We start from the raw sequence: 509,422 nt of genomic DNA on the forward strand, positions 1-509,422 counted from the left end.
TTTAAGTGGAGAATGAGATACTACTACTACTACTACCACCATCACCACCACCACCACCACTACTACTACCATCACCACCACCACTACTACTACTACGATTACGTTTGTGTAGCAAATTTTATTATTGGTTTGTCATTATTATTGGTAGACTTTTTTATTTCGTATAGTTATGAATTGTCTATTTTTTTTAAATGTCCTTGATTTTTATTCACTTTAGCTTTAACGATTTTAATAACTTTAAGTAATATAATAATATTATAATATAATAACAACATGATAATAATATTCTAATATCATATAATATAATTTAATAATTAATAACGTGTAGGAAGGGAAGGATGCAGTCGTTGAGGAACTCTACAATGTCTAGGGTTTCTACAGGTTTAAGCTATTGTGGTGTGGTTTGGGAAAAATGTCAATCTCCCTGTTTGAATGTAAGGTCCACAACTTGTGTTGGTGGAGATAGACGGACTGGGAATGTTGTGGAAGGGTTTGAAGCCAATGATGGACGTGTGAAGTGGGTGGTGTTTATTGCGACCATAGATAAAATGTTGGTTTTTTGGATGGGAGGAAGGGACAAAGCAATTCAACAATGCATCTGGATCATGGGAGATGAGTGGATGGAAAGTGTGAAAGTCTATGGGAATAGGGGCTTTACGACATAGTTGCACCTATTTTTTGGGGTGAGCAAATGACTGTTAGGCCAATAATAAATTTGGATGAGGAGACTACCAAGGAAGTTTTCAAGAATGAATATTTTTTTGTGGATATGGGATAGATAGGGAGGTTTCAAGGATTTTGGCTGAGCCTTGGAGAGATTCACAAGTGGGTCACTGAGATCTAGGGCCATATTTTGGAGGGGGGTGTATAATTTATTTGAGAGCTTGAGACTTTTTTGTGGTGATTTTTGACAACCTAAAGGACATGAATAAAAGCTTCTACAAATCTTTCTGGAGTTGGGAGGAGAAGCATAATTTTCTACTCAAACCATGTTATCCATCTTTTAATCCAACTAGATTAGATTTTTCTTTGAATAAGCCTTCTAAACTTTTCATTGCAGTTTTAGTTCGAATTTTATTTTAAAGTTGTAGGTGATATGTTGGAGAAATTTTTAGGGGTGGATGAGAGTTCTCTAGAGTATTTTCATACCACTTACACACGCGCCTTAGTGGAAATAGATTTGACTAAGGCTCCACATGCAAATTTAGCTCTATAATTTGAGAAATAGATTTTGGTGCAAACATTAGATTATGAAGGTATCCCTTCTAGGTGTATAAGATGCTACCAAACTAGGCATTTGGCAACCAAATGTGATAGACAACATACAAATAAAAAGACTAATTGGTAAAGGGATGTGTCACCTCACCATTATTTGGTTGAGAAGGAAGTGGTGGACATCTAGAAAGAGAACACATGAAAGAACAATGCAATAAGTGACAAGAACTTAAGAAATATCTGGAGGCTTTGATAAAGGAGATTATGAAAGTTAAGAAGGATAAGAAAAGTGCAGATCTTTCATCATCAAAACCCGGGGAGACGGGAGAGAGAAATAGAAAGGGGATATTTCACTCAGGGATTAGTACTGAGATTAAAACAGTCAATAGGCATGTATAGATACTTACAAGGGAGGGAGGAGGAGCAAAGGAAATCCAAGAGAACCCATGATGGAGACATAAGGGCTTTCTTTGTAGGAGGAAGGATGGCAAGAAGTAAGAGGAAACAAGGATAAGAGCACAACGAAGGAGGGCATTATCAATCTGGAATTAGCTTTCAAGTGACTGAGGGGTCCTTAATTTATGGATAGTAGTTTGGGGAGGTGGCTCCCTAGTTGTAGTCCTAGCTGGTTTAGACCAGTTTTAAAACCCAAATTTAATAAATTCAAAACTTTTACTGATTGAAAAAATAAAATAATAATAATAACATATAATAGTATTATTATTATTATATTAATACGTATTTAATATATTTTTTATCTAATGTATAATTAAACTAAGAATAAAAATAATGTTAAAATATAATATAACAATATATTAATTGATTTTTCTATATCTACCTAGGTAAGTAACCTTTTGAAATGGCTCTTGATGGTTTGTTGATGGTGTATATACCCCTGTTGTGGATGGATCTCCCCCCTCTGTGGATGCCCTTCTGAAAAGAGTTGTGACTATTTCTACTCCTCATTCTGGCATTGCGGCTTCTGTTGGTGAACATGTTGCTAGTCTAGGGGGTCAGTCTTCTGGTATTGTTGGTGCCATCATCCTTTTTGTGGGTGATCCTATTCCTCCCAAACCTCCTTCCTCTGCAATTAGGAAAAATTTGCTCGCGTGGCTAGATCTACTGCTCATCCTCACAAGGGAATTCATCCTCTTCCTTGTGCCAAGACCTTTCATGTTGTGGTCTATGGCCAATAGGTTGTGGAAAATGTTAATTTTTACCAATGTTGTGCTCTTGTTTGCATATTTGTTGGGTTTTGGACTTCTCTTCTGGACCTTCATTTCTGGGTGAGTGATTCTTGGAAGCCTTTTGTTGCTCATGGAATTGATCTTTTTCCTTGTGCTAAAGGATTTTTCATTTCTGACTTTACTTCTGCTCTTGATCGTGATTTGATTATGGGTAAGTTGTGGGCTTGGGGTGATCACTCTCTCTCTAGATTAAGCCCATGAGGGCTTCCTTCAACCCCCTTACTAAACCACTTACTATTCATCTAGTTTGGGTTTGTCTTCCTAATCTTCCCCTTCATTTCTGGGAGCCTTCTTATTTCAAGGCCATCAGTAACTCCTTTGGCAGCTTTTTGAAGGTTGATGATACCATGAATTCCATGGGTCATTCTCCCTTTACCATCCTATTAATTCATATTGACATATCTCTTCCCCTTCCTAGGGATGTGGTTCTAATGGTTGGGGATAAGCCATCAACTCAATAATTATATTATGAGGGCCTCCTCTTTCATTTCCAAATATGCTTCTCAATAGGTCACTTAACTTTAGATTTTTCTCTCTCTCGCCACAAGGTGCTACTACTTGGTGGAAGGATGCTACTGAAGATTACTTGATGTTTAATTATTTTGGGGATGATTTTGTCGACTCCTCTTTAGAGGAAGTTGTCTCATCCCGGGATGAGGTGCCCCTTATTGCTGATGAAGCCTCTACTAACCCTCTTGTTATTGTTGTCATGGCCTCTTCCACTCCCATGGCTCCTACTTTTTTTGCTCCTGCTCCACAACTCCGCTCTACTCTTGGAAATTTTTCTCTTGTTTTTGTTCTTAAGCAATAGTCTATTGTTGTTTTATAATAGTGGCCTGACAATAACTCAACGAGGTCCTCCCTGCCTAATTTTTCTTTGAATGTTCCTAATGATAGTGTTGCCTAGATGGTTGTTTGTCACTGGTGGAAGGAGAACTCTATCCCCTTTCCCAAACCTCTCTTTGTCAAGTTTTGGGTGTTTCTCTCCACTCTGGAGTTGAGTTTTGAGTTGTTACAAATTTGATAGGTTTGTTTGGCTCGTCTGACCTTGTTTGTTTGGGGTTTGTACTAGTTCTTAGTTTGTCTCTCTTTTGCTGCCTATGGGATGTTGTATGCTATTTAATAGCCATTTGGCTATGTTAATAGCCATTTAATACCCCTCTCTCCTCTTCTCTCTCCTCTCCTCCACTGTCCTCTAAACCTATCACCCTAATACTGATCTGGACCTCATCCGAATCACACACTCTACCACTATCTTAGTTGATCATTTGGCTGGCTAATAGTGTCCAATCCTACTCAACCTGGCTAGTGCCTATGCCCTCCTCTTTGTGAGCAGTGCTAATCTTGATCTCCCGACTAGCCTTGGTCTAGCCTTTGCCTACTAGTCTCTGTAAGTTATTGTGACCCCTGCATTTGCGGGTCCCCTTCATGGATCCCACGTAACTGGAGCCATCTGAGTCCACCTATCAATGATACCTGCTATGTCCTGTACTGAGGGCCCAAACTTTACCACCTACTCTTGGGTGGTACGTCGAAATCTATGTGGTGTTGCAGGAACATTTTGTACATGCTCAAACTGTCGTTGCACTCGATCCAAACGATATATCTCAATCAACCACTCCCACCTCCCAATGATGTATCCTCCAATCATCATGTACAACACGTACCACTGATCCTCTGGCCATGGAGGGATCCCCATATATGGTCTCTATGTGATAGTGTCCATTGTCAATCTATCAAGCATCTCCCTCCAGTGGTCGATGTCATAAGTAACCTCGTATCTCAGTGCTCCCTACCAACTGAATGCCACTGGCTCGATTTCAACTCTATCCAGTCTAGGCATTGGTCACATAGCAACAATATGCTCCCATGCCCATATCTATAAGAGTGACGAATCTAAATCCTCTGCTTGGATGATATGGGCTATCCCACATTAATGGTTCCAACTTTTGCCAATGAAGAAAATTTGTGGAGGTGGAAAATTATTTTGGGAGGGGGTTTGAATGAACTAGGGGGGTTCAAGCAAGCTCCCCTAGGGTTTGATCGAACCCCAGATGGGTTTCGGGGTTCGATCAAACCCGTTAAAAATAAATATTTTAACGAGTTCGATCGAACCCTCTGTTCTATCAAACCTAATATAAAATTGATTTTTCTCAAAATTCTATAAAATCCAAAAATGATAGTTAAACTGTCATTTTCAAACTTGTATTTTTCTATGTCTAGAGGGGGTTAGAGAGAACCCAACATCATCACCACGTCACCGTGCCCTGTCTGTAGCAGCTAGTGTGTCTCACCTTTCAGCTTTCGACCTACATTATTTCAGGTGAACAAAATAACCTTTTTTTTGTTTAATAATGTCTTTTTTTGTTAAATTTATTTAAAAATTAATAAATAATTTGTTTGTTAATTTATTTTTTTAATTAAATAATTGTATATTTATTGTTTTTCAGCATTTTAGAAATACGTTTGAAAATTTAATGTTTTGATTTAATTTCAACTTGTTTTTAAAATTACATAACTGTATATGTATTTTTGTTTCAACTTTTTAAAAAAATGTTATGAAAAAATTAGAAAAACATTAAGAAAAACATTAGAACTTAGAGAAACATTAAGAAAAACATTAGAACTCAAAAAAACATTAAGAAAAATATTAGAACTTAGAAAATCAATAGCAAAAAAAAAATTAGAAAAATGTTACAAATCTAAATATAATAAATTAAAATGTTAGAAAAATAAATAAATTTAAATTTAAAAAAATATTATAAAACTTAGATAACAAATTTAAACAAATTATATAAAAGAAATCATCTACAATGTGATCCCTTTTCACATCCTATTACACACACAACATGACTTCTTAGGACCCCTAAAGACCACATATGCCCCTGATGACACTATATGTCCCCTTAGGACCATAGAGGATCACATAGTGGACCCTAAGGGGTCATATGTGGTCCTAAGTGGTCACGCATGTCTTCTAACACATGTGTGACCTCTTAGGACCGCATGTGACCCCTTATAAAAGCCTAGTGTGTATGACATACCCCTTAGTCTATTACATAGTGTCCTAAGGGGTCATATGTGGTCCTAAGGGGTCACACATGTGTTAACAAATGTGTGACCCCTTAGGACCTCATATGACCCTTTATAACATCCTAGTGTGTACGACATACCCCTTAGGATCACATAGTGTCCTAAGGGGTCATATGTGGTCTTAAGGTGTCATGCATGTGTTCTAACATGTATGTGTGACCCCTTATAACCGCATATGACCCCTTATAAAATCCTAGTGTGAACGACACACCCCTTAGTCCATCACATAGTGTCCTAAGGGGTCATTTGTGGTCCTAAGGGGTCACGCACGTGTTCTAACACATACATGACCCCTTAGGACCACATATGACCCCTTATAACATCCTATTGTATACAACATGTACCCATTAAGATCACATAGTGTCCTAGAAGGGGTCATATGTGGTCATAAGGGGTCATGCATGATCATGTGTGTTCTAACACTATACATGTGTAACCCCTTATAACATCCTAGTGTCTACATCATATGATCCCTTAAGATCACATGTACAGTGTCCTAAGGGGTTGAATATGTGATCCTAAGGGGTCATGCATGTGTTCTAACACATGTGTGACCCCTTAGGACCACATATGACCCCTTATAACAAACTAATGTACATACGACATTCCCCTTAGGATCACATAGTTTCCTAAGGGGTCATATGTGGTCCTAAGAGGTCACGTGTGTGTTATAACACATGCATGACCCCTTAGGACCACATATGACCCTTGATGACACTATACATCCCCTTAGGACCATAGTGGACCCTAAGGGGTCACGCATGTGTTCTAACACATGTGTGACCCCTTAGGACAGCATGTGACCCCTTATAAAGCTTAGTGTGTACGGCATACCCCTTAGTCCATTACATAGTGTCCTAAGGGGTTACATGTGGTCCTAAGGGGTCAAGCATGTGCTAACAAATGTGTGACCCCTTAGGACCACATATGACCCTTTATAACATCCTAGTGTGTGCGACATACCCCTTAGTATAACATAGTGTCGTAAGGGATCATATGTGGTCCTAAGGGGTCACACATGTGTTCTAACATGTATGTGTGACCCCTTAGGACCACATATGATCCCTTACGACACTATGTTATACTAAGGGGTATGTCGCACACACTAGGATGTTATAAAGGGTCATATGTGGTCCTAAGGGGTCACATGTATGTGTGACCCCTTAGAACCACATATGACCTCTTATAAAAGCCTAGTGTGTATGACATACCCCTTAGTCCATTACATAGTGTCCTAAGGGGTCATATGTGGTCCTAAGGGGTCAAGCATGTGTTAACAAATGTGTGACCCCTTAGGACCACATATGACCCTTTATAACATCCTAGTGTGTACAACATACCCCTTAGGATCAAGATTGAGTCATGATCTAATTGATCTATATAGTTTAAAGTGCACAATAGTTTGTCTCAGTAGGGAGCCATCCCTATTTTTTTATGATTGGAAAAAATCTAGGGGAGGTTCAATCTAAGTTGGAGCCTGCTTTAATATATGCCTAAAATCCCTGGAGCTTGAACCACCCTCTATATTTGAATTGAAGCATAATAGTGTGTCCCACTAGTGGTCCAACATTTATTTTATTTTATTTTTAAATCTTCACATGATTAAAAAGTGCACATGATGTTGTATCAATGCCCATGTTTTAGTGAACAAAAAAATTAAATATGATATACAAAAGAAAAAATACACTTTACAATAAAATATATTACATCTTTAAATTTTATTTTTATTATTGACTTATAAAATTATATATCACATGTTCTTGAATATTTTGCGTATTTGATTTAAATGAAAAATTTATATATGTTTTAATTTATAAAGTTGTATGTATATATCTTTAATGATCTCTCTCTCTCTCTGAAATTAATGTTAGATCTCTCTCTAGATGTCATGATTTAAACGATCTCCCTCTCTCTCTCAAATTAATGTTTTAATAATTTAAAATGTATGTATGTGATCTAGATATATAGATAAATTTACATATGTTTTAATTTAGTACATGATGTATGTATATATATCTTTAATGATCTCTCTCTCTCTCTCTTTGAAATTAATGTTATCTCTCTCTCTCTCTCTGTCATGAAAATGATCTCCCTCTCTCATTAATGTTTTATTAATTTAAAATGTATGTATGTATATATATATATATATATATATATATATATATATATATATATATATATATATATATATATATATATATTATGAGATAACTTCACATGTGTACATTTTAATTTTTAATGAGCTTAAGATTAACGATCTCTCTCTCTCTCTCTCTCTCTCTCTCTCTCTCTCTCTAGAATTTAACTAATTTTAATTTTTAATGTTTTAAATTGAATGCACTTCATGTGTGTGTGTGCTTACGTATTTATTTTAACTTTATGACCTACCTAGATAGATGGCATCCCAAGATCCACCTGTGCAGGCTCCTGATCAGGATCCACTTGCACAGGCTCCTGACCAGAAGCCACACATTGATGATGTATATCCTCCACACCAGGATCCCCCCTTGCCCGATATTGCTACCATTTTCCAGTACAGTGATCGTGAGATTCATAGGTTGAGGGTCATATTAGATGACCCTCATACTGATGGCGTGTACAAGAGTACATGCACATCCATTTTTGATAGTTTGCAGACATTGAGGGACCATTTAGTTTCTCACACCTCATTCTCACCTGAGGTTATAGAGGATATTTATAGACAGTTGAAGAGTAAGGTGAGGGGTCTTGATTCTTTTGTTGATGTGGTGAGGGTGGTCTCCAAGGAGACCATCAAGGAGAGATGTTTTCCATAGTATCAAGAAAAGAGTAAGGTGAGAGGATATCAGGTCACAAGATGTATCGACCCACAGGTTGCATCATTGATTTACCCACACTTCTTAGCTGCCCATGGTCGTTATCCTAATATCGACAAGATACCATTATACTTTGCACAACACATATTCATTGAGATTCATTGTCAGATGAAACCAAACTACCTTGATATTCCAACATATTATGGATAGGGGAGGAGTAGAATTAATGATAGAGATGCATATCATAGGTGTGATAGAGATCCACCTAGATACAGGGACCTTGTTGGCAAGAGATTTCTGGTAGTAGTCCCAACCCTCGCCCCCATAGCGGATCACGTTGTGATTGCTTCTTAGAGAGAATCAATTGATAGGATTGGATAGATTACATTAGCGACAACCACCATATCATATGAAAGACTGGGCAAATATATGATGAGCCAACCATGTTCGATATCATCTACAGATCATGCATCTTCTAGTCATGGGGTGGCTTCAGATTGAGATGATCAGTATATTACAGCTGGCATCCCCTCCCCCGATGAGCTAGCGGCTATAGTAGGAGGTGGTAGACATGTACAAATGTCGCAGTATTTAGCCAAGGACCTGCTACATTTATACCATTTTATTTACCCCAAGGCAGTCACAAGATTCTCATCACTCTATGCATGCTCCAGGCACTGACCCACCTACAAATCACTATATTGCTGCAGAGGAGGAGATGTGAGCTGATCAGGTCCATATCACAGATGAGGGCTTGGATTCATTTGAGGAGCAGTAGTGAGGTTTGACTCATACTGGGTTTATGGATATGCTACTACAGTCAGACACTTCATCCATGATGCTTAGTCATCTAGTTAGCCCCGTACACTCCTTAGTCATACGTACAACTAGAGAGAGATATGCAGGCACAAGTGTTGTGGTTGATATGATCACAGGATATGGTCAGACTATAGAGCCTTCTCCTAATACATAGGTATGTACATACATGCGTTTAAATTTTTACAAGATGTATATGGTGTACATGTATGATAAATCTATATATAGATCATTTAAATTGATCCTAGACTAATCCTTAAATACATACATATATATGTATATATGTATAATAGTTAGCTCATGTCACTCCTAGCTTGAGCTTTGAGCATGTGCCTAGGAGAGATTCTTTCGATGTTGTTAGTGGACAAGTTAGTTATGGTTTTTTGTATATATGTGTACACATGTATGTATGTGCGTTACAATTTATATTTTAATTTTCATTAAACTATAGTCGGATTTGATGTATGTGTCTAGAGATCTATATTTAATATTTAAATAAATTCTACTTTTGCAGGGGTCTATTGAACATCCAGACTCTCACCAGGACTCTCCCTCAGATGGTCGCTCCGTTCGTGGCCAACATGATGCATGTTGATTTGCTGGACTTTATAGCTCATTTGTTTATCTTTTTATATATACATGTGTACATTTTAGACTTTCATATTATATATTCATGCATGTATGAAGTTTAGACTAGATTATACTTTATACAGTTTGTGTTTGATCAGATTATATATTTAATGCATGTATGTTAGATTATGTACTTTATACAATTTGTGTTTGATCCTGGATTATATATATCATGTGCATCTATGGTTAGAAATTATACTTTATATACTTGTATAGTTTGTACATTTGATCCTGGATTATATATCACATCATTTGTATTCAGATTATATATGATCATGCATGTACATGTTAGATTACTTACACACTTTATATATAATATGATTGAATGCAATTTACATGTACATGTAGATAGATTAAAAAAAGATTGATATACATTTATAATTTAAATTTTAAATTTTACTACATGTAACATGTATACAGTAGATATGCATTAATTTAATAAAATTTGTGAACAATATATATCCACTCCACTATACAAGCCATGAATAATATAAAAACACACTTGCTCGTATCAAATTAACAAACTCAAGTTAATGAACATAAATTCAATAATTTAAATTCTAGGTGTACTTGAAGAGGGGAAAACAGATTTGAAGGTCAAATGATCAAAACACAACGAAATAAACATGCAGAATGCTAAAATATCATTAGAAGACCATTTCACCTTGCTATTTTACCTTCTCCTTTGGATTGAGCTTGATGAAGTGAAGGCGCCCCTTGATAATGCTCCACTTGATGTGCTCCTTTGATTGCTGGATGTGGATGGCTCTCCAATGTTGTGCACAAATAGAATGGATTTGAAAAATGATAAGGATGAGATGATCAAGTTGCCAAGATGATTTCCTGGGCTCAAAAGGGCAGCATAAGCTTACTGGATTTCAAGGTGTTTCGAATGAAGAGATGGAGCCCTATTTTATAGGAAGAGGAGAGGAAAACGGATGGCTAGGATGAATTTGAGATGAAGAGCTAAGATTTACTTGTGAGCTCACACAAGGTCCAAGAGAGGGTGTGGAGACCAATAATTATGCCTTAAAGGCATTTCATATCTCCACACTCCACAAGATGCATTGGAGGAATTAAAAATTCTCCAAAAAAGGATATTATGGGAATTGGGAAAAAAAGAATTAAAAATTCCTTGGGAGAGGGAATGCCTAGAGGAATGTGAGATTTTGAAAATCTTACATTCACCTAGGAAAAGAGTATTTAAAAGCAAGGAGTTGACTTTGTGGCTAATCATGTTGATTAGCCATTAGCGATTCATTAAGAGGGGGATTAGAGGAAATGTTAGGTGGGATTAGGATAATTTGACTAGGAGAGAGAATGAGTGGAGGGATTAAAAAATTAGAAGAATAATGTTAAGTGAGTTTAGGGAGTTTTTAGAAGAATTTATTAGGTTAATGATGAATTAAGAAGATGATTTGTAGGAATCATGTAGGTTAACTAATTAATTGAAGCTAAGAGGAAGATTTGTGAGGATTTGGTTTTTTAGGAGAATAAAGAAAGGGATTGATTTATTAAATAAATCAATCACATGCTATAGTGACAATATTAATTATATTTAATTAATATTGAGGAGAATTTGAATTAATATAATTAATTAATTAATTATGTGACGCATTAAAAAAAATTTTAATAATTATTTTTAAGTGTCTATAGTTCTATTTATAGTTTACACAATGTACTTCTAGGTACATACTTTAAATAGTTCACAACACATCAATTATTACACACATGTCATAATTTAATATCAAATTTACACATACATTCTAATTTAAATATGCATTTTTAATTAAATTTACATGTGCATTTTTAATTAAAAAATACATACATTCCTAAGTTACTTTACATACATGCTTTAAAATTATTTTAACAACTTACAAATTACATATGCATACATGCATTTAGAATTAGATAGACTATACATCATAATCAACTGCATACATCAGACCTTAACACATTTTCAAGTCATCCACATGTCCCAATTTACTTTACATATGTGTGTGTAAGTACTATTTAACATACATACAAATTAACTTCATACATCCTAATTTAATATAATTGAAAATTTCATATATAACTAAACAATAAATGGTCCACACACACAGATATATATATATATATACATCAAATATTAAATTCAAACAGTTTAATGTACATAAATAATAATTTATCCAAGTTTCAAAACAAGTTAAGTTCTAATTTATCAAGTATTAATTCAATTTCATGGGTTGAACCACATGTACTTTGGTTTACTAAATAGTTCATACCACATCAAGTGGTTTAGAACGCTCTTCAATAACACTTAATATTTTCTCATGATCTTCACTATCTAGTCTTCACTTTTGAGACCTCCCGCGACGTGGAACTGTTTGAAGAATTAGGCCAACAACAATGACCAAGTGGCTATACTGATATACCTTGTTATCAATTTGGTATTCAGTGAAATGAATCCCATGTTGAACAATTTTAACTTGTTTGAAATATGTCCCTTGCATTACAACTGAGCCTGCATGTACATATATATAAGAAATGAGAAATTAAAAATTTGCACGTAAGCAATCTATGTACATATAAAAACGAAAACATGTGCAGATGTGTGCATGTTTAAAATAAATTTAATTTAAAATAATTTAAACATAGATTGAATCAGTTCAAACGCGTGGGAAATGACATTCCATCGCTCATTTTAGATTTTGTTAACTTCTTTCTCTTCTATGCAACACAATAAATAATAACTAACACCTTCTATATTTCCATCTTCGGTTATGACTGCAAAAATATCTCCTACATTTGAATCCTCGTATGTGTCAGAAACATCTAGTGGCACCAATTTCAATTCACTAAGATATCCAAGCTCTAAATTCTTGCAATCAACATAGTCTTCCACAATGCAATCAGAACAAAAACATGAATAATCCCTAGTGTATAATTTCCATGGGCGATTATCTGTACTGATAACACAATGCAAAGATCTTTTTCTCTCCACGCTCTTGCATCTATGCATTGATCTTCTATCCACATCTTCAAAATCTACATGTGTACACGCCATACATGTAGATCAAGTTGTTAAATTAAAACATTTGAACTAGGAACATTTTTTTTATTTTTTTTTTAAATTTAAAATAAAACACTAAAAGAGAACACGTACCAGTTATCTCCCAAAACACTCTATATGGAATGGGTTTGTATGTTCTCGATGATGATTCACTAGGATAATTAGGTTGCTCAAATTTTTTCTTACACCATTTAACAACATCATGTGCATCGTCTATACGATCTCTTGTGTAATTTATTTGATGCTTTCTTAGAGCACGTTTGATACAAGCTCCTACACTATCATGTTCACCCTTTCCATGACCACTCTCAGAAAAACTCCAAATATGTGGTATTTTGTCATTTCGATGATATCTACATAGTGCATAAAATGGCCTCGAAGATTTGAATTGTGTCGCACATCCATCAGACCAAACAAAATATTTAGCTATTGTTATGCCTCTCTCTTTCGAATATTCAAAAAACTTCTTAAAGCAATGTTGTACAAAAAGTGTGTCATGCTCCTTATCATCACTGATATATAGAAGTGGTACTCTTTCTTAACGACATGATTTTCAAATGTACTATCAACACCATCCAAATCTATATGTGCATGTAGATAACACACATGCACAAAAATAGTGATGTCCTTTGAAAAGTAATACTCTGATTGAATTTCTTTTTGATGTGCAAAAGAGTAATTTTTTGCGAAGTCCACTACAAATAGAATAGTTCCAAGTGGGAAAGTGTCTCTTAATCTTTTAAATTATTCTGCTTGCCACTTGGCAAAACAACCATGGCATATGCATGGTTTTATCAACTTACAAAAATTTTCCATAAATGTTCCAATAGGTATCTCCTCTTCTACATAATCTAACCTTGTAGATTCCTTTCCAATTTTATTTCAAATTCTTTGTACTTGTAACTCTTGCAATTTACCATCTTCATCATGTCAGTATCTTCATCTCTCAAAGGCAATTTAGCCAAGTCCCCGCATGTTCCACAAATTCCTTTTATGCAATTTATTTGACCGGTTGCATTATCATCTGATTTATCACATAAGATGGATGCTATGAATTGACTTGTTTGTTTAGGAGGAGCTTTTTCATAACCATCACTATCTTCTCTAATCTTTCAAAATGTCTGGTAGCACAGATCAAATTCGATGTGATAACGACAACAAGTTTCAAAGACTTTGTTTACCTTCACATAATATGGCCTTAACCATTCAAACACGGATTTTCCAATATTTGTATGAGGGTTTGTTTTAGTAAACAACATATACAATTCATGTTTTGTTGTGTCTATCCAATGTTTTACATAAAGATCATAATGATCAGGGCTAATCCTTTGCTTGATAACATCTCTACTGTTTGATTAAGGACGAGTATTATCATTCCAAAAACTTGTCATGAAGTTCCTAACAACATCTTCAATTCTATCAAAACGAGGAGCTCTATACATAATTGCCCAATTCCCTTCTGAGGTAGTATCATCCAAACTCTTTCTCCTTTTAACATATTTTGATATTGTCCTTCTACTAAAACCAAAATCATATGACGGTGAAGAGATTTGTCTTTTTTGAGGCAATATTTCATTTACTAAAGATGTTAACATCACACTTCTTTAAATACTCTTATCTACTATTCAAGATTTTTTACCAATGTTCACCAAACCTTTCTTAACATTATCAACAATAGATTTTTGTAGCTGAGAAGTTTTCCTCTTTTGACTTGTTGTATCTATACCCAATAATTTTAGTGGATCTATTAAGTCTTTACGAGTAAGTACAATTGATAACAATTAGGCTTTCTCTAGTGTATTATCAAGATTGTATAAATGAGACATTATTTCTTTTGCATTTTTATTCATTGACCTCCTTTTAGTATGTCTAGGTTCTTCACTGAGACGTTTCAACTCATCCACATCCATTTCAATTAAATGATCTAAATTTTTATAAGAAATATTTCTCTTCACCTGTTTAGCTAGATCAACAATATGCTCATCCATACTGGTGGTAGGAGATAAGGAGCCTGACCCCTCTCCTTCAACCTCCATTGGTTCAACTTGGGAAAGATCTTCCCTATGTTCATCAACTATATTGTGTTCTTCAACTATTGTGTTCTTCAACAGGTTCATTTTCCTCAACTCCCGCTTCAGAACTCCCTTCTTCTCGAACCCGTTCTACACATAATTTAAGATGACAAGGAATGTTTTTAATGCAACGTAATTCCAAGTTTAATTTGAAACCAAGTTTTCAAGACATTTAGTAAGACCTTTAAAAATTATGTCATAAAAGGTCGACTATTAAATGTCATATTTAAGACCTATTATTGCTTAATAGACCTCCTAATATCACATGTAATAGGTCCTAATATGATCTGCATAATATAGGTCTTAAGGGGACTCTTGAGTATAATGTGAAATATTTTTGCATATGTCAATTCATATGAATAGAACCTATTATGACATAATAGGTTCTAAATTTATGTCACATTTAAGACCTATAATCACATAATAAGTCCTAATATCACATAATAGGCCTTACTATTACTTAATATGACCATGTATGCAAAAACATTTCACATTAATATACTTGACTCCCCTTAAGACAAATATATTATGTGATATTAAAGGACCTATCACATGAAATTAAGTACATGTCTTAAATATGATATAAGTTAGAACCTAAATTATGACATAATAGGTCTTATTAATTTTATGACTTAATACATGACCACGTATGCAAAAACATTTCACATTATACTTGACTCCCCTTAAGACCTATATTTTGCAAATATTAGGACCTATTATGTATGTGATATGAGGACCTAAATTATGCAATAATAGGTCATTAATTTATCACATGTACATATTAGGCCCTAATATATTATAAATATAGACCTCTTAAGGCCCGGACTCAAGTATATAATGTGAAATGTTTTTGCATACGTGATCATGTTATTAAGTCACAATAAGACCTATTATGTCATAATAGGTTCTATTATGTCATAATAGGTTCTATTATGTCATAATAGGTTCTATTATGTCATATTTAAGATAGGTATTATCGCAAATAATAGGTCTTAATATCACATAATAGGTCCTAGTATCACATAATATAGGTTTAAAGGGAATTGAAGTATAATGTGAAATATTTTTTCATACACTTGAAAACAAAGAAGACACAATGTTTGTTTGTTTGAAAGTGTTTGATTGTTTTGATCATGCAAGCACAAATCCTAGAGCTGGACGAGACAGTAGTTGTTAGATCTCACTTGGGGGGTTACCCCGAGCTATGCAATTCAGAGCAGATACTTAGGTTCTTGACCCCACTGGCTCCCCTCCACGACACTCACTTCTCTGGGGCAGCTAAGAACCAGTACCCATGAAAACTCTGCATGGCAAACTTTGTATCTCTACTAAGAATCGTAAGAATGTGAGTTGCTTCAGAGGTCTGACCTCCTACGCCAATAACTAGAAGGTCTTTGGCTTCTAACATAAAAGGTGTCTAGTATGGGCATCCATTCGAGTGGCTATAATCAGCAGCGTGTTATGCTCCATTAAATGGAAAGCCTCCCAGCCTATAAAGGTTGCACTCTATAGGGTTATGGGGAGTCATAACATCGTTATAGCAACGTGTAACACCCGTTGCTTGCAACTTTCATCACAAACACATTTATTTATAGTGGCTTGGAAGAGCTTGGCTTTAGCTTGTTACCACTTTGGTTCTTTCCCTCTCACCGAGCCTTAAGGGCTACTCAGGAGGCAGGGCCTTTCTAAGGATAAAACAAAAAGAGCCTATTACTGAAGACACAAAAGACAAGTTTGTTAATTTTAGAGCACCAATTGAAATGTTTGCTAAACTATAAAGACACATGGTTTCAAAATATAATTTAAATTACATATTTATGGACTATCTAAATTAAATTATAAATTATAAATAATAAATGGGAAAGAGAGGGGTCCTAAAGATCTAAATTTTAAATTAAAACCACGATCTATTATAGATGGACTTAAGGGGGGGGGAGAAAATGTCAATTACACAATAACCAAGTTAATGGAATTTGAGATTTGCAAATACACATATTATTTCAAATTACAGCATAATTAATTTTAATTAAAACAAGATTATTTTTAATCCTACTATTTCCAATTAATTTAATAAAAATAACATCATTTAGAATTAATTAAGATAGAATTATTATATAAATTAATTAATTAAATTAATATTATTTAAATTAATTTTCATTAAAAATATTAGATAAAAAAATAAACACAATTTTTGGTACGTAATACATATTAAATTAAATAGAAATAAAAATAAAAATAAATACTTGCATCACGATATCTTTGTTCCGTTTTAGGAGAATAATTCCTTGAAGTCTTATTTTGTCTTCTCTTCTTGTTCCCCATGCTTTTAAAATAACCTTCAAATATCTTCAAATTATTGCCCTCAAAATAATTTTCAAATGTCTTCTTTCATTCAAAAATGTGAATTGTTTTAATCATTTGTGTGTTAAAAAATGAAAAAAATAATATATTTTTATACGACTCTACAAAAATGTTAAAAAAAAAAAAAATGAGTAGGCCAAGGTTCAAACGAACGCCGACAGTTAGAAAAGGTCAGGTTTGTTTGAACCCAATCGTTACATAAATGTGCGCATCATAATTTTGCTTGTGGGTTCAAGCGAAGGGGGGTCTGCTCGAACCCTAGCGGACCCCCCTTCGCTCGAACCAATGTTCATTCGAACCCTTTTGTTAGAGGTCTCTCCCAAAAAATTTCAGAGTTCTGAGGAATTTTCACCTTCGGACCTTTACTTCAAGGCACAAATGAAATAATCTTGATAACCCAAAAATATAAGATGGTAGTACTTGCAGCAAGCTTTCCAACGAGTATAATTTTATTACATTGTAAATTTATTATGTTCTTTTTTTTTAATTTTATGAAATATTGGTTTTTATTACATTGTAAATTTATTATGTTCTTGCTTTTTTAATTTTATGAAATATTGGTTTTTCGCCGAATATGAACTTCTCTGTTCAATGCATTGGGAAAAATAGGAAACTAATTCAAAAAAAAATCTGAAAAATATCTATGCCCCAGGTATTGATGTCTTCTTTCTAACAAAAAAAAAAATTGAATTTCGATATATATAGAAAAATTGATGTGTTCAAACTTAAACCTATGTCTGAATTATGACTAGTCGGACTTCAAAACTTAATAAAATGAAAAATATTCAACATATCACTATCAAACCAATTGCAAGCCCGAGATATTGATGTTACAAACCAAAATTAGAAAGAATTGAGTTTTTATCATTTATAGAAATTAAATTATGTGTTTCGGGAGGCACATCACTCTTAAAAAATGCAGTTTGTTGTAAAAAACTACTTTTCGAGGGAGATGAAAAAATTTGAAAAAAAAATTATATAATCTACATACAAAATGCTACAAATCACTAATTTACATCATCTTCAAATTTTTAATAGTTTAAAAGTTATAGTTCTCAAAAGTTGAAGATTATTTTAAAAATGTTCATCTCAGTGTCAAAAGTGGCAAAAAAGTGGGAACCATTATTGTGAGTTCACCCATATACAATCTCATGGAGCTCCCTATATAGCTCTATCAGCACCAAGGTCCCCCAAGCCATAGGTCTCCCACTATCCACTACCTCTACAACCACTAAGATCATCCCTAGTACAATAGACCTCTCGCCATGATCTAGAATGATGTAGCTACTGACAAGTGCATTGATGGAGATTTATATCAATCCATCTGGAGGTTCCTGTGTTGCCGCGTTCTCAAAGGACAACATCCCCCAATGCAAGGGAATCTCTCCCCCAACCAACTAGGAGTCTAACAGTCTTCACCTGCATGATCCTCCTTGCAATGCATCGCACTCCTCGTATCTATAGTCTCAGGATTTAGTATACATCCTCCAGATTCACAATCATCTCACCTGTAGGCAAGTGGAAGGTAGAGGTCTTGCTCCTCCATTGCTCTATCAACACTATCAACATCACCATATGCGACCAAATGTGTGGCATATGTTTCACATAGCCTAGCCCTATTGCATTGACATGTGCCTGCTCTGCATCACTCAACTCCTCTCTGAGCCTTAGTACCCTGAGATGTCTCTCGTGACTCGTCAGAATTTCCATGCACCATTGCACATCAAGCAAACAATAGCTTATCAGTCCTTTTGCTTTCTTTTCCCTGGGCCCCCGTTCGCCTTTTTGGCAACTTGTCGTCCCTTCTTCAGTGAATAGGTATTTTTCGCCAGCCCATCTAGTGGTCCCCTTTGCGGGACCGCATCTACCTGTGAAAAAAGTTTTATTTTCCCTACTCCCATCTTTTTCTTTTTCTTCTTTTCCCTCTTTCTTTCTAATGGGCCCTTCGTGCACGGTGTTGCATCCCTGCGTTAGCGAGCATGCACCCCCGCATTAGCGGGGTGGCCCCCATGTTTTGACCCCCCCTCTCCTTTACTGAAAAATAGAAAATTTTCAAAATCCTTGAAAATTTGACAAAGAGCTCATTTTTTGGGACATACCTCTCGATCTGGTCTCCCGCACTGCTTCATGCCCTGCACCATGTCCATTCGATGTCTCGGTCTCACCCATTCTTCCATCTCACCTTCACCAGTTTTTCTTCTCTAGAGCTCTTTTTTTTTAAAATGAGCATGAACAATTGAATTGCAAAAACCACTTTTTGGCCTTATATAGTGCACTTTTGGCTCTTTTCTTCACCCTACGCCCCCACACAACTATTTTGAGAATATCTCCTTCCCCAAACCTCCTTTTGAGGTGTCATTTTCACCTGTTGGTGTGGTTTTTCATCCCCTTTCTTTCCATCGGCTAGAGCAATGTCTTTTTCGAGACACTGCCTAGGCCCCTTTTCCCCGTGCACCCTCTTGAGGGGGCACCCCTTCCCTCGTCCTCCATTCTCAGTCGGGCCTGGGGCATTTTTTTTCGCTTCCTCTCTCTTAGGTATTTTATTTTTCTTTGCACCAACACTATTCTAGCACCACCACGAAGGGGCAAAATGTCGACACCTAAATTTGACTAATTAATTTAATCAAATTTAAACCCTTTTCTTCAATTTAATTAATTCCCCAATCACATCCTCCTAATTAATTAATGTAATTAATTGATTATCCAATCCTCCTAATTAATTAATCTATTAATTATCTTGATTAATTAATCTATTAATTATCCTATCCTCCTAATTAATTAATCTAATTAATTGATTATCCCATCCTCCTAATTAATTAATCTAATTAATTAATTATCCTTGTTCTTCCCCCTTTTTTAATTAATTAAATGTCCCCTTTCCAAGCCCATGGATTAATTAATTAATTTGGTTCAAATTCTTATTTGAGCACATGGCTCCTAACTTTTCTCCCTAACCTTTTTCCAATCCTATCCTAACCAACCCTATCCTTCCAACCCACTTCCCTAGCCTAGTCATCCCTCCAACTAATCTTATCCTATCCCTTCTAATCTCACACAAATATGTGCACATCCTAACCAATTCATTATTTTGGCGAGAATATCTATTTTGGGTGGCCTTTTTGAAAATAGGCATGTGTCATTGGGGACACATCTCACTCTTCCTATTTTTGGGTAGCTTTGCCCAAAATAGACATGTGCCTTCAGGGACACATCACTCTTCCTATTTTTGGGTGGATTTGCCAAAATAGACATGTGTCCTCATGGACACATGTCATTCCTTTTCTTTCTAGTTGAGCCACTTGTCCTTTTTGGAGGATAAGTGTCTCCTCTTCACCTCCCCTTCCCTTCTTCATCTCTCCTATTTAATCCCCCTCATTTTGGACCAAATCATCCACTTTTCACTCACTTGCATCGTTACTCTCTTGAAATCACTACTCATCATCATTATCACTTTCATAATCGCTCATACCAACAATTATGGAGCATAATCAAACATGCATTGACGTCATGAGTACACATCAAATCTTGGAAATAATCGAATCAAAGTGAAGATATTGGTTTGCATTTCTTGTCAGTTGTGTTCTTCATTTTGATTTTAACATATTTTTTCTTGAAGTGTTGAGTTTAATGGCGTGTTTGATTGATTTCTTTGTTATTTTAATTGTTTAGTTTAGCACGCACATTTTCCCCTCACAATGACATTACACCAATTTGTCCATGCATCAATTCCAATTCTATGTATGTTGTCTAGCAAGCTACATTCATGGAACATGATTTTCGTTGAGAGCCAAAATTATCACCTCCTAACATGATATATTAGAGTTTAAGATTGTTTGTACATTGTGATTTTAGGAACTTGCAATTGGTAGAATTCTACATAGACCAATGATTACGTTAGGGTATTATTAGTGAAAGCAACAATTTTAATTTTGTTTTAAAAGGATAGGTAGATATAAATAAAAAACTGCTTAGCTTGCATGCATTCATTGTCAACTGGTTTGATAGGTTCTTTGCAACATAGTTTTGATATTGTGTTTTTTTGTAGTGTGAGAACTTGGGATTTGTGTACCATAATAACTCATGTCATTATGAATGATATCTGCCTTTGACTACCTACTAATACAATTATTATTGGTAGAATTTTTGGGTCTTTTTGGTTCCACGATAGCCCACTGTAATTATCGATTCTCGCTACAATGTACATTGGAAAATTTGGTGGTTTACAACCTAGGCTGCAAAGAATGTTAATAACTCCACCGAGAGCTCCATTTATTTAAGTCCTACTTGTGTCCATATGTTAGTTGTGGGCATGATGCATTGCACTCTACAAAGTAGTACTTTTTGTTTGAGTTGTTCATCATTAGTTGCATTATCTAATCCACTCATGGTGGTTATCACAGTACTTATTGCAACTGGATAGTTCAACAATTATAACATTCTTCTATTGTGCAGTATAACTAAACCATTAGTAGCATTTAACAGGTGCATAGAGTTGTCAAACTATTCCTTCTCACTTGATATAAATTATTTTTCTATGCACGTCATCAAAATTTGCCAATCTTCTTTTGTTGGTTCTTCATTTCGTATTTTTTACAACATTTGATGAAATTATGCTTGTGTTGGAGTTTCACCTTGTTGTCAAAAACATTGTTTCTAAGGTAACAATTGTTGTAAATTGGTCTCACAATGTTTTGGCAAGTGAATGTGATGTGTCAATAGGTTTGCCCAACAAAGGTTGTTGTTGTGTGAGGTCATCGATCAATATGATATTACTATATTATTATATAATTAAAATACCTTATATTATTATTATAATCTAACCTAGTTTTTAATATTTTTTATACATAAAACAAATTATGTGAGTTCATTTAAAAAATAAGTATAAATATAAATAAACAAGAAGCTAACATTCAATAGTGGCAAGGTAACAAGATTTAATTAAAAAAAATTGATAAATAAAAGGTTTACTTTTAAAACTAGATTTATTGGGGGATGGGAGAAATAAAGAGATTTTACATTTATGATGTTCATTTTAATATTATTAAATTAAAAAAAAATGTTAAAATTATTTTTTTTAAATTGAATTAAAATAATTTAGAATTATTTTCAATTAAAAATGAATAGAAAAATTATAGAGTTATTTTATTACATTATTTAGAGAACCATTTTTTATGAATTGAATTACAATACTCAATCTAGTGTAAATATTAAATAATATATCTCAAAATTGAATAATATGTATCATCTATTGATTGTAGGTAGGGTTAGAGTTAAGGTTAGCTTAAGGTTAGATAAGGGTTGATTAAAATAAAAGTTTCAATTCTAAAATAAAGTTTAGGTTTTAGTTAAGGTTAGTTTTAAGACTCAATTGAAATTAAAGTAAGTGTTTGGATAAGTACATGATTACCATTTTAACATAAAGCTTGAGGTTAAGGTTAGAGAAGGATCAAATATTTAAGAGCAGGTAATGCATGGTAGAGGTAAGTTCAGGTGTAGAAGAAAAAGCATTTTGTTCAGATCTTACATTTTGTTCCCGCAAATTGCTTATTGTTGCCGACTCCAACCTACAACCGTGCATTTTAGACATTTTATGTTCACTTTGGTTTGGCTCAATGACACATAATCTTTTGTCTTTGCTATTTCTTTTTCATTCCTAGCTGTAATTTCATTGTTTGGCAATCGAAAAACCCTAAATCCTCCTAAACTTTACCCTGTATTAGAGCAATCTAGAGTAGCAATAATTTTTAATAGGTATGCTACAAAAAGACATATTTCTTACCGCTGAAATAATTGTTAATCATTTTCATGTATTGATTCAGACAAGCATTTTATGTTTCAAGCCATCACTATTAAAATTGAACAAGGACTTTTAATGTTTTTTGCCCTTTTTGATGAGGTGACTTGTGTTTTATCTGGTTTAATTGTAATTAAGTCACCATTGATAAAACCAAGATCACTTAGTTCCACAATAAATAGGAGCAAGATGTCAAGGCATAATACAAATTCTATGTTTCATACAGATGGTGGAATTGACAACGAAAAAATGGGTTCCACCAGGTCAAGGTATATCCCTTTTCATTCTAGTTTAAATATTTACATATGTTTTCTTTGTTCAAGGATCTAAACTTTGGAGTATTGGGGATTTTTTTATCTACATTGCAAGCATGGAATTTCAGCATTGTCTTCAAACTTATCCATTATGATTTCAGAGAGACCCACAATGTTAGACAATATTATTTAGTCATGGAATTGATTTCAGAAGACACACAGTAGTAATTGTAGTCACATAAATCTATCCACTTAATTAAATGATTATTTAGTATTTATTTGATTATTTAACCATCAATCAATAATTAATTAAATTAATATTTAATTAATTCATCTTAACCCTCTTCTCATATTAATTAAATAAATTATTCAATTTATTTGATTTCATTCACTTAACCAAATTCAGATCATTAATTAAATAAATAAATCATATTTGTTTAATTAAATCTTCTCTCACATTTAAATAAATTAATATTTATTTAAATCCCCCAAAATCTCATCTCTCACATTTAAATAAATTAACATTTATTTAAATCACCTTTATCCTCCACCCACTTGCATTTTCCTACAAATGCAAGTTGCACAATTATTTTAAATAAATTATTTATTTAAAATCCTATTTATCCTCACCCACTTGAAACCTTTAATGGTTTCCCTTAAAGTCTTCAAACTTAATGGCTTCCTTCTAGAGTCTTCTCAAGCCTTTAATGGTTTCCCTTAAAGTCTTCAAACTTAATGGCTTCCTTCTAGAGTCTTCTCAAGCCTTTAATGGTTTCCCTTAAATTCTTCAAACTCAATGGCTTCCCTTAAAGTCTTCTTAAGACTTTAATGGTTTCCCTTAAAGTCTTCAAACTTAATGGCTTCCTTCTAGAGCCTTCTTAAGCCTTTAAAGGTTTCCCTTAAAGTCTTCAAGCATTTAATGCTTTATCTTTCTTTTTCTCATTTAAATAAATTAATGTTTATTTAAATATCTATCCAAATGCAAATTACACTATTTTATTGAAATAAATTATTTTATTTTAATTGAAAATCCCAAAAATCCTCCCACTTGCATTCTCCTACAAAATCCACTTGCATGCCTAAATCCCTTCTAGATTCTTCTAACTCCTTCTAATTAGCCTAATTCACCCCCTAAATATTGTCACATTCCTAAGCAACTTGGAGTCACTTTTCAAAGCCCTCAAAGTCTTTAAAAGACATTTAAGGTTTTAAGTCTTCAAATGGTTAACCTCTAAAGTCTTCCAAACCATTAAAGGCTCTTACATAACCATTTATGGTTAACTCACCTTTTACCTTTGGTTAGAGACTTTCCTCTAACTTAACCATCCTTTTGACTCATGGGTCTCTTCAAAGCATTTATTTCTTTGACTAAGGTAACCATTTAACCCTTGCACATTCATTTATCCCTTGGATAAAAGGAATATCCATTAACCTAACCCTAACCCAACCCCCTAGGGTAACCATCATGTCCCCTCAAGCATTTAATGCTCCTTATCTCTCCTCTCAAGCCTCCTCATGGTGACACTTGTCAACATGGGATTGGGTTGAAAGTCTCACATGGATTGAATATCTTTCAATCCTAACCCTTGTTAAGATTGCTCAATCTTAACCCTTCATTTCCCCATTTATTCTATAAATAGAACCCTTCTCCTCAAGCAAAGGAGGAAGCATTAGAGTATTGTTGTTATACCAGTATTAGCATAGAGCTTTTTCATAGCATCACTATCTACACTTGCATAGCTTTTGCTTATCATATTCAACCATCTTGAATCTCCATATGACATCCATGGCTAGTGCTAAAAGCTGAGAGCTACACTCATGTGGAACTTGGAGAGGAGAGGAACAAGGGAGGAGCAACTATGAGCATCTTGATTAGCATTTGGACGAGTATAGTTTATCTATTCTATATTTGTATGCTTTCTATTTCATGCTTAATATCTCTCTTGATATGCCTGTTTAGGATAATCTTTTGTTGCTGACACTAACGTTTGTTTCTTGTGCTCTTGTGTGTGTTGCCATCAAACAGATTTTCTAATCCTTTTTGCAGAGCATCAGTAATATACTTTGTAGATTCATTTTCTATATGTATTTTTTACAATATAGTTTAGTCATGGAATTGATTTCAGAAGACACACAGTAGTAATATATTTTGTAGAGTCATTTTCTATATATGTATTTTTACTGAGGAGCCTGTACATTGAGACTATATGCAATGTGTCATTACTATCTATCTTTCTTGCCTCTAAAAGACTGTCTAAAATATATTAGCCAAAGTCTGGTTGTTGCTAACACACTCTCTCCATCACAAGAAGCTCTGCAATCCAATGATAAACTTACAATCACAAACAACACCTTAACATAAATGTTAGTCAGAAAATTATGAAACAAAATATGTAGTAACTGAGTAAACTACCCAGTTGCTTTAGTCTTTAAACATGACATTTTCGAATTGATACATCATCTATCTTTTTTGTTTTAGAAAGTTATGTTTAGTCTAAAGTGTTAACCATCAAGGAAGCATGTTTAAAGACTAAAGATAGATGATGTATCAATTCAAAAATGTCAAGTTTAAAGACTAAAGCAATTGGGTAGTTTACTAAAGCAAGTTTACTAATTTATATATGGGTAGTCTTTAAACTTGAATTAGAACTTAACTCGAAAATGTCATGTATATGTTGTTAAGTGCATTAAAAAAAATTGTATATTGAAGGAAAAAATTTTGAGTCATAACTTTCTATATTGATTGCAAACTTCAAAAAATCAGTATTTTGGATTTTCCATATGAAAACCAATATTAATAATATTTATTTCAATATTATTTTGATTAGGGGAAAACAAGTTTTGAAGGGCCCCGAAACCCTTTACATCAGAGATTCAAAAGATAGTCATCAAAGTCTACCAAAAAAAACTAAAGACAACAACCACAAAAAGGACAGTTGGCCGAAAACAAAAAGCCAGCACCAGAAAAGACTCAACACAAAGAAACTAAACACCAGACCTAGGTGAAGTTCTTTAGCAATTCGGCAGCTTCCAGCTCCAATTGCTCCATTGTCACAGCAGTCCCGTTGAGATCTTCAATGTCCCTAATTTGGTTTTGCTTCTTCCTGGTACTTGCTCTTGTTCTTTTTCAGGACCAACTTCCTTATCTTCAGGGTTCCGTCCTCCTCAGTAGTGTTCACGGGGGCCTTATCCCCCTGGACCTGTTCGATTTTGCTAATTAGGACCTTGACACTATCAGAAGCGGCCTTTAAAATCTTGAAACTCTACTCCCCAATATTTTTAAGGGTGTTCTCAATCCCTTCCATCTTTTTTTCAGTTGCCCTACCCTATCTTCCAAGGTTTTAAAGCTATTGCATTGGCCATTTATAATTTCCTCGGCATTGTTGATAGCTTTAGTCAACTCACTTAAGGAGTCAGGTAGAGAGCTAAATTTGCCAGTGCCAATAGCTTCCATAGCTTCATGTTTTAATATTGTTATGAAATATATAAAAAAAAATTATTAATATAAAAATAATGTATTATAATTAATTAACATTAATAATTAAATTTTTATTACAATAAAACAAAGATTTTCACGCCTGAAAAACAATTTCTGAAGCTTTCTTTCCTAGTACTTAGCATCGTGTTCTCTGAATTTTTTATTACATATTTTTGTTTAAATGGCATTGGCTGCCAAAAACTTGTCTCACACTGTAATCTTGGTTGCTTCTTTGGTTTGTAACCATGACCTTATTAATCGCCCAATGACATTTACATTTTTTGTTCCTAATTTGGGGAACTCTTGTGCCCTAGATTTAATACTTCAGAAAAATCGCAAAAACCCACACCCACTTCCACATTCCAACAGAAAGGTTTTTACGATCTCGCTTTCCCTGCCAAAACTGAAACAATTATAATTCCACTTTGATTTCATGTTGGCCTTAAAATTTTCGATCCTCCAGGCAAGAGAAACAATTTTAAAAATACTTTTGACTTTTGATACCAGCCCGTGGGAGTGTGAGGCAACCAACAGAAACAAATTTCCCAGCAACAACCAAAACAATTAAGTATTTTCAGACAATAGCAAAACCAACTGGTACGATGTGAGACAAATTCCCAGTAGCGGGGTACCCCCATAGGGAATAGCCTATCGGCTAATTAGAGGAGTCATAATAGTTTTAATTACCAACCTATAACACTCCATGAATGTACAATGTAAAAATTATGGCAAAAAACATAACGGATAAATATTTTAGCATGAGATATCATCCAATTCTGATGGGCATTCCCACAATATATATCCTATCGATTAATTATCATATAAGTTCATTTAATGGATTAGTTCCACTCCTGCATTGATTATATTGTCAATTTCTATAAATACCCGGACTGGCTAAAGCTGTTCTGGCTCCAAAACAGACCTTTCGTACAACATGTTAGTGATAGGTTAGTCAATCGCAACCGTTTATTGCAAAATTGATGGTGTAAAATGCGCGACTAACATGCATGTTATTCAATCCGTACTACCATTTTGGAGCCAGAATAGACGCATCCACCAATTTCTTTGCCAATTTTTTCTACTTTCCTAGTGTTAAATGATTAATCATTTTGTTAAACATTTACCATCAATTGACCATTCTGATTGCAACTATTTGGAACAACTTCATGATGCATTTATTCATTAAATTATTGAAGCATTACATCAAACAATTATTTACATGTTTTGGATAGTCATGTATTACAACTACAATTTACCATGAACTATTTTCAAGACTAGCAATACAAAAATACATTACTAGTAATTTTTTGACCTTTTCAAGAGGGTTGATAATAAAAAGAATCACTAGAACACTTCTTCTATCCAACTCAATTTTTATAATGTCTTCATCTTAATTTGGCCTAGAATCACAATTTGTAATGTCCTTTTCTAGATTATCTTGTAATTTGCCCAAAATTAACAAGATCCAAATGAAATAATGAACATAATGTAGTTAGAGATATAATCCTCACCTAAATATAGGATGAGATAAGTTTGTCTTGTAACTTGTAACCAAGTTAGATGATAACATAAATATAATGCATAACTACATTGTTTAATAAACTTAATCTAATTGAAGATGGTTGCATCTCTTCCCACTCAGGGACCTTCTCAAAATTTGAAAGGGATGTGTCTCTTGGCGTTGTTGGGCATTCCTCCATTGTTCCTCTTGCAGGGGATTTGGGGGGCCTGGGTGGTAAGGGCTCTCTATCCTCCCACCCTTCTACAAACAATGACACTCCTCGTGCCTCTGGTAAGGGTGTTTCTTGTCATCCTTGGGTTGTTGGTCCTCCACAGGGGGGTTAAGGGATTCTGGCTTGTTGCAGAATGAGGTTTTTGTTGGGTAGGCTGCTTGGAGGTCCAAGTTTGGCAAACAGTAGTTTGGAGGGTTCATCCTTATTGCTAATGCCATCTCTGTTAATTTGAAAGATGATATGATAGAGGAAATCGCTTATAATGCTTCTATTCTCTCCCTGCATGGTGTGATCTGTCAGTTTCAAGGTTTTTGGCCTTCCCTCCCTTAGCTGCACTCATGGATCTCGGAACAATGGGAGCTCCTTATTACAGGTAAAGTTCACATCTTCTCCATGGCTAATGGGTTTTTTGTTGCTAAGTTTGATAATGCTTAGGATAGAACCAAAATCTCGTGTGATCATTTTTTTAGCTAGGAGGACAAATTACTGCTAATGATTAAGCCTTGGCACTCTGATTTCAACCCTTCTATTGAAATTTTTAAAAATATTTCGACTTGGGCTAGGTTACCTAACCTCCCCCTTCATCTATGGAATGACTCTATTTTAGAGGAAGTGGGTAAATCCCTTGGAGATTTTTTGATGCTAGATGATGAATCCTATGATGCTTTCCACTCCACCTTTGCCCGTATATTGGTTGATATGGATGTTTCAAAAGGGTTGCCGGCTGAGATTTTACTTAATTCCTCTAAGGGTTCATGGACCCAACCTTTGGACTATGAAGGGATTCCCTTTTGATGCAGAAGGTGTTTCAAAATTGGTCATGTGGCTGCTCAATGTGGCTTTGAAAAAAAGGCTATGATGCCCACTTGGTGGAAAGGCGCTTCTCATCAGCATTATGCAATTGAGAAGAAATTTGATCAACCCAGGAGCTTTTTAGAGGTGGTTGCTAGGGAACCACAAGATCTTGGGGCTTCCTCTCTGGATGTCACTATGCTTGATTCTCCTGGTGAAACCCCTAATGTGAGATTGAATGGGCCTGAGGAGGCTAATTCTTGCGATTGCACTCCGGCTCTTAATTCTAGTGGCCTTTCTAACATGGGCATCTCGACAAGAAAGATACAAAGGATTATTTCAAGAGTGTGGTTGTTAGCTTTCATTCACAGAATAATGGTGGGTTGGACTAGCAAGACATGATAGTGCAAGTGGAAGTGGGTTGGATTTTTGTTAAGGGCAAGAAAGAAAAGTGCTCTAAGCCTCCTTTCAACATGATTCTCCTCTCCCAAAAGAGTTGTTCTAAAAGTAAATCTTGATGGTTCTTGTTCGAGGGCTAGTTGCAAGTTGGTTGCAAGATATCCTTTTTGTAGCTATGTGGTTGACTGCATGTTGTTCTTTTTGTAGCCTTTTGTCATGGTTTGTCTATGCCTTCATTTTCATTTTGTTTAGAAAACTTTCTTGTAGTGGGTTCCAGATCCTTTCAAAATCTGGTTGTTAATGTTAGAGTATTCTAGTATTTACTTGATTAATTAAACAATATTTTTTTAATTATTTAAGTTCCCTTTATCTCTTTTACACTTAAACTAACTTTAGGTGCATAATAATTAATTCTTATTAATTATTATGTGCAAACCTAGGGTTTTCCTTTTTAGGGTTTCTTGACCTATTAAAGGTTGAGTTCCTTTCTTTGTATTGTAAGGATTATCACATTACACATTTTTGTGAATATTGAGCTCTCATATTTTGAGCATATTTTCTGTGTATTTGTTTTATCTGTTATTTGCTTCCTTGCTTCTCCTTGTAATAGGTTATTCATCTTGCAAAGATCTTTTGGGCTCCTATGGTGTTCTATTTCTCAACTCTCACATGGTATCAGAGCTTCACATCTGCAGTTACCTGTTCTTGTTTTTGAGAATTTTTGCATTGGAAGCAGATCTGAGGTTTCAAAAAGTTTTTTTATGCACCTAGGGATAGGCCTTTTTTTAGCACTTTGGGCCTAAACGAACCTCACCATCGTGCTCAAAAGGCCCGAAAACACCTATGGTCATATAAAACTTGCCTAGTTTTGGCTCCTGAGCCTCTGGGAGTTATTTTTTCTCCAGTACCAGGGCGTACGACCCTAGCACGTAGTTCGAGAAAAGAGTTTCAAAAAAATAATTTTTTGCCTTTTTATGGCATGCAGGCCGAAATTTGATTTTTTTTAAAAACAGTCAAAAATTAAAATTAAAATTAAAAAGGCAAAGGTTTTTTTTTTTAAATCAAAAAAACTTCGTTTTGGGGGGGTTCCCCATGGTACGCAAGGTACCGTGGGGGCCCCTGCCACACTGCAAGCCCCCACTATCACTGTCAGAGCGGGCCTCATCGGTGCCCTCTAGCCCCACATTCCTAGTCCCCGCCACCGCAGCACCCCCCGGCCCCAGCCCCGCCACTCGCAGCTCGCCTTTGGCCCCTTGCCCGCCCCCGCCAACCCCCGGCCCCTGCCAGCCCTTGCCGCCTGACCCTTTCCAGTGCCACCTCCACCTACCTTCCCGACCCCACGGCCTCCTCCCTGTGGCCTCGCCGACCCGCTCTCGCGCCCGGCCGTAGCTCTGTCTACAGACTCCCTGCGTCGCCCTTGCCCACTGGCCGCCACGGCTCCTCCGTCGACAACCGCAACTCCTCTGCCAGCAACCGCAACACCTTGGTCCGCCCACCACAACGCTACCCGCCCACCACCAGAACGCTACCCATGGGCCACCTCCGCTAGGCTCTTCCCACTGGACCTCCACCCTCTTGTCTTTTTAAGTGGGGTTCATTTTTTGGCCATATCTTGAGCATATAGAGTCATTTTTTTAAAAACGAATAGGTGTCAGAAAGTTGGCTCCGAGCTGAACCTCGTGATGTTGAAATTTTTTCCAATTTTGTTGTTTTACTATGTTTTTTTCAGTCAAAGTGGGGTCTCTTTTTTGTACTCCGAGAACCGTAGAATGAGCATCTAAACTTTGTTTTTCGAAAAAAAAATATTTTTGGAAAGCGTGTGCTATGTAATTTCCAGCCATATGGGTTTTATTTCCAACTTTTTCTCTAGGAATATTTTATTCAGATTTTTTCTTTTCAGCATTCTGGTAGATATCTTGGTTGTTTGAGGTCTTGGGATTTCTTCTTTGAGTAGGATGTCTCGGTTTTGTTTCTTCTTTCTATTTCCAGTATTCTTATTATTGTAGCATTATATTTATGCAAACACGCTGAGATAAAATGTTGTTATGCATTGATTACTTGGGATCTTGCACATATTGTGCCTTATTGTACATGCACTACTTATAAAGTGCCATGGGGGGCTTGATGTTTGCCTTTTGTTTGCCATATTCCTTTGTCAAGTGAGTGTTCCTTCCACAACATTTGCCTCATGTTGTGTGTCATGTGAGTGTTCCTTCCATGACACTGTGTACTTTCTTTGTGCCTTTGATGTTCTTGGTTCTTCGTCTTGCAGTTCTTGTTGGCCATTCTTTTCAGTGTACCTGACTCTCTCCCTCTTTAGCATTATTGGGAGGTTTGTCTGTGTTGGTTCTAATGCTTCTGTATTTCGATTGATCAGCTCTTCAGGCTTTGGTTTCTCATACCATCTGTATCTTCGAGTTCAGTTGTTTGCCTTTATTTACCTTCTAATTCGAGTAGTGTCATTTGAGGGCACTCATACAGATTGCAGTCTTCTCTGCCTAGTCATGTTCTATTTCAATGGAGGTTCTTCAGATCAACAGCTTCTCTTCGACAGTGTTTGCATCTATTTCATGCTTCAGTGGTGTTCTTTTCCATCTCTTTTTGGAGTAGATTTTTTTTCCAATGTGATTTTCTCTATTTCTCCAGTTCATAGAGATTTGGTTATATTTGGGTACCTGATTAGGCCTTGTTGTCAGGACCCATCTTTCTCACTTTTAGTACTTGTTCTAGGTTTTAGCTTCTCCCTAAGTCTAGCTTAAGGGGGGGTGTTAGAGTATTCGAGTATTTACTTGATTAATTAAACAATATTTGTATAATTATTTAAGTTCCCTTTATCTCTTTTACACTTAAGCTAACTTTAGGTGCATAATAATTGATTCTTTTATTAATTATTATGTGCAAACATAGGGTTTTCCTTTTTAGGGTTTCTTGACCTATTAAAGGTTGAGTTCCTTTCTTTGTATTGTAAGGATTATCACGTTACACATTTTTGTGAATATTGAGCTCTCATCTTTTGAGCATAGTTTCTGTGTATTTGTTTTATATGTTATTTGCTTCCTTGCTTCTCCTTGTAACAGGTTATTAAGCTTGCAGAGATCTTTTGGGCTCCCGTGGTGTTGTATTTCTCAATTCTCATAGTTAAGGGTTTCGGGTCCCTTCAAAACCTGTTTTTCCTTTAATCAAAAACATAAATATAATGCATATAAAATATTCATTTCTAGGGTTAATCAAGAAACACATTTATAACACATAGATCTAATTATTCTCAAGGGCTTAACCATGATGAGGATAGAGATAGGATGATCATGATGAGGTACCCTAAATATCTCTGGCCCTAGGCTCGAGAACAAAAACTTTGTCCCCCTTGGCCTCAAGTGGTCCTTAACCATCCTCATGATGGCGTGTACCTAACGAAGCCTAAACTTTGTTCCCCTTCATCACTATATTCTTCTCTCCTCATATGATTGAGGATCTCATTCTAGTCTACTTCAATAACTAGCCCATATAAGGCTTGGAGAGAAGACCTACAATAGGGTGCCCTTAACTCAACCCTAGGCCCAAGAGTGGAATCTTTGTTCCCCTTTGCCTCATGTAGACCTTAACTATCCCATGAGGTCGCATACCTAGTGAGGCCTCACCGTTCCCCCTCATTTCTCTTCCTTTCCTTGCCATAGTATGGTTTATTGTTGTAGGTTTTATTAAACTATCAGATGCATATATATGGATACATATTCAATCACATATAATTATTGTAAGCATATAGACATATATATATATAGACACACACACACACACACACACACACACACACACACACACACACACACACACACACACACACACACACACACACACACACACACACACACACACACACACACACACACACACACATATATACACATTAAAGTTATCATTGTTTATTAGTTATAATTCATTTACATTTCTTGTTACCCTTTATCTCTTTTGTTATTTTTTTATGCTTGTTAGAATATAATCAATCTTGAAGAAGCACTTACTTTTCGGTCTTCATATGAATATGCCTGTGAATTGACATTTTATATTATAGATCTTGCATATATTATCTTATTTTGGAGGATTGAGAAGCTTTACTTTATATTAAACACCTATTAGTACCAGCAAAGGCTCCTTGTTAAACATCCTTGTCAGCCAATTGATTTGTTTCAACATGGTCAAGACTTGAGTACAAACGAGTCTTGGAGTAACTTTGATGCTTTTCAAGAAGGGTGATCCATATTTGAATCATCTAGCATTGGTTGTGCTAACACCACCAACAATACATAGCATGCAAGTTGCTTGAACTGTGATTTGAGAAAAAAAAGTTTTAAAAACCATAGTGGTATTGGAAAGTGCATAACTAAAGCTAATCTAACTATTAATAAATATACCTTTTGGGTCACTATCAATTGATGTTTCCTTCACTTCCTTGTAAGATCCTTGGATGAAGAGTATTCTCAATCATTTGTAGAGTGCAACTATGGCAATGAAGGTGCATACATTGATACTAAGGGAGTGCAATAATTGATTTCCATGGAAAAGTAGTGTAGAAGGAAGTTCTTGTTGTAGTTTATATGGTTCATATTAGGCATGCAATAATTGTTGTCAAGTGGTATTATTGTCTTTGTCTGGGGCTTTGATTATTTCTTATCTCTATGCCTAATCCTTTGGGATCTCCAAATTAGATATTTTGCTTAGTTGGGATGAGAAACACCATGGAACCAATAAGCGATTTCTCATAAATAAGGTGGTTTCTTTCATTAATTTGAATACTTGGGCGACAATGTCATTTTCCATCTCTTCTCCTATTAGTTTTTGTACCATATGAGTATACTAGATATGGCATATGGAGTGAGGCATCATTTTTCTTCCATTTATGTAAAGTTCTTTTTGATTTCATAAGTGCACTAACAACAGAAAGTAATAATAATAAGTTGCAACTTCAATATATAATTGATGTCACTTTTCTTACATCTCATGATTTTTCTCTCCACTCTGACGGTTATATTAAAAATTAAATAGATTATTATTGTAAATTATTTTTGTATATTTAGTAAGTAGTCTTACATTAATAAAAAAATTATTTATTTATTTTTATTATTTTTATAATAATATTTTTCATTCAATTATGAGTAGGTTAAATATATATCAATGGAGTGATTATGTGAATCAATTGGATCTCAATCAATTTAGAAATCTCAATAAAAAAATCATGTAAATTAAAGTCATGACACATTAATCAAAACAATCAAAGAAATTTTCATTATTTTGATTAATTAAAATAATCATGTTCAATTTGTCAACTTAAATAACTCTAAATTAAAATTATGATATAAACTTTTGATTAATCAAAACAACTAAAAGAATTTCCATCCAGTAACATGGATTTCAATAACTCCAAAATTAAAATAATCATGTCCACTTGTGAACTTAAATAACTCCAAACTAGAGTCATGGTATATATCTTCAATTAATTAAAACAATCAAAGGAATTTTTATCAATTTAATTTTTTTAATAATTTCAAAGTAAAATTCCACTTGTGAATTTAAATAACTCCAAACTAAAATAATTTTGGTCTCCATGCTCTAATTAATTTCTGTTTTGCTTCATTTGCAACTCCTCTCCCCGTGATCCCCATACAGGCACTGGTTCCTCAGAATGCCCGACCTTCTCCTCCGGAGGAAACCTCGAGTAATTGGTTTTTGGACTAACTGTTCCTACCTTTGCAAATATCTCATATTTTTTTGCAGGATGTTTTTTGAGATGGATTTTGGATAGTTCTCATTTTCTCAATTCTATAGAGTTGGAGATTTCTGGTATGTTCCAGTTTCAGTCCTCCTTGGTTTCACTTCTTGGTATCTCGGCTTGCTCCTCTTCTTTTTATATCTAACTGTTGTTATCAGTTGATGGGCTCTTGGTTCTTCTTGTTGTAAACCTTTTTGCAATTCAACCCCGCTTTTGTAACCAACTGAGTTTTTTAATTAGTTGAGATATGCGCCCTATGGGGTCTATGTACACAGGGCATCTATATGGGTTTGGATGAGTTTTGGGTCATCAGGATCCTCATATTTTGTAAGGGTAGTATAGTTTCCTTCTCAAGGCGACAACCGGAGGTTTTCTTTCGGGTTCTTTCCTGCCGGTATGCCTTTTTTGGACACGTTGTAAAAATCCTATTAAAAATAATATAAAAAAGTTTAGTGGCTATGCCACTTTTATTGAAAAAAAAAACTCCAAACTAAAATAATTATGTCTAGTTGTAGACATAAATAACTCCAAATTAAAATCATGACATAAACTTTTGATTAATTAAAATAATCAAAAAATCACCTCATTAACTTACCTACTATTTAAATTTTAAATTAATGAAAATAAGAAAATATTTCATCAAATTCTACGTATTTACCATCTAGACTTTAAACTAGCAAAATAAAATATTAAAAAGGAATACAAATATTTTGGTAGTTTCTTATTTTTAAAACATTAATATTATATAAAATGTGTTTTTAACAATAATTAATTTAAAATATAAAATTTATACAATTAGTTTTAAACAAATAAAATTATTCTACAATTGTTTCCTTAACAAATAAATAAAAATATTATTAGATATTTTTCTTTTATTTTTTATATATTTCTTTTTAAATTTTATTTAAAAATGTCTCATATATATGTACATAAAAAATTTATTTGTGATTGTTAATTCCAATTCAAGTTAATACCCCTTTTTGTCTCGTGGATTTAAAAATATTTTTATATGTAGAGCATCATTTATTTGAGGTTTGTCTTTATTGTCTTTGCCATGTTTCCCTCGTCATTTCTTTTATGTGTATTTTATTTTGATGAGGAACCACCACTTTTTGGTAATCAATTTTTCATCCTAGTACTAAAATTTAATATTAGATATATAATACCATCTCAATAAATTTGAATCAATTTTCACAAACATATAACTAGCCTATATATATAGAAATATATATAAATAAAGCCGAGAGATATCAAGGCTTTCATTTATAAATTTTTTGAGTTCAATTTTAAGTATAAATTTGAAATGAAAGGTTCTATATCTCTTAGCTTTATATATATATATATATATATATAGGCTAGTAGCATCCGCAAGTGCAATTGTATAGTATTTAGGTTAATGTATGATTTGGTTTAGGGTTAGCGTCTAACTTGGTTTAATGTTCAATTGAAGGTTAGTGTTGTGGTTAACTTTTGTTTACGATTATGGTTTAATTTTTTGTTTAGTGTTAGGCTTGTTATTTGTTATTGGAATAATAAAAAATTAAAACCTTGATATCTCTCCACTTACTTGTTATTTGTTAGTTTAGCATTAGGGTTAGGGTTAGGGTTAGGGTTAGGGTTATGGTTAAATTTGATTTATGATTTAGGTTTATTTGGTTTAGTGTTAGGGTTCAGTTCGGTCAAGTGGAAGGGTCGGTGCTAGGGTTCAACTTGGTTTAGGGTTAGGATTACAGTTCATTAAGGTTTAGTGTTAGGATTATTGTTAAATTATGTTCATAATTTGAGCTCAATATGCTTTAATATTGGGGTTGGTTTATGGTAAAATTTGATTAATGGTTATAGTTTAATTTGGTTTAGTGATCAAATAGTTTTCAAGTTAGGGTTCAATTTGGTTTAGTGGAAAGGTTAGGTTGGGGTTCAATTTGGTTTAGAGTTAGGGTTGAATTGGGAATAGGGTTCAAATATGGCTTATTACAAATAGGATGAAGGTTATGTTTCAAATAGTCTTAGAGGTAAGGTTAGGATTAAGGTTTAATTAGAGTTATAGTAAGGGTTTAATTAGAATTAGTGTTAACTTAGGATTATGGATAGTTTAATTATTATTCAATTAGGGTTTAATTATGGTCAAAGTAATATTAGATATATATATAATTACATGTAGGGTTGGGATTAAAACATCAACCCCTAATTTTATAAGGGTTGGGGTTTATAGTTAGGGTTCAATTTTGATTTAGTATGAGGTGCATAATTTTATTTTGTTTAGTGTTAGGGTTAGGGCCCAATTTTATTTCGGGTTAGGATTCAATTAGGTATAGTGTTTAGGTTAGTGTATGATTTTGTTTAGGGTTAGTGTCTGACTTGGTTTAATGTTCAATTGAAGGTTAGTGTCATGGTTCACTTTTGTTAAGGATTATGGTTTAATTTTGTTTAGTGTTAGGTTATGGTTTAATTTAATTTTTACTTATTATTAGGGTTAGGTTTCAATTTGTTTTAGTTTTAGTTTTAAGATTAATAATTTTTAGAGATTATAAATTTATCTTAGTTGGGGTTACAATTAGGGGTACGGTTTTATTTAGGTTAGTGTTATTTAGGGTTCAATTATGATCAAGGTAATTTTCAATTTTGTTTACTTAAGGTCACAATTAGGGTTAGTGTTCAATTTGGTTTAGGGTTATGATTGAATTAATGTGGTCATTATGGCTCACTTTGGTTTAGTATTAGAGTTAAGAGTCAAATTGGTTCAAGGTCAAGGTTATGGATCAATATAGTTTAGGGTTTAGGGTTAAGGGTTTAATTTGACCTATGCTAGGATTATGATTTAATTTAGTTTAGTATTCTAGTTTTAGAAGTTTGAATTTACAAGTCTTAGGGTTTGATTTGGTTTATGCTTAGAGTTGAATTTGGTTTATTCTTATGATTAGGAGTCAATTTGTTTAGGATTGAGATTAAAAAGAATTAATCCTAATTAAATTAGAGCCCCTATTATTTATGATGATAGTTCTTTTATATTTCATCTTGAATTTTAATTAACATTCATAATGATTATTTACCTTATCATGCATTTTATAATTATAACATATATTTTCATTTTTTCCTTCTTTTACCAAGTGAAGTATTATACAATAACCAAAAATTGCATTATGATATTAGCATGATTAACATATATTTGTATCTATTTATAATTCAATTTAATATAATTTTTCTTGAGGGGTTCTTGCATGATGATTATAGGTTATGAAAATACTATATTATCTATCTTTAAGCTATTATCTATTATTTATGATTTTTTTATGATAACAGTAATCTTACATTTTATCAATGAATATTTTTTGAATAATGTGGTTTAAAATGGTTCTTCATATATCTTCCTCCCATCTTATATTCACCTTATGTTATATCATCTTAAAGGTTTAAGTTTAGTTTGATTTAAGGATAGAGTTCAATTTGGTTTTGTAGAATTTAGTTTACAGTTAAGTTAGATTTAAGTTTATTCAATTGTCTTTCAAGTGTTAGGGTGAGGGTTCAATTAGGTTTAATCTCATATATACAATTTGATTAGGTTCGCAATTATGATTCAATATTCAATATTTTTAAGGGTTTGATTTGGTATAGGACTAGGATATTACTTTTAGAGTAAGGAGTTAATTTGGCTTGGTGTTCAATAGTGTTAGGGATAGTCTGAAATTATGTTTAAGTTAGGTAAAATCTTGGTTTAGAATTTGGGTTGACATAGGATTTGGTTCAAGGATATAATTGAATTTGGTTGTGTTAGGGTTAAAAAAGTAATTTCAATCAATTTTCACAAACGTATAATTACTTGTCACAAAGTTGATAATTGAAATTATATTGATGTGATGATAAAAGTATTTTTAGTTGTATTAATTGTGTATAACCATATTTAGTTTAAGTTTTTTTTTTTCCTAGAAAATGATAAATTAAGTAGAATTATTATATAAGAACTAAAAATAGTGTTAGGACAATGTACATACAATTCAAACTCTAAATTCAATTCAAAGTTTTTGGTTTGAATCTACACCTTACAACATGTTTGAAAATTTGTGCAACTTTAGTTAATCTCCAATAAACATGACTTGGACTAGTTCTTATGTAGTGTAAACCATACACACAATTTAAACACCATGTAATGAAGGTAATGGCCATTTAAATTTATGATGAATGATGGATAAAAGCTATGGAAGAATAAATTGATGAAATTTAAAACAATCAGACATGACAAATTGTTCCCAAACCTATTGACAAGATTGTTATTGGAACCAAGTGGGTATTCCAAAAAAAATTGAATGAAGAAGGGAAAGTAATAAGGAACAAGGTCAAATTGATGAGTAAGGGATATTCTCAAATTGAATGCATTTATTTTGAGGAGATTTTTCCTCTAATGGCTTGAATGGAAGCAATCAAAATATTCTTAGCTTTTGTTGCTCACAAAAACTTCAAGGTATATCAAATGGATGTCAAGTTAGCCTTTCTGAATGGAGATCTCGAAGAGGAAGACTACATAGAACAACTTGATAGATTTTAGTTGGCAAAAGATTTGGACATGGTATGCAAATTGAAAACAACACTATATTGTCTCAAGCAAGCCCTAGGGCTTGATATGCTAGGTTGGAATCAATCTTGTACTATAGCAAGGATTCAAGAAAGGTACAATTGGTAGAAATATTATTTCAAAATTGAGAATGAAATATTATTGATAGTAATTATGTGTGTGTGTGTGATCTTTAGAGGAGAAGATAAGACATGTAAAATATTTACAAACAAAATGTAGAAGGAATTTGAGATGTCAATGATTGGCGAGTTATCCTTCTTTGTTGGCCTTCAAGTTGCTCAATTGGATAATAAAATATTTATTTATCAAGAAAATTATGTTAAGAGGTTGCTAAAGAAATTCAGTATGAAGAATGCTAATCTAGTTAGTACCCCCATGGCTACTAGTTGTCACTTGAGCAAGGATGGTTGATATTTCAAAGTTGATTGGACTTGTACAAATCTACAATTGGTGGCCTATTGTACTTGATTTCTTCTAGACCAGATATTATGCATGTACTATGTATGACATTTCTAGATATCTAACTAATCCTAAGCAATCTCATGATGTGGTGGGAAAAGGCACATTTAGATATTTGAAAGGGACTTGAATGGTATATGGTAAGAAGGATAGTGATTTCTCTCTCATGGCTTACACAATGATTTATTGTGTTGATTGTGTTGATGCTAAAAGTACCAATGGTAGTGCATTTTTTTTCAGAGGCAAATTAGAATCTTGACATAGCAAGAAGCAAGTCTCAATCTCCTTATCCACTCCAAAAGAATATTACATTGAACTACAATACCTTGGTGCACTCAGGTGATGTAGATGAAGTAGACTTTGAAAGATGTCAAGGTGATTTATGATGAGCCTATTCCTATTATGAGTGATAATACTAGTGCAATAAACATTTCAAAGAATGATATGATGCATTCAAGAACCAAACACATTTCTATCAGACATCACTTTTAAGGGAAAATGTTATAGAGAAGGAAGTCAGATTGGAGTATGTTCCTAGACTAGGGATCAAATTGCAGACATATTCACTAAGGGAATCCCAAAGAATAACTTTAAGTAACTCTGACAAAAGGTAGGGGTCATTGCCCCTCCTTCTTCAAGCTAAGATGCATATAATGGTGCATCCATCCAGGGGGAGAATTTCAAGATAAATCCTTAGTCCTAGATTAATGTGAAGTGTTGCTCTTAAGGGAGTAGGTGGTCAGTTTGTTGTTGTGGTAAGGAAATAATTATTTGGACACAAAATTAAAGAGGGGGAGATATTAGTTAAGGGTAAATTTATATGTTGTTGGTTAGGTGTTGGAATCATGATGAGGTGTATATGTGCGCCCTTTGTCCTAGATGTTAAAGGGGGAGAGATATCAACTAAGGAGGAAAGATATTATGTAAAAGATATTGTTGATAGGGGGAATGCAAATATTTTAAATGTTATATATGGTGTTTCTATCAATAAAAAAGGGGGAGATTGTTGCCAATTGATGTGTGTTGTCATTGATGTCAATAGGTGATGTTTGACAATATATGTTATCCTTAATTATTATTGTGTGGCCATTTATATTGTTGTGTTATGTTTTATTGAGGAAGATAATATACTATACTGTTGGTTGATGGTTGTAGTTACCTTGGGTTCTGGATATCCACCTTTCTTAAAGTTTGATGTTTATAGTCAATATGATGTGTTTATGGTGATGATGATAGTATAATGATAATAAGTTATAGATTTGTAGCATGATGATGATGGTAGGATGTGTTTTCCTTGGCCTTCACACTCTTGTTTAGGCTAGTGTTATTTTTGGAATGAAGAGATGTGATAAGATAGAAATATTTTTTAAAGTCTGATTAGAAGAATGCTCTACATTTCTTGACAATCAAGGATTTGTTCAAGTTGTGGTTTGACTGACAAAGTTTTTTTTCCAACTTGTGCTATGATCTTTGTACTAATTTTGGAGAGTGTATTAAGTTTTATTTGGTCCTACCTTTTATGTGTGGAGATTTGCACTAAGTTAATTCATCTAGATGATATGCTTTTGGGCCAGTTAATTATGTGCTACATTGTTTATTTATATATTACCTTGTTGTTATCCTTGGATGATGTGCACTAGTGTGTGTATTATTTCAAGGAGACACTTAGAGAAGTCTAATATGATATTTTAAATATTCTCTACCTCATTGATTGGATCACATTCATCATAATTGTGTTTGGTAGCTGACTTAATAGGACCTATGCTTGCCCTTTGTTTTGGTTGACCTAATTGATGTTTGCAATGAGGAAGATGATATGTATAGAAGGTCAATATGGATTTGTGATACATGGTTATTGTGATGTGACAGCAAATCAAAATATGTGCAAGTTTTCTTTCATGGTCATATCATTTCAAAATCTTTCTAATGTGAAGCTAGTGAATGTGTGGTGATAATCATTGTTGGAGTTGGTTATTTGTGACAATGCTTCAAGTGCAACACCATATTTAGAGAAGACTTTATATTGTTGATTTAAATGTTGTGATAGTGTATCTTTCCCTTGAGTAGTGAGCTTCAAACTACAAGTTGCCATGTATCTTGTCTTGGGATAGTGCATCTCAGTCTGCAAGTCCCTATGTATCTTGCCTTGGAGCATTGAGCTTCAACCTATAAGTCCTAATGTATATTGTCTTGGGATAGTACATCTCAACTTGCAAGTATTTTTAGGTGGCAATGTGCTTTTGGCAGTGATCCTAAAAGAGAGTTGTCATCATTTCATATATTGTGAGTTGACTCTCACCATGTTTTTTTCCTATTTGGGTTTTCCATGTAAATTCAATGTTCTCATGTGTCTGATGTTTTATCTTTCATTGTTGTTGATAAGGTTAAGATTAATCTAATTGTATTTTGGGAAAATAAAGTTTAAGTGTTTAAGGTTCAGATTGATTCATCCCTTCCCCTTACAATTTGAAGGTGTGTTGGTCATCTAAAGAGAGACTAACAAACAAAAAGACACACCATGAATCATAGTATAGGAGATCACATTACATGCAAGAAAAAACATAAAATAGAGAATGCAATGCATAATTGAGCTAGTCTAGCAAATCATCCAACTCCCAATCTTTCTCAACACCATTTAGGGATGGTGGAAAAAATTCCAAAGGAGCTAAAACTAGTACAATAGATGGAGATATGTCTAGTTCCAATCATGGACCATGCTCTAATGATGTGTTGGAACTCAAAATTGCATGTTCCCAAACCCTAAAGCTATTCCAAGCCTTATGCTTATGTTCAACATTCAATTCTGGCCCACTGATGGAATGAATCAATATGGTTGTAATTCCTTGAACTTTAGGCTTTGCAAGACCTAGGCAGGTGCCCCTTCTAATTAAGAAGATCTATGATCACAAAATTGCCTTTAGGTTAATCTAAAATTGGCATAATGATTTGATATGACCTGATACCTTTTCTCCTACTTTTACTTCTATGAAACTGAAAATAAAATCTTCTAAACTGAAATTATGAGATTGTAAATAAATGATTTGGACCAGTGCCTTCTTCGCCTATTGAGCTCAGAGTCTTATGAATTTATTTTCTTATATTCTCCTTTTTAGACAGTTTGAAAAATACAATCCACTGTTAATCCTTCCACACTTAATGATTAAATTTTACCATGAAAATTACTATATATGTAGTTTTAATCTTTCCTAGAAAGAGGCTTACACACTAATCGATCCAAGAATATAATTTATCTTTTTCATTCCACACAACAATGTAGTAGTCTGAAAATAATGAAACAACCACAATATGCAAAAAAAAATTAAACAACCTTTCATTTCTCAGCATTAAAATAACAATCTTGAATTTAAAAGTATCCACAATTATCTTTTTCACAAGATAGGAAATAAAAGTAGGCTAGTTTGTATTACTAGAAGAGATATAAAAGTATATTTCATCATGCCCCTTGCATAAAATAAATGATCTCCCTTTTATAAGGAAAGATCAGACACATACAAAACATCATGTCCTTGTGAAAATAAACATAAATTAGTTACATACTGTAACTAACTAAATAAGTCTCTTTAACGATTCAACATAAACAAATTAACAACCCTTAGGTGATCTATATACTCCTTCTATTTATAAGTAGTAATGTTTGAGACACCTCTAATCCCACATATCGGTCCACATTTTTATTGGTTTCTGCATTCCATGACTGTCATATTTTATGACTTTGAGAATCTCAACCCATAAATCTATTTCTTGCCGAACATACAAAAGCATATGCATCAACACTGAATAATGTCTAAAATGAATCTCCTTAGGGTTACTCTTTATTCTCTCCAACTCAAGGTTTATTTGGTCTACCATCAATGACACATAATCAAAGGGTCAAGCATCATGTGTTTGCACATCCGTATCCAATACCATAGGTGCTACAACCATAAGAATACCAGCCTCAATTCCCATAATATAACAAATGGAATAATAGGTATACCTGAAATATTGTTCAATTAAATCTAAATCATATGGAGGCTCTTCATCTTTGTCAAATATCCCAAGGTTGTTTCCTTCCTTAGGCCCGTGAGCTGGCAATCTCCATCTCTTGTATACGTCTTTAAGCCTGGAGTACTCAATTTTTAGGAGTGTGAAATCAATTGGGTGATCTAGGGTTAAGTCTAGATCAAACACTTTGGACATGTAATCCCTAGTTATAGGTACTAGTGGTTTCCCAACAACGTTACAAATGACCTTTTTGGGGGGATCATAATTTTTGGCCAATAGAATTATCAAGTCAACACTCACAAAGACATTGGGAACTACTAATTTCCCTATATTGTAGACCCATGGGTTGCATATGGGATCTTCCCTGTTTATTTTTCTATAATGGTACAATACTAATTCATATCCTCTCATTGGTGTCCATATGTCACCCAAATCTTCATATCTATCTCCTATCACATTTTATTTCAACTAGGAAGACCTTTTAGACTTAGGGTCAAAATCTAGGAATTGGACCATTAAGTCCTGACTAAAATGTCTCCCTTCCCTTTTTTGTTTCAAGTTGGCTTAGTCTCTTGAGGGATTTCCACTTCAGTAGCCTTTTCTTTTTGTTTTCTAGCCCTAGGTTTTTTGGAGGGACCTTCCATTGTAACACGGATAGAGCGATTGAATCAACAAGATACTTTTGAGAATTAAGCAGTCACTTGGAATTGAGGCACTGATTCTGAATCTCTCCTTGATTCTTTCTCACCCTTTCTCTTGCCTTCACTTTCAGTGACCCTCAAGATTTATTTCACTAATCAAATGAATGTGAGACTACCCTTTTAATTCCAAGCCAGAGAGTTTGTGTTGTTTTAGATACAGTTGTAAAATGGTCATTAATTCTTGAATTCAAAAATTTGTGTGATATGATCTCAAATTGGTATAACATAAATGTTGGGAGATCTTATGGATTATTATATCACCACTTGAGCTTTTCATTGTAAGTAACATTTTTGGTGAAATCACTTTAGCTTTCATCATCGTTCACAAGTATAATGAAAACCATTTTTGGTAGTGTAGCACTTACCAACTTCTCTAACATCCCTTTCTTTGGTGTAAGTCTAACTTTCAATGTAGCTATATTATTTCTTATTGATCTTTATAGCTATGTTGAAACAAGTAATTTGACAAGATCAATGATAGGCTTTTGTCGATAAGTTACTCTGGCTTCCTTTTTCAATTGCAAGACCCACTAAGATTTCAACATAACATCATATTTTTGTAAGATACTTTTAAGCTTGACCAACTTCTATTACTATACTAAAAACTAGTAATTTTGGTATGATGAGGAATAAGCGTCTCCGATATCCTATCTTCCATGCTAGACTCTCACGGTCGTGCCACAATCAAACTTCGGTGTAACCTATGCATCTTACTCCGATATGCCTCTTTTCGATATAGCACATTCTTTCAACATAACATTTTCATGCTTGATATAATAGCTATGTTACACCGACGCTTATATTTTTGGTGGGACGTGAAGGAAGTTACATCGATAAAGAAGCTTTTCGTTATTACTTACCTCTTCGGAGGAGGTTATATGCAATTTGTCGGTGTTTCTTGATACTCTGAAATGGTGTCTATATCGTTTAAATGCACACTATGTCTTGCCGAAAAATAACTTCATGACATTTCAGTGTTCCCCTTTGAATCTATATGCTAAGCTCTACCTTTATGGGAGGCACATTTATCCCACATATAGAGATTTTTCAATATCAAGATCCACTTCAATAATATCATCTTTTCTATTCATGTCTTTCATTAATGAACTTGTACCAATAATATCTTTACCTGGTGACTAAATAAACCATTCTTCTCAAACCAATATCCATGGATTAGCAGAGTTGAGTGTCAGCAAGGTAAAGAGTCTTTCCCAGATTAATGAAATATGAAAATCTTGGTGATGATATGTACACAAGATCTAGGAAAATGGATATTTGAGGATTTCGAGGAGAGATAAATTTTGCCAAAAACTAAGGTTCCAACATGATGGATCACAATGTGTGTCACTAGGAACTAGAGTTACTAATATTTTGGAAAAGATCAAAGACAAATCATAACTAATTTTATTAATAGTTTCATCATCATCATCATCATCAATATCATCTAAATTAATGAAAATAAGAGATTTTATAAGAGGAGGAGGGTGAGAAGAAGCATCACTTGGAATCAATAACTTCTACTTTTCACGATGTTGGGCAGGGTAAGGCTCCTCTCTGGGTTTGGGTGTTGGCAAGGAAGACTGAGAAGGTGAGATCAAATTAGCATTTGACTACTTAGGAGAAGAATCACATTTTGAAAAAATATCATGAGCCACAGCACAACGTCTTCATCAATTCTATCACACTATGATTTCATTGGTTATTACTCAAAGCTTGGGTAGAACGAGGTGGGGTATCACTCAACATTTATTTATTTTCTTCTTTTCCTTCTTTTTCTCTAGGAATAGAAGGATGAATGGAAGGAACCACTAAAGTTTGAGAGATAGGATGTGTTAGGTATTTCCCTCTTTGTCCTTTATAGGATTGTGGAGGCTATAGTGCAACATATAAAGGAGGAATGTGAGGTGTAGGGAGGATTTTTGGTCCAGGATGTGGTTCACTCATTACCTGTGGGGTAGAGAGAGAGATAATTATATATCGATAGATGATGGAGGATACTTATATGTATAAATCAAATTGGATCCCAAAGTATTACCCAAAGATAAGTCAACTATCCTATTGATTTTAAAATTTGGATAGGAAAGGAATAGGATATCTTGACAAGGTTTAAGTAGTTGAGTTTTGTGAGACCAAAAGTAATCAAGGATAAAGTTTTCATGGTTAGCTATGGGATGGAAAAGACTATGATTTATAGTTATGACTTGCCCTTTGTAGAGAAGTTTGAAACATTACAAATCATAGAATGGACTACCTTCATGGATGTGTGCCAAGGATGACCCAACTTCACATGAAATTGGTTTGAGGTAGCCCAGTAATGGTAAAAGTAACATCTAAGAACTTATATCCAACTTCAATAGGAAGGGTGATATAACTTATAGTAGGAAAAGTGAACCCATAATGCACCTTGATCAAGACATTGGATTTATCACACGTGTCTTGATATAATTTAAGTGTGTAAAGATATTCTTCTCAAAACATTCACCATACATATTGGATCAATAATAACTCTACGTAAGAGTTTTTCTTTGATTTTCAAATGTATAATGGACCATTAGGTGCATTTATGATATCACATGAGGTAAAGGTGATATTGGGTTCACTTTTAATCTTAAGCTTCTCCTGGTCTATTTAATTCACAATGTTGTTTTTGTCAAGTAAGCCATTGGCAATTATATGACTATCATTTTTAAGCTCAACAAATATCATGGAATGGTAAGGCAAAGGATTGGTAAATATTTGCAACTTTATATTAGGTGGCGTTGTAGATTTATTTCCTTTATCATTCACACTATCGACCACAATAACATTATAGTTGATGAGGTCTTGAATTTCATTTTTCAAATGGATGCATCTCTTCATGTTATGTCTAGGTTGATGATGATATTGACAAAAGGATTTTGAGTTAAAAGGAGATAAAGGTTTTGAGGTATCTATGGGATGAATAGGGGGAAGATTCATCAATTTTTTGTTAATAAATTGAAGCATAATGGTATGCAAGGACTTGGAAAGTAGTGTGAAATCATGATATTTAAATGGTTTGAAAGAAAAGTGACCTACAATAGGGGGTATTGTGGTTGCAACTTAAGTATCAATATGAAATATTTGACTGTAGAGGTAATCTGTGTGAACAAAGATAGGTGTAGGCATAAGGAGGTTGTTCATAAGTACACATTCTATCATTTTGGAGGAAATGAGGAGAATAAAAGTGTGTGAAATATTGTAATCTTGTTTCAAAGATAATGCATTCTTCACCTCTCTTCTTGGTGGAATTTTTTTCTCACAAGCATTTCTTCACATAAATCCTTTGTTTTTTAATGCTCTTATGCTGCTAATTTGTGCCTCTTTGTTGCTATCTTATGATGATTTTATTAAGGTTTTATTGTTGTTATAAGTTCACATAATGTAATATTAATAAGCATGATATGTTCGTTGAATTTCAACATTATAAAGAAGATGAATCTAATTATGCACATGGTAATTCCATATTAAGCAAACCTAATTTCATATTTCCATATAAGTTTCAATTTTTCATGTTGTAGTAGCCCAATCCTTTTATCTCATCATTTAATTAATTATTTGGATAGAGATTTAATTTTCCAACCTTTGGTATTATAATTTGCATATTTCTCATCACTTGTAACATTTCTGGCTAGTTAGAGAGCTAGGTTTCTAGCACTAAATGTCTTAGCATGATGCTCACTTGGCTATGTATTTGTTCCTTGATTGTTTGGAATATATGGCTAGAAAGGATTAGGAGAATTTGTTCAAGGTAAAGAGAATTTTGTGTAAAGGATTTGGGATTTGGTTGAAAATTCCTTTTCAAAGTTGGGGAAAATTCGGAAAGAGGATAAATGGTATATTTGTGATAATGAGGTTTGTTGGGTAGCTGCTAGGTGTCAATTTAATTGTCTTGGTATAGTTAAGTAGGCACTCACCCAAGATTTTGGTTGGGTCACATTTAATCTGATGGTGTTTCTAGGGGTAATCTAGAGGTTGCTAGTGGGTGTGTCAATTTTAAGGATCATGAGGGTAAACCTATGAGGCTTTTCTCTTACGAATGTGGTGTTGATACTAACAATACATGCCTAAAGATGAAGGCATGTTGTGGAACTTGATGATATCCTAAGAGAATGGCTAGAAGAAATTGTAGGTAGAAATGTATTCTAAGGTAGTTATGTGCGGCTTGATTATAGGAAAAGAAAAGGGCTAGAAGAAATAATGGGTAGAAAGGGATTCTAAGCTAGTTATAGGGTCTAAAGGAAGACCCATTCTGTTTGGATGATTAGATGGTTTGAAGATATTTTTTTTACTCACATCAATAGAAAAGGTAACTAGATGGCAAATTGGGTTGCCAATTATGGTGTGGCACTAAGAGATAGGAAGAGATTTTCTTTTGGATGTTGGTGAGATAATTTGTCTTCTCAAGCTTTGATATGCATGCAATCGAATATTAAGGGGCCTCCTAACCTATAGTGAGTTATTTTGGCATCATTGATTGGCTAGCTCTATGGATGGTCTATAGGCATGTGATGGTAGCATTATGTGGGTGGCAACTTGAGCATTTGTTTATATACTTTGATATGTTTTTCCTCTGTTTCTGAAAGCATCTCTTGAGTTCTTTTTTTCTAGATACTTTGTCTAGCTCAACAATTTTATGGTAGGGAAAGGCGTAAGGAAAATTTGATTATCTTTTGTAGTCGTTAGTTGGTTTTCCCATCTATTCATTAGACTTGGACATGGATATATGCAGATTGTTCCTTTTTATTTCACAAATACTAAACTAGGTCATTTATTACAAAAAAAAAATGTTTTTGATTGGATAGCTGATTGATGACGTATAATTTAATATTTAAATTAATTTTTCAATAGATAATGTGAGACATGATCCATTTTAAATCAATTGAACAATAAATATTATTTAATTAATTTAATTATGACCAATTAATAAACAAAATTATAATTTTTATAGATTAAGGATCATGATTAACAGCATGAAATTTTACTAAAATTAATATGTAAATGATTTAGTACCTACAAATTATTTGTAAATTTAAATTTAATATTTCTTTTTAGTAATATATTATTTAATTTTGAAAAATATATTATTATAATAAATTTTTACTTAGATTTTTTTAAATATAAGTATGCTAGTTAATTATTATTGTCTTATTCTTGAATAAATCATATGTTAATATGGTTTAATCTAAAATAAATATTTATCTTTTGTAATGTTAAAATACAAATTTTATAATTGAATATATTTTGAAAATGAAAATGTAGTATCATTAATGCAATTGGCTCTAAAGAAAGATTTTACTCTTATTCAATTCTTCACGTCAATCAAAAATAATAATCTTAAAATGGTCAAATAGATAAATTGAAAAGTGTCATTATTGCTTCTGTATTTGTTTGAATTATGAAATAAAATGTGCCATCATTAGAAATTTAGTATTGTTGATTTTTTATATACAATGTGAATCGTTCCAGTGGACTCTGTGACACCCATGTGACCAAACCTTTTTCCCGAGGCAAAAACGCTACACTGCAGTCCCCCATGTGGACTGCCTGTAATACCTTTAATTCAATTGTCAATCGTAAAATATATATTAATATCCATGGATTATTAATTTGATTATATAATTGATTTTTCCATCGATAAACGGAGGTGAGTTTTATTTTTCCTCAATTCAATCGCCATTGATTTGGGGACGTCTGCTTCTCTATCGCCTTTGGTTGCATCTCATTGACTTTTCTCTCCACACTCATGTTTCACATTCATCTTAAAATTAAATAGAACCTATTCACATTTAAGCTTCAAGATCTATACACCTAAAATTCTTATTTATTTTTGTCCCATTATGACACTTGTCTTAATTCTATACATTCCTAAGTCTCACCTCACCCTTATAAGTTTTTTTCTCTCAAACAGTTTGTGAATATTTGATGTCTTTGAGGGGTTTGAGCACCTTCAAACCCATCACCAAGGTTTCCTAACCTCTCTTTGTCTCTATCGGCTCCGGATAGGCCTAATTCAATTAGCCCTCCATTGCTGGTTTTAAGGGATTAGATTAAAAACTTTCCATACAAAGCCACAAACAAATTGCAGATTTGAGTACCCTTTTCAGATTTGTATACAATAGTGAAAAATTGCATCTGGGTTTCTTGTTCACATGTGGGAACCAAAACTGTCCTATTTTCAAGGGTTTAAGCCTACCCAGGTGACTCGCAAATTTGTTCTTGAAAAGGTTCACCCGTCAAAACATTTGTCAAAGATAATTATCGATTCTTCAAGGGAACTCAAAGGGATTTCCAACCATATGTCATCTGGTCTTCTACCAATCCTCATGTGTTCAGAATTTGCACATCTTATGTTGTCCTAACTCACTAACTCTTAGCAGTGAGCCTAGGGCTTCATTGCACAATCACCAAAAAGGCCTGCAAAATAACAAAACCTACTCTAAACTTATGTATAGATCCTAACCTAGCATTCCACTTGATTTCAATAGGTGCCATCAATGGATGCTCAGGTTAGAGCCATTTTGCCCTTAAACCCTACTTTTGCAAGGGTTTTGCACCTAGTCACAGAGTATGAATGAGATCTCTACAACTAGAAACAACCAAAATACCTAGCATACATTATTGGAAGGAAAATTCAACAAAATCTCATGCCCTGCAATTTCAATCTACTAACAAGTCCGTACTGGACCATACAATGCAACAAAAACCAAGAAAAACTGTTAAAACGGTGAAGAAAACAAGATTTGCTTACAACTCAAAAACTTGCTCTTGCATCCCAAATCCTCCAACCCGTACAATGTAGTTTATTTTTTATTATATGCTCATGATTTAGTTGGTTGAACCAACTTTGCAACGCCAATCATCAAAAATGCAACTTTTGCAAAATGATCTAGAGTACTACTTTTGTGATGAACATTATCCTTACAACTTCCTAGGTTGATAGCATCCTAAACACAACTGACACAACCAAAAGACTGGACAACTCAACCATACGTCTATTGAGTCCCAAATGGTTCGTCCATTATTACATCATGAGAGACAACACAAAAACTTAGAAGAAACCAAAATTGCATGCTTGGAGTGTTAGGTGCCCTACACCATACTCCCCTAGGACAAAGAACTCAAGTCCCTTGAGTTAAGAGGTCTACAATTTCAACTCCATGTTGAAGAATATCTGATTTTGACATCAACGTAGCATCTGAATCCGGTAACCCTTCCCACTTGACAAGATAAGGCTTGTAGATTCCTTTCCTTGTCTTCTTTACTACCTTGGTGTCCAAGATACTTTCCAAATTGACCGGTTGGCTTGGTGGAAAATCTCTCACCCAATATTCCTTAGCCTGTGATGAAATATCCAACTGATGTGCTTGGGATTCTCCCTTGTATGGATAGAGATCACACACATAAAGATAGGAGAAATACCCAAGGTGGGGGAGAGTTCAACTTTATATGCATTTTGTCAATATTTGTGCACCACCTTGAGAGGTCCAATATTCTTCATCATTAGCTTGGTAGGCTGCCCTTTTCGAAGTCTCTCCTTCCTTAGGTATGCTAATACTAAGTCTCCAACTTTAAATTGTACATTCCATCTTGTTTTATCAGCATTCACCTTATACTGCTTGGAATTTTGTTGTAAGGTCTGCCTTACCTTATCATGCACTTCTTTGATACCTTTTGCAAAATTCTCACATTGTGCACTCTTAGGTGCCATAGAACTAAAATCTCTGAGCTCTAGTATGCCCCTAGGATGAAATCCATACACTATCTCAAAGGGACTTTTACCTATGCTTTGGTTCACTGAGTCATTGTATGCATATTCCACCTGACCGAGTACCAAATCCCAAGTCTGCCCATGTTATTTTGTAAGACATCTTAGCAAATTACCCAATGATCTGTTGACTACCTCTGTCTGACCATCTGATTGAGGATGATGGGTAGATGAAAAGGATAACTTGGTACCCAACTTTCTTCAAAGTGTCCTCCAAAAGTGGCTTATGAACTTCACATCCCTGTCACTGACTATGTTGATTAGAAGGCCATGAGTTGTAACTATCTCCTTGAAAAAGAGGCCTGCAATGTAGGTGGCATCATTGGTGCTCTTGCAAGCTATAAAATGTTCCATTTTGCTGAATCTATCTACAACCACATACACACTATCAAATCCCCTTGGATTTCTTGGCAAGCCTAACACAAAATCCATACTCAAACATTCCCAAGGTCTCTGAGGTATGACCAAGGGTTGGTATAGACCTGCATTACTTGATGATCCTTTTTCTCTTTGGAAAATTGTACATTGCTCTACAAAGCTTCTCAATTCTGATTGCAACTTGGGCCAATAGTAAAACCTACCAACCTGCTCCAAAGTCTTATCTAAGCCAAAATTACCTCCTAGACCTCCTTGATGCATTTCTTGGATAATGTTTTGTCTCATAGAACATTGTGGTATGCAAAGAAGATGTTTGTTGAAGAGCGAACCCTCCTATATCATATATTCTTAATAAGAGACATGTGAGGTGTTAGAAAAATCAGAACAAATAGTATATATCTCTACAAAATCTTTATCATCCTTGTAGAGGTCTTTTAAATCATTCAATCCTACACTTTGCAATTGTATCTCCTACATAGTCATGACTCTCCTACTTAATGCATCAACTACCTTATTTGTTGCACCCTTTTTGTGCTTAATAGTGTAGGTATAGGATTGTGGGTATTCAACCCACTTTAGGTGTCTCTTGTTCAACTTCTCTTGCCCATTGAAGAAACTAAGGGCATTGTTGTCAGTGAAAACTACAAACTCTTTGGGCAGCAAGTAATGGCACCACTTCTTCAATGCCTGTACCATGGCATGCAACTCCAAGTCATATGTGGAGTATCTTTGCTTAGCTTCATTTAGCTTCTCTAAAGAGAAGGCTATAGGATGACCTTCTTGGCTTAAAACTACCCCTATTTCCCTTTGACTAGCATCACATTCTACTGTAAACAACTGATTGAAATCAAACAATCTAAGGTTTGGCAACTCTGCTATCTTAGCTTTCAACATTTCAAACCCCTTATGGGCTTCCTCTATCCACTTAAAGTGACATTTAATCCCTCCTTTAATGGTGTTGAGTATAGGAGCAGAAACATGGCTAAAGTTTCTCACAAACTTCCTATAAAAAGATGCCATTCCATGAAAACTTCTAACATCACTTATGCCCCTAGGTGTAGGCCAATTAAGTATTTCTTCTACCTTACTTGGAGCCCTCTTTAAACAACCTTCTTAAATAACAAAACCAAGGTAAACTAACTCTGTTTTCAAAAACTCACATATTTCAAGGTTGACTTTGAGTTGAGCCTCCTTCAACTTCTTCAAGACCATCTCCACATGCTTAAGGTGTTCCTCCTTGGACCTACTGAAGATCAAAATTTCATCAAGATACACAATAAAAAAATCTACCAATAAACTCAACTAAGACTTTATTCATGAGCCTTTGGAAGGTACTAGGTGCATTGGTGAGGCCAAATGGCATCACCAACCACTCATATAGGCCTGCATTGGTTCTAAAGGTTGTCATCCATTCATCACCAGGTCTTAATCTTATCTGATTATAACTAGAGTTCAAGTCCACCTTTGTGAAGTAGCTTGGTCCACCTAGATTGTCCAATAAGTCCTCAATACTTGGCATGGGAAACCGATACCTTAAAGTGATCTTATTGATTTCTCTTGAGTCAGTGCACATCCTCCATTTTCATCCCTTTTTAGGCACTAGCACCATAGGTAAAACACATGGACTCAAAATATTATTGATAAACCCTTTGTCTAAGAGTTCTTGCACTTGTTTGGCGATCTCTTCATTTTGACTAGGTGTCATTTTATAAGTAGCTTTGTGAGGCAGATTTGCCCCTGGTATCAAGTCTATTTGATTATTTACATCTCTCATTGGAGGAAAAGAATTAGGCATATCATCTCCTATAAGTTCTGCATATTGCCTTAGTAGCCCTTGAACTTCTTGAGGCACTTCACTCATTGTATATGTCTTAGCTTCATCTTTAGGCTTCAACACTATAACATGGCCCTGATGACCTTCTTGCTTTAACACCTTAAGGAACTCTTTACCTCTCATCAACATCACACTTTATCATACTTTATTTTTCTCCTTTGGATCAAGTAACGGATCCATTTGATATTTCTTGCCATTTTTGGTGATTAGATAACTATTCTTTTCTCCATCATGACAAGCTCTCACATCATATTGCCATGGACAACCCAAAAGAAATTGGCAGGCATCCACAGGCAATATGTCACATAGTAGTTTGTCCTTATATCCACCAATTTCAAAGTCCACCCATGCTTGTTCATCAACTAAGACATGTTGACCCCAATTGAGCCATGATACCTTATAAGGAGTGAGGTGAGGTAATCTTTTCAGTTTGAGTTTATCCACCATTTCAACTGAGACAATGTTCTCAGTGGTACCTGAATCCACAATCACCTTACAAATTTTCCCATGTGACTTACAAGGGGTCCTAAATAAGCTTTTCCTCTATGGTGGCTCTTGAGCTTGGGGTATCTTGAGCATTGTTCTTCTCATCATCAGATTTTGTCCATCTATCACTGGCCTTGCCTTACTGATTAGAGAAGTCACACTCTGAGTATCCTCCTCCTGCACTAACTGAGTTCTTCTTTCTCCCATGTATGAGCTTGATGAACTTGAGGCTTTTCCCGGGCACCTAGTCATGGTATATCCAACTTGATTGCAATGATAGCACCTACCGGTGAAGACTATATTTCCTCTTCCTGAGTTTCCAGACCTACTCCTAAAATTGCTTCTTCCTCTAAAGGATCCTCTGAATGTTCCTCTTTGTGAGTCCCCACTTCCTTCTTGGTTTTTTTGCTCTCCATTTCTTGGAGTACTCTACCATCTGCCAAAGGTTCCTCTACCTCTAAAATTCTTACCACCTCTATGTTTCTGATTTTTCTCTGTTCTCCTCTTGATCTTTTCCTTTGCCCTTTATACTTACTAAAAACACTTATGGATAGTGTCTAGCGTGAGGATGCTTATTTCATCTTGTATGTTTTGCCTAATTCCATTTATGTACCTTGCCCATTTCTCCACTGCATTCTCATGCTTCCTAGCCCTCAAACTAATTTTGTGGAATTCCTCAGCATATGCATTGACATCTAGCTCCCTTTGTTTCAAATTTTGCAGTCTCTTATGGATTTGAACTTCATAATCCCCTAGTAGGAATTGAGCCTTAAGCCTTATCTCCATACACTCCCATGAAGTTAACTTCTTCTTACCTTCTTGTACCCTTTCTTCTTGCATCATATTCCACCAAACCAATGTTGATCCTCTCAAATCTTGACTTGACCACATTTACTCTTTTCTCCTCTACTACCTCCTTATAATCAAAATGATTATTTTGGGCTCGCATCCAATCTAGAAACTCTTCTCCTTTGAGATTTCCTCCATAGGTGGTTAATCCATCCAAGTTGTCTTTGGAGATGGATTTGACTACATCCAAGAATAGTTTTTACTCTTGGGGCATTGCTGCTACTGTCTGCTCCTCCTCATCTTCCACTTCTTCATCTATCTCATCTCCTTATTTTGTCTTAATCTTCCCCTTCTCCTTGTTAACATCTTCGGTTCCTTTACTTCCTTTGTGATCCTTCAATCCTTCTAACATCTATGCCACCATCTGTTGAATGGCTTCTGGAGTTATTTCCTTTGGAGGCATTGAACTTTCTTATGATTCTTCATAGTCTGACATACACCAATGTTTCAAAGGGTGGCTTTGATACCACTCTGATGCAGAGAGTCTTGGAGCTAATCCTTTTCACCTTCTTGATTTACTTGTCTTACTCAACCCTGCAACTACTCAAGCCCATCCAATGGCACTTAGTAGGGGGTTTTCTATTTAGACCTCCAAGGTCTGAACCACTTTGGCTTGCCTCCAAGGTATAGCCACTGAGCTTTGATAACTAACTACCTATTGAGGATTCCACCTCAATCTCCAACTCCACTCCTAATGCTCCAATCACGTCTGCAAAGGATCAAAATACATTAATTGGTTCTTTGTGTTCAAAGTGCAACTACATAATATATTTGATGTCTTTGAGGGGTTTCAGAACCTTCAAACCCATCACCAAGGTTTCCTAACCTCTCTTTGTGTCTACCGACTCCAAATAGGCATAATTCAATTAGCCCTCCATTGGCGGTTTTTAGGGATTAGTTTAAAAACTTTCCACACAAGGCCACAAACAAATTGAAAATTCAAGTACCCTTTTCAGATTTGCATACAATATTGAAGAATTGCATCTGGGTTTTCTATTCACATGTGGGAACCAAAACTATCCTATTTTCAAGGGTTTAAGCCTACCCGGGTGACTCACAAATTTGTGCTTGAAAAGGTTCACCAATCAAAATATTTTTCAAAGATAATCATAGATTATTCAAGGGAAATCAAAGGTATTTCCAACCATATATCATCTGGTCTTCTACCAATCCTAACATGCTCAGAATTTGAACATCTTTTGTTGCCCTAACTCAATAACTCCTAGCAGTGAGGCTAGGGCTTCATTGCACAATCACCACAAAGGCCTGCAAAACAAAAAAACCTACTCTAAACTTATGTACATACCATAACCTAGCATTCCACTTGATTTCAATAGGTGTCATCAATGGATGCTCAGGTTAGAGCCATTTTTCTCTTAAACCCTACTTTTGCAAGGGTTTTGCACCTAGTCACAGAGTATGAATGAGATCTCTGCAACTAGACACAACTAGACTTCCTAACCTACCTTATTGGAAGGAAATTTGAACAAACTCTCATTCCCTATGATTTCAATCTACTAACAAGTCCGTACTGGATCGTATAATGCAACAAAAAAGAGGAAAAACTGTTAAAATGGTGAAGAAAACAAGATTTGCTTACAACTCAAAAACTTTCTCTTGCATTCCAAATCCTCCAACCCGTACAATATAGTTTATTTTGGCTTATATGCTCATTATTTAGTTGGTTGAACCAACTTTGCAATGTCAATCATCAAAAATGCAACTTTTGCAAAATGTTGCTTAACAACTTTTACATTTTTGTCACTTGAGATGCAATTTTGCATTCAAGTGAATTTCAAGGCTCCTGAAGGCCCTCAAGCATCATAGAAGACCTAAAAACAATACAATAGACCCCTATTACATGATGACAATGATCTAGAGTACTACTCATATGATCAACATAATCCTGAACACAACTAACACAACCAAAAGCTTGGACAACTCAACCATGGCTCTACTGAGTCCCAAATGGTTGGTCAATTATTACATCATGAGAGACAACACAAAAACTTAGAATAAACCAAAATTTCATGCTTGGATTGTTAGGTGCCCTGCACCATACTCCCCTGAGACAAATAACTCAAGTCCCTTGAGTTAAGAGGTCTACAATTTCAACTCCATGCTGAAGAATATCTAATTTTGACATCCACATAGCATCTAAATCTGGTAACCCTTCCCACTTGACAAGATAATGCTTGTAGATTCCTTTCCTTGTCTTCTTTACTACCTTGGTGTCCAAGATACTTTCCAACTTGACCGGTTGGCTTGGTGGCAAATCTCTCATGCAATCTTCCTTAACTTGTGATGAAATATCCAACTGATGTGCTTGGTATTCTCCCTTGTATGGATAGAGATCACACACATTAAAGATAGGAGAAATACCCAAGGTGGGGGGGAGTTCAACTTCATATGCATTTTTTCCAAATTTGTGTACCACCTTGAGAGGTCCAATCTTCTTCATCATTAGCTTGGTATGTTGCCCTTTTGGAAGTCTCTCCTTCCTTAGGTATGCTAATACTAAGTCTCCAACTTTAAATTGTACATTCCTTCTTGTTTTATCACCATTCACCTTATACTGCTCGTACTTTTGTTGTAAGGTCTGCCTTACCTTATCATGCACTTCTTTGATACCTTCTACAAAATTCTCACCTTGTGCACTCTTAGGTGCCATAGAACTGAGATCTCTGAGCTCTAGTATGCCCCTAGGCTAAAATCCATACACTATCACAAAGGAAGTTTTACCTATGCTTCGGTTCACTGAGTCATTGTATGCATTTTCTGCCTAACCAAGTACAAAATCCCAAGTCTACCCATGTTGTTTTGTAAGACATCTTAGCAAATTACCTAATGATATTTTGACTACCTCTATCTGACCATCTGATTGAGGATGATAGGCAGATGAAAAGGATAACTTGGTGCCCAACTTTCTCCAAAGTGTCCTCCCAAAGTGGCTTATGAACTTCACATCCCTATCACTGACTATGTTGATTGGAAGTCCATGAATTCTAACTATCTCCTTGAAGAAGAGGCCTGCAATGTAGGTGGCATCATTGGTACTCTTGAAAGGTATAAAATGTGCCATTTTTCTGAACCTATCTACCACCACATACACACTATCAAATAACCTTGGAGTTCTTGGCAAGCCTAACACAAAATCCATAATCAAACATTCCCAAGGTCTCTAAGGTATAACCAAGGGTTGGTATAGACCTGCATTACTTGATGATCCTTTTGTTTGTTCGCAGATTGTACATTGCTCTACAAACCGTCTCACTTCTGATTGCAACCTGGGCCAGTAGTAAAACCTACCAATCTCCTCCAAAGTCTTATCTATGCCAAAATGACCTCCTTGATTCTTTTCTTGGATAATGTTTTGTCTCATAGAACATTGAGGTATGCAAAGAAGATGTCCTTTGAACAAAAAATCCTCCTGTATCATATATTCTGAATAAGAGACATGTGAAGTGTTAGAAAAATCATAACATATAGTATATATCTCTGCAAAATCTTTATCATCCTTGTAGAGGTCTTTTAACTCATTCAATCCTACACTTTGCAATTGTATCTCCTACATAGTCATGACTCTCCTACTTAATGCATCAACTACCTTATTTGTTGTGCCCTTTTTGTGCTTAATAGTGAAGGTATAGGATTGTAGGTATTCAACCCACTTTAGGTGTCTCTTGTTCAAATCCTCTTGCCCATTGAGGAAACTAAGGGCATGGTTGTCAGTGAAAACTGAAAAACTCTTTGGGCAGCAAGTAATGATGCCACTTCTTCAATGCTTGTACCATGGCATACAAATCCAATTCATATGTGGAGTATCTTTTCTTAGCTTCATTCAACTTCTCTGAAAAGAAGTGATGCAGAGAGTCTTGGAGATTGATCCAATTCACCTTCTAGATTGAGTTGTGTTACTGAAACCTTCAACTACTCAAGCCCATCCAATGGTACTTAGTAGGGGTATTGGCTATTGAGACCTCCAAGTTCTGAACCAATTTCTCTTTCCTCCAAGGTGTAGCCATTGGTCTTAGACAATCAACTCCTCCTATTGAGGTTGTCACCTCAATCTCCACACACCACTCCTAGGCTTCAACAACTCCTGCAAGGATCTTAACACACCAACTCTTTCTATGAATTCCAAATGCATTCACATAGTGATTTTGAATTATTTTAGGGTTTTTAGAACCTCTGGTCCCATCACCAAGATTTTCCAAGCTCACCTTGACTCTACCACTTAGAAACGGGCCTAATTCAATTAGCCCTCCTAGACCAGTTTTCAAGACTTAGTTTATAAATTCCCCAAACAAGGACACAAATAAATTATATATCTAAGTACCCTTTTTAAATTTATAGGCAATAATGGAAAATTTCATCTAGGTTATCTATACACCTAGGGTTTCCCATACTACACTAATTTCAAGGGTTTAGACCTCCCCAGGTAACTTGGAAAGACGTTTCTAAAACCCTTCACCAGTCAAAACACCTGCTAAAATAAATTTAGGATTATTGAATTGCACTCACAGGGCTTTCCAATCATATGAAGTTTTGTCTTCCACCAATCTACATGTGCTCAAAATGTGCACATCTTCTTCTGTCCTAACTCACCAACTCCCAGCGGTGAGCCTAGGGCTTCATTGTATCTCCTTCACAGGGTCATACAAAGAAACAAAAACTATCTAAAACTATGTACAGACCCTAACCTATCATTCCACTTGATTTCAACAAATTCCATCAATGAATGCTTAAGTTAGAGCCATTTTTGCTCTTAAACCCTACTGTAAAGCGAAAAAATAATCGAACCCTAGTTGCTCTCCCCTCTTCCAACTCCAAGGAGAGAGAAGGGAGGTTACTAGGGTTGACGGTTTTCACTTAGGGGAGACTTTACATTCAAAAGAGGGGTTGAAACCCACAAGATCCAATCCCACACAATGCAAGATTGGATTCTAAATGAGTTTCAAGGGTTAAAACACCAAGGCTACCCTCTTTTGTAAAGAATGTGGATAGAATGATTAAGCTAGGAATGCATGAAAAGTGAGAAAGATTCACTTATAAACTGAGATAGGAATATAGGATGAAGCTGCAGACCTGGAATTAGCAGTAAAATGTCGATACGGCGCTGTCCTGCAAATTTGAGCGAAAGTTGACAGGACGATGGCACCCGACGTGCACACGGTCCTCCGAAAAATCTGCGAAACGAAGGGGGATCTGTTCGTCTCTGCACAAGGATTCCAGATCTTCAATTACAGCCGCGTACCTGCAACCTACACACAGAAAAGTGAAGATGATTGGGGGGTTAGGGATTAGGGGTTTGCCCTTAGGTCAAACCCCGGTTTTGGAATTAACCAAGAAATGAGAAATGTTGTAAGTGTAAATGATTGTAATGTAAAACAAGTACTAGTACCTTGTTGTAAGAATGTTTGTATTGTTACATGCGAAGGTGTAGATGTTGTTGTATGTTGTATGTTGTATGTTGTATGTAGTATGTGATCTCCTCTTCAATGATTGAATCCTTGTCTTGAATGCAACACTTAGCCTTGAATGGAGACTTAGAATGATCAATTGCTTGAAGGAATGCTTGAATGCTTGAATGCTTGAATGTTTGAATATCACTTCTACCTTTTTTCCATCTATCCAAATGAGAGAGGAAAATGTCATTTATATACTTGCCAATTAGGGTTAAAAGACTGATTTTCTCGACCTTAGGCCGACCAGGAAATGTTATTTTCCAATTTGCAAACAAAAAGACCTGAAGCTCCATAGGAGACCGGGCCCAAAATAGGGCCAGGGACCAGGGCGCTGGGCGCCATGGTCCTGGGGGACCAGGGCGCTGGGCACTCTGGTCCCACCTCCCGGGACAGCAGGGTGCAAGGAGGGATCAGGCAGGGTGCTGGAAAAATGCAGTTTTTGGTGTCGTGAGCAAGTTTCGGGGTCTCCATTCAGGTTCCGTGTTGCGTCACCATCGTGAAGACCGAAATGTAGTCGAAATTGCAAGTGTCACAATTTTAGGACGCTACATTTAGCCCCCACTTTAGCGGGAGTATAGGTGTACGCTCATACTTCCGATAAAGTACAAGGAAACAACATTGAAAGACTTTCACCACGTCAAGGAGGCAAGACACACCAAGCCCCCAGTGGACTAAGGATCTTACGACTTCGATTGACAAAGTAAAAGGGAAGATCACAAGGGAGAACCATGACTGTCAGTAGTAAGGTTCCCTCACTATGAGTCATGTAAGAGAAATACCAAAAATTTTCAAGGCAAAGCTAAGTTCGCCAAGAAATTTTCAAGTATCCTGAAGGGATAGACAGGGTGTATGCCCCCCTACGTTAAAGCGATCGCACACGCCTCAACGGGGGTGATTTCTTTAATGTAGTGATACACATAAGAAATGAGAAGGGAAAGGAGCACGTTATCACAAAGATTTAGCCCCCAAGTGTGAGATAAACCCAAGGATAATAGATACAAAACACAAAGCACGAGGTGACTTCGCTTTCCTCGAGGTCAGTATGTTGTATGATAAGTCATGTATATCATATGTATGTATGCATAATTGTTCTTCATTCCCCAATCAAGGAAGGTCACCTAGAAGAAGGGAACACATGTGTCTTTTGAGTCAACATGAGAGAGATCAAAAGAGATCTCAATGCTTTGCATCATCCTCAAGTAAACAACACTAAGGACAACAAATAGAAGAATGAGAATAACACATAGAAGGAGTAACAAAAGAGAGGAGGAGAGAGTCTGCTATGCTAATGAAACTAGTCTAGCACGTCATCTACCCCCCGATCTTGCTGATCAATGTTTCGGAAAGGCAGGGAACACGCTAGAGGAAGAACATCCAACACAGCAGATGGAGCTATCACAAGATCCAAACAAGGGCTATGTTCATGTTCCAAGCCACTTTGTTCTTGTCTAGGGGCTAGGATAAGTGCTTTAGAAAATTCGTTAGATAAATGGTTATCAATATCAACAAGTTCATATTCACTATCAGAAGCAAGAGGAGTAACATTTTCATCTATATTATCATCAAGATTTATAAAAATAGGGTCTTTAACTCGCACAGGATCAAGACCATCATGCATCTTATGTTTAGGAGATTTTGGAGAAAATGGAATAATGCTTGTTGAAGGTGTTTTTGGGGATTGTAAAGTTTGAGAAGCAGCTGCTTGAGCTCTAAGACGACGCTTTCATCGGCGTTCACATGCAGAACGATTTCGTCTAGTCTTAGTAGGAAGTGGAGAAGATTGAGGAGGAGGAATGTTCTCATCCTTATCACTTGGGTGTTTAGGTTGTGGTCTCTTAGGCTGGATAATAGGAGAAGAGGAAGGTCTCTTCTCTCTATAGAAGGAAGGCGGAGGAACTGCTCCATATAAAGGAGGAATTTTTGGTTTAGGAAGGAGACCAAGTCCATCATGACGAGGAGGTATAGGTCTCCTTTTAGAAAGTTTATTAGGCATAGACATAGTCACATCCATGGGAACGGGTTGGGAATCTTCTTGAGAAAAGACATTAGTTTTATCTTTCAAAGGAAGAACTTCCTTCTCAAGAACGATAGGAATATCAAGTTTGGGTGTTCTAGGTTCACTTAGAGATAGGATCATATCTGTTTTCCACTTTTGATAAGATTTGAAAAGATGTTCACTTCGCGGAGGAAGAGATTGGAATTTTTTAGGCCAAAAATAATCAATAGGAACGCTAGAAGTTCTTTCAGCTGGGTTAAAGAGACTATGATTGATAGTAACAACTTCACCATTATGGGGAAATTTTAAACATTTATGAATAGGAGAAGCAATAGCTTTCATGGAAGATAGCCAAGGATAGCCAAGCTTCACACAAAATTGTTCGGATGAAGGAATAATAGCAAAGTTCACATCAAGGGATTTGTTATGGACCTCAATAGGCAATGTAATAGAACCAATTGCAGGAGAAGAAAATGCATCAAATAATTTCACAATCACATCTGTTTTGTCATAGATCACTTGATTCAATTGCAAAGTAAAAAGAAATTCTTCAGTAATAACATTAACCATGCACGAAGGATAAATAAGCACTCCACGGCAAGGTGTATTCTTGACTTTTGCAACTATGTATAAAGGACCATCAGGTGCCCTGATAGTTTCACTAGAATCAAATGTGATGGAAGGTTCTTTAGGGTTTTCTTGCTGCTCTACAAAGTTAATCACATTCGGAGTCATAGACACAAGACCATCAGATGAAAAAGAGGAATCATTAGTCTCAATCGCATTAGAGGTATGAGAAGGTAGTGGATCAGTAAAAATATGAAGATTCTGGTTAGGAGGAGCTACAGATGTATTGCCTTTATCATTCACTCCAGAAACAGAGATAGTATTATTATCAATCAAATCTTGAATTTTACCCTTTAAAGAAAAACATTTTTCAGTATCATGCCCAGGTTGACGATGAAATTGACAAAAAGATTTGTTATCAAAATAAGGTGAATTAATCTTTGCAGGATCAATTTTCCTTATAGGAGGAAGAGTAAGCACATTTTGTTCCAATAGCTTATTCATAATACTATGCAATGATTCATTCAAAGGAGTATACTTTCTTTCTTTCTTGAAAAACTTAGAAATAGGAGGCACACCTGATGCTGCATTCACATTGTTGTTGATGATGTTTTCATTGAATTTGATGGAATCTCTGTTCGGTTTAAACTTCCCAAATGGTTGTTGGCTGCTATCACCCTTATCACTCGGAGCCATAGGATGTGATTGTTCCATTTGACTCACAGTCAATTGATAATTGTGAAGAGTTGCACACAACTGTTGGAAAGAAGTAACTCAGAAAATAGAAGTTTGTCTTGAATATCTTTTTGTAAATTAGAAATAAAGATTCTTTGAATGTCATTGTCAGGCACTGGAAAAGAAATTTGAGCATACAAATGCTTATATCTACCAATGAAATCAGTCACTTTTTCTTTAACACCTTGTTTACAATGCATTAAATCAATCAAAGTAACTTTAGGACTTATATTGTTTTGAAATTGTTGAATGAAAGCATTTGCAAGTTGTTCGAAAGAAGTAATAGAATAAGAAGGCAACAAGCAATACCATTGTAGGGCTTTATCTCTTAATGTCCTAGTAAACAGTTTCGCAAGCAACCTTTGGTCATAAGCAAAATCAGTACATATTGTTTGAAAAGTCTTAACATGTGTTAGAGGATCACCTTTACCATTATAAAGCTCCAAATGCAGGATTTCAACATGTTTAGGAGGGAGAGCTCGAACAATGTCAAGAGAAAGTGGGCTCGCAACATCAAATGTGGGCACACTAAACTTAGATTGATTCATAGAGGCAATTTGTTGCTGTAAAGAAGAGACAGTTTGTGCAAGATTGTTAATGGTCGCTTCAGTTGAAGAATTCATATTAGACGTGTTAGATTGTGATGGAGGTGTTATGTTATTGAAAGAAGGTAAAGAGTAAGGTGGCGGGACACTATGATAGTTAGTCATAGGAGAGGATTGGAAAGGAGGAACACTACAAGGAGGAATGGAATGGTTGAATGAATTGCCCCCTTGTGTCATGTTCATTTGTGGAGATGTAATAGGAACACTCATTGAAGGAATGAATGAAGAAGTCGGATTGAATGAAGGAAGAGGGTTAATTGAAGAGGAAGGATTGCCCCCATGACTGGTAATCATAGGCGGAATGTCTTGTATAGAAGTAGTCATTAGGTTTGATGTAAAAGTAGGTATGCTAGCAATAGAAGTTATCAAAGGAATAGAATGATTGACTTGAGTGGGAGGTTGTGTATAACCTAAATTTTCAGCACAACTCTTCATAGGCATCACATTCAAATCCACAATGTGTGCAATACCACACAAAATATCAATTCCATTCTTATCACTTTGAAGCATATGTTTTAGACCCTCAATTAAAGGAAGAGCTTGACTATCGGGGTATTCTTGAGACATCCATTGTCGAAAATCGTCAAATTGGTTATCCAATTTTGCAAGTTGTTCTACAGAAACCTCATGGAGAGCTTCTTCATCATTAGGAGGATTAGAGGAATTACCCATGTCCTCGTTAAAAAGGCTATTCAAATTAGGTTCCATCTCCTCAGTAATTAAACCTTGGAAAGACTTAATTCTACGGCTTCGTCTAACGGGGATAGTATAAGTAGGGCTTATTGTTGTAAAACTCATGCACTAGAGAGGGAGAGAATATTTTGAATTTAGAGGTAGCAAATTTCAGTAAAATCAGCCAATCTTCTAGATTTAAGCTATTAAATGCAATCATGACAATCTCCCGAAATTTCGGAAAAAATGTCAAGGACCATGGCGCTCGGAGTGCACACAGTCCTCGCAACTTTTTTCGAAATTTGCAGGGATGAAAGTTATGATGATTTTAAAGCTAACCTGAAAAAATTGAGTGATTTTACGATCTGTAGATAGGCCAAATTAAAGTTGCAATCTCAAAATTGAACCCTACCAAGATTGTCGAAAAATGCAAAATTTGAATTTTGAAAAAGAGAGGGAAACTGAAATTTTGAATTTTATGATTTTAGAGGGAATACTAAAAGCAATGCAAGTTTTGAAATTTAAAAGTTGACTCAATTTCACACAAAATTCAATTTTGAAAGCGAAAATCAAAGTTGTTGTAATCAAGCACTTAGTTTCAAAAGTCACAAATTGCAAGAACTTTGAGTAAAGCACTGAAATTTTGAATGAATGCCAACACACTTTTCAGATTTAGGACAGTAAGAACACAATTTTGACACAAAATTTTCAATTTCACCAATTTTTGAATGATTAGGAGCCTTAATCCAAGCAATCACTAGACCAACTTTGACTATAATTTTGAAAGTGTTAGAATTGATAAAATCAGCCAAAATTCTGGATTTTAGTAGAAAAATACAGTAAGATCTAGCTCCCGAAATTTCGAAAAAAATGTCGGGGACAATGGCGCTCGGGGTGCACACGGTCCTCACAACTTTTTTCCAAATTTTCAGGGATGAAAGATATTATGATTTTATTGCGGAATCCAAAGTTACAACTGATTTGGAAATGTTTTGATCAGTGAAATTGTCGGACAAAGGTTGAATCAAGAGGGTTTCAAAAATTAGGGTTTTGACACTTAACCACTTAATTTTCAAAATTAAAGCACAGATATGAATTGATAATTTGTGATAGAAGAGTAGATCTGAAACAAGCATTAACAATTAAGCATTTCGCAAGCTCAATTACTAAAAAGAAAATTTAGGGTTTTTATGCAATTAACTTCTAAAATTTGCAAAAGATCAAACATGGAAATGTAATCAAGGAATCCAATTTTCAGATCTAACCATGAATAATCAGAAAGGATGTTCACGTTGGGTTCACCAAAATGTAAAGCAGAAAAATAATCGAACCCTAGTTGCTCTCCCCTCTTCCAACTCTAAGGAGAGAGAAGGGAGGTTACTAGGGTTGATGGTTTTCACTTAGGGGAGACTTTACATTCAAAAGAGGGGTTGAAACCCACAAGATCCAATCCCACACAATGCAAGATTGGATTCTAAATGAGTTTCAAGGGTTAAAACAGCAAGGCTACCCTCTTTTGTAAAGAATGTGGATAGAATGATTAAGCTAGGAATGCATGAAAAGTGAGAAAGATTCACTTATAAACTGAGATAGGAATATAGGATGAAGCTGCGGACCTGGAATTAGCAGTAAAATGTCGATACGGCGCTGTCCTGCAAATTTGAGCAAAAGTTGACGGGACGATGGCGCCCGGCGTGCACACGGTCCTCCGAAAAATCCGCGAAACGAAGGGGGATCTGTTCGTCTCTGCACAAGGATTCCAGATCTTCAATTATAGCCGCGTACCTACAACCTACACACAGAAAAGCAAAGATGATTGGGGGGTTAGGGATTAGGGGTTTGCCCTTAGGTCAAACCCCGGTTTTGGAATTAACCAAGAAATGAGAAATGTTGTAAGTGTAAATGATTGTAATGTAAAACAAGTACTAGTACCTTGTTGTAAGAATGTTTGTATTCTTACATGCAAAGGTGTAGATGTTGTTGTATGTTGTATGTTGTATGTAGTATGTGATCTCCTCTTCAATGGTTGAATCCTTGTCTTGAATGCAACACTTAGCCTTGAATGGAGACTTAGAATGATCAATTGCTTGAAGGAATGTTTGAATGCTTGAATGCTTGAATGTTTGAATATCACTTCTACCTTTTTTCCATCTATCCAAATGAGAGAGGAAAATGTCATTTATATACTTGCCAATTAGGGTTAAAAGACTTATTTTCCCGACCTTAGGTCGACCAGGAAATGTTATTTTCCAATTTGCAAACAAAAAGACCCGAAGCCCCATAGGAGACCGGACCCAAAATAGGGCCAGGGACCAAGGCACTGGGCACCATGGTCCTGGGGGACCAGGGCGCTGGGCGCCCTAGTCCTGAAGGACCAGGGCGCTGGACACTCTGGTCCCACCTCCCAGGACAGCAGGGTGCAAGGAGGGATCAGGCAGGGTGCTGGAAAAATGCAGTTTTTGGTGTAGTGAGCAAGTTTCGGGGTCTCCATTCAGGTTCTATGTTACGTCGCCATCGTGAAGACCGAAATGCAGTCGAAATTGCAAGTGTTGCAATTTTAGGACGCTACACCTACTTGCAAGGGTTTTACACCTAGTTGCAAAGAATGGAAGATATCTTTGCAACTAAGGACAATAAATCCTAAAAATCAAGATTACTAGAAAGTAAATTAAATCAAGACTCATTCCCTGCAAGAAGATTTTACAATCAAATCTGTACTGGACCGTACAAAGCAATGAAAAACTCAATAAACTGTCAAACGGTGAAGAAAACAAGATTGTTTCAAAAACCAAAAACTTGCTCTTGCTTTCCCACATCTCCAACCCATATAATGAATTTTTTTTTGGCTTATATGCTATTGGTTTAGTTGTTTCAACCAAATTTGCAACGCCATCATCCAAAAATGCAACTTTTGCAAAAATTGAAAAATGTTGCTCAACAACCTTTTGCATCTTTTGACTACTAAGATGCAACTTTTCATTCTAATGCATTCCAAGGCCCCTGAAGGTCCGCAAACACCCTAGAATACCAAAACACAATACAATAGACCCCTATTACATGATGACAATCATGTGGAGTACTATTCTTGTGATCTACTTTAGCATTTCAACTTCTCAGGCTAACAACATCCTGAACACAAATGACACAATCCAAAGCTTGGACAACACAACCATGGATCTACTGATTCCCAAATTTTTGGTCCATTAGTACATCATAAAGACAACACACAAAACTTGAAAGAAAACAAAATTGCATGATTGGAGTGCTAGGTCCCCTACGCCATACTCCCCTGGGACAAAGAACTCAAGTCCCTTGAGTTAAGAGGTCTGCAATCTCCACTCCATGTTGAAGTATATTTGATTCTTACATCCACATAGCATCTAAATTGGGTAGCCCTTCCCACTTGACAAGATAGTGCTTGTAGACTCCTTTCCTTGTCTTCTTTACTATGTTGGTGTCCAAGATACTCTCCAACTTGATCAATTGGCTTGGTGGCAAATCACCCACCCAGTCTTCATTAACCTATGACCTGGCAGGATCCAACCCTGGCATATCGGCATAGGACCATGCAAAATTGATTTTTACCTCTGTAAGGAAATCAATGAAATCTTGTTTCTCTTTTTCTATGAGGGACTTGGCAATGAGCACATTTTGTGGGATGGCTTCAGTGCCCATGTTGATGCTATCTATTTCCTCTATCAGCAAATTTGATCTATCCTGTGGAAGGTAACCAATGGTAGGGAGGTCAAGTCCCTCATCGTCAAGTGCCTTTTCCAAGTTTTTCACTTTCGGATACGCCCTTTGTTTTTACTTTTTGCTCATCCAAAGGTGCCTCAGAGAGGTTTTCACCTAAGGAATCATGTTTTTTGCTTTGATTATCTTTTTTGCGACTAAGAGCATTGACCTGACTACCAAAGTTTCCCTTTTCATGAACTTGAATACCCTCTACTCTGTTACAATCTTCTAGATTTAGCATTGTCAGGAGGGTAATGAGAGCATTATCATCAACATAGATGTCTAACATGGGTCTGTCTCATTGGTCCCAGTCTATGAGTTTAGAATGGATAAGATGTAGCTTGTGTGAAGTGGAAGGGGTTATGGGGGTAATGGAATAAACGTGAGTGTCAAAGAAGATATCATTTTCATATTCATAGGGCATTTTGTGGAACTCCTCTTCATCAGCACTTTCAACATCCAAAGAAGGACTTGAAGGGGCACCAACGATAGTAATCTTGGGCACCAGGGTATACCCCAAGCCTCTATTGTATTTGTAGGAGATAGGATTATGGGTGCTTTTCTTCCTTTCTCCTCTGGTCCCAGGCCGTGTCCTTTGTAACCCATTTTTTCGACTATGACTAATGCTTTTGGGTACATTTTTTTGGATATTTTTACTGGATCTTTGTCTTCTTCCTGGTATAACCATGAAGAGACATCTGCATCAAGGCTTTCCTCATCAAGTGGACCCCATTGTTGGAAGGTGGTATTTTGGCATTCCATGACTGGTTTTGGGTCTTTTTTGAGTTCTTTAGGTTTGCCGAATGACTTAGGAGACAAGGGGAGGTTGCCTATTAAGAAGACATCCTCTAATTTGTACTCTCCACAACCATTATCCAAGATCTTGATTTGAGTATCTGGTTGGGATGAAGTGGAGGCAACATTTGTTGTGTCAGATGGAGGCATTGATGAGGGTCTATTTAGTGGACAATGATATGGATGCTTCCCCTCTAGGAGTTTGCAATATTGAAACAGTTGGGGATCACCTTTGATAGTGATCTCTCTTCCATTAAAGGGGAATTCGATGCATTGGTGATAGGTGGAGGGTACGACTTGCAAGGAATGAATCCATGGCCGACCGAGGAGAATGTTGTAGGGGAGATCAAGATCTATTACTTGGCAAGGGGTTTCAATTGTAATAGGGCCCACTTGAAGAGGTAAGGTGATCATGCCCTTCGAAACTCTCTCTACATCATCATATGCTTTTATGGTGATTCTTCCCGATGTGTCTACCAGGTCCTTAAAAAGTCCCAATTATTTTATTAATTTGTATGTACACAGATTAAGCCTAGATCCACCATCTATCAAAATACATTTGACCTTGTGTTTTTGGATAAGGGCTTCAATATGCAAAGGCTTATTGTGGTCTCCATCTGCGGGTGTATCATTGGAGGTGAATACAAGGTGTTGTTGGGCGGCAAGGTTTCCAATGAGAGCTTGGAATTGAGTAGCATTGATGTTATCAGGAATGCAGGACTCAAGGAGGGATTGTTCCAAAATTTCCTTATGTACAGGGGAAGTCTTGAGAAGTTCCAAAATGGAAATCTAGGCGGGGGTCTTTCCAAGTTGGTCCAGGAGGTCATATCGATGGGTGGAAGACATGGGTGGGGGGTTGGGTGGAAGACATGGGTGGGGGGTTTGGTGGGGGAGGAACTCCTTGGCCGGTGACTTTTCCTCAATGTGTGGTTACATTACAATCATTTTGGGAGGTGGAAGGCATGGCACCTTGGATGATTATCCTAGCAGGGTTTGGTCTGCTTTGGGGAGGAGGAGGATTAACTCCTTGGACAGTTATGACGTTAACATGGTTGTCTACGGGCTCGATGCGACCTACTAAAGAGTCAAAGCCGATTATGTGATTGGTATAGTCATATTTCACAGCGTTAGATGATGAGCCTTTTCCTTTATCATGCTTCGGGAAGGGTTATTGGTACATTTTAAGTTTGTCATTGTTGTTACTAGGTTTTGTGTTTGCTACCTCAATCTCACCCCTATCAATGAGATCTTGCATGTAAATTTTAAGCTTCATACACTTTTGTGTATCATGTCCCTTGATACAATGGTATTCACAATACTCATTTTCATTATGCCATCTCTACTTAGGTTGATTGGGGTCAAACGAGTGAGTGATTGGAAACACCACCGCACCTGCTTGGACAAGTTTTTGAAACACCATTTCAATAGGCTCACCAAGAGGAGTGAAGTCTCTTGGAGCTCTATTATTCGATCAGGGTGGTCGTCCCTAGACTGAAACATTGTTGTGAGGTTTTTGTGAGTGATTTTGGTTGTTTTGATTGTTAAATTGATGATTGTTGGTGGTGGGTTTTGGGGGAGCAGCCACTGTTTGGACCCATTTTGCATCAGTTACACCATCGTTGACCATATTTTTGTTTTTAGACCAAAATTTTGGCTTGTCGTTATGATAAGAGGAAGAACTTTTTGTTGATTTCTGGTAATGTTTCAAGGTTCCTTCCCCCAACAAGACACGCTCGAGAGTGGGGCCCTTATCGGTCAATTTTTGGAAGGATTTGATACATTGGGACGTCAACAGTCTTGAAAGTTTGGGGACCAAGTTCTTTTGAAATAACTCAATTTGATGTTGTTCTAGCATGTCCCACTGGAATTTCTTGATAAGATGTCGCCATCTTTGTAGGAAGTTGGCGAAAGTCTCTCCGGGCCTTTGTTTTGTGTTACATAGGTCCATCATAGAAACATCATTAGCCATGTTGTAAGCATCGTGGGCTACAAATTTCTCTGCCAAGTCCAAAAAGGAGACTATGGAGCCTCGTGGTAGAGATGAGAACCATACCAAGGCATCTCCTGTGAGACTCTTGGGAAAGAGTCTGCGAAGATATAGGTCACTATAGGAAACTTCTTGGCATAAGATGTGAAATTCCCAGACATGGTCGTGGAGGTCTCCTTTTCCCTCATACTTGGTGAATTTAGGGATCTCAAATCCTGGAGGGTAAGGTGCAACTGATATAGACGGGTCATAAGGACAAGGACATAATTCGTCAAATGAGTATGGTTTCCTCTTATTAGTCCCTTCTTTCATGTCCTTGATGATATTTTTCATGTCTTGAATTTCCTTGATGAGGTCTTGTTGTCGACTTTGATAATGATGAATTGTATTTTCCCCAAGGATTGGATGAGTCAAGGAAGGTGTACCACCACCAATGTATTGATATGAGGAGGAGGTAGGAATATGAGATGTGATGATTGATGTCATCAGGATTTGAGTGATAGTTGGTTGTGGACCATAAATGTTGTGACGGGATTGAATGCGGCCCGGATATAGTTTGCAATATTGTTGACAAGAAGCGAAGTTTGTGGAACAGAAATATGTGGTTGAATGGAAGGAGGTGGTATAGCAGCATGTTGGAGAATAGATGAGATTGGATTTGATAGTGGTATGGATGGTAAGGAGGAAGAAGATGGAATGGAGACCAAGGTGGGAGGTGCCATGGGTGGTATTGATTGAGTTTAGATGATTTATGGGGCTGAAATTGATTGAATTTGAGCATCAGGTGCAGAATTTTGTAAGGGGGCGAGGTCTCCTTGTGGTTGTTGGCTGAGAGTGGATTTATCAAATTCAAGCGGAAGTTGAGCTCCATTTTCAAGGAGAGTTTTTAGAAGTGTCATAGGATTATGTTGGATGAATTTTTCAATAATCTCTTGGTTGTAGGAATCCACTAATAAAGTTTGCACTTCTGGAGAGAGTTCATCTTGGCTAACCATATTAGGATTTTGGCTTTGATCTTGATTGCTAGGTTGCCCACTTTGTGTAGGGTTGTGTGTGGGATCTTCATATAAGACACTAATGTCTGGCATGCCATATTGGTGTTCAACCATCTTTTTCTTTTGAGATCAAGTTGTGACCATACACGAATAACCTTAGAAGAGCTTGGAGTAAGAAAATCTTTGATGAAAGGACTTGGCAAGATTTTTGTGGAATTTGGATTTTGTCTTTGATGACAAAGGATTTTTTTTATTGGTGGGGTTCTTGGATTAGAGCCAGGATTTGATTAGGATTAACATCTTAGTCCTTGGATGAGGATTTTAGGTGGTAGATGAAACCGCAAGCAAGGTAATAACCAAGTTGGGTAGGATTTAGACCTTGGAATGATGATTAAAAAGCCTCTCTTCCACCAAGGGTTGACTAATGACCCTAAGCAAAGTAAAGGTGTGAGTTAAGAGTCTTGCTCAACTCAAAAAGGATTAGGCAAAAGGTACTTGGAGAGGATTCTTCTTCAAGCATGAGAGCCAATTGATTAATGATGAGGTCTAAATGAAACTTCACAAGGCATGTAACCTTAACGTGAGGTTAAATTGGATTAAAGGATGATTGGATCTAGATTTTGATAATTGATTTGATAGTGGTGGGAGATTGATTTGATGTGCTAAGTCCTTAGGAAATTTGAGAATGATTGATTGAGGAGGTGTGATAGCGATGACTTAGAAGAAACTTGATGGAACATGACTCAAAGAGGATCGATTTGAATGGAAAGTTGTATGAAGGGACACGACCACCCTGATTTTGACGATAGTTGGTGTTTTGAAGGATGAATCTAAACCTTGATGGAGAGCATGGACTCTTAGTTTTTTCACTCGGGCTTATGAGACATGAGACGGATGGAGTTTGGGCACAATTTTGGACTTTGTGGGGTAAGGACTTGGATAATTGTTTATGTCTTGACAAGTGTTTTTGCAAAGTTTTTGGGATTAGTGATGTGTTTTTAGTCTACTCTTGGAAAGTATGTACCAAACAAAGAAAACACAACGATCAAATGCATATTATCTCAAAGACACTCATGCTCATACACAAGATTCTTAAGGCTGGGAAGGACAGTAGTCATTGGATCCCAATTGGTTTCCCAGCTATGCTTACCTAGAGCGGACACTTAGATTAAAACATGAAACATGTATAAAACCACATAAAACATAAAGATAATGCTTATACCTTGCTATCTTTACCTCTCCCTCGGATTGAGCTTGATGAAGTGAAGGCGCCTCTTGATGATGCTCCACTTGATGTGCTCCTTTGATTGATTTGGATGTGGAATGCTCTCCTTTGTGATCAACAAGATAAATTGATGGATTTAATTTGGATTAGAAGATTAAGGATGCATGGATTTGATAGAGGATTGTGAAGAGGATGAGAGAATAAATAGGCAGCATGAAAATGCATGAGAAGTGGATATGTATGATTTGTGAGGAAAATAGGCTCCAATTTATAGATTGGAGAAGGCCAATGGAGGGCCAAGATTGATTTGATTATGAAGGGTTGAGATTGATTTTAGATAGAAGGCATGGATCAAGGGTGCCTTGGGAAAATAAACATGAATATAAAATTCCTTTAGAAAAAGGGGGGAGGAATTTGAATTTCAAACTTGAGGAATTAAAAATTCCAAAATAAGGATGCATTGAGGGATTCAAAGAAATTTGAATTTCTTTGAGAGACTCAATGTTGATGTGACATGAGTGGGAATTAAAAATAGGAGAATAATGATAAGCATGATTATGATAGATTCAAGAAGGATTAATTGGGTTGAGTGGGATTAGGAAAAATGATTTGTAGGAATCACATGACTAGGTTAATTAATTAAAATTAATTAATTGAGTGGGTTTAGAGGAATAGGGGAATAATTAATTTATTTGATAAATTAATTATTGGACAATAGTGACAAGATTAATTAAATTAGATTTAATTGATTCTGAGAGGAATAAGGATAACACAATTAAAGTCAATTAATTATGTTGATAGGCTTAAATTAATTAAATATTAATTTTAGGTGTCTACATGGGGTCCTAAGGGGTTGTAGGAGACCATATGACCCCTTAAGACACCATATGACCCCTAACAGCACCATATGGTGTCCTAAGGGGTCATAAGGTGTCCTAGGGGTCATAGGACACCATAAGACACATAAAGACACCATATGGTGTCTTAAGGGCTCGTAGGACACCATGTAACCCTTAGATCACAATATAACCCCTAACAACATCTTGTTGGATATCATTGGCATATGATGAACCGGCATGTTGATATGATGATAATGTATGTTGGCATTGATGTCAATAAGTTCAAGAGGACCGGTACGAAGAAGTATGAGGAGATGCAGTGAACCAGTGTCAGGGTTTCACTAAGTGTGACTACTGGTTGGTAGCCTCAGCTCTAGGGTTATCGGTTTGGTGATCCAGCTTGTGCGATGCAACCGATGATACTCTATGATGAGTTAGCTAAGAGATGTGAATGAGATCGAGGTGCCACATCATCTTTGTGCACGTGAAGGATTTCCTTGAGGATCTTGCATGAGAAGATTGACCACGTTTGAAGTCTACCTCGGGAATGATCATTCTTCTTAGTAGTATGAGAAGAGAGTGTGATGGGTTACTAATTCCCATGTCCGGTCATGAGTGACTGATGCAGATTGTCTTGTGATCTATTTGAAATTGTAATACTCTATGCAATGTGTTTGGACGGTCAGGATTGGACCGCCTGTGTTGTAAACCTAAGATGCTTAGTGTTTAGGGTTTATGCTACTGACCTAACTATTGTTTATAAGGTCAATGATGTTTGTTATTGTAAAGTTGTTGGAAAATATTATGTGTGTGTATCCAAGTGATGAGATACTTGCCAGACCAATGAGTGGAGAACTGTAGAGTGTGATTGTAGAGTAGAGAGGAATTGAAAAGGATCTGCCTTGGCATGTAGTCCTGTTATCATATCAGAGGTTTACCTATTGTCTTCTAATCATTTCAACAGTTGGAAAATCCCTTTACCGGGTAGCTTTAACAGGCTTATTGTAAAACCTGTAACCAGCTGACTCAAGATCATTGAGTTCTTCAAATCCTTTAGCGAGGTAACCTTTAGTAGGGTATATAGCCATCCCTTAACTGGGTGATCTCTAACAGGATCGCTTCCTAACAGAACCTTATTGTAAAGTCTTTATCTGGACTTGGCTCCTAACAGGATGAGCTTCAAAAGAGTTTAAAACAAGCTTGTGGGTATTCATCCCCACCGTGGTTTTTCCCATTTGGGTTTTCACGTGAAAAATTTGTGTGTTATGTGTTATGCATTTTTCATTTGATGTTTATGAATTATTTGGTTGAAAGATTATGCATGCAAAGTTAATAGGTTATGGTATTACTAGTACACCACATGCATATGTTTATGGGTGAAGTTGATATCAAGTATTGATTGTATTTGAAGTGTTCAGACTTATCAGTTTATGGTGTTTGATGTCTTACTGTGTTTAACCAGTATTGTCATGGTTAAGTTCAGTAATGGTGACAACCAGTTGGTATTGCTTTAACTAGATAAGTTGTAAAGAATTTTTTGTTGTTGTCTGTACTGATTCACCCCCCCTCAGTACTAGTTGGGGTATCTGTTGTTCATCATTATTCATCAATTGGTATCAAAGCTCCTCCAGGTCCTTGGTGATATAAGCTTAACTACTTGAGGTAAAAGATCTTGTTGTAATGATGAAGAGGGAAGGTCCTAAGTTTAATAGAGATAACTTTAAGAAATGGAAGGACAGAATGAAGATTTACATCAAGAGTATGGGTGCTCAACACTGGAGCTATGTTGAGAATACCTATGTGGCTCCCACTGGCACTCTGACTGATGATCAGAAGAGAGAGATCTAGGAAAATGGGCAAGTCATGGAAGCTCTTATCAATAGCCTATTGGATATTGAGTTTATTGATGTACAAGAGGAAATGCCTAAGGATGTATGGGATGCATTGGAAAACATCTATGGTGGTGATGAGCATGTAAAGCAAGCTAAGGAAGAAAGCCTTAGAGGTAAATTTGAAGATATGAGGATGGTTGAAGGTGAGACCATTCAGTAGTATGGCATTAGGATAAAAACTGTGGTTGGTGATATCAAAAGCGTTGATGGAACTATTGATGATACCACTATTGTTAGTAAAGTCCTTAGATCATTGTTACCAATTTATGCTATCAGAGTTGTTGCTATCCAGGAACTAAGGTCTATTGATAAAACCAAGGTATCCTTAGATTCTATTATTGCAAAGTTAACTGCATATGAGTTGAATAGCTATGATGGCAGTGTTCAGAAGACCGAGTCAGCCTTTAAAGTATCTACTGTACCATCTAGAAAAGGAAAAGAAACTAGTACCAGTTATGAATCCAGACAATGAAGAGATATGGATGGTGAAGAGATTTTGATGGAATTCGAAGCTCTTCTTGCTAAAAGACTTCCGAAGGGAACTAGAAAATATAGAGGTAAACTTCCTTTGAAATGTTTTTCCTACAACATGATAGGACATATAGCTGTTAATTGTCCTAACAATGACAATAAGGATAAACCGGAGAGGTTTAGAAAGTATAAAGGAGGAAATAGAAGAAATTGTCTAGTTGTTGTGGATGAAGGTGTCACTGATGAAGAATTAGAAGATGAAGAAAATGAAGACATAGTGTTTGTAGCAGCAAAGGAAGAAGTGTCCGACAAGAAAGCTCTTGTCTCTCGCATTGACAACTCTAATGAGTGGATTATAGATAGTGGGTGTTCTCAACACATGACTGGTGACTGGAGAAAGTTTCTATTTCTGGAAGAATATGATGGAGGTGTTGTCAGATTTGGCAATGATGCACCATGCTTGGTGAAAGGTAAAGGATCCATCTCACTGAATGGAAAGAGCAATGCAAATGATGTCTACTAGGTAGAAGGTCTTAAGCATAACTTGTTAAGTGTTGCTCAGCTGAATAACAAAGGACTAGTTCTGGAATTCAAGGTGAAGTCTGCAGTATAATTGGGAAGAGTGGTGAACTTATTTCCACCGATAAGTAGATGAGAGGTAATCTATTTCAGTTGAATGCCAAGATAAGTCGGTGTCTAATGGCTAAGTTTGATGATAGTTGGATATGGCATAGGAGACTCTGTCATATGAACTTTGACAATATTGTTAAAGCTGGTAAGATCAAGGCGGTAAGAGGATTACCTTTGCTGAGCAAACCTGAGAATTCTTTGTGCAGAGAATGTCAACTTGGGAAGATGTCGTCCTCAACTTTTAAAGGTAAGTCTTTCTCAGCAAAAAATTTACTTGATCTTGTGCATACTGATTTGTGTGGTCCTATGAAAACTAGAAGTATTTAGGGAGATAGGTATTTTATTATTCTTACTAATGACTTCTCAAGAATGATGTGGGTCACATTCTTGAAAGATAAGTCTAAAGCATTTGGAAAGTTCAAAGCTTTCAGAGCATTAGTAGAGAAAGAAAGTGGTAAAAAGATAAAATGTCTGAGAACTAATCAAGGAGGAGAATTCACTTCTAATGAATTCAATAAGTACTGTGAAGATAACTGTATCAAGAGGCAGTTGTCTGCCCCAAGGACACCACAACAGAATGGCATAGTAGAAAGAAATAACAGGTTTGTAGTTGAAGCGGCTAGAACAATGTTGATCCAAGGAAAGGTTGCTCACACCTTTTGGAGAGAAGCGGTGAGCACTGCAGTCTATACTATGAATTGGGTACTTATCAAGAAAGACAAAGATAAAACTCCTTATGAGTATTGGACCGGGAAAACTCCCACTGTGAGTTACTTTAAAGTGTTTGGTAGTAAGTGCTATATCAAGAGAGGTGAGCATTTGAGAAAATTTGATGCAAAATGTGATGAAGGAATATTTATGGGATATTCCACTAAGAGCAAAGCTCTCAAGTGCTATTACAATAGAACACAAAAGATTGTTGAAAGTATCAATGTCAGGGTTGATGAATGCCCTGAGGAACTAGAGGAAACATGCAGTGAAGAAGTGGAAGATGAACCATGTATAGCCTTCTAGGAACTGGTTAAGAAAGAAACTTGTAAAGATCTTAGTGTTCTTGTACCAGTAGAAGCTGTAGTAAGAGAAGAAGAAGAGGTAAGTGAAGAAGAAGAAGAAAATATAGCAAATCGGGCTAGATTTATTCCTAGATATGTGAAGCTACATCATGATTCAAAGCAAATCATAGGAGATAAAGATGCATGGATACTCACAAGAAGAAAAGTGAAGGAGAACTCTTGCATGATTTCTGAATTTGAACCCAAGACTTCCAGAGAAGGTCTTATAGATGAAGACTAGATTAAAGCAATGGAAGAGGAGCTAGACCAGATAGAGAAGAATGCAACATGGTCTTTGGTGCCCAGACCTGAACATAAAAATGTCATTGGTACCAAAAGGGTCTTCAGGAATAAGCTGAATGAAGAAGGCTCAGTTGTAATAAACAAGGCTAGGCTTGTACGTAAGGGATACGCTCATGAGGAGGGAGAAGACTATGGAGAAACCTTTTCTCCTGTGGCTAGACTAGAAGGTGTTCATATGCTACTTGCATTTGCATCATTTAAGGGATTTAAGGTTTATTAGATGGATGTGAAGTCTACTTTTCTGAATGGAATCATAGAAGAGGAAGTATATATAGAGAAACCAAAAGGGTTTGCCTTATCTAAAGATAGTGATATGTTGTGCAGATTACACAAAGCCCTGTATGGACTAAAATAGGCACCTAGGGCATGGTATGAAAGATTACACTCTCATCTTGTGAAGATTGGATTTTAGAGAACAAGTGAAGATAGCAACATCTACTTGAAATCAGAAGGTGATCAAATTTTGATCTGTGAAGTGTTTGTGGATGACATAATATTTGGAGGAGATGATAAAATGAGTCATGCATTTGCAGATGAAATGAAGAAAGAGTTTGAGATGTCTTTGATTGGAGAGATAAAGTTCTTCATTGGTTTACAAATTTAGCAAATGAAAGAGGGTATCTTTATTACCCAGTCCAAGTATGTCAAAGAGGTATTGAAGACTTTTGGCATGGAGGAAAGCAAACCGGTTGGTACACTGATGGTGACTAGCTATAAACTGACTAAGGGAGATGATTCAGCACTAGTGAATGAGAAGGAGTGCCGGTCAATGATCAGTAAGTTGCACTATGTGGTGCACAACAGACTAGATATTGCTCATATAGTAGGCATACTAGCTCATTTTCAGAAATGTCCAAGAGAATCCCACTTGGTAGCTATCAAAAGGATTCTTAGATATCTGAAAGGAATAGTTGATTATGGATTGTGGTATTCATATAATGGTGACTATAATCTCAAAGTATATACTGATGCCGATTGGGAAGGTAATGTGGACAATCGAAAGAGCACAACTAGTGGAGCATTCTTTCTCAATGCAAGATTAGTATCATGGACAAGTAAGAAGCAAAGTCGTACTTCTCAATCTACAGCTGAAGCAGAATATGTGGCAGCATTTATGAATTGCACTCAAGCAATTTGGATGAAGCATGTATTGGAAGGTTTCAAGGTACCTATATTTGAACCAGTGAATATATTTTGTGATAACACAAGTGCAATAAATATTTCCAAGACTCTGGTATTTCATGCTAGATCTAAGCACATTGAGCTTAACTATCACTTCTTGAGAGAGAAAGTTCAAAATAAGGAGGTTGTACTACAACATGTTTCCAGTAAGGAGCAGCTAGCAAATATATTCACTAAGCCCTTACCAAAGACTACATTTACCTATTTGAGAGGTGAACTAGGAGTTCTGCCCCTCCATGAAGTCAACTAAAGTTGTGTGTTCCACATCAGTCAAGTACTATAGTGACAAATCTTTTAGGATTGATGTGTTGAAGGATGCTACTCCATAGGGGAGCAACATAGTAGATAATGGAAGCTTGTGCATCCACTTTGGCATTATTGTAAAAGGGGGAGAAGATATATGATGTATGGGGAGAATATATCTGATGTATGGGGACAAGATATCTAATGATGAAGATACACTGGTCTATGATGATTACAGTTGCAATGCTACACTGAGTATTGCCATCAATGCCAAAGGGGGAGATTGTTGGATATCATTGGCATATGATGAACCAGCATGTTGATATGATGATAATGTATATTGTCATTGATGTCAATAAGTTTAAGAGGACTGATATGAAGAAGTATGAAGAGATGCAGTGAACCGGTGTCAGGGTTTCACTAAGTGTGACTACCGGTTGGTAACCTCAGCTCTAGGGTTATCAGTTTGGTGATCCAGCTTGTGCGATGCAACCGATGATACTCTATGATGAGTTAGCTAAGAGATGTGAATGCGATCGAGGTGCCACGTCAACTTTGTGCACGTGAAGGATTTCCTTCAGGATCTTGCATGAGAAGATCGATCGCATTTCAAGTCTACCTCGAGAATGATCATTCTTCTTAGTAGTATGAGAAGAGAGTGTGATGGTTTACTGATTCCCATGTATGGTGATGAATGAATGATGTAGATTTTCTTGTGATCTGTTTGAAATTGTAATACTCTATGCAATGTGTTTGGATGGTCAGGATTGGACCGCCTGTGTTGTAAACCTAAGATGCTTAGGGTTTAGGGTTTATGTTATAGACCTAACTGTCGTCTATAAGGTTGATGATGTTTGTTATTGTAAAGTTGTTGGAAAATGTTCTATGTGTGTATCCGAGTGATGAGATACTTGCCAGACCAATGAGTGGAGAACTGCAGCTCATGTGATTGCAGAGTAGAGGAACTGAAAAGGATCTGCCTTGGCATGTAGTGTTGTTATCATATCAGAGTTTTACCTATTGTCTTCTAATCATTTCAACAGTTGGAAAATCCCTTTACCGAGTAGCTTTAACAGTCTTATTGTAAAACCTGTAACCAGCTGACTCAAGATCATTGAGTTCTTCAAATCCTCTAGCGAGGTAACCTTTAACATGGTTTCAACCTTTAACAAGGTATATAGCCATCCCTTAACTGGGTGATCTCTAACAGGATCGGTTCCTAATAGAACCTTATTGTAAAGTATTTAACCGGACTTGGCTCCTAACAGGGCAAGCTTCAAAAGAGTTCAAAACAAGCTTGTGGGTATTCATTCCCGCCATGGTTTTTCCCATTTGGGTTTCCACATGAAAAATCTGTGTGTTATGTGTTATGCATTTTTCATGTGATGTTTATGAATTATTTGGTTGAAAGATTATGCACGTAGAGTTAATAGGTTATGGTATTACTAGTACACCACATGCATATGTTTATGGGTGAAGTTGATATCAAGTATTGCTTGTATTTGAATTGTTCAGACTTCTTAGTTTATGGTGTCTAATGTCTTACTGTGTTTAACTAGTATTGTCATGGTTAAGTTCAGTAATGGTGACAACCAGTTGGTATTGCTTTAACTAGATAAGTTGTAAAGAAAGTTTTTTTTGTCTGCACTGATTCACCCCCCCCCCCTCTTAGTACCAATTGGGGTATCTCTTGTTCATCATTATTCATCACATATAAGGGGTCATAGGACATTATATGATCCCTTAACACACCATAGGACCTATAATGCCACCAAATAGTGTCCTAAGGGGTCATAGAACACCATGTGACCCTTTAGGACACCATATAGTGTTGTTATGGGTCGTATGGTGTCCTGAGGGGTCATGCGACATCTTATAACCCCTTAGGACACCATATGGTGTCGTTATGGGTTGTATGGAGTCTTAAGGGGTCATATGATGTCCTAAGGGGTCATAGGACACCATATGACCTCTTAGGAAACAATATGACCTCTAATGACACCTAAGGGATCATATGGTGTCCTAAGGGGTCATAGAACACCATATGACCCTTTAGGACACCATACGACCCATAACGACACCATATGGAGTCCTAAGGTGTCATATGGTGTCCTAAGGGATCAAAGAACACCATATGACTCCTTAGGACACCATATGACCCATAACAACACCTAAGGGGTCATAAGATGCCATATGACCCCTTATTACACCATACAACCCATAACGATTATTCAACCAATACATCCACATGATCCAAAGAAACCAATACGTTCATCTTCTTCAAACATTCTACTTTATATCCTATCTTCTTTAAAAAAAACAAAAAACCGACCCCCTTGTCAATATTCTTATCAACTCATCTATATGCAAATAAAAAGAAGATATATTGGGGAGAGAGAAAGAGAGAGAGAGGGTATGGAGGAAGGGAGAAGGGGAGAGAGGAAGAGGGAGTGAGAGAGAGAGAGAGGGGGAGAGGGGGAGAGAGGGAGAGGGAGGGGGAGAGAGAGAGAGAGAGAGAGAGAGAGAGAGGGAGAGAAAGAGAGGCACCTTGTACGTGCTTGAGAGGGGGAGAGAGGGAGACAATACACATACATACACACATATGTGTGTATATATACTTAATATATTATATATTATTATATACATATATATATATATAAATATTATATATTATATATTTTTATATTATATATAAATTATATATTATATGTATATACACATTTTATATATACAATATCATACTATACACACTCCCAAAATTTAAACATAAAAAGTGCGTACGCGCTATTTATAGTAAAAATAGCACGTATGCGCTTTTTATAGTTAAGATAGAGCGTACGCGCTTCTTACACCATAAGTACCCCATACGTGCTTTTTATATCATAGGTACCCTGTACACACTTTTGACTGTGTAGGCTTGGAAATAAGTCTGGATGACAAAGCTACGGTTTGGAATTTTGATTTCCCTCCATTTCCCTCCTTTTTGATGTGTTTTATTTTATCAACTTGGTTTCTCAACTTTGTCATCATCAGGTTTAAACTTCATCAAGTGGGTATTTTTAAAATTGCCACCATATTTTCACCCATCCTCTGAGCTTTCTAACCATATAATTTTTTTTTAAATTTGAACAATAATAACATTATTATTGAATTTCTTTTACCAGTGTCTCCATAGTTCTCACAGACATACATGCACCATTTTTTTAATAACTTTTGATATACCTATCCAAATTTTAAAAACTTTATATATTATTGTAGTACACTTGATTATTTACAATATAAAAAAAAAATTGTATTTTCAATTTTTTTAGTGCAACTTATGCTTCATGCACGGACAGATACCTAATTTTCAGGATGTGCTCAATTGGAAAAATCATAAAAAAAAATAATCAACAAAAAATACACATCTTATAGTGCTCACTCTTAACTATCTTTCTGCCAAAGGATTTGTCAAAATACTAAATCTAACTATGACTTTTTTGATGCGCACGTTAGACACTATGTTATGTTTTTCGTGTGTGAATGATTTGACCCCCTTAATCTTATCCAAATTTGAAAAATTTTAGTAGTTTGGAAACTAGATTCAGAGTACTACAATATTTGTTCTTTGATTATCTTCATATCTTGAGTGGATGACTTTCAAATGTCGCCTCCGAGTTCAGGTTCACCATATTTCAGAAAAAAAAAGAAGTGTTCACTTATACCCCCCTTTTTGACCACCATCTTTGTGCACTTACCCATTAATATTTTAGTATATATTGAGTTGGGTGGACTAAACTCTTGGTTCCCATAAAATTTATAAAAAATATTCTAATATTTATTTAGACTTATTCATCCACATTATCTAATTCATGTATAGCTTTTTTGTTTCCTTTTTTTTGTAAAAACAAATTAAGTTTATCATACTGTATACACATAAAAATGGCTATGAGCAATTAAATAAATATTTAATATTTATTTAATAATTATTCTTCTATTAAATAGTTAATTTGAAAAGATTAATTTATTTAATTCATTTCGCGTCCTTCTATTAATTAATTTAATTGAAACATTTTATTAATTAATTAGTTATATTCTTTTCTTCTAATCAATTATTTAAATATCTAATGTTTAATTATTCCTCTATCTACTATCCTATAGTCATATTAATTAAATAATTTATTAATTCTTTAATCCCTTTTCCAACTCACCTCTCATTCTCCACATCATTTCTTCTTTGCCAACTCATCCATCGTGTGGCTAAATTAATTCAAGAAAATAAAATAAAATAAAATCATTTATTAGCCACTTATCTCCAACTTCCAAAATAAATGAAATATTGTGTATGTACACATATTTCCTAACCTTCGTCTATATTCTCTCCAACATCCCTATATCTTAGGAAGACTTGAGTCCACTTGTCCTCTCATTCCTACATCTTCTCCAACTATCCTATATCATTTCAAGTCTTTAACTTAGTCAAGGTGAGATGAGTGACACTTGTCTTCTCCTTCCCCCTTTTCCTCCATCCTGTAGGTGTAGGAGGAACATCTTCCACCTTTCTCTCTCACATCTCAACCTCTTTCTCATGGCCATCCAATTTCCAAGATTCAATCAGGAGTGTTGATCTCTGGCACCTAATCTCATGCACTCAAAAGTCTATAAAATGAGGCCTCCTAAGCCATTTTTGAAACTAATAGCTAATCTTATAGTCATTCTAGGAGTCTTTATCTTGCATTCTTGAGTTTGATTTTTTGAAGCAATTATCAATCTTAGAATTTTTATCATAGCTTAATATCATGTTAGCTTAAATAATTTGCATATGCATATCATAGTATCAGTTAACTAGTAGTCCATTCTTCATATGCCATCTTGGAAGCTACCGGTGCTTGTCTGAGAGAAAAATCATTTGCAACCAAGAATTGTGGAGTTAGGACACGATGAGGTGTAAATCATGAAAGGTATAATATTGTTTACTTTGTTTATTTCATGTTACTTCATTGGTTGAAGCTAAATTTTCCCATAGCTTTATTTTATGTTGTATGATGGACTAACAAGTTTTAGGATGCTTCTTTGGAGTTCAACTTTAGCCTCAACATTTCTAGCGCCCACCGTGGGGCTCAGGGATCGCACTTATCTTTCTAATATCATATCTTATTCTTGAAGAACTAGTTTAACACTTTTGTAAATTAGTTTCACGCATCTATGAAATTCAACAACGCTTTTGTTAGATAGGTTAGTGCTTTTGTTGCTTAGATTAACGCCTATGTTAAATAAAACAACGCTTTTGGACATGAATTTACACAATCAAGCAATAGGCTAGCTCTTTCATCGCACAGGTTAGTGCTTTTTCCTTTTATGTTAGTGCTTTTGCTTGTTAGGATAACGCTTTTGCTATTTTAGCGCTTCTGTCTTGCCAGTGGTGAAATTTGAATTTTTACAATCTCAAAGCTAACAATCTTTGCAGGTTCGAATGTCCAAGACTTAAAATTTTGCAAACTACTGACATTTGTGTGTGTGTAGGGTTATTTTGAAAAAAATTTCATGCATTTCCTCACAACTAGTTAATTAGGAGTATTATGGAAAGTAAAACATCATATCTTGCTCATCTAGCTTAACTATGAGGATAATCAACATCATGCAACTTGCATTTGAGTGTCTTCTTTAAAGTAGTTGCACATAGATGTTAGAAGGCTTAAAATAAACCTTTGTCTTCCGTTCTTATTGAAGTAGTAGGTGAGTATGCTCTCTCCCTCATACAGTGATCAAAAAACTAGACCTACTTTCTTTGTGTAACCTTTAGAGGACCTGCCTTCCCGAGCTACCTTGAGGGGGCCCATGAAAGGGGAACCACCTAAGTGGAAATGGGCTAATACTGAGTCCTTTCAATCCACTCTAAATAAATCTATGTTTTTGATGAAATTCATAGACAATATGTGCTAATTAGTTCATACCGATGTTGTGTTTCCCCATAAACCCTATGGAGCGTAACCTCTATAGGCTATGAACCTTTTGTATTTACAGAGTGTAAAGTGTCGCATGTATGGCCACATGATCGGAAGCCTTTACTAAAAACCACTTGTACTAGTTTTCCAAAATCCTTCTAATTGTTGGTACAGGAGGTCGAACCTCTAAAGCGGCTCACACACATACGGTTCCTAGTAGAGATATGAATTTTTCCATGGGGAGTTTTCATGAAAATTGGTGCTTGGCTTCCCCAGAGAAGTTAGTGCCGAGGGCGGAGTCTGTGGGGTCAAGCATCTAAATATCTACTTTAAATAGCATAGCCTCAGGGGAAACCCCATGTGAGATTCAACAGTTATCGTCTCGGTCTGCCATAGGATTTGTGCTTGCTTGTGTACTTTGCTTTTCAAACATTGTGTCTGCAAAACATTCTCAAAATGGTCAAAAAAAAAACTAAAAAATCATCATTATGAAATGACTTAAAAATCCAACAACTTACTGGAAAAATTGAAAAATCTTCCTATCACAGTCAAAACAACACTTTTGCTGTATAAGACACGGCTTTTGTTGCACATAAAAACGCTTTTAATCAACAATGCAGCACTTTTATTCCCTAGCATCACACTTTTGACCTTTAAAACAGCGCTTTTGGACCTGAAACTGCACTTTTGCAACCAAGTTTAGCGCATTTGTAATGCAAAACAGCGCTTTTAGCACACAAAATAGTGCATTCGTGATATAGGTTAGCGCTTTTGACAAATAGGTTAGTGCAAATGCTATATCGCATGTGAAACAAAGGCTACTTCCGCTCATCACAACAAAATTTCAATATCATTTTCAGATACCCTTTTTCGAGTAGATTTGTCCTCAATTATCATAGGTCTTTAAATTGGTCAGATAATCAGGTTGTCAATCAAATAGGCTATTTCCAAAGGTTTCATAAGCATAAAATTCTTGGAATAGATGTCACTGGAGATTCAATTTTCTTATGAGGGGATGGGTTATTGCTAGATTAGTGATTCAAACATCTTAAGTGCAAAATTCAACATCATTATCAGTTTCTCATTAGGATATATCAAATCCTTTATCACGGATCATATCAACTTTTGTTCATTATCTTGGATATATCGTTCCTATTTTGAACCTGGGTTATATCAAAATCAAAATTGCACTCACATTGGAATTAAACAAACTTGTAAACCATCATATGCTTATATGACTTTTAAATATTGCCTTAAGAAAAGAAAACCCAGTTATAAGGCTACTCTGAAGAGGATAATATTTTTGTATATCAATCACAAAATGTTAAAACATAGGACATTCCTACACCGTTTTCATCGCTATTTATGTGGTTACGAAAAAAAATTTGATGGAGAACTTTTGCAAAGACATGCTTTTCAACAAAGAGATGCTTTATCACAACGCACTAATAACAATGGTAAAATAAACAAACCTTATCTTCCTAAACCAATAATCACTTATTGAGTTGCATTTAGAAGGTCAAAACTTGAGAAGTTTTCCAAATCAATCACATGCCAGTTTGGACTAGAGCTCAACACGTGCAGTTCTGAAGACAACAAAAAACAAATGGAAGATGAAAATCTAATGTTTCATCAATTTGGGTACACCGATGTGGATGAAGAAGTAGTCAATAATACCATTAGGGACCTTGAACAAGATGATAAATTTGACAAACTAATGGAAAAGTTATTGGAGAAACAAAAGGAGAAGTACATCATAATGTTGGCCAATTCAGGAGCTAAATTGAAACAAGATGCAGGAACAAGTAACAATCAAAACACTGATGGTCTCAATAATGAGGATGTAAACCGGGAAAATCATGAGGAAACAAGACAATATAGAACAAGAAGAGATCATGATGATGAAAGAAACCAAGGTAAAGCAAGAAGAGAGCATGGTGAAAGAAGAACTTATGAGGATGCAAGGAGCCGTGTTGATAATCCTTTATTAAATCTTTCTCAACAAATACAAACCTTGCAACAACAAATACATGATATGTAGAATGGAACGAGTTATAACAAATTTCTCTACCCTTAACTAAAACTTTGGTTTTCAAATTCCTTACTGCAGTTTTAGCTGCTGGAGGATTGCCCCTGATTTGAACTGCAGAACTATCAATCCAAAGATCATCTTCTCCATCATCTTGAATATCATAAATGAGAAATACTAGAACTTATGTATTAGATTCAACATCTTGCCATATTTTTTCTCAATTCAAGTTTTCTCCTACTACTTGAATAGCTATATTATTCATGGATTCTAGACCCCAAAACATTACTCTCACTGGAAGAGTAAAAGGATTTGAATCCTCTGCAGGAATTGTCCTTATATTTTCGCTCTGTTCAGAATTGAGATTTGAGAATTGGGAAAGATATCTGCCCACAAACAAACAAGTTATAAAGATAGAAACACCATTAGTGAAATACTCTATAAATGAAATCCTTATGTGCAGTTCTTTTCTGTAAGCCTTAGAAGCTCTATTTCTAAGAATATTTGCAGGCACTTTTTGTTGAAGCTGCTCCAATAGGTTGGGAACTCCTATTCCAATTCATAATCTCGTGACTTCTTTGAGTTCATCTATATATACTCTAAAATAATCACTAAATTTAATTGATAGAGGTTCCATGCATCTACATTCACCAAAGGAAGTCACATTTGCTTTCACACTTGGGGAACTTCAATTGCTCTATTTTATTCATAGGCAATCACTGAATTAGGTTAGGATGAAAGAGAAACCATGCAAATTTTCAATACCCACTTGTCTTAAAATCAAAAGGACTTCATATATATTTATATCCGATTTGCATGGTTCAAATATTTGTAGGAACACTACAACCTTTGGGAAAAGTCATGTACTTTTATATATAATAGTCTTCTATAGTGGCTATCATATTTATTGTGCATCTCTATATACATCAAATGCAAGAGACTGTAATCTCAACACTCAACTTCTAGAGTAGCTCAGTTATCTGCAGTTGCAATTGCATTTGTACTAGTATCATTATAAATATGTTTAATATGGCTTAGCATAAATGTGTTCCATGTTCTGTTTTTTCATGGTCTTTGTTTCTATTCTTTGATTGCGTCTTTAACAAATACATTTGTTTTGTGATTTGTCTTCAATAAATTATAAATTGACAGTGCCAATTTGATGTGAATGATCTTAGCTTGTGTCCATGTCTGCTACAACCAATCACCGAATTAGGTTAGGATGAAAGAGAAACCATACAATTTTTCAATACCCACTTGTCTTAAAATCAAAAAGACTTCATATATATTTATATCTGATTTACATGGTTCAAATATTCGTAAGAACACTACAACCTTTGGGATAAGTCATGTAATTTTATATCTAATAGTCTTCTATAGTGGCTATTACATTTATTGTGCATCTCTGTGTACATCAAATGCAAGAGACTGCAATCTCAACACTCAACTTCTAGAGTAGATCAGTTATCTATAGTTGCAATTGCATTTCTAATGGCATCATTATAAATATGTTTAATATGGCTTAGCATAAGTGTGTTCCACGTTCTATTTTTTTATGGTCTCTATTTCTGTTCTTTGATTGTGTCTTCAACAAATACATTTGTTTTGTGACTTGTCTTCAATAAATTATAAATTGACAATGCCAATTTGTTGTGAATGTGCTTAACTTGTGTCCATGTCTGCTACAACAAATCTTGCAACCATATATGTAGATAAATAAATCTTCCAAAAACATGACCAACCATAGTTCTGATAAATAAATGCACCATCCCTCATTTTTAGGGTTGCAGGCTATAGTCTATGTAGTTTATCATTATATTTTTGACCAAATAGATGTAATGATTGAAGCTTATCTATTGGTTTCAACGATGAACATTCTCAGAGCTCCCCTAGTCTGGTTGGTACCCTACGCTCCTCCTCCTTCCCCTCCTAAGTATAAAGCCCAAGATGAAAATTCGAATTTGGTTCTTGTTTTCTCACCAAACTAGCCTTAATGCATCCTCTATAACTAGCTTCATGAAAAGGTGGAGGAAACTTATAAGGATTGTTAGAGTTATCATGTATTAACTAATAATTACTTATTTCATTATTCGTCTATTATCCTCTATGCTTAAGCTAAACTTAGGCATTTAATAATATGGTAGGTATCTAATTATTAAATACACTTTATCTCTTTAGGGTTTATTTAGGGTTGCACATAGTTAGGGTTGCACACCTTTAAGGTTGCTAATATTATTTTATAAGGATTGTCTTGTACTTTTTCATAACAGATTCCCTCTCTGAATGATAATCTTTTTCTTTGTAGCCATTATTGTGTTTTTGTCTCCAAACTTCTCTTGTGGCAGGTATTTTACTTGCAAGTGCTCTTGGGATCTCTGAAGTTGTATTTTCTCAATTTCTTCATGGTATCAGAGCCTACATCTGCTGCTGCATGTTTCGGATTTTTTAGAAGATTTTTTGGAGGAGGGTTTCAAGATTTTTCAGAGTTTTTTTATTTGCATCTGGGGAGCTTTTTGTTTCTGGTATTTTTGGGCTCAAATGGACCTCATCGTTGAGCTCAGAACACCCAAAAACAAAAAATAAAAATACTTTTTTTTTGGGCAGTTTAACGGCTTACCGAGGCCAAAATTCACAAAATTTTGTGAAAAAAAAAACCCTTTCAAAAAAAGGGGTTTTGTTTTAAAAAAACTAAAAAAAACAAAAAAACACATATAGGGGGAGGGGGGTGGAGGGGGTTGGGCCTTTGCAAGGCCGTACGACCTGCAACAGGACATGGACCCACCTCCCGCCTCCTCGTCTGTACCCCGACCCCCGACCGCCAGCAGCTTACCACTCCACTGCTGCCCACGGCCCCGCCTCTCGTTGTCCACTGTGCAGGTGCCCGCCCGCTGCTCAGGCTACCGCCTACAGCTCCGTTGTCGTCCATGGCCCCGCCTCCAACAGTTTCCTGCACGCTGGCCCAGTCTGTCGCCTTCTGCCATCGGTTTGCCTCTTTCGAGCCCTCGTCTACCAACCTCCGGCCCCACCACCGCCGCACAAGCTCGCTCCACCGCCGTTGACGTTTTTTGGCCCACCCCTCAATTTTTTTTCAGTTGACGACTACCTTTTTCGACGAATGTTTTCCGGTTGGGATTTTTCCAACGACACATTATTTTTTCCAACAGGCACGAGTTTTTAGGCACCAAATTTTTTTCAGGCAAGGGGGTTTTTCTAGGCACCAGACTTTTTTTCCAGCACATTTTTCAGGCGACCTATTTTTTCAAGGGGAAGGGAATATTTCGCTGACATCAGCACTATAAACAGTCTTCAAGCCCCTTCTGGGCCCATCTGGAGCTCTATCCAGGTCTGGAGGTTTGAATTTTTTATTTTTCTTTTTTGATGGTGTTTTTTGCTGTCAAAGACAAAAGTTCTTTTTTGCACTCCGGGAGACATAACTTGAGCATCCGAAGTCCATTTTTTGAAAACTTTATATCATTGGAAAGATTTTCAGTGTTCTTTCCAGATTCTTCTCCACGTACATTTTATTGATTTGTTTTCTTTTCAGCACTCTGGTGAATATCTTGGATGTTTCAGGTCTTGGGATCTCTTTCTTTGAGTAGGATGTCTTGTCTTTGGCTGTTCTTTCTATATTTTCAGCCTTATATCTCTTCTGATCACTGCAGAATTTTTTTTGTAAGCATTTTCTATATGCAAATGCACCGAGATAAAGTGCCACTATGCATTGTATACTTGGGATCTTGCACATCTTGTGCCTTATTGTACACATGCACTACATTATAAAGTGCCATGGGGGGGTTGATGTATGTCTTTGTTTGCCATCTACCTTTGTCACGTGAGTGTTCCTTCCACTATATTAACCTCATGATGTGTGTCAAGTGACTGTTCCTTCCATGACAGTATGTACTTTCTCTGCACCTTCAATGTTCCTGGTTCTTCGTCATGCAATTCTTGTTGGCCATTCTTTTCAGTGTACCCATCCCTCTCCCTTGTCAGCATTATGGGGGGGGTTCTGCTGTTGTTCTAATGCTTCCTTGGTTCATTGGATCAACTCTTTAGGATTTGGTGTTTTATGCCATCTGTATCTTCGAGTTCAATTATTTGCCTTTGTTTGCCATCTAATTTGAGTAGTGTTATTTGAGGGAACTCATGCAGATTACAGTCTTCTCTACCTAACCATCTTCTATTTTAGTGGAGGTTCTTCAAATCGACAGTTATTCTTCGACAATGTTTGCAGGTTCTTCATGCTTCAGTGATTCTTTTGCTCTTCTTTTGTTCCTATCTTTTGCAACATTCTTGTTTGGAGGCTTCTTCAGTCCTTCTCTTGCTTTTTCCATCTCTTTTTGGAAGAGTTTTTTCTCACGTGGTTTTCTCTATTTCTCTGGTTCATAGAGATTTGGTTGTGATTGGGTACCTCATTAGGCTTTGTTGTCGAGACCCAAATTTGCCTTCATCTGTAGTTGCATTTTTTGCTTCATGCATTTAGTTTTTTTTAGCTACTCCCTAAGTTCATCTTAAGGGGGGGTGTTAGAGTTATCATGTATTAGCTAATAATTATTTATTTAATTATTAGTCTATTATCCTCTACGCTTAAGCTAAACTTAGACATTTAATAATATGGTAGGTATTTAATAATTATTCTAATTATTAAATACACTTTATCCCTTTAGGGTTTCTTTAGGGTTGCACATATTTAGGATTGCACACCTTTAGGGTTGCTAATATCCTTTTATAAGGATTGTATTGTACTTTTTCATAGCAGATTCCCTCGTTGAATGATAATCTTTTTCTTCAGAGCCATTATTATGTTTTTGTCTCCAATCTTCTCCTATGATGGGTAATTTGCTTGCAGGTTCTTTTGGGATCTTTAAAGTTGTATTTTCTCAACTTCTTCAAGGATTATAACCTCCTTAACATTTCCATGTGGCAAATGGCTCAATTGCACATTGCTAAACAAAAAAAATCACTTTCTGGAATTCCTGGTGTTCAAAAAATCTCAAAAATGACCAGATGAATCTGTGGATGAGGATATTTGGAATGATATGAAGAATTTTTCACCTACATTTGATAACTAAGAGAGACTGGATAAAGTTGTCCAGGACATAAAGTTGGATGGGCTCTATTGAACAAAAGAAAACACATAGAAGAAGAGCTCACCAAATTAAAGGAGAATCAATTAATTATTGCAAGGAATCTATCAAGAACACTACCACCATGATTCATGTCTTCCAATATTAACTGGATAAAAGAGAAGAAAAACATGAGCTAGAGGAAGTCAATCTTTAGTCTCACCATTCTGGTTTCGGAAGGAAAAGCCACATAAAGGACAATCCACACTCCTCTCCCCCTTTGCTTCCAATGGCTAGTATGAGCCCTTGTCCTAGGAGATGACGTTTGAAGAAAAGATGGAGTTTCTCAACATGGAGTGTCAGGCCATAAAGGGCCTCAGACTATTAAACGAACCCTAGTCTCTCTGCTAGTCTCCCGTTGGTTCCCCCTATTTTTTTTGCTGTTATTGGTTGTTAGTTTCCTTTATTTTTGTCTTTTTTCCCCTATTCTCACAGCTTGTAATTTCTTTCTTGAACTGTGAAAAATTATTTTTGTTTTCTTTCAAAAACAAGATAACAATCTCAACAGAGAAATTTGTTGCCTCTAAAATAAATATATACAGAAATAGACTTCATTCATTATAGGATAATTTATTGATTTTTTATTTGAAAAATACTATAAATTAAGGTTTTACTGACTACAACAAGATTGATCTCCTATTAATTTAACGCCTAATCACTGATTTACTATTTAATCTAAACATCAAATCCCTATTGACAGACTCTCTATCTAATCTACGCTATCAGTGAAGCAAGCAATTATTCCAACAAACCACTTTATTTCAGCAGAGAACTAATAGATAGTTAAATTACGGAAAGAAAATAATTTATTTGAAAAAACCACAATCAACAATATGTTATGAATGCCTGCCTCAATTCGTAATGTATACGAATATTTGTTGAGGTGTAGGCTTATTTGGGCAGTGGCCATGGAAGATATCCAGGCTCGCAGTTAAACATAAATCTTTTGAAGGCTTGAATGCCATCCATTGAAATATTGAAGAGGCGCAATGTAAGTCTTAGCTTATTCCACTCTTCTCGCTCCTCCTCATCAGTCATTGTGTACTGTTGCAGTGAGCTTTCTCCTTCCATGTCTTCTTCCTCTATGAAAAATTTCTTGATGATTATTGGTTGATTCTCCTTAACTGCTGTGCCCTGTTGCAGAGAGCTTTCTCCTTTCTTGTCTTCTTCCTCTTCAAAAACTTTATTCTTGATCATCTTGATCATATCCCTCATCTCCTCCTGAACCTTTCTCAGAGCTTCCCTCGTCTTCTCCTGCTCTTCCAAAACCTTTCTTAGAACTTCCTCGCTAGAAATTGTTGTAATGTTTTTCTCTGGCAAGTTGTCACTTTTCTTCTCGAATTCTTCAGTGTTGCTGAGGCTGTCAATGGCATCATCCTTCTTTTTTGTGGCTCTCTTCTTGTCTGCTGGCCACCTCTCATCCATATAATGCTCAACAATCTCTCTCAGAGAAGGCCCCTCTTCAGCTTTCCAATTTCTTAAAACCTCAAGCTTTTGTCCATTTCTGCGTCAGTAATACAAAGAATTTTTATTTCTGGTTCGTAAAATTTTAAGCCTAAGTAAATTAACTGACTGAGCACAGTAATGAAATTATCTTACTTGTATAATAGTTGTTATGAGTTGCCTCCATTCCCAGCATACGAAAATCCATGCAATAAGTTGAACCCGCCATCCATGTACTGGGTCAACATCGGGGCTTAGAGACAAAATATAAAATACTAGCCGATGGTATGCCATCAAACATTTCCACTCTCGTGGAAGCTTTTTACTGCGTGCAGATTGATTATAAAGAATGCGAAAAGCATTCCTTTCTCCTTGGCTATACTGAGCTGCTAGCACTTTACTCATTATTTTGAAGTATAAATCATCCATAAGACTTCGCTCACTCTTGGTATCTTCTTGCTGTTTTTTATCAGCTGCAACAAACGTTAAGCTGTTATCATAAAATGCAAAGATGTTTTATAGTCGCCGTAGGCATGATTATGTAGATTAAAATTCAAATACAGTTCACATATATTTTATTACTTGGAAAATTATAAGTAATCTAGATTGGAAAAATTATAGAAAATAAAATTAATACAATATAGCCAACTTATTAAACTTGAAATCTGCACCTTGTTCATCTCCTTTGGTTGTCTCATCTATCTCCTTGTGTGATCGTACATTGCACAAACACGGTAATGCACAAACATAGCTGAATATTTGCGTGATCAGAGATGCCCTCTCTGTCAACAAGCATTTTGAATGAAAACGTATTCTGAATTATGTGATGGCACATTGCACAAATCATCACCTAAAATGCTCTGTGTATTTGAATTATATTTTCACCTGCTTTCTCAATGTCGCCAATCTCAATCTTTCTTTCCTTAACTGCAGAGCCTTCTGCAAGAAAACATTTTGAACGAAAACGGATTGTGAATTGTGTGATTGTACATTGCACAAATCAGCAGCTAAAATGCTAGGTGTATTTGAATTATATATTCACCTGCTTTCTCAATTGTTTCTTGCTCTTTCGTTTGATCTGATCCGTGTTGGGCCGTATCTGTTCATGGAAGCAACATTCTCAAGTTAAGGACCATTTAAAATCACCGCTATAGTAATTCTTAGACCATTAGACCATTAGTCTCCTATTTTATGTTCAGCTTAAAAGGATCGTTTCTCTAAAATATTCACCTGAAATGCTGGGGGTTTTTTGATGTGTAGCTTCAGATTCTACCAAATCTTCTTGTATTTCTCCTTTTCCTACAACAATATTAAAGTGGAAGAAAAATAATTCATTTATTAAAGTGGTGCTGTACCCTGCTGAAAATATAAAATGTAACCAATCTCAGAGATATTCACCTAGTTGAGGTTTCGCTGGAATTGAAGTTCCAATTTGGAACTTGGGATTGGCTTTTCTACTGTATTTTTCCGTTTCTGCTGCTGGATCGGACCCTTGTCTACTATCCCACATACCTAGCTGTCTGTCCAAAAAGTTAGTAGACTCTTTGGCACTAGGGTCCGCTAGGTGTAGCGGCAGCTGAACTATCTTCCTTAAATATCTGTCAGCCAACTCCTCGTTGAACTTATTATCGATGCTTTTCATGCTCCCGTACATTCTTATAATTGCCCTTTGGATTATGTTCTTTTCCATGCTCATAATCACGTTGATCTTGCAAGCAGCCAAAACCAGATGCACTGCTGATAATACCTGCCAGTTAAAAGTACTAGAGAAAATTAGAAAACCAGAGATCAATATTCGATAACAGTAACATCTGCAACTAGACGGGGTTTTTAAGATTATACCTGCAGAATAAAATTCTCCTCACAACGATCGAGATCGTCGACGAAGACTATTATCTTAAGATTGTCACCGAAAGCAGGGTGCATCTTTGGAATCTTTGTGCCTGGAAGATAGTTCTCATCCCAACTGAATGTAATGTAGCGCCATATAAAAGCAAACACCTTCCACATCCAGGAGGGTCTATAGGAGAGTTGTTTTATCAAAAATTTAATATCAGAAATAACTTTGTTATGATAGCCAAGGTTTTGGCTATGGTCTGGCAGAGTTATATAGTTCTCAATTTGAGAACTTATTGGTTTGACAAAAGACATGACTGACTTTCCCAAACCCCAGGCAGCTACAATCATGGATGCTGGTACACCTCCATATTTAAGTATCTTTATATCTTCGTTATGGGCTGTACCAAGTACCAACCATAGAATGATACTGAGAAAGATGGCCACCAGTAGTGCGAGAAAGAATGGGAAGATGACTTTCAAACAGATGCTGTTCTTGTGGTTTGTCCAATTATACATCCAGCTAGTCCTGAGCTTGTGCGCCACCGTCATGGTTGCTTCCAGTTCTTTTGTGATTTCGACAGCGAGACCCGCCCATGCTTGGGTTTCATTCCTATAATGCCACGCATTGTATTGTACAGTCAAAATGGAAGGCGTAGTCCCTTGCGACGACTTTTCCTCTTCTGTAAAGTCAAACCTAGCAGACCCAGGAAAAATACGAATCGTTAAGTTCAAAATTGCATAGAAATGAAAAAAGTTCCGATCATTTCTTAAGGAATTTATAAATTTAAATGTCTAATATAGAAAATATATTAGAATATCCACGTAAATGAGGCCAAACTTTCTGCTACTTAGTTTTGTTGTCGCACTCTTAAGTACCATATCAAGCTTTTTAAAAACTGCAACATTATATAAAATCATCAGAATGCAGATAGCCCAGTTGCGTGGATGGGTTGGAATATGGGAGGGGCAAAAAAATTCAACAACATATACAATTATTGTAAGTCTTGCTTACCATATCACGCCTGTCCATGACGGCCAGGGACTTGAAAATTTGATGATATTTAAGTTGATAATATTTTAAGAAGTCATTGAACTTGGGCAAATAGATATCGGAGCTTCCTCAAAAAGTAGTGCATACGGAGGAAGGCGCCAGGTCGGAGATATTTGTCCTGCAGCAATATTAATTTAGGATATCAATGAAGAAAGTTTAGTTATTTTTCATTGTACCTTACATTTATCTATCATTAATTTCAAATTGATGTAAAATAACAAAAAATTTAAAAGATATATTTTCCTAACCTTTGAGATGTCTTTTCTAGAGATTAGAGATAGATCCACATATATAGGATGCAGTCAAAGAGGATACAAAATATTCTAATATTTTGTATAAACTTGACTTTCATAAAAATCATTATTCTTACTTTCATAAAAATCAATAAAGAATAATGATGAATTAAAGTTAAAACATAATAATTAGATAACATAAATTATTCATTTGGAGAATCTTTTTTAGTTGCTTGCTTCTTGTTTTTTAATATTGTTTTTGAAATCTGTTTTTTGAGAAAATTCTCAACAATTCAAAAATAATATGATCAAAGACTATTCATAATATTTCTTATTAAGATTTATATAACATTTTTTGACATGCTAAAGCCTTTTTTGTTGTAAAGATTCTCATAAAGATGACTACAGTATACTAGGGAACCAAACCTGACAATATTTATGACATCTTATACTGGTTGTCTGCTGAAAACATGGAGTTCAAAGGCTACAAAATATTATATGTGAATCGTAGCCTCTAAGGATATTTGTTTAAAGATTCTCATAAAATATTTTATTTGGGAACAATTTTTGACATGCTAAAGCCTTTTTTGTTGTAAAGAAATACATGTTATAACTCTAGTGGAACCCAAAGGCTGCCTCACAAAAACATAAGTTTTTTAAAGAATATTTTACCAACATATTACAATGCCTTCAAATTAATAGGCAGTCAAAGGAAAAATTAAAATAATAAGACTATATTGATGGGAAGGAACAAACTCATTCCAATGCTTTGACTATCATTCAACTACAACAGGTCTAACTTCAACACATTCAATTTAGGTGTAGGTTATCATCTGGTGAAGTATGCAGCGGTTCTAAGGGTTAATAAATTTAAATTATTATCAGCTTTAAAGCATTTTGCTGATGAAATTTCAATTTATAAATCATTGCTACAGTAGCTTGTTGGTTAATTTATGTCACAATGTTTGAATGCTAAATGTTTGATATGATGCCTTCAGTATTGGTGAATGTTGAAGTGATTTTCTTACAATGCAAATATGCTCCAAACATTGTAGACAAATCTTTTATTAGATTGAAGTGATTTTCAGATTGCAATGAACATTTTCAATCAAAACATTCATCAAATAGAATTGCATATCAATTATTAGATGAAATGCCAAGCACCCAAACATGTGAAATTGCAACATCTAGGTGTTTTAAAAAAATTGGATAGTATAGGGTGGATATTACATGCACAAAAGATTAATGATTATTTTGCAAGACATAAACTAGATTGTCCATCTCAATGTGTTTCTTCATCAAATACTCCTTTTTGCTCACATCATCCAACTAATGATCATGATACCAATAATGGTCCATATTTTCAAAATGGAATTAAGGCACTCATTAATAATGGTATAGTTAAAATAATAGAAAACAATCCATCTCCTTCTACTATTGCACTACTTCTCAAGAGACAAGACCTACTCCTATTGACGACCAATAAAAATTAGCTATTAGAATCTTTTGGAGGTTGAAGTATGATAAGAATATTGTCTTTCCTTTTATTAAATTTATTTATAGTTATAAGCATAGGGAAGGATATGAACATTGTCTTTTTAATCATAATTATTCTCATTCTCCTGGAAATTGTAAAACCTTTAAAGTATTTGTTCAAGACCAATATGATAGAGCTCACATAACTCTTACAATTTATCTTTCACTTTTTCTTGGTGGAGAGGTAGCACCTTAGCACTCCATTCGCCCTCAATATTGCTCCTCACCCTATGCCACTAGTATTTAACTTCATTGGGGGCTCTTTGTCATGAGTGGTGATGCTATTTCTATAACAAACATCTCACAGCAGCAACATGGTCCTTCCTTGTTTTGTTTATTGAGGGTCAAGGGCAATGCATATGTAATTCTCTCTTTCTCTTTGAAGATTACCACTTCATCATTTTGCATAATCTTGATGTCTTTTCTAGCATTGGATTTTCCTTCATACAAGTACATGTGCATTCCTTTTTTAGGACATTTCTTTGCTTGTAATAGTGCATTTTATTATCTATAATTCTCTCTATAGAGGTTGTGTAACCCTTCTCATTATCCCTATGCTTGGGGAAAATTGATCTTTTTCTTTATATTCTTTCAAAGGATCCACTTTTCCTTTTCTAAGTGGTGTTTTCTTACAATGTGATGTCATTCATTGTGTGAATTCATTATTTTCTTGAGGATTCTCTCTTATGAAAGAGGTGTGTATCCTTGACTACAACCTGCATGTCAAAAATGTGGTATCAACCTTCAAGAGGAGAAAACAATTCAAACACACACATGAAACATTGCATTAGAGGTTAGAAATCCAAACAAAGCAAGTTAAAAAGAATCTAAACTCTTTAATATCGTTCCATGCTCCTCTATCTCCAAGGATCTTCAAGATTCAAGGTGGCTCTCAGCTTGGAAGAGCACTTGATTCTTTAAGATGACAACCTAAAAAATGAGATTAAAATGATTCTAAGATCTAAATGGAATACAACCAAGATCCTAGTGATGATTTAGATATGAAACTAGATGATGATAGGATGCAAGATATTGATATGAAGCTTGAACTAGTATGAAAATGATACTAAGATGAAACTAACAAGATATATCTAAGATTGGAATGCTATCAAAATGATCTAACATGCTATTCTATCAAAGAGAGATAATATGCTTAATATTATGAGACTATAAGTTTGATGCACAAAGACTTGATTTTTTTAAAGAAGGAATGGGCTCTATTTATAGGGAAAACAGGGCAATGGATGGTCAAGATTGGATAATCTTAACAAGGGCCAAGATTGAAAGTTGGGAATCCATGTTTGCATTTGGCATCAATGAAATGGTGACAAATGTCAACATAAGATTGGTTGAGAAAAGGGGTTGGAGACATTAAATGCCTGAGAAGACCTCATGGTTATCTAGAGGGTAAGGGTCAAGCTTAAGTTAAGATTACCCATTGGATTAAGAGTTAATCCAAGGATAAACTCTTGTGCAAATGATTAAGAGATAATCATGGTCAAAGCATTAAAGGCTTGATGAGACCCTTGGGTTGGATGAAGGTTAAGTTAGGCAAAAAGTCTCTAACCTTGTAAGAGGGTTGAATTAACCATTAATGGTTTGGGAGACTTTGGGGATATTAAGTGGTTGAGGACTTGAAGCCTTTAATGGTTATCAAAGACTTTAAGGTTTTGAGAAGTGACCTCCCCTTGCTTAGGGATGTGACAAAGTTTAGAAGATGGGTTAGGCTAATTAGAAGCGATTAGAAGAGTCTAGAAGAAATTAGGAATAGGTTTAGGAAGCAAGTGGGAGATGTAGGAAAATGCAAGTGGGTGAGGGAAAATAGAATTAATTAAAATAAATTGCTTTATTTTAATTTGGTTGCAACTTGCATTTGTAGGATTTTGCAAGTGGGGGGATTTATAAATAAATTTAGATTTATTTAAATGCAAATGAGATTTTAATTAAATGTAGATTTAATTAAAATGGGAAAGGGGATAAATTGATATCTTTAATTAAATGTAAATTTAATTAAAATGGCTAGAGGGAGGGTATTTAGTTAAATGGCTTAGATAGAAAAAGGGTATATTAATTAAATCTTAATTTAATTAATAGGAAGAATTAAGAATAATTAAATGAATAAAATTCACTTAATTCATTGTGCAACTTTTAGGTGTCTACACAACCTGTTAGGGTTTCAAGCAAATCCGAAGCAAATATGAACTAACAATTATATGCAGATTTAAATACAAAAGATAAGGGAATAACATAGGACACAGATAACACAAAGATTTAACATGGTTCACCCAGAATGGGTTACGTCCACCATACACAGCCGTCCAATCTTTCTTATTATCCAGAAAAAATAGTACATCAACATCACGATGCCTTAAGCATCCCAGCCACTTATAACATGCATTTTTAGGGCACCAAACAAAGTCAGCCTTTTTAGGGTTTTACTAGCAAGGATACGTGCTGAGTGTACAATACTTTGTTGATCAGTTGTCACATATCAACAATCTCCCACTTGGAGACTGATCAGGCTCCACACCAAACAATCTCCCACTTGGAGACTGATACTAGACGACACCATTGTACTTGCAGCATCCGTTGGATAAAACACTTGGACTTGACTGGTATAAATTCCACAATTATCAATCAAGAAGACCAACAGAAACTGATGAAAAAATTAGCTTCTCTTATGGAACTGCCTTCGTGAACATATCAATAGGATTATCACTTATGTGAATCTTCTCAAGTTGTAACTGACCCTCCTCCAAAATAGTCTAGATGAAGTGGTACCTGAGTTGAATGTTCTATGTCCTTGAATGAAAAACAAAGTTCTTCGCAAGATGAATGGAACTCTGGCTATCAATATACAATGGGCGATCCCCCTGTGTCTGACCCAATTCCTCCAGAAAACATTGTAGCCAAATCATCTCCTTGTTGGCTTCTATAGTAGCAACATACTCAGCTTCAGTGGTTGAAAGTGCAACAACCTTTTGCAGCCTAGAAATCCAACTGACTGCAGTTCCCCCTATAGTAAAAACATACCCTGTAGTACTCCTCTGTGAATCAATATCACCTACCAAATCAGAGTCAACAAATCCACTCAGAGCAGCATTAGATCCTTTAAAATATAATGCCTTTGTAGTAGTTCCTTTCAAATACTGAAGAATCCATTTCACTGCATTCCAATGTTCCATACCCAGATTACTCATAAACCTGCTCACAACTTCCACTACATGTGCAATACCTGGTCTTGTGCATACCATTGCATACATCAAACTGCCAACAACTGATGAATACGGGATGTTAGACATTTTATTTACCTCTTCCTGTGCCTTTGGGCACATCTCCTTAGTCAATTTGAAATGACTAGCCAAAGGTGTACTAATTGTTTTTCCATCCTGCATGTTAAATCTTTTCAACACCTTCTTTATATACTCACTTTGGGACAAATTCAAGGTTCTATTTTTCCTGTCCCGTGTAATCCTCATACCGAGAATTTGCTTAGCTACACCTGAATCCTTCATAGCAAATGACCTAGCTAATTTTTGTTTAAGATCATTTATATGTTTCATGTTAGACCCAACAACAAGCATGTCATCAACATAAAGCAGTAAGATAATATAACTACCAATATCCAATCTCTTAAAATATACACAATGATCAGAATGACATCTATGATAACCGTGTTCATCCATGAAACTATCAAATTTTAAATACCATTATCGGGGTTCTTTCTTTAGGCCATACAAACTTTTCTTCAACCTACACACCAAGTTATCCTTTCCTTTGACCTCATATCCCTATGGTTGCAACATGTAAATTTCCTCCTCTAAATCTCCATGGAGAAAAGATGTTTTGACATCTAATTGTTCAAGAAGTAAATCATCTACAGCCACAAGACTAAGTACAGTTCTAATTGAAGTCATTTTTACAACAGGAGAAAATATTTCATCATAATCTATACCCTTTTTCTGTGCAAAACCTTTTACCACAAGTCTAGCCTTATATCTTTTATGACCTCCTTTCTCCTCCTTCAGCCTATAAACCCATTTGTTAGGCAAAGCTCTTTTTTTTGCAGGTAAAGGGACTAAGTCCCAAGTCCTATTTTTCATCAAGGAGTCCATCTCCTCTTTCATGCCTAGCTCCCACTATTGTTTGACATCCACCTGCATTGCTTCTTCATATTCTTCTGGTTCACCAGAATCAGTTAATAAAATAGAATACAAAGAAGGAAAAAATCTTTCAGGGGGTCTACTTAACCTTGTAGAACATCTAACACTTGCAGGAGTTTGTGGAATAAACTGTTGTTGCTGAGCATCAGGTACCTATGGCATTTCATTTTCAGGAATCTCATCCAACACCACATATTCTTGTTTGTCCTGTTCATGCTTCTTTTCCTGCATCTGTTCTTTATACATTACCTTCTCATTGAATATAACATCTCTAATTCTAATTATTTTCTTATTTTCAAGATCCCATAACCGATAGCCATATTCATCTATCCCATATCCAATGAAGGTACATTTATGAGATTTAGCATCAAGCTTGGTTCTATTTTCTTTATCAACATGGACAAAAGATTCGCAACCAAAGGCTTTCAAAAAGGAATAATTTACCTTTTTTCCAGTCCATGCCTCCTCTAGAATACCATCATCCAAAAGGGTTGAAGGTCCTCTATTTATCAAATAGATAGCAGTATGTACAACATCTACCCAAAAATGTAAGGGCAATCTAGCATGCAATCTCATGCTCCTCGCGCGTTCCACAATAGTCCTATTCATTCTCTCTGACACACCATTTTCCTATGGAGTTCCTAGAACTGTCTTCTGCTTCCGAATCCCATTTAAGGAGCAGTAATCTTCAAATGCTTTGCTACAATACTCACCTCCATTATATGATCTGAGACACTTCAACTTTTTTCCTGTCTCATTCTCAACCAAAGCTTTCCATTTCTTAAAAGTTTCAAAAACATCCAATTTTTGTTTTAGAAAATATACCCATGTTTTTCTGGTTGAGTCATCAAAAACATAACATAATAACAAGAGCCACCAAGAGATGATACCTGAGTCGGTCCCCATACATCTAAATGCACAAGCTCTAACTTCTCACTCTTCTTCTCTTTCCCAACCTTGAGAAATTTGACTTTTTTCTGTTTACCATAAACACAGTTTTCACAGAACTCTAAATAAATCTTCTTTAGTCCTAGCAATAGATTTTTGGAGTGAAGGATTTTCATCCCTTTCTCACTCATGTGCCCAAGCCTATGGTGCCACATTATCGAATATGTTCTTGCAACATCTATTGTTGTTGTCCCTGCAGTAACTTTATCTGTAGCAACTAAGGTAGAGTAAGTGTTACCAGTACACAGATATAATGTTCCTACCTTCGCACCTTTAGCTACTACTAATGACCCTTTAGGGACCTTCTAGATACTGTCTGAGAAGGTAACTATGCAACCTTCACTACCTAGTTACCCTACAGAAATTAAATTTCTTCTTAAATTAGGAATATGTCTTACCTCCTGCAGAAACCAGTCATTTCCATTCTGCAACTTGATCTTTATCTTTCCTTTTCCAATAATTTGACAAGGCTCATCATCACCCAAATATACCTATCCAAAATCACCTTGAACATAATCTAGAAAATATTTTCTATGGGGTGTAGCATGAAATGAAGCCTCAAAATCTATTACCTAGGAATCATTAACATTATCCAAACATAAGATTAAAGCATCTTGTAAAGTATTACTTGCAATATTAGCTTCCTTACTGTCATTTTCATTTTTGTCTCCTTCTTTGTTTTTCCAAGACCAACAGTCTTTCTTTAGATGAACAGGCTTTCTGCAGTACCAACAATATTTCTTTCCTCTAGATTGAGAGTGTCCTTTCTTTGACTTCCCTCATGACTTCTCATTCCCAGGGCCTTTTCCTCTTTCATTTGATCTTCCTCTATTTTCCACATTCAAAACACTACTTGATGATGTTGAAGACTCACTTGTGCTTTTCCTTCACATTTTCGTGCTTAGGATAACACCAACAATATCATCAAATATCAAATTATTTTTACCAGAGATAGAGTTACTTACAGCCATAACCAAGCTATTCCAGCTTTTTGGCAAAGAACATAAAATCAAGAGAGCCCTAACCTCTTCTGCAAAGGTAATTTTTACCGAAGATAATTGACTAGTAATTGTATTAAATTCATTTAAGTGCTCCGCTATAGATCCTCCCTCACTCATTTTCAAATTAAACAAACGCTTCATAAGAAATACCTTATTTGAAGCCGAGGGTTTCTCATACAACTTAGCCAATGTCGCCATCAAATCTACAATTATTTTTGCTTTTGTTATATTGAATGCTACAGACGGTGAAAGGCACAATCGAATGGATCACAGTGCCTTTCCATCTAAAATGTCCCACTCTTCATCTGACATTGTGGTCGCTTTCTTTGCCTTTTCTTCCAACGACTGCCACAAATCCTTTTGATACAAGTAATCCTCCATTTGCATTTTCCATAACCAATAATTCTGGTCATTAAACTTTTCGACCTTGAATTTGGAATCCTCCATTGCTCCCACTCAAATTTGAGAGTCCTGCCAATTTACAGAAAACCTCGCTCTGATACCAATTGTTAGGGTTTCAAGAAGATCTGAAGCAAATATGAACTAACAATTGTATACAGATTTAAATACAAAAGATAAAAGAATAAAATAGAACACGGATAGCACAAAGATTTAACGTGGTTCACCCAGAATGGGTTACGTCCACCATACATAGCCATCCAATATTTCTTATTATCCAGCAAAAATAGTACATCAACATCACGATGCCTTAAGCATCCCAGCCACTTATAACATGCATTTTTAGGGCACCAAACAAAGTCAGCCTTTTTAGGGTTTTATTACAATGTCGGTTTTCATCAACCAAAAACATCCAAAAAAAAATTTCCTCATAGGCTACCGCCCCTGAACCCCCGCCGTGGGCTACCTCCCGCATTCCTGGGGCCCAACCCGCCCTGGACCCCCGCAAGGATGTGTGCTGAGTGTACAGTACTTTGCTAATCAGTCGCCACATATCAACACAACGTCTTTTGCACTTGGCAATGTATATCTATTATAAACAAACCCTTTACTTTGGGTCAAAAGAGTGTAATCCTTCATCAAGAATCCCTTTCACTTACCAATAGGGAGAAGGTATGCATTCTTTCTTTCTTTCCTCTCTTTTGGTTGATGATGATATTTTTGTGCAAGAAATCCTCTTGAAGGTAGATTTCTTTTGAGCAAAGATCTCTTCCCCTTCAAGGATTCCATTTATACTTGTTGTGAGATATCTCTTTTTCAACTATCTTGTCCTTTCTTGTAAGACTATGACCTCTTTAGCTTGGATTTATGAACATTGTTGCCTAAAAGGGCATCTCTTTGGTATTAAAGGTGTGTATCCTTGTTTCTAGCTTCCTTAAGACATCAACATAGGACTATATTGATATCTTAAGTGGGGCATACATATCACCCTCTTTGTCCTATATTATACTACATATTTTTTGCATGTCTTAAATGGGGAGTTCATTCTAGAAACAAGACAAAACAAAGTCTTATATAAGATGCTTCATGCCCAATACCAGATGCAACATTCATATATGTCTCATACGGGGTTACAAATTCTCAAAACTAGACAAAAAAAAGTCTTACATGAGATGTTCTTGAAACCAGGCATATATTTGTCTTACATTGGGTGTTCAAAATCCAAACTAATATATGAGATGATTCATACCTGAAACTAGACACATTTGCACTTTCATTTCATGTCATATATAGGTTATTGCATACTTGAAACTAGACAAAAAAATCTTATATGAGGTGCTCAAATCCTAAAACCAAATAGTTGCATACATAGCAAGACGAGTGGAACTAGACTATTCCAACTCTCCTCCCCAACATGGATCACCTAGAAAAGCATAATTATCCCATGGTATCTATCTCCTCTGTTTCTCTTCCTCTCATGTTTCACCTAGCAAAACATAGTTAGGTCACATCATCGATGTTTCCTCCTTTCTTCTCTCCATGAGCTCATAGCTTTGGGTGAACCCACAATAGTCAGTTACACTTTTTTGCCAACTTTGACACTGTAATATTCATTTTCAGAAAAAACTTCAAATTCAGACACCTATTACTTCTAGACCGTAAAGAATTTGTAGATGATGTGAACACGCGTATGATGATGAGTCTTCGCCTAAGTCATGAACAAGGAATGTCCCATCAAACTGAGCTTTTATGCCTTTGCGTAAGCTTCAAGAAGTCTTGAGAAACAATCCCAAGTCCGCAGGTCACTCTCCAAAACCATAAAATCACTTGCCTAAATCCACAAGTCCACTTTGCCCTAGGGGTGATTCCTTCTCTCGCCTGGCAACCTAATCCTCCATCCTAGTCCTACTCTTGGCAAGAGGCGTCAATTGGTCATAGAAGAATTGACTTGTTTGATTTTGCCGGATCTTTTCATTTAGACTTACCTCTTTTGCCCGATGACTGCAACTATCTACGACTGCCTGGGTTTGCCATATCCAGGTATGTTACAATAGGCGCATACTGGGGCATATTTTCATAGCATGGCATGTTTTGGATCTCTCTTGTATAAACCAATGATCTGGTATTAGTGTTTGTCAACACCTACCTTTTCGTGTATAAGAGTTATCGGTGTGTTTGAGGGTTTCCTTGCACGTACCCACAACTTTGTATTAGTGTTTCTTAACACTTGCATAGCTGTGTGTAAGGAATTCTCGTTTATCTAAGAGTTAGTCCATGCCTTGGGTTTCTCATGGCATCCTGATTTCTATAATCAGTGGTGCAAGTCACCCAGGGAAATATCAAACTAAGTTGGCTCTCCACATTTGTTGTGCACAAAATCTCACTCATTCCATAAAATCCTAAACTCAATAATCCCATGGAGTTCTCAATTTCCCCCCATTCCATATTCCTCTATCTAAGATCATTATGTTATTATTGACATATTCTCTCTTTATTATTTATTCACATCATATAGATTGCATTACTTATTTCATTTAGATACTCATTTTTCATAAAATATTTATCATATAAGGTTACACGTAGGTTGCATCACATAAATAAAAAATATGTATTCATCCATATAACATTACATTTAGATTGCATCATAAATCATTTCACATCTACAAATCCATCACACATGTGCATTTATACATAAAGCATAAAAATCAGTCATCCCTCCATCCAAAACCATGTCAGCAACAAATCATAAACATACATGTATAAGCATCCACTCTGCATCACAAATAAGTCAGCATAACACATCCATAATTGCATCCATATATGACATCATAAGAAAAAAGAAAACAAAAAGAATCCATCACAATACACACTACACATCATCTATCACCAATCAAATCATGTATATATATATATATAAAGAGGAAAAATGTGTCTGTCATGATACAATGATCACCTCAAAGGGTCAAAATATAATACACAAGCAATACAAGGAGCTATTTCTCCCCTCCTGTCTCTCCACCCCCCTCTACTGTGCCTCCCCCACCTAATCCTCTTGCCCCCCTGTTGGTGGCCAAAAACCCACTAATCGCCCTGTTTGCTAACTCTGAGTCGACCGCTGACTATGGGTCCTATGAGATCGCACACTCTCAGTGTACAAGGCTTCTCGCTGTCCTGTAGGCACTACTCCATGATATAGCCCCCTATAATACTGTGCCTCTCAAGCTAACCTCTCCACCCTCTCTCACTGCTGTAGACTATCAGAAAATATCTACGCCAATCCTGCAGGAACCAATGCCTGTCGGGCTGCATCCCTCTCCCCCCACGACCGCTCTACCTCTGCCCCCATGCTCTCCCTCTGAGCTCTCTCTACCTGTACCTCATCCTCCATGAAATGAAGCCTCACCTGATAACTATCCTGCTCCTACTATAAATGGTCAAAATCAGCCTGTTTCTATCCTCCCCTCTCCCCCGCCTGTGTCTCAGGTATATCCATGGGAACAGCCTCCCCGACCTCACCAACTGCAGCCTCCTCTCTCTCTCACCAACTATGGCCTCCGCAGCCTCTCTCACTGAGACATCCTCTCCATCTCCCTCCTCCTCCTCTGGATCCCTCCACCCCACAACTCAGACTCTCCTCTATTGTCCGCCCACACCACGCCTTGTGCGAACCACAACTATCTCTCCTGGGCCATCATCCTCCCCACCCACCGCCTGATCAACCCCTAGCTCCAACTCCTCATCATCCAACACTCTAGGAATGGTAAGTTGCACTGGCAAGTGCCCCTCCCACCAGCTCCTGTAACCACCTATCATGCCTGGATCCTCCCCTGCCCCCATCCGCTCATCCCAGACTATGTGAAATGTTGTCTAGAAGCTCGTCTGGCCACCCAAGGGACTCGTTGTAGGGCCCCAATACCTCACCTCCCGTGTAATCTGGGGATACACTGGAATATCCCCGACTATATCATGTATATGTCCCAGTTGTTGAGCTACCCTGAATGGAGCATAGTACTCCATGATGTAGACTAATCTCCCAAAAATCCACATCTCCACTCCTACCCAGTGAAGCTGCCAGCCATCCCTTCACCGCTCACACCCCAAAAATGGCCTCCATGTGAACTGCACTAGCTCATCCAGAATCCTCCTCCAGAATGACATGGACATTGTCTGTGTGTAGTGCAGTAGTCCCTTGTACCTGTCCATAAACAGTTGTCGTGGTCGTCTATCCTGAACCCCCAGTGGCCGAGTCATTGTAATATGCTCCCACACCCATATGTGTAAGAGTGTGACCCCAGCAGATAAAATGGCATACTCCTTATAAACCACTAGATACATGTCATGATACAACTAGGCTAGCATCGTTGACCCCCACGCATACTGCTGACCATCATGCAATATGAAATACAAGCATCTGCTCCACCCAAGAGGGAATCCATGTCCACCCAAATCTGGAATGATCCGTCCACTCAGGAATCCACAAATCACCAAGACCAATCGAGGAATCTATCGAACACCCATCGCCCGACCTAAGTGCATCCTACTCCTGTCTAACATAGGTGGCATCTCATACTCGCACACCTCTCGCAGATAAAAATCAACTGCATCCAACTGATACTCGGGGATCACACCACGAACGGGGATCTTCAAGATCCTCCAAACATCTAACAAAGTGACTGTAGCCTCTCCAGTCGACAAACGAAAGGTGTTATACCGACTATCCCACCTCTCCACCAACGTTGTCATCATGGCAGTATGTGCTCGTATCCTCGGCCACCTGCCTACGTAATGCAACCCTAGCGCAGCTAACACCTCCAGCTCATCATGGGCTAACTCATGATATAAAGTCATCGTGGCAGGTCAATGCTCTCTTGAAGCCAGTGGTCCCCTCTCCACTTTTATCCATTAGACCAAATCATTACTTTCACATCTCAAAACCCCCTCCTGACTTCCGGAACCAACCTTACCCTTCCCCCCATTCCAAAATTCTAAGCCAAAATTGCATTCCCACCCATCCCAGGCGCATGCGCTGATTTACCAGGCACTCGCGCCAAAACCGTGACGTTCGTGCTATTTTACAAGCGCTCATGCCAACAAAGAAATCCTGCCCTCTATTGACCCCCCCTTCTGGGCCCGTCAACGCAAGCGCCCACATAATCCCTTTGGCACGGGCGTGCTGATTCCCCCATTCCTCTCCCAAAACTCCTATTCTACCCGACCCCTGGCGACCACCCATGCTAATCGCTAGCGCTCGCACTGGCCTAGGGGCACGCACGCTGAAATAGCGATCAACGCGAGCACCTCGCCAAATATTAACCCTTATTTCAATCCCTAAAATTTACCTAAAATCAAAAATTTCAAAAGAGGGATAGACCTACTCACCGGTGGTCCATAGCTCGTCGGTCGGTCGATTCGTCGGATCCTCTCAGCACGATGATCACAAACTAGAATGCAGTCCATCTCTCCTTCTCTTCTTCTTCACTCTGAGTAGCTCTAAGGCTTGTGTGTAACAATAACCCCTCATTGGGCCTGTTGTGGCTTATATGGGCCCCTGTGGGGGCCCATTTTCCTTCGCGGTCTCGCATTTCCTATTCTTCTTTCTAAATTCTTTATGACTGCTTCATATTTCTTCCTCATTTATCCCTTCCATCCTAATTCTTCTTCCTCTATTTTTGAGAATTTTTCATCTTTTTTCTGAAAAATTCTCGAGGGGGCATACACCTCCCATGCTTTACGCTGGGGCATCCTTTTCTTCCTCTATCTTCTACACATTGCCAAATTTGTCGCTGTGTAAAAGAGGGGCAAAATGTAGACACTTAAAAATAATTATTTTAGTTATTTTTAATTCCTAACATAATTAATTAATTATGTTAATTCAAATTCTCCTCAATATTAATTAATTATAATTAATATTGTCACTATAGTATGTGACTGATTTATTTAATAAATCAGTCCCTTTCTTTATTCTTCTAAAAATTGAATCCTCACAAATCTTCCTCTTAGCTAATTAATTTCAATTAATTAGTTCACCCACATGATTCCTCCAAATCATCTTCCTAATTCATCATTAACCTAAGAAAGCCTCCTAGAAACCCCCTAAACTCACTTAACCTTATTCCTCTAATTTTTTATTCCCTCCACTCATTCTCTCTCCTAGTCAAATCCTCCTACAAATCCTATCCCACCTAATCCTTCCTCTAATCTCGGCCTAATGAGTTGCTAGTGACTAATCATCATGATTAGCCACAAAAGTCAACTCCTTGTCCCTTCCATCCAACCACTACCTTTCAATGCTCTTTTCCTAGGTGAAATCTCACATTCCTCTAGGCATCTCCTCTCCCAAGGAATTTTTAATTCCTTCTTATTCCTCCAATCCCCATGATCATCCCTTTTTGAGTATTTTAAATTCCTCCTCCCCATTCTTCAAGGAATGTCACATCCCTTGCTCCTCTCAAGGCACATTGGGAAGTCTTCCCAATGCACCTTGAGGAATGTGGAGACAAGAAATGCCTTTAAGGCATATTTCTTGGTCTCCACACCCTCTCTTGGGCCTTGTGTGAGCTCACAAGCAATCCTAGCCCTTCATCTTGGATCCATCCTAGCCATCCATTTTTCTTCTCCTTTTCCTATAAATTGAGGACTTCATCCCTTCATTCTTCATCTCCAAGTTTAGTAATCTTATGTTGCCCTTTTGAGCCTAAGAAAATCATCTTAGCACCCTTATCATGTCAAAATCATCTCCCATCCATACTTGATCATCTCATCCCCATCATCCCTCAAGATCCATCTCATTTGTGCACAACATTGGAGACCCATCCACATAAAGCAAGCAAGAGGAGCACATAAAGTGGAGCATCATACAAGGGCACCTTCACTTCATCAAGCTCCATCCGAAAGAGAAGGTAAAATAGCAAGGTATAAGCATTGTCTTCATGTTTTTTATGTGATTTGGTTTATGCTTCATCTTCTTATGTTTTTAGTGTTTGATTTGCATATAAACAATCCTATCACACCTTACTTCATTTTCCCCTCTTCATTTTGGCACACCCGGTGGGACCCACGTCCCTATTTTTAACATTTTTTTGAGTTTGAAGTGTTTTTAGATCACAGATTGTCGATTTAGCGCATCTGTCTGCACAACAGCGCGTCCGCCTCACTCGTTCAGCATGAGCGATTCAAAATTTGAATTTTCTGGCGCCTTTTCTGTAGTTTTTGGTCAATCAGCGCGTCCAACTTCGAATCAGTGCATACATTTGGTAAAAAAAATTCAATTTTTTCATTAAAACTGTCAAATAGTGCATGCACAGGCGAAACAGCGCCTGCGCTCGCACCAAAATGCGTGCACATAGTAAAAAAATTATAAAAAGTTGTAAAACAATGCGTGCGCATGCACTTCAGTGCAAACACCTCTGAATCTGCGCGAGCGACTGCAAAACAGCGCGAGCGCCACTGGTTTAGCGCATGAAAAAAATGGTTTTCGTAAAACGGGCATAACGTTTTGTTCAGGTGTCGGATTTTGAAAATTCAAAATGTGTTGGAAAGGGGATTCAGAGATCTAAAATGGGTTGTCTTTATATTTTTCATATATAATTTTTAAAAATATTTTAACACGTGCAAAGTCAACCCTTTTTTATGAACTTTAGATTTCCATATTTTTAGCATATAAATCAGTTTTTATCAAAAAAAAAATTTGAAACTATTTAGAAAATCATAAGGAAACTAATTTTTGAAATTTTTTTGGGGATAATCATCTTGTGTTTGCAGCTTCTTTTCTTTCGAATGCCCAAGATCTATCATCACAAAAACTACTAATCCATCATTCTTGCAGGTTGCCTTAGGAGATACAAGCAAACATTGTGTCCTTTTAATCATTTTCTTAGGAAACTAGATCTAATTAGGGGGAAAAATAATATTGTGTTTTCCTTGTCTTGAAGAGTTAAAGGGTGGGAGAGTATGCTCTTGCCTATCTAGGCAATCAGAAATCTAGACCCCTTTGGTCTTTTCTAAGTTTATTGCTTGTGTTACCCTTAGCAGGCCTGCCCTCCCAACTTTCTCTTTGAGAAGGTAAGAGGGGAATGACCCAAGTGAGTACACCCGGACCTGGGGTTCCCAACTCACTATAATAAATAGGCCATTGACTATGAAAGGGTTAATGGTTGGGGCTATATGAGAGTTCACTCTCACATTGGGTGCTTAGTAGGATCCTAGAGATCTCAATCACGCTTGCGTGACTACTAAGTTCTTGATGCTTCGTTGGGCTATAGGCCTCAATTGTGCTTGTGCAACTATGAAGGGTAGCTCCTAACGGGAAGCCATACTAAACACCTTGTGCATAGTGGCCAAAAACCTTCTAGTCATTAGTGTAGGAGGTCGGACCTCCGAAGCCGCCCATATTTTTACGGCCCTTAGTAGAGACACAAAGTTCGCCATGAGGATTTTTCATGGGAATTGATGCTTGACTGCCCCGGAGAAGTGAGTGTCGTTGAGGGGAGCCAGTGGGGTCAAGCATTAAAGTGTCTGCTCTGGGTAAGCGTAGCTAGGAAACCAATTGGGATCCATTGACTATTGTCTTTTCTTACCATAGGATATGTTGTGAAGGAACATGAGTGTCTTTTGAGTCTAACTTCTTTTACCATTATGTTTTCTTTACTTGACATCTCTTGCCAAGTCCATCCCCCACAACCAATCAATCATCCCTCTTTCCAAATTCCATATTGCCATCATCAAATCTTTAATCCATTTCTATCCATCCAAGAAATTCTCCAATCCCCAATCCACTTTCATCCATTCAAACAATCATCCTTCCTCAACTAATATTCATTCTTCCTCTAATCCAATCAAATCTCCAAAAATCCAATCCAATCCAAATCCAATCCAATCCAATCTAATTAAATCCAATCCATTCAATCAATCAACCAATCCAATCCAATCAAGTCCTAATCCAAGGACCAATCCAATCAAATCAATTCCAATCCAATCAAACCAATTCCAATCCAAATCCAATCCAATCCAAATCTAATCAAATATAATCCATCATCAATCCAATCCAAGTCCCAATCCTCATCTTCATTTAACATCATCTTCATAATCTCTCCCCTCCAAAACATATTCATCCAATTCTAATATAATCCTTCACTCTCAACATGACTACCCAAAATTTCAAAGCTTGGTATGAGAAGATGCTCATAGAAATTCATGAACCTGCCTACCAAGTTAATCCCATGATCACCCACTCGCCTATCATATCTTCATCCATCTCATCTCAACACATTACACCCAATCCCAATCTATACCATATCTCTTATCCTTCCTCTACCTTCAACAAGGGAAATCCATCTCATTCCCCATCCATATCTCTATCTTATTCCCCATCCATATCTCCATATTATCCCTCATCCACATACTCCTCTAATCCAATAAGTATACCTCCATCTCCCCTCCCATCCATATCTCAATCCCCATCCTTTCACAATGCACTCATTACCTCTACTCCCCATCCAAATCCTTTACTCCATAGTCCTCCAATCATTAATCCTAATTCCCCAATCCATTATCCCAATCCTCCATCCAATCCCAGTTCTCCATCTAATCCTAATCCTCCAAAATCCATATTATCCACATCCTCCAAATCCATCATCCATAATCTTATCATCCAAGACATGATAGCAAAGGAGACAAAATCCTCACCTCAAAGCAAAGCGGGCAAGTCTCCTCAAGTCCTCCATCCACCCCAATCACCTCCACCTCAAAATAAATCCCAATCCCCCACATTTCATGATACCCTATTTCCCCATCTACTCACATCAAAGCTTCCATACCTTCCTCAATCACACAATCCCCACAAATCCAAACATGTCAAAAGCTTGTTCCAAAGCATGCTAGCATAGAAACCTCTCCATCTCATGATGCATCTCCCTCCACTCCACCCAATGATCCCATCCCCTCCACTTCCTCTCATGATCATATGATTCCTCTATCATCGCATGATCCTCTTCCATCTCATGATCCAATCACCCCTCCCACTCCATCTCATGACACCCTCCCTAGTCAAGATCAAAGTATCCCTTCATCTCCATGTCATGATCCCAATCCATCTAAAGATCCTAATAGTCCTTCCACATCTCATCCCCCTCAAAAAGGACTCGCATCTTGTTTCCGAAATAATGAGCGTCCTCAAGATAATGCTCAAGATGTTGGTACATCCTTTATTCCTCCCAAATCCAAATTTCCCTCATACAAATCAAAATCCCATTATCCCTCATCTTTCGTATCCATTTTGGGACCCTATGTTCCAAAGCTAAATCCTTCATTCCTTCCATCCATTTTGGGTCCCTATGTTCTGATGCTCAATCCTCCATCCTTTCCATCCATATTGGGTCCTTACATCCCTCCATCCACCACTCCATCACCTCAAATGATCCCTAAGCAAGATCAACAAAGGCACGCATCCTTGGATGCATCCCAACACTCTCTTTCCACCATCCCATCCATAAAATCCATCAATCCTTCATCCTCATGCACTCATCCCATTGCTATTAGAAGCAATTTAGATGCCCAATTTAAAAAGCATAAAGCTCAAAATCCACAAAAATCAAAGGATCAACATGTCCTCTCAAAACGACATGCTCAAAAGAAAAATGTGATCCAAAAGAAAGAAAAATCAAAAAGGCCGCAAAGGCCCCAAAAGAAAAAATCAAAAACTATGTGGATTCCCAAAGAAGCAATGCATCCTAAAGTAAAATCAAAATTGGCATCCAAACTTGTTAATCCAAAAGCTCCATACATTCATAAGTCCTCCAATACATTCATAAGTCCTCCAATCCTCCATCTAACACTCCTCCATCTTCAAAATCCATTTTGGGTCCTTATGTCCCAAAATCCACCATCCCAACTCCTTCGTCCATTTTGGGTCCTCATTTACCAAAATCCACACTTTATCCCCCATCTAATTCAAAACACTCTCCTCCACTACTCCACCACCCTTCAAGGTGTGTGCCAATGTTGATCTTCCACAAATTTTTCAAAACCCCATCCATTATCCACCATTCATTTTTCACAATCCCATTACATTAGTCCAATCCTTTCCAAATCCTTATCTTACATCCTCTATCCATTTCATCTCCCCAATTATTGTTACTAACATCTATGAGCATCCCTCTATAGAACTAGATGCTTGAGTCCTCCCTTCCTCCTTCACGCATCCACTATCTTCCATATCCACCCGTCCTCATCCTTATCCATCCAAACTATTCCAAAAACTTCAAAAAATCAAAAAATCAAGAAAAATTCAAAAAACAAAAAAAATTAAATCGGAAAAAAGTAAAGAAAAATCATTTCATCCAAAGGTGAAAACCACTTCTTGTGGCGCCTTGGGTAATTACCATGATGTAAACTTGGCAAACAAGTGTCATGTGTAATCCCCTCATCCCCTTGCACTCTATACTTGGGGGCAAGCTTCATCCATGCAATCCTCCCATCCATCTACACCTATCTTTGATCTTGACTATCCTATCCATATCCTCCATCTCATATCCCTCATCCTATCAATATAAATCATCCATCCCTATCTTTCATCTTGATCATATAAGAGGCAAAACAATGTATATGCATGCATGCTTTGGAGCATACAAGCCTTAAATCCTCTACCATCCATATCCATTACACATTATCCTCCCACCTCATACATCTTTACCCACCATCCTTGCATCCTTAATTCCACTACCTCTAGTGTGGGGCATTGCACTCCTTTGCAGCATAGTCCTTGGGTCTCCATCACCCTACCCTCTAGTTCTCCATATCCTATACATATCCATCTCCTATCCAAACAAATCCCTCATCCATCTATCCTCTTACCAATCCTTGGTTCTCCCTTGTCATTGGTTCCATTCAATCAAATCCTATCCACCAATCCACCCCATCCAATCCAATTTCTAATCCAATCCTATCTTATCCAATCATATTCTCCATCTCTTCCAATTCAATCATTAATCCCATCCCTAATCCAATCATATTTAATTATCCATCCCCCTCTTTCATCCTATCTAATCATTTAATCCTATCCAATCCATCAAATTGAGTTTTCCCCATCTACCTGAGCTTGCACTGACTTGTGCCTAATCCAAGCACCCATCCATATTTTGCTATTCAAATCCAAGCAACAATCCTCTCATCTGCAGATCTTGCACATCCAACTTTTCTTTTGCCATCCATCAATCAATCCATCACCCTGCCCATCGGGATACATCCTTCCCTAGTCCGACAGATTATCCAAATCGATGTCCTACTCTATGCAAGAGATGTAAGTTGGTCATGTGCATATTGTTTGCATGCTTGAGCTTTTCGCTTTGTTTTCATCTTGTGTCCCAAGACTATACTTGTTCAGGACTGCCTTGATCATCCTATATCTTGGTATGTCCTAGCTCATGTATAATGAGGCATAGTTTTCATGGCATGATGTGTTTGAAGTTCTTCCCCGTACGAGCCGACAACCTTGCATTAGTGTTTATCAACACTTGCATGATTATGTGCAAAGCATTCCTGTTTGACTGAGCGTCAGTCCACGCCTTGGATCTTCATATCATCCTAGTTCTTATAATCAGTGGTGTAGACTATCCATGGCAATATCAAATCTAGGTTTGCTCTCTATACTTTCTCAACAAGAAATCCAATCCATTTATCATTTCTATGTCTCATTTCATTCACAACAATCCAACTCATCCTACTTCCCTCTTTCATTACCTTCATCCTTTCATCACTTATTCTTCCAATTCCTTTTCGAGAGCACACCCGTGTTCTTTGAACCCGCATGTCCTCTCGAGGGGGCATACCACTGCTCCCTCGGCATCCTTCCTCCTCATCATTCTTCCTCATCTTATAACCGGGGCATCATGCTACTAGTCCTTATCCTTTTCTTCCACTATGTTTTATTCTTCTTTGATATAACATCATTTCACGACGCTATATCAAGGAGGGGCAAAATGTAGACACCTAAAATTAATATTTAATTAATTTAAGCCTATCAACATAATTAATTGACTTTAATTGTGTTATCCTTATTCCTCTTAGAATCAATTAAATCTAATTTAATTAATCATGTCACTATTGTCCAATAATTAATTTATCAAATAAATTAATTATTCCCCTATTCCTCTAAACCCACTCAGTTAATTAATTTTAATTAATTAATCTAGTCATGTGATTCCTACAAATCACTTTTCCTAATCCCACTCAACCTAATTAATCCTTCTTAAATCTCTCATAATCATGCTTATCATTATTCTCCTATTTTTAATTCCCATTCATGTCACATCAACATTGAGTCTCTCAAAGAAATTCAAATTTCTTTGAATCCCTCAATGCATCCTTATTTTGGAATTTTTAATTCCTCAAGTTTGAAATTCAAATTTCTCCCCCCTTTTTCTAAAGGAATTTTATATTCCTGTTTATTTTCCCAAGGCACCCTTGATCCATGCCTTCTATCTAAAATCAATCTCAACCCTTCATAATCAAATCAAGCTTGGCCCTCTATTGGCCTTCTCCAATCTATACTTTGGAGCCTATTTTCCTCACAAATCATAAATATCCACTTCTCATGCATTGTCATGTGCCTATTTCTTCTCTCATCCTCTTCACAATCCTCTATGAAATCCATGCATCCTTAATCTTCTAATCCAAATTAAATCCATCAATGTATCTTGTTGAGCACAAAGGAGAGCATTCCACATCCAAATCAATCAAAGGAGCACATCAAGTGGAGCATCATCAAGGGGCGCCTTCACTTCATCAAGCTCAATCTGAGGGAGAGGTAAAGATAGCAAGGTATAAGCATTATCTTCATGTTTTTATGTGGTTTTATGCATGTTTCATGTTTTAATCTCTTTTAGTGTTTTGTTTCTACACTAACCACTTGAATCCACCTTGCTGGTTTTTCCCCTCTTCACCCCATTTGACCCCTTAGGACTCCATTTGGTGTCGTTAGGGGTTGTATGGTGTCCTAAGAGGTCATATAGTGTTCTATGACCCCTTAGGACACCATTTGGTGACATTATGGGTCGTATGATGTGCTAAGGAGTCATATGGTGTCCTATGACCCCTTAGGACTCCATATGACCTCTTATGTGTCGTTATGGGTCATATGGTGTCCTAAAGAGTCATATGGTGTCCTATGAACCCTTAGGACACATGCATGGATCCCTAGGATACCATATGACCCCTAAGAATACCATATGACATGAAAAATCACAAAAAGTTGTCCACCAAGTTCAAGTTCTCCTATGACCCCTTAGGACCATTTCATCCCTTGAGACTCCATATGGTGTCCTAAGAGGTCATATAGTGTTCTATAACCCCTTAGGACACCATTTGGTGTCACTATGGGTCGTATGATGTGCTAAGGGGTCATATGGTATCCTATGACCCCTTAGGACTCTATATGACCTCTTATGCGTCGTTATGGGTCATATGGTGTCCTATGACCCCTTAGGACACATGCATGGATCCCTAGGATACCATATGACCCCTAAGAATACTGTATGACCCTAGAGAGGGAGAGAGGGGGAGGAGAGGGAGGGAATGGGAGAGAGATACACCTAAGAGAGGAGGAGAGTGAGATATAGAGATAGAGACTGAGAGGGAGAGACAAGAGATAAATGAGAGAGAGACAGATAGATAGACAGACAGAGAGATAGAGAGAGAGAGAGAGAGAGACAGATAGACAGACAGAGACAGAGAGAGACAGAGACAGAGACAGAGAGACAGAGAGAGGGGGGGAGATAGAGATAGGGAGTGGGGGAGATATAGAGAGATCTAAGAGGTGGATAGAGGGATTGGGAGAGAAAGAGAGACCTAAGAGGTGGAGGGAGGGAAGGTGAAAGAGAGAGAAAGAGAGGGTGAGAGATAGAGAGAGTCTGGGTGAGAGGGAGGAAGGGATGGAAGGAGAGTACAAGAGACTAGAGAGAGAGAGGTTCAAAGAGAGGGAGGGAGTGAGAAAGAGAGGTAATGAGAAAGGGAGAGAGGGAGAGGGAGGAGAGAGGGAGAGAAAGAGAGAGAGATACACCTAAGAGAAGGAGAGTGAGATATAGAGAAAGAGGATGAGAGGGAGAGACTTCAGAGAGAGAGAGAGAGAGAGACTTAAGTGAAAAATATAAATGGAGGGGGGAGGTAGGGAGAGAGTGGGAAAGCGATACACTTGACAAAGGAGGAGAGAGAGAGAGTGTGTGTGTGTGTGTGTGTGTGTGTGTGTGTGTGTGTGTGTGTGTGTGTGTGTGTGAGAGAGAGAGAGAGAGAGGTTGATAGCTAGAGACTTGATAGAGAGAAGGAGAGAGACTTGAGAGAAAGAGAAATGGAGCAAGAGGGGGAGAGAGAAAGAGAGTTAGAGGGAAAGAAATACTTGACAAAGGAATATAAAGGGAGGGGGGGGGGGGAGAGGGATAGAATGAGAGAGAGACACTAAAGAGAGGGGGAGAGAGTGAGAGATAGAGATATTTGAGAGAGGGAGAGAAAGCGAGGGATAGATGAAAGAGAGAAAGAGGGTGACGAAGATGAGAAAGAGAGGGAGAGATACCCGAGAGAGGGAAGAAAGTAGAGAGGGAGATGTGTAAGAGACAAAAAGGTAGGGGTTAAGGAAGAGAGAGGGGGAATGTAGGGAAGAGACTAGAGAGATAATGCTAATATAAGCATGTTGATTACTGAAATTTGACTAAGTCTAAAATTTATAAGAATATTAAAAAAACTAGAATTTGCATTATAACTGTTAGAGATCTGGAACCACTCTCACTTATACTTAAATGTTATATTTTATTTATATATCCTACCAAAAAACCTAATGGAATGCTAAATGAATTGCATTTTATTGACAGACAAACGCGTACATGGTTTAAAAACTAAAACCACATACGGGGTTTTTAGTTTCTAAACCGCGTATGTGGTTTTAGTTTTTAAACCACGTATAGGGTTCTTAGTTTCTAAACCGCATATGCAGTTTTTTTGGTGTGTCCACTTTTCTGACCACCATCTTTGTGCACTTACCCTAATATAAAAGATTAGTTATAGCACTTTATTTTTTATTAAAATTGTTACAAATATCAAGACAAATATCTTTATTCTACTAGAAAACATTGAGTGTTTATAATCATAAATTAATATTTTAATGCATTTAAAGATCAATGAAATTATTGTGAAAGGAAGGAATTTCTAATTAATGTATAGAAATGCACTATACTTTATAAATATTTTAAGTAAATAATTAAATATTAAATATTTAAACAAATTGTGTTGTTTCGGAAATGGACAAGACTCATTGGTTTGGACTCCTAAAATAGGGCAATATAATGCCAACGATGGCTATTATCTCTTAGCCAATCAAACAAAGGATAATAGCTTAGGAATCCCTCAAAAACTCTTTTGGAGTGGCAAACTAATTCCAAAAGTTGGGTTATTTGCTTAATTAGCAATAAAAAAGAAAATTTTAAAAGTGAAAAGATTTAAGAAGATGGGTTTTGAGGATACTTCTAGGTGTGTTATGTGTAAGGCACATGAGAAAACTGACGATCATCTACTTCTTAATTGCCCTTTCTTAGCCAAATGTTGGAGATGGTTGTGCACCAAACTGGGATGGATTTCGGCACTTCCCAATGATATAGTTACCCTCTTTCAAGGTTGGTCAATCAGACCAAAAGATGGCCTTCTCAGTTCTCTCTAGGAAGTCAGGCCCTCTAGTCTCATCTAGGAAATATGGAAGGAACAAAATAGAAGAATTTTTGACAATAAAAAAAGAAAACTAGAATCAATCCTCATATCCATAGAGATGTCTATTGTGGAAAACATAAATTGCAAACTAGCACTGAATTTAATTCCTAAAAAAGAATTTACAGATTGGGATGCCAGTTCATCATAGATGGAATGGGATCAAGGTTCCCCCTTACATAGGAAGCAAAGATGAGAAAATAAATTTAGTGTTTTGGTCTCCTCCCAAGAGAGGCTGGGTAAAGCTAAACTTTGATGAAGCATCGAAAGGCAACCCGAGTCCATCTGGTGTGGGTTGTATTGTCAGGGACCATGAAGGAATCATAAAGGGTAAAATATCTCTTCCCATCCCTCCTGACACCAACAACATAGTTGAATTCAATGCACTCCTAACTGGCCTTGCTGAATGCTCAAAGAAAGGAATTAAGCTCCTTGAAATTGAAGGGGATTTTGCTATTGCCATAAACACCTTAAGAACAACTAAATTTCCCAATTGGAGACTGCAAACCCTATTGGAGAAAATTTTATTTTTCTTGGGCAAGTTAGAGAACTTTTCATGCAAACATGTTTATGGGGAATCCAATTCAGAAGCGGATCTCTTATCAAAATCAGCAGTAGAGGGTCACGAATTGGTTTCATGGGAGGAAGATCTCGGTATTTCTCAATGATATAGGCCATCGACTTGCCAAAGTGTTCTCACAGGGCCAAATTCTTTATGACAATGGTTTATAAATTTGTTCTCTCAGGACCATCGATCTTATGATTATGGTGGGAGTAAATTTTTAGAATTGACAGTGATTCAGTCTGAGTGATTTGCCAGATTGTCTTTTTACAAAACTATCATTTGTCCTACCAATTATTATTCTTCATGAAATTCAAATTCTCAACGGTTACCTTGGGATATTTTTTTCTAAAAGATCTATTGTCAATATCGAATTGCCTACAAGGGTGGCTCCCAAGGTTAAGATGCATTTATTGATTCTTTGGAAGAGGTACTCCTTGCCAAATAATATAGTTGATTCGCAAGGATTGTGCCGCCTTCTTCCTACAAGATCATTAGGCAAGGTTCTTTTTCCTTTTCTAAAAAGGAGTCAGATAAATTAGTTTGGTAGATCTACGCACTCTTTTGACAAGGCGGGGCAACTTCTAACTTTGGTAGCTCTCACTCTAGTTTTTCTCTCAACCAAGTTTGCTAGTGTGCATTTATAATCTTGGTTTAGGTGGTTGAAATCTTGAGCTCAAGATTTCATGAGATCTGAGAGTGTTTTTTGAAACCCAAACTCATCAACGACTCCTTTATTCAAGGCTACTTCACATCCCACTTGCTTTGAAAGGTGAATTGAGGGGGAGAGTGAGTTAATTCTCTTCTTGCAACAAATGGACCACTAAGAGGGGGGTGAATCAGTGCTAGTCAAAAACTTGAACTATCTAGATGATTAAAATAGTAACAATCAAGATTATGAACCTATGAGAAGAGATATTCAAGCACATTAACACACACACACACACAAATAATGCAAGCCCATAACACAAGATGTACGAGGAATACCCACGGTGGAGAAAAACCTCGGTGAGAATGTTGCTGGAGTCTACTATTCCAATCCAGTCTCACAATGATAAACTGATTGCAATGTTTAGGGCACCAACCCTTGTAGTTTATGGGCACCAACCCAAAGGATTACCAATCCATAGCTTTATAGACACTAACCCAAAGGAGAACCTACCCCTGCTTTGAGCACCCACTCAGAGATTTACAATGAATTAATAAATCAATCGATACAATGAAAAGCCTTGTTACAAATAATTTTTGTAACACCTTACTATTTTGTTGTTAGCTCACTGTGTTATCTGCACTTGAGATTGTGTGACTCTTCTCTATTCTCAATCTCTATCCTCTGCACTCTGTCTTCTGTTATCGGCCCCTTCTGCCAACCTTTCGTTCTTTGTTCTTCTCTACACACTTCTCTATGGTTGCAGCTCAGTCGATACTCTTTCTCTACCTCTCACAGTGTATATAACCCATTGTGTTATTTGCCTCGACTCTGCACTCTAGTTGCTAGTCTCTGCCCTTCGCGACTACACTCTACTCTCTACTCTTTATTTCAACTCCCACTTATCTCCTCTTCACTTTCTAATCATTTTGCATACAGTCTCATCTGCAGTGTTATACTAGCATCGTGTTATGCACACCTACGTAAAACAACCTTCTACACCCTCTTCTATTATCTATGTTTCATAACCTATGTCTTTGCAGAGCTTCTTCTTCTACACTCACTCTTTCTCTCCTCTACAACTTCTTCTATTCACCCACTAGCTACAGTTAGTGGTAATCTACGTATAACTGAGATTTTTCCCTCCAAAAAAAAAAGAAAACAAAATCTTCTCGAGTTGTTGCATGATCTGCTTTGTCTCATCTTTCCAGTCTTGTAGCCATCCACATTTAATGGTGCCTTTTCTTCATCTTTTAGTAACCTCTACAATCTTTTGACTACCTTCTATCTTGGGCATACACAGACCTTCTGGCCAACAAGAATTTCAAAATAATTTTCTTGAGCTTCCAAGAAATATGCCACACAATCCGATATGCCTGCCATCTTAGCAACCTCAACTATCATTGTCAGATCTCCTCAATCATCTCTTCATTTGATCATCACTGTATGCATGGTATTTTCCCTCCAAAACATAATTTAAAAATAATTCTTCTCGATCTCCTAAGAAATCATATCTTCCTGGTGATTGGATACTCTGTACTCATCTCTCATATAGATAGCAACCCATATTAAATACATTGTTTATGTCATCAGATGGTTCTATGTGTACTAATTACTAAGGGGCAAAAGCACAAAACTATGTCACGTTTTAGGCCAACTTATCAACGCAAGTGAATTTAAGTAATTTGCACAAAAAATTAATTTTAGTCAAACATCTAGTCTACAAAGATGCATTATAGTTATCTTATACATGGACCACAACTTTTACAGATGGAATTGTCTACTAAATATATATTTTATACCACTTTGGGTCTAATTAGCAATATTTGATTTTAAAAAAAAAAAAAACTGAATGTTTCAACAACTCCTACTCTTATAAATAATTTTTTTAAAATAAAAATAAAAATACCCTTTTATAGATCTATAAGTGAATTTTCCAAAATATATATCTTTTAATGTTTTAATTAGTTTTTTCATTTTCTATTTTATTTTTATTGAAATTAGGTCATCAACACTAAAATGTACGGTTGATATCTTGTAAAGGAAAAATACTAAAATTTATTTAAATTTTTTGAAAAAAATAAATTCACTAGACAAAAGAGTCTATGTCTAGATGATATTTTTTTTTTTCCAATTTGGATAAATAATTAAGAAAAAAGGTGACGCCAAATGGAAAGAATTATATTTCAGTACACACAACTTTTCAAATTAATTAAAAATATATATACATAAAAAATAGATTAAAAAAAAATTGCACTAAAGTTTCAAGTTATCAATATACACAAAAAAATTGAAGAGAAAAAGGTAAAATTTACTATATAAAGTGTGACGCCTGTGTAACTTCAATTTCAGTATTTTATTAGCAACTAAATTATAGTGTTTACTTTATAAGAAAATATATTCAAATAATTTTTTTAATTCCTTGAAAAATTACAAACATAATGTAGACACATAAAAAATTTCATTAATTTGTCCTCATTTAATTTCAAATTTCTTTGAACATCGGGCGAATCCTTATTATTACACTATTATTTCTCCATAATTCATTTTTCATAATTTCCATCTTTCATTATATTATTATTAATATCTTAGATCATTTATCTAAATTTTTTAAATAAAACATTATATCATATTCATTTATACGCATTCACACATTCACTTTATATACATTTCTTTATTTATTTAATAAAACCCTTTAATATCCCCTCCTACCACTTACCATTTCCCATTTACCACTCATCTTCCCTATACCACTCATCTTGCATCATCCCATATTCATCCCACAACATGAACTCGCCTAGAGAAAATCTATTTAAACAAGGCTCCCTCTCTTATTTGGGTATCTCATCTTTATGTGCCAAACTCATGTCAATTTGCATTCTTCATCGTCTTTGCATTTTGTTTTCTTTAGCTTCCTTTGCATTAATCATTTTGAATCTCCAAAAACCATAGCTTCTTATGTGTGCTTTTGAGAATAATATTATCTACATAAGATCTTGGTTTAAGGAGTGCAAAGGAGTAGATTGTATGACATGCATGTGTGTTTCTAGTTTAGATTTCAATTTGCATGTGTTTGTTTTGACAGTAAAAACTCCATTGTTGGATGTTGGAAGTTTTGAGTCTTTGATTCAAACCATTTCCCTCATCTACACATAAAATACACAAAAACCATAGATTTTATTAGTTTACATCATTTCAAAATACAAAACATATATTTCACTTTCTATTGATTCAATTTAAAAAGTTGAATCAGCATTGGCCATTTCCTTTATAAAAGTATGACACGGCTTTGTACTTTTACCCTAAGTTTAGTAATCTTCATCTGCATGAAGAGATGTGGTATCCTTCCTTGAGCTAGACAAACAACTTGCAATGTGGTCACCATTAATGCATTCTCCATTCTCTTTCAACCTACCCTGAAAATATTGATAACCACCTCACTTAAATTCATCATCATCAACATCTATGTATCAGATTTTCTCTTCGACCACCAAGAAGCCACATGTCTTCATATTCGGTGTCCAAAACACTCAGTCAACGTCGATCAACAACCACATGGGCCTCTGTGTCTATCAAAATGCACCCATGGTGTCAAAATCTCCTCCATCGATGTCTAAATCACTTGGTCAAACTTGGTCAACTACCACCTAGACCCCTGAGCTTATTGGGTCACCAACGTGTTAACTAAATCACCTCTAACAGTCACAAATACCTTAAATCCTTTCGCGTTCTCTGCATCGCATGTATACTTGCGAGATGGCGGGAGCCACTCTCTTTTTTCCCTTCATTTCCCTGCATTGTCATTCGCATGCCCATTTTACCCGTGCGGGGTAAACTTCAATGAAGTTCTTCCTTTGTGCTCTTGATGCGAGATAGTGGGGATCAAGTGTACACTCTTCGCTTTTGTTACTCTTTTGTTTCCTTGCGAGGTCTTCTTACTTCGATTTTACTCCTCGCAAGATGGCGGGATGCCACATCTTCTTCCTTCTAACTTACCCTGCAAGATCATTACACATTCATCTTGAATGGTGTGGGATAGCAAGATACCTCATCACGTCTTCCTTCTAGATGCCCCGCACGCACCTTTTCCATCACCCTCTATTATTGTGGGATGGTGGGATGCAAGCCCGAACATCCTGATTATTACCCCGCACAACCTTTTCCTTTATGTCATCACTACTTTGGGATAGTACGAAAATACTACTCCCCTTACTCTTGCTTCCCCCAAACCACTCTTTGTATAGACTTTTAACCCTTACAGGGTGGAGGGATGTTTCTTCCCTCTTGGTTCTCAACATCGCGAGATAGCGGGAAACATCTATCCCTTCTCCTTGTTAGCCTGCATGGTCATATCACTCTAACATTCTACGGTGTGGGGTAGCAAGGTTGACCTTTAACCTCATAACTAAGTTTCCCCGAATGTTATTTTCTCTTCACCCAAACATACCACGGGATGGTGGGGAACTCTGTTTGCCTTGCTTTAATGTTATCCCACAGTGTCATTTTTCTTCCATCTTTTATGTTGCGGGGTGGCAGGGCGATTAACCTCCCATGTTCTTGACATCATCTGTCACAGTTCATTGTTACCCCACATGGTCACTAATCTTCAATCATTCATGTTGCGGGATAGCAGAGGCCACATAACCATCATGTTATTGACTTTCCTATCACAATTTTGCAACTTCATAGGTAGCGATAACCTGCATGTTATGCACACTTCAAACTGCGTGTTATTGACATCTCTGGTCACATAACCATCGTGTTATTGACATTTCAGTCACCTTCTGCGGTCTTGTAGATGGAGATAACCTACGTGTTATGCACTCTACTTGTAACAGTTGTGTAACTGACACGACGTGTTATACATAACTATGACTGATGCTCCTCGTAACTTCATGCGACTAACATGGTGTGTTATACACAACTGCAGGTTTACTTTTTCTGAGTCAGATCAGATTGCACAATGCCTTTACCAACTCAATAACAAATGACTTCTTCCTCCAATTTCCAGTCCTAATAGCACATCCCATGTTTGCCTTCTATATCTCCATGTGTGACTAACACAATGTGTTATGCACATCTGCAAATTCACTTTTTCTCTGTGGCACTTATCCTATCTGCATCTTGTGGTCTTTGACAAGATTCTTTTGTCGACTCCATGCTTGTTCAACTTACACAATTTTCTTGACCTCATCTCATCTGCAACCTAAAGCATGACCTTATTGATATCAATGGCAATACAATGGTCTCTTCTGCAATTTCATCAAATCAGCCCTGCACATACACATGTTGACATCAATGACAACTTCAATGCCAACAATCTCCCCCTTTGGAATTGATGTCAACACCAATCATCACTCTCCCCCATTGATAGCAATGGCAAAGGGGCATGGCAGCCTATAAAACTTCATTTGATTTTCAAATTGACTACCAACCATGGATATCAATATGCTTCCCCTCAAGTCATTAATTCATTCTGCAGCAAACTTGTATTGTGTAACAAAAATACTTCTCCCCCTTTGATTCATTTGTTGTGCCTGAGTATAATCCATATGATTGTGTACACCTCTATGTTGCATGCATGTTAGATGAACCATTATTATAATATAAAAGAAGTATAAATGTTGCTTATAAAATTTTCTTATCTCCCCCTTAGAAGTGCAAATGGCATGCTGGATGATCCTAAGAGAGTGACATGTATGTCTTTTAGCTTCTCCTAAATCACAGAGCACCAAATTCTTACCAGTGCATGCATATAACACTTAAACTTCCTCATCAGTACTACCAATGAACCAAATACTCGCTCATATATCCACTCTGCCTCCACTTCATCATCTTCAACTATAAAAACTACCATCTCATCTTCTTCCCTTGTGCCTACGCATCTACAACACCTACTATCAATGTGCTATGGTGTCCTAAGGGGTCATATGGGGTCCTAAAGGGTCACACATGTGTTAAAACACATGTGTGGCCCCTTAGGACCCCATATGACCCCATATGACCCCTTAGGACACTATATGAATGGGTGATTTGGTGTCTTAAGAGGTATGTTGTACCTACTAGGACTTTAAAAGAGGTCATATGGGGTCCTAAGGGGTCACACATGTGTGTCCCCTTAGTACCCCATATGACCCCTTAGGACACTATATGACCCTATGGGGACATATGGTGTCCTATGGGGTATGTTGTACCTACTAGGACTTTAAAAAGGGTCATATGGGGTCCTAAGGGGTCACACATGTTGTAGAACACATTTGTGGCCCCTTAGGGTCCCATTTGATCCTTTAGGACACCATATGACCCTACAGTGTCCTAAGGAGCTATATGGGGTCCTAAGGGGTCACACATGTGTGGCCCCTTGGGACCCCATATGACCCCTTACGATACTATATGACCCTATGGGATCATATGGTGTCCTAAGGGGTATGTTGTACCTACTAGAACTTTAAAAGGGTCATATGGGCTCCTAAGGGTCACACATGTGTGATCCCATATGACCCCATATGACATTATATGACCCTATGGGGTCATTTGGTATCCTAAGAGGTATGTTGTACCTACTAGTACTTTAAAAGGTGTCATAACACGTGTGACCCCTTAGGACCCCATACGACCCCTTATATATGGTGTCCTAAAAGTTATGTTGCACCTACTAGGACATTAAAAGGGGTCATATGGGGTCCTAAGGGGTCACACGTGTTAAAACACATATGTGGCCCCTAAGGACCCCATATGACCCCTTAGGATGCTATATGATCCTATGGGATCATATGTTGTCCTAAGGGGTCATATGGTGTCGTTAGGAGTCATATGGGGTCCTAAGGGGACACGTGTTTTAACACATGTCTAGCCCCTTATGACCCTTAGGACCCCATATGAACCCTAATGACACCATATGACCCCTTATGATACTAGATAATCCTATGGGGTCATATGGGGTCAGTAGGGGTCTTAAGGAGTCATTAAAGGTCATAAGGGGTTGTTACAGACATAAGGGGCCTTAGGGTGTCGTATAGGGTCTTATGTTATACATGTTAGGATGTTGAAAGGGGTTAAAAGATGTTTTAGGATGTATTAAGGGGTCGTTCATGTCTTAATAACTCCTAGGATGTAATAAGGAGTTGTATGATGTCTTAAAAGGTCCTAGGATATACTAAGTTCTCCTAAGTGTCTTAAGAGGTCCTAGTATGTGCTAAGGGGTCCAAGGATAACATTTTAACATCTAATTGTATATGTGTACAATATTTATAAATAATCAACCATTAAATAATTTTAGAACTAATATATTATTAAAAATTTAAAAAAAATTAAAATTAATATAATATTAAGCATTAAAAAACTAAAAAAATAATAAACTATACAAAATTATGAAAAAAAAACTAAAACATTAATATATTAACACTAATTTATTTGCCCCATTCTTCTCTTCGACCGCTAAACTCTAAGCCGGTTAGTCCAAAATGAAGCGAAAATCCTTTTTTGTAGGTTTTATGGCAAAGGGGTTCTGGCCGAAATGCCTTTGCCACGCCGGCGCCACGTGACTACCACACTGGTTCGACCAGAACCCTTTTGGCCGGATCACACAGATTAGCTCTAAGTGCAACACAGAACCATACTTTTACCCCTCACATTTTCAACTTTTAGAGCAATATTTATCATCTTCCTTGGTTTGACTTCCCTTGATCTACAAACTTTGCAGTGTGGCCAAATTTGTGCAGTTGTAGCACACCGTGTTCATCCCAAATAGAGGAATAAAGGAGCTTATGCTGAATTGATTTGTTCTCCTTCTCCAAACCATACTAGTGTGACCAGCTGATGGAACCAATTAATTTCTTGACATTTTAGGAGCATTTTTAACTTTGTTCCATGGAGAAACTTGTCTTGCAGAATGACCATTATAGTTATTCATTACATTTTTGTTGTAGGAGGAGGTATAGGAGCCACCATTAGACTGATATGACTTTCTTCTACATTCCTAACTCTTATGACCAAGTTTATTACAATTATAACATACAATATTCCTATCACCTAGGACAAAAAAAACATTCTTGCTCTCGCATCTTGGAGCAGATCTATGCATAAATCTATCATTTGAAACTTTATACTCATATGCATCTTGATTCCTCCTAGATCTATTTCTACATTCACTTACTCTATGTCCATAACCTTTGCAAGCAGAACAATAACCAGAGAGAGGAGAATTGTAACTTACAAATTTATTTTTCCAAATGTGTGGAGATCTTGCTAACTAGCTTGCTCCATTCTTTCTTCCTTTGTTGATGATCCTGGGATGTTCATTTGTTGTTGTCATATGTCCTGAACCTTTTGCTCTCCAAACTTTTTTGTGAGCAGCATGTTTTGATCTCCTTCTTGCATTATTAATTATCATGAAACCATCTTCATTTAGCTTGTCTTTACCCTTCTTATTAGCATTATTCTTTCTTGCAGTAGTAGCTTGTTCTTTCAAACTTTCAGGATTAGTGGTCAAATCAATTTTCTTTCTTGGAGCATTCTTGAATGTGAAGGTTTGTATATAACCATTATCACTTGGAGAGGAAAAGTGTATTTCCTCCTTAAATGTGTCCTTGTTGGTAGAACATTGACCAAAATCATATCCAACACAGGTTTGGTATCCATGGAGTGCTTTTGTTTACTCAACATTTAATCCAGTGTTTTGGTGCCACCATCATACTTCTTCCTCAGTTTGAGTTTATCTGTTGCAACTCTCAAGCTCTTTTCTTAGAGTCGCCACTTCTTGTTCTAGCTTATGACACTCCTTTTGTTTTGTCTCCACTTATGATTCTAATTCTTCACACCTACCCTTCTTGGCATCAAAATCTGATTTTATTACTTCATTTATCCTTTTAGCATCATCCACTTGTGCTTTCAAATTGGCAATAGTTTGTTATGACTCTTGGAGACACTAATTTAGCCAGTCTTTGTTCCTCAACAACAACATTCTTACACATCTTGTATTCTTTCCTTACTTTCATGAGTTCTTCAAGTGCACAAATAAGTTCATCTTCAAGATCTACTTCAACTTCCTCTACACCTTCATCATCACTTTAAAATACATTTTGCATTCTAGATTGAGTATCACTTTCGCACTTTGATGTTTTCTTCTCATTTTGGGTCTCCTATGCCATGAGCAGTTGGGCTACCTTTTCATCTTCACTGTAGCTACAGTCTGATCTTCTCTTATCATTTGTACATTTGTTTGCACCTTTATTCTTCTTCATTCCACAGTCTGATCCAACAATGGTAGGCTCTTCTCAATAGATCTTATTTAGTTTGTCCCATATGCTCTTTGCAGATTTACACTTCTTGACTTTAGAAGACACTCTATCAGACAACCCACTAAGAATGACTTTCCTGGCTTCAACATTACATTCATATTCTCTTTTAGCTTCAAGTTTAGTAGGAGAATTGATAGATCCATAGTATTCATTCTTGATTGACATTCGGACATCATACATTAAGGAGGATGAATAAACTTCCATTCTAGAACTCCAAATGAAATAGTTTGAACCATCAAACCTAGATGCAGGGATTGACTCAAATTTAACCGTTGTGTTCACACACTAGAATCTACCCAAGCTAGAGAAAGCTTATCTAATAGGGAACCTAGGGCTCTGATACCAATTTAAGGAACACAAATGGACCACTGAGAGGGGCGTGAATAAGTGGTAATAAAAAAATTGAACTATCTAGATGATTAAAATGTTAACAATCAATATTATGAACCTATGAGTAGAGATATTCAAGCACATTAACACAAACACATAGAATGCAATCCCATAACAAAATATGTATGAGGAAAACCCATGATGGGGAAAAACCTCAATGAGAATGTTATTGGAGTCTACTACTCCAATCCAGGCTCACAATGATAAGATGATTACAATATTTAGGGCACCAACCCAAGGAGCACCAACCCTTGTAGTTTATGGGCACCAACCCAAAGGAGTACCAATCCCTAGCTTTATGGGCACCAACCTAAAGGTGAACCTAACCCTTCTCTAAGCACCCACTCAAAGATTTACAATGAATTAATAAATGAATTGATATAATGAAAAGCCTTGTTACAAATGAGTTTTGTAACACCTTACTGTTTTGCTGCTAGCTCACTGTGTTATCTGCACTTGAGATTGTGTGACTTTTTTGCTCTCAATCTCTATCCTCTGCACTCTGTCTTCTTCTATTAAACCCTTCTACCAACGGTCTATTCTCTGCTCTTCTCTACACACTTCTCTCTAGTTCTAGCTCAGTCAATATTGTTTCTATGCCTCTCATAGTGTATATAACCCACTATGTTATCTACCTCAGCTCTGCACTCTCTGGTTGCTAGTCTATGCTCTTCACTGCTACACTCTACTCTTTTCTCTTGCTTTCAGCTCCCACTTATCTCCTCTTCACTTTCGGATTATTTTGCATGTAGTCTCATCTGCAGTGTTATACTAGCATTGTGTTATGCGCACCTGCGTAAACACCCTTCTACACCCACTTCTATTATCTTTGTGTAGCGTCCTAAAATTGCGACACTTGCAATTTCGACTGCATTTCGGTCTTCACGATGGCGACGCAACACGCAACCTGAATGGAGACCCCAAAACTTGCTCACGACACTGAAAACTGCATTTTTCAAAGCACCATTGGCCTGAACCTCCTTGCACCCCGCTGTCCCGGAGGTGGGACCAGAGCGCCTAGCGCCCTGGTCCCTCAGGACCAGAGCACCCAGCGCCCTGGTCCTGAGGGACCAGGGCGCCCAGCGCCCTGGTCCTGAGGGACCAGGGCGCCCAGCGCCCTGGTCCCTGGGTCCTATTTTGGGCCCGGTTTCCTAAGCGATATCGGGTCTTTTTTATTGCAATTTGGAAATATACTTCCCTGGTCGGCCTAAGGTCGGGAAAATCAGTCTATCAGCCCTAATTGACAATATATAAACTACATTTTTCTCTCTCATTTGGGAGGAGGAGGATATGTGTACAAAGCGTGGAAACTATACTCAAACATTCAAGCATTCAAGCAATTGATCATTTCAAGTCTCCATTCAAGGCTAAGTGTTGCATTCAAGACAAGGATTCAACCATTGAAGAGGAGATCACTTATTACATGCTACATACTACAACATACAACATCTAAACCTTTGCACATAAGGATACAAACATCCTTAGAACAAGGTATTAGTACTTGTTTTACATTACAGTCATTTACATTTACAGCTCTTGCTCATTTCTTGGTTAATTCCAAAACCGGGGTTTGACCTAAAGGCAAACCCCTAATCCCTAACCCCCCATCGTCTTCGCTTTTCTGTGTGTAGGTTGCAGGTACGCGGCTGAGATTGAAGATCTGGAATCCTTGTGCAGAGACGAACAGATCCCCCTTCGTTTCGCGGATTTTTCGGAGGACCATGGCGCCGGGCGCCATCGTCCCGACAACTTTTTCTCAAATTTGCAGGACAGCGCCGTATCGACATTTTACTGCTAATTCTAGGTCCGCAGCTTCATCCTATAACCCGAACTCAGTTTATAAGCGAATCTTTATGACTTTCTATGCATCCTTAGCTTAATTTCCTTAACAACATTCTTTACAAAAGAGGGTAGCCTTGCTTTCCTAACCCTTGAAATTCATTTAGCATCCAATCTTACATTGTGTGGGATTGGATCTTATGAGTTTCAACCCCTCTTTTGAATGTAAAGTCTTCCCCCTAAGTGAAAACCCATCGAATCCTAGCGAACCTCCCTTCTCTCTCCTCGGAGTTGGAAGAGGGGAGAACAACTAGGGTTCGACCGCGATTTTCCGCTTTACATTTTGGTGAACCCGACGTGAACATCCTTTCTGATTTTTCATGCTTAGATCTGAAAATTGATTCCTTGATTACATTTCCATGTTTGATCTTTTGCAAAATTTTAGAGGTGATTGCATAAAAACCCTAAATTTTCTTTTTGAACATTGAACTTGCGAAATGTTTAATTATTAATGCTTGCTTCAGATCTGCTTTTCTATTATAAATTATCAATTCATATCTGTACTTTAATTAAGTGGTTAAATGTCAAAACCCTAATTTTTGAAACCCTCTTGATTCAACCTTTGTCCGACAATTTGACCGATCAAAACATCTCCAAATCAACTGTAACTTTGGATTCTGTAATAAAATCACAATATCTTTCATCCCTGAAAATTTGGAAAAAAGTTGCGAGGACCGTGTTGCACTCCGAGCGCCATCGTCCCCGACATTTTTTCCAAAATTTCGGGAGCGAGATCTTGCTGTATTTTCCTGCTAAAATCCAGAATTTTGGCTGATTTTGTCAATTATAACACTTTCAAAATTACAGTCAAAGTTGGTCTTGTGATTGCTTGGTCTAAGGCTCCTAATCATTCAAAAATTATCGAAACTGAAATTTTGTGTCAAAATTGTGTTCTTATTGTCTTAAATCTGAAAAGTATGTTTTTATTCATTCGAAATATCAGTGCTTTATTCAAACTCTTGCATTTTGTGACTTTTGAAATTAAGTGCTTAATTACAACAACTTTGATTTCCGCTTTCAAAATTGAATTTTGCGTGAAATTGAGTCAATTTTTAAAATTCAAAACTTGCACTGCTTTTGACATTCCCTCTAAAATCATAAAATTCAAAATTTCAGTTTCCCTCTCTTTTTCAAAATTCAAATTTTGCATTTTTCGACAATCTTGATAGGGTTCAATTTTGAGATTGCAACTTTAATTTGGCCTATCTACAGATCGTAAAATCACTCAATTTTTTCAGATTAGCTCTAAAATCATCATACCTTTCATCCCTGCAAATTTCGAAAAAAGTTGCAAGGACCGTGTTGCACTCCGAGCGCCACGGTCCCGAACATTTTTTCCGAAATTTCGGGAGACTGTTGTGATTGCATTTAACAGCTTAAATCTGGAAGATTGGTTGTTTTTACTGAAAATTGCTACCTCTAAATTCAAAATCTTTTCTCTCTCTCTAGTGCATGAGTTTTACAACAATAAGCCGTACTTATACTATTCCCGTTAGACGAAGCCATAGAATTAAGTCTTTCCGAGGTTTAACTACCGAGGAGATGGAACCTAATTTGAGTAGCCTTTTTAACGAGGACATGGGTAATTCCTCTAATCCTCCTAATGATGAAGAAGCTCTCCATGAAGTTTCCGTTGAACAACTTTCCAAATTGGATAACCAATTTGACGATTTTCACCAATGGATGTCTCATGAGTATCCCGATAGTCAAGCTCTTCCTTTAATTGAGGGTCTAAAACGCATGCTTCAAAGTGATAAGAATGGAATTGATGTTTTGCATGGTATTGCACACATTGTGGATTCGAATGTGATGCCTATGAAGAGTTGTGCTGAATCTTTAGGTTATACACAACCTCCTACACAAGTCAATCATTCTATTCCTTTGACCACTCCTATTGCTAGTATACCTACCTTTACATCAAACATCATGGCTACTTCTATGCAAGACATTCCTCCTGTGATTACCAATCATGGGGGCAATCCTCCTTCTTCAATTAACCCTATTCCTTCATTCAATCCGACTTCTTCGTACATTCCTTCAATGAGTGTTCCTATTACATCTCCACAAATGAACATGACGCAAGGGGGCAATTCATTTAATCATTCCATTCCTCCTTGTAGTGTTCCTCCTATCCAATCATCTCCTATGGTTGACTATCATAGGGTCCCACCACCTTACTCTTTACCCTCTTTCAATAACATCACACCTCCATCTCAATCTAACACACCTAATATGAACTCTTCGACTGAAGCTACCATTAATAATCTTGCACAAACTGTCTCTTCTTTACAGCAACAAATTGCCTCTATGAATCAATCTAAGTTTAGTGTGCCTACATTTGATGTTGCGAGCCCACTTTCTCTTGATATTGTTCGAGCTATCCCTCCTAAACATGTTGAAATCCCGCATTTGGAGCTTTATAATGGTAAAGGAGATCCTCTAACACATGTTAAGACTTTTCAAACAATATGTACTGATTTTGCTTATGACCAAAGGTTGCTTGCAAAACTATTCACCAGAACATTAAGAGACAAAGCCCTACAATGGTATTGCTCGTTGCCTTCTTATTCTATTACTTCTTTCGAACAACTTGCAAATGCTTTCATTCAACAATTTCAAAACAATATAAGTCCTAATGTTACTTTGATTGATTTAATGCATTGTAAACAAGGTATTAAAGAAAAAGTGACTGATTTCATTGGTAGATATAAGCATTTGTATGCTCAAATTTCTTTTCCAGTGCCTGATAATGATATTCAAAGAATTTTTATTTCTAATTTGCAAAAAGATATTCGAGACAAGCTTCTGTTTTCTGAGTTTACTTCTTTCCAACAGTTGTGTGCCACTCTTCACAATTATCAACTGACTGTGAGTCAAATGGAACAATCACATCCTATGGCTCCGAGTGATAAGGGTGATAGCAGTCAACAACCATTTGGGAAGTTTAAACCGAACAGAGATTCCATCAAATTCAATGAAAACATCATCAACAACAATGTGAATGCAGCATCAGGTGTGCCTCCTATTTCTAAATTTTTCAGGAAAGAAAGAAAGTATACTCCTTTGAATGAATCATTGCATGATATTATGAATAAGTTATTGGGACAAAATGTGCTTACTCTTCCTCCTGTACGACAAATTGATCCTGCAAAGATTACTTCACCTTATTTTGATCACAAAGCTTTTTGTCATTTTCATCGTCAGCCTGGTCATGATACTGAAAAATGTTTTTCTTTAAAGGGTAAAATTCAGGATTTGATTGATAATAATACTATTTCTGTTTCTGGAGTGAATGATAAAGGCAACACATCTGTAGCTCCTCCTAACCAAAATCTTCAGATTTTTACTGATCCATTACCTTCTCATACCTCTCATACCTCTAATGCGATTGAGGCTAATGATTCCTCTCTCTCATCTGATGGTCTTGTGTCTATGACTCCGAATGTGATTAACTTTGTAGAGCAGCAAGAAATCCCTAAAGAACCTTCCATCACATTTGATTCTAGTGAAACCATTAGAGCACCTGATGGTCCTTTATACATAGTTGCAAAAGTCAAAAATACACCTTGCCGTGGAGTGCTTATTGATCCTTCGTGCATGGTTAATGTTATTACTGAAGAATTTCTTTTTACTTTGCAATTGAATCAAGTGATCTATGACAAAACAGATGTGATTGTGAAATTATTTGATGCATTTTCTTCTCCTGCAATTGGTTCTATTACATTGCCTATTGAGGTCCATAATAAATCTCTTGATGTGAATTTTGCTATTATTCCATCTTCCGAACAATTTTGTGTGAAGCTTGGCTATCCTTGGCTATCTTCCATGAAAGCTATTGCTTCTCCTATTCATAAGTGTTTAAAATTTCCCCATAATGGTGAAGTTGTTACTGTCAATCATAGTCTCTTTAAACCAGCTCAAAGAACCTCTAGTGTTCCTATTGATTACTTTTGGCCTAAACAATTTCAATCTCTTCCTCCGCGAAGTGATCATCTTTTTAAATCTTATCAAAAGTGGAAAACAGATATGATCCTATCTTTAAGTGAACCTAGAACACCTAAACTTGACATTCCTATCATTCTTGAGAAGGAAATTCTTCCTTTGAAAGACAAAACTAATGTCTTTCCCCAAGAAGATTCCCAACCCGTCCCCATGGATGTGACTATGTCTATGCCTAATAAATCTTCTAAGAGTAGATCTATACCTCCTCGTCATGATGGACTTGGTCTTCTCCCTAAACCAAAAATTCCTCCTTTATATGGAGCAGTTCCTCCCCCTGCCTTTTATAGAGAGAAGAGACCTTCTTCTTCTCCTATTATCCAGCCTAAGAGACCACAACCTAAACACCCAAGTGCTAAGGATGAGAACATTCCTCCTCCTCTATCTTCTACACTTCCTACTAAGACTAGACGTAATCGTTCTGCACGGGAACGCCGACGAAAACGTCGTCTTAGGGCTCAAGCAGCTGCTTCTCAAACTTTACAATCTCCAAAAACACCTTCAACAAGCATTATTCCATTTTCTCCTCAGCCGGATATTGAGCCTAAATCTCCTAAACATAAGATGTATGATGGTCTTGATCCTATGCGAGTTAAAGATCCTATTTTTATAAATCTTGATGATGATATAGATGAAAATGTTACTCATGATGAAAATGTTACTCCTCTTGCTTCTGATAGCGAATATGAACTTGTTGATGTTGATAACCATTTATCTAATGAATTTTCTAAAGCACTTATCCTAGCTCCTAGACAAGAACAATGTGGCTTGGAACATGAACATAGCCCTTGTTTGGATCTTGTGATAGCTCCATCTGCTGTGTTGGATGTTCCTCCTCTAGCGTGTTCCCTGCCTTCCCGAAACATTGATCAGCAAGATCGGGGGGTAGATGACGTGCTAGACTAGTTACATTAGCATGGCAGATTCTCTCCCCCTCCCTTTTATTACTTCTTCTATATGTTATTCTCATTCTTCTATTTGTCGTCCTTAGTGTTGTCTACTTGAGGACGATGCAAAGCATTGAGATCTCTTTGGTCTCTCTCATGTTGACTCAAAAGACACATGTGTTCCCTTCTTCTAGGTGACCTTCCTTGATTGGGGAATGAAGAACAATTATGCATACATACATATGATATATACATGACTTATCATACAGCATACTGACCCCGAGGAAAGCGAAGTCACCTCGTGCTTTGTGTTTTGTGTCTATTATCCTTGGGCTTATCTCATACTTGGGGGCTAAATCCTTGCGATAACGTGCTCCTTTCCTTTCTCATTTCCTATGTGTATCACTACGTTAAAACAATCACCCCCGTTGAGGCGTGTGCGATCGCTTTAACGTAGGGGGGCATACACCCTGTCTATCCTTTCAAAGATACTTGAAAATTTCTTGGCGAACTTAGCTTTGTCTTGAAAATTTTTGGTATTTCTTTTACATGACTCATAGTGAGGGAACCTTACTACTGACAGTCATGGTTCTCCCTCGTGATCTTCCCTTTTACTTTGTCAATCGAAGTCGTAAGATCCTTAGTCCACTGGGGGCTTGGTGTGTCTTGCCTCCTTGACGTGGTGAAAGTCTTTCAATGTTGTTTCCTTGTACTTTACCGGAAGTATGAGCATACATACTCCCGCTAAAGTGGGGGCTAAATGTAGCGTCCTAAAATTGCGACACTTGCAATTTCGACTGCATTTCGGTCTTCACGATGGCGACGCAACACGCAACCTGAATGGAGACCCCAAAACTTGCTCACGACACTGAAAACTGCATTTTTCAAAGCACCATTGGCCTGAACCTCCTTGCACCCCGCTGTCCCGGAGGTGGGACCAGAGCGCCCAGCGCCCTGGTCCCTGGGTCCTATTTTGGGCCCGGTTTCCTAAGCGATATCGGGTCTTTTTGATTGCAATTTGGAAATATACTTCCCTGGTCGGCCTAAGGTCGGGAAAATCAGTCTATCAGCCCTAATTGACAAGTATATAAACTACATTTTTCTCTCTCATTTGGGAGGAGGAGGATATGTGTACAAAGCGTGGAAACTATACTCAAACATTCAAGCATTCAAGCAATTGATCATTTCAAGTCTCCATTCAAGGCTAAGTGTTGCATTCAAGACAAGGATTCAACCATTGAAGAGGAGATCACTTATTACATGCTACATACTACAACATACAACATCTAAACCTTTGCACATAAGGATACAAACATCCTTAGAACAAGGTATTAGTACTTGTTTTACATTACAGTCATTTACATTTATAGCTCTTGCTCATTTCTTGGTTAATTCCAAAACCGGGGTTTGACCTAAAGGCAAACCCCTAATCCCTAACCCCCCATCGTCTTCGCTTTTCTGTGTGTAGGTTGCAGGTACGCGATTGAGATTGAAGATCTGGAATCCTTGTGCAGAGACGAACAGATCCCCCTTCGTTTCGCGGATTTTTCGGAGGACCGTGGCGCCGGGCGCCATCGTCCTGACAACTTTTTCTCAAATTTGCAGGACAGCGCCGTATCGACATTTTACTGCTAATTCCAGGTCCGCAGCTTCATCCTATAACCCGAACTCAGTTTATAAGCGAATCTTTATGACTTTCTATGCATCCTTAGCTTAATTTCCTTAACAACATTCTTTACAAAAGAGGGTAGCCTTGCTTTCCTAACCCTTGAAATTCATTTAGCATCCAATCTTACATTGTGTGGGATTGGATCTTATGAGTTTCAACCCCTCTTTTGAATGTAAAGTCTTCCCCCTAAGTGAAAACCCATCGAATCCTAGCGAACCTCCCTTCTCTCTCCTCGGAGTTGGAAGAGGGGAGAACAACTAGGGTTCGACCGCGATTTTCCGCTTTACACTTTGTTTTGTAACCTATGTCCTTGCAAAGATTATTCTTCTACACTCACTCTTTCTCTCCTCTACAACTTCTTCTATTCACCCACTAGCTACACTTAGTGGCAATCCACGTACAAATGAGATTTTTCCCTCCAAAAGAAAAAATCAAATAAAATCTTTTCGAGTTGTTGCATGATCTGCCTTGTCTCATCATTCCATTTTGGTAGTCGTCCACATTTAATGTTGTCTTTTCTTCTTCTTTGAATAACCTCTACAATCTTTTGACTACCTTCGATCTTGGGCACACATAGCTCTTCTGGCCAACAAGAATTTCAAAATAATCTTCTTGAGCTTCCAAGAAATTTGTCGCACAATCTGATATGCTTGCCATCTTAGCAATCTCATTTGCCATTGTCAGATCTCCTCAATCATCTCTTCACTTGATCATCATTGTATGCATGATATTTTCCCTCCAAAACAAAATTTAAAAATAATTCTTCTTGAGCTCTTGAGAAATCATCTTTCTATTGATTGCATAATCTGTACTCATCTCTTAGATAGATAGCCACCCATATTAAATACATCCTTTATGTCATCAGATGGGTCCCTGTGTATCGATTACTAAGTTTAGTAATTATCATCTGCACAAAAAGATCTGATATCCTTCCTTGAGACACACAAATAACTTGCAATGTGGTCCATTAATTCATTCTCCATTCTCTTTCAACCTACCCCGAAAAGATTGATAACCACCTCACTTAAATTCATCATCACCGACATCTATGTATCAGATTTTCTCTTCAACCACCAAGAAGCCACATGTCTTCATATTCGGCATCCAAGTCCCTCAATCAACATCAATCAACAACCATGTGGGCCTCTGTGTCTATCAACATGCATATGTGGCATCAAAATATTTTTCGTCGATGTCTAAATCACTTTGTCAAACTTGGTCAACTGCCTAAATCCTTAAATCCTTTCACATTCTTTGCATCACATGTATGCTTATGGAATGACAGGAGCCACTCTCTTTTTTCCCTTCATTGCCCTGCATCATCATTCACATGCCCATTTTACCTGTGTGGGGCAAGCTTCAACAAAGTTCCTCCTTTGTGCTTTTGATGTGGGATAGCTTGGATCACTACCCTCTTCACTTCTGTTACTCTTTTGTTTCCCCGCGAGGTCTTCTTACTTTGGGTTTACTCCTCGCAAGATGGCAAGATGCCACATCTTCTTCCTTCTAACTTACCCAACAAGATCATTGCACATTCATCTTGAATGGTGCGGGATAACAAGATACCTTATCACGTCTTCCTTCTAGATACCTTACACGCACCTTTTCCTTAACCCTCTGTTATCACAAGATGGCGAAATGCAAGCTGATAGGGAGATACTAAAAAATTGGCTCAAATTGTGGGTTTGTAATCAAATTAGTTTACTAGTTCCTTCAAGGGTAATTGTTGAAGGTTTTGTCACTTGTTTAGGTACTGTCTCTTTGGGTTTTTTCCTGCTCTATGCTTCATACCAACCCTGAGATCTTCCTACTATGTTAATCAATCAGTAGTGCTCTAAAATCTCACAAAGGTGAGACTTCGCTACTTTAACTCCAATCACCAAAATCACTCACCAAGAGTTGCAGGAGTTCTAGGACATTAACTAACATCTTATTAGGCTTATTTTAACTTGGTTTGGTGGTCTTACCAATTGTCTTCTTACCTGATTTAAAAAGAAGCTCAAAATCGGGCTACAAGAAAAGAGCCCCAATTAGCCCTCCGAAACTACAAAAATGCCTATAACTCCACAAACTACCAAAACACCCCATAAAACCTTTGCATATCTGGATACCCTTTATGGAGATATTTCAAATTTTTTCTATGAGGAGGTCTGACAAAACCGTACAATCACTGTCCTATAAATGTGCCTAAAAACAAGGGTTTTAAGTCTTCTAACACCTTAACACCATTCCAAACACTTCTTCAAACCACCAAATCTCTTGAGAAGGTCTGTAAAACCATTATGAAGCCTTCCAACTTCCTACCTTGCAAGCATAAAGTCAAACACTTGATGTGCAACCAAGTTTCAAGAGGAAAAATGCTTAATAACCATTGTCTTACTAGACTTTGACTACTTAAAATGCATTTCCCAATTAATTATTCATGGAAAACCCCTTCCATATAGCTTAAAAGCTCTGTCCAAAATTAAATCCACCTTGGGAAACCAAAATAAGGTTCACTTGGTGAGGATATGTAAAGAAACTTTGTTTTTCACCATGAAGGTTCACTAGTTGGGCTATAGGAGCTCGCTTAGTTAGCAACAAAAACCATTTTCTTTGTCATTGCCAAAAAAAAAAAACTTATATGTACAAGAAGGATATGTACATTAACTTGACTTTCAGAGGCCATGGAGAAAGAGACAAAGAAAATCAAGTTGCTTCCATTATTGAAGCCAAACCCTTACTCAACCAAGAACAGGGTTAAAACAAAATAATTTTGCTACAATGTTAAAAATCCACACCAAAACACAAAACCAGTTGAAAGAACTTCAACACAACATGACACAAATTCCCAAATGAAAATAGTATGACCAAATGCACAGGAAGTATGGACTGCTATACCATATGGAGCAAAAATGCAAGAAAAAGGACAAAATTCTTAGTTTTTGTATTGAGTTTTTCTTTTCTTCGAATGCCAACCTGATACAAAGTTGTGTGAGGATTTAAATATTAAATCAACACCTAAATCATGCCCAGTTATGAACCAATAACCACCTCTTGCATTGTTTTTACAAATTTTCCAAATATTGTCAAAATGTTGCTTGACAACATTAACAATTTTTGGTACAATGAGCATTTTTGACTTGTGAGACAAATAGACTTAACTCCACCATGTGAAATGGTTTCCTAGAACCACACAAACATATTTCAATTCCTAGCAAGGCTTTATAAGGATTTTTGACCATATTTCCACATTTTGCCCATTCTAGGCTTACAAAGCATAAAAGGTCAAAAATAGACCAAAAACTCAACAAACAACAAAACTAAGACACAAAGGACACTTAAACACAATAAAAACACCCTTTGGACATACAAAAAGTCCATTATTCAATTGTGACCAACATAGGCCATTTCAAACCAAAATTTGATGAAGTGCTCCATTAGCTTCACTAAGTGCTCCTGCACCATACTCCCCCAAAGACAAAGAAGTCAAGTGACTCAGTTTGGTACCAATGAGGGATCAATTCCAGACTGAAGAAAGTTTGATTTAGGTACCCAAGAAGCCTCAGAGTCTAGTTTGTTCCTCCACTTGATCAAATGCTCCATATAGATTTGGTGCCGAGTCTTTTTAAGAATCCTAGAATCCAAAACCTTTTCAGCTTGAGGCATAGGTGTGGAAGGAAGAGGCAGGTCCGAAAGTGATTGGTGCACATCTGAAACTCTCTCATCCTCCTTGGGAAGTTTCCCTTTGTATGCAACCAAATCTGCAATATTAAAGATAGGAGACAATGCAACATCACTAGGCAAATCAATCTTATAAGCATTAGAGCCATACTTAGTGAAAACCTTACAAGGACCTATCCTCCTCATTTGGCATTTGCTGGAAATTCCTTTTTGAAGTCTGGACTTATTCAAGTGCACCATCGCAAAGTCACCAACTGGAAATTGTACATTGGTCCTTGTTGCATCAACTCTAGCTTTGACCTTTTGTGAGGCATCTTGGAGAGCTTTCTTTACTTGATCATGAACCTCCTCCATAGATTGAACTACATCATCAGCTTGACCACTTCTTTGCTGCACATTACCAAATTTTCTCAACTCCATAACACCCCTTGGGTGAATACCATACACTATCTCAAAAGGACTCTTACCAGTAGACTTGTTGACACCGTCATTGTAGGCAAACTCTGCTTGGTGAAGAATCGGATCCCAACTCTATCCATATTCTTTTGTCAAACACCTTAAGAGGTTACCAAGTGTTCTATTGACCACCTCTGTTTGGCCATCAGTTTGGGGATGATAGGCTGAACCAAAAGACACGTTAGTACCCAATCTTTTCCAAAGAGTTTTCCAAAAATGTCCAAGAAATTTGACATCTCTATCTGAAACAATACTAATAGGCAAACCATGGATTCAAATAACCTCTTTGAAAAACAGATGTGCAATGTGACTAGCATCATGAGTAGTTTTACAGGGAACAAAATGTGCCATTTTATTGAATCTATCAACAACAACAAAAATGCTATCAAAACCAAGCTTTGTTTTGGGTAAACCAACCACAAAATCCATACTCACACATTCCCATGGCCTTGTAGGAATGGGTAATGGCTAATAAAGACCAACATTAGTAGATGTGCCTTTTGCCTTTTGACAAACCATATGTTGCTCAACATACCTCCTGATATCCCTTTGCATTCTTGGCCAATAGTAGAAATGTTGCACAAGTTCCAATGTCTTGTATAGCCCAAAATGACCACTCAAACACCCATTGTGCTTCTCTTGGATCAGATTTTCCCTCATATAGCCTTTGGGAACACACAATTGTCCACCTTTAAACAACAAACCATTTTGTAAGGTAAAGTCAACATATTCACTATGAAAATGGTTTTGAAATTCTTGACAAACCTTGTAAATGGTTGCAAAATCTTCATCAGTTGGATACAAATCCTTGAAGCAATCAACTCCAATACTCTGAATCTGCACTTCTTGCACTATTAGTAGCCTTCTACTCAAATCATATGCTACTTTATTACATTGTCCCTTTTTATGCTTAATGAAAAATGTATATAATTGCAAATACTCAACCCATTTGACATGTCTATGACTCAACTTATCCTATGAATTCAAAAAACTAAGAGCTTGATTATCTATGTAAACAACAAACTCTTTGAGCAGCAAATAGTGCCTCCATTTTCGAAGAGCTTGGACAAGAGCATACAATTCAACATCATAGGATGAATACTTCTTTTTTGCATCATTGAGATTTTCACTAAAGAAAGCTACTGGTCTATTATCTTGCCTCGAAACAGCACCAACTGCTATGTTACTTGCATCACATTCAATAGTAAACAACTTATCAAAACTAGGAAGAATGAGTACTGGTTGTGTAGCTACCTTTTGTTTCAAGAGTTCAAACATCTTATTAGCTTCTTTGGTCCACTGAAACTTTGTCTTGACTCCACCTTTAATAGTATCTAGCATAGGTGCACAAATCTCACTAAATCCCCTTATAAACTTCCTGTAGAACTATGCCAAACCATGAAAGCTTCACACTTCACTTGTTGTTTTTGGTGTTGGTCAATTGGTGATGGCTTCCACCTTTGATGTGTCCATTTTCAAGTCTCCACCTGAAACTACAAAACCAAGATAGACTAGGTCCTACTTCATAAACTCACATTTCTCCAAGTTTATTTTTAGTTGCTCATCATACAATTGTTGCAATACAAATTTAAGATGCTTTAGATGTTCATCTTTCATTCTACTGAAAATCAAGATATCATCTAAGTATAAAACAACAAATTTACCAATAAAATCTTTAAACACTTCATTCATGAATCTCATGAATGTACTAGGAGCATTAGTGAGACTGAATGGCATAACAATCCACTCATAAAGTCCTTCATTAGTTTTGAAGGCTACTTTCCACTCATCACCTTCCTTTATCTTGATCTAGTGGTAACCACTCTTGAGATCAATCTTTGTGAAAAACTTTGCACCTCCCAAGCAATCCATCAAATCTTCAATCCTTGGGATAGGGAATCTATATATGATAGTGATTCAATTAATGGCTCTTGAATCTATGCATAACCTCCATGTTCCTCCTTTCTTTGGTGCTAACATTGTAGTTACGACACAAGGACTTATGCTCTTCTTTATCAATCCTTGATCTAACAACTCTTGTACTTGTCTAGCCACTTCTTTATTTTGTTTTGGGGTCATCTTGTAGGCTGCTTTGTTGGGTAATGAAGCTCCAAGAATGAAGTCAATTTGATGTCTTATGGCTCTAGTAGGTGGTAGGGTTGCTAGTGCTCCATCACTTATGGTTTCTTTAAAGTTGTCTAGTATTTGTTGCACTTCATGAGGTATTTGAACCTTCTTTTCTTTCTTTTCTTCCTTTGGTTTCACTATGAGAGCAAACCCCACTCCTTCACCCTCTTCAATAGTGTTTATGAACCCTTTTTCATTCACCAACAAGGCATTTGGGTTTCTGGACTTGTTTCCCTCTCCTTCATCATGTAAGGATTGAATTTTGTATGTAACTCCATCTTTTTGAAAATAATAAGAGTTCTTCTCACCATTATGAATGGCTTTTCTATCAAATTGCCATGGCCTACGCAGAAGTAGGTGGCAAGCATCCATTGGGAGTATGTCACATAAGATTTTATCCTTATAACCCCCTATTATGAACTCAACCCAAGCTTATTCATTCACCACCACATGCTGCTCCTTGTTGAGCCAAGTGACCTTATATGGACTACTATGTGGAATTCTCTCCAATTTAAGTTTATTTGATGCTTCCTCTAACACAATATTGTTTGTAGACCCCGAATCTATCACCACTCTACAAACCTTACCCATGATCTTACACTTGATTCTAAATAAAGATCTTATTTGAGTTGGTTCCTCTTTGTTTGGCTCCTTAATCAAGACTCTTCTCATCATTAAACTTTCCCCATCTTCTGAAGCTAAGCTCACTTCTTGTGTCTTACCACTTGCTATATCTTCTTGTGCATATGTCACTCTTCTTTCACCTCCTTGAGATGAAGAAGATTTCTCAGGGCATCTATAGGCGAGATGACCCAACTTTTGGCAATTGTAAAACTTCATGGTGGAGAAGTAGGACCCTCTTCCTGGTCCACTAGATCTACCTCTACCTAGGTTGCTAGATCCCCTTCCTCTATAGCTACTTTTGCTATTAGAATCCCCACTTTTCTCTATAAGTTTGGACTCTCCTTGGGACCTTTGATAAGCTCCTCTCCCATCAAAATTGCCTCTATGGCCTCTACCATTTCTTCCCCTACCTCTGCCTCTATTGCTTTGTTCTTGCTTCTTCCTACTTTTCTCTTCCACTTTGAGTGCTAGTTGGTAGCACTTATGCAATGTATTGGGGCACAACAAACTCAACTCTTCTTGTATATTCCATCTCAAGCCAATCAAGTATCTTGCTACCTTGTTGTTCTCATCTTCTACTACTTTGGATCTCAAACACAACTTCTGAAATTCCTTAGTATAGATACTCACATCCAAGTCTCTTTGACTCAAGTTTTGTCTCCTCTTGTGCAATTGGATTTCATAATCTTCAGAGATGTATGCCTCTTTCACCTTGGCTAACATGCCCTTCCATGTAGCTATGGGGTTCTTGCCCTCTTTTTGCCTCTCTTCTTGGATAAATTTCCACCAAGTCAATGCTACCCCTCTCAATCTAAACTTGTCCACCTTCACTTTTTGTGCCTCACTGATTCCATCACATTCAAAGTGATTCTCCAATCCCTCTAATCATTCCAGGACTACCTCTGCCTCAATTTTTCCACAAAAAAGTGGCACTCCTTCTAAGGATTTTCCTCCTAAGGCCTTAATTGCTTTAAGGAAAGGTTATTTGGGAAGAATAGGATCTGGTTCAAGAGTCCTATCCTCTTCTACAACTTCTTTTCCCTTCCCTTCATTAACCTTGATTGTCACTTTCTCAGTTTTGTCTTCAACTACGTCTAGTTTGCTCTCCAGCTGTTGTAATCTTTCTCTCAGGAGCCTATTTTCTTCTTCTTGGTCTTCTAACTTCTTTGCTAGATGTGCATTGGTCACCATCCTTAAACTATTCTCTCCTATTGATTCAGTGTCTGTCATATGTTGGCTTCTTCCCAAATCTTGGAGGCTCTGATACCACTATGATAGGGATATACTAAAAAATTGGCTCAAATTATGGGTTTGTAATCAAATTAGTTTACTAGTTCCTTCAAGGGTAATTGTTGAAGGTTTTGTCACTTGTTTAGGTACTGTCTCTTTGGGGTTTTTCCTTCTCTATGCTTCATACCAACCCTGAGATCTTCCTACCATGTTAATTAATCAATAGTGCTCTCAAATCTCACAAAGGTGAGACTTTGCTACTTTAAATCCAATCACCAAAATTACTCACCAAGAGTTGCAGGAGGCCTAGGACATTAACTAACATCTTATTAGGTTTATTTCAACTTCATTTGGTGGTCTTACCAATTGTCTTCTTACCCGATTTAAAAAGAAGCTCAAAACAGGGCTACAATAAAAGAGCCCCAATTAGCCCTCCGAAACTGCAAAAATGCCTATAACTCCACAAACTGCCAAAACACCCCATAAAACCATTGCATATCTAGATACCCTTTATGGACATCTTTCAAATTTTTTCTATGAGGAGGTATGGCAAGACCGTACAATCACTGTACTATAAATGTGCCTAAAAACAAGGGTCTTCAAGGGTTTCAAGTCTTCTAACACCATAACACCATTCCAAACACTTCTTCAAACCACCAAATCTCTTGAGAAGGTCTATAAAACATTATGAATCCTTCCAACTTCCTTCCCTACAAGCATAAAGTCAAACACTTGATGTGCAACCAAGTTTCAAGAAGAAAAATGCTCAATAACCATTGTCTTACTATACTTTGACTGCTCAAAATGCATTTCCCAATTAATTATTCATGGAAACGCCCTTTTATCTGGCTTAAAAGCTCTATCCAAACTTCAATCCACCTTGGGAAACTAAAATAAGGTTCACTTGGTGAGGGTTTGTAAAGAAACTTTGTTTTTCACCATGAAGGTTCACTAGGCGAGCTATAGGAGCTCGCCTAGTTAGCAACAAAAACCACTTTCTTTGTCATTGCCAACAAACAAAAACTTGTTTGTACAAGAAGGATATGTACAACAACTTGAATTTTAGAGGCCATGGAGAAAGAGCCAAAGAAAATCAAGTTGCTTCCATTATTGAAGCCAAACCCTTACTCAACCAAGAATAGGGTTAAAACAAAAGAATTTTGCTACAATGTTAAAACTCCACACCAACGCACAAACCTAGGTGAAAGAGCTTTAAAAAAACATGGAACAACTTCCCAAATGAAAATACTACGACCAAATGCATAGGAAGTACGAACTGCTATACCATATGGAGCAAAAATGCAAGAAAAAGGACAAAATGCTTAGTTTTTGTATTGAGTTCTTCTTTTCTTTGAATGCCAACCTAATACAAAGTTGTGTGAGGCTTTAAATAATCAATCACCACCTAAATCATTCCCAGGTATGAACCAATCACCACCTTTTGAATTGTTTTTACAAATTTTCCAAATATTGTCAAAATGTTGCTTGACAACATTGACAATTTTTGGTACAATGAGCATTTTTTTGACTTGTGAGCCGAATAGACTTAACTCCACAATGTGAAATGGTTTCCTAGAACCACAAAAACATATTTCAATGCCTAACAAGGATTTATAAGGAGTTTTGACCATATTTCCACATTTTGCCCATTCTAGGCTTACGAAGCATAAAAGGTAAAAAATAGACCAAAAACTCAACAAACAACAAAAATAAGACACAAAGGACACTTAAACACACTAAACACACCCTTTGGAAATAAAAAAAGTCCATTATTCAATTGTGACCAACATAGGCCATTTCAAACCAAAATTTGATGAAGTGCTCCATTAGCGTCACTAGGTGCTCTTGCACCACAAGCCACCATTTTCCTTTTTGTCATCATTGTTGTGGTCGATAGTGGGGAACTACTACTCCCCTTACTCCTGCTTCCCCTACACCACTCTTTGTACAAACCTTTAACCCTTATGAGATGACAGGGTTTTTCTTCTCTCTTTGTTTTCAACATCGTGGGATAGTGGGTGACATCTCTCCCTTCTCCTTGTTATCCTACACGGTCATATCACTTTGGCATTCTACAGTGTGGGGTAGTGGGGTCGACCTCTGACCTCATAACTAAGTTACCTGACATGTTCTTTTCTCTTCACTCAAACACACCACAGGATGACAGAGAGCTCTATTTGCCTTGCTTTTATGTTACCCTGCAGTGTCATTTTTCTTCCATCTTTTATGTTGTGGGGTGGAAAGGCGACTAACCTCTCATGTTAATGACATCATCCAACACAATTCAGTGTTACCCCACATGGTCACTTATCTTCAACCATTCATGTTGCAGGATAGTGGGGGTTGCATAACTGCCGTGTTATTGACTTCCCTATCATAGTTTTGCAACTTCATAGGTAGCGATAACCTGCATGTTATGCACACTTCAACCTGTGTGTTATTGACATCTCTGGTTATGACATCTCAGTCACCTTCTGCAGTCTTGTAGATTTAGATAACTTGCATGTTATGCACTCTGCATGTAACATTTGTGTAGCTAACATGACATGTTATATACATAACTACGATTGATACTCCTTGTAACTTCATGCAACTAACATGGCATGTTATACACAATTGCAACTTTACTTTTTTCTGAGTCAAATCAGATTGCACAATGCCTTTACAACAAAATGACTGATGACTTCTTCCTCCAATTTCCACTCCCAATAGTACATCCCATACTTGGCTTCTATATCTCCATGTGTGACTAACACGATGTGTTATGCACACCTACAACTTCGCTTTTTCTTCGTGGTACTTATCCTATTTGCATCTTGTGGTCTTTGACAAGATTCCTTTGCTGACTCCATGCTTGTTCAACTTGCATAATTCTGCTGACCTCATCTCATCTACAACCCGCAACAGGACCTTGTTGATATCAATGGCAATACAGTCGTCTCTTCTGCAATTTCATCAAATCAACCCCGCACATACACATGTTGACATCAATGACAACTTCAATGCCAACAATTTCTCATTAAGATGGAAAACACAAATCGAGGGCAATGGGGTGTATTGAGGAGGAGAGCGAGTTAATGCTCTTCTTGCAACGGATTGGAAAGTCACATCAAGAGAATTTTTCATTAAGATGGAAAATGCAAATTGAGGGTGACAGTTGCCCTCATTAATGAAGGCATAATTTCATTTATCTCCAATTTTCTTTAAGCCCACCATCCTCATTTATTCCTTAACTTTTTCATTTTCTAAGCTGGTTTGGTTTTTTCTCTTAGCCAAAAGCAAGTCTTTGTTCCAAATTTGGCAATTGCGGGCTCCTCCAGGATCATCATCAGACTATTTCCGGACTCAATTTTATGCTTCGGAGTGGACACTCTGATTTCCTTGTCTAGTCCCATTCACCAGTGCTACTTCAAAGAAATCACACACTTGAGAATTAAGCACATTCTTCGCACTGTAACCCCATGGATATATTGGCAACAAAAATGGTCTTGGAGCAGGGAAATTTGGATAGGAGGGAGTATTACAGAGACAACACACAGTTATCATCAAGATTTGTGGCTTCAGTCCTTGATGCAGGTTTCTCTAAAGCTCTAACAAGTGCGCTTGCGTTTGAATTATTCAAGCTTGCTCTGTTAGGAGGGCTTGATAGGGTCTTGAATTATGCCCTGCTCGGCTCTAGAATTCCAAGGTTGGGTGATATTGAAGTGCCTCATGAGTCAGGGGATACTATAAATTTATACCCCTTCCTACTCGATCTCAAGGGGCTAGCCTTGATGAGACATAGACAAATTGCAACAATGGTGGTCGACTACTTAAAATGGAGAGTTTTAATAGATCGTGCTCAAGACCCAGAAAAACATATAGAATTCAAATATTTTGCCATTCTTAATGGCTTTCTCCTGGCACCATTAAACAATGATCCTCCCAATCAAGCGGAGAAAACCAGACAAATTTGTAGAATGTCATTGAGAGTGGTTGCAGAAGTGGGCTGGGCCATGGTAGGTCGAGTCGATGGCCACGACCACCATAGAGGTCGTGGACGTGCTTCAAGGGTTTAAATCTAGTGGTGGTTTAAAAAGATATGTATTTCTGGTCTTTTTTGTCCTCAATTTTGTATAATTTGAGAAATGGATTTTGGTGTAGACATTAGATTATGAAGGTATCCCTTTTAGGTGTAGAAAATGCTACCAAACTGGGCATTTGGCAACCAAATGTGAGAAACAAAATGCAAATTGAAAGGCTACTTGGTAGAGGGAGGTGTCACCTCGCCATTATTTGATTGAGAAGGAAGTGGTGGAGATCTAGAAACAAAACACAAGAAAGAAAAATACAATAAGTGACAAGAATAAGCAATATTTGGAGGCTTTGAGAAAGGAGATTATCAAAGTTAAGAAAGATAAGCAAAGTGTAGATCTTTCATCATCAAAACCTAGGGAGGGGGAAGAAACAAATAGCAAGGGGATGTTTCACTTAGGGATTAGTACTAAGATTGACATTGTCAGTAGGCGTGTAGATACTTACAAGGGAGGGGGGAGGAGCAAGGGAAATCCAAGGGAATCCACGATGGAGACACAAGGGGTTTCTTTGCAGGAGGAAGGATGGCAAGAAGTAAGAGGAAAGAGGGATAAGAGCACAATGAAGGAGGACATTATCAATTTGGAATTAGCTTCCAAGCGACTGAGGGATCCTCAATCTATGGTGGATAGTAGTTTTGGGAGGTGGCTCCCTAGTTGTAGCCCTAGCTAGTTCAGGCCAGTTTTAAAACCCAAATTTAATAAATTCAAAATTTTTACTGATTGAAAAAAATAAGACAATAATTAACAACATATAATAGTAATATTATTATTATAATATGAATATGTATTTAATATATATTTTTTACTTAATTTATAATTAAACTAAGAATAAAAATAATGTTAAAATATGATATAACAATATATTAATTAATTTCGTGTATCTACTTAGGCAAGTAACTTTTTGAAATGGCTCTCAATGGTTTCCCCGCTCGCTCATTTCTGGTGGTTGTTATTCCTTCTGCAACCATGCCATCTCTCGAGCCCCCTCTCTCTTGCGTGGACGCCTCCTTCAACGTTGTTGATGGTGATGTTTTGGCTTGCCCTTGTGCCTATGTGCCCGCCTACAATGTATCTACCCCTACTGCAAACGAATCTCCCCCCTCTGTGGATACCCTTCTGGAAGGAGTTGCAACTATTTTGCTCCTCATTCTAGTATTGCAGCTTCTGTTGGTGAACCTGTTGCTGGTCTGGAGGTCATTCTTCTAGTGCTACATTGGTGCTACAATCCCTGTCATGAGTGATCATGTTCCTCCCAAACCTCCTTCCTTTATTGTTGGGCAAAGCATTGCTTGCGTGGCCAAATCTGTTGCTTAGGGAATTCGTCCTTTTCCTCGTGTCAATACCTCCCCTATTGTGGTCTATGGCCAGGAGGTTGTGGAAAATGTTGATTTTTACCAATGTTGTGCTCTGGTTTATAGATTTGTTGGGTTTTAGCCTTCTCTTCTAGACCTTTATCATTGGGTGAATGATTCCTGGAAGCCTTTTGTTGCTCATGACATTGAGCTTTTTCCTTGTGCTGAAGGCTTTTCTATCGCTTCCTTTACTTCTACTCTTGATCATGATCTAGTTCAGAGTAAGTTGTGGGCTTGGGGAGATCACTCTCTCTCTATCAAGCCCTGGACAACTTCCTTCAACCCCCTTATTGTTCGTCCGGTTTGGGTTCATCTTCCCAATCTTCCCCTTAATTTATGGGAGCCTTCTTGTTTTGAGGCCATCGATAACTCCTTTGGCAACTTCTTGAAGGTTGATGACGCTAACGACTTCCATGGGTCATAGGCCATAGACTTAATTGTTGGATTATGAGGGCCTCCTCTCTCGCTGCCAAAGATGCTTCTCAACAGATGACTTAGCTTTGGACTGTTCTCTCTCCTGCTAGAGACGTGCTGCTACTTGTGGAAGGATGCTACTGAAAATTATCTTATTTATCTATTTTTTACAAATTTTACAAAAATAGAAATTATTTTTAATTTAAAAAATAATAAAGATCTTACATTTTTTCTGACGTGTTTCTCTGCTGCGCCGCCCCTGTTATGCTCGCGACGACCTTGCAAGGGTTTCTTGGTCACGCAAATGACTTAGTGTTGTGTTTTTTTTTTGACGATTTTCCTTTAAAAAAAACGTGATTTTTTTCCTCAATTACTGTCTGTTCGAGTGTCGAGTTCGTGGCGACCTAGGGTTTGGGGTCCGCGTTTCTGTCTGCAGACGGCGACCAGGGTTTGTGCTGGGTCGTACGGGTCTTATTCTGATCGTGGAGAGTTTTGTAAAAATTCTTTTTAATAAAAATTGTGATGGGTTTTTAGTAAAAATTCTCAAAAATCGTAGGCGTTTTAAACAAATTGGTACTTGGTAATGTGCGATAGAGTTTTTTTTTTCTCTGTTTTCTGATTTTTATGATGGGTTTTCTGATTTCATGAAATATTTTCTTGATTTTTCCCTCGAAAATCAGGAGCTGGTCGCGATGGCCGTGAGTAACGGTTTTAAACAGACTAGAGTTTGCACCATTTTTTCCAAAATAGTGGGTTTTCGGTTTTTGCTCGAAAAGGTCTGTTCGAAATTATTCATCCTTGGACCATTTTAGAATGCATATGCATTATATATTCTGTTTGTTAATTTTCTTCTTTTATTTTGTGCTCCTTTATTGTAAATATATTCCTTTTATCGACGTTATCATTATCCTTGATCAACCACTCTCTCTGTTGCATGCTCAGATTATTAGACGACATGCCATTCATGAAGAATCTTTTGACTTGAGGTCGGCATGCAATAACACTATTCGACCATCGTCATTTATCCTGATGAAGCAACAACTTTTTCCCACCACATTTCAGAAATCTTTGACTGCCGCTAATATTTCTAGTAGAGGGCACTTCAGTACGATGTCTCGAACAACATCACCTACATCAAAGTTACAGAGTGTCAAGGTTGATGTTAATTTTAAAAGTGAAGCCAATGCTGCACAGGAAGTGTATCCTCGCATCAAAACTAAAAGGCTTGACAAAACTGCAAGGCACATAATGCAGGTATTTCAAAAATATTACATCACTATATGTGGCTGTTCACATAGAGGGGCACAATAATGGTCTTTTGCACATTAGTCTTTCCTGATTGTAATTTTAATCATCATGAATAAAATTCATCCTTTGGTGTGAGGTGTGTTGAAAATTTTATATTATAGATCTTGGAGAAAGAGGCAGTGCAATCAGTAAAAGCAGAGAGGCTGGTTCCAGATATTAAGCCAGGGTACATTGTAGAGCTCAAAGTGGTACTTGCTTATGAATCGGATTTTCTTTCATTTTCTCCCTTGGTTGATTATTCATGTTCTTTTATGCTTGATTAGTGTTTTTTAAATCTCATGAGCAGGAAGTACCCGAGAATAAGCGTAGGGTTTCGACCCTAAAAGGAATAGTTATTGCAAGGCGAAATGCTGGTTTGAGTACAACTTTTAGGATTCGAAGACTAGTGGCTGGCGTCGGAGTGGAGTCTGTTTTTCCTCTGTAAGTATTATTTTCAATCTATTGTTGGCCTTGTTTGAATTGTGTTTCTACTCATTTACCAATCAAGAGCAAGATGTAACAGGGGCTGTTGAATTTAGAAAAACAATGGTTATTTAAAAAAACAAAATCCTGAAAAAATACAGATGATGCAATAGACAGATTTCACAGTGCCAAATGCCCTGGCCATACTTATCTTCAATTGTAATTTGACGCACTGAAGCCAATCAGAAAAATTCCATCATAGGAAGACGAGATTGGGTAGAAGCCGAGGTCAGACCTATGAAATTGTGTGGTCGAGCATATTACCTCTTGCTTCTTCTTTCTTGTTTTATCTCTCTTCGTGCACCATTGAGCTACAGTTTTCTGGTTATAGTATCGCTGCCTCCGCCTCCAATAATCCTTTAGATTGTCCCAAAGTTACTTGATTTGGTTTGAAGAAAACAGTGCAGAATTGGGCCTTGCCAGATTGATATTAATGTCTGCGCATGCAGTTTTAGAGAACAGATATAAGAAAAAAGATATGAATCATATAGAAATATGAAAGGTGAATCGCAATGTCATTTGTGAAGCAAAGCCGTTAACCACAATGTTGAATTGACAAAGTCTTGAAAGCATCTTGAATCATTGTGTCATCATTATTGTCTGGGGGCATTTTCATTATTGTTCTTTGAAACAACGCTTAAAATCGCATTGTTTCAAAGAGGGGCAAAATGTAGACGTCTAAAAATGGTCAACGCTTGCGGAGTCGTACTTTAACATTTGCGCATTGCCTTATTTTAGGGTTTTTGTGTCGCATTAACATTTCTTCTATGTCGTGCACTTGGTCTTTATCATTTGCGTGCATCGAGTCCTCCTTCTGCATTCTTCATTTATCTCGCTTTCGAATTTGGTCTTGTCGACAACAATCTTCAGTCATGATTTTGGTCAATCTTATCCTGTCGCATCAATGTGCGTGCTCATTTGTCATATTTTGGATATCGTCAATCCTAATCGATGTTGGAATTAGGGTTTTGTCCTCTTATCAATCTTGTCGATTTGTCATCGATCATTGTCGTTTTCAATCTTGTCATCTTGCGATTGATTTGTCATCGATCGTGGTCATTTTCAATCTTGCCATTTTGCAATCTATTTGTCATCGATCGTTGTCGTTTTTGTCATTTTGCAATCGATTTGACATCGATCGTCATTGTTCCTCGTTAATTGGCGCATTTATCAATCAAATCATTTATCAATTCAAAATCATGATCAAATCGAATCAACATTAATTATCTTTTGTCAAGACCTAATTGTCATCCTTGCATTTCTAATTCATCTTCTAAGGTTTTATGATTTATTCATTTAATCTTGTTTGGCATTTTTCCTCTAGGTTAAATAATTTATTTATTTATTCTAAGTCTTCTTGTCACAATTAAATATTTAAATATTTGGCTAATTAATTCTCTCTCTTTGTGTGAATTAATTGATGAATGAAAAATTGTTAATTAATTCACTTAATTCCTAATTTCCTCATTTTCTAATTTTCCTAATTCCTAATTTCCTCATTTTCTAATTTTCCTAATTCCTCATTTTCTAATTTCCTAATTTCAATTTCCACCTAATTAATTTCTCTCTAGTTTCTCCCTATTTTTGTGCTTCGGTGGAAGCATGAATTTCTCATGCGTCATACTTTTGGCATAGCAAGATGTCATAAGCTTCTAGTCCTCTAACCTTTGCATTGGCAATATGTCATAATTCATGACATAGAAGGTGTCATAACCTTCTTCTTTCCACTTAATTGTGCCATTTTTGAAATCAATTGCCTCTAATATCAATGTCATGCTAATCTTGGCTTTTCTCCGATTTATCTATAAATTGGATGAACTTCTTCAATCAAAAAGTCGAATCAATCACGCTTCTAGTACCCTTATGCTGTCGTCTCGTCTTGCTTTCATATTATACTTATGCACTAGCAGGTGAGATCCACAAAACAAAAGCTATTTGAAGGAGAAAGAAGGACAATGGAGCCACATGAAGGAGACATCTGCATTTGGTTTGCTTAGATTTCATTTTGAATGTCTTGTTTTCATGTTTTCATTGAATGTAATTAGGATTGGTCATTGCAATTGAGTTTTCGTGATTGAACTAGGCTAATGTTTACACTGCTTTGATGATTTCCACATTTCCTATCTACGCATTGAATATCAGAATGAGTGCCAAGTGAATGTGATATTAAAACTGGCCTGTAATTTGTAGATTTGGGAAGCATCAAAGCTCTTCTCAATTGACATTTAAGACTGAGCTAGTCATTATCAAACACAGTAAATATAATTAGAATTGGATTGGCAAGATGTTCGATGGGACCTTATCTAGGCTGTTTATCCATTTTAGCTAGGAGTTTGCCACTACATTACCTTTTCTTTGAACGAGTAAATTGAATTCAGTGAAGGCAGGTATGATATTCTGTGCATCGAAGCAAAGGAAATGAAAATTTGCCTTTGTTAAACACTAAAAGACAAGCCTATATTTCTGTTAACAATTCTATTTATCATTCTCAACAATCATGGGAGTAATGCTCACCCTTAAAGCTGGTTTCATATCAAGTAAGGCCACATCCATTTCAACGGCATTTTCGTTTTCACATTTCTTAGTCTATGGTTGTGTAGAACAGAACGGATTCGCTCTCTTTGGAGCTTTTGAACTCCATATTTATGTCTGCTCCGCAGATGCACTACTTATATTTAAAACTGATTGAGCTGCTAATACAACCTTTTGTCCGTACATAAATGTTGTTATTAACTGAGTAGATGGTCCAGAGTTTACCTTTGACTTCCTGTCTTTGTTATAACTTGCACACCTCTAGGTGATGCATTTTGGATCCAATTATGTCGTCACCACTTGCGAAGAATCTGCCTCTAATGTCAGGACGTCTTGGAGAAAATACCTGCATCTGAGATGCAATATAAATTTTTTAATACGTGTTATTCCAAAGATTTGATGCCTGCATACACATGGCACCGTTAGAATTGAGTTTTAGTGTGTAGATTGCAACTGATTTCTGTTAGATTATAAGAGTTTGATTGTTTATGGAAAAAACATTGTCTTTCCTTTTACTCCATTCTTAACTAAAATCTGTACACAATCTAATCCAAAAGCATTTGTATTAATTAAAATATTGATACATTTTTCATATTTATTATATTTATGCATTTGGTTAAGAGAAGATTAAAGCTGTTTTTTTTTTTACTTTAAATTCTTCCTTTAAATATATGCTTTAACATGATAGAAGTCTTATCCTTGATTCTACTTGTTAATGTCACAGCTATTCACCAAATATTAAACAAATAAAAGTTTTGGACAAGAAAAGAGTGCGAAGGGCAAAACTTTACTATCTCCGGGAGAAGATGGGTTCCAGTGGTAAAAAATAAAATGTAAAATTCACAAGAATTTGTCATCTTTCTGCAGGAGGATTATAATTATGAAGATGAGATATTTCTTGAATTTCAGTAAATGTTCAAAATCTATGATGCAAGTTTAACATGAAGGATTGAGTTCAACACATTGAGGGAATGACATTCACTTAAGCAGTTTTTGTGGTTTATTTTTTTGTATTTGTAAACATTTATGGCATTATTTTTGAAAAACGTAAACAGAAGTAAGCTGAGATATAGCAAATAAATATACATTTTGTTTTCTGGCACTAAACACATCCTCTTTTTTCTATTTTACTACCACTTTAATGCTTTTTAATTTTTCTAATTCAAGTTTTTAATAATTTGTTGTTCAATGGCATGAGGGGTACTGGAGTTGAGTCTCATGTTGTATAGGATGTCTAGGTGGAAGCCCTTTTGGCTTTAGAAACACTAGCTAGCTCATAATGCAGATTAAAGTTATGCACACACTCTTTCTAGAATCACCCGCTCATAATGCAGATGAAGTTACTCACACAATCTATTCAACATTAAATGTATAGATGATTCTACCTTATTTTTTTCCCTTCTAGAGGTGTAGACTTCTTGTTGAAAATTTAAATTTATGATTCTCTTCATTTGTGATGCTGGTAGCAATAATCTCTTCTCCACTTCTTCAATATAAGATGGAAAATGAACTTATTGTCTCCACACCACAAATGGCTAATGGTGCACTGTTGCACATGATCTCATTGAACCACTTCATTGTAGTATAGATCTCAAATTTAGATCAATTGGTGGAGACTCTGAGCTTATTTTAATTCACGTAGGTTGATTGGGATGTGGTAAAACAATAATAAATTAATTAAATTAAGTTGTAAAAGTCATTCGTTTTACAGACAACTGATATTAAATTAATTATTTTTTTAATATTGAACAATTTATTTAAATAATGACTTTCTAGGGTCCCAAATGTCAAGTTAAATAAAAAAGAAGTACTAATTTATTTATTTTGGGAGGGAAATGAAATATAGTATCTCAAATATTGAAAAGGGGTATGAAAAAGGAGAGCTTGTAAAAAAAGAAAACTCATTTTTGGCATTTTATTTTCAGAACCTCAGCTTAAGAGATTGAGCAATTGCTCATGTTTTCTGGCCTAGGACAAAATCCCCATAGCAAAGACTAGTTTTTGTTGAGACATGGACCAGCTAGGACTCGAACCTAGGACCTTCCATACGTTACTGGAGTGCTCTACCACTGAGCTACTGGCCCCTCTTGGACTAGTCCATCGTCGGTCCGGGTGTGGCTTATTTCCAACACCAACACCCCCCCTTAAGCCACACCTCTTGTGTGCTTGGGGCTCCTAGCCTGGACTTGGCTCTGATACCATTTTGAGACATGGACCAGCTAGGACTCGAACCTAGGACCTTCCATACGCCGCTGGAGTGCTCTACCACTGAGCTACTGGCCCCTCTTGGACCAGTCCATCGTCGGTCCTGGTGTAGCTTATTTCCAACACCAACAGTTTTGAGGATGGAAACCGTCCTAGTTAATCTGTAAATGGATTCATCCAAGATTCTAGTTTTGAGGATGGAAACCGTCCTAGTTAATTTGTAAATGGATTCATCCAAGATTCACAGGCGTGCTGAAATTAGGAAATTTTTGATAGTTGAAGCTTAACAGATAAATATCTATATATTTCATTTCTAGGTTGCAGCTGATTGCAATATTTGCATAGCAAATTATTTTAGAAATGTGAGAATGATGATTGTATTTATGTTGCTGATCACATCATCGAAAAAGGCAGACTATACATTTTTATTTGGCATAGACAGCAGACTAGATGATGCCCAAACCATCTATATTCTATAAAGTTGCCTTACAAATGTGAAAGAGGGCCATATGAAATGAAGAGGTGAATCGATTGGTAGTTGGGGGAGTTTGGGGAACTATAATCCCAGCCGCACCCCACTGGAGGTTAATTAATATCTTTCGAGGTGGGACACAGCTCTTTTGGGAGAAAGATAGAGCCATACAGCTCTATATAGGCAGTCAATGGTGTCCATTCAGAACTCTGTCAAATGTCAATATTTTATCATAAGTTTTTCAAGAAAACCGATCAGCTATCTGCCTCAACTTGAAGGTCAGAGTTTGTATTTATTTTAAGTATGTGTGTGGACGAATGCTTCCAACTGCTGGATTAGTAGATCTGTATCAAAATTTCGAAATAATTTATTAACTGTTTTCAAGTAGAATGGACATTGTTATTCCTACAGAGATCTTGTGAATATAATATCAGTTGGTGCATGGATAATCTTTTTTGTTATTTTGCTAATTACTTGCAAAAATACATGAAATAGCTTGGATATTACATTGCTTTGTCAGTTGGCATTTTATCAAACATTTGTCAAAATACAAAAAAATTAGCTTGGCATTTTACAGTGGCTTGCATCTCTATATAATTGCTACCATATACCCCTACAGCTAGGGATATATGGTTAACTAACTGAGTGCTTTCCATATCAGGTCCATATGCGATCGTAATCAGTTTTTCATTCCAATGTTCAAATCACCCAGATGAAATTAAATTCACTGACGATTCCTATGTTCAAATCACTGAGTTGAAATTAAATTTACGAATAAACATAAATCAGACAATTAATATCTGTTACAGCTCTGTGCTGCCATCTACATCTTTTATTCAACTTTGCAGTCGTGTACATTCTCTTAGGTTTAAAACCATGTATTACCTATGTATTTGGTTTAGGTTTAAATAACTAAGGATCTTTGAAAGGTTGTAACAACACCTGTAGAATAGATCTATTGGTCACTTGTAGTTGAGTTGGAGGAGGAATACAAGGCTTAAAAATAGGATCCAAACTCATTGTATACTCGTCACTCAATATAAACAATATCAATAAAATAATCCTGTTACTGTGTATTTGATTGCAAAATCTCAATATGTTATCTAGCAGAAGTTTCTGCCGTGGTGAGTTTGGTAACTTTTTGTTTGATTTCTGTGTGATTATTTGTTGAGATTCTTGAACAGACGGGCCATGACTTTTATGAACACAAGAAATAGAAGCAACATCTTAACAGAAGCAAGAGCAAGGTGAAGCAGGATGGCATTGAATAGCAGTCTAAAGGGAAGTAGTTTTGGTTGTTTTTATCTTCGATTTTTTGTGGTGGATTTATAAGGTAGCGGCAAAGTTTGTGGATGTGTTTGTGTGAGAATTGTGTTAAGAAGATCCCAGCAACCAAGCATGAAGATGGTGTGACATGAGGATATTTTGTGGCGATAACCACCATCACTGCAGTGAAGCCAACAAACAAAAAAACAATCTGGTCAACGCTACTTTGACTGGTTGCCTTTGATAGAAGCCTGTGCATAAATAGAAGTGCCCAAGACATCCATGGAGAAGTGGCTCTGCACTTGATTCCTTCTTGCCATGTACAAGGATAGGTGAAAGAAAAGCAGCAATTGTAAAAAGATATATTGCAAAAGAGTTCTGATTGTGGAGAGGGTTGAGACATGTATCATAAGAAATCACATTAATCTTGAAGGGAGTTGTCAGAGGAAATAGTTTTGGGCACTTTAGAGCTCTTCAATTCAACAAGTAAATGGTTTCTGCTGCATGGTTTCATGTGGGAGGATCTCACAAATTTGTTGAGAACATAGCAGATCGTGAAGCAACTTGAAGATGAGCAGCGTCCAATAACAAAGAATGGCATTCAAATTTTAATTTTTTATGATAAAGTTTTTTCTATAAATTTGGAGTTTAAATATTTGGCTTTTCATATAGAGTTTATGTGTAAACTTTAGAAAAATTAAAATTTGAAGTCAAAGAAGCTGAATTAAATTATTGGATATCTTAAGCTACCAATTTAGTTCTCTGATGAAATTTTACCGTAGGTACAAACTATTGTTGCGAAGCATCTCCAAAAGAAATTCGTTCCAGCTTCTTTAGCATCTTGTATGTTATTGTTTTAGTATTTGCGTAGCGTAGAGTAGGATTAAATTCATGCTTTAAAGGATATTATTAAATTCATACTGTTTAACTCAAGAGGATTATTCACAGAAATGTCAGTTATGCGAATCTTTATCATAAACTATAATTATATGACAAAAAGATTTTGCCACTGATCTTATGATCTGTAAAATGTAATTGTTTTTTTCTGTAAAATGATCACTTCACTGTCCGCTAGCTTCCTTGTGTTCGCGAGTCTAATTCATTCACAGGCATGTGTTTGATTTCTAAGCATCGTGTGAAATGTATTAAGATAATTGTGTCGCATGGTCATTTATATCCATCTTCAGTAAATTTTAAGATTTATCATATAGGGAATTATGATATTGCTATCAGGATTCAACTGTGTAGTTTTTAAGTCAAACTCATTGACCCATGATTCATGAATAGTGGTTCACAAGCACCCTATCTTTAACCCATCTCTCATGAGAATGAATGGTACACTTAGCACTCATTGCATCTAGGTGATGCTCACAGAGGTGAAGCATTGGTCCTTCTCGGGAGGTCACCCATCCCAATACTACCCCAACTCAGGCATGCTTAACCACGGAGTTTCCTCCAAGGTTAAGCCCACACAGTTTGCAACCCCATTTGCAAAACCTTCAGCAAGTGTTGTGCCTTATGAACCATTCATTGTAGAGCCCCTTTTAGCTCATCAAGTGATAAGTAGCAGAGAATTGTTAAAACGATCAATTATGATTTTTGATCTTTTGGGACCCAAACTAGTTTGAAAATGAATGAAAGATTTTAATAATGTTTATGAGGTTGAAGTAGTCTAAAGAGTCTATGAGATTCAAGAACAATACACACCTCAGAGCACAACACTAAATTCTTAAACAATTTGTAACCTTCTTTTACATCTATCCTTTGACAGTGAATTTTGATCAATAGGTTTGTCATTTTGTTTAGCTTTGTTTCTTCAAACAAAATGCTTAAATTGTTTGTTTTTAAAATGTCCTCATAATTGGTTTGGAAGTCATTGTATGCTAGACACTCCATGACAAAATGTTGTTGTCTCTACCACTCCCATGTTGCAAGATAGGCATATTCTTTTTTGCCATTCTACTCTAAGTATCATCTATCTACTCTAAGTTATGCCAAGAGGCATCTACAATGACATCAAAATGCCCATAAACAAAAATCCATTTTTGAAACAAATTGACATGCAAATGACAGGTAAATGCATGAAATATGCCATGTTTCAGCTTTTGTGGAGGTGTTATTTTATTACTCCAAATAAAATAGAATCCTCACCACTTGTCTGTAGCTAGATTCAAGCTTTTTGCATGCATGACTTTAATGGATTTGTATTCTTGGTGTTTTAGTATTTTAGAACAACATTTATTTTACACATGATTCTCTTCTATTAAAAGATATCTCTCGGCATATTTTACATATATATATATTTTAATATAGGTATACTAGTATCTATGGGATTCAAGAACAATACACATCTCAGAACACAACACTAAATTCTTAAACAATTTGTAACCTTCTTTTTAGATCCGTCCTAGTGAATTTTGATCAATAGGTTTGTCATTTTGTTTAGCTTTGTTTCTTCAAACAAAATGCTTAAATTGTCTATTTTTAAAATGTCCTCATAATTGGTCCGGAAGTCATTGTATGTTGGACACTCCATGACAAAATGTTGTTGTCTCTACCACTCCCATGTTGCAAGATAGGCATATTCTTTTTTGCCATTCTACTCTAAGTATCATCCATCTACCTGTTTCACACCTTAGGTGATGAGATTGAATTCTTTGATATAATAGATTTTTTTACTCCCATTTTGTTTTGACCATATGCTACTCTTGAATTTTTCTCTCACAAACTTTTTCATTTCTTCATTGGTATTTGGACACTCTTGTTTACTATCATCACCATTTTTCATCCATTTGTCATTTTATTTCATCCATGTGTTCTTCCTTCTATCTAGTATTTCCTCCAAAATCGTCTTAGGCCAACTATGTTTGTCCATACTTTGAGTCTTTTTAGGTAACTTAACAAACAAATCATCACCAATGCTTGTAAAGGGGAGATGCTAGTTTTTGTCAATAAAATTTCATACAAGACAACAATTTAAATTTTGACATTGCTTATGATTGGATGGATGCTTTTGAATATTTCTACTTGCCTCCATTTTTTATTTGACACGATGGTGCCCTAAATTTCACACCCATAGAGGATCACTAGGATGACCAACTAACTACAAAACATTCTCTTGGTTTTTCAATCTCATTACTCTACATTCCTACATCTATTTTGTAGGGAATAAAGTGTTTTTAATTCTCCATGAATTCCTTTTTCTCTACACGTTTCCCAATTGAGTTTACTTTGAAAATGGATCACAAGATCTTTGTCTCATTCACCACCTCTAAAGGATTGCCTTCAAAAAGAAAGATATTTTGTACTTCTTTATTTCTTTTCAAAGAGAAGATCATCCCTTTGGTTTTGTTTACATTCACTTGCATCCCAACATCATGACAAAAGGTTTCAAGTGTTGCCTCATGCCATGGGTCGTTTTAGCAATTAAAATGAGATCATTCACATAAACTTTATAACATATTTAGCTAGCTGAACTCCCTCTCCACTAGCCTTGTTTAGCCAATCTTCTAACTTATCAATGAATAGCCCAAACATAGTTGGGAAAAATGAACACCCTTGTTTGACACCAATATCATTGCCAAAACACTGTGACATCCCATTTATAGTTTTGATTTTAACCTTGACTAGTTCATAAAGCCTGCATTGTAGCTCTAAGCTCACTTGGAATTCTCAATCCCTCCATTCTAGTCCAAAGTTTGCTGCATGGTACTGTGTCTGTCATGTCCCCTTTCTAGAGTGGACATCGGAGACGGAGGAGTTGGCCTATCATTGGAGTCTCGTAGGCTAGCAGAGGTTGATTGGGACTCATTCAGTGCATATAGTGATTGGATTTTGGCTTTACAGGCAGTTTGGAGCCAGTTTGGAGCAGTTCCTAGATTTTAGGGGGTATCCCTAAATTTTAGGAGGTCGTGACAGTTGCCAGTCGTGAGGTTATTCATGACCTTTTAGATGGTTTCAGTTTCAAAGAGATTGGGCTTGTTTCCTAAATTTTAGGAACATCCCTAGATTTTAGGGATGAGACTACCAGTGAATCCTTGATTTCCGACTTCAGTCACAGACAGGTGACAAGATGATTTTAGGGTTTGTAATGTCAGTTGGGCATTTTGTGGCTATTTGGGTTATATTTTTAATATTTCCTAAGTTAGCGTTTAATAATTAAATAAGGCTAAGTTGTCAGCCATTTTGGAGTAATAAGGGGATTTTTGGTCTCATCTGGATGCGCATCCTATTGTGTGATAGCTCATTGGAAAGATCTTGAAATTCTTTAAATCTTTCTCTTTGGTCTCAGGGCAATTCAGTGAGCGGATTTCTGTCTATGGGGAAAAAGGTCATTTTCTAGTAACATGACCACTTTAAAATAAGAAATTATAACATTTCCACTAGACCACGCCACTTGGAGACAATTAGGGTTCGATTTGCAATTGAGAGGGGTTATAAGGGGATAGGAGCTTCATTCTATGATTATCTTTTACACATTTTACATCTTGGATTTGAGATTTGGCTCTGGAAGAGCTTTTCAGCATCTGGGACGCCAACCCCAATGCCTTGCCTGTTTGGGACGTAGCCCCCAATACAGTGGTTTGGATTTGTTTGCAGCTATTAGCATCTTGGAGATTGTACGGCATTCTTTCTGGAGGTTCAGCAATTCTGACAGAGTTCAGCGTGGGGTTTGGGGTTTCTAACCAGTTGGGTGTACTTGGCAGCCGTACGGCTGTACCTGGCAGCCACTTTCCTTCCCACGTGCAGCACTTGGAGGGCTGGAATCTTGCCACAACTTCATTCCTAGTTATGTTACTCTTTCAGCATCTAGGTTGGAATTATTCCTGATTGTAATCTTCCTGAAATTATTGGAAATCTTCATCTGGTCAAATATTTGATTTTATATTCAGAAATCTGCCTTGAATTGAATTTGTTTTGGCTGTATGTGAACTTCATTTTCAGTACTTTGTTCATGTACTTGTACTTCATTATTTACTTGTTGAAAAATCATCAAAATACAAAAAGAATTCAACCCTTCTGCAACTTCTGTCTATTTCTGAAAGAAAATATTAATAAGCAGGAAAAATCAATTTAAAATAATAAAAATTACAACAGATTAGTAAAAGAGATCCATCAGGGATCTTTCAGTGTCAAAGGCTTTTTAAAATCCTACCAAATAGAAAAAGGCCTCACAACATTGTATATTCCATATTTTTCAACCAAGAATCTAAGGGTAACACCATGGTCAATAGTTGAATGTTTTGGTCTAAAACTAGCCTTTCCTTTAGCAGCTCTTTTCTATTTTTGCCCAACTACTAAATCTACATTCAACCATGCTTCCAAAAAGTTTCTCAAGAAGCTAGTCAACCATAATAGTGTGGTAATTTGATGGATAATTTATATCACCGCTTTTGCAAAGAGAAATCACAACATTGATCATCCATTTTTTTGGGAAGCCCTCTTGAGTGACATTGTTGAAGATACAATTGATATGAGGTGCAAGAACATCAATGCCCCATTTTGAGTGCTTTGCTTGCAACCCGTCTATAACTCATGCTTTTCCTCTTGCTAACATCTTTATGCCCTAGTTGATAACTTAAATGGTGAAAAGCTGAGTGATTACCAAGGTTCTATGTTTATTTTGCCTTCATATAAGATCTTTGTGTATTCAATCCATTGAGACATTGTGATACTATTTTCTATTTGTTTTCTCTTTTCTTGTAGCTCTTTCCAAAATCTGTTGGGATTCTTTTTTCCAAGGGTAATCCGCTTCATCCTTCTTAAATTCACATATTTTTCTTTTTTACACCTTAACAACTTTTCATACTCTTTCTTGCTTTCCTTACCCATCTCACCTTCTCATAGATTTCTTTTTGCTAACTTGCACTCATCATTGAACCAAGTATTTGTCAGGAAAGTATTTTTTGCCTCACTTTTCAGTCTAGTCCTCTTACATTCATCTAATGTCTTGTGAATTAAGGGAACCAAAGTATCTTTTCTTACAAGATGATGTTTCGTATAATGTGAATTATTCTCATATTCCCTAAAAATTTGTTTAAAGGCACTTTTGAAGATTTTTCATTTTTCCTGGGTCATAAGGATTCTACCATTGAAGATGTTTTCTTTTGTTTGAGATGGATTTTTTCCCTCTACTGCATGTTTATATGAATGGCCAACTTTAAATATATTGGATTATGATATGATTTTAGCCCTATTGGGCATTCTTCTATCTCTGTCTCCTTTATCCTTGAGGTGTAATCTTGTGAGCAAATAACATAGTCTACAACACTTTGACCTTTGTATGTTTTGCAAGTGATGTTTCATGGATTTGGCCATACCTTCACACAATTGAAATGTCCATGCTTTACAAACTATGCAAACTTAATAATTTGTCCCATAGTGAGTAACATTGCTCTTCTATCATGCGATGTTTTTTTCTAAAAATTGATCGTTTTCTTCTTCTACCTATAAGGGGGTCACTTTTTTCTTTGTAGTTTCTTTTCAAATTGAGGGCTTTCTTGTTTGTTGTCCAAGCATTACAGTCTCCTATTATTAGGACTTCCCCCAAGGTTTTGAAAACAAAAAAGTATTTTTTAGTGATATATATGGATCTTCCTGATCTAGATTTCTTTTCTTATATTCCTTTGAACCTTTTAGAGCGAAGTAGCGTGCTGCCACCCTTATCAAAAGTTGATTTTTTATTATTTTCAGCCATATGTACTGCTTATTTGTGTCTTCTTTCTCTACTTTTATAAATCTTCCCCAAGTTTCTTTAATTAGAACAGTAAACCCTTTGTGTCCATTGCCACTACCAGTTCTTTCATTCTAACTAAGGTTTTCTTGTATCCTTCAAACTCTAGAACTTTACATCTATCATGCTCATGTGCCTCTGTAGGAAAGATAATATCTTGACCTTCTACTATGGGCACCAAACTAGGTTCTCTTTTCAATGGATAACCTCTACAATTCTAACTTACCACTATTAAGTATTCCTAGGGAACCTCCAGTTCCTATTTCTTGTGTCATTTTGTCACTAATTTGGGCCTTTGTTGCAACCAAGCCCCCGTTCCATTATATCTTGCTACTTTTACTTTTTCTCACTCTTTCCTTCTATATTTGTTTACCATTGAGTAACCTTTTGTTTCTTAGCATCATGTTCTTGTCTTTTATTTTTTTGAAAGTGACTCTTGCATGTCTACTCTTATTATCTCTTAGCCGTTTTCCAATCCTTTGTGCTTGTTGAATAACTCCACCCCATTACATTTGATCTTTAAAGAAGTCTCTTGTTATCTCTTTTGTATTTTCCTTTTCCCCATAGTCTTTTAACCCTTGTATCTCTTGGAAGGAACAAACATGAGTTTTAAATATGTGTATAACTAATCTAGGTTGTTTGTTGCAGTTGTATGTTTAGCACTAGGGTCATTACTTTTTATGGATATACCCATTTTAATCATTACATCACAACCATTAGAAATACTAGATTAGAGTTGTAAAATCTTTTGAATTTATTTTGTGTTTATAGAGAGTTTAGTTTTGTTAGAGTTCATAGGATTAGTATAAGTTTTTGAATTGATGTTTAGGATTATATTATACAATCCATCATTAAGATAATTAGATAATTATTTTAGAATTTTGTGAATAAATCATGTATTGTTTAACTATTGTATAACTTGAAAAAAGTTCAACAAAATGAAAATAATAAATATCAAAATTTTGGTAAATAACCTTATCAACTTCTTGAATCAAATATTCAAGTATCTAGACTACATTATTTGAGAAGAATTGAAGACTATTTTGGCTTCAATAGTCCAATATACTAATGTAATTTAGGTCGTAATGCCTATTGCTTTCAAAAGAAAGGATATTATGATAGAAGTACCTAAAAATTTTGATATTCCTTATCAAGATGAGGTAGTAAAATGAGTAAACATCAATTATCCTAGTAACAATTCCTAGGTATGTACGGTGGAATTTGTCTCCACATGATTAGGCTTAAGGGGAAATCCAGGTGAAGAGCTATGGTAGCATCTTTCAAGAAAATATTGGATGCCATCTCTTTTTAATGTTGAGTAATTGGTGAATGAAGGTTTTCAAATAGTGTATGAGATCTATGGATAGTCAACAATATAGACAATCAAAAAAGATAATAATACAAATAGACTACCAAGATCAAATAATCAACACTTTTTATTATTATTTCTTTTGTATATGTTGTTCTTCATATTATATTTGTATTCAAAAAATATGTTAAAGCCTCTCACCTTAGCTCATCGTCGTTTCTATCATTTGTTTGCAAGCTCTAATTCTCAACACTAGTAGATAAAATTCTTTAATGAAGATGACACAAGATATGCTTGAAGATTATTTAGGAAACTAAGGTAATACTACGTAAATTTATTTTTTCCTTAAATTTTATCTTTTTCCAGAAGCTATATTTAATGGATGATGGACTATTTAATGTACCCTTTAATATCACTTGGTGTTGTTTACTACATATAATTAAATGTTTTAAAGGTGGATGTTTGTAGTTGAATTTCTCAATCTATAACACAAGTTGTTCTTTGACATGGACAATACAAATGTTTGATCTTGTAATATCTTCTTCATGTGGGTAAAATAAACAACATAAATTAATAAGTAAATAAAAATCAATTAAGTATATATATATTTTATAGAAAATAAAGTTAAAAATGATAAATTGAATGAAGTGAATTCATTAACATTGAAATGATATGAGCTAAAATAAAATTTAGAGGGATTAAGAATTACTCTATTTTAATGGTTTATATGTCATATTGTTTTGTTTATAACTTCTTGTTGAACAACTTTGGACGCTGAGAGGGGAGGGGGGGTGAATCAACATATATTAAAAGTTAACCAATTTAACCATTCATTCCAATTATCACAAACGTAGAAAAGAATTGAAAAACAAAAGAGAAATCACATATGAACACCAAGATTTTATGTGGAAAACCAAATGAGGAAAAAACTTTGCCGAGAACTATACCACTATATGAAAATATGTTACAAAGTTTTACAGTCAAGGCCGATCGAGGAAGCTCGCAACTGCTAATTTTGACTTGCAAGACTAAGACGCACAACCTTATGGCAAAATACAATGGACTTGCAAACACTGATCACATCTTCAGGGCAATATATACTAGATCTAAATACAATGAATCAATATTGTTGAACTATGGAGAAACACATCCTCTAATAATGTTGATTACAGTGCACTGTTGTTAAACATCTGAAATTGACTTCGTCACAGCTCAATTGCATTTGCAAATCTTCGCACTTACAAGATACACGGTACACAACTTTGCATCTTATTCATACTTCATATAACATCCTCCACATATATTTCATCTTTATGTACCATTCAAAACCAAAGAAACATCAATTAGGTAAGCTTAATTAGATGTAGGTGTAGGATATGAATAGTTAGCCCAAAAACAATCTCTAAAGCAATATGGAAGGAAAAATGAAATGTGTGAAGTATTACACCATGTCAACACACCTTCCTATTCATCCTAGATCAACACCTACAACTCTGAGTGCTATTGCATGAACCAAGATTGCATAGATTGTCTTTGAAGGATATAATTGATAAAGCACACCAAGCAAACTTACTCAAAACATGATGCATACCACCAAGACTCTTGTGGATGCACAACATGCCATCTCCTCACACCATCATAGCTAAATCATTGAGTCACACTATCCAAACAACTGAACATGGAGGAATGCAATACATTCCTGCAAACAGTTACATTGTCACTATACAAGTCGATGCCATGTCATCACAACTTTAATTGTAGATCAAATGAGAACATACAAACTGGGATATATCAATAATTTGCATCCACTTACATCATAGTCCAACGAAAAGCAATGATGAAGTAATGTGCTAGAATGTAGACCATAAAACTATACCTAGTCTGACAGCCTATTCATCAAGATAGTCACCTTTAGCCAACTTCAACTAAGGACTACATAATACACCTCCAAATTTTTGAAAAATTAATAACACAACTAGATATACCATTAGAAAAAACCAAATTCTATCTCCACATATCTGCATGAACTCATGACCAATCCTTTGGCACAACATTACTCTGAAACACAACTAATCAACCTTCCAGAAAAGGTTATCATCAACAACAACAAGTTTGACATCACTGACAACACAAGCTCATATTTGCAATACTTCTTATTTTAGAATCACATAAACTTGGATGAGTTGGAATTCCAATCGTGAAATCTATATTGGGTTGCCCTTAGATTTTTATTGAGAAATACAATCTTGTGCAATTATATTCTAATGCAAAATCATATCTTTAGTATTTGTAGATATCTACCTAATGTATATCTACGTAAGGTAAAATTGAGTGGTACTAAAAATCACCATTTGAACTTGCTATAATATTGAGGAAGTTTGATTGGCTTCTTTATTGGGAGACAAGTACCAAGATTGATTTATCAACGATATAGATAAAAAATTAACAAAATTGCTGAATAATGATGTAGATAAAGTAGTTTCCTGAACTTGCAAGTGTTAAAATGTGAATGTGTTGTCCTATTTTGAATAGATGCTATAATTAATGTTTGACACTGACTCAAGGCTTTTTAAGAACTATTACCACTTAAGAATATAAGCATGTGCATATTAGTTAATTCTAAAAGGGCCTTGCTAAAAACACAAGCATGTGTGCAAAGTAGTTTAAAATGAAATGGGAAAAGTGCAAGGACTCTACACGTTGCTCTAATTTTAGTTTATGCAAAACTAGGCAAGCATGCATATTAAAGTAAAAATAATATGAATGAAAATAAAATTTAGTAATAAAATGGCCCCTCCTTCAAATTATGTAATAAGAAGGGAATTGTCACACAAATTTAGGAGAAAAAAATGAAAAATGATTATGAGAACATGGTATGAGATGTAAATATAAAATTAAGTGGTATAAGATGTTCTTTCCCCTTTTCATTGAAAGTCATTAGTTTAGAGTAATTTTTAATGGGGCATCACTAAGAACTAGCCTTCTCTGGAGGTCCATCTCCATTATAGGTTACCCATAGTCTGGATGTGCTCCCATGCGTCAACAGGTGGCTAAGTTAATAGCTTAGCCAAGGGTGCAACTTTGTTTATAACAATTAACCAAAGCTACCACTAAAGAAATTGAATAGTCTTAGGATTCCAAATGATACAAGGACCACTTGAATCCCCTCAAACATTTAGAAACACACCCTCCCATGATTCCCAATATTTCTTCAACAAACATAATAAAGTCTATGTTGTAAGTTTAGTTTGTTGGGGTAAAGCTATATCCTACTTGGAAATAACTAGTTGACACTCTACTAACCATCTTTTATTAGGGTCATTAATCCCCCTAATGCATTAAGAGAAAATCTTCTTGGCTTGAAAGGAGGATTTTGTGCCATTTGCCACATGAAATAAACATCCATACTTTATTGAGTTCTAGCTTCTAAATAAACCAAACACTTTCATTCACCTTATCCGTTGAATGCTTTCATCTTGAATTTTTCTTTTTTGATTAATAAATTAGATGATGTCCTCTTTCAATTTTTCAAGGGCACCAATATTTGCTAAATCTCGTCAATTTCTCCATTTTGTACCAACATACCTTTCACTGCACTATTTGAAAGAATAATAAGTAAAATAGACAATGGATCCAAGGGACCAATCTCCACCCCACAAAAACCTTAGGATAAAGAAGATAAAGAGGGAGCAAGGTCAACATCTACTTCCTAATAAGCTAGGTTTTTTGATACCTCATCCTCAATAGACATTTCCACCTTATGATAGGAAAACAAGAAGATGATAGAGACCAAACTACTAAGCCTGATCATCCTCTAAAACCAAGCTAAATTGAAGAGGGCTTTTCTTTTGAAAGATCTTCTTTAAAATCTTTCCAACTCAAAGAAACAACCATATTAGAAAGATAATAATGATTTCTCATTTACATAAATTATTGTTAAACCTTAATAATACTTTTTCTCCTTTTAAGTTTTATATCACAATCTATAAGATGACTTGATAAAATTGAGAGGAGAAATGTGCTTAAATTGTCAATTTTCAAGATGTCCTTTATAGCTCCCATGGATGTCACTATATGTTGAGCATTCCATGATGAAATAGCATTCTATCTCTACCACTCCTATGTTGCAAAATAGGCATATTCTCTTTTTCTACTTCTCGTTAAGTATCATTCATCTGCCAATTTTATGTACATCAAGTGATAAAAACTAGTGCTTGATTGAGCTATCAACATTTTTTTATTTTCATTTAATATTTTCTCCTTTGTAGGATCTTTCATCATGATCTCTTGTGGGGTTAAATTCTTTAATATAAAAAGCTTTTTTTGCCCATTATGTTTTGTCCATATGTTGCTCTTTAATTTTTCTCTCACAAATTTTTTATTACCTCATTGGTATTTGGGTATCCTACGTATTAACACCCCATTTATTCATCTATTTGTCATCTTGTTTCATCCATGTTTTCTTCCTTCTATTTAGCTCTTCATATATAATTATCTTAGACCAATGATGCTTTTCCATATATTGAGTCTTCTTTAGGTAACTTAATAGCTGGACCATCGTTGATGCTTTTGAAGGCAAGGTAATTGTTTCCACCAATAAAATATTGTACAAAATAAAATTTTTAATTTTGAGATTTCTTATGATTAGACGTTTTGGATTCTTTCTAGTTCCCTCTATTTCTGATATGATATGTTGTAGCTCTAAATGTCGCACTCGTAGAGGATCACAAGACTGACCAACACACCAAGAAATATTCTCTTGGTATTTCAATACCATAATTATACATTCCTACATCTAGTTTGTAGGGAATAATTTTTGCCCTCCTTATATTATTTTTGCTCTGAATGTTTCCAAATTAAGCTTGTTGTGAAAATCAAGCCCAAGGTAATTGTACAAGTATTCACTACTTCCAATGGGTCACCTTAAAAGAAAGAAAGTTATTTTGTTTCTGTAATGCCCCGCCAGGAACCCCGAAGGAAAACCCACAACAAGGGTGAAACAATTTTTTTCTTTTTAAATATAAACATCATAAGTGCATTTACACAACATGCATGGAAACACAAACAGACTACTTACATCAGAATTCCTTAAGGGATACCAACAAAGAATTAACTTCAAGAATAAATTCCACAAAATCATAAATCCACATATGCATCATTAACTCAGTGATCACACGAAGCCATAAGCAAATAAAGATTCATCATAGAAAGATTGAAAGGATACAATATAATTTCCACTTCAATAAGCATTTACTAACATCATCAAGGAAGCTGATAAAAACATCCAAAAAATAGGATTACATTGCTCTTCCATTACATAGCTTCTCCATATACATATAAGGATAGATCTCATCCTATTACAAGGTTACATAAGATCAATATTACAATGACCCCAAGGGTCTCCAAATAACAATAATCTTCAACAAGAAATGAAGCACGAGTCACGAACCACAGGAAAACCTGCGAAGACAATCCTCACATGAAGGTACAATTCTGAACATCCGATGGGAAGTGGCACTACCACTCGACCATGTAATTCCCAATGGAATCACCCCACCATACTAGGAGATAGCTGAGGACCCTCAAACAAGCATAAGCATGACACGGTCAACAAAACAATACGACTCCATGACAACACAATAAGACTCCACAAGAATCCAGGTGACTCAACATCACAAACACATAAGTGAACCAAATGAGAGAGTGCCATCGCATAGCTTAAGATGGATACCATGGTACAGCCTCCATAGGTCCCGACTCACTATCCTGGTAACCTCTCCCGAACCTCCGGTTCCAACTAAGTCTCATGCGGACCCTACCAGCCTTTCGTGAAGACAAGGTGGTTGGTTTTCCATTCCAGGCCTTCTCGCAACATTATGAGCCTTGTACTAGCACTCACCTATGCACGAGGTACAATTATCTTTATTAATGTTGTGATACTACCCACCTAATCAATTCATTAGATTACCAATTATTATCTGACTTTCGCTGGGTCATAATGCCTACCACTTTGGGTGCAACCCCCAAGCGAAAGCCACTCTCTCAAAGGACACTACACAAGCATGGTCACTCCCCGAGGACCCTATGGCGAAGCAGACAACCATAACACCACTATCAGAAACAAGTGGTTAAACAAGGACATACTGACTCTTGGCTAACCATAAGGCAAAGACACTACATGGTTAAGACAACGAAGCCAACATATATCTCTTGGTCAAAGGGACCAATTACACCACCACAAGATGACTGAACCATAGACCAAAATATCACAATATACACTTGCAAGGATAGCTAAATACATCAAGTCCGCACTCAGACAATCTTCGAGAATATCAACATCATAAGCACTTGCAACATCATTGATTGAATCATAAATAAAACACTCTTTCCAGCAGACACGTTATTTAATTTCCATCAATATCCATCAGAAATGAAGTCCATATTATACATCCCACCGAATAAAACATGAATTCCAAACAAGCATTTAATTCATTTTCAAAATATATCCAAAACTTACTAATTTGAATTTCTAATTCATGCCTAGATTCCCATCGATAAATTTATTAACCACATAATAAAAATCACATGAAAATCACATTTCATCACGCAAAAACACTTTAAACAATCCATTTATAAAATTTAAGTTCCCAACACTAACCGGTTTGGAGACCGGTGAGGGCTCAAAGCTAAGCGGGAGTCAAACCAACCCGCAGTTGTGCTGCTGCCGGGGGAATAGACACTACCTGCCGGTAGTGCTGCTACCACTGGTAACAGTCCTATTGATCGGTGGTTGTTGCTACCAACCGGTAGTGGTGCTGTCGATCGGTAGTGCCGCCACCGCCGACCGGTAGCACTGCTACCAATCGGTAGCGGTGCTGCCGACCGGTAGTGTCGCTACCACTAGTAGCAGCCGCTACCAACCGGTACCACTGCTACAAACTGGTAGCGGTCCTGCCGATCGATAGTGCTGCTACCAACTGGTGGCAATCCTACCGACCGGTAGTTCTGCTACCTGCGGGTAGGAGACACTACCGACCCACGTGATGAGGCAAGCCCATCACGGGAGCGGTAAAGTCCACCAGAGAGGCACAAAAAACATTCCTCCAAGCATTCTAAAACCAAAAAGTCACAAAATCAATAACCACAAAGAACATTCCATTTCCATAATTATTTCACGGGTACACACATACTGTGCCAATTTCCAAAATTTCAGGGAAAAGTTTACCAGCAAGGTAGATAGTGAATAAACACACTGGAAAGAATAACTAGCCAATTCTTGATAGTATAAAAACAAGGATACACCCAGCAAACCCAATCTAAAATTCTTTCTTTCAAAAGATGAGGTAAATCAAGGAGTTGTTTGCTATGAACATTTAACACACATCAAAGAAGAAATGAACAATTCCTTTTCTGAATGCAACCATATGCTAATAGCATCACAAAATCGACTATATCAGGCAATCTTTCTTCCATTTCAACATTCCAAAAAGAATCTACAGGCAGATTGCATTTTCCAATCACATAGGAAGAAAACTAAATTATACAAAATCAAATCAAAACATCGGAATAGATTATCCAACCTGAAGCAAAGGCAAGCAAGGAAATGAAGGAACACTACTCTTAAAACCTAGGTTGAATCTCCAATTCTTCCAGGAAGATTTCCAGAAATTAATTTCTTCTCTCCCAATTTCTCTTCTTCTCCTATCGTGAATGCCCAAAATAGATCCCCAAAAATTTCTTTTAACCTAAGCTTCTAGGCTAAAGTTTCCATCGCATCAAATTTAAATATTTAAAAAAACTAAAAGGCAATCAGATTTGTTTCTTTCCCAAAAATAATAATTCCTTCCAATGATTAAATTAAAAAGGCCAAAAGGAAGAATAAAAAGGGAAGCTTTTATTTATTTCTTTTTCCACAAATACTTCCTTCACCATAAGCATTCAACCTTTTTAAATGGTTAGGTAATTTATTTATTTCACAAAAAAAAGAATGCCACTTTACACAATAAATTAAGCCATTTAACCATTTAATCTAACAATCATTAATTTAAATAAATCAATAATCTTAGAGCATTTTAATTAAATGATTACGCCAACACAAGATAGCATCATCCATTTAAATTAAATAACCATTTAAATAAACAAAAACACGCAAAACCAAGACAGATCAAATGATGACTCTCAAATGACCAAACCAAGGCACCATGATACGCATAACAGCCAGACAGGTAAACACAACCGACTGACAACACTCGCACAAGTGTAGCTGTGGTCAAGCTAGGGTACAACAACTATCTCCTCCACTCCCATCGGATATATAAGGCATGCTCAGACCTGCGAAACCAGGTGGAGTCAATACCCCGTACCTACCCGATACTAGTACCTGCAATGTATATACATACAGACATGGCACACACACCGATGAAGGAAATCGTGACGTTCGCTGTCTCACCAGAGTGAGTGAAGGAAAATCATCCCCTCGCATCCCAATACACTTGCAAACACGCAACATATAAAAACACATCGCACTATAAGGGAAAAGTGTCAGTCCATGATAATGATCCATAAAATAATAACATTACTCATAAGCACTGAAATACTGCATAAGAGCATACTCTATGAAACCAGATAAAACATGAAATAACATTGCATGACATCCGATCAATATACAATAACATGTTCCACATAATAGTCACTGAAGTAACTCAAAACATACAAAAGAGGCTGATCGAGGAGGGGTACTACAGTTTCTTTTTATTTCTTCACAAAAAGATCATTACTTTGGTTTTGCTAGTGTATGTACTTGCATCCCAACTTCTTGACAAAAGCTTCCAAGCAAGGTCTTTCAAGTGTTTTGTCAGACTATGAGTCGTCTTAGCAATTAATATGCTTGAACATTCACACAAAGTAGTAAATTTATTACATATTTAGCCGACTAAATTCCCACAACACTAGCCTTGTTTAATCACTCTTCTAAATTATCAAGTATAGCCCAAACAACATGAAAGAAAGCATATGACTCTGTTTGACGCTAATATCCATCAAATACTTGTAATCTACATTATAAATAAAGAACCGTCATTTAAAATTTTCTAGCCAATAAGAGGTCCATGTGTCACACCAAATCTTAACTGTATCCAACACCTTTTTATTCACTTCCACGCACACCCAAAAAGCTTATGTAATGGCAACAAGAAGACCAATTCCAATATTCTAAGAGAAAGGAAAAACATAGATGGGGCTTCCCCACAAATAATTCTAAAATAGCTCCACATTTCTACTTAGAAGTCATCAATTTTAAAATGAACCTCTTTTAAAATCAGAGCTAGAAAAAGGCTTTATTGGATAATAGATTTCATAATAATGTTATCACTAATACTATGAGATAGGCTATCTTGCTTAATATTTGGAAAAATAGATGTTTCGTCATGTTTTATAACCGCATTTTGTATCAGGAAATTGAAATGCTAAGTTTTACTCTAATATCATGGTACCATTTGTTTCTCTTTGTTCTCAACTAAAAGAAGATGGCCACTATCACAAGCAGTTGGAGGAAATCAAGTATTAGTTTTTCTAGCTTCGTAATAAAGATATTCGGTATGCCAAGCAGCTTCAAATGTTTTGTAAGTTGTAATAATTTTTGTACTATGATGTAATAGTGTCATTTTGTATCCAATGATCTTGTTATTGTAAGGCTTAATTGACCTCATTTGGAATGGTTATGACAATGATTCTATATTGATAGTGGTTCCACATTATTAATGTTCATTTAGATTATTTGTTGTTCTCTTCTTCCTTATTTGGACTTTCATTCTTTATATAATCTTTTATTTCAACTTTATTCAATTAAATAAAATACATTTTGTTTTTCTTTGAATATCGTACTATTTCCTTTATATCAATACACATATAAATAGAATATATTCATAAAAACGGCTTGAAAAGTAAGCGACACAAAATTATGCCATCACTCGAGAGTCCACAAGCGTCACCTTTTGCCGAGAAACACCTTTCCTTGCAAACTCTGAGCGCTCTGCAAAGCTTGAGGTTTTTACTTGCAGCGACATGAAATTCTCCCGCAAACACAATTCCGAGACAACCTCAAAAACATTATTCCTCAAGAATCCTTTATCAAAGCTGTCGTGTTCCAGATCCTACGATGCCTAACAGGTATTGTGTTAGCTCTATTGGCGGACTCAAGAATCTCTATTTAACAAAAGAAAGCACTGACCCTTATCATATTCTCTATGTTGTCTATAAAGAATAATAAATCAGCATAAATGCTTCTCAGTTTAATTTACTCTCAAATTTATCCCTATTTTTGCTTCTAAATATCAATTTCAGATATAAGAAAATAAAACCCTGAAATGGCTGTGGCAAGCAAAGCAGAGATTCATCCTGTGGCCACTGATTTGATCGATTTCTTGAATGCTTCTCCCACAGCATTCCATGCCGTCGGCAAGTTTTATCTCATTCAAGAAATCTTTAATTTTTGATGAGCTCGTTGAATTGTTCGCTCGTTCTGAGAGTTTTTTTTGTCGGTCCAGAAATATATAAATATCGATATAATTGCCTAAATTTAATCGTGTTCTTCAAACATTTTCAGCGAGATTTCAACTCATCGAAGAAACTAAATTTTGATGGAATTGGTAGGTTTAAAATGCGTTAGGCAGTCATTTCAGGGTTTTTTTCTCTTATTCAAGAAATCTGTAACCGTTGACGGAATATAAGCTTTTAAGACGTTCTGCAGTCACCTGAAAGAAATATAAATTTATGTTTCTTTATAGCTATGGTTTGAAATGTTTGATTTAAAAAAAAAAAAGATATGTCTGTGTATCGCGGATTGCTAATGTTTGAAATATCTAATGATATATTCGTTTGTTTTAAACGTCGTTGAAGGAAGCGTCACTTTTGAAATAAAATATTTGGCATTGTTTTTTTCAACTATTCACTATAATAGTATAATCAGGGCTATCTGTATAAAGAACCCTCTTTATTGTCTTATAATCCATTTTGATGATGAACTATATTATTTGGTTTGACATGTCTGTCTTTTCAAGTTCGTTGTGCAGTTTTGTTGGGAAGCTATTGCCTTAACCTGTCTCTTAATTTGGTTTTTTAAAGCTATATAGAAAGAGACCAAGAGGCAGCTGAAGCAAGTTGTCACTTAAAAACAAAAGATATGGCCTATATAAGGCGGCCTCCTATTTTTTCTTATCATTTGTTTTGATGGTGTACTGCATTGAGTGGTTTGAAAGGTTAATCTTTTCAATTTTTGAGTACACAATTTTTTCTTAAAGATATTTTCCTAACATTATGGATTAGGGACACTTGAGGTCTCTAGAGATAATTTTTTGTTTGAAACTATGCAGATGAGGCCAAGGGGCGGTTGAAGCAAGCCGGTTATGAGCAGCTATTCGAAAGAGAGGATTGGAAATTACAGGAAGGTGGGAAGTACTTTTTTACGCGCAATTATTCAACCATTATTGCATTCGCCATTGGCCAAAAGTAAGAACAATATTGCTTTTGAAGATTACGATTTCAAAAAAATGGATGTTAGTTGGTGGTTATCCAAATTTTTGTTTAATTGATGTCGTTTGTGGGAAAAATTAATAGTTCAGCATGCTTGAGCTGGACTGGCACTGTGATTGGTAACCTTCAGGAAAGTCTTTGTTGTGTCAATTGATGCTATGTGATTATTCATTTTGCTAACCTAAAGCCTGCTGCTTCACTATATTGAGCACCACCTAGATGCATTGAGTGCCACTATATCACTCAAGGTCACTAGAGATGTTTTCTCTTGGATTACCATTCATGAAAGATTAGGTCATGAAGTTTGATCTGATATTAAACTGTAGCTCATTTTTCAAAAATGAGTTAGATGTTTAAGTAAAGCAACCCTAAAAGCAAATTGTATCTTGTATTTGGTGCTATATTGTGATTATTTGCAACGCATCAAGTATAAAAATTAAGAATTTAATTTTAAGGGTTTTGCATGGATTAGGGGGTTGTTTTTTTCCTAAAACTCAAATACAATCAATGTCTTTTAATGTAATTTAGTTGTTAAGTATTGTTCTATGGAAAATATGTGATGTTCCCAGTGATCAAATTAAAGAAAGCCTCTTACACATATTGTCGTTAAACTTGTAACTTAGCAACTGGAATGTGTTATTTCTTTTAATTTATAAAAATTCTGTCAGGTACACTGCAGGGAATGGTTTTCACATAGTAGGTGCTCATACAGACAGCCCTTGTCTTAAATTGAAGCCCTGTTCTAAGGTACTGGTTTTATTCTTACATTATAATTTTATTTTCCTGAAAGTTATCTTCGATATAAGAACCTAAGATGGTTGCACTTGCATCCATGTGTGCTAGTAAACAATGATTGTATAAGATAAAAAGAACATTGAATCAATCATCAAATAGAGTGTAACATGACTTATAGTATATGGACAAGGACATGAAGATTTGAGATGGTGTATATTATATCAATTATAAAGCTGTTTGAAGGATAAAATCACAAGCAAAAATCGAAAAAACTGATCTCAGAAAAAAGAAAATATTGCAGCATGGAAATCTTATGGACATGCATTTGATCATGCATGTACATTTCAGTGAGTTTTGATCTCTAGGAACTATGTTACTGACTCATCCCTAAAACTTTGTAAGTTTGTGTACAATCCTGTTCTGATTTGGATCTTGGTTAGATGTAGGCAAGGGATTGCAATTTGGCCTATGGGTTCATCTTCAACAAACTTGGATGAACCTGTGACTAGATTTGATGAGTTTTTCAGATTCTGCAACAAATTGGATGTCTTTTTTTAAAATATTTTTTTCTACTATTATTATCCAGTGAATTTGAGATTTTTAGCCTGGCTCAAACCAAGTGAGGCCACAATTGGGGGACCTTTTTCCTAGTAAGTGTTAATTTTAGATCAGATAGAGAGCAATAGCAGGAAAAACAAAAATAGGAACACAAAGAACATCAAGATACCCTGGGAAAACCTCCCTCTTGGAGATGAAAAACCCAGCAATTAATCTCAGATCTAATCAGCATGAATTTTTTACAAAACCGCTTCAACACTTGAAGCACTCAGGTTAGGGTATATACAGCAATATCAGAACTTATCTGCAAGATATGAATGCTGATCAAGGACAGGAGATGTCTGCTGCAGGTTTGCTCCCCTGAAATGGGGTTCGCTGTCCAATAGATGAAGTTCGCTGCCTTTGAGGACAGTTTGCTGTTGCTAGAAACCTGTTCGCTGTCACTGCAAGATGGTTTGCTATCTTTGGAAGCAATTCGCTGCTGAGTTCGCTGACCTTAGGAAGCAATTTGTCGATCACTGCTGAATTCGCTGAGTGAGGATGAGTTGAATGTATGATTGAATGGTTACGAATCAACTTGTATATATATGAGTCAATGCCACTTAATAGGCCTTAGATTGGCCTTATTGATTTTGGCACCAAGAAGGATCAGACCTACAAGTTACATATAGGTCTTGTCTAATCACAATTACAAGCTACATATAGGTCCTGTTTAATGACAAGTTACATATGACGCCCAATTAGGGCCAGAATTACACAAAGTCAAATTGAATCAATAATAAGCCTAAGGCCGACAGGCCACTTAATTTCCAAGAGTACTAGGTCGGATCCTAGGTCAGCCCTAGAAGGGATCCGACCTAGCTACAAACATCAACACTCCCTCTTAGCTAGGGAGGAGACCTTCTCAAGATCTGAGACACATGGCTACTCCCATGAAAAATGCAAATGAATACAACCACCATGGCTACTCCCATGGATCATGTTCACCATAGCTACTCCTAGAGGGTGAACAAGCACAAGTGCTAAGTCATGGAATTTCTTCCATGACATCCACCATACCTACTCGCAGAGGGTGGATCCACCATGCCTACTTGCAGAGGGTGGAAGAGGGCTTTCACCTCAAACTTCTCCCAAAGAAGAGTGCATTACCACCATGCCTACTCGCAGAGGGTGGCTCCACCATGCCTACTCGCAAAGGGCGGAACAAGGGCTTTCACCTCAAACTTCTCTTGTAGAGAAGAATGCATTAACAATGGATTGCACCTCGAACTTCTCCCTCTCAGAGAAGAACTCATTAACAAGGGATTGCACCTCGAACTTCTCCCTCACAGAGAAGAACTCATTAACAAGGGCTTTCACCTCAAATGTCTCCATCACAGAGAAAAATGCATTAACCAAATCTTCACGATGACGAGGCTTCCTTTGAAGCTGGAATGTTAGGTTCCCTCTGAAGTTGAAAGTGTCAGGCTCCCTCTGAAGCTGAAATGTCAGGCTCCCTCTGAAGCTAAAAAATGACATTTCCTCCTTTTAGAACAAGAACCCTTCTGAGTTGACATTTGACCTTGGCTCCTCTTGAGGTCTCCCTATTTCAACTTTTGCAGAAGAAGCTAGAGGAGTAGACCTAGATTTGCACTCTCGAGCAATGTGGCCATAGTTGTCACACCTAAAACATTGAATGTGAGATAAGTCCTCCTTTTTCGGAACAGGATTTGGACCTCTGTCTCTATCCCTCTTTCTGCTTTTTCCTCTTTCCATAGAAGTATGTGTAGAAAGGACTTGATTTTCCACATCATAATGATTATGCTCAATTCATCTTGATATCAACCTTGACTCTTCTTGAATACAATCAGCACGAAGGCGATCAAATTTGGGAAATTTGGATCTCCCACTTATGCCTTGGATAAATGGCTCCCAAGAGTGAGGAAGGCTATTCAATGCTAGCATGACAAGATCCTTGTCCACAACTTCATCTCCAATGGCGCTAAGTTGATCTCTCAATTCTGCAATCTTCATGAAGAAGGATATGACTGATTCTCCCTTTGCCATCTTGACTTGGTAAGTTGTTGTCTCAATGCAAGTGCTCTACTTGTGTTGTTGATTTCATACATCCCTTCCAATGTCTTGAACATATCTCTGGCTGAAGACATCTTGGAGATTATAGGAATAAGATGATCCTTCACGGAGTCAATCGGGATCTTCTTGGCTTTGACTGCATTCTTCTTGAATTGGAGTTTCTCCTCTTGATCTTCAGGCTCAGGCTGATCATTTCCTTCTACAAACTGAAGTAGATCATTCTCTTCAAGTGCAATAAGGACTCTAACCTTCCACAAGGTGAAGTTCAAAGCTCCGTCAAGTCTATCTTCGACCTTTAAACCGGTCACCATCTTCAATGCTGGAAATGGCGTGAAGAATGTGAAGTAGGAGCGCTGCTATCACAAAGTCTGATCACAACTGAATCAACCTTAGCTCTGATACCATGTTAATTTTAGATCAGATAGAGAGCAATAGCAGGAAAAACAAAAATAGGAACACAAAGAACATCAAGATACCCTGGGAAAACCTCCCTCTTGGAGGTGAAAAACCTAGCAATTAATCTTAGATCTCTATTAGACAAATTAGCATGAGTCTTTTACAAAACCGCTTCAACATTTGAAGCACTCAGGTTATGGCATATACAGCAATATCATAACTTATCTACAAGATATGAATGCTGATCAAGGATAGGAGATGTCTGCTGCAGGTTTGCTTCCCTCAAATGGGGTTCGCTGTCCAATAGATGAAGTTTGCTGCCCTTGAGGACAGTTCGCTGTCTCTAGAAAACTGTTTGCTGTCACTGCAAGATGGTTTGCTATCTTTGGAAGCGATTCGCTGATCACTACTGAGTTCGCTGACCTTAGGAAGCAATTTGTCGATCACTGCTGAATTCGCTGAGTGAAGATGAGTTGAATGTATGATTGAATGGTTACGAATCAACTTGTATATATATGAGTCAATGCCACTTAATAGGCCTTAGGTTGGCCTTATTGATTTTGGCGCCAAGAAGGATCAGACCTACAAGTTACATATAGGTCTTGTCTAATCACAATTACAAGCTACATATAGGTCCTGTTTAATGACAAATTACATATGACACCCAATTAGGGCCAGACTTACACAAAGTCAAATTGAATCAATAATAAGCCTAAGGCCGACAGGCCACTTAATTTCCAAGAGTACTAGGTCGGTCCTAGAAGGGATCCGACCTAGCTACAAACATCAACAGTCCAAACCATGGAGCATAGGCATGAATGCTTGCTAAGCCACCTGACATGAACACCAATAGCACCAATGCTAAGTTTCAAACCCGTGAGCATGTTGGATAAGGGAAGGCACAAGTCTGTGATCACAATGGCTGAGTGGGGGTTTGAACTTTGGTCACCACAACAAAAACACCACCACTTAACCATTACACAATGGGATGAACCCGTTTTTTCTACTCATTATTAGTGTTTTTTAATAATCTTTCTGCTTTTCCGAGTCCGAATGATTGATTGAATGGGTCATGCTGCCACTATATGTGGCATTCGGTTTTCTTTTTGGAAATGTGGGGACAGTCTTTCTTGGCCATCCACGTCTATTGTAAAGATGTTTATAATGATTGTGTGATGATATTGAATACCAATATATTAGTCTAGTCTAACAAGTTTACAAATGTCGACTAGTAAAAAATATTTTCTCCATATTATGGGTTCAAACATGGGGAATGGTTGCATTACCACTAGAATAGAATAGAATAGAATAGAAAACTTTTAATGTCCATGAGACTAGGATGGCCTATGGTACAGCATAACCTTCTTTTTTTTTATTTTTGAAATGCTGATCTTTTATTAATCAATTTGATAATGAACTTTTCCATTTTCTTTTCCTTCTCTTTGTTGAATATATTGGGAAAAGACATTGCTGGTAAATTACTTATGTACTTGACTTGGATGTCTTTGTATGCATTATGATCTAAAATAAGTGTGTTTTGTTTCCACCATTGTGCAAAAAACACATACCCTCTCTTCCCAAACCTCTATAGGCCTTTTCCACCTACCTATTTCACACTAAAGGTGACATGAGCTAGTCCTCAATTGAGCAATGTGAATCTTTGACCCCTATAGAATATTGGCCTCTAAATAGGCCTTTTGCTGGTGGTCCAAGGTGGGGTTAAATTCTTCAAAGTAATTTTTCTTTCTTCTCCCCTAATGTAGTTTCACAAATAGACTTGTAAAACTTATTTCCAATAGAATAATTTATTTCCTTACCATTATTAGGGCAAGCATTCAAGTGAATGTGCCACTTGTTCATCCACTTGCAATTTTGCTTCATCTATGACTTCTTTCTTTTGTTGAAGACATCTTCAAAGACAACATTGATTTGCTTCCATTTGCTCAATTTTTTTTAGATATCTCAAAGGACACACCATATCAATGGCTTTGATAGAAATTGCTCCTATTTTAGCTAGAAGAATCTCATAGGATACTAGTGATAGTGAAAGTTCATTAAAAAACATGTCAGAGAAAGACAAGAGAACAACCCCACCAAACAGTCCTAATTGTAGAGTAGAGAGAAAATTTGATGCCATGTTGGATATGATGTCACAAGTGCTAGCGAAAATGAATCGGAATATACCTCAGGCATATCCAATTCAAAATGGAAGAGTTAGTGCTTCTAACACCAACAATCAACAGAATAGTAATGGTCAAACTATTGGAGCTGTACATGCATATCTTGGTGTAGTGATTTTTTATAGGAACAATTCTATTGGCTATATCTAAGTTCTTTTTTGAGGTTGTAGATATTGTTTACTAATTATTGTATATTAGGTGTTCGCTTTTGCAAAGTGATGTGGTGTTGTTTTGACCTATCTTTTGTCCTTTTATAGAACGATCACTTTGATGTTGATTATGTAATATACACCCTTGATTATTTTTTTGGAAATATGTAATGTCCCCATCTTCGGGTTCTATTGAAGTGTAGATGGAGCTGACTTTTTGGATTTGTGTCAACTTGATCAGAGGAATATTTCATTGTGGCCAGTAAGCTCAAATGATTTAATGGAGTTGTATGACACTTTCTGGAGGGATTTCGGACAATTTGTCCATTCTTACTATTTATAGTAAATATTAGTCTAGACTGTCTAGTTATTGACTTGGTTAGTGGGCAGCATTACTATTTTGGGATATTTGGTGATTGCATTAATTGGAGATATCTTGGTGAATTATGGTGTTTAGAGATATTTAAATATCATTAAAAAATTAAAGCCAGGTTAAATATTTAACGCTATTTAATTTAATAAAGTGACTTCATATTGGCACCTAGGGAGTTATAAGGTGTTATTATAAATTATCAAATAAAGTGTTTTCTTAGAAGTGGGTGCCAACATAGGGAGACATAAGGAGATGATAAAGTTAAATTAAAATATTGCAAAACCCTAATTAGGGCATTGGACTTGGAACTTATAAAAAGGTTTTTTAGAGCTCATTTTCAGTATGTTGAAGTCTCTCTATTAAAAAGCCTTGGGTTTTTGGGATTGAACTTGGTTCGATTCAGTCTTACGAAGGATGGAAACTCTTTTGAAGAAGATTGGCTATGATGGTGAGAGATCCTCCCTAGTCAATGCAATGTAGCTCTCACAAAGTTGCAGCTTGTGCACGGAAAAGAGGTTTAGCAGGTGTGCTTGAATATTTTTTTGATGCAGTTTCTTGCTAAGAAATTGCAGATTGTTTAAGTTAATTACCGATCATAGGAGATTCAGTCTTGGGTCTTTGTATTTGTGATTTTTTGGTGCCTTAAGTTATTGAATGATTTTGTAGCAATTGGTATTGTTAGATTTTTTATTTGCGGTGAGTGAAGGGGCACATCCACTTATTCAATGGGAAAGCTTATACAAATTTGAAATGTAAGAATATGCTTCTTCCACTTGTTGAGTGGTGAGCGAATACAATAGAAAACCACTTATTCAGTGGGGTAAGAATCAGCAAATAACAAGAACAAATTGTAAATGTTAAACAGACTGTTAGAATAGTTTTATTTAATCAGTTCTCTAATCTCTGTATGTTGTTAATTCGATTTTATTCTTCTATCGAATTGCCTCTTTTGGTTTGCAAATTACATATATCTGTGACTGATCTCTGCAGTGATTTTATTACTGTATGTAATAAAATGAATCTTTGGCAATGTCAGTATGGAGTTTCGTATTTATCCGTATACTGGTCGCCTATACTCTGTTATCTTTTCTTGACATCTGCATGGAACATGTTTGGCATCTATATATCATTCACATATTGGATCGTGCCTCCACAGGGAGTCACGATCCTACCCAACATTGGCATCAACAATTGAAGAGATACTTAGGATGTTTGTTTATGTCTAAGTATTGTTAGTTAAGTCTGCTAACAAATATGCAATCAGTACAATCGTTACTGTGGGACGTTCGTCTGAGACTATAAACTTAATACTCCCTCTTAGTCTCAGAAGAATAGGCCTAATATATATCACTTTAATTGAGCTCAACACTAATCTCATGAGAATCTCATCACCTAGGTGTGAAGTATCAACGTGTGATACTAAGGATATACTCACTTTGATATCCATGTTATGGTATGTGCACTGACATTAATACACTTACATAATGTCTACCATAACTTATCATATTACTGATATTCAAATTGTATGATTTTCAGTTTATATGATCTTCCAAACATTTGTAATATCGTCACCTTACAATGTTTAAATACAAGTGTTCATTAACTAGAGAATCGTCATCCTTTAGTAATGTACACAAGAAAGATTATAAATTTCATATACTCATTTATATGAACAATAAGTTTACATAATTAAACATCTTTATATATATCAATAATTATATTTTAACCATACCAAGAAGCCTCCTGAAGTGATCAATTTTCATTCTTGCTAGAGGTTTGGTGAGAATATCAGCTGTCTGATCTCTTGTATTGATATATTCCAACTTTATTACCTTTCTTTCTATCATATCTCATACATAGTGATATGGAATCTCAATGTGTTTGGATCTATCATGGAAAACTAGATTGACTGAAAGTTTAATGCAGCTTTGGTTGTCACAATGAATGATTGTAGGTTTTAGGCTTTCACCAAATAATCCTACTATCAGTTTCCTCAAACATACTGCTTCTTTTGCTGCCATGGATGCAGCTATATATTCAGCTTCTGTAGAACTCTGGGCTACAGAAGATTGTTTTCTGCATATCCAAGATACCATAGCTGATCCCAAACTGAAACATAATCCAGAAGTACTCTTCCTGTCTGTTACGCTTCCAGCCCAATCTGAATCAGAGAATCCATGTAGGTTCAATTCAGTGTGTTCATAGTGAAGTCCATAATCTAGAGTACCTTGAAGGTATCTCAATATATCTTTTACTGCTACTAAATGTATTTCTTTGGGCTCAACCATGTGTTGACTGAGTGCATTCACTGCATAACATATAACAGGTCTAGTATTGACAAGGTACATCAGTGATCCAATAATCTGCCTGTATAATGTCGGATCTGCAAACTTGGAGTCTACTACTACTTCTTTTAGTTTATGAAGATTTGTTTCCATAGGGGATGACATTGACTTACAATTCAACATTCCAAATCTCTTTAGAATGTCAATGGTGTATTTACCTTGATTTAGATAAATACCATCTGGTCTTTGCCATACTTCTAATCCAAGAAAGTAATGGAGTAATCCTAAATCCTTCATCTCAAATTCTGAAGCTAGTTCTTGTTTGCATTTTGTAATGAGATGATCTTCTCCTGTAATTAATAAGTCATCTACATATAGTATCAACATCAACATTTCACCTTTGACTGTCTTAAAATACAGATTTGGATCAGCAATGTTCTTAGAGAAACCTATTCCCAATAAGTAACTATCAATTCTTTCGTACCATGCCCTGGGAGCTTGTTTTAATCCATACAGTGCTTTTTCTAACTTGCATACATGTGTTTTTGCATTATTTACCTCGAATCCTTCAGGTTGTTCTAGATATACTTCTTCAATTTTCTCATTCAAAAACGCAGTTTTTACATCCATTTGATGAACTTTCCATCTTTTAGATGCTGCTATAGCTAGGATTGTTCTGATTGAAGTGTATCGAGCAACAGGTGCAAATGTTTCTTCATAATCAATTTCCTCCATCTGTGAGAAGCCTCGAGCAACAAATCTTGCCTTGTGTTTTTCTATACTGCCATCAGCTGCATGCTTGATTTTAAAGAGCCATTTAGAGGATACAACTGATTTTTCTTTAGGTCTAGGCACAATTTTCCATACATCATTTTTTAAGATAGATTGATATTCCTCTATCATGGCATTCTTCCATACTTGTTGTTTAAGGGCTTTTTCTGCATTTGAGGGTTCAACATTTATGATTTCTGATATTAGAGTCACATAGCTAGAAAATCTTGAAGGTCTTTTGCTTTCCCTAATTGTTCCTCTTGGTGCTGCATAGGTTTCTGCTTCCTGTACTGTTTTGGTGGCCCATAGTGGTCTTTTCCTGGGGTTCTCAGTAGTAGTGTTCTTTTGTCCCAATGTGTTTTCCTCAGGATGCTCCCTCTACGTTTCAAAAATATAATCTTCCTCCAAATTTATGGAGTTGGTTGAAGTCTCATGTGTAATGGAACTTCTTGTTTTGTTAATAGCTACATTTTCTTCAAATATGACATCTCTGCTTAATTCTATTTGTCTTTGACCAGGGATGTATATTCGGTAGGCTTTTGAAGTTTCACTATATCCTACAAAAATCCCTTTTTGCCCAGTGGGTTCTAGTTTAGTTCTTTTCTCCTTGGGTACATGAATATAGACAGGACATCCAAATATTTTGAGATGGCTAATATCAGGTTTAGTTCCAGTAAAGACTTCTTCAGGAGTTTTGTCAATGATATGAGAGTGAGGACATTCGTTTTGAATATATACAGCTGTGTTAGAAGCCTTCCCCCAAAAGTGCAATTTCTAAGTTCTGATCAAATAACATAGCCCCAAAAGTGCAATTTCTAAGTTCTGATCAAATAACATAGCCCTTCCCCCAAAAGTGCAATTTCTAAGTTCTGATCAAATAACATAGCCCTTGCAGCTTCTACTATTGTTCTATTATTTTTTTCTGCAACACCGTTTTGTTGAAGATTATAGGGTATTGTAAACTCCCTCTTAATCCCAGCATCTTTACAGAATTCTTTAAATAAGTCTGAAGTGTATTCCCTACCATTGTTAGTCCTTAGTGTTTCGATTTTTCTACCAGAATGGTTTTCTATAATAGATTTGAATTCTTTAAATTTTCTAAGTATCTCTTCAGATTCCTTGCTTCTAAGAAAATAAATCCAAGTTTTCTCTCCTTGCTTCTAAGAAAATAAATCCAAGTTTTCCTAGAGAAATCATCTACAAATATTACATAGTATAATGAATCTCCTATTGATGGTTCAGACATAGGTCCACATAAATCAGAGTGAATTAGTTCTAAAACATCCTTAGTCCTTCTAGAGCTGTAGGGAAATGAGCTTTTAATGTTTTTCCCTAGTGCATATCCCTTACAAGTGCTTGAATGAATTTGATTTAATTTAGGTAGTCCTGCGACTAATTTCTCCATAGAGGGTAGAGCGCGAAAGTGTAAGTGCCCTAGTCTTCTATGCCAAATTTCCGTTTGATTTGTGACTTCATGAAATAAAGTCTGATTTGGCTCATTACACAATTCATATAGATGACTTTGTCTGTAACCAATCACTTGTGCTCTTTTGAAGGTGGATGATTTTGGCCATGCCATTACCTTTCCTTCTATGAATGAGACCCTATATCCATTATCTTCAAGTGCAGAAATAGAAACTAGGTTTCTTTTGATTCCTGGTACAAATAGTACTCCGGTGAGTTGAACTGAGATTCCAGACTTTAATTTTATGGTGCATGTTCCGACACCTCTTACCGGATGTGCAGAATCATCTCCTATCGTTACCTCCTCATTAGATTCCTCTTCCATTGAGTCTAGTGATTCTTTGAATCCAGTGACATGCCTTGACGTTCCACTGTCTATCACCCAAGTGGTAGATTTGTTTGAAGCTTGACTTGAACGTGCAGAGTAGAATACAAACTTCTCAGATTCAATTTTTGACTTCCTCCCTACTTCGGTGAATGATGCTTGTTGTTTTACTTTGTTAGGACAATTGAATGACATGTGTCCGTACTGATCACATCTGTGGCATTGAATTTTTGACATGTCTCTCTTACTTTTCCCATGGTGAAATTTTCTTTTCTTATGAGAGTCAGTATTGAGAATTTGAAGATCTTGATCTTTAGTTTTATGATTGCCCCCTTTTATTTGCCTTGATTCTTCTAGAAGACAGTCTTCCCTTAGTCGGTCAAATTCTGTATAATTATCTCTTGCATTTATGCCTTGTTTGAATGATTCCCAAGAATCAGGCAATCCATCTAGAGCAAAGAAACGAGACTCGGACTCGGCAAGGCCAAATCGGACTCGGACTCGGGACTCGGCGTCAGACTCAGCTCCAGACTCGGCTGGACTCGGGAAAGTGAAAAACTCAAAAAATTTAGAGATTTTTTAAGATTTAAAACTTGTTTCATGCACCCTTTATTGAATAAGATTATAAGACACAATAACATCATCAAACTTGGCTCATTTCATTACATAATACATACACAAGTATACATCTATGATCTATCACATAAGCATAAACGCAAATTGTAGTTGAAGGAAATAACAAACATAGATATATAAATATTGTCAAATGTATACAATATTACAAAACTCATGGAATAAAAAATCCATGTCATCATATGATCATCATCAAATGTTCCATACAAATAACAAAGGTAAATACATCTACAAGCCTATGGCGCAGAGGAGTCTGCACCCTCCGGCCCTGACGTCGGCTCCGATGAAGGCCCCGGCCCCCTACGAAGGCGTCTAAGGTAGGTCATAGATGATTGGGCAGCCATAGCCGCTCCTCGTGACACCACGCCATGCTCACCAACATCAGGAACATCTATGTCACTGTCACCATCTGTGTCACTATCACCATCTGCCTCTGAATCTCCTCTCTCTGCTCGTGCTCTCTGCTCCTCCTCTGCCATGGCTACAGCCTCAGCCTCTATATCTACCTGGTCGATCCAATCAGTGTCATCATCACTAAAGAAAGCCACAGGATCTGTCTCAATGGCCCACTCTGCCTCAGGATCAACCTCATCTAGAATGATAGGAGAGATGTCAGCTAATGCATTCTTTCTCATTCTCAGGTGGAGGTTGTAGTGAACAAAGATAAGATCATTCATCTTCTCCACGGATAATCTATTGCGCCTCTTGGAGTGTATGTGCTCAAACATACTCCAATTGCGCTCACAACCAGATGCACTGCATGGTTGGCTCAAGATGCGAATGGCCAACTTCTGAAGATTTGGTGTCGTTGGGCCAAAAAAGTTCCACCAATTATCTGAGTTTGAAATGAGAAAAATAAATAAAATCAGTCTCTCATAAACTCATTTAACAATATACAATAAAACTAAAATTAAGCCTTACAATTTATTTTTACCTGGCATCATAGTTGTCCTACTTTCTTTGGCGATAGGACGAGAAAAGGTCTCCCCTTGTGCATTTGAGAACAACTGTAGCTCTCGCATAAGATCTGTCTGAGTACAACCAATAGGTGCCATCTTCTCCATGACTGAGTATAGCCCATCAAGGACCTCCGCATCAGCCCTGAAAGTAGGGCTAAAATGGAATGCCGGATTCAAATAATAGGCTGCTGCATGGATGGGCCTATGAAGCTGATGATGCCATCTCTTATCAATGATCTGCCAAATGGGACCATACTTGCTCTCATCTCCTGCATAGATAGATTTGATGCCCTCTTTCGCCCTATCCATGCCCTCATATATGTGGCCCATTGCGGGCTTTTCTCCATCCGCAACTCGCAACAAAACCACCAAGGGCTTAACAAACTGTAAAATTGAAAATATTGTGTAATTTAAAACATGAGCAAATAAGAGAATATGATGAATAAGTTATAAAACAAAAAGTTAAATAAAAATTGTAGAATTTATAAAAAAATTACCTTCACTATCTCATCACAAGGGCTCCAAAAGCCTCACTCATCAAAAATGCAGTCTGCCATATCTTTTCCTACTGGGGTGGCAGCATAGGATGAGGAAGACCACTCCTCACCAACAATCATACGTCTCAAGGCCATCTTACAACGAAGCATGGACTGCAATGTGATGAAGTTTGTTGCAAATCTTGTGATTCCTGGACGAGCTAACTCCTTATGCTCTGTGTATTGTCTCATAAGAGCCAACACCCATGAATGATTATATACAAATTTGCACACATTTTTTGCCTTTTCTACACATGTCTTGACCCATGGAAGTTTTCCAATATCCTCTAACATGAGGTCAATGCAATGGGCGGCACATGGAGTCCAAACTATAGATGGGTGCCTCTCCATCAATAGTCTGCCTGCAACAACATAATTTGTTGCATTGTAATTAATGATGTTACAAAATAGAAATTAATTTGCAAACAAAATTAGTTTGTAATCAAAAGTTTACCTGCAGCAACATAATTTGGTGCATTGTCAGTCACCACCTGTACCACGTTCTCTTCACCCACCTCATTAATCACCTCCTCTATCTGCTCACATAGGTAGGTGGCATTCTTGCAATGGGCGGAGGCATCAATAGACTTGATGAAAACGGTGCCCCCTGAAATAAAAAAATAAAGCAAGATCAATGATCATTCAATAAATCATTAAATGAAAAATAAAAAATTAATGCCTAAATGAAACTAAAATTAATCAATCACCTGCGGAAGGAACAAGAAAATTAAGGAGAGTTCTATTTCTCCTGTCTGTCCAACCATCAGTCATGATGGTGCAACCTTTAGTGCTCCATATTTGGCGTTGATCACCCAATTCTTTCTTCACATCATTCACCAATTTAGTCAAAATGGGTCCGCTCAAATCAAACTCAGAAGGGGCTTTGAACCCCGCCCCACAAATGGTAAGGGCATCAACCATTTCTTGCCAATAAGGTGACCTGTCACAAATAATTTTAATGAGATAAGTATGTACTATGTATAATGAACTATATACAACAAAAATTAATACGAACAATCAAATTATAAAAATTAAAACAATCAAACATAAAACATTTACCTGGCTGTGAAGAATGGAATACTGCCATAGATCCAAAATCTGCCAACTGCCATTTTAGCAGCATCATGGACCTCCTTGTTCCAACCCATGCTCTCAAGTGACTGTTGGGACCCAGGAGTAGTGCGAGGTGCAAAAAAGGTATCCAACCTAGATTTACGAATCCTAGGTCCAATGCTAACATTCCCACTACCACTGCCAGTGCTAGGAACATGAGAAGGGGCAGAGGCACTGGCACTGGCACTTATAGAAGCAGAACCGGAAGCATGAGTAGTAGCAAAATGAGTGGGACGATATGAAGGTAAGGAAGAAGGCCCTCCAACACAACCTAATTGTGTCCCTGTTCCTAAAGGTGCATGTCTCCCAATGACTATGAGATCCTCTTTTTCTTTCCTTTTCCTTTCAATTTCTTCAACCATTACATAGCAATCACGTACGGCCTCAGTGACTGCTTTTGTGCATGGGTCGGCATCATGCCCACGCACACCAGCAATATGGTATTTCAATCTATATATGCCTCCATGGAATATTGTTTTGCAAAATATACACTTTGTTTGCCCTTTTCTTTGCCCTGGAAAATCCTCATGATATTTCCAAGCAGGGTCCTTTCTAATGGGAGGTCTAGAAGAGGACATTGTATGATTGTTTTGTGAAACTTGAGGCAAATAAGAATGTGAAGGTTGCTGCAATAAAACATTACAAATGCAAAAATAAATTAAGACATTCATTCTATGTTGTGCATTCATAATTTCATTCTCATTGAACATTTTTTTCAAAAAAGCTAAAGTAGGGTTTGCAATTTTTTTTTTTAAAAATTGTAGGGTTTGTCAAACCCTACTTTAAAAAAAATAAAATTACAAACCCTGGGCCTACATAGTAACATAGAAAAGATTTTGGAATAAAATGTAAAACTTTCAAAAAAAAAGAATAGAAAAATGAATTTTTGCATATAAGAAACAAAAAAATCTCAAAAAAACAATGTTACCTCTTAGAACTCTTGAAGAAAATTGAAGAAATTGAAGAAATCTTCCTTGCTGGTTTTTCTTCAATGCACCCTTGTTATTCTTTTTATCTCACTTTACTCCTCCTATTTTTGCAAATGAATGAAATGAAAGTCACTTTTAGGTATAAAACAAAAATAACACAAAAAAAACAAGTCAAAAAAACCATTTAAAATTGTTTTTTTTTTAACTTTTCATTCACTTCGCCGCCGGCCGAGTCCCAGGCACGGGACTCGCCGAGTTTGGCGAGTTTGGGCCAAACTCGCCAAACTCGGCGAGTCTGGCGAGTCTGGCTCCTGGACTCGGCAGAGTCCGAGTCCGAGTCCCCAGGACTCGGCGAGGGTGACTCGCACTCGGACTCGCCGAGTCCAGGCGATTTTCGTTTCTCTGATCTAGAGTAATCATTGATAGTTCCCTTTTCTCAACATGATAATCAAGTTTTTGTAGTTGATCTCTTAGAGAACCTACTCTCATGAAATATGAATTCATTGATTCCCCTTTATTCATGCTTATGTGGTTTAATTGTCTTTTTAGAGCTAGGGTTTTGCTCGTATTGTTTATTTCATATGTCTTTGCTAAGGTTTTGTACATTTCATATGCTTTATCATGTTTTGATATAATTGGTATTATATGATCTCTAACTGCGTCGATAATGATTTTAACTGCTTTATCATTTCCTTCAGTCCATATAGATTTCTCTGGTTCAGCCTCGGGTTCAAGTATGTCTTCTTTCACGAATTTGTCTACTTTGTTCTCTTTTAGCACGATCATAATTCAGACTTTCCAAGAGGCAAAATTTGCTGCTCCTTCAAGTCTGTCTTCGAATCTGATTGTGTGCACCATTTTAATGAGTCTTTGTTTAATTGTAAACTTCTCCCTTAGTCTGTTCGGATCTTTGAATAGTTAGGCTCTGATACCATGTAAATGTTAAACAGACTGTTAGAATAGTTTTATTTAATCAGTTCTCTATTCTCTGTATGTTGTTAATTCGATTTTATTCTTCTATCGAATTGCCTCTGTTGGTTTGCAAATTAAATATTTCTGTGATTGATCTCAGCAGTGATTTTATTATTGTATGTAATAAAATGAATCTTTGGCAATGTCAGTATGGAGTTTCGTATTTATCCATATACTGGTCACCTATACTCTGTTATCTTTTCTTGACATCTGCAGGGAACATGTTTGGCATCTATATATCATTCACATATTGGATCGTGCCTCCACAGGGAGTCACGATCCTATGTGGAACCATCGTAGTTCTGTTACCTATTTTTCGCTTCTAGCTGAAAATTAGGTTAAGATATGCTTGTTTTTACAAAATGAAACAAGTGTGTACTACTTCTGCTATTTTGGTGTTCCAACTGCACTAAAAAAATGAACTAAAATTTTTATTTTTAAATACTTCTAGTTTGTAACTGCAAAAAAGAGAGAGACATCTCATCAAAAAGAGAAGTATTTTTATTAATATTCAAACATGCATCCCACACAAAGAGCCGTGAGACTAGCTACATGCATAAGGTGCAGAGGGAAATACACAGACATGTATACATAAGTACAAAAAATGAAGAGAGCATGATGAGAATGGAGCCAGTCATTGCTTGAATGACTGGAACGGTTGGAGTAGACTCAATGTTGCCTTTGTCTTGCTGCTTCGTCCTGGTCTGTGTCTGCTTTCCTTCTGGTATTTGCAAAAGAGTTAAAATATGCAATGTGTTAGAATATTTCGTTCTAAGCAATGGCTGACTACATTCCTAACATGTGTACTAATGCATGTATATATATATATATATATAATCCCCACATGCATCAAATGCATATAATTAGCATCACAGAGGGGTCTCATAAAAGCAAATATCAAATCGAAGGAAAATCACCATACACATGCATATTATTGCTAACATGTTTGTTTCATGTGCAGAATTAGGAAAAGAACATCTTGCTGGTCATAAACTTCACAATGAGTGGAGGTAAATGAGGCTCCCACAAGGGTTGAGCCTAGCACATATGAAATCAACAAAGGCACGCATTCATATCTTAGAAAATGATACCGACAAGAATCAAAATCAGTATGGATAGCAATCATTCACACCACATGTCACATGTCTCAGAAGGTGTATGCAAGGATGTATACATGTCGGAGTAATCTCCATTATGCAGTGAATGGGGCAGCGTAGTGTAGAGTAGCAATCAAGTATGGTAGTTAGAATTAATGCTTTCATCTTTCAGCTACAATAGACGTAAAAGCAGTTCATGCGGTCACATATAGCATACACTTCAAAATTCCCCCCCCAAGCAAAGAGTCATTTTTATCACAGGTATATGAGCAAATGGGGGAGTTGTCAGTCATGATACAGTAAGTCTCTATGACTAGATATGGTGGTAAAATATAGTCATAAGAATTTTTCAAGAGATAAATCATGAAAGAGATAGTCCCAACAGCAATATGGGCAGCAAAGAGCAGTGAAGGAAAGTTATAATACTAATTGAAGAGCAGCTTTAATCAAATAGCTCCATTTATGATTGTGCATTACCACTGTGCAACCCAGAACTAAATAGAAAGCTCAGACATTAAGGCAAGAATCAGTGATAGAAACAGTGATAAGAGAATTTTCGTGCCTATTACAGTATGATAAAGAACACATCATTAGCATGAATGAAATGAAGGAATATTATAAGTAATATACTGATCAATGGAAATGCATGTAAAATATAGTCACAGCAGATTCAGAGATGGCAAAATCAGTCATGACATAAAGTACAATAACCAAAGAGCATCAATCCAAATGCACAGAACACAAAATCAGGCATTCACATCAGTAAAAGAGACAGCCATATATGAAGTTACCAGAGCTTTCAAAGGATAGTCATATTTTGGTGCATTAACCTTCATAGTTGACAGCCATTTTGAGTTTTGTTTTTGAAAAATGACTGTCAATGCATATGCATGTACAAGGGTTTTAGGGAACTCTACATCATCAAACATACCTCATGGGTTTCCAACCTTGTGCCGGTTAGAAAAAAGAATGGAGAGATTAGGTTGTGTGTAGATTTCCGGGATCTAAACAGAGCTTCATTGAAAGACCGTCACCCTTTGCCTTCCATGGAGCAGATCCTCCAAGTTGTTTCAGGATCCGAGAGGTTTTCCTTGCTGGATGGTTATTCTGGTTACAACCAGATATTGGTTAAGGAGGAAGATCATTTTAAGACGGCTTTCACCACAAAATGGGTGACTATGGCTTACAAGAAGATGCCATTTGGTTTGTCTAATGCTGGGGCAACTTTTCAGAAAGCCATGGATATGGCCTTTTAAGGCTTAATGTACAAATCTGTTTTAGTATACCTTGATGACATCACAGTTTTTTCCAAAGAGGCTAAAGATCATCTTAACCACTTGAGGCAGGTTCTCGAAAAGTGCAGGGAATTTGGGGTGTCACTTAATCCCAAAAAGTGTGTATTTGCTGTCCATGAGGGCACATTGCTTGGTTACGTGGTCTCCAAGCACGGAATTACCATTGATCCGGAGAGGATAAGTGCCATTCTGGCCCTTCCTTCACCAGCTCACAAAAAAGGTCTGCAAAGCTTCATAGGAAGAATTAATTTTGTCAGGAGATTTAACCCTGATATTGCAGATTTGCTGAATCCTCTAACTGCTATGTTGAGAAAGAATATGTCTTATAGCTGGACCAAGGAGGGCAAGAGAAGTTTTGAGCTGATTAAAGAAGCATTGGCTTCTGCTCCTACACTTCTAAATCCTGATTTTTCTAAGGATTTCACTTTGTATGCCTATGGTAATGTAGATTCTATCTCAGCTATGTTGGTACAACGAAACGATGAAGGCTCGGAACAGCCTTTAGCCTTCTTCAGCCAAGCATTGAAGGACTACGAGCTAAGGTACACTTTTGTTGAAAAACATGTGCTTGCTGTTATCAATAGTTTGAAGAAATTCAAACACATGTTGTCTAACAATAGCATTAATCTAATGGTTGCTCACCCGAGCGTAAAGGAGTTTCTATTGAGCAAGGACCTCAATGACAAGAGAGTTGGTTGGTTAACCAAGGTGATGGAATATGACATCAAAATTCAGGTTACCAAGTTGGTTAGAGGCAAAGGTTTATGCGAGTAGCTTGCTGATGGTGTTTCTAGCTCACCAAAGCATGAACAGGAAGCTGTTCTGACACTGCAAGATAACAAATAGGCAGAGGTTTTAACTCCTACTGCTGATTGGGTGCAGGAAATGGCACATTTTCTGCAAACTGGTGAATGTCCTAAGCTGCTAGACAGAGCTAAAAGAAGGTATTTCAGACTGCAGTCCATACCTTACGCACTTCTTAATGGCATCTTGTTCCGTAAAGATTTTAATGGTGTATTACTGAGATGCATTGGGCCTGACCAAGTGAGTAAGGTGCTGCATGATTTTCATGAGGGATCAGCTGGAGGTCATTTTTCACCAAGAGCAATAGCTCTTAAAGTGATGAAAGGTGGCTATTATTGCCCCACATTATTTAGAGATGCGCATGTATGGGTTAGAAAGTGCAAAGAATGTGCCCTTTTCGCTGGAAAAATGGGATTGGCAGCTTTACCTTTGCAACCAATCTAGGTGGAACAACCCTTCATGAGGTGGGGTTTGGACTTTATTGGGGTGATAAACCCTTCATCCAGTGCTGGCCATAAGTGGATGCTTACAACCACCAACTATTTCACCAAATGGACCGAAGCAGTGGCACTCAAAGAGGCAAATGAGATTGCTGTACTAAATTTCTACGAAGATCTGGTTGCCAGATTTGGGGTTTTGGAGTCCATAATTTCAAACAATGGCCTCGCTTTTGTTGGCTTTAAAATCTTTGATTGGGCTGTCAAGAAAGGGATCTACCTAAATACGTCTTCCAACTATTATCCGCAAGGCAATGGTCAGGCAGAATCAACTAATAAAAATCTGATTAGGATCATTAAGAAGACAATGGAGGGTAACCAACGGATTTGGCATACTTAGTTAAAATCAGCCTTATGGGCTGATAGGATCACCCCAAAAAGGTCCATGGGACAGTCACCTTTTATGCTGGTGTATGGTAGGGAAGCAAGGCTTCCTATCTCATTCAAGTTTCCAGCACTTGACTTGGAAAATCAATTGGACACACTGGAGGAAGGCCCCCTAACAGTGAGATTAGCTCAATTATTTGAGCTAGAAGAGACTAGAAAGGATGCTATGAACAAGATAGAGCAGTACCAGGCTCAGATGAAGCGATCCTTTGACAAAAGAGCGTCTCCCAGAAACTTCCAGGAAGGAGATGTGCTGCTGAAATGGGATGCCCTCAAAAGCAAGCCTGGAAAGCATTCCAAGTTCGATGCATTTTGGAGCGGGCCTTACATTATTTCTGAATGTAAACAGCACAATGCTTTCCAGCTCTCCAAGCTAGACGGCAATACAGAGCCAATCCCAGTCAACAAGATTCACCTCAAGCGTTGCTTTTGAGGTATGATCACAGCTTGTATATAGTAGAGTAGGTTTTTGTTGCTAAATAAGTGCTGCTGCACAGTTGGTTAGTTGTTGTTCTGTTTTCCCTAAGCGCTTCGTGCGCAGTTAGTTGTTAGTTGTTTCAGTTTTTGCGGTGGTAACTGCTGTAGGGTGCTAATGTTATGTAAAGAAGGCACCCATCATATGAAAGAGTGAATCAGTGAGACACTATCACACATAACGCATGTCTGCCTCACAAACCATTAACACTCTCAGCAGTTTCTGAGTGTTTTCCGAGAGGTTTTTTGTGGTTGACCTGTCCTAATCTATCAATTACACATGTAGGGTGCATGATAATAAGATTTCAAGCAAACTGCCATAAACCATACACCTATACTCGATAGGTTAGGACAGTCTTGGAAAGAAAGTTTTTGTAAGTGCTGTGAGCGTGTTTGTTTCAGTTCTCAGCAGTTTTCAGTGACTCTGTGCCCAATGAATAGTTTAAGGCAGTTGGTCAAAATGTTTAGCAGACAAACATATAGCAGATGTCGCCAAAAATGTTACCTATTTCTCGCTTCTAGCTGAAAATTAGGTTAAGATATGCTTGTTTTTACAAAATGAAACAAGTGTGTACTACTTCTGCTATTTTGGTGTTCCAATTGCACTAAAAAAATGAACTAAATTTTTTATTTTTAAATACTTCTAGTTTGTAACTGCAAAAAAGAGAGAGACATCTCATCAAAAAGAGAAGTATTTTTATTAATATTCAAACATGCGTCCCACACAAAGAGCCATGAGACTAGCTACATGCATCAGGTGTAGAGGGAAATACACAGACATGTATACATAAGTACAAAAAATGAAGAGAGCATGTTGAGAATGGAACCAGTCATTGCTTGAATGATTGGAACGGTTGGAGTAGACTCGATGTTGCCTTTGTCTTGCTGCTTCGTCCTGGTCTGTATTTGCTTTCCTTTTGGTATCTGCAAAAGAGTTAAAATATGCAATGCGTTAGAACATTTCGTTCTAAGCAATGGCTGACTACATTCCTAACATGTGTACTAATGCATGCATATATATATAATCCCCACATGCATCAGATGCATATAATTAGCATCACAGAGAGGTCTCAGAAAAGCAAATATCAAATTGAAGGAAAATCACCATACACATGCATATTATTGCTAACATGTTTGCTTCATGTGCAGGATTAGGAAAAGAATATCTTGCTGGTCATAAACTTCACAATGAGTGGGGGTAAATGAGGCTCCCACAAGGGTTGAGCCCAGCTCATATGAAATCAACAAAGGCACGCATTCATATCTTAGAAAATGATACCGACAAGAATCAAAATCAGTATGGACAGCAATCATTCACGCCACATGTCACATGTCTCAGAAGGTGTATGCAAGGATGTATACATGTTGGAGTAATCTCCATTATGCAGTGAATGGGGCAGCGTAGTGTAGAGCAGCAATCAAGTATGGTAGTTAGAATTAATGCTTTCATCTTTCAGCTACAACAGATGTAAAAGCAGTTCATGCGGTCACATATAGCATATACTTCAAAATTCCCCCCCAAGCAAAGAGTCATTTTTATCACAGGTATATAAGCAAATGGGGGAGTTTTCAGTCATGATACAGTAAGTCTCTATGACTAGATACAGTGGTAAAATACAGTCATAAGAATTTTTCAAGAGATAAATCATGAAAGAGACAGTCCCAACAGCAATATGGGCAGCAAAGAGCAGTGAAGGAAAGTTATAATACTAATTCAAGAGCAGCTTTAATCAAATAGCTCCATTTATGATTGTGCATTACCACTGTGCAACCCAGAACTAAATAGAAAGCTCAGACATTAAGGCAAGAATCAGTGATAGAAACAGTGATAAGAGAATTTTCGTGCCTATTACAGTATGATAAAGAACACATCATTAGCATGAATGAAATGAAGGAATATTATAAGTAATATACTAATCAATGGAAATGCATGTAAAATACAATCACAACAGATTCGGAGATGGCAAAATCAGTCATGACATAAAGTACAATAACCAAAGAGCATCAATCCAAATGCACAGAGCACAAAATCAGGCATTCACATCAGTAAAAGAGACAGCCATATATGAAGTTACTAGAGCTTTCAAAGGATAGTCATATTTTGGTGCATTAACCTTCACAGTTGACAGCCATTTTGAGTTTTGTTTTTGAAAAATGACTGTCAATGCATATGCATGTACAAGGGTTTCAGGGAACTCTACATCATTAAGCCATATATATAGGGATGACGGTCACCACAAAATTTACAGTTTGAAGGGCCAAATACACAATGAGCAGATTATTAATAGCAGCCAACGCTATGAAATGAGAAAGAAAGCAAAGATCTTTTACCAGTCACATGCATCTAAAGGAAGATCTGAGTTTTTAGGAGGCTTACGAAGACAGTTTCGCACGATTCATGCAACAATAATGTAGCCTCATTATTAAATATTGTTTCAAGATGGTATAAAGAGTAATGTATCGCCACTGACAGGTTCACATGGGTTGATAGAATCACTGCAATGAACAGTGAACATAGTGCATGTAGTATATGGTAGTTGTATCCATGCCGAAGACATTTCTAAAGCACGTTTGCTAGCAAATCCAAAGAAATCGAAGTGTCTAATTCAAGATATTTGTAGCATAGTTTCATAAAAGGGCAGTGTGGCGTCTAACAATAGATCAAGTGTCAAATTCACACCCAGTTTCAAAAAATGCATCTTTTAGTGCAGCATAATACAAATTTTAGAGCAGCAAAGGAGGGGTTTACAGTTTTGTTTACTTTTTTAGTCCTCATAAATCAGATTGCTATGCGTGGAGCAGGAAAATCTTACCTATGGCGTCAAAAATAGCAGAGGTTTCAAATCACGAAGGCAGCCTCAATGCGAAACCCTGTGAAAACTCAATGGTGGTAGCCTCCAATACCCATGGAGACTTGAAAATTGCCCAGAAATCAGAAAAACTCATGCCCAGCTTGTTATTTTTCCGCAAAAAGTATGCAAAATCAGGCCACGATAGCCCAGTATGTGCCCAGAATCGGCAAAGGAGAAGAGACTCTCATGGTGGCACCCAACACTCGGAAAATAACACCCAGCTCGCAAGGTCACGCATAGGAAGTCGTCAAATGCCCTTCATTTCTCCCTCCAAACCCTCATGGCGACCGCCCTCAATTCCAGCAAAAGAGAGATGGAGATATCGAATGAATGAAAATGATGTTTTTAGGGTTGAAATTCCCTAAATATGTATCGATGAATTACATTGGCATTTTTATTTTTGCCTTTGTTTTATTTTCCCTTCTCAATCTTTTATTCTTATCTTCCTCGCAAATGGCTCGTGGAAATGCCTTAGGGGTCATTAAAAAGACTTATGAATTCCCTAGAAAAATTTATTAAGTGACTCATAAATGTCACTTAATATTTTATTTTTTAATAAATAAAAATTTATTAAGTGACATTTATAAGTCACTTAATAAATTTTTCTTTTTTATGAGTAAATCTTAATATTTGAATAAGATAAACATTACTAAAAGTAATGTAAAAATTTATCATTAAATTAAACATTTGATTTATTTTAAATTTACATTTTAAAATAAAAATACTATTAAATGGAGAAAAGAAGATAACTTTTAAAGTGATAATTTAAGTCACTTTATTAAAATTATTTTTCTCATTGCATTTGTAGTATTTTAATTTTAAAATATAAACATAAAGCAAAGCGATGTTTAATTACATGATAAATTTTATATCATTTTATAAGATGTTATCTTTTTCATTTATTGAACAGGTCAGAGGGATATTTTTGGCTTTTATGAAGGCTTGCAGGCCTGTCAGGAGATATTTTGGGGCCATTTATGGTGCTTTTAAAGGCTTTTATGGTGGCAGTATGGGTTGGCTTGACTTTGGTTCAAGTGTGTTCCCTTTCAGACCTGTTTTAGGGCCTGAAAGGTGGATTTTTTGGTTTTGCTCGCCCAAGAGGAGGTGGAATACTTTATTCATTATCTACTTTTTGGAAAGCATAAATACCTCCTTTAGTCTTCTTTTTAGGGGTTCTTCTTCATTCATCTCTTTAGCAGACTGTAATTTTTGAGTTCTCTCTGCAAGAAGGAATGTTTTTGTAACACATTTTCAGAAATAATAGAGCATTGTAATAACTTTGAGCAGTGACAAGCAGTCCATGCCTTCCCATATTCTTCTGTCATTATGAGTACTTGGTGTTTATGCAGGTTTTTGTGATAGTCTTGTCCTTTAAATTGTATTTTCATGAGGGTACCTTATGCAAAAGCATAATTATTTGCAGGTTATAAGTTGTGAGTGAAATAACAGTCTTAGGTTGTGAGAAGTGTTTTTCTCTTCTAAGGACTATGATTTCAACCTTCTTATAAATTATTTATGCAAGGGTTATGATCAACTGGGTTGTGTAGGTGAGTATTGTTATTGTCATATTGTTTATTATGTGCTGTTCTTTCTCAAGATATTCAGTTTGGTGCATCACCTATTAAACAGTAGGTTCATTTTTTATGTTTTCCTTCTCTTTTCTCAACAAAATCATCAAGGTAGTCAGAATTAGGTGATAGCCAGTTAAGAACCAGCTTTCTCTGGAGGTTCACTCCAAGTTTTAGGCAACCCATAGGCCTAGGAGGGTTCCCATGTGTCACAAGCCTGCTGAGTTGATAGCTTAGCAAACAGGGGTGCAAGTTCAAGTGATAACAGGTTCCGCATAGGGTCGTGACCCCTGTGTGGAGTCACGATCCTACCCAACATTGGCATCAACAATTGAAGAGATACTTAGGATGTTTGTTTATGTCTAAGTATTGTTAGTTAAGTCTGCTAACAAATATGCAATCAGTACGATCGTTATTGTGCAACGTTCGTTTGAGACTATAAACTTAACACATATGACCAATGGCAATACCATCTAGTGTTACAATTCAAAAAGCATAAAAAGTCAGCATTTAGTGGTATGACCATCAGATGCATTACAATATCAGTACATTTGCATCATAAACATTATAATAAGAAGATTAGTTTTCTGATGATAAGAGTTGATGTTAAACAAGGTGCTGTTACACCTTGGAATGATGCCAAAACATGTACCCAACAACCAAGCATTGAGATAACAGTGAAATATCTGGAATAGGTGAATAAGAAGGTTGGTGCAGGCCTGAAAACTCCTTTAATACCACTGCCCTTTGATAAATCAGATCTAATTCATTTCTTTGATTCTCTAGAAACTCAGTGTAGCTGCACACAAACATACACACAAGCATACTATTGAAAGAAACTCTTCAAATCACCACCAAACACACCTCAAAACATTGCTGATCAAGAGAGGTAAGACTGAGATGGAAAAAATAGCTGCTACAGGTCTGAAACATCATACTAAACTGTTGATGAACATGAACAACAAGAAAAAACATGGTCAAAAGTTAAAACTCACCAAAACCCATAAAGTTCACCCTACACCTGCTTGGAATTAGGTTGTATTATACTATTATGTATACACTAGGCACCAACAATCAACATGAAATAGGGCCAAGAGACTAGGCACTTAACTCCTCACAAGTGTAGTATGCCGCCTTGTTTGCCTTTGTTTTTTTGTGTGTTTTGAATGTGTTTTTCAATGGTTTTCAGATGATAAATTAAGTGCAGATAATAAAGTAACTTGCAGCAAATAAACAACTCAGAAATATAACAATATTCAGAAATACATGTAACTGAAAATTCTGGATTTTATTTCTGATCTGGAAGTACAATTTTTCCCAAATGCAAGAGCAACCGAGATCATTAAAAAGAAATACATATCTATTTCAAACATACCCAGAAAATGCAGCAATGAAATGGCTTGATTTTTTCACAAAATATGCATTTTGGAGATGGCAAACCCTAGGTGCCAACACCAAGAAGCTCCAAAATGTACGGATGGAAATGAGAAGAAACTATCAGAGTCATGGCTTCCTTAAACTCAGTCACAAACCTCTGGGAACCCCAATTGCCCTCTCCAAGAACCCCCATGCACCCACTTCAGCAAGGTACGGCCAGAATGAAGAAGTACGGCCAGCTTCAAACAAGTAAAGGATGTGCAATAAAATCACTAAACCCAACCAATAATATCCAGCAATCAAGAACATTACAAACTGAGAAGAAGGAATTAGTAAGTCACCGTTGAAGCTCAGTTGTGATCCCTATATGAAATCACTAGGATATTTTCTAGATTATATCTCTCAATAATGCGGAGAATGTTGCCTGTAAGAGGTTTCATCCTCACAAACCTGAGAAGAACAATCTCCAAGAGCAATACCAATATCCAAAATATCATACTCAGCCTGCAAGAAATTAGTTCCAACTTTGTCTTTTATATTTTCCCAGAAGGGGTCGGCCTCTCCCAAATAATCTCTTTAAATTACTAAATCAAATCAAAGACTTCATAAAGTGTGTTTAAGTCTCAAAAGGCCTCCTTTATTAAATATTTGCATTGCACTTTAATCTTGGTGCCCAAATAGTCTTTATTTTAAAATATATTAAATAACGATAAAGTTAAAATATTTAATTTAACTTTATAAAATGCTAACTTATCAATATTTAAAATAAAATCACTAGACTACACCAAATATTGAGCCAATGATATCCATTGCTTCCACCAACATGTCTAAAATTAGAAATGCTGAAAACTGGCTTAGTTAGTGCCCAAAAATAACTTACTAAAAATAGTTAATATGGGAAAACTCATCCAAAATCACTCTAGAAAAGGGTGTTATGCTCATCATAGTTGTCGAAGCCCAAATAAACATCTGATACTGCTATCTTGATGGATCAACAGCCTCCAAAGTTCCCTAACCCTAACTCATTAGCCTACGGGAACCCAACTGAATAGGCTAATGGTCTGACCTACTGAACAGGTTAGGAAGGGGACATTACATGAAGGCTTGCACCATCCTTCAGCCATGGTACAACTGGAACAACATAGTACAACATCCCCTTTCAACTACCATTCACACCACAAATGTATGGTTTGCAATGTAAAGCTAGGAAGTTCTTAATCAGTAAAAGTAACAACCAGGTGGAGCACTAAAATCTGCAATAAACCTCACACAAGCATATTCAATTAAAGGTACAGCCTACTAGGAAAGTGGTACGGACAGCAAGCAATTACTTGCCCCTTTAGCTCTACAAATCCTCGACAAAATGTCACAAAACCTTACCACATTAACAATTTAGAAGACATTGAGATATCCATGATTGGAACCAAAAAATTGAAGCTTTGATTTATAGCACTAGTGATTCTTGGATGAAATCACACCAATCCAATTGGGGGAATTACATCCCCGAAACTAGAAATATTGAGAGGTTTTTCATCAAAATATTTGGAAGAACTCCAAGTTCATTCCAACAACATAACATTAGCATTCACAAGTTCCACCTACAAATGAGCCCCCTCAACCTCCTTTGGTAGCTCTTTGGAAGGAAAAATACAATTTTAAATTATAATAATTCATTTCCCACACAAAAAGACCTTTTTGAAATAATAATAACTTTTCATATGCAAAGGCCCCCTATATCTCCAAGGTGTCCACTTCTAAGGCACATAATCATCTTTTCAAAATGATATTACACTTAAGTTGTCAATTTAATACTATAAAATTAGAAACTTAAGTAAGCATTTAATTAATTTTACCCTAGTTGCAAAGAACATTGAAACAACATTGGAATCAAACTCTAATCACATTGAGACAAAGCTGCATGGACACAGATATGGATACAAATATGGATATGGCATCCGATATGGATACTGCCATTTTTTAAGACCCTCAATATGGATATGGCTGGATACGTCATTCATAAAAAACACATGCACATATATTTAACAGAAATTTCTAAGTTATTCGAGGAGATTTTCATTACTTCAAAAGCAATATAGACACATAATTTTTACATAAATAATGATAAGTTGATTTAACATTTTACAATATGCAAAAATAGTAGAGTTGCATTTGAAGTTAACCCAAAAAATAGGTCACTGAAATAGAAAAACATTCCGTTTGTCTTTCTCATTTGGTGTAGGTTTTGTTAATACCATTTTTAAAAAAAAAAATGCATGAATGAAGTTTCTTTAAAACTAAATTTAGGAACATTTATGTCAAATTTAAAAAAAAATCAAATCACATGGTATCTAGCATGGCTGGAAATCAAGGTTTTTTGGGCACATGTGGGTACAATATTCGACTTGTATCGCTGTGTCGGATACATATCCGTTTTGGAAACGGGAACAGATACGGGGATACACGTGCCCAGGGAGGGGCAAAGGAGTTTCCAGCTACTCTGCATTGAGATGATACTAGAGATGTAGGATGATAATCAGGGCCAATCAAGTGACTTACTAAATATAGATGGCCTCTCCAAGAAGTATGGAGAACACACCAAATGTCAAAAAATACTTCTGAAAGTGCCATGACACTCCACACTACCACCTAAGCTCATTTCCAAGAACCAAAGTGACTGCTAACCAACCCAGAGCATTGCAAGAAGTTTGGAGTTCTCCCAATTTACTAAGAAGCTTATAGGAAAATGCAAAAACTAAGCTAACTGCTCATGAATCATTTTTTCTCAAAATGGGGACATTACAGTCCTCCCTTCCCAAAATTGTTTGCCCTCTAGCGATTGCAATCTCAACCAATTGTTCAATTTTGAATAATCAATGTAGCTCCAAGACCCAAAATCAATTTGGGAGAATTGTAAATCCTTCTGCTTGATGTTCTTGGCTATAACATATCATCAGATATAACCTCCATCATTCTTCCTTCCTAAAGAGAAACAATTCCTGGCGAAAATTCAGTGAGCTCCTTGAAAAATTTCCTTCTTATATCATGATTCCATTGAACCATTTGTATAATTTCTAGAAAGTTAATGCTAACCTTCTCAATTTTATCTTCTTGAACTTTAGTGTAATAGACATAACTGTACATTGGTCTACTATCCAAATCACAAATGCAAGCTGAAAAAAAGAAATGACAACTGTTTGGTGCCTAATTTCCCACCCAATACAAAACTTGGTTTGTTGAAATACTCATCCCTTTAATTTGAAACCATAAACTAACCTTTTCCATTGATTGGATGGTCTAAAAATGCATTAACTTGCAGCTGTTCAAGTATGAAATTAGCTACTAACAATATGATTTTTTCAAAATCAGCAACCTAAAAGAGAAACAACTAGTGCATAACAAAAAAATTCTAGCAACAATGACAAATCTGATCAATTTAACAGTTGAAATTACCTTTCCCAAAGTCACCAATTGAGCAAAGCTGCAATTATTTCTTAGAATTTATGTCCAGTCCACATGTAAGTATACTGTTTGAAAAGAAAACAGTAGCACAAATTCTGGAATTTTGATCCTTAACTACCCATGGTACATTCCTCCCATTATCATTAATCTCCAATAACCATTGATGATGATCTTTTACAAATTTACTCTTCAATAAAGTAGCTCCACCATGCTAATACTGAGCTACTCTGATCTTCATGTGGACTTCATCTAGGGGGCATATGGTGATGCTTGAATTTTCAATACTAGAACTAATTCTCCCCCAACAACTAATCTCAAAATCATGATTGTAGTCCTCTCCTTGTGGCAATTCCACAAAGAATACCATCATGCCATGATGATACAATTCATTATGATCCACAATAGAAAGCAAACCATCATGAGAAATTTTTTCTTCTAATCCCATGGATTTATACTCTTGGCATTCCTCCCAATTACAGTCAATCTGAATCACAAGAAGAGGATTATGAAACATTATCTATCCATCCAAATCAAAGTGAGGATTATCAAAAGATTTAAATTTATTTCCATCCCTTTGTTTGTGTAATCCTTTCCCTTGTCTTGACTCTATTCCTTGCCCATGATGGAACATTCTTTCCATCATCTTGCATAACACAGCACGAGATCCTCCTTTGGGCATCCTCTTAACACAATCTTTCTTCCAGCATCTTGAAATTTCATCTCCATTGATTTCAAATTCAAGGTGACCTCACCTAAAGAATGAAACCATTGGACACTAGGAACAGCATCAATTTCTTCAATGCTCACGATGTAGAAATCAGCATTGATTTTGTAGTTGCCCAATTGTAGACTCAACCATGAATCCTCCTTCCGAAAGACAGTGAATCCATTAGAGACCATGACTCTAAAACCTCCAAATTTTTCAGTCTTGAGCCCATGTCATGCTACAACTTCTTCATCAATGAAGTTGTGTGTATCACTCGTATCAATAAGAGAAACAATTTTCTTCCCACTCGACATTCCTTGAATCCTAAAAAACATCATTCTTTTGTAGATTTGAAAGCCTAGAAAGGGTACTTCAGTTTCCTTTTCCTCCTTAGACTCTTCCGATGATTCTTTTCCCTCACTTTTCTTTGTATCATCTTGCTGGTCTGAAATTTCCGATTCAAAATTCTGAATGCACCTCCAATTGACAATCTTCATCTTTCTCAAAACACTTATGGCCTAGCACGCAATGCTCCTTACATGTAAAACTCAGTTTCTTCTACCTTAGCTCATTTTGAAGGTCATCTATAATTTTTGAAGCTAGATCTTTGGACTGATTTGACTTCTTGTTAACATGCTTCTTTTTCCTTTCCGTTGTGAAAGGTCTTAGATAGAAATTTATTTTGTGGAGCAGCAAGCTTCATACTCCTTGCCTTCTTTATGGCTTCCTAAAGAGTTGGTGAGTCAAAATCCTTTACCTACCCTCTAAGTGGCTCTATTAGCCCTTAAGTAAAAAGGACAAGTCTTATTTCTGATATGTTGGGCACCATTACCGAGAGTCTTTGGAAATCAGCAACATGAGCATCTACCATCCCATGCTGTCTTAAATGTGCTAGCTCTTTGAACTACTGTTCAAGATCTTTTTGTCAAACCTTTCAATGAGCTTGTTTGCAAAATCATCGTAAGTGGTAGTATTGTTATGGCCTTGTGTCACCAAGCCATGATATAACCATTCATGGGCTAGTCTATCCTAATTTAAAGTGGCAAACTTAATCGCATCCTCTTTCAGCATTAATCTTACAGACAAAAAGTTGTCCAACTTATGAACCCAAACACAAGCAATGCACTTATCACTCCCATCATAATGTGCAAGAGTAACCTTCAACACAACTTGTTGGTAGTCTCTCTCCACAACAAGATCTCTTTTCTCATCTCTTCCACCACCCCTCTTCTTTTTCTTATTCATGAATTGGTCCAAGGACAAAATGTCTTGAATCTCCAAAAGTGTCACATACTCTGCAAAACTGACCCTCACTTCATCCGCCATAGGAAATTGGGCCTCTAGAACAACTTGAGCCTCCTCCCTATGTGGAAATGTAGGTTGGAGGGATCTAGCAATAGATACAGAAGCTTTGTCAAATGTCGTATTTTACTGGTGGTCTTCCCTTGTTAAATACATTTATTGTAGAATTATTCTTCTGTCAATATATATTTTTAAGAAATCATTTTTTTTAATAAAAATAATATATCTATGCTTTGTGCTATCCCAAAATGACACCACCAATTTGCTACTTGTTCTTTGCTCTTATTACCTGTATTCATATATTTCTTACATTGACAATTTAGAAACTAACATACTATGTAAAATTGCAAAAACCATATCATGGCTTTCATATGGCACATATTGAAAAAAGATAATACACGTTTTCCTCCATGTTCAACTTAAACCATTTTGTTTTCTCTCTATTTTGAACTTTGCAGTTGAAAATCATTTCAAATTGATTTTTGATTCTTTATGATTTTGTAAGGCTACTTATACAATTGTTCTATTTGTACTACACATCTATTAACCCACTTGCACATATACTATAGTCACATTTTTTAATACATGTACCACGAAACTCTCAAAATATCTATAAAATGTTTGTTCCAAATATTTAAAAGAGTTAATAGTTCTCTAATTGCAAATCTACAAAACAACCATATAAATTGTTCTTTGACTAATTAGACCATCAAATTAACTGCAATATTTACATTTTTTAGTCACAACAAAATTCACTGCAGTCTCCACAACATCGGTAAAAACCTGACATGATGTGTCTTGTTTTATATATTTTTATATGGATGAATTCAACGAATCCTATCCCAAATTTTTTTGACCAAATCTGAAAATCAAACCTACAAACCAAAGTTTGTATAGAGAAGAAATCTCGTTCAGATTATTAGAAAGTCTAGAGGTAATTGCTACAAAATTATTAACAGTTGTAGCAGAAATAACCTAGTCTTCATGGGAATGATGGGCAAGTTAGGCTTGAAAACAGGAGCACACCTTAATCCCTACAAGATTTCATGGCTATAGATTGGCCATCAGGCAATAGTAAATTAACAATGTCTTGATATTCTTCAAATTTGTTCTTATAAAGATGAAGTGTGGTGACATCATGCCCATTGTTGTGTGTCTTGTTCTGTTGGATAGAGATAATCTGTCTTTACAACAATTTCATGTCCTAGCAAAGCCACTTGGACAGTTACTACTTTTCAGCAACATTTCTTTACTATATGTGGATAAATGTTGTCCTATAGCATTCTTTTTTGTGTTTAAATGTGATAGATTTGTTCCCCTGTGAGATCACTGAATGTTTTTTGATAACTCGAAACATCAAATTCAGTGATAAAGGGTTTGGTGGAATTAAAAACAGCTACGTATTTGTGCAGAAGGAATGACTTCTTTAACAATTTCAAAGGCCTTCTTTGGACCAATGAAAAACATCTCCCTTTGTTAAGATGGTTAGTGGACAAGCAATGGATGAGAAATTTCTTGAAATTTCTTAGGTAATAGATAATCTCCTGCTTTATATGAGAATGCTATTAAACAAAGGGAAGACAAAATTTTGCAGATGTTTAGTGAACACATTATTTTGTAGTGCTGGGAAGTGTTGACGTGTGTTTTGTACACGATCATACACAGAATAAAATACCCAAAGGCATCTTATCCTCTCTTGAATAAAGTCTCTAACTGCTGAAGATTCGCATGAAGGATCAGTTAGGATGACTCCAATGTTCTTTTGGTAGGGTCTCTACGTGTGGATAAGCTCTTCGTGGTGTGATGTGATTTGCTGGAATCACAAGGGGACTTACATTTGATGATTGAACTTTCGATCTGCTTTGCTGGAACACAGGCTCTGACTAACTTAGATTTGAAAAAATGAAAAAGGATGGGGCGAAGAGAGGATCTAATCCTAATACTAAGAATGTAAGAGCAATGATTGATCTTTGACAAACTCTAACTAGGTCTTGTTTTGACATCAATGGACCATCTCCACAAGGCTAGTGCAATCTTCTAAGGGAAGCTTTATGATGTTCAAATCATCACTGCAGGCATAGACACCATCAAGTTGATGCATATCAATGAAGAAGCGACAAATTGAAATTGAGCTTAAGCTGTATGATTCCAATTGACTACGCAAGGCAAGTTTGCAATCAACAAACTGCTAGTAGTATGGATATACGAATTTCACCATCAATCAAGCATATTTCTTCCATTCATCTAATCATCTACCATCTAGGATTGAAGACTCAACAAGAAACCATGCTAATTGCAAGAAACGACACGCTTCACCATTACTTCAATGAAAATGGAGTTTGTTTACAATCAATGGCAACAATTTCTTGCCTTGTCTTCCTATTCTACTCTAATTACTATTCTATCAACTATCTTCGAACTCTTCCAACTATTTACATACTATCTCTAACTTCCTGCTAACTAGCCTTTACAAATGAAATGCCTGGGCTTATATAGTGCCCACAATACAATTTGATGGCTTAGATCAATTCAAGATCAATGGCCAAGATTCAACAATGAAAACCCTAATTAGGGTTTGTTACAACCATTACATAACATTTAATGCTTGACCAATGATAAAATTGTATTGCTTGGACACATGTCCTCTCTAGAAAAATCGACCAATGGATAGCCGGGGTAGGTACATTGGAGTTTGTGCCACCTTCCATGAGTTAAGTACATTGAATCTGGACATGCTGAGGTGGACCTCACTGATTGGAGAAATGATGACTAGAACGCCACCTCATTTGACACTTGTAACTTGGTAGATATTCAACTTGATGTTGTTGAGAAACTTGCTTTAATTAATTCATCTGGAACTATTTTGCTTCTTCAACGAGCCCTTGTTCTAACTCCTTGTGTCCTTGATGTGCAGGATGATGTACCTCGCCTTGGAACGCTGGATTGCCCTTGATGATGTCAGTCCAAAGAAGGTCGTCCTTGCCGATGCTAGACTGGATGAGGTCGCCCCTGTCCTTGCTTGATCGTCCTGGCGAAGACCGTCCTGGCGAAGACCGTCCTGGATCCGGCTTGATTTTCCTTGAAGAGACCTCCATTTGATGCCTACACAACATTTCAAAATTAGTACCATGATTTTGCAATACATAACATAAATTAGAGAGCAAATTTTAGGAAACTTAATGATAAGTCCTTTATTAATCATTTCCTAAAAACGACTGAGCTTATTGAAATTCAAAATTTCAAAATTCAAAATTTAAGCTATGACGATCAACGTTCAAAATCAAAACAATAAATTCATATCGCCATACCTCTCTTGAGAGCTAACTCTAGAATGCAAAACAAGGAATTTGCCTAGGCAAAATTAATGCTTGAAGCCTTTTCCACGTGATCTTCAAGCGGACGTCCTTCCTATCAACTTCGTCACCCTTGGGGTCTTTGATGTGATCTTCAATATTTTTGGCAAGTTCGCCTTAACTCTAACTTCAAGCTCGCACTCCCCTTTGAAGATGTTTCGCACCACCTTTGCTTGAAATGACTCTAACACACAACTCGCACTTCTCCTTCCAAGATCGCATGTAAGATGGTGAAATGATAATGTGAAAATGAAGTTTTTCACCCTCCTTTTATAGCGCTTTCACCACAATTACCATATAGGCCGACTTTGGAAAAATTAAGCAATTAAAACGATTTTTTACATCAATAACAAGGCCGACCTCATAACCTTAGCGCTCCTTTTTTTTTTTTTTTTTTGATTAATTAATTAATTATTAAATGCCTTTTATTTTTAATTAATAAATTTCGATTTTTTTTTTAAAGGCAAAATAATTAATAAATGCCAAGCGCAATATTTAAATGCTAATTAATTGAATTTTTAAATTTATCGAACTTTAGCATTTAAAATGAATTCAAAGATGTTTATTTAGCGCCAAAATTTTGAAAATGGTAGATACGTACCTCATCGCCCTGGTCCCTGACTGAGGGACAGGAGCGATCCATCACTTTTGTCTTGATTCTTGCATTTTTATCGTCCAAAGTCTTCATCTCCACGTTCAAATCAACCATTTTGCCGGGTCCTTCGAGTTTGAGTGTCTTGCTTGTGTGAACAAATGCCTTTATAACCATCATCGCCCTGGTCCCTTGGAGAGGGACAGGAGCGATCTTCATATTTTCACGTTGATCTTGCATCTTCGAATTCCAATTTTCATCATAAGGCAAATAATAACATTGCTTGTTCATTCCATGCTCGTCCCATTTGCCTTTTACAAGGCATTTTGATGTTTAGAGGATCATCGCCCTTGTCCCTTGGAGAGGGACAGGAGCGATCCTTGTCTTCTAGCTTGATACTCATCGTTTTTGATTCTAACTTCTCCTTTATTACCTTTCAAAAGACGTTTCAAAGCTTGTGCGACTTTATTTTAACGTGATCTTTAAAGGATATCATGTGTTTTGGCAAATATCGCCCTGGTCCCTTGGAGAGGGACAAGAGCGATCTCCATGTCCTAGCTCAAATTTGTAAACATTTGATCTTCGTTCTTCGTTCATTGTCTTCCAAAGGACGTCCTTTACTTCGCCAATCCTTACATTGTCTTGATTTTGAAGGAGCATGAGTGTATTTGTAAAAATCGCCTTGGTCCTTGTCCAAAGGACAGAAGCGATATAGGCTTCATAGCTCATTTGATAACATTTTAACGTTCAAAACTCTTGCATATCATCTTCAAAAGACGCCTTAGACCTTACATGATCTTGCAAAACCTTGACTTAACGTGATTTTCAAAGGATTTGGTCAATATAATCAATATCGCTCTGGTCCCTTCCTGAGGGACAGGAGCGAACTTCAAGATTTTGAGCTTGTCCTTGTCTTCTTCAACTTGTAATTGCTTTCAACGCAAAAAATGAAGTCCCCTTGATCCCCTTGGTCGCTTGACACTTGACAAATTTTCGAAATCTAAGCCATCATAAGAATTTCGCTCTGGTCCCTTCCCAAGGGACAGGAGCGAATTAGGATATTTTAGAGCAAATCCCTCAATGTGGCGATCCTTGTAACTTTGTGCTTGATGGAGTGATTTGAATTTGAAGAAGAGGCAATATAATCATCATATCGCCCTGGTCCCTTGGAGAGGGACAGGAGCGATTTTGCTCTTGTGGGCTTCATCTCACTTTATCATCTTCGCAAATTATCTTCAACGGTCTCGTAATGTCCCCTTTCATTCATCCATGCCTTGGAATTCATTGTAACTTGGCAAGAAAATCATCTAAAACAAAAATCGCTCTGGTCCCTTCCTGAGGGACAGGAGCGAACTAGGACATTTTGGTCCCTTGTTGGCGTTTCATAATCTTCAATTTGTCTTAAACGCGTTCATCTCGCCTCCTTTCTTGCCTTCAAACCAAAAACTTGCTTGATCTTCGTCCAGAACATGCCCTATGAAGGATTTCGCTCTGGTCCCTGGGAGAGGGACGGGAGCGCTTCGCCTTGGTCCTCCTGGGAGGGACAGGAGCGAAATTCGCTCTGGATCCTCAGTGAAGGACAGGAGCGAAATTTGACTTTTCGAACTCTCTATCAGGATAATTTTAAAAAAACATTTCCTTCTATGTTTCTTCTTTCTTATACTTTAAGTTATATTCCATATATACTTTCAGGATGTTTGAGAGTGGTTTCAGACCTCCAGGAGATATATTGCAAAATCTAGTTTTTGGAGGTTTTCTCAGTTTCCAGACTTAGTCAAATTTCAGGATCAGGACATTCCAGACTTAGCCAAATTTCAGGATCAGGACTTTCAGACTTAGCCAAATTTCAGGACATTCCAGACTTAGCCAATTTTCAGGATCAAGACATCACTCAAGCCGGACTTGCTATCCATGTGATTCCCCGGACGACACTCAAAATGCAAAGGCTAACTAACAAAACCCCAAAAGACCTAGAAAACAAACCCTAAAAAGCAAAAACATGGGTCCCCATTTGCAATGGGGCGATGTGTGAAAACGTCACAACAGGAAGGCTACTGGATTATTATTTGTTATGGTCTATGTTACCTGATTTGTGGCTTATGCAGACAAATTGGGGTCCAGATCTAACCAGATATGGAATTAAATTTGTTGTGGCAGGGAGACACAATAAATATTTATATATTATTTATTATATTACTATTTTTAGTTTATTAATAATATAATAATATTATAAATATTTATTTCAAGTTTATTATTATTATATATTAATTTTATTTATATTTCAGAAGGTTTATAAATATTTTTGTATATAAAAAATATTGAGAAATATGTACATTGTTTCTAATATTCCTTCTTTTAGGCTGCAAATATACGTGTTTATGATTTTTACATGTTTATTATATAGGTGAACTTAACCCCCCAATTTTTTTTTCTTGGATCCATGAACCAAATTTGCAAACCTGAACCAGAACCAGCTATATAGGTTATGGTATTATGAGGAACATTTTTATTTAAACTTTGAAATAAGCATTAATGACATTTTTAGATAAAGAATACATTCAGGCTTAGGGAAGGTGTAATCATGGTGTTTATTTGGGAGAAAATAATTTAGTCTCGGAGCTATTTTAAATGGTTTGGGAGTTTTAATGTTTTTGGTAGCCTTCAAATTTTCTTTTTATTGCAAGTAGTTTGTTGTTGCAATATGCAGTACCTTTCCCACCTTTGGAGTTGGTTAGCTGAAGTTGGTTTATTCCCTCTTTGGCATGTTTGTATTCTTTATGTATTATCTAGGAATTCATTAAAATAATAGTAAAAATTTTCCTCAAGGGGCTGTCCTTGAAATTCCAATATTTTTCCCGCTTTCCGAACAGTAGCTTTCTTAAGAAGTGTTCCAATTTGAGCCTTAAAGGAAAATTCTGACCATTAGATTTTATATGTTGGGATTTCCAGTTGGTTATTGGATTTCTTATCAATTTTGCAACAGCATTAAAACAGTAATGGTCTAGATATATTATGAGAGATGTCTTCTCTTGTGCTTGATAGCTTTTTGAGTTGGATTCACCCTAAGTACTTGATGACTTCCTGAGTGAAGGTCACTGTTGGCAAAGTATTTAGCTCTATTCAATTTATAGGTTAGATCATCAACTTTTGCAATTGGAAATGTCTCTTTCTGAGTGAAGGTCACCCTCTGCACAGTATTTAGCTCCATTCAATTTATCCATCAGGTCATCAACTTTTGGCATAGTAAACGCCTCTGGTGGTAATGCAGCTGGGTTCTGTGTAGTTGATATAAACCTCATGAGTTCATATGGGAATAATAATTTTTGCTACCAATAGCCCTTGTAGCAGTTTCTTGCTCTTAGTATTGAAAATGGTCATATGTCTTGGGACAATATTGCGGCACACTTATTCTGTTCAAATCTTAAAATTTAAAAGCTTATTTTATGCCCTTATTAGCAGAGGAAACTTTAAGGGAGTACCTATAAAATTCAAGGAGTATGAAATGTGGTGAACCTTCTTGCTAATTGCATTATTTTGTTTTCCAAAAATGTAAGATGTTTTAAATACATAAATAAAATAAAGTTGAAAATTATGGCCTTGCTGGTATCTTACACATGCCAATGGATATTTGTCAAGAGGAGTCTAAAATATATTAAAAAAATATCTTTCAAGTTTGTTTTTACAAACTGAATGATTAAATTTGACAAACATTTAATCATTCAAGTGAGAATATTGTAATTTCTCAAAATTCGATAAACATCTTATATTACCATTAATCTTATGGTGTCGTGTACCAATACTTCACTGTGATAAATGTGATTTCTCAAAGTTTATGCTCATCTGGTGCTATGCAAATTCGGTATGTGCTCATAGCTAGAGAGTATAATGTAGAATCCACGAGTATGCATTTAACACTGTTGAAGAGATGACGTACATTATTTCCAGCAAAACTATGGCATATTTTCCTAATAGCCATGTCTTGAATGATCTAGCACTTAGTGGATGGCAATTTCTACTTAATAATGCAGTTAATTGAAATGATATTGTGTAACTTGAGTATTCCTTGATGACTTTTCCAATTTCTAATCTGTATACAGGTTAGTAAAGGGGGATTTCTGGGAGTTGCTGTTCAAACATATGGAAGTGGATTGTGGCACACTTGGTTTGACCGAGATTTGACAGTTGCTGGCAGGGTGATTCTAAAGCAAAATATTGATGATGCTATTTCATACAGGCATAAGCTTGTTAGGATCCACGAGCCTATTCTCCGATTACCCACTCTTGCTATTCACTTAGACAGGTGACTTAGAGTATGGCTAGTCTGCTTTTCACAAAGTTTGATTACATATTTTTCTGTTCATTTCAGCTGCAGGATACCATGCTACTTTGAAATTTAGAATCATGCTCCTTGTCTATTTATAGCTTGTAACAGCATGTTATGTTTTATTATATTAAATATCCAATCTATTAGTTCTGACATCTTAAATTCATAGGGGTAATGTGTGTTGCCTACCAATATATGCTCCAACAAGTTTTCTGAACTGAAAGGCAGGCTTGTCTTGTCCTTGCCTAAGGCGTAGATTCTTGAGGGTGCTTGGCTTCTACTTTACGTGTTACTCATTTTCAAATTTAGACTGTCAAAACTAATTCTACAGACTTGTATTCTAACTTTATCCTAAATATTGCTTTTCCTGTAAAAGAATAACAATTGTTGTGAGTTGCATATGCATTGAGTGATTATCCTCTTGCACAATGATTAAGTTCTGGTTTATGATAATGCTATTATTTGTGAATTGTACAGGGGTTTAAATGATGAATTTAAAGTTAATACACAGTCTCACCTTCTACCAGTTCTGGCAACAGCTATCAAGGTTTGGATTATATACTCAAGCCCCAGTGTCAGTTATTTTTATTTTGCATAAATTGCATTCGTTGCCTTATCAAATATGTAAAACATGAGAATTGACTTCTCTATCAGAAATATTCTGGTAGGTATTTTTTATGGATCACGCGTTACTCTTGATAGGCTATCCCTTTTCATGTATTCTTTGGATGGTCCTCTTGGCTCCTTCCTCTAAAGGATACGTCATTAGATCTGAGAGAGAGGACATCTACAGATGGTATATTTAGACCACTTGGGTCGCCCCCTATGAGCTGCTTTACCCCAAGTTGTCTTTCTATGCCGAGCACTTCTTGTAGATGGTGGATTTTTTATTCACCACCCTCATTATCTCCAACGTCATTGATTCCATGGATTGTGGTTTCCTCTTGGCTTGTTGAGAGTGTGCTCTCATTAGTTATGAGTTGAAACTGATCGCTACATCCTCTGTTAAGTTTGGATCTGTCATCTTTGCTCCCTCTAGGAGGTGGAGACCAAGGAACACTTCATTTTTAGATGCTGCACTTACCATGAGATCCAGGAAAGATTTCACTTCCTCTATAGGGACTCAGGCAACAGTCAATCTACTTTCTTTGGATATTTAAACCAGTGGTTTCTATCTCTTTTTCTTCATAAGGCCATAAGCCTTTCGTGCAGATCCTTATAGGGGAGATCCTAGAGGCTCTAGAGCCCTCATGTTGATCACCTCTTTTTTTCTACACACTTGGGCAATAGGAAACACAAAATGACATTTGGATATAGGTACTTTACACATTAGAGCTTATAGATCAGTTAGGCAGTGCTTCTCTCAGCACATCATTACTACTTAGATACCCCATATTCCCTACTCTCCCTTGGCGTTATGGCTTTGCTTGTTTCTCTTGGCATGAGTTGGCTCCATTTTGGCAACATGGTTCTACTACTTATTGGTCAGCCCCAAAACCATTGGGCAGCCTCACATTATGAGCTTCTTTTCTACTACAAGAGCTACGTTGGCCTTGCATATTAGGGAAGTGTCTAGAGAAACTCAGATGACTTGGGGATATTCAATGATATTTCCTTCCATGATATTTAATGATATTTCGTCTTATCTACTTTTATTCTTTTGATTGTAGGATTCTCTTTTCCTAAAACTTTCTTTTGTTAATTGCTGTAACCTCTAGTCCCATTGACCTTCTTTTGATCATCTATGATTTCTCAGCTTTTCTTTCTTTCTTGGAAACTAGAAATATAACATGCTTTTTCACACTGGATAGTTTTTCTTGCTAAAATTTCTACTTTGGTACCTCCCAAGATTATATTAAACATATAAAACAACCAACTTAGGGAGAATGTATGACTGAAAAATTATATGGTTATTCATTTCTGAGGTGTTCCAAAATATTAATATTAAAGGTCTTGTACTGAATGCACATAAAAGTTGATTTTGATAATGTATATTATTATACTCTCCCTGTAATGTAACAAAGTATGTATGTGTGGTATTTGCTTAGGAAAGATTCTCCTCATAGTATTGATAATTTATCTTTTGATTAATAATATTTTAGATTTTTGAGAGAAGTTGGTCTACTCTCATGTGTGAATTCAAGAAAGGATTCAATTGCAATTTTGAAGTGGTTCAAACTTTAGTGCATTAGAGAATGCTACAGGGGATCTGGTACCTTTGCCTGACGGACAAAAACCTGTTGGATGTAAATGGGTGTTTAAGAAGAAAATGGGTCCAGATGGTAGTGTTGAGAAGCATAAAGCACAGTTGGTCGGAAAGGGGTATTCTGAGATGGAGGGAATTGATTTTGGTGAAATATTCTCTCTTATATCTAAGATGACATCCATTTGATTCCTATTATCATTTGCAATTTACATGTCACAGCCATTTATTCACATTGATTCAAAGGAGGAAATTTACATGTCACAGCCAAAGCTTTTTGTTGAAAGTGAAAAAGATAAGAGAACCTTGTTTGTAAGTTGAAGAAATCTTTGTACGGTTTGATACAATCTCCTAAAATGTGGTATCAAAAGTTTGACAGCTATGTGTTGTCTTTGGGATTTCTAAGATCTAAATCTAACCATTGTGTGACTATTTATTATAAATCTGAAAATGGTTACATTCTTTGATAGTCCTATATGTGGATGATATGTTGTTTATTGGGAATTGTAAAAGAATGATTTCAGATTTGAAGTCTTAGTTAGTAGCACAGTTTGAGATGAAAGATCTAGGTGCAATGAGAGACATTCTTGGGATTGAGATCATTAGAGATACAGCTAGTAGAAAGCTTTGGATTAGCCAAAGTATGTTAACTATGTGTTGGAGAGATTCAACATGACAGCTTGTAGACAATTAGTTGTTCTAGTGTTATACGGGATCAAGTTTTCTATGGAGGATTGTCCAAAATCTCCTTCATGAGATGGAGGACTGTCCAAAATCTCCTTCATGAGATGGAGGACATGTCTAAAGTACCTTATATGAGTGTTGTTGGTAGCTTGATGTATGTTATGGTTTGCACTAGGCTATATGTTGACCAAGTAGTGGGAGTCCTTAGTCGATTTATGGTTAATCTTGGTAGGGTGCATTGGGATGCGATTAAGAGGGTGTTTAGGTATTTAAGGAGTACTTCTAGGTATTCTTTGTGTTTTTAGGGTTATCCCATTGGACCTCGCATTAATTTTGCATTCATGGATATGTGGATTTGGATTGGGCAAGTGACATTGACAGTAGAAGATCCACCAATTGATATGTTTTCACGATGTTTAATGGTGTTGTCAGTTGGATGAGTAAGTAGTGGGTTGTAGTCACTGTTGGTGTAAATAAATATTCATCATGGATATTATTACACTTTACTTAAGTTAACTTAGGATAATGCATCTCTTCGTAGTTAGGATATGAGACACTTAGGGAAGTGTGCACATAGGGATATAGCTTGTAGGAGAAATTCCACCTTTTGTGGTCTTATTTTGCTATTACACTCCACATTCGGTGGGTCATTGTCATGTTCCCCTAATAAACATTAAAAGGGAAGTATAAAATGTATTAATTATTTTATATAAATTTTCCTCTCCATTTATATAAATAATTAAATGCTTGCAATAATATCTTTAATTTTATTTATCACCGTAACTAGTTCTAACTAGTACGGGATTCTTAACTAAATTGTGATAATAAAAGGATGGTAACATCCGAGAGGAAGGCAGGCAATTTTATTAAATAAAATCTGGAGATGTGAAGGTCATCTTTCTGTTTGGCGGATTGCAAACAGATTTCAAGCTCCTTTCGTTAGTGAAGACTGACCTATTGGTGGCAATACGATCAGTGGATAGTGTTGTGCGAATCGCACACCCATCCCCGTCTTGGACAGGGACCCCCTGGTTTGTGCCTTTCTGTCTTTGTGGAAAAGGAAGGGGATATGAAGGGTCAAGTTGGTGAGTGATGGAGTCTGGAATGTCATCTTGATCTTCAAATGCCTTGAAATTTGGCTAAGTTTGGAATGTCTTGATCCTGAAATTTGACTAAGTCTGGAAAACTGAGGAATCCTCCAAAAACTAGAATTTGCAATATAACTCCTAGAGGTCCGAAACCACTCTCAAACATCCTGACAATATATATAAGGAAATGTCACTTATACTTAAATGTTATATTCCATAAAATGATCCTTCGACGAGAGCGAAATGTTGCAAAAAGACTCCAGAGGTCTGAATTTCACTTAAAATGCCCAATTTTGGACCCTGGTGCAAAAAGTTGAAAAAGTGAAATGTTGCAAAAAGGTGCTTTAGGTCCAAATTTCACTTAAAGTTCCCCAATTTCGGACCTTGGGGCAAAAAGTTGAAAAAGTGAAATGTTGCAAAAAGGTGCTTTAGGTCCGAATTTCACTTAAGTTCCTCAATTTCGGACCCTGGGGCAAAAAGTTGAAAAAGTGAAATGTTGCAAAAAGGTTCTTTAGGTCCGAAAATGCTTGGAAAGTTGCAAAAAGCCCCTAGAGGTCCGAATTTCACTTAAAGTTCCCCAATTTCGGACCCTAGGGCCGAAACTCGAAGTTGTGCAAATTCGCCAAAAGGTGGTTTAGGTTCGAAAATGCCTCCAGTTCGCCAAAAGTTCAAACACTCTGAAATTCTTCTAAATTTGCCAAAAGGGGCTTAAGGTCCAAAATCTGGGTAAATTCGCCAAAAGGTGGTTTAGGTCTGAAAATGCCTCCAGTTCGCTAAAAACGTGATGAATGCTCTGAAATTCGCCATAGAGCCCAAAGTCGCAACGCATAAGGCAAGCATGGGGATTCGAGATTGGTAAATTCCCCATTCCTCCGAAGAACACAACGCAAAAAGTGTAATAGACAACAACGTGTGAAAAAACGCAGAGTTCGTGATTTGGAAGATGGAGACGTAAAGTTTAAAGTCTGCAAAAGTGCCCCCCCATTCTCTGAAATCCAGAAAATGCATGAGTGTTAGGATTTTAAAATTTGCAGGAGCTCTTCAAACCTCCAAGAGTCACGCTATAAGAAGTTTTCAAAACGCCATAAACCCATTCAAAACAGCCAAGACTCCAAAGGTAAAATCGCACAGAAGTAAATCCCCCAAACACTATCAAGACCAAGGATCAGATTTCACATTCGAAGAGAAAGGAGAAGCATTTTCAAGACACGTCCCACAAAGAGCTTCTCAAGCCAGACGTTGTAGTTAAATTTAGTATTTGTTAAATTAATTAATTAAGTTTTCAAATTGATTTAATGAAATAAAATTGGTTGATTAATCGCAGGACGTCATCGTAGAACCAGGAGAAGGCCTCAAATGCAAATCAAGAAAGGATCGCAATCCAAGGCCAAGCGTTGGAAGCTGGAGGAGAAAGATGCAATGCAGGATCAAAGCGATGAAGAATTGGGAAGCGTGCCACAACCTGAACCACAGAGTTGAAGTCCACCAGCAAGATTAAAGACAAAAAGCAAAAGAACACTCAAAATATGCATTCTCAAGAAAGTGCACAGCTGGATTTAAGTCCAGAAATTCAGTTTTAAAACTGAAATTGCTTTATTGTAAACTGCCTATGGGTCCTGTGCAAGATATTTTTGTGGACAACTATTCCCAACCACTAAGAAGATCGGATAGACTCAAATTAAAGCCAAAAGTGGCAGGTAGTTGAAATTGTGGTTGAATGGATGACTGAGAATTAATTGGGCATAGGATAAAGCTGCCAGCTTCTAAGAAGGCAGATCAGGACCCTTGGATGCAGTCCATCCTGGCCTCTGATTCAAAATTGTAAAACTATAAAAGGCAGAGGCCTTTCTTTTGTAAATGGTTAGATAGCTAGATGGTTAGATAATTGGAGATTGTTAGAGGGTTAGAGGGTTAGAGACTTTAGTTAGATAGTTAGATTTTAGAGTTAGAATAGGTTAGATCTTAGCAGTAGCCTAGAGATGCTGCAGAAATTGTTGTAATGGCAGTTGAAGCAAATATATGAACATTGAAATATGGTGTTTGTTGTCTTTGTTTTGGTTTGTTTGAATGGTTTCTTTCAGCTGGTTAATTCTAGAGTGCAGGGATTTTAATGGTGAAGTGTGGAGGGGTATTGGATGCATTTCTGGTTCATACCATTGGGGGTCTGCTGGTTGTAGGTCACCGTGCATGGTTAATTTGAACCCAAACTGTGCTTAGTTCAACTGCAGGTGTTCGTCTTAGGCTGTGCCAGAATTGGGTGCCTAAAACGGGTGTCTCCGGTCTGAAAATCCTTCATCCCTTGGAGCTTGCACCGTTTTTGTCTAGTTGTGAGGGTATCTCTGGCAAAACAAGAACTGGTTTATCGAAATTTGTCTACCCACTGCATCAACTGTTATCATCCTTGTCCTTAGCATTCTTGAACCCTTTCCTTTTGCTCTTTATTGCGTGATTCGAGAATCATAGCAGACTAGCTTATTGCCTATTTCACCATAAGTCCCCCTTGTGTTTCCTGCAAAACACATCAAACCACTGAGTAATCCCGCAGTCAAGACCTGACAAGCGAAACCTTGAGGTCGTCCCCTTTGATCAAACAAAAAATAGCATTAGGGACTTCCTTATCTCAAGAGAGGATAGGATACTCAGCAAGTTTATTCTATTCTGCGTTGGCCGTATGGAGTTTGCAGCAATGCGATTTCAGAAACGTCAACAAATAGCAATCTGGTGGAAGCCGTGTGGGTATGTTACCGTGGATTGCTGTGAGAGCATAATACAATCTTCATAATTTCTTAAGACATATCGGGTGCGGATGTCAGACGCGGAGACCAGAGCACACTCTCTAATGTCTTATGAATGTATCAGGCGTGATCGACGATTGCAGAGATGATAATCTTCATATTCTATATGATCAATCAAGGAGTGCACAAAAACCAGTGGGTTTATCAATGCTTGTAATGGGGTGTACATCCTGGACGATGAGACAGAGAATACGATCATCACGTATTGACAGATAGAAGGCCGATATCGGGAATGTGAACTTGTGACGAGTCAAGTATTTCATAGTGCCATTGCGTGAAGAATGGCGATCAAGTCACAATTACTGACGCGGGAGGACTATAATCATCTTACAAAAACTGTGGACCAACCTTGGTGGAATCCGTAAGACTCAACAAAGACACTTCGGAGGGAAGCAGTGGTACGGGTTGGAACAGAGGTCTCACACATGGACAGCCAGGGAGCGAACGCTGATGTTACTGGAGGATCACAGCCAGCAAGTTGGCATTGATGTCATCGTAATTGAGAAGGTGCACACTGAAAAGCTTAACTATCTGATAATTGAAATTGTATGAAGGCTGTCAATCTTATTGTGTTGAATAACAAGTTCAGGGGGTTGAATTAATACTGTAAGAGTAAATTTAAGAATTTCATATGCGTGACAAGAATCAACTGGCAAAACTACATAGTATTCTACTGTATAAACTGATCATACACATTGTCTGGGATCTTTTTCTGCATAATCTCGATATATGCATTATGTGTAATAAATGTTTAATAAGGAATTTTACAGTGGTATCAAAGCCTTTATATCCTGCTAGCCTGTAGGGTATTAAAACTTCTTGGAAACTTAATGCACACTTGAGTATGCACCCGAGGAATTATAATTTCCGAAGTACTAGGGCCTGACAAAACCGGTTTGCAAACTCCCCTTTAGCACAAAATAGTTCATCTATTCCATTTGAAATTGAGGATAGCCATACAGAAACAGACGAGGAAATTATTTTTGAAACCAACATGGGAGACCCGGATAACAATAGGGATTTATTGGCCACATTGATCAGAAGTCAGCAAGATATGCAGGATAATGTTAATAGAATGACCAACTTGATGACCCAGTTTATGGCTAATAATATCAATCAACACCAAAATAATGGAAGACAGAATAATCAACATCAAAATAATGGGGGAAACAATGGGGGTAGAGATGAACAGTCAGTAAATAATCAACCAGAAAGGACTAGAACAACAAGACCATTTATGCCTACATTTACTACTAGAAACCAGCCACATGAAAATGAACCTACAATAAGAGAAATTCAAGAAGAAATACATCAAGACTGGTTAGGTTCCGGTGAAGAATTCAGATCATCAATGACATTCAGAGAATATTTAGATGTCAGAATGAAACATAGGCCCAGAGGACAGCGATGAAATAACAGTGAATTACAAAGGAAAATTGGAAAGATGTCCCTTCCTTATTTTGATGGTTCAAGAAAGACAACTGCACGGGCTTGGGTGCAAAAACTAGATACATACTTTCAATTAAACCCTATGATGGAAGAAGAAGCAATTAAATATGCTGCACTACATCTTGATGGTGTAGCACATGAATGGTGGCATCATGGACAAATAACCGTCGGCCATAATTTGATAGGCACTTATGTTGAGTTTACTGAGAAACTTATTGATAGATTTGATTCTAAAGACCCTGAATTACACCTTAAGGACTTGACTCAACTTAAGCAAACTGGATCTGTGGAACAATATATCTCTGAATTTGAAAAATTGGCTGTCTTAGTTATTGAAATTTCAGAAAGACATAAGATTGTGATATTTATAGATGGGTTGTCTGACTCCCTCAAAGGGTGGGTTAAATCCTTAAACCCCCTTACTTTACAAACAGTTGTCAAAAGGGCAAGAGAATTGGAACCATCCTCAAAAGGAAATTTTTTTAACAAAGGACCACCTCCTAAACTGGAAAAAGACAAACAACCTTTCAACAAAGATGATTTCCTTAAAAACAAGCTAGATAAAGAGGAAAGAGAAGAGCTCAGAAGGAAAAAATTATGTTTCAGTTGTAGGGAAGCATGGCAGCCAGGACACAAATGTTTAGGGAAGGGGAAAATTCATTACATTGAAGTTATGTCTGATAGCGAGGATGAAGAGAATGTTGATCCTAACATAGAACAGACACCACAAAACACTGAGTCAGGAACAGGTACCAATCAAGGAGAAGGGTTAATAGCATCCACGACAGGAACCCCACATTATAATATTTTCAGAGTTAGAGGAGTTTTGAATGGATAACGTGTAATTGTTATGCTTGATATTGGTTCTACTCATAATTTTATAGATTCAACACTCGTAGAAAAATGTGGTTTGCGGACATAAAAATATGAGGGATTTGATGTTAGAGTAGCAGGTGAACTAATTTGTCTAGCACTTGTAAAGTTCCTAAATTGAATATTACTCTTGCCAATTACACTGTTACTGATGATTTCTATGTGATTGATTTGGCTAACACTAATGTTATTCTGGGCATACAGTGGATGGAAACATTAGATGAATATACACAGAGCTTTAAAAGAATGGAATTCTCTTTTAAAATTGATGATAAGAAAGTAGTCCTTCGTGGTATGTCTAACAGTGGGCCTAGGATTGTCAGTGCGAAAAGAATGGAAGCTATTTTCAGACATGGAGATGTGGCATGGTCAGCACAATGTTTAATCTCCAATAGGGTATTAGGTTTTGAATCTAAATCTTATCAAGCTGATTTGTTAACAGTATTAAATTCACATCATTTGGTTTTTAATGATATTCCTCCAGGAGTCCCACCTGATAGAGGTTTTGAACATGCTATTGAATTAGAAGAAGGTGCTAAACCAGTGATTACTACTCCTTATAGACACCCTAAAACATTCAGGGATGAAATAGAAAAAGAAATTAAGGAATTATTGGATATGGGGCACATCAGACCTAGTTCTAGTCCTTTTGCATCCTCTGTAGTGTTGGTCAAAAAGAAGGATGGAACTCTTCGAATGTGTATTGATTACAGAGCCCTTAACAAAAAAACAATAAAAAACAGGTACCCAATTCCTCGAATTGATGAATTGTTAGATGAATTGCATGGTGCTATCTATTTTTCTAAAATTGATTTGAGATCAGGGTATCATCAAATTAAGTTAAGAGAACAAGACATTCATAAAACTGCTTTCCGTTGTCATTATGGCCATTATGAATTCTTGGTTATGCCATTTGGTCTAACAAATGCTCCGGCAACATTTCAGTCCTATATGAATCATATTTTTAACAAATAGTTAAGGAAATTTTTGCTAGTATTCTTTGATGATATATTGATTTATAGCAAAATGTGGGAAGAGCATTTGAAACATATTGACATAATTCTTGGATTTATGGAATCACAATCATTGTATGCGAAGGCATCTAAATGTGAATTTGGAATGACTGAAATTTTGTATTTAGGGCATATGATCAGTGCAATAGGGGTACAGGTCCATCAAGAGAAGATAAGAGCCATTTTGGAGTGGCCACCACCACGGAACCTTACAGAGTTAAGGGGATTCTTTGGCTTATGCAGTTATTACAGGAGATTTGTCAGAGGTTTTTCACAGCTTGGGGCACCCTTGACAGATCTTACCAAAAAGGGGGCATTCAGATGGACTGAGGAAGCTCAACAGGTATTTGAGAAACTCAAAGAGGTAATGAGTTCTTGCCCAGTACTTGCTCTTCCAGATTTTAATCAGCCTTTTGTGTTGGAATGTGATGCTTTCAGTGATGGAATAGGGGCAATTTTAATGCAAAACAAACATCCTATAGTTTATGAAAACAGGAAACTTAATAAACTTGAGAAATTATATTCCATCTATGATAAAGAAATGTTGGCTATCATGCATGCATTGACAAAATTTAGGCAGTATTTGGTTGGTAGTAGATTTGTGGTGAAAACTGACCATAACAGTCTGAGATATTTCTTGGGACAAAAAGATTTGAATGACAGGCAACAGAAGTGGATCAGTAAAATTCAAGCTTATGATTTTGAGATTGAATATGTGAAAGGTAAAAATAATGTTGTTGCTGATGCTTTATCCAGAAGGCCTGAAATCAATGCGTTATCTGTTGTAACAGCTGATTGGAAATCTTTATTGTTGGTTGAGTATTCAAAGGATTCTTTTGCATGTGATTTGTTAGATGGTAATATACAGGATGATAACTATGAAGTTATTAATGATGTTATTTATTACAAAGACAGGATTTATTTAACTTCAGGATTGAAGTTAAAAGAGAGAATTCTCCAATCTATGCATGATATTACTCTAGCAGGGCATCCAGGATACTTCAAAACATATCGACAGGTAAGAGAAAGGTTCACTTGGAAAGGCTTAAAAAACAATGTTCTACGCTATGTCAAAGAATGCACCACCTGCTAGCAAAATAAAGCAGAACAAACATATCCTGCCGGTTTATTACAGCCACTACCTATACCAGATCAGAAATGGGAAAGTATATCCATGGATTTCATCACAGGTTTACTGAAATCCCAAGGTAAAGATTGTATATTTGTTGTGGTTGATAGATAACTAAATTTGCACACTTCTTCGCTATCACTACAGAATTTACAACAGTTCAGATTGCAGAATTATTTTTCCGAGAGGTTTTCCGTTTGCATGGTTTACCGAAAACTATAATCAGTGACAGAGATAGCAGATTTTTGAGCATATTTTGGGGGCAACTTTTTAGATTGATAGGTACAGAGTTGAATCATAGTACCAGCTATCATCCGCAAACCGATGTACAGACGGAAATAGTGAATAAGTGGATCGAAGGGTATCTTCGTAACTATGTAGCCGGTCATCAGAAGGCTTGGGTTTGTTGGTTATATCTGGGTGAATATTGTTATAATACTACCTTTAATATGTCAATTGGTATGTCTCCTTTCAAAGCACTATATGGCTACAATGTACTCTCTTTTCTTGACCTGGCTTTTGAACAGAGCAATGTACCTAAAACTCGCGATTGGCTCCAAGAAAACCAAGACATTTTGGCAACCCTTAAAGAGAATTTGCAATGTGCTCAGAATCAACCGAAAATCTATGCAGACAAAAAGCGAGTTGAATGTCATTTTGAAGTGGGGGATTTGGTATTTCTCAGGTTGCAACCTTATAGGCAAACTTCTCTCAAACGGAGTGGGTCTAAAAAGTTAAAACCGCAATTTTATGGTCCCTATCAGGTAATCCGGAAGGTTGGAGCAGTTGCTTATGAACTTGATCTTCCACTAAATAGTAAGATACACAATGTATTCCATGTGTCTTGTCTCAAGAAAGCTCTGGGACAACAAGTGTCAGTGTCCAAAGATTTACCTCCTTTGAATGATGAAGGTAAGCTCAAAATGATACTAGAAGTGATTTTGGACACACGGGATAGGCAACTGCGGAACAGGACCATTAGAGAATACCTCATCAAATGGAAAAATATGCCTCGGGATGATGCTACTTGGGAAAATGAAAGAGTTTTGGAGTTGCTTGAGGGCAAGCAACATGAAATATCCCTAGCCAATTTTTTTGAAATTTTTGATCAACTTAATTACAACAACTATATGAGTGATCAATTAGTTCTGAGAAAAAGTATTTGATTTGCTGAAGTAACCCTAACCAGAATGGCACCGTGTAGATGAGCATTGGTCAGAGGATCTTAGTTGCTTATGCAAAGAACTCTAACCAGTATGGCGCCGGGATGGCGAGCATTGGTCAGAGGATCTTAGTTGCTTATGCAAAGAACTCTAACCAGTATGGCGCCGGGATGGCGAGCATTGGTCAGAGGGTCCCTGAAATCTAGAACTGGAAGGAACTCAACGCCAAGTATGTGCTACCCACTCCAGACGGATAGGGGCTACCATATGACGGAGTGGAACTTAAATGCTTGAATTTAAGTGATTACAGAAATTAAAAAGACACTCGACATCCAGGATGTGCTTTCAATCCCAACAGGGAGAGGAGCTACCATAGGATGGAGGTAGATAAGATAAGTTTGGTTAGCTTGACAATTACAACCAAGATCATAGTTCAAGACTGCCAGTACTACTGGCCAGATTACAATCAAAAGAAATTCTTTCACAACTCCCCTTTTTGAAGAGAGTTTCTGATTCAACATAAATCTGCACATTCAACCGCGAACCCATGGATCACTGCCAACAGCTCATTTATTCCTCGTACGATCTTCTTTCCTCCGGAAACTAGTTGCAAAATGCCTTGGTGACATGGAAACCTGCGAAAGACTCAAACAACACTGCAAAACCCTCACAATGAAAAATGGCACGATTTCCAATGCATTTAAAATGGTACGGCTGGCTGCAAAATACGATTTGTCATTAAAATTAAATGCATGAACCAAACTTGCTGAAACCCTAGGAAATGCAACGCCTATGTGAGGCAAATGCAAAGAACTAATACCCACAATGCAATTTTTTTGTATTTTCTGGTTGTGAACAAAACATGAAATTAGTCGCGGGAATTCTAGATGCAGAAAACTGAATGAACTATAAGCCTAAATGATTACAATGAAAACTCTGATGATAAACTACGGCTAAATGCAATTACATAGAGAATATAAACACCCTAGTTGCTATCTTTCAAGCAAGAAGAGATGCCTATGCTAGAAGGCTTCCATTCCTTGAAGCATGTCCAGAGCCAGACGGCTGCCCAAATACAAATTCTGCCAAAAGATCCCTTCAATCCTCCCAAGACTCCAATAAATAGCTTCACTTGCCTCCTCAAAACCCTAATTCGATTTCCAAGGCAAACCCTAATCCCCTCCTCAACATGGCGCCATCACACCTAGCCAAAAGTCAATGAAATAATATAAAAATATCACCTTGGTAAGTTTCGCCATGTTTTGACTTTGGCCAAGGATAAAATATTAACTAAATCTTCCATGAGGGCGCCACCCATAAAGTCCCCCTTTTAAGTGATGTTTTTAAGTTGTTGGACTAGGCCAAGGGGGGGTAAGCAACTTTATAATTATAATGATTATTTAATTAAAATAAAGTTACTTGACCACACAACTCCAAAATCTGAAGCTAGAACCTGACCATACTCCTGGAGTTAACTGAACAGGATGTAGAGATTGCCCGATGCCACGCGAGCCCTGCCAAAAATAGAACTTACTAAAAATAGTAAATTTTGAAAACTGCTCCAAAAACTGAGATGAAGACATCGTTGCGAAGCCCTCTGAACCATCAGAAAAAGCCGACGATGAACCCATCCAAAAAAACCTCCTCAAAAATAGGAAACCCTAATTTTACCCTCCGACTGGCCTCCGAGCTTCCTAGAAAGAGACCAACGGTTGCAGAAAGGATCAGGTTTGAGAAGGGGACATTACAGTCCGCCCTCCCCAAGATTGCTTGCCCTCAAGCAATCGCAACCCAGGATGCTGTAATATCTCATCATTTTCCCATGTTGCATCCTCCAAAGGTAGGTTCTTCCACTTCACTAAATATTCTCTGACAGTTCTATTCCTCAAAGAACGTTCTCTGACATCAAGTATCTCCTCGGGAACTAGAATCAATAGTCCTTCTTCGTCCAACAGTGGCAACTGTGAAGAAGCAACCACATTGTGTCCAAGTGCCTTCTTGAGGCGAGACACGTGGAAGACGTTATGCACTCTGCTATCTGAAGGTAGCTCTAATTCATAAGCTACAGCCCCAATCTTCCTGATGACCCTAAATGGTCCATAGAAGCGCGGTTTCAGCTTCTCAGCTCCACTCTTCTTGAGAGTAGACTGTCTATAAGGTTGTAACCGGAGATAGACCATGTCCCCAACCTCAAAAGAACGCTCTACCCGTCTCTGATCAGCATATAACTTCTGCTGATTCTGTGCAATCTGCAAATTATCCTTTAAGGACCTCATTATGTCTTGACTCTGCTGCAATAAATCCTTGGCTAAAGGGGCTTTGCTATCCCCAAACACCAAATCTGCAAAGCTGGGTGCTTCATACCCATAAAGTGCCAAGAAGGGAGACATTTTGATTGACATATGATAGGTAGAGTTGTAGCAGTACTCGCCTATATGCAGCCACTTAACCCAAGCTTTCTGCTGCTCTGACACATAATTTCTCAAGTAGCCTTCCAGCCACTTGTTCACAACTTCAGTTTGCCCATCAGTTTGGGGGTGATAACTTGTGCTTGGAGTCAGCACAGTACCACTCATTCTAAAGACTTCCTGCCAAAATGTACTTAGGAACTTACTGTCCCTATCACTTACAATATTCTTTGGCAATCCATGAAGCCTAAACACTTCTCGAAAAAATAAATCTGCAACTTGGGCTGCAGAAAAAGTACTAGTAATGGCAAAGAAATGAGCAAACTTAGTTAATCTGTCAACCACCACGTAAATGCAATCCCTCCCTTGGGCCTTGGGCAACCCAGTGATGAAATCCATTGAAATGCTTTCCCATTTTTGATTGGGAATGGGAAGTGGTTGCAGCAATCCGGCGGGCAATGTATGCTCATTCTTATTCGCTTGACAAACAGGACATTCCTGAATGTAGCGTTGCACCTCCTTCTTCAGACCTTTCCAAGAAAACCTTTCGCGGATCTGCCTATAGGTCTTGAAAAAACCTTGATGGCCAGCAACTGGGATGTCATGAAAATTCACAAGGATCTTTCTTTTGAGCTTAGAATCAGCCACCAAAAAGATTCTTCCCTTATAGTGAATCAATCCCTCAACCACCTGATACTTCTCATCATGAAAAGTACCTTCTAAAATGCTGGTTGCAAACTGATTTTTGGCATAATCAGCAAGCAACATGTCTCTCCAATCTGCAGTAAGCTCACACAATGAGCTAAGATGAGGCCGTCTGGAGAGAGCATCGGCCACGACATTATTTTTCCCTTTGACATATTCAATGTCAAAGTCGTAAGCTTGCAGCTTACTCACCCATTTCTGTTGCCTCTCATTTAAATCCTTCTGGTGCATAAAATGCTTGAGGCTATTGTGGTCTGTTTTTACCACAAACTTGTTTCCCACCAAGTACTGCCTGAACTTGGCTAATGCATGCATAATGGCAAGCATTTCTTTGTCATAAATTGAATAGGATCTCTCCACACCCCTCAATTTTCTGCTCTCAAACACGATAGGGTGTTTGTCTTGCATCAGGACAGCGCCAACTCCTTCACCTGATGCGTCACACTGCAACTCAAATGGTTTGGAAAAGTCTGGAATGGCTAGAACTGGACACGAGCTCATGATTTTCTTAAATTTATCAAACACCTCTTGAGCTCTTTCGGACCAAACAAAGGCCCCCTTTTTGGTGAGATCAGTAAGAGGAGCTGCATTCTGGGAATACCCCTTAACAAACCTCCGATAAAAACCACATAGACCTAGAAATCCTTTTAATTGAGTCAAGTTCTCGGGAGGTGGCCAATCCATTACTGCTTTTATTTTCTCCGGATCCACCTTTACTCCCCCAGCACTGATTATGTGACCCAAGTACAATAACTCCTCCATTCCAAATTCACATTTGGAAGCTTTTGCAAACAAACTTTCTGACTCTAGGGTACTAAGCACTACCTCCAAATGTTTAAGGTGCTCATCCCAAGTCTTGCTGTAAATCAGGATGTCATCAAAAAATATCAGCACAAATTTCCTTAACTGATTCTGAAAGACACGGTTCATGCAAGACTGGAAGGTGGCTGGAGCATTAGTCAACCCAAAGGGCATGACTAGGAATTCAAAATGGCCATAGTGGCATCTGAAGGCTGTCTTTTCCACGTCAGATCCCCTCATTCGAATCTGGTGGTAGCCCGACCTCAGATCGATCTTCGAAAAGAACTTGGCCCCATGTAACTCATCAATGAGTTCATCAATTCTGGGAATGGGGTATCTATTTTTGATGGTGCTTTGATTCAAAGCACGATAGTCCACGCACATGCGCATGGTCCCATCTTTTTTCTTAACAAGCACTACTGCTGAAGCAAAGGGACTCTTGCTTGGGCGAATGAAACCCATCTCCAGGAGTTCTTGAATATTCCTTTCTATTTCATCCTTCTGCCTCTTTGGATACCGGTATGGAGTTGTGATCACTGGTTTAGCTCCTTCCTTGAGCTCTATAATGTGTTCTGAACCCCGTTCAGGGGGAGGTCCAGGAGGCAAGTCGGCGAAAACTGCACTCTTCTTTGCAAGCAGAGACTGGATATCAGGAGGTTGATCACGCTTAGCCTCAATGGGACTTGCAGGGAGGATCATACATTCGGCAACCCATTCAACTTGATCATGACGGATCAGTCTTGCCATTCTTTTGAATGACACCACTCGCGGACCTCCATTAGACATGCCTCTTAGAACTACTCTCTTCCCATCTGATTGAAACTTTAACTCCATAGTTTGCAGATTCAAGGAGATCTCTCCAAGAGATCGCAGCCATTGAATACCTAAGACAGCATCAGTATCCCCAATGTGTACTACGTAGAAGTCATCCTTGACTTCGTAGTTTCCCAACTGCATGGTCATGTTTGAAATCTTCTTGGTGCAAGAGATATGAAATCCATCTGCAACCATGACCTTGAACCCTTCAAACTCTTTAGTTTGCAGCCCCTTCTTGGCTACTACAACTTCATCAATGAAGTTATGTGTTGCTCCGGTGTCGATCAAGGCAACAATTCGCTGCCCTTTGATCATCCCACGAACCTTGAATGATTCGTTTCTTTGAAAACTAGAGAGCTGGGCCAAGACTCCACCACACTCCTTTTCATCTCCAGATTCTTCTGGGGCTCTATCACCTTCACTTTCTTCATAATCAGATTGCTGGTCGGATAAATCAGACCCACTTTCACCAGCAGAATAATATTCAATCTGATTGAACTTAACCCCCTTTTGGCAAACATGATCTTGAGACCATTTTTCTCTACACCGAAAACATAACCCTTTCCTTCTGAGTTCATTCAGGGTTTCTGGATCCAACCTGGTAACATTTGGATTGCGGTTCTTGAACTCTTGGTGTTGAGGTCTCAAGGGTGGTCTATGCTGAGGCCTTCTTCCCTTATCCCTTTTCTGAAAGGGGGAATTTGACTGAAACTTGGCCTTAGGAGCAGCCCACTCCATGTTCCTTGCCTTTTTCATGGCTTCTTGCAGTGATGGAGGGTCAAAGGCTTTGATCCAACCTTTGAGAGGTTCTGTCAACCCTTCACTAAACAAAATCACCAGTCTCCTTTCCGTGATTCCAGTCACCATGACTGAGAGCCTTTGAAACTCTGCAATGTAAGCCTCGACCGTACTATATTGTCTCAGTTGAGCAAGCTCTCTGAAATGGATTTCAGGATCCTTCTTCTCAAACCTCTCGATGAGCCTAGTGGTGAACTCATCATACGTTGTGATAGACCGATGACCAAGAGTAATGAGGCCATGGTACCACCACTCGTGCGCTACTCCGTCCAGGTGCAGCGTAGCGAACTTAATCGCTTCTTCTTCTGCCATTGGCCTAAGAGCTAGATAGTTATCCAGCTTCTGAATCCAAGCTCGGGCTGAATTAGTCTCACTCCCGTCAAAGTGTGGAAGGATGACTTTGTTGACAGCTTGGTACAAATCCCCTTGATTGAATGATCTCCTTTGGTCATAATACCTCCCTTGTCCTTTGTTTTTCCTTTTATGATCCATAAAATCATTATAGGACATATCCATTTTGATGTCTTCAGGCAGAGAATCATACTCTGCTCTACCGAGTCTCAACTGCTCCACAAATGAAGCATTCTCCTCGGGATCTGGCTGGTTGATTGTAGGTGCCAGGAAAGTGGGTTTAAAGGGTCTGGAAGAAATGTTGGTATTATTAGGCACTATTCGGCCTACATGCTCATCATGCGGTTTGGAAGCACTATACTCTCCTCTATGGCCTGAGTTATTCTGAGGAGTGGTGTTCTGACCCATTTTTCCCATCATGAGGGAGACCATGTCCATCAAAGCATCCATCTTTCTTTCAAACCTCTTCCCGGGACTCAGAGATCTTTCCCTTTCCTTTCCGCTATCTTCTCTGTTGTGGGTGTGCCTCTCATTACCCCCAACTGATCTCTCACCCTCTGCCATATCAGATTCCTGAGAAGACTCCCAGTGAGCCCACAAGACTTCTGAGGCTGTTTGACCCTCAGGAGGCTGATGAAACTGAAATTGTTTCCCAACCTTCTTATCTTCTCTTGCCCAATATCGTTTTTCTCTGTCACTCATAGACAAGTTGCTCACAGGATGGCAGAATCTTGGCTCTGATACCACTGAAATATCCCTAGCCAATTTTTTTGAAATTTTTGATCAACTTAATTACAACAACTATATGAGTGATCAATTAGTTCTGAGAAAAAGTATTTGATTTGCTGAAGTAACCCTAACCAGAATGGCACCGTGTAGATGAGCATTGGTCAGAGGATCTTAGTTGCTTATGCAAAGAACTCTAACCAGTATGGCGCCGGGATGGCGAGCATTGGTCAGAGGATCTTAGTTGCTTATGCAAAGAACTCTAACCAGTATGGCGCCGGGATGGCGAGCATTGGTCAGAGGGTCCCTAAAATCTAGAACTGGAAGGAACTCAACGCCAAGTATGTGCTACCCACTCCAGACGGATAGGGGCTACCATATGACGGAGTGGAACTTAAATGCTTGAATTTAAGTGATTACAGAAATTAAAAAGACACTCGACATCCAGGATGTGCTTTCAATCCCAACAGGGAGAGGAGCTACCATAGGATGGAGGTAGATAAGATAAGTTTGGTTAGCTTGACAATTACAACCAAGATCATAGTTCAAGACTGCCAGTACTACTGGCCAGATTACAATCAAAAGAAATTCTTTCACAACTCCCCTTTTTGAAGAGAGTTTCTGATTCAACATAAATCTGCACATTCAACCGCGAACCCATGGATCACTGCCAACAGCTCATTTATTCCTCGTACGATCTTCTTTCCTCCGGAAACTAGTTGCAAAATGCCTTGGTGACATGGAAACCTGCGAAAGACTCAAACAACACTGCAAAACCCTCACAATGAAAAATGGCACGATTTCCAATGCATTTAAAATGGTACGGTTGGCTGCAAAATACGATTTGTCATTAAAATTAAATGCATGAACCAAACTTGCTGAAACCCTAGGAAATGCAACGCCTATGTGAGGCAAATGCAAAGAACTAATACCCACAATGCAATTTTTTTGTATTTTCTGGTTGTGAACAAAACATGAAATTAGTCGCGGGAATTCTAGATGCAGAAAACTGAATGAACTATAAGCCTAAATGATTACAATGAAAACTCTGATGATAAACTACGGCTAAATGCAATTACATAGAGAATATAAACACCCTAGTTGCTATCTTTCAAGCAAGAAGAGATGCCTATGCTAGAAGGCTTCCATTCCTTGAAGCATGTCCAGAGCCAGACGGCTGCCCAAATACAAATTCTGCCAAAAGATCCCTTCAATCCTCCCAAGACTCCAATAAATAGCTTCACTTGCCTCCTCAAAACCCTAATTCGATTTCCAAGGCAAACCCTAATCCCCTCCTCAACATGGCGCCATCACACCTAGCCAAAAGTCAATGAAATAATATAAAAATATCACCTTGGTAAGTTTCGCCATGTTTTGACTTTGGCCAAGGATAAAATATTAACTAAATCTTCCATGAGGGCGCCACCCATAAAGTCCCCCTTTTAAGTGATGTTTTTAAGTTGTTGGACTAGGCCAAGGGGGGGTAAGCAACTTTATAATTATAATGATTATTTAATTAAAATAAAGTTACTTGACCACACAACTCCAAAATCTGAAGCTAGAACCTGACCATACTCCTGGAGTTAACTGAACAGGATGTAGAGATTGCCCGATGCCACGCGAGCCCTGCCAAAAATAGAACTTACTAAAAATAGTAAATTCTGAAAACTGCTCCAAAAACTGAGATGAAGACATCGTTGCGAAGCCCTCTGAACCATCAGAAAAAGCCGACGATGAACCCATCCAAAAAAACCTCCTCAAAAATAGGAAACCCTAATTTTACCCTCCGACTGGCCTCCGAGCTTCCTAGAAAGAGACCAACGGTTGCAGAAAGGATCAGGTTTGAGAAGGGGACATTACACAACACGAGGCAGGGGAGACTATCATGTCCCCCTAATAACCATTAAAAGGGAAGTATAAAATGTATTAATTATTTTATATAAATTTTCCTCTCCATTTATATAAATAATTAAATACTTGCAATAATATCTTTAATTTTATTTATCACCGTAACTAGTTCTAACTAGTACGGGATTCTTAACTCAATTGTGATAATAAAAGGATGGTAACATCCGAGAGGAAGGCAGACAATTTTATTAAATAAAATCTGGAGACGTGAATGTCATCTTTCTGTTTGGCGGACTGCAAAGAGATTTCAAGCTCCTTTAGTCAGTGAAGACTGATCTATTGGTGGCAATACGATGGGTGGATAGCAATCTGGTGGAAGCCGTGCGGGTATGTTACCGTGGATTGCTGTGAGAGCATAATACAATCTTCATAATTTCTTAAGACATATCGGGTGCGAATGTCAGACGCGGAGACCAGAGCACACTCTCTAATGTCTTATGAATGTATTGGGCGTGATCGACGATTGCAGAGATGATAATCTTCATATTCTATATGATCAATTAAGGAGTGCACAGAAACCAATGGGTTTATCAATGCTTGTAACGGGGTGTACATCCTGGACGAGGAGATGGAGAATACGATCATCACATATTAACAGACAGAAGGCCGATATCGGGAATGTGAACCTGTGAGGAGTCAAGTATTTCATAGCGGCATTGCGTGAAGAATGGCGATCAAGTCACAATGACTGACGCGGGAGGACTATAATCATCTTACAAAAACCGTGGACCAACCTTGGCGGAATCCGTAAGACTCAACAAAGACACTTCGGAGGGAAGGAGTGGTATGGGTTGGAACAAAGGTCTCACACACGGACAGCCAGGGAGCGAACGTTGACGTTACCAGAGGATCACAGCTAGCAAGTTGGCATTGATGTCATCGCAATTGAGAAGGTGCACATTGAAAAGCTTAACTATCTGATAATTGAAATTGTATAAAGACTGTCAATCTCATTGTGTTGAATAACAAGTTCAGGGGGTTGAATTGACACTGTAAGAGTAAATTTAAGAATTTCATATGCATGACAATAATCAACTGGCAAAACTACATAGTATTCTACTGTATAAACTGATCATACACATTGTCTGGGATCTTTTTCTGCATAATCTGGATATATGCATTATGTGTAATAAATGTTTAATAAGGAATTTTACAGTGGTATCAGAGCCTTTATATCCTGCCAGCCTGTAGGTTATTAAAACTTCTTGGAAACTTAATGCACACTTGAGTATGCACCCGGGGAATTATAATTTCCGAAGTACTAGGGCCTGACAAAACAGATTTCCAAACTCCCCTTTAGCGCAAAATAGTTCATCTATTCCAATCTTGGTAGGGTGCATTGTGATGCGATTAAGAGGGTGTTTAGGTATTTAAGGAGTACTTCTAGGTATTCTTTGTGTTTTTAGGGTTATCCCATTGGACCTCCGCATTAATTTTGCATTCATGGATATGTGGATTTGGATTGGGCAAGTGACATTGACATTAGAAGATCCACCAATTGATATGTTTTCACGATGTTTAATGGTGTTGTCAGTTGGATGAGTAAGTAGTGGGTTGTAGTCACTGTTGGTGTAAATAAATATTCATCATGGATATTATTACACTTTACTTAAGTTAACTTAGGATAATGCATCTCTTCGTAGTTAGGATATGAGACACTTAGGGAAGTGTGCACATAGGGATATAGCTTGTAGGAGAAATTCCACCTTTTGTGGTCTTATTTTGCTGTTACACTCCATATTCGGTGGGTCATCCACCTCTTGTGGAATATTATATTATTTCTCCTACCTACCCCTAGTATTTCTTACCTACCCTTGTTTCTCATTGAGCCACATGTCATACTCATATATCCATATGGCCTTGCCTATATAAGCAGGCTCATATTCATTGTATTGGTTAATCCAGTTGATCATTTGTATATTGATGAGAATACGGTTTGTTCTTGTCATTCTATTGTCTCTCTTTATGCTTTTCATTGTGCCCTTTATCTTGGCAAAATCTCACATGGTATCAGTGCCATTGGGGCTTCATTGATTTGTTTTGGGAGACATCTTGGAAGGCTTCTATTTTTCGGATCTGAGGGACTGCGTTTTTTGGAGGCATCTTAAAGCGTTTTCGACCTCACCATTGCGTCTGAGAGGCCGTTTCCATAAAAATCGAGTATAAACTCGACCTATTTTGGCGAAAGTCGAATTTTGGGTGTTGGAGGAATTTTTTGCCCAATTCGGGTGGGTACGGTACGGAGTTTTCAGATCTTAAAAGAAAAAAATTCTAAAATTTTTTCCAGTTTTTTTAAAAGGGCATATTTTTTTTCAAAAATAAATGGGAAAAAGGGGTTTTATTTAAAAAAAAAATTCTGAATTTTTTTTTAGTTTTTTGAAAAAAAAAAAAGGGAAAAAGAAGTTTCGTTTAAAAAAATAAATAAAAAAACATGTTGTTCCCTTTTCTGCCCCTGCCGTACTTTTTTTCTGCAGGCCGTGTGCAGGTGTCGGCAGTAGCAGACCCGTTGTCGAAAACAACTCGACGACCTCGTGCAGCGGCCTTGACGCCACCGCCGGCAGTCGCCTCCCTGTCGGCCCTTCGGCCCCGGCACCTCTTGCCTGTTCGTTGCCTTGTGACCTCCTGTCGTCGGCACCTCTCGCTGCCAACGCTTCCCGCTGGCACTCCGACGGCTGCCACCTCAGCGCCGATCGCCGCCACCTAAGTGCCGGGCCCTCCTCCGCCTGCCACGCAGACAGCCCGACCCAGTCTCCTGCCACGTCACACAACAGGTGTCCAGGCAGCGCCATTTGGCATTTTTTGCACAGTTAGCGCTCAGTCAGTGCCCAGTGAGCATTTTTTGAAAATTTTTTAGACCCCTCTCCGTTGAGCAGTTTGGATTTTTGGGTCAACTTTGGAGGCTCATAACTTGCTCAATTTTGCTCCTTTTTGGGTGCAATTTTTTTTTTATTTGGGCTAATTTTTTGTGCTCTTCACAGTGGTGTGGTTATTTTCTGATTTTGGTGCACAGGTTTTTCAGAATTTTTGGATTCTCTCAGTTGTACTTGTCCAATCCTTAATTTTGCAACTTCCAAGGCTTTGTTTGAGCTCATACGACCTCCTTTTCAGGTGCCATTTTTTTTGAAAGTGCATATTTTTTTGTCTACTTTCATAATCTATGATCAGTTTTCAGATATTTTGAGTGGATATTGTACTTTCAGGTATTGGTCTTTTTTGGCCTATTTGGTACTTGAAATTTGGTTGGATTTTTGTTTAGATCTCTTGCATTATTAGTTTGAGTCTCCTTTGGCCTTATTGAGACAGTTGTAAAGTTGAAATCAGAAGTCCACTTTGCCATTTTTTGCAAGTGGCCCATTGTACACGCACTAAGTATAAAGTGCCAAATCATCATTTTGGGGTGATTCTTTGATTGAGTGAATTTGGGGGGGTGTCTTGTGTGATTGTGCCTCTCTTTCCTTGTGCTCTTTCATTTTTGTTGCAATGAGTTCTCATAAATTTCCACCTTTAACTCCACATAATTATGCATCTTGGAAAATTAAAGTATGGAGCAAATTAATGGAAAAAGGTCTCACGCATTACATAGATGGAACAATAGCAGCACTACCTAATCCTAAGGCTGATCCTAATGCTCAGTTAGAATGGCTCACTAAGAATTGCATGGCTCTTGGAACTTTGCGTAAGTATGTATCAGATGACCTCATTGTTCACATTCAGAAGTGTACTACAATCAAAGAGGCTTGGGATATGTTTCAGAAATTGTATGGTCAAGTTGATGAAATAAGAGGTTACAAGATTGACAATGAGCTCACCAACTTGGATCCCAAGAGTTTTGATACAATCCAAGATTATGTCACCAAAGCAAATGAGCTAAGAGAAAAGCTTAAGGATTGTGGAATTGACAAAAAGGATGCTCAGTTGATATTCAACTTGTTGGACAAGCTTGCACCAGAATATGCAGCATTTGTGTCTAGCTTCCAAACTCATCGTTTGACAGTGGGGAGTTCCTATATTATGCCTTCATTTGATGCTTTCACATAAATGTTGATATTGGAACAATCTAAGTTGTTGAACATGGGGCTTCTCAAGTCTTCAAAGTCCAAGGCTTTGGTGGCTAATCAAGGGAGTCAAGGGAGTCAAGGCAAAGATTCCAAGAAGAAGAAGAAATCTAAGTCAAAGCCATAGCAGGAAAAAGGGCAATCATCCTCTCCATCACAAGGCGATTTTTCATCCTCTTCCAAGAATGGGACTCCACCTAAGAAGGATAAACCAACTTGTGCATATTGCAAGAAGTATGGTCATGATGAGCATCGATGCCACACCAAGCAAGTTGATGAGTTGACAAATCTTCTTAAGAAAAACAACATCAGCTTGCCATCTGCCTACACAAGGAAGGATTCATCTCCTTCCTCTTCCTCACAGTCTAAGGGAAAAGGGCAAGCATTTGTGGCTACAACAGGTTCTTCACAGCAGTGGATACTTGACTCGGGTGCCTCTTATCACATGGGTTCTACAAAGGAGCAGTTTTCTTCATTGGAGCCATCTAAGGTACCTCACATTTACATACGTGATGATACACAAGTTGAGGTTGAATGGATGATGGAACATTTGAGAATGTTCTCTATGTTCCTAACTTGTCTACCAACCTTCTCTCTATCTACTAAGTCACTCACTATGGGAATGGGAAAAAGGTTGACTTTACACCTGATTCAGTTGTGGTAAAAGAACTTGATGATGATGCCTTGGTAGCAGTGGGACAAGTCAATGACAACTCAAGGCTTTATTCATTCTCCCACTTTGTGCCAAGTTCTCCTTCTAGGGCCTTTCTTACTCATTCAAATTCAAAAAGTAAGCTATGGCATGAGTGGTATGGTCACCTCAACTACCGCTATCTTCAACAGCTCAGCACTAAAGACATGGTCGCAGGTCTACCTCGAATCAGTTTTTCAAAGGGTGTATGTTCAGGTTGTTCCATGGGCAAGCATCCCGAGGAGAAGTTTGATAAGGGGAAAGCTTGGAGAGCTTTGGAAGTTCTTCAACTTGTTCACAACGATGTAGCAGGACCATTTCTAGCACCTTCATTTAGTAAGGCCCGCTATGTCCTCACCTTCATTGATGACTACTCCCGCTTCACTTGGGTCTACTTTCTTATTCATAAGAGTGAAGTATTTGACAGATTTCGGGACTTCAAGACTCGTGTGGAGAAGCAATTTGGGAAAGTGGTCAAGATTCTTCGTACAGATAATGGAAGGGAATATGTGAACAAAAGACTTGAGGATTTTTGTACATTTGAGGGGATTGATCTTCAGCATTCTGTTGCATACACTCCACAGCAGAACGGAGTTGCAGAGCACACGAATAGAACTCTCAAAGAAATGGCTAGTTGTATGATTCATGCACATTCTCTTGATCCTGCCTTTTGGGCAGAGGCTATCAGTTGTGCCACACACATCCAGAATCGGGTTCCTCACAAAGCTTTGCAAGGTATTACTCCTTTTGAGGCTTGGGTTGGTAGGAAACCGATTGTGAGACATTTCAGAGTCTTTGGGTGTCCAGCATGGGCTCGCATACCTCCATAGAAACACAAGGCATTGGAACCTCAGAGTAGGCCTTGCATTTTTGTTGGATATCCTGAGGGTGTTAAGGCATATAGATTGATGGATCCTGAGACACATGAGGTGTTCATTGAGAGGAGTGTTCATTTTGAGGAAATCTCTCCTAGCTTAGCCTCTCTACCTCCTCCACCTTCCTCCTTTGTGGATAGTGATGCCAGTGATTCAGATGATGAGACTCCTTCAACTCCGACTCGCAGGGTTACACCTCCGCAGCGTCCACTTGTAGTTGAGGAGCCTCATTCTCCCCCTCCACCTAGGCCTTGTTGGGCTCGACAAACACTTGAGTCAACAGGTTCTCTTGTTGGGGATCCTTCAGATACATGGAGGACTCGATCACAGCATCAGAACCTTCCACATGCATTCATTGCTACTGCTTCCAATCCACAAGCATTTCGGGAAGCATCAAGGGTTCCTGAGTGGGACCACGCTATGGAGGAAGAGTATAGTTCCTTGATGAGGAACAACACATGGGATTTAGTCCATCTCCCTAAGGGGAGAAAGATGGTTCGATGTAAGTGGATCTATCAGACCAAGTTTGCAGCGGATGGTAGTGTGGATAAGTATAAGGCTCGACTTGTTGCGAAAGGTTTCTCTCAGGTTCCAGGTGTTGACTATACTGAGACCTTTGCGCACGTAGCCAAGATGAACTCCATTCTCTTGACACTTGCTATTGCCGCAGCTCATTGTTGGGTTGTACATCAGATGGATGTGAAGAGTGCTTTTCTTCATGGGGATCTTGATGAGGAAATTTATATGGAGCAGCCACAGGGTTTCATCTAGGATTCTTCCTTGGTTTGCAGACTAAGGAAATCTCTCTATGGCCTTAAGCAGGCCCCTAGGGATTGGGACGCCAAGATGGATTCCTTTCTTCTCTCAGCAAGGTTCACCAGGTGTCATTCCGATCCGAATGTCTACATTTTGCGACAGGATGACTCTCACTTGATACTTGTGCTCTATGTTGATGATTTGATCATTACAAGGAGCACCACATTTATCATTAGCAGGGTCAAATCTGCTTTGCATGACATATTTTCTATGACTGACTTGGGTCTTCTGCACTACTTTCTCGGGATAGAGATTTCACAGTCACCTTCCGGGATTACACTATCGCAGCCCAAGTATGCTCTTGATCTTCTTGCACGCTTTCATGTGGCTGATTGTAAGCCTGCACTGACTCCCTTTCTTTCAGGAGTCAAGCTTGAGGCTTGGTGCTCTTCTCCACCAGTTGATGCCACATTGTATTGTAAGCTTGTGGGTAGTCTCATCTATTTGACTCACACACGCCCTGATATTTCATTTGTAGTTGGCATGGTTTCTTGCTTCATGCAGGAACCGCATGAGCTTCATTGGAAAGCTGCCAAACGCATCCTTCATTACATCCAGGGTAGACATCATTATGGGATTCACTATGTAGCAGGCACAAGACTTTGCTTGGTTGGTTACATAGACTTTGATTAGGCTGGCGATCTTGATTATCGTAAGTCTACTTTAGGTTACAACTTTCACCTTGGTTCGGGCCCCATTTGTTGGCAGAGCAAGAAGCAGCATGCTATTGCTCTCTCTTCGACTGAGGCTGAGTATCGAGGTGTGAACGCAGCGACTGAGACCATTTGGCTTCAGGAGATTCTCACAGAGTTTGGGTTCACCACACCACGACCGACAATTCTACTTTGTGACAATCAGAGTGCTATTGCCATCTCGAAGAAACCGGTCCAGCACTAGCGGACCAAACACATCAAGATCCATATGCACTATATCCGAGAGCTGATTTAGGAGCAAGTCATTGATTTGCAGTATTGTCATACAGCAGAGTAGGTTGCCGACATCTTTACCAAACCTTTCACCGAGAGTAAGTTCCAGCAGTTGCGAGCTCTCTTGGGGATGCGGGATGTCTCATTAGGGGGGGTCAGCTGACTTCTCCTTCCTCTCTTATGGGGCGGACTTTTTCCTCTTTGAGGTTTTGTCCTTCTTCTTTAAGAGTTCTTTTGTACATTCATCTCTCTTTTGGGGGGGAGTTTTTTCCCATTGGGTTTTCTCCCTTTCTCCGTTTGTGAGAGATTGCATTGCATAGTTTTGCTTGCATTTGCATATTGTACATGGGTACCTATCATGGCCTAGTAGTCGGGACCCATCTTGCATTGTTGACTTGAGTCTTCATTCCCCTAAGTTGCACTTAAGGGGGGGTGTTGGTGTAAATAAATATTCATCATGGATATTATTACACTTTACTTACGCTAACTTAGGATAATGCATCTCTTCGTAGTTAGGATATGAGACACTTAGGGAAGTGTGCACATAGGGATATAGCTTGTAGGAGAAATTCCACCTTTTGTGGTCTTATTTTGCTGTTACACTCTACATTCGGTGGGTCATCCATCTCTTGTGGAATATTATATTATTTCTTTTACCTACCCCTAGTATTTCTTACCTACCCTTGTTTATCATTGAGCCACATGTCATGATTGTGTGCTCATATATCCATATGGCCTTGCCTATATAAGTAGGTTCATATTCATTGTATTGGTTAATCCAGTTGATCATTTGTATATTGATGAGAATACAGTTTATTCTTGTCATTCTATTGTCTCTCTTTATGCTTTTCATTGTGCCCTTGATCTTGGCAAAATCTCACAGTCACTTTGTCCACTACAAAAGCAGAGTACATGGCAACTACTCATGCTTGTAAGGAATCCATTTGGCTTAAAAGATTGTGTTTTGATTTTTGTTTTGATGCAAGGCAGATTACAATCTATTGTGACAGACAAAGTGCTATTTGTTTAGTGAAGAATCCTACTTTCCATGCCAGAACAAAGCACATTGATGTATAGTTTCACTTTGTTAGTGATCGAGTGGAAGATGGAAAGGTGAATATGGAAAAATTTGATACTTTAACGAATGTTATAGATGCACGAACGAAGCCAATGAGCATTGAGAATTTAAGATAGTGCTAGTTCTATGGGCCTTGAAGCCTTGAGCAGATGATAGAGTTTTTGTAGAACATAGGTTTACTACTGAGAGGGGAGGGTGAATCAATAGTAAATATAACTTCAATCCTTATCAAATTAATTCTTAACTATCTTAAACTTATAATATGCTTCAATCTAAAAACTGAAAGGAATGAAACGAGATGCACAATAAAGACAATGCACAAGATTTATGTGGAAACCCAAGATGGGAAAACCATGGTGAGAACGCTGCTAGGATCTACTGCCCTAATCCAGCCTCATGATTGAAACTTCAATTACAATGTTTAAGGGCACCAACTCTAAGGAGTCACCAAACCCATATCTATATGAGCACCAACTCAATCGAAGTTCTTATGAGAGCACCAAGCCTCGAAATACACAATACATTGATTTAAGCACCAAGTCACCAACTCAAGAAACTTAGAGCACCAACTCTTGAAATAACTCTGTTACAAGATATGTTTATTTTCAGATCAATTATACCAATCAAATCCACCAATCTGAAATATTAAAATAGAAAAATGTATTAAATATAACAAGTCTTAATGTCAATAGTCTTTGTATAACTGCAAGATAATACACTGAAGCCAATACTGAAAATTAGTGTGCTTTTGTATATCTGAAACAAATAAAGATCTACAAATAATCTCTCTCAGCACTACTTTTTGTCACATGCTATGATCTGAAAGTTAAACTCAGAACAACTGTCACTGTTATAATATCAGAGATGAATATAACCCTTTAACTGTTATTGTCTTATGTTATGTGAATAACTGAAATAAAATATAATCAACAATACCCAGACGTTAATGGCACTTGTATCTGTCAATAGCCTTTAGTAATGCAGAATTCTTTAATTCAAAGTTCAAACCACTGATGAAGTATAAGACTCTTTTCAAAACCTTTTTAGCACTGGGATACCAATGAAATGTTTCACAGCAACATGATATCTTCTATTCCATGACATCATTATGATTCTTCTCTTTACAAAGTAGGCATTCTTTCTCACTGCAATATAAAAATCATATTTATCACAACACCCTTTTTATTTATATGTACATCAGCATACACTACACATATCTTTCTATTTGAATGAAAAAGAATATATATAAAATGCCTCAAGTGGTTGGCTAACTGTATATAGTTTAAGAAGTTACAAGTAGTTATAACCAATCTTCAATTGCCAACTGCCAGGAAGTAGTTATAACTAATCTCCAACTGCCAACTGCCACTCAAACTTTTCTTCATCATGGCTTATTTATCAACAATCTACCTTCTTATAAAAGCATCACACCTTCTTCAAACAAAAACAATAGTCTTTAATTGTTTCAAATCAAGAAGATACAAACAAATAAAAGACTAAGAGCAACGATCTTCTCTTTTTCATTAAGGTCTGAAACTCATTATTTTCTGAAACTTATTTTCTATGCATTAAATATAAGAAGTCTTGTGTAAATTCTTTGTGCAGCCTATAATCATTTGACATCAATGACAGGTATTTTAACAATCTCCCCTTTGGCATTGATGTCAATGTTAAGTTTGTATCAGATTTAGAAAAGCTGGTAATTTTAATTTTTATATGTACCTTAAAACTGTATATTTCAATTTGCAGAATGATTATTATAATACTGATTTCTGAATATATTTCTGACTGCAGAAAATGGCGAATTATACATAGTTCAAATTATCAGATTCTTTAATGCTGAGTACACAGTATTCCTTTCAGTGTTATTGCTCAGAATGTTCTCCACGATACTATCGATCCACCTTGGCAGCCTTCCAAATGGAACATATGCGATAATATATATATGTTCGACGGTCACATAGGGTCACGACTCTATGTGAGTCTATGATTATCTTTGATAAGCGATAACAAATCGTAGCCAATAATAATCGGTATAACTAATGACCGATTTTATATGTAATCTGTAGTATAAGGCTATTACTGATTACATATAGAATCGGTGATATGTATATGAACCGATAGTTAATCAAATGATTATAATGCAAATCAATAATAGTACACAACAATAATAATTGATCATGATATTACATTATGATTATAATGCAAATCAATAATAATTATAATGTAGTATTGTCATCGATAATCAGAATACTGATCTGCAGTTAAGTGAAGGATAGGGATAATAAATAATACAAATGTCCAAAGCCGATAGGCCACTTGGATATTTGATTAGATCGGTCAGAGGAATCCGACCATAGCTACATATCTTCAACACTCCCTCTTAGCTAGGGAGGGATCCTTCTATCCTTTAGTAAGATGCATCACCTTAAGGTTATGGTATGAGTAGCTTCACTTTATGTGTAATAGGAAGATATCACCTTACTATGATATCAAGTATTTATGGCATGTCCATGGATATCAAGTCTCATGATATCCACCATAAATGTTTCTTTATGTAATATCCACCATTATGGCTTGTCCACGGATATCACATCTCATGATATCCACCATCATGGTATATCTAAAGATATTACTTCATGGCATGTCCATGGATTTCGTATCACGTGAAATCCACCATGAATATCTCTTTATGTAATATCGACCATTATGGCTTATCCATGGATATCACGTCTCATGATATCCACCATTATGGCATATCCATGGATATTACTACTAGAGATATAAACCATTATGGCATATCCATAGATATCACGTCCCATGATATCCATCATAATGGTATGATCAATCAATATCGTAAGATCGTCACCTTATGATAATGATCAGAGGTACACGTGTTCACTATTGAGATATCGTCACCTCATGATAATGTTCACATGGGCTCATCAAGCACTAAACCAATGTTGTCATGGAGTCACACACATGACACTAATCATGAACCATATCAGATTAGCAAGATTGCATAATAAGAGTTTACACTTTAAACATCTTAGAGAGTACATTAGTTCTATTAAAACAAATCAATGTTGTTGAGACTCAATCTCAACTAGGGCTACATTTTCTACCATACCAAGCTTACCTCGAAAGTATGCAAACTTTATTCTAGAAAGAGGCTTGGTGAGGATATCTGCAGTTTGTTCATCTGTACTAACATATCTCAACTAAATAGCATTCCTTTTCTGTAATATCCCTTGGCTAATCTGACCCTGTTTCGCTTATTTGAACCCCAAGGAATATTGTCAAACACTTGGCATACAATGTTTGAAGCCGCTGTAGTGAATTCTTAATTTGTCTTCTTTGGGTTTGTAGGCTGCAAATGAAGTTATGGAAAGCTTCTAACAATGCAAAGTTGTTATAGAAATGATATGCTAGCTGTTTTAGACCTTACACGCACATGAAATGATTGAAATTAACTAGTACAGCTAGTAGACATTAAGACAAACACTTGTCATGCATCCCAAAGTACACCTACAGCCATTAGGCATTTAAGCAAATAGTTGGCATGAAAGCTAAGTGGCTGATCAATGTTGAATGTCACCTGGAATATCAATCGACCCCAATCTGTAGGTGATGAAGGCAGCTACAGGGGTTTGCAGAATGTAGAAGAAGCAGCCAAAGACTCCTTATTCAATCTTCATCATAAATCTGAACAAACATCTCCAATTTGGTCTCCACAAAGACCACAAAATTGGCAAGGTACTGTAGCGTTTATTGTAGCATGGTACTGTAGTGTTTACTATTCACGGGTACTGTAGCGCACTGTTCATGTGCACTGTTCACGTGCACTGTTCACGACACTGTAGCAGCAAATAAACCCTCTGTATGATGTTCTCAGTCTGCCATATACATATGCCCTCAGCTATGCCAATAAATCTGAAAATAAATCCCCAATCAGCACAATGTCAACTTTTGGATGAAGCCAACCCTAGGAGCAACTTCAGATGAATATCTCACACCCTCATATTGCTGATGCAATGAAGTCTTCACGTTCTCCAATGCCGATACTCTGGACAAGCTGTAGAAACCCCAACTTCTTCTCCAAAGCCAAGAGACAAGTCTTCTCATCAAAAATAACAATGATCAATCCCCCTTCTCTTCTTTTCAAAAGCCTTATATATATTTCCCATGAAGGTTCAATTTTCTCCAATAAGGCATTAAATCAATTAATGATATTAAATGACATTTAATGATATAATATTTTCACTTTGTCATTTAATATTTCACCTTGGTAAAAGAGCCACAATTAATTAATTAACTGGTCCCCTTTAATGATACTTGGACCCTTACTTAAGTTATAATATAAAATTATATTATAACTTAATAATATAAGCTCAAAACATTAATGTTTATTTAAACTAAATAAACATTAATATCTCCATTAATACTCAACATTTTTAAACGCCGTCTGAGCTGGGAGCTGACATGATGAAGCTGCATATGACCATACCCTTTTACTAAAAATAGAAGGGGTCCATCTCTAACATCTCAAACTTACTATAAATAGTAAGTATAGCAAATGAAGTCCAAATGATACCAAACGAAAGCCAGATCGAAACACACTGAACTCTGGAGCTGATACAAGCCTCGGGAGACCCTCTATCCATACTCATTAGCCTAAGAGGGTCAGAATGATAGGCTAATCACCAAAAAACCATGTCTGCTAAAATGGGGACATTACATTTTCACCATGTCTCTAACATAATGATAAGGAATCTCCACATGCTTTGTTCTATCATGAAACACAGGATTGACATAATGCTTTATACAACTTTGATTGTCGCAATGGATAATTGTAGGTTCTAAGGATTGTCCAAACAATCCTACAAGAAGCTTTCTAAGCCACACAGCTTCTCGAGCCCCCATGGATGCTGCAATATACTTGGCTTCTGTGGAGTTGAGTGCTACTGAAGACTGCTTCCTAGTGAACTAGGAAATCATAGCAGAACCCAAACTGAAACAACAATCAGATGTGCTCTTCTAATCAATGACACATCCTGCCCAATCAGAATCAGTAAATCCATGAAGTTTCAAGTCCACATCAGTATATTTCAAGTCATATCCAATTGTGCCACACAAAAATCTCAGAATATGCTTTGCTGCAACTAGATGTATTTGTTTTGGTTCACTTATGAATTGACTAAGTGCACTCACTGCATAACAAATATTTGGTCTAGTGTTGAGCAAGTACATTAAGGACCCAATCATTTGCCTGTATAGAGTGGGATCTGCCAAGTTTGAATTAGCTCCATCTTCTCTTAACTTATGCAAATTTGTTTCTATAGGCGTGACCATGGATTTACAATCCATCATTCCAAACCTTTTCAAAATGTCAATGGTGTACTTTCCTTGACTTAGAATGATTCCATCAGGTTTCTGCCAAACTTCTAAACCAAGGAAATATTGTAATAAACCTAGATCTTTCATATCAAATTCAGATGCTAACTCTTGCTTACATTTGATAATAAGATGATCTTCTCCAGTAATTAATAAGTCATCAACATAAAGAATTAGGATTAATCTTTCTCCATTAATTACCTTGAAATATAGGTTTGAATCTGCATCATTCTTGGAGAAACTGTTGACGTGTCTGAAATCGCATCGCTGCAAACTCCATACAGCCAATGCAGAATAGAATAAACTTGTTGAGTATCCTATCCTCTCTTGAGATAAGGAAGTCCCTAATGCTATTTTTTATATTTGATCAAAGGGGACAACCTCAAGGTTTCTTTTGTTAGGTCTTGATTGCGGGATTACTCAGTGGTTTGATGTGTTTTTGTTGGAAACACAAGGGAGACTTACGGTGAAATAGGCAATATGCTAGTCTGCTGTGATTCTCGAATTACGCAATATAGAGCAAAAGGAAAGGGTTCAGGAAGCCTAAGGACAAGGATGATAACAGCTGATGTAGTGGGTAGACAAATTTCGATAAACCAGTTCTTGTTTCGCCAGAAATACCCTCACAACTAGACAAAAATGGTGCAATCTCCAAGGGATGAAGGATTTTCAGATCGGAGACACCCGTTTTAGGCACCCAATTTTGGCGTAGCCTAAGACGAACACCTGCAGTTGAACTAAGCACAGTTTGGGTTCAGACTAACCATGCACGGTGACCTACAATCAGTAGACCCCCAATGGTATGAACCAGAAATGCATCAAATACCCCTCCACACTTCACCATTAAAATCCCTGCACTCTAAAATTAACCAGCTGAAAGAAACCATGCAAACAGACCAAAGCAAAGACAACAAACACCATATTTCAATGTTCATATATTTGCTCCAACTGCCATTACAACAATTTCTGCAGCATCTCTAGGCTATGCCTAAAATCTAACCTATTCTAACTCTAAAATCTAACTATCTAACTGAAATCTCTAACCCTCTAACAATCTCCAATTATCTAACCCTTTACAAAAGAAAGGCCTCTGCCTTTTATAGTTTTACAATTTTGAATCAGAGGCCAGGATGGACTACATCCAAGGGTCCTGATCTGCCTTCTAAAAGCTGGCAGCTTTATCCTATGCCCAATTAATTCTCAGTCATCCATTCAACCACAATTTCAACTACCTACCACTTTTGGCTTTAATTTGAGTCTATCTAGTAGTTGGACATAATTGTCCACAACTGACTTGTTTCCCCTTTCTTTCAAAATATCTGAGTGGGATCTACAAGCAGTTTTACAATAAAACAATTTCAGCTTTTTAGAAATTGAATTCCTGGAATTAAATCGAGTTGTGTGCTTTTTCTCGAGAAGGCATAAACTTGCAGCATTCAGAGTGTTCTTTGGTCTTTGGTCCTGGTGGTGGACTTCATCTTTGTTCAGCGGCACGGTTCCCAATGTTTGGTTGCTCTCACGCTCTTGCAGCGCGTTCCCACATCTTTTTTCTTTTCCAGTCTTCAGTGCCTGGCCTTGATTGCGATCCTTCTTTGATTTGCATTTTAGGTCTTTCTCCTGGTTCTCTAATGACGTCCTATGATCAATCAACCAATTTTATTTCATTAAATCAATTTGAAAAATTAAATAATTTAATTTAACAAACATTAAATTTAATTACGACGTCTGGCTTGAGAAGCTCTTTGTGAGATGTATCTTGAAAATGCTTCTCCTTTCTCTTCGAATGTGAAATCTGATCCTTGGTCTTGATAGTGTTTGGGGGATTTACTTCTGCGTGATTTTACCTTTGGAGTCTTGGGTGTTTTGAAAACTTCTTATAGCGTGACTCTGGAGGTTTGAAGAGCTCCTTCAAATTTTAAAATCCTAACACGTGCCTTTTTTGGCAAATTTCAGAGAATGGGGGGGGGGGGTTATCAATTTCGAATTCCCTATATTTGGGCCTGTGCGTCGCGATTCTAGGCACCATGGCAACTTTTGGACCTTGGAGAGGTTTCGGCGATTTTGCAAATTTAAAACTCTTTAACTTAACTCTCCCGCAATACTCCCTTTTTAGCGATTTTCGGCACTCACAAGGAAATTGCGAACTTCGGATGTTTCCCGTTTTTTGCCAATTTCAACAAGTTTTATTTTGCCCTTAGGGTCCGAAATTTGGCCCTTTGGGCAATTTTGCGATTTTAAAGATAAATTCGGACCTTTCCACGCTTTTGGGATTTTGAAGATTTTCGGAGCATTAAATATGTTTGCAAATTCATTTAAAAACTTCGGACCTTAGCCACCTTTTCGCAAACTCAAGGTAAATTTTGGAGTTTTTGAACTTTTGGCGAACTGGAGGCATTTTCGGACCATTTAACACTTTTGCAAATTTGCACAACTTTGAATTTCGGCCCCAGGGTTCGAAATTTGGCGTTTTAAGTGAATTTCAGACCATAAGGGTCTTTTTGCAAGATTTAGAAAGCATTTTCGGACCATTTGGGGTTTTTTACAACTTTTTCACTTTTCGGACCTTTAGCCAGTTTTGTCAACTTAAGTGAATTTTGGACCTAAACCCACCTTTTGCAAATTTCGGAGTGTTTGGACTTTTTTGCAACTTTATCAAAATTTCGAATTTCGGCCCCAGGGTACGAAATTGGACAACTTAAGTGATTTTCGGACCTAAAGGGACCTTTTGCAACTTTTAAACATTTTCCAGTTTTGGCTTCTGGGTCCGAAATTGGAGGACTTAAGTGAAATTCGGACCTCTGGGGTCTTTTCGCAACATTTTACTTTTTCCAGTTTTTTCCCTAGGGTCCGAAATTGGGCATTTTAAGTGATTTTCGGACGTAAAGGGTCTTTTTGCAATATTTCGCGTTTTCAACTTTTTGCCCCAAGGTCCGAAGTTGGAGGTCTAAAGTGAATTTCAGACCTCTAGGGTCTTTTTGCAACATTTCGCTCTCGCTGAAGGATCATTTTATGGAATATAACATTTAAGTATAAGTGACATTTACTTATACTTTAAGTTATATTCCATATATATTGTAAGGATGTTTGAGAGTGGTTTCGGACCTCCAGGAGTTATATTGCAAATTCTAGTTTTTGGAGGATTCCTCAGTTTTCCAGGCTTAGTCAAATTTTAGGATCAAGACATTCCAGATAGCCAAATTTTAGGATCAGGACATTCTAGACTTAGCCAAATTTCAGGGCATTTGAAGATCAAGATGACATTCCAGACTCCATCACTCACCAACTTGACCCTTCATACCCTCTTTCTCTTCCGCAAAGACAGAAAGGCACAAACCGGGGGGTCCCTGTCCAAGACGGGGATGGGTGTGCGATTTGCACAATAGAAACCCATGCCCAAAAGGTAATGGTCAATTCTCTCGTACCAAGCACATGGATCCTGTTTAAGACCATACAATGCCTTCTTTAGTTTACAAACATGAGATTCCTTTTCATGTATTACAAAACCTTCAGGTTGCTCAATGTATACTTCTTCCTCAATCACACCATTCAAAAAAGCAGTCTTTACGTCCATTTGGTGGATCTTCCACCCTTTTGATGCAACAATAGAAATCACGGTTCTAGCAGAAGTATATCGGGCAACAGGGGCAAAAGTTTCTTCGTAGTCAATTCCCTCCTTTTGAGAAAATCCTCTAGCTACAAATCTAGCTTTATATTTTTCAATGCTACCATCAACATCATGTTTCATTTTGAAGAGCCATTTAGAAGAAATAACTAATTTACCTTCTGGTCTAGGTACAGTGTCCCAAACATCATTCTTTAGAATTGATTGGTATTCTTCTGTCATGGCATCTTTCTAAACCTATAGACTAGAAGCTTCCTCAACACGAGTGGGTTTTGACTCAATGATTTGACTCATTAATGCAGCATAGCTAGAGAATCTGTGAGGTCTTTTACTTTCTCTGAAGGTTCCTTTTGGAGCTGCAAAACCTTCAGCCTCTTGCATCATTTTCCTTGCCCAAAGAGGTCTTCTCCGGTTTACAACAATGTCTCTAGAGCCATCAGTAGGATCCAAGGGTTCATTTGGATTAACATCTTCTACAAGTTCATGAGTCTCCCTTTGAATCTTAGGAGTATGGTCTTCTTCCATGCATTGAGGAGGCTCTTGATCTTCAATGTCTATCTCATATGTCCTTGGATTTTCTGAATGCAACATTTTCTTCAAAGATTACATCCCTACTTAACTCAATCAATTTTTGTCCTGGAATATAAATTCTATAAGCTTTTGATGTTTCACTGTAGCCTACAAAATTCCCTTCTTGCCTAAAGGTTCTAGTTTTGATCTTTTATCTTTGGGTATGTGTATGTATACTGGGCAACCAAAGATTCTCAAGTGGCTTATATCAAGCTTCACTCCTATGAATGCTTCTTCGAGTGTTCTGTTTCCCAAAATGCTATGAGGACATCTGTTTTGAATATAAATGGCAGTTCTAGAAGCTTTTTCCCAAAAAGAAGTTTGAAGATTTTGATCATGTATCATGGCTCTGGCTGCCTCTACAATGGTTCTATTTTTTCTTTCTGCCACACCATTTTGTTGAGGATTATAGGGAACACTAAACTCCCTCTTAATCCCAGTATCAGTACAAAAATTTCGGAAGTTACTATAGGTATACTCTCCTCCATTATCGGATCTTAATGTTTTGATTCTTTTCCCTAACATATTTTCTACTAGGGCTTTGAATTCCTTAAACCTTGATAGTACTTCATCAGATTCTTTACTTTTCAAAAAATATATCCAAGTTTTCCTAGAATAATCATCAATAAAAATAATATAGTAGTACAAGAACCCACCTAGAGAAGCTACTGACATAGGGCCACATAAATCTGAATGAATAAGCTCTAAAACATATTTAGATCTTCTTTCACTATTATGAAAAGTACCTTTAGTGTTCTTCCCCAAAGCACATCCTTTACAAGTTCCTTCATGTTCTTGGTTAAGTTTGGGAAGTCCTGTCACCATCTTTTCCATCGAAGGTAGAGCACGGAATTGAAGATGACCCAATCTTCTATGCCAAATCTCGCAAGTGTTTGAAGAATCATGAATTAGTGCTTGAGGAGGAGTGCAAAGTTGATAGAGACATCCATGGCGAACTCCTAAGACTTGAGCCTTCTTGATGTCTATCTTCTTGGGCCATGCAAGAACTTTGCCATCCATGAATGCAATTTGATATCCTTTGTCTTCCAAGGCTGATATGGAGACCAAGTTTCGCTTAATTCCTTGTACAAATAATACATCAATCAATTGTATGGAAATGCCTGAATTTAGTTGTAGAGTAGAGGTCATAACTCCTTTCACTGAATAGATAGAGTCATCTCCAATGGTTACTTTCTCATTTGAAGTTTTCACCACCAAGTTATCTAGATGTTCTCTAAATCCGGTGATGTGCCATGATGCCCCACTATCAATTATCCAAGTATTGTGATCGGTAACCAAATGACTTGAAAGAGCTGAATAGAAAATGAATCCATTTGAATCTCCTTGAGGAAGGGTTTCACCAACATGTGCAATGGAAGCTTGAGGCATAGTCCTGGTAGGATATTTCATGGCATAGTGACCATATTTGTCACATCTGAAACATTGGACTTTTGAGACATCCTTTCTTCTTTTGGATGTAGAAGCACCATTGGATTCTTTGTCTTTCTTCCTCTTGAAGTGTCCTTTCTTACCCTTCTTCTTTGAGGAATGAGAGGTAAGAACATGAATGTCTTTGTTTATGGTATTTTGGCCAATGCCTCTTGTAATCAATCTTGACTCTTTTTGAATGCAATCTTTCTTTAATTGATCAAACTTAGGAATCTTTGATCTTGCGCTTATCCCTTGAACGAATGCCTCCCATGAGGAGGGTAGATCATTTAGTGCCAACATGGTTAACTCTTTGCTCTCTATTGTGTGTCAAATAGTAGAGAGTCGATCTTTTAGTTTAGTGATCCTCATGAAGTATGAGGTGATTGATTCGCCTTTTGTCATCTTGACATGATGGAGTTGTTGCTTTAGAGCAAGAGCTCGGCTTGTGTTGTTTATCTCATACATGTTCTCTAATGATTTGAACATGCCATAGGAAGTCTCCATCATGGAGATGATTGGCACAATATGATCCTTTACCGAGTCAACAAGCATTTTCATTGTTTTGTTGTTCTTTTTCCTCCTTTCAATCTTTTCATCTTTTTCTTTTGGTTCTGGTATGGCTTTCTTCACAAATCCATCTAATTGGTTTTCACTTAAGGCAAGCATGATTCTGAACTTCCAAGAAACGAAATTAGATGCTCCTTCGAGTTTGTCTTCAACTCTAATCCCATTCACCATCTTGATGTTGATAGGAGATGATGATTTTGAAGACGATAGTAGAAGGATAATCTCGCTTTTATAAATCTGATCTGATCTTTTCTTTAGGCTGGCTCTGATACCATGTTAAGTTTGTATCAGATTTAGAAAAGATGGTAATTTTAATTTTTATATGTACCTTAAAACTGTATATTTCAATTTGCAGAATGATTATTATAATATTGATTTCTGAATATATTTTTGACTGCAGAAAATAGCGAATTATACATAGTTCAAATTATCAGATTCTTTAATGCTGAGTACACAGTATTCCTTTCACAGCATTATTGCTCAGAATGTTCTCCACGATATTATCGATCCACCTTGGCAACCTTCCAAATGGAACGTATGCGATAATATATATATGTTCGACAGTCACATAGGGTCACGACTCTATGTGAGTCTACGATTATCTTTGATAAGCGATAAAAAATCATAGCCAATAACAATTGGTATAACTAATGACCGATTATATATGTAATCAGTAGTATAAGGCTATTACTGATTACATATAGAATCGGTGATTTGTATATGAAGTTTGAACCAATAGTTAATCAAATGATTATAATGCAAATCAATAATAGTACACAACAATAATAATCGATCATGATATTACATTATGATTATAATGCAAATCAATAATAATCATAATGTAATACTGTCATCGATAATCAGAATACTGATCTGCAGTTAAGTGAATGATAGCGATAATAAATCATACAAATGTCCAAGGCCGATAGGCCACTTGGATATTTGATTAGATCGGTTAGAGGAATCCAACCATAGCTACATATCTTCAACACTCAAAACCAAAAACTGAATGTTGATTTCTTGGACATTTGATTAGATCGGTTAGAGGAATCCAACCGTAGCTACATATCTTAAACACTCAAAACCAAAAACTGAATGTTGATTTTATGGTAGTGCTTGTTAACCATAAGCAAACATCAGATTTGTTGCCTTCCCAACCATAGACGATAAGCTCTTATTGTTACCCCCGAGCACACTACATGTCCTTAATGTTATTGAATTCATGTCTATTGATGCAATCATGACCTTGCATATATATGAATCAATACGTCCTAATAGACCTCAAGTTGACCACATATTTTTGGCGCCAAGGATAGGGTCAAACCTATATATTATAAGTTACATATGAGTCTCCCTTAGTTGCAAGTTACATTTAACTTAATCACAAGTTACACACAAATGGTTCGCCCAAATAGGGCCTGCCCCAAATTAGACTCATACACCTGAGATATCCAAATGCCAAGGCCGACAGGCCACTTGGCATTTTGTGTACTAGGTTGGCCCTAGAAGGGATCCGACCTAGCTACACAACACTCCCTCTTAGCTGGGAGGATTTCTTCTGAATAAGCAAGTCACATAGTGACTACCACCATGTCTACTCCCATGAATAATACGTTCACCATAGCTACTCCCAGAGGATGAACAAGCACATCATGGAATTTCTTCCATGATACCCACCATACCTACTCGTAGAGGGTGGGCTCATCATGCCTATTCGTAGAGGGTGGAAGAGGGCTTTCGCCTCAACCTTCTCCCAGAGAAGGGTGCATTACCACCATGCCTACTCGCAGAGGGTGGCTCCACCATGTCTACTCGCACAGGGTGGAATGAGGGCTCTAACCTCAGACTTCTCCCAAAGAAGAATTCATCTCCACCATGCCTACTCGTAGAGGGTGGATCCACCATACCTACTCGCAGAGGGTGGAACGAGGGCTTTCACCTCAAATTTCTCCCAGAGAAGAACGCATTAACAAGGGATTGCAACTCGAACTTCCCCCTCACAGAGAACTCATTAACAAGGGATTGCACTTCGAACTTCTCCCTCACAGAGAAGAACTCATTAACAAGGGCTTTCACCTCAAATTTCTCCATCATAGAGAAAAATGCATTAACCAAATCTTCATGATGACATGGCTCCCTCTGAAGCTGGAATGTCAAGTTTCCTCTGAAGCTGAAATGTCAAGGTCCCTCTGAAGATGAAATGTCAAGCTCCCTTTGAAGCTAAAATGTCAATCTTCCTTTGAAGCTGAAATGTCATGCTTCCTCTGAAGCTGAAGCATCAAACTCCCTCTCAAACTTCTGACCTCTTTGTCCAAGGATACTTCTAACGATATGTTAGACTCCCTCTGAATGCTAATTCTTCCTTTGTGAAGAAATGCAAGCAATATTTCTTCCTTGAATGCAATCTCTTATGCTTCTTGGTTTGCCCTAAAACTAAATCATGCACAATGACCATCAACGTTGCCTCCAATGCGGATCGCTCCACTTCCAAAAGATATGGAAGCCACAATAGTCGCCCAGATGACCCAATCGATTATTTCTTCAATTCGCCCTTGTTCTGATTAGAGGACAAAAATGAAACAATTTGCAGCCAATCTCATTCAATCGTATTGTCTGCTGAAACACATCATCAAATATATCCATTAACTGAGAGATGGTTTGCATTCTAAGAACACTTGCCAAGCAACATATGCGATACTTAGCAATACATAAGACTGCTATCTAGATCATTGCTTCACAGAGATGACCAATGAAATCTCTATCAGAACTCAACCAAGCATTAAGAGCCACGGCCTATGCTTGGGTAAACACTACGGGCAAACGCATATCCACACACGTCGACATCTAGCCTGGAAGGGGAAGCATACATCACAGTTCTCATTCACAGTTGTATATTCCCTCCTTGTGTATAAGAAGTTGTAGGTCGTGATCTCGATGATCACTATGTCTGATCTTCACGGGAACCACCATGCACAACGGGTGAAGCCTTATACACGACCTAGACTGGAACACAACTTCAAAGTATCTTTCCACAGGAGACTCAACTATGCCACAAATGAGTCTTGCGCCGAAAATAAATGGATGCTCCGGAAACAATCAAATCAATATATTCTTGCTACCTTGATTTCCACGGCTTGCACCACCTCACACTCTATCCGCGCAGATCCTCAAGTCTAACAAATCCTTGACCTTCAGCTGCTCTCGAGGAACGTTTGCAATGGAAGAATCAATGCAAAAAATGGTCACAATCTCCTTGCCACCACTTCCATTTTAATGTCACTAAGTGCACAACAACTTTATCTTCAAGAACACAATGACCGTTGCAGCCGGCGACCATTTGGCATGGTCCTTGCCAATACCCTTTCTGGCTATGGCACGAAGCTTCAATTCTTGATCGCGTCGAAGTTATAACTATGATTATGCCCCTCTGTTCGGTCAGGTCGTAGTCCCTGGTAGCATGATTTGCGACATCAACGAGAGCGCCTTGTTGATCAGAGGACATGAGGTCTAAGCTGGTGACATCGAGGGTTTGGTCACCATTGCATTTGGCGAGGAGGGTGAATTCAATAGAGCAGTTATCGCACTGTGCGTCGCCATCGCACCGGTCGCAGTCATGCGAGAAGCTCATCTCCATTGTGCCCTTGGAGGTGAGCGGGATGAGGCCCAACATGAGTGTGATGAATTCATCATTGAGCACTGACGAATTGTTCTCAATTTCCACCAGGTCTATGGCGATCGTCGACACCTCTATGATCATCACTCGCCGTAGGGCATTCGCTATGCTCACGTTTGTATTCCGCAGCTCGAATTTCAACTAATTGTCTTTTGCCTGCACTTAGATTTCTTAGTTTGCAAATTACTTTGATTGAACTCCCTCAAAAGCACAGGATCTACCTTCAAGCGATTAGGCTCTATAGAAGGAACCCGCTGTAATACCATGTTGATTTTATGGTAGTGCTCGTTAACCATAGGCAAACATCAGATCTGTTGCCTTCCCAACCATAGACGATAAGCTCTTATCCTCACCCCTGAGCACACTACATGTGCTTCATGTTATTGAATTCATGTGTATTGATGCAATCATGACCTTGCATATATATGAATCAATACCTCCTAATAGACCTCAAGTCGGCCATATATTTTTGGCACCAAGGATAGTGTCAGACCTTTATATTACAAGTTACATATGAGTCTCCCTTAGTTGCAAGTTACATTTAACTTAATCACAAGTTACACACAAGTGGTTCGCCCAAATAGGGCTTGCCCCAAATTAGAATCATACAATTGAGATATCCAAATGCCAAGGCCGACATGCCACTTGGCATTTTGTGTACTAGGTCGGCCCTAGAAGGTATCCGACCTAGCTACACAACAACACTGAATTTGTTCAAATTTGAAACATTAATCCACTAATTTTGAAACAACATCAATCTGAAATACCACCATATCAAACAAAACAACCAAACAAAATCGAAACACCACAATATCAAACAAAAGCACCAAACAAAATCATATACATAAACCTGAAACGATTCTCCCCTTTTGACATCAATGAAAAAGGATTTGGTATAACAAATATGAATAATGCAATGCTCCCCCTAAGAAGACGCATGGATAAATAGACTTAGAGAGAAAGAAAAAACTTGGGATTCCATCTATGTCGAAGCCATTCTTCACCAATATGCCCAGACAAATAGTGTGCACCTTGTACCTCTCTCAAAGCATATATATTACCTTCTATTCTTGTACCTTCAACAACCAACCTGCCTAAATCAACTTTTTAATTTCACACCCATGAGCATTGAAGTTCACAAAGTATCTATTATCACATAATTGGCTGACACTTAGCAAATCATACTTCAGGTTCTCTACATACCAAACATTACATGCTTTGAAGGTATCATTAATACTTACAAAACCTTTACCTTGAATTTATATGGACGATTTATCACCAAACTTTACTACACCACCATTCCAATCAGTAAAGGTAATAAACTTACTCTTATCACTTTGTCATGTGTTTCTAGAAACCACTATCTACGATCCGAAGATTTTGTCTATTCGCATGGGGAGCAAATTGTGCAATCATGAACTTTTTTGAATTCTTGTCTTGTTTCTTCTTCCATACTTTCTTTGTTTCTGTCTTGAAGAACCTGTTCTCAAGCCTTTTATTTTCTAAAAAATCCAAATAACAATTCCTTACAATATGACCAACATTCTGATAATTCAAACAAACCATATCGTAATCCTTTGAGGAATTAAAAGGATTTTGACTTACAAAATTGATTTTCCTTCTTAGGACAACTCTACAATTAATTGCCTTGTGAATATAGTAATTACACAAATTGCAATAACCATAGAAGGAATACAACCTATTTGTTGCCCTTTTTCTTGTTGAAAGATGCCATTGTGAATACCCTTTCTGCATTTGAACCTTAACAAACCCATCATTAGTTTCCTTTCTACTGAAAGAGTTATTAAAACTCTGACCTTTATCAAGACCCAAACTTGATTTGTTCTTATCAAACCTCTAGCTAGCTAACATCTCATCCAACATGTTAGAACTTTTAACAAATTTTGCTTTTATATCTGACTCACTTTTATATCGTTCTAGATCATGTTGTAAAGCCACTAATTTATCTTCTAAAACCATACATTTTTCAGATTTAGACAGAAATTTCAAATGTATTACCTCTTCGTTTTCCTTACCTTCTTCAGTTTCAACTTTTAGCTTTGTAATCATTTGGTTTCCTTCTCCAGGTTCATTCCTTAGGGCTTCAACTTCTTTCAATGCTGAAACCTTGTGCTAAGAGTTCTCCTTCTTCAATATGTTGATTTCTTCAAGAGCAAATAGAAGTTCTCCTTCAATATCTTTTTCACCTTCTTCAACATCATCTTCATCACTCTGATCTAGTGAACCAATTGCCATGAGCAATACTTCATTGTCGGATTCATTACTGTCCTCGATGTTCGAACTTTCTTTATTGACACACAAACTTTTCTTCTTCTTTGAGAAGTTTCGTTGTTTGCAAGAGAGTTTCAAGTGCGCACAAGCAATACTGAGAGGGGGGGAATGAATCGGTATTACATAAATTTAAAAACTTTAAAAATTAAAGACAGATATGAATATGCACGAAACAACAATGAAGGCCAGACACCAAAGTTTTGGGTGAAAAACCACGACAAATTGATCTATTAGTTAAACTTAAAAATGGGCACCAACCCAACAATACATGAGTCAACTTCAACTCACAAAGGGCACCAACCCTTTCAATCAATGACAAATAAATTCTAAAGCATCAACTTCACACACTGAAACAACAAACAAAGAGCACAAACTCCAAGAGAATCTTTGTTCTGAAACTGAATCTCATACACATAAAATATACCAGCAATCAGGAGAACAAAACTTAGATCACAACTTTCATAGTGTTCATAGTTCTCCTTTAAGCACCCAGCCACATATTTTTAAAACATCAAAAAAATTTCCTTCATCTTTTCAGATCCGATGTTAAGAATAGCCAGAGATAAGTCAAAAGAGGCACACAATTCTTTTTGGACTGTGGCAGCTATAGCACTCGAATTATCACAACCACTTTCTCATGGAAAGAACACCGCATCCAAGAAGATCTCCATCAAGTCTTAACACCAAAAGAACTTTCATTTTTTATACTTCAATATCCACGAAGGCAACACTTTGCATCAAAACGGCTCAAGGGAGAAATTTCACAACTCTTCCACACTCAGACATTAGCATCTACATAAAACAATGCTCACAGCCAAAATATGATACACCACCACAAAAATTTTGAGTCTAATTTTCTTTTCAAAATTGCACTATGCCCGTCACACTCAGTACACCCAAGAAATTTGAAATCTCTATCGTCAGAAGTATTATCGACTTGCTATAATACAATTCACTGCCACCATGACATGCATATTCAATTTCTAATGCATATTCAATTCCTTGCATATTAATTGCCTCACACGATTTTATCAGAAAAAGAAATGTCAAAGCCAAATGGAGGTGCATACTTAGCCTTCAACACAGGAAAAATTGAATTTATTCAAGTTCGTTTTTTTATAAAAATCGACCTCCATCATTTTCAACATTAATTTGACCACTTGTGCCCGATATTAAAGCCACGATTAAGGTAGTAATGAGAAATAAAAAGAAAAACGACTACCTGCACAACCATCACTATCAAAACACAGAAAAACATCTATTTAAAATGAATTGCAACTCTTTAAAAGAAAAAAACTCCCTCCGCAAACATTGAGTTTGTTTATTTAAAAAAAAAAAACTCATTGAAATTCCCAAAATAAACTTAATGTCTCCAGAAATCTTTAAATTCCATTTTGCGAAGAAAGGTTCCACGAACATGCCAAAATAAGAGGAACTCAGTCAAATGAAGCCTCTAGGAAATTTAAGCCCCCATGACTTCTCTGTCAAGAGCACAAACTCAGAAAATATAACAGCAGCCTGGAATATTTAATTAAATGCATTTTGTAGGTTTGTGCGAAATGTTTTAAATCTTTTGTCAAACACATGTCAATAAAGAATGTCGATAAAAAATAAACAAATTCAATACTTTGAATAGTCAAGGCTGACATGGCACGAGTAGTTGGCATAAGCGACAAGTATGCATACACACAGCTTAGCTAAAGTAGACACACATACACATAGCTCCAACAAGCACCTAAGTAGCTGAAGAAGACAACCAAGTAGCTCAAGCTGCTTAACCAACTAGGCACACTGTTGTGACCATTTCACACATCGCCCCATCGCAAATGGGGACCCCCTCTTTTTGCTTGTTTTTTCGCTCGTTTTCGCTTTCGTTTTAGGGTTTTGTTAGTCAGTTAGTTGTCTGGATTTAGGGCCAAGCCTTAGGGTTTTAAATTTTGCCTTTTCAAGCCAAAATCCAGTCATTTTTGAGAGTTTTTTGAGCTTCTTTTCTAGAATGCAAATTTTAAATGCAATGAATTCGCCAAAATGGTCTAGTTTTCAATTGGAATGTTCATGCAGAGCTTAAACTTGTCTAAGTGTTGACCGTCAATATGAATTTTTGTCTGACTGAATATTTTGACCAAATTTTGACTTTTTTGAAGTTTGATCCTGGGCATTGGAATTGATTTGTTTTAGCCTTGTGAAGTGTTAAAATGTGAAAAATCTTGTTATTTTGGCCTGTAGGAGCAAAATCGCTCCTGTCCCTCAGTGAAGGACGGGAGCTCAATTTCAAATATCTCATCATCCTTGCAGAGTCCAGACAAATTTTACGTTTGAAGTGATAGAGAACGACAAGATCTTTCCATTGAATATAAATTGAAGATTTTCATGAGCACAGAAAGGCCTCCAGGAAGAAAATCGCTCCTGTCCCTCAGTAAAGGACCGGAGCTACGATTCAAATTTCGTTTTGTCCTTGCAAGATTTTGAAAACTTAATGATTTGAGGACGTCCGAAGGAAGATACTTTGCCAAATGAATATAATTTGAGATGCAAAAAACGAAGGAAAATGACCTATATTGACTAAATCGCTCCTGTCCCTCTCCAAGGGACCAGGGCGAGGTACCTTGTAGCTCTCGTCCCTCTCCCAGGGACCAGAGCGATTTCCTTCATTTTGCAAAATCCAGACAAGGGTCGGGGCAAGTTTACGTTCAAAAACAAGGGAAAACATGAGATGAGCACATTGAATATGAATTGAAGATTTTTGGGACGTCCATACCAGCATTAAATGCCTAGTTCGCTCCTGTCCCTCAGGAAGGGACCAGAGCGATTTTTGATATAATTGCCTTTTTTTGCAAAATTACAAACAATGTCAAGACTTGGGCGGATAGAGGGAAGAAGGACGAATCCGTTGAATATAAACTTAGAGCATGGCAAAGTGAGATGAAAGCCACAAGGGAAGGATCGCTCCTGTCCCTCTCCAAGGGACCAGAGCGATACAATGGTGATGATACGTCCCTCCAAAGTTCAAGGTCATCCCTCCAAGGTTCAAGGCCGATCCAAGCCAGGACGAAGGGTGGCGAGGACATTTCAAGGCATTTCCATCAAGCGCAACGTTGCAAAGGTCATCACATGGAAGGATTTGCACTCTAAAGACCTAGATCGCTCCTATCCCTCTCCAAGGGACCAGAGCGATATCTACATAATGGCGTAGATTTCAAAAGGCAAACAAGTTTCAAGTTACCAAGAGGGTCGAAAGGACATCATTCCACGCAATGAAGATAATTGCAAGTTGGTACAAACAAGAACAAGCATATTATGATGAACTTCGCTCCCGTCCCTCAGGAAGGGACCAGAGCGATATTGATATATTAGATTAATCCATGCAAAATTTACGTAAAGACAAAGATACACAAGGTTACATATACTCCAGGACATCGTTTGAAGATAATTTGCAAGAGTTCTAAACGTCCAAACATTGCTAATCAAGGTAAAAGTCTCCCATCGCTCCTGTCCTTTGGACAAGGACCAGGGCGATCCTTGCAAAAGCGAGTGGGACGTGCGCAAAGGACACAAGCGTTGATAAGTTCGAAGGCCAAAGATACAAGGTGAACATGAAGACATGGAGATCGCTCCTGTCCCTCTCCAAGGGACAAGGGCGATGTTAGGCAAAACACATGATATTCTTTGAAAATCACGTTAAGGCAAGGGCGCACAGGGTTTTAAATGACATTCAAAAGTTGATGCAAGGAAAGGATCGTACCAAAATGAAGAATTTCAAGCAAAAACATGGAGATCGCTCCTGTCCCTCTCCAAGGGACCAGGGCGATAATGATCATAAGATACATTTACTCGCACAAGAAAGGCATTCAAATTTGAAGGACCACCAGATGATCGATTTGGGAGGTGAAAATGAAGGAGTTGAACGTTAAAAACGCAAGAATCTAGACCAAAATCATGGATCGCTCCTGTCCCTCTCCAAGGGACCAGAGCGATGAGGTACGTCCTTTTATTTTCATATCTTTGGCGCCAAATTTAAACAATTCGAATTTCATTAAATGCTTAATCAATTTAAAAAATTGAAAATCTTATTTTTTATTGGCATTTAATATGGCGTTAACATGTATTAATTATTTTTGCCTTATTTAAAAATCGAAATTTGCAATAAAAAAACGCAAGGCATCAAATAATTAATTAATTAATAAAAAATCGATTTGAGCGCTCATATGTGGAGGTCGGCCTTGTTATATCATTGCAAATCATTTAAAAATCGTTTGAAATGGTTTTATTTTTTTTATTAAGTCGGCCTAAGGGGTAAAGGATGCAAGCGCTATATAAGGGAGTGAAAGTTATCATTTCTACATCATTATTTTACCTTCTCTACATGCGAATTAAGGGAGGCGAATATAGTGCGAAGTGTGTTCAAGGGTGGTGCGATTGCAAACCAAAGGTGGCGTAGACATTCCCAAGGTGGTGCGAATTTGAAGATCCATCCAAGACCACGCCTAAGGCGAATTTGCTAAAGACTTGGAGATTTATTTGTGCGAACTTGAAGATCCATTAGAGACCACGTCCAAGGTGATAATTGAAGATCACATTCTCTCAAGACGAAGGGTGGCGAAGTCAAATTTAAGGGGATCATATTGAAGATTATCTTTATACCTCAATTTTGCCTAGGCAAATTTTGTTTTTGCATTCTAGAGTTAGCTCTCTATCGAGGTATGGCGTTATTATTATTATTGTTTTATTCATTCATCGTCATATTTCAAATTTTGAATTTTAAATCTCTTAGCTCAATCGTTGTATTTTAGGAAATGATAACTCTAGGGACTTATCATGAGGTTTCCTAAAATCTATCTCTCTTATCTACGTTATGTATTGCAAAATCTATTTCTTATAATGAAATGTTGTGTAGGTATGGCGACCCCAAAGGCGGGAGCATCCACCAGTCGCTCGGCTCTCATGAGAGAAGATCAGAAGACCGAAGAAGTGGAGACCAAGACCGTGTCCAAGTGGAGCAACATTGGAGATACAAACTTGGGAAACTTTAGCACGAAGAAGTTCCGAGAGGTCCCTTACATCGGCAAGCCATCACCTGTCGCCCGGAGAATAATAGAAAGTGGCATCATTAAGGCGGCCGGTTTTCCTCCAGCCATTCAGTGTCACGAGTTGATGATCGAGTGTGCCCGTCATTACAATCCACAGTCCAGGACAATTGTGTCCAATGAGGGAAACATTTTGGCGTACCTTTCAGAGGAAGCCATAAGTGAAGCCTTCCATCTTCCAGAGCACAGGGACATGATATACAAGAGTATTGAAGGAGCCAGATCAGTGTACGATGATGATCCAGATGCTTGCTTAAGCATAATCAACAAGAACTGGCTACTCAAGAGTCGTCCCCGTCTGAGCAAAGTACGGAACACACCACACCGGATTGATTTCCAAGAGGAGTACAGAGATTTGATTACCATGCTCAACAGAGTTACAGGAGCACCTCATGCCTTCTATTTTGAGAAATGGATGTTTTATTTCATCCAGGTGATTGTTCAAGGAAAGGGTACAATACATTGGGCTAGGATAATTAGCCATTGCTTAGACGTACAGTTGAGAAGACTCAGGGCTACTAAGTCCTTCCACATGAGTTCATACGTCATCTATGCCTTAATTAGGAGCGTTGAGTACGCAGGACTACCTCATAGAGGAGTGATTGGAAGAGGACCCGGTGAGGTCAGAGTTTGTGAATCCTATACCTACTTGCATCATCCACCAGGGAAGAACTACAAGTTAATCAATGATACTTTCACGATGAACATCACAAGGACGTTGCAAGGAGGGATTCACAACAGATTATCTCAGGATGCCCAGGAGTTAATCAAGAGGTACGGTGCTTGGTTCATTCAGTTTCCCAAGTTCACTTACATTAGAGTGTATGGATGTCCTTTACCCCCATACATGTTGCCGAGATACCCAACAGACAGAATTGTGTTACTTGAAGTAACAAGGCAGTTGGCAGCATATGTGAAGGCATTCAGACACAGACATCAGAATGGAGTTCAGGTACCTATTATTTTGGGTAATTCAGTTGAGGTATGTCCCAATGTCTCAGCCATGGATGACGCAGAGAGGGAGTTAGCCTTGTATCCTTTTTCATCTTTTGCTTGGAGGAATAGTTTTGATCCACATGGACATTTAGAGGAGACAGTCGGTAGAAGATTTAGACATGAGTACCAAATTGAAGATTTTATGATGAATCTCCTAGATGATCTTGAAGTGAAACGTAAGATACATTCTAGATTGCCTTTGGATTTTATCAGGAAATGTAAGATTTACAGAGTAGCCGACCAAGCTCAGGACAACGGCAGGCACATCCAATCTTCATATGATAGAGAGAGCAAAACAATAAGTTTGAATTGGAATGAGCCCGAGGCCGTGGATTTAGATGATTTGATGGCACCAGTCTTGTCTTGTACTCGTAGATGGGTAGACGTTCAACATCAGAAGTTGAGAGAACAAGGCATAGCCATGTCTTTTACTTTGGAAGAAAAGCCAGCCGAAGGTGGAGCCAGTGTTAGTGAAGACAATCCTAATCCTAGGAATTTAGGTGAAGGTAACCTTCGATGTGCCAGTGAGGGCAATCTCCATCCGAGAGGTTCAAAGAGAAAGGAAAGATCAGAAAAGAAAGAGCCTTCCAAGAAAAAGCAAGGTGCTAACAAAGATCAAACACCAGGTACTTCTTCCAGGCCAGAGGATAGAACAGTTCGAGTGGAAGAATCCATGGAATCGATGGTACAGAATGATAGACAGGAAGAGGAACAGGCACAGCATGTTTCATCCGATGGATCTCTCCAAGACTATGATTTAGATAATGATAACGAAATAACATCTCCTCCCAGACAAGAAGAAATAGTACATAAAGAAATTCAAGTTCAAGAGACAAGATCAAATATCCCAGATTGGTTGAAGGAAAGATTGACTAAGGTGATCGTAATTGAGGATGAAGACAGTGCAATTGATTTAGAGAGCCTCGTGGGACGTTCACATATGACAACAGAGAAGAAGAAGGCTATAAAGATGTCCAAGATGATTCGAGATGAGACTGGATCTAGAAAACTGCAGATAGCTACACCGGCAGCAGACAAATATGAGGGTGAGATCCTAGCAGAGGACTATCATATACAGACTATTGAGTTAGGACTGTCCACAGCAGAGCAGACTTTAGATGATGCCACCGACACATTTGAGGCATTGAAGGATAAGTTTAGAGAAGAAGTAGAAAATAATAGAAAGCTTGAGAAAGAGGTCGGTGCATGGAGGACATATTTCAGTCACATCAATGAACCTTTGGGACGTCAGGATCCAGTTAGATCACCATTGCAGGCATTGCCCCTTCAATCAATCAATGAAGCAGAAAGATTCAGGAATATGGTCCAGCGTACATGTAGTTGGATGGATAGATCTCACACGGTGGCCATTGAGTTTGTTACAAGGATGTCGAAGATCACCCATCAGGCTATCCAAGTTCTTGAGATTATTCACAGATTGATGGCAACAGTAGCTGCATTTGCCCATACCAAGGACGTTGTCATTCCTGTCTTGAAAGTTATAAGACATACATCTAGAAGAATTCTAGCACAAGAGAAGATCTTAGAAGGTGATTCTCACAGTTTGTTTCAGTGGTCAACCTTACTCCATATAAAGAGTGTTCTCTTTGAAGACATCAGTGTTAGATGTGGTCAAGTTGAGGAGGTGATCAATCCGATCCAGGACAGAGTATTTGAGGTACTTCGTACCATTCTTGGCAGAAGGATCGAGGTCGAGACAGATGTGGATTTACAAGAATTTGAGGATAGAATCAAGATCATCTTTCGCAAGGACGCAGATGTTACAGATGAGCAATATGATCAGATGTATGCTACCATGCTCCTGATTGATAGAACGAAGGAACTTGAACCTACTTGGGACATAGCTCTTCTAGATGCATTTGATCAGGTTATCCACTTAGAAGAGAGTATCAAGAATCTTCCCGAGATTCCAAGCATAGAAATCGAAGGAATCGTGACAAAATTCATTGCATATGCTAAGAAAGAGAATTGGAAAGGGAATAAGATTCTAGATGAAAGGTTGTTACAGATGACATGACATCTTATTTCTCATTGGTTGATACCTCCTAGATTTTTGTGCCAAATTTAATATTTGGCTATGTATTTAATATTGTTCAGTAAAAAGGAGGTCATTTGTAACAAACCCTAATTAGGGTTTAGGTGTCATGATCTTGTCCATTGATTTACTTTCAATCTGGACCTTTCATTGTAACTGGGGATGCTATTTATACCCCCCATTTTCCATTTCATTTGTAATAGAATAGTCAATAGAAAAATAGAGAATAGAGTTGAGAGATTAGAGTTGTAAGCAATTTTTATTTTGTAGCAAGATTGAGTCTTGAAGAGAGAAGTTCAAGCAATTGTTGTATATGATGACTTGGAAATCAATAAAATATTGAAGTTATGGTGTTTTGTTGCAAATTTCTTAAGTTATCTTCATGGTTGTTGGATGTACTTGAATCCCGCTCAATCAAAGTAGTTTGTTAATTTGAAAGGCTAAGTGTGAGATTTGATATTTGGTAGGATTCGCAATCCAAACCACTAGCTTCTTGCTGATTGTAGGAACGCCTTGCGTGGTCGACTGGAAAACATTTTGAGTCCTTAACCTTCAAGCATTTTCGCATCTAGGATATGTACCTTCGTAGTAGTGTCCTTGGTCTTTGATGCATTGAATACCATTATTACCTTAGAAGATCGCACCAATTTCAATTAAGTTGTTATCTTATGGCAAAATTGAAGTTGGTTGAGTCTTGCCAAATCTCATTCATGCTAAGTCGTTCATAGGGTTAGGCTAGATTAGACCTCTTAAGCCCTATCTTTTTCCTTTTTTTGAAAGTTCCTTTTAGTTTAGTGAAATCTTCGAGCTTTGAATACGTAAGACGCCTTGGAGGAAACAGCAAATCACATCATACCACTAAAAAAGCTTGTCCACACGTGGAGACCCCACTAAAAGAACCTTGGAGTCCATCTAACTGATCCTTTTTGCAGATCTTCAGCAGTTAGAGACTATTTTCTCAAGAGAGGATAAGATGCCTGTCGGTATTTTATTCTGTGTATGATTGTGTACAAAATACACGTCAACACACACATGGTGATCAACCAATATATATAGATAAACACAATTTAACCTTTGACATCAATGACAAATAATCCAACAAACTCCCCCTTTGTCATTGATGGCAACACCATCTCCAACGGCATCCTTTTGAAACAATAACTTCTCCTCTTGAGATCCTGCTCCCCCTTTGATATCAATGACTGATAAGAAGCTGCAAGCAACCATAGACTGACACAAGCTCATAAGAAAACTCGCAAACATTGGACAGGGGCATAAAATAATACAATGAATACTCCCCCTGAGTGATACAACCTGTCAATGGTGGAGTGAAACCACCCCTAACTGCTGTCTTAACCTTTCAAGAGTATTTCTGGGCAAGGGCTTAGTAAAAACATTGGCAAGCTGATCCTTGGTAGAAACATATTCAAGCTTTACTTGCTGATCATTGACTTGTTCACGCAAGAAATGATACTTAATCGGAATGTGCTTAATTCTAGAGTGCAAGACAAGATTCTTAGATATGTTAATAGCACTCGTGTTGTCACACAAAATAGAAATAGGATGACAAAAATCTACCTTGAAGTCTTTCAAAGTCTACTTCATCCAAAGGACTCGTGTACAACAAGACACTGCTACAATATATTCCGCTTCAGTAGTTGAAAGAGACTACTTCATCCAAAGGACTCGTGCACAACAAGACACTGCTACAATATATTTCGCTTCAGTAGTTGAAAGAGAAACAAAAGGCTTGTTTTTTATTGTGCCATGAAACCAAACGCTTCCCAAGGAAGAAGGCACCTCCACTTGTGCTCTTCCTATCATCAACTGAGCCACCCCGTTCTGCATCTGTGTATGCTGTAAGTGAGAAATCATTTCCACTTGGATACCAAAGACCATACCCCATAGTACCTTTAAGGTACTTGAATATTCATTTGACTACATGAACATGTGTTTCTTTAGGGGCAGCCTGAAATCTCGCAACATATCCTATAGCCTACATCATGTCAGGTCTAGTAGTTGTATCATACAACAAGCTACCAATCATAGACCTGTAAAGAGTTTGATTAGCATCTAATGATTCATCGTCCTTACTAAGTTTACAACCAGTCACCATAGGAGTGTTAACAGGAGTACAATCTTCCATTTTGAATCTCTTCAATATTTCTCTAATATATTTAGAGAAAGAAATAAAAATACCTTCCTTTGATTGATGAATTTGCAGCCCAAGGAAAAATGACAGCTCTCCCAACATCGACATTTCAAACTCCATCTTTATATTATTTGCAAAAACTTCACACATTTGCAAACAATCACTCCCAAAGATTAAATAATCACCATATACAACCACAATCAACATATGTTTACCTTCCTCTTTGATATATAGGTTGCTGTCCTTCTAAATCCTTGTTGAAGCAAATAACTACTCAATCTGTCATACCAAGCACGAGGTGCTTGTTTGAGGCCATAAAGTGTCTTTTTCAGCTTGCACACATAATCCTGATTCTCTGACAAAATAAAACCATCAAGCTGTTCTACATATACCTCTTCATTTAAATCACCACTCAAAAAGGCAGATTGAACATCCATTTGAAAAACTTTAAAACCTTTAAAAGAGGCAAAAGCTAGGAACATTCTAATAGCTTCTAATCTAGCAATTGGTGCAAAGGTTTCATCGAAATCTATACCTTCGATCTGAGTATAACCCTTACCACACTAACCTTGCCTTGTTCTCACCACTTGGCCATCCTCATTCAATTTGTTTCTGAAGACCCACTTTGTGCCAATGACATTTTTGTCCTTAGGCCTTGGGACAAGTTCCCAAGTTTCACTCTTATGGATCTGATCTAACTCATCTTTCATAGCTGCAACCCAAGATTTATCTTTTGCTACCCTTTGAAAAGTATTTGGTTCAATCATGGACAACAGTGAAATATCATCATCTCCATAATAATTAACTCTTCTCCTTGTTGCTCTAGGTCTGTCCTCTTGCATAATTTGATTGATAGGATGATTCTTTTCTACAAACCTTGATGTAGTTTTGAGATAATTTCTTATTGTAGGCCTATTTCCATCATGTGAAGGTGTAGGACTAGCTGATGTATCTGCTATAATAAACTGATTTCCTCCTGCTCCATCCTCATAATGTATATCAGCACCTTCATATTGATTATTTTCCAAGATATTAACAACATTGTTGCTTGCTGTCCCAACATGTGTATTGGTAGAAGTTTGTTGATCAGCATTTTCAGTCTCATCACCCTACAAGCTATCATCACAACTTTGCAATCTCTTAGAAGAATAAAAAATCTCATGAATTTTCACATTAGTGCTTTCAACTGTCTTATGCAACCTCTTATTAAAACACTTTTATGCTTTACTTTTTGAGGAATATCTTAGAAAAATACCCTCATCTTCTCTAGGATCAAATTTGCCTAAAATATCCTCATCTCTTAATAAAACAAGGGCTGCCAAAGATCTTAAAATACTTAATAGTTGCTGCCCTATCATTCCATAATTCATACGGTAACTTGTTGTGCTTTTCCCTTACCAAACTTATATTTTGAATATAGACAGTTGTATGAACTGCTTCTTTCCGAAAACAATCACTTACCTTAGATTTATTCATTATGCTTCTAGCCATTTCCTGGACTAATCTATTCTTTCTCTCAACCGCCCCATTTTGTTGAGGTGTCCTAGGAGCTGAAAATTGTCTCTTAATGCCATGTTTCTCACAAAATCTCACAAACTCATTAGAGGTAAACTCACCTCCATTGTCTGATCATAGGCATTTGATTTTTAATCCCTTCTCATTTTCAACCAAATTTTTGAAAGCTTTGAACTTCTCCAAGGCTTTTGATTTTTCCTTCAAAAAGGCCACCCAAGTCATACGTGAGTGGTCATCAATTAATAACATAAAGTATCCCTCACCTTGCATGCTTGTAGTCCTTGTTGGTCTGCACAAATCAATATGAACCAACTCTAGAGGCATTGTGCTTGAATACTCTTTTGCTTTAAAACTCCTATGAGGTTGTTTACCCAATTGACAGTATTTGCACACTATGTCAGATGGTTTAATGAGTTTTGGCAAGTCTCTCACCACTTCCTTCTTGCTGATTTGAACAAGGCTATCAAAATTTATATGACCAAGTCTCCTGTGCCACAACCAGGATTCATCAAGTACACTCAAACAACAAGTTTCACTTTTAGCATCTTCAAGAATATATAAGTTATTTGCTGCCCTATTGGCTTCAGCAATATGAATACCATCTTTACTAATCTTGTAGCAGTCAAAATTGAAAGTTAGACTATGACCTTGATCACACAATTGACTAACACTAAGTAGATTATGTTTCAAGCCTTCTGCAAACAACACATTCTCAACTTTAGTCTTACCATCACTCAACATGAGTGTACCTTTACCAACAACTCTAGCAAACGAGTTTCCACCAAATCTTACCTTACCACCATTGGATTTCTTGAGAGTTAAGAACTTACTCTCATCTTCAGTCATGTGTTTGGAGCAACCACTATCCCCATACCAAATATGTCTTTGATTATGTGCAAGAAGAGTTGTTTGCACAATCACAGAATTAGTTTCAACCTCTTTCTTTTTCTTCCTCCAAACTTTGGTTTCCTTTGCATTGTTCTTAACATCCTTCTTTGGAAAATCCGCCTTGTCATTCTTACAAAATCTAGCATTGTGTCCAATGTTATTACATTTATAGAAAACATAATTATAATCTCTCAAAGGAGTAAAAGAGTTATTGTTTGCAAAACTGAAATTATTTTTAAAAGACATCCTACAATTTGCTGCCTTGTGTCCAAAATAGTTACAAGCAAAACAATAACCTTGAAAGAATGAATAATTAAACCTGGTTAAGTGTGTTTGTCTAGCATTAAAAGGTTGCCTGAAAGCATTATTTCTGGTTTTTGAAGATGAAAAACCTTGAACTTTCACCGTTAGAAATCTGTTGTTCTACCTTTGAGCTTTGACCTTCTTCAAGGTCAACTCCACCCTTGTCTGAGGACTATTTTTGAGAAGCTAACAGATTGTCCAATGAAAGTGTGCCTCTCTGATTTATCTCTTCTTGGTTTAGTAGTGTAGATGATTTCTCTATCTGCCTAAGAGAAGCAATCTCAGCTTCAATTTTTTCACAACTTTCAACCTTGACTTTGATCTGATTTTTCGACTCCTCTTCAAGTTTCTTAGCCTTATCAATATGAAATTTCAGATCATTTATTTGTTTCTCTGCATCTTCAAGAGTTTGTGTTTTTCTGATTTTTTCTTCAGTTTCTTTTTTTAGCAACAACTTCAGATTTAGGTTTTTCTTCTTAAGACTTTTGAATTCACTAAGAGCACTTAGCAATTCTTGTTCAAGGTCGAATTCTCCATCTTCTTTATCAAAGACATCTTCATCTTCTTGATTTTCAACTTGAGATTCTTCTAGAGCCATAAACAAAATCTCATCACTCAGAGATTCTTCATCACTTCCTTCAAAAGAATCACTTTCCTTCTTTGAATATAGACTTTTTTTGGGTTTCCATGTCTTCTTGTCCTTTCGTTTGAACTTCTTTTTGTAGAACTTTGGCTTTTTTTTGATTACCGCTGTCTTCACCATTCTCATAAGAACATTTAGCTACAAAGTGTCCAGCCTTTCCACAGTTAAAACACTTGAGAAGCATCTTCTTTTTTGGTTGCTGAATTCTTTCTTCACCCTGTATATGAATAGAGATTTCTTTGAATGTGAATCATCATTCGAACTATCACTCGATACTTGCTCCTTTTGTTTGCCTTTATTTGAATCTTTGAAAGAAGTCTCTCTTTTTGATGATTTCGTGTTTGTCCTCATCTCATATGCTGTCAATATACCATGAAGTTTGTCAATGGACAATTTATCAAGATCAACCGTCTCCTCTATGGCTGAGATCTTAGCATCAAATTTTAAAGGTAAAGTCCTTAAGATTTTTTGAATAACCAAACTATCAGCAACCTTCTCACCAAGACCTTTTAGAGAATTCACAACTTCATCTACTCTCAAAAAGTATGCTGCAACATTTTCATCTTCTTTCGTTTTCAAACTTTCAAACTGCATTCTATGAGTTTGAAGCTTGGCTTTATTCACTTTTTCATCTTCTTCATAAGCATTTTTAAGCTTATCCCACATGGCTTGAGCACTATCACGGTGCATAACTTTTACAACTAATTCGGATAAACCACACAAAATGACATTCATAACCTTTGCATTGCATTCAAAGGCTGTCTTTTCATCAGTAGTAGATGGAGGATTTTGAGGAGGTGTGTAGCCCAACACAACGTTGTTCCAGACATCGAATCCAAGAGACATCAGATATGCATTCATCCTGACACACCAAAAGGCATAATTGGAACCATCAAATAGAGGGGCCCTATTCATTGCAAGTCCTTCCAAATCATTCATTTTTGAGTTGCAATAGAATCAACCTTCAAACTTTTAAGCCTTATCAGAAGGTACCAACTCTGATACCAATTGAAATGCACAAAAGCAATACTGAGAAGGAGGGAGTAAATTAGTATTGCATAAATTTAAAAACTTTAAAAATTAACGACGGATATGAAATATGCATGATGTTGAAATAGTAGCTAGCTGGGATACCTATCTATTATATTTTAATGTTGTCAATGACAATTAAAATACACACGTATTATCTATTATGTAAATTGAACTTAGGGATGGGCCCAAATACATGTAACTTGTAATTATGTCTTGCTTGGGCAAGACCTATATATAATGTAACTTGTGGATAGGACAAGCCCTATAAATGTAACTTGTAATTTGGTCTGACCCTAATTTGGCGATGTAACTTGTGGTCCTATATTGAATGTAACTTGTAGATAGGGTAGGCCCAATATGTATTTTGAGCGATTGGGTAATTGGGCTGGGCCCAAACTCATGTAGCATGTGGTAAAGGCAATCAAGCAATAACATCTTAATAGGTCAAGACCTATTTGCACGATATACATAATATTATTATTAAATTAACAAGGCAGGACAACTTGAGACTTGACACCACAAGTCAAGTATATAAGCAAGTCATTTGCACATCATAATGAATCAATTAATATACAAGGCGAATCATTCATAAGGATGTCAACACATGTAATCTGCTCTCCAACATTTGGCGATCTCTCTCTCTCTCTCTCTCTCTCTCTCTTGTGCGAACTTGCTCCTCATCCATTGTGTGAAGGCTGGCTGTTAGGTGATGCTATCAAGATCTTGCGAAGCTAATGAAGACTTGCCTTGAGCAAATTTGATGCTGATGATAAGGGCTGCAATCTCCATTATCATATAAAGAGGAATTCAGATCTGCTATCTTACTGGTTGAACAACAATATGAGATAAGCACACTTGCCTTGTAATTGCCTACATTTGAGATAATACACATTTAACTTTGTGGCTGGGTTTTTCACCTCCAAGAGGGAGATTTTCCTAGGGTATTGGTGTGTCTTGTTTTGTGTTTTTATTGCTGTTACTGTTTTGTTATAACCCGATTATTTAAGATTAACATCAGATTGCTTAAAATTAACATGGTATCAGAGCTTTAGGTTCATTCTAAATAATTAGATTATTAGTTGTCCTTCACTTTCAGTTTGTTGTTAGTTTTGCAAGATGGTTATAGGTCTGAAAGTCGAGGATAGACTTGAAGGTGCCCTAAATTTTACACCATGGAAGGTCCATTACAGTTTGTGAAAGATAAGGATCTGACTGAGCCTTCGGATTTGGATGAGCTAAAGCAATTCAAGAAAACTATCGTGAATCAGAAAGTTCAACAACAATGTCTGCTTGACAAATTAAGGGCATCGATGGGACGATAGAAAGAATAAGACTTCAGGTGCTCTCATTCCTCTATTCTCAATTATAGGGTCCACTTGGTTGGAGATTTGCATTTGATTACCTTATTATTATTAGTGTCTTATCTAGTGCACAAGGTTCTCTTGCTTGTTAACTACTTCATCTTAGGGTGCTTTCATATGTCGGTTTGTGTTTTCAGATCTTCGTATTGCCTAACTTTCTTCCTAAGGTTTGGAACAATCACCCTAATTCGAGCCTTGTTCTTGTGTTAAGAATTTGTTCTAATCCAGTTTGAACTATTGAAGATAGTTATGCCCTACTCTCTATTTTTTTAAGTATGTTTAGCTCTCAACCTATTTGATGTGGTGATCCAAATTGATGCATTGATCTAAATACATCCTTGGCACTTAAGACTTCAACATGTGTATTCAGATATAAATCTAGGAGTATTATGATGGCAAGCACAAATAGAAAGATGAATAAATTTATAGGAGATTTAGAAACATCGAACCTCAGTCATTGGTGTGATAGACATCTTACTTAGTATCTATGCCCAATGTTGACCTTACTATCTTCATATTATAATCTAATCCCTTATGATACTTGTTGCATAGTTCTAATGCACTGTATTCTATCTAAGTCTTGAAATGCTCAATAGTCTTGCTGCTCTAGAATTATATACTCTTATGGTGTGTCTCTTGATTTGCATCAAATCTCTTAATATCATATGGACTGAATTTTATGTTCTGTTTTATGTTTGGATAAGGTTGTCATGTAGGGCTATGACTGTGTAACACTTGGTTCTCTTCAACTCTTCATCATAGGCCCTCATTTTCTTTGTTATGCTGTTATTATAACCTTGCTCTGCTCCTCTTGTGTAGAGGATGGCCTTTATCTCTAATGCATTTTCTGTCATGGCTTTCATCATCCTTACATAATATTCATTGCGACACTATCTCTTCAATTTAAGCATATTGCCTATTACATTCTTTGAAGTAAATATTCTCTTGATGATGAAACCTAAGATGAATGAGGTATCTAACTTATTGAATTTGGCTTTCGATTATACGCTTGTGCTCAACTACAATGTGTATCCTTTTGTGGTCGATACTCATATATGATTTTACGCATTGGCTGGAAAGACAATTAGGCTTATATACCTTGCTTATAGATTTTGTAAAATGTTTTTTGAAGTCATACACTTGCCTTAGTTTCCTAATATAAGCTAACTCTCTGTTATTCAACTATGGAAAACAATTTTAGAATGTTGTGTAGCTTTACTCTATGGTTGAAGTTGATCATAGACTAGCAATATCCTTTTGAGCAATTCTGGCATATGTTATCAATGGTGGAAGTCTAGATAAGTTACTTTACATGTTAATTTATTCTATTGGGATATTTTCTCTTCAAGAGTTTCTTGAATTACCATGCCTTCAAGCTTAAGAGGGAGCTTTGTTTCTTCACTTGAAGGTATGCCTTGATCACAATGATTGTACTACAGGTCCATTTCGTAAAAGTGAAGTAGGGAAAAGGTTGGCATTTCTCATCTTTGATTTATGGCTGCCTTCCTTGATTGATTCTTAGTTTATGCGATCTTCATGAGACTTGATTACCACAATTTTATATTAAGAATCAAAAGAGAGTTCCATATGGAAGTTTTTGGAAATATGAAGCTAGATGTAGTTAGAAGGAAACATTTGCTCTTGCTGCTAGATATACTAATATTAGAACCACTCTAGCTAATGCTGCAGGCTGGAAGTTAGATATAAAGACTGTTTTCTTTATGTTGTCTATATTGAACAACCTGAAGGTTATGAGATTCATAAAATAGAAACTCATGTGTGCAAACTGAAGAAAGCTCTCTATGGTCTCAAGCAAGCTCCTAGGGCTTGGTATGAAAGAATTGATAAGTACTTAGTTAGTTCAAGGTTTTATAAGAATGATGTTGATCTTAACATTTACTTTAAAGTATTTAATGGTGAAATGCTAATTTTGGTTTTATATGTGGATGATTTATTTCTAACTGGTGAAGATAGTCTCATCATTAGGTGTAAGAAAGAATTAGCTATTGAATTTGAAATGAAGAATCTAGGTCTAATGCATTACTTTCTAGGGTTAGAAGTGTGGCAAAGACCTAATGAAATTATTCTGTCAAGGAAAAATATAGTATTGATATATTGAAAAGATTTGGTATGATGGAAGCTAACTTGAAGAAGTTGAGTATTTTTTTCAGCTAACTCTAATTTTGCAGATCCTTTAGAGTACAGGCAGTTGATTGAATCCTGGATGTATCTAGTCAACACTAATTTGCTATGCAGTGAATGCACTTAGCCAATTCATGAACCAGCCAAAGCATGTTCACTTGGTGGCAGCCAAGCACATCCTGAGATAATTGCGTGGAACAGTTGGCTATGGACTAAAGTATCCAATCAACACAGTAATCAATTTGGAAGGCTACTCTGATTCTGATTGGGTTGGAAGTGTTACTGATAGGAAAAACACTTTAGGAATCTATTTCAGCTTGGGTTTCGCTATGATCTCTTGGGCCAATAGGAAACAGTCCTCAGTTGCATTGAGTACTGCAGAACTTGAATACATTGCTTCAAGTGTGGCAACTAGAGAAGTAGTTTGGCTTCGCACGCTTCTTGCTGGGTTGTTTGGACAACCTTGGGAATCCACTGTTATTTATTATGATAATCAGAGTTGTATTAAAATGTCTAATAATCCTGTGTTTCATGACAGGTCAAAACACGTGGAAACTCATTATCACTATGTTCGTGGTATGGTACAAAGAGGTGCCATTCAGCTGAAATATATCAGCACTGATGAACAAGTTTCTAATGTTCTCACCAAGCCTCTAGCTCGCTTGAAGTTTGAGTACTTCAGAGAGAAGCTTGGAATTGTGGAGAACACAATATTGATTGAGAGGGAGTCTCAATCTTAGTGATGCAATTTAGAATGCATTTTCCACCCTCTGCGGGCAATGCAAGGTGATAGTGTATCCTTCTCTGTGAGAAGGTTGAGGTGTAAGACCTCTTCCACCTTCTGCGGGCAATGCAAGGTGGATCCATCCTCTACGGGCAATGCCAGATGGACATCATGAAATGAGTTCATGATATTTATGTGTTTTATTGCAAGTATACTCTATGGAGCTTATGCATGCATCCTTGTGGGCAATGCAAGATGAAGGTCATGAATGGATCATGACAAGTGGCAGCTATCCTCCCTAGCTAAGAGGGAGTGTTGAAATAGTAGCTAGCTCGGATACCTATCTATTGTATTTTAATGTTGTCAATGGCAATTAAAATACACATGTATTATCTATTATGTAAATCAAACTTAGGGCTGGGCCCAAATACATGTAACTTGTAATTATGTCTTGCTTGGGCAAGACCTATATATAATGTAACTTGTGGATAGGACAGGCCCTATAAATGTAACTTGTAATTTGGTCTGACCCTCATTGGGCGATGTAACTTGTGGTCCTATATTGAATGTAACTTGTAGATAGAGTAGGCCCAATATGTATTTTGAGCGATTATGTAATTGGGCTGGGCCCAAACTCATGTAGCGTGTGGTAAAGGCAATCAAGCAATAACGTCTTAATAGGTCAAGACCTATTTGGACGATATACATAATATTATTATTAAATTAACAAGGTAGGCCGACTTGAGACTTGACACCACAAGTCAAGTATATAAGCAAGGCATTTGCACAACATAATGAATCAATTAATATACAAGGCGAATCATTCTTAAGGATGCCAACACATGTAATCTGCTCTCCAACATTTGGCAATCTCTCTCTCTCTCTTGTGCGAACTTGCTCCTCATCCATTGTGTGAAGGCTGGCTGTTAGGTGATGCTATCAAGATCTTGCGAAGCTAATGAAGACTTGCCTTGAGCGAATTTGATGCTGATGATAAGGGCTGCAATCTCCATTATCATATAAACAGGAATTCAGATCTGCTATCTTACTGGTTGAACAACAATTTGAGATAAGCACACTTGCCTTGTAATTGCCTACATTTGAGATAATACATGACGTACTTTGTGGCTGGGTTTTTCACCTCCAAGAGGGAGGTTTTCCTAGGGTATTGATGTGTCTTGTTTTGTGTTTTTATTGCTGTTACTATTCTATTACAACCTGATTATTTAAGATTAACATCTGATTGCTTAAAATTAACACATTTAACAACAATGAAGGCCAGACATCAAAGTTTCTTGTGGAAAACGCTTATGAGTGAAAAACCATGGCAAATCGAACTCTTATTTAAACTTCAAAATGGGTACCAACCCAACAATACATGAGTGAGCTTCAACTCACAAAAGGCACCAACCCTTTCAATCAGCACCAACTTCACACACTGAAACAACAAACAAAGAGCACAAACTCAAAGAGAATCTTTGTTTTGAAACTGAATCTCATACACATAAAATATATCGGCAATCAGGAGAACATAACTTAGATCACAACTTTCACAGTGTTCATAGTTATCCTTTAAGCACCCGACCACATATTTTTAAAACATCAAAAGTTATTCCCTTTGTCTTTTCAAAACCGATTTTAAGAATAGCGAAAGATAAGTCGAAAGAGGCACAAATTTATTTTTAGACTGTGGCAGCTACAACACTCGAACTATCACAACCACTTTCTCATGGAAAGAACACTGCATCCAAGAAGATCTCCATCACGTCTTTACACCAAAAGAACTTTCATTTTTGATACTTCAATATCCACAAAGGCAGCACTTTGCATCAAAACGGCTCAAGGGAGAAATTTCACAACTCTTCTACACTTCGACATTAGCATCTACAGTAAACAATGCTCACAGTCAAAATACGATACACCACCACAAAATTTTTGAGTCTAATTTTCTTTTCAAAATTGCACTATGTTCATCACACTCAACACACCCAAGAAATTTGAAATCTCTATCGCGAAAAGTATTATCGACCTGCTATCATAGAATTCATTGCCACCATAACACACATATTTAATTCCTTGCATATTAATTGCCTCATATGACTTTATTAGAAAAAGAAACTTCAAAGCCAAATGGAGGCACATACTTACTTCGCCTTCAACACTAGAAAAATTGAATTTATCCGAGTTCAATTTTTAATAAAAATCAACCTCCATCCGTTTCAACATTAATTTGACCACTTGAGCCTGATATTAAAGCCATGATCAAGGTAGTAATGAGAATCAAAAGAAAAACGATTGCTTGCAGAGCCATCACTGTCGCAACAAAGAAAGGCATCTTTTTAAAATGAATTTCGACTCTTAAAAAAAAAAATTGCCTCTGCAAACACCGAGTTCATGTATTTAAAAAAAAAACATTGAAATTCCCAAAAGAAACTTAATATGTCTCCAGAAATCTTTATATTCCATTTTGCTAAGAAAGATTCCATGAACATGCCAAAATAATAGGAACTCAGTCAAATGATGCCTCCAGGAAATTTAAACTCCCATGACTTCCCTATCAGGAGCACAAAATCAGAAAATATAATGGTAGGCTGGAATATTTAATTCAATGCATTCCGTAGGTTCGCGTCAAATGTTTTAAATTTTTCGTCAAACACACATCAATAAAGAATGTCAATCAAAAATAAAAAAATCAATTCTTTGAACAGTCAAGGCTGACATTGCATGAGCAACTGACATAAGCGACAAGTAGGCATACACACAACTTAGCTAAAGTAGACACACATACACACAGCTCCAACAAGCACCTAAGTAGCTAAAGAACACAACCACATAGCTCAAGCTGCTTAACCAACTAGGCACACAGGGTGATCAACCAATATATATAGATAAACACAATTCAGCCTTCGACATCAATGACAAATAATCCAACAGATTTTGCCTTTATTCTTCTTCTTGAAATCTTCCTCATTGTCTTGATCATCTTTGGTATAGGGACACTTAGCAGCAAAGCGTCTAGCTTTCTCACAATTGAAACACTTGAGGAGTAGTTTCCCTTTGTACTTTCTAAAACCCTTTTTAAGTTTCTTTACAAGTTCTGCAATCTCTTCATTGACATCACTACCTAACTTTGAACTTTCTTTTTTTGCCTTCCTTGTTGCTTTGAATGCAATTTCCCTTTTGGTAGTTTCTTCATCAACAGTTCTCATCTCATAAGCAGTTAGTATTTCATGTAAATCATCAACAGTAATTGTTTTAAGATCCCTATCTTCTTCTAAAGTAGAAATCTTAGCATTATACCTTGAGGGTAATGACCTTAATGCCTTTTGCACAACTACTTTGTCTTCCACTTTTTCTCCAAGGCCTTTAATAGCATTCACTATCTTGTCCACTCTTAACAGATACTTTGCGATCTGTTCATCGTCTTCAATCGTTAAACTCTCAAATTAAATCTTGTAGGGTTGTAGTTTGGCTTGTTTCACTTTGTCATCTCCTTCATAAATGCTCTTCAACTTATCCCAAATCTCCTTGGCTGTTTTATGATGCATAACCTTGACAAACTCAATGTTAGATAAACAACATAAAATAGCATTTTTAGCTTTGGAATTGTTTTCATAATCCCTTTTCTTTGCAGGATCGGTTAAAGGGAGTTCTACCACCATCCAAACATCAAAACCTAAGGAAAAAATATAACTTTTCATTTTAATGCTCCAAAACCCATAATTGGTGCCATCAAACAAAGGTGCCTTATTAGATGAAGACCTGTTGACGCATCTAAAGTCGCGAAATTATGACTTCATCCGGCCAATGCAGAATAGAAATGCTAAGAATCCTATCCTCTCTTGAGATAAGGAAATCCCTAATGCTGTGTGAATTTGATCAATGGGGATTACCTCAATGTTTTGGTTGTCAGGTCTTGACTACAGGATAGCTTAGTAGTTTGATGTGTTTTGCTGGAAACACAAAGGGGACTAATGGTTAGATAGAATTGGTTTCGAATGGGTTCCCTAAAGTTTAACAGTCCTATATCATCTGATTTTGCCTTTGATTGATGCTATTTCAGCTTGACTGGAGGGTTTCTTTAACGAAAAAGGAAAAAGGAGAGAGGGATAAAGAGTGAGTAAGAACAACTAACTAATTCTAACTAAGACAACATATTCAACATATAGACAGAAATCTTAAAATAACTAGAAATTACTTTGCCAGCCAATTAGCACAACTAGGTAAAAACCAGTGCAATCATCTAAGGATTTCAAATTTTCAAGCTATTAGATACGAATGATAGACTCTTACACCTATTCATCCAAATTTAATAACCGAACTTAACACAAAAGGGGTTTAGACTAACCATGCAGAGGAAACAATAATCAACTATTTCCTATGGTATGACCTAAGATTTTCCATCAAATATATGCCTAAATAACTGTCTGAAATTAAATACAGTTGCAGAAATATGAAATAAATGGAGAAGAGGACCATGCACTCACAGTAGAACAAACACAGCTTTAACTTCCATTAAATCCTGTATGTATTTTGCCAGAGTTTTTGCAACAATCTTTGTTTTTTCTCCCTTATAAAGAGGAACTAATTCCTTTATATAGAATTCCAAAAATGGATGAATGGCCAAGATTTAACCTTAAATAAGTGGACCAGATTCATCCTATATCAAAATTGCCCATACCCATAAATGGGAGGCAAAAATATCAGCAACAACAAAAAGAGAAACAATAACTACCCAAAAGGTAATTAATAACTACCCCAAAGCTGCTCCAAAAAGTGCACATGCACGGAGCTCAAGATTTACAACTGTTTTGGCAGTTAGAAATGAACTTTATGCCTAAAAAGTGCTTTTTAAGATTTTTAAAAGAAACTTGCACTTTATGAAAGCACTTTCTCCTTTTCTGCTGTAGACCCTTTTTTCCAAAAATTCGTCCTCGCTGTGCAAATACTCCTTCCAGAGGTCCCAACCTACTGCACGTTCTGCTCGAACATATTCTTGAAATCTGATGCATAGCTGGAACAACACCGCGCTTGGAGGCATAGGAGGATGGCGTATTTTATATTGCATACCCTCCAAGTGGTGGTCCACATGCTTTAACCCATCCTTCTAGTCGGACCGATGAGCCTCAAAACATAAAATGTCCGTATGCAATCCACTGGCAAATTCTAGGTCCTCCATGGAGTATGCGACCTTATCAATTCTCAGCCTATCCTCCCAGTCGGGTTGTACCTTCTTATCGGATAAACTATTCTTCTAGCCAAAGACCATTGATTTGAGGATCTTTCCACCAAGATCCCTCATGTTTTTCAAAATTTCCTCGCATTCCTCCTGCTCTTTATTAATGGTATCTTTTGTGTCACTCTTCATGTTGGCAGTCCAGTACCATTCTTAAAAAATGCCGATGTCATAAGGATCCAGGATAGTGGACAATGTGGGAATCTATGTGTGGGTCCAGAAAAGAGCCCTCATGAGGGGAAGAATTGTACCGACCATCTCATGGATCTTGAAACACTCCCTCTTTACCTCAAACAAATTGACAAGAATGGTCTCTCGTTGGTGGGCCATTTCCTTTACATCTTCAATGATCCTCTCGCCTTTTTCTTTGATGTCCCGAATCCATTCCTTGACAGCTTTGGCGGTATCGCATACTCCTTCAAACTCTGTTGTAGTCCTTTGTGCCAATGCCAATGGGGGAACATGGGATTCAGGGGCATGTTTCAATGGTTTTAGCAGGTGATCAATATATCCCTCATCTTGCTTAGCATGAACTCGGTACATGTTTCTTTCAGTAGTCATTTTGTCGAGTTGTTTGAGCATATTCTGTACGGAATCCTTGAACTGCTCCCTTTCTTTCTCCTTGGTGGCTCGCTCTATCGGGATGGTTGAAATGCTATAATCAGCAAATGCAATTTGATCTGCTGGCTTATCGACAGGTGGAGTAGCGATATGGATGGTGCGGTTTCTCTGCTCATCCTTGGTGATCCGGGACTAGGTCTTAGGCTTCTTCTTGCCTTTGGATTTTATCTCTCCAATACGAGAGAAGATATCCTCCAAGTTGATAGGTGGCTTGATGGCCACTTTTCGCTGTGCTCTAGCAACTAGCCAATCTTGAGGGATGGTCTGCCTAGATGTTATGGTCAAATTCCCACTTTGCTCCTTAGAGGTTTTAGCTGGCTCACTACCTATTTGCAATTGATCTGTCATAGAAGGAACAGATGCAGTATCCAACCCCTTACTTACGGCTGAGTTCTCCCCTACCTCACTGAACAACTGTCGGGTATCCCCTTGTGATGGTTGCTCTTCAATTCTATTGGGCTCCTGGGTCTTATCTTCCTTGTGCTCTCCCTCGATGGTGGTGTCATCTCTGCCGGTGCTATGCAATTGTAATTAAATAACTGATACATAAGTATATTCAGATATCAATCACTATTATGGGGACATCACATTCTAGTCCATGGCATCATTATGATTCTTCTCTTTACAAAGTAGGCATTCTTTCCCACAACAATATTAAAAATATATTTATCACAACACCCTTTTTATTGATATGTACATCAACATACACTACACATATCTAACTCTCTATTTGAATGAAAAGAATATATATAAAATGCCTCAGGTGTTGGCTACCTGTATATGGTTTAAGAAGTTTCAAGTAGTTATAATCAATCTTCAATTTCCAACTGCCACTAAGTAGTTATAACCAATTTCCAACTGCCAACTGCCACTCAAACTTCTCTTCATCATGGCTTACTTACTTATCAGCAATCTACCTTGTTATAAAATCATCGCACCTTCTTCAAACAAAAACAATAGTCTTTAATTGTTTCAAATCAAGAAGATACAAACAAATAAAAGACTAAGAGCAACGATCTTCTTTTCTTCATTAAGGTCTGAAACTCGTTATTTTCTGAAACTTATTTTTTGTGCATTTGATACAAGAAGTCTTTTGTAAATTCTTTGTGCAGCTTGTAATCATTTGACATCAATGAAAAGTATTTTAATAGTTTTGACTTTTGACAGGTCTTCAACAAGGGGGAGAATGTTGGGATTAAGGTGTCTCAACCTTCCAAACATGTTTATTTAATTATTTATTTTATTTTTCACCCACTTGGGAAATCCTAAAAGTTTAGGGGACTAGTGTCATAGATTTTTATGTTGGGACTATGACAAATTTCCATCATGACTATGATGGTTACTAGTTTCGTGGAAGACTTATGGAGAGTTATTTTTTGGCAGCTAGTATTTATGGTGGAGTTCACTTTTTACAAGTGGTGTGAGACAGGAAGGCACCTATTCGTGTTCATGGTAATTTTTATGTTGTAGATACATTGTATTTGGCAAGTTGACCATTCTAGATGAGATAGAGGTTGTTGCTTTGGAAGTTGCTATGTGCTACATGTCTTGGGATTAGCAAGATGTTGTTTATGATGCAACTTATCTCTTAGGCATTGAAGATGGTTTCGTAAACCATGAGTGCCTACCTCTTTGTGTTTAGATTTATATATATGTTGATGCCTTAGTTTATATTATGAGATAGGTTGATTATTTTCTAAGACATAGTTACGCTATCGGAATTGCTCCAGAATTCTCTGTTGTTGTAGCCACTCTTGAAGAGCATTTTCTCTTTGCATTGTATTGTAACTGTTGGTTGTTGCTGATAATACAATTGAGTCTGCCTTTTGGAGTGTAGGTTTTTTCCCAAAAGTGTTTTCCCAAGTTTATCTGGTGTTATGAGTTTATTTGTTTAAATTTGAGTTTGTGTGTTTTTATCTAATCTATAATAATTAAAGGGTTTGTACGAGATTTTTGCATTCACTCTTCTGTTAGATTCAGCATTTGGACGTGTTATTCCTTACTTCCTTTCAATGTTGAGATAGGTAATTTGGTGTTAATAACTCGATAATTAGAATGCCTTGGTAATCTGCCATCTCATCTCCCACCTCCACTACTAAAGCTATTATATTGATCCTCTCCCACCATCAGCAAGCGCCACATGCAAATGATGGGCATCAACATCATATCCATCACAACCTTGAATTGTATGCTTTCCCAAGAGCTTGACTTTTAGCTAAAAATAATTATTATGGTAGCTTCATTTAGAAAAAAGGGGAACATTACACTCGTAGATATTGTAAAGCAAAATATTGGTTGTTTCTATTAAAATAATTAGAAATTATATGTTATTTATGTGAAAGTTTTTCTTTATTGCTTCTTTGGCATTACCTTTAATATGAGATCATCCTAGAAACAAACTATTAGCATTTTTCTTTAATAATGAGACTATTATTTCATTAGCAATGATGCATGTACAAATATGACAAGCTTATCTGATATTGTGAAAAAGTGTTTTATTCTGAGTGAATTCATAAATATTAAATAATAATTGATTCTTTATAGGCTGAAGTTGATAGGCAAGGATATAAAAAGGACAAATGCATGTCAAAAACAAATTGTGACCAAAACTCAGAGAAAGATCAAAAGGCTGCAGAAGGTGGAGATTCAGAAAATAAGAAGCATCATCTGCTTTTACTAGAGGTATTGCAAACAACTATCCAATAAAATTCTCAAATTTTTCTTGGAGGAATATAGACATGGATGAGTTTTTTTTACATAACATAATTCTTTTGCAATGAAATATTTCACCATGGATATGAATTTTCTATACAGCTACATGTATTATTTACATTCGGTTTCTTTTTGGCGGTCACAATTCACCACATATTTTACAAAGCAATTCAGCATGGGTTTTCTGCATAATTTTTATATCATCTTTTGCTAACTTGCTTATAAGGTGCAATTCATAATAAGTGTTTTTTCCTTGCAATTGACAATTATTATTATGTTTATGTTCTTTAAAAACATCAATTTTTGGGATTCAGATGTTAAGATTATTGCCATACTTTAATAATTTGATTCTATTGGAGTAGTTTAGTCAAGTTACAATAAATATCATCATTTAGCAATCTTAGGATCATGGCTTTCTTTGTGCAGTTACTGGCCAGTGAGCTTAGTTGCAAACCAGAGGAAATTTGTGATTTTGAATTGCAACTATGTGACATACAACCAAGCGTGTTTGCTGGTGTTGAAAAGGAGTTTATATTTTCAGGCCGTCTTGACAATCTATGCATGTCATTTTGTTCTCTCAAGGTGAGCCCCTATTTTCTTGGACACAATCACACATTTTTTAATTATGATATTGTCATATTCTTTATTTTTCATGGTTATTTCTTTGACTTGATTTGAAAGCAAGAGTATTGTTGACATGTCTAAAATCGCATCACTACGGTTCCATTCGGCCAATGCAGAATAGAATACTAAGAATCCTATCCTCTCTTGAGATAAAGAAATCCCTAGTGCTGTTTTTAATTGATCAATGGGGATTACCTCAATGTTTCGGTTGTCAGGTCTTGACTGCAAGATAACTTAGTGGTTTGATGTGTTTTGCTGGAAACACAAAGGGGACTTAAGGTTAGATGAACGACTTTCGAGTGAGTTCCCTAAAGTTTAATAGTCCTATATCAGTCGATTTCAGTTGGATTGATACTATCTCAGCTTGACTGTATGGTTTCTTCTTGGTAAAAAAAGGAGAAAAAGGAAAGGGGAAAAGAGATAGAGAAAATCTGATTAATTAATTAAGATAACAGACAGAAACCTTCAAAAAACCAGATTTAACATTATCAGCTAAAAAGGCACAATGCTGTAAAAAATCTAGTGCAATCTTCAAAGGGAACTAAATTTTCATGCTACTAAACATAAATGCAGAATTTTGACATTCATTCACTTGATGTTTAACAACCGAACCGAGCATATAAATGGGTTCAGACTAACCATGCAGGGGGAGTGACAATCAGCCAGTCCTTAATGGTATGAACACCAAGGCTTCTATCTGTTTATCCTAAAAATGCTATCTGAAAATAAAAGACATAACAGAATAATTAAATGGTGAAGAACGAGACCATGCACTCACAAAGAAATGAAACAACTTTAATTTCCATTAATCCTGCATAAATTTCGCCAGAGCTTCAGCAACAATCTTAAACTTCTTAAAAAAATAAGGGAAAATCAGTCCCTTTAAATAGAGTTTCAGAATTAGATGAATGGCCAAGATTTAAACAAAACAAGTGGCCCAGATTCATCTGTACAAAATAGTACCCATGCCCATAAATAGGAGGTAAATATCAACAACCACCCAAGGAGGAACAATAACTACCTAAAAAAGGTAATTAATAACTACCAACAATAGCTCAAAAAGTGCGCATGCACGGAGCTCCAAATTTATAGCTGACTTGGCAGTTAAACATGAACTTTATGGCCAAAAATGCCTTATTAGATTTTTAAAATAAATATGCAGTTTATGAAGGCACTTTCTCCTTTTCAGCTGCAGATCCTTTTTCCAGAAATTCATCCTCGGCACTCAAATAGTCTTTCCAGAGGTCTCGACCTGCCGCACAATTTGCACGAACATACTCTTGAAACTTGATACACAGCTGGAACAACACCATGAACTGAGGCATAGGAGGATGACGTATCTTATATTGCATGCCCTCTAAATGATGATCTACATGCTTTAAACCATCATTCCAGTCGGACCGATGAGCCTCAAAACACAATATCTAAATGCAATTTACTGGCAAAATCCAGATCCTCCGTGGAGTAGGCGATCTTATCCATTCTCAATCAATCCTCCCAGTCCGACTGCATTACGTCATCGGACAAACTATTTTTCCAGCCCAGAATCATTGATCGGAGGATCCTTCCACCAAGGTCTCTCATGTCCCTCAAAATTTTCTCGCATGTCTCTTGCTCTTTGTTAATGGTATCTTTTGTTTCGCTCTTCATGGTGATGGTCCAGTACCATTCTTTTAAAGTGCTGGTGTTATAGGGATCCAGGATGGCGGACAATGTAGGAATCTGTGCTTGGGTTCAGAAAAGAGCCCTCATGAGGGGAAGAGTTGTAGTAGCGACCTCATGAGCCCTGAGGCATTCCTTCTTTACCTCGAATAATTTGACCAAAATGGTCTTTCGGTGGTGGGCCATTTCCTTTACATCTTCAATGATTAGCTCTCCCCTTTCTTTAATGCTTCGAATCCATTCCTTGACAGCCTTGGCGGTATCGCGTACTCCTTCAAACTCTGTTGTTGTCCTTTGCGCCAATGCTGATGGGGGAACATTGGATTCGGGGGCATTATGCAATGGTCTCAGCAAGTGATCAACGTATCCCTCGGCCTGCTCGGCACGAACTCGATACATGTTTCTCTCAGCAGTTTTCTCGTCGAGTTGCCTGAGCATGTTCTGCACGGAGTCCTTGAACTCCTCCCTTTCTTGCTCTTTTGTGGCTCGTCCTATTGGGACGGTCGTAATGCTATAATCGGCCAGTGCAATTTGATCTGCTGGCTTATCGATAGGCAGGGTGGCGATATGGATGGTGTGGTTCCTTTGCTCATCCTTGGTTATTCGGGAGTAGGTCATAGGCTTTTTCTTCCCTTTGGAATTTGTTTCCCCTATGCGAGAGAAAATGTCCTCCAAGTCGATAGGTGGCTTGGTGGCTTCCTTCCGCTATGCACGAGCAACTAACCAGTCTTGAGGTATGGTTTGCCCGGATGCTATGCTAAAATTCCCACTCTTCTCTTTAATGCTTTCAGCTGGTTCATTGCATATCTGTAACTGATCTGTTATAGGAGTGGAGGAAGTGTCCAGTCCTTTGCTTACAACTGAGTTCTCCCCTACCTCATTGAACAACTGTTTGGTATCCCCATGTGATGGTTGTTCCTCAGTTCTATCAGGCTCGTGGGTCTCATCGGCCTTTTGTTCTCCTTCAACGGTGGTGTCATCTTTGCCGGTACTATGCAGTTGCAACTCGTGCCGACTCCCTTGGGTGAGTTCATGTACATCAGCCCCTTGATTGGACGGAATTTCTCCTTGCTCAACTTGATTTTTCAGGTTCGCCAGAGTCAATGATCCTCACCTCTGTATTTAGCTTGTCTTGTGCCGGAGGATTATTAGCTTCGAATGCATCAACATCGCTCTGGGAAGGCAGAGCAGGTATATAATCAAGTTCAACCACATCATCATCGGAACTGGGGTCCTTTGATGATGAAGTGACTTTTGGTCTTCTAATAGGGATCTTCTCCCTTCTTGTCCTTTTAGACGTTCGAGCCCCTCTGCTAGCTTTGGCTTTCTTCCTTTTCTTGGGCCTCTCAACCTCTTCCTTTGGCGCAGTTGAGGTTCCCTCATCTTCAGAGGACTGCGAATCAAGACTACCCATCATATGGTAGGTGAACTGGACTCCTTCATGAGTTAGCTGCTCAATCTCCTGGTGTAGCCAATGATCGGTGTACCTTCCTGGGGCTGCCATAACTGCCTCAAAATCAATGATTGGATCCTGTGACCAATCGATGCCCGCCAAGAGATGCCTTACTGCCTCAAACTCCCGAACTTGTAAGCAATTTCCAGAATCTGTTACCTGATCTGGGACTCGACGGTATTCATAAAGTCGCATTTGCTGCACACTTAACCTTGAATATTCACACCGTCGGACCTCATAGCCATCAAAACAATTTTTCCAATAGTCTTCAATTGATTCCTTTTCTTTGTAACGCTTATCGTAGTCTCTCTTTGCCAAATTGTCATGATCAAAACATTTCCTCGGGAAATGTTCCTATAGGCCATAAGAGGCCAATTCAACAAGTGACTCGTCGGCATGTGCTGGATTCTTTAAATGGACATCAAGGTTACCCAAAATCATAGGGAAGGTGAATCCGGACTGCTTCTTGTCTCTGAGTAAACTGTTCGCCGGACGTGCTTGCCTTGCAACTTCCAGAAGGATTACTTTGTCTATTGGATAGCGTGGAAGTCGGAACGGAGCTCCTTCAAAGCCAACTATCCGGATATAGGAGAACCTAGGGAACTGAATAAACCAAGCGTCGTACCTTTGTACCAAAATGGTAGCTTGCTCTGAGAGCCTTATTTGTAATCCCCCCTGCATCAGCCTGACTAGGCGCATTGTGAAGGTGTCATTGATATGCTCATACTGACCAATAGCATAAGCAGGGTTGTTCTTTTCCCTCTGAGCTATGTCATGATAATGTAGTTGCAGATAGCAGTCATACACCTTTACCTGATTGGGCCCGTTCCCAATTTCACTCTTCTTGATCAACCCTGGCAGTGGCTGGTGTTGGGTGAACATATAAACTAGGTAAGAGGTCATGGTGAAGTGCTTTTTCTCTTCAAGCTCAACCAATTGGGTATGGATATTGTCACTGATAATCTGGGCCTAGTCGAACTTGGATTTCCCGGCGAAGACCTGCTCTGTAAAATAGAACATCCACTCTTCAAAAAAGTTAGATTGGGGGAGTCCCATAACCCGGCTGAGCAAGGTGACCATATCTCCATGCTCATTGTGAAAGTCACTTCTGGGGGTCTTTTTCGCATTCTAATACTCGGAGGCCTTCTCTCCTTGTACCACTCCTTGTTTATCAATGTCATGCATTTAGTAGGGTTCATATCATATGCCACTTGCGCTTCATCTATGGTTGTTAATATGGGGTTATCCGGGAAGGGGATGTTGAATGCGTGGCCAATGGCCTCAGGAGTGAATTCAGCGAGGACCATATTCTCAAGAACCACTCATCTGGTATTTGGCTGATAATGTCGGGCAGCCTCAACTACCATCTCATAATTCTACACTGATGGAGGAAATCCCGTTGCCTGGGCGATACCACTTTCCATCATCCACTTAGGCCTGCCATAGGCGTTAGGGGAAAATACCCTGTCTCCAAAGTCCTGAATGTCAATGTGGCCTAGGTCAGTATCGCCTACATTTTCACATATGCTCTAGACCTTTGACTCCCTCAGTCCTCCTCTCTGGTACTGGTATTTCATCTTCTCGCCTTTGTGAGGGATGTCTGATTTAGAAGCTCAGGACGTTTTGGCTGCACCAGGTGTCTTTGAGGACTCTATCGCAGATTTAGGCATCTATCCTGCACAACCGGACGCGGATTACGAGATGAGATGAAGGAAGCAAAACAGGTTAGATAAAAGGGATACATTAGCACATAAGGATCAATGGAAAACCGAATTTGAAGAAAGCATGATACTTCAGCAAAAGAGCTTGATTAATTCAGACATGAAATATTATTGAGCTCTTTGATTAAAAAATTTACTATTTGGCTGCGGTTCAAGAACTTAGGCGTTTAATGATCGCTAAATTTGCACTTAGTCTTTAAGATCAATTTTCAAAAATGGACGAGGTTCAAAATTCCCTGTTTGAAAATTGCACTCTTGGTTAACTTTTGGACAGACTCTGATTTTAACTGCTTTGCCTGATGCCTTTCAAACGGGAAGAGATGCGGTCTACGGGATTTAATGATTTAATCAATTTTGCAAAAACACATCTAACCAATCCTGCATGCATTTTAGATGATTCCAAGGGAGACAAAGAAAGCTTACCTGGCAAAATATGGTGTCAATCCGCACAAATCCGGCCTGCAGGATTGGTTTCCTTTGAAATTTTAAAATGCCCCTTCCTATGCCTTGCGTTTTTGGGAAACAGCTCGCGATTCCTAAGAAGAATGACGTTTTCCTAAGTTTGAAATTTACCTCGCGATTGGAAGGGTTTCTGTGATTTTGAAATTTTAACAGTTGGACACTTCCTCCTCTCCTACGATTTTCAAATCCTTCAAATACTGAAAAATTTATCTTATTCTACGCCGAAGGTGGGGTTTTAATCTTCTTTGTGAACTTATATACTCCGCGATTGGAATTTCTGCTGGGAACCTAGGTGATTTTGCTACCTTTGCAAACTCTTACACTTTGTGGTTTTAGTCTTGGATGCAAAGACGGGGGGTTGTGGCCTCTTTGCAAGGTTTATATACTTTGCGATCTTCTTCTGCAAACCCTTCAAACTTCGCGATTTTCCTATGGTGAACTTCGGCGATTTAACGTCTGTGCGCAAGCTTTAACATTTCTTCACATTCAACCTCCTATGCAGAAGTTCGGCGTCTATGAGGATTCTGGCAAACTTTTATACCCTGCGATTTTTTGCTCTGTCGCCGAAAATGGGGTGTTATATACCTAGTGATTTACTTGGATGTGAAGTTCGGCATCTGTGGCTTATTTTCAAGTTTATGCCAAACTTTGGGGCTTTGGGGGGTGTTTGCCACGTACGGTAAACGATTAAATGTAGAAAGTAAATGCACAGAACATAATGCACATATATTAAATAACCAGTCTCTGTATTAATTCCACAGTCCATGAACATCAAGTGCTTATAACATTACATCTGATACGACTATTATGATGCCACTACGAAGGAAAGGTACGCAATATATAATACCCGAAGGGGTGCGACCAACCGTCGCGTCCAACTGCCCTTCGGGACGACTAACTAACTGACCGCCATAACTCATTATTACCGACGACAACATAAACATAATATGACAACATAACATAATCATTATTCTCGGCAACATCATCCCCCCCAAGAAAAGAAGTCGACTTCGGATGACTTAATACAAAATAGAGATGAATGGCAGGAACTACTGACGCCAATCGAGCCCAGAACTTATACACTGGCTGTGTCCTCGCCTAAAAACCCTTTTCTGCTACCATCCGATGCTCAAGTGCGGATTCCACCATTATTGCTTCCTTTGACATCACAGTCCTCCTATGCCTAAACCAAACTTGTTTGCAAAACTTGCTTTTCGGTTTCAGCCTCCACCAACTGCTACTCAAATGATACTGTCTTCCCTAGCCAATTTGTCCTCGATAGCCACCCGCGCTGCCCTCTCGGCATCCAACTCCTGGGTACGTTGAGCTATGTCTCACGCTAGTACTGCCTCCAACCTGGTGGTCAACTCCTCTCGAGCCCTCTCTGCATCCACCAAGGCAACCTCACGTCCAATCGAGACATACTCCAAGTTCCTCAAGCGTACCATTCCTACTTGGAGGTGGCCACAACCCTTTGGCACAAAGGCTAGGAGACACCTCAAATCCTCTATCACACTCCCCAAAGGTTGCTAACTGAATTGAATAACTCTTTGTTGTCATACAACTACGTGGACTTGCAATGTCTCCCCTCACCAATGCTTAGCTTCAGGCTTCCTTCTCACAATACGGAAGTCCATGGCGTGCATCATTTCTATGATATTTTATGATGTCAAAACCCTTCTTCTCCACTCTAATATTTTCAGCGTCCTGGCTCCAGATGTCATCGAATAATTTTTCAATCTGGTCGTCGTTTTTTTTTTCCTGTAATGTCCCCGATGGCACCTCGGCCCTACAACCTCTCCTCGTACGGTCAACAATAGCACTGACACCTCCAATCATACGGCCACCTTCCCATGTGGTCAACACCCCTCCACCATATGGCTATGTGTTTGTTTGTGCGGGGGCTGCGTGTATGGCTATGTTGTTGTGCGTGGCGGTCCCCTTTTTTTTCTCTTCGTCCATTTTTTGTTTGGCGTGGTGCGGGGTTTCCTTCTCCTTCCTTTTCCTTGCGTGGGCTGCGTGGTGCGGGGTTCACTTCTTGTGCGCGTTGTGCGTTTTGTGTTTGCGGGTGCCCACCCACGGTGGTATCCATCGCACGATGGTTCCACCGTCGGTGGTCAACCGCATGGTGGTTCCGTCGTCGGTGGTCCACTGCACGGTGGTCCCACTGTCATGCGCCTTTTCTTAAAAAAAAATATCGTACGGTTGTCGTACGAACCGTACAATTATTTATTTATTTATTTTCAGCCGTACGGTCAACTGCCGTACGGACCCATACGGCCATACGGTTTTTTTTTTCTCGTAATTTCCTAATTTAGTTGTCTAGAGAGTCGTCGGCTCGGGTCCCCTATCGCTGGGATCGCCCTTCATCCTTCTCGGTTTTCCTTGCCCAAGAGTCTCCCGCGTTGGTCCTGTGCCTCTCAAGTCGCCTGCTCGGCCTCTTGAATCCCCTTCCATCCTCTCGGGTCCCCCTCCGGCCTCTCGGGTCCCCTGCGCGCTTCGCGTGGTAGGGTTTCAATTTGGATCCGTTGGTGGTAAGTCTATTTTCAATGGCCATCCGAAGACCTGGAACCACAAATTCTATAGGGACCACGGTCTCCTTCCCGTACATAAGAAGAAGAAGAATAATAAAGATTTTGAAAGTTGCGGCCTTCCACACAGGGTTCCAATCGTTGCCGACACAATTGATCTTCGGATTATTTACGTCACCGAGGTTAGGGGCGTCTCCCTTCCAATATTCTATGTATTCTGGCAGGTACACCTCCTCTGTTACTTGCTCTGGTTCCTCTACTTCGAGCTTGTAGCTTTGGAACATTTCATAATCCTCCATCTGCCAATGGAAGAGCCCGTTCAATGACCCTATCTCATCCTCGGAGCACTCTCCTAGTTTGCGAATCCCTTCGTCGTTGGGCTCCCTGCAGCCCCGTCCTTCATTCCTCAGGTTGCCTTCTCCTTCACCCTCCGATTCGGAAGATAATGCCAGTTCCTCACTAACCAACTGTGTCTCGAGGTCTATGATAAACTTCCTTCCTCCATTCTCCATAGACAGAGTGTTCTTCTTCCAGTTGTGGGTGGCCTTGGCTGCCACTAGCCACCCTCTCCCTAAGATCGCATCATACCTTTTTTTCTTTAGTGGGATTACCACGAAGTCCAGTATGAAGGGTTGTGTCCCGATGGTAACTTGTTGGCCCATCAGTGTCCCGATGGGTTTGATTCCATGCTGATCTGCTCCGAGCAGATTGAATGTAGATGGCCATAGCGTCGGCTTCCCCAGCTTCTGCTAGGTTTCTTCTGGAAGAACATTCACTCCACCATCGACGATGGTATCGGTTAGAATGGTGCCAAGGATACCCATCTCCACAATGGTCGGGTTCCTTCCAGTGTTAACTACCAGCAGCATGGGGTCTATTGCAGACCCCCCAGGAACATCTGTGCAGTGGTTGGTATTGGTGCGTGGTGGGGAGAAATTATTCAGCAACACCGTTCGTAATTGAGGCATCGTCTGGAGGCGGTCGTGTACCTTCATAGGCACCTCCAGTTTTAATTTTAAAATTTGATTTAGTATAGCATCCTCCGCCTCCAGTCGGCTGGAAGTACTCGTCGTACCCTTCGCCTTCACCCTTTCTCGTATCTCTTTCTCAATTTCTTCCCGTGCTTCCCGTGCCCTTCGCTTCTCCATCTTCGGGTCTAGGCACATTGCGTGTCTGGCTTGGGCGTGGGTTACGGCCAGCACTTCCTCTTCTTTGGTTTCCTCGACATTGAGCAAGTTGATGCCAGACTTCGGGCAGGTGGCGTCTTCGTGGTTTCCCGGTCCGCACCATTTGTACAAATATTGTGTGGCCTCTCCCTTCGGGCAGTCTTGGGCGAAGTGCCCCCACTGGCTGCACGCTCTACATTGTACCATCGGTCGACCTTTGGAGTCGTATTGGATCCAGCTCCTTGTGTTGTTATTGTTGTTTCGTCCTCCCCATCAGTTATCTCGGTAGCCTCCCGAGGTTGCATTGTTGTTCGCTTGTTGGCCCGTACTCGTTGGTGCAGACGTTGTGGCCTGCTCCGTGAACAACACTTGGTTCATTTGCGTATTCAGGGTTTTCATGTTGTATGGGCACTCCTTGGTGGAGTGTCCCATCACTTGGCAAATCTCACAGAATGCCTTATTCGAGCAAGTACCATTTGTGTGCCCCTCCTCTTTGCACTCAGTGCACCATATGTCCCCTTTGGTCCGACCGGTGCTTCTCATTGTTTTGAATTCTCTCCTCATTCGCTCCATGTCTTTCTGGAGCGCTTGCACCCGTTTGCCAGCCTCTCTGTCACTGCTGCTTTCCTATGACGAGTCATCCCCCTCGGATGAGCTATCCTTCTTCTTTTTCTTCGATGTCTTGGTCTCGCTCTCGAGATCCATTGCTCTATTGTATGCGTCTTCGTACGATGTAGGTGGAACGATTTTCATCTTCCTTCGGAGGGAATGCTTTAGTCCCTCCACGAACCATCGCTTTTTCAACCCATTTGCTGGTTGACTCTCCATTTTTCCCAATAGTTCCTTCAATTGCCGACTAGAGGCTTGGACAGTCTCGTTCTTGTTCTGCTTCGTTCCATAGATCTCGGCGACTATTTCATTGTCATCTCTCAGGAGGCGGAACTCTATCCCAAACTCCTTCTTCAGGTCGGGCCATGTGCCGACTTTGGCCTTGTCCATATCTGAGTACCAGTCTATGGCCACTCCTCTCAAGGTTGCTGGGAATTGTGTTACCTATTCGTCTTGGTCGGTAACACCGTTCCCTGACCATATGGTTTCGCACGTTCGACAATGGCGGATGAGATCTTCCTTCCCGTCGCCATTGAACTTTGGCAGTTTCTGTTTACTCCCCATCGATGGGGGTCGTCTTCCTGGAGGTGGCTGTGGTTGTGTCTGTGCCCCTGCGCCGCTCTCTCCGTTCCCTCCGGTGCCGATGGTGTGTCTTGCGTGGGTGACTGGAGGTATGGTATTTTGCCTGCCGAGTGTGGCACCTACTGTATGGTTATCCTCCCCTTCGTCGGCTTCTGCACCCTCCGTGACACCTCCTTGGTTCCCCTCGGGCCACCCTTCGGCAGGTCGTCCTTTGGCAAGTTGCCTCAACCTCCGTCTACGTTCTACTTGCTGCTCCAGAATCAAGGCCCTCTGCGCGGCCTCCCACTCATCTTTTTCTGCTTTTTTTATTTCTATCTTTATTCAATAGATTGGGCATTAATTGTCACACATTTTCATAATTCACAATACAGAAACCAAAACACGTCTTTATTCATTTATTTTGTCAGATACAACTTGTGTCAATGACCCTTTTATTTGAATATAGAAAGTTCAAGTTTCAATTCCCTCCTAGCCTGGCGCCATCCCGTTCCACTTCCTATCGGTTGCTGTTGTCACACTGTTGAAGAATTTATTGGCATCGCTCTTCCTGGGCAATCTCCTCCAAGCGAGCTTGTTGTGCCAGCGATGCCTGTGCAAGTAACTGGGGAAGATGGTTCATCAACCGATTTATTGTCAGGCTCACCTCCAACGCTGTCCACACGGCACTTGGTGGGATTTCTGCCTCTCGTCGGACGTAGGTCTAGATGGCTACCTGGGGCAGAATTGAAAATTCTCTCGTTGCGGTGTCTTCTCCTGTGTAAAGTTCTGTTCGCGCGTCGTTGGCCTCTGGGTTTACCTCACCAACGGGTAGGCCCATCGTGTCCGTGCGCCATCCGCGTCTTCCGTTCCCGAGTATGTCTAGGCAACGGCGCCAAATGTTTGCCATGTACGGTAAACGATTAAATGCAGAAAGTAAATGCACAGAACATAATGGACATATATTAAATAACTAGTCTCTGTATTAATTCCACAGTCCATGTACATCAAGTGCTTATAACATTACATCTGATATGACTATTATGATGCCACTACGAAGGAAAGGTATGCAATATATAATACCCGAAGGGGTGCGACCAACCGTCGCGTCCAACTGCCCTTCGGGACGACTAACTAATTGACCGCCGTAACTCATTATTACCAACGACAACATAAACATAATATGACAACATAACATAATGATTATTCTCGGCAACAGGGGGGATTGCAAAGTTTTAATTTTTTAACCCTTATGCGCTTTATTGCCGAATTTCAGCAATATTTAGTCTTTTGCAAGGATTAATAGGTTTCGTGTATTTTAGTCTTTGGTTGCGAACTTCGGGGATTCAAGACCTTTTTCAAAGTTTTATACTTTATCCCCTTTGCGTTTTATGCCGAATTTCGGCGAAATACACCTTTTGCAAACCTTTATTACTTCGCGATTTTCACCTTATGCAAACTTCGGGATTTTCGACCCTTTTTCAAACTTTTACATTTCGCGATTTTCCTGCTTAGTTGAGTTTCAGCGTTTTCATACTATTTGCAAACTTTAACTGCGTGATTTTCTTAGATGTCAAACTTCTGCGAAATAGATGTTTTTTTTTAAAACTTTGGACATTTCGCGATTTCCTTCTTTTTAGCGAAAATCGGGGTTTTTGAGCTTTTTGCAAAGTTTTAACTTTTCGCAATTTACCTTTCACTGGCAAACTTCGGGGTTTCAAGACCTTTTTGAAAACCTTATACTCCGCAATTTCTATGCTTTGGGTTAATTTCGGGCTTCTTGGGAGCTTTGCAAGGTTTGACTCTTTAACATTTCGCGCCTTTATGCCGAAGTTCGGCTATTGGTGACCTTTAGCAAACTTTGCAAACTTCGCAATTTTACTCCTCAGTGCGAATTTCGGGGTTTTCACTAGTTTGCAAAGTTTTACACTTTAACACTTTCAACCTCCTTTTGGCGAAAATCAGCACTTTGGGTCTTTTTGCGACCTTTAGATGCTTTATCATATTTTAGGGGATTTTGCAAGGTTTTGTGTCTCACTTAACTCAGGTGATTTTGCAGGTCGAAAAAGGACTTTTGCAAAGTTTCAGACTTAGGCATTTTCACCAGTTTAAGCGATCTTTTGAAATTTTAACGCTTGAGCGTTAAACTCACCTTGCGGACTCCTAGGCTTACGCTCATGACAACATCGTCCTTTGGACCGATTACGGGCGCACTCAAAAAACAAGACGCGAGACACCCTGCGCAGAACTCAACAGGGCGAAGGCTAAAACCAAAAAGAGGGGGACCCTGTCGGCGACAGGGAGCATGTGCAATGCACAACAAGTATATGTTTAGAATCAGGCTAACCCTGTTACACTTGATGTCAAAATTCAGTTCTAGGAGGTCTTGTGAGGTTCTAAATGATGATAGTTTTTGATATTTGTAGAAGTATCGTTCATATTATAATGGTCTTTCATACTCCAATCTTCTATTCCCATTGGAATCTGATGTAGGAGCATCCAGGTTTCAAGAGCAACCTTGTATCACCTAAAACAAAATAAAGGTAGGTTGAGAGGAATTTGATTTTGTGTGTCGATGTTTTAAGGGATGGGATGAATGGATGAAACTAAGAGGTCAAGAATTGTTTCAATTGGATTTAGTAGAAAGACATTCCTATTGCTCTGTAAGAGCACTTAGTTGCTGTGAAAGAGTTGTTAATTGTTGTGTAAAGGTTTCTAGCAGCTGCAAAAAATTTCCTAGTGTTGTACAAGACATCTTGATGGCTACACAACTTTCCTAGTGGCCATGCAAGACCTTTTATTGTTGCACAATGAATCCTAGTTGCTATGCAAGATCTTTCAATCGTTGAGAAAAATGATATCTAGATGGCTGTGCAAGAGGTTGTTAGGGGACTTTCTGTCAAACCCATACACATGGTGATGGTAGGAGGGTTTTAGGCCACTTCAACCAAAACAAAAATATTTGAATTCAAGAGTTTTTTGCAGATGATGTGGCAAGTTTTATTTGGAATAAAATAAAGTTGAGTAGAGTTTCAAACATTAAGAAAATATTGGTTAAAACAACCCATCAAGAAAATCAGACCTGTTATGATAGATGGCCAAACAGAGTTTAATGATTAAATCATTCTCTCGGTCAATCATGTGGTGTCTAGGGCCAATGGAATGAATCCCAAATTCAATAGATATTAGGATGTGATTAGAGAAGTATGGCATGTATATTTCAGACTTGACAAAAGGAAACTCTAGTCACTCTAAAGCTGGAGACTCTGAAACTACTGCTGAATCTAAGCAAAATTAAGCAAACACCTAAGACTAACAACTAAAGAAACCAAAAACAAGGGGCCCATTTGAAATGGGGTGTGTATTTACAACACCATACTAGTGCCAATTAGAATAAATGTTCCTAAACATTTCAAAGATAAAAACTCCATCTGAACCTAGAACCTCTATATAATTCCACCCAACCTATCAAGTGACTAGGAAACATATTCAAAAGGGAAGAAAAAATCACAAGTTGGATCAAGGCACCTCATCTTTGATTACCCAGGTGTGTGCAAATGTATTCATTATGTCTCACAAGACCTAAGTGACTTGTAGAATCCACCACGACGAGATACATGAGTAGTCCTATCTTCAAAGCATCCTGGATAGAGCCTCACTGTCAGCAAGCATCCATAGCCCTGATGAGGTTATCAATGTAATCTCACAAATATTGCTCCATTGTGTAATGTCACCTATTGGGAGGCTGCCAATTTACCAACAATTAACATATATAATTAAATATTATTATGGCTTAAATTAAGCTTTTGAGATTAGAGAACAATTCATAATACAATCAATAACCAATTATATTAAGGTTTTATCCTTATTACTTCTCTATCCCTAATGGAGGATGGTGGAATTACTATGCTAGGGCGCTTGGAAACTGCTGTAGAAGTAGGCTCCCTCAAGGTTTTAGAAACACCTATTCATGCCCATCTCAGGACTCTCCCTCAAGGCTTCAGAAATATATGTCCTTACCCCATCTTGGGACTTATCTGTCTTATGACAGAATTACTTCGCCTTTACCTACACAAACCCCCTATCCCTATGCAGGCATTAATGGAAGATTGAGGTCCGGAACATATAAATATTGATTCTTTTATATTTTGTGGATGATAATGCATATAATTGAAATTAAGCATAAATCCGGTTCTGCTTATTATTATGCAATTTATTTATACTAAATAATTATGATATTTCATACTATTAATAATTGTTTCTTATTCTTAATATTCCCTATTACATATCTTGCAAATATTCTCTTAATACATAATTCAAATACGTCATACCATTCTGCCGATAAGGTTGTGATGCATGATTTCCTCTTGTAGATTAGTTGTATTTTTCCTGATCTGATTTCATGATTATTCCTTTCTTTTATATCTCTAAATGTGAGGGAGAGGTCACACCTCTTCATCATGTATGCCCTTTGGCAAGAGACTCACCCTTTGGAAGAGTGCAACTCTTCATTATTTCTGCCCTTTCAAAGCGACACAACCTTTCACAATCAGATCTGCACTCATTATTAAATTCTAATTCAAAGTGGGGACATTACACATTTCCAATTGAGCATCCATATCCTTGATGGAGTCATTCGCAAATTTCCAAAGCCAAATACTTTAATATTTCTTTTTATTTCATATTTTTTCCCTTTGTTTTTCCTTCTTTTCTTTCTTTTCTTTTGATATTGCTTCTACCTTTTCACATTTTGCATTTTGGCTCATAAGCAATGAAGCTCATAATGGGTTCAAGAATTACAATGGTGTTGAAGTAGGATTTTAATATTTTTCATTAGCCATGACTTCTCCAAAGAAACCACAATGACTTAGAGCAATTGATTAACTGTGTAAAAATATAGTAATCAAAAGATTCCAATATCAAGACACAATAGGTGATTCCCTTCCGAGTCGAGGAAAAATCCTAACCAAATGATAAAGTTAGTGAGAACAACCTCAGATTTTAAAGAGCTTCATAAATAGTTATCGAGGAAATGAATCAGACATAAGATCAGATTTGTTCTAGTGAATGTGAAACAACATAACACTTTCTCACAAAAAAAGTTCCCTCAAAAGAAACTAAACTAAGCAAACCAACTAACACTAAAGAAAACTAAACTAAAGCAAACCAAATGACTCAAGTCAAATAACTCAAGGCAGATTGATGACTATTCTAAACCAAGCAAACTAAACTAAAATGAACGGGAAGGAAACCTACTCACTTAGAACAAACAAGACTCAAAAGACCTAAATATGTACAAAACCCTAGATGACTTCTCAATATGTTCAACGGTAACATGGCACAAGTGAGGGTTTAGAGTTTTGCAATCTTATCTTTGAACTCGAAGAAATGATCTCTCACTATACAACTTTCATGTTCAATCAAGACTTTGTGAAATATCAATAATTGAGGCAATTCATCTAGTCCATGATTTATCCACACATAAGTTCTTTTCCTAGACGTCCATGATCAAATTGATAAATTTCAAAACTAAGAGAAAGGAAAGAAACAACTTGCCTATCATCTTGTTCATTTTCTCCTAAGTTGTTTAACATTTCTTGCATTTTAACAATACATGGATGAACATCTTCATCGATTATCCCTGAATTATTGAAATCAAGGAAATTTAATGAAACAATGTTATGAAATAGTGAAAACTCCCTCATATCATCTAAAATCTGATTGTCGGTTGATACTGCTCTTGGAACAACTTGCAATTCTTCTTTTGGATCTTTTTGTTACAAAATTGAATATTCACTAAGGATTTCCTCCTCTTGAGATATATTCCCGTCTCTTCCTTCTTTGATTGATGAAGCTTCACAATCCTCCATTTCAATGCATTCTTTCTTGGGTGCCAGGTTTGTGAACTTTCCCTTAACTACAATACATTGATCATCAAGCTCAATTGTGCTATCCTCTTGTAACTCATCTCTTTCACCTTAGAATGATACAACAATACACTCTTCTTTTGATGATGCCAAACTAATTTGCTCGAGGTATGCACTCCAAATTTTGTCCATAATACATTCCTTTGATGGCATTGGTAATCCAAACTAGGCTTTGACTTGGTTGATGGCTTCTTCACATATTGAGAAAGTAAGATCTGAATGAGTTGTGTTATGAATCCTACACCAGTGAGGCAACAATATGCTTTCTATGTATAATCCATTATCAAGAATCGATTCTCAATCCTCCCTTTGAATCTTGTGAATGCATCATTACTTTATGGAGCATTGAAATCATCAAGTTCTATGCACAACACCTTTGGTTTGGGAACATCCCAAAAGAAGATCTTTCCTTGTAAAACCAACTCTATCCTTAATAGAAACGTTAAACAATTCAGCTCATCATGCTTGGCGGTCTCATGAATTCAACACCTCCCTGATAATGCAAACTGAGACAAATTCCTAGGGTGCAATCGTACATTCAAATCTTCATGAATCAAAGCAATATCAACTAGGGGAAGGGTACTAGTAGTGGACATAGCTAACTTCGCGCACATAGAACTCTCAAACCGTACATCGGATTTCAATTTTTTTTTTGGTTGTCTCCGTATACGACTTAACTGCTTATAACTAAGGATCCGGCTTCTGTGTAGTGACGATGCACGTTGTGGAAATCGTTATGTGCCGAAAGGTCAAAAAGTGGTCATTTCAAAATGTCTACCCATACATGAACTCCTTTGCTCCAATAGTAGATAACTCTTAATTTCCAGTAGTAGTGGACAAATGCCCAGTAGTTTTGCACAAATGAGCTAATAAAGGGCAAAAAAGCTGAAAAATTATCCACTATTGGTACATGTGATATTCACTACTGGTACACTATTGATAAATTTTTTGGGCTCCTTTTCAATCTACTACCCGGGGGTTGGGTTGACAAAAAAGGTGTCCACTATTGGAACTGTTACCTATTTTTCACTTCTAGTTGAAAAATATTTTGAGATATGCTTGCTTTTACAAAATGAAACAAGTACATATTACTTTTGCTATATTGCATTCCAATTGTGCTAAGAAAAAATAAACTAAAGATTACATTTTAATACTTCTAGTTTGTAACAGCAAAAGAGAGACATCTCATCAAAAAAAGGGAAGTATTTTTATTGATATTCAAACAGGCGTCCCACACAAAGAGCCATGAGACTAGCTACATGCATCAGGTGCAGAAAGGAAATACATAGACATGTATATATGAGTACAAAATAAAGAGAGCATGTTGATAGTGGAACCAGTCATTGCTTGAACGACTGGAATGGTTGGAGTAGACTTGATATTGCCTTTGTCTTGCTACTTCGTCCTTGTCTGCATCTGCCTTCCTTCCGGTATCTGCAAAAGAGTTAAATATGCAATGAGTTAGAACATTTTGTTCTAAGCAATGGCTCATTACATTCCTAACATGTATACTAATGCATGCATGTATATATAGTCCCTACATGCATCAAGTGCATATATTCAGCATCACGGAAGATCTCAGGAAGAGCAAATATCAGATTGAAAGAAAATCACCATACATATGCATATCATTGCTAACATGTTTGCTTCATGTGCAAGATTAGGAAAGGGACAACTTGCTGGTCATAAGCTTCACAAATCAGTGGAGGTTGTTGGTGTAAATAAATATTCATTTTGGATATTATTACACTTACTTAAGTTAACTTAGGATAATGCATCTCTTCGTAGTTTGGATTTGAGACACTTAGGGAAGTGTGCACTTAGGGATAGAGCTTGTAGGAGAAATTCCACCTTTTGTGGTCTTATTTTGCTGTTACACTCCACATTCGGTGGGTCATCCACCTCTTGTGGAATATTATATTATTTCTCCTACCTACCCTTAGTATTTCTTACCTACCCTTGTTTCTCATTGAGCCACATGTCATATTTGTGTGCTCATACATCCATATGGCCTTGCGTATATAAACAGGCCTCTATTCATTGTATTGGTTAATCCAGTTGATCATTTTGCATATTGATGAGAATACAGTTTGTTCTTGTCATTCTATTGTCTCTTTTATGCTTTTCATTGTGCCCTTGATCTTGGCAAAATCCTACATGGTATCAGAGCTATTGGGGCTTCATTGATCGGTTTTTGGAGACATTGTGGAAGGCTTCTATTTTCGGATTTGGGGATCTTCATTTTTTGGGGCCATCATACAACGATTTGGACATCACCGTTGAATCCGTGAGGCCGTTTCCATAAATTTCGACTATAAAGTCGACCTATTTTGGTGAGAAATTTTTTTTCCCCATTTTGGCTAGTATTGTATGGATTTGGAAATTTTTTTATTATTTTTTTCGAAAAAAAAATAAAATAAAATTTCATATTGTCTGAAAATTTTCGAAAAAAAAAACAAGAATTTCGGAAAAAAAAAAGTTGAAAAACAAAGCGAAAAAAAAAAAGAAGTTTTTTTGCATTTTTTGAGGGGTCCGCAGACCCCCCGTACTCGGCCGAACCCGCAGTGCATGTGCCGCAGGTTGCAGGGCCTTACTCTGTCACGCCGCCACCGCAGATCGCCGAGACCCGTGCCGTCGGCCGTCCCGTCCTCCCGACTTCCTCCACGCCGTTGCTCGTCAAGCCCGCCGCCGCCGATCTCCTCCGTGCAGCCGAAGACCTGCGCCATGTACTGCCCGCTGCAGTGTGCCGGCCTGTACTCCTCGCTCCCGCCGGCTACCTCCGTCCCCGGCGCCCAAGTTTCCCTGCCGGCCGCTTCACCTGCACGCCGCCGCCGGCTCCCCTCGGCTCCGGTCGCTCCCTTCGTCGGCGACCACCTAAACCAGGAGGACCCGCGTCTGCCACATGGCAGGCGGCCATTGGCCCGCGGGCTAAATTGTACGACATGTCACGTGCCGCGCAGACCTCCGTACGCACTGTCAGATTGCCACGTCATCCGTACGGCCTGCACAGTCAGCAGTCCGTACAGTACGGATGCCCAGTCAGCAGGGAGGCAAAGTTTTTGCGACGGTCATACGGCCGTCAAATTTAACATAGTGACTTGCTGACGTCAGCGCCACATCAGCATTTTTTGAAATTTTTTTGACCCCTCTCCATTGGGCTTTTCAGTTTTGCAGTCCAACTTTGAAAGGCCATATCTTGCTCACTTTTGCTCCTTTTTTGGTGCAATACTTTCAGATATTGGTCCTATTTGGCCTATTAGGTACTTGTAAATTGCTTGGATCTTAGTAAGATCTCTTGCATTATCAGTTTGAGACTCTTTTGGCCTTATTGAGGCAGTTGTAAAATTGTAAATCAGAAGTCCACTTGGCCATTTTTTGCAAGTGGCCCATTGTATACGCACTACTTATAAAGTGCCAAAATCATCACATGTGGGGGGGGGTTCTTTGATTGAGTGAATTTGGGGGGGTGTCCTGTGTGATTGTGCCTTTTTTTGTGCTCTTTCCATTCTTGTTGCAATGAGTCCTAATAAATTTCCACCTTAACTCCACATAATTATGCATCATGGAAAATTAAAGTATGGAGTAAATTAATGGAAAAGGGTCTCACACACTACATAGATGGAACAATAACAGCACCACCTGATCCTAAGGCTGATCCAAATGCTCAATTAGAATGACTCACAAAGAATCGCATGGCTCTTGGAACTTTACGCAAGTATGTATCAGATGACCTCATTTTTCACGTTGAGAAGTGTAAAACAATCAAAGAGGCTTGGGATATGTTTCAAAAATTGTATGGACAAGTTGATGAAATCAGAGGCTATCAGATTGACAATGAGCTCACCAACTTGGATCCCAAGAGTTTTGATACAATCCAAGATTATGTCACCAAAGCAAATGAGCTAAGAGCAAAGCTTAAGGATTGTGGAATTGACAAAAAGGATGCTCAATTGATATTCAACTTGTTGGATAAGCTTGCACCAGAATATGCAGCATTTGTGTCTAGCTTCCAAACTCATCGTTTGACAGTGGGGAGTTCTTATGTTACGCCTTCATTTGATACTTTCACAGAAATGTTGATATTGGAACAAACTAAGTTGTTGAACATGGGGTTTCTCAAGTCTTCAAAGTCCAAGGCTTTGGTAGCAAATCAAGGAAATCAAGGAAGTCAAGGCAAAGATTCCAACAAGAAGAAGAAGCAATCCAAGTCTAAGCCACACTAGGAAAAAGGACAATCATCCTCTCCATCACAAGGCGATTTTTCATCTTCTTCCAAGAAGGGGACACCACCTAAGAAGGATAAACCAACTTGTGCATATTGCAAGAAGTATGGTCATGATGAGCATCGATGCCACGCAAAACAAGTTGATGAGTTAACCAATCTTCTCAAGAAAAACAACATCAACTTGCCATCCGCCTACACAAAGAAGGATTCCACTCCTTCCTCTTCCTCACAGTCTAAGGGAAAAGGGCAAGCATTTGTGGCTACAACAGGTTCTTCACAGCAATGGATACTTGACTCGGGTGCCTCATATCACATGGGTTCTACAAAGGAACAATTTTCTTCATTGGAGCCATCTAAGGTACCTCACATTTACATAGGTGATGATACACAAGTAGAGGTTGAAGGGAAAGGTTCAGTTGACATGGATGATGGAACATTTGAGAATGTTCTCTATGTTCCTAACTTGTTTACCAACCTTCTCTCCATCTACCAAATCACTCACTATGGGAATGGGAAAAAGGTTGAGTTTACACCAGATTCAGTTGTGGTAAAGGAACTTGATGATGATGCCTTGGTAGTAGTGGGACAAGTCAATGACAACTCAAGGCTTAATTCATTCTCCCACTTTGTGCCAAGTTCACCTTCTAGGGCCTTGCTTACTCATTCAAATTCAGAAAGTAAGCTATGGCATGAGCGGTTTGGTCACCTCAACTACCGCTATCTTCAGCAGCTAAGCACTAAAGACATGGTCATAGGTCTACCTCGAATCAGTTTTTCAAAGGGTGTATGTTCAGGTTGTTCCATGGGCAAGCATCCCGAAGAGAAGTTTGATAAAGGGAAAACTTGGAGAGCTTTGGAAGTTCTTCAACTTGTTCATAGCGATGTAGCAGGTCCATTTCCAGCACCTTCATTTAGTAAGGCCCGCTATGTTCTTACCTTCATTGATGACTACTCCCGCTTCACTTGGGTCTACTTTCTCATTCATAAGAGTGAAGTATTTGACAGATTTCAGGACTTCAAGACTCGTGCGGAGAAGCAATCAGGGAAAGTGGCCAACATTCTTCGCACAGATAATGGAAGGGAATATGTGAACAAGAGACTTGAGGATTTTTGTACATTTGAGGGGATTGATCTTCAGCATTCTGTCGCATACACTCCACAGCAGAACGGGGTTGCAAAACGCAAGAATAGAACTCTCAAAGAAATGGCTAGCTGTATGATACATGCACGTTCTCTTGATCCCGCCTTTTGGGTAGAGGCTATCAGTTGTGCCACACACATCCAGAATCGGGTTCCTCACAAAGCTTTACAAGGTATTACTCCTTTTGAAGCTTGGGCTAGTAGGAAACCGATTGTGAGACATTTCAGAGTCTTTGGGTGTCCAGCATGGGCTCGCATACCTCCGTAGAAACGCAAGGCATTGGAACCACAGAGTCGGCCTTGCATATTTGTTGGATATCCTGAGGGTGTTAAGGCATACAGATTGATGGATCTAGAGACACATGAGGTATTCATTGAGAGGAGTGTTCACTTTGAGGAAAGCTCTCCTAGCTTAGCCTCTCTATGTCCTCCACCTTCCTCCATTGTGGATAGTGATGTTAGTGATTCAGATGATGAGACTCCCTCAACTCCGCCTCGCAGGGTTACACCTCCGCAGGGTCCACTTGCAGTTGAGGAGCCTCGTTCTCCACCTCCACCTAGACCTCGTTGGGCTCGACAGACACTTGAGTCCGCGGGTTCTCTTGTTGGGGATCCTTCGGATACTCGGAGAACTCAATCACAACGTCAGGATCTTCCACATGCATTCATTGCTACCGCTTCTGATCCACAGACATTTAGGGAAGCATCAGGGGTTCCTGAGTGGGACCAAGCTATGGAGGAAGAGTATAGTTCCTTGATGAGGAACAACACATGGGATTTAGTCCATCTCCCTAAGGGGAGAAAGATGGTTCGATGTAAGTGGATCTGTCGGACCAAGTTTGCAGTGGATGGTAGTGTGGATAAGTATAAGGCTCGGCTTGTTGCGAAAGGTTTCTCGCAGGTGGCAGGTGTTGATTATACTGAGACCTTTGCACCCGTAGCCAAGATGAACTCCATTCGTTTGACACTTGCTATTACTGCAGCTCATGGTTGGGCTGTACATCAGATGGATGTGAAGAGTGCTTTTCTTCATGGTGATCTTGATGAGGAGATTTATATGGAGCAGCCACAGGGTTTCATCCAGGATACTTCCTTGGTTTGGAGACTAAGGAAATCTCTCTATGGCCTTAAGTAGGCCCCTAGGGCTTGGTACGCCAAGATGGATTCCTTTCTTCTCTCCGCAGGGTTCACCAGGTGTCATTCCGATCCGAATGTCTACATTTTGCGACAGGATGACTCTCACTTGATACTTGTGCTCTATGTTGATGACTTGATCATTACAGGGAGTACTTCATCCATCATTAGCAGGGTCAAATCTTCTTTGCATGACAGATTTGCTATGACTAACTTGGGTCTTTTGCACTACTTTCTCGGGATAGAGATTTCACAGTCACCTTCTGGGATTACACTATCGCAGCCCAAGTATGCTCTTGATCTACTTGCACGCTTTCATATGGCTGATTGTAAGCTTGCCCTGACTCCCTTTCTTTTAGGAGTCAAGCTTGAGGCTCATTGTTCTTCTCCACCAGTTGATGCCACTTTGTATCGTCAGCTTGTGGGTAGTCTCATCTACTTGACTTATACACGCCTTGATATTTCATTTGCAGTTGGCATGGTTTCCCGCTTCATGCAGGACCCACATGAGCTTCATTGGAAAGCCGCCAAACGCATCCTTCATTACATCCAGGGTACACATCACTATGGGATTCATTATGCAGCAGGCACATGACTTCGCTTGGTTGGTTACACAGACTCTGATTGGGCTGGCGATCTAGTTGATCATAAGTCTACTTCTGGTTACAGTTTTCACCTTGGTTTGGGCCCCATTTGTTGGCAGAGCAAGAAGCAACATGCTATTGCTCTCTCTTCGACTGAGGCTGAGTATCGAGGCGCTGTTAACGCAGCGACTGAGACCATTTGGCTCCAGCAGATTCTCACAGAGTTTGGATTCACCACTCCACGGCCGACAGTCCTACGTTGCGACAATTAGAGTGCTATTGCGATCTCGAAGAACCCGGTCCAGCACCAGCGGACCAAACACATTGAGATTCATATGCACTATATCCGAGAGCTGATTCAGGAGAAGGTCATTGATTTGCAGTATTGTCCTACAGCAGAGCAGGTTGCTGACATATTCACCAAACCTTTCACCGAGAGTAAGTTCTAGCAGTTGCGAGCTCTCTTGGGGGTGCGGGATGTGTCATTAGGGGGGGGTCATCTGACTTCTCCTTCCTCTCTTATGGGGGGGACTTTTTCCTCTTTGAGGTTTTATCCTTTTTCTTTGAGTCTCTTTTGTACATTCATCTCTCTTTTGGGGGGGAGTTTTTTTCCCACTGGGTTTTCTCCCTTTCTCCGTTTGTGAGAAATTGCATTGCATAGTTTTACTTGCATTTGCATATTGTACATGGGTACCTATCATGGCCTAGTAGCCAGGACCCATCTTCCATTGTTGACTTGAGTCTTCATTCCCCTAAGTTGCACTTAAGGGGGGGTGTTGGTGTAAATAAATATTCATTTTGGATATTATTACACACACTTAAGTTAACTTAGGATAATGCATCTCTTCGTAGTTTGGATTTGAGACACTTAGGGAAGTGTGCACTTAGGGATAGAGCTTGTAGGAGAAATTCCACCTTTTGTGGTCTTATTTTGCTGTTACACTCCACATTTGGTGGGTCATCCACCGCTTGTGGAATATTATATTATTTCTCCTACCCACCCTTAGTATTTCTTACCTACCCTTGTTTCTCATTGAGCCACATGTCATATTTGTGTGCTCATACATCCATATGGCCTTGCGTATATAAGCAGGCCTCTATTCATTGTATTGGTTAATTCAGTTGATCATTTTGCATATTGATGAGAATACAGTTTGTTCTTGTCATTCTATTGTCTCTTTTATGCTTTTCATTGTGCCCTTGATCTTGGCAAAATCCTACAGGGGTAAATGAGGCTCCCACAAGGGTTGAGCCTAGCTCATATAAATTCAACAAACGCATGCCGTCATATCTCAGAAAATGATGCAAACGAGAATCAAAATAGGTATGAGCAGCAATATGAGTGATTCTGTATTTAAAGACTAGAAGCATTATGGCAGTTGATAGCAGTAAGGGGAGTTTCATGATTGTAATAACTCTTACATATGACGGTATCTTCAAACATCAAGACAAATGGATGTCTTTGTTAAGAGGTTAAGGCATGCAGTTATAATACCTTTCATTCATTGTTGCATGATAAGTTTTAAGAGTTACATTAGAGACCAAATGGATAGATGCAAATAAAACCAAGCATTCACAACAGATCAACGACAACTCAACTTTCTTGACACTGAACCAGGAGATTATCCATGTGTTATAAGAGAGGAACTCAATGCTTGCTCCAAAGTTGTGACATCAATTCTTCAAGGTTTACAAGTGACAGAAGGAAGTGCCATAATACTACCAGGACCCTTTGGAGAATTTGAAAATGAGATGGATCCCATGGCTGTTTTGTATCCTACAAATAGTACAGTGGCTGCTATAGTGTTTCCCACATTGGATTCACTGAAAAAGATTAAATCACTTGCTAAGGACTCTGAAAAGAGGCCTGTGCTTATAGAGAATCCACAGTGGAGGTCAACTGGTCAAGTTGTTTCTGACTTTGGATTTGGTCCTTGGAAGAGACAAGCAGAGGAATTTCTTGGCTCTTTTGAACCGGTATATGTACTTCTGGAACAGCGGGTTGGTAAAGCATCAAATATGCTTTCTGGAGTAAGAGGGATTGTAAGAATCTTGAGATTTTATCCATCAGATTGGCAGATTTAGTTAATGGCATGAGATGAGAGGGCCCAGTTAGCAAGCATCAAATATGAGTTATAATGAACCCTTCTTTGGTTAGAACTTAGAAAAAGAAATCCACAGCAAGCTGATTCAAAACAGTAATGTAAAATTTTGTCTAAAATGCAAAGCCGTGATGGCTTCTTCAACAAAAGGAAAAAAAGAAAGTGCAAGGTTTCAACTTTAAACTCGTATGAAATTTTCTAGAATATGACTTCAGAATTATGGCATGCAGAAAATCGAAATATCTTTCAGTCATAACAGTCAAAATATTTTCAGAAATGACTTTAGAAAGGAAATTCTTTTTGATAGAATTGACTTTCAGAATTAAGGCAAAATATGCACCTGTAGCAGCCATTAATGGGGAAAAAATCTTCAGAAAATCGCTCTCATAAGTAGCAACAATGGGGTACAAGAAAGCAAGTAATCAGTTCCAGATTTTTGAGCCAAGAAGCGACCTCTAGCGGCCAGCAATGGAGACAAATATGCCCTTCGATTCTATTTTTTCCTCTAAGAAAACCCTCGACTTGTGCAAAAATAACCTTGGCGGCACCCAACTCACTCATGTTTCAAAAATGTGCCCTTCTTTTCTGCGACTTCTTCTAGAAAGTTTCAAACGCTACCCCATGGCAGCGCCCAGGTGAAGCTTCACGGCAGCAGAGAAAGAAATACATCAAATGCAAAGTGATAAGGAAGAAATGATAGCCTTTAGGTTTTTTATTTTTCCTAAATATGCATCGAAGGCCTAAGGCTTTTCTTTTGCTTTATTGTTTTTTTTTTCTTTTCTCCATATGTTTCATCCCCGTGAAATGCCTAAGGTGGGGGGGGGGGTTGTTGAACTTGTAATATTTATTAAGTGAGTTAATAATATCACTTAATAATTTTAATAAATATTAATATTTGTCAAGTGATATTATTAACTCACTTAATAAATATTATTTATTTATGTCTTTTAAATAAAGTATAAAATATACATTAATTAAAGTGACGTTTTTTTAAAAATTTTATTATTTAAATTAAATATTTATTGTATTTCATCTTTATATTTAAAAGTCAAAAGTAATAATAAATGAAATAATAAAATGTTTTGTTAAAGTGATATAGGTCACTTTATTGAATTGTTTTACTATTATTTACGTTTATTACCATTTTTGCCTTTAAGCATGAACAAGAAATAAAACAAATATCTAATTAAATAATAAATTTCAAAAAAAAAAAAAGTCACTGTATGAGATGTATTTTTATTTTTTATTTGATAGTCAAAAGAGAGATTTTTTTGCATTAATGAAGGCTTGCAGCCCTGTCAGTGATATTTTGGGGCCATTTATGGTGCTTTTAAGAGCTTTTATGGTTGCAGTATGGGTTGGCTTGACTTTTGGCCCAGGTTTCTCCCTTTCAGACCTATTGCAGGTCTTTTGAAGGTGGGTTTTTGTTTCTGCTTGCCCAAGAGGAGGTGGAATGTATTATTCATTATCTGCTTTTTGGAAAGCATAAATACTACCTTCCTTCTTCATTGTAAGGGTTCTTCTTCATTCATCTTTTTGGCAGACTGTAATTTCTGAGTTCTTTTTGCAAGAGGGAATGTTTTTTAAACACTTTTTCAGGAATAAGAGAGCATTTTAACAAGTTTGAGCAGTAATAAACAGTCTATGCCTTCCCATATTCTTTTGTCATTATGAGTACTTGGTGTTTATGCAAGTTTTTGTGATATTCTTGTCCTTTAAATTGTATTTTCATGTAGGTACCTTATGCAGAAGCATAATTATTTGCAGGTTATAAGTTGTGAGTGAAATAACAGTCTTAGGTTGTGAGAAGTGTTTTTCTCTTCTAAGGATTGTGATTTTAGCCTTCTTATAAATTATTTATGCAAGGGTTATGATCTACTGGGTTGTGTAGGTGAGTATTATTACTGTCATACTGTTTGTTGTTTGTTGTTTTCTTTCTCAAGACACTCAGTTTGGTGCATCACCTGTTAGGCAGTAAGTTCATTTTTCATGTTTCCCTTCTCTTTTCTCAAAAAATCATTAGGAATAGTCAGAATTAGGTGATAACTAGTTAAGAACCAGATTTCTTTGGAGGTTCACTCCAAGTATTAGGCAACCCACAGGCCTAGGAGAGTTCCCATGTGTCACAAGCCCGCTGAGTTGATAGCTTAGCAAGATAGGGTGCAGGTTCAAGTGATAACAGTTTTTGGCACGCTCAGTGGGACTGAGAGTGCAATTTTCAATCTTTATCAGATGTTCTATGCCGTTGTTCTGGTGTGTGCAGCTGTAATTTTCAGCTTTGAGAGGCATTTTTACAACATACCTGGCGACTCTGAGCTCTAGTTTAGTAAAACTAGTATATTTTGCATATGAGAAGAATACAAACCAGAAGTAGTTCCTCAGCTTTTGAATATTTGCAGTTATCCCCATGTAGAAGAAGAGGAATAATAGCTGAGAAACATAAAGAAAATGGTGTTTATTCCAGAAGAGCCAAATCTACTCTCCCTGCTGTTGGAGTTCATACTGCTCCAAGAATCCTAGTAGCAATGATTCCTGCAAGAAATCAGCCATTTGTGGCATTTAACCAAGGCAGCCCACTTAATTTAACTCAACATGACCCAATTCCTGTTGCTGCCTTGAAGAGTTTACCGTACTTCAATGGTGAAGATCAGACTACTCCAACAGAGCACATAAAAGATGTGGCAAATCTGTGTGTCGTTCACCATGTGACAGAAGAGAATGTTGTAGTCAGATTGCTTGCAACCTCTTTGAAGGGGGAAAGCCTTGCAATGGTTCAGAGGCCTACCTATCAATTCCATAGCGACATGGGACCAGTTGGGTGACCAACTATGCAGTTTCTTCGAGGACAAATGAGACCATTTGTCGCTAATGGAGCAACTGTCTACAATAAAGAGGGCTCCCCACGAGGTCATGTCAGATTTCAGCCACCGTTTTCAAAAAACTGGGGATAGAATCCCACAAACAGTAAGACCTACTGCTGACAACGCTTTCTTGTATTATTTAAGAGCTTTGAATAGTGATATTTCAGTGATGGTGCAATCGATGGGAGGCACTTCTTTACCCCAGGCCTATGCTATAGCTATTAGAGCTGAGAACAGCCTTATACAGGCTGGTAAAATTGTCCCAAGACCTGCTCTACCAATTTTTCTTACTATTCAGCCACCGATAGCAATGCAAATACCTCCTTTAGCTGTTATCCCAGCTGCACCAACATTACCAGCACCAAATTCTTAGCCTGTTAGACAAGAGAACAATTTTCCAGCGCAGTCTAATGATTTGCAAGAGATTAAGGGACTGTTGCAAATGTTTGGCAGCGAGATAGTAAACTTGAAAAGGCAGCAGAATCAAAGTTTCAGGCCTTACTAGCCCCCATTTCAGTCTAATTATCAGCAGAACCAGTCAAATAGGCCGCCTTATCAGCCAAATAATTAAGGCCCAAGGCAAGCCTATAATCCAAAGCCTTATCAAGCTTATAACCCCAATGCTGCCATCTCTTCAAAGGAGCTCATGCCCATTCAAAATAATATGGCACAGGACTTTGACTAGTGTTTTCCCTGCAATTTATCCCATAACCAAAGTACTTGTGCAAATGGGGTGATTAACCAAGCCCTAATGGTCCAAAATAGTTCAAATGTACAATTGGATGCGCCTCGTGAGGATTCTATACAGCAGCAAGGGGATCAACAAATTGAGACAGCTCTTCTTCATTGGCAAGGAGGAGAATTTTGTGGGATTAACCAAGCTGATTCAGCAGCTATGGTTTATACAAGGACCAAGAAGAGAGCCATAGATGAAGGGCAACAGTGTGATAAAAATCAAACCCAGATACATCAGGTGCCGAACTTGGATTAGAGTGTTGTTGTCCCATCAACTGCTGAAGATGTCAGACACTCGCCAACAAGTCAACCTTTGGTAGGCAAGAAGCAGCCCAATCCATTAGTCCAAACAACTGCTACTCGAGGTGATGTTGTTGTCCCTAAGATTTAGGCTAAGTCAAGTATATCTTTCAATATTCTTGATCATATGAAGAAAGCAAGTGTATCTATGACTATGTGGGATTCGTTGTGTATCCCCGGCCAAAGGGACTTACTCCAATCAGCCTTGTCAAATTTAGACATGTTTGATGAACTTAATAGAGATAAAGCCAAGGCTGTGTTGACCAATACTGCCACAATTGATAATGAACAGCAAGCTTCAAAAGTTAAACCCCCACCCTTTTATGTATCTTTAATCATTGGGGATCAATTAGTCCATAACTACATGATTGACTCAGGTGCTAGTAGTTCAATCATGCCTAAGCAAATTGTAGATAGGTTGGGGATTGAATATGAGCCTTTAGAAAGGGGAGTTGTTCAATTGGATGGTACTGCTGTTAACACAGTAGGAGTTATTAAAAACTTGAGTTTAACCCTTCATGCTTGCCCAAACTTCTCTATCCCACAAGACATCTATGTTACAGAGTTGCCTCCTTATTTCGCTATATGCTTATCAAGAGATTTTACTGCAAAGATAGGAGGTTACTTATCCTCACATTGGTCCCATATGCTGTTTAGGACCAGGTATGGCACAAAGGTCATTGTGAGATCAGAACCTATAGCCAAAGATCATATAGAGCTTTACAATCCACCCCCTATTAATGCCAACTTGATGAGTGGGCAGCTCAGACTCAGGCTGTTGTTCCATGTGAACAGCCGGAAGAAGTTGATTTTGGTGTTTTTATGATACTCGAGGCTGATCCCTTCATGCCTAATATAGAGAAAAGTACAGAGCAGCATGATAATCAGCAAGATAGTGAGGTGTGGGAGCTGTATTTTGATGGCTCAAAGAATAGAGTTGGTGCTGGTGCTGGATGCATGCTTGTTTCCCCAAAGGGTGAGATACTATTCAACTTTCAGATTTTGCTTTAGCTGTACTAATAATGTTGCTGAATACGAGGCTCTTATCCATGGTTTGGAATGGGCAAGACAGAGAGGTATTAACTGTCTGAAGGTATCCGGAGACAGCGAGTTGGTTGCTAATCAGGTAAGAAACATTTGTCTTACAAAGAATGATTTGCTTAAGTCTTATAAGCATAGGGTGTGGGACCTCTTAGAAGGATTTTATGCTTTTAATCTGATATCCATACCCAAAAATCAGAATAAGTATGCTGATAGATTAGCTGCCATAGGAGCAGAGTTTGATATTCCCAAAGAAATTGGTAGCGATGGTAGCCATCAGCATGTTAAAATTATTATTAGGCCTGCTGTACTAGATAATAACATACATTGGCAAGTTTTTGAGAGTGACTAGCAGATTGTAAATTTCCTGAGAGAGGAAGATGAGTTCTCTCATACTAACCAAGAGAGACTACAACACCAGTACAGTGACCAAATCATTCAACTAAAGAGCAATAAGATGCCAAAGGGTTTGGTCACTTTAGAATCTATTTTCAATACTGATGATGAAGCTAAAAAACTCAAGGCTAGCATGCAAGTTCAGCAGGAGCATTATGAAGAGATTGAAGTCTTTAAAGGTAAGCTGCTTAAATTGAGTAAGGTATGTATAGCAGTAGAAAAGAAAGCATTTATTAAGCTTTTCCAAGATTTTAGTGATGTTTTTGCATGGGAATATGCCGACTTAAAAGGATTCGATCCTCACCTTGCCCAACACACTATAGAGCTTGAGCCTAATGCCAAACCTATCAGGGAGAAGCAAAGGCTAGTGAATCCTAAGCTTGAGCCTCTTATGGAGAAAGAATTAAACAAGCTGATTGAGAGTAGCATAATATTTCCCATCAAACATACCTCATGGGTTTCCAACCTTGTGCCGGTTAGAAAAAGAATGGAGAGATTAGGTTGTGTAGATTTTCGGGATCTAAATAGAGCTTCATTAAAAGACCGTCACCCTTTGCCTTCCATGGAGCAGATCCTCCAAGTTGTTTCAGGATCCGAGAGGTTTTCCTTACTAGATGGTTATTCTGGTTACAACCAGATATTGGTTAAGGAGGAAGATCAGTATAAGACAACTTTCACCATTAAATGGGGGACTATGGCTTACAAGAAGATGCCTTTTGGTTTGTCTAACGTTGGGGCAACTTTTGAGAAAGCCATGGATATGGCCTTTCAAGGTTTAATGTACAAATCTCTTTTAGTATACCTTGACGACATCACAGTTTTTTCCAAAGAAGCTAAAGATCATCTAAACCACTTGAGGCAGGTTCTTGAGAGGTGCAGGGAATTTGGGGTGTCACTTAATCCCTAAAAGTGTGTATTTGCCGTCCATGAGGGCAGGTTGCTTGGTTACGTGGTATCCAAACACGGTATTACTATTGATCCTGAGAGGATAAGTGCCATTCTGGCCCTTCCTTTACCAGCACACAAGAAGGGTCTGCAAAGTTTCATTGGAATGTTCAATTTTGTCAGGAGATTTATCCCTCATATTGTAGATTTGTTGAATCCTCTAACTGCTATGTTAAGAAAGAATATATCTTATAGCTGGACCAAGGAGGGCAAGAGAAGTTTTGAGCTGATTAAAGAAGCATTGGCTGCTACTCCTACCCTTCTAAATCCTGATTTTTCTAAGGATTTCACTTTGTATGCTTATGGTAATGTTGATTCTATTTCAGCTATGTTGGTACAGAAAAATGATCAAGACTTGAAACAGCCTTTAGCTTTCTTCAGTCAAGCATTGAAGGATTATGAGCTAAGGTACACTTTTGTAGAAAAACATGTACTTGTTGTTATCAGAAGTTTAAAGAAGTTCAAACACATGTTGTCTAACAATAGCATCAATCTAATGGTTGCTCATCCGAGCGTAAAGGAGTTTCTGTTGAGCAAGGATCTCAATGACAAGAGGGTTGGTTGGGTAACCAAGGTAATGGAATATGACGTCAAGATCCAGGTTACCAAGCTGGTTAGAGGCAAAGGTTTGTGCGAACAACTTGCTGATGGCGTTTCTAGCACACCAAAGCATGCACAAGAGGTTGTTCTAACACTGCAAGATGACAAGCAAACAGAGATTTTAACTCCTGCTGATTGGGTGCAAGAAATAGCACATTTTTTGCAAACTGGTGAGTGTCTTAAGCTCCTGGACAGAGCTAAAAGAAGGTATTTCATATTGCAGTCCATACCTTATGCGCTTCTTAATGGTGTTTTGTTTTGTAAAGATTTTAATGGTGTATTGCTAAGGTGTATTGGGCCTAACCAAGTAGAGAAAGTGCTGCATGATTTTCATGAGGGATCAGCTGGAGGCCATTTTTCGCCAAGAGCAACAACTCTTAAGGTGATGAAGGGTGGCTATTATTGGCCCACATTATTTAGAGATGCGCATGTATGGGTTAGAAAGTGCCCTGTTCGTCGGCAAAATGGGATTGCTAGCTTTACCTTTGTAGCCAATCCAGGTGGAACAACCCTTCATGAGGTGGGGTTTGGACTTTATTGGGGTGATAAACCCTTCATCTAGCGTTGGCCATAAGTGGATACTTACAGCCACTGACTATTTCACCAAATGGATTGAAACAGTGGTACTCAAAGAGGCAAATGAGACTGCTGTTTTAAATTTTTATGAGGATCTGGTTGCCAGATTTGGGGTTCCTGAGTCCATCATTTCAGACAATGGCCTCGCTTTTGGTCTTAAAATCTCTGATTGGGCTGTCAAGAAAGGGATCTACCTAAATATATCCTCCAACTACTATCCGCAAGGCAATGGCTAGGTAGAATCAACTAATAAAAATTTGATCAGGATCATAAAGAAGACCATGGAAGGTAACCAATGGATTTGGCATACTCAATTGAGGTCAGCCTTATGGGCTGATAGGATCACCCCAAAAAAGTCCACGGGACAGTCACCTTTTATGTTGGTGTATGGTAGGGAAGCAAGGCTTCCTATCTCATTCGAGTTTCCAGCACTTGACTTAGCAAATCAGTTGGACACACTGGAGGAAGGCCCTCTAACAGCGAGATTAGCTCAGTTATTTGAGCTAGAAGAGACTAGGAATGATGCTATGAACAAGATAGAGCAGCATTAGGCTCAGATGAAGAGATCTTTTGACAAAAGAGCATCTCCAAGAAATTTCCAAGGAGACATAGTGCTGAAATGGGACACCCTCAAAAGAAAGCTTGGAAAGCATTCCAAGTTCGATGCATTTTGGAGCGTGCCTTACATTATTTCTGAATGTAAACAACACAACGCTTTCCAGCTCTCCAAGCTGGACAGCAATATGGAGCCAATCCCAGTCAACGAGATTCACCTCAAGCATTGATTTTGAGGTATGATCATAGCTTGTATATAATAGAGTAGGTTTTTGGTGCTAATAAGTGCTGCTGCACAATAGATTAGTTGCTGTTTTGTTTTCCCTAAGCACTTCGTGCGCAGTTAGTTGTTAGTTGTTTCTGTTTTTGCGGTGATAAACTGCTGTAAGGTGCTACGGTTTCGTAAAGTAGGCACCCATCATATGAATGAGTGAATTAGGGAGTCACTATCACACATAATGCATGTCTTCCTCACAAAACATTAACACTCTCAGCAGTTTCTAGGTGTTTTCCGAGAGATGTTTTGTTGCTGCCCTGTCCTAATCTATCAATTACACATGTAGGATTCATGACAGTAAGGTGTCAAGCTCACTACCATAAATCCAACACCTATACTCAATAGGTTAGGATAGGTTTGGAAGAAAAGTTTTAATGAGCGTTGTGAATGTGTTTTTCAGTTTCAATAGTTTTCAATGACTCTGTGCCCAAATGAATAGTTTAAGGCAGCTAGTCAAGATGTTTAGCAGGCAAACATATAGCAGATGTTGCCAAAAATGTTACCTATTTTTCACTTCTAGTTGAAAAATATTTTGAGATATGCTTGTTTTCACAAAATGAAACAAGTACATATTACTTCTGCTATATTGCATTCCAACTGCGCTAAGAAAAAATGAACTAAAGATTAAATTTTAATACTTCTAGTTTGTAACAACAAAAGAGAGAGACATCTCATCAAAAAAGGGAAGTATTTTTATTGATATTCAAACATGCGTCCCACACAAAGAACCGTGAGACTAGCTACATGCATCAAGTGCAGGAAGGAAATACATAGACATGTATACATGAGTACAAAATAAAGAGAGCATGTTGATAGTGGAACCAGTCATTGCCTGAATGACTGGAACGGTTGGAGTAGACTTGATATTGCCTTTGTCTTGCTGCTTCGTCCTTGTTTGCATCTGCCTTCCTTTCGGTATTTGCAAAAGAGTTAAATATGCAATGAATTAGAACATTTCATTCTAAGCAATGGCTGATTACATTTCTAACATGTATACTAATGCATGCATGTATATATAGTCCCTACATGCATCAGGTGCATATAGTCAACATATCATTGCTAACATGTTTGCTTCATGTGCATGATTAGGAAAGGGACAACTTGCTGGTCATAAGCTTCACAAATGAGTGGGGGTAAATGAGGCTCCCACAAGGGTTGAGCCCAGCTCATATAAATTCAACAAAGGCACGCGGTCATATCTTAGAAAATGATGCAAACGAGAATCAAAATAGGTATGAGCAGCAATATGAGTGGTTCTGTAAAGACTAGAAGCATTATGGCAGTTGATAGCAGTAAGGGGAGTTTCATGATTGTAATAACTCCTACATATGACAGGCTCTTCAAACATCAAGGCAAATGGATGTCTTTGTTAAGAGGTTAAGGCAATCATCAAAATGCAGTTATAATACCTTTCATTCATTGTTGCATGATAAGTTTTAAGAGTTACATCAGAGACCAAATGGACAGATGCAAATAAAACCAGGCATTCACAGCAGATCAACGACAACTCAACTTTCTTGACACTGAACCAGGAGATTATCCATGTGTTATAAGAGAGGAACTCAATGCTTGCTCCAGAGTTGTGACATCAATTCTTCAAGGTTTACAAGTGACAGAAGGAAGTGCCATAATACTACCAGGACCCTTTGGAGAATTTGAAAATGAGATGGATCCCATGGCTGTTTTGTATCCTACAAATAGTACAGTGGCTGCTATAGTGTTTCCCATATCGGATTCACTGAAAAAGATTAAATCACTTGCTAAGGATTCTGAAAAGAGGCCTGTGCTTATAGTGAACCCACAGTGGAGGTCAATTGGTCAAGTTGTTTCTGACTTTGGATTTGGTCCTTGGAAGAGACAAGCAGAGGAATTTCTTGCCTCTTTTGAACCAGTATATGTACTTCTGGAATAGGGGGTTGGTAAAGCATCAAATATGCTTTCTGGAGTAGGAGGGATTGTAAGAATCTTGAGATTTTATCCATTAGATTGGCAGATCTATTTAATGGCATGAGATGAGAGGGCCCAGTTAGCAAGCATCAAATATGAGTTATAATGAACCCTTCTTTGGTTAAAACTCAGAAAAAGAAATGCATAGCAAGCTGATTCAAAATAGTAATGTAAAATTTTGTCTAAAATGCAGAGCCGTGATGGCTTCTTCAACAAAAGAAAAAAAAGAAAGTGCAAGGTTTCAATTTTAAACTCATATCAAATTTTCCAGAATATGACTTCAGAATTATGGCATGCAGAAAATCGAAATATCTTTCAGTCATAACAGTCAAAATATTTTCAGAAATGACTTTCAGAAAGGAAATTCTTTTTGATAGAATCGACTTTCAGAATTAAGGCAAAATATGCAGCTATAGCGGCCATTAATCCGAAAAAAAATGTTCAGAAAATCGTTCTCATAAGTAACAACAATGGGGTCCAAGAAAGCAAGTAATCAGTTCCAAATTTTCGAGCCAAGAAGCCACCTGTGTCGGTCAGCAATGGAGACAAATATGCCCTTCGATTCTATTTTTTCCTCTAAGAAAACCCTCGACTTGTGCAGAAATAACCTTGGCGGCACCCAACTCACTCAGGTTTCAAAAATGTGCCCTTCTTTTCTGCGACTTCTTCCAGAAAGTTTCAAACCCTACCCCATGGCGGCGCCCAGGTGAAGCTTCACGACAACAGAGAAAGAAATACATCAAATGCAAAGTGATAAGGAAGAAATGATAGCCTTTAGGTTTTTTATTTTTCCTAAATATGCATCGAAGGCCTAAGGCTTTTCTTTTGCCTTATTTATTTATTTTTCTTTTCTCCATATGTTTCATCCCCGTGAAATGCCTAGGGGGGGGGGGTTGTTGAACTTGTAATATTTATTAAGTGAGTTAATAATATTAATAAATATTAATATTTGTCAAGTGATATTATTAACTCACTTAATAAATATTATTTATTTATGTCTTAAATAAAGTATAAAATATACATTAATTAAAGTGACTTTTTTTAAATTTATTTTTTAAATTTTTTTTAAGCAAGTACTATCTATTGATGGGGATAGCGCCCTGTATTAATTTCAAAAAACAAATTACATAGAGTCTCGATACATAGTCTGATATCCTTGATCTACTAACAAGAGACATCCCTTCTATATATGAGGATATTGACTCTTGCATACACCTAACCCGACCTATCCACTTACACCATCCAAAAACAAAAAAACATAATCATAATGTCTACCGAACTATATCAGACTAATAATAATGAAGATCCTTTCCCCAATGGCCACCACCCTATCAATATTGTTATCTAAGAGCCAACCCATCTTGTCCTCCATCATCTTGCAGAAAGGAGAAAATGACCCATTTATTACTCCGACTCTATAAACTTCCCACGCTTCTGCCATGAATATCTCCTTCCTTTTCTGCAACTCAGCGGCTGCCTTCTGTTCCTCATCTTCAGAGTTCGTTATCTCTACTTTTGACAATATGCACCCCGGGTTAAAGTAGGGTCCCAATATGCTTGCCCACTCTTCTTCAACTTCCAAAAGCACGCTCCCAACTGCCCTCGCGTTGCATTCCCGAATAAACCGAGGAATTTTTTCCACTACTGCTTCCTTTGAAGGCAGCACATCCACCAGAAGGCAGAACACAATCTCATATAGGTGGCTGTCACACCAGTGTCTATCTCCACTCAAGCTGTTTTGGAGCAACACCACAATTGCCGCTTGACCATCAACATCAATATCAAATAGCCTATTGCACTGCTCTTCCAATGATTCCTCCCGACATAAGCAACTTAGCCCAAAATGGTGAACCATTGTTGCTAGCAATGGGAGAGTATCTAATGAATGTCTCAAAATAGCTAGATCAGATTGGTTAAAATAGCCACTACTTGACCCATCAAGTGCCCCTTTTGAGATCGATTCGAATCTGCTTGGGATCAACAATAAGCTGCAAGTATCCATAATCTCTGTATGTTTGGTCATATCATTGTACTCCCCACCGCCCTTCCTGTAGTCCACCAGGTCACGGGAAGCTAAAGAAAGTTTTGAAAGCTTGCCACCTCCTAAATTGTATTCCCTTACCCGCATACTTGTTTGAAGATAAGCAGCATTGTCCAAGGGCACTGAGACCAATCCCAATCGACAACGCCACCAATAATTTGTTCTCATCCAATTCCCTGTCTGGGGATCGATTTCTTTTCCTGTGATATGATATTCCGCACTGCTTTGGGCAAACCATCAAAGCTGTCAAATTCTTTGACTACTACTTCCTCGATCCCCAGATTTGCTAGTGCATCCGCTGCTTTGTTTCCCTCTCGATACAAATGTTGTATGTGGAATTCTCCAATCTGGTCCAAAAAGGTCATGATTCTCGGAGTCCAATTATCCAATCGCCAATTTTAGAATTTGGAGGAACTAATCCCATTAAGAATAACTTGGGAACCCCCCTCTATAATGAGCTTATCGATCCTATTGAGCGCACACCATTTTAAACCAACCTCTAGCGCGGAGATTTCTGCCACGTTGTTTGTGACAACGCCTACTGGGCCAGAAAAAGCTTTTAGGGTGTCTCCAGTTCCATCCCTAACAATTGCCCCCAGTCCACTCCGACCCAGGTTGCCTTTACTTGCCCCTTTAAAATTTAATTTCAACCAACCAGAAGGAGGAGCCTGCCAAACCACATCCCCTCCTTTTCAATCTCGCACCTATTAATCTGTGCTCGCTGTGCTATCTGAGGGACCACTTCTTCTCCATATCTAGGTCCCATTTTGAGATGTATCTATAATTAACTCCCTGGATCTTTTCGTTGACCACTTCTTCTTGAAGAGCACACAGTTATACTAAGAGGGGGGGGTGAATCAGTATAATGAAACTTTTTACCAATTCAATATTTTATATGATAGAATCAATCACTGAAAAATAGTTATGCACATGAACACAATAATTTTGAGTGGAAACCCAATGCGGGAGAACGCCACTAAAATGATGTTATATATATATATATATGTAATTCTTCTTTTACAATTGTTTGTAAGCACCAACCCACTTGAAGCACCAACCCCCTAATTTTTGTTTTGTGAGCACCAACCCACTGGAAGCACCAACTCCCCAAATTTTTGTTTTGTGAGCACCAACCCACTGGAAGCACCAACTCCCCAAATACTGTTTTGTGAGCACCAACCCACTCTATGAAAATCTGATTATATTTTGCACAATACCTCTACACACAACACTTTCTCTTCAGATATATTCTTTTATTTTATTTTTCAACTCGGCATTCTCATTCTCTCACAATCTAAAAATAATTTCAGAATTATTATTCTCCACACATCATTTATTCCATACTACACACGTGATTGTCTTCACACACATCATGCTTCCAATGACTTTCTTGCATTTTCAATCGCTTATTTATATATCTTCTTAAGACTTGCTTCTTCAAAAAGTCATGCCTCTCAAACAAACCGGTCACATTTCTTCAAGTTGTTTCCTTTCATAAATCACGCCTCTCCATTATAACTGTTGTTTATATTAATTGTAATTTTTAACATTGCTTTTGTTTATTGAATGAAGTCTTAATAACTCGCCGCTATTTAAGTGCTCTCATATATAATTAAACCATTCTTTTTGAATCACTTAATCGCTGTTTAGAAAAAATAGCTGACGACCTGTTCGTAGTAACACTTCATAATCATAATGGCACTTCACAATATTATTTGTTTGCCCTAACATGAAATTCCTTACAACCTGAGTAAGATCGTGCCTTTTTTAACTACTCTATTTCATAATCTCTTCAATGTAATTGACTTTGGAACATATCGCGTCTTTGTATGATGCTCTTGCTGCTCATTCTCTGCAAGTCACTGATTGCTATATTTATTTATTTCATGAAGTCACATCATTTAGACACCCCATCGGGTTTTTGCCTTTAACATATGTTCAGCGATATCATTTAGAACCAATCTTTATTAACATCTGTTCACATGTAATATATAATTCGTATCCCTTAATGAAGTCGCTCTAAACTAGTGTTTAACAAATATGTGTTGTCTGATTGTATTCTTCAATCAAAAGACGTCTTTGATGATGTGAAAGATAGCCTGGCACGTCGACTTGACTAGACTCTTCATATGCACTAGTCGTCGACTTCAGTAGACTCTTCATATGCACCAGAGTATCGCCCCTTTCTCCTTCATATGAATCGAACCTTCAATGCTGAATTGTCTGAATCACTGATCAATATTAATGTTCACCAATTCTTTGTCTTACTTTATAAAAGTCACTTGGTTTGATCATCGCTGTTATCTTGATACTCTCTAGTCGCTATTCTTGACATAATCAAGATCACTAATAAGAGCGATGTGATGTCTTACTAAATGACAATTATCCAATGAAAATCCTATTTAGAAGTCTTTGAATATAAATATTAGTTGCTTCTACAATAACATTAATTATTGTTATAATTAACATTGCCTTCATATAAGATGATTTCTGCATAATAAACTCTATATTTAAACTTCTAACGTTCTCTGGATGATTTCTGCATAATAAACTCTATATTTAAACTTCTAACGTTCTCTATTGATTCTCTGTTGTTAACAATTAACTGATCATTATCATTGCTGATAAAGATTCGATGTTTCTGTTCACTCTAGTTCATTTCCTGAGAGAAATCCTTTGTCACTGTTATAAATACTGAGAATATACGTCCTTTGCATTGGGTGTTACTTCAGATCCATTATATTCATTTGATATTTCGCTCTCCTTCAAAATAATGATTGTGCTCCTTAAATCAATAATAATTCTATTTGCCCTCATATTTATATTGTCAAATAGGTCAACATCAATTTCATATATAGTGCCCAAACTTCTTTGACAAACACATCAGATAATATCTTCCACTTAGACTAATGTATTCATCTAAACATTAATCTAGTCATGGGGATGTTCATGTAGATGTCTTGTACATATAGATCACAACTATTTAGTTCATATAAATCACGGCTATCCAATTTCTTAACCATCACCTTTGACATTGATGATAGTCTTCTTGCATCTTTGACATCAATGACAATATTTTCATCAATCTCCCCCTTTGTCATTGATGGCAACCTTTCAAATCAGATTGCTCCCCCTTAATCCAACACTCCCCTTGTCTCCAATTTCTCCCTCTTTGACATCAATGGCAAGAGATTTTATGCTGTTTGTAACCTACCCCTCTTTAATATATGCTTCATACGAAGCACTTACTGAGAGGATGAGAGTGATATTACTCCCAATTTCTCCCTTAGGTACTCAAAAGTCTCTTTTTGAAGAGGATTTGTAAAGATATCTGCTAACTGCTCCTTTGTTGGAACATATTCCAACTTTACTTGCTGCTCAAGAACCTGTTCTTTTAAGAAATGAATTTTGATAGGGATGTGTTTTGTCCTAGAGTGCATCACCGGATTCTTTGACATACTGATTGCACTTGTATTATCACAATAAATAGAGATAGGATGATCATATTCAATCTTAACATCTTGCAAGGTTTGTTTCATCCATAATATTTGCGTACAACATGCTGCTGCTGCAATATACTCTGCCTCTGCAGTAGATAGAGATATTGAAGCCTGTTTTTTGCTCAACCAAGATACAAGGTTGTTGCCAAGGAAAAAGGCTCCTCCGCTAGTGCTTTTGCTATCATCCTTGTCACCTACCCAATCAGCATCTGTGTATGCTCTGAGAGTGAAATCATCACATTTTGGATACCACAATCCAAAATCCATTGTACCCTTCAAATACTTGAAGATTCTTTTAACTACCTGTACATGTGTTTCCTTTGGTGCTGCTTGATACCATGCTGCTACACCAACAGCTTGCATTATATCTGGCCTGGTAGCTGTTACATATAAGAGACTTCCAATCATGGATCTATATTGAGTTTGATTCGCATCAGGTGATTCATCATTTTTACTGTGTTTGCAGCCAGTGACCATAGGAGTACTGACTGGATGGCAATCCTCAAATCTGAATCTCTTCAACATCTCCCTAACATACTTAGTCTGTGAGAGAAATATCCCTTTATTTGATTGTGAAATCCGCAATCCCAAGAAGAAAGAAAGTTCTCCAAGCATAGACATCTCGAATTCTTTTTGCATGTTAGAAACAAATTCTTCACACATTTGATTCTTACTACCACCAAAAATGATATCATCTACATAAACAACTACAATCAGCAAATGATTACCTTCACATCTGAAGTACAAATTACTATCTGCTGCTCCTCTTTCAAATCCTTGTGTTTGAAGATAGTTGTCTAATCTGAAGTACCATGCTCTGGGGGCTTGTTTGAGACCATAGAGTGCCTTTTTTAATCTGCATACATAATCTTCCACTTCTGACAAAATAAATCCTTCGGGCTGTTCAATATACACTTCCTCTTCTAAATCACCATTGAGAAAGGCTGATTTCACGTCCATTTGATAAACTTTGAAACCTTTATGACTTGCAAGAGCTAGAAACATTCTGATGGCTTCCAACCTGGCAACTGGGGCAAAGGTTTCTTCAAAATCGACTCCTTCCACTTGTGCATAACCTTTACATACAAGCCTTGCCTTATTCCGTGTAATTTCACCATCCTCATTCATTTTGTTGTGATAAACCCACTTGGTTCCAATGGCATTTTTGTTTGAGGGTCTTGGAATAGTTTCCCATGTGTGATTTCTTTCAATTTGGTCCAACTCCTCATTCATAGCTTTTACCCAATACTTGTCTTCACTAGCTTTATCAAAATTCTTGGGTTCTATCTTTGAAAGTAGGCAGAAATGAGCATGTTTTGCGGTGGTAGCCAATCTTCTCCTTGTCTGAATGTTTGTATCCAACTCTCCAATAACCAAGCCTTCTAGATGATTTTTCTGAACAAATTTTGATGGAGTTTTTGATGGAGTTTTTAAAGATGTCTTTGATGGTGCTTTTGATGGAGTTTCAAAATTGTCTTGTTCCTCATTTTCACTTTCTTCTTTTAATTCTTCCTCCTCACCTTGCTCCTTAGGATGATCTTCCATTAGCACTTTCAACTATCTTGTGAAGTCTTTTATTGTAGCATTTATAAGCTTTGCTTCTAGTGGAATATCTAAGAAAGATTCCCTCATCTGACCTGGCATCAAATTTTCCCAAGTCCTCTTCGTCTCTTCTAATGTAACAAGTGCTACCAAAGATCCTGAAATAATCAACAGTTGCAGTCCTTCCTTTCCAAAGTTCATATGGTGTCTTGTCATTATTCACCCTTATTTGCGCCCTGTTCAATATGTACACAGCTGTGTGAACAGCTTCTTTCCAAAAAGTGTCACCAATCTTTGATTCATTTAGCATAGCCCTTGCCATTTCCTGAACTATCCGGTTCTTTCTTTCAACAACTCCATTTTGTTGTGGAGTTCTTGCTACTGAAAGTTGTCTTCTTATTCCATGTTCTGCACAGAAATCTTCAAACTCATTTGAAGTGAATTCTCCTCCTCGGTCTGATCTAAGACACTTGATTTTGGCATCCATCTCATTTTCAACTAATTCTTTGAAAGCTTTAAACTTTGCAAGAGCCTTAGATTTTTCTTTTAGAAAGGCAACCCAAGTCATCCTGGAATAATCATCTATAAGTAGCATAAAATATCTTTCACCTTACAAACTTTTTGTTCTGGTTGGTCCACATAAGTCTGTATGTATAAGCTCTAGAGGTTTTGATGAAGAGTATTCTTTGGACTTAAAGCTCACTCGAGTTTGTTTTCCAAATTGACATTGCTTGCAAATGACATTGGATGGTTTTGTAATCCTAGGCATATCCCTTACTACTTCCTTTTTGCTGATTTTGACAAGATTGTCAAAGTTAAGGTGACCTAGTCTCTTGTGCCATAGCCAATTTTCATCTTCCTAAACAAAATTGCATGTTTCTTCATTTATCTCATTGAGAATATACAAGTTGTTTGCTGTTCTATGAACATTTGCAATAATTCTTCCATCCTTTTTAATCTCACATCCCTTAGACAAGAATGTTACACTATGTCCTTGGTCACAAAGTTGACTAACACTTAACAGATTTTCTTTTAATCCTTTAACATATAGCACATTTTCAGTTTTAGTCTTTCCATAATCTAGGCTAAGTGTTCCTTTACCTTTTATTTCTCTTTTTGTGTTATCACCAAATCTTACTGTTCCTTCATTTGCTGGTTCAAAAGAGATGAACTTGTTTTTGTCCCCTGTCATATGCCTTGAACATCCACTGTCTACATACCACTTATCCTTCTTGTTCTTTGCATGAAGTGCTATTTGAACAAATAGGGATTCTTTATCTTCTTCTTGTTTTTTCTTCCAAGTCATTCTAGACGTTTCCTCCCTTTTGATGGGTACATCTTCCTTTCTTGGTAAACTAGGAAAGATAGTTCTACAAAATCTGGCTGTGTGTCCAAAGTTGTGACACTTATAGCATATTACATCATAATTCATTAGAGGAGAAAATGAATTGTGGTTCTTTGGAGTAAAATTAGAAATATTTCTAGTATGACTCCTACAATGTATTGCTTTGTGATCAAACTTATAACATGAAAAACAATGTCCCTTGAATGAATAATAATTATTAGTTGCATGTGGTTTCTTTAGGTGGGATGTTTTCAACACATTAGTGGGAGGATGAGATTTATGAGTATCATTCTTCCTTCTTTTATTTTCTACTATCTTCCATGACTCATCCAAGGTTTTTGAACTAGTAGCCTTGGCTGTTTGATCTTCTTTACGTCCTAGACCTGATTTGATGAAAGTAGGTCTTTGTGTTTTGAAAAGTTTATCCATTTTCTTGGTACTGTCTTCAAATTTCTGAAGTTTCTCCAAGTCTTGTTTTAAGGAGAGGATTTTTTATTCTAATTTACTGCATCCTTCCTCTTTACTTTTAAGCTGATCTTTTATCTCTTCCTCATTCTTATTTGCTTCCTCTAATTGTATTTTTAGGTCTTCAATGAGCTTGCTTGACTCCTGTAATTTTGTCTTATATTTTGAAATCCTTCCTTTTAGCTTTTCATTTTGTTCATAAGCATAATGTAACTCTTCTTCTAGATCTACATCTTCTTCATCACCCATAGCCTCTTTTTCTTCTTCATCATCCTCAACTTTCATTGCCATGAAAAGAATTTCTTCTCCATCACTGCTGGACATATCTTGAGAGCTTTCTTCTGATGAACTAGAGCTTTGTTTAGAGTAGAAGCTTTTCTTATGTTTTGAGTAGTTCTTGAAGTATTTCTTTCCTTTTTTCTTTGGATAGTTCTTCTTTTCCTCTTCACTACTATCGCCTTCATTTTGAGGACACTTTGAAGCATAGTGCCCTACCTTACCACAATTGAAACATTTAAATGGAAATTTGCCTTTATATTTGCCTTTGCCCTTTTTGAATTTCCTCATGAAATAAGCTTCAGCCTCATCTAATTCATTGCTTGAGCTCTCCTTTGGTGCACAGTTTTTGTTTTTGCCTTTCTTTGATATTTTGAAAGCTGCTTCCTTTTGAGATGGTTTGTCTTTTGTTCTCATTTCATAGGCTGTGAGAATTCCAAACAATTCATCTTTTGTCAATGTTTTCAAATCCTTCATTTCTTCTATGGCTGATACCTTAGGATCAAATTTCATTGTCAAAGTTCTTAGCAATTTCCGAACAAGGAGTGTGTCTTCAACTTCTTCTCCCAATGCTGTGAATGCGTTCATAATTTCATCCACATGCAAGAAGTAGGCAGCGATGTCTTCATCTTCCTTCATTTTAAGACTTTCATATTTCATTCTAAGTGATTGAAGCTTGGCTTCTCTTACTTTTTCATCCCCTTCATAGATACCTTTTAATTTGTTCCATATCTCTTTGGCTGATTTGCAATGCATAACCTTCGTAAATTCGGAATTTGCCAGACTGCATAGAAGGGCATGTTCTGCTTTAGCATTATTCTCACTTTTCCTCTTTCCTCCCGTATCGGTCGAAGGAGTTGACGGAGGTGTGTACCCGTCCACCACGGACTGCAAAACATCATAACCAAGTGCATTCAGATAGGCTTTCATTTTAATACTCCAAAATGCATAATTTGTCTCATCGAAGATTGGATTTCTAACTGCATAGTTATCCACCATTGTGCTCTTTTGGGGATCTACCTTCAAGTTGTAAGGCTATCTCTGAAGGAACCTGCTCTTATACCAATTGAAGAGCACACAGCTATACTGAGAGGGGGGGGTGAATCAGTATAATGAAACTTTTTGCCAATTCAATATTATATATCATAGAATCAATCACTGAAAAATAGTTATGCACATGAACACAATAATTTTGAGTGGAAACCCAACGCGGGAGAAAGCCACTAAAATGATGTTATATATATATATGTAATTCTTCTTTTACAATTGTTTGTGAGCACCAACCCACTGGAAGCACCAACCCCCTAATTTTTGTTTTGTGAGCACCAACCCACTGGAAGCACCAACTCCCCAAATTTTTGTTTTGTGAGCACCAACCCACTGGAAGCACCAACTCCCCAAATTCTGTTTTGTGAGCACCAACCCACTCTATGAAAATCTGATTATATTTTGCATAGTGCCTCTACACACAACACTTTCTCTTCAGATATATTCTTTTATTTTATTTTTCAACTCGGCATTCTCATTCTCTCACAATCTAAAAATAATTTCAGAATTATTATTCTTCACACATCATTTATTCCATACTACACACGTGATTGTCTTGCAATGACTTTCTTGCATTTTCAATCGCTTATTTATATATCTTCTTAAGACTTGCTTCTTCAAAAAGTCATGCCTCTCAAACAAACCGGTCACATTTCTTCAAGTTGTTTCCTTTCATAAATCACGCCTCTCCATTATAACTATTGTTTATATTAATTGTAATTTTTAACATTGCTTTTGTTTATTGAATGAAGTCTTAATAACTCGCCGCTATTTAATCATAATGGCACTTCACAATATTATTTTTTTGCCCTAACATGAAATTCCTTACAACCTGAGTAAGATCATGCCTTTTTTAACTACTGTATTTCATAATCTCTTCAATGTAATTGACTTTGGAACATATCGCGTCTTTGTATGATGCTCTTGCTGCTCATTCTCTGCAAGTCACTGATTGCTATATTTATTTCTTTCATGAAGTCGCATCATTTAGACACCCCATTGGGTTTTTGCCTTTAACATATGTTCAGCGATATCATTTAGAACCAGTCTTTATTAACATCTGTTCACATGTAATAAATAATTCGTATCCCTTAATGAAGTCGCTCTAAACTAGTGTTTAACAAATATATGCTGTCTGATTGTATTCTTCAGTCAAAGACGTCTTTGATGATGTGAAAGGTAGCCTGGCACGTCGACTTGACTAGACTCTTCATATGCACTGGTTGTCGACTTCAGTAGACTCTTCATATGCACCAGAGTATCGCCCCTTTCTCCTTCATATGAATCAAACCTTCAATGCTGAATTGTCTGAATCATTGATCAGTATTAATGTTCACCAATTCTTTGTCTTACTTTATAAAAGTCACTTGGTTTGATCATCGCTGTTATCTTGATACTCTCTAGTCGCTATTCTTGACATAATCAAGATCACTAATAAGAGCGATGTGGTGTCTTACTGAATCACAATTATCCAATGAAAATCCTGTTTAGAAGTCTTTTAATATAAATATTAGTTGCTTCTACAATAACATTAATTATTGTTATAATTAACATTGCCTTCATATAAGATGATTTCTGCATAATAAACTCTGTATTTAAACTTCTAACGTTCTCTGTTGATTCTCTGTTGTTAATAATTAACTGATCATTATCATTGCTGATAAAGATTCGATGTTTCTGTTCACTCTAGTTCATTTCCTGAGAGAAATCCTTTGTCACTGTTATAAATACTGAGAATATACGTCCTTTGCATTGGGTGTTACTTTAGATCCATTATATTCATTTGATATTTCGCTCTCCTTCAAAATAATGACTGTGCTCCTTAAATCAATAATAATTCTATTTGCCCTCATATTTATACTGTCAAATAGGTCAACATCAACTTCATATATAGTGCCCAAACTTCTTTGACAAACACATCAGATAATATCTTCCACTTAGACTAATGTATTCATCTAAACATTAATCTAGCCATGGGGATGTTCATGTAGATGTCTTGTACATATAGATCACAACTATTTAGTTCATATAAATCACGGCTATCCAATTTCTTAACCATCACCTTTGACATTAATGAGAGTCTTCTTATATCTTTGACATTAATGACAATATTTCCATCACTTCTATGGCGAGTTTAATCATTGTGATGAGGTGCTGGACATCCAGTTCTCTTTGTTGGAACACCCTCCTATTCCACTCCTTCCAAACATGCCATGCTATTAGGGAGGGGCCCACAATCCAGATGGGACCCCATTTTGAAAATCTACCATGTGTCGGCCAAGACAGGAGAAATTCTTTGAGGGTTTTATTTTTGGCTATGTACAATTGTAACATCTCTAACAGCCATTCCCAACAGCGACTAGCCACCGGGCACCAATAAAGGAGGTGATCTGCAGTTTGCTCCGCTTGTTTACACATCAAGCACATACTAGGGCCGATAAAGCCAAAACATTTGAGTCTGTTGCCTGTGAGTATCCTACCATGCACGGCTATCTAGAGAAAAGCGCCTGCTTTTGGCAAAGGCCACTTACCCCAACAAAGAATCGCAGGCCATTCACTGCTCCAATCCCTCTTCCTCTACAATTCATAACCCAAATTAACTCTATATTCACCCGACTTCGAAGCACTCCACATAATACTATCCTCCTCATTAGAAGGGAAGACTTTTTTGTGGAGGAGGATGTTATTAAGTCGTTGTAATGCCCCTTTTTGGTGATTTTCCCTAATTCAGTTGTGAAACAAGATTTTTACTTAAGATGAGAGTTTATAATGTATAAATGATATTTTTTATTTTAAACTGAATACATTTCATTAAAATATTTAACTTAAAACTCTAGAAATAGCTCAAAGGATAGAACTTATCTCGATAGTCTCCTCTGATTCGAGCTGATCATAAATATAGTAATATCTCTCCCCAAAAATCTGATCATAAATGTGGCTATGTCTTCCTCCAATTTCTGCTCTATACCAATGTATTGTATATTCTCCCCTCCACAATATTAACACTTTTATGTATTTTGATATAAACCTGAATTGCATTTCATATTTTTCTTTGATGTTTATTCTTCACATATTTCCCTACTACGCCTTTGAAACTGATATAATTCTGGTCACTAGTGGGATACCAAGATATCACCATCTTGTCCTTATAATCTTTCGTATTCACTTTCGGAATTAATCTTCTAAATATTGTATTCACTCCCCGTCTCTCCCCCCTGAAGTTATTCTGAATGCCTTCTTATATATTGTAATTGGAATGATAAGTTGTGGCAAAAGACATGACTCATACCTATTCGTTATTACCACCTAATCTCATCATTTGATGATAAGTATTGATTTAGACTTTCATAATCGGTGTCTCTCTTTAATAATAATTGGTTGTAAACAGTAGAAAAAGAACACTTTTATTTATACATGAAAATATCGTAATTATTTTCCAGATCGATATCTTCCCTTCATGAAATGAAGTAACACAAGTTTAATTCACACGATATAGGAAACACAGACAACAGATTTATACATTTCTTATTAGCATATAGAAATCGTAACTTTTCTGTTGTGGATTGAATGCAACGTATGGATATGATTTTGGTCTTATTAAATATTATTATTAATAAATATTTATTAATGTCAGTCAAATGTTATTATGTCTCCATATCTTAATCGTACCTTTCCTTGTTTCTTTTATACATGTTTGCAAAGGCAGACAAATCTGACACGTGTCAGATTTGGTCTACCACTAGGTGTTTATTTAATAGTTATTTAATAGTAATTAATATTGACTGGAAATCAATATTTTATTTAATAATTTATTACTATGGTATTTAATAATTTATTATTATAGAGATAAATGGTTATTCATTATTCAATAATAGATTGCTAAATGAATGGTTAATTAGTATTAAATAAGTGTATTGATATTTAATGTAATTTAATGGTAAAACTTCTTTAATAGTTAAATTAATAATTGAAATATGAACGTTACATTAAAATAAAACAATAATAATAAATAATAATCATAACAAATAATAAATATTAATAATCATATATTAGAGGAAAATCGTGAAGTCTCATAAATGAGACGATTTTCCAATATTATTAAATGTTAATTAATAAATGTTTTAATTATCATATTTATTTAATCACAATAATCTAATGTCCAAAAGGGGTTATGACAGTCGTTTATGATATATAGGGTGCCAAGATCCCACTTCCTTCTAGACTAAAGCCGAATCCGATCCGTAATGGAAGTAGTCTACAACCCAAGGGCCCACTGAATCTTCGATCTGATTGACCCAATCTTTATCTTCAAACAACTCTTCCAGAGGCTCATCTCCATTCCATGAATCACACCAAAACCTGGCCTTTTTGCCTTTCCCAATTCTCCAAGTCAAATGGTCTGTGAGTAGTCTGCGGCTTTCCCATAAGAATCTCCATGTAGGAGAGCCCCTCAATGAATCAGCTATCGTTAATATCCTCTCCGGAGACTGTGAATCAAGGTATTTGGCTACCATGACTTTGCACCAGAGCTTTTTTGGAAATTTGTACATTTTCCATGCGAGTTTGGCCCCTAGTGCTAAATTTTCCAAACTCATCTGCCTTAAACCAGCCCCACCTTCTTCTTCAATCATGCAGGCAGTGTCCCAGCTAATCAGGGGAAGGTTCCTCTCTCATTTGGATCCTTCCCACAAAAACTTTTTCAGCAAACCATCTATTGAAATGGAAGCTCTACCTAACAATCTATAACAGGATATTGTAGGTATAGCAGAAAGCACTGCGTTGATCATCTGAATCCTCCCAGCTTGAGAGAGCCACTTGTTTTTCTAGGCATCCATTTTCAAATGGCACTTGTGAATGACCTCCTCCCACATCGTGTTGTTGATCCTACCTGCATATAACAGGACACCCAGGTATAAAATAGGAAATTCTCCCGTCGAGAAGCCCAGAATCCCTGCAATTTTTGAACGGAGGAAGCATTTGGTATTTGTAAAGTACACCATAGATTTGGACTTGTTCATACTTTGACCCGAGCGCAATTCATACTCATCGAGCACTCTTCTCATGGTTCTCGCTTCCCTCTCCGAAGCTTCCCCAAAGAGGATGGTGTCATTTGCGAATTGCGAATGAGAGATAGGATCTAGACTCTCATGAACGGAAATGCCTCTCCATAGCCCCAATCCAGTTTGCCTCTTAATACTTCTCCCCAATATCTCTACCATCAACACAAAAAGAAAGGGAGACAGGGCATCACCTTGTCTTAACCCATTAGTAGCCGGGAAAAATCCACACATCGAGCCATTCACAAAAATGGAGAAGGTAACACTCATAACACAATGCGAGATACATTACACCCATCTTTTTTCAAATCCAAATCTAAGGAGTAAATCAAACAAAAAGGTCCACCAAACTCTATCATATGCTTTACTGACATCAAGCTTCACAATCATACCTTGTTTCTTTTCCGAGTGCATAGAATGGATGGTCTCCCCTGCCAAAATGATGCTGTCAATAATTTCTCTGCCAGGTACAAAGCTGTGTTGGTCAGGAGATATCAGATTACTCAAAATAGGTTTTAATCTATTCACCATGGCCTTCGAAATAATTTTGTACAGGGAATTGCACAGCGAAATCGGACAAAAATCTGACATCTACGAGCAGTTTGGTTTCTTAGGAATTAGGGCGATCACTGTGTGGTTAATTTCTTTGACAAATTTCCCTTTCCTCCTAAAATCCTCCGCCACCTTGAGAATATCTTCTCCCAGGAAGCTCCAGCATTTTTGGTAAAATTCCGACGTAAAACCGTCGGGCCTAGGAGCTTTGTGCAGTGGGTTGTCGAAGGTGGCCTTGTAGATTTCTTTCAGAGTGAAGGGGCGCGATAGTAGCTTGTTGTCTTCCTCTGTCACCTCCCTTCTTACTAAATCCAGCAGTGAGGAGCTAGCATGGGTATCTCGGATCGTGTCAGCCCCCAAGAGATCTTTGAAATGACCAACTGCTACATTTTCTATAATGTCCGCCTCTTCCTGCCAAATTCCCGAATTATCTTGAATGCGAAAAATTTGATTACAAGCTCTTTTTGATTTTACCGATGCATGAAAAAACTTCGTATTCAAGTCTCCTGCTTTAATCCAATTCTCACGTGCCTTGTCTTTCCAATAAACCTCTTCTCTTTGAAGAATTTCTGACAATTCTTCTTTCAGCAGTTTTTCTCTAACAAAGTCCATGTTTGACATACCCTTAGAGATCACTATATTATTCAAATCCTCCAATTCTTTTTCTAATCTTAACTTTTCGACGAAAATATTCTTGAATGAATATTTGTTCCAGTCCTTGATATTACCTTTTAGCAATTTCAATCTTTTCAAAAAGAAGAAGCTCGGGGTTCTGGAGAAGATATTGCTTTCTTTCCACCAATTCTCCAACTTAGTGAGAAATTCCTTATCTCGCCACCACATACTCTGAAATCTAAAACTCCCTTTGTTGTTTCTGTTTACCTGTTGAAGAAACAACTGAACCGGGAAATGGTCTGAAAGAGACCAGGGAAGAATACAGGAATCTACCTTGAATTTTGTATCCACCCAATAGGATCCGACCAGGAATCTATCCAATCTTTCAGAGATCCTAGAGAAATTCTCCCTCCTATTGGTCCATGTGAATAAACCATTTTTAGGCTTTACATCAAACAAGGAATTGCCTGCCACGAACTCCCTAAAGTCTTCCATAACTCTCGAGTTCATTCTCAAGCCGCCTTTTTTGTCGTCAAAATCCAGCAAAGCATTGAAATCGCCTGCCACTATGACTTTTTCTTTATTAAGAGACACTATCTTATCTGAAATTTCTTTCCATACTCTAGCTTTATCAGTTGTTTTAGTTGGGCCATAGACATTAAAGAGAAGGAAATGACACATTGTCCTTTAAACAACGGACTTCTCCATAAATCCAAAACTCCGATTTCTCCAAATCTGAGATTTTAATAGAGTGAGGATTCCACATTAGTCCCAGACCCCCCCGCAGAGCCGTTAGCTTCTTGGAAAAATCCCTCCCAAGATCTGCAAGTTTGTAAGAAACTAAGGGCTTTATCCATGCACAATTTTGTCTCTTCAAGAAGAACTACTTCGCATTCCTCTCTGCTTAATGCTCGTTTTACCAAGCATTTTTTGTCAGGGGCAGATAAGCCCCTGACATTCCAAGAGGTGATTTTCATCTGTCTCCAAGGGAGAGTTTATCTCCCTTGGCTTTCTTTATGAAATCCATGACACTGACGATGCCTTTTTCCTTAGCTCTGTCTTCCCTCAATCTCCTATTGCTACGTCTACCCCTGTATCCTTTAGATTTTCCGAGAAGCGCATTGGCCGATTGGCTAATGCACCGTGGGTCGATGTTGTCCAAGACATCTTCCTGCAAAAAAATCCTCATCCGAGCCTTTATCATACTCAAATTCTGTGTTTGAAAGGCCTCTACCTAGAGAGGAAAGAATACAGTTAGGATCAAGCCCCTTGAGGTTACCCTCCGATCCTTCACCACCATTGGCTTCCATATTTATTCTATTATGTTTTGATATATCTAGGTGCTTCGTCCTATCGGATAGCTCCCCCTTCATGCATGATTTGGTAACTGTGTAATCTTCAAGTTCCTTAGCCAGTTTGAGAGAAGTCTCATTCTCAGAATTACCTTCATTAACCGAAGAGGGATCTGCATTCTTATCCGTGCTCCCCGATCGCGCCTCAGGAGTCTGCTCCTTATCCATAACTGTTTTTTCTATGGAAACTGCTTTTCGTTTCCAGTTTTGAATTGGTTTGTTGTAGGTCTTTCTTGCCTTCCTGACAAATAATTTGCAGCTTTCCTCTCTATGCATCCTACTACCGCATCTCTGGCATTGTCGAACCTCTTTCTCTATCTCCAATTGTTGTCGCCATTCCCCATAAGTCGTTAGTAGATTTATACTTTCCGGAATATGCCTCACCGCTGCTATTCTTAGTCTGGCGTACTTGCAGAGATCCGCTGCATCGTCCACATCAACCTCCAGCAATGTCCCAAGCGTCCTGCCAACTTTTTCCAAAAACCCGTCCCCCCAATATTCGATCGGAAGGTTATACAATCTGATCCAAATCGGTTCCGAGTAATGCACCAACGAGATGGGATTAAAGTTGGGAGTCCAAGGTTGCAAGTAGAGGGCATGGTTGTTGACAAACCAATTTCTCTGGTTAAGTATACTGACTTTGGCTGATTCTTCTTCGAATAAAACCACAAAGAATCCTTTGGGAATAAATTTTATCACAGTCAGCGAGCCCCAATTGTCTTTCACCCACTTCGTGATAACTTTTTTGGACAGATTGAGTCCAATGATTCTAGCAATGACCGCCTGACTCTCCCAAAAAGATCTATCTTCCTCCATTTCTTCTGAAAAGTCGATGGTTATTTCCTCTTTGCTGCCTGTTTGACGACCCACCGACTTCTTCTTCCACTTGTTCCCCGATCCGCCATTGCTGCCTAATTGTTTTTGCAGAGCTGCGTCCTCCTCCGCCATTTTTTATTTTACTTGGTAAGAATTGATCTCTTGTCAAGTAACTTGTCTATTTTCATTTTTTATTTATTTTGAATTTTGATTCTTGTCTCTTATCGTTTTTTTAAAAATTTATTATTTAAATTAAATATTTATTTTATTTCATCTTTATATTTAAAAGTGAAAAGTAATAATAAATGAAATAATAAAATGTTTTGTTAAAGTGATATAGGTCACTTTATTGAATTGTTTTATTATTATTTACGTTTATTACCATTTTTGCCTTTAAGCATGAATAGGAAATAAAACAAATATCTAATTAAATAATAAATTTCAGAAAAAAAAAAAAAGTCACTTTATGAGATGTATTTTTATTTTTTATTTGATAGAGTCAAAAGAGAGATTTTTTTTGCATTAATAAAGGCTTGCAGGCCTGTTAATGATATTTTGGGGCCATTTATGGTGCTTTTAAGAGCTTTTATGGTTGCAATATGGGTTGGCTTGACTTTTGGCCCAGGTTTCTCCCTTTCAAACCTGTTTCAAGTCTTTTGAAGGTGGGTTTTTGTTTCTGCTCGCCCAAGAGGAGGTGGAATATATTAATCATTATCTGCTTTTTTGGAAAGCATATATACTACCTTCCTTCTTCATTGTAAGGGTTCTTCTTCATTCATCTTTTTGGCAGACTGTAATTTCTGAGTTCTTTCTGCAAGAGGGAATGTTTTTGTAACACTTTTTCAGGAATAAGAGAGCATTGTAACAACTTTGAGTAGTAATAAACAGTCTATGCCTTCCCATATTTTTTTGTCATTATGAGTACTTGGTGTTTATGCAGGTTTTTGTGATATTCTTGTCCTTTAAATTGTATTTTCATGTAGGTACCTTATGCAAAAGCATAATTATTTGCAGGTTATAAGTTGTGAGTGAAATAACAGTCTTAGGTTGTGAGAAGTGTTTTTCTCTTCTAAGGACTGTGATTTTATCCTTCTTATAAATTATTTATGCAAGGGTTATGATCTACTGGGTTGTGTAGGTGAGTATTATTACTGTCATACTGTTTGTTGTTTGTTGTTTTCTTTCCCAAGACACTCAATTTGGTGCATCACCTGTTAGGCAGTAAGTTCATTTTTCATGTTTCCCTTCTCTTTTCTCAAAAAATCATTAGGAATAGTCAGAATTAGGTGATAACCAGTTAAGAACCAACTTTCTCTGGAGGTTCACTCCAAGTATTAGGCAACCCACAAGCCTAGGAGAGTTCCCATGTGTCACAAGCCTCCTGAGTTGATTTTTTGTTTTATAATTTTTTGGATTTTCAAATTTTTCACTTTTTTGGATTTTTTTATATATAAGAAATCTAACATATCTCAAACTCCACACTTCAAATCTCATACTGGTTGCAGCCTGTGGTAGTTCTGAACATGAACTCCTTCCATTCCTTTGCAAATCCAGTTGATGATTCAGCATTCTCGCATTCTTTCTTGTGGTAATTCCGTTGAGTGTTGGGGAGGATGAAAAAGTCTCAAGATTGATTCTCCACATATATTTATAGGTTCCAGCATTCACATGTTCAATTGTTCATACACTCCTTTTAGCACCAATTCTGTTGATGTGTTTTTATGACACTTCAAACACAAAATAAAATGCTAAGTATTCTATCATCTCTTGAACAAAGAAATCTCATATGCTAAAAAAAAAGATCAAATAAGGCAACTCCAAGGTTTACAATGCAAACAATCAACTTTAATTGTTATAGACTCAGTGTATATGATGTGATTTACTAGTTAACACTAAGGGACTTACGATTTTGAATCGTAGGTCAAACTTCCTGCTACACTTAATTAAACTCGAAGAAAGATAAAAAGAGAAAGAGTTTGGAGAAACTAATTTAACATCTAAGGACAATGATTGTAATGGACGATGCTAGGATAGACGAATTCCTTAAACCAAGATTTGCTTCGCGATGATAACAACAACAACACAAAAATGATGCAATCTCCAAAGGTAATAAATTATTTTCATATTGCAAACATCCATTCAAATACCCAATGCAGATGCAATCGAAATGAACATCCTCAATCGAACTTTTCAACAATGAGGTTCAGACTAACTATGCACTGCAATTTGCAATCAACAAATTACAAATGGTATGAACACCAAGGAATTCATCACATATCATCGCATTTCTCCATCAAAACTAGTGAACTTTACCTAAATCTAAAGAAGTAGAAACCATGCAACATGTTGTAAAGACATAAAAGCTCTAACTTCAATAAAAGAACGAAAACACTTTAACTTCAAAACAAATCTATAATTCCTTTAATAAATCCATTACTTCTCTCAAATCATTCCATACTCACATAATGCTATTCAAAATAAGTCATTACATTCGCAAGTTCATAAGTTGAAACTACCAAGTCTACATCCAATAAATAGGTTTTAAATGGTATTCTTACAAAATTGAGTACCCTTTCATAATATTCCAACATACAATTCAACCTTCTTAGTTACATTACAAGACTTAGGCATTCAATTACCTTAAGCTAAAAATATACAAATACAAGATAATATACAATAATGAGATAAGATACGTCCTTTGATCTTCAATCCATAAGCCATCTTCAATTCAATCCTTCGAGTGAAGACAAGAACAAGATTCAGGGGCTTTTTCCACCCAACCTTGAAGCATACGCTTCCCCAGAATTCTTAATCAAACAAGAATACCCAACCTTGCACGAATTGCTTAGCAAGAAGAATTCGACATGCAAGATGGAATCTTGGTGCGTGCCTAGAATGATACTGCATTTTCTATTATTCCAACTCATTTAAGAAACAAGCACGATCAACACAAGGATATGGTAGAGAGTCGTAAATACATCCATCTATTCCAATGGTTAGTAAGTTACTCGGCCGAGTATAATGCCATGCATAGCAATTAAGATAGTTTGGAAAAGCAAACTATACTCTCTAAACCCCATATTCGGCACCCGTCCCGGAATGTAAACTTTCCCAAAACATGACTAGAACAATCATTCATCTAGTATGCCTATTTCCTTTCAATTTTACATCTATGAATATGTTTAACATGCACTTCCATTCACAAGCTTACATAGTTCGAAAACAAATAATCGTAAGTCCATTTTGCAAGTAAAACAATCTCTTTATTTTCAGCATAAATTAAACAAGTTTCAAATAAAGGTTTAACACATGTATGCACGTATTTGCATATATATATATATACACACACAAAATAGAAGTTATGAGTACACATTCTTTCTATCTATTTTGCTCATATGGTCTAAGTTATTTTTCAGCATGTGTCAAGTCATTGTTTCAATAATTTATCAACTAGGTTTTCTGTTTTCTAATGGATCTAATCACAGAAATCAGGTTTAACTAAGAAATAACAGTCATAAAATTGATATGTTCAATAACAGTAAATCGTTTTCAAAGTTTCGAGTTTATTTCTAGATTTTTGGATTGATTCTAACCAAGTTTGCTCTGTTTCCTTTATGTTTGCTACAGGATCTTAAAGAAATACACAATTTTATCATGCTGAAGCAGTTTCCTATGTTTTCCAACTCAGATTTTAAACTCATAAGTTCAATAAAATCTGAGTTTGTATACATATTTCAGCATATATGAAAAAAAATTTAAACAAAGATATGTATGTAAATACAGTTTGAAGGAAATGTATAGTACGCGTGTGTATATATATATATATATATATACACACACACACACAGTGCTGATTCGATCTTCAGCACTAATCAGAAATACAAAAATTGACAGAAATTCATACTTGTTGTGACCATTTCACACATCGCCCCATTAAAATGGGGACCCCCTCTTTTTGCTCGGTTTTGCTTGTCTTTCTCTCTGCTTTTTAGGGTTTTGGGTTAGTAAGTCAGTCGTTTGGACTAGGGTTAAGCCTTAGGGTTCCCATTCTGATGTTTTTAAGCCAGAATCCAGTCCATTTTGAAGAATTTGTGAGCTTCCTCTCGTAGGATGCAATTTTGAGATGAGGTGAATCTGTCAGGAGGTCAAGTGAGTCTGTCTAGGTTCAGTCGGAATTTTGAAAGCAAGTCCAAATTTTGCCTAAGTGTTAATGATGGAATTCTGAAATGGTGTTTGAGTGATTTTGACCAAATTTTGGAAATTTTGATAATTGATCCTGGGCATTGGAAATGGCCTAATTTTGCCTTGTGAAGTGACTAAAGCCTTAAAATCTTGATATTTTGGCCTAATGGAAGTGAAATCGCTCCTATCCCTCAGTCAGGGACCAGGGCGAAAATCATATTTTTATGCATCTTGGTTATTAATTTGTTTCATTTGTCTTGTGCAGGGTCACTAGGAGATGCCGTTGAACGTGAATTGAAAGTTTTGAAGATTTTGAGTTTCAAAAAATGGCAAAATTTTGGAGTTTGAGGTCAAATCGCTCCTGTCCCTCAGTCAGGGACCAGGGCGAAATAACTCTTTTAAACCATTTTGACCTCATTTTGATCAAGTTAAAGCATCAAGGATGCGATGGAAGGTGAAATCAACATGATGGAACGCTAGGACTTAGTCGTTTGCGACGAAAAGTTGAACATTTGTCCTCAAGGACAAAAATCGCTCCTGTCCCTCACTGAAGGACCGGAGCTTGTTTCTTAAAATTCAACTGTCCTTGCAGGACCAAGACGATTTTTGGATTGAAAGATATAAAGGAGGGCATGTTCTGTCCATTGAATATAATTTGAAGAAATTTGCAAACAAGGAAATGTGCCAGAAGGACAAGTTCGCTCCTGTCCCTCACTGAAGGACCGGAGCTCAAAATCCAAAATTGCCTTGTCCTTGAAAGATTTTAACGATTTCGCGATTTGAGAAGAACAAGGGAGGTACATTTTACTCGTTGAATATAATTTGATTGCACCTCGAAGGAGAAAATTGGCCCTAGAAGCAAAATCGCTCCTGTCCACCAGTCAGGGACCAGGGCGAATTTTAAAGGTAGCTCCCGTCCCTCACCAAGGGACCAGAGCGATTTCCTTATAAGACAAGTTTTTGGTGAAGTGAAATGAAGTTTTAAGTTTGAGGCAAGCAAAGGGAGACGTAACAAATCTATTGAAGATAATTTGAAGATTACAAGACGCCAAGTGAAGCCCATATTGTCCTAGGCGCTCTTGTCCCTCTCCAAGGGACCAGAGCGATTTCCTCCTTAGACAAATTTCTCACCAAGATGAAGCAAATTCCATGTCAAAGATGAGTGAAGGGGAGCATAGCGGATCCATTAAAGATAGTTTTAAGCATTGGCAAAGAATGATTGAGCCTACAAATGAAAGTTCGCTCCTGTCCTTCAGTCAAGGACCAAGGCGAAATTTTGGTTATTTAGACTTCCCTTCTGATTTTTTTGATGAATCCAGGCCAAGGTACAAGGGGGCAATGATGTTTGGAATGCCTCGAAGAGAAACAAAGTTGCAAGGACCACGAAAAGTGATGGAAATGGTCAAGTTCGCTCCTATCCCTCTCCTAGGGACCAGAGCGAAATGTCTAAGTGTGTCCAAATTTGAGGTGCCACTTCCGTTTCAAATGTTCAAAAGGGGGTAAGAGACAGCATTTTACGCTTTGAAGGCAATTTGAAGTCGATATAAACAAGGATGAGCCCAAGAAGCAAAAGTTCGCTCTTGTCCTTCAGTTAAGGACCAGGGCGATATTCATAAAATCTATCATTCCTTCCAAAAACCACATCAAAGCAGGGTTACACAGGATCCGAAATGTCATTTGAAAGGTGATGAACAAGGAGTTAAGGTTAAAAGATGACAAATTTGAGCTAGAATTCAAAGTTCGCTCCTGTCCTTCAGTCAAGGACCAGGGTGAAAATCACTTGAATGACAAGTTTGATTTGCAAAGAAGGAGTTTGGCATGTGTGAAACAAACAAGGGGATCATTTCCTACCTCACGATCGATTTGGCAACTTAGAAGACAAAGACCAAGGAAGAAAAGCAAAATTGCTCCTGTCCCTCAGTCAGGGACCAGGGCGAAAATGGTCTAGGAGGCATTCGTTTCAAAACATTGAATCAATCAAGCTCAAGGTTCCTATTTAAAATGCTAGTTTCAACGTAGAGGAAGTGGTTTTGAATGTGAAGATCAAGACTAAAAGGTTAATTCACTCCTGTCCCTCTCCCAGGGACCAGAGCGATATGGTTTGTATTCCTTACATCTCGCATATGTTTGGCGCCGATAAATTTTGAAATACATTAAATGCTAAAATTCGATAAAACTTGAAATATTCAATTAAAATTAGCATTTAAAATAGCGCACAAGGTATTTAATTAATTAATTTTGCCTTTTAAAATCGAAATTATTAATTATGAAGGTGTTTAAATTAATTAATTTTTTAATTTAAATAAAAAATTGGAGCACTTGGGTTTTATTTCTCATATTTTTACAAAGTCGGCCTTCATTTTTATTTAAAATTTATTTATTATTTGCCTATTTCCAAAAGTCGGCCCAGGGGAGATTGAAGAGGTGAGCACCTATAAAGGAGAGGTATGTTATCACATTTCAAATCATCATTTTATCATCCTTTCACATGCGATTTTGGAAGACAAGGAAAGTGCAAAAATCTTATTAAGGGGAGTGCGAATTTGGTTTGAAGAGGAGCGAATTTGCTATCATCACGTTGAAGACCCCAAGGGTAGTGGAATTGACAAGAAAGGCGCCTTTGCTAAAGGAGGATCATGTTGAAGACCCCAAGGGTGGTGGAATTGACAAGGGAGGCGCCTTCGCTAGAGGAGGATCACATTGAAGACTTCAAATTTCGTTTTTGCCTAGGCGAATTTCCTTATTTTGCATCTTTTTAGAGTTATCTCTCAAAGTGAGGTATGGCGAAGTCTTCTTTTGTCTCAAAATTTGAAATTTGATCGTCATAGTGTCAATCTAAATTTTGAATTTTGAAAATTTGAAATTCTAGTAGCTCAATCGTATTTAGGAATGATAACTCAAAGACTTATCATGAAGTTTCCTAAATTCAATCTTTAATCTAATCTATGTTTATACATTGCAAAATCTATTTCTTATTATGAAATGTTGTGTAGGTGTTACAATGGCGACCCCGAAGGCGGGAGCATCCACCAATCGTCCAGCCCTCATGAAGGAAGATCAAAAGAACGAAGAATTGGAGACCAAGATCGTGTCTAAGTGGAGCAACATTGGAGATACCAACTTGGGAAACTTCAGTACGAAGAAGTTTCGAGAGGTCCCTTACATTGGCAAGCCATCACCTGTTGCCAGGAGGATAATTGAAAGTGGCATCATCAAGGCGGCCGGCTTCTCTCCAGCAGTCCAGTGCCATGAGTTGATGATCGAATGTGCTCACCATTATGATCCACAGTCCAGATCGATCGTGTCCAAGGAGGGAAACACTTTGGCTTACCTTTCAGAGGAAGCTATAAGTGAGGCTTTCCATCTTCCGGAGCACAGAGATATGATCTACAAAAGCATAGAAGGAGCCAGGTCCATGTACGAAGATGATCCAGATGCTTGCCTAAGTATCATCAATAAGAATTGGTTACTCAAGAGTCATCCTCGCCTGAGCAAGATTCCGAATACACCACATAGGATCGACTTCCAGGAGGAGTACAGAGATTTGATAACACTGCTCAACCGAGTCACAGGAGCCCCTCAAGCCTTCTATTTTGAGAGTGGATGTTCTACTTCATCCAAGTGATAGTTCAGGGAAAAGGAACAATTCATTGGGCTAGAATGATTAGCCATTGCTTGGACGTACAACTAAGGAGACTGAAGGCTACCAAGTCTTTCCTTATGAGTTCATACATCATATATGCCTTGATCAGGAGCTTTGAGTACACAGGACTACCTCACAGAGGAGTGATTGGAAGAGGACCCGGCGAGGTCAGAGTTTGTGATTCCTATGTTCACTTGCATCATCCGCCAGGAAGTAACTACAAGTTAGTTAATGATACCTTCACGATGAACATCACCAGGACGTTGCAAGGCAGAATTCACAATAGGCTATCTCAGGATGCACAAGAGCTAGTAAAGAGGTACGGTGCTTGGTTTATCCAATTCCCGAAATTTACATATATTAGAGTCAATGGATGTCCTTCACCTCCATACATGTTGCCGAGATATCCGACAGACAGAATTGTGTTACTTGAGGTAACTAGACAGTTGGCAGCTTATGCGAAGGCATTCAGACACAGACATGGAAATGGAGTTCCTGTGCCTATCATATTAGGAAATTCAGTTGAGGTATGTCCTAATGCTCTAGCAATGGATGATGCAGAGAGGGAGTTAGCTTTATATTCATTTTCATTCTTTGCCTTGAGAGAAAGCTTTGATCCATATGGGTATATAGACGAGACAGTCGGTAGAAAATACAGGCATGAGTTTCAGATAGAGGATTTTGTGATGAATCTCTCGGATGATCTTGAAGTAAAGAGAAAGATGCATTCTAGATTGCCTTTAGACTTCATCAGGAAATGCAAGATTTACAGAGTGGCCGACCAAGCTCAGGATAGTGGCAGACATCTCCAATCATCCTATGATCGAGAAAGCAAATCAGTGAGGTTAGATTGGAATGAACCCGAGGTTGTGGATCTAGATGCTTTGATGGCTCCAATCTTGTCTTGTACTCGCAGATGGGTTGATATGCAGCATCAGAAGTTGAGAGAGCAAGGTATAACTATGACTTTTACCTTGGAGGAAAGACCAGTAGAAGGTGGGGCAAGTGTAAGTGAAGGTAATCCTAATCCCAGAAATGCAAGCGAAGGCAACCTTCGAAGCGTAAGTGAAGGCAATCCCCATCCTAGAGGCTCGAAGAGGAAAGAGAGACCTGAGAAAAGAGAATCTTCCAAGAAGAAGCAGGAGGCCAACCGAGATCGTTCATCCGGCACATCTTCTCGACAAGAAAAGAGGACACTTGAAGTAGAAGAGTCTATGGAATCAATGGTACAGAACGATAAAGAAGGATAGGCACCTCGAAGGTCACCAGGTTGATCTCTCCAAGATAATGAGCTACATAAAGACAAGGAAGATAACGAAGTAACATCTCCTCTCAGAGAAGAAGAAACATTACCTAAGGAGATACAGGTTAAAGAAACAAGATCTGCCATCCTAGATTGGTTAAAAGAAAGACTAACAAGGGTAATTGTGATCGAAGACGAGGACAATGTGATTGATTTAGAGAGCCTTGTTGGAAATTCACAGGAAGTGACAGAGAAGAGGAAGGCTACTAAGATGTCCAAGATGATCAGAGATGAGACAGGATCCAGGAAATTGCAGATAGCTACACCGGCAGTGGACAAGTATGAAGGTGAGATCCTCGCAGAAGAATATGATGTAGAGACATTTGAGCTAGGTCCACTCACAGCCGAGCAGACACTAGATGAGGCCACCGATTCATTTGAGGCATTGAAAGACAAGCTTAGGGAAGAAATGGAGAAAAATAGAAAGCTTGAGAGAGAGGTCGGTGCATGGAGAACATATTTCAGCCATCTCAATCAGCCTTTAGGACGTCAGGATCCGGTAGTATCTCCTATGCAGGCACTTCCCCTTCAATCAATTGGTGAGGCAGAGAGAGTCAGGAGTTTGGTCCAGCTTATGAGCTCTTGGATTGACAAATCTCATACAGTTGCCATGGAATTTGCGACAAGGATGATGCAGACTATTCACCGAGCTATCCAGGTTCTTGAGATCATCCACAACTTGATGATAACGGTAGCTGCCTTTGCTCATACTAAAGATGTTATCATTCCTGTCCTGCAAGTAATCAGACAAACGTCAAGGAAGGTCCTAGTGCAAGAAAAGATAATGGATGGAGGACCTCATAGTTTACTTCAGTGGTCAACTTTACTCCAGATGAAGGAAGTTCTCTTCGAGGACATTAGTACTAGATGCAATCATGTTGAGGAGGTTATCCACCCGATCCAGGACAGAGTGTTTGAAGTACTACGTACTATTCTTGGCAGGAGGATCGAAGTTGAGACAGATGTGGATTTGCAGGAATTGGAAGAAAGAGTTAAGGTCATCTTTTGCAAAGATGCGAATGTTATCATAGATGAGCAACGGGACCAGATGTTTGCTACCATGCTCCTGATTGAGAAGACCAAGGAACTTGAACCTGGATGGGACGCGGCTCTTCTCAGGGCTTTTGATCAGGTCATCCACTTAGAAGAACGAATGAGGAATCTTCTCGAGATTACAATTGCTGAGATCGAAGGAATCGTACCTAGATTCATTGCATATGCTAAAAAGGAACATTGGAAAGGGAATAAGATTCTAGAAGAAAGATTGTTATAGATGACATGGCACCTTAATTGTCATTGGTCTATGTCTCCTAGATTTTTGTGCCAAATTTAATATTTGGCTATGCATTTAATATTGTTCAATAAAAAGGGGGCTATTTGTAATAAACCCTAATTAGGGTTTAGGTGTCATAATCTTGGCCATTGATCTTCTTTTTGATCTGGACCGTTCATTGTAATTGAGGATGCTATATATACCCTCATTTCTTCTCATTTTGTAACTAGAAAACTAGAGATGATTATGTATTAGAGAATTAGAGAGAGATTAGAGATTAGCAATTTGATAGAAGCAAGTTACTTTGTAGCAAGATTGAGCTTTGAGGAAGAAATTTCAAACAATTGTTGTTCATGATGGCTTTGAGATCAATAAAATATTGAAGTTATGGTGTTTTATTGCAATTCTTGTGGTTATCTTCATGGTTGTTCATTTTCTTGAATCATTCTCAATCAAAGTAGTTTTTAGTTTGAAGGACAAAGTGTTGGATTTGATCTTTGGTGAGATTCACTTTCCAAACCACTAGCTTCTTGCTGATTGTAGGAACGCCTTGCGTGGTCAACTGGATAAACTTGAATCACTTAAAACTTTCAATCGTTGTTGTATCTTGGATATGTGCCTTTGTGGTAGTGTCCATGATCCTTGATGAATTGAAAAATCATTTGTTACCTTAGAAGATCGCATCAATTTCAATTGAGTTGTTATTTTATGGCAATATTCAAGTTGGTAGAATCTTGCCAAGTCTCGTCCACATTGAGTCATTCTTAGGGTTAGATTAGACTAAATCTCTTGTAAGCCCTACTCTTTTGATTTTTTTTTTAAGAATTTGTTAGTTTAGGAAATTCTACTTCGGAAACGTAAGGCCCCTTGATGACACAGCAATCACAACGACCACTGGTGCTTATCCACACGTAGAGACCCTACTTAAAAGAACATTGGAGTCACCCTAACTGATCCTTCTTGCGATATCTTCAGCAGTTAGAGACTTTGTTCAAGAGAGGATAAGGTACCCTTGGGTATTTTATTCTATGTATGATTGTGTACAAAATACACGTCAACAGAATTGGCACTAGAAGGAGGGCCTTAGTATCCGAAGTCTGAAGATTTAAAGAAGAATACGTTTCAAACGTGATCATGAATCACGATGGTGTTGCCACACAAAGGATTGAATCAAGTAGTGCAACCAAATTTGCAGATAGGCAACATTCAAGAAGATATTGTCTCAGGATTGAATCATCTAGCGTGGAACATAAGGAGAAGTGAAGCTGAGTATAACAGAGTGAAAATTACCTTGGAACAAGAGGAAGATAGAGCCGAAGAACACCGAAGAGTCGCAGCTAGAGAGCTTCGCAATCAAAGGAACCTACAATAATCTCCACAAGACTTCACGCTGGATCGCATTGGTTCTTTCTCGCCCGAGAAACATCAAAGATTATTGAGGTCAACACCAGGCATCAAGAATCTAAGTGAGCTTCAGTTTACTTCAAAGGCGAAGCGAGTCAAAAGAGAAGATACTCCCAAGGAATTTGAGCTAAAACTAGATGAGTCTCCTGAGTCATCACAAGTTCTTCAAGAACAAGTACAGGCGGCGATCCAATCAAGTATCCAGGCAATTTCTCAGACAAAAGGCCAGGCTAGTTCATCAAGCCCCTCGTCGAACTTCCAAGCCTCAAAGAGTACGATGGCTCACCATGCTCCGCCTCCTCCTCCTCCTCCACATGTGCTTAATGGCGCTACTTGGCTAATCAACAACCCATCACCATTGGAATTTGCAGTTTATCATGATATGCCAAAGAATCCAAAGCATTTCTGTTCCAAGTTCAATGTCAGTGATTTCAATCGCACAGCAGAGGATCATATCAAGATGTTCGAAGACCTTCTTCGTAACAGACGAATCGAATATGGAGATGTAGCATGTAGGCTCTTTCCCTACTCGTTGGGAGAAGAGGCATATTTCTAGTTCATCCACTTGCCTACAGGGTCAATCAGGACTTGGGATGCGATGAAAGATGCATTTATTGCAAAATTTGATATACCAACCACACCAACTGAGTTGTATAGACAATTTGTTGAAACCCGAAGGAGAGAACATGAGCCCATCACTTCTTTCAACAACAGGTTTCACCGCGCATACACGATGTTACGGCATCCTTATCTCATTGCGGACCCAAGGGAAATCTACTATGGAGCTTTGGACCATCTCACTGCTATGTTTGTAAGGACACATCCTACTCCAAATGACCTAAACGCAGCATATGCAAAGGCTATTGAAGTTAGTAAGCACATGGGACAGAATATCACTGGGCCACTACTACACATGGGACCTGTCGCAGCACCAAACCAAATGCAGACAGTTGGAATGGCATTAGCTAACCAGACTCCAGTCATGAATCCGATTCCGCAAGCAACATATCCTAGCGTACAGCCGACAAACCAGTTGGTCCTTCACCCTGGAGTTCCAATTTCCCAAGCTCCACCAGCACAGCCTGTTTACCTACAAAATGCCACAAGCTCATCAAGAACACAGGAAGAAAAGGATGAAATGAAAGAGTTGATTGAACAAGTCAAGAAGTTGTCAACCGAAGTAACTCATCTAAGGAACCAGAATAATCAACTCCAAAGTATGCAGAGGATCAACCATGGCCAACATACGAATAATCAAAATTTCAGAAATAATTATCAAGGAAATAATAACCAAGGCTTTCAGAGGAGACCATGGAATACGGCTCCCAATAATGGAAATGTGGTGACGCCACTAGATAACCCACCAAATTCTCAGAATCAAGAAAATCCTTCTAACAGCAAAGTGTTTCTAGCAAAGGCGGCCTTGTCCAGTTGGTGTAGACTCCACAACACGAACCAACATTCTGAGTTACAGTGTCCTGAATTCAAGATCGCGGTCGACATTTTCCAGCAAGAGATGCGTAGCACTGATTCACCTGAAAATCCGCCCACGACAGGATACGAAATGGTCCCAACCACGCGGTACGACCAAGCCATGATTGTTGAAAGCTGCAAGTATTCACAAGAAGAAGTTAATCAAGCACGAAATGGGAGATTTCCACCGGAATCTGCTAATGGACCGATGGTGCCCCCAGGTTCCCAGTTCCCACCTGCATCTGCAAACGGACCCATTGAAGACTCAGAGTATTATTTTCCATCGTTGAACAACAGTGTCCTAGTTGAAGGGATAAAGGAGGTATTTCACCAATCTTCGGGAGGTGTGAACCAAAGAGTTTATCATAGAAATCAGAGAAATCAAGAACCTCTAACTACATCGATCCCTCCGAACAATTTCTCTACTCCTCCGGATCCACAAGCCAGTAACAATCCAGAATATCCACAAAACACACAAGGATACAGACAAAGGAATATTGCACCCCTCGTGGGTAATGAAATGAAAAGACTGGCCGTGTTAGTGTTAGAAGAACTCAAGAAAGTTAAAGTTAGCCTAGCACTTTTCGAGTTACTCAAAGTTTCAGAAATCAAAGACGCAATGATCAATAGTTTGAGTGAGTCTAGTACAGTAAGGTCAAATGTTCAAGACTCGGCCAACAGGGCTCAAGCTACCATCAATGTGACCCAAGAGGAAGCCGATGACAAAGGACAATCTGAACAAAATGAATGCATGGTCCAGACCATAACATTCCCAGCCAAAAAAGAAGACATGTTGGAAGGAAAAATGTTACTCAAAAGAGGCGAGACTAAGAAAAATCAACCTACTATCAAAGAAGGCCTCGCCACTAGCCAGATTCTTCCAGAAAAGGAAGTTGCCATTAAGAAAGATGTGGTCAAGAAAGGGAAATCCTCAAACAAAATAGATCACTCAAAAGAAGAGAGTCTAGTAAAGGACGATCCTCCAAAGGTTAATGAAGTGAAACATCAAGAACCCAGTGAGGATTCCTCAGGCCTTTCTCAAGGAAAAGATGAACCGGCCCCGTTCCTGTTATCAGTTAGAATTTTTGGGAAATTATTACACAATTGCCTTTATGATTCAGGAGCTTCCAGTAATGTGATGCCCCTGGCCGTTTGTCAAAGACTAGGAATAACTCCCGCTCCTACCAAAGGAAAGGTCACCCATCTAGACAAGACAGAAGTTCCAATCATGGGCGAGTTGAACAATATTCATATGCAATTGGCTGCGGACCCGAGAGTTCAGAACTTCATAGACATATCAGTGGTGGATATTCTTGATTCATATGGGATGCTCCTGAGTAGAGATTGGTCACGAAAATTAAATGGGTATGTATCGACTGATTTCACACACATGTGGCTACCATGGAGAGGAGTCCCAAATCAAATCAAGATCGATAGCACTCCAAGATTGAGACTTATGATAACCGAATATGGGGAAGACAATGAGGTCCTATTCTTAGAATCCGATCTAGGGACTTACAAACCTAAAGTAGGTGAAGTCCTGATGATACAAAACATACAAGATAAAGATGGCCAGCAAGGAGTGATAGAATCTACAGAAATTGTCGTCGAAAGTGACCAAGGATCCGACCAAGAAGATGATGGAATGTTTGAAAATTTCAGGAGGTTCGTACAGAGAAACATACAGCAAAGTGTGCAACTTGGTAACTTAGCATCCGTCCGAGATTTGCTTCTTCCAAATTGGTGTAGGATACACAATGCCGTCCATTCAGAACTATCTTGTGCTTTATGTCAGATTGCATTAGAACAAGTATACAAAAGAGCCCCGCAGACACTGATCATGGAAGAGATTCGAGATTCAGAAAATGAAAGATCTGCGGAAGATGAGACTCTATCCGACACATCAACTGAGAGTCAGGAAGACCTAGAGATGGAAGATCAAGAAAATGCAATATGGACATTGAGGTTCGATGGATCTAAGTCTAAACAAGGATTTGGAGCAGGCTACGAATTGATTAGCCCGACAGGAGAAACCTACCTTGCTGCTCACAGATTACAATTTCCTTGCACCAACAATGTAGCTGAATATGAGTCCTTGATTCATGGGTTATTGTTAGCCATCAAAAAGAAGGCAAAAATACTACAAGTGTATGGAGACTTAGAAATAGCTATAAGACAAATCAGGAAGCAGTATGTTTGCCATGACAAAAGATTGACCAGATACAGAAATCGAGTCTGGGACCTCATTGAAAGTTTTGAAGCTTTCAACATCAATTCTATATATAGACATCAAAATCAAGTGGCTAATTCCCTTGCGCAAGCCACCAGTTCTTTGATACCATTAGCCATGGAAGGATTGAAGAAGTTCATAGTTGAGTTAATATCAGTTCCTTCGGTCCTAGATAACATCACCAATTTTCAAGTTTTCGAAGACGACAAGCACATCCTGGATTTCTTAACCAACACAGATGTCTTCCTAGCCCAAATCATTGATGAACAAGAAGTGGGAGAAGCAGAATTCGATGCCGAAGGAGTCTTGAATTTAAAGACAAAAACTATTCCAAAAGGAATGGTAGAATTGGAAAGAATTTTTGATCTTGACAAACTGAAAGAAAAGAAGAACCACAGCATGGAAGGAAACATGTGTGACACAATCAATTTAGGTGATGATATACAAGCTAAAAATGTGTTCATCGGAAAGTCCTGCACAGCAACTGAAAGAAATGGGATCCTAAAAAACATGAAAGATTTCCCAGATGTCATTGCATGGAGTTATGAAGATCTCAAGACTTACGACACTGCAATTATTACTCACACAATCCCTTTGAAGCCAGGAAGCAAGCCATTTAGACAGAGACAAAGACCAGTTAATCCTTTATTGGAACCCCTGATATATCAAGAAGTGAAGAAGCTGCTCTCAGCCAAGATCATCTTCCCAGTAAGACAGTCGACGTGGGTCGCCAACCTGGTACCTGTCAGAAAGAAAAATGGAGAGATCAAATTGTGTGTTGATTTCAGAAATCTCAACTGGGCTTCAGAAAAGGACAATTATCCGCTACCATCACTAGATGAAGTGTTGCAGATTGTCAACGGGTCGCAGATGATGTCTTTTCTAGACGGATATTCAGGATATAACCAAGTTCTGGTCGAGCCTGAAGATCGACTAAAGACTACTTTTACCACCAAATGGGGAACATTTGCATACAAGAGAATGCCTTTTGGACTTATAAATGCCGGGGCCACATTCCAGAGAGCTATGGATATCGCTTTCAGGGACTTAATTGGAAAATGCATTGTTATATATATGGATGACATCACAGTTTTCTCTAGGCAAAGAGAAGATCATGTGGATGACTTAAGAAGAGTCTTCCAAAGGTGCAGAAGGTATGGCATCTCTCTCAATTCGAAGAAGTGTATATTTGGGGTAACAGAAGGAAAACTTTTAGGACATGTCATTTCAGAAAGAGGAATCTCCATCAATCCTGAAAGAGTAAAGGCCATATCCACTATCAATTTGCCAACTAGTAAGAAGGAACTCAAATCGTTTTTTGGCAAGATCAACTTTGTCAGAAAATTCATTACCGGATTTGCTGAGATAGTCAGACCCTTGAATGAGATGTTGAAGAAGGACGCAAAATTGAATGGTCACCACAGGCCAAAAGGGCATTCGAGGAGATAAAGACGGCAATCGCAGAAGCGCCAGTATTAATCAGTCCTGATTACCTCAAGCCCTTCTATCTATATTCCTTCGCTTCTGACTACACTTGTGCTGCTATTCTCACCCAGAGAAGTGAAGAAAGGGATGAAAATCCAATTGCATTCATGAGCACCCGGCTGAAAGATGCAGAACTCAGATATCCCAACATTGAAAAACAAGCATACGCACTAGTAAAGGCCGTTAAGAAATTCAGACATTACCTCTTAAGGGCCAAGATTTATGCAATAGTACCAGATGCAGCAGTCAAGACCCTCCTCATGCAAAATGAACTAGGAGAAAGAAGAGGCAAGTGGGTCGCCATTATCCAAGAATTTGATATTGAAATCCAGCCCATGAAACTTGTTCGAGGACAAGCTTCGGCGCAGACATTGGCGATTGATGGACCAAGATTAGTCCAGCAAATTTATGAATTAGAGGATGTCACCCCTGATGAATGGTACAAAGATATTGTGACATACCTGCTTAATCACAGATGTCCTGCTCGCATGACACCCACGCAAAAAAGAGCACTAAGAATGAAGTGTCAACATTATATGCTTCAAGGATTTGTTCTATATCGCAGAAATCATGAAGGAATATATCTGAGGTGTGTTGGCAAAGATGAGGCTAAACAGATAATTGAACATTTTCATTCCAAATTTGGGATCGGACATGGAGCCAACCTCGCAACCGCTCACCAGATCCTAAGGGCAGGATATTACTGGCCTACACTTTTCAAAGATACATTTAATCACATCAGGACTTGCCACACATGCCAAGTCGCAGCCTTCAGAGAAAGAAATCCTGCTATGCCACTGAATCCAGTGATTGAAGCTAGACCATTTGCCAAATGGGGAATGGATTTTATTGGTGTCATCAACCCCGCATCCTCGGCCCAACACAAGTATATCATCACAGCTACTGATTATTGTACCAGATGGTCAAAGGGACAGGCACTCAAAGTTTGCACCACCGAAGTTGTAATCAAATTCCTGGAGGAAAACATTATCACAAGGTTTGGATGTCCTTATGCATTGGTTTGCGACAATGGCTTGGCATTCACATCATTGAGATTCTCGAATTGGGCTTTTGAATATGGAATAACCCTTAAATTTTCATCAAATTATTATCCTCAGGGTAATGGGTTAGCTGAGTCAACCAACAAGAACTTACTCAGTGTTATCAAGAAACTGCTAGAAAGAAGTCCGAGAGAGTGGCATACCCAATTGAGATTCGCTCTATGGGCGGACCGAATCAGGACCAAGAACGCATTAGGGATTTCACCTTATTTTCTGGTTTATGGTCAAGATCCAGTCTTCCCCATGCAACTCAGGATCCCAACTTTGAGATTTATTCAGGAGTACATGGAAGACACTGATGCTGTTCAAGCACGATTAACACAGTTAATGAATCTGGAAGAAAAGAGAGATCAAGCATTGGAAAATTTTGCAAAACACCGAGTGGTGAAAAGATGGTTCGATCGGCAAGCCAGAGTCAAAGCATTTCGGATCTCAGATCTTGTCTTATACTGGGACAAAGCACACGAGAAAAGGGGAGAACACGACAAGTTTGATAAGCTTTGGAAGGGCCCTTATCAAATTTCAGAGATTTTAGGAGAAAATGCATTTAAGTTGAAAACTTTAACTAGAGAAGACATCCCATTGCCTGTCAATGGGAGGTATCTCAAACATTATTTCCAGTCTTAAGATGCCTAAGGCCTTCCCTTGTACATAGTTAGTTTAGTTTGCTTTCGTTTTTTTTGTCGTTTTCTTTTCTTTCGTTTTGGTTTCCCTTTTGCTTTGTTTTCGTTCTTAGTTTAGGTGTTTTGTCTTAGGTTAGTTGTTTTGTCCTGAGGGGTATCCATTTAAAATTGGGTGATTTTGTCATGTAACGTTCTGACTTCTCGCTAGGTTGTTGGTTGCATTTGGACAATCATGAGGTCTTTTGGAATTACAAAGGGAGTTTCTTTTAATAAAGCTTTGAGTTAGGACCTATTTGCAATGAAGCAAGATTAGCTTATTGAACTCACGTATTTGTGTCCTCCAGTTATTATATCTTTTCACACTTATAATCTCCGAGTCGTTATGGTTTCCAGGCAAAGCTGTGATCGGTGAAAAATCTAAAATCTGACTTCAGCGCCACCGCAATCCTCAAACCCTAGTGAGCTTTACTGCTCACAAGCCAAAAGAATTGACGGAACTAAAAGCAGTATCAGAAAGAAAAGATGAGAAAATGAAAATGAGAAAATTCAAAGAAAGAAAATGAGCTGACAAAGAAATATCAAATTGGCTAGAGGGAATATACGAGTAACTCCATCGGGGCTATAGACGCTTGGCTGGCAATGGAGCAATGTTCGTGAGCTTGCGGCGATAACCTCGTCGGGACTATGGACGTCTGACTGGCAACGAGGCTCTATCCAGGATGCTTTTGGAGTCTAGATAAATTACGTAGCTTATCACAGGGGAACCTGGAGATCATGATTGTCTTGTTGAGGGGAATTAATGCATTTGCACACACATGGGTAACTGTGGACTTGATACTTTGTCTCAATATGATGGTCTCTTCTTGTAAGTGTTTCTTAACTCCTAGTTTTGTTGAAGGAGGTTTTCTAAGTTTTCCTCTAGAAAGATTGATTCCCAAATGTTTTCCAACATTTCTCAGTGGTGTCGCTAGATGTTGTGACCATTTCACACATCGCCCCATTAAAATGGGGACCCCCTCTTTTTGCTCGGTTTTGCTTGTCTTTCTCTTTGCTTTTTAGGGTTTTGGGTTAGTAAGTCAGTTGTTTGGACTAGGGTTAAGCCTTAGGGTTCCCATTCTGATGTTTTTAAGCCAGAATCCAATCCATTTTGAAGAATTTGTGAGCTTCCTCTCGTAGGATGCAATTTTGAGATGAGGTGAATCTGTCAGGAGGTCAAGTGAGTCTGTCTAGGTTCAGTCGGAATTTTGAAAGCAAGTCCAAATTTTGCCTAAGTGTTAATGATGGAATTTTGAAATGGTGTTTGAGTGATTTTGACCAAATTTTGGAAATTTTGATAATTGATCCCGGGCATTGGAAATGGCCTAATTTTGCCTTGTGAAGTGACTAAAGCCTTAAAATCTTGATATTTTGGCCTAATGGAAGTGAAATCGCTCCTGTCCCTCAGTCAGGGACCAGGGCGAAAATCATATTTTTATGCATCTTGGTTATTAATTTGTTTCATTTGTCTTGTGCAGGGTCACTAGGAGATGCCGTTGAACGTGAATTGAAAGTTTTGAAGATTTTGAGTTTCAAAAAATGGCAAAATTTTGGAGTTTGAGGTCAAATCGCTCCTGTCCCTCAGTCAGGGACCAGGGCGAAATAACTCTTTTAAACCATTTTGACCTCATTTTGATCAAATTAAAGCATCAAGGACGCGATGGAAGGTGAAATCAACATGATGGAACGCCAGGACTTAGTTGTTTGTGACGAAAAGTTGAACATTTGTCCTCAAGGACAAAAATCGCTCCTGTCCCTCACTGAAGGACCGGAGTTTGTTTCTTAAAATTCAACTGTCCTTGCAGGACCAAGATGATTTTTGGATTGAAAGATATAAAGGAGGGCATGTTCTGTCCATTGAATATAATTTGAAGAAATTTGCAAACAAGGAAATGTGCCAGAAGGACAAGTTCGCTCCTGTCCCTCACTGAAGGACCGGAGCTCAAAATCCAAAATTGCCTTGTCCTTGAAAGATTTTAACGATTTCGCGATTTGAGAAGAACAAGGGAGGTACATTTTACTCGTTGAATATAATTTGATTGCACCTCGAAGGAGAAAATTGGCCCTAGAAGCAAAATCGCTCCTGTCCACCAGTCAGGGACCAGGGCGAATTTTAAAGGTAGCTCCCATCCCTCTCCAAGGGACCAGAGCGATTTCCTTATAAGACAAGTTTTTGGCGAAGTGAAATGAAGTTTTAAGTTTGAGGCAAGCAAAGGGAGACGTAACAAATCTATTGAAGATAATTTGAAGATTACAAGAGGCCAAGTGAAGCCCATATTGTCCTAGGCGCTCCTGTCCCTCTCCAAGGGACCAAAGCGATTTCCTCAGACAAATTTCTCACCAAGATGAAGCAAATTCCATGTCAAAGATGAGTGAAGGGGAGCATAGCGGATCCATTAAAGATAGTTTTAAGCATTGGCAAAGAATGATTGAGCCTACAAATGAAAGTTCGCTCCTGTCCTTCAGTCAAGGACTAGGGCGAAATTTTGGTTATTTAGACTTCCCTTCCGATTTTTTTGATGAATCCAGGCCAAGGTACAAGGGGGCAATGATGTTTGGAACGCCTTGAAGAGAAACAAAGTTGGAAGGACCGCGAAAAGTGATGGAAATGGTCAAGTTCGCTCCTGTCCCTCTTGGCCATTGATCTTCTTTTTGATCTGGACCGTTCATTGTAATTGAGGATGCTATATATACCCTCATTTCTTCTCATTTTGTAACTAGAAAACTAGAGATGATTATGTATTAGAGAATTAGAGAGAGATTAGAGATTAGCAATTTGATAGAAGCAAGTTTCTTTGTAGCAAGATTGAGCTTTGAGGAAGGAATTTCAAACAATTGTTGTTCATGATGGCTTTGAGATCAATAAAATATTGAAGTTATGGTGTTTTATTGCAATTCTTGTGGTTATCTTCATGGTTGTTCATTTTCTTGAATCATTCTCAATCAAAGTGTTTTTTGTTTGAAGGACAAAGTGTTGGATTTGATCTTTGGTGAGATTCACTTTCCAAACCACTAGCTTCTTGCTGATTGTAGGAACGCCTTACGTGGTCAACTGGATAAACTTGAATCACTTAAAACTTTCAATCGTTGTTGTATCTTGGATATGTGCCTTTGTGGTAGTGTCCATGATCCTTGATGAATTGAAAAATCATTTGTTACCTTAGAAGATCGCATCAATTTCAATTGAGTTGTTATTTTATGGCAATATTCAAGTTGGTAGAATCTTGCCAAGTCTCGTCCACATTGAGTCATTCTTAGGGTTAGATTAGACTAAATCTCTTGTAAGCCCTACTCTTTTGATTTTTTTTTTAAGAATTTGTTAGTTTAGGAAATTCTACTTCGGAAACGTAAGGCCCCTTGATGACACAGCAATCACAATGACCACTGGTGCTTATCCACATGTAGAGACCCTACTTAAAAGAACATTGGAGTCACCCTAACTGATCCTTCTTGCGATATCTTCAGCAGTTAGAGACTTTATTCAAGAGAGGATAAGGTACCCTTGGGTATTTTATTCTGTGTATGATTGTGTACAAAATACACGTCAACAATACTCAAGAACTAGAAAATCAAGATTTTGGTGTTCATAAAACTATATTTCGATCAATCTATGCCGAGAGTTAACAGATTGTATTGGTTTAAAATTTCACTAGAATATCACAATGATTTTTAACCTACCTGTGAGCCCCGAGTCGATTAATCAAATGATAGGCCCTGTATCCAAACTATTCTCTTGTTTTTGCTGCTAACAAGTCTCTGTATTTCTGAGGCTGCGTATCTTCTTTTTCTCTTCCCTGTATATCTCTTTTCAAAATAATGGTGATGCCCCGACTTATGCTGGCTGGGTGTTATTTTTCTCCTGCCTTTTCTGGCTAAACGACTTCTTTATTTAATGTATAATTGCCACAAAAGCGGTTTTGACGGCCTGTAAGAGGCACATCTCCCTCTCCCTCAAAGTTCTATTAATGCATATAGCTGAGGGGGTCAACCTTTCGCCAGGTAAGGAGATGTTTTCAGCAGTTAACAGTCCTTTCTCAATTTGAGAACAAAGAGCTTTAAAACCATGCAATGTCAATATCCCTATATCGACTCCTTTAAGCATGTAAAAATAATTCGATATTACCATGCATGGAGTATATAACATGCAGTTGAAATTTGATTACAAATATAATCCGATCAATAAACATTATATATATATGTATGTATAATATTTATACATATACATATATACATACATATATATATATATATATATAATCGATAGTTATATATATACTTATATAAGTATAATAAAACCACATACATATATATTTATTTATATTTGTTACCAATAAATTAAATGAAGGAGTATAAACATTGTATTCATCTATTTCATTTTGAAGATATATATATATATATATATACTCCATCTGCATGAACAATGTATGTAACAATCATCAAAATTACACACATAATCATTTAAAAGCATTCAAATCAATCTTTCTTTAAATATTAATCCCTAATCTGATTAGCGAGGAGGACAACACAATGCTATGTGAATCAATATCTAAAGATGAAGTTAGAATGGCAGTTTTCCAAATGCAGGCCCCTGGCCCTGACGATTTCTCTACACGGTTCTTTCAAAACTGCTGGCATTTCTTGGGTAACGATATTTGGCAAATTGTGGAAGACTTTCGAAAATCGAAACAGTTCGTAAAAGACATTAACAACTCTGTAATTGCTTTAATTCCCAAAAAAGCAGTGTGTTCTTCGTTCAATGAATACAGACCAATTTTGCTTTGCAATACCATATACAAAATTATTGCAAAGGTTCTTGCAAACAGGCTGAAAAAGATATTAGGCAAGATAATTTCGAAAGAACAAAATGGATTTGTGCCAAGAAGAGATATTTTGGACAGCATTATCCTAACTAGTGAAGTTGTGCACTCGCTCAAAATCGATAAGCGTCCGGGGATGATAATCAAATTAGATGTCTCTAAAGCATATGATAAGGTATCCTAGCAATTTTTGGATGGAGTTATGCATAGAATGGGTTTTTGTGCTCACTGGCGAGAGCTCATCGGATATTGCATATCATCGGTCAGATTCTCCGTCTCTATGAATGGTGGCCTACATGGCTTCATTCAAGCTGCAAACGACATCGGATAGGGGGATCCTCTTTCCCCATCTCTCTTTGTGATCGAAGTCAATGCTGCATGTGAGCCAATTACTCACTCACAATTCGCTGACGACACAACATTATTTGGTGAGCCAACAATCCAAGAAGCAAATTGCATAAGGGATACACTGGCCGAATATGAGGCACAATCGGGGCAGCTAATGAACAAGGACAAATCACAAATTTTCTTCCTCAATGTTAGGATATCGAAGCAAAAACGATTAGCAGGAATCTTACAATTCAAGATTGGATCTCTTCCTGCAAGATTTCTGGGCGTAAAGGTCTTCTGTGGCATCAATTCAACCAAGCATTGGGTTGATGTCTTGGAACATTTCAAAACTAAAGCAATGGCTTGGAGACACAAGTGGCTTACTCTACCTGGTCGAATCACCATGGCCAAATCATTCCTTTCGGCAGTCCATGTATATCACATCATGTCTTGAATTGACTAGTAAAGCTGAGAGGGAGATGGAAATTACTTTGAAAAGCTTTTTATGGGAAAGGTCGAAGGAAGAATGGAAGATTCCACTGATCAAATGGGACACTGTGTGTAAAAGCACGTCAGTTGGTGGTGTTGGCATTCGTGGCCTTCAGAGGCAAAATTTGGCGTTGGGTGCGAAGCTTATATGGAAAATGTACAAATAGCCGCAGAAACTCTGGTGCAAAATAATGCAGTCAAAGTACTTGGATTGTGATGATCCTGCACGGATTCTTACTTGTCCAAAGCAATATGGTGGCTCGACAACATGGCAATTTCTGAACTCTTGTAAACATCTAGTTTGTGACCATCTTACATGGAACATAGGCAATGGTGAATCTGCACATTTTTGGCGTGACTCATGGAACGGGCATGAATGCCTAGCCGATTGCCTTCACCTGGATGGCTGCATTAACCTGCTAACTGAGACTTTTGGGACCAAAGTGTGAGACTATGTCATCCGGAGGGATTCCTTGCTGGGCAGCGAATATGGTTGGGTGGATGTTTCAAATTTCCCAATCCTGAATGACAAAATCGCAGAGTTAGTGGCTGAACTCAAGAAGCGACCTTGTCAAATCTCTAACAAACAAGATAGTATTGTTTGGTGTGGTGCCAAAAGCGGGGAGTACTTTGCCAAACTTGGCTATGCGATCCAGGTTACCCAGGAAGAGAAGAAAGATTGGTTCAGCATCTTATGTTGGAACAAAATGGTTTTGCCCAAGGCGGGTGCCTTCCTTTGGGTGGTCCTCCACTACAAATGCCTTACGGCTGAAAGGCTCAAGAGAATCGGTTTTCATGGCCCTTCTCGGTGTTGTATGTGTGAAAGACAAGAGGAAAGTATTGATCATCTATTTTTGTCATGCCTTGTTGCTACGGCCTGTTGGGATTGGATCCAATCGGAGTTCCATTGGGCTAGCCCAAGACAAAATTGTCTTAAAGAACTTCTTATCAGCTGGCCAAGCAAAGGCAAACTCTACCATTGGTCTAGACTATGGATCTTTGCACCTTCAATGATTATTTGGCAACTCTGGAAAGAAAGGAGTAAACGAATATTTAAGGGGCTTTCTAGAGATACCAACCAAATCATCCGCACCATTAAGGATGCTATCATTGAAACAGCCAATAATAGAACAATCATCAAAAGGAAAACAATTTTTTCGAAATGGGATCATGAGATGGAGAACAAATGGATCAATTTGAAGCCTCTTAATCGGCCTCCAGCCAAAGGCCAAATTAATCGGGCAGAGATTAGATGGCAGGCTCCAATGTCTTTCAAGTGGAAACTTAACTTTGATGGCTCCGCCAAAGGTAATCTAGGTAAGGGCGAAGCTGGTTGTGTCATTAGAGATGCTGATGGTAACTTCTTTTGTGGTGCGTCTAAGCGTTTGGATGACTGCACCAACAATGTGGTTGAGATGGAAGCGTTGGCCTTGGGAATCAAGCTTTGCATCAAATTTGACATTCACTATGTGGAAATTGAGGGGGATTCTCTGTTATGCATAAGAGCTATCTCCTCTGGTGGATTCCCGAATTGGCACTTGAATAATTGGGCTGAATACATTCATGGTCTCCTCACGAATGTCAAAGACTTCTCTCTAAGGCATGTTTATTGTGAAGCTAACAGGGCGGCGGACTGGGTAGCAAATCATGCAGTATTGCAGGACATTGAGATCATTGACGATCAAAATGTTGATCGATGGCCTAGTCTCTCGCAAATAATAACTCAGGACAAGACCCCTAAAAGTGTAGGGCTATGAATTGGTTGCCACTGATCTTCAGTTGTTCCCTTGGTATAGAAACTTAGCATGACTTTCCGGCTAATAGTGGTCACCCGCCACTTCTGATATATGTTTGTGCACCGGTCAATAATGTATTTGGGAGCTACCCCCTCTAGTAGCACTTGTCCAATAAATAAAAAATCTCTTTAAATCAATGACATCAATTAAGAGCATTCCATGAAAGAATTCATCATTCAAATTTAAACAAACATTTCATTTCGAGTAAATTAAAACATTCATTTATGCAAGATGCATTCTATGAAAACTAATGTGGAGTGTGAGATTCCATCTCCATACAGAATTCAAAAAGCTAAAAGAACTCTACGCGAACCAAGTTCTCGCCTTCATCCACGTTCACGTGTTCCTGCATTCGCTTGCACTCGATTGTTCATCAGCAATTACAATCCCCAATTTTCACAATAAAAATAATTTAAATCATTCATTTGCAGTTAAATTTCCATTACAATCCAAATTCAATTTCATTAACAATCTAAATTCAATTTCGATTCCAATTTCATTTCTATTTCAATTTCATCCATATAACATAAATATAAATAATTTTCATAATTTAATCATTGCAATAAATATAGATAAAAACAATATGTGACACATGTAGAAACAATACATAAAGATCCACCATATCTTCAATGAAATCATATGTTTATTCCAACATAGACTTTGCAACAATCTCTGATCTTCTCCTCCTACTCTACTTCTACTTGCTAAAGAGCTATCAACTGTTAACCCTTACAAATGAAAAGGCAAAGCCTTTTATAGACATCTCGGTTACAATTCAAGGGCTAGGATTGACTTGGAATCAGTCACCGAGATTTGAATGATAAAACACTAATTAGGGCTAGTTCCAACTAACACCTTACATTTAATACTTGACCAATGAGATCGTTACAACATTCTGGACACATTTCCTTCCCTTGAATTTGGACCAATGAGAAATGAGGTTAGGTACATTGAATTTAGTGACCTCCACATGTGTAATGTTGATGAGTCAGGTTCATTGAACTTGGACAAATTGACTTGGAATAATGTGATTGGTTGATGATGAATGGGCTCCACCTCAACATGCATATCTTTAAATTGTCCCTCTTGTCACAAATAAGTCCTTGAATATTTATCAATATCTCTTGATACTTGACATTTCTAGCCTTTGACAAAATGGGTTATCTTCGCAAATTGCATCATCTTGATTAACTCTTCTAGAACCATCCACTTTCCTTGATCATTCTTGCATTTCATTCTCATGTTTGGGAATCCTTTGTCTCGAACATCCTATTGGCTTCACCCTCATCATTGTCTTAAAATTGTCTCTCCTTAGTGTAGTTCTTGACTTTATCTTGTGGAATACTTTGTTTATTTATCCAGCTTCTTCATGTCTTGGACCTCTCAAAATCGCTCTCCGTCCCTTGGAATTCTTCTTTTGTCATCCCCTTCATGTTGTAGTGTCTTTCCTTGTCTTCATCTGCATGGTTGAGTTCTTTCCTTTGATCTTAAGCTTTCAATGTTGTAGAGTCTTTCATCTCCTTCCATTTCTTTGCATGACCTTGTTGAGTCCTCCATCTTCCTTGCCTTGAATGTGTTGATCTCGTCCTTTGCACTTGGGTAATCCCATAATACTGGGTTACACTTTTTGGCCAAACTTGACACTGAAATCAGCATTTTGCATCGGATCTTTATTTTCTAACACTTATAGCAGCTAAACCATTAAGAATTTGAAGATGCAGTAAAATACTAATTTTTGAGATTTTTCATATAGATTCTAAATATATATTTTTTTAAATAATTAGAAATGAGTTATTCACATTGTTATGTAACTTTAACTAACCTAATATTTATAGTAATCAACATTTTTCAGAAGTGACATTTATTTGGTAATGCATAACATTTTTTATACTAAGAAGGAAACTCTAATTTTTAAAATATAGATTTGTCACACCAATATCTAGTGGATGGATATTTTTCCATAATTTTTTGTTACATATATATTTTTTATTTAATTTTTGAAGTTAAGGTAATTATAATTTGGACATAGGTGTATTCTATAATGCATAACTTTTTGTGTATGCATTTGAATTAACTTCTTCTTTTTGTGTTGAAATGAGGATATCAATACCTAGGGAAAATATATTTTCTTACAATTTTTTTTTTTTTATTTTAAAAATTTTCCACGTGTGAAACACAATCCTTATTGTTCGATGAAAAACCTACATTCATGAGCAATAAAACATAATATATTAATGAAATTAAATATATTAAAAATTATACTATTTGGAAAGCTTATAATAAGGACCTACATAAAAAAAACTTTTAAATGAATTCATTTGACCTCCGAAAAGCTAATGTAAAAGTGGTTTTCTATCAACATTTTGATAGGTGTGAAGGAGACTGTAATGGACACCCTGGAATGCCCAAAAACCATACCAACTGCTGCTACGAATTTTATCAAACAGTTTGCATCCAACTCCTTATTTCTCTGTTTAATGTTTTAAATTCCCTTATGGCTCTAGAAATGAAATGTTGGTTTGTTTTACATGGAATTGAAATCACAGAATATGAACAAGAATGAAACTACAATAATATGCAACTGGAAATTGAACTACTGCTGATATGATATTATTTTCAGAATTAATCAAATACATAGCAGATTTTTTCAACTCACTAAATACTCCAGCAATAATGCTCCATCAAATGTTTTCCAATCTTGCTGCTACAATGACATGAATAGTGCCACGTGAATAGTGTCGCATGAATAGTACCTACGTGAATAGTGTTGCGGCCTGTAGCTGAAAATGCACCCAAATAGTGTTGCTGCCTATGGCTGGAAATGCACCTAGAATGCACCCAATCTGCTTGTTAATGAAGCTGAAAGCAATGGATTCCAAAGGCCAAACCCCAAGGGAATGACATCTAGAATGTCACACGAGAGGATAGATGTCCTCTAATGCCAAGAACGGATCTGCAACTCACACATCAATTTCTTCTCAAATTCAACCTGCTGAATGAAGCCACAAAAGCTTCCTTTTATTCTTTCTCCAAGGGTCGACCCAACTCACTTAAGCAATGTGGGATAAAACATGTGCAATATAAAACATATTAAAATATTCACTTATGTCTCCCTTGGATGCCCCTTTGATTTGCACACATCCCCATAAAATAAATATTAAAGTAACACTTTAATATTTTACAATTAAATTAAATGTTACTTTAATAACACTTCAGGCATTAAAATATACTAGCAATCGAACTCCGAATAGCGCGACTGATAACTCGTCGGAAAGCTCTCGCCAAGGAGTATCGAATCCAATCACCAAAACTAGCCTCCGTTGTGTCCTGTTGACTTACTAAAAATAGTGAGTATGCCTGAAACTAAGTAAATCAACTCTGTGTTGGCCTAAACTGGAAATGACTAGGCCAAAACACTCTAGGATTCCTTTAAACCCTTCGTTAGCCCTCGGGACCATGTAGAGCTAGGCTAATGCACATATTCTTGGTCAACTGCTAAAGTGGGGACATTACAGAGACTCCATTGTAGGTATGATTTAAGAGTAGGGAGGTTCTTTCCAAGGGATTTTGATCTAACTCTCTTCAATTAGTTACTTCAAATGGAACCTCTCAATGCTTAAATCATTATATTTTCTAAAAAATGTATGATTTCAACAAAAATCAGGATGTACCAACAAGTGTAACCCAGCATTGTGGGATCACCCACTTGCATCTTCTCCTTTGAAATCATTCCTACAAGAGAGAAAGGAAAAATTCCTTGGATTATGATTGTGAGTAAACCCCGATGTTGATTATAGGATTCCATTGAATGAAATACAAGAAAATCATCATTCCTATTTTCCATGTTGTGAAGGAATTTTCCATGGGGGGATTTGATGCCTCTCAAGAAATGTAGAGCATACTTTCACATAAGAGTGGAAATATTGAGCACTTTGAGCCTTGGAAAGGAAATGTTGGAGCCGAAAGGAAACTAGTGCAAGGAAATTTCAATGCGAAAATGAGACTAGTGCAAGGGAATTTCTACATTTCCATACTTATGACTTGTGTAATGTTTTCACACATCACTCCATTGAAAATGGGGACCCTCACTTTTTTGCCTCCTATCTTAGGTGTTTTAGTTTAGTTGTCTTAGTTTGGCAATCGCCATAGCCTTTAATCTTTTGCTTGTATGAGGGTTTGTACTGTTGGTTTGAGTTAGATGTTACCCTTGGTATATCTTAGGATGCAATGCCTCATTGTTAGGGTAAGTTAGGTTAGTCCCATTCTCATGAATGAGTGTCGGGATGGAGAATTGAGGTAAAAATGCTAATGGTTGCACAATCTTGTCAAAATTGCTCAAATTGCTAAAAGTTGTCAATATTGTCCAATGTTGTCAAAGTTGTCAAAAGTTGTCAAGATTTGTCAAAAGTTGTCAAGGTGCAGGATGTTGTTAGGAATGGATACAAGGATAAGAAGTGGTAAGCTTTCTTGTAATTCTGCTAGGAATTGCAAGTATAATGCCTAATGTCATGAATTACAAGTTCACATTTTGCAAGACCTAGGTGGGGAAAATGTATCAAAATTTGGCAAAATCAGGACTCAACCCCCTTGCACCACAAATATACACTAACATTTGTGCAAGAGAATAGAATTGGTGCGCTCAGGGTAAATGAGGAAATCGAATTCAAAAATTGTCTAAATCATGATCAAAACCCCCCTCACTGTGCAAATTAATCAAGTTCATGCACACCACTGTGTGGACAAGGGCTCAAAATCTGACCTAGTTTGTGCATGAGACCCCCCTGCCCTTGCACTAAGTTGTGCATGTACACCTCTCAAGGGTGCTCCCTTTTGTGCAAATGTAACACTCAAAACTGCCCTCATGATGCAAGTTGTCATTCAAAGAATTGTCTAAGTATGGTTTCAAGGGGGCTTCAACTTGTATCTTGAAATATCCCCTGTCCAACGGATGACTGAAAACAAGGAATATTTTGCTAATGGTCTCTGATTTTTGGATTTATATAGGCTGCTGATAAGTTTGTCTCAGATTGAAAACAAGAAGTTAACAGTGACTATGACAAATATAAGTGTGCTTTGATGATTGGAGGGCTAGTCTAAGATGCTCACACAACTAACTTAAGAGTTTGATACCAAATAAGACACAGAGATAACACTTTCAGTCAACTGTCATTTAAGAAAACACATATCATGCATCCTCAGAAAGAAGGTAAAATGTAAACCCAAACTTCTCTATTCATATGATGGACAAATTAGCATTACATAGACAGTCTAGGCAGCTTAATGAACAAAATCATTGACTGTTATTAATGATCAATTCTCAGACTTCTGAAGACTCAAAACCTGCAACTATTCTCTTGCATTCACACTGTAAATTTGGTGAGGAACCTGGCCAAGACGCTTTATAGAAGCAAGCTAGGAATGGTGTCCAAAGACTCTCCAAAAGCTAAATCGAACCTCTTCCAAATTCGCCTTTACTGCTGCAGTGTATAGGTCTGAGATCACAGTGAATGACAGCTGGTATTGATGGTATGATGAATCAATAAGGATCCGGTCAACTACTGAGAGGGGGGGGTGAATCAGTAGTTAGAAAAATGACATAAACTTTTCACCAAACAAAAACCTCTCAAGACAAACTCAGAACTGACTGGTTCAAACACTAAACTAACAAATTGCAATATCACTGTCAAGTAAACCGGTTTGACTGACATAACAAAATAACACTAAAACAACTCTGAAACTCTCAAAACCTTTTAATCAAAACATCCAAATACTTTATTGACAAAAGTAAAAGCACATTTCAGATTGTTGTCGGTCATCATATCATATCTAAGTGGATTTAGCAGTTAAGAAAATTAACCATGGCAAACATAACCACAAAAACATTCACCACTTGACACAATGATTTTGACGTGGAAACCCAAATGAGAAAGACCACGGTGGGGATGAATACCCACAAGTATTCTGAACTCTTCTAAAGTTCGCCCTGTTAGGAGCCAAGCCTGTTAAAGCTTTACAATAAGTCCTATTAAGAACAGATCCTGTTAGGGACCACCCGGTTAAGGGATTGACTATAATGCCCTATTAGAAGAAATACCTTGTTAGGAGTAACCTCGGTAGAGGATTTGAAATCCAAGCTAATGGATCACCTGGCTAGAGGATTTAAATAACACTAAGCTTGTTAGAGCTTACCCGGTTAAGGGATTTGACTGTTGTAATTGTTAGAGAACAATAGGGGTTTGTTGATCTGGTGAATAGCACTACTCTGCTTGATCAGATCCTTTTCATGCTCCTTTCTGCCTTTACACATACTGCAAATACATCTCCTGGTTCGACAACCAATCACTCTTACATTCAACTAGAATTGCCAACACTACAACAAAACAACTCATCGACCTTATAAGCAAAACAATAGGTCGGTAACACATCACAAACCTAAGATCTCATAGAGATTACAAACAAATTGGTTCAAGTATGACCGTTGTATTACATAGCAATCATTGCACATCATTCAAGACAACCTCGACCGTTCCTTGATCACCTCTTCATCGATCCCTGTAACTCATCACGCGGTTTCTATTACATGCAATGAACTCGTTCATTCCCAAGATAAAATCGTTATCTCTACATGCCAAAAACCATTTGAAACTCTTCTCATACAACATGCATACGTGGCATAATCATTACCGCTCATTGTTTGCCACATACGAGTAAACCTTAATTGCAGAAAGTAAATGCACAGAACATACTTGACAGATATTAAATAACCAGTTTCTGTATTAATTCAACAGTCCATGTACATCAAGTGCTTATAACATTACATCAGACACGACTATCATGATGATACTTCGAAGGAAAGGTATGCAATATATAATACCCGAAGGGGTGCGACCAACCATCGTGTCCAACTGCCCTTCGGGATGACTAACTGACTGACCGCCGTAACTCATTATTACCGACGACACATAAACGACAACATGACATAATGATTATTCCCGGCAACATCATCCCCCCCAAGAAAAGAAGTCATCTCCGGACGACTTAATACAAAATAGAGATGACATTAAACAAAACCAAGGTAGAGAACTGCTAATGCCAGTCGAGCTCGGAACTTATACACCTACTGCATCCTCACCTGAAAACCCTTTTCTACTACCATCCGATGCTCAAGTGCGGATCTCAACATTATTGCTTCCGCAAGGAGTTCTTTTTTTTTCCTTGACATCACAGTCGTCCGATGCCTAAACCAAACTTGTCTGCAAAACACGCTTTTCAGTCTCAGCCTCCACCAACTGCTACTCAAATGATACTGTCTCCATAGCCAATTTGTCCTCGATAGCCACCTGCGCTGCCCTCTCGGCATTCAACACTTGGGTACGCTGAGCTAAGTCTCATGCTACTACTGCCTCCAACTTGGTGGTTAGCTCCTCCCAAGCCCTCTGTGCATCCACCAAGGCAACCTCAAGTCCAGCCGAGACATACTCCAAGTTCCTCAAAGCGTACCATTCCTGCCTGGAGGTGGCCACAACTCTCGGGCACAAAGGCTACGAGACACCTCAAATCCTCCCTCACACTCCCCAAAGTTTGATAACAGAACTGAATAACTCCTCGGTGCCGTATGACTTCGCGTGCCTACAATGCCTTCCCTCAGACTCTGTTTGTTCGCAACCTCCAAATCTGTCTCCCTCTACGGCGTATGGCTTCCCCGCCAATGCTTAGCTTTAGGTTTCTTTCTCACAGTACGGGACAACCCAACACTTACTGTGCCTTCTCTGATGCCCTTCGCTCAACTCAAAAAGTGTATTGTAGCTCAAAAATAAACTGGGGGTCTAGGGGCAGTGCCCCCAGCGGGGTCGAGGGGCAGCGCCCCCGCCGCCAACACCACTTTAACACCTTCAGAACCACATGGAAGTCCATGGCGCACATCATTTTTGTGATATTTTTAAGATGCCAAAAACCTGCTTCTTCACTCTAAGTTTTCAGCGTCCTGGCTCCGTCGTCGAATGATTTTTCAATCTCATCGTCGTTTTTTTTTCCCATTGTAATTGGCACCCTAGCCATACAACCTCCCCGTACAGTCAACAACAACATTGCCACCTCCAATCATACAGCCACCTTCCCGTGCGGTCAACACCCTCCTTACCGTACAGTTACACCTTCAGCGTACAGACAACATGGTCAACCGGTCAACACCCTCCTTATCGTACGGTCACACCTCCGGCGTACGGACAACATGGTCAGCCGTACACACCGTACGGTCCTCCTTTCACACGCCCACTCGTAGTTCAACCTTACGGTGGACCATTGACAACGGAGCGGTTGCGTGTGTTTGTGCGTTGTGCGTTCAGGCTGCTTGTGCATGTTTTATATCTCCGTTGGCAGTGATGTCCACCACACGGTGGTGTCCACCGTTGGTGGTCCACCGTCGGTGTTACCACCGCACGATGGTTCCACCGTCGATGTTGCCGCCACCGGTGGTCCACTGCATGGTGGTTACACCGTTGGTGTTGCCATCGCATGGTGGTCCACCGCCGGTGGTCCCACCGTCGGTGTTGCCACCGCACGATGGTCCCACCGGTGATAGTCCCACCGTGGCTTCCAACTTTTTTTTCTTTTTTAAAATTTTAAATTCAACCGTACAGTCAACTGTCGTACGGACTCGTACGATCGTATGGTTTTTTCCCTAAGTGTCCAGATTCGGCTCGGGTTTCGTGCCTCTAGGATCGCCCTTTCTCGGTTTGCCTCACCCGAGAGTCTCCCGCTTTGGTCCCGTGCCTCTCGAGTCACCTGCTGGGCCTCTTAGGTCCCCTTCCATCCTATCGGGTTCCCCTTCAGACTCGTGGGTGTCCTTTCAGCCTCTCGGGTCCCCTGTGTGCTTCTCGTGGTAGGGTTTCAATTTGGACCCGTCGGTGGCAAGTCTATTTTCAATGGCCATTCGAAGACTTGGAACCACAAATTCTACAGGGACCACGGTCTCCTTCCCGTACATAAGAAGAAGAAGAATAATAAAGATTTTGAAGGCTGCAACCTTCCACATAGGGTTCCAGTCATCTCCGGCAAGGATGACCTTGGGATCACTTGCCTTTCCCAGATTTGTCTCCTTCAAATTCAAATTTACCTCGTGATACTTGATGGGTTCTTCCTGGTGTGCGGTGGTGTCACTCACACGGGCGTCTCCCTTCTAATATTCTCTGTATTCCGGCAGGTACACCTCCTCTGTTACTTGCTCTGGTTCTTCTACTTCGAGCCTGTAGCTCTGGAACATTTCGTAATCCTCCATCTGCCAGTGGAAGAGGCCATTCATGGAGTCCCCATCATCCCCCGAGCATGCTTCCAACTCTAATATCCCTTCGTCACTGGGCTCCATTCTGCGGCGGTCTTCATCCCTACCCAATTGGTCTCCTTCAGATTCAGACTCGGAGGAGGATGCCAACTCCTCGCTCACCATCTGCGTACAGAGATCGATCACGTATTTCCTCCCCGCGCTTTCCAAGCAGAGCGTATTCCGCTTCCAATTATGGTTCGCCTTTGCTGCAATTAGCCACCCACGTCCGAGAATGGTGTCGTACCCTTTCTGCTTTAGTGGAATCACTACAAAATCCAGTACGAATGGCTGCATGCCAATCATCACCCACTAGCTCGTGAGGGTACCTAGGGGTTTAATCCCGTGTTGATCTATCCCTAACAGATTGAACATGGGGAGCCACAATGTAGGCTTCCCCAGTTTTTTCCATGTCTCCTCTGGGAGCACATTTACTCCTGACCCTCTATCCACAATTGTGTCCATGAAGGTAGTCCTGAGGATGCCCATTTCTACCACCGTCGGGTGGTGTCCACTGTTGACTACTAGCAACATAGGGTCGGTTGAAGGGCTGACGGGAACCTCCACCTGCGGTGCACTCGAAGGTGCATGTGCGGTGCTTTGCACATTGCTAAGGATGGCAGTCCTCAAATGTGGCATGGAGTCTAGAAGGTCTTTTACCTTTATCGGCACCTCCATCTATAAGATTTGCCCAATAATATTCTTTTCCGCTTTCAGGTGTGTTGAGGGACTCATCTCCATGTTCTTCCGTCCTTCTGCCGCCATCTCTCGTTCAATGTCGGCCTTCGCCTCCCACAGTCTCTCCTTCTCTGTGCGGGGCTTGGGATACGTTGCCTTCTTCGCCTGCGCGCAAGTGATTGCCAATACTTCTTTGTCTATGCCCCTCTTCTCAATATCGAGCAGATTCACCCCCTGTTTAGGACAATGTGTGTCGTCGTGATCACCGGGGCCGCACCATCTACACAAGATCTGGGGGGTTTTAGTATTCTAGCACTCCCGAGCGAAGTGCCCCAATTGGCTGCAGGCCCGACATTGAATTATTGGCCGCCCCTTGGCGTCATACTGGATACGGCTTCCATTATTGTTGTTATTCCTTCCACCGCCGCGTCTGTTATCCCAGTATCCTCCAGATGATGTTGTTGTGTTAGTTTGTTGGCCCATACCCGCTGGTGCGGATGTTGTGGCCTGCTCCGTGAACAACACCTGGTTCATTTGCGTACTTTGGGTTTTCATGTTGTATGGGCACTCCTTGGTGGAGTGTCCCATCACTTGGCAAATCTTGCAGAATGCCTTCTTCTGGCAAGTACCCTTTGTATGCCCCTCCTCTTTGCACTTAGTGCACCATATGTCCCCTTCGGTCCAACCAGTGCTTCTCATTGTTTTGAATTCCCTCCTCATTCGCTCCATGTCTTTCTGGAGCGCTTGCACCCGTTTGCCAGCTTCGTTGTCGCTGCTGCTTTCCTATGAAGAGTTGCTTTCCTGTGAAGAGTCATCTTCCTTGGACGAGCTATCCTTCTTTTTTTTCTTCGATGTCTTGGTCTCGCTCTCGAGATCCATCGCTCTATTGTATGCATCTTTGTACGATGTCGGTGGGACAATTTTCATCTTCTTTAGGAGGGAGTGTTTCAGTCCCTCCACAAACCATCTCTTTTTCAACCCATCCGCTGGTTGACTGTCCATTTTTCCCAACAGTTCCTTCAGCCGCCGACTATAGGTTTGGACATTCTCGTTCTTGTTTTACTTTGTTCCATAGATTTCGGCAACTATTTCGTTGTCATCTCTCAGGAGGTGGAACTCTATCCCAAACTCCTTCAGGTCGGGCCATGTGCCAACTTTGGCCTTATCCATATCTGAGTACCAATCTATGGCCACTCCTTTCAAGGTTGCTGGGAATTGTGTTAACCCATTCGTCTTGATCGGTAACACCGTTTGCTGACCATATAATTTCCCACGTTCGACAATGGCGGACGGGATCTTCCTTCCCGTTGCCGTTGAACTTTGGTAGTTTCTGTTTACTCGCCATTGATGGGGGTTGTCTCCCCTGAGGTGGTTGTGGCTGTGTTTGAGCCCCTGCGCTGCTCCCTCCGGCGTCGGTGGTGTGTCCTGCGTGGGTGACTGGTGGTACGGTGTTTTGCCTGTCATGTGTCGCACTTATAGTCGTACAGTTGTCCTCCCCTTCGTTCTCACCCATGCCCACTCCTGGCTCCCTTTGGTGATCCTCACTTTGTGGTGTAAGGGATAATTTTCTAAATTGATCCCAAGTCTCCTTGACTAGATTCCGCCGTAACATTGTTTCCTCCAGAACTCTTCGTGGCTCTGCACCCTACGGTGTTCTGGCGACACGTAGAAATTTCCGTTGGCTTCTGCACCCTCTGTGACACCTCCTTGGTTCCCCTCGGGCCACCCTTCGACAGGTCGTCCTTTGGCAAGTTGCCTCAGCCTCCGTCTACGTTCTACTTGCTGCTCCAGAATCAAGGCCCTCTGCGAGGCCTCCCACTCATCCGTTTCTGCTTTTTTATTTCTATCTTTATTCAATAGGTTGGGCATTAATTGTCGTACATTTCCATAATTCACAATACATAAACCAAAACACGTCTTTATTAATTCATTTCGTTAGATACAACTCGTGTCAATGACACTTTTATTTGAATATAGAAGATTCAAGGTTCAATTCCTTCCTAGCCTGGCGCCATCCCATTCTGCTTCCTGTCAGTTGCTATCTTCGTACTGTTGAAGGATCTGTTGGCGTTGTTCTTCCTAGGCAATCTCCTCCAGGCGAGCTTGTTGTGCCAGCGATGCCTGTGCAAGCAACCGGGGAAGATGGTTCATCAACCAATTTACTGTCGGGCTAACCTCCAGCGCTGTCCACACGGTACTTGGTGGGATTTCCGCCTCCGTGGCCTCTCGTCGGATGTATGTCTCGATGGCTACCTGGAGTAGAATTGAAAATTCCCTCGTCGCAGTGTTTTCTCCGTTGTAAAGCTCGGTTTGCGCGTCGTCGGCCTCTAGGTTTATCTCACCAACGGGTAGGCCCATCGTGTCCTTGTGCCATCCGCGTCTTCCATTCTCGAGTACGTCTAGGCAATGGCGCCAAATGTTTGCCACATACGGGTAAACCTTAATTGCAAAAAGTAAATGCACAAAACATACTTAACAGATATTAAATAACCAGTTTCTGTATTAATTCAACAGTCCATGTACATCAAGTGCTTATAACATTACATCAGACATGACTATCATGATGATACTTCGAAGGAAAGGTATGCAATATATAATACCCGAAGGGGTGCGACCAACCGTCGCGTCCAACTTCCCTTCGGAACGACTAACTAACTGACCGCCGTAACTCATTATTACCGACGACACATAAACGAAAACATGACATAATGATTATTCCCGACAACACTCATCATTTGATCATAAACCAATACAACTGATTCACCAAGCTCCATCGGTTAGGGTTTGGCACATCAACAGGTGGGGTTTACCAGTTGATCTCACTTCTTCTCTAGTAATACTGGTTTCCTTCACAAGCTCACTTACTGGTTGCAAAACAACATTATTACAACATCATTACCGGTTACAATTCACATCAATGACAACATAATAGTTCATCAATGCAATCTTCATGCAAATGCCAACAGGTATCACCTCAGACTTTCACCAAAAATGATCGCTTTGTTGCATCAAGAATAGCGCCATCCTCAATATGGAATTTGGAAGCCAAGCTGAAAAGATAATTGCAAAATCGATGGGTAATGGCAGACCTGGTTCGATTTTGTCTTCAGTCCATACGTGGCCGATCATACCCCTATTCACCTTCAATTCATCCAAAGGGAAATCGCCTTGGTCTTATAATCAAATCGCTGACCTCCAATTTGCCCTTTATAGCTCCTATGAGATGATTTGGGCAAAATTGTGAAAATATGGCTGCCTGATATGGATTCTGAGAAAACTCTGATTGGAAGTTGATTCACTTCCAAATTGCCCCTAAATGAATCGCCTGTCCTTGCTGATCAAATCGCCTAACTCAAATGATGAGTTTGAAGCCTCTTGTCAAGTAATGAATAAAATCGAAGGGTGTAGCAGTTTGATAGACTTCAGACCTGCAAAGGTAAATCTGCTAGCCGTGGTCTCCCCATAATCTGTCTGAACAATTAGGCCTCTCTCCCTTGAATGTTATTGATTAGCTATGAAAGCCAATACCGCCATCTCTATAAATTCTTCAAGATAAATGCCATGGCAGCAACAAATCCTCAATAAGCTCTGATTGGAAGACTGATATGTCTCCCACCCCTAATGCAACCCCTCGGAAGGTATTCCACTTCCTCAATTATGCCTATCACCGAGAGTTTTCGTTCCCTAATGATACTCTGCAGATAACCTTCTGGCTCCACAAGACAATCATACAAGAGAAGATGCAAACAACTGATGATCCACAATGAATTACTCTCCTTTTATTTCAATCCTACCCAATCATTACATTCCTTCTAGAAGATCACTTTATGAGGGTAGGTACATTTTATTGTTATTATTAATTACAGATTATTTTAATTTGCACTTTATAAAATGATATTATATTAAAATCAAAGTGCACGTGCCTTGGAATATGTGTAATCTCTTTATTACTCCTTTTAACCAATAAAACATGAGATGTGAAGCCTCAACTTACTGCAACTTGACCCCCAAAACACTCCTCTTGGCCTACGAGGGTCGGATGACAGGCCAATCCCAAGAAATACTGAAGACTAGTGTGAAGGTGTAATGTCCCCAGCTAAGTTTAGGTCTGTTTTAACCATAATTAATCCATTTGAATATATTTATGACTCAAAATAAATATATTAGGAGACAATTCCACCTTGACATGGATCAAATCAGTGATAACATAAACTTCTTTCAAATATTGAATTGATAATCCAACTTGATTTATAATCTCGGCTTTACTTGTTCTTTCAAATTACTATTTCCATGTATATATATATATATAATCTTGTTGATATTACATCTATTATCCTTACTCTAATTTATTTCCATATTTATTAATTATTGGTTATATGAATTATTATATATTATTGCAGAACAGTTTCTAAAAGATATTATAATAATTATAATGATTATATTAATATCTATTATTATATCACTATCTATATTTATAACCATTATATTAATATCCATATTTATATTATTAATTAAATTCTGCATACGATCATTATTGGGCTTCAAATCTTAATCATCATAATGAGCACATCACCGTGCATACTACCAGGAAAAAGGATACTGCCTGTCACTTAATAACAGTTATGTTCTGAGCTGTTCGATTCCCTTCAAGCTCTTCCCGACTGGAGTAAAGGAACAATATCTAATATCCTCCTTAATTCTGAAAACTGTATTCTCACATGTGTATTCCTCTTTTGACAATCTTCTACTTAATGAGTCTGCTGATAATCTTCTTATATTCATGTAAGAGTCTGATATAATTCTCTTCTCAGCATATACTCTCTTTTCTGAATTTTTTTCTCAGCGTTTTTTCCTCCACCCCCTTAAATGAATTTAATTCATTTATACACCTTTTCATATGTTGAAGAAGACGCACCTCTTGAATAAGAGACATCTCTACGTAAGAGTCACCATGCTTTTCAACGTAACCAATTAGTTATCGGGCTCCCAAACTATTTATTAATCTCACCTTTATAAGATTACATGGCATCCCTCTTTTTCTTTTAACAAATCACACTTCATAAGATGTCTAATATAGACTCATTGTCTTCTGAATTATAGTTTAGAATTTGGATGTAATTAACATGATAATTATAATTTACGCCCACATATCATATCATTTTAAAAAAGACTTGTATTATATAGTATGAAATTATTAGCAAGTTGTAAGTGATGACACCAATCAAAGTATTAAAGTGTGTTTCTCCATTCAGTAGGAATCTAAAATATTATAGATATTAATGTATTGGTCATACTGTGATTCTGTATATATTATGGCAATTGACTATATTGGATTGGTAAAAATGTCACTAGAAGGAGAAATAAATAATAATTAGGATAGAATCATTGGCACTTATGTTTTCTTTTATATATATATATATATATATATATATCGATGGTACGAAATCGGCAATATTGGTGATAACCAAAATCATTGTCTTCATTAAATGTAAATTATGTTTATGATCTATAATAGACGATTATAATGTAGTATTAATTTATATTTCAGAATATTATTAGTAATAAATATTAATTAAATAATGATATTTAATAAATTAATAAATTTCAAATAATCATTCGTTGGTAAATAATAATTTCTTTATTTACAATATATATATGATCAAGGGGGCAACATGACAATCTTATTATAATATTAATATTATTTTTATATTAATGAATGATTAATATTACTATTAATATTATTAATTACATAATGAATGATAATTTATTATTATGATGAAGAATCACAAAATCTATTATTGATTACATCACCAGGATGTGGGGTTATGACAACCCTCTCACTTTAGAGGAAAATTGTGAAGTCTCATAAATGAGACGATTTTCCCATATTATTAAATGTTTAATTAATAAATGTTTAATTATCGTATACAATAATCTAATGTCCAAAGAGGGGTTATGACAGAAGGGGACATAACATATCTTGTATTAACACATGGCAAATGTGCTCTCCCCACATTGTGCAAATGGAAACCTCATATGCACTCATGAGGGAGATTTGTACATGCACCTATTGCATATGCGCTTTATCAAACTTGTGTAATACCCCTGTCCATGTGTGCCCAACATCATGCATTGTGTTGTGCTAATCAACCTCCCATATGCTCCCATCTCTAAATTTGTGCAAGGCTGCCTATTAAACCTGCCCAAGGTCTGTTTGTGCATACATATGCCTATGCGCTCAATATACACTTCCAAATTGTGCAAACAAGGATCTCAAACCCACTCACCTCCTTTTTGTGCATGCATACTTGTCGAATGCTCCCATCTCTAAAGTTGTGTAGAGTCTGCAGACAACCCTCTTACTCCTGCCTTAGGCAAAAAAATTTGCAAGACAACATCTAGAATACACTTAGGTTGGTGATGTTAGAAGTACGCTTGTTACACCAAAAGATCGACCTATTATTGCACGATACAACCACTAGACTTATAGACTCTACATGAGGCAGTTAAGACATGTCACAAACCTGAGCGCTACGTTGCACAACACAAGGAGACCAAGGGCACACACCTTGCAACAATCCCCCTCCCCCCCAACGCAAGCAAAGGGGTTTGAACCTGTGACCCAGGCTCTGATACCACTTGTTAGAAGTACAGTTGTCGTTGCACCAAAAGATCGACCTGTTAATGCATGATACAACAACTAGACTTATAGAATCCATAGTAGGTGGTTAAGCTATGTCATAAACCCGAGCGCTGCACTACACAGCAGAAGGAGACCAAAGGCACACAACTTGCAACAGGTGCAACAGTAGGTCTTAATCCCGCCCACATGCATTCTTGTGCAAGCACATGTCTAAAATGCATTGAGCATCTTTTTATGAATGCACAAGGACCAAATGCGCTCCTAATTGTGCACAAGGGTGTCTTGAACCCACTCAGGTAGTGCACTTAGCCCTCTGAAATCCACTCAGAAATCAGGATGAAAATCAGTCCTAAAAGGCTTAAAGTCAGACCTAAAGGAAATATGTCCTCAAGCATATCAAAGTCAGATCAAACATGAGCATTCAAACCTAATAATCAAGAAATGCAGACCTAATTCGTGCTAGATGTAGGCAAATCAGACCTGCAAACATCAAAATCGCATGTAAAAAATATGGAATCAGAATTAAAATCCTAAATGTAGATGTAGGGACGTGAAGGGCTCCAATTTATTTTACTCGAATGAATTCAACGAGAATAATAGATTTCTAGAGTAAATGATCTTATTTGCTTAGGCTTATTTAACTTCACAAGAAATTTCAAAAGATATAAGGTGAAGAATGAAACTACTTCTATATTTCAATTCCATGATTAAATGAACCCTGAAAAGACTAAATAGAAGAGAAGACAAATTTCGCAAACAATCAAAACAAAATTCCCAATTATCTTAAAAATTTTGCAATCTTTTGAAGTAAATTGCTATTAACAGATGAATATTCACAACACACCAAAATTTGCCTACATAGTGCTATGCATTCACTTGCCAACAACAATGTATACAGCCTAATATATTCAGTTATATGACTCACAATCTCTTCAATTCAGCGATTTGCAAAGGAAACACAAATAAAAAATCTGATCTCGATGAGAAATCAAGAAAATAGAACTTTAGAAAGCATAACTTTTCTGAGCTCTACTAGTTCTACAATTTTTTATTTGATAAAATCGTAGCAAAATCTTCCTTTTATAGGAACGGATTGGAATAAGACAAAATATGCCAGCTAGCAAGTATAAAACAAAATTATGAAAAGTCAACTTTGACTACTTGCTCACGAACATCAGCACTTCGCTTATCTTCTGGCTTCCTCTTTTTCATGTACCAGGGGTTCATCGGACCTTTGTTCCCGCATCAAATATCCTTCAAAAGCAACTACAACTTGGACAATTTCGTCCTTAATGCATCCTTCCACTATAGAACAATTTAACTTATGGGCTTTGCACTGGTATTGAGTCTTAGCGATTTCTTATCTCTTGAACTAGTGAAGTTTTCATAATCTCTAGTTGTGGATTGCATTTGAACCAAATCCCTTAGAATTTGCAGATTGTTGTACTTTTTTGGATTTGAAATTCGTTGCTCTCAAGTCTTCTCAAACTCCGTCAATAGCCCTGCATCATTACTCTGCATGGTGTCTTCAAACAACTGCTCCATTAGAATCCCAATGAGTACTTTATCTTTCTCTTAGGACTCAGTTACATCTCCCATCTTATTCTTCAATTTATTCCTACATTCATTTAGCCGGTTGAGTTGCCATTCTTCTAGTATCCTCCATGATTCAATTTCTTCAACCTATTTTTCTGTCAATATTCCTTTATCTATCAAGGTATTTGCAGGCATTTTCTCTATTTCATTTATCCTTATCAATTATGTTTCTTCCCTTTCCAACAATTCACCACTTCTCCACTGCAGCTTACTTATTTCATCCAATAGTTGCACCAAGACCAAATATCGAGTTATTGCCTTATGCCATTTGAATCAACACTTCCTGCACCCATTTGTCCATGATATCCGCTTTATGCTTCAAAATAGTCACAAAGTCTGCTTCTTTTGACAATAACATTGGATGCAGAGGTATCACTTGCGAGTCAAACCCAGGTTGTATAACTCATCTGATTAACTGAACCAACTGCTCAAATTGTCTCTTTTGTTCTTTTAGCTTCTTTTGATCCCTGCAGAGTCTATCTTCCATCAGTGCTACTCCCTCTTTGGTGATTCTTGCACCATCAAATCTAGAGGGTTTTCCCAAGCTTATGGTTGTAACCTTATAGTCTTCATCGGTGACATCTTGTTGGTCTTTATCTGTTATTGGCTCCGTGATATGCAGTTGACTCCGTTCCGCATTGAGCCGAGTAGCATACTTGATCTTAGGCTTCCTTCCTTTCTTTACAATGAGAGCATTTGCTAGCAAGCTATTAAATCTAATAGTACCAATTCAATCTTATCCTTGGGCTTCATTTGTTTTTGTAACCATTCAAATACTTGACTTGAAATATACTCTGTTACTTGCTTATCATTTTGTGGAGTATCCCTTCTTCTCTTTCATGCTTTTCTTGTCCTACCTCAACTTCATGACTAGTAGTTACTTTCGAGTCTTGAATTTCACTCTTAGTTCTTTCAAGCTCCTTCTCCTTTGTAGGAGACTACACTTCTTGTCCCTTTTCATGACCTAAAGTTTCTTCCATCCTTTCGATCTCTTCATTTCTTGTTGTTACCATTGAGATATTTTCTTGTTGCACAACTGCTTCATCTTTCCCCTTCTTTGTATCTCCGTGTTGTTCTTCTTCATGATTCTTTGCTTGCGTGTTAAGCTCTTTTTCTATGCTTGTGTTATGTATTTCATCTACAAGAGTTTGACTTCCACCCCATATCTATTTTTCAACTCTAGTTATGGACACCTCCATGTCCACCAACACCTCTGTTTCATCTAATTCTAAAGATTCTCCTTCCTCTGTGTCCATAAACCCTCCTTGTTCTACAACTATGAAATCACTTAGTGCGATTTTCACTACGTTCTCTTTTTGAACCATTGGTTTTTCCTTCTGCATTGTGACCTGCGGAGCTTTTCCCTTTTCTAACTTTGTTTGCATTGTCGTTATCTCTTCTGGGACTAAGAACTTTGTGAATACTTGGTTCAGATCTTGAAGCATTTGTATCTTGCTAGGATCACGATCTGGATTGTTCTTCGACACTACTCCCATTATTTCATTTATTACATTACTTACCGATGGAGGAGAAGCAAACAAATGTGTCGCAATTTGTGAAATGGCTATGGGTATGGCTCTAAGTACTTGTGTTGACTGTGTGAACACTTGTGGATACCTTGGCTGTCCTAAAGTAGAAGCCTCTACATTCTTGCTCATTTGATATTGAGGCTCTACAATCTTATTCCTTGCTATCTGATTTAGATCTTGATCAGTCGTAATAACTTCTACCCTTGAAATCATCATAAACTTCATCCTCCTTTTCTTTTCTTTTCCTCTTCCTTGTAGTTGTGATTTTCTACTCCTTATTTCTGAGATCAGCCTTGTATTCCTCTATCCATCTCTAGGTAGCTCTCAAAATAGACTATTTTACCACGTCCAAAGATAATGTAATATCCCTTGGCTAATCTGACCCTGTTTCGCTTATTTGAACCCCAAGGAATATTGTCAAACACTTGGCATACAATGTTTGAAGCCGTTGTAGTGAATTCTTTATTTGTCTTCTTTGGTTTGTAGGCTGCAAATGAAGTTATGGAAATCTTCTAACAATGCAAAGTTGTCATAGAAATGATATACTAGCTATTTTAGACCTTTACACACACATGGAATGACTGAAATTAACTAGTACAGCTAGTAGACATTAAGACAAACACTTGTCATGCATCCCAAAGTACACCTACAGCCATTAGGCATTTAAGCAAACAGTTGGCATGAAAGCTAAGTGGCTGATCAATGTTGAATGTTACCATGAATGTGGAATATGCAAATTATATCTCCATGAAACATATGCAACCTCCAAGTATTTTATGATATAATCATAATAGAAAATGATGCAATGAAGTAATGATTTTCTAATACAATGACCATAGATAGAAAACCTGGAATTTCAATGGCTGCCTTGATATATTGGTTTGATTCTCCTCATATGCAAATCCCTTGTCAAATATATATAGCTGTTCAACCTTTCTAAATCCCCTTCTATAGAACTCAAACTACTGTAGCGCACTGTTCACGGCACTGTGGTCTCTTTCAATCTGCAAACAAACTTTGAAATAAACCCTCCAATCAGCTCAATATTGACTTCTGAATGAAGCCAACTCTCACAAGCATAATCAGATGATATTGCACACCCTCTATATGCTGTTACAATGAAGAAGCCACTCTCTCCAATGCCGACAAGCCTTGAATCCTACAGAAACCCTTGGTATTCTACACTTCAATGCTCTAGAGAAACTTCAATCAAAAACTCCAATCACATAATCAATCCGCCTTCTCTTCTTTTCAAAAGCCTTATATATATTTCCCATGAAGGTTCGATTTTCTCCAATAAGGCATTAAATCAATTAATGATATTAAATGACATTTAATGATATAATATTTTCAATTTGTCATTTAATATTTCACCTTGGTAAAAGAGCCACAATTAATTAATTAAATGGTCCCCTTTAATGATACTTGGACTCTTCCTTAAGTTATAATATAAAATTATATTATAACTTAATAATATAAGCTTAAAACATTAATGTTTATTTAAACTAAATAAACATCATTAATATTCAACATTTTTGAACGCCGTCTGAACTGGGAGCTGACATGATGAAGCTGCATGTGACCATACCCCCTTTACTAAAAATAGTAGGGGTCCATCTCTAACATCCCAAGACTTACTAAAAATAGGAAGTAGAGCAAATGATGTCCGAATGATGCCAAACGAAGACCAAACTGAAGCACTCTAAACACTGGAGATGATACCAATCCTCAAAAGACCCTCTATCCAACACATTAGCCTACGAGGGTCAGGATAATAGGCTAATCTCACAAAATCCAAGTCTGCTAAAATGGGGACATTACAAATAATGTCTTAGGATAGTTGAAATACAAGGCAAATGCCTAGTATTTCAAATAAGGAAAATGCCTAGCTAAGAGATCTTCTATTTTTCTTGCACTAGCCAATGAATCACATACAAAGTTACCCATTTTTACCAAAAACTTAAACCCTAACTTGCGATGGGAACTATGATATGTATCATGGAACTCCAAAATTTGCTTGTAGAATTCCATTAGCCACACCCAATTGGATGGATATCTGGGCAACCTGAATGGTTTTCCAGTGAACCCTTGCACTTTGAGGTATGACCATGTAGGGAATTGGATATACCATCTACCAAATAACTTAACCACATCTTGTACTTCCTTCGGCACCATGTTGCAGATTCTTCCCTCTAATTCCCGTGTAACTGGCATCACAAAATAATCATTGATCTCTTGTTAATGAAGAAATGATTGCTCCGAAATGAGTTGTGGATAATACATGTATATTGGGTTCTCTCCTGATCCAATACCCAAGGTTCCCACCATGTTTGGGCCTTGAATAGTATCTTTAATGGCACATGCATAGACAACATAAGATGACACATAAAAATTTGTAGACAGTTTTAATACAATCTGCGAATTGAATCACTGATAAATTGGGCCCAATCAAAGAAGCCCTTATTTTTTTGATACCTTGAATGAATGCAAACGTCCAGTCCTCGAATTGCCCACTGACTTTCAAGCCTGATACTCAACTCAAGAAAGTAATTACACCATAGTTTTTTTGATGAAATTCTATTCTTAGTATAAGCTTAGGTAATTTGGCTATTACTTTTCCTTTGTTCCTTTTGAACCATTCTTCTCTAATTATCTTTTCACAAGTTGTCTTTGACTTTGAGAAGTCTGCTGCTGCTTGATCTTTAGTCATCACCATGGCTGACTTAGGTCAGACCATACCCAATACTCCTATGATGCCCTTCGGGGTTAAATCTGCATACACACAACCACTCTTAGTAACCATGTGTTGCTTTGGATCATAATTGAACAAACACTTTTGTACGAGCTCATGTGCTTCCATAGCTGTAGGGAATCTATTCACTCTTGTCCATATTCTTCATTCCATCAGTAGCTATAGGTTCCCATATTCAGCTAATAAGATCGTCTAATTTGCAATCTCCCAGGTGAGTATCCAGCATAAATCTGCCTTGCTGTGACACCTGTGGCAATTTCCACTTGAATTCTCTCTTAATCTTGGCCTTTCTAGAACCCATGTGTTCACTTTATGTGATTTCTAATGAAAATACACAATTACTAACACTCTAGCTATAGGGTTTTCTTAAAATTTACATTCAACATATCATGGCATACTTATTACCTATAATAATGCATGATTTTGAAATTAGGGTTTTGGGTACATACATGCACAACTTGTAGATTCACCTTTAGAGGTTGAAGATAATACAAGTTGTAGAGATTCACCTCACTTCATTTACTCAAACCCAAAGCTTTGTGGCTGAAAATTTGTTCTGCTAAATTTTACTATTACGTGTTTTTGCTTGTGGTGCATGAAAAAAATTTACAGCTAAATGTAGAGAAAATCACGTATAATCAACCTATAAAGTTCCCTACAATGGGCAGGAAATTCATAATAATGACACACTTTATTAGGCTCGTATTTCCATGTCAGAATGTATCTTTTATTGCCTACAGGATGCATGTACTTCGTCTGCTTTACTATCTCTCCAAACATCGGTCCTTTCGTTGGGCTTTTGTGAGTTGGCTTTGTTTTGGACTTCCTATGGGCTTCAGAACAATTAATGTTCTGTTTATCTTCTCATTTCCCAAATGTCATATAACACCTATCTTCCTTGACGTCCACTAAGAATATTACGATAATACTTGAAAGCGAAGTAACACGCTCACCTCTTCAATGTTTCCCAAATTGCTTTCTCTCCAATTGCCCTCAAGTGCGAACAAGTTGGGTTATCAGGAACTTATTTCACCAAGGTAACCTTAAAATTAAAAGCAATCATTCGAATATCTTCTCTGCTACCTACAACGTTGGTATTTCCTATCCTTATTTAGTCTAACCTTGCGGTATGCAGAAGCGACAATGTTTCACTTCTTTTCAGACCCACTTTATTTCTTTCTCCAAAACTTCTTGCAGCCCGACTAATATCCTTATTGTATACGATTTTACAATCTGCAGGCAAACATATGATTTCTTTTCCTTTTTGCAGCAGTTTTTGTTATTGCAAAAAGTCGCTTTTCCTCCACAGGACTGACTTGGAACTGTTTTTCTGTAATGTCCCCTAATGGGACCCTCTTATATTCTGACCTAGAATCACAAATTTTAGTGCATAGTAAATACAATAGAGGGACACTATTGTCAACTAAAGCTTAACTGGAACCTACACAACAGGTTAGTCAATATTTCCAGATCATATATTCAACATTCTTTATATATTGCCTAGTTTATATGAAGGATTCAACATCCCTTTCTCTCCCTACACTTGTCCTCATTATGGAGCTCAAGGAGAATCACACAAGGTGCCTTGAGTCTATCCCTCTCCAACAAGCCCAAGAGCACCAAGGACCTCATCAACCTGGCCTCTTGGCCCACACTCGGGGTTGGTGTAACTGCTGGAGCCTAGTGCTCTTGCTTCCTTGTATTCTCCCTCCATAATTGGATGGTGAGATTGAAAGGTATTACAGACTCCATCATATAATTCACTTAATCGTCATATGAGGAGTTAGTGATAGAAAGGCATTATTACATTGTCATACATATTGCAGTCTATCCTAATATTACTATTAAATTCTGCATAAGAACATTATCAAGCATCATATATTCAGCATACAAATTAAGCACATCCCCATGCATACCACCAAGAACAAGGATGTTACTACCTGTAACTTAATAACATTTCTGATCTGATCTGATTGATGGCGATGTCATTGGATGCTTTTGATTCCTTTCATTTATACCTCTCAATGTGAGGGAGATGTCACACCTCTTCACCATGTATGCCCTTTGGTGAGAGACATGCCCTTTCCACCATTAGCACCCTTTGAAAGAGTGTAACTCTTCATTATATCTGCCCTTTGAAAGAGTGCAACTCTTCATTGTTTCTGCCCTCTGAAAGGGACACAACCTTTCATGATCAGATCTGCACTTCTTATTTAAATCAGATCTGCACCTCTAATTCTATAATTATCCCCTTCTCAAATGAGGTTCTCTTCTCCCTTTCTATCCCATGTTTGAGGGAGTCGCAACTTTTCCTTCCATATCTTTTGACCATTCAACAACTTAATTAAATTTTAATTATAATTAATTATATTATTTTATATTTTAATTTAAATTTTATTTTTATTCTTTTGTATTTTAATATTATTATTATTTATTATTAAATTATATTTCAAAGTGGGGACATTACATTATCAACCTTTTTCTAAAGCACCTTTTGTACTCTTGTTTATTATGCCCAATTCTCTTCTCCAAAAATGATGGGTCCCCATTTCCACAGAACAAATTGGGCGTGTTGTGAAACCTCATGTTGAAACAATGTAGCTTCGGTAAGATAAATGATTGAATGAGAGATAAATGAAGTCTCTCATTCAATCATCTATCCTATCGATAAATCTACATGCTAATGGTAGTGTTGTGACCATTTCACACATCGCCCCATTTAAAATGGGGACCCCCTCTTTTTGCTCGTTTTCGCTCGCTTTTCGTTTTGCTTTTTAGGGTTTTGTTAGTCAGTCAGTTGTCCGGATTTAGGGTCAAGCCTTAGGGTTTTAATTACTGTCTTTTCAGACCAGAATCCAGTCAGTTTTGAGAGCTTTTTTGAGCTTCCTTTTGTAGGATGCAATTTTGAATGAAATGAATTCGCCAGAATGGTCTATTTTCAATTGGAATTTTTGAGTGCAGAGCTTAAATTTGTCTAAGTGTTGATGATGAAATGAGAATTTTTGTCCAGTTGAATATTTTTGACCAAATTTTGAGTTTTTTGATTTTCGATCCTGGGCATGGGGAATGATTTGTTTTTGCCTCGTGAAGTGATTAAATGTGCAAAATCATGATATTTTGGCCTGTAGGAGCAAAATCGCTCCTGTCCCTCAGTGAAGGACCAGAGCTACAAATCAAATATTACTTTGTCCTTGCAGGATTTTGTCGACTTGACGATTTGAAGAGGTCCAAGGAGATATGTTTTATCAAATGAATATAACTTGAAGTGCCGACATGTAGGAGAATGAACTAAAATGCCAAAATCGCTCCTGTCCCTCAGTCAGGGACCAGGGCGAAATACACTGTAGCTCCCGTACCTCTCCCAGGGACCAGAGCGAAGTTCTTCATAAGGCAAAATCCAGACAAAAATCAAGCAAGTTATAAGTTTGAGGGCAAGAAAGGAAGTGAGTTGAAACTATTGAAGACAAATTGAAGATTATCAAACGTCAACAAGGGACCTAAATACCTAAGTTCACTCCTGTCCCTCAGGCAGGGACCAGAGCGATTTTTGTCTTAGATGATTTTCTTGCCCAGTTTGAATGGATTCCAAGGCATGGATGAATGGAATGGAACGTTACGGATCCGTTGAAGATAATTTTAGAGGTTAGCAATGTGACGTGGAGCCTACAAGAGCAAGATCGCTCTTGTCCCTCTCCAAGGGACCAGGGCGATATAATGATTATATTGCCGTTCCTCCAAATTCAGGACACTCCAAGGCGAAGAACAAGGTGACAAGGACGTTTCGAAGCATCTTCATCAAGCACAAAGCATCAAAGGTCGCCAAATTGAGAGATTTGCACTAAAATATCCTAGTTCGCTCCTGTCCCTCAGGAAGGGACCAGAGCGAAATTTCCATAAAGGCATAGATTTCGAAAGTTAAACAAGCATCAAGCCACCAAGAAGGATCAAGGGACTACGTTTTACCCAATGAAGACAATTGCAAGTTGGAGAACACAAGCATGAACCCAAAAACTTGAAGTTCGCTCCTGTTCCTCAGGGAGGGACCAGAGCGATATTGAATATATTGGCCAATTCATGTAAAAATCACGTTAAGTCAAGACTTTACAAGGCCATAAAAGGTTCAAGGCGTCTTTTGAAGGTGATATACCAAAGTTTTGAACGTCAAAATGTTATCAATTGAGCTAAAGGACTTATATCGCTCCTGTCCTTTGGACAAGGACCAAAGCGATTTTTATTAAAATACCCATGTTCCTTCAAAATCATGACAAGGCAAGGATAGGCAACGTCAAAGATGCTATTTGGAAGATGATGAACGTGGAGTTAAGGTCAAGAACAAAGTAATTTGAGCCAAGACACATGGATCGCTCCTGTCCCTCTCCAAGGGACAAGGGCGATGATCCTTCCAACGATTAAATGTCTTGTGGAATTCAAGTGAAATGAGCGTAGAATGAAAGAATAGCATTGTTTGTCCTTCACAAAGATGATTGAGGCTCGAAGTTACAAAGGTCAAGGAGAAATTATGAGGATCGCTCCTATCCCTCTCCAAGGGACCAGGGCGATATTTGCTAAAGCACTCATTATTCTTCCAGGATCACGTCTAAGCGAAGTTGCAAGGGGTCTAAAACATCATTTGGAAGGCAATAAAAAGGTGGTGAACGTTAAAATATTATTAATTCAAGTTTGAAATGGAGAAAACATGAAGATCGCTCCTATCCCTCTCCAAGGGACCAGGGCGATATCACATTTAAAGACATTCCTTCGCACAAACAAGTCAATCAAACTCGAAGGACCCAGCTAAAATGTCAATTTGAACGTGGGGATGGAGACTTTGGACGTAAAAATGGCAAGAATCATGACCATGGTGATAGATCGCTCCTGTCCCTCAGTCAGGGACCAGGGCGATGAGGTATGTATTTCCCATCTTCAAAATTTTGGCGCTCAAACACATTTCTTTAAATTTATTTAAATGCCAGGAAAATCGATATTTAATTAAAAACCATTTAAATAGCGCAAGGTATGTATTAATTAATTAATTTTGCCTTGTAAGAAAAATCGAATTTGATAATTTAAATAACAAAGGCATTTAATTAATTATTTATTATTTAATAAAAAAATCAAAAGGAGCGCTAGGATTGGAGAGTCGGCCTTGTTATTTATTTAAAAAATTATTTAAATTGCCTTATTTTTACCAAAGTCGGCCTTAAGGTATTGGTGGTGTAAGCGCTATAAAGGAGAGGTGAAAATCATTATTTTCATATTATCATTTTTCATGCGATCTCAAAGGAAGAAAGTGCGAAGTTGTATTCAAGGTGCGATTTGGAGTTTACAAAGCTAGGTGGTGCGAAATACTATCCAAAGGTGGTGCGATATTTGAAGATCCACTTGAGCGAACTTTGCTAAGGATAGAAGAGATCACGTTGAAGACTATCCATTTTCGATCTTTTTGCCTAGGCGAATCCTTTTCATTTTGCATTCTAGAGTTAGCTCTCTATTGAGGTATGGCGATTTGGTTTTATTGTTTTATTTGTTGATCGTCATATTTTAAATTTTGAAATTTTGAATTCTGAATTCCTAGCTCAATCGTTTTTTTTTTTAGGAAATGATAACTCAACGACTTATCATGATGTTTCCTAAAAAGTTCTCTCTAATCTACGTTATTTATTGCAAAATCTAGTTTCTCATTATGAAATGTTGTGTAGGTATGGCAACCCCGAAGGTGGGAGCATCCACCAGTCGTTCAGCTCTCATGAAAGAAGATCAGAAGACCGAAGAAGTGGAGACCAAGATCGTGTCGAAGTGGAGCAACATTGGAGATACAAACTTAGGCAACTTCAGCACGAAGAAGTTTCGAGAGGTCCCTTACATTGGCAAGCCATCACCTGTCGCCCGGAGAATAATCGAGAGTGGCATCATTAAATGCAGCCGGCTTTCCTCCAGCTGTTCAGTGCCACGAGTTGATGATCGAGTGTGCTCGTCACTATGATCCACAGTCCAGAACGATCGTGTCCAAAGAGGGAAACACTTTGGCGTACCTTTCAGAGGAAGCTATAAGTGAAGCTTTCCATCTTCCAGAGCACAGGGACATGATATACAAGAGCATAGAAGGAGCCAGATCAATGTACGAGGATGATCTAGATGCTTGTCTAAGCATTATCAACAAGAACTGGCTACTCAAAAGCCGTCCCCGTCTAAGCAAGATTCCGAACACACCGCATAGGATTGATTTCCAGGAGGAGTACAGAGATTTGATTACCATGCTCAACCGAGTTACAGGAGCCCCTCACGCCTTCTATTTTGAGAAGTGGATATTCTACTTCATCCAGGTGATTGTTCAAGGAAAAGGTACGATACATTGGGCTAGGATGATTAGCCATTGCTTGGACGTACAGTTGAGGAGACTCAAGGCTACTAAGTCCTTCCACATGAGTTCATATGTCATCTATGCCTTGATCAGAAGTGTTGAGTACGCAGGACTACCTCACAGAGGAGTGATTGGAAGAGGACCCGGCGAGGTCAGAGCTTGTGATTCCTATGCCTACTTGCATCATCCGCCAGGAAATAACTACAAGTTAGTTAATGATACCTTCACGATGAACATCACAAGGACGTTGCAAGGTGGGATTCACAACAGATTATCTCAGTATGCACAGGAATTCATAAAAAGGTACGGTGCTTGGTTTATCCAGTTTCCGAAGTTCACTTATATTAGAGTGCATGGATGTCCTTTACCTCCATACATGTTGCCGAGATATCCGACAGACAGAATTGTGTTACTTGAAGTAACAAGACAGTTGGCAGCATATGCAAAGGCATTCAGACACAGACATCAGAATGGAGTTCAAGTACCTATCATTTTGGGCAATTCAGTTGAGGTATGTCCTAATGCTTTAGCCATGGATGACGCAGAGAAGGAGATGGCCTTGTATTCTTTTTCATCTTTTGCTTTGAGAGAAAGCTTCGATCCACATGGACATTTAGAGGAGACGGTCGGCAGGAAGTTTAAACATGAGTACCAAATTGAAGATTTTATGATGAATCTATTAGATGATCTTGAAGTGAAACGAAAAATGCATTCTAGATTGCCTTTGGATTTCATCAGGAAATGCAGGATTTATAGAGTGGCCGACCAAGCTCAGGACAGCGGCAGACATATTCAGTCTTCCTATGATCGAGAAAGCAAAACAATAAGGTTGGATTGGAATGAGCCCGAGATCATGGATCTAGATGCTTTGATGGCACCAGTCTTGTCTTGTACTCGCAGATGGGTTGACGTTGAGCATCAGAAGTTGAGAGAACAAGGCATAGCTATGTCTTTCACTTTGGAAGAGAAACCAGCCGAAGGTGGAGCTAGTGTGAGTGAAGGCAATCCTAATCCTAGAAATTCAGGTGAAGGTAACCTTCGATGTGCCAGTGAGGGCAATCTCCATCCAAGAGGTTCGAAGAGAAAAGAAAGAGTCTTCTAAGAAAAAGCAAGGGGCCAACAAAGATCGATCATCCGGTACTTCTTCTAGACCAGAAAAGAGGATACTTCAAGTAGAAGAATCTATGGAGTCTATGGTACAGAATGACAGGCAGGAAGAAGGACAAGCACAGCATGGTTCACCAGATGGATCTCTCCAGGATTATGAGTTAGATGAAGACAAAGAAGATAATGAGATGACATCTCCTCCCAGGGAAGAAGAAATAGTGCATAAAGAGATTCAAGTTCAAGAAACAAGATCAGCTATCCCAGATTGGTTGAAGGAAAGATTAACCAAGGTGATCGTAGTAGAGGATGAGGACAATGCAATTGATTTAGAGAGCCTTGTTGGACGTTCACACGAAGTAACAGAGAAGAGGAAGGCTACCAAGATGTCCAAGATGATTCGAGATGAGACTGGATCTAGAAAACTGCAGATAGCTACACCGGCAGTAGACAAATATGAAGGTGAGATCCTAGCAGAAGAATATGATATACAGACATTTGAGCTAGGACCATCTACAGCAGAGCAGACTCTAGATGATGCCACCGATTCATTTGAGGCATTGAAAGACAAGCTTAGAGAAGAAATGGAGAAGAATAGAAAGCTTGAGAGAGAGGTCGGTGCATGGAGGACATATTTCAGTCACATCAATGAGCCTTTGGGACGTCAGGATCCAGTTAGATCACCAGTGCAGGCACTTCCGCTTCAATCAATCAATGAAGCAGAAAGATTCAGGAACATGGTCCAACGTACAAGTAATTGGATGGATAGATCTCATACAGTGGCCATAGAATTTGTAACAAGGATGATGAAGATTATTCATCAAGCTATCCAGGTTCTTGAGATAATCCACAATTTGATGATAACAGTAGCCGCATTCGCCCATACCAAGGATGTTATCATTCCTGTCTTGAAAGTAATAAGACATACATCCAGGAAGGTCTTAGCACAAGAGAAGATCTTGGATGGGGAATCTCACAGTTTGTTTCAGTGGTCAACCTTACTCCATATGAAGAGTGTTCTCTTTGAAGACATCAGTACTAGATGTAACCAAGTTGAGGAGGTGATCAATCCGATCCAGGACAGAGTATTTGAGGTACTTCGTACCATTCTTGGCAGAAGGATCGAGGTCGAGACAGATGTGGATATGCAAGAACTAGAGGATAGAATCAAGGTCATCTTTTGCAAGGACGCAAATGTTACAGATGAGCAATATGATCAAATGTTTGCCACCATGCTCCTGATTGAAAGAACAAAGGAACTTGAACCTTCATGGGACGCAACTCTTCTAGATGCATTCGATCAAGTCATCCACTTGGAAGAGAGTATGAAGAATCTTCCTGAGATTCCAATTGCAGAAATCGAAGGAATCGTGACAAGATTCGTTGCATATGCCAAAAAAGAACATTGGAAAGGGAATAAGATTCTAGATGAAAGGTTGTTATAGATGACATGGCATCTTATTTGTCATTGGTTTATGTCTCCTAGGTTTTTGTGCCAAATTTAATATTTGGCTATGTATTTAATATTGTTCAGTAAAAGGAGGCCATTTGTAACAAACCCTAATTAGGGTTTAGGTGTCATGATCTTGACCGTAGATCTACTTTCAATCTGGACCTTTCATTGTAATTGGGGATGCTATTTATACCCCCATTTTTCATTTCATTTGGTAATAGTCAATAGTTGATGTAAGAGAGAATAGAGATTAGAGAGATTAGAGTTAGAAGCAATTTTATTTTGTAGCAAGATTGAGTTTTGAAGAGAGGAATTCAAGCAATTGTTGTACATGATGACTTGGAAATCAATAAAATATTGAAGTTATGGTGTTTTGTTGCAACTTTCTTGGTTATCTTCATGGTTGTTTGATTTATTTGAATCATGCTCAATCAAAGTAGTATGTTAGTTTGAAGGACATAGTGTGAGACTTGATCTTTGGTAGGATTCGTAATCCAAACCACTAGCTTCTTGCTGATTGTAGGAACGCCTTGCGTGGTCGACTGGAGAATACCTTGAATCCCTTAATCTTCAATCATTATTGTATCTTGGATATGTACCTTCGTGGTAGTGTCCTTGACCTTTGATGTATTGAATATCATTTTGTTACCTTAGAAGATCGCACTAATTTCAATTGAGTTGTTACCTTATGGCAAAATTGAAGTTGGTTGAATCTTGCCAAGTCTTGTCTACACGAAGTCATTCTTAGGGTTAGATTAGATTAGATCTCTTGAAAACCCTATCCTTTTGTTATTTTTTGAAAGTTTCTTTAGTTTAGTAAAATCTTTAGCTTTCAGAATGCGTAAGACCCCTTGAAGGAAACAGCAAATCACATCATACCGCTGGAAGCTTGTCCACACGTAGAGACCCTACTAACAGAACCTTGGAGTCTTCCTAACTGATCCTTTACGCGAATCTTCAGCAGTTAGAGGCTTTTTCTCAAGAGAGGATAAGATGCCTATTGGTATTTTATTCTGTGTATGATGGTGTATAAAATGCACGTCAACAGGTAGACATCATAATCTTCTTTATAAGCATTTCTATCATCGATCAAGATATGATCGTATTTGCTATGCAGTGATTTCATTTATATGTTGTGATTGTAATCGGTTCTGCATATCTATTCTAGTTGTCATATGACAACACTAATTAGTGTTGTGTCATATGATAACTACAATAGTTATCATATTAACATATTTTTTCTCTTATACCAATCCATAATCAGGTTGCATTTACCATCGATTACCATGGAATAGCTGTAATGTCCCCGATATAATTAAATAATAAATTTAATTACTTTATTGTAAGGCCCCAAACTTAATAATAAATATTTCGGGCCCTTTTATTTAATTAGATTAGGTAAGTCTTAGTTGGACGTGTCGGCCCGTTTGTAACCCTTCAAGAAGTTTCCCGGAGCCCATATATATGGTCGAGTTAGTCTTTGTCATAGGTATGTATGCGAATTTTGATATTTTTCTGTCTTGTGCGAATTCCTGTTGGAGTTCTGGTTTCCGCCATTTCGGAGGTGAAAGACCCTCCCTATTTGGTATCTGCAGTTTTGGTTGTTCACAGCCCCCTAGTTTGCCATTGGAAATATCATTCTGATATTTCATATTATGCTACAAATTTGTGAAGTCTTCATTCGAAGACAAATTTGTATTAGTCAATGATATTTGATATTGTGTTCTGAATAATATTCATAATTCGAGCATTCCAGTATTCCAGTAATTGTTCATAACATCATTGCTTGTCTGTACATCTCTCACTTTCCGGGGCCGAGATTATTAATTCCGCACAGGGGAATCAACTGACTGAAGGGGTGTACGAAGTGGGGGCCATATGGTGCAGGGTGTACGGGGGATTGAGTTGGCTGTACGGTGGGTTGGCCATACGGTGGAGAGTATTGATTCGTATGGTGGAGGGTGTTGGCCGTACGGTGGAGGGAACAATTGATCGTATGGTGGAGTGTGTTGAACGTACGGGGAGGTTGTGCTGTCGTGTACGGTACCGTACGGTGGAGTGTGTTGGCCGTGCGGGGTGGAGACTATTTACCGTACGGAGAGGTTGTGCTATCATGTGTTACCCGTACGGGGTGGACCGTACCGTGGAGTGAGGGGAGGTGTACGGTACATTACAGTGGTATCAGAGCTGTTAATTCTGCTAGCCTGTTGGGATAATCATGGCACCGGGTGATGGATTGATAGATGCATTGAGGGAGTTAAGAAGTGGTGAGCAAAAGCTCTCCGAGACCCTCATGAGAAGGCCTGCCATATGTTCTCTATCCCAGATTTCGGCGGATTGGAAGGAACATCTATTGGTTGAATACTCTAAGAATACTTTTGCCTGCAAACTGATGGATGGTCAAGTGCAGGATGACAGATACAAGGTGGTTGGCGACATCATTTACTACAAGGACAGAATCTATCTGGTGCCCAAGTCTAAGATAAAGGAGACGATTTTGAAGGAAATGCACGATTCTCCCTTGGCCGGACACCCGGGATACTTGAAAACCTACAGACAGGATTGGGAGAGGTTTTCCTTGAAGGGACTAAGAACGACATTCTATAGTACGTGCAGGAATGCTCCACCTGTCAGCAAAACAAATCTGAGCACACCTTACCCGCTGGACTGCTGCAACCATTGCCAATCCCTGACCAGAAATGGGATAGCATCTCGATGGATTTCATTACCGGAATTCCCCTAGTGCAAAGAAATGATTGCATCTTCGTTGTGGCGGATCATTTGATCAAGTATGCCCATTTCTTTTCGATCTCCACCAAATACCAGGCAGCCCAAGTGGCCGAGTGGTTCTTCCATGAGGTATTTTGCCTGCATAGTATTCCGCAGAACATAGTGAGTGATAGGGATTCTGAAACACCACAGTGGTATGAAAAACATGCGACAGACATGAGCGTCACTTTTCAGGAAGAGCGGCATCTACATGAGAAGAACCTTTTGCAGATGAGTTTCGAGATTCCAGACCATCATGGGAAAATGACTGATTGGCAAGATGACATGATAGCTTGGGATCCGGGCATCGATGTGTTTGATGATTGGCTTCAAAGGGATCTTGGCGATTCCGGGCATGGCAACAATTATATCAGAGTGGAGCGGCTGAAGCTGGAGGGATATTTACTCTTCTCGCTTACTTCCATGTATGTGCACATGGTCATGTTGCGGCATGGAGATTTCAAATACGACTATCGATGTTCGCGCTCGGTTTGGGACCCTGGATCTCTGCAGTGGGCAAACCGTTTGATGATGGATTGCTTGAGGGCAAGCAATTTTTGGGCGGCGAGGATTTGTAATGTCCCCAATATAATTAAATAATAAATTTATTTACTTTATTGTAAGGCCCCAAACTTAATAATAAATATTTCGGGCCCTTTTATTTAATTAGATTAGGTAAGTCTTCGTTGGACGTGTCGGCCCATTTGTAACCCTTCGGGAAGTTTCTCGGAGCCCATATATATGGCCGAAATAGTCTTTGTCATAGGTATGTATGCGAATTTTGATATTTTTCTGTCTTGTGCGAATTCCTGTTGGAGTTCTGGTTTCCGCCATTTCGGAGGTGAAAGACCCTCCCTATTTGGTATCCGCAGTTTCGGTGGTTCACAGCCCCCTAGTCTGCCATTGGAAATATCATTCCGATATTTCACATTATGCTACAAATTTGTGAAGTCTTCATTCGAAGACAAATCTGTATTAGTCAATGATATTTGATATTGTGTTTTGAATAATATTCATAATTCGAGCATTCCAGTATTCCAATAATTGTTCGTAACATCATTGCTTGTCTGTACATCTCTCTTTTTCCGGGGCCAAGATTATTAATTCCGCACAGGGGAATCAACTGATTGAAGGGGTGTACGAAGTGGGGGCCATACGGTGCAAGGTGTACGAGGGATTGAGTTGGCTGTACGGTGGATTGCCCGTACGGTAGAGAGTATTGATTTGTACGGTGGAGGGTGTTGGTCGTATGGTGGAGGGAACAATTGATCGTACGGTGGAGTGTGTTGAACATACGGGGAGGTTGTGCTGCCGTGTATGGTACCGTACGATGGAGTGTGTTGACAGTGCGGGGTGGAGACTATTTACCGTACGGAGAGGTTATGTTGCCGTGTGTTGCCCATACGGGGTGGACCGTACCGTGGAGTGAGGGGAGGTGTACGGTACATTACAATAGCATTATGAATAAAACCGATTAGTGATCGGTTAATGATAACTAAAATTGCATTAGAATCTAACCGATTCATTATCGGTTACAATGATATAATCAAACCGCATTAAATCACAAACCGATTGGCATCGATTATCATTTGTTATGTATCGGCATTTATATTAACCGATAGTTATTGGTTTGCATTATGAAGAGGCACCACCCTTGATCAAGACATGTCTTGATTGGACATGTCATGAGACATGTCCGGTCAAGGCATGCCTTGATCTTACAAGGCAATGCCTATATATATGTGCCATGAAGAATGCTGGAGAAATATCGAAATCAATAAATATTATCTACAGCCACCTGCAAACAAAGAAGTTTCAGTTCATAATCAGAAGTAACTAGAGAGCATACATTAATAGCATTGAATATTGTCTAAGGAATTAAAAGAAAGATAAAATCCTTAACATTCCACTTTTGAACATAAATTTGAATACTTTACATGGTATCAGAGCTAGGTTGATCGAACGTAAGGCATTCAAATTTGAGAAGTTCAAATCGAGGATATAGACATCACATTTCCATGGCTAACGCTATCAGATTTGAGGATAGACTTGAAGGAGGCGACAATTTCTCAACATGGAAATTCAGAATTAAGATGATTCTAAAAAAGAATAAAATTGAATCATTTGGAAGAGTTGAATCTAAAGAACCTGAGAATGAACCTGACAAATCTGCATGGATTGAGGGTAATGAAAAAGCCATGAAAATCATAGTTGATGAAGTGAGAAATCATATTATGCCTATCATAACGAAACATGAAACTGCCTACCATCTGTTCAAAGCACTTGAAAGTGCATTTGAGATAACCAATGCGAGTAGAACCTTGGCCCTAAAAAGAGAAATAAATCATATAAGTATAAACAAAGGGGAGTCAATCAATGCCTACTTCATGCGGATATCAGCCCTAAGGGATGAACTAGCAACGCTTGGATATGAGATCCAAAGCAAAGAGCTAACACTCATTGCTCTAGATGGGTTGCCTAGTACATGGGAAACATTCGTCCAAGGCATTAGTGCAAGGGCTAAATATCTGAAATTTGATAGGTCAAGAGCAGATTGTCTTCAAGAGGAGTCAAGGTTAAATAAGAAGGGGATCAAGCAAAAGAACCTAGATGAAGATTTCCATGTTCTAAAGACCAACTCCAACAAGAAAAGCAAGAAGAAACATTTCAAGAAGAGAAAGAACTGACATGAGAAAAGGTCATCTAAGAAAGACAACTCTCACATTCAGTGCTTTAGGTGTGATCAATATGGACACTATGTAGCAAGATGTCCGGATAGAATCAAACAACAAGCTACATTTGCAAAAGTGAAAAGGGAAGAACATGACTTCGAGAAGCATGTATTTTACTCTGCCCTCTCTAGTCAAGTATCCAATAAATCTAACACTTGGATTATTGACAGTGGGTGTTCAAGACACATCATTGGGTATAGAGAATTATTGGATTCCATGCTAGAAGAAATTGATGAAGAAGTAACAATTGGTGATGACTCTGCACATCCAGTGAAAGGCGTCGGTACCTGCACCATTAAGCTGAAATCTGACATGTCCCTCAAACTCACCAGAGTCCTATTCCTTCCTGGCATCAAGAGAAACTTAATCTCCATATCTGCACTCAAAGATGATGGGTATAGAATAACCTTCATGAATGGTAAAGTTCTAGCATGGCCACAAAACTCTTCCATCAAAAGGCTATAACCATAGGGCATAGAAAAGGCTACTTATACGAGGTATGTACTGAATCTAACCTAGCCCTACTTCATGAGATTTCAAATTCAAATGAAATTTGGCATAGAAGATTAGGTCATTTAAACTTTCGTGCTTTATGTTCAATGGAAAAATTAGTAATTGGTTTGCCTAAGTTAAAACAATACCATTCCAATACATGTAAGGGATGTGCCCTAGGCAAAAATACTAAGAGTTCCTTTCAGAATAGTTCTAGGAAAACGAGCAATGTTTTGGAACTAGTTCATTCTGACCTATGTGAGCCAATGTATGTACCATCATTAGGAGGGTTCCTTTATTATGTAATATCCATTGGTGACTTCTCCAGGAAGACCTGGATCTACTTCCTTAAACGTAAAGAATCTAAAGAGATTCTCAAGAGATTTAAGGAATTCAAATCCCTCTCTGAAAACTCTTCCGGAAAGAAAATAAAAGTCCTAAGAACTGATAATGGGAGGGAATATACCTCAGACAACTTTAGGGAATTTTGTAAAGAAGTTGGGATTAAGAGAGAGTTCACTGTTCCTTACAATCCCCAACAAAATGGGGTTGCTAAAAGGAAAAATAGAACCATTGTAGAAGCAGCCAAAGCCATGCTTCTTGATCAGAACTTAGAAACTCACCTTTGGGCAGAAGCCTCCAACACTGCTGTTTACATACAAAATAGATGTCCTCATTCCCACATTGAAGACAAGACCCCTGAAGAAGTCTTCACCGGGATAAAACTAGATATCACCCACTTTAGAATATTTGGCTGCCTTGTTTACTTTCACATACCTAAAGAGAAAAGCACAAAACTAGAACCCTCTGAAAGAAAAGGAATCTTTGTTGGATATAGTGAAACCTCTAAAGCTTACAAAATTTTTGTACCTGAACATAGCAATATTGAACTTAGTAGATATGTTATATTTGAAGAAGACATAGCCTTCAAAAGGGCTAAATACTCTATTGAGTCTGAAATCTATGCTCCATCTTCAGACCTAGAAGAGGATCCCACTCCTGAGATTCAGAGGGAGTGTTCAGAAGAAAATGAAGTACAGATTCCTCCCCAAGAAATCCCTAAGAAAAGACCTCTATGGGCTCACAAAACAATGGAGGATGCAAGGGACTTTGCAGCTCCTTCAAGGACTTTTAGAGAAAGTAAGAGGCCCCGAAGATTTTCTAGTGATGTAGCCGAATGATCTCTCCGTGAACCTTATATTTCATGATAGATCCAAACATAGAGTTTCCTTACCACTATGTGAGAGATATCATGGATAGGAATGTGATTCAGTTGCAGTATATCAATATAGGAGACCAGACAGCAGACATACTGACCAAGCCTCTATCCAGAGTAAAAGTTGAACACTTGAGGAAAGGACTTGGTATGATTGAATTGTAATTTGCTTTATAATCTGTACTAATATATAAGATGTTTAATGTGTAAACTTCTTTTGTCGTGTTATGACTTTATGGGCTCCTCCCCCTGTGTCCATTTCTAAGAGGTGACGATTTTTTAGATAATGAACACTTGTACTGAACATTACAAGGTGACAATCTTGTAATGTTGATATCATGCTGAATTGATATCATCTTGACTCATGGATGTGCCATGATATGTTATGGTAGACATTATGTGACGTAATGTCAGTGCACATACCATAACCTAGATATAAGAGAATTCAATATTCTCAAATTATTTTATATCCAAGGTATCGCGTGTTATGCGATACTGATATCACGTGCTATGTGATATCTCTATATCACGAGATGATGTGATATATTTCTGTATTACGTGTTATGTGATACATCATGTCACGAGCATATGTGACTTGATCTTTTGTATTACGAGGTCATGTAATACATTCTATTATGAGAAATGTGATGCTATATAATTAGATGATTATTTCAATGTTTACATAGATCTCCATTTATCTTCCCTAGCTAAGAGGGAGTGTTGAAACAATGTAGCTTCGGTAAGATAAATGATTGAATGAGAGATAAATGAAGTCTCTCATTCAATCATCTATCCTATCGATAAATCTACATGCTAATGGTAGACATCATAATAATCTTTATAAGCATTTCTATCATCGATCAAGATATGATCATATTTGCTATGCAGTGATTTCATTTATATGCTGTGATTGTAATCGGTTCTGCATATCTATTCTAGTTGTCATATGATAACTACAATAGTTATCGTATTAACATATTTTTGCTCTTATACCGATCCATAATCGGGTTGCATTTACCATTGATTACCATGAAATAGCATTATGAATAAACCGATTAGTGATCGGTTAATGATAACTAAAATTGCATTAGAATCTAACCGTTTCATTATCGGTTACAATGATAATCAAACCACATTAAATCACAAACCGATTAGCATCGATTATCATTTGTTATGTATCGGCATTTATATTAACCGATAGTTATCAGTTTGCATTATGAAGAGGCACCACCCTCGATCAATACATGTCTTGACCGGACATGTCATGAGGCATGTCCGGTCAAGGCATGCCTTGATCTTACAAGGCAATGCCTATATATATGTGTCGTGAAGAATGCTGGAGAAATATCGAAATCAATAAATATTATCTACAGCCACCTGCAAACAAAGAAGTTTCAGTTCATAATCAGAAATAACTAGAGAGCATACATTAATAGCATTGAATATTGTCTAAGGAATTAAAAGAAAGATAAAATCCTTAACATTCCACTTTTGAACATAAATTTGAATACTTTTACACCTCACAATACATTTATATGCATTCAAGGACAAATTAACAAACCAGCCAACCTGAGGGTAGAATATCAAAATGAACGTGAAGGAGTTATAACCAACTCAACATTGCCCTTGATAATATGGAATCAACACTTGACTTAGGCCCTACATTCACCTATAGTGTGTATTCACACCCTCTAAACCCGCTCAAAGGGAATTAAAACAACTAAGTTGGCTGCCTTAGAGGGAAAATTAAAAAAAATAATATGGTAAATGAAGTGTTAATGAGCCCTAGACTACCTGATTGGGTTTGAGGCAAATTAAGGAGTGAAGGAGTGCTATAAGCAAGCTCAAACTTAGTCTTTCAAACAACACTTTGTTGATGTGTTTTTTACGCACATGCAAACACAGAATAAAATACCAAAAAGTATCTTATCCTCTCTTGAACAAAATCTCTCAAATGCTGAAGATTAGCTTAAGGATCATTTGAGAAGACTCCAAGGTTCATGAATGTAGGGTCTCTACGTGTGGATAAGCTCATTGGTTTGATTGGATTATGCTGGAATCACAAGGGGACTTACATTCGAATGACTGAATGCTTGATTTGCTGGAACTTATGTCCTATCTACTCAATTGGAAGATAAAAAAAAGCAAAAGAGGTAGGGTTTGAGGGAGTCTATTCTAATCCTATGAATGTAAGAATATGGATGAATGACTATATGGAATCCTACTAAGCGAGGTCTCACCATCAATTTGAACAATTTGACACAAGCTCAGTGCAATCTTCTAAGGACATTTCAAAGATGTTCGAATCAATAACATCAAATATTGATCACCATTCAAGTTAATGCATAAGCAATGAGTGTAGAACGATTCGAAGTTAAGCTCATATCAATCCAGCTGACCACACAAGGCACACTCACAATTAGTACAAGGCTAGTGGTATGCACAAGGCGGATTCCACATGAATACATTCAACAAATCTTTCCATTCAATGTAATTTATTTATCATCTAACATGAAGATCCAACAAGAAACCATGCACATTGTAAAGAAACAACACACTTCACCATAACTTCAATGAAAATGGAGTTCATTTACAACTTAGGCAACAATTTCTACCTTCTCTTCCTACTCTACTCTTATTTCTATTCTACTCTCTTAAGACTATCTATTGACTATTTACTATTAGTGGTGCAGGAGCACCCAAAGATGCAAATGAAGCCTAAAGAGTCTAATATCTCCCATGAGGTGAAAATGATCATATGTAGTAGGTTGATAGGTTTGTGAGTCAATAAGACCCAATCGATGTAAGGCATTGTCATGGTTGCATTTTGTAAGCCACCATGGACAAATGACCATGTGGGTCAGTAGGAGTCTAGGCATGAGTCAGGCAATAAATATTGGTCTTAGAAACATCAGACCAATCCTTGGAATTGGACGAATGCACCTTGAAGTCGCCAAATTTGAAAAGTGCAAGTTGACAACTTTTGTTGTCATTGCAAAATGTTGTAAAAAGGGGTAACTAATCCTCCAATGGTTCCAAAGTTTGAAAAGTGGCTAGAAACCGTTAGGGATGCTATATTAGGCCCACTTGGATCGATTCCAAGGTGGTTGTTGTTGAAGTTGTTGAAATTGGTTTTGGAGCAATACAATATACTGAGTTTCTTGAAATTTTGTGTGTTTGATGTTCATTTCTGACCGGTACAGATTGGTGGATGTTTGAAACCATTTGGATGAGTTAGGGAAGTCTCTTACCTTTCATTTGAATCATCCGGACTGGTCACAAACCCTGCCAACACCTAGGGTTTCACTATAAAAATGCCCTTAATCTGACATTTTCACCAAAGGACCAAACAACCTGTGGGAAAATGTTAGAGGGGCCATTGTACCATAAGATTTTGGTGTTGGTTTGCAAGGAGGCTCCAAGCCTGAAGAGATTGAATTGACCCTAGGCGGTCATCTCTATGTGACCGCTTGAACTGAAGAAGTGAAAATCACTTGCAGTAGACAAAGAAGATGGGATCAAGTCCTGAAACCTTAGATTTGGTTGTTTGACACCTTACCCCACCTTGCAGAAGTGTTGGTTTAGTCTGGGGACTAATACAAGGGGTACTTGATTTGGAAATTAGGCCTAATTGGCTTAATTAGGTTTGGAAGGACAGTAAGGATATAGACCTTTCAAACTTGGGGTTAGGGTCTAAGCTTTTGGGGAATTGTGTAACTTGATAAAGGGTATCTAAATCTGCCCTTAGCTTGTCTTTTCCGTCGAAAGTTTATTAAGTTGTGTGTGGAGAACTCAATCGATAGGGCTACTAGACAAATAGCACAGTTGTGAGACTAGTACCTTGGTACCAGAAGATTGTCTGCCATTCACACAAGGGTAGAGTTTTTTCATCCCACCGGTACCGAAAGATGCTAATCCTTTATGGATCCGGTCACACAAATTGTTGTGTGAGTTGAGAACTCGGTAGGTGTGTTGTTTGACACCTTGAACAAACAAAACAACTTGATTTGGACATAGTAGTTGTGGGTGAGAGAAGGTTATCACCTAGTTTGTTGCCTGGCTCTGCATCAATAAGCCTTTACAAATGAAGATATTGAACCTTATATAAAGAGCTCATTTACAATGAATGGTTAGGATTAAATCTCCATCAATGTCTAGGATTTTACAATGAAACCCTAATTAGGGTTTGTTACAACAAACTCTCCTTAGCCAATGAGAAAATTACATTCAAACAGTGTGGACCAATAGATATCAGGGGAAGGTGCCTCGGAGTTTGTGCCATCCCTCACGAGTCAGGTACATTGCATCTAGACCTGCTGATGTGATTACTAGCATTATCACATCACATGCACTGAGTCTATCCAGAACATAAAGTCGATTGTTCGCATTGTAAACCTTGGAGTTTCCTTATTTGATCATATGCTAAAGCATATGAGGTTTCTTTGTTTAAGAGAGGATAGAATACTTGGTGTTTTATTCTGTGTTTGAGGTGTCCAAAAAAACACATCAACAATGACAAGAAGAGTTGACCTCGAATTTCACCTTGTTTTGCAATGTTGAGTGGGTTTTAGTGATATGCCTACAATGTAGAGCAGATCACATCTCTTCATGCATTTTGTTGTAGGATTCAGACTTAAGTATGCATTGTAGAGCGGATATTGAGGGTAGTCTTGCAATGTTTGGAGGAATTGCAAGATGAACATGCAATTTTAAGAGGGTGTGCAAGGTTGCAATGCAACGTTAATCAAAATTGCAAGGTTGACATGCAATGTTGAGTGAAATTGCAAAGTTGATGTGTAATGTGAAGTGAAATTGCAAAGTTGACATACAATATGTAGTGAAATTGCAAATTTGACAATTAATGTGAAGTGAAATTGCAAAGTTGACATGCAATGTAAGTGAAAAATTTTCACTTAGGTTTTGCAACTTCACATTTTTGCTTTGCCATTTTGCATAATGTATCTCATGAATTTTGGAGTTCATTGCAAATTTAAACGACTTCTCTCTTCGTTCACATCACTTACACACTTTTGTGCAATGATTTTTTCACTTTCAAACTTCAACCTTTGCACCATCAAAATTTCATAGCTTTCACTCTCGCAATGATTTCACTTTCACAAACTCGATTTTGCAATAAATTTTCTTTCAATGTTTCTCATAATTTCATTTCCCAACACATATTTCAGACTTGACTAAAGGAAACTCTAGTCACTCTAAAGCTGGAGACTCTAAAACTACTGCCAAATCTAAGCAAAATTAAGAAAACAACTAAGACTAACAACTAAATTAGCCAACACAACAATATTGAAGTCTCAATTCCCTCTAACCTCTTGCTCTAGATTGTCCATTTTGTTCCTTATTTCGGTCAAGAGGTTTAGGATTCAATCCAACTTGTCAATTTTTTCATTACTTGGACTATGGCCGTTATTCTTGTTTTGCGCCATGTTTACTCACTAGGTGAACCATGAACCAAAGACTCACATCTTAGCATAGTAGATGCAAGGCCCTAGAGTTTAACCTAGGTTCTCTTATACCAAATGTAAACAAGTAGGCAAATATAAAACTCGTATTCCACAATTTGCACCATATAATCAATAATATAATGTAAAGAGAGAATTATATCATATTCATTTACATAATTCATCTCATCATGAGGAAATATTACAATAATTGAGACTACAAGGTCTAATACATCAATAAGTATAATGTGACTATAAGATACTAAAGTCTCTGGTTGCCATGAATCCTTACTTCATCTACAAATTATTAGACAAGAATATGATAGACACTTTTCCACCCAACCACAAAGCAAAAGATCCCCTAGTGCTCTTCCATTGAAGAGATCCTGACCCTACATGAGGTACCTAGCAACATGATATATGATATATCTAACATTCACACCTAGAAAAAGCTATGCATCTAATATCATGTTATGGCAGAGAGTAAGAAACACAATCATTTAAAAAATGATTTCAAAGAGTTTTGGCCAAAGCGTCTTTTTAAGTTCCACAATAAATGTAAGCAAGAAATAAATATCATACAATAGTAGTGCAAAGTGGTGTAACTAAACAAAATCTAGCAAGGAAGATAAGCATCAAACTAAAGCATCTCTTCCTCTCCTCTCCTTGTTTTAAATTTTTGCTTTGCTTCTTTCCTAGAAATAGTAATGAGGATTCAAAAACTTAAGAAATGTTTACGGGAAAAAAGTCCAAAGCTTAACCATGATTTTTTTCTATGATCTGAAAAAAGCCAATAAAGTTTGAATTATTGTTTTTTTTGGGCGGGGGGGCATCCCTTGCCCTCCCCATCTTGGGAATTGTTTTTTGGGGGATGCATCCCTATGGAACTATGTACATTGAGGACATGGGGATAAGTAAGAAATGTTCCCCCCTTTGGTCCACAATTTTTCCCAATTTTAGTAAACATTTTGGGTATGCCCCCCAAAAAAATTATATACATTACTAAATGCTAGGGGACAGCTAACCATCCCCTACAACCAAAAGTCACAATTATTTTAAAAAATAAAGGGATGTGGGGGCCCACAAGGACCCCACATCCCTTTACACAATATCTGAACCGAAAACTTAGACTAACATCTAAATTACCCCCAATAAAAGCTCAATTATTCCATTTTACAACTTTTGAAAAGGAAAAGAAAGAAAGAGAACTATGAGGAAAGAAGGGAACAAGAGTGATCAGAGGGCAAGAGAGCACCAAATCTACACCATTTAAGTTGACTACGTATTTTTCATTTTTTAGAAAATTTAGTTTGTATTTATTTTTTCAAGCTTTCAAACACTTTAGGAGGGCTTTTTTCATTTGCTTTTGTTTTATGTTTGCACTTGCAATTATCATTTTGAATTTTTAACAAAAAAAAAACAATTAGTAGTAGTGTTGGACGTTCTTCTAGGAGTGGAAGTTTTGTAGGGACAGTTAGTTCAAATAACCCATTTGAATGCCTTTTGAACTCTGCAAAGCTTAGGTAAAAGTCCCATGTAATCCCCCAAAAACCTCTTTTACAGTTTGCGCAAGACATAAAAAAATTAGAGGGGAGTAGAGTATGATTGTGTCATTTGTACAAAAAAGACTTTAGTTAGAGGGGAGTAGAGTATGGTTGTGTCATTTGTACAAAAAAGACTTTAGGGACAGCTACACAAAGGTTTACTCTAATCTTTTAGTTATAAGTATTAAGTATAACTAGACATGGGTTAAAAGGGTGTGAAAAAATAACCTTAGCTGAGAAGGTTGAGTGACTAAGTTACATATTAAGAGGGCAATGCAAGAAATAGGGGAATTTTGATAGAGTTGACATAGTCTAGTGTGCTATTGCGTACCCAATCCGTGGATGTTGATAGTCAAAGAGGAAATTTGAGGGCCACTAGTGTTGCAGGCATGTTTGATATGCAATCATGAGAAATGCCCAAGTCATCCATTGCCAAAAAAATCTATGCTAATGCATACCATTTCATGTGGCACGTTCTCCATACTTTAAACAAATGCTTAAAGATGCAATTTTTGTTGGTCCTTCATTTTTCCTCCCTAGAGAACATAAGATACACACTTTTCCCCTTGATAAAGAGTATTTCTAGCTACGTATAGTGATGGCTGCTCTATCGTCATGGATGGGTTGATCAATATTAGACATGAGTCACTTGTCAACGTCATTGTCACATGTCTAGCTAACTCGTATTCTCTTAAAACTATTGATTGTTCAAGAAAGAGAAAGGATGCAAACTTCCAATTCTAGATTTTTGAAGGAATTCATAGCAAAGGTTGGGCAACCTAATATTGTACAAGTAGTAATTGATTTAACGTGTGTATGAAAGTTAGCTGGCTTGATGGTGTACGGAATGTCCCCATTTGGGATTTTCCTTTATTTTATCCTGAAACAACAATTCCAACTTAAGATGAGAACTGTAATACAATATTTACCCAAACTGAAGACATTTTATTATGATATTTAACTTAAAAGTTTTAAGAATAATTCAACAGATAAGACTTATCTTGGTAACTTTTTCTGATCTGTATACTTGAGATATATATATCTCAATATTATACAGTGCTGCTCTCAACTGAGCCTTCAGATTAGTATCATAATCAAATATATTCTTCACAACTTATGCTATAGTTCTCCCTTTCAACGTGGCCTTCAAAGCTAGGTAATGACTATAAGTCTTCTCTCTCAATAGTCTGCTATAAACTCATTGTATGTCCTCCTTTCTAGTTCTGTTATAATATCATATATATATATGTATGTATGTATGTATGTATGTAATGGTATATTTCTGATATATATGTCTCATACTCTTCTCATCAAATCTGCAACCCACCTTCTCATCCTCTTCTTATCCAACCAGCAATCTACTTATTAATGGCCTTTGGTGTATATGTTTGATTGTCTTTAGAAATATGCAATGAGGTGGTGTTCTTCCTGGGTATTATCTATAAGTAAAGGCAACCGATTTATGCCAAATGTGGATGAAATGTGTTCTATATGCAACCAGTTTAATGACTCCAGGTCAATTCGCTCAGACTGAACAATCCGAATAGGTTATAAACGAGATACCTAAAACTCCTTGTAGCCTTTCCTGATATATCGATATCCATATGCTGTGTTCTTTCTTTAATCGCTTATAATGACAGTACAATGTTGCTACTTCTAATTGGAATCGTATGAATTTGTATCGATAGGTATTGCTGGCAGCAATATGTTTGCTCTGTAGTTGAGGCAAAAAGATAATATCGCTAAGAATGATATGTTGTTGTTCCAGATTAATTTTATATGCTTGCAAATTTATAATCAATGGTGCTGTTTCTGAACTGTAACATTATCCTTGCAACCTATAATGCCTAATGGCAGATGCTCAATGTGAAACTGATTCAAATGTCGGTACCCGATTCTTGGCTCTGGTCTATATGCTTGGCTAAAGTGATGCAACGAATATACGTTCTCCAGAAGATTAAACTGATTCCTCAATGAATCGATGGATGCCCCAAAGACAATGCTCACATAAGAGCAGACCCGTAAGGATACAAAGAAGAATTAAATACCAAAATCCCGTGATTGCTGAAGTGAGATTGAACTTCATCTTATATCCCCAAAATCAAAAGGGTGGCAGCCTTTGGAGTTGATGAGTCACCTCTCTTCCTAATCGAATCCCTTCATAACAATCATTTGTTGTTGATTAGATCTCATTGCTTAATTATTGCCTTTATAATCCTTTCATATGCAATGTCTGATTATCATAATCAATGTTTATTTATATCGTGCCTGTTCTTTAATACGTCAACTTCAAAAATAATACCTTGATTCATAAATGAGAGTCAGAGTCCTTTTAATCCATGACTCTATGATAATAGATCGCTGCCCCTAATCCTTTTCATAATTATTTGGCATTGATTAGATTGCCTTAATCGATATCTGATTATCATAAATCACTGTCTGTTGTGAGGAGACAACCTCTGACAGCAGCAGTTTATTTATATTTAATTTAATAATTAACTTTATTTAGGATGATTTAATAATACAGTATTTATATTATTTTTCAATAATGTATTATTATAATTTGTTATTTTGTCAATCATCTAATATTGTAAAATTTATATTATTATTTGATAAATATGAAATTAATATTAATTATATAGTTCATTCTATTCATTTATTGGGTTATATATATATATATATTAATTGTATTATTATTTATTTTTAAATTCTATTTTATAGCAGCATCAGCGTGTTTTGATTGTTTAGATGGGGACATCACAGTGTAGGATGCTTACAAGCACATTTTTTGGACAACTTGTGTTAAAAAATTGAATAATACTTTGAAAGACTTTGGGAAGATATATTGGGTGAAGGTAGTGGTAGTAGAAGCTAGATATGTATGCATGTTCATTCGCAACCATCACACCTCACTTGATTTAGTTTGGACCTTTTCAAAGAAAGAATTCCTCAAACTCGTGTATAGTAGATATGCTAGCTATTTCATTTTGTTGGAGAGGATGCTTAAGGTGCAAGGGCCTCTATAGTTAATGATGATTAATCCATAGGGGTAGATTGCTGGAGGCAAGCATGGCTAAAAAAAAGTGTGAAACAAAAAATCCTTGATGATGATTGGTGTCCACAATGAGGTAAGAAATTGCTGAAGTAATTATTAGATTTGTATTTTAGTATTAGATTGTTAAGTTCATTATTACATTTCTAATTTTATTGTTTCTAAGTTCTAACTTCTAAAATATTTTCATGTTTTGCAAATATGTTTGCTCCTTCATTTTACTTTTTGTGTGGATCACAGAATATGTTGATATAGACTTTGGACCTGTTTTAGAGAGATTTATGAGACATTTGATAGCATTCTTGGGTAGATGAAACAAGCCATTCATAGTGGAGACTATGATTTTGAATTTTATGATGACCATATTAGGCTCTTTTGTGATGTGCCATGGAACACTATGAATAGCCCATTTTATAGGGCAACCAACGCTCTAAATCTCAAATGGCACTAGAGTTGAAGATACTTGCCAATCATCTTCTTTCATAGTTTGTCAGTTCGTTGGCTGTAGAGAAGAATTGGTTTATATATAGCTTCATCCAATCAATCAAGAGGAATAGGCTTACCTCTTTATGATTAGAGAAGCTATGTGGCCATTCATAATGCCTTGTAGCTTTAGGACCAAAAAAATTTTGAGTAGCATTAGACTTCAATTGCATATCGGGATGTTGATCCCAACAATATCACATAGGTTTACAAGGATGAGGCACAAAAGGGATCGGTTGGGGTTCCATTGGATGATGTAACCCTTCATAGAGGTAGTGACCCAAACTCAAACTCTGATTTTGATGTAATGATACCTTATGCTAATTACGGACAACTATATATTTTCTATGTTTTTGTCATTTTGTAGTTGAAACTTGCAGCCTTTGGACATGTTATAATTTCTATATAATATATATGCACATTGACAATGAAAGCAATTAAATTTTGCTAATTTGTTTGTTGACTCTAATATCGAATATCAATTCAACCTTAATTTTATGTATTAAGGTTCTATATATATTTATATATATATATAAGATGAATGTCTTATCAATCTTATCATATAAATATTTGAATTTTTCCATATTTTCTAGTAGCTGTCCCTTGCCATCCCTAAAAAATGGCCTTAAAAAAAACCCATCTTGGAAATGCACCCACTTGTCCACTGCCATCCTTGTATCAGAAACTTGACTGAACATACTATTTTTTAGATTAACATTATCTAGCAACTTCAGAGCGTTAAATACTTTTAGGATTTATAAATTTTCCTTATCTTCTTTATTGAGTCCTAGTATTAAATTCTCTAGTAGTAGAATATTTGTGTTTATGAATGTAATATGCAATTTTGTTATAAGTGTAAAATTTGCCTTTCATGTTTGCTTCATGTTGTTTGCTGAATTTTTCATATTAGGAAATGAATTTTGAGATGATGCATATAAAGGTCTTTATGTGTGGTCATTCATTCTCAAATTTTGGTTTTATGTTAGTGTGTTTAAATATTTTTCATATTGCTGGAGAAAAAATTAGACAATCTTACTTTTTTTGTATAAATTAATCTTGAAAATTGATCAAGAGTCATCATTTCTGTTATGCCAGGCATTGCTTGATGCAACAGCATCTGAAGAATCACTTCAAGATGAGACTGGAGTAAGGATGGTAGCTTTATTTGATCATGAAGAAGTGGGTTCTGACTCTGCACAAGGTGCGGGTTCTCCTGTCATGTTGGATGCTCTCTCAAGAGTAACCTCTTCTTTGAGTGGTTATGCTTCTAAGGTAATTTCAAATTTGCCTTTATACTATAATTGCTTCAGAAATGATCTCTATTGTGTGATGAAAGTGTTTTTATGTTAGTAGTGAATTAGAGTAAGGCTTATTCAAATGAACATTCTCTATCATCAACTGCAGTTAGCATCAATTGGTGTATCCTCACTAATTTACATGATTTTTCTGACTCACGTTGCTTAGTGTGGGTGGCCGTTTGAGATTCTTCTCAACACTACAAATAATAGCAGAGATACTATCAGATGAATTAGATATTGTTCTTTTAGCAAGAATGGCTTACATATCTTCACTAATTTACATGATTTTTCTGACTCACGGCGGTCAGTGTAGCTGGGTGTTTGAGATTCTTCCTATGCTACAAAGAATGACTGAAGTAACATTGGACGAATTAGATATTGTTCCTATACCCAAAGTTTAGCAAGAATTGCTTACATTGATATTTAAATCTAGTTTTCCTATTGGGAAATATTTTCTCATAGTTATAACTGTGCTAGATTCTATTTTTTTTGTGTAATATTTTTTTCCTATTTTACAATGCACTTTCAGGCATCACTTTCCCAACACTACAAATAATGGTAGAGATAATATTACATGAATTAGATATTGTTCTTATACCCAAATTTTAGCAAAAGTGGCTTACATATTCTCAGTAATTTACATGGTTTTTCTGACACACGGCTTTTGATGTGGGTGGGTGTTTGAGATTCTTCACAACGCTACAAATAATGGCAGAGATAATATTAGACAAATCAGATATTGTTCCTATACCCAAATTTTAGCAAGAATGGCTTACATTGATAAATCTAGTTTTCCTATTGGAAAACATTTTCTCATAGTTGTGACTGCTGGATTATATTTTTTTTATGTATTAGACTTTTCTTATTTTACAATGCACTTTCAGGCATCACTTGAGCAAGTGATCCAGAGAAGCTTTCTAGTATCTGCTGACATGGCACACTGCTTGCATCCAAATTACACGGTATGCATTTTAAGCTCAATTCCTCAACTACATGGCACATTATATTATGTGCACAGTGAGACCATTATATGTAAAACTTGGGATACTCATAAATAAATTAGTTTTATTCTTGCTTGGTCTGAATCTTTAAATTTTTTTTGGATCAAAACTTAAGCTGGGGTCGTAAGCCCTCTGGTTTCTTATAATCTATTATAAATGTTCTCAGGAAAAACATGAAGAAAACCATCAACCCAAGATGCACAATGGCCTTGTCATAAAACATAATGCAAATCAACGTTATGCAACTAATGCTGTGACATCATTTATTTTCCGAGAAATTGGAAAGAAGCACAGGCTTCCTGTACAGGTTAGTACAAGAGAGATTAAATATGCTTGATCAAGTTTTCATATAGAACAGATGCTGTCTTGTTTCAGAAAAACTATATTGTGGTGTATAGAATATTGTGTTGAGCTGCTCATTGCTAAAGATTTTGCCTGATGAATTGTGTTAACAATGCGAGATGAACCAATGCATCCGTCATTAAGAAGAAACAGACTTTTTAGTATTTTATATCTCTCATAGATTTTTTGTTCATAAGCATGTGCTTTTATGGCCTAGGTATGAGGCAACATAATTCTTTGCTTGGGTTTACAAACGAAGCTTACATTTACTCTTAATGTGTTGCCTCAAGTGATAGTTATATTACTAATGTACAGGATTTTGTGGTTCGAAATGATATGCCGTGCGGATCTACCATAGGTCCAATTTTGGCGAGTGGAGTGGGCATTCGTACAGTAGATGTTGGGGCACCACAGTTGTCAATGCATAGCATACGAGAGATGTGTGGGGTCGATGATGTAATTTATTCTTATCAGCACCTGAAAGCATATTTCGAGGAGTTTACAAAGCTTGATTCTCAAATCCAGATTGATTTCTAATTTTATGCTATAGCTTGATGTAAAAATATTCTCCAATTTAATGCTGATGTCCATGCTGGGGGAAGGATCATAAGTTAACTCCACTTAACGCATGAATTTTAAGTATCTATCTTATTATGGAGGGTTTGACTGTTATTCTCGATGTTAGATTTGCATTATGGCTTTACATGTTATTCTCATGTGAGAATTTTGAATTCATAGATCTGCATTTCTAATTCTATTTATCATATTTATGGAAATATAAGAGATTAGGTACTAGGTAGATTTTAAGGTTATTATTATCTTGTATTGTTTGTTCTACTTTCAATTTAGCATATACATATATTATGGCTTAAAATGTTTATAATAATAATTGTTGGTGTTGGAAATAAGCCACACCCGGACCGACGATGGACTGGTCCAAGAGGGGCCAGTAGCTCAGTGGTAGAGCACTCAAACAGCGTATGGAAGGTCCTAGGTTCGAGTCCTAGCTGGTCCATGTCTCAACATGGTATCAGAGCCAAGTCCAGGCTAGGAGCCCCAAGCACACGAGAGGTGTGGCTTAAGGGGGGTGTTGGTGTTGGAAATAAGCCACACCCGGACTGACGATGGACTGGTCCAAGAGGGGCCAGAAGCTCAGTGGTAGAGCACTCCAGCAGCATATGGAAGGTCCTAGGTTTGAGTCCTAGCTGGTCCATGTCTCAACAATAATAATAATAATAAAATTGAATTAAATTAAATAAAGTCAATTTATTGATTTGACAATTGTGAAGTTACACATATCAATTTTCTAACACTACTTCCCATGTTTTTGGAAAAATAAAAGTTTAGGTATTAGATCATGGGATTGAATTAGGCTCCTTACTACCTCATATTGTTGGATCTATTCTCCATATAGCATACATAGAAGCTACAATTTAAACCTATCTAATTTTGCAGTCCATTACAATTGTTGTGAAAATTGCATACCTTGCACTTTTCTCCTTTCTTTTTGGCTTGCTTTGATCAAATTATCTATAGTGCAATGATTAATGTAAAGTGACATTTTTGAACACAAAGTTAGCAAATAACGTATACCTACTTGATTCTATATGCACGCTTCACAAAAGATCTGTTATATCCCCAATCCACCCATTCATTAGCCTAGGTTAAATCTATGGATGCGGGATAGAGGACCCAAAACTTGGCAAACTCAATTAAATTTGAGCTTTTGTCAGCTCTCTCTAACTAGTTATTATGAGCTCATTTGAGTGTAAAAGTTGTTAACTTGTGTATTAGGGTTTTGTATTTAAAGATAGTTTAATTAATTTACATCTATTTGAGAGTTCTTATACACATAAAGAACATGTTTAAAACATCATCATTAAATCAACAACTTAGTTATCATTGTACATGTTTTACCTATTTGCTTTGATCTTTGTTTTGTACCATTGACTTTGTAATAGGGGCTTGACCAAAGAAGAACATTCTTGGTAAATGATGTCCATTGATACCACCCTTTTGTAGATGTACATATATTAAAAATCAAGGTGAATAGATTCTTAACGTTGGAATCATTGTAACTCAAGTTTAAATCTTTGCATGGGGTTAAGATCTAAAAAATAGAGGTTCATTTTGCAACTACAAAAGTGAACCATAGCATCAAAGAAAACATTTATTGATGCAAAGGTGTTTGTTTGACATCCCCCAAGGTCTTGGTAGAATGACTTCTAACATCTTGCACATCAAGATCTATTTAGCTTTGAGTTAAGTATTGTCATTTTTTAATTTCATTTTTGTATATTTATTTTAGTACCAATCCCAATTCATTAAATAATATATATAGTTATGGGATTATCTTGCTTGAATATTGATTTTCCTTTTCATTTTAGCAAATTGGTTTGGTCTTGCACCCTTTTAAATTTTGGCTTTATGGTTTTATTTTTGGTTTTTTAGATTTTCTTTTTAAATACAAGATATTTTTTGAGACCACTAATAGTACCTTTCCTTTATTTGATTTTGTTCAATCCTTTTAGGGTTTGTGTATTGAGTTTATGTCATGGCTCAACATCATCCTATTTTTCCTCCTTTGTCTTAATCTTATAGTAGCTCTAAAAGAAACAAATATTTGATGGATAACAATCAAAATGAGCAAATGATTTTGATTGATGTTTACTTTTAACAAATAAATGAACAAGATTTTTCTTTTGTCACATAGTTTCTTTCTTAAGAGATTGCTATTTTGGGTAGTGTTGCCTCTTATACATATTTGGTTAATGCTCTTCACAAGTTATTCATTGATGGACGCTTTGGTTTAGAGATTATCCAAGATAAGTTTGTGTTGAGGTTAGCTCTTCAAGTTCTCTGCATTGTGCATATTATGCTCATGCTACCCAAAAAAATAAATCTAATGTTATTGTAACATCAAAATTGCAATTTCATGATATATATTGTGTCCATTCCCTTAGTATCACTCTAGACTCATTTTAGCCTTCGCATTAGCCTTTCTCCTTACTAAAGTGCTTAGTATTTGTTTCTTGTAGTTTCAATTTCTCAATTTTTATGTTATCTTTGTCATAGCCTTGCATTTTGTTAGTGATGTCATTTTTAACTCAAATTGTTTGGATAGTACGATGATGCATTGACATCTACACAAAACACTATCATCATGAGATAGTTTCTTGTTTGTTGATTGCTTTTTTAATGTATTTTCATTTGTATTTGACTCATGTTAGTAGAAATGGCTTGAATCCAAATGTATTGTCAACCTCTTTCTCTTACCTCTTTCATTTTTTAAGCTAATATTTTATCTTTCACACTATTTTGGCTTTCTTTGGGGTTTTCTTCTTACAAGTTTGGAACTCTTGAGTAGTCTTATAACTCTTTCAAATATTTGATTCCTCTTTCGAGCACACCAACATTTTTCCTACAACATTCATGTACTTGGCTTCCTAAAGCTTCCAGTGTTGATATTATTCTATTTTAATTTACACTAATGTACATTCATAGTAAACCCATGGGGGTTTCACTAAATAGGCAATAGCATATCACGTGCATTCATATTGGGGGGTTTAATATCCCAAAAATGAGGGTGCAATATATTGCCATCGGTGAAAATAGGGGGGTTTTTAATTTGGGCTATAAAAAAATTTTGTGCAAATAGGGGGGCTTTTAATTCAAGGTGTGTATTGGGAGGGGGTGGAAAAAAATAAGTTTAGGGCAATATACTTTGAAAATAGGAGGATTCTTTAGTATGCCATGAACATAGGCGATGTAATCCAGGTTCACTAAGTGAAGTCTCTGTGAGTAAACCATTCCAAAACACTCTTAAGATAGAAGCACTTTCACACTCTATTTTTCTATCTACATATCTTGGTTGTTGTGTAGGCAGAATAACCAAAGTATGGGTTTGACCTGAAAACAAACTCCTAAATAACTCCAACATTTTATCTTGTTTCTTACAACTATAGGTTTCTCTTCAAATGAAAATACCTAGCCATGTGGGAGCTTGGCGATATCTTTCCTTTCACTATCATTTTTGTCAATTCCTTTCAATAGATTAGTTTATTAATTTGTTAATACTTTATGGCTATTTTGGTAAATTTCATAATACTCATGATTTTCCATTTCGCTCTTGCAGGTAGTAGTTTTAGTTATGGGTAGACTAGGACTTCTAATATTTTGATTCATATAGACAACAACATGACCTATGAGGCTTCTCCCACCCTAGTGAGTTGCATAAATTCAACAATGAGTTGGCATCCTCCAATGTTTTTTCCATCTTTTAGTGCAAATTTCTTCATTTCCTCCTTTCCTAGTTTTGTACTAAAAATTTGTCAATTCTTATTTTATTTTTCAATAAATATCATTTTTTCGATTTCTTCTATTCTAGCATTGAAATAATTTTATAGATTGTAGATTTATTTGGTTAAATAGTGGCAAACTAAGATCAATCCTAATGTGGACCTTAAAAAAAATAGAGGGATAGGATGAGATCAAGTTGATTGAGGGTTGATATATTCTTAATTTGCATGGGGAATGAAGATACAAGTAAATGGAAGTTTGAGTGGAATTCATGCAAGTGGACGAGAGAGATCAATTTGTTTTGCATGGATAAATGGGATGCATGCATGTGGATGTTTGAGGAGAGGGCTATTGGAAGAGAGAGTTTGTGTTGGGATGGATGGTCAAGATTTTTTAAAAATTTGAATGGAGGGTGGAGGAGATGAAGGTATTTTTTTAAGATTTTAATGGTGGTGAATTTTTTTCAATTTTCATTTTACAATGATGAGAAAAAAATATGCATTAGTCCAATGAATTAAGTTTGATTTATTTAATCAAATAATCAGAAAAGATTGGTCTTAATCAAATAAATATTAATTAATTATCAATGGAAGACGATTAGTTAAATGATATATCTAATTAACTGATGAAGAGGAATCTGGTTAGCTAGTGTATGGATTATAGAAAGGTGATCATTTTAATTAGTTAAATGGATTTAAATTAATTAGTTAATGTGCAACTGGTACAATGATAGAATGATGATGGCCAGTAAAAATGTGGGTTCAACTTATTTTTTTGTGTTTATATTTTACCTTTTTTGAAATTTTGAAATGTTGCGACTCCGAGGAGTAAACACAAGAAAAAATAGTTACTTGGTGGGACAAAATTGATGAGAATATGCTCTAGTTGGTTCGAAGAAAAAATTTATTGGATGGATGAAGTGATGCAAGAGGAAACCCCTTACTACACAAAACCTCAACAAATAAGCAAGCATAACGGAAACTCTCTGTTCACATAATTATTTTGATTTTAATTAAGAAACATGAATAAATCTGCAAAACATGAAATTACATTGATGGCCCTTTTCAATGGCCTCTCAATTTACACAAACACTTTCACATTCATCATCTTCTCACTACCAAGGCTCTTCTTTGCTTGGCCACAACTCACACGAGGCACTCTGTTTTCCTTTCATAGCTCACGATATTCTCCTGACTGCAACCACATGCCTATGCAGCCCACACTCTCATTGCCCTCCTCACCAATGCAGCCCTACATTTTATAAACTGCCTCATCTTTATTGTTGCCAGACTCATCGATTTCTCTTTTGCGGCTCTTCACATTATGTTCTTCACTTGATCTTGTTGTATGTTCGGTGGTCTTCCAATTCTTATCAATTCCCCTATTTGCAATTAACATTTTCCATGTCGATTTGTTATCGGATCAATGTATAATCTCCCTCTCTGGCATTTCGTCTTCATTTCTTTGAGGCCCTTTCATTCATTTATCGATTCATGTTTTGATAGGAACTGAATAGGTTTCAAAGTAACGGTCAATTTGCATTTGTTTGAAAGTTTCTATAACCTTTTGTGCACTCTTTCAATAATTGTTGTCCACGTGAAAAATCATTTTTAGGCATTATGTCAAATAGTTCACGTGGCAGGTCTGTGCTTCCACATTTCACATACAAGTCTGCATTGGCAATGGCAATCACAACATCTGATAAAATTTATGCGTTGATGGATGCCCAAGTCTTATTTTAAAGCTCCAATTTTGGCACGGGCTGGGAGGTTGTGGAATTTAGCCTTTGGACCTGCCAAATGCATTCGACCAGACCTATTTTTGTGCATATTCTGCAGTCTTTGTGAGATTACATTTTGTTGAGGCGTTACTTATGGGTGGTGCTGATTGCCTGTTCACCCGCATGCTCCTACACCATGGAGAATGCCCCCTCGGGAGAGTAGGTGGGTCAATAGGATTTGGGTGGTCTCTTGAAACAAGAAACAAGCCCAAAAGAGGAAAAAATAGATGAAACATGGGTGAAAATAAAGGAAAAGGGTGAAAAATGGAAGAAAAGGGTGAAAATATGGGGAAGAAGATGAATAAATATGGTTGGAAGGTAAAAAATTGTCATTATCACCCTAGACAAAAGTCATCCAAATTCAAGAATAGAATCCTTAAGAGGATAATGGAGTACAAGTGATGATATAAGAGTATGCCATTAGTGAGTTCCAATTTTTATCATTAATAAATACATTTATGACATGAAAATGGGTGGGAAATGGATGTTGCAATGGGTGTGCTGCAAGGTGATTTTCATTCTATGAAACATGCATAGAAAATCAATGTATATTTGTAAAAAGGTAAGTTTGTGCACTTATAGGCAAAGTGTATCTATGATTGTATGTGATGCATGTGCAACATAACACAATGCCTCTATTCTAAAGTGTATTTGGTAAGCATTATGTTGCATGCATTTAATTTTTTTATGCATGTGTCTTGTGTACAACATATACATTAAGGTTAGAAAAGTAGAATGTTGACATGAATTGTTGTGATGAATACAAGGGTGACTAGGTATGTTGGTAAAGTGAAAGAGATCTACTATTCTAGAACTAATGAGGTTTGGTAAGTCAAAGTGACCAACTTTGGATTTGGTGGGATTATAGTATATAGAAACTATATTAGTGATTAGGGCACATTATTCTATGTTAATATCTCTAGCAAAGAATCAACGCTCGGATACTAACACCTTTAATATTCCTAATAGGGAGATGAAACTTATACTAACGGATATATGTAGGATCTTTGTTAAATTGTAATTCATGGATAGATTGTGTATTTCAACAAGTAGCACCCAAAGGGTTCATACAAAGGTAATGGTGAAGTATAGATTTGTCATTGTAGGGGATGTCACTAGATTTGGATGCATGTAGCGGCAGTGGAGGAGCTTCCCCTAGTTATGATGGATCTTATTAGCATCATATTGTTGTCAAACAAGACTGGGTAGTATTTTTTAAATTGGATTAGTCAACTATGTGATTGATATGATAAGCAATGAGTAGGTATGTGTTGAGTACATGATGTATGCGGGAAAAGTGGTTCAATGAAACTTAAATGTGAAAATTATTCAAAGAGGCTAGTCCGCACACCCATGGGACTTCTTGGTGCAAGCTATGGAGTCATGAGGAATGACTCAACTTCCCAAGGTAGGTTCCATGGTTCTCTATCTCACAAGGTCCCTCAAGCCAATGTCTTTGCTCTCAGATCACTGAGCAAAGTGACTTAGGGATGACGAATGCAAGAACGAGGGATGCTTTGGATTGATTTTAACATGAATGCATCCTATTTATGCATGACTCTACAAATGAGTTAAACTAGATTATAAGATGACAATGTTAGTAGCAATATTATCCTAACATGATATACTAGTTAATGATTTAAGCTAATGATAATATAAATACTCTAAAATGCTTATTAGATTAATTCCTATTACAAAGAGAGGTTAGATGCAAGCTAAAATTGAGTATAAGTGTGATGCTTAAAAACTTGGATGATTGAAATGGAGGAATGAGAGCTTTATTTATAGGGAAAATAGGGCAATGGATGGTCAAGATTGGAGGAGTTTATCAAGAGCCAGGATTGAAAGTTATCGATCCATGTTTACAATTCTCACCAATGAAATGGTGACAATTGTCAACATAAGACTGCTTGAGAGAGGATGTAAGAAGCATTAAATGCTTGAGAAGACCTCATGGTTACCTTAGAAGGTAAGGATTAAGGTTAGGTTAGGGTTATCCAATGGATAAAACTTTTACCCAAGGGGTAAACTCTTGTGCAAAGGTTAAGCTGATAACCATGGTCAAAGCAATGAATGTTTGATGAGACCCTTGGGTTAGATGAGGGTTGAGTTAGGCAAAAAGTCTCTAACCATGCCACTAAGGGTTAGTTAACCATTAATGGTTTGAAGACTTTGGGGACAAATTTGTAAGAGTCATTCCAAATTTTGGGGTATTTTGTTGAAGGCATAAAGGCTTTAATGCCTTTTGAAGACTTTACTCCAAATTTGAGAAGTGACCTCCTCAAATTTAGGGAAAGAAGATAATTGATGGGTTTAGGTTAATTGATTAGGATTAGATGGATTCTAGAAGAATTTAGGAAGAAGGTTAGGATGCAAGTGGGAGATGTAGGAAAATGCAAGTGGATGAGGAATAATAGGACTTAATTAAAATAAATTGCTTTATTTCAATTTGGTTGCAAATTGGAGATTTAAATAAATTAGATTTATTTAATTAGGGTAAACTATTTAATTAAATGTAATTTTAATTAAAAAGTAGAGAAAAGGGGTTTAATTAAATAAACTGATTTATTCAATTAAATGACATAAAGGACTTAAGTGAATTTAAATAAATAAATTGAATAATTTATTTAATTAAATAGAAGAATGTGGGTGATTTAATTAAATTAGATTTAAATAAATAGAGGAATGAGAATAAAATGAACATTAAATATTCATTTAGAAATATGGTCATTTTTATACATCTACACATGATTACTAGTGCAATTGTATAGCGATCTACATCTAGTGATGTAAGTAAAGTGACATCATACCATAAAAACCATTACACTACTATAGGTATGTGAATGAGTCAATTATTGTGACATAGGAGGGTGTATAGGAGTGATAGAAAGATGAGGAGTGATACGTATTTAGGTATATTTTGTATAGGGGGTGGGGGTTTAACAATATCTAAGAGACACATGATACTTCTAGAAGGCCTTTGATGAGTTCCAGTAGGAAAGGGATATTATGTGGAGACAATATTTGCATGTGGAGTAGTGGAATGACGATGGTGACTGTATACACATAAAAATGGCTATGAGCAATTAAATAAATATTTTATATTTATTTAATAATTATTCTTCTATTAAATAGTTAATTTGAAAAGATTAATTCATTTAATTCATTTCGTGTCTTTCTATTAATTAATAATTTATTAATTAATTCATCAATTCTATTCCTCTAAAATAATTAAATATCTAATATTTAATTATTCCTCTAATCAAGTTAATTAAATATCTAATGTTTAATTATCTCCTTTAATCAATTAAATATCTAATATTTAATGGTTATTCTCCTATCCTATAGTCTCAAATATTAAATGATTTCCTAAATTATTTAATCTTTCTTATCCAACTCACCTTCCATCTCCACTTCATCTTCCTTTTGCCAACTCATCCATCATGTGGCTAAGGAAATTAATATTTCTTAAATATTAATTCATCATTTATCTTCAACCTCCAAATTCAATAAATATTGTCTACGTACACATATTTTATAACCATCTTCTATATTCTCTCCAACACCCCCTACATCTTAGGAAGGACTTGAGTCCACTTGTTCTATCATACCTAAATCTTCTCCAACCATCCCTAGATTCTCTCAGTTAGCAACCCAATCAAGGTGAGATGAGTGACACTTGTCTACTCCTTCCCCCTTTCTCTCAACCTTCACCTTTGCTCACAGTCATCCAAATCTGTAGATCTAATCATGACCGTTGATCTAAGCCACATCATCTCATCCTCTCAAGGTCTATAAAATCAAGAGCTTCAGTTGAAAGAGAGTTAAACTTCAAGTGCATTTTCAAGCAAATCATTTGTAAAACTTATGCATCCGTGAGTTTTAATCTTGAAGAAAATAGCAATTATCATATAGCATAATCATGTAGTATTGCATATCATAGCATTTGTTAACTATCAGTTATCAGTCCATTCTTCATATGCCATCTTGAAAGCTATCAATGCATTGTCTGAGAGCACACCATCTGCAACCAGGAACAATGGAGTTAGGACATAATGAGACATAACCATGAAGGTAATATTAGTATTTTTATTTCATATGTATTTCATGTAGTTTCATTGGTTGAGTTTGGATTTCCTATAGCATTTCCATTTGTATTTTGTGAAACTAATTTGTTGCAAGTAGCATTCTGAGGATGAAATTCAAGTCGACACATTTTGGCGCCCACCGTGGAGCTCATGGACCTCGCATATACCGTTAAAAATCTCGCAAAAAGTGAAATTAACGCATTTGTAATGCAGATTCACGCATGTGTGAATTCTGACAGCGCTTTTGTTCCACAGGTTAGCACATTTGCATCTTAGGTTAGCGCATTTGCATCTCAAGTTAACGCATATGTCATGCAGGTTAGCGCTTTTATCTGAAAATTTGCACATTTGCATTACAGGTTAATGTTTTTGTCCTCTAGGTTAGTGCATTTATTAAAGAAATCACACTTTTGTGTCCACATAGCAGCGCTTTTGTAGTACAAGTTAGCGCTTTTTCTCTACAGAGTAGTGCTTTTGAGGGGAAAGATAGCGCATATGTTAGAATAGCGCTTTTGCTTGCAACTAACAAAATTTTCTTGTAGGTCCGAATGTCCAAGAAATTAAAAAATTTTGAACTACTAACATGCATGTGCAGGATGGTGTTTGAGATGAATTTCATGCATTTTCTCACCTAGTTAATTAAAAGCCTTATTTTGGGAAGTAATATATCATGTCTTGCTCATTTAATCTAACTAAGAGGATAAATTGACAGCATGCAACTTGCATTTTTAGTAACTTCTCTAAAATAGTTGCACATAGACTTTTAAAAAGGCTAAAATAAACACCATGCTTGTTGGAGCAACATCTCCAAATAGAGGATAGATCACATTGCTATGGAAAGTTAAAAAGAACACTTATATTCTGTGTCTTGAAAGTGGTAGGTATATGCTCTCCCCTTAATTGGGTGACCAAAAAACCAAACCCACTCTTTTATGCTTTCTTTACTTTCAAACAATTAAATCCTTTAGAGGGTTTGCCTTCCCAAGCTACCTTGAGGGGGCTAGTGAGAGGGGAATGACCTAAAATGGAAACGAGATAATGCCAAGTCCTTCCAATCCACTCTAAATAAATCATGTTTGTGACGAAAGTCCCAAACAACATGTGTTGATAAGTTCATACCGACACTATGTTGCCCCATAAACCCTATGGAGCGCAACCTCTATAGGTTGAGAACCTTCTGTATTTACAGAGCTGAAAGTGTCACATGTATGGCCACATGACCAGAACCCTTTACTAAAAACCACTTGTACTAGTTGCCAAAATCCTTCTAGTTGTTGGCGCAAGAGGTCGGACCTCTGAAGCGGCTCACACACATACGGTTCTTAGTAGAGATATAAAGTTTGTCATGGGGATTTTTCATGGAAATTAGTACTTGGCTGCCCCAGAGAAGTGAGTGCCAAAGGTGGAGCCAGTGGGGTCAAGCATCTAAATATCCGCTTTGAATAGCGTAGCCTCGGGGGAAACCCCATGTGAGATTCAACAACTATTGTCTCAGCCTGCCATAAGATTTGTACTGGCTTGTACATTTTGTTTATTAAACATTGTGTCTTCTATGTCTGTTACATATTCAAAATGGTCAAAAATTGAAGAAAATTATCATCTACGAGTGAGCAAAAAAATCCAACAAATTGCTGAAAAAAAATTGATCAAAAGGGTAATACAAAAGCTTTCCAACATTTGAAACACCAAATCAAAACTAGAGTGTCAAAACATCAGTATCGAAATAATTCTTGAAGTAGATTTGTCTCTAAACCATCACATATTTTCAAACTAGCCCAACAACTGGGTCACTAATCCAACAGGTTTTTATAAACATAAACATTCAACAAGCTATTGATTCAAACATCTTAAGTGCAAAAAAAAAAATTCAACATCATTGTCAAGTCTCTCACCAGGATAATCAAATCCTCTATCATGAAGCTTGATCAATGTATACTAGGTTCATAATCTTGGATATATCTTTCCTATTTTGAACCTAGGTTATATCAAAATCAAAATCGCACCAACATTGGAATCAAACAAACTTGTAAATTGTCAGATGCTTATATGACTTTTAAGTATCACCTTAAGAAAAGAAAACCCAGTTATAAAGCTACTCAGAAAATAATAAGATTCTTGTATATCAATCGCAAGATCTTATTAAAACATAGGATATTCCTACACCATTTTCGTCACTACTTACGTGGCTACGGTACAGAGTTTGACGGAGAAATTTTGCAAAGACGTGCTTTTCAACAAAGAGATGCTTTATCACAACGAACAAACAATAGCCATAAAATCAACAAAGCATATCTTCCTAAACCAATAATCACCTATTGACTTTGTCCTTTGGAAATTTCAACAATTTTGAAATAATCACATGCCAGTTTGGACTAGAGCTCAATACGAACAACTTAGAAAACAACAACAAATGGAGGAAGAAGATAATCCTGTATTCCAAACTTTTGGGTTTATCGTTGTTGATGAAGAAGTAGTCAATAGCACCATTAGAGACCTCGAGCAAGATTTCAAATTTGATAGGCTAATGGAAAAATTGTTGGCAAAGCAAAAAGAGAAATATCTCTTGATGTTGGCAAAATATGGAGCTAAACTACCACAAGACTTTAACATAGAAAACTTGAAACAAGATGTGGAGGCAAGTAACACCCAAAACACAAATGATCCAAATAACGAAGATTTGAACAAAGAAAGTCATGAAGAAACAAGGAAAGAAAGGAATGACACAAGAAAAGAGCGTAGTGATAAAAGAACTCACGAAGAAACAAGGAAACTATGTGGATAATCCATTGTTAAACCTTACTCAACAAATGAAAACTCTACAACAACAGATACAAGACATGCAAAATGGAACAAGCTCCAAGAAGTATTCATTAGAAGATATATGCCCATATCCATTCGATAAGAATTTGAATATGATACCATTTCCGCAACATTGCGAGATTCCTAAATATGACAAATACGATGGAAAATCTGATTCTCGAGATCACATTAGGGAGTTTTGTACTTTGAGCATGGAATTTGCTCACGATGAAACTTACCTTATGCGTCTTTTTCCTAACAGTTTAAATGGACAATCAATGGAGTGGTTTTCAAGATTACCATCCGGAATCAAATCTTTTGAAGAACTTGTGAATAGATTTATTTCACAATACTCCTACAATATAAGGAATGAGATAACAATGTTGGATCTTTGCAATGTTAAACAAAAGAATGGTGAATCTTTTATGATCTTCTTACAATGATGGAAATCTATCTTTAATAGGTATCCCCAAGATGTACCTGATCAAGAAAAAATAGACATATTCATTGATAATCTTATCAATGAAATGAGTTATCGACTAAGAATGCAATGTGCCAAAATGATCGAGAATGGTCTGAAAATAGAGAACGTGATGGTAAAGAAAGGAGAGCTAAAACATTACAATAATTCCTACAACAACAACAACAACAACAATAACAATAACAATAACAATGACAAACCCAAGTTCTGGTCAAAGAATAGGAATGTCAGCAATGAAGGAAACGACGATAATAGTGCTACAAAACAACAACAACCAATTTTTAATCTATCAAGTCAAATCCCAAGCAATAACAATCCAAACAGCAATAAAGCCAAGTCCTTCTTCTCTAATCCTCGGAGGAAATTCACAAACATTGGAGAACCTTTGGAATCAGCTCTAAAAACTTTGCTTGCCAAAAAATTGATTGTTTTACCAAAAGCAAGAAGTTATGAACCACCAGTCAAGCCAAATTGGTGGAATGACAATCATTTTTGCAATTACCATCGGAATAAAGGACACCAAACAAATGATTGTCAGAGATTGAAACACCTTATCCAAGATCTAATCGATAACAGAACCATCACAGTGGCTAGCCATAAGACAAACGAATCACACCTAGCTTTCAAAACTCTACTTCTGAATTATGACAAAGGTGAACCATCCCAATTAAAAGATGACAAAGGAAAAGCCAAAGTGAATTACACTTATACCTATGATGATGTGATAAATGTTATCATTGTTAAAGATAATCCATATTCAGAGCCAATCAATGTTATTACGAGAAGCAAAGTGAAGGTTACCTTTCCAGGTATAGCAAAAGACCCAACATCCACTTTACAACAATACAATTTAGTAGAGAAATTACAAAGAATACCCACTCAAATATCAATTTTGGAACTTCTCAAAGTTTCACCTATGCATAAGGAAATTTTGGAGAAAACCTTAGTGGAAAAAATAGTTTCAAAAGATTTGGATATAGATCAGTTCCAAAACATGGTAGGACACCTTATAGCTCATCATTGCTTATCATTTTCTGAAAATGATGACGCATCCTTGCAACATCCTCTCAATGCTCCCTTACGTGTTGAAGACACCATCAATAAAAATCATGTCAAACGTGTACTCATAGATGGAGGAGCCGGCTTAAACATTTGTGCATTAAGTTTGATAAAAGCTTTGGGATTGTAGCGTCCTAAAATTGTGACACTTGCAATTTCGACTGCATTTCGGTCTTCACGATGGCGACGTAACACGCAACCTGAATGGAGACCCCGAAACTTGTCCACGACACTAAAAACTGCATTTTTCAAGCACCCTGGCCTGAACCTCCTTTGCACCCTGCTGTCCTGGGAGGTGGGACCAGAGCGCCCAGCGCCTTGGTCCTTCAGGACCAGAGCGCTCAGCGCCCTGGTCCCCCAGGACCATGGCGCCCAGTGCCCTGGTCCCTGGGCCTATTTTGGGCCCGGTCTCCTATGGGATCTCGGGTCTTTTTGTTTGCAAATTGGAAAATTAACTTTCCTGGTCGGCCTAAGGTCGGGAAAATCAGTCTATTAACCCTAATTGACAAGTATATAAACTACATTTTCCTCTCCCATTTGGGTAAGAGACATATACATACATGACGGAAAAAGCGTGGAAACTATATTCAAGCATTCAAGCATTCATTCCAAGTCTCCATTCAAGGCTAAGTGTTGCATTCAAGTCAAGGATTCAACCATTGAAGAGGAGATCACTTACTACATGCTACATACAACAATACAACAAACAACAACATCTATACCTTCGCACATAAGGATACAAACATCCTTACAACAAGGTATTAGTACTTGTTTTACACTACATACATTTACATTTACATTTACAGCATTTCTCATTTCTTGGTTAATTCCAAAACCGGGGTTTGACCTAAAGGCAAACCCCTAATCCCTAACCCCCCAATCGTCTTCGCTTTTCTGTGTGTAGGTTGCAGGTACGCGGCTGAAATTGAAGATCTGGAATCCTTGTGCAGAGACGAACAGATCCCCCTTCGTTTCGCGGATTTTTCGGAGGACCGTGGCGCCGAGCGCCATCGTCCTGACAACTTTTGCTCAAATTTGCAGGACAGCGCCGTATCGACATTTTACTACTAATTCCAGGTCTGCAGCTTCATACTATATCCCTATCTCAGTTTATAAGCGAATCTTTGTCACTTTCTATGCATTCCTAGCTTAATCCTTCTATGCACATTCTTTACAAAAGAGGGTAGCCTTGCTGTCTTAACCCTTGAAACTCATTTAGCATCCAATCTTGCATTGTGTGGGATTGGATCTTGTGGGTTTCAACCCCTCTTTTGAATGTAAAGTCTCTCCCCTAAGTGAAAACCATCAACCCTAGCAACCTCCCTTCTCTCTCCTCGGAGTTGAAAGAAGGGAGAGCAACTAGGGTTCGATTGCAATTTTCTGCTTTACAGGGATATTCAGAAAATGCAGTAGACCCGAAAAAGAAAATAACCATCAAGGCTTATGATGAAGTAGAATGTTCTTCTAAAGGAACTGTTGTGCTACCAATCAAAATAGGACCTATGGAAAGGAATACATTTTGTCAGGTTTTAGATTTGAACCTCTCTTACAACATTCTTCTAGGAAGCCATGGATTCACAAGATGCAAGCAGTTCCTTCTACATATCATCAATGTGTAAAATTTCCTCATGAAGGACAAGAGATAACTGTAATTGCAGATTCTAGTCAATATTGCAATAATTTGAAGCCAACACAAGATACAAGAGTTTCACATAATAGAGAATCAGTATATCCTACCAAAGAAATTCAAGCAAAGTTATGGGAAACTTTTGAGGAAAAGCTCAAATTAAATGATGAAGGAATGGGAAAATATTCTTTGTATAATTTTCCACTTTCCCCTAAGTCATATGGAAAGCCTACAGATATTCAATCAAAGACGTCAGAAAGATCAAAACATATGTTTAAAGGAACATTTGTTAGTGATGGAACTCTTGAAGAAGAAAATGAAGACAAAGACATTCTTGGTTGGTTGTACAAGGATGAAGATAAAACTATAGCAATAGCAGTAGAAGTCAATATTCCCATGAAACAATATGGCAAAGGTTATGAAATCATGCAAAAAATGGGATATTAAGGGAAAGGACCAATTGGTAAGTGACATCAAGGTGTTTCAGAACCTATTTGTCCACACTCGCAATCCAAAGAAGATAAATCTGGGCTTGGATATCTAAAATTAAATCAAAAGCAACATAATTATCAACAACAAAAGTGGAGAAAGAAATCAGTCTCTAAAGAAGAACAATGGCAAGAAAAGCTGCATCAAGAGACAGAAATAGTAATCAATAAACAAAAGAAGCAAGAAGAACTTGAAAAGAAAGAAGAGGAGATTACCATCAAAGGTAAGGAAGAATTTTGTCAACAAGTTCTGAAAAATACAAACAAATGCAAAATCTGAACAAGATATTCCAAAAGCAGTGAAAATAGAGATGGCAGAAATCAGAGAACTTTTTGCACCATACAACATTCCTGTATGGTATAGTGGAGTAGTCTTAGATCATGATTCAGAGACAGATTCAAATGAGTATGAATGGGGTCCAGATGTCTTATCTACTACATCAAGTAAGGAACACGATGAAGACCAAGCAGCTATCACGAAAGAAGACTTGTCTATTACAAAACAAAAGATGGAGTTAGAAAGAAGGCAAGAAAAACTCAGAATTTAGAGAAAAGAGGCGTATGCAAAAAGGAAAGGGAATGACAAAGACAAAGAAGTAATGCCACAAGAAGTACAAAAAAGGATAGATCAAGCATCTAGAAATATAAGATTTTCATCAAAAGAGGAACAAGATGTATCCAGATGTGGCAGAACCATAGAAGAATTAAGAGATAGTCAAGTTGGATTGACTATTAGTCCAGAAGAAGTTGAGTTTGAAAGGAGACAAAATCTAGCAAAAGAATCCTCTTTATCATGTACAAAAGTATGTCAAATCCAAAATGCAAATGAGGTCAATCAAGAAGGGATTTGCAGTATTAAAGATGTGTGTGTTGATATAATCCATTCGTTTAAGGGACAAACGTCAGTTGAAGAACCACTTGAGTGTGAACTACAAAATACTAATACTGATTTTGTTAGAACTAATTGGGAGATGCTTGGGAAATACAATTCTCAAAAACATTTAATCTATGACAGTAGCTATTCTATGCCAAATTATGATCATTATGTCATGAATGTTGAAACACCTAATGATGACAATGATTATGATTTACCCCTTCTTCATCTTGAACTAATTGATTGGGATAATTTATAAAACCTTGAACTAAATGTCTTTTCCAATGATCATGACTTAGCTGTGTACCTTAATGTTGTCGAACCCATCACACCTAAGATATCTTCCATTGCAAAATCAAGTAATGTTTCTCATAGTCAAGAGAATGCAAAACTCTCCAGTTGCAAAAGCGAAATAAAACAAGGAAAGAGACGTATTGTTGAAAACCATTTCATGGCAACACTAGATCAATCAAAAGAGAAAATAAAGGACATATCTGATGGTGAGAACCTCTTTGAGGCTCCAGAAGATGGAAAGTTTGACATTCTTCCTACATATTTTCAAGAGAGATCTGCTATCCTAATAGAACCAATAGAAGCAGTAAGCATTGGTACATCAAAGGATCCTAAAATACTTCATTATGCTGCCTCATTGTCAGAAGAAGAGAGGAAATAATACATGGAATTCTTTAAGCAAAGACAAATAAATTTTGCTTGGTCCTATGCATATATGCCAAGACTTAATACAGATCTTATCATGCATCATCTTAATGTGGATTTAAAAGCAAAACAAGTTAAACAGAAGCTAAGAAAGATGCATCCACACATTGCTCTTCTTGTAAAAACCAAGTTGAAGAAACTATTAGAAGTGGGTTTTATAAGACCTGTTGCTTATCCAGAATGGGTTTCAAGTATTGTACTAGTGTCAAAATCAAATAAAAGCATAAGAGTTTGTACAGATTTCAGAGATCTAAATAAAGCATGTCCAAAAGATGATTTCTCGCTACCAAAAATTGATAATAGTGGACTTGTCAGCAGGGCATGAGATGTTTTCATTAATGGATGGCTTCTCGGGATATAATCAAATAAGAATCACACCTGAAGATCAAGAAAACACAGCTTTCACCTGTGCATGGGGAACATATTGTTGGAATGTTATGCCATTTGGGATTAATAATGCAGGAGCAACTTATCAAAGGGCTATGATGACAATTGTCCATGATATGATGCATACATTTATGGAAGATTGTGTCGATGACATACTTGCAAAATCTCATACAAGACAAGAACATTTGAACATCTTAAGCAAGATTTTTGATAGGCTGGAAAGATATCAATTGAGATTAAATCCAAAGAAATGTGCATTTGGGGTAACCTCTGGAAAACTCCTTGGGTACATTATATCAACTCGTGGAATTGAAGTAGATCTTGAAAAGGTCAAAGCCATCATGGAGATGGAGTCACCTAGGAACATAAGTCAATTGTGATCTTTACAAGGAAGATTGCAATCAATCAAGAGATTTGTTTCTCAGTTAGCAGATAGATGTCTTCCATTCACCCATCTTCTACATAAAAATATTCCATTTAAATGAGATCTAAAATGTGAAGAAGCTTTTTTGCACATAAAAGAATATCTTATGAGTCCTCTTGTACTGGTATCACCAACCAAAGGGAAACCATTGTTGCTCTATATTTCAGCAACAAATGTATCATTAGGAGCTCTCCTAACTCAACATGATGAAGAAGGAAAAGAAAGAGTAGTATATTATATTAGTAGAACGCTTGTTGGTTATGAATTAAATTATTCCTCAATAGAAAAGACATGTCTAGCTGTTGTATTTGCAACTCAGAAGCTGTGACATTATATGTTGATTCATTCTGTAAAACTAATAGCAAAGATAGATCCCCTCAAATATTTGTTGAGCAAGTCAACCTTGACAGGGAGACTAGCCAAATGGGTTATGATACTGAGTGAATTTGATATAGAGTATGTTGACCGAAAAGCTATCAAGGGACAAGTCATCGCTGATCAGTTGGCCAATGCACCTTTACAAAATGACATGCCTTTGCACATCGAATTTCCTAATGCAGATATCTTGACAGTAAGTACAAACTTTAGGGAATTGTACTTTGATGGTTCTTATACACAATATGGATCAGGCACAGGAATCTTTTTCATCACACCTCAGGGACACACAATTTCGAAATCATATAAACTGCGGTTTCCATGCACCAATAATACTATAGAGTATGAAGCATTGGCTATTGGACTTAAAATGGCCATTGAATGGAACGCCAAAGAACTACATGTCTATGGTGATTCACAGCTTATCATCAACCAAATAAATGATGAATATCAAACTAAGGATGATAAGCTCATGCCATACAAACAGCTGGTAGAGGAGTTTAAAGAGCACTTTAAAGAAATATCATTCACTCAGATTCCAAGAAATGAGAATAAAGCAGTAGATGCAATGGCTACAATAGCATCTCTCTTGCAAAATAAGGAGAATCAACAACATTATGAATTTCTCATGGAAGATATCTTAATCCCTACCATTCAATCCTAGCATGCCTATCAAATTTACCATATATCATGAACCAATCAATCCTCATACGGTCAAACTTATCGATATTTAAAAGAAAATATCCTTCCTCTTGACTTATCTCGCAATCAGAGAAGGAATTGTATCCATCAGTCCTCTCACTATACTATTATTGATGATATCCTATATAGGCGTGGTCTAGATGGTACTTTGTTGAGATGTCTTGAACAAGAAGAATTTGAGAAAGTTCTTAACTATGTTCATGCATGTATTTATGGCACACACTCAAGTGGTTTAACATTGACTAAGAAACTTCTTCGAATGGGTTACTATTGGCCTACTATGGAGAGGAATTCATTCACATATGCTAGAAAATGCAAACAATGTAAGATCCATGGAGATCTCATTCATGCACCAACACAAGAGTTATATCCTATGACAGGATCATGGCCATTTTCTCAATGGGGCCTTGATTTGGTAGGAAAGATAAATCCCTCATCTTCTAATGGACATAAGTTTATTCTGATTGCTATTGAATATTTTGCTAAATGGATTGAAGCAGTTCCTTTAACAACAGTGTCAGGAAAACAAATATCATCATTTATTTTGAATTATATAATCTGTCGCTATGGAGTTCCTATGACCATTATCATTGATAATGGAAGACCATTCAAAAATCAAGATGTGAAGGAGCTATGTGAACAATTTCATATCCAACATAGGTTTTCTACTCCATATTATCCACAAGGAAATGGTCAAGTTGAGGCATCAAACAAAACTATCTTGAAAATATTGAAGAAAATAGTCAATGAAGCTAGAAAAGACTGGCACATTCAGCTAAATCTTGCTCTTTGGGCATACCGAACTAATATCCGCACTCCAACAGGGGTAACTCCATATTGTTTGGTCTATGGATCAAAAGCCATATTACCTATAGAAGTAGAGATACCTTCTCTACGAGTATCCTTGCAAGGTCTTATACCAGAAGAAGAAGAACGAGTCTCTCGACTCCAAGAACTTGAACTGATTCAGGAACATCGCCAAAATGCAACGGATCATTTAAAAGTATATCAACAAAGAATGGCAAGAAGTTATAACCATAGGGTCAAGCTGCACATTTTTCAGATTGGTGATATAGTTCTAAGGGAGAATCCAAGAAATCAGCAAGACCGAGACAAGAAGGGAAAATTTGAACCAAATTGGCTAGGACCTTTTGTCATAGTAGAAGCATATGGATCAGGAGCATACATGTCATCTACTCCTGAAGGTGATTGGTTTGATGAACCTATCAATTCTATCCATCTTAAAAAATTCTATGCTTGAGATATAAAGTCCTGAAAAAATCAATAAAAAGCATATAAAGTCCTAAAAAAAAATTAGTAAACATCCAAAAAGCAAAAAAAATCCCTTAAAAATCAAAATATGGAAAAAATGCAATAAATTTAGATGGTGAAAAACTGGTAAACAGGCGCTATCTACAAAGTAAGTTCCTTCATCTATGAGATTGCTTTGCACACCTATCCATTCCATCCTATCGCATATATCGCTTCCATCTATCTTAGCTTATCCATTCTATCATTTGCATCCATTGCTCTGAACCATTTAGCCAAAAATATGCAGCTTACCAACAGTTATCAATCTTTGACATACTTGTCGTAGTCACTGTCTTAGATTTTATCAGAATCAATCAATTTGCATTTGTATCCCTCCATGGTTTGGATCTTGATCAATTCATACATCCATAATAAATTTTTGTTTCCGCTAGGGGAAAAATCCTAATTCCTTTTGCTAAGGTGATATTTTGAATCTTTAAAAATCCAAAACATTCAAAAAACTTAGAAAAATAAAAAACACCTAGGGTTTTGACACAGATAATGAGCAACAAAGAAACAAAAATTAAGGCATTTCATCAACAACTGAATCATGAAACTCAAAAACCAAAGAATCGATTAGCAAGTAATAAAGGATTATCAAAGATAATTCATCAAGATGATTATATCAGTTAATGACCATAAGAACATGTGAATGACATACAAGATTTAGTGTTTATATCTCGATTTTATTGCTAATCATGTACTCTATGCGACTCAAGGATGTCCATGACTAGAGAAGATATGATGGGGCATGATTATTTTTCTTTGATTGTTGTCTGTGGTTTATCTCTTACTATGGTATGTACTTGTCTCAGGATATGATCAGCAAAAGATCAAGGAGGACGTTCCAAGTCATGCATGAAAGGAGATAATCCTTGTCTATTTTGCAAGCAATGCTCAAGTCAACTTGACTCATTATATCAAGTTGCTTGTATTAACTTGCTATATAAAAATCCATGTAAGAAATACTCAGGTCATCTTGAATCTTTATGTCAAGTTGCTTGTATTTTCTTACAATATTTTAAAGCTCAATGATGAAATCAAGCACTGTTACAAGATAGCATATGAAGAATGGTAGTAGAATTTTTAGTTAGATGATTTTGGATTAGCTCATTATTCATCTGCATTATAAGAATATCATTTCATTAACAGATTAACCATCATAAATAAAGATTGAGTATACTTGGACAAACAAAAACAATTTGCATTTGATCATTTTAGGTGCATTCATCCTTAGAATCATTTCAAATCATTTAGTTGCATTTCATCAATTGCATTAATTTGCATTCAATTACGTGCATTTCATTAATCATGTAGTATACCATCATTTTTATTTGCATTATCATTTCATTAACGATCATTTAGTTGCATCTTTGCACTTAGATTCATAAACATTACATATAAAAATCAAAAACATTTCATGTACATCATTTGCATTACATCATCCTACAAATCAAAAACAACTCACTCATTCATTTGCATTTTCATATAGATCATTGCATTTGCATCATTTACATATCATTTAAGTTAAGTAATCATTTTCATTTGCATCCAAGGTCCTCAAAAACAAAAAACAAAAACAAAATTATCATTGTATTATCATATAAAGAATCATCATAATGAAAAGAAAAGATCATAACATCATCCATGTAATCAATGCATATAGATCATCATCATAAAATAGAGTAACATGCATAATAGAGATCATCATCATATAGAGTCCATGTCTGCATATAGATTATCATAAAGAAATAAAAAGTCCAAGTATACAATGATATCAGATAAACAATACAAGAGCCTCCAAATCAAGTCAAGGTTGTCCTGTACCACTACCACCTGACTCTGTTTGTCTCTGTGGCTGTGGGCGAGAAGATCCTCCAGATACCTGTCTCCCATGATCACCACTCCTTTGAGGAGGTCCCATGACCCCACCAATGCTAGTATCCATCAACACAGTGGTATGATAACTACCTGCTCTCTGGCTCTCTGCAACTGTCTCCTCATATAGTCATCGCCAATGGGAAGTCTCCTTCCCAGCCTGAACTAGTCCTCTAACAGTGTCAGCTGAGAGATTACCTAATCAAACCTACTAAATATGATCAAGAAGGCCCTGAGTATCCTGTTGTCTCCTAACAGCTCTATCCCTCTCACCCATGAAATTTTGTACCTATGCTCGAAGCTGATCAATCTGTGCTCTAAGACTATCAATGGTGTCCTGCTCTAAAATGTCATGCTCTGGTGCATCCTTCTTTGGAAAATCCTGTTGTGGTGCATGAACCCCAATCCCCTCCTCATCACCTCCATGTCCACCTACTCGTATCTCAGCTCGAGTAGCTCTCAGAACTTGTCGTCTAATAAGTGGAACATGATCCTCTGGATCCTCATCATCTCCACCATGAGCTGCAATTACTCTAGGGTCTGGCTGAATCTGACCAAAATCAATGTCTCTCCCACAACCCCCATCCAGTCCAGTCATCCTGCCTCCTCCTATCAATGGAAACCCTCTCAGTGATCTCATCCCTGCCCTATAGTATCCCTCCCAATTTGGCCAACATCTCTCCCACTCATAGGATGTGGTCTCCCAATCCTGCCAACCGTCCAAACGGTCCTCCACGAACTCTCAATCAACCTCCCCTCCATCCAGGTCTCCTACCACCACCACCTCCATCCCCACCCTCATCTCCACCTCCCCCAACCTCCTAAGAAGCTCTGAGCTCTCGTCTCCATCTCCATCTCCTAACACTTGGATCATCTAGATCATCATCCTCATCTCCTGAGCTAGGAGGAGGATCTGTTGGAGCAGTAATACGAGGAAATGGATGAGCTAGTCTATACTAAGCATAATCGGCAGTAACCCCAAGATCAAGAATGTGCAATCTCATATCATAAGCCACTCTCAGAGTAGCAAGAAACTCTACGCGAGCAATCTCAAATGACAAAGAAGGTCCCCAATCTCACCTATCTCTGTACCACCGAGCATATATCATCACACCAGTAGGCATAGGCTGGATCATCCCAAACTATCTAAGAATGCAACTAATCAACTGTTGCTCAATAATGTAAGGAGTTTGACTGATGAGATATCTACTCTGCATAATAAATGGTAATGTCCGTGCATCATCCATCCATGGCTCACAATCAACATATGGTCTCCAAGTAATACTATCCAATGAATCAAGCACCCAACACCAATACTCCATCTTACCCAACTTATGTTGAGTAAGGATACCTGCATAAAAGTACACATATGGCTGCCTCTCTCCACAAACTCTGTGATGGATAGGCCGAGTAATAGCAATGTGCTCCCAGCACTAGATCTGCAATAGTGTGCATCTTGTAGACAAACTAGCACTCTCATCATACACCACTTGATGAAGATCATGATATAAATGTGCTAGCATACAAATACCCCAAGCATATTGAGTCCGATGTTGCATCATACTCTAAATAATCTCACCCCATCCAACAACAAAACCTCACGATCGCCTATCAGGACAAATAAATCCTCCAATCAAACCAGCAAGAATAACAGGGAGAGTCTCGAAATACATAACCATATCCTCCCATCAGATCTCTCCTCTAGAGATGCTCTCATCAGCAAAAATAGCTCTGGAAGCCTCTGTCCCAACACGATCCTGAAAATCATACTGTACTAACTCGCTAGTCACTGGGATGTGCAAAATCCTATAGACATCCTCGAGTGTCACACTAATCTCACCGGTGGGCAAGTGGAAAGTGTTATGCTCACTGTGCCATCTCTCGGCTAACACCATCAACAATCCTCTATTATGCGTAATCTCAAGATATACAACAGATGGCATAAACCACATGCATCTATATGTCTAACCTCTGTCTATGTTAGCTCTGGCACTAAATGTCGTACTGTCGGTAATTTCTCCTGACACTGGAGAACATCAAGTTTCTCCTATTTATCAAGAGCATTAGATCAATCATCACTTATCAAATCTATCAAATCAAACTGAAGCAACTTATGCTATCAAATATATCAAAACAAACTGAAGCAACTTACGGGTATGTGCAGGATCATGGTGTGCCAAAACAGGCCCTTAAGTGGCAATGAAATTTCAGAAAATCAAAGTTATGCAACTTGACATGAAAATTTGAATAAGTTGTGAAAATTATTTTTAAAATATGTAAGAAGAGAATATATAGAAAATTGAATGTAGTTTCTAAGCTACTAGTTATTTTTTGGAAAAAAAAAATCCTATTTGATCAAAATTTCAAATTTTAATGCAGTGGTACTGAAATTTCAAAAAAAAAAAAAGAAGTAGACGTATGTCTGACCACCCTATTCATAATCAAATCATAATATTTTTTTATAATATTTATAATATAAGTATTAGACTCATGTCCGAATGTGGCACATTTTTTTTTATAATTTTTTATAAAGTAAATAATTATTTATGAATTTTTTACTATAGCTTTTCAGAAATTCAGAAACTTTTACGTCTGACCACCTTAACTTGGTCAAAACCTTATGAAATTTAATTTTTTTAAATTTTTCCTTATAGTAGACGAAGCATAGGATGTGATGCGTGTTTCAGATTCAAAAAATGTTATTCCATTTGAAAGTTATGAGTGTTTTTCAATCAGTATATCAATCAGGACTATTGTCAGAATTCAATTAGAAAATAAATAATAATTATTTATTAAAGTCAAAATAAGGCACACCTTATATTGTTGGAAAGCTAGGAATGTCCTTAAAAAACCCTTTTCGTTTTATCAATTTTGGCTACAAAAAATGTCGTCAGCCACCAATGTAAAATTTGGAAAATCAAGGAATACTGAAAAACACATTTTTTCAGTTGACTTTCCAGGCTTGTCACTATTAGGAATCCCACAGATACTGAGAGTGGGGGGGGGATGAATCAGTATCTAACCAGTAATTAGAATTGCTCAATTTAAAACATGCAAAACATATTATAACAGTGTACCAGTATGCAAGAAATAATGCAATGAACAGAATTAAAAGCATCCACATGAAAAGCACAGCATAACACAAGGATTTAACGAGGAAACCCGATGTGGTAAAAACCTCGGTGGGATTTGTGACCCACAATATCCACTTACTGGCCAATAAGAGAATATTACTTACAAGAGGGGCCTGCACATGCAGGAAGGCCAAGTGCTTAGAGCTCACTACTCAAATGGGAAGCCTCACTGACTTACAATGTGGATTATACAAATCCAATAACTTGTACTGCTTTACAATAGCATCTATAATGCCTGATCCAGTACCAGTTTGTGCTCTATTCCTTACATAAAACCTCTAACCTATATTTCGCATAATAGGTCTGCCTAATATCTTCTTCTTTTTGCTTCCTTAATTATACTTCTTTGTCTACAATGATCTCTCTTATATATAAGAGTCATTTTACAACTTGCCAAGTCGGCTTACAAATTTTTTACAATAATAAACAAAATATAATATACCAAAAATCTTGTCGGCCTCTGTGTCGGTATGCTTCCTTTCTCTGTGCCGATGTCGGTGGTTTGAGAGTCAATGTAGAGTGTGATCTGCTGATGTCGGTGCACTAACTTGCCGGTGTAATGCCTTGCCGGTATAATGCCTTGTCGGTGCCATAGGATTGTAAGGTTGCCATCAATGACAAAACCTTCAATCACATGCAATGTCTCATTGGAGTGTGCATATGCCAACAATCTCCCCCTTTGGCATTGATGGCAACACTCATGAGAAATTTCAAAAGTGTATCCAAAAATGTGAAGTCCAAAAAATCTTACCAAAAATGTGTGCTCCCCCTGAGCATATGATTCCTGTGATATTTGAATTTTCTCATACCACTACTCCCCCTTTGGCATCAATGACAAAGGTTGTCAAGATGTTAGTAGAGTTTGTAGTTTCAACCTTGTAACTGGGTAGTTACAATTTGAAATAGATCCGCCGCCGAAATCAGGTTTATTCTCTCCATAAACTTTTTACTGTCTCTTATTGTCGTCTTTGTTCTTTTAGTTGTACTGATGAGATGCTGCAGATGCTCTGCCGGTGTTTTTTGTCTCTGTATCAGTGCCTCAAATATTTCCTTCCGCAATGATGCTAGATAGTCCAATCTTGGACTCAGTTTTAATCTTAGATGCTTTGCCTTATTCACTATTCTCTCCTTTTCTCTTTCCAATTTAAGTAATTCTTCCTCAAAATTTGTTACCTTTTGCTCAAAAACTGATAATGTATCAAGTGAGTTAACAAAATTATCAGCAAGTTTATTGATTTCATCCTATACCTTGCTTATTTTATTATCTATGTCTACTGTCAAAAAGTTTGTCTTACAGGTGTCTTTGTACAAAGTTTTGTACTCTTTCAATAAATTACACAATTCTGGTATTCATCCTGTTTTTCCTTTTCTACTAGGAAAATGTCCCATGCATTTTCTGTCTCTTTAGTCACCTCATTAACTCTTCCAACCGTTAATGCAATGTGTCGGTGTGCAGTTGAAAATACTAATCGGTTGGCTTCAGCAATTAAGTCATCAATTTCTTTGGGTGAATTCACCGGGTATACAACAAGTAGCTTTTCTATCTTTATTTTCTTGTCAAGTTCTATTACTGCTTGTCTCCTTGCTTCCAGCCTTTTGAATAGTTCATCTGGTACTTCATCTATAACTTCCATCAAAAATTTCTTATACGTGTCCATATGCAATATAACACTGTTTTCTACTTGTTCTTTTTCATCAGCTGTCAGAGTGTCATATAATTTCTCTATATTCTTTAGTTTCCCTTCCTTTGTAATTTCATTCAACAGTATGTCAAGAGGAGCCAAGTTTTGTTTTGTTCTTTTCTTCTTTTTGGGTGTCAATTTCTTCTTTGGTGTAGCCTTTCTTACCGAAGATCTCACTGCTTGTTGTTTTTGTCTTGTCCTCCTAGGTGAGGGTGTCGGTGAGGGATCTCTTTTCCTTACAACTCTCTTGAAAGTTGCAGGCATGTCATTCTCTGAAGAAGTGCCTACCGGTGATAGATGAGTTTTAGGTTGTGGAGCTGCTAACTCATCCTCTATTATACCGGTTTGCTTTAACACATCTTCTTTAATAGCCTTTGCCTGTCTATAACCTCTTCTCACAACTGCCTCAACCTTTTTCACTCTTTTATGGGATTGTATTTGGCTTTCAATAGTTTTTGCACTACCAAATACTTCTTCCTTAAGTTCTTTAGGGGCTTCCAGAAGTGCTTTAGCATATGTTTCAATGATAAGGTCATCTGTTTCATAACCCATTTCTGTTACCCAGATTGTTCTTGGGATGACTGCTTCCATCCAGATTTCATCATTTTTTATTACAAAACATATTTCATCCTTATATTTGTCAACAATCTTTTGTGATAATCTAATTCTTTTCTTCATTTTGGCCTTAAGTACTTGAAAGAAATCATGGATATTGTTTTCCTTATCTTCTCCCATATTGTTGAATAGTTTTGTTAGCTGTTTACCTACCGGTATATCATATCCAAGTTCTTTGTAGCCTATACCGGGAACCTATTTGGTTATATGTAGCATCAGACATACTAGCATATTTCCAAACCTAAAAGTTCCTTTCTTGTCCTTCTTAATCTTGCCTAAGTTGTCAATTAATTTGTCTTGCAACCACTCACATACATCAATCTTTGCATTGTCCGTGACCATGTCAAAAGCACTCTTAATGCACAGACTTGACACTGAATTGAGTCTGTTTGCATGAGTTGCCTTATATCCTAATATCATGCTGATAAATCTTACATTGGTATCTTTTACATCATTGACTCTTAAGGACCTTTTATCAGATGTGGCACCAGTTAGCTGAGTAACTAGGTCATTGGAAACCTTCTTAGTCTTGTCTGGCCTTTTACTGGTGGTCGGTAACCCTGTGACAACTTTCACAGCTTCCTTGGTGATTTTGTGAATTGCATCTAACTAGAAAAATTCACCATGTACCCTACTTAGGACTATCTTGATCACATCCTTGGGGAATTCAGGAATGCTAAGGATCTCTATAAATCCTAGGGTTTCAATGATCTTATGTTCATCTTTTACATTACCGGATTCATCACATATGACAAATTTAAACATGGTTTTAATCTCTTCATCTCCTAGTTCCTCAATGTTGCAGTGAATGTAAATTTTGGGGTCTTCAGCATAAACAACTCCCTTAGGAATTTGAGAAAAAGCACCTAAAGTATCATCCTTCTTTGCTACCTCGGGAACTAGTTGAAACATGGGCCTAGGGCATTTTATGACTTTGACAACAGTAGGGTTTGCTATATATTCAAGTGCAGAGGTGGATACCATGATAAAATACCTTTTCTGCCTTTAGGATGGATGATTGCTTGAAGTGTTCTTGCCTCTTGCTCGAAATGCTTTAGCTTAGAATCTTCGTGCTCTTCGTAGGTTTGAAATCTCGGTGAAATGAAATGGGACCAAAATCACAAATTTATAAGGTCTTTTGCCATCTACCACATTAAATACATGTCGGTTAAGTATTCACTTAACATTGTCTGTCGGTAAGAAGTAATTTCCAACTTCTCATCTTTAACCAAGGGAATAATAGCACATGTGTCATTAGATCGCCAAACCCTCAAGGAAAATTTCTTCAATTCGATGAAGAACTTCCTGCCAGTGGAGCATCACTCTATCCTGCCAATGAAGCATCACTTTGTCTTGTCGGTGAAGCATTGACTGGTTCTACCGATGGAGGAGTATTCCCAATATTTAGATCAGCTTTTCTAATCCATTGTTTTGAGAATTCATGCTTAACCTCTTCAACTTTTTCTTTACCCCTCAAGCTAGAACTTTTGTTGTCTGTCAGTGATCCTTTACTTCTATAGAATTTTGCAATATGCCCAATCTTGTTACATGCATAACAAGTCACATTATTCTTTTGAATAGCTTTCCCACAACCTATGCCGGTTTGTGTTCTGCATTGATTAGATAAATGTCCAAATCTTCCACAAACATAACATCTCACATTCATTCTACAATTTTCAGAATTGTGACCAACTTTGTTGCATTTAGAACATTGACTAGTGGGTTTGTTGATATTCTGATAATTTCTAGATCTACATTCATTTGCTCTATGACCATACTTATTATAGTTAAAGCATTTTCCATTGAAGTTATAAGCATTAGGTTGCCTTACCTGTTTGCTGTGATCCTATGTGTTTGCAGTATCGGAGTTTTCACCAACTTCAAAGCCAATTCCAAAAGTGTCACCCTTAGGTTTTTGATTCTTCAACAAGGTGCTAAGTTCCTCTAAGCTTTTCTTGAATTTTTCTTTATGTTGATTTGTAGTTTCTAGTTCTCTTTCTAAGACTTCTTTCTGCCTCATCAGTTCTCTTTAATAAATCATTTTCATAGCTAGGTCTTGTGTTCTCATTTGTTGTATCACTTAGTCTTCTGGTCAATTCTTCTTCATTCTTCTTCCTATCCTCAATTTCTTTACAAAATCTCATAGTCATATCTTGCATCTCATTCTTTGTTGTCATGTTCTCTAGTTTCAGCTTTCTTATCTGATCATTAAGTGATTCCTTTTCATCATTCTCATTTTGCATTTTTTCACAAAGTTCTCTTCTCTTATTTCTTGCAACAGTAAGATTCTCTTGAAGTGCTTGAATGATATCCTGAGCTGCCTTTAGATCATCTTCTAGTTTGATATTTTTCAATTTTTTTGTATCAGTATCTGACCGGTAATTAGAATTGCTCAATTTAAAACATGTAGAACATATTATAATAGTGTACTGGTATGCAAGAAATAATGCAATGAACAGAATTAAAAGCATCAACATGAAAAGCACACCATAACACAAGGATTTAACGAGGAAACCCGATGTGGGAAAAACCTCGATGGGATTTGTGACCCACAATATCCACTTACTAGCCAATAAGAGAATATTACTTACAAGAGGGGCCTGCACATGCAGGAAGGCCAAGTGCCTAGAGCTCACTGCTCAAATGGGAAGTCTCACTGACTTACAATGTGGATTATACAAATCCAATAACTTGTACTGCTTTACAATAGCATCTATAATGCCTGATCCAATACTGGTTTGTGCTCTGTTCTTTACATAAAACCTCTAACGTATATTTCACATAATAGGTCTGCCTAATATCTTCTTCTTTTCGCTTCCTTAATTATACTTCTATGTCTACAATGATCTCTCTTATATATAAGTCATTTTACAACTTGCCAAGCTGGCTTACAAAGTTTTTACAATAATAAACAAAATATAATATACCAAAAATCCTATGGGCCTCTGTGCCAGTATGCTTCCTTTCTCTATGTCGGTGCCGGTGGTCTGAGTGCCGGTGTAGAGTGTGATCTGCTAAGGTCAGTGCACTAACTTGCCGATGTAATGCCTTACCGGTATAATGCCTTGCCGATGCGATAGGATTGTAAGGTTGCCATCAATGACAAAACCTTCAATCACATACAATGTCTCATTGGAGTGTGCATATGCCAACAGTCACTTCCAAGCCAAATACCAAAGCATTCCCGAGCCAAAATTTGAAATTAAAAAATTTGACTAATCGGATATCCAATTTTAATCAGTAAATTCTCTAACTAGATTTGCCCATAATTAATCTAATGTTTATTAATATATTAATTTATAAATAAATTAGTATATGATATTAGGGAGAGGGAGAGGGAGAGGGAGAGGGGGGAGTGGGGGGAGAGACAGAGAGAGGGAGGGAGGGGGGAGGGATAGAGAGAGCTTAGGGGAGAGAGAGAGAGAGAGAATAGGGGAGAGGAAGAGAGAGAGAGAGAGAGAGGGGTAAGGGAGAGAGAGAGATGGAGAGAGAGGGAGGGAGGGGAGGGAAGGGAGATAGAGAGAGGGAGGGAGGGAGGGGAGGGAAGGGAGAGAGAGAGAGGGAGAGGGGGAAGGGAGAGAGAGAGATAAAAAGAGATTAGGGGAGAGAGAGATAGATGGAGAGATTAGGGGAGAGAGAGATAGATGGAGAGATTAGGGGAGAGGGAGAGAGAGAGATTAGGGGAGAGGGAGAGAGAGAGAGATTAAGACATCATAGGACCCAAAGCGACCTAATATGGTGTCATAATGGGTTGTATGATCTCCTAAGGGGTCATAAGGGTTCATGGGACACCATATGACCCCTAAGGACAACATACAACCCCTTATGACACCATATGGTGTCATTAGGGGTCGTATGGTGTCCTAGGACACCATATAACCCCTTAAGACACCAAATTGTGTTGTTATGGGTCATATATTGTCCTAAGGGGTCGTAAGACACCATATGACCCAAAGCAACCCAATATGGTGTCGTTAGGGGTCACATGGTGTCCTAAGGGGTCATATGATGTCTTAAACGGGTCATATGACACAATATGACCCGCTAGGACACAATATGACCCATAATGACCAAATATGGTGTCTTAAGGGGTCATATGGTGTCCTAAGGGGTCGTAGGACACCATAAGACCCCTATGGACACCATACGACCCATTATGACACCATATGGTGTCATAAGGGGTCATATTGGATCGCTTTGGGTCATATTGTGTCCTAAGTGGTCATATGGTGTCCTAAGGGGTTGTAGGACACAATATGACCCCTTAGGACACAATATGACCCAAAGCGATCCAATATGGTGTCATAACGGGTCATATGGTGTCCCAAGACACCATATGACCCCTATGGACACCATAGGACCCCTTAAGACACCAAATTGTGTCGTTAGGGGTCATATGGTGTCCTAAGGGGTCATATGGTGTCCTATGAACCCTTATGACCTCTTAGGACACCATGTGACCCCTAATGACACCATATTGGGCCGCTTTGGGTCATATTATCTCCTAAGGGGTCATATTGTGTCCTATGACCCCTTAGGACACCATATGACCCCTAACAACATGATTTGGTGTCTTAAGGGGTCATATGGTGTCGTTAGGGGTCATGTGGTGTCCATAGGGGTCATATGGGACACCATATGACCCCTTAGGACACCATATGACCCCTAACGACATATATTGGTGTCTTAAGGGGTCCTATAGTGTCGTTAGGGGTCATATGGTGTCCATAGGGGTCATATGGTGTCTTGGGACACCATATGACCCCTAATGACACCATATTGGGTCACTTTGGGTCATATTGTGTCCTAAGGGGTCATATTGTGTCCTACAACCCCTTAGGACACCATATGACCCCTAACAACAGGATTTGGTGTCTTAAGGGGTCCTATGGTGTCGTTAGGGGTCATATGGTGTCCATAGGGGGGACACCATATGACCCCTAACGACACCATAGGACCCCTTAAGACACCAAATCGTGTCGTTAGGGGTCATGTGGTGTCCTAAGGGATTATATGGTGTCCCATGAACCCTTATGACCTCTTAGGACACCATATGACCCCTAATGACACCATATTGGGTCGCTTTGGGTCATAGTATCCTAAGGGGTCATATTGTGTCCTATGACCCCTTAGGACACCATATGACCCTTAACGACATGATTTGGTGTCTTAAGGGGTCTTATGGTGTCGTTAGGGGTCGTATGGTGTCCATAGGGGTCATATGGTGTCTTGGGATACCATATGATGCCTAATGACACCATATTGGGTCTATGAGATTTTGCCAAGATCAAGAGGCAATGGAAAGAACAAAAAAGAGAGACAAAATATATGATAGAAATAAATTGTATTCTATCAAGATGAAAAATATGATCAACTGGATCATTAAGCATTACATACAATGAATATAATCTTGCTTATATAGGCAAGGCTATATGGATATGTGACCACACAAACATGACATGTGGCTCAATAAGAAACAAGGGTAGGTAGGAAATAGGTTTGGGTAGGTAGGAGAAACAATATAATAGTCCACATGAGGTGGATCACCCACTGAATGTGGAGTGTAACAACAAGATCAACACCATAAAAGGTGGAAATTCTCCTACACACTATCCCAATGTGGCACAAACACCCAAGTGTCTCATACCCAAACTACTATGAAATGCATTTCCTAAGTAAACTTAAGTATAGTGTAATAATATCCATGATGAATAATTATTTACACCAACACCCCCCCTTAAGTGCAACTTAGGGGAATGCACTTAAGTCTACAATGCAACTAAGCAATGGAAGATGGGTCTCGACTACTAGGCCATGTTAGGTACCCATGTACAAATGCAAATGCATGAAAACCAATGCAATGAAATCTCTCACAAAGTGGAGAAAGAGAGAAAAACCCAATGGGAAAAAACCCTCCCCCAAAAGAGAGATTAAAAACTAGATACAAAGAACTCTCATAGAAGTATGTGAAGGACAAAACCCCATGTGAGGAAAAAGTCCCCCCCATATGAGAGAAGAAGAGAAGCTAGGAAGCCCCCCCTCAATGTGGAATCTGCACCAATGATAGAAGCTTGATGTATGAAGAAACTGCTCCACGAACATAGAACAACATTCCTCCCCTTAGGAAGAAACAAAACCAAAGGTGTATCCATGAACTCTCCCCAATCATGAAGGGAAGAGGTATGAAGAAAACTCATGATGAAAGGAATCTTTGAAAACTGCTCAAGTGTCCCCATGTCAATGCTGAAAGATACCCCCTCCAAAGGTGGTAAACTGTGCCACATTACTGAAAAAGGAACTCCAAGATCTAGTGGAGATGGATGTAGAACATGTCCCAAAGACTCACATGTCTCCTCAAAAAATAAAGAGACCTCCTCCAACTGTTGTACATAAGTATCCACAATCATGTCAACCTCGAAAGAATGATCATGTAGAGAATGAACAAGAGGGTCAGAGTGTTCCCTCGCAACAATCGAAGAAGGATCATCTTCATCAAAGAGAAGATGAATGTCATCAATGATGTCTCCCAAATCTGCAATGTAGGATTCCATAAACAAACTTGCAATGTCTGTCAAGTAATCATCCCATGAATCTGAAGCTGGAAGACAATGAATATCCTGCTGCACTAAATCACATGAAGGCAAAACTGTCGCACTATCTGCATCATTAGGTGCAATAGGTGATTTGATATCAATATGAGGAGATGAAATACAAGACTCAAGAATGGGGTCACATGTGAGAATCCCCATGTTCAAGTGCCCAAAGTTCTCAAAATCTGAACCATCACAAGAAGTGTGATCAACATGTGTAGAATTATCAAATGTGAAATCATCATCATCAACAAAATCTGAAAAGGAGTATAACCAAGATGCATGATCAACCAACCTAGTCATAATGATAGCTCTAGTATCCAAGTCTCCAATGAAAACTGACTTAGGTGTGAACTCCACAACTCTCTTAGTTGTGCCATGTGTGATTTGATAGATAGAAAGGAGATTATTTGTCAAGTGGGGTACACACAACAAATTATTGAAGGAGTTATCCCCAATGTCAATAGATCCTTTCCCAATCACATCCATGTATGTATGATTGCCCATCAATATTTGCGGCATGGTGCAAGGCTCAAATGTAGAGAACATAGACTGCGAAGATGCCATATGATGAGAAGCCCCTGAATCTAGAAGCCATCTCTCTGAATCATGACTGATAGTAGCACATAGAGCTTTTCCTTTTCTTGTCCCAAAAGAGTGAGTCTTCCCACTTGTAGAGTCCATGAATGCTTTCCCTTTTCCTTTTGAATGTGAGGAAGTGGAAGTTGATGAATCATCGTTCTTGTAGACATTAGGCAAATCAATGTTATGCTTTTTGATGATATGGGTGAGCTCATCAATCTTCTTAGAATGGAAATGATGCTCCTCATCACCAAAATTTTTACAATAGGCACAAGTAGGTCTCTCCCTCTTTGGTGAATTATCCCTCTTGGAAGAGGATGTATCTCCTTGTTGTGGAGAGGATGATGCTTTGTCCTTAGGCTTTGATTGCCATTTCTTCTTGTTTGAGTTGTCCTTTCCTTGATTTCCTTTGTTCCCTTGATTTGCCACTAATTCTTGAGACTTAGGATCCTTAAGAATGCCCATGTTTATCAACTTAGTTTGTTCCATCATCAAAATTTCATTGAAAGCATCAAATGTAAGCATTGTGTAGCTTGAACCCATTGTCATCCTATGGGTTTGGAAATTAGAAACAAATGCTGCATATTCTTGTGGAAGCTTTCCTATCAAGTTGAATATCAATTGAGTATCCTTCTTATCAATGCCACAATCTTTGAGTTGTGCCCTCAGCTCATTTACCTTAGTGACATAATCTTGTATAGTATCAAAGTTCTTGGGATCCAACATGGTGAGATCACTATCAATTTGATATCCCCTAATCTCATCAACTTGACCATACAAGTCTTGAAACTTTTGCCAAGCATCCTTGATTAGAGTACATTTCTCAATATGAAAAATGAGATCCTTTGATACATACTTTCTTAAGGTACCAATTGCCATGATATTTTTAGTGAGCCAATCCAAGTGACCAACTGGATCAACCTTAGGATCAGTGGGAGCAACAATAGTTCCATCAATGTAATGAGTTAGTCCTTTTTCCATAAGTTTATTCCATGCATCAATTTTCCAAGTAGCATAATTATGAGGAGTTAAGAGAGGAAACTTAGAAGAACCCATAGCAGCAAAAAAGAAGGAACACAAAAGCACAAGAGACACCCCCCAAATTCACTCAATCAAAGTACCCCCCCCCCAAAAAAAAATGATGATTTTGGCACTTTATATGTAGTGCGTGTACAATAGACCACTTGCAAAAAATGGCAAGTTGGACTTCTGATTTCAATTTACAACTTCTCAAAATGAGATCTAAGAGACTTCAACAAATATTGCTAGTGATCTAAACTGAGATCCAAGCAAAATGCAAGTACCAAATATGCCAAAAATGACCAAATAATGAAAGTACAATTTCTACTTAAAATTACTGCAAACAAATGGTAGATTATGAAAGTAGATGAAAAAATATGCACTTTCAAAAAAAATGGCACATGAAAAGGAGTCCATATGAGCCCAAATGAAGCCTCCAAAGTTGTAAAAATTGGGATTTCACGATTTCTGAAAAACTTGTATCCAAGAAACAAAAAAATCCTACACCATTGTACAGATCATGAAATTCTACCCCAAAACAAAAAAAATTGCTCAAAAACACGAGTCCGGATGAGTGAGATATCGCTATTTGAAAAATGCCTGCAAAATTATAATTTCTGGAAAATTTCTGCCGCAGCGTCAAACTTCAAATGCCTCTAGATTTAGCCTCCGAAGTCCGATTTGGATGAAACAAAATGCAAATTTGACTTTCTTGGACCTCCTCAATCCAATGATAACCTCAAATTTGACCCATCAAGCTTCAATAAAAACCTGCAATAGAAAGATCCAAAATGCAACCCCAAATAGCATCAAATTTCTCTCAATTAGAAAACCAATGACACTCTAATGGCTCTGATACCATGTGAGATTTTGCCAAGATCAAGAGGCAATGGAAAGCACAAATAAGAGAGACAAAATATATGATAGAAATAAACTATATTCTATCAAGCTGAAAAATATGATCAACTAGATCATTAAGCATTACATACAATGAATATAAGCCTACTTATATAGGCAAGGCTATATGGATATGTGAGCACACAAACATGACATGTGGATCAATAAGAAATATGGGTAGGTAGGAAATAGGTTTGGGTAGGTAGGAGAAACAATATAATAGTCCACATGAGGTGGATCACCCACTGAATGTGGAGTGTAACAACAAGATCAACACCATAAAAGGTGGAAATTCTCCTACACACACTATCCCAATGTGGCACAAACACCCAAGTGTCTCATACCCAAACTACTATAAAATGCATTTCCTAAGTAAACTTAAGTATAGTGTAATAATATCCATGATGAATAATTATTTACAACAACAAGGTTGCTTTGGGTCATATTGTGTCTTACGACCCCTTAGGAAACAATATGACCCAAAGCAACCCAATATGACCCTCTCCCCTCTCTCACCCCCCTAATCTCTCTCTCTCCCCTAATCTCTCTCTCTCTCTCTCTCTCTCTCCTCTATCTCTCTCTCTAAAATATGACTAATAAAATCTGATATCTGATTTCTCTCTCTCTCTCTCTCTCTCCCTCTCCTCCTCTCTCTCTCTCTCTCCCTCTCCTCCTCTCTCTCTCTCTCTCTCTCTCTCTCTCCCTCTCTCCCTCTCCTTCTCTCTCTCTCTCTCTATAAAATATGACTAATAGAATCTGATATTGGATTTAATCAAATATCGGATTTCTATCATTGCCATTAATGTGGTAGTTCAGTAAATAAAAGGCAGAAACGAGAAAATTTTTGGGGACCACAAATTTATACATTAAAATTGGATATCCGAATTTTGTACAAAAAAAAAAAAAAAAATCCTTGTGGGCCATTTTGTGGATTCCAATGGCCCACAGTCTGCATATTCTATTTTCTATCAAGGATCACAGGTTTTCAAATAGGTAGAGACAAGTTTGTGCTTTTGGGAGATTCTTAAAGTGAAAACTTACATTGTCAATCACGTAGGAGCATATGTGTGGAGGGAAATGGGGAGTAGTAGTCGTCGGAAGTCTAAATGCAAAAGAAAACTTTCAAATGACCAAATTGAAGTGTATAGAGAAAGAGATAGAGAATGTCATAGGAGGAGAAGACAAGGTATGTTAAATATTGCTAATGTTACTTCAAGTGAAGAGAAAATTGAATTTGAAAATGTGCCACAAGTTATTGAAAATGAAAATGTGCCACAAGTTATTGAAAATGAAAATGTAGATTTTGAAAGTGAAAATATTGAAAATTTTGAATATGTTGAAAGTGATAATGAAAATGCTCAACATGTGGAAAATTTTGACATAGGAGGTGAAAATGTGGAAAACTTTAACATTGAAGGTGGAATTGCTCAACCAAGTGAACCATATGTAACACCTAATTACTTTAGAAATGAATACCCTCTCATGGATGAAAGACAAATTCCAAATCCAAGACCTTCAAGAACCCCAAAATGGTTATTTGAAATCGATGAGAACATTATTGTGAATCTTGAAGGCAAGAGGTCAACAAGAACCATTTGATTGTGGGCTACACAACTTTTCAACCAAAATTTTAGCAATAAGACATTGACGAGAAAAGCCAACTCTTTGTTCAATTGCTAAAGATGATAAAGATGAGACCATTGCTAAACAAATTGAAGATTAGTATGAACAAGAAGATGGAGAGAAATTCTATTATTGCAAAAAATCTATTTGATGCTCTCAATTTTATTGGAAAGAATACCACAAAAAGAGATAAGAGAGCCTCTCAAAGAGTGCTTACAACCTCCTTAGTAAGCCATCAATTGTGGAAGGCTCGTCAAATGAGACAAACTTGTGTTGATTTTAACATAAACTGTAAAACTTTGGATAGAGCACTTGTATGAAGACAAAGACTTGACGATCCACTTCAACAAGATACATGGGCATTTGGTGGGAGGCTTCCACGTGTTGATAGAAAGTTGACTAACAATGTGAAGGAGGAGATTCAACAATTTTGGCACTTTAATTCTAGAGTGTCACCCAATGTAAAGGACGTTTTGAAATTAAGAATCGGCAACGGAGACCGCACACCGCATCCCAAACATTTCTTGGAATCAAGCCAAACAATGTTGTACAAAATCTTTTGTGAATTACATCCAACCTTGAAAATATCACAAAGGGCCTTTGAATCTTTGAAACCATTTTATTGTGTTCCTCTTAAGATTCACAATACTTGTTGTTGCAAGTACCATGTGGAGTTTTCAATGTACCATGAACTTTTATGTCATATTTGTTGTACAATGCATACTAATAAGATGTTGCAGGAGTGTGGTACAATGCTATTTTTGAGATCATCAAGAGACTTGCAAGATCTATTTTTTGTGCCCTAGAGATGATGGATGCTATTTCTATAAAAATGATTGTTTGAATTAGAAGTGCTCAAAATGTGGTGGGTTGTTTCAAAGAAGATAAGATGAACTGATACAGAGTTGCCCCAAGATGGGAGTTATATGCCCCCTCGAGAGATTGGATGAAAATGTCTGAAAAGATTGCAGACAATCTCTCGATAAGAAAGATGGGATAGAATGGACTGATCAGATAAAGTGACAAAGTCACGGGATAAGGAAGACTGACTCGGGAAATGAGAGCTAGGGCAATCTATAAGATAGACCACGGGGGAAAATACATCCTCATTGTCATCTACACCGTCACAAGAGCTTAGTGCAAAGCGAAAATAAAGCAGCAACAGTCAGTAGCGATGGCTTTTGTTCATAGTTTCGACCGTGTTCGCCGATTCTAGAGGCCAACGGAGGCAAGAGAGCCAGTGAGTACCACAAAACCTCCTCGTACTTTGATGCATTTATTGTTGTCATTAATGCATGCCGAATAGGGTAATAAATGCACTTAGACTAGGGTCCAAAAAGTGTCAAAAAACATCCAGGCGCGTCTGTGCAGAGCATAGGCACATCTGTGTCAAGAAGGCGCGTCTGTGTTTTTCAGGCGCGTCTATGCAGTCTTTGAGCGCGTTTATGTCATGTAAGCACGTTTGCATTTGAAAAGTATGAATTTGCATCTTCTAGGTCAAATCGGCAGTTCTATGATGAACATATGCTGTCGATTGGATAAGCTGCTGAGAGGATACACTCAAGCAGGTCCTCTAGGAAGACTAGGATAGATCAAGGCACTTTGTGATGAACAGTGAGTACCAAGATAGAGTACTTTGTGATGAATAGGGAGTACTGAAATATGAGTAGCACTTTGTGATGAACAGGGAGTGCAAATGTGAGTAACACTTTGTGATGAACAGTGAGTGTCACACACGTAGTACTTTGTGATGAACAGGGAGTACTACTAGGATAGATAGCAACACTTTGTGATGAACAGTGAGTGTCACTAGGATAGGTAAGCGTATGCATTGAGGTAGCAAGTAGCATTTTGTGATAAACAGTGAATGCCACGATAACTGACAAGATTGATTGTGTGACTGCAGGAGTATCTGCCTATGTTGGAGTCATGGGAGAGATTCCCATCGACTCAGAGGTTGCGACCAGAGTTGTCGATTTAGGATATGATTGCGATTGAGGAGATGGGTCTTACACATGTGCTATTTGTGCCTGAGTTTCGGGCAAACATGGGTTTGCTGACTGCGTTGGCTGAGAGATGGCACTCTGAGACGTGCATGTTTCATCTGCCGATGGGTGAGATGACAGTCACCCTGGAGGATGTATATAGGATTATGTGGATACCGATCGATGGGGAGCTGATTCCGTACGATCGAGACGGAGACAGGGATGCCCTTAGACGAGTGTTCTAGGATCCCAGACTAGAGATGAGGGTGGGACACGTGGCATGGGATACCATGACATGGATAGGATTAGCACTACCAATAGTGTTGGCAGGAGTGATCAGTGAGTTCCTCTATATCAGTTTTGTACCATTTTATATAATGATGTAGACACCTGCGGGTGATTGTAGCCATATGATTTTGACATCATTGTATCATGACACTTTATATATATATATATATGAGATGATGCATCTTTGCGGCAGCTATATGCATGTGTACCTATGTGATGAGATGTTCTTATGTGATGCTTATGATATGGATGCAAATATGTATATGATGCAATGCAATATTTTTGTTCTTTTATGATTCTATATGTGTATGCATGATGCAAATGTGAATGTAAGTAATGCAGATGAATATGATAATGCAAATGTAAATTGTGCTAACAAGTGTTGTGTGCAGGATGTGATGCAGTTGTGATATCTATATGTATGTATGAAATGCTTATATGTGGTAATGTAGGTGCAGCTACATGAAATGCAAATGTTTTTGGTGTGTCATTATACTCAGTCATGTGATAGCGGGCTACGCAGACTCGAGAAGGATGATGGAAGTCAATCAAGAAAGGGGGGATGAAAGACAGAAGATATGAAAGTGAGAGAGCTTCTTGTGCATTATCATCATTGAGCTTTATTATGGCAAGTAGGTTATGACAATCGAGGCATATGTTCGACCCAGAAAGTCATTGTACCTGTTTGCATGGAGATAAGATAGTCACAAACAAGGAATGCCCCAGTTTACACTAGACTCACAGTGTCCTCATATCCTTGGACCAGTCATAGCATTACTAAAAGACAATCCACAGACAGCAAATGCAAATAGGTGACGATACCCCATCCTCGCCTTTCTAGTCAAAGACATCCTGGAGATAGAATCTCTAGTCAAAGATATCCTGGAAAAGCTAAAAGACATGTCACCAAAAAGATAAAATCAAAAGAAAACCAAGACTCGACACCAACATCCACTGTAGTCCTCAAGTTTAGTGTCTCTTGTCACTTGTATAAGTCTTATTTGATTATGGTCACAATGTTTACTTTCACAAAAAGGATAGATAGCACTGAACCATATGTTGTCTGAGTCTGTTGAAAGATTTGATTTGTTGAAGCCCATTGTTGCTGCTGTGTCTCATCTAAAACTGACTGAATCCATGAAACTGATACTTTATTGCGGAGAAGATGAAACTTTATTGCGGATCTGCGATGCAAATGTTGCTTTATTGCGGATTGTGCGCGAATAGACTGAAGGAAGCTGGAAGAAACTGTACTCCTCGAAACATGTGATGTTCTCAGTTCCACACCCATCACTAGACGTAGGATTTGGCCGTAGTCACAGATAGGATCTGATTTATTATGGAGGGAAAGGGAGTGAAAAGGGAGGGTTATGGATGGCTAACCAATCTTAGGTAGATCAATAACAAGCCATGATGGGAATGGGTAAGTTTATTGTGAGTGAATAGGTCGTGAGTGTGTGCAAAGTGAAATGATGAAAGAGAATCCTGAAGGAGGGAGGAGCAAAGTCTCTACGCATGGCGCTGGGAACCCAGTTTTCACCATGGTACTTGCCCAGGGCGCCACCGAAGTGGTTTTTCACCGTTGGACGAAATTATTTCTCTTCACTTTTTTGGATTTTTCAATGTTTTTTGTGTCACAAGGCGCCTGTTTGCCAGGTATTCACCAAGTAATGATTTTTTTGTTTTATTATTTTTTTGTATTTTTGAAATTTTTTGATTTTTTTGTGTTTTCGAATTAGGATACTCTGAAGAGCTATGTGTAAAACCTGCAAAGGTGCATGCTGTTGATAGGATCCTCCAAAGGTTCACCTTCTGTAGTTGAGAGCTGATATGCCCCAGATCCATATACTGCTGTAATAATGTAAGGACCAAGCCAGTTTGGTTCAAACTTGCCCTTCTTCTCTCTGTCTTGCTGATTCTTGGGGTTTTCTCGGAGAACCAAGTCACCTACCTCAAATGTGCGAGGCTTGACTTTGTGATTGTAGTTGCATTGTTTCTTGACTGAATGATGTGTAGCTTGAGTGTCTGTCTTCCTTGATAAAGGAACTGAGATAGGATTACTAGTGTGTGGACTACACAGGCCCGTATGCGTGTCACCTGAAGAAGTTTGGGCATCCCTGATAACAAAGTCCTTCGAGGAAACTCCATTAAAAGTCCATGATGTATCGCTAGAAGGGGATGGATGTGTGGAACAAGTGGAAGAGTTATGAAGGCTTATGCTTGTGAAAAGAAGTGAAAGTAGGATAGCATGATGGAGACTTAGGATCAACAAGTATGCTTTTTGACTTAAAATTGTAGAACTTTTGCCCCCAGTTATTTTGGTGTTAGGGGAGATCAACTCTTGTTCTTTTTGCTTCATATGAGTTTTATCCTTGACTTTGATTTTTGTAGAGTCCAATAGCTTTTGATCTTGATTTGGACTGAAGCACTTTTCTTTATTTTTGACTTTTAAATTTTTCTTTTCAAAGCTTGATTTTTGATCCCTAATGAGTAAGGGCTTTTGTGATTCTTGTTGATCCAAGTCTGGGAGTGGAGTGGAAATGGAATGAGTGGATGAAATGGTAAAGCTATGTGAGTTCTCAAGAGGGCTAGCGATACGCTCATTAGATTCTTCACTGAAACCACTCTTAGGACTATTGATATCAAGAGATGCTTGCACCACTAGAGGAGATTTGCATTCAAACTTAGTAGCCAGAACACTAGGTGGTTCACACCCAATTCCTTGCAAATTGTTTATAGATTGTTCCTGTAGACTGAATACCTTAGGAGATAGTGGGAGTTGGTCAACATGAAATATATACTCACCACATCCCAGGTCTTTAATCTTGAACTTTTCTTTTAGATCTGCTTGTTTGGATGTAGAAGCTTTTAAGGATTCAGGATCCACGTATGCCGATGAAGGAACAGCTTCGCGATTGACTGGGATTGTTGTTTCTGATTGAGGTTGCAGATTGTTGCAATATATGAATGGATTTGGATATGCTTTGATGGTCACTTCAACTCCATTGTGTGGAAACTTGATACATCGATGATATGTAGATGGGACTGCGCTCATCTCATGAATCCATGGGCGTCCCAAGAGTATGTTGTATGTGAGATCGATGTCTAGGACTTGACAAACCACATCCTTTGTAACTGGCCCAACTCTGAGAGGCAAGGTGACTGTACCTTTGGATGAACGCTCTTCATCATCATATGCTTTGATGGTAATTTTGTTTGTAGAATTCACAGCTTTATCAGAATATCCCAATTGTTTAATGGTGCTCAATGTACAAATGTTTAGACCTGCTCCTCCATCTATCAGGACTCGCTTTATTCGATGTTTATGTATGAAAGCTTCAACGTGTAAAGGTGCATTATGTGGCTGACTTATGGAGGCGTCATCGGCTTCTGTGAACGTAAGGGAATGTGGAATGGAAAGTTATCCCACCATGGCTTGAAACTGGTCCACGTTCAGATTAGTAGGGACAACAGTGTCTCTCAAGATTTTGTCAAGAATGGATTTATGTGCAGGGGATATGCTAAGAGCTCAAGGATGGAAATGAGCGCGGGTGTCTTCCCTAACTGTTCTACAAGGTCGTATTCAGGCTTGGTTGATGAAGGATTGGTATTCTTAGTGGAGGCACCTGGCAACGTGATTTTACCTTGATGAGTTGTAACATGACATTCAGAGGTATGCTCAGAAGAAGATCCCACACCTTTTAGGACAATCTTGGGTCTCTGAGAAGGATTCTCAGGATTTTTGTTCTTGATAGTAATAGTAGAGATATGATTGTCCATCGAGATGTGGTTGATAGTTGAGTCATAGTTGTAAGGTGCTCTAGTATAGTTGGCTTGATCATCTGTGGCTTTAGCTTTTCCCTTGTCATGTTTTGGGAATGGTTCCTTAAACATCTCATGTTCTTGATTAGACGAATGTCCCTCAATCTCAATGTCACCTCTATCAATGAGATCCTGTATGATGTTCTTCAGTCGATGACAATTTCCTGTCTTATGACCCTTGCTCTTATGAAATTCACAATATTCATCATCATTCCACCAATTCGGCTTAACCTTTGGTTCATATGGAGGAAAATCTGGAACTGTGATTACCTTGTTTGCCACAAGCTTCTTGAAAACTGACTCAAGTGGTTCTCCCAATGGAGTGTACTTCCTTCGTGATCTAGAAGTTGTTTGAGTATTCACTTGATTGTTTGTAGAACTTGATCCCGAAAAGATGAATTTGGGTCGCACTGTGTTGGCATCAACAACACCATCATTGACTGTGTTCTTATTTTTATTCCAAAATCTTGGCTTGTCTTTTCCTTTAAAGTCATCTTTGTTTTCCTTGAATATCTTAATGACTCCTTGTTCAATTAAGACCTTTTCTGTTGCTAAGCCCTTTTCAATAACATCCTTGAAGGTGGACAAACAAGCTTTCCTTAGATCATAGCCAATGTCCTTGTTAACATTTTGTGTGAACATCTCTACCATTTGTTTCTGTGGAATACAAGAGCATCTGCTAGCTAGATTTCTCCATCTTTGCAAAAATGATGCAAAAGACTCTCCCTCTCTTTGCTTGGTATTGCACAAAGTAGTGATTGATATGTCTGTCTCTATATTGTAGGAGAAATGTTGAATAAATGCCTCTGCTAAGTCACCCCATGACTTAATACCAGGAGGTAATTGAGAAAACCATTCCATAGCTTGATCGCCTAAGCTCTGTGGGAACAACCTCATCAAGTATGTTTCTTCTGCCGCTACCTCAATGCAAGCTGTGAAGAATTGTCTTATGTGTGCCTTGGGGTCTCCTCTCCCTCTATATTTGTCAAATTTTGGTGTCACAAAGTGTGCAGGAAATGGAGGCATTGGGATGCTCTTATCAAAGGGATAAGGACATATATCTCTCATAGTGTATGTAGGTTTTGATGTACTCATGTCCTCCATTTTCTTTTGTAAATCTCTAATTTGTTGCTCCAAATTATTCTTGGGAGGAGATTGATTTCTTGTTGCATACCCCATGTTTGAAACACCCATTTGAGGAGGAGCTTGTTGCATGTATGGATGATACTGATCGTAGACATGTCCATATGGAGGTCTATATTGTTGCGACATGTATGGAGCACTTGGCATAACTTCTTGTTGGGGAACCCCATATCTGTTTTTGTGTGTATATACCATATTCAATAGGCATTTCATTTTCCATTGTGTTGCCCCCAATTTTGGCATGAGGTCTCCTTGTGTCAAAATTTTGAGGATGTCCTTGAGTATCCACTTGTTTTGATTGATTCATACCTTGAGCATGTGATTGAGCATAAGGCCTCCATGAGGGTCTTTGAGTGTAAGTATCATATGCTTGAGCTTGTGTATGTGGGATTGCTGGTTTTTGAAGCAAAACTGATGGTGACTCCGGCATCATATTATTTGGTCCTCTATTTCCTCCACTATTTGGTCTCCTTTGATCCATGTTGGGTTGAGTTTGTTGTGAGGGTCGACTTTCCATAAGTTGAGATAAGTCAAAATCATGCGGTATTTTAGCTCCACTTTGTGCCATCATGTTTAGAAAGTATTGACGATCTCTCCTCATTATCTCTTCAACCAATCTATTGAATTGAGGATCCATTATGGATTCTTGTATGTCTGCTGATAGTATTGAAGAATTGTCAACTGTGTCATTGTGTGTAGCATTGTTGTTTATAGTGTTTGCGCTTTCCACATTTGGATTGTGTCTATAAACATTCATATCTGGTAATGTAGTGTGCTCAGGATTGTAGAATAGATCATTGTCATACTCATAAGAACTCATGTTTGCGGATTCTTGAGCTTCTTTAGCTATTCTCCTAGATTTTTGAAGGCGGGTTTCAACCATGAACTAGGTGTTTGACCAATATGTGAGAGACTAGATGAAAAATATGAAAAGAGTATGGAAGACCAAGAGTTGTATGGAGTGTAAATGAATCTTGGAGTGTACTTGCAATGTCCAAAGTGTAAGACCAAGTATGTAAATAGTAGAGTAGGTGTGACTTCCAAAGAGAGGATAGTTTCTCTTGATGAGGTAAGCTGACCTTGACTCTAAGTAAGACCAAATGAGACCCAAAGGTAAGAAACCTTGATGAGGGACCACTTAGCAAAGTGTAGTTGTATGTAGTGTGTTGACAAAGTATGATGAGGACAAGCAAGTGACCTTTTGACTCAAGTTTAGACAAATGTGAATGTAAAATGAGATGTGAAGCAATGATGGACTATGTGAGACCTTAGAACAGGCTGAATGCTAGATGAAATCTGAAGAGACAACCTAGGAAGCTCAAGTATGCCGAAACTGATTTCTTTTGTTTGTTGGACTGTGAAATTTTTCCAATTTGTGAAGTTTTTGGTGGTGACCAAATCTAAATGTTTGACTATTTTTCGTGACAAGAGGACACAATGTTGATGAGGACTCAATGTTTGCAAGTGTTTAGACTGACAATGACTCCAAGAAAAGTGTGTTGTTTGATGTAAAATTGTTTTGCATACACTTGAAGACACAAAAGACACAATGTTTTGCTATTTGGTCTTGATTGTTTGAATGTTTAACATAAGTCAAGCACAATTCTTATGGCTGGCCAAGACAATAGTTGTTGATCCCACATGGGGTTTTACCCCCGAGGCTACGCTATTCAGAGCGGATACTTAGATGCTTGACCTCACTGGCTCCACCCTCGGCACTCACTTCTCGGGTCAGCCAAGCATCAGTCCCCATGAAAACTCCCCATGGCGAACTTTGTATCTCTACTAAGAACCGTATGTGTGTGGGCCGCTACCAGAGGTCCGACCTCCTGCCCCAACAACTAGAAGGATTTGGGCCTCTAAAACAAAATGGTGCTAGTAAGGGCATCCGCTCGTGTGGCCATACATGCGGCACTTTCAGCTCTGTAAATACAGAAGGCTCCCAGCCGGTAGGGGTTACGCCCTACAACTGATCAAATAAATTTGATCAAACGGGTTTATGGGGAGACATAGTGTCGGTATGAACTAATCAACACACGTTATTCATAGTTTTCACCATGAATACATTTGATTATAGTGGTTCGGATGAGGTGGGTTTTCCTCGCTACCACTTAGGTCGTTCTCTTCTCACTAGTAGTCCTAATGACCACACGGGAAGACAGGCCCTCTAAAGATTGAACAAAAAGAGCCTATTGCTCAAGACACAAAAGACAATGATTCAATTTTAGTGCACCAATTGAAGTGTTTACTAGTCTATGAAAACAAGGCACACAATAAAAATCCAAAAACCCTTGCCAAGGATCTGCAACAAATATTTATTAGTAGTTTGGATTGTTTGGAATAATCACCCATTCCTGCAAGCACACAAGTTAGGTAAATTTTAGATCCAAAAGACTTTGTGAAATAGGGGCCTTCAATAATGCGTTTTGTTGACCAATTCAAAGATCTGATTCATCATAAAAAAAGACCACCTGTAAAATTTCAAGAGATTTCCAGAAATGTAAGAAAATCCAAAAACATTGCTAATTTGCTCCAAAAATTAATTTTTTTATGAAAAATCATAAAAAATTCATATAAAATGCAAAATCGATTCAAAAAATCTGAAATTTTTACTGGAGAGTCCTTATGGTCTTCCAAACCTGCACAAAAATTTTTCTGCAACAAATCCAAGCAGTTTGTGAGATATGAGTAAAATAATGCAAAACCCTAATTTTCAAAGATCTGATTTTTGAAGAATAATTTTGCATCAAATTTAAAATAAAAAATAACAGATCCTATTTATAATTCTGAGAGATTTCCAAAAATGTAAGAAAATCCGAAAAATTTGCTAATTTTCTCTCAAAATTAATTTTTTATGAAAAATCATAAAAAATTCATATAAAATGAAAAATCGATCCAAAAAATCTAAAATTTTTACTGAATCTTTCTGATACTTTTCCTGACCTGCAAAAAACATTTTATGTCAAAATTTGAAGCCATTTGTGAGATCTGATCAAAATAACGAAAAACCCTAATTTTTAAAGATCCAATTTTTAGGGAAATATTTTGCATCAAAATTAAAATCACAAAGAATAGATCCTATGTATAATTATGAAATATTTCCAAAAATGTAAGAAAATCCGAAAAATTCTCTCATTTGCTCTCAAAATTAATTTTTTATGAAAAATCATAAAAAATTCATAGAAAATGAAAATGTGCTCCAAAAAATTTTAATTTTGACTTGAGAGCTCCTGATACTTTCTTCAACCTGCAAAACAAATTTGGTGCAAAATTTCCAAGCCGTTTGTGAGATATGATCGAATATCTCCAAGATCTTGATTTTGTGTCCAAAACCCTAGCTGCACAAGGTTATTCTCCAAATTGTTTTACAAAATAGAAATATAGGGTTAGAAAAATTTGCAAAAAACATAGATCTAAGAAAAATCCATGTCCCACGGGGTGTGCCAAAATGTTTATGGTGAAAATGGATAACAATAATAACAATATTGAAAGGCTAAATGAATTCAACCACCAAACCCTAGCCTAACAATGAACAAAGATCCACCATAACATATGAAGATAACCTAAGACAATGCAAAATAACTCAAAATCACAAAGATTATACCATCACATGTCCAATAGGGTTTTGATCTCCATTCTTCCTATCTCCATTGATCTTGCTTGATATACTTGCTCTCAGATTTTAATATGCACAAGAGCTCAACAAAGAACGGAATGTGGTTGCAAGTAGGATCGTAGTGTAGCCAAGTACTCCAAAATCAGTCATTGGGATTTTGTCATTAGGGTTTGACAATGAAGAAAGCATCTCCTTAAATAGAAGACACAATAAGAAATGGAGGGTTAAGATTGAGAGGTGTAAAAAGAGAGGTCGGCTAGGATTAGAGGGTAGGTAAAGGAAATAATAAAATAATGAAAGAGGTAGGTAGTGTATGAATTAAGAGATGAATGACATGTGTCATGGGTAGAAAAAGCTAATGAATTAATTAAATAAATAAAGATTTATTTAATTAATAGAAGAAGTAGGACAATTAAATAAATAAAATATTTATTTAATTTAGGAAAGGGATAATTTAAATAAATAAATGTATTTATTTAAATGTGAAATAAGGCTAGAAGAGGATAAATGAATTAATTAAATAAATAAAGATTTATTTAATTAATAGAAGAATTAGGCTTAGATAATTAAATAAATAAAATATTTATTTAATTAAACATGACAATTTTGGGTGTCTACAGAAAATGCTCAACATGTGGAAAATTTTGACATAGGAGGTGAAAATGTGGAAAACTTTAACATTGAAGGTGGAATTGCTCAACCAAGTGAACCATATGTAACACCTAATTACTTTAGAAATGAATACCCTCTCATGGATGAAAGACAAATTCCAAATCCAAGACCTTCAAGAACCCCAAAATGGTTATTTGAAATCGATGAGAACATTATTGTGAATCTTGAAGGCAAGAGGTCAACAAGAACCATTTGATTGTGGGCTACACAACTTTTCAACCAAAATTTTAGCAATAAGACATTGACGAGCAAAGCCAACTCTTTGTTCAATTGCTAAAGATGATAAAGATGAGACCATTGCTAAACAAATTGAAGATTAGTATGAACAAAAAGATGGAGAGAAATTCTATTATTGCAAAAAATCTATTTGATGCTCTCAATTTTATTGGAAAGAATACCACAAAAAGAGATAAGAGAGCCTCTCAAAGAGTGCTTACAACCTCCTTAGTAAGCCATCAATTGTGGAAGGCTCGTCAAATGAGACAAACTTGTGTTGATTTTAACATAAACTGTAAAACTTTGGATAGAGCACTTGTATGAAGACAAAGACTTGACGATCCACTTCAACAAGATACATGGGCATTTGGTGGGAGGCTTCCACGTGTTGATAGAAAGTTGACTGACAATGTGAAGGAGGAGATTCAACAATTTTGGCACTTTAATTCTAGAGTGTCACCCAATGTAAAGGACGTTTTGAAATTAAGAATCGGCAACGGAGACCGCACACCGCATCCCAAACATTTCTTGGAATCAAGCCAAACAATGTTGTACAAAATCTTTTGTGAATTACATCCAACCTTGAAAATATCACAAAGGGCCTTTGAATCTTTGAAACCATTTTATTGTGTTCCTCTTAAGATTCACAATACTTGTTGTTGCAAGTACCATGTGGAGTTTTCAATGTACCATGAACTTTTATGTCATATTTGTTGTACAATGCATACTAATAAGATGTTGCAGGAGTGTGGTACAATGCTATTTTTGAGATCATCAAGAGACTTGCAAGATCTATTTTTTGTGCCCTAGAGATGATGGATGCTATTTCTATAGAAATGATTGTTTGAATTAGAAGTGCTCAAAATGTGGTGGGTTGTCAAAGTTTGTTTCATGTTTTCATGAGGGCAGCGAACACGAGTTTGGAAAGAATTATGTTGAGAAAAAAAGATACGAGATAGTGAAATATACTTTGAAGAGTGGAGGTGAAGGTTCTAGATGCGAATTAGTCTCAAGAGAAGTGAGTATTGCTAATTTTATTTTGGATTTTAAGGAAAATCTTTTCTACAAGTATGCAAGGCACACCCATAGGTCTTAGTGGTTGGATCAACAGTTCAGGATGTGTAAGAACTCTTTCCCGATTGGCACTATTGAATCGGTGGTTGATTTTGTAGAGAACTATACATTGCAACCACATAATGAGGTATAGTCTCAATACTACAATTTAGTCCAGATTGCTATTTTTGTTCACATTACATATAGACATGCTCCTGATAGTATAGAAGAGGATAGGAAGATAATCAGGGAGTATCATTTTTATATGAGTGATGATAGATCACACTCCTCCGAGTATGTGCAACATTCTTTCGAGAATTTTTTTGAGTTCTTGCATGAGAAAGATATTGCAATTGACCGATATATAATATGGTTAGATAATTGTACGGGTCAATTCAAGAATGCCCATATGTTTTATTGGTTGATTAGAATGCATGTAGAGAGGCGTATACCTCATATTTGGTGTTTTTTTTGAGGCAAGACATGGGAAGGGAGAGCATGATGGAGCAGGCGCATGTTTAAAGAGAGCTCTAGTTAAGGAGCAATTGAGGATTTCAGGTGCAAATTTCTCTGATGCATATTCTATTGTTGATTGGTGTAGTTCAGTATTGTCACATGGAGGTACTCTTGATTTAGTAGTGAGCAGATTGTTTTGGTTGGTTGAGGAGGGAACAATGGGAGAAAGATTGGATTGTCAAACAATTAAAGATTCTTCAAAGATGCATTCATTTCTTAGCTCAGATGCAAGTACATGGACCATTTGGACACAAGTGTTGGCTTGTTTTTGTCAGAGTTGTGTTCGGTGTGATTGGGATCAACGCGAGTCAAGTGAGTGGGTTGATACGTGGCTTCCCCACTATCTAACTCCTTTATCTCAAACAATATCCTTGTCAAACGATGACATGGAAATTTCACTTGAGTATGATCATCTATCAGATCTTGTACAACCAGGACTTTTTGCAATTGTCGCACTGCAAGGGAATGAAGAGAGATCAAAATATTGGTTGGCACGATGTGTACAGGGAAAACAAAAGCTAACACAACCAGTGATAGATGATGACGGGTTCACATATCCTACAGGTTCAGTTGTTGTTGTGGGAACTTGGTTGCAAACATACATGATTAGAAAGAATGGCATACCTACATTTGAAGACTATGAAAGACACAAAACCATTATAATGTAATCACACCTTATTATAGCTACAAATGTCAAGTTGTTGAAGCATCAAGCAAAACCAAAGACCAAAGAGCTATGGACAATGACTACTGCTGATCATGAAGCAATACTGGATACTCTTAAGCAAAGAGATGACCCTTTAGGCACACTTGAGTAGTAGGTCTTTAATGGTGTCTTATTTTTTTTTATCATGCATTTCATTTCAAACAATGATCAGTAAACCTTAATGATCAAGTTTGTTACGTGTATATTAAGGATGTGTTGAAAATGCAGGTCTATTGATAAATGTTTTTTTTTGGCAACACAGTTTTTGCATGCACATAGTGGGTACACTCGATATAATCAGAAGCGATGTATTTTTGCAACACGACTTATTATCATGCATTTGATGAGCTTTACAATTTTTGTTATTAGAGAACACTATTTGACAATTTTTGATTATATAATTATCGCAAAACATTTATTCTCATGTAGGTCTTTTTGATGATATACAATAGTATCACATTATGATTTTTGCATCAACATAGTGGGTTCTATTGATATAATTCAAAGGGATGTATTTTTGTGGTATATAATTTGACCTTTTCATTTATTATCATGCATTTCAGTTGAAGTGATTATCATGAAGGCTCTATGTTCATCCATGCATTTTATGTGTAGACTAACAATTCTTAAAAATATAGGTTCATGCTAGATCATTCGTTGTTGACAAGACCCTCTCTTGGTGATGGTACATATTCCTTTGTGCATTCATGAGATTAAATTTTGTGCATAAACATTAAGTCAAGTGAATGTATTGCTATTTAGAAATGACCATATCTACCATCGTCTTCAACCATGTAGAGAAATGTAGTGAGAAGGGCTTTAATCAACATGCGTCTTTCTTCAAAGTTATGCTTGTATACTTTGCAGAGAAACTGGTAAGTTTCGTAATTATACAATCTTGTGCGTCTTAAAAATGTTTCAAATGATCTATTTATAATTTTCCAAACTAATTTGTATAAGTGTTATAATTTGTTTCTTGTAGCACATTCATTCTGCATAAAAAGGTTACTTATTTTGGTCTTCATTTATATGCAGGCATTGTTGTACGTAAGTTTTTCTCATAGGACATGAGGATGTCTAATGCAGATGAAGTGGGATGTTTTATTTGTATATGGATGTGAATTGATGTAACACTGTTATGATGATATACAATGTCCATGAGCAAATTGGTTTAGTTATATTGATGATAATGTCCATGTATCTGTACATGAGTACATTGGTGTAGTTGTATTGATAATGAAAAAAAAAATCATGTTTACATATCCCTTCATGGATGTCACATGCAAGTGTAATGGTAATTATGTGTATACAATACATGAAAATATTGATGATCATTATGTGTCTGTAGTGTAATGCTTGTTTATATATAATTTTAGCACTTAGGGCGCTCAAGGGACGACGTCGGTAGGGTATGACCCCGAGTGTTCGATCGAGTGGAGGGGAAAAATAGGAGCATTCATAGGGTAATAATTCCTAACCGGACATGTCGGAGATGACGGTTCATCATCGTGACGAGCAGAACGAGAAATTGGCCACGCGACAATATTCCATTGAGACTAACAATTTTTTTGCCAAACGAAAAATTGCTTCCCTAATAAAACCGTAGGGCAACTTGAAAAACCAAGATAGGATTTTGTAGGGACCCCTCTCATGGCCCTATAGGTTCAAATAGATCGTTTGTAGGTGCCACAGATTCTGAGTTAGGGCCCGTCAAAGTTTGACAATTTTGAGCACTTAGGGCGCTCAAGGGATGACGTCGGTAGAGTATGACCCTGAGCATTTGATAGAGTGGGGGGGCAAAATAGGAGCATATATAGGATAATAATGCCTAACTAGACATGTCAGAGCCAATGGTTCGTCATCGCGATGAGCAGAATGAGAAATTGATCACGCGACAACATGCAATTGAGTGAGACTGACGATTTTTTTACCAATCGAAAAATTGCTGCCCTAATAAAACTATAGGGAAACTTGAAAAAAAAAGATAGGATTTTGTAGGGACCCCTCTTGTGGCCTCATAGGTTCAAACGAATCATTTGCAGGTGCCACAGATTTCGAGTTAGGGCCCATCAAAATTTGACAATTTTGAGCACTTAGGGCGCTCAAGGGACGACGTCGGTAGGGTATGACCCCGAGCGTTCGACCAAGTGGGGGGGGGAAATAGGAGCATGCATAGAGTAATAATGCCTAACTAGGCATGTCAGAGCTGATGGTTCATCATCGTGACGAGCAGAACAAGAAATTGGCCACGCGACAACATTCGATTGAGTGAGACTGACGATTTTTTCACTAACCAAAAAATTGCTGCCCTAATAAAACCATAGGGCAACTTGAAAAATCGAGATAGGCTTTTGTAGGGACCCCTCTTGTGGCCCTGTAGGTTCAAATGGATCATTCACAGGTGCCATGGATTCCGAGTTAGCACCCATCAAAGTTTGACAATTTTGAGCACTTAGGGCGCTCAAGGGACGATGTCGATAGGGTATGACCCCGAGCGTTCGACCGAGTGGGGGGGAAAAATAGGAGCATGCATAGGGTAATAATGCCTAACTGGACATGTTGGAGCTAACAGTTCATCATCGCGATGAGTAGAACAAGAAATTGGCCACGCGACAACATTCGATTGAGTGAGACTAACGATTTTTTTGCCAACCAAAAAATTGCTGCCCTAATAAAACTATAGGGAAAATTGAAAAACCGAGATAGGCTTTTGTAGGGACCCCTCTCATGGCCCCATAGGTTCAAATGGATCATTCACAGGTGTCATAGATTCTGAGTTAGGTCCTATCAAAGTTTGACAATTTTGAGCACTTAGGGCGCTCAAGGGACGACACCAGTAGGGTATGACCCCGAGCGTTCGACCAAGTGGGGGGGAAAAATAGGAGGATGCATAGGGTAATAATGCCTAAATGGACATTTTAGAGCTGACGGTTCATCATTGCGACGAGATGAATGAGAAATTGGCCACGCAACAACATTCGATTGAGTGAGACTGACGATTTTTTCGCCAACTGAAAAATTGTTGCCCTAATAAAACCCCAAGCATTCGACCGAGGTGGGGAGCAAAATAGGACCATGCATAGGGTAATAATGAATTGTATCAAGTATTGTTCATTAAATGAATTGTATTGTATTGTTCATTAAATAACCATTATTAACCATTGTTAATTATTGGAATGAAGATTAAAGATTTCCATGATAACACCACGCATAGACGAGCAACAATTTATATGATCGAATATCAATTTATGTATATATAAAAATGTCAAATGATTACAAATATATGTCCATACACAAATATGGCATAAATGCCAACTCAAACAAAATGTATGTCTAAATACGTGAATGTATGTCCATATACAAAATATACATGCCAACTAGACATGTAAGCATCCCAAAACTATTTATAACATCCTAAGTTGTTGATGGATCATCAAAATCAATCCTCTTCGCCGCACTACTCGGCTCTGAAGGATCCTGCACAAGAAAAACAAACCACGATTAATATTAGTTATATTATATAATTCACATTTGAAAAGTTAACATAAAAATGAACTATAATTGAACTATTCATGTTTACTTCATCTCCACATTTTCTCTTCAGCTTTGTAGGACTCTTGATGTATGTCTTCAGTAGAGAAGGTATGTTTTGAATATTTTCATACACAACCTACATATGTTCAGAAACATGACATTGATACAAGTTAGCATATAACTGTCACTAATAATAACAAATTATATCTACTAATCAAAAAATAAAATAAACACACATCTATTCGAGGCATCTCTTCTTCTTCTTCAGGTATACTGGGTGTAGTCATCAAGGATGTGAAGCCAAGAATTCTTTGTATATATACACAACAAGTATATGAAACTATCAATCTATGTCTTGACATGTATAATCACTATAAGTTTTTTAAACTATTCATCCAATCATATTTGCATTCAATTACCTTTCCCTTGTCTCCAACTGCACTACCAGATCCTAAATCACACTACCTCACACTCATGCTGCTACAAGAGTAAAATAAGATATACATGCAAGTTACTACATAATCTAATTAACACCAATATAAATGATAAGCATGTATGTACAATAAAATACAAACGACTAGGTGCAATAATATATGTACCATCAAGCTATCGAGGCCAAATGAAATGGCCGACAAGGTGCCCTCCTGAATCTGTCTCAACTCCTCCTCGATCATCAACTGTTAAATAGACCATGTAAATAAAAATTAGTACTTAATATTATCTAGATTATAAATATTTTATTAAAATATAACATGAACTATGAAAATCCAAATCTTACCACTACATCATCAATGTATGATGACGGTGCCTCCTCGCCTCTAGCATGTGAGGACTCCCTATGGTATCCTCCAGTCTGTGTAATAATATCTGGTGCATCATGCATCTCATGCACCTCATAATCTGCATTGTCCACAGGAGGATCAACGGGCTGTCCAACTAGACCCAAGCATACATGCCCACACATGACACAACTATGGGGCATGCATATGTATGGAGCCGAGGATGATGTGTCAACGCCACCAGATGCACTGCTACCATCAAGAGTAGGATGAGCTATTGACCTAGCCTGAGAAACCAAAAGGCTACTCAAAGAGTGAATAGCCGATATGGTCCGTGAAGCTGCCTCACAAATGATATCAGGATGCTGCACTGTAGGTGGGGGATCAATAGGAGGAGGGGGGACATATGGACCCTGGACTACTCTGACTGCCCCAGGTCTATTTTGGGGCATACCTAAACCTACACCTTGGAAAGGTTGGATGTCAAAGTAGTTCACATGTTTGCGTAAAACAAACTCACCATACAATTTTTTTATGAAATAGAAGGGGATATCAAGATTGTTGTTGGGTGGTTTGTCGAAAACCATCCACCAACGATCCCAAAAGTTTTTCACAATCCCATCATTTGTGCACCATTTAATAGAAAGTTTTGTTTTTTGGGGATCTACGAGTTGACCAGTGCGGGGATTGACAAACAATGAGGCGATATCGACTTTGGATATCTTGAGATCCTTGATATCCTTATACGACAAGCCATCTGCATATTTTTCCCTCATAGAATGCAATCAAATCCTAAATTGAGGGGGGGTTTGGCAAATGAGGGTTTGGTTGTTGCAGTTGTGGTTGGTCAGTGTTTTCATTGTTATCCCCCATTTTTAACCTAATTGAATGTAAACAATTAAATTTAGTTAACAAATTTAAACAATTAGGTATTTGATTTAAAAAACCGTAGTTTTCATGAAAAAAACCATATTTTCAATGAAAAATCAAATAAACATTAACAAAAAATACAAAAAATGAATGAAAATGATTGAAAATGATAAAATTCTTACCTTTCAATCTATTTTTTAGCAATTTTTTGCCAAAACACCGGATATTGGACTTTGATAAAATCACACAGCCCGTGAGTTAAAAATGACTCACGGGCTGTCACTGTCAAAATATATTTGTCTCAGAAAATCAGATATCCGATATCCGATTTTTATACTTAAATTATTTTAAAATAACATATATAATATAATATAATATTATATATTATATAATACGTATTATATAATATATAATATAATATTATATTATATATTATAATATATATAATATAATATAATATATATAATATAATAATATATTATATAATACGTATTGTATTATATTATAAAATATAATTATATATTATATAATATAATATTGTATTATATAATACGCATTATATAATATATAATATTATATTATATTATATATATAATATATTATAATATATATAATATAACCCGTTAATGGGTCCTGGAGGGTTAGTCCCCTGTCGGAACCAACAAAAGACGAGGTTAAATAGGAACTGCCAACAAAGGAGTGGATTAAAATTAATTTTGATGGGGCCTCTAGGGGGAATCCAGGTATCTCAGGAGTGGGAGTAATTGCAAGAGATGATAAAGGGGTTATCCTTTTCAAGGGGGCTCAATGATTACAGAATGGGACAAATAACAAAGCGGAAGCACAGGTGGCACTAATGGCTACGAAATTGGCCATAAACATGAAAGTGTCGAAATTACATTTGGAAGGGGATTCCCAAGTGGTTGTCAACGCAATCGCGAAAGGTAACACCCCTTCATGGAAACTATCTCATTGGGTGGAGATAATACGCGAAAAACTCACCTCTTTTGAGGCTTTTCGGGTCTCCCATGTCAAGAGAAGTGCTAACGCAGTGGCGGACCTCCTCTCAAATGTTGGATGTGATATGACATGCCAAGTGGCCAAGTGGTGGAAGGGTAATGATAGTGTATGGAAGTGGTATTAATGCAGTTTGTGAAGCTCCAAACCAGTAAGCACGCTAGACGGCTCGCAAGGACAAGTACTCACTATCACTAGCATTATAATTAATGTGGCAGTCCAAAAGCACAGAGTCTTGGTTCGAGACAATGCTGGTGGGCAAGAAATCTGCCTTGAAATCTCTTTCCATTTATTTCACAGATCATGCATTTATATCCTGCCCCAAACGACGACGGATTTATAACTAATTTGAAATTTGTGCAATGTATTTGCCAAAACCGAATTAATGAAGGTTGTTTGTGTCTTTGCAGTTTAATTTTTTCTGTTTTAACAGGTTGTGAGCAGGTTCAATGGAGGCTAATTTCACGCTCCGAATAGAGAAGAAATTGGTCCCTTTCCTGGGAATGGTTTCAGACAAATGTTTGCAAGGTCTTTTCAAATACAAGGAAGATAAGTTGTGGAGTGCTGCTCGGTTAATGATGGGGGAGGAATTGGTGCATATCCATTTCCAGTACAGAACAAATATGGAGGTCTACTCTTTGATAATGGCATGGGCTTGCGAATTCAAACCCGAAGTGGAGAAAGTCAAGCTAACAATGAAAAAGCTTATTGATGGGGATTACTTAATTAATCTTGATTCCATCCTGGAATGGGTGATACCCTAGACATGAATGTTACTACTTATCAAATTTCCATTAGTTTTATATTCAAAGTCATATTATTCATTCTAGTCGGTTTGTATTACTGAATCATACAGTCAGTACACACAGAGAAGTCGATATGAATAGTCTAGTCGGTTATAGAAGAAAGCAGTCACAGAACGCAGTATTCACCGAGCTGTTTACCGAGTATTGTTTCATGGCTAATGAGCAGTAAAGTTAACTCGTCGAGTTGATAATCACCGAGTGTAACGTTTTACCAGATACATTGAACCTGGACATGCACATAAAAACGTGTTACAAGATCGAGGCACATCTAACCATTTTTACATTGGAAATTGCACTAGAAGATTATGTTTGATTGCAAGGTCAATCTAACCAATGAAATATTTTGTTTAGTTATTCATTCGAGGAATCTTTTTATAAGATTGAAGCAATGAATTAGATCACCGCTATAAGAGATCTATTTATACAGCATGATTTTAGGGTTAGCCATAAGAGATGTGAGATATGTGTGTGTATGCATGAAGGAAGACTGTTACAGAGACACAGAGGTCATCGAGAAGGTTATCAGAGAACAGTCAAAGAATAGAGTAAACAGAAGGGTTTACCGAGTTACAATATGGGTTACCGAGGTATGCTACAAGCTAGGTAATCTTATTCTAAGCACATACAATCTGCTATAGCATTTCAGATGTAAAGTTGCAGATATTTGTAATGATTTTATTGTAATATTTTGAAGCTGTAAGAGAAACCTTTAACAGGGTAAAAGACTCTAACCAAGTCTATAAATTGTAAATCCTCTAACTAGGTGCAACATTTATATAGTGTTGTAAAATCCTTTAGTAAGGTAGATCTAATAGATCTTGTTACTCCTAACAGGGTAAGCTATCAGAAATAGCTAACACGTAGCTCTAACCAAGCATCTTTATTATTGCAATAGTGAAGTTGTGGGTACCATCCCCACTGCAGTTTTACTCTGATACCAATTGTTAGGCCCAATCAAATAATAACTTTACTGTTATGCATAAACCGAATAGTGCAGTAACATAAAATAAAGCTAAAACATATAGATACCAATCATACATGATTCACTCCATAACACATATATTTTGGTCACGCAGAAAATCTTGGTTAGAGAGAAAAACTGCGGTGGGGATGGCACCCACAACTTCACTACTGCAATAATAAAGATGCTCGGTTAGAGCTACATGTTAGCTATTTCTGATAGCTTACCTTGTTAGGAGTAACAAGATCTATTAGATCTACCTTACTAAAGGATTTTACAACACTATATAAATGTTGCACCTGGTTAGAGTCTTTTACCCTGTTAAAGGTTTCTCTTACAGCTTCAAAATATTACAATAAAATCATTACAAATATCTACAACTTTACATCTGAAATGCTATAGCAGATTCTATGTGCTCAGAATAAGATTACCTAGCTTGTAGCATACCTTGGTAACCCATATTGTAACTCGGTAAACCCTTTTGTTTACTCTATTCTTCGACTGTTCTCTGATAACCTTCTCGGTGACCTCTGTGTCTCTATAACAGTCTTCCTTCATGTATACACACACATATCTCACATCTCTTATGGCTAACCCTAAAATCATGCTATATAAATAGATCTCTTACAGCGGTGATCTAGTTCATTGCTTCGATCTTACAAAAAGATTCCTCAAATGAATAACTAAACAAAATATTTCATTGGTTAGATTGACCTTGCAATCAAACATAATCTTCTAGTGCAATTTCCAATGTAAAAATGGTTAGATATGCCTCGATCTTGTAACACATTTTTGTGTGCATGTCCAGGTTCAATGTATTTGGTAAAATGATGAAATCACAAGATTGACTGGGATTCAACAAAATATGACAGATCAACTAGGTTATGCACATCATGAAGCAATTCTAAAAGATGATGAGAATCAAGCATTGAAACTTCAAGTATCAAGATTGACCAATGAACTTGAAATAGAGAAGAAATCCAAAGAAACATTGAAGAAAAGTTATGAAGCATCAAAGATGTTGGATGAGAAACTGAACACAAGACGACCCTACAAAAATGCAGGACTCAGTTACAAAGGAAAAGACTCTACCGAGAAAGGAATTCATACTACCGAGAGAGGAGAATCATCAAAGAAAGCTGGAAACAAGAATAACATCAAAAAGAAAAATCCTATTTGCTACTACTGTGGAAATCAAGGTCACACTGCCAACATATGCCAGATCAAAAAAGGTAAGCAACCAAATATCACTAAGTCCAATGATTATTGTTACAATTGCAATAAATATGGTCATACATCTAATCAATGCAGGACAAAGTCTGTTAACAACCATCAGAAGGAAAAATTCAAAGGGTTTTGTAGAAACTACAATAGATATGGACATAGTACCGAGAAGTGCTGGCTTAAGCAAAATAACCACATTTGGTCTGCACACCAAGCAAATACTAGAGGTTACCGAGCTCACACACATCCTTACTGACAATATGTAGCAGTACCATGGGATTACAATACAAGGATATGGTGTGAATGTTGTGGAAGATATGGACATATAAGTGCCAACTATTTTATAAGGTTTGGAATGAACAACCGAAGATCATGGAGAAATCCTGGTATGACATGTTTTCATTGTCACAAAGTTGGACATTTAGCTGGAGATTTTAGAGATCAACCTAGAGAAGACACTGAAGAAATAAAAGAGAAATTTAAGATGATTTGGAGAAAGAAGGAAATCATGTCAGATGAAGAAAGCACCTTACCTACCGAGTTGGGTGCACCTATTCCAAATTAATCAATAAAGGTATGAAGGGACTGCATTCTCATAAGGTTAAAATCATAACAGTTCCTATTCTATTATGTACTAAATTCAAAATCTGCATAGTCAAGACACATTAGTAAGTTTGAAATTCTATCAAAAGTACTTTACAGGAAACCTGTTAAGTCAGTGTATACAGGAAGCCTGTCTAGTCGGTAAATGAAGGAAATTTGGTTACTCGGTTAAAAGGAAACAAAAAGGAGGAAATCGGTTAAAAGGTGAACTGAGTGCATTTAATGTTTTAACCTAACCCGCACAAAGCCCGATAAGGTATTTTGTGTACTTAAAGGTATTTTCGCGGTCATTTACATTCACCAAGTTTTCAAGAAGTAGAGCAGAGTGAATCAAGGCGATCAAACCACCTTCAAAGTGAAATTTAAGGTATTTACATCAAATCTCATCAAATTGCTAAGTTGGTTTACCGAACCTATTGAGCATTATTATCTGATAAGTGTGAAGTGTTAGTCGTTTGTAAACCCTAAGGATAATTTGTCAAATCTTACCCGAAATTTACCATGGCGCCCAAGATCCAAGATCCCGTAGTTATCAAAAATGTGGAGAAGCCCTCGCTGAAATATTCTTTGACTCCCAAAGTCGCCTCTAAACCAGATGACAAAACCACCTTTTCACTCATCCTAGATCGAGTCTTACTAGTTGAAGATGTGAGATTCTTCACCAAATGCCGTGTTGAGGAACTCGGTCATGTTGAGATCAAAGATGCATATGATGAGCTATGCACTGATGGCAAACTGGATAGAAAATTTGAGCATATCAAAATCAAGGGATTAACTAAAGCCCTAGCCTATCCCCGTGTGTTCAAACCCCAATGGGTTAAGTTTGTACTAAGCCGAGTACATGATGATTTCATGTGGCTACAAGAGCAACCATTCAAGATCACTAAGGAAGTCATTCACTTGATCACCGGATATCCTATCTATGATCATGCAAGAGCACAGAAGATGATATCACAGAAGGAGCTAATCAGTCTAACTAGAGTAGAATCTAATTACTGAGGACTGAAGTTAAACAATGTCACTGATCCTGAACTCAAATTTTCCATTAGAGTCATTGGTTACTTTTTCTTTCAATCGGCAAGGGAAAACAGTGTACCCTATGCAGTAGTGGACTTAGCATACAAAATTGTTAAGAAAGGCATGAAAATTGACTTGTGTGAAGTATTGTTGAAAAACTTGTTTGAAAACCTGAATACAATAAGGAAGTCGAAGAAGAAGAACTCGACAAATACACTGAAGTTTGGTTCACTTCTTGTATGTATGTTTTTCTACTTTGAGAAGTTTTTCCCAATAGTCGGTAAAGTAGTTTGGGAGCTACACCGACCTATCACCCATCAAATTAATGACTTTATCAAGAAATTGGGAGATAATTTTAATGATATCATGGATGACTACTTCAGCAAATTTCAGGAGAAAATGCACAACAGGTACAGGATTCCACCACAGCTAGTAGAAAAGTATAAGGATGATATATGTTTTGAGGTCAACATTGATTATTGTTATGTAAATGTTGTTGAACCGAGAACTCAATCGTTGCAACCAATGGGTTATGAGATTGATTATGATATAACATAGAAACAAATTGATGCCTATTTATCATTGCCAAGGCATGCAACCGAACTAAGGTATGGAACCTATGAAGAGGTGAAGGAGAAAGTAAAAATGAGCATTGTAGTACCTAAGGCTACAAGAAAAGCTACAAAGATGATAAAGGTTTTATCTGAGAAATTCAGAGAAGAGTCTTCCTCCACACCTGTCAAAGGCGTTCTTGCCATTACCGAAGAGGAGATAGAAGCCCAAGAGGCAGCCATAACACTTAGCACCGAGTTACCTAAGGGTAAAGTTTTGAAGAGAAAGAAATAGGATACTTCCAAGGCCCTACCAACTCCACCAACAAAGAGACCCAACACTAGAGCATCAACTGCATCATCGAGTAAGAGACAAAAGAATGTTATTGCTCCCAAGGTAACCAAGACCTACAAGAAATCTACTTGGAGAATCATTTTGAAAAAAGAGTCCAGTGATACAGAGTCTGAGGATGCAAACAAATTCCAGATTGTAAAAAGCCAGAAGGTAAATATACATAGTGTAGAAAAATTCTGTGCAAATCTGAAAGAATATGGTGGATTTAGTTCATTTAGATTTGTGAAGTATGAAACCCAGAACAATGATGAGAAGAGACAAATTGAAGAAGCTGTCATCTACACACTTCTAAAGTTTTGGTTAGTTCCAGTAGAACTAGCAAAGTCACTTCCAGATGAACTTTATGCACATATTGATAATAGGTGGAAGTATGCAATGGACTCAGAGAAACAAATTAGAGAAAGAAGTCTAGTCCATCTATTTCCTGATATGTCTGTAGCAGAAATAAAGGAGCATTTGACAACCTACAATTCAAGGTTTCTTGTCAAACAAAGCACCCTAAAATTGATGAATGGGCTCTACATTGATGTAGAAAAAGAGACTAAAGCAAAGTGGCAGGAAATTTTCAAAAACAGGGATGTCGGTGAACAATCTCAAATTGAAATTGTTGATGTCACCGAGCAAGATCCAGATGTCATCGAGCAAGGTCCAGACCTGGTTGACACTATACAAATTGATGAAGATGTAATGGATATAGAAGCACCAGAGCAGGAGATGATTGAAGGCACTACCTATGCAAAACTTGTCTCTAGTGAATCTGACTTAGAACATGTTCAGCCTTATCCATCGATGAAGCCACCTGTCTCTACTGAAGCTCCTAAGGATACAGATCAAGGCACCAAAGGTACCAAATCTGAAGTAGCAGAAGATACAACCAAAGATTAGATGTCTCAGGCACCATCAAGCACTGTAAATGTCACAGCTGAGACCCCTAGCACCGAGACACCCAAGGACCCTACAACGGCTACAAGAATAGACCAAAGTGTTGCATCTACCAAGCAACCTATCGAGGGTCAACAAGCCTCCAAAGCTATTGTCTTGGTCCAACTGACCAAAGGTAAAGAGAAGAAGGTGAAAAAGAATAGTTTTAAAATTGATTTAACTAAACCAATCGTGTTGCCCAATGTAGACATTTCCAAATTGAAAGGGCAAGCACTCACTGAATTCGGTGAACTATGCAAAGCAGAGGTCAAATAGGAGAAGCAACTGGCCATATAGAGGAAGAATAAAGTACTTCAGAAGGTTAAGACACTACTCACAGAAATGCTACCTTCAGCAACAGTGTCAACCGATGCAGCCATCCATATTCAATTGGATGAACTCCTTAGTCAAATAGAATCATCCAAAGTTGATGCATCTGAGTACTTAAGAAAGCTCAAGGATAAAGAGCTAACTGCCAAAATGATAGAAGAAGTACAAAAATCCATTGCTATTGGCAAGGTAAAACTTGTACAATTTATTGCTGAGTTGTCCCCTCAACTCAAGCACATTCTTTCATTATTTTAGAAACTCTACACATTTTCTTTATTCATTAAAGACATCAAGAATAAAACTAATGCAATTGAGAAAGAGATCACCAATCTCTCAAATAAGTTGACTCCAGCGCCAAATTCTATTCAAAAATTTTATACAAGGTTACAACAGCTCATGGCTCAATAGTTAGAACTCAGAAATGAAGAGCATAAGATCAGGATGGATATAATGACACTCCAGACATTATTCCTTCCTCATCTTTCATCAGTTCAAGAATAGATCAACATAGCCACTTACCTCTCTACCACACAAGAGGGAAGCACATTAGATGGCCTAATTTCATTATTGGCTGATATTAATACACACAATTCTTTAATGGATAGTGTAAAGGATGCACTCTCTGTCACTCTCACCGAGGCCTAGACCAAGTATAAATCTATTTTTGATCAGTTGCCACCTCCCAATGGTAACTAAATTTTGATGTTTGTCAAAAAGGGGGAGTGTATAGTACTCAAATTATTCAACCATCAAGAGTGTAAATACACAGGGGGAGCATACCATGCAGCGAACTGGAGATATTATTCAGAGTATTGTATAGAGGGGAGTATACCGAGCAGAGTATGCAGAGCACAAGCACAGAATATAATCGAACATGCAAAATCAGAGTTATGTATAGTATAATGACAAGGGGAGTATATCTGCATATACTATTTCATTGACTATTGTATATATTTTCAAGTATAGTTATTTTGCAAGTATATAGTTTTTGAGTTATGACTTTGAAAGTAGTTTTTGTCAAACATCTCAACTACTGTCAAAAGGGGAGATTGTTACTACTTATCAAATTGCCATTAGTTTTATATTCAAAGTCATATTATTCATTCTAGTCGGTTAGTATTACCGAATCATGCAGTTGGTACACACAGAGAAGTCGATATGAACAGTCTAGTCGGTTACAGAAGAAAGCAGTCATAGAACGCAGTATTCACCAAGTTGTTTACCAAGTATTATTTCATGGCTACCGAGTAGTAAAGTTAACTCATCGAGTTGATAATCACTAAGTGTAATGTTTTACTAGATACATTGAACCTGGACATGCACATAAAAACGTGTTACAAGATTGAGGCACATCTAACCGTTTTTACATTGGAAATTGCACTAGAAGATTATGTTTGATTGCAAGGTCAATCTAACCAATGAAATATTTTGTTTAGTTATTCATTCAAGGAATCTTTTTGTAAGATTGAAGCAATGAACTAGATCACCATTGTAAGAGATCTATTTATACAACATGATTTTAGGGTTAGCCATAAGAGATGTGAGATATGTGTGTGTATGCATGAAGGAAGACTATTAAAGAGACACAGAGGTCACCAAGAAGGTTATCAGAGAACAGTTGAAGAACAAAGTAAACAGAAGGGTTTACTGAGTTATAATATGGGTTACCGAGGTATGCTACAAGCTAGGTAATCTTATTCTAAGCACATAGAATCTGCTATAGCATTTCAGATGTAAAGTTGCAGATATTTGTAATGATTTTATTGTAATATTTTGAAGCTATAAGAGAAACCTTTAACAGGGTAAAAGACTCTAACCAAGTCTATAAATTGTAAATCCTCTAACCAGGTGCAACATTTATATAGTGTTGTAAAATCCTTTAGTAAGGTAGATCTAATAGATTTTGTTACTCCTAACAGGGTAAGCTATCAGAAATAGCTAACATGTAGCTCTAACTGAGCATCTTTATTATTGCAGTAGTGAAGTTGTGGGTGCCATCCCCACCGTAGTTTTTCTCTCTAACCAAGAGTTTCTGCGTGACCAAAATATATATGTTATGGAGTGAATCATGTATGATTGGTATCTATATGTTTTAGCTTTATTTTATGTTACTACACTATTCGGTTTATGCATAACAGTAAAGTTATTATTTGAGAAATGTTTTGATGTATTGATTCACCCCTCCCCTCTTAGTACATTAGCTTTCCATATTGGGCCTAATAAGGAATTCACATCCAGGAAGGAGAAGCAGAGGAGGAGATATTACCGTTTGTTAGGGGACCAGAGAGTCATTTAAAGGAGCAATGCAGCAAATGAGCTTGCATTGGCTGGGAAGCCATGAAGCTATGTGTCAAGTTGATACGAATAGATGAGGTTATTAAGGCACTTAAGGTGGTGGCGCGCATGGAGGTGGGAAGAGAGCTCAGGGACTGATTTGAGGAGGGGAGAGCAATACAACGCCTAGCTAGCCTGGAAGGTGACCCAAACTTTGGGAACTTGGACTGTATTCTGAAGATGAAGTCTAAAGCGGCCAAAGGGAAAGCTTTGGCAGATATCGATGATGAGGAGATGAAGAAGCCGAACCAAAACGACTTGGACTGAGAGGTCACAGTGCAAAAATCTGTGTTTTTTGATTTCTGCCTTTGTTGGTTTTTAAATCAAAAACTTTTATGGATTACTGTAATATTTCGTGCATGAATGTACAGTACTATGATACTTCTTTTTCTGTTTTATCTAAAACTCTGCATAGTAGGTTTGAACTGAATTTGGGCTAATGTTGAAATCCCTTTGGCCCTTGTAGATTGTAGCTATTTTCTTGAAAATCAATATATCCAAAATTACCAATCAAAAAAAAAAATATATATATATATATAATATAATACATATTATATAATATAATAATATATTATATAATATATAATATGTAATATATAATAAATTTTTTAAATTAAAATTACAAATAAAAATCGGATATCTGATTTGCATAGGTAATTACCAAGCCAAGGTGTACTGACACCCAGGCCAAGCAAAAAGCCAACATGGATTTTCGCATTTTTAGGTAAGTGAAAAAGGCTATTTTTTTCACATAGCCACTTTTTGGCCCCCCCTGATCCTGCACTAACCCTTACGCTATCAAATCTATCAAATCAAACTGAAGCAACTTAAGCTATTAAATCATTTTAAAACCTATCAATCATGGTTTTCTATCAATCCCTGAGTTCAATAAAAAATTTGCTAAGCTCTTTCATCAGAAACTAAATCAGTTTCTTAGAGATACTCTATCAAAACAAATCAAATCGATCTATCCAACAACATCAATCAATCAATCAAGTCCCTATTCGTCATACACCAAACACATTAAATCTAATCATCAAAGTGATTTTAGCTTTTGCATCTATCAAAAACATCAAATTTTGAGCATATGCACTATCCTATTTAACATAAGCGCTAAACAAAGCATATGCGCTAACGTTTTCAACAAATGCGCTAACCCTATGCATGAATGCGCGAAACATGCAAAAGCGCTATCAAACAATGCATATGCGCTAACAAACAACACATAAGCGCTAACTGATGCATATGCACTAACAAACAACACATAAGCGCTAATCGATGCATATGCGCTATCCTAATGAGCATATGCACTATCATGAGAAAATGCGCTAAACCTAATTGCATATGCGCTAAATCTAAATGCAAAAGCGCTAACCAAATGCCAAAAATCGCAAAAAAAATCAAAATTCAAAAATGCCCCTAAAAACATGCACGACAAGTTGAAAACAAAGCTCGAGATAAGATACATACCGGATACCCATACTCAGGAGGTCACTGATATCGTTGAACATGCTCAAATCGATGGTTCTCCACAGGAATCACCATTTCGCCACCTCACCAAGAAAATTTTCTTCAGAAGCTGACAAGGATAACAATGAAATTAAAATTAACCTTGGTTAATTTTATATTTACTATTTGAAAGAGTAATTAATGCTATTCAATGGGGCAATTTAATTTGTTATTTACAAATGAATTTAATTGACAGAACCTTTTATCAATTATCATGAGATCAATTATTCAAACCAATGTTTTCAACAATTTCATGATCAATCTCTTGAGGGGGCACACAATCAATATTTTTAATCTTCGTCAAGTGCACTATCGATACTTGATTTAATCTTTGAAACAATGTTGTCTTGACACCATTTCAAAGAGGGGCAAAATGTATACACATAAAAATGGCTATGAGCAATTAAATAAATATTTTATATTTATTTAATAATTATTCTTCTATTAAATAGTTAATTTGAAAAGATTAATTTATTTAATTCATTTCGTGTCTTTCTATTAATTAATAATTTATTAATTAATTCATCTATTCTATTCCTCTAAAATAATTAAATATCTAATATTTAATTATTCCTCTAACAAAGTTAATTAAATATCTAATGTTTAATTATCTCCTCTAATCAATTAAATATATAATATTTAATGGTTATTCTCCTATCCTATAGTCTCAAATATTAAATGATTTCCTAAATTATTTAATCTTTCTTATCCAACTCACCTTCCATCTCCACTTCATCTTCCCTTTGCCAACTCATCCATCTTGTGGCTAGGGAAATTAATATTTCTTAAATATTAATTCATCATTTATCTTCAACCTCCAAATTCAATGAATATTGTGTACGTACACATATTTCATAACCATCTTCTATATTCTCTCCAAAACCCCCTACATCTTAGGAAGAACTTGAGTCCACTTGTCCTACCATGCCTAAATCTTCTCCAACCATCCCTAGATTCCCTCAGTCAATAGCCCAGTCAAGGTGAGATGAGTGACACTTGTCTTCTCCTTCCCCCTTTCTCTCAACCTTCACCTTTGCTCACAACCATCCAAATATGTAGACTTGATCATGACCATTGATCTAAGCCACATCATCTCATCCTCTCAAGGTCTATAAAATCAAGAGCTTCAGTTGAGAGAGAGTTAGACTTCAAGTGCATTTTCAAGCAAATCATTTGTAAAACTTATACATCTATGAGTTTTAATCTTGAAGAAAATAGCAATTATCATATAGCATAATCATTTTAGCATAATCATGTAGTATTTCATATCATATCATTTGTTAACTATCAGTTATCAGTCCATTCTTCATATGTCATCTTGGAAGCTATTAGTGCATTGTCTGAGAGCACACCATCTGCAACTAGGAAAAATGGAGTTAGGACACAATGAGACATAAACCATGAAGGTAATATTAGTATTTTTATTTCATATGTATTTCATGTAGTTTCATTGGTTGAGTTTGGATTTCCTATAGCATTTCCATTTGTATTTTGTGAAACTAAGTTGTTGCAGGTAGCATTCTAAGGATGAAATTCAAGTCGACACAGTGACTATTTGAGATATGTACAAAATTCATGTTACATTACTTACCTAGAGATTTTATTATTAAGAGATATGGACCTAACAAGATGCTACAATAGTTCAGGGTTTGAAAAGGTATTTAAGTTGCACCACATGTTTTGCATGGGTTGATCATGAGGATATGTAGTGGGGACCACAAGTAAATAGTACGTTGGCTATAAATACCTAGGTACATATATGGAGATTTATTGGGACCATATGGTTTTAAGTTGTTAATACTAACATAGTGGATGGATACGGTGCATGGTGGGATCAATGAGGCCATTACAATTGATGGTACCACTTAAGGGTACATATTATGAAACAACATGATCTATAGTTGTGATAACCCAATAATGTAGGAGAGTGACTTGTTTAAAGAGCTTAGAATAATAATAGTTCATGGAAGTAACATGAGAAATGGATGAGATGGATGGGATGTTGTAGTAAGAGAGAATGAGGAATGTGAAGGATATGTGATGGAGGTAGAGGGTAGATGGAGAGGGTGGTGAAGGTGAAGATACCAATGTGGAGATAGGTGTAACCTTAACTAAATCCTAGCTATCAAAGGAAATGTCATCTAGGTCATCAAGTACAACCAAGATACACAGTTTATCCAAGAATCCTAGTATGGGGAGGAGGGTTATCTACATAATATGTAGCTTCTAGAGATGGGGACATAGTCTAATTATAAATAGAAGATAATGGATTAAGGATACAACTAGCCCTAGCAGTAAGTAAGACAGATAGATAATTGGTAGATTTGGCCACAAGATAGGCAAAATAGGACGGACTATAAGGATAAAGAGATTTTTGGTAGACATAGATGGAGAGGTTGGATACATAGGTGGTTAGGCTACAATTAGATAGAGGTGTTCTGAGAGTGGAGAGAGATAACGCATAGGAAAATATACAGTGGTTGAATCAAGAGAGACACACACTAAATCTTTACTAGTATTGCAAGGGATGACATAAGTGTTTACAAACTTGATGAGGGTCATAATGCAGACACAAATGGAATTACAAGAGGAATGGTAGTATTGGATTATTTATGAGCAATTAGTTCCTTATTTGAGTGATAACCCATGTATTCAAAGTGGAATAGCTCTAGAGATACAAGGTCAAGCTTAAGCTCCATGGTTATATTCCCATCTATGATGAGATTGCCTTCACCTATGATTCTTCCTTTTTCATCTAACTCAACTAACACTATTTATGTAGGGATGTGTTGACCAATCACCTTTTTCTAAATATGAGACATGACAAATTTTAAGTATCTTTGTTGTTGGAGGTAACTCTAGTTTGTAGACTACACTACTAATCTTCTATAGAATCTAGTATGGACCATAATATTTTGGTGATAACTTATTATTCTTTTGTTTATTCAATTATATTTTCTTATAAGGTTGCAATCTCAATAAAACCCAATCACCTACTTCACAACTCATTTTTTAAATGATGTTGGTCATTATATTATTGTTTCATTTGATTATGTGTCATGGATGAATTCCCCTCGAGTCCTAAATGTACCTCTTATTCATGATTCATGTGATCTTCCATGGAATAAAATCATATTGTCACCTTTAATGGTGATGTTATAAATGGAGGATGTTATACATATAATTTCATAAATGGGGTCATTTTAAAAAAAACTAAGTGTTATACCGCCTTTCTAATTAGTTGTATCCAACCCAACCATTCATACTATTAATCCAAAGTGAAATACATAGATACCCTTATACAAACTTATTGGAGGCCTTAGTGTGTCCAATTGACTAAGAATGGTATGAAGAGATGTAAGACAGTAGACAAAGTAGAGAATAAATCTATACAAAATTTACTATTAAAGATAAGATCATTGCCACTAACACTAAGCCTCAAGGTACCATGTAACTTTTGCATATTATTTATAAATGCATTTTCTATCAAGCACTCACTAACTCATTTGGGTGAATTTTTTGACAAAAATTTCTGACGAACTATGGGATTTATTTCATTTTGTTGGATCTTAGGAGGCGATTTGTGTCAAATTTGTCTTTTTTTAAATCTTGCCTGACGTTCGTCGAAATTCCGATGAACCTAGTTATCGTCAGAATCTTGCCCGACGTTCATCAAAATTTTGACGAAAAACTGAAAAGTGAAAAAGTGAAAAAAAAACCGCGTGTGAACAGTGTTTTCCATACTTGCAACATCGTTTTTCTTCATTTGTGAAGGTTATAGACCAAATTTTTTTAGTCTGTGAAGAAAAATTATGTCAGATAATATGAATGAAGAACAAAATAAGGAGACAATTGCTAGATTGTGTTCTAGCTTGAAAAGAAAAGGTGATGGGAAATGTTATTGTCCTTGCAAAAATTGTAAGGGCTTAAAGACTAGAAGACTTTTTAATCACAACAACTGAGAAACATTGTAGGTAGCATGGTCACATTGAAGGGGGGCATGATTATCGTCCATTGGTAAGTTGTTCATTATATGTGTTTATGTTGATTACATTTGTAAATGTTTATATCGTTTTAACAATTTATATACATAAAAAATCAATTTGTTAATGAGATCATGATCATGGTTTGTTTATGGTTATCATTTTTATATAGGTGGGGCACTCTAGGGCACATGATATGGACTACCATGACCCGAAGAATGTGGTTTTCAAAGTGGAGGAACATGGAGGTGTGAATATCAAAGCTGAAGTTAATGATCCTATGGAAGAAGATGATCATGCACAAGAAAACATAGTTGAAGATGATGGTACAAATACATTGATCCATGACACATTTAGTACTGGCATAGCTGATCATGATGATCAAGATGACTTTGATGTTGTTCATGATTTACCTATACTTGAGAAGACATACACACCCCTTTATGAAGGCTCCCAAACAAATCTTCTCTCTATTGTATTGTTGTTGGTGAACTTGAAGGTTATCAATGGTTTATCCAACATAACAATCTCACGTATGTTAAGGTATGTCATATATGTCATATTTTTTCATCTATTTTTGTTGTTATTTCATCACTAGTAAATAAAAGATGAAATGTGTACCATTAATATTCTTTATATTAACAAATTATTTTTTTTGTTCTAGATTGATAAGTGATTTTTAGTTACCACCATCAAATATTCTACCTCACTCATATCGAGAATTATCTGCCATTATGAAAGATATTGGAATGGAGTATCAAGCAATAGATGCATGTCCCAATGATCATATTATATATCATAAACAACCTGAATTTGCAACAGAATGCCCTGAGTGTCATATCAGTAGATGTCGAATAGATCAACTAACAAAAAAGGTGCCTCACAAGGTTCTTTGTTATATTCCCATTATTCCACATTTGTAATGATTATTCAGGTGTGAAAGCTTGGCACAATTTATGGATTACCATGCATGCAATAGAAGTCGATATTACTTTCTTCGAATGCCTGCAGATGGTTCTGCATTTACGGACATAGAGGAAAAATGTCCACACTTTAAAGAAGAACCTCATAATCTCAAGCTTTCATTGGCAACAGACGATGTCAATCCATTTGAAGAGATGAGGTCTCTTTACTTGGTGTGGCCTGTTTTTGTTATCAACAATAACATTCCTCCATGGATGTCAATAAAGAGGGAGCATATAATGTTGGCAATGATTGTTCTAGGTATTTTTTTTCATTTTATAGTCATGTATGTACATTAAATTATATATATTGTAGTAAAATGGTTATAATAATTATGTAATGTTTTTGTTCATTCAACTAGTAAGTACCAAGTTAGAGATATGAATGTATATATCGAGCCTCTTATCGACGAATTGTTGGAGTTATGGAATGGTGTCACTATATATGACGTCTTTAGACCAATAGGACAAAGACAATTTCAATTCCATGCAATGCCTGTATGGACAATTCATGATGCCCCCAGAGCTAACACATTTTTGTGGTATGTTATAATGTTCAACTTGCACACTTTAATAATGTTTAATTTTTTAAAGTATAAATCATGGATTTTAAAAAAAAATCCATTCAATATATATAATTATATAAATTAACATATTTAATCCAATTATACATGATCTTGCAGGTCTTCAAACAAAGGGAAAATTTGGATGTCCAATTTGTGGTTCAAAAATGAAATCTCATCATTCAACAAGTTTAGGAAAGCAGGTGTTTGATGAGTATAGGCACTTCCTCCACAAAAATCATAAGTATCGAACTATTGAAAAATATATTATCATTGGGAAAGTAGAGACTACAAAACCATAAAGAATGACACCTCGCCTATGAAAGTCGGAATATAATAGAATTAATCGTCAAGGTAATGTCATTCAATCTAATTGTTTATCTATCATATATGATATGTTTGGAATTTATATTTTTATATTGTGTTTTGTTTACTCATGTTGTAATTGACGATGATTGTCATTGTTAACATTTTAAACTTATATGCTTAATGAAGGTCGTCAAGGCATTAATTGCCACCTTCCAAAGGGACTAAAAAGTTATCCCAGATAATTTAGTAGGCTGCCCTACCATGAGCAGATACACATTGTGCATTTGTTTGATACT

The 509,422-nt window shown here is 37.4% G+C and overlaps 7 protein-coding genes, 1 long non-coding RNA gene and 1 other non-coding gene across 18 annotated transcripts; 4 read left to right on the forward strand and 5 right to left on the reverse strand.

The window, feature by feature from the left end:
* Positions 1-95,877: 95,877 nt before the first annotated feature.
* LOC131033420 (uncharacterized) lies at positions 95,878-97,539 on the reverse strand. The gene is made up of 3 exons (XM_059220149.1): positions 97,363-97,539; positions 97,149-97,259; positions 95,878-96,950 (listed from the first exon to the last, which is right to left on the reverse strand). The coding sequence occupies exon 3, from the start codon at positions 96,457-96,459 to the stop codon at positions 95,926-95,928; it is 534 nt and encodes a 177-aa protein (XP_059076132.1). The 5' UTR covers positions 96,460-96,950; positions 97,149-97,259; positions 97,363-97,539; the 3' UTR covers positions 95,878-95,925.
* Positions 96,625-99,319, reverse strand: LOC131033440 (uncharacterized). Its single transcript, XM_059219495.1, has 7 exons — positions 98,320-99,319; positions 97,876-98,224; positions 97,708-97,776; positions 97,520-97,576; positions 97,363-97,416; positions 97,149-97,259; positions 96,625-96,950 (listed from the first exon to the last, which is right to left on the reverse strand). The coding sequence occupies exons 1-7, from the start codon at positions 98,863-98,865 to the stop codon at positions 96,625-96,627; spliced, it is 1,512 nt and encodes a 503-aa protein (XP_059075478.1). The 5' UTR covers positions 98,866-99,319.
* A 58,533-nt stretch (positions 99,320-157,852) lies between these two features.
* LOC131033453 (large ribosomal subunit protein bL19cy) lies at positions 157,853-163,032 on the forward strand. Of its 8 annotated transcripts, none has more exons than XM_057964682.2 (6): positions 157,853-157,976; positions 158,304-158,399; positions 158,566-158,877; positions 159,033-159,119; positions 159,218-159,351; positions 162,650-163,032. In XM_057964682.2, exons 2-6 carry the CDS (start codon positions 158,316-158,318, stop codon positions 162,753-162,755), a joined length of 723 nt encoding a protein of 240 aa, XP_057820665.1. In that variant the 5' UTR covers positions 157,853-157,976; positions 158,304-158,315; the 3' UTR covers positions 162,756-163,032. The 8 variants fall into 8 exon arrangements, with proteins under 8 accessions (XP_057820665.1, XP_057820663.1, XP_057820662.1 ...); XM_057964680.2 differs by having other exon boundaries at positions 157,865-158,203; XM_057964679.2 differs by having other exon boundaries at positions 157,865-158,196.
* A 905-nt stretch (positions 163,033-163,937) lies between these two features.
* On the reverse strand, positions 163,938-164,009 carry TRNAV-AAC (transfer RNA valine (anticodon AAC)). The gene has a single exon. It is a non-coding gene; the product is annotated as a tRNA-Val (tRNA).
* Positions 164,010-183,861: 19,852 nt separating this feature from the next.
* On the forward strand, positions 183,862-383,650 carry LOC131033450 (probable aspartyl aminopeptidase). Of its 3 annotated transcripts, XM_057964677.1 has the most exons (9): positions 183,862-184,077; positions 184,252-184,365; positions 185,280-185,415; positions 186,108-186,186; positions 225,751-225,953; positions 226,455-226,524; positions 300,175-300,312; positions 300,769-300,924; positions 383,597-383,617. In XM_057964677.1, the coding sequence occupies exons 2-9, from the start codon at positions 184,275-184,277 to the stop codon at positions 383,600-383,602; spliced, it is 879 nt and encodes a 292-aa protein (XP_057820660.1). In that variant the 5' UTR covers positions 183,862-184,077; positions 184,252-184,274; the 3' UTR covers positions 383,603-383,617. The 3 variants fall into 3 exon arrangements, with proteins under 3 accessions (XP_057820660.1, XP_057820659.1, XP_057820658.1); XM_057964676.1 differs by lacking the exon at positions 183,862-184,077 and having other exon boundaries at positions 184,200-184,365; XM_057964675.2 differs by lacking the exons at positions 183,862-184,077; positions 184,252-184,365 and adding an exon at positions 184,376-184,556 and having other exon boundaries at positions 383,597-383,650.
* On the reverse strand, positions 197,475-198,415 carry LOC131875540 (uncharacterized). The gene is made up of 2 exons (XM_059220150.1): positions 198,316-198,415; positions 197,475-198,216 (listed from the first exon to the last, which is right to left on the reverse strand). Exons 1-2 carry the CDS (start codon positions 198,401-198,403, stop codon positions 197,618-197,620), a joined length of 687 nt encoding a protein of 228 aa, XP_059076133.1. The 5' UTR covers positions 198,404-198,415; the 3' UTR covers positions 197,475-197,617.
* LOC131033432 (uncharacterized) lies at positions 343,772-346,641 on the reverse strand. Its single transcript, XM_059219496.1, has 2 exons — positions 345,646-346,641; positions 343,772-343,792 (listed from the first exon to the last, which is right to left on the reverse strand). The coding sequence occupies exons 1-2, from the start codon at positions 346,639-346,641 to the stop codon at positions 343,772-343,774; spliced, it is 1,017 nt and encodes a 338-aa protein (XP_059075479.1).
* Positions 355,745-433,721, forward strand: LOC131033451 (probable aspartyl aminopeptidase). The gene is made up of 5 exons (XM_057964678.2): positions 355,745-355,838; positions 431,504-431,680; positions 432,591-432,668; positions 432,874-433,014; positions 433,365-433,721. The coding sequence occupies exons 2-5, from the start codon at positions 431,561-431,563 to the stop codon at positions 433,584-433,586; spliced, it is 561 nt and encodes a 186-aa protein (XP_057820661.2). The 5' UTR covers positions 355,745-355,838; positions 431,504-431,560; the 3' UTR covers positions 433,587-433,721.
* A 53,312-nt stretch (positions 433,722-487,033) lies between these two features.
* Positions 487,034-487,734, forward strand: LOC131033449 (uncharacterized). The gene is made up of 3 exons (XR_009103612.2): positions 487,034-487,183; positions 487,297-487,373; positions 487,534-487,734. It is a non-coding gene; the product is annotated as an uncharacterized LOC131033449 (long non-coding RNA).
* Positions 487,735-509,422: the final 21,688 nt, after the last annotated feature.

Source organism: Cryptomeria japonica, chromosome 4 (genome assembly GCF_030272615.1).
Source record: "Cryptomeria japonica chromosome 4, Sugi_1.0, whole genome shotgun sequence".
NCBI classification, from domain to species: domain Eukaryota; kingdom Viridiplantae; phylum Streptophyta; class Pinopsida; order Cupressales; family Cupressaceae; genus Cryptomeria; species Cryptomeria japonica.

Bases quoted from the DNA above. Each gene is read 5' to 3' on its own strand.
- LOC131033450 (XM_057964675.2), top strand. From the start codon at position 184,403: ATGAGCTCGTTGAATTGTTCGCTCGTTCTGAGAGTTTTTTTTGTCGGT. The intron at 225,954-226,454 runs GTGACTTAGAGT...TGAATTGTACAG, and splicing joins CTTGCTATTCACTTAGACAG to GGGTTTAAATGATGAATTTA. The intron at 300,313-300,768 runs GTATTGCAAACA...TTCTTTGTGCAG, and splicing joins ATCATCTGCTTTTACTAGAG to TTACTGGCCAGTGAGCTTAG.
- LOC131033420 (XM_059220149.1), bottom strand. From the start codon at position 96,459: ATGGATGAGAGGTGGCCAGCAGACAAGAAGAGAGCCACAAAAAAGAAG.
- LOC131875540 (XM_059220150.1), bottom strand. From the start codon at position 198,403: ATGCGAGAGCTACAGTTGTTCTCAAATGCACAAGGGGAGACCTTTTCT. The intron at 198,217-198,315 runs GTAAAAATAAAT...TTTCAAACTCAG, and splicing joins TAGGACAACTATGATGCCAG to ATAATTGGTGGAACTTTTTT.
- LOC131033432 (XM_059219496.1), bottom strand. From the start codon at position 346,641: ATGGTGGATAACTATGCAGTTAGAAATCCAATCTTCGATGAGACAAAT. The intron at 343,793-345,645 runs GTTGAGGATGAT...CATATTGAACAG, and splicing joins TTCTTTTCATGGCAATGAAA to GGCGCAAATAAGGGTGAATA.
- LOC131033453 (XM_057964682.2), top strand. From the start codon at position 158,316: ATGGCCGTGAGTAACGGTTTTAAACAGACTAGAGTTTGCACCATTTTT. The intron at 159,120-159,217 runs GTACTTGCTTAT...TCTCATGAGCAG, and splicing joins ACATTGTAGAGCTCAAAGTG to GAAGTACCCGAGAATAAGCG. The intron at 159,352-162,649 runs GTAAGTATTATT...TTAATGTCACAG, and splicing joins GTGGAGTCTGTTTTTCCTCT to CTATTCACCAAATATTAAAC.
- LOC131033440 (XM_059219495.1), bottom strand. From the start codon at position 98,865: ATGACGGTGGCGCACAAGCTCAGGACTAGCTGGATGTATAATTGGACA. The intron at 98,225-98,319 runs GTATAATCTTAA...TTTAACTGGCAG, and splicing joins AGGAGAATTTTATTCTGCAG to GTATTATCAGCAGTGCATCT. The intron at 97,260-97,362 runs GTGAAAATATAA...GCTTGTTGACAG, and splicing joins TGGCGACATTGAGAAAGCAG to AGAGGGCATCTCTGATCACG.
- LOC131033451 (XM_057964678.2), top strand. From the start codon at position 431,561: ATGGTAGCTTTATTTGATCATGAAGAAGTGGGTTCTGACTCTGCACAA. The intron at 431,681-432,590 runs GTAATTTCAAAT...ATGCACTTTCAG, and splicing joins TGAGTGGTTATGCTTCTAAG to GCATCACTTGAGCAAGTGAT. The intron at 432,669-432,873 runs GTATGCATTTTA...AAATGTTCTCAG, and splicing joins GCTTGCATCCAAATTACACG to GAAAAACATGAAGAAAACCA.